The sequence below is a fragment of the Ictidomys tridecemlineatus genome, chromosome 7, assembly GCF_052094955.1.
Source record: "Ictidomys tridecemlineatus isolate mIctTri1 chromosome 7, mIctTri1.hap1, whole genome shotgun sequence".
Classification (NCBI taxonomy): domain Eukaryota; kingdom Metazoa; phylum Chordata; class Mammalia; order Rodentia; family Sciuridae; genus Ictidomys; species Ictidomys tridecemlineatus.
In genome coordinates, this window is record NC_135483.1 from 157,284,233 (window position 1) to 157,860,948 (window position 576,716).

At 35.1% G+C, this 576,716-nt stretch overlaps 3 protein-coding genes and 3 long non-coding RNA genes across 10 annotated transcripts; 3 read left to right on the top strand and 3 right to left on the bottom strand.

The window, feature by feature from the left end:
• Positions 1-2,955: 2,955 nt before the first annotated feature.
• On the bottom strand, positions 2,956-157,330 carry LOC144365591 (uncharacterized). Its single transcript, XR_013424213.1, has 3 exons — positions 157,068-157,330; positions 59,375-59,516; positions 2,956-3,300 (listed from the first exon to the last, which is right to left on the bottom strand). It is a non-coding gene; the product is annotated as an uncharacterized LOC144365591 (long non-coding RNA).
• On the bottom strand, positions 90,524-103,249 carry Cavin2 (caveolae associated protein 2). Its single transcript, XM_005324359.5, has 2 exons — positions 102,412-103,249; positions 90,524-92,922 (listed from the first exon to the last, which is right to left on the bottom strand). Exons 1-2 carry the CDS (start codon positions 102,892-102,894, stop codon positions 92,128-92,130), a joined length of 1,278 nt encoding a protein of 425 aa, XP_005324416.1. The 5' UTR covers positions 102,895-103,249; the 3' UTR covers positions 90,524-92,127.
• Positions 156,116-179,871, top strand: LOC144365590 (uncharacterized). Of its 4 annotated transcripts, none has more exons than XR_013424211.1 (4): positions 156,116-156,402; positions 156,916-157,049; positions 157,544-157,747; positions 165,750-166,134. It is a non-coding gene; the product is annotated as an uncharacterized LOC144365590 (long non-coding RNA). The 4 variants fall into 4 exon arrangements; XR_013424212.1 differs by lacking the exon at positions 156,116-156,402 and adding an exon at positions 179,274-179,871 and having other exon boundaries at positions 156,560-157,049; positions 165,750-166,063; XR_013424209.1 differs by lacking the exon at positions 156,116-156,402 and having other exon boundaries at positions 156,556-157,049.
• A 1,023-nt stretch (positions 179,872-180,894) lies between these two features.
• On the bottom strand, positions 180,895-437,674 carry Tmeff2 (transmembrane protein with EGF like and two follistatin like domains 2). 2 transcript variants are annotated; one of them, XM_021725752.3, is made up of 10 exons: positions 437,115-437,674; positions 434,627-434,736; positions 427,193-427,322; positions 422,510-422,536; positions 305,715-305,811; positions 249,142-249,290; positions 248,348-248,407; positions 208,024-208,147; positions 205,791-205,949; positions 180,895-182,000 (listed from the first exon to the last, which is right to left on the bottom strand). In XM_021725752.3, the coding sequence occupies exons 1-10, from the start codon at positions 437,284-437,286 to the stop codon at positions 181,988-181,990; spliced, it is 1,041 nt and encodes a 346-aa protein (XP_021581427.2). In that variant the 5' UTR covers positions 437,287-437,674; the 3' UTR covers positions 180,895-181,987. The 2 variants fall into 2 exon arrangements, with proteins under 2 accessions (XP_021581427.2, XP_005324415.1); XM_005324358.4 differs by lacking the exon at positions 180,895-182,000 and adding an exon at positions 202,158-202,487 and having other exon boundaries at positions 437,115-437,669.
• On the top strand, positions 204,527-207,673 carry LOC144365593 (uncharacterized). The gene is made up of 2 exons (XR_013424214.1): positions 204,527-204,876; positions 207,398-207,673. It is a non-coding gene; the product is annotated as an uncharacterized LOC144365593 (long non-coding RNA).
• LOC144365592 (nuclear nucleic acid-binding protein C1D) lies at positions 212,801-213,912 on the top strand. Its single transcript, XM_078017766.1, has 2 exons — positions 212,801-212,843; positions 212,876-213,912. The coding sequence occupies exon 2, from the start codon at positions 212,885-212,887 to the stop codon at positions 213,308-213,310; it is 426 nt and encodes a 141-aa protein (XP_077873892.1). The 5' UTR covers positions 212,801-212,843; positions 212,876-212,884; the 3' UTR covers positions 213,311-213,912.
• Positions 437,675-576,716: the final 139,042 nt, after the last annotated feature.

Here is a 576,716-nt window from a genome sequence, read left to right on the forward strand (position 1 = left end):
CATTAGCATGTTAATTGCATTTAATGGAAATGATCCAGGAGAAAGTAAAATATTGATATGAGAGAGAGAGAGAGAGGTGAGAGTTGCAGGTGTTGAACCATGACCTTGGGTAAGCTGCAGGGGGTGGGATTTGTGCATAATGGGAAGGTTGGTTTTGGAGCAGTTGTGGAGAGAAACTGCAGTGCAGGCAAAGTATGTGTATGCAGGTGCTGGTGGGTGGGTGGTATGCAGTGAAGTCTGTGGAAGGACTCTTCTGATTGCTTTAATTTTCTCAGTGAAGTAGAAATATGAAGAAAATTTGGGGTATTTGAAAAGAGTGAAAGTGTAAAAAGTCGTGCAGGAGAATGGGAAAGTGAGTGTTCTTGGAACATTAAATATGATATCCTGGTGGCATTACGAGTGTTTTTGAGGATTCAGCCATAAATTGAAAGTGAGACCATCCAGCATGATTGTCTGTTTTTCTCCAGTCACTTGCAGTTGTTTGGTGGAGGTTTGGCTTAGTCAGGGAGATTTTAACGGGGATTTAAGTCTTCTAAGTATGATAAATCTGAAAAGAAATGAAGAAGTTGAGAGCTATGTAAGGGTAAAATCATAAAGATTGGTCATGAAATTTAAACTCAGAAGAGGTTGATAACATCAAGGGATGAGGAACAGTGGAATGGTGGTGGATTGGCAGATTAGAGTTCCAAGTGAGTTGGAAGTATTACTAAGGATGGGATGGTAGAGGGAATGAGCAGAAAAGATTGTAGATAATGGTCAGAGGGTGAAAGCATGAAATTAATATTAAAGACAGTTGCATTTATTGGTAATGATATGGTCAAGGGCTAGACAGACTCTAATTACCTTTCAACCAGCTCCAGGATGGCTTCCCGTACCCCCAGCCTCAAGCTACCTATTAGAGTAGCGAGGTTTACTGAAGAAGCCAGGGAGGAGAGAGAGAGAGAGAGAACACGCCAGGGAGTGGACTCTTATTGGGGAACAAAAAATTCTGGAGAAAATCCCATCCAATGAAGATTAAGGAGGGCAGTGTCCCAAGGTCAGGTGAGATGATTGGGTCTTCAGGGGTTGTGACCAGGCACACCTCCACATGGACAAGCCCTCAAACCTGAAAAGGGTGGGGAAAGCTCTGGACACAAAGATGTGTCTAAGCACCTCTCGCCCAGCCAGGGAGGTAACTCGACTCATGTGCAAGGATGGCCTCCCACAGGCTATGGTCATGGGATTAGAGGTTGTGGAGAGTGGTTGACATGATCAATGGTGAAGAAAAGTTTAAGGAATTGAGAGGCCTAGGTGTGGGCATGATGGTCTGCTTGTATGCCCATAGCTCTAGAAATCAAGGCAGGAGTATTATTGCAGAGTATGGCCATTAGCTGGGAGCCAGCATCTAGAGAACTCAGGCATAAGGCACAGGCATCCTAATATGTGACAACAGCCTCTGATGATATGAGATTCATTTTTAGGGATGAAGGAGAGAAATCTGTCTGAATATAATGAGGAGCAAGCATGGCACCTACTGTTCCCTGGCTCAAAGATCTGAGAGCTACAAAAGGAGTAGCTGTCTCCAATTAGGAGGCTGATAGGATGTCCTGAGGGGAAAGTTGGGTTTTTAGGAAAGCAAAAAGTGAAGGGAGTATTCAGAGAATGGTTTAAATAGGGGTACAGCAACCATCACCAAGTTGATGTTCCCTGATCCTCATGTACTGCTACTAGTGCTTCATTTAAGTCCCCTGACTTATAGAATCAGGGCTGATTTGTGTGACCAATATCCTACTGTAGCAGTGAGGGCATGTAATTTCTGAGGCAAGGTCATGAAAGGTTCTGTAGCTTCTGCCTTGCTCTCTTAGGTTACTGGCTCTTGGTGAATCAACCACTTGGAAGACTGTCAAGCTACCCAGTGGAGAGTCCTTGTGGAAGGGAAGAGATGCCTCTCCCAGTCTTCAGCATCAATTGCCAGTGAGTGAGTGAAGTACATTGGAAGTGGATCCTTCATCTTCAGTCAAGCCTTCAGAAGATGCATCTGACTGTCACCCTAGGAGGGACTCCACTGCAAAACCATCTAGTCAAGCTTTACTTAATTCCAATTTGTGAAAACTCCACTATGTAACATATATTTAGTTTTAGGCCACACATTTTTGCAGTTACTTGCTATGCAACAAGTCTATTAATAACTGTGCAGCAAATCTATTGATAACTAGTACAATTTATTTGTGAATAATGGACATGGATTCCAGAAGGCACAGTAGATAGATTTCAGAACTCCTCCGAGAAGGGAAGTAAAAGAACAGGGTATGTAGAGAGCTTTGTGAGGGTTAAAATGTGGGAGAAAAATGGCAGACTGGGGGTTTTGTGTTGGTTGACATCATCAGGAATCAATGAAAAAATGAGTCAGATAATGGTGGTGAGGGAGTTTGGTAATGGGGAAGATGGAGTCTCTTCACCTCTGGTGACAGAAGCCCTAGGGGAGAGTGGTCTTAGTCTTGGCCACTGATTTTAGATGTGTGCTCTGTGTGAGTTCTTTTGGTTGAATATATTGTTTATTTCTTCTTTAAAACTTTTTTTTTCTTGCTGTTATCTTCTTTTCATAAATGAAAAAATTGAGACCCAAAGAATTTAAGTAATTGGCTTGAGGTTACACACCAGTCAGACTGAGTCACAATTTGAATTTATGTTCCTAGGCTTCAGATCATGACCTCATTCTACATTTGCCTGTAGGCAGAAATATTTTGAAATCAAAGGACTGTAATATTTTGAGGGTGGGATGGAAGTTAGTCATCTCAGATATAGATTTGTGCTGTGTGATTGTAAATACCTTTTTAAAAGCCCCAGTTGGATATATGTACATGATGACATTCTATGGGTAGTCTAATGGGAAAGCCCCTGATATCTGATCAGAGTGAGATTAAGAACTGGAAGTTGCCAGTGAATGGAAAAAAGAAGATAACCGGAAGCACAAAACAGATTACAAATTCATTGTTTTATTGTTTTTCTCCTCACTTGGAATGTAAATTCTATGAGGATAGAATTTTGCCTGACACAGTGCATGTACCTGACACTTAACTCAGTAAATATTGTTACTACTCAAAAGAATGAGGAAATAGGGCTTAGTCAAAGGAAAAGAGTTTTGGATGAAAATGTCCTACATAAGAGGTTCATTAGAGAAGTGGGCACTGTGAGGTTGAAAACATTCATCTTCATGAATTCTTCCTTCTCCACTAGATTTGCTGATCCACACTGCAAGGCATGTTCACATTCAGGGGCATTTCTCTACATTCTTCTCGTTGCTTTTCTCTTCTTAAAGCTCTAGAAATATTGAAAAATGTTCTAGTAATGTGTTAGATCACATGGAAACTTAAAAACACAATTTAAAAAAACCAAAAAACCCAAAACAGTGTCTGGATTCCCAATCCCCATAGAATCTAATTTAAATAGCCAGAGGTGGGACCCATGGTAGTTCTTAAAATTCCCCTGGGTGATTTTATGGTGTATCTAGGATTGAGAACCAACTGTTAATTTGAAGAATTATTTTTGTTGAGGAAATTTGCTGAGAGATCTAAAGCTTAGTAGAAACGGAATGCAGTTCTTACTAGTGCAATTTCAGATGTTTGTGGGTGGGGAAGTCCCCAGAAATCTCCCCAGGCTAGATCTAGAATGCACTTGGAGGGAGGTGCTCAAGAAATGTTTGCAGAAGGGACAAGGAAATCCGGACCAACAGATGTCTCCTGCTCAGCGTGCCCCAAGGGATAGTCTCTATTCCAGGAGAAGGTGGGTTATGAAGACTGCTCAGATAACAGAACAGTCTGAGAAGCCAAAATTCAAGTTTCCAACTTGTGAGTCAAGGGAGGGAGGAGGTATGGGTGGGAGGGTGGCTGTGAATCCATATGTAGACGAAACACAAATATGTCTTGCATACACATTCTATTTTTTTCCAAAAGTGTACTGATAATATCATAGTGAATAAAGCACAAAGTTTTCTTTCTAAACATACAATTGAATTCACAGAAACCTTTTGTTATTCTAAGGTTTCTTGCTCATCAGATACCAAAATTTGTCATGTGGGAACTTGGACTATTTTTTTTCCTAAAATTGAAAATGGATTTTTATGTTTAAAAAGTGATATCATTTTCTTATCTAGACTGGAGGAAAGAAGTTTTAGAGGGGTCAGGGCATGCATTAAAGTGAGGAGGGTTAGTAAGGGAAGGTTCAATGAATAGCCAATATATTCTATTTATTTTGCACTAGAAGAAGCTGGAGGATGAGTCCTGAGTGCCTACGTTTAATGAAAAGAAAATTTCTTTATCCTGCCCTTCTCAAATGATGTAGCCAAATCAATTTTATTTTATTTATTTATTTTGATGTGGTGCTGAGGATCCAACTCAGTGCCTTACACATGCTAGGCAAGTGCTCTACTATTGACCCACATTTCCAGCCCTAACTCAATTTTGTATAAAAATAAAACGAGAGAATCCTAGGATCTTCTTTTGGACTTCTAGAGTAGGTATTTTTTCCACATGGTCCCTCCAACAAAAGAAGTCACAACTGTGACTCCTGTGAAGAGGGACAATACCTCCCTCTGTCATGATAATTAATAGTCAGAAGAGTCTTGTATTTTTTTTATCAGCTCCAAAGAAGCAATTGTAAAATGGTCAAGTAGCATCTCTGCCTAAAATAAATTAATATAATAGCTAAATGCTTATCTTTATAGTGACTCACTGCTTTTAGCTGACCTCTGGATCTGGTACACACAAGCAAATTGTACATGCTCAATCAAATCCTTAAGAAGAAAAATGACAATAACCAACCACTGTCTCTGATATTTATTATATATAAAAGTCATTTAGGAGATGTAAAGACCATGCATTCATGAAACTTAAAACTCAAGATTGCAAGCATCAACAGTGACATTCAGCTGCTCAGTTATGCCAGCAAAATGGTGAGTGCCCTTTAGTCTGAGATTTTAATTCTGATGTAAGCTCAAGACAGGAAAAGGCCACCATGATTTAGTGGTAGAATGAATACTTGACTTGAAGCCCATATGTCCTGGTTCTGAGTCCTTGCTCTGACATTTAAAACTTGTTGATCCTGAGCAAGTCACCTGACACAGAGTCTCAATTTCTTCACCTGTAAATAGGAAATAACAAGAATTTGTGCTATACTACTTTAGTAAGATGTGTGGTTCAAATGACATAAGAATTGTAAAAGTATTTTATAAATATAAATACCATGCAGTTATTTGCCATTAGCATTGCATTACTAATCAGTGATGGATCCAGTTAATATTTTGCTTCCTAGATCATAGTTTTCCTCTGAATTGTTTAGAATAACCTATAACTCTATCAACAGTGAATATTTATTGCATGGCTCAATAGTAATCATGTGACTTTAGGTAGTGATGGTAATTACAGCTCTATAGATATTCATAAAACACAAACAGGAGGAAAACAGACAAACACTTATCTGGGGTAGACAAGTCTACTGCTAATTTGAAAATATTGACCTCTTGGAAAAAATCAATAATAGTTTTGAAAAGTTATTGAAGAAATGGAGGTATTGGAGCTCTGGGAAGTAGTTACTGGAAGACCTGCACAAGCTATACATGAATAAGGACCAGAAGAGGCACTGTGTGAGAGCCATTAGGAACTGCCAAGTGTTGTACACTGTTAAATGTGTGGATGGAAGTTCCCTCTTGCTTCCTGGTAGAACACATGGCACAGAGATCAAAAATGTGATGAAAGGTAGGAGAAAATTACTCAGTGTCTCAGAACTGTAGCATCTTTGACTGCTTCCAGAACACACACAGTAGAAATTTCAGACATCATAAATAATTCTCACATCTTTTGTACTTGCTTTGCACTGCTCCATGAATGATGTCTTTTTGGTTTCATATTTGTTATTATTTGCATTTTAGTTTCTGGTACTCAGATCACAACTCTAAACACAGTCTTTGTCATTCTTGGGCTTCCTGAAATGCAATCATGAGCATGAAGTGTCAGATCCCAGTTCGCAGTTCAGTTCCCCAGGCACATCGCAATTTACTCTAACCACCAACATCACATATCCCCACACATCTGGGGAGGGCGATCATAGAGAGATACTCAAAGTGAGTTAATAATAAGTATCTAATTCTTGGCCTCCTGACAACCAAACCAAAAAGAAAAGTTAATCACATTCATCTGGCTCTGGAGCATTGTGTGTGGCTTTGAACTTCTTTTCCTCTCTAGCTAACTCCTCCAGCCCCTGAAATGTGCCTTGTCTGGGACCATTCAGTTGGCTGGATCCTGAAAAATAAGTGGGTCAGTAGGTAAACCTTGCAGGAAACTCAGTTTTATCTTTGTTGTTCAGGGTTTAACAGGGCACCTAAAAAGAAAAGAAGTAATTCATCGTGACTTTTCATCTGTGCTAAGTAGAGAGACAATAGACAGGCCTACCTCATGAGAGATGTTTTTTTCCTCAGTCAAGAGACATATGGCCTGTCTATAATTATCTATCTCTAAATCATAGTGAAGACTGAAGATAATTGTTAAAGGAATTAAAGTTCACTAGATGGGAGGAATTTAGGGAGGTGTGATCATGATTATATCGAGGCCTACGGAAACTCAGAGTGCGTGTGCACACTTCATTGACTTATCCATTGAGGAATGATGGGGCATCATGAAGCTTTCCCAGAAGTTTCTAAAGAGAAGACACTCAGAAGACATCTGAATCAGAAGACCTTCAGCTTTCAGGGGAATGACGTGGTGCTTTGAACAGAGGGCGTTTGTGCAGACATCCTGCAGAGGAACTGCTGGGCAGATTGGTGTCCATATGAATTCCTTTGGCAAGAGGCACTGAAAGTTCTGGATTCATGAAGTTAAAATCTGGTAACAAAGGAGTTTGATGAATCAGAGAAATGCAAACTTCAGCTGTGAATGTAAAGGATATATCTTATTAAAATTGAGTATTACTGTTGATTTATGATACTGCCAAAGTGTGGCTGAGTCAAAACATATCTCTACTGTCTCGGTTCAGGGCAAAATTCAGGTTAGGTAGGACAAAATTCTCTGGTAAGTAAGATAAATCAGAAGATTCCTGGCATTCATTTTTAAAATCATTACTTTCTCAGATTGACTTTGCATTTTTTAAATTCCTGAATCTCAGAATGAACTTATTTTAAAGTCATGACAATATTTTTAATATACAACATTAATTTTTAGAATTTAGATTTATGGCCTATTAACAGATTTCTTCCCCCAGACATATGCTACAGAGTGGTATAATAAACTTGATTATGTAGGAGTTTACTTAGAACAGAGTGAGTCATTTCCATCAGTGAAAGAGTTCCTGCTGTCCCTTTAGTCTTTAACTCCACTGAAGAAAAAAAAAAAGTCGTGCTAATATTTAGTCAGTCACTTAATATTTTATAATGAACACTGACAGCTTTTAAAGGAAATGGATCTAGCGGCATGCACACTGCTGTTTATTTTGTCATGGATTTTGGGTTTTTTTTTGTGCAGATTTTTCATGGTTCCCTTGTTCCATGGTTTTTAAACAGATTATTGTGATGCTACAAAATTTCTTTTAATGGAGAAAAATTGGCAGAAATGAGTGTCTAGCAAAAATGAGGGTGTATGCTATCTCTTACCCTGCACAAAAGTCAACTCAACATGGATCAAAGACCTAAGAATTAGACAAAAAACCCCTGAATCTAGTAGAAGAAAATGTAGGCCTGACACTCTAACATATTGGCACAGGAACTGGCTTCCTTAACAAGACTCCTAAAGAGCAAGAAATAAAATAAAAAATCAGTAAGTGGGATGGCATCAAATTAAAAAGCTTCTTCGCAGCAAAGGAAACCATTAAGAGCATGAAGAGAGAGCCTACAGCATGGGAGAAGATCCTTTCTACCTGCTCTTCAGATAAGGCATTAATATCCAAAATACACAAAGAACTCAAAAAATTAACACAAAAAAACAACCCCCCCCCCCCGCAAATAACCCAATCAATAAGTAGGCAAAAGAACTAAATAGACACTTATCAAAAGAAGAAATACAAATGTCAACAAATATATGAAAAAAGAGTTCCTGCTGTTCAACATCTCTAGCAATTAGGGAAATGCAAATTAAAACTACATTGAGATATCTTCTTCAGTCAGAATGGGAATTATCAAGAATACAAATAACAATAAATGTTAGCAAGAATGTGGGGAAAAGGGTATATTCATACATTGTTGGTGAGACTGCAAATTAGTTCAACCATTCTGGAAAGCAGTATGGAGATTCCTCAAAAAACTAGAAATAGAACAACCACATAACCCAGCTATCCTGCTCCTTGGTAAATATCCGAAAGATTTAAAATCAGCATACTACAGTGATGCAGCCATGTCAATGTTTATAGCATCACAATTCAAAATAGGCAAGTTATGAAACAAATCTAGGTGCTCTTCAACAGATGAATGGATAAAGAAAATGTGATATACATACAATGGACTATTAGTTATAAAGAATAACAACATTATGGCATTTGCTAGTAAATGGATGGAACTGGAGACTATCATGCTAAATAAAATAAGCCAGTCCCCCAAAGTCAAAGATAACATGTTTTCTCTGATATGTGGAAACTAATCCAAAATATGGGGACACACACACATACACACATAAAAAAGCAAACAAAACAAAACAGAAGAAATATCAGTGAAGTAGATGAAGAAGAATAAAAGGAAGGGAAGAAGGATGGAATAAGGAAAGATAGTGGAATGAATCTGTCCTAATTTTCCTGTGTACATATATGAACATACCCCAGTGACTCTTATAATCATGTACATCCACAAGACACTAATTATAAAAAACAACCTATAATAAATAGCTGAAATAACAGTAGATCTTTAGAAAGATCTGATACTGATATGTAGAAGCTAATTCAAGGCTGGGGTTGGGGGTGGGTGAAAAAATTTTAAAAAAGAGAAAGGAAGAAGAATGGGAAGAGAGAATTTCAGCAAAATAGAGGAAAGATCAGTAGAGTAGACAGAAGATTGAGGAAGAAGAAGAAGGAATGGGAAGAAGGAAGAAGAGTGGAATGAATCTGACTGAACTTCCATGTGTGCATGCATGGATGTGGCACGGTGGGTCCCGGCATCCAGAGGACACTAATAGAAATAGAAAAAAGTAAACTGTGAATGAATTGAAGGGGGATTGGTGGAGGGAGGAAGGGAAGCTGGGAGATGTGCTGGGAACTATATTTAAGCAAGTTTTCGTGATTATGTCAGGGTGTATCCTGGTGTTGTAATAACTTAAAAGAATAAATTAAAAAAATAGAGGTATGTTCCCAAATAAAGAATATTTTTAAAGTTCTGGAGACTAAAGGACCATTTTCTGTTCAGCTATACTGTTGCCATTTGTTTGCTATAGATCTTTCTCTTTGTTCTACTCTCACTTGTCACACCCTCATTAGCAGTAACATCTCACATGCATCAAAACTAGAGTTGACCTAGATCTTTCTTTCTCTCTTCCTCTCTCTCCCTCCCCTTCCCAGCCCTTCCTTCCCCTCCCTCCCTTTCTTTCTCCCTCCCACCCTCCTTCCTTCCTTCCTTCCTTCCTTCCTTCCTTCCTTCCTTCCTTCCTTCCTTCCTTCCTTCCTTCCTTCCTTTCTTCCTTCCTTCCTCAGTGCTGGGAATCTAACTCAGGCCTCATTCATTCCAGGTAAATGCTCTATCACTGAGCCACACCCCCAGCCCCATAGATCTAGGGCTTTTAGCTTCTGTCAAATTTAAAGGAAATCCAAATAAATTATAAAACATCTTTAAAATTCCTGTATGCTTTTGGTGGAGTCTTGTGAAGTGATGGCAAAGGGAAATACTGTGCATGACACATGGCACTCTCATGACTGCAGGGTACAATGCCCCTCAATAACTCTATTCTTTTCCCCAGTCAACCTAAATCCCACCTTGTCCATGTGGGCCAGCTCCCCTGCCCTCCCCTGCCTTCTCCTCTAACTTGCTACATCTATTCCATTTCTCTGTGTGCAGCTCTCTGGCCTCTTGGCTCCTTTCTCTTTGCCAAGTGTGCCACCACAGCATAAGGAAGGCCCTGGAAGTGAGCAGCCACCAAGCCATCTCCTGAAACTGGCAGAGAAAGATGGCAAGTATGTAAATATTTTTAGCTCTGTCAAATAGACTCAGACACAATCTAATACAGATTTAGAAAGACCAGGCGTAAGAATTGGCGCCTCCCCACTTCTCTTCCGTTTCTAACACTTCTTCCTCAACACTTCTTGTTCTGTGTGCTTTGCAGTTTGCAGTTTCCTTGGAGGAAGTAAGGAGAGATGCTGAAGTCTTCTTCAGGAGGTGGGGTCCTGACTGTCTCTTCAGAGAGTGGGAGACTCAGCCTGACTCTTTGGTGGTGCATGGGCACAGAAGCAAACTGACACCTGCAGTTCTAAATAGACACCTACTTTTGGGTGTGTAGGTCCACGCCATGTTGGCAAGGAATAAGACAATGGGGCAGTGAACATGCACATTTATTTTGGGAGAGGAAAGAGGAATTAGTTAAAATGAAGAATGGGAGACATTAGAACAAAACTGGAGAGAGTGTCACAATTGAAGAGAAGAACCAGCAGAGACTGAGGTGCAAGAGACAAAACATTCCAGAGGGAGGAATGGGCAATGGAATCAGCCACATATGAAGAAGGTCTTCAAGACTCATAGCACTTTGTATTTTTTTTCCTCTTAAACATCTTTTACCACATAAGTTTTATGGTTATAAATTGTGAATACAACATCTCTTCTGGTCTCTTTGGGGTTTGGGACCTGGGTTTGGTTTGCCCTTGTTGTAGGAAATGGGTAAGCCTTGAGCACTCCCAGACATCTGCTAGTTGTTACACAGTGCTCAGACTCAAGGTCATTGGGTAGTCTAGAATGTGTGCAAGGAGGTGAGAGAGCCATGACAAGTGCATAGAGTCTGGAAATTTTGATGATAAGTCAAGCTGCAATTTTGTGGTCTTGCCATTTTCTAAGAAGAATTCGTTAACATAAAAAAGTGTTATAATTTGATTATCATCTTTTTACCTTTTTTTTTTACCATCACTAAGGCAATGGCCATATACTATAATCTAAGTACTGTAAAAATGATTAATCAGTAAATAAATAAAAGCTATGTTCATTGAAGAAAAATTAGAAAATGCAGATGAGCAAAAATGACACCTTTTTTAAAAATAAGTTGTTATAACATGAATATCTTTCCACATCACTAGATTTCACAGAGGTATCAGCAAATATGGTTTGAGAACAAGCTATTTTGGATTAAATTTATACTGTGAATAATTTATTCTGTGACTTAGTTTCACTAGTTAGGAAAAGACCAAATTCTTCCTTAGGACTTACATAATCACGAAACACCCAGCTCTTTGCCACAGAGCCCAGGACAGAAAAAGCCATTTGGAAGGCAGGAGGAAGGTATGGCTTCTTTTAATAGCATTGTTGCAATAGTTTACAAAGGAATTTAGTAATGACTAATGAATTAATATTTATAAAGCGTTTCATAAAACATTCAATTTTAAACTCTATGCTATATTATCTATAAGTATTAGTTTAGGTCATGATTTTGCCTTTTATTTTCAACAAAAAAGAAAGAAAAAAAACATCCTTCAAGATAGAAAAGCATCTAATGTATTTTCTAGTTCTCAGTTTTGAGCTTGTATTTTACTGAAAAAAAAATAAGGTATTCTAGAAAATGATTTAATGTCAGAATTACAATACCCAACTTATTATTCACAGCATAATTTTTTATTAAATGCGTTTCAATCCCATTATCATTTTTAAACTACTTAGCTCCAATCAAAATGAAAATGTCCATTTCTTCATCTTTATTCATGCCTTTCACATTTCAGTGCCCTAGAAAGAGGCTTTCTCCACTTTCAAATGAAAAATTCTGGGTTGCTCACTTTATCTGAAAGCTAGACGGATGTAACTGAGATGAATGATGGAAAGCTCCCGGCAGCAACCCCTTGCTTCCTGCAATATGGTGTCTCTCATTACTGCTCTCATCAAAGCTGTCTGGTTCTCTTGTCTGTGTTATGTACTCTCCTCAACTTTTTTGGTGGTCTGGGTGGGTCAATCACTCGAGCCTTGAGAACAAGATTTTCCTTGTGCATCAAATTGAGAAAGTTTTCTCCAAAAGTATACCTAGGCTGAAAATGAAGTTCTTCAAAAGTTAGCAAAGAGACATTGTCCTTCTAGTGAATGTCAATGAAAATACAGCCACTTAAATGTTTATTTAATAGGCTCTGGAAGACTGTACAAATATGTGGCTTGAAAATGCATTTCTTCCTCAAATCATGACTCCTAGAACTTTATTGGTTTAGTTAGCTTTTGTGCTGCTATGACTAAAGGACCTGACCAGAACAACTGCAGACAGGAAAAGTTTACTTGGGGTCGGGGGTGATGGTTTCAGAGATCTTAGTCCATAGAACGCTGGCCTCATTCCTCAGGGCTGGTGGTAAGGCTGAACCTCACCGTAGTAGAGCGTGGCAGAGGGAAGCAGCTCACATGGTGATCAGAAAGCAGAGAAAGAGACTCCACTGGCCAGATACAAAATATATTCCCCAAAGCCACATCCCCAATTCCTACCTCCTCCAGCCACACCCGGGCATTTTAGTTATCACTCAGTTAATCCCGATCACGGGATTAATTCACTGATTGGTTTAAGACTCTCACAACCCAATCATTTCTCCCTGAACCTTCTTGCATTGTCTCACATGTGAGCTTTTGGGGGACACCTCACATCCAAACCATCATATTTATTTTCAAATAATGTGAAAATGGAAGGAGACCCTCATTGTTATACAAAATTACATATAAGAGGAAGTGAGGGGAAAGGGAAAAAAAACAAGGGGGAGAAATGAATTACAGTACATGGGGTAGAGAGAGAAGATGGGAGGGGAGGGGAGGGGAGCGGGGATAGTAGAGGATAGGAAAGGCAACAGATCACAAAAGACACTAGTATGGCAATACGTAAAAAAGTGGATGTGTAACCGATGTGATTCTGCAATCTGTATATGGGGTAAAAATGGGAGTTCATAACCCACTTGAATCAAATGTATGAAATATGATATGTCAAGAACTATGTAATGTTTTGAACAACTAATAATAAAAATTTTTAAAAAGTCTTAGAAGGAAACATAAAAGGTTGGGTATTAAGAGGTCTGGGTTATTAAAAAAAACCATGTGCATGTGCATGTGCATGTGCACATAGACACACACAGACACACTCACACATTCCCAGATGAGATGTGTATGTTCCAGAAGGACTGTCCTTTAACAGAGGTTTTATTTTATTGTCTTACTTGGCATAACAGAAAAATCAACACCCTATTTTATAGATGCCATCTGCTTTTGGTTGACCTTAATTTTCTGGATGACAGTTTTCCTCAAATATTTTGTCATGACTAAATTTCATTTAGCAAGAACATTTAAGTTAGTTTGTGAATAAGAAATCAGATGCTCTGAACCCAAACATAGAATTGCATTGCAATAATGCTTAATGTATTTTATATTTTTACAAACTGATTTGTAATTGTGGTAGTACTCCCAGGCTAAACCCATTGTTAGTTTGGCAATTTAAAGGATAGTAATATACATGGCTGTATTTACTTTAATTCCATTTAATCCTGATATTTCATAAAACAATGGAATGAAATTTATTATAAAGATTAATTGTGGTTCATTAATAATGAAAAAACTGATTACACATTTAAAAAATAAAACTTAAAACTCACATTTATGATAATTGACTTGCGTTTCAGTTGGCAGGCTTTATTTCATTTTTTGACAAAAATCAGTATTTCCCAAATTGGTCTGATTGGTCTGGAATGCTTGTTAAAAATGCACATTCCCAATTCTTCTATTCTAATATGGTGAGCCTGAGGTCCAGGTTTAATAATGCCTCCAAGTGGTTCTTAGGGCCTGGCAGGAGTGGAAAACACTACAACAGAGCTGATTCTCAGACCCTAGGATACATTCAAATAGTCATATTGGGAGTTTTCACATAAAGTCAGTGCCCAGGCCTCCACAATGACCAATTAATACAGACTCCTTGGGACCCAAGCATTGGAATAGTAAAGTAGACTTCCACCTCATTAAACTACATTATCTTACATTAGACACTGATGATAAATAGATTTGATGATGATGTGAAAGTCTCTGAAAAGGTTAGCTGGAATTCCAAGAAACCTAGAATGTCAACTCTGCAACATCAAAAAACATCTCATTATGTCTGTCCCTTAGCCCTAGGTGCAAAGATTTCTACCTCTATTATGAATGCATAATAACTATTGAGTTAAGTAAACAGTTCCTACTGCCTGAAGTTTTAATTGTCTTCAAATGTGGAGTACCTGCTGCAAGTGAATGTCAACTGGACATGAAATACAGTCTGGCAATGGTGAAAATTAACACGTGAAGGTGAGAGATGAGAGAGATAACCAGGTGGCTTGCTGTATGTGTTCCTGAGTCCCTGGTGTGGTTGATGGTCACTCAGCTACCTTGGTAGCGGGGATAGAGACGTGGTGTCAAAGCAACACATGAACACCAGGAGCTGGTGAGAACTGGCAGGTGACAACCTTAGTTGGCCTCCAAGCAAGCTCGTTTGTTTTTGGAATGCATACAGCTGTTATAGGGTTCAGGTAGGGTGTGCCCGCCAATCACACATAGCACCTTAGCATCTATAAGCCAATCATCTTATGTCTAATGTAACCGCACTATGAGGAAGCACTAAATATTGCTGTTGTGATGGAAGGCAGTCAAGAAGGGTCTTTGTCCCTAAGGGAGGCAGGCTATGAGTTGGGGGGTTACATGCCCTGAAGCACTTGACTCTCAGTTTCCTGACCTGGTAGTCTGGTTGCTTGGCAACGCTGACCACAAGTGCTGAGGATGTGGTTTCACAGACACTCTCTAGGGCAGAGCACTCCATCCTGCAGGTGTTCCTGTACGAGCTCCTAGCACTCTGAGCTGCTTGTAGCCACTAGCTGTGAACTGAAAGTTATTCCAACAGCCTACTCCTTTCCCAACAAGCCCAGAGTGGATGACCATGTCAGCAGCCATCACTGAGTGACTTTGATCGGCAACACATGCAGTAGTTACCTTGATGATTGTCCATTTCAGCCCCTGGGGTTGGCATATGTAGTAGCCAGACAATGAGAAACAGGATAGAAGAATCCCGGACCTCCACCTCCCACCTATCCATTCTGCACCTGGTCCTTGTCAAAACACAAACTGCTTTGAGTTAATCTTGGCTCAACTCCTCCTGCCCTCATCTACTTCCCCTCCTGTTTGTCAACCATAGCCAGTGTGAATTTGGCGCTCTGAGACTGTCATTTTGTTGTGTGGCTACAGTAGTAACAAATATGATGCCAACTACACAGTTGTGGCCAACTAAATACTTTGAAATAATAAATATAATAGACAAAGGAGATGACCAGGAACATACCACCCTTTGAGAGGTAGGAAAAGAGAGTGTATATAGAAGATAGGGAAATGGCAGAAACGTTTGAGGTAGTTTTCATTTCTGCTTTTTTATAGAATGGTCAGATGTGATCACTTGGCTAGAACAATTCTCAGCTGTGAGAGGAGATTGGACAGCCAACTAGGACAGGCGAAGAAGTAATTAAAGAGTACCTGGAATGTCTGGGTATAGTCAAACCTGCAGAACCAGATGACTGGCAGTGTAATGCAGTGGAAAGAGAATTGGATGAATATTCAGAAGGCACAGCCTCTATAGTCAGCTCAGTTTATTACTATGTGGAGTGACTTTGGGCAAAGACGACCCCTGAACCTTGCCCTCCATACTCTATTGCAGGTGTGAAGGGCAATGTTCAGAGGCCTTCTTTGCCCAAGGTTACTCAATTAGTAAGTCATTTACCTACTTTACATGATTGTTGTATAGAGTAAATGAAATTAACCATAAAGTTCTATTTGAATCTAGAGTTTATTTAACAATCATAGTTGCTGTCTTTGCTTCTGAGAAATCATGAAGGACAGTTCTTTGCAAATAGCAAGAAGTGTATTAGCTTACACTGATACCTAGGAAACCAGAGTAAGAAATCATTAAGCACTTAATTCACAACAATGTAAAAGAACCAAGAAGTTGGGAAGCAAATATGGCTTTCAGATCAAGTGGTGCCTTACTGATTTTTATTATCCACTATAATTGATGAACAACTCCCAAAGAGAGGGAAAGAATAGGTAGAATCCTGCATGATTGTTAAGCTATCAATATAAGCTGAACTGTTCAAAACTCCCAGTACCATCTATTTATTTTTGGCATAATATGTGTGATTATCATTCATTAACTGGTAATATACTATATTGTGTTCTGTGTATTACAGAATGATAATGGGATAAGCAATCAGCTCAAGGATTTCATAAAAGGTTGATCAATTTACCAGGATTTCATAAAAGATTTCTTGAATACATTATAGACTCTGAAACAGTGGTATTCAGGCTATTTGTAATCAATTTCCTCTGACTGGTAGAATTGGAATCATTTGTGTCATTTATAGAATGCCAAAGTGCAATAGAAGGAGAAGAAATCTTCTATGTCTGGCAATTATCCATAGGCCCTGCTGATCCGAGAGCAGTATTTCTCTAAAGCAGAATAGCAGAATCATCTAAAGAACTGTTAAAATACACAAACACAAAACCCCTTTGCAGACTTTCTGAATGGAAGCTCTGGGGTGGAGCTTAGAATGTGAATTTATCAAATATTTAATCAAGATATTTATCAAATATCTTGGAGATTCTAATGCTTATTGAATTTTGAGATCTGCAGAGAATAATTGTATTATTCATTATGTGATAAACACTATAAATATGGATCAAAGAGTTGGAATATCAATAAACTCTCAGAAGAACCTAAATATGAGAGTATATTTACATTCCAGAACATTGAAAGACAAATCAGTGATTTTGAAAAATTTGCAAACGAGTCATTTATAGAGAGAATGAATTTCAGTAGTGAGAGTAGAAAACATGATTGGAAACCAAACTCTGTCTTGTCTGTCATTACTAGCCATCCCCTTGATGTATCTCTTAATGGGGACTTTTCAGGTCAGTTCTTCAGAGGATCTTCACTCCTTCAGAGGATTTTCCCCTTCACCAGGTAAAGAATGCTGTTAATAGGTGAGTGAACTGAGTTGCTGACCTCCCTGAATTCAGTAGTTCCCAATCTTGAATCCACATTAGCATCTTCTGGAACAATTTTTAAAACTACTGATTCCTTGGCATATCCCAAAACATTTTCATCAGTGTTTCTTCAGGTGGGGCCTTGGCATTGGTGTTTTTTAAATGCTTCAAGTAATTCTAGGTTTGAGAAACAGAATTGAGAACCCTTGTATAGATAAATGAAGGTTAGATTCAGGAAATGGGGAGAAAAGAAAGAGATGAACATGCTTTCTCACTCAATTATACCTCGATACAAAAATAAAATAGAAATTTTAAATAAGCATTAAACAATGCTTGAATTAATAATGTAACTAAACACATTTTGGCAACCATATTGACTTTATCTTTGAAATACTCAGACATACCCCTGGCTGTTCCTTTTGAAGCTTCATTGATTTTGCCAAATTAAAGGTTTTCATCCAGAATTTCAAAAGTCCCAGAGCTGCCCTTCCTCTTTCTTTTTTTTTTTTTTTTTTGAATTTTTAATATTTATTTTTTAGTTTTCGGCGGACACAACATCTTTGTTGGTATGTGGTGCTGAGGATCGAACCCGGGCCGCACTGCACGCCAGGCGAGCGCGCTACCGCTTGAGCCACATCCCCAGCCCCTGCCCTTCCTCTTTCTGTGTTGTTTATTCTGTCTCCATGACACGTGAAATGTGAATGTGTTTTCTGGAGGTCAACTCATGTTCTGTCAACCTATCAGAAGAATTTTATGCATTAGCCACCAGTTTTGTCTTTTTCATGCTTGAGATTGGGATTTGGTTCTTGAAGGAGCTGGCAGGTCACATTGGAAAGTTGTGTAATCCCTAGTTTGGCTATAACTATATCTGCAGCAAAGTTGATTTTGTTTCCTCATTACTGATTGATTGACTTGGTCATTTGACCATTCAACAAAATTAGATTAAACATCTGATATATCCCCGGTGTCTCACTTGACACTGAGTACATTCAGTATATTGAGATATTATTCCTAATCCTTTTCTGGTAAGACCTCATTCTTATATCTTCCTTTTTTCCCTTTACTCTTCTTTTCACTTCCTTTTTTCCATCCCTACAGAGACTTGCCTCTAAAATTTGTGGGATATGGAGAAAGAATATAAACGAAGGCCTACTTACTGTACAAGTATTTTAAAGTTTAAAACAAGCTTAAAAACTTTTACATAAAGTATGTCCTATCCTCCTACCTTGAAACATATACTCTTATAATGAGCTAGAAGATATGTTCAAATTTAGAATTCTCAAGTTCCTCAGAATTTTGAGCTAGAAAGTGGTGGTCCCTAAACCCAGCCTGGCTCCTCCAGCCCTTGGAGGGGTGTCACAAACATGGAGAGGGGGTTGCAGGTCCAATCTCTGCCCATAACCACCGCTCCACCCCTGTCAAATAGCTGCCCTTTTGGATCCCTGGAAGTGTACCCACCAGTTGCTAGCCCTTGGGAAGGGAAACTGGGGAGGAAGATTGTACAGGCTTTAGAAGTGGTAAGGAAGTCTAAGGTGCTTCACTCCAGAGCATGGACAATGTGGGATATGGGGTGCATATTTATAGTAAAAATGTCCCCTAGGTTCCAAGAAGAGGTATGCAGCTTTAGAGGAGTCAGAATGGGACCAATTTTAAAATGTAGCATTTTCTACAGTTGGGTCCCTTTTACTTGAGCCTAAAGATGTTTCAACTTGCACACTTGTTTTGCTAGTTCAGTATTTATTGAGCACCAAGTAAATGGAAGGCATAGTAGATACTATGTGTATTAGTGTGAAGAAGGAGGGGAATGAAAGAAGAATGAAGAAAACTTGTTTTTCCTTTTCTCATTGTACTTGGGTTCTCTATTATTATCCTTGAAGACTTGTACAACATCTTGGACCATGCTCCCTTGAAGATTTCTATGTCTAATGTTTGTCATGAACATGGTTGAAAAAGGGGGAGACAAATAACTTTTTCTAAGACTTTACTGACACTATTGACCAAGTTTAAGGCTGAGGGTGGAATGTGCTGGGTGAGATTTAAACTGTGTGTGGCACGTTGCTCATGTTTTTTGTGAGTAAGAGTTAGGCTTTATCCTTGAGATATAATTTCTAATTGGGGATTCTTTTGCATCCATTTCAGACTCTGCTGTAATAAAAACAAATAAATTCATGTATGTCAAAGTCTAATTTTGTTTTACCTTTTCCTTGATGATGAGTACAGGGAGTTCAGAGGCAGTTAAAACTGTTGACTTCTGGTTCCAATAATAAATACACAAATGCATGCTAAAATAGAAATTCAATTTGAAATAATTCTGGTGAAATTGCATAGAGAAGGTTAGCTTAAACTGGTGTACTGTCTACCTGTCTGTTTGTGTTTGGTGTGGTGTGGAAAGTGGAGAATCAAACTAAGAACTGTAACTCAAATTGCTTTGGACATACGGGCACTTTCTAAATAACTTGGGCTTTTGCTAGGCTCTTGGGGGAGCTATTAGGATTACATTGTGCTTGTTGAAGTGGAGGATACCTGGTAATAACCCCTCTAGGTAAACCTGCACTTGGAAAAGATAATTGAGGAAAAAATACTAGGAGTACTCCACGAAGAAGTGTACTTTAAGAATAAGGAAAGGGAGTTGGCAGTGAAAATCCTTGAAAAATATGCTATGGGATTTTGAGAGAGAAAAAGCAAGAAGGAAGTGGCCTTTTGGAAACCAAATCTTAGTGTAAATTGGATAGGAGATCTCTGGGACTGTGCTGCTTGATTTCTTAACCTGAGTAAATGTAATGGAAAACTTTCTGGATATTTGTTGTTGAATAATTTAGTTTATCCTGCTGATTGAAAAATATCTAAACCAACATCAAATTGACTTTAAATTGTTTCCATATTAAGACCAATGAGAATAATTTTTCAGTTTTTTGTGGCTTCCTTTAAATACATCTCAGCTCTTTCCAAAATATAGCTCCTTTGGCAACTGAATAAGGTAGTTTGATTAAAATGATTAACATTAAAATAATCAAGATAGTAAAAAAAAAGTCATGAGTTCCATAAAAAGCCTAGTCATATAGTCCTATCCTTGAAATCATTAGCTAATGTTCTGTTGATCAAATAATAAATACACAAGTGGATTAACCAAACATAAATGCAAACTCATCTAAATTTAATTTAATTTAGATAAAATTCACATATGTTTTAATATTGAAATTTAATGATGCAATTGTTTTAGGAGCAAAGCAGGAATTTTGAGTAAATATAATTAATTAATTATAAGTTCCTAAGAAGTTGTCTCCAGGTAGCTTTTATTCTTTACTTTTGGTTTTTGATGAAATCTTTGTCTTTCTCTTCTCTCTCTCTCTCTTTCTTTAAACAAAGAAAAATCTGATAAAATAATCTAATCAGGTAATAAATCATATAAAAAAATCACTCCAGAATTCATATTCCACTCCCTGAATCTTCTTTTCCTGCAGCTCAGAGTGGGAGTGTTTTGAAGGTAACTATCGAAGAGTTTAGAAGCACAGATTTGTGAAGATAACTGACCATGTTTCCTCTGAGTCTCTACCTCAAAAATTCAAGTTTTCTAATTCTACTTTAATGATAACATTTACTATCCCTACTCTGAAGCACAATTAAATTTCATAATAGAGGACACATATACTATATGACCAGGATTACAAATTACACAGAATTAGAAAATCAATGTGTAAAGGAGAGGGAAAACCCATCAATAGCTTAGGTTGGTACCATTGCAGTAGTAATGCTGAAGCAAGAAAGCTTATTATTCTTTTCCAATTAGGTGACTTTGTGAATCTAGGCCTGCACCTACATTTGGTCAATAAAATGAGCATTTTAGTTAAAGCTTTTGGGAGGATACATGTGCATGGAAATAACATTTACAAAAAAAAAAAAGTGGAAGTAATTTTTTTTAATGACAAACTAATTATTTTGTGTCATTTCATTCAGAATGCCTATACTTACATAAGATTGTATCATACCGGAAAGACAATTTATATGTTCGTTGAAAAGTATGCACTTGGGAGTTGGAATAGTTATCACATTCTATCTGCTGCTGAAACCCACTTAAAAGTTCAATTGACTTAAGAAGTTGTTTCATATTTAATTAGATCATCAAGGAGCTGGCAACTATAATGCAATACTTTCCAGACTTACCTAGTAAAGTGCTAGAATAGCTAATGAAAGTGAATACCACCCCCTGCTCTCCTAGCTTTGATCCCTATATCACGAACCCAGTATGGGAGCAAAGGCAAAATTGGCATACCTATGTACACTTCATTTTGTATCATTACAATTCACTTAAAATTTACATTTTATCTAATAATATGCACGCAGCTCTTTTGATGTTAATAATATATTGTAACTTGACATACAGTAGTAGTATTTAAAACATGTACTATGTTTACCCTGGTGCTTCTGGTATCTCCAGAATCATCACCTTAAATCCACCTGAGGATACTCATATCACAATTGGAGAATCATTGTCCTGAAGGGTAGTTCCATTAAGCCTATTGTAAAATGCCCTTCTTAACCTCAGGGGTGGTGCTATCCTGGGAAATAATTTTCCAGAAGCACTTGGTGATGTAGAGGATACAAGGAGCCATTTATCTTCAGGATCATCCTTTTCAACACTTGTCACCAAGGTTCTTCTGATTACATCATTTTTTTCTGCTCTAGTCTCAAAACTTTAAAATTACTCAACTACAAGTTTATGACTGCTTCAGGGAGAGAAGACTCTAGAAATTGACCTTGCTTTACTGTCTTAATAATTTTTTCTCTTCAACAACAATAACAAAAAATTATTAAGTTTTTTTTTTTTATTATTTCTAGGGCACACTCCTAGGGAAGCAAAGAAGTCTAAAGCATGATTTCTGTTCTTAACCTAGGTAATATAGTAGGGAAAATCGACCATAAACATGGAAAAATGAAGATTTTTTTAAAAGGTAGCATACATGAATGGCACATTTCATTTATAATTTAAGTCAACAAATGCATTCTCAATGCCTGCTCTTGGTTAGGCCCTGGGCAAAGCTACAGGGGAGATCTAAAGGAAATACGATAGTCTTACACATGAACATAATCAAATATGACAAAATCAATTTGGTAATTGTGTAGTAGGAGCTGCTGTGGAAGCACAAGAGGGTGTGGCTAGCTAGTTCTTTGGGAGAGTATGTGGAAGTGAAGAGGTTTTCTCCATTTTGCTGGGTACATTTCTATTTGGGCATTATTTCCTTTATTTTTCAGCCTCACAGTCCATGACAGGAATAATTCTCTCAGCAATTGCTTGGGATGCTGTGCTTTCTTTGGGTAGATTCACCTTGTTGCCTTCATTGCTCTAAGGACTGGACTGTGGAATGACAACATGACTGGTGGAAATCCTTGAACTCCCAATCCTCTCCTTTAGTCATCAGTGCTGCTGAAGTACTTTACACATCTCACATGCTCTCTTGTCCCTTCAATAGCAACTAATACAGACTTTTATTATTTTCTCAGTCCAGCTTCCACTGTCTGTCATCAGATAACGTTTGCTTCCTTCATAAAGAAAATTGAGGAAGCATTATTGTGCAACACCATGGTCTTCATTCTGAATTTTAGACATGCTTTCTTCCACCTTGGAACCTTTGGACCAATTATCTTCTTTACCTGTCCCACTGTTTTCTCAGGTGTCTGCATGGTCATCTCTCTCTTCTTTTATATATTGTCACCTTTTTCAATAAGTTCTACCTCATTTAAAATTTTATTCTACTCCCTCCACACAGTCCATTCCCCTTATCCTGTGGCAAACATCAGTATCTAATGAGCTTTATAACTTGTTTATGTGTATTTTACATCTGTTGTTCTTTGCTGACAAACAGGTGTCAGTAAGATCAAAATCTTTGCTTAATTTACTGGTGTAACTGCAAGATCCTAGGGAAATATCACACCTATTGTAAATTGCTCAATAAACATTTGTTGAATTCATGTTACACTCCTGCTCATTTAAGCATCTTTTTCCCCCTACCTAATTAAAGGGAGCTCTCTCTTCTTGCTAAAAATAATTCCTCTTTGTTTTTCTTCTAGAACAGATTCCTTCTGATCTTCATGGATCCAGATCAGCCAATTGTCCAATCTCTTCATCCCTCTAACACTTTTCCATCAGCATGGACATATATTTCTGTTTCTCATTAAACAGTTTAGATCCAGATTAGCTCTCCACTGTGGCCACAGTACAATTAAATTCCTTGAATAGAGAGTCCTGTTTGATCATCAAAATAAATTGTTTCCATGAAAATTTTCAACAGCTTTCTATCGAACCAGTTCCTCCTCAGGGGTCCTGTATCATGTCCAGTTCCCTCTATCATGTACTCACTCTGTCTTACCCACTGGACTTTTTTTCCCCCTTATATATTCATTTTTTGTTATTTATGCCAAAAAATATTTTTTTACTATTAATGTGCATAGACACTGTTGCAGGTCCTGAAGATTTATTGGTAAATGGACACAAAAGTTGTCCTTCATGGAGTTTATAGCCATATGAAAGAAGTATAAATTAGGCCAAGAATCCAATGCACAATTGTATTGTGTAGAGCTTTTGGCATTGTTTTGAAGAAGACTTAGATGGTGCTGTGAGAACATTTAATAAGAGAATTGGGCCTAGACAAGAAACATGGAGAAGCTATATCTGCAAATTGGATGGGAGGACTGAGAAGCAAAGCAGAGCAGGAGCAAGCTTATCCAAGAGGAGAGCATGATAGGATGAAATTGGATATTTAATAAAAGTCCTGAGGTTTCAGGGACAAGAAAGGGTCTGATAATGGGAAAAAACTGGAGTGGCTGGAATCCAAGAAAGCAAGGAGAAGTACAGAAACAAGTCAAGTGCAAACGTCAGGGGCCACGTGACAGTGATTTCAGGTGAAGAGTTTGGGTCTTTGGCTTTAAGACCATACGTAAGTCTTTATGATGGAGGCTGTGTCTTTCTATCTTTCTCCAAAGCACAAGGCAAGAGTTATCACAGAAGTTCATGAAATTCTTATGAAGTGAAGGAAAAATGAACTAAATCTTAAAGACTACATCTGATTGGCTGTGAAGAAGAGGTGGAGGATATCTCTTCACCAAAAAATCCATATTTAAGGAAATATACAGATGAGAAGAAAAAAAAAGCATATATATATATATATATATATATATATATATATATATATATATATATATATATATATTGGAAACAGGGCAAAGGGTTCGATGAGATTGCATGGGGTGGGGGTGTGAAAAGAAGGAGAAATGATGAGGGGCTGAGGGGCTGCTGGAAGAAATGTTACCAGAGTTCATAGGATGGTGAGATCACTGAGAACCAGAGCAGACGGGGAAAGCATTTCAGAACTGTAGGATTTTGTAGATTAGATGAAGATCTATATTTTGTTTGAAAGAACAGTTCGATTTTAGACAAGTGGAGAGATATGGGAAAGCATTTTCGACATGGGAAATGAAATGAATTATGACTTGGAGGCCAGAATATACTGGAATTCTTCCTTTTCTTGTAAAAGCTGTGTCCCTTTTTAACCTTTCTACACGGTTCATCATTTTCCCCCCCTCTGCTCCACTTCCCATAATGAATTGTGTGAAAAAAAGTCTTTACCAAAAATTTGCCTAAATTCTAAAAAGAAAAAAATATCCTAAAGAGATCATTTGACTTATCCTAGATATTATGGCTAAAAGTAACTTGGAAAAAATGGGAATAATGGCTATTTTCATTCATGACTGTAGACCAGTGAATACATTTTGGGCTGTATGGTATTTTGTTTATTAAGTTCACTGTTAGCCTCTTTTATTGCCAGCTGAAATACAGTAATATGATTTTGTTCCAAATCTTACACTTTGCCAAAGGTCTGTTTCTCAGCTGCATTTTGGGAACAGCTGTCAGCACCAAGCAATCTGATTGCTTTTCATGAATGATAAATCACTTCCCTGTACACTGATTTGTTTAGGTACAATAGCAGGAGACATTTTTCTGCCCAGTGTGTTAACACAGGAAATGGTAGGATGACTGAGGTGGGGGAGTAGGAAGAACTAGTGGGTGTTTCCTCAGTACTTAATGTTCAATTACTGTTAATCTTCATTTGAGTGAACACTGGAAAGAAATTCTAGCTATTAGCTGTTCCAGAGGCAGCAGAAAAAAGCAAAAGTCATTTTTCCACCAGGAGCCATTACTAATTTACTACTGGATCTTCTAATATAAAAGAAAAAGGGTAGATTCTCCTGGATCACACATTCTTCTGCTTAAAAACACTACCCATACAGATTGTAAGGGTTAAATTGGTGCTAAAAATTATGAAGAGTAACCTTAAGTTTCATTGAAGTATCTAATTAATGAGACTCAGCAGTCCATGAAAATGTTTATCATATTCCCAGCTCAGCTAAAACCTTATCTGCTCCAATTTTCCTTGCCTAGAATCACAGAAATCTGCATTTGCTGCTTCTCCTTCCAGAAAAAAAGGTAAAAAGGAAAGGGGGCTTCTCAGGTTTTAAATACCAAGTTTGCTTGCTTACATTTTAGTTTTGAAAAAACACTAAATTTTTTGGAAAAAAAAAAAAACTATTGAGGTGAGAAGGCAGGAAATTTAAGTCTTTCTTTAGCCTTGAGGTTTGTTCATGAAGGTGTCCCTGTCTCTGGTGAGCTGCTGTCAGTTCCTGTTGGTGAAAGACCTTGACAATTTATTTGTCTAGGTTTTTCTTTGAAGGTAAGGAAGATAATTTATAAATTGCAGATTTTTCCCTAAGAATAGTAAGTGGCCTACAATGGCATAATAGTATGTTTTTGGCCCTCAATTTGTAAAAGTGTCTCCCTTCTCTGTAAATAGGGAAGGCCCTGCCATGTATCCTGTGCCCTCAATTTCTGTGTGTCCCCAGCCTGTGTAGGGGATGCTTGGGGGCTGGCTGCTCCAGCCAAGCTGATGCAGAACCATCAGACAATGCTGAAAACCCAATGGCATCATTCCTCAGCTCGATGTCAGCAGGCCAGGCACTTACTGCAGGATGCTCTTTTATTTTAATAAGTAATTTATTTAATGAGCCGACAATGGCAAAATGTCAAATGCAGAGACTTCAAGGATGAACAGCACAATTACAAGGAGCAGGAAGTCTTCTGGGCTTTCGATATTCAGAGTCTTCAGAAGGAACTTTCCTTGAGTTGATTTCAAAAACTATTTGAAAAAGAATCTTTGCCATTAGTCATGGGAAAAGTAATGTTGCCCATATTAATTTTCAGAGTTTCCAATATGCAAATGGCAGGTGCTAGGCATAGAGAGTGTGGGATAATATGGGGATTTGTTATATTTTGTAAGAAGAGAGAGGCAGGAGCCACATAGGTGGCCTGATGGAATGTGCTTTCGCCTGCCAAGTCACCCGTCTAGAAAAATCTAACTGTGGGGAAGTATTATAGTTTGGATCTTGAATGTTTCCCAAAGAAGCACATGTTGAAGGTTGGTCCCCAGACCTTTGTGCTATTGGGAGGTGGTAGAACCTTCAGTAGGTAGAGCCTGGTGGAAGGAAGTTAGACATTGGGGGCATGCCCTCCAGGGAGGTAGTGGCCCCTTTCCTCTCTTTCTCTCTCTCTTTTTGTTTGCCCACCCACTATGAGGTGAATAGGCCTCCTTCACCACAGGCTCCTGCCATAATATACTGTGTTGCCTCAGGCCCAATGCAATAAGACCAAGTGAACATGGGCTGAAACCATGAATAAACCTTTTACCTTATTGAGTTGATTATCTCAGGAATTTTGTTACAGTGATGAAAAGTTGACTAACACAGGAAGGCTGAAAAAAAAACAGCCCTCCACTAAGGGGCAGTGACTTTAATCCTGCTACTGATCAGAGGTCTATCTTGGAATGATTTACTTGAGACTCAAATATATGTTCTCTTATATTAAAAAGAAGAGCCTAAATTTGAAGTCTACTGAGATAGATTTTTTCCTTCTGTAATTTCCCCTCTGATATACAAAATGTGTTCATTAATTTCCCCTGCTGGCTCTGATTGGTTTTGAGTTCAAATCCTGAAAACGTGATACTCCAAATATCCTGAAGGCGGACGAAAGCAATATAGTAATTGTATATTAATTTAACAATTGAGCACCTGGTAGGTGCCCAGCACTATTATAGGCAATCAATGTATAGCAGTAAACAAAACAGAGTGAAGGAAAAAAAAATCCTGTTATCATAAAACTAGCTTTCTATTACTTTGTTGACAAATACCATCAGGTAGTCCGAAGTAACTCTTTAAGTGAGCATACTCGTCTCCTATATATATTAAAAAAAAAAAAAACAAATTTTTTTTCCAAGTGGAAAAAAGTTGTATTCTGAACTGTACTATGTCTGAAGAGTTTATTTGGCATATTCTTCACCCATTCCAATTAGTCTCTTCTTCCTATGTTAGAATTTAATTAAAACTAGTATTTTAAATTCTTTCTTCTGACTCTGGAGGGCTCTGCAATATGCCCATATTCCTTTCTAGGCCCAAATGCAGGGAGGAAAACCTGTTCCTACTCAGAATCTGGGGTTCTGTATTTGATCTTGTCCTGTGTTGCTCCTTTCCTGGCAACGGTGCATAACTGTGAGATACTGATTTGCACATGATGCTGGCTGGCTTTGCTTCTAAAAGAAATAATGTGCATGGCTGGTCTCCGACTGATGTGTGGGAGCTGCCATTTGGGGGCGTGTAACACTCTATTTTCCATTCTGTTTAGAATTCTAAGGCTCAGTGGCCAACATCTGTCATCCCTCGCTTTGGAGTTTTTAAATTACTTTTAAAAGTGATTATAATGTAATAATATTTATTATTAAAATTTAGAAAATATAATGAAGAAAGTAAAAATGACCCATAATTCATGACTCTGAGTTAAGCATTATTAGTCCCATATTTGCATCTATTTTTATAATACAAGTGATTTTGTATTCTATTTATTTTTTGTCCTTAACATTATAATGTGAAAATAATCCCAATTATTAAAAAATCCTTGCAGATCTAATGTTAATAGTTGCAGAAGTTTCAATCTTTGCTTTTGCACAACTTAGTTAATCCGTGCTTTATTGTCGGATATAGTTTCTAATTTTATTACTCTTTACAAGCACTATAGGTAGCAGCCATGTTATGTATTTTCCTTCTGAAAAGCTGCAAAAAGTAAAATTAATTCTAAGGCTTCTGACACACATCACTTAAATTTTCTAGAATAGTTTGGAAACTGTTGTAGCTAGAAAATGTGTATTCCCACTTTAGAAAAATCCTTGTCAACTTGTTAGGCAAAAGAAATATTTCACTCTTGTTTTATGTTCCAGTTGTTAGCATCCTTGAGATATTGAATGTGTTTCGCAGGTTTATCAGCCATTTAACAAATTCCATCTTTTCTCTTCATTATTTTTCTATTGATATATGCAAACTGAATAGTGGCTTCCCAAAGATGTCCACAACCTTATCCCCCAGATATGTGACTTATTACCTTAGCTAGATGACAAAAGATATTTTGCAGATTCAATTAAATAAAGGATCTGGAGATAGGGAGATTTTTTTTTTTTTTTCCCAGATGATCCAGGTAGCGTCTTTATAGGAAGGAGACTGGAGGGATGGAGTTAGAATAGGACATGTGAAGACAGAAGCAAAGGTCCTAGGAGAAAGACTTGCAGATGCCATACTGATAGAGAGAGGGAGGGCAAGGACTGCAGGTGGCCTCTAGAAACTGGGACAGTCATTGAGAAAGAGATTTCTCCTGGAGTATCCAGAACAAACTAGCTCTGTGGAAATCTTGACTTTTGCTCAAGATTTGGACTTCTGACTTCCAGAAATGTAATAAAATAAATGTGTGTAATTGCAAGCCACCAAACCCATGGCCATTTATGAGAGCAGTAATAGGAAACAGAGTGTGTTCATATTGTTCTTATTGATATGTAAATAACCTTTTACACAATAAAGTTATTAACTTGTCATATATGTTGCAAAATTTTTCCAAGGTTATGTTTGCTTTTGGATATTTTATGGAGCTTTCTGACAGAGTTTTGTTGTTAACTTCAAAAGTATTATGGATGTTATATTAGATAAACTTTATTTCAGTGACATACAAATTTTTAAAAAATTATGCAGTCAAATCTATGTATCTTTTCCTTGGTGATGTATTCTATTGCTTTTAAATCAGTTTTATATTCACCAATGTTACTTCCAGCATTTTTATGGTATGTGATTTTTCATTTATCATTCTTCATTAAGTTTTTATATATTTTTTAGTCCTATTTCAGGGCTATCTAGTCTGTCCCATTAATCTGTCAAATCCTGTACCATTATCACACCATCTAAATTATTGGTAGTTTCATAAAAGTTTTTATGTTTAGTTGCCAAACCAGCATTTGTTACTCTTTTCTGCATTTTTCTAAAGCTGGTGTCAACATTTTATTTTTACAGATGAATCTTAGAATCATTTAGACAAATGGAAAGATTTCATTACCATTTGAATTTAAAGTTTGCAATTAATTTTGGAAAGAATGGCATCTTTTAAATTTCAATACTTGTCAGGAAAGAACATGGTATGTTTTTCTATTTACACAAATTAAAAACATTTCTATAAAGTTTTGTCACTTTATTGATAATTTCAGTAAGATTAGTTTTAGGCATTTTAGCAGCTTTCTTGCTATTGGGATTAAAATACATTCCTGTTGCTGAAAGCTTGGTCCTTGTCCCCGATGCCAATTTAATGGAAAAAAAAAAAGGAAAAAAAAGTTTTATTGCTTTGCTAGCAAAGGAGAAACACAAGAGATTCTGGTCTCAAAGGCTGTGTTTCTGCCCATCAGAAGGAATGGTGGTGGTGGTGGGGGGAGATTATAGAGGTGATTCAGAGAAAATGAGATTAGGGAGAAGAGATCAGAAGGAGATCAGGGAAAAGAAGACCAGGGGGAAGAATTTAGGGAAAAGGAGATCAGGGAGGAAAAAGTTAGGGAAAAAAGAAGATTGGGAAAAAGAAAAAAAGTGGGTAAGTTTCCAAGCCACAAGGGACATAGTCAAATCATCAGATGAACTCCTGTTACATTCCCATGGTATTTATTAGCAAATTTTGGTTGATATATTGAAAGCTGGGGTGGGGTTGATCTTAAACTGCTTAGGAATGTAAGCCGAGTGGGGTTGACTGGTTAGCAGGCACTTGTTCTTATCGGAAATTAATCAACTTTGCCTCAGAATCCAAACTTTGGAGCCTCTCTAGATAAATAGCTCCTGACCTGAAATGGTGGATCTGATGCCAATAACAATAAAGACTACTGGTTGAACATAGGCCTTATTATTCATGTTAAGGAAGTGTTTACTTCTCAGTTTAAAATATACATTAAATATTTGAGTTTCATTTTTTTGGTCATTTTTTTTGTCCATTTTTTAACGCTTTTTAAAGATTCTATGAAGTAATACATGAATTTTTTTCTGAATAATAAACCCAATCTGTATTTCTAGGATAAATTCTACTTTGATTATTGGATAGTCTTTGTATTATATGATAGAATTTTGTTAGAGTTTTTTGTTCATTTTTAGGATGATTGAATCTATATTTATAATTGAGACAAAGATATAGTTTAAATAAGTTCCTCTTTAAATCAGATTTTGATCTGGGCCATTGATTAGCCACCTAAAATATATTTGCTGTTTTACATTTTTTTCCTATTTCCAATGTAAGCTTATATTGTATTAGGATTTGAATAAATTCACCCATAAAACTAGTGAGGCCAGGGGAAAAAAAAGACAGTGTAGGTAATAAGTAATTGGGTGTGACAGGGGTGGAGGGGGTAGGGGGGGTAGGGTTGGGAAGGGTTGGGAGGGGTGGGGGCTGATTTGAGAGGGTATAAAACCTGATATCTTCAAAGCCCTTCCCCCTCCTCCTTCAACCCATTGCCAAGGTGAGCTACTAGCAGGGAATTGTTCCTCCCAGCAGGAGGAACAATTAATTAATTAATGCCTCCTGAGCTGCTCCCTTCCTGCCTGAATCACTCCACCTTTTGGCCCATCCTGTGGTCTCTAGTCCCTAGGCCTTATTTTTTTTTTTGGGGGGGGGGGCCCCCCGCATGAAAACAAAGGATATCTAAAATGTATAAAAGAGGTTAGACACCCCCACTTCTTTGGATACCAGCTCTGGATTCCCTTCTTCCTCGCAGGAGAAGTCTACTTCTGCTCTATCCTTTAAATAAAACTTGCTTCTACACTTGCCTTTGTTTCTTGGGAGTTTAATCTTCCTATCTGGAGAAACGGAACTTGGGCCTGATTGATTCTCATCACTGGGGGTAGCACTAGTTGCTTAGGGGTGATTCAGGCAATTTTGGAGGTCATTTTTTTACCTTATTTTTTGGAGGTCATTTTTTACCTTATTCAATTTATTTAATGATTTATTCTAAGCAGATTTACTCTTTGTAAGTCATTTTCAATAACTTGCATTTTTTTTTCACAAAGTTGTTTTTCCATTAAGATCTCGATGAATTCATTTCCAAAAAAAACCCGATTTGAGTGACCATGTTTTCAAGTCTCTCAAAATGTTGTATATTTGTCATTCTAGAGGCCCAGGAAAGAAGTTAGTTCATTACTTGCAATGCATGCTTCATGACTTAATTCTGGAACTGGTTGAAAAGGGCTGGTAAAGGGTTAAACATTATACTTTAATTGTAAAAATAATTGTAAAAATTTCTTTGTTTTTATATTCTCTTTTGCATTCATTTGCATGTGATTTAAATTTTTTTTCATTAGATTTGTTAATTTTTTTTTTACAAAGAACCAGGTCTTGAATTTAATTTATAATTTTAATATGATTCTGTTTACCAATTGAGTTGTATTTGCTTTTATTTTTATTACTTCCTTCCTTCAGATTTCATTAGATTTCTTCCACAGAACTCTTCCTGATGGTTTGAGTAATGGGTTTAACTCTTTTCAGAGGGAATGAAGGACTGCTTTTGAGTGGAGGGAATGGTAAGGGTAGAGGGCAGGGCTAGAGGGTGATAGTAACTTGGCCTCTGGTATAGATATGCTCAAGAAAGGCTATGAATGCAGGACAAGAGTCTTTATTTAGAGGTACAAATTACATAAAGTACTCTATTCTGGGGATGATTTTTTCCTATAGGGTGGCCAGAGTGATGAGCCACCATTCTTTGGTTGTAAAGCATTTGTGGAAGGGAACCCTGAGTTACTATGAATGAAGCAGCATCCCCGGGACAACCCAGAATATTCAAGAAGAGCAGAAATGCTTTGATGATTTGGTTGCAAAAGCCAACTAAGTGTGCAGTAGCCATTCAAGAAAAGAACATTGGATCTCGGGTAGAGAGAGAAGACTTTCTGAAAAGGGAGAACTTAAACTAGGTCTGAGAGTGAGAAATTAATATGACTCCATTTTTGAGAAACCAGCCTCTACCTCAGAGCAAAGCCTGTCCAAGAAGGGGGCATGTCCTTGGAAAAACCCACAGAGCACTCCTAGGCAAATACCCACCCTGCTGAGTTGTTTGTCTGCAAATAACTGCCTGGTTATTTGGCGCCTGGTGTCCCTGAGTCAGTCAGGCTAGGTGAGGACCCATAGCAATCCCTAGCAACCACCAATCAGCATGAGACAGGGAAAATACCTGGGATGCCAGATGACCCTCCCAGTAGTTTATGATGGTTGATTTGATAACATGTTGGGAAACCATGTAGTTCAGCACATACACCCCTCGTGGCTTAAATCACTCAGTTCAAACGAATCTCCCTCTTGTAGTAACCAATCACCCCCACCCAACTTGTTCCCGCCACTGAATGTGCTAATCATGTTTTAGAGTTGTTCTATGATTTTCCCGTGGTGTGTGATGTTTTGCTAAGAGATGCTATGTTGATATGAAGTCCCTGCCTTCCCCAAAGAGTGCATAAAACTGCTGCAAACCCTGGGCTTGGGGCCTCTCAGCGTCACCAGTTGCTGTGTGCGCAGAGGACTGAGCTAGCTCGCAATAAACACCTCTTTGCTGCTTACATGGATCTTGGTCTCTGGTGGTCTTTTGGGGGTCCCGAACTCGAGCATATCAAGAGAAGGAAAAAGTGAAGGCTGAACAATAAAGTGAGTGGCAGATTTGCTAGAGTAGAGAGTTTCATAGAGATGGGTGTGCACACGGTGGTTGAGCAGAGTATGGGTTGAGCACAGCCAGTTTCATATCAGGTGTATAGAGAATCTTATAAAGTGAGTGGAGTTGGTGTCTCAGTGACGTCGATGGTCAGAAGCCATTCAATATTCTTCAATAGGGAGTGACCCAATAAAAACATCTCTTTCACATGTTTAGGCTGGTAATAGCAGCATTCAGGCTGGATTAGAAGGGAAAGATGTGGCCCTGAAACTCAGTTCCTGTATAAAGTAGTAAGGGTGTGAACTTACTGACCACAAAAATACAAATGAAAGGGTGATTTCACCAGGTGAAATATGGGAAGTCAGAGGAAGACAGGGAGAAGTCAATGAACTTCCTCAGTTTTGAATCTTAAATATTTTAAATCAAATGTTTAAAATGATCCTATTTGAGACGAAACATGATGTATTAAATTTTGGACCTCTGAGTTTCATGTTGGCACTTGACCTCACTTTGGAGGTATAGGAATTTGTTAAGAATGTGAAACTAGTATGCAGAGGAGTAGAGGCTGGAGAGACAGATTTGACCAGAACCCATGGACTTGAATGGGTTTTTCAAAAGAATAAATGCAAATGAAAATGATCAGTCGACCAGTCTTGTGGAACTCAAACACAATCTTGGAAGTTGTTGAAGATTGAATTCCATATGTACAAACTACAATGGAGGTGGGAGATAATGTATTGGAATTGAAGATATAAAATAACATGTTGAGTTAGTCATGAGGCAAGAAGAGAGAAATGTGTTGCTTGAAAGAAGCTAAAAGATCAAGTGAACAAATATAGCATTACCAATAACAATAATGATGCCAGAAAAGTTTTTATGTAAGTATTAGCATCTTTGAAAAGTGTGCAGAGAAAAGCAGAAAGAAACTATATAGAGAAATGGTTAAGTACAAGAGTAAATTTTAGCCATTGTCCGAAACATATTACCTATGCTGAACCAAATACATGAATCAAATGGAACAAAAAGAGTTACTTTGGTAGCAGGTGGTCTAGTCTCAGAATGGTAAGTCCAGGGTAGTGATAAAGTCCTGTTCAATTTAAGTTAGCTTATAACATCCAAGAGCAAAAGAGCTGGTGGCCGATGACAGGTATGAAGTAAGATCATGCTAAGAAGTTGTTGGATGGTTAAAATCCAGGGTTGATCTCTTCTAAAGAATAACTGGATAGTTTTATCAATATTGCTGACTGTTTGGCCCTTCAATAAGTGGAATCTGGGTGTCTTTGAAGTTTCTAAATCAAAGTGACTTTGATATAAGTTTCTTTGGAATAATTGAAAAGAGGTCTTTTTCATTTTTCTTTTCTTTTGAGTTGTTACTTGGAATTTGCATACTTCTCCAGTGTAATAAAATTTAATCTAAAGTTCAAGGTAGCTATTTATATTTTATTAAACCCTTAACTTTAAGATAATATTACTTGGAGTGGTGATTTATATATGGCTGAAGACTTTATGGGGGAAGAATCTGTTACATAGTGACTCCTTTTTTTCCTTTCTTTTAATGAGGAGGATGTTGGAAAGCCCTGGGAGAAACAAAGAAGAAAGTCATTTTTGTTTCTGATGAGAGAAAAGAAGAAGAAAAATGCAGATGTCAAGGTGTGATTTAAAATACCGGCCTTGCTTATGCTGAGGAGCAGGGTGGAAATGAGGAGCTGGAGGCTTGAAGTTGGAAATAAGGAGAGGGTGCTTGGAAATCAGGTCACTCAACAGGAGCCCAGCACAAAGATCAAAGTGTGTGGGATGCCTAGCAGAAGGTCTGACAAAGAAGAAAGAGATGGGACCTAGGTAGAGGCTACAGGAGCCCCCTGAACTGGTTCTGCACTGTTCTTTTGTGCTGAGCAGCTTCTGAAGGTCAAGGTCTGCACAGCCAGCCCTCTTCCGAATGAAAAGACCCACCTTTCTGAAGCCAGCCTCTGAGTCACACAATATTGTCTCTACAGTTGCCACAGAACTATTGTTTCTTCAAGTAGGAATGTAGTTTCTCTTGAACACAGCACAATCTTCTCTCTCTAAAACAAAATAAAAAAACCAAAAACACCACCAACAATAACAAAAACCAAAACCCCCCCCAAAAAAAACTTTTTTGTTGCTTTATTTTACTCTTCAATTTGGAAATAGTCCAATTTGGAAATAGTCTTTGCAGAAAAAGAAAAACAAAAAAACCCAAAACACTTCATTTGGCTTGTCCAGGTTCAGACTAGCTCCTCTTCTGCTGTAGGAAGTTGTTTAGTGTTAAACCATGGGAAAACCTGGGACATATTCATTGCTCTTCTGATTTGGGAATGTTCTCAAAGTGAAAAAGATTCTGAGTTTTGTTGTCAATGTAGTTCCTAAGGGTCATGCATAAGAAGAGAAAGATCTTTTCTACCAAGGGTAGAATTTTGCAGCAAATTTTCTCCTATGGTTTTAGCAAATCTATTATCCTAATGATGAAAATAGCTAGGTTTGCTTTAGGTGAATGGAATAGTTTGGAAAAACTAAGGAACAAACCGTAAAGAAAGGATAGTGACATGGTTACGGGTATGGATTCTTGAGGTAGAATAACTGAATTCATCCCAGAGCTACCACTAGCCAGCTGAGTGACTTTCCAATTGGATTTTGTATTCTGTACTTTTGCTTTTGTGCCAAAACAAAAGTGAAGATTTCTGAAACTTTTTAATACAGCAGCTCGGCAATTTTTTTTAGTGACATTTCAATGAGTCATTTGCTAATTAAAAACACACACACATACACACACACACACACACATATATATATATATATATATTTCATGATTGGAACTGAGACACAAAGCTTGTTTGCTTGCAAGTTACTCAAATTACAAATAAGGTGGCCAAGGTCAATGATGGAAAAATCTGAAGGGAATTCTTCATATTCCCAGTTTTCCATGAAATCAGTGAGGAGTGTCAATCTGCTTGAAAAGGACCTTGAATTTGGGACCTTTTTCCTTTCTCCTGTCATTATATGTCTAGAGATTGAAATTCATAAACACATTCTTCAGTCTTCCAATTTATTTCTAATAAAGTCTGTATTGAGCATTTTGAGTATGGCACGTTGCTGTCCTAGGTGCTAGGAATACAAAAACAAATGAGGTAAATGGTTAAGGAGGTGAAAACAAAGACAGCATAAGGATAACTAAAATATACAACATAATTTCTAAATGACATGTCATATATTTGGCCACAGGCTCAAAGAAAAGAGGACAACTGATCATGGACTGGAAACTCCAAAATTATGAGCCAAAATAACCTTTTTCTCTTTGTAAGTTGATTATCTAAGTACTTGTCACAGTGATGAAAACCTGATTGGCACACCATCTAAAGGCAAGCAGTCATTCCTCATTCCTCAGGTTCTTCCCCCCCCCCCCGCCCCGTGGCAACAGGTGTATTTTAATTTTGTTAACAGGCCAAAGCAAATTGTGTTTACAGGACAGTTTCAGCCTGGGAGACACCACTTTGTAAGCTCTGAAATAAAGTTTCCTCTAGAAACGCACAGGGAGGCTCTACTTTAGCAATCTATGATAAATTCAGAAACAAAGTTCAATACCTTAAAATACCTAGGGCTCAGTGGGGTTGGGCAAAGAGGCAGAAAAGCCTGCAGGAGTCAAGGGAGAGCCTGAGTAGGAGGAGGCCCAAGAGTGAAAGCAGGGTGTCTACTAAGGTGGTGGTGTGGCCAGAGGACAGCAGGATGGAGAAAGTGAAATTTAACTCAGTTAAAATTCATCAGTCATGGCAAAGGGAGAGGGCATAGGGATAGGAAAGACAGTGGAATGCAATGGTCATCATTACCCTAAGTACATGTATGAAGACACAAAGGATGCGATTCTACTTTGTGTTCAATCAGAGATATGAAAAATTGTGCTCTATATGTGTAATATGAATTGTAATGCATCCTGTTGTCATATATAACAAGTTAAAATTTAAAAAACTTCATTGGTCAACTTGGCTATTTTAGTGGACACAGTAATTCTCCATAGTTTTCCTACCAGCTGAGAATATGACTGTTATTGTAGGTATGATATTTAGTAAACAATCAATAACATTAGGATAATGTTTAGAAACCTAACAACAATGAACTAACTTTAGTTTTCATCTTATCTTTTTATATACTGATTAATTTTGAAGGCTGAAGGTTTTAGTTTATCCTTCTAATATCCACCGGAGAGTTCAGGATGCTGCCTTTGTATCCTGCAGGTACCCCAAAATGTTTCCCATCTACAAGATAAAAATAATATTGAGCTCAAAAATAGAAAAAAATCAAAGTTTGACAACTGCATTGTCTATGTGAATTCAAAAACCTCTTTGATTCTTTTCACACACACTGTATTGAGAATTGATTTTTTTTCCCCCAAAAAAACTTAATTGATGGCTAGTCACTGTATAGGCATGGCTTCTGGGTGAGGGACCTCGAAAATACCTCTAACCAAAGCTGAAGATGGCAATAGTTCACAAACCTAGAATTCACTCAAGGCATTTAATTAGCAAGTATTTAATGAGAACTGTTATTGTTTTTCCAATCAGTTTGCATAACTGACTGCTTTGTGGCTCAGTGTCTCCTATGGTTATAGCATCACTATTTGGATCAAGCAGCATCAGAGAAAGACATAGCCAAGGAAAACTGCGGCCGTAGAGTGCAGAGAACAGTGGCCTTGTCTTCTTTCCCCATATTATGTTACTGGTTAAAATACATGCCTTGCAATCTGGTTAGAGAAGCTATTTAAAAAAATCCTAGTGGGTATTTAGACCTATATCTTACTACAACATGGAACACGAGGATGTGGAATTTAACAAAAAGAGGCAACCAGCAGGTACCACTTTGTCAAGATCCTGTTCTAAAGCAGTTGCTGCATACCATCAAATGTTTCTTGAGTATTATCTATGTATCCGTCTCTGGATGCCTTGGAAATAGAAAGGAGAAAAAAAAAAGCATAATCCCTACCTTTAATGTCTTTAAAATTTAGTAGGAAAGAAGTATCCCTAAATAAGTAGTGACATAAGACATTATGAGTTTAATATCTCTATATACTCAGTGTGGAGAATTATTGGAGGGAAGCTTAGAGAGAAGTTGTATTTGATCAGAGGTAGAAGGATGGGTGCCCAAGGGAAGGAAAGATGAGGAGGGGACAGCCTTCTAGGCGAAAAGGACCAGATGAACAAAAGTAGCCAATGCAGAGATATTTCAGGATGGTGGATTGGCTCAAATGGCTAAAGAAGAGGATTTCTGTCTACGGTGTGTTAGGGATGACAGGGTGGAAGTTAAGGCCCAGGGTAGCAGTAGGTTCCCTTCATTCAGTTCCTCTGGTGCTCTGAATGCTAGATGCTGTGTCTTTCCTGAATTTCCCCCCAAAATGCCAAGAAATACTTAATATTCTTGCTTTTTCTTTTCTTTTCTTTTTTTTGGTAACCTTAGTGTTGATAAGAGTGCCTGAAAAATAAAGCCCTTTGTAAATACTAAACCTGAGAAATGAGGGACCCAGCCATACACAGTTTTGAAAGCTAGGAGAGGAAGTTTGAGTTTGGTTCTGTATGCAAAGAGGAGCCTTTGAAACATTTTGAGAAAGGAAATGATACAAAAAGAATGGTGCTTTCTAGAGATAACACCACCAACAACATGGAGGAGAACAAATTACAGAAAAGAATACCCTAAGACAAGGAGACCTGTCAGCTGTTGTCACAAAAATCTAGGTCTGAGGCACAGAGCCTGGAATAAAGGACAGAGGCAGAGGGATTCGAAGAGAGGAGAAAACTCAATGATATTTGGCAACACTTGGATATGGAAAATGCAGGAAATGAAAGAAAGGACCAGTGGTTACCTATCAAATACAGACGACTGAAAAACCTTTTTGCCAATTTGTCACTTCTGTGTGATTAAGTAGGTCTCCCTGGTTCTCTAATTTCTCTCTTGTTGATGAGGTCTGGCATGAAATGTTCATCTTCAGAGACAAAAGCGGGATGAAGCCAACAGCTTGATGTTATCCTCAAATTATTGTGGCCAATGAAAACTTTTAAGGAACCTTGAATGCAGAAGCTATTCATATGAAAGATGAAGGGCTCCAAAAAGGGATTAGGGGTTAGTGAACACAGCGGCTCCTGTCAAATTTGTCAGAAGAAGGATAAAAGTGTCAGTTATGCCTCAGAGATTCTTCTTAATGATTTGGGGCTGCCTTCCACATGACAACAAGTTCAGGCTGCAGGATTCGACAGTTTCTTCAAAGCATTTTCTTGTTGAGGCTTGTGATGGGGAAGAGGAATTTGCTTTCTGCTTTTAGGTTTCCTAATTTTTTTTTTGTTTTGTTTTCTTGACTCAAAAAGTTTTGTAGGAAATCAATAAAATGTGCTTCACAATAAATTGTTTTCCTCTACCCAGGAAATATTTTGGTTGCTGTCATCAGCACTGTGCTTATATGATCCAAAAGAAAACATTCATAGCAAATGTATATTGTAGCTTGTCAAATTGGGAATGGCTTCCAAAACCATAAATAGGAGGAAACCTGTGACTTCACCAGGGTTTTTGCATTTGTTCACGAAATGACAAAATTTCAAGAAAGCACCTTCTGACAGCCTTTGAAGGTTGTGTGGGATTATATGTATCCACAGGTGAGCTACTATTTAAAGGAATTGCCACAAATGTCAACAGCCAAGGCATCAAAACAATACCAATTACCTACGGAGTGTCAGAATCCAGTGATGTCAGAAAAAGGGAGGTATGCAATTTACCTCCTAGAAGGGGTCAGGAAAAGAAAAACAGGTAGGAGAGGTATGTCAGAGGACACCTGGAATAAACTATGTTGCAGCAATGTAGCAGGCATCTTCTAACAGATGGAGAAAAATATCCATTCTTGAGTCCTTGGTGTTGGTAGCATTAACCCTGAAACAGGGACAGGACTCTTCTTTTTGACTGAATATTGAGTAGATTGTGGAGGAGGAACTAGCATAAAAATGGTAAGAATCAATATTCATTAGATAAAAAATGTTTTGTTATCAGCAAAGCCACAAGAATTAATTCATTCAGATGACAGCTATTGAATATTTATTTTGTAAAATATTACGAGAGAGAGAGAGAGAGAGAGAGAGAGAGAGAGAGAGAGAGAGAGAGAGAGAGAGAGGGAGGGAGAGAAAATTTTGTACTTCCTAAGAGTTGTTGGTAATGTCTTAATCATTATTTGATTAGGGGCAGGGTTATCCTTTGGCAAAATTGGCACAGGATGGCTGTAAATACCCTTTGTTTCCTGCCTTTGTGTGTGTGTGTGTGTGTGTGTGTGTGTGTGTGTGTGTGCGTGCTTATTTCTCCCCTTTCAGACTTCCTCATTTTCCTGTCCTGCACCGATCTGCTTTCCAGATACCTTCTGTCCTAGAGTGATGTGAGAGGAGAAGCCCAGTGACACTGTGGCAGTATCCTCACCCCCTGATTCTGTTAGTATGGTGGACAGGTGACTGAGAGGTGTACCTGAAAGTTCTGGCTGCCCTCTCCTGGGTGGCCCTCATGGCTTTGATTCAGGCAGGACTGAGAATCAGGTAGTCTTCCAACTTAACCTTCACACATGCTCTAAAATAATTCAGAACAGTTCCATTCCCTTTTGCAGATTTTCAGTTGACATCTAAAATGTTTCCACATAGTTTAAGTGGTTTTAAATCATTCAGTTTTAACATGAAGAATATAGGTATTTTAAAGATAACAAATTATAAAGTGAGCTCAAGGAAATGAGAAACTGTGGGATTTGGAACCTACCTACAAGGATGCATTTATGAAATATATGAACAGATCCCCGTCTAGCAGTTGGACATTTAATGTTATTCCTTTTTCTCCTTAAATGTTTGCTTTAGTTCTGTATCTCTCACAAAAGTTTATTGATTACTTCATCCTATTTCTCTTCAACAAAAATGACTATATCAATTGGTCTTTGTCATTTTGAAAATTTTCTATAAGTTTCCAAATATATGAGATGCCCCTTCCTCCACTGAATTACAAAGCTGAATTACCACCAAAGGTACTATCATCCAGAACTTGACATAAATACATAGATTTTGATTGATTATTAACAAATGTAAAAAGTATGATTTCATTTGAAATGCATTCTAAAATAAAATATGTGGGGCTTTAAAAATTGGTTAGCTTAGCAATTTTTAAAGCCCTGACAATTTAGTTAGCTTAGTATTCTTTAATGTTTAAATTTAATGTTAAGCATTACTAATACACTATTTTTTCATTTTTATAGAAGCAAGTTCTTAAAAATTTGTTCACATAAATAAGAGATTGGCACTGGAAAGAATATTGCTATGACAATGTCACTCATTTTTTTGAACTTCTGAATTATATGCCAAAAATGATTACTTAAGTGATTTCTCCTTAAAAACATTTAAAAATAAATGATCAGTGGAAAACTGGATAAGGTTCTTCCTTTAATTTTATTTGAAGGAAAAAAAAAACAGTTGAGGAACTTTCAAAATAATTTCTTATCCATTCATGGAACTGTTCTTTCTCTCAAAACTGTGTTAGATATTCTTCCAACACTTCAGGAAATGGACAACAGTAATATTTGTGAAAGGTGAGAAGTATGTCTTTAAAAAAACCAAATAAGAGGTTGGAGAGCTACCCAAAATGAGATAGAGGCCAGCTTTGTGACTGCATTTGATCTTGTCTAGATGAAATTTTCTTTTTCAGGAAAGAAAACAAATGAAAATTGAAGATACTGGAAAGACTTCTGCCCCCAGTTTGTGTATACTTTATGTGTTATCTCTTTCAAAAGTATAAGTGAAGATACTTAGGAAAAATGGGGTTCATTTGAAGATGCACTCTTGAAATCAATGAAGAGCTTGTAGATGGAGTGTTTATCCCACCCATAAATCTCAATCCTATGTTATAGGCACCTGTATTTTTTTTTTTTTTTTTTACAAATTTTACCTATATTTTTTTGTTTGTTTTTTTAAATTGATTGCTTGGCATTTGAAAAAAGTTTTCTTGAATTCAACTGAGGTAAATTTCCTAAATCAAGGATATAAGCAGTGCTATTTAATTTAATAGAAAGATAATTGTTGCTTTCCACAAATTAACACTCAAGGTTACTCCAGGTGAACTGGGCTACACGAAATAATCACACAGAGACAGAGAATTATCTCTTTCTTTAGGTCCTGTGATGGCTCTTCCAACCTTAGGGGTCTGTGGAAAAAGAGAGAGAGCATGTGCTGAACCCTTTTATGGGGGAGAAGCCATTCAAATGAGGGGAGGAGTCAGGTTTCTGGTGGGGGTTGAGTCTAGCTTCATGATGTCTGCTGTCAGCAGATTGACATCTAGGAAGGCCACACCCAAAGGCAGAGCAAGAAAAGGGGACACGCAAAGGGTGTTTCCATGGAACATTCTATCCCAAACAGAGCAAAGGGGTAGGATTACAAAGGATCAGGTGAGTGTAGCTCAACCCCAGGTGAGGGAATACTGAGTCACAAGTCATAGCACTACAGTGAACTTTCAGATCCCTGTGGTGCATCTGGGCTGGAAGGCTTGGTAACTCAATGTGGCTCTCCACAGGTAATAATGCAGCTGTGTCTGGCAGGGCATGCCTGTAATTTCAGCTGCTTGGAGGAGGCTAAAGCAGGAGCATTACAATTTTAGGCCAGACCTGGCAATTTAGTGAGAACAACTCGAAGATGTAGGGATGGAACTCAGTGGTAGAGTGATGGTCTAGCATGTAAAAGATCCTGGGTTCAATCACTGGTAATGCCAAAAAAAAAAAAAAAAAGTATAATGTAGACCACACCTGTATATTAAAATGTTTTAGTAGCTGCAACTAAAAAGGGAAAAAGAGTAATGGTAAAATTGGTTGTAACAATATATTTTATTTAACCCAATATATCACAATATTACCATTTCAACATATTATCAAAATAAGAAATTTTAATAAAATATTCTGTATTATTTTATACTTTGTCTTTGAAATTCAGTGTATATCTTATATTAATAGCACAAATCAACTCATTCTAATTACATTTCAATAGCTACGTGTGCTTGGTGGCTATCATACTGGGCGGTGTGGCTATGGATGGTTGGAAACTAACCATCCATATGGTATGCTCTGAGTTGCAGAAATAAAACCAGTCCATCAGTAGAAAGACGTGCAAAATCACTAATTTGCATTTTGCTAAATGACACTCTTTACCCCATCTCACACTTCGTATGAAATCTGGCACTTTACTGAAGTTCTAATTAGCTACTGATTTTTGCAGTGTGTATCACTTTTTGGCAAATGTGTCATGGAATGGTACTTATCACACTCTTAAATTACATTTGAAGTAGAATAATCAAGTCTATTTTTCATTAGAACACTGATTTCCTCTGGCTTTTTATTACTACAAGTAGCTCTCTCTAATCTGCAGAAATCAATAGTTTCACATGTTCCTTAAGCAATAGGCTTTGACTGAATTGAGATCTACTTGTTTCCATTTCCATGATGGTCTGGGCTCCCTGACTCCCATTGGTCCTTGTGCTCATGCTTCTTCTCCTTTTCTCCACTCTCACTCCTCATAGATACTTTCCTCCTCTTCTGGCCATCAGTTTTTTTTTTTTTAAAAAGACAACAGAATTTTTATAATTATGAATTTTATTTTTTTATTTAGTATGCCAACATTTAAAGGGAAGAGACTTCACATTGGTTTTTATAACTCATTTACAAGCAAATTCTGATATACAGTATGTACTCTGAACTATTTTTTTTAATCAATGAAAAACACAAGACTAGATATTATTTTCGTTTTTAGTTAGACTTGACTTAAAGACTTTAAATTCTCAAGGTCAGTATTATCTTGTTATGGCAATGCTTTACCAAAGAGAAAGTGGGAAGTTTTCCCTCCAAAAAGGCAAAGACATATATCTTTAATTAATAATATAATTGTACATTGATGTTCACCAGCATAATAATTTATCCAAGTGTATTCTCTCAAATTGCTGCAGCAGAAAACTTAAAGGGACATGTGGATAGACAAAAGGAAAAGAGAATTCAAGTATCAGAAGTAAGAAAAAAAAAACAGGTCATAATCCCAAGGAAAAACATCAGATAAATTTTTGGATTACAATGATAATGAATTTTCAAATGTGGCATAAGCATGCAAATATAACCACCCAAACCAACTTACCAAGATGAAAACTACTGCATCAGTTGGAAAGTAAACTGAAAACTGAAATAGTTAATTTTAATTCAGGTCATAAAGTGATGAATAATGAATAGTCTAAACAAGTTGTTATGGTCTGATTCTATTTTGCCAGTGATTGGGACAGAGGGTCTCAAAACTTGGTATGCACAGGCAGGGATGAGCAGGCCTGTAACCCAGTGGTTTGGGAGGCTGAGGCAGGAAGATCTCAAGTTCAAAGCCAGCCTCAGCAAAAGTGAGGCACTAAGCAACTCATTGAGACCCTGCTCTAATAAAATACAAAATAGGGGTGGGTTGTGGCTCAGGGGTCGAGTGCCCCTGAGTTCATTCCTTGGTACTTCCCCCCTGCCAAAAAAAAACCAAAAAAACAAAAAAACAAAACAAAACAAAACAAAAAAACCCACAACAACAACAACAACAACAACAAAACAAAAACAAAAACAAAAAACCCAAAACAAAAAAACTTGGTATGCATCAAAATTGCCTGGAAAATTTGTTACAACCCAGAATTCTAGGTTCTAACTCTTGAGTTTCTGATTCAATAAGTCTGAGAGTTTGCATCTTAACAGGTGAAACTGATGCTGCTCTTTGGGAACCACAGTCTGAGAACTCTCCAGGTGTAGAACTCAGACCTGTGATTCATTTTAGTCAAGGAGCTGTAAGAGACAACCTGGCAGAGTGTGAAATTCCTGGTAAGAAGGCAACCGGAAATAAAAGGATTACCCCTGTCCATCTCCTTGCTTCTGGCTTTGAAGGTTGTCAAAGGGCAAGGTTGTTAGCACTGTTGCTGCCATCTTGAGACAATGAAAGACAATCAAGGACATTTCAGAGATGCCATCGCTCATTCTGATATCATAGACATCCTGAACTGCCTATCTCCACCAGTCTTGTTATGAGGAATAATTTTAAATGTCGCTACTGTCTAGCCACCATGTCTGGTTCTCTGTTGGCAGTCAAAGTCTTCAGCACAGGTAGAGCAATGGATCCTCTCAAACCACCTTGACTTCATCTGCATGATTGGAATGGTGACTTAGATTTAATACCATAGAATTTTGGCACTCACATTCTAATGCTTTCCTTTGAAATAACAAAAGCTATTTTTCTGATAAACATGTCACAGTTTGGGATACATGACTTGTATCTCAAGTCTACAGAGTTAGAGAAAGCTGTATAGACAGTATATCTGTATGTGATAACAGCAGCAGCACCTCCTTTTATTGACTCCAACTGAAATAATGTACCCAACCTGAAAGAATGGATTGGAGTTAAAGTAAAGGAGAACTATCCATCAAATTTGCTGATAAGAACTTAAGAATGTGTGACAGAATTCCCTGGTGGGAGAGGACACTGGCTTCTTTAGGTTGCTTCAGAGAAAATAACTGGAACTCCTGGGCAGAATTTGTAAAGAGGCACCATTTAGATCTCAACAAGGAGACCGATTTTCCAGCAGTCAGAGCATGTGCAGAAAGCCCCTTTCCCTATAAAGCTGTTAAGTTACTTGACAATTCATTGAAAGATTGAAAGACCTCTTGCAGTCCTTGTGGTTTGTCATTCAGCAAAACTCATCATCACAAACTAAACATTTCCCATAATATATATTAGGTTTCACCATATGAAAATGCTGAAATTCAATCATTTTTTATTTACAAAATGACAATTTCATATGAGTCAACCTAATAGAAATAGAATAACACCCTGGGGAAAAACTTGAAGTCCATTTTAGATGAGTGATTGGAAGGGCAACAGTTAAACCATCGACATTCATCTTTAGTAGGTAGTGTGGATTGTATAAACCACTAAGTTGTACTCAGTTCTTGGAATCTGCAAAGAAGACTTGATAGGGAGAACTATGGTCCTAAGAATGAGCCTTTGTTCCAACCTGCCCAGCTGGGTTATTTTGGGGAGTGGGGTTTGGGGTGGAGGAAGGTGGGCACCTGCTTCTAAAGTTATCTCCAGACTATCTTAACTGTTTCTCCAAGAGGCCACTCTTCACTTTGAACCTCTGTTACTTCATTGGGAAATTAACTTTCTAAATTTGCAATCGGGAAAGTAGCAGCACCTCCTTTTATTGACTCTACCTGTGGAAGGGATCTTCTGAATCTTAGTACTTTGGGGTACTATTCTGCTTGATCCACAATAGTTATAATTTCCTTCATTATTAATCTATAAATATTCTTGACCTCTGGCTTTCTGGAGTTTGAAAGTGTTTTTTTTTTTTTTTTTTCAGGCTGGTCCCTAAACTGTTGCCTTGATATTTTAGTTGTCGTTAATGGACATTTCAGCTCTAGCTGGAAGGCACCACCCCACCCGCTATCTTTCACCTTGCAGTGACTGCCCTTAGTCCTTCATGAGGCAGTGTCCTCTGAGAAGCCTTGCTTGACATCTTCCACACTGGCTCTGGCACCGGCCGTGGACTCCCAGAGCAGTACATACTCCACAGATCACAGTGCTTTCCTTCTACTTGTTATTTAGTTTGAATTTTGCAAATATTCCCATGTGTTGGAAACTGTTTTAAGGGCATTACAACATTAATTCATTTGATATTTACAACAAACCTTTGAGATAGAGCTTACTGTCTTCCGTTTATGGATATGACCAGATAGGGCACCCAAAGGTGAAGTGTCACGATGACAGATAATAAATGACGGAGCAGGGTTTGAACCAGATGATCTGGCTTCTGATCTCCTTTTTATCACTACTCAGTGCTGCCTATTTATTATGATTTCTAATTTAAAGTTCATGTATAGACCCTCTCATTCTCCTTACAATCATGTTGATCTCATTAACTGTTGTAAGTTCCCTTTAGACTGGAAGCTCCTTCAGGAGGACAATGAGGGACTGCTTTGTTCCTGGTTGAATGTTAAAATTCTAGTACCTTCTCAGTCCATGTTTAACACATAGTTGGTGTTCAGTAAACATCTGCTGAGTAAATGGGCATGTGTATGTTCATTGTAAACATTTAATGAATGCAATTTTTCTAAGAGGAATGGGGTAACTGCCCCATCACTAAAGTGCAATATAAATGTTATACTGGAGGAAAGAGGAACATACGCTGACAAGCAGTATTTTGAAAATTTTGAATGTCTCAAGCAGATTTAAGCTAAGGAGGATTTCATGGCTGGTGTCGGCCAGTTCAATTTGAAGCAAAGTTGCTGCTGTTTGAACCTTTACTACTGCTAGCCACGGGAAAATGTAGCAGTTGCAGAAGCTTGCAGACTAGAAGGAAATTCTAATACCTTGGAATGCCTTGAAGAAGAGGGTAGAACTGTAGACTCTGGCTACCTTACTGTAAGACCTGATAACCTTGAAAAAAAATATATAAAAATGCATGAAAGAGGGCACCAGCCAGAGGAGAGGGCCAAGTCCTAGCTGTGTTATCACAGGTCCTCAAGAAATCAGCAGGATCAGAAATAAGGCAAGCTGCAGGCAATTACAGATTGTCATTAAAGTTAAAAATATGACCCATAGCACTGTTGCTGTATTGCTTTAGGCTACCAAAGCTCCATGCTGTCAGTTCTGACACAAAGTACGGGAAAGGACAGTCAAAATTCTATGCCAGTTATGCATTTTGTTACAATAGTAAGAATCTGTACAATGTTATACCATTAAAATAAATAAGCATAGACTGATTTTCAAAGAAAGAGAGAAAAGACTGGGAAGAGGCATTAGATCTACTTGATAAATGGCATTCAAATGGCTACTTGAGGATCTTTGGATTTGAGTGGTAATATAATCAGCAATAAGAAGGGCTTTGTCTGACTGGTTCCTCTTAAACAATTTTCAAAGAATTGCAGACAATAGACAACATAGGTATTGTGTCTGATGAATTAAAAAAAAGTGTGAGGATTATGGTCAAGTAAATAATACTTCAAGTAGGTGTTTAAAAGTCATATGATGAAAAAATTCACAACAATGGAAAGACTCAGATGAAAGAAGATTGAATTCTGAATGAGGGCACAAGGATTAAGTGAAGGTCAAGAGCAACATCCCAGTATGGATCCATTCTTTGTATAACAATTGAACCCCTTACTTCACAGTGTGCGGGAGAGCGTAATTTAACTTAAGAGGGGTAAATGTGCTAAATAGAAATGATTTGGTAAAGAAGAGAGGATCTTTTAATGTCAAGGACAAAGCAACTTGTAATTTGATTTTTAATCTGCGGACAGTAGGTAGTATCAAGTCATCAAACAGTGCAAAGAATAGGCCGCTAATTGAAACAGAACGTGGAAACATTAATGAAATTGATTAGAAGTGACAAAGCAGCTGGATTTGTCAGCATTTTAGCAGATGGAATAGCTCTGATTGATGAAATGACAGGGCTCAGAAACAAAACTGAAAATTAAATGTACAGCCAGATAGTCCTGGCACTGAAAATGTACAATTGCATAAAATTTGAGGAACAGGACAGGAAGGGGTCTTGAGAAATGGTCCCAAATGCTGTCAGTGAATACAATTGTTTATCACTGGCTTGAACCTGCCACTTGTGATGACTGCTGGAAGTTTGAGAGTTGGTGTTGCAAGATACTTGATGCCACTGCTGGGGATTAGATGGCAATATCACAGGAAACAGGGCTGCTCAGAATGACTGTCCCTTGGCTCTGATTTTGCAACTAACTACTCCATGGCCTTTTTCATATGTAATAAACGTGGCATTTTCCAAACTCTGCTCCTTTAAACACTGGAGACCCCTATGAGATGCTAACAGACACTCTGTGAATAAGTTTTTTGGTCAGCCTGGAGAACACTGTATACTATGATTCACTCATAGAAAGTCCCAACACATGTTAATATTGCAAAGTTCAATAATAAATTGAGAATTTCTTAAGCTCCTATATCTACTGAAATGGATTTTAAAGAAAAGTCAATAATGCTGCAGAGGGACAATTGTTCTTGGGAGGAACATTTGGAAAACATCACCTTGTTCTATAGCAAGTGTTCATTCACTGGGCTCTTCCAAGTACCTTATTCACTGCTCTCTGGGAAAATGACTTAATTCCTGAGAAGAATCTGATTTACCACAAAAGCTTTTGCTCTATTGTTCGCATTTCTAAAGTGATTAAGTGTATCTGGAAAGATCACCTTTCTCTTTCTTCCTGATCATATTTGTTTGGGTTATATACTCAATTCCCATGAATAATCATAGACCAGCTGCCATTCTTTTAGGCTGAAAGTATTTGTCTAGTACACAGTCTTGATTTCATATGGAAATTTTGGTTAAGGACAGCAAGTCTAGTCATCAGTGATTGATATTAAGTTGTGAGGGACATAGGAGCATCTAAGTCTTACTTTTAAGACAGTCAGGAGTCTGATTAGATAGAACCTTTCCTCTTTCATTTCCCTAATTTATTTTCTAAATTAAAGCAGTTGTCAGAAGGGATGCTGTGAGTGAATTTCCCCCTAACACCTGATTTTAAATTGCTTTAATTTAAAGAGCCATAGTGTTTGTGCTATGTGACCTTTTTTTGGGAAATGAGACTAGAATGATGAAATTAAATAATGATGGTTTCAGACATTTTTTAAAAACTGGGAATTCACTGAGGATTAGAACAGTTCTCCAGAGAACCGTTTCAGAATTTAAAGGACCATTCTGTCAGTTAAAATCACTGCATTTTATATTTCTTTAACTCTCTATAATCCATTTATGTAAGCCAACCCTGAGAATCACGTTTTTTTGTGGAATATATGGCTAGGGGTACATCTTTACAACTGTTACTTAGGCATTTGAACTAGGACTACACGAAGACCTGTGGATATAGTGCCACAAAAGATTGTACTGTGTGAATCCCTAGGGATTTCTGTATTCTGTCTGCTTCAGCCTGATTACAGCATATCTTTTCCTATTTTGTAGCAAACTTACTGCCCTAGTTTCAGACATTTCATCTACCAGCGAACATTATGTTTTGAAATGATAATTTCTGCTGTCCTGATTTTTCCCTAGGCTTTAATCTCAACAATTAAAATTGAGATTGAGATCGAAGCAATCAGAAGTATACTCTCAAGAAAAAAATGTCCCCTGAATGGGATTTGGTTAATTAAATATTTTCTTTGGTTCCAATTTTCTTATAAGAAAGAGATAGTTTTTCCCTACAATTCCTATAATTAGGGTGGATCCTATATTTCAAATATGACTGGATAGAGTTTACAGAATATCAACAGTATTTGTCATTGGTGATTTTATGCATTAATGAAGTTTTACTGAGAGAAGCAGAAGAAGTGGCTCAAATTGGCATGGTTGGACCACTTCCTGGAGAGCCATTTATGGGGGATAAGAACACTGAAATTTTGGGTTCTGAAACTGCTGGGTTGTTTAAATGTGTGCTTATTTAAGCTCTGTATTTTAGGCAGGAAAGGGACAAACATGATTTGGTTAAGTTCTTAGTCTGTTTCATTTAAAGGAGAACAAGTAGGAGGGGAGGGGAGAACAGGCCAAGCCAAGATTTGCATGAAAATCAGTTGAAAGCACATCCTGCTTTCATGAAGTACAGGTTGCCATTGGCTAACATGACAAGAAAGGTGGGCCCAAACAAGACTATAATCAGCACGATGACCTGGTGAGCAAATCTCCACTGACCTCTCCTCAGAATTCCATTGGTTCCTTCCTCCAGAGATGGCGAGATACCCACAGAACTATGTCACACCATTGGTTACTGCCTTCAGGGGCAGTAGGATGTCTGTTGCCCATTGTGGTGGTTCCACGTTGAGGATTGACACTTAGGGTTTGTCAATTATTTTTATTTGTCTTGGGAAACTACATAAAATGTAGAGATCACAATAGAACATGTATTTCTACAAATGTAGTTTTTCAAAAACCCAGCACTGAGTGACTTTAGAGTTGTAGAGCATTTCAGGACAGAGTCAGTATGTGGTACCCTGAGACTAAGCAGAGACATTTCTTTTGGAAAGTGACAAGCTGTCACTAGAAAGTGAACTGTTCTCTCTTACTGGTTTCTTAAGAGTTTGGTCTTTCAGAGAGTTTCTATATCTAACTGAGCTTTTGGTGACATATTTTATTCTCTTAATAACTAACACAGAATGAAATATTACCTTAACTAGGTCAGCTGGACCTTCCATGAACTCACTCTTATTTGACAGATACATTTATCTTAGGAGACAGCTAGAATCTTGGAAACCAACTCTGTTCTGCTGTGGAGTGACAGAGCACCCTCATGTGCATTATAGTCACATCTTGGGAATGGGTTTGCTGGAAATCATGTCTGTGTGCAAGTAAAAGCTTGAGGTGTGAGGCAGCAGAACAGCATTTAAAGAATGCTTTGGAAAGATCTTCATTTTTTTTTTAACCAGTCTTCCTCACTTTCTTTAACCACAGAAACTACATATTTTCATATCTGAAGTCTTCTTAGGTCAGCTTATCTGATGAAGACCCACTACCTGTTGGAAAATCCCTCCTTGCTAGAAAGTTCCATCACAAATACATTAAGGGTTTCTCCATCTGTTTTTTTTTCTTCTTTCATTATTCACTTTCCCATGTAAGTTATCTTGAATTCTTTTAATAATTTAATTCTTTAAAGAATTAGAATTCTTTTTAGGATTATGACAATGGGAGTGAAATCAGTGTTAGTTGGTAGATTAATAAGAGTGGCAAAAGGCTGGGGAGACGGGAAAGGGATGTGAAAAAATCAGAGGCATCTAGCCTCAGCCTGTAAGAAAGTCAGGGATACAAACTATGTAGGATGGTTTGGGAGAGGCACCATAGTTAGGAGAGGATGATGGGTTTGGTTCTGAGTGTGATCAGTTGGCATTATCAGAGGAAATATGAAATGGAGTTGCAAACAGCCTGAAGTGAAGTAAATTTGAGATGCCTATGGATTTCCAGGGAAAAAAATGATCACAAACCTGGTGGGTTAACACAACACATTTCTTCTCTTATAGCTCTAGAGGTCAGAAATCCAAAATGTGTCTTTCTGGGCTAAAATTAAGGTGTCAGCAGAGCTGTGCTCCTTCTAGAGGTCACAGAGAAATAATCTATTTCCAAATTCTCTATGCCACCTGCATCTCTTGGCTTGTGGCCTCTTCCTCTTATCTTCAAAACAAGTAGCTTAGCATCTTCAGATATTCCTCTGCTGCTTCCCTGACTCCCTTCACTTGCAAGGAGATGTGGTTACATTGATCTTACCTGGAAAATCCACACATGTGCAAAGTGAATTTTGTCATGTAAGGTGACATATTCTCAGAGTCCAGAGGTTAAGATATGGATCTCTTTGGGGAGATCTTATTCTGCCTACCACTGGTGTCATTTGTATAGAATAATAATTGGTTCTACTCTTGTATATCTGAGTGATTGTGGATAAAGAGACCAGGGCAGAGCACTGAAGAATGAGATTTTCACAACTTAGTTTTCTGTTATATTATTTTTCCCCTATATCCTCTTCTCCTTTCTCTTTTCTATGCTGCAGTTAATTCTCTTGAATTACTGTGCTTTCCTTCCCATTCTTTTAACTACTCTCAAATGTCTTATCAAGTAAGGTTTCAACAGTAATGGCATTTCTTAAGGTAAGAAGACAGTGATTTCATTTTCTTATTAATTCTTACCTGTAGACTTGTAAAACACTTAAATTTCAAAGGAGGGAGAGAAAGAAAGAGATCTATTTTGTCTAGTCTGAGTCATACCTATTTAGTTGAGTTTTATAAAAGAGTATTGTAGCTGTACTACTGCTAAGTAAGTTGCATGCAGTCTATCCTTTTCCTCCATTTAAATAATGAGGAAATAATTGTGTTTTCAATACTAGGACTAAACTGCTGTGCTATTGACAAAGTCTTAATTGATTTGAAATATGAGAAAGCTCATGCCTTTCTCTGAAATAATTGCCTTAGACTCTTGAGGACTCTACCTGGATTTAACTATTGAAAATGCTTGCTCCAGCTGGTCTTGTGCTCAGTGCTGCCATACACTTGATAGGAGTGTCAGTATGCTGTAGGTGGAGACACTGCTAAACTTGCGGCAGCTGGGCATGCAGACATGAATCTATATCCCTTGGCTGGTTTAACAGTTGGTTTTATTGTGTAGTAAATATTGGAGTGCCTTTGCTAGACATTGTGTTAGAACCTGTAGAAAGAATATGGAATATAGCATAGTCCTTATAAGTTGGGATACTTATAGTCAACGGTTGGGGTGGGTGGAGGAGGCCTAAAGGATATAGGAAATCATATTATGCCTGTAAAATGCTGCAATGGGTTGATATGCCTGGGGAACTATGGGAACAATTATAAGAGATACCCAATCCAGATAGAGGATTCCAGAAAAGACATTCTATGGAAGAGAGTCTCTAAGCTGAATTCTGAAAGATCAGTAAGAATTAACCAGAAAATATAGACAGCCCCCAACTTGTGATGATTTGACTTATGATTTTTGATGTTGGTGGAAGATATAAAAGGGATATACTTTCCGTAGAAGCCATACTCTGAATTTTGAATTTTGATCTTTTCCAGAGCTAGAGAAATGCAGTAGGATAATATCTCTGGTGCTAGGTAGGCACAGGCAGCGAGTTGTAGCTACCAGTTAGCCACATAATCACAAAGGTAAACAATCCATGCCCTGTGGGTGACTGTGCTGCTATGCTTTGATGTTCAGTAGCTAAAGTGTAGTAAATGCATTTTGACTTAAAACATTTTCAACTTAGCATGTAACCCCATGGTAAGTTGAGGAGAGAGTGATGTGATCATTTTTTTGAGAAGTGCTGTCAGGGTCAAAAGATGATACAAATGAGCGGGGTTGAGATTTGCAAACTCAATTCCTTCTGAGTATCCTTGAGAAGTTACTTAAGTTGTCTACCTCTGAGTTCCTTCATCTGCAAAATGAGCCTAATAATGTCTCAAATTGTTAGGGAAATAGAGTTGGCATTTAGAATATTATTTAGGAAGATGGGAGAAAATGGAAAAATGTCTTTTTAAAAAAATTAGTTACATAGTAATTAACCTGTGGTCCTCTCTCCTCCACAAAAGAACTAAAATGCAAAGTTATAAAAATACAATTCCAACCTGAGTACCCTCTAGATTTCTTAGTCTGAATCATGGTAACCTCTTGTGACAGATAAAAGTAATTTAGATTATTAAATGACTAATAATGTCTCATTTCCAATAAGAGATAATAATAAACTTATATTATTTTTAAACTATCCTTATAGTTATCCATTTCCTTTACTTTTTTGAGTTACTTTGACAAAATAGGTTAGTATTTTGATTTAAAATAGACTAATCATGAACATAAAAATTTGCATGTGTTTTCTTTGATTTCTATAATATATTTTCTTAGGAGGTTTTCTTTTAGGGAAGTTGTGAGTTTATTAAGCTGGAGTTTCTCTCTGATGTTTATGGCAGTTGGGGGCAATGGGCATGACTAAGAGGGAGCAAGAAGCATTATTTTAAGTGAGGACAGTTTAATCATGCTGACTGAGGAACGAATTCTGTAATTTAGAACAATTGGTTCTTTCTATGCAAATGTGCATTATCATCATTTGTCATTGCTTATGCTATAAACATACTAAGGACATAGGGATGCTGGGCATCATGTATTTTATCTGTTGTCCAATCCTTATAAGATCCCAAATTCATAGAAAAATTGAGAGACAAAGAATAGCAGGTTATTAAGTCTCAGTGAAAGGGTTAAGAACAGAGCTTTTATGTAAAAAATACCTTAGTTTAAATTTAGGCCCCACTTAGATGGCGAAGAAAAATGATCACTCTTGATAACTCGGTTTTCTCATCTGTCAAATGGGGATATAAACAGTACTTTCTTAAGAGGACACTTACAGGAATTAAATGAAGTAATTCATAAGAGGTAATGATGGCTAATATAGTGCTCCTTGAGAATAAATATTATGAGATATTATTATCAAAACTTTTTCTTAATTGAGGTTAGCTCAAGTTTCATGATTGAGAAGCCTTTACAGAAAAAGCAAGCCAACAAACAAACAAACAAACAACAAATACAAAAACCCCAAACTTAATAGGTATGTGGGAGGTCATCTCTGAACTGAAAGTGAAGTCAAGAGATGGGAGGGAATAATTAACCCTGGCACTCTTCCCCAGTGCAAGGAAAGCAACTGGATATGTGCCAGGAAGATAAGAAATTTGAGTGATCAGGTGTCAATCTTTGCAGGATGGCTCAGTGTCATCGGTGCCAAGGTCCTGCATAAATTGTTTAGATAATTATAAAGGTAATGGGTAGGTCAGGACAAGGGATCAGGATAGTCCAATTTGGAACCAAGTGATTCTGAAAGAAGATCCCCCAAAGGCTGTTTTTAAGCTATTGCCTTTTGAATACAATTTTATCTTAACAAGCTAATTAAATCTGAAAGTGTGAAAGTGAATCTGAACGTGGACTTATCTTTGATTCTTGTCTTATTTTTTTCAAATAAGCACAGTGCTTTCTTTTCCTCTCTCTGGAGATGTATTTCCCAGCTAGACCACTTCAGAATAGATTGCTTGAGCTACCTGCATTAACACGGCAATTCCTCCCATCACAGGTGCAGACCTGATCTATACGCCTCTGAATTAATGGAGACTGGCTCCAAGTCACACAGGCAACGTGCTAAGTGGTCTTCCTCTTTCCTTCTGCTCTGCAGAGGGCACTGCTCAATGTTAGTGAGTAGGCACACTTAATTAAGTTTCGGTCCTTACTTTTAATAACATTCTATTTTTAATTATGAGATGTTCTTAATTCTAAGGATAAATTCATTCTTCAAAGGTCCTGGACAACAGGGCAGAAACTTTTGTGTGTGTGTGTGTGTGTGTGTGTGTGTGTGTGTGTGTGTGTGCACGTGTGTGAATTTGTTAGGCATTATTTAGACTGATAATCTGTTTTATAAGTCAGAAGAGATTGAACAGTTACCCAGGGGTAGCCTTGCTAGTTTCACGTTGGGTCTGAACAGATTGCTGGGTTTTTGTTGTTGTTTGTTGTTAATCCCAATGCTTTACAATGTCTTTCTACCTTTAAGAGCATTCTGGCTTTACTTGAATAAAGGCTTCATGACGCACCATTGCAGGAAATACTTCAGGGCTTTATAAGCCTAATTAGAATTTCATTAACCTAATCATAAATTACCCCTGGCTCAGGTCAGCTTGTTACCTTTTCCCTCTCAGTTAGGATTTTGACCCATGGGTTTCCTGTTTAATGTGGCAGCTGCTTAGATCTATGTGAAGGAGAGGCTTGAAATGCACACAGTCAAGGGGCTATCTTTCTCAGTCTGTTTGAAGTACACCTGGAAACTGGAGGGTTTGCAGGAAGAGAAAAAGCTCAAATGCCTACAGACACTGCAGCTTGAAGTATTAAATGGGCAGCACTCTAAGGGAACATGGAGACCTGCTGCCTCTGCACCAAGGGAGCTTTGGTCTTAAAAAAAAAAAGTCAGATATCATTTTAAAAGACTGCATGCAGTTTCTACCTCCTGATCTAAGTTTTAAGATTCACTTAGAATTAAAATCAGACAACAGATAAAAATCAAAAGTTTAAAATGTCACACATAAACTTACCAGTTTATGGATATGGAATAATAGTGAGGAAAGTACATCTGGAATGTTGTTCAATAGCTATGAGAGTTATGTGCTCCTCAAAGGCATGAATCCTGTATCACTTAAGACAATCTGCTGCCTGCTCTAAGTCTGACAGTTCATGGCACATTGCAAGTTCACCTGAATCTGATTTATGTGCAAGCAAACTCGGTAACGAAGAAGAATTACTACAACCGTTAGTGGAGGATGCTCTCTGAATGGGTGCCAGGATGTTGTCTGATTATTGGTGCAATGCCAAGCTTTTTTTTTTTTTTTTTCCAATAAGTGTTCTTTCAAATCACAAAATTGCTTTGGATGAGGGGAAATTATAAATGGTTATGCAGTTTTTTAAAAGAATGTGTCTAGATCATTCTACACTCAAATTACTCAGCATTTTAATTGATGAATGGCATCTTGTCTTGTTTGATTTGGTCCAGTTTTCTGCATAGCCAAGAAAACTAGAGTTGACTCAGATAACAATTATAAAATTACCTTGATCTTTACTTATAGCTTTAAAAAGTACACTAATATTTTAAGTTGCTGGTGTGAATATCTAGAATCCTTCAAAGATTTTTATTTCCTTTAAGTGTACATATTTTGATGACTTCAGTTGGAATTCTAACCATACTTAATTTCTGCCTCTTTACCCATCTGGAAAATATCATGACCTTAGACCAAGAGTTCTTAAGCTATTTAATGTTTCTAGCTCTTGAGGGAAAAGTCAATCTAATTTTATCATTCTCTGATGAAGTTGTGGGAATAGATTTTTTAAAACATGAAGACTTTCAAGAAATTCTTTGAACTTTTGGAAAAACACATAGCTTATTCTAACTTTGGAAGACATGAGGGTTGAAATCTAGATTCATGACCTGAGCTGGGGTGCTGATAGCTATCTGGTCATCTCTGGAATATCTTCTTTTTTGAGGCATATAAGTTCCTCCTATTCATAGTAGGAAAGAGTCTATCAGTCTGAGATCACTTCTATATCTATATCTGTATCTGTCTTCTATCTTCTATATTTATATTCAGAATCAGACCCTTTCTCTCCTTCTGCAATATTACCCTGTAAGTCCAGCTAAACCCACATTCTAGAATATTTCTCTCCTTATAACTTAAGTATAGCTAGGGAGGAGGGCAAGGAACCAGGTGCCTCAGACAAATAAGAATAGTAGGTAATTGGTATTCTAAATACAATTAGTGCAATCAGGGCAGAATGGAACTTTCACCCACCCATTCAATCCCCAAATTTATACTCAGTTCTAACTACATACAAGATGCTATGTGAGGTACCCTATTGTCAGAGAAAAAACCATGAAAGATTGAAATGAGTCAGAGAGATAGGGATAGAGATAGATATAATTGTGAATTTGCTGGCTGGTGTGACCTTCTGGGCTGTCTGATTTTCATTGTCTATTAGGTGTTTTATAACTCTCCAAGTGGTAGAAAACTGATAATAATGCAAATCATTCTTGTCTATGGAAATGTAAATTGACTGTATTTACTTGAATGAAATTGATTATAGCCCTGTGAATAGAACTGTTTGGCATCTATTTATAATGTATATCAGAATTCCTTATCTGATTCTGTATGTGTGGTACTTTCAATCCTTTGAACAGGTTGCAAATGTATCTGTTGTCCTCTTTAATTATTGAGTTAAATAAAATCTTTGACATGTGTTCATTTTATATTTGTATAAGGGTCATGATTACTCTCTTTTAAGCATTCTCTTCAACAATTTGATAATTAAAATGTGACTTATACTTGCTTTAAATTGTCTGCTTTTTAACTGGAGGGATAAGACATGATTACAGGTTGACAGGCAATTCTGAGTTCTTTCAGTAAATGAAGTTGGAAGTACTATATATTTTCAGAAAATTGTACTGATCAATAATTGTTGCACCTATTAGTCTTTCACTCCCTTTAACTTGTTTATTACTTACAAACCAGAATTCATGTGAAAATATAAAGAAGTAAAATTCTAGGTTATTAGAGCCACAAGAATTTAAAAAGACAATTTTTTTTGGTAAGACTTTCTTTTTAATTCTTAGAAAATAATAAATCATAAAAATAATAATAAATAAATAATAAAAAATAATAAACTAAAATTTAGTTTCAAACAATGCAAATATTTCAGCATATTTTTATCCAAATTTTCTATGCATAGCTTTGTTATGTGTCTTTGCTTTAGTTTTGTTTGGTTGTTTGCTTCATCTTGCACAATGAATGAAGGTTGCATAATGGAAACAGCAAAAATATCTGCATCCTAATACTAGTCCACAGAACCTGTGAATATGCAAAATTGTGGCAAGAGAGAATCAGAATTGCCAATCAACTGATATTAAAATAGGTAGATTATCCTGAAATAGGCAAGTAGTAACTATATGATCACAAGTGTCCCTAAAGGTAAAAGAGAGAGGCAGAAAAGGGAAATCCAGACACACAGCAGCATGAGAAGGACTCACTGTGCTCCTGGAGAAGAGATTCCTAAGCCAAGGAATGCAGGCAGCCTCTGAAGCTGGAAAAAGCAGGGAATTGCATTCCCCCCTAGAATCCCCAGGAGAATGAAGTCCAGTGAGATGCTCTGCAGACTTCTGACCTCCAGACCTATATGAAACAATAAATATCTATTGTTGAAGACACTAAATTTATAGTAATTTGTTTACAGCAATAATCAAAAACTAAGGCAGTACACACATATAGATTTTTTAATCTATCAGATTATGTTAATTATATCCGATACTCTCATGTATTATGCTCTCACCTGTTATTTTGAACATTTTGCAAATGTAACTTGCAATGAATACCTAATTGTCCATTTCATCATTCTTTAGTTATTATTGACTATGAATATTTCTATTTTGTTATCAAAATGATGATGCTTTTTACTATCTTTGGGCATAAAGTTTTTTTGTATGTTTTATATTATTTCCCTATGATACATACACAAAGAGGATTACTGTGTCAAAATGTAGAAACATTTTTTAGGGCAAGAGGATTGTGAGATAAGGTAAAGGAACAGTTACGGAATTCACATTTCTGACCCACAGTACCAAATGAAGCATCTCTGTCCATCTTCAAAACATCTTCTTAAACTCTGAGGATTGTGTTGAGCAATCTTCAACACATTCTCAGCTTTTACAAACCCACCCATTCAAAAGAACTGAGTAAATAATTCTTCCTGCCTCCTTTCCACTTCCCTCCATCATCCATGTGATGTAACCCAAAAGAAGAATAAAATAAGTTTCAAAGATTCAGGTGAGAGTTCTGTAGATTCAGGTAGAAAAGCTGCAGAATGTTATCATGAACCTTGGAAATAATTTAACTGTACAAGGTCCAGAATCTAGCAGAGTTTATTGGAGAAAAACCCATCTCCTTAAAATGCATTTGGAGTGGCAATCTTACATAATAATGACTCATATGACAGTGCCCAACTCAGGTTAAATCCTCAACACAATCTTCAGAGTTTAAGAAGATGTTTTGAGGATGGACAGAGATGCTTTATTTGGTACTGTGGGTCAAGTGTTTGCTAATTTCTTATAGGGGAGAATTTTAAATAAATGTTAGAACCAAACATTTCACTATTAATATGCAATTATAATCAATTGCATGATAACTCACTTATAAACCTTACTCTATAGAGCAGGCTCAGTGACTCACAATAAATCCTTTTATTATTTTTCTAAAGAGTTATAATAATATGCCTCTCCAGATAATTTTACAGCTAGATATCTGACACACTTGACAGTTGTGGAGGCTATGTAATAACCACTCCCACTTCTCTTTCCCTTCAAGTCCATATTGAATATTGCCTTTGTCTGGATGTGCTATGCAACACTACCACACCTTGAACTTTGTCTGTCCAAAGGTTAGAAACTTGAGCAAGGATAAAACAGGACAGCCAGTTGGAACAAAAAGGAATGTGAAGTGTTTCAATTAGCTGTATCCTGGGTTCCCTAGATAATGAGTAAAATAAGGGAAGTTACAAACTTTTAAGCCAGTCTTAGTGAAATGAAGAAACCTTGATTCTTAGATATGTGAGAAAAAGTGAAACTGGAGAAAGAAATGAATTCAAAGGACCAAGTATTGTAAATTATTATATTTAAAATCTCCCACTTACTTAAAATTTCTCAGCTACCACTTCATTATCTCTTTAACTTACTTTACAGATAATTTAATTAAACATGCCAGGAGAATGTGGATCAGGACAGTTTGGACTGCTTATTAGAGACGTTTATGGGCTAAGAGGTGACCCCCATGGGAGACATCCCCCTAGGAATGATGCTCACCATTAAACAGCAAGACAACCGAGGAGAAAATGTGTCATTTGAGGATGGAGTTGAACCTTAACTCTGCTGTGAACTGGTATAAAATTAGAAAAGAAAAGCATTAAATGTTGACCTAGAAAGACTGAAGAAAGATCATAATTTCATTAGAATACACTTTCTGAATGGGATAAGTTTTATATGGAACTACAAGGAAGATGGGGACCATTATAGATATTTATTTAAACTATTGGGAGTAATAAGGAAGAACTCTGAATAAAATGGCAACAATTGCTCAGGAGCTAGCCAGCAGTTGCTGTTTTATTTTCCTAGGGTAAAGACATTTGCTTAGAATGAAATGGATTTCTAAATAATCACTTTCATTCTAAATGAGTCTACCTAGGAAGAAAAAGCTATTAAGCCATCAATGTACCTTACCCACCCCTTCCTTACCTAGGTATTAAAACAAAATGTTTGCAAACCAAAGACCTCATTTTCAAGAGGACTGTAAGTTAACAACCTTACTTATGGAACCTCAATTTGCAAACATATTCCAAATATTTACCTAAAAACTTGAGATCCTAAAATATCAATTGTTTGGAGATAAGATTTTGAGGACCATGATGCTATGTAAAGAAATGTATTACATGGCCACTTTGGAGATGTGAATGTGCCAAAAAAAATTAGTATATGAATTTGTAGTTGTTTCAACATTCAAATTGGGGAATAAATTAAATATTAAAATTTCTTATTCTTTGCATGTGTAAGTATGATATTTGTACTTGTGGAATTATTTAGATAATTAAAGAGTTGGATTCTGAGCTAAAAAAATTAAATCTTTCAAAAGCACATTTGGCTGAGACAAAGAGTGGAACAATATTTTTCATCTTTGCTTTTTAGGTTATGAGAAAAAGAAAGTTCTTTCCAGTCAACTTAAATTATGTTGCTGCCAACCTTCCAGAGGCAAATGGCAGTTTGTGTGTGGAAAGTAATGAGTTCAGGAGTGAAAAATAAGTGGTGATTAAAAGAAATGAGTGTGAGATTAATGTGGAAAGATGTCAAATGGTGTATAAGTGCCGAATTTACCCAACTGGGCAGTTTCAGGGGATTTGTACTAAAGGGAAAGCTCGGGTTAAAGATTGATTGATTCAATAAATATCTACGGAGAACCTACTAGACAGGCATAATATTAGGTGCTGGTGATTCAGGAGTCAACAAAACCAATGAAACTCCGGCTCAATGGAGAGTAACCAAAGAGAGGAAGGATTTGGAGACCAAAAAATTTTAGTGGCAATGTTGATCACAAGGGAAGCACATTTCTGTTTTTACCTTGTCAGTTTCATGTTAACTAAGAAAGTGTCTGAAAAAGTCTTGAGGATATTGCCTACCTCACAGGTTCTCTGGACCTGGCAAGGCAAAGACAGGCTGCAGACCACACTCGGAACTGTGTGAGTATACTAAAGTTAGACCATTCATACTGTTAGCAAAAGTTACTTAGCTTCTTCTAGTCTCCGGGAATGGTAAGGACACAGTGGTGATGAAATGTTTTTAGATCCTGCCCTTGTGGATCTTGGAGGCTAGTGGGAGAGACAGACGTTCATAATAATTGAAGAAACAATGATGTGCTTATGAGCTGGGATCAGACGTAGAGACTGGTGAGAGCACAGGCCAGGACACATACCTCCCTGGGATCTGAAGGGGAAGGTGGTGTTTCACAGGGGAGTGGAACAAGAGGCAATTCCAGGAAGAAGCTAGTCTGGTGGGATTCCTGGGGTCAGGGAGGAAGAAGCCACGATGGTCCGACTGCAGAGAGTGCTGGTGTGTGGTGTTTATAGTCGTGGAAGGATAGAAACAAGACAGAATCCTCTAGTTGAGCTGCTGGGGATATCCAGCAAGTGCAGAAAGAAGCTCTCTGGTTCTGGTGTAGAAAGAGGGTGGGACATTAGATATACCTTTTATTCAAAGTGAGGCTAATGCTACACAGATTTACTGGGGGAGGAGCTTGTTCTAACATTCTAATTTCAAACACAGTAAGAAATAATTATGAAATATCAACACACTATTTATGAGTTTATCCATATCTAGTGTTTTTCTCCATTTCTCTGGCATTGAAGGAGCAATTTGACAACACATTTCTTACAATGTAGCATGGTGCCTGCCTAGAGTATGCATTAAAAAATTTTGCTGTTAGATTAAGTTCAATTTAATTATACTCATTATTACCCTGTAGTCTACAATCTAATGAAGGTTTTAATGTATGTTATAGAAATCCAAGGGTAGGGATGGAGGAACACAAAAGGAGGTCATAACTAAATAATTTACATATGTCTCCCAAAGGCTGAATTGCTCAAGTGTTGGAGAAAGTTTTATTTTATTTTATTTTTGCTGTGCTGTGGTTTGAACCCAGGCCCCTGAGCATGCCAGGCAAGTACTCTACCACTGAGCTAAACAACCAATCTATATTGTTTCTTTTTAATAATTGGAAATTTGGTCCAGCTCAGAGGAATTTTCCCATATTTCAGTCTGAGACAATGACTGTGAGATGTTGATCTGGACAATCTATCTTCAAAAGGTGCATATTTTTTTTTTTTGAAAAAAATAATCCTTCAAACTCAACTTATATGTGTGCTGTGATTTGAATAGGTCTCCTCCAAAATTTGAGTGTTGCCAATGTGAGAGTTGGGCCATGAGGGCTCCTCATTAAGTGGAACTAAGGCCCTTAGGAAAGAGACTTCAGGTAGTGTCTCATAGGTGTGGTCTTTGGTTCTCCTGCCCCATGAGAACACAATATTCCACATCTCTGGAGGATGCAGGCTTACCAGACATTCAAACCTGCTGATGCCTTGAGCTTGGACTTTCCAGCCTCCAGAACCACGATAAATAACTGTCTGAGCTTGATAAATAATTCAGTCTCTTGCATTTTGTTATAGCAGCACAACTGGACTAAAACAACATGTATGCTTTCCTTCCAGAGAGAATCTTCCAGAGAGAAGACTATGGTGGCCAGTTTTCCTTTTCCCAGCTCCTTTACAATCACTCTCCTCTCTTCTGTATAAGAAAATCATGTCTTTCGCCTATTTCTAATCTTATCATGGCATTTAAAACTGCATTGCTCCTGTAAGAGCGAAGCAGAGAAAGCCTCAGAAAGAATTGCTGAAGCATGATAAACCTTATTTTCATAACATGTCAGCAACAAGCTCTTGTCTTTCTGCCTCAGTCTAACAAACAATAAATTTGAATTTATAGGTAAGGAAGTACAAGATGTAATTTAACATGTTTATTTAAAGTAAACAAGGGAGCCAGACATTTTCTGTTAGAAAGTTAAGTCTGATTTGGTTGATTGGTTTGACAGTGAAGACAAGCTTTGCCAATTAGTTCTATGACAGACATTTTCTATAAATTTAATGAATGAAATTTTCAGCTCCAAGATTTTGACATATTTAAAGCACATATCAATATAAAATATGTCGGCAAATACATCCTCTGCAATATTTTAACATTACAGTAAATGTTTTGGAAATCTAACTTAAAAATATGAGGGGATACAGGATTACTCAGAAGGTCATGGATTTCAAATATTAGCTGATGGGAATAAGGGAAAAATGTAGCAGCCCGGAGAAGGAAAGAAGTCTTCTAAATCTCCCAGGAGGAGAATGGTTCAGTATTCATTACATAACTTAAACACTGAGGAAGCAGGTTTACTGGGGAATGCTAATGTATATACACTCTGCTCTTCTTACAGGGCCTTGTAGACTGTCTTGTTCAGAAACATTGATTACCAGAGGTTTAAAAACAAATCTGTCTTTCTGATTTTTAAACATTCACTGGAATCAGGGCCAAGAGTGTTTTGATCCCAGATTTATTACTCAAAGATCTATTTTCTCACTATAAAAATAATGTTTTTTGTAAAAATTGTTGAAAATAGCAAAAAAGAAAAAAGAAAAAGAAAACCAGCAATGTGTTCATATTTAGTTTTACATTGTCTTATTTATTTTCCTATGTATAGAACCTGTTTTCTTCTTTTTAACATTAGGATTAAATAATATGAGCTACTCTTTAATTTTATTGACACATCTTCATCATCTCATCTTTTTAAAATTTAATTTAAAAAATTCTTTTTAGTTGTAAATGGACACAATATTATTTTATGTATTTATTTTTATGTGGTGCTGAGGATCAAACCCAGCCTCTCACACATGTGAGGCAAATGCTTTACCACTGAGTGACAGCCCCAGCCATCATCATTTCATTTAATGTTTTTCAACATTATTTATAGTGATTGAATACTGTTCCATAAGAAGGAGTTGTCAAATTTCAAGCATTATACATTTCTTAGACTTGAGCACATGTGTGGATCCTTTTCAAAGGAAAAAGAATTTCTCATGCACTCTGCAGGGCTAATTTCTATCATTTTTGTTATGTTGTTACTTTTCTTTGTAGAAACACAAATTAGGATAAATTCCTCATGATGGCAACAACTGTAGAACCAAAGCAACTTTAAATTTAGGTATAAAATCAATATAACTAAAATGCCAACCATCACTCAACATGATAGTTGATGTTTGATAGTAGGTGATGCATGTTTATATTTTCTTTCTTGACATGATTCATTGGATTTTGATCTTGTTGGAACATCATTTGAGTCATCTTGAATATCATCATCACTATTATGCCTTCTAATAATATACTCAGTTTAAACTAGTGATCCATTGTTTTCATAGGTCAGTCAGTTTAATGGTGTCCCTAAAACTATGATTCTAACACAAGCTTAAGCAAAAATTCCTTCCCACTAAACTAATTCTTGTTAGATACAAAGATAACAATTCAGTGTAAATGTGACATTGACAGCTAACCGACAAGGGATAACCTATTCCTTCCAAGGTACTTCTCACAATTGCCTTGATCTCTGTTCTTCATACTCTAAGGGGTTAGTCTTGCCTTGGCACTAGTGTGACAATTACAAATTTTGGCAGTGAAATTACAGTATTATAAAGATGATCCAGAATGTCATTACATTGACTTTTTTTTTAAGGTAATCATCAAAATTAACTCGAGGTTAAAAACAAACAAAACTCCTAAAACCTGATATTTTACAATTCAGACCTGCAAGCAAAAGCTTTTATTGTGAACAGATTCTCTATTTCTTGATATTTGATGTATTTGTTTAGTTTATTGATACTGCAACAAATTACCACTACTCAGTGGCTTAAAACAACACAAATTTATTATCTCACAATTCTGGAGACCAGGAGTCCTAAAATCAAGGTATTAGCACAGCTATATGACTTTTAGAGTCTTCACGGACGGGGCTGCTTCCTTCTTCAGCTATTAGAGGCTGCCTACACCCGTTGGTTTGTGGGTCCTTCCTCCCCCTTTGAGGGTGTCATTCCAACAACTTCTACTTCTATTGTCCTCTCACTTTATATGATTTTGACTCATTTGCCTTCCTTTTATAAGAACTTTGGGGATTATAGTAAGCCCAATCAGGTGGGCCATGACAATCCTCCACTGCAAGATCCTTATCTTAGTTACATTCATGAGTTCCTTTTTACTATGCGAGGTGATATTGTCATAGGTTTCAAGGATAGGACATTGACATCTTAGGGGAGGCCATCATCCAGCCTAGCCCATTTGAATACTAAAAACTTCCTTCATTATAAAGAAGGCTGTGCTGATATATGTTATTATATGTAATAGCAATGACTCTCTTAGGATAAATTTTTAGTGCTAGAATAGATAAACCACAGGGCACATGCATTATTTTAAAATATTGTTTTGAGAAGCAATGCAAACTTACTCTGAAAGTGCTACTCCAAATTACATCCTGACAGCAGAGCACAGAGTACCTTTAACCTCATTGTTATTACTATTTGTTAAAAAAAAATCCTCTGCTATTTGATAAGAAAAACATTGTTTTATTTTAAGGTAATTTGATGTTGGTTATTTTGATGATGTTGAACATTAAAAAATATATTCCCTGATCATTTGTACAAAAGAAAATAACTTAAATGGAAATTTTGCTCAAAGCTCTATTGCTCTGTAGGTATTTCCTTTGTTATATAGAAGTCATCTTACCTACAGTTTCCAAAAAAATCTAGCATCTGGAGGAAGATGCCAGAATGTCTTTGAACAAAAGTTCACATCTCAGAATGTTTAGCAGAATGAGCTAATTGTTTAGATAGATGCAGGCATGATACTGTTCAGGAGGAAAGGAATTCAGGCCAGCATGTTCTGTGTATAGCATTCTGATACCCTTCTAATGGACAGATGTATGCTCCTGCAGCAGCTTGACACTTACTTTTGCTACACTAGGCTTACAGTCCTTTCTCCAGGGGAAACAGTTTATGATAATTTCCATCATTAAATAAGAACTAGATATTTTTTCTAAGAGCAATTTTTTTTTTATCTAATTATGGTCATGAATATGTGAGTGATAGAAAAACTTTCTGAGTATGTAAAAACTTGAGGGCTTTTTACAAATTGTTTTATTACACACTATTAGATGCTCATTGAATAAAAAAATTTAAATCATAGGGATTCAAAAAAAAAATAAAAAAGAAAGTAAAAGAAAAACACAAGTCAGAATGAAAAAGACACATTTTCTAAGGCCTTCTTTATCGCCAGGATGGTTGGGAAGTCCGAGGCCTGCACTGTTAGTAATGGAGGATCTAAAATGGTAAGACTGAACACATACTATAAAATGAGGAGGGTTTTATAGGTGGCTAGATTTTATTTGCTCATAAAGCCTCTATCTTTTCTCCCTCTAAAGAACACCTGTTGTTGAGTCAGGGAATCCAGACCCAGTGCAATGTAAACCCTGAGGAAACCATGCAAATATATTGCTCTCAGCATTTTGAAAGCCAGGCATGTCCTTGCTTTTCTCACCTAACCTCACTGGGGTTTTGCTTTCCTTGGAGGAGACAAGTGTCAATGGTTTCCTTTCTTTAAGGAGGAGGCTGTTTTTAGCTGAGAGCTGCTGCTTTGCTTATCACTGAAGTGCCGTGTAGGATGCCTGGTAGAGAAGGCAGCTGGAGAGGAGGAAGTCGGGAAGTGAATGCGTGTAAGGAGAAAGCTCAGGAATCAAAAGACAATGTGCAAAGATGTGTGCACCCAGCAAGTGCAGCTTTCAGGCACAGCAGAACAGGGTGGGGACTGTTGGCAATCTCCAGCCTCGGGGATTCTTTCATTTGTTTGGTATTCTAGGAAGCGCTGACTTATTTGTACCATTTCAATGATATTGTGAGGTTAAAAATATGTTTCCTTGTGCATAGTAATTAACATCAGGCTCTGCAGAATGGAATATTCCAGGACTTGGAGATGTGAGGCATCTTATTGGCTGCAGCCAGCAGATGGTGGTAGCGTACCATAAAAAAAAGCAAACAGCACTGGCTCAGTGAAGCTGGGAGGTTCTGTTTTGTTTTGCTTTGTTATTTAAGCTCGACAATACCCATCTATATATCCTGTGGGCACACAATGTTTGAGCCTAGTCTAATCTTAAACTTGTTTTATGATGATATCATTATTTTTTACTGCTACAAATTAACTGTCGGTTTCAATCTACCCCATATTTCAGCTGCCTTCGGGGATCATCTTGTCAGTTATGCAGCTTTCCAATTTTATGACTGAGATCAAGAATGATTCTTAAAGGCACATGGGAAATACAATGAAATGTGGGAGGGTGGATGTGAGCTCTCCTACATGTCCAACACTGGAGGTGTGCGGGAAGGTGGATCAGAGCAAACCATGAAGCCCCTGATTCAGTTTGAAATCTGAGTGTCTTGACATTTACTCAGGTACAATCATTCATTTAGATATTGATAGTGACCTACTACCAATGGAGTGAAGTGAAGCTAGATGGGTCCTAATATTATCTTACAAAGTCATGTTCAAACATGTGAGAATGTAAAGAGGGACTTGGGAGCACACCGATATTTACAGATCTGCAGGAACTTCTTTTACTAGGACATTAATTATTGGCACAAAGGCATTCATTCTTGTTTACATCTAATGTTTATTGCTTGCCTACTTGGCGGTTGCCTGGCTTGTGCTAGAGAGTCCTTGTAAACTTACTTGGAAGAAACTACTGATTGCTGCCTAATCTTTTCTTGAAGGGTAAGGGCAAAAAGAGATTAGAATCCTCTTTAAAGAGTTGGCAGAGCACCATTGATTGATGATAAACTTGAAGGAGAAAGGGGTCATATTCCAGCTTGCCCCAGTCAAAGATTTCTACCAGCAGCACATTGTCGTAAATCTATTGCTAAATTCTGCTACCAGCCAGCACACTGTTCAAGGATGTACTAAGAGACAGGGAGAGATCTCCAAAGTCAGTAAAACAGGACAGACTGTCCTCAAATGTTGACTGGACAGAGAATGCTTGGGTTCAAGCTCCTTGCCAAATTATCTGCTGTCTACAGGATGGTTATTACTCCAGCTTCCTATGTAATGAGATATCAGATCCTGGAACTTGCTGGGTTTTATCAGAATTAATAACAATGGCTACTCTATAGCATGTCCAACATGGGCCAGGTCCTTTCCAGGTTCTATTTTAATTCTTATAACACCCATTCAAGCTGGACATCATTGTATTCTTCTTGTAGGGAGGATAGCTGAAGTTTAAAGAGGCTGATTGATTTTCCTAGTAAGCATCCAAATTGGAAATGAATCCAGGATCTATCCATGCTCTTCCCACTATGGTGTACTCACTTCTTTTAAAAGCACTGTTTGCCATAACACTGTTTCATCAGCCAGAAAAGTATGGAAGACAGAAAGGCAGCAGTCTCAAGATTTGTGCAGAGACTGACATCTGCAAGCATGTCAGGCAGAAGATATCATATGCAGGGACCCCAAGGCGTCTGTAAAGCTTTGGGATATTGGGAAACAAAATCTGCAGACTTTGCCTGGGGGTTTATTCGGCAGGAGGGGGGTGGATTGCTCGCAACAAAAGCTTCAGAGCACCACACATTCTGTGGAGTTAAAGGCAGAGAAGCAAAGCGCAGTTAGAATGGCTATGCCAGGAAAATCTTTGCTTGAGAACGCAGGGTATAAAGGATGGATAGCAGTGCATTGGTCTTTTCAGCTTCACTCTTGGGCAAGGATAACAACACCAGCAGCAGCAGCAGCATTTTGAAACACAGAAGCCACCGATATTTATTTATAGAGAGAAAGTGTGCAAGGTGGGATAAATGCACAAAAACACTTTGAACACTAAGCACGGTGCAAATGGGCCCACTATTGATTCTTAGCGGAAATGTTCATGTCTGCTTCATGAACAAATATTACTCCTGAGACCACCTTTAACAAAATATTTAGTCTGACCTCTCCAGACTGCATTTACAAGCTCATTTCTCTCCTCTTTACGTTTTAGGGCTTTTCACTGAGATGTAAGCGGGCTCTGCTGCAATCCCAGAGGACTCTCAGGAAAAGCATTTCAGACAATAGAAAATAATCCTAAGTGATTGTGCAGTGGGTTTCCATTGAAAGGTATGATAGAAATGCTAGCGAAGAAGAATGAGAAGTTTAGGGAAGTTTACATAAAGGGACATAAAGGTACCTTAGGGAGTAACAGCCGCTGGTACAGCAGAACTTGGAATGTCCTGGAACAAAACTGCCAGACACTGCCTGTTGATTTTCATCCCCAAAGTGGCTTCTTCATGTGCATATAATTCAGTCCATTGCGACAGTGAGGAGAACCACTTAGATCAGTTTAAGAATCCATTAGAATCATTAGATCTCTTCTGAGCTAGCCAGAATAATCAAATCTATGTCCAAGTGGAGGCTAGCTTAGCTGCCGATTTTACTTACCTTTCAAAAGAATTGAGAGGACATTCTTATGCAAGATTCACTCACAAATGCCTTCTAATGGTTCCATAAAAACATTCTACTCATCTCCAGTCAAAAATGGTTTCATATTTATGTTGCTGAAGGTTGTTTTTCAAAAATGTATTGCAGCTTTGTTTTAATAGCCTGTGAACTCAAGTTACCCATACCATGGTTGGGAATTCATACGTCTGTGATTATAACTTAAGTGATGGGGAAAAAAAAATCAAACTGCATATTTATTTGATTGCTCAAAGTTCTCAGTGCATTATCCAGATAGCTTGTCCATTTTTTGTCTGGGTTAGTGTCAGAAGTTTTCAATTGCAAGTCCCTTCAGGGCAGAACTGATGTCATCCCCATCACTTTGAGAGCCCCACACTCCTCATCCAATAAGCATTTCTTGAGTGCCCATTAGGAGACCGGAATTCTCAACTGCCACAGAGTGTTTGTACATTTGGATATGGCAGTGAAGACATTTCCTCCTGCATAAATATATCTAGGAAGTCAAAGCTTTCTTTTCTTCTCTCTTTCCTTCCTTCCTTTCTTGTTCTTCCTCCTTCTCTCCCTCCCTTCCTTTCTCTTCTTTCCTTCCTTCCTCCCGTCCTCCCTCCCTCCCTTCCTCCCTCCCTTCCTTCCTTCCTTCCTTCCTTCCTTCCTTCCTTCCTTCCTTCCTTCCTTCCTTCCTTCCTTCCTTCCTTCCTTCCTTTCCTTCGTTCCTTCCTTTGTTCCTTCCATCTTTTCTCCTTCCCTCTCCCTTCCCCTCTCTCTTTCTTTCTTCAAGCTTGCTTTTCCCCTACCCTGATCCTGCAGAAGGAAGGGAGAAATGAGGTATGTATTTTTGAAACTTGAGCACTCAACTCAAAGGTAAACCAGAGTTAAATATAAATGACTTAGTGCTAAGGTGCTTCCCACTGTGTGATGACTGTGGCAGACATTTGGCTGTGTTTTCTTCTCCCCCTTTTCTTTAATCTCCTTACAGTCAAGAAATTAAACATCATATCTTCCTAATTTCTGTACCTTCTATGACCTCTGCTTCCTTTTTAACCTCATATTCTTCCACCAATAGCCTGGAGGCATTTTTGAACATCTAGCTATCTTGAGTCTGTAAACCTTATGATATTTACAGCCTATCTAGGGGAACAGGAACCCAGAGGTATCATCTGTAAGTCTTAGGAGCCTCATATGTTTATGCTCACAATTTATCTCTGTGGAAATGTTCTTGGTATGGCTATATGGGCATCTGGAGAATTGGTCTTTTGATATAAATCATTTATATTTGTAGGAATTTTATTGTATTACTGTATCCTTTAATCATCTTTTCTGGAGAGTGTTCTCAAAGGAAAGAAATAAAGTAGAATGAAAAACTTAGGTAACTATGCCTAAGGAGCTACTTAAAAACTTTTGATTAGAACAAGCCACTTTTTACAAGTCTCAGTATTTCCATTAAAGTGAGAGTAATTATGCCTTCTATAGCTTTACTTAATATAAGAGAAATGCAAGTATCTAAACTTCCAAAGCATACAGTTAGAAGGAAAAAGACCATGTATTTTATTCTATGTGTAACTGCTTAGGTACAAATATCATTCACCTAAATATTCCTTACTTAAAATTCTTTATATATTATATATACATATATATATTTTTTGTTGTTGATATTTATTTATTTATATGTGATGCTGAGAATTGAACCCAGTGCCTCATGCATGCCAGGCAAGTGCACCACCGCTGAGCCCCAGCCCCAGCCCCCTTACCTACAATTCTTGAACATAAACAGAGCATCACAACATAAATAATGGGGAGGTATTAGTCTTGTTAAAACATAGCATTTGGTAACCAGGTAAACATGGGTTCAAACTCTAGCTTTGCCATTTTGTGACCTTGTCATTTAACTTCTCTATTTTCTCATTATAAAATGAAATTAATGCTATCCATGGAGTTTTGATAGGGATTCAATAAAATAGAGTATGATAAAATATCTGCAAAGTATGAATATAGAATGGAAATATAAGTCAGAAGCTGCTTGTCATGAAGGGTAACTTCTATTTGCTTAAGGTGAAATATTATGCCCTCAGTGAAGCTATTAGTTCATAATTTTTTATACATTTTCAACACTTGGCTTGAGTTTTACACGAGAGAAATCTAATTTCAGTCCACAATTTTTCTCATGTTGATCCCTCCCATTGAGGAAGGGTGCTTCCTTAACACTGCCTTTGAATCTGTGGCATCATTAGACTTTGTAGTAGCTCATAATTTCCCTATGGGACTCATGTCTGCCACAAGTTGTTGGCCAACAAGTACTTACTGGCGTCTCATGCTGGGCTGTTCCTGAATGTGAGCCCATGGACTTTGGAGATAGACCATCCGAATTCAAATTTTTGCTTTTTCCATTATTTGCTGTGCAACCTTAAGATAGTTACTTATTCTTTTAAACCTCTACCTTTTCATCTCTAATAAGTGGATAATAGCAAGATTTGTAAGCTCTTTCCACATGCTAGATCCTGAGCTTAATGTTTTACACATATTAGTTCACTCAATTTGACAACATCCTGTGAGATGAAGTGTTTTTATATTGTTTTATTTTTAGGTGATTTAATATTTGACATGAGATCTACCCCTTAATGAATTTTAAGTGTATAATACAGTATTGTTAACTCTAGGCACAATGCTGTTAAATATCTCAAGAACTTATTAATCTTCTACTAGGTGAACTTTGTACCCATTAAACAATACCTCCCATTTTTCCTTCTGCAAGCCCTTGACAACCACTGTTCTGGTCTCTGTTTCCATGAGTTTGACTCCTTTAGATACCTCATATAAAAGGAATTGTATGCTATTTGTTTTTCTGTACCTTGCTTATTTCACTTAGCATCATGTCCTCAGCTTCATCCCTTTTATTTTAATTAGCAGGATTAATTTTTTTTTTTTTGCCTCAGGACTGAATGATTTCTTACTGTATGTGTATACATTTAAAACGTGTTTATCCATCAATTGACATTTTTGTTGTTTCTGCATGTTTGCTACTGTAAATAAAGCTGCATGAAACATGGAAGTGTAGATTTCTTCGAGATCTTGAATTGGAATGAGGAGGGGACTAGTTCTGATACCCATTTACAAATGTACAAACAGAAACATGGATAGGTTATATATATTTTGGGGGAGGTACAGAGCCAAGAAATCTGTTCCTTCTGGGCTTCCATCCCACTGATCAGCTGAGAGCTTGTGCTCTGGAAGTAATAACACATCATTACTTAACAGGGCCTGGCACCTGTAAACGCAAAATAAATTTTATTAGCCAGGAGACTGCCTCTGACTTGAAAACTGCAGTCCCCTTAGCTTGCATTCCTGAGACCGTGAAATTCTCTGAGACCAAATTCAGGTTCATTAAAGAGGCAAATTCACATTAGTGTTAATTCAAAAAATCACTTATAACCTTAGATTTCTTCAAACTCTGGAAAAATTTTCGTACAATGATTTCCCCCGTCTCTTCTCTACCTTCTCATTGGCAATTCATAATGTGTTCACTGATCCATTCTAAGCAAATACAAATACTAAAAAGTATTACTTTCTTGCACCAATAATGGACTTAAAAAGCTGCCATTCACCCTTTTATATCAGAATTAGAATTCATAGAAATAATAGATTAACTGTATCTAAATATGAACATAATTGTGCTGACCCTTAATGCCTCCCCCAAAGAAGGTCAGAACACCATCATGGCCATGAGAATCACACTGAGCCCTGATAATAAATAGCAATGAATTGGCTGTGCAAAAGCTGAGACTGAAGGGTCAATGAAAGCTAATTATAACTTGAGGGTCTTGTGTTGATTGCATGAGGCTAAGGTCAGAAGCCTTTGCAAAGCTGGAATTTTTCTCTTTGACCACTCTACTTTGGGGGAAACTATTTCTTTATGGATGTGGGATGGAGCTGAGGAATAAGAAATGATGCCAAAGCCAGACTAGTAAGAGCTTACAGCTGTCCTGTAACCAGAAGTCAATCCGCCATTCTCCTCTTATCCTCTGGTCCCTGGTTTGTGATTTTTTTCCACTGTAGCAAGTATTCTGCTTCTTCCCTGTCACAGAAAAATGTGGCTTTTCTTATCTTTAAGGTGTCTCAATTTAGTGGAAAATAGAATTGAGTCCACTGCCCACTCTCTGTTCCAGGAATGTTTTTCTCAAAATAGGAAATATATAATGTGTAGGCTGTGTGGCTAGAATTAGGTTGGATCAGTATGAAAGAGGGAGATTTGTTTGCTTCAGAAAAAAATCTCCCATTGCCTTTGGCTGGCTGCAGAATCCAGGACAGATATGTGGACTCTGAGCTATAGAAATCATAAATCATACTATCCCGGGTGGATTATTATAATGATGACCCTCTCCACAGACTCCCACATGCCCCTTTAACAAAGACTTTTGTGACCAAACTGGCATTTCTAGTTAAGATTTCAAAGTCATTATATTTAATGCCTTCTCATTGATTAGGTCAAAAGAGAAAAAAGTGGACTCTGCTATGGAGATAGATAGCCAAATCTTTTCTTTTTCTGTTTCTGTTTTAAAAAAACTTTTTTAAAATAATGAATTCAAATATAAAGGTGACTGTCCTATAGATATCCAGATGAAATTAATCACCTCCAAATGGAGAGGAGGAAAGTTGGAAGTGCAAAATGATGGGTTTTTTTTTTGTTTGTTTGTTTTGGCTTCAAAAGACCCATCTGTGTAAAGGTACTCCCAGATTTATCACTCTCCAGACTGGATTCTCATTTCTCATGTATTTGTTGTATGATAAAAGCTTAGATTTGTCTTGATTGTTTCAGAACACAATGGAGCAACAATGAAAGTATGACATCCCTTGGACTCCAGCACAATGTTGAAGAGAAAGGAAGGAAAAATCCCTCACAGTATGTTTAGAATTTCTAAGGCTTGAAGTTGAGGAATGCGGAAGGTTCACAGACCCAAACCAAAGTGTACATTTCTGGGTGCAGGATTTCCACAGAACAGGGCTCATCAGATGCAAATGAAATGTGAACCTTAAGGAAGGTAACTTCTTTCTATGTGCCCAACTCTCTCAGTCAGAAACTTCGTTCTTCCATTAAAAACAAATTGTGCTCTCTGATTTATAAAGTCTATTTCTCTTTCTTCAAGTTGAACGTTAACGTTCTGCCTTCTGCCCTTAACTTAATGGACATTCTCAAAACTGGCAGCTTTTCTTTCATGCGGGAAAAAGGAATAATTCTAAATTGAGAGCACCAAAATAGGTTAAGGATACATTATGTCAGAGGCTGTGGACTGTTAGCAAGCCAAGGAGGAGCAAGTCATAGGGCATAATGCAATTAAAGGCAACTGCATAAGATTGCCAGCCGTTTCATTGTGATGACTTCACCTGTTGATACAGAGGTGACCCTTTTCAGTCTGTCTAATATTTTGAGAGATTCCTAGGCATTTTCCTAATTTCTGAGTGAATTGTAATTATCAAGTATAGTGAATGCTGTGGGTGCCCTGCTGGATTCCTTTACCAGACCCGGTACCCTCCTTCAACCTGCTGTGTTGGCTGCTAATGAACCACAGCTGCTCTTTTTTAAAGAATTGCTGATGGCAGCTGCATCTCCCGGGAGGTTATGACCCTCACCCCAACTAAGGGCAGCCAATGATTGATAGATATGGGGCTACAAATGGCCCCTTTGATCAAGGGATCAATAATTAATTTTGTGGTGTGATCTCATGGGTCAGTCAAGACTAGCTTTTATATGGGACCACATCTTTGCTCAACTCTTCCTGTTTCTTCTCCTTCTTTCTACCCTCCCTTACTGGATTTTCCTTACAAGCACCCCTTTTCTAAGTCTCATGCACCAGAGCTATTGTTTCAGCTTCTGATTCTAGGTGCCAGGACCTAAGACAGTGATTTTGCCCATAGATTTTTGACATATTTTGTCCTGCTGAATTCAGTAATACAATTATCATTGCTAACCAGAATTCTACTAGAAAATAGAGTATTCTCTTCAAATTATTAGTAAGCCTTTGGAATAGAAGAAAAGTTCCTTTAAGTCAGTATTATTCTCTGTGTGGGCTTCATCTGTCAGCTTACATGAAAAAAGCATGGTTGGCAAAGAATCAAAGTCACAAAGATTGGAAATTTAAAATCTATGATAGATTCCTACCCTCCCCCCAATTTTATTAGTTTGTCCAGTATTTGACTCTATTTATAGCAATCCTTCTAAAAGCTTGACTTCTCAAGTTGGAATGATATTCTGCCTTAATAGGAATAATTATCAAGACCTTTGTATCTGAGAGTCCTCTGGGTGACACAGTAGAAGATTTTTCCCTTGGAATCAAACAGCCCGTCCAAGTCTGAAATGATATGTATTTTCTGGGCCCTCTGTAATTAGAAATGTGATTGTATAAATGTCTGAAAATCTGTTCTGTTTTAAAGAAATTGGCCTAGAGCCTGTTCTAATCCGGACACAAAATTCACAGAATTTGAAGGTCTCCTTGTCTTGCTACCAGCCAGTGGTATGAGGGTGGGCTGATTCAGCAGTTGAGAGAATGGTGATTCTAGCTGACAGGAGCAGTCCTCCAGGAAATGTCAGGTTGACCCTACTGCTTAGAAAAACAAAGCACAGAGGTGATGAAAAAGGACACAGGGACAGAAATATTTAAAAGGCCTTATTATTTCTGCTGGGGAGGGGGGTGCAAGGATATATGGTTGTACAGTGGAGGAGTTGGAGTCCTTTAGCCACTTCAAAGCTGTGCTTTGTACCAAACGTAATGTCCAAACATGTTGACTGAAGCACAGAATCGGATATTACTGATTCTTAATACTATATTTCAGTCTAAAGAAATTGGCTCTTTGTTTTTACCATGTTATTGCTTATTCATAATCAATACCTTCTAATTAATTCTAAAACATTCTTTTTAAAGCAAGCAGGTGCTCGCTATTTTCTATTTAGACATCTGAGGTTCATTTTGGTCCAATTTCTTGATTTTTGCTGGATTTGGAGCATGCAAAGTTGTTAGCATTTGATCTTTGAATGTGATGCATCCATTCGAAGGTCAGTGTTGAAAAGTCAGAAAATTGCTTTTAATTTTGTATAATTTGTGGTTTATTTTTGAAAGTCACAGAATTTCACATTCTAAGACTATTTCCCGGAGATTGTTCCAAAAAAGGCCACTGGCTTTTAAAGGAAGATGAATATATTTTGTTGTTGTTATTGAATTTCCAAACAAAAGAAGCTTGAAACTTGCCATTTATTACTAAGAAAGTAGAGGTAATTATTACAGTTGCTGATGTCTTTGTTCAAAACCCTTTCCCTGCTGATTATCATATTGTTTAAAAGTCTTAGGTAACTATCATTACTAAGGAGAAGGGGGACAGTAAAATGCCATGTCCCTGAATCACTCCTTTCTGTTCCCCAAACATAGCCAAGTTAAGGAAACAATGAGAGCAAGCCTGGGCTGGAATGTCCAAACATATATTATCTTGAAGGACACCGGCTTTCTCTTATGCACACTGGGAATTAGGGCAAGTTAGTGTTATGTGTAGAAAGTTACACTCCTGCATGTATGCAGCAACAGTTTCTCCTTGGGATGCTGGTCATACAAACAAACCAGGCAAGTTAAAGCTGATAAAGTCACTGCTTATGCAGCCTGAGATATGAAACCCCTCTCTCAGTGGAGAAGGCACGAAACTGAGGACACTGTGGAAAGGACATGTGTCACTCATCTGGCCAGCTGCCACTGGAAAGCAATAATTGGTGAGTAAAAGCACAACAATAACAACAACAAAAAATGTTTCGACTCACTCTTTACTCTTTTCTCCTGTAACCCCAGTGTATTTCACAACTCTCTCCGAGTTGGTGCATTAAAATTATACATAATAGTGGGATACACTGTGATATATTCGTACATGCACATAACATAATGGGTCAATTTTGTCCCCCACTACCTCTCTGTTTCTTTCCTTCTTCTTTCCTTATTATTCCCCCTCCCTCTATTCTACTGGTCTTCCTTCTTTGTGACTTCACCCCTACTTTTTTTTCTTGTTAACTTCCACATATAAGAGAAAATGTATCACTTTCTGAGTTTGGCTTATTTTGCTTAAATATAATGCTCTTCAGTTCCATCCATTTTCTTGACAATGACATAATTTCTTTCTTGTTTATGGTTGAATACAACTCCATTGTATATATACACTAGGTTTTCTTCATCCATTCATCTGTTGATAAATACTTAGGCTGGTTCCATAGTTTGTTGTTGTGAATTGTGCTGCTATAAACATGGGTATCAATGTATGCTATAGTATATTGACTTTAATTCTTTTGAGTAAATACCAAGGAATGGTATAGTTGGGTCATATGGTGGTTCCATGCCCAATCTCTGGAGGAACCTCTATTGATTTCCATAGTGGTTGCACTAATTTACAATCCCATCCACAGTAGCGTTCCTTCCCTCATCTCCTTGTCAGAATTTATTATTATTTGTATTCTTGATAACTGCCATTCTAACTGGTGAAGTATATCTCAGTATAGTTTGATTTGCTTTTTTTTCTATGAATTAGGATCTGGCAAAGTTGAAAAAAGTCGACTAAGAGAAAGGAGACAAAATATTTGTAAATATTTATGAAGTGGCTATGTAATCTCTCAGTTGTTTTAAAACATTGGTTTAAAAAATTTAATCTCTTACTTTGGTTTTCTTTTCCTGATTATTTTTTGCTTATTTCTAGAAATAAATCATGATTTATTGAACTAAAACTGAAAGTAGAATTCTGCTAGCATCCCTAACCTCCGTGAGTTGTTTGGCTGAGTAATCATATCGCCAGACTAATAGTTGAAGTCATTAAAGCAGATAAAGCATTTGTGAATAAGTATTTTTGTAGATGTAAACCTGGGTGATATAGAGGGAAAGAGACCATTGGAATAATGGTAGCCTTAAAATATAAACATTAATTATTTACATTCTTAAAAAGGCAAAGATAATTCAAGAGATATTTCAGAAATAACCATACATTTTATTCACATTCTTTTGTATTGTTTTAGGCAAGATTTCATCTATAATTAAAAGTTTAAGGTGAATACTGAAATACATTTACATTCTCTGAATTTCCACCAATTAATGATGGTGAGGTCATCCAGAAATACTCTGGGTGTTGCAGTTCAATCAGTCTACAAACAAACCTTTTGTTGCAGTAAATTTACTAAGAAAACTTAACTACCAATTGAGAATACTCTTCAAGCAAGAAAAAATATTCAAATAGCATTACTACTAAATAATAAAAAGGCACAAAACTCCCTGTCAGAGGGTCTTTGCAACATAGACTGGTAATATTGCAATATAGGGTGGTGACATAGAGTGGTAATTATCTCATTGTATACATAAAATACTTGCTAAATTAAGTCATGGAGATTCCCAAACTATGTAATATGAAATCTATTGTAGTTGTGTTGAGAAAAGATGAAACTATGTTGGAAGATTACTGCTAACCTTCCTCAGGGTCATGTTGAGGATGTGCAAGGCCCCAGAAAACTGTCTTTTTGTGGGACTCTTTCTATATAAACACTTTAACTTAAAAAGTGTCACGAAGTTCATGGACCTATACGAGGTATATAAGTTATAATAAAGCTTCAGAATAATGGATAAAGAGAAACCTACTTAAATACACATTTGTTTATTGTTCAATCTTTGCATGTAAAAAATTAGCTAATAGCCAGCACTGTATCTTCTTGTTCATTGTCAAATGCTTGATTCTCCTGGCTACTTTTCTCTTTCACTGTGAGAGAAACAAGTTAAGAATGCTGTTATTATTCATACTGCCATGGCTCTTCAGATTTCATTTGTATTGAAACAATATAGATCTTTTTGCCTCTGCAGTTGTCTAATACCATTTATTTAACACTGGTTTAATCATTACTCATGAGATTCATGTATCATTCATCATGCCACCCTTGAATACAGGTTTCCAATGACTGTCTCAGAGGCTGTTATAATGCTTTGTTGATAATGACCACAAATGCAAATCTCATCCAGCACATGCATGGAAATGTGAGTGGATGGTAGCCAGTGCATTCCCTAAACAGGATCTTTTTCAATGTTGAAGGTACTTCTACCTTTCAATACTTCACCAGTGAGGAAGACGGGTGAGGAACCCATGGAAGATAAGAATTTTGGTCCTATTTGCATCAAAAACGTTCATCACTTGTCCAGTATGGCTTAAGACCAGCCTGGCTATGTTACAACATCAACATGATATAAGGCAGGAGAGTACATGAATCTGAAGAGTCACCAGACAGAAGAGAGCAAAGATCATGAAGCTCAAGTGAGATAGGCAAGGCCATCCCCAGAAAACGGCCTGATTCATGATGTGGGAGATGTGGAGGAAATACACGGACAGCCCTGAACAGAGGACAACTGCTCCACCTGCTCTCTTGGGAGTATATGTTAGGTGTGGCAACACAGATGATGAGCTGTTATACTAGCCCCCATGTGTGGCTCAAGCCCAGGGAACAACAGAGCCCCAAGCTTGTCCTGTGCTGTTTAAAAGTTGAGAGCCACCCCAAATCATTATGCCAGTCCCATTCCAGAGAACCCATCTCATTCATTTTTTTTCATGAAAATGGAAGAACCTCTTTTGATTTCCATAGTGGTTGCACTAATTTACAATCCCACCCACAGTAGTGTTCCTTCCCCCACCTCCTTGCCAGCATTTATTATCATTTGTCTTCTTGATGATTACCATTCTAACTGGAGTGAAATGAAATCTCAGTGTAGTTTTGATTTGCTTTTGTCGGATTGCTAAAGATTAACTTAAGTACCTGTAGTATTTTATTTATTTTTAAAAATAAATTAGAATCTGGAAAAGTTGAAAAAAAAATGACTAAGAATTGTGGCCAGTAGAACTCTTCTGGAGGTTCTTTGGGGGCGTCAGGTGTACCCAAAGGATATGAGGTAGAGGGGTAGAGGCTTAGTGATTCTCTGTAGAGGAGAAATGAGACAAGGGTCCTGGTGTGGTCTGAGGCCTTTTTTCCAGGTGGATTGCTGGAGTGGGAGGGATTGTCTCAGTCACAAGGGAAACTTAGAAAATTTCTTGGAAGGTATTGGAAGGCATTGTGCCCCCAAGATGCAGGCTTGGGAGAGGGGTCCTACTTGCCTGGGGTCTATGGGAAGTTTTTTATTTCCTCTCAGCTTCTCTGTTGTTGTTCATCTCACTAACAAAATTGTCTCACCCAGTCTTGGCAGTTTATTCTTATGCTGCTGCTCTTATTACTAATGTTCCCTCCTTGATGTCCAGCAGTAGGCCACTTTTAGATATGTGCCTTTGGGATCTTTCTACAACAGAAGTGAGGAAGACTAAGTTCAAGAGCAAGTTGCCACATTCTTAAATCACTAACATAAATTCGTAAGCATTAACATTATGTGTGGTAGTGCACCTCCATTTCAGAATGGTGGTCTGAGCTCTGAGGAGAAACTTTTAGTTGATGGACTCTTAACACAGAGAAACATTGATGGAAGTTAGGGCTATTTTTATTGCTTACTGTGTTTTCATTTAAATTGATAAAAGTGGAGGAACATGTCACTTCAGTACAAAAAAAATGAATATATGAGTTTTGTGGGAGCTTCAGGAATCACAAGTTATGACTGGTAATGTAAATCTATTTTTAAGTGTCTAGTTCCATTCAAGGAACAATGAAAAGTGGTGGATATCTCTTTGTCTTTTTGTACTTAGAAGAAACAGATATGAAAAAGTGGTATCCTAAAGTCATAGATCAAGCAGCTACTTTAAGAATTTTAGAATGACAATAATTAGAAAGACATGCATCTTTTGTGAAAAAAAGGTAATTTTTTTTTATTTCTGTGGTGTTGCTATGGAGAAAAGATGTGGTAACTCTTTATTCCTGTTCTGAAGCATAGATGAATTCCAGACTTCAATTTAACTTTAATCTGATTTGTTTTGCTTTTGTGTTTTCCTCCTTTACCCTCTCCACTCCCCCTACCCCCCACCCTTCTCTTCTCCTCCTCCTTCTTCTTCCTTGTGGTACTCTTCAAAATCCTGTTGAAATCCTATTGTGTCTAAATAGTTTACTTCCTTCTGAAGTTGTTATTTAAATTTGCTTTACAGTAAAATGGACTGTCTCCCCAAATAGGGACTCCTGGGGAAACCATTTGTTCTAAGAGAAGTAGGTGTTTCAGCTGAAACAATGAGTTTGATGCAAGCTTTGTCCACAATTTAAAAATCTTTGGGAAATAATAAATAATCTTTCTTTAGTTTAGGGGTGATTCATTGCTGCCCTCTTTGCTTATTCTTATGTAAGTGCTGTAGAAATAAAAGCTACTGCTATGTAGCTGTTATAAAGTATAACAGATTCATATTAGTCACTAAGGAAGGAGTTCCAAGAGAGATTAAATGAAAAAAGCAATTAGATACTGCTTATTTAAATTTAAAGAGGAAATATAGGAATGCATATGCATTCCCCCCTCCCCCCAGGGATGCAAAAGAAAACTGTTAACTACAGTTCTTACACAAGTGTGAGGTTGGGAGAAACAGCTTAATATTCATTTAACATCTTTTTGCATCATTTTGATCTCTTTATTTGTTCTTTCATATGATAAGCAAAATTTTCAGGTGGTCTTCTTAATTTCCCAACTGCTCCGTAAACATGCCCAGTAAAATCACCAAGTCTGTGAATATGATGTGTCTTTTACTCTTGTGATTTTATGATGTGATATGGTACAGTTTACTTTATGAGAAATGATCCAGGGATCCCTGACCCAATTACAGGCGCCCTTTATAGGCAGTTGATTTTCTCTGGTCAAAAAAGACAATGAAATGAGATCAAAGACTCAAAGCATGACATGGACTGGGTGTGTCCTTGCTGGCTTGCAGATGGAGAGGACACCATATTCAGGAGTCCATGTTCAGCACCTAGAAGTTGAGAACATTTCTCAGATGACAGGCAGCAAGGAAATGAGGCCCTCTATCCTATAAATACTGCTGGGAATTGAATTCTGCAAACAGTGAGCTTGGGGACTGCCCGCTTTGTTTCAGCTTTGGGCTAACCTGAGTAGAGAAACCAGCATACCATACTGAATTTCTCACCTATAGAACTGTGAGCTAATAAATGAGTGGGGCTTAATGTCACTAAGTTTGTGAAAATTTGCACAGCAAAAAAAAAGTAATAGTGTTTTCAGTAATATTTGTATTTAAGAAAATGAACAATTACAGTAGGGATTATCCAGGCAGTGAGATTATGGGTTTTGTTCCTTCTTAATATGTTTTAATTAAATAAAAAAACTTAATAAATGTAATTTAAAAGAAAACAAGGAGAACTTACAATAAGAAGATGCACTCTGCCAAAGTTAAACGTAAAGTTACTGTATCTAAAGGGAACAATATTTTCTCATTGATTTCCATTTTATATTTTCATTTATTCATTACTGTCTTATCCTAGCAAAAAAAATATTTTGTAACATTATAAATTAGCAATGCATTTTCAAGAGAGAAAATTCGCTTGAACCAAATGTCCCCATTTGAATACTTTTGGCAAGGGAAGTGACTAAATAAACCGTTTATTTCAGGACCTAGTATGGGAACAGACCCATGTCTGTTTAGTTTGCTTCCATCTACCCAGTAAACCCAGCACCTCCCTCGGGTCTTGGCATATAATCTGTGCTCAGTGTTTGTCTGTCAACTAAAACAAATGAATGTGTTTACCGTTAGTGTTGCTTTTGAAAGACTTTATAAGTTTTCTTCTATTCAGAGTCTCTTCTACACATTTGGTTTCCTACTTAAGAACAAATAAACTCCTTTTTCTGCATATCTGTATTCTTTAAGTCCAAACACCTACACCTTCCACAGCTTAGTGTCCTTCTCACTGTGTCCTGGACATTTATGGTGTCTGCTATTTTGTAACTTTTTGTGCCCCATCCTTGCAAATTACCATATTGAAACCTCACACCCAGCATGATTGTGTTAGGAGGTGAGGACCTTAGGGAGGTGATTAGAGAGCTCCGCCCTCTTGGAGCACTCATGATCCTTCTACCCTATGAGGACTCAATGGGAAGGTACTATCTATGACATAGAAAGTGGAGCCCTCAGGGTTGTGTTTGTAGCTCAGTGGTAGAGCAGTTGCCTAGCATGTGTGAGGCACTGGGTTCGAATCTCAGCACTGCATATGAATAAAATAAAGGTACATTGAAAACTAATATATATTAAAAGAACAACAACAACAACAAAAGTGGAGCCCTTACCAGACAGTGAATTGCTGGCACCACAACCTTGGACTTCCTAGCTACCAGAACTGTGAGGAATTAATTACTGTTGTGTCTGAGATAGCTGGTATATTTTGTTATAGAGGCTTAAAGGCTAACAATAATTTACAGAGTCAAGTTACAGTATCTCCATTTAATGATCTTGGGTGATTATTTTTGCAAATAATTTCTACAAGACTGAGGATTTATTTTTCTTTCAGATTTTTCTCTCTTGCTTTGCTATTCTAAGTTTAAATTTTCTGTAAAGGGAATTCTCAGCTCTTCCACGTTTGTCAAAAGATAGGGAGTTTCTAGATGGCAAAAACTGTTATTCTTGTGTTTTATCTGCGTGTTTAGCACAGAATCTGGCACCTATAGTTGCCCAATACATATAACAAATGTTAATAAAAATGGATCTCTGTATTGGGGAAATGTTTCTTACAGGTAAAAATTCCCTGTTGCTATTAAGCAATTCAGGCAGTTTTATTTAATCTCTGAAAATTCCAGTACAGTGTACTTGGAAGAATAGTTTCTGACAATAAAACCAGTGATGGAACAAAGAAAAAAGAAATTGAAATAAAGACTATAATAAAAAAAAAGAACTCTCATTCTTCCTTTCTCTGGTTAATTGCAAGGGCACTCCCATAGGGTCTCTTTACCATGTATGGATTTAAAATTATTGATTTAAACTTCCTAAGGAATTTGATTTTCTGCATAAGGGTTAATTCACTAGAATACGCTGCATTTCCTTGCATGTCATTAGGGTCTTGGAGACACCATTAATAGGCAATGGACCTTAGAGTCACAGCTAATCCTCGTGCTTTCTTAGAACTACAAGTAGTTGCAAACATAAAAAGTTTTTCCCTAACAAAGGACATCTTGACCCTGTGCTAAATCTGTATCCATTTCTTCCCCCAACTCTGAGCTCTGAAGGCTCAATTTAGCATCCAAAAAAAAAAAAAATTGGGGCCGTGTTCTTTTCCTTTTGTACCTCATTACCAACAATGAAGACTTTAAGAACAGGTATGTTGGCTGGCAGTTTTACCATGATATATGACAGAACAGAATATAGATTTTCTTTTTATCATATGTAGGTCTCCAAGTTATTGGTAGGAGTACATATTTTCCAACTGAAACATAAAAATGGGATAGTCATTTTGGGTGCTTAGTCAACCAAGGATACAAATCCCTTTGACCTCCCAGGATGCTGAAGATAACCCACAGGTGGCTAGCAAGGTTAATGACAAGAACTGGTAGTTTTCTCACTAAAGAACATGCAACCATAATTTCAATATGAATGGTTACTGTCTCCTCAGTGCATTAACTATGCAGCATTAACAACATTTTCATAAATTTAGTAAGCAGCAAGAGGGACACTTCTTATAAGTGCTGGCAAAGGCATTTTTATATTTTATATTCCCTAAGAAGCCTTTTGTGCTCTCCTTTAGGCAAATTCAGTTCTAATACTAGCTTTCTATTCTTGGGTCTTTGCCTCTAGGAGAGAAAGAACCCCAGAGTCCTCATCTTTATAGACCAGGTTAGTTAGAAACGTATGGTCAGGGCCTGGATCATATCCAGCCAGCAGATCTTTCTATTTGCCTTGCACGGTGTTTAAAATGGTTCGAACTAGTTGTCCAAAATTAAACGACAGGAGACCTACATGTAAAAAGAAATCTGAAATTTGGCAATGTTGGTCCAGCTTTGCCACTTGGTAACTGGAAAGAGGTCACAGTCCAGTGGCTCCTGCAATGTACCTTCCCTTTGTAGGAATGAGAAAGAGGCACTGCCTCTGGGCAGTTAAATTATAAGGTTGCCCTGTCAGAAAGGCTGTGGCCCACATGCAATAAGCTTTGCCACCACTGCCACCAGCTCCTTGGGCCATTTGACTCCTGTCTGAGCCCTTCAGGCATTTGAGTCTGTGACCACTGCCAAAGCCTTTGGAGGAAGTTGTTGCCTGCAGCACACATCTTGATGAATGAGGGCTGGCCTAAGGGGTTTTCTTTGATATCTTGCCAACAGAGATGGAGACACGGTGTTTGTTTAGCTCCTCTTTTTCCTGAGAAGAAATCTGCACAATTGTGCAGGAATTGGATTCAAAGGCCAAGTCTCCATGTTCTCATGGTTCTCCCTGCTTTCCAAACCTCCATATTCCCCCACTCCTACCCCATGCTGATTTGCCACTCCCTCTGTTCATTGCCTATGAGAAGATGTGCCTGAACACAATATAGCAATTTCTCTGTTATGACACAGGGATATGACTCTGTTAATGTAGAAATTTTGAGGTAGACCTTGTGAGCCATCTTTGGATGAGTAGATTCTAGTATCTATCTCTGTTGACAGCTTGCTCTTATTAAACGCTGCCCCAAAGTGAACCCTGCAGTCCCTGATAATGGATGATACCAAAGAGTGAAGGAACCCCTCTGTGGCCTTAGCAGACCTGAAAAATAGTTTCTCTATGACTCTCCAAGAACCATAAGCTGTTTTGTTTTTAAAGCATCGAATCTGACAATCATCAAAACCATTTACAAATTTTACCTGTATGTGATGCGACGTAAGGAGTGATAAAGTTAATATTATACCTATCAGAGAGTGTATAAATTAATTCATCACTAAGCCCAGTTGAGTGAGATTTAGGAGTCTGTTTGGGCAGAATGAATTTCAGATTGAGACTGAGTACTGGCCCTGCCACTTTAGTAATCATGTGAACTTGGGAAATCCACTTAACTCAATGGCCCTCACAGGAAATACACTGTAGGTTCTGCATCCATAGATTCAACCAACTATGGAGCAAAAGTATTTAGGAAAAAAATTGCATATGGACCTAACATATATGGACTATTTTTGTCGTTATTCCCCAAACAACTCAGTAAAATAACAATTTATATAGCATGTACATTGTATTAGGTATTATAAGTCATCTAGAGACGATTAAAAGTATGTGAGAAATCCTACTTAGAATAAGTTATACTCCATGTATGTCTAATAGGTCAAAGTGCATTCTACTATCATGTATAACTAAAAAGAATTAAAAAAAGTATATGGAAGGATGAGTATAGTATTATTTGCAAATACCACATCATTTCAGATAAGGGACATGAGCATTGTCAGATTTCATATCCACAAGGATGGAGGAGGGAACTGGAATCTTGCCCCATGGATACAAAGTGGGATGACTGCATTTAGATTATAGCATGATGAGCAGAACTCAGAGGGTTTAGGATTTCTGGAATCTGTCTCCTCCTCCATTTTACTAGTTGGAACAAATTAACTTCTTATACTCCATTAAAACAGAAATGAAAATAGTAATTTCCTAATAGGATTCTGTATGATTAAATGAGATAATGCTTGTGGTAGGTCTGCAGAATTGTGGGCCATTGGAGAACCCAGCTTGGTGTAAAGGAGACTATCAAAAATATAGGTTCCCTTCCCTCTTATTGCTTTGAACATGAAGAGTTTTAGCAAATAGGAGAGACTAAAGGTTGCTTTGCCCATAAATATTTAACAAATTGATTTTTACAGTGGAAAGGATATAAATACATGAACATCAAGCTGTTTTGCTGAAGGTGTGACTTCTTAATTGGGGCAGTTTGTGTGGAGAGTTAAAAATAATTTTAGAGTTTGAAGTATCGCAGGATAACGCAATGGTTAAAACAAAAATAAGAAAGTATCTTTAATAGTGTGAGTTACTGTCTGTTCCCTTTAGGAATGAGTTCCAGGCTACAGAAGTCTTTATCTAGACACCCAGATCAAGCAGAATACAAAGGTCACAATGCCAATTTTATCTGTAACTTGTTTTGCAGTGCCAGAGTCTTGGTTTTTAGGAAAAGACTGTGGTTGCTATGGAACTGTTAATAATGATTGCTGCTTGTACCTCAATTCTTCATACTCCCAATCTTCAATATAAAATCACTTAGATTTGGACTGTAGGGCAGTACGCAAACTTTTGAGCAGGAATTAACTGGGCTTAGGCATTAGTGTCTTAATGTAGGAAATGACTTTCATTATAACCTTTACCTGCACAGGCAGCTGGACTGTGTCAAGCAGCTTCTGCTTTCCTGCTAGTCAGCTGAACCTCATGAGGTTCAAACTTGACTCTTCTGGGTGGGCACTGCTAAAAGCAGAGACATTTGGGCTTTCATCATAATAGAATATAAAAAAATCTGGTTTGTGCAGAACTGGACTTAGCACGTTTCTCTTATTTGAATGTATAAAAAAGAATAGTAATTCAGTCATATGCTAGATTCCTAAGTTAAATGAGGAAAAAATTCCTGTTGAAATATATATCTGCATTTTTTAATAACAAATATTGTGGACAAATGACATATTTTTTTTGCTATATTTCTGCAAGATTTGTGATCCGTGTAATGGATGCTTCTTGCTCTGGAATTATATTTCTAAGATATAGATCTCAGTCTGTATTAATGTATAACTGATGTTTGGGGAAAACTAATTGAGTTCTTGAGCTCCAGGCACATGAAGTTAGGAATGGGTTATTAGATGGGTGGGAAGAAGACATATCTAATTTGGGGACTTTATAGCCTCTTCAGTATGCAAATAATTCAACAATAATACAGAATAAATAGCTTCCATTTCCACAACTGCTGCTCTTTCTAATCCCTACAGTATGTGTTTCCCAACAATTATCTGGCTTAATTCTCTGTTTTATTGCTTTAGATTTTAATGCTTTGAATGTGGAACATAGAATAAATGTGATTGTCAATAAAACTTAAAAAGATGCCAGGGTGCAGTTTTCCAGTGACAAGCAGCTAGTTTATGGGAACAAATGGATAAAAATATTTTTGAAAAGGGGATGTAAACATTACACTAGCTCTGGATCCTCCAACTCCTCCTCTGTAAGAAGCTACAGTAGCTCTTAAAAGGTTAAACAGGCATGCTTTGGGCCCTGCATGAAATTCAGTCTTCTACCCAGTCTATGGCTGTACAAAAGACAAAGGTTTATCTGAGTGAATAAACTGAACCCATAGTTTGATAAATTCATGTTTGTAGAACTATTTAAGGTATTAAAAGGTCTGGTACAATATAATAATAATGCAGATGGGACTATCAAATCCATCAAGCTACTGCAGTAAATTCAGATGCTATCCAGAGCTGGCAAGGTAATGTCAAGAAAGTTAAACTTGAAGAATGAGAGTTGGATTTCTAAATGAGATCAGGAAAAAAAGAAAGCAGAGTTAATAGGGGAAATCAAGACTGAAACAATCAACATTACAGCAACATTTGGAGGAGAGTTTAAAAATCAATTCTTTCTGCTTGTTGTAAAATTGTTCTGCCAAAAATGTGACATTGTTATATACCTTTTATTTTTTGGTTTATTTAATCTTCTTTAACATAGCCATTGTTAGTTCACAAATCCAATATGTGGGGTTACATTATTGTGAAATAAGACAAAACTGAATGGGTTATACCATCAATACATTTTGCTAATCCTATCCCTTTTATTAAAGACAAAGCATAGTTTGTTATCATTGTCTTGGATTACCTCTATTTGTTATATTATTTATAGTGGTATATACTAAAGGTAGGGAATTTTCTCCCTGGGTCCACTATCTTTGAACTATAACTTAACAAAACATTAGCATTTTGTAATTAAAAATAGATAAAGCAATATGTTAGTATAATGTTAGGCAACAATAAAAATTACCCTGTCTGAATGAATGTGTACACATATATAAACATGCTTTAAGAAGTTACAAAACATTAATATTCTGTGAAATTAATATATAAATAAAATATGACCTGGAATGAAATTACCATTATGTACAAAAGAGGAAAAAAAGCATTCTTCCCTTCTCAAACCTATAGACTTTAACAGCTTATAAACTAACATCACATTATATATAGTGTAGAGGTTATTTCAAATTTAGAAAACATTAAAGAATAGTATGGTCCAACTTCCTACAAAGACAGTACATATTATTAACTTTTTGAAGATATATACTTATTTCAATGTGAGACAACATTCTACTGAACTGCTTCCGAGAAATAGTTGTACTTTCTTTTGATTATTGAGAAAACAATGCAGCTTTAACACAATAAAATATTTGTTGTAGTATTTGAAAATATTAGAAAATAAAATATTGTGAAGTTATAACATTTTATTCCAAGATATAGAAACTTTTTTAGTATTGTTAATTAAAGAGTGAAAAAATTAGCTTAATATTGTAAAGATTTCACTTTTAAGCACATATTTTTTCCTCTGTCTTCATTCTCCTTGGCATTCTTTACTTTCCATTTCTCTTATTTCTCAACTTCTTCCTCTTAGTTTTCTTTTCTAACAAGCCTTGCCTTTACTCCATACTGAATATCATTAGCTATCATTGTCTTTCAACTTTCCTTCATTTCCAAAAAACAATGGGTCTTATTAACTTAAAAACTGCCTGAACATTTCCCTCTACCTTTAGTAAATATTTGCTTCTTGAAATATAGCTGTTTTTACCTTACACACGTATGAATATTGTGTATCACCCACTTAAAGATTAGATTCACAGAGAACTGTAGAAATTCACTGGATGACTAATGGCACACTATTCAACAAGCTGATGGAATGACAAAAAATTAATCACATGTCACAATTGGCATTGTAACTGTCCTCTGATTTTCTCGACTAAGGGAATTGGTCAGTGTTTTTTTCAACTGCTCCATTTCTTCTTCCTGACAATTTTGGAGAAATTCTACAGCAACAGAACCTAAGTGCAAATTGAGTGGATCCTCTGACAGGTTGCTTTGTGGCCTCATGTATGTACGTTGCCACTATGTGGCCAGTGGAGACTCCCTGGACAATGACATTAATGAGTGGGCAGTATGGAGATAGGGAGGAGCTGGTTTCCAGGCTCTGTTGCCCATTTAACCTGGGGCACAGGCTGGCGGCCCTGGACTCCCGGTTTAGGTGGTCTGGTCCACCTGGAGCACAGCTGGATGCACGGGTTCCTCATTCGACTGCTCTATCACCTCTGAGGTCAGCATGTAACCACCTTCATAGCACACCTTCTGGGCCTGTTCCAGGGCCACCGGCTCTTCTTCTTCATCTTCCACGATTGTCAAGTCAATGTTGCTGTCCATCCCAGAATTATTCCCTCTGAAGGCCCCCTTCTCAGTATCCCCTTCTGTGTTCTTCCCTTCCAGCAGGGAACTGGGGAGGGATGCTTCAGAAAGACCCTCTGCAAGCGAGCCCTCTTCATGGTCATTTGGCATCTGCTCACTGCTTGGCATATCTTCTGACTTGCTCTCATTTTCTGCAGGGCTTTCTCCCTCTCGGACTTTCTTTCGACCAAAAGTGAGGGGAGAAACCTTGAAGGGGGAACTTTTCCCTGAGGATGTTTTCTGGTGATTGGATGTGAGAGATTTCTTAATCTTCTCTCTCCTCTCTACAGATACGATCTTGGTCCCCAGCTTGTTCATCTTTTTCTCAATGTTCTGGCGAGAAAAGGCTTTCTTGAGGCTATCTACTTTCTTGAGGCTGGATCTTTTTATTTTCTCTGCCCTACTTTCTTCCATCTTTTCCTCTGCACTGTCTTCCAGGGTCTCCTCCTCATGGGCTAATTCATCATCGGAGGAGAGGTCCACCGTGTGCAAGGTTTCCTCCAGGGTCTTGTTCTCATCAGCAAGCTCCTCCTTCCCTTCCACTGGGCTGGGAACCGGCTCTTTCACAAACACACTGGCAGGGATCTCATTTTCTTCCTGAAAAGATGGACAATGTAGGTTTATGTTAATAGCATATTTCACAAAGGGTCCTAAATGGATGTAATGGGTGTGTCTTTTCTGGGGGATAAAAATGTCAGAAAAGTGGTTGTGGCTTTTGGTTTTCTGGACTGGGGAGCATTCATTCTAAATTGGGCAAGTCCTTTCCCTTAGGCTGGATAAGGCCAAGGTCTGCCTGTTGGGAATAGCATGAGGACAGCTGGCAAAAGCACTATCAGTGGCAGGCAGCAGGGAAGTGGGCTGTGACTCAGATAGACCAGGAAGCTGCCTAGATAAAAGGAGCTAAAGTAAGTACTGTACTGTGAACCCAGAGGCCCTCTCTTTCCTACCCTCTCTCCAAGTCACAGGGCTCAGCTCCTGTCAAAAACCCATTGCAAAAGCCCTGAAGTTGGAGATGAATGATCAAAGATGGGGGTTGGGGGAGAAAGCTGAGAAGTCCTAAAGTGCCAGACACTATGTAAAGTCTTGTTTCCTTCCCTCCCCAGCTAGATGTCAGCAGTGAAGTTCTGCTCAGAAGCACACAGGTGTCTTGCTGATGACATCATTTGAGAGTAAGAGGAGCAAGGGCTCAACTTCCTGAGGCCCCTGCTCATGAAGGTCATGAAGCTATGTGTTTTAGGACAGGCTTTGTGGGAGCTCAGGGGTAGGGGAGATACCAGGGTCATTTTTAGAGTTGTGAGGGATTACACTGATAGGCATTGCATATCAAGTCTCTGTTGCTAAATAGTTTCTTTGGGCAAGAAGCCTTTGGCCTTTATCTCTATCTAATAGTAAGGAGAGAAGTTTGGGAAGTTACCCGTCCTCTTCCATATTCCCAGAACATCCCTCTTCTAGTTCCTCACATAGGCAAGATGGCCTTGCAATAATAGTTCAGGATACAAAGTCCAAGGACTTGCTGCCAGAGTGCTGAGCAATGGTGCTTCCATGCTCACCAGGGAGGTTGAATCCTTATTTTTGTGGTTTTCTTTAAATATTAGACAATGAGAGCCCTTCAGCCAGGTGCCATGATATTTTCACTGGAAAAAATGGCACGGGATCAGATGTGTGGCAGAAGGCCCCAGTCTCCATCTTTGCTGTACTGCTAAATGGCTGTGCAGCTTCAGCAAATAACTTAATCTCCTTGGGTCTCAGTTTCTTCCAAATATGAACCAAAAGGATTTGACCTAGATTAGCAGCTTTCAAACTGCACTCCCAGGGGCACCAGGGTTTCTGCAGGAATGTGGGAGGGGGCAAGTCTATTGAGCCCCTTGCCACCCCTGCTGCCATCAGAGCCTCTAGGTGACCTGAATATATCTTGGGCTGCCCAGTAAAATTTCAGTTTGAAAAATAACTGGATTTAGTGGGTTTAAAAGTCTACTTGAGATCTAAACTTCATGCAAAGTTCATGTTCATGGTAACGACTTCTATTCTGGCTTTGTAATTTTGAAACGTGTATAAAATTGCATTATAATTGAAAATATGCTCTGAGTGTGACTATTTTTTAACTTCTCGATATGAAGAGTAAGTGAACAAATTTTTGATATCATAGAGAAACTTAAAACTCTCTCCTTAACTACTGAAGAGCATAATTACAGTACTCTGAAGAGATACAGGTCTTTGCCTTCCCTTATACACACACTCATATGGTATCTTGTTCATTAATGGGTTAGAAACAAAGGAGAAAGTCCTGGGAGAGGTGAAGAGCAAGAAGTCTGTTTAAACAGAGACCATGTGAGAGGGAAGTTATTACACATCCTGTTTCCTAACGCTCTCCTCACACCCTCCCATTTTGTATGTCATGGAAAAAGTTAGGTACACAGTGTGAGAAAAGGTGAAGAGGTGAAAGGAGTTTGGAGTTACTAGGAGTCATTTGTGACCTGGGCTTTTGCAGACAGCCACTTTTCTCTTGCTTCAAGCTGAGTTGCTTAGCTTTACTGGAAAGCACTCCCCATGAAGGCAGGAATTTTCATCTCTTATTCCCTGCTGTGTCCTCCACACCCAGAGCTCAACAGGGGCTTGTCCTTGGGTAAGGTGGTTTTCTAAGAAGGTCCCCAGGGGGTGGGAGTGAAGATGGCTATACTGTCCTGTGGGGCTTGAGGACGATCAAATAATGGCCTGACTCTGTGCCAGTTTGCTGGATGCTGGTGTCCCTGGAAAATCAGGAGAAAACAAGGCAGGGCAATGGTTTCCCTTTTAAAAGGAAGGATTTTATTCTCTGTGGGTGAGTATTTCTGAAAGCAGGGAGACAACAGAAATAGCTAGGGCTCTGATGCTTAGTCCAGAAGCAAAATTTCTTCTGGGGTTTGACAAGAGGGTTGGGAAGGTTTGACAGATGTTGCTTGCAGGAAAGGAAGAAACCAAGAGTTCAGTGAAATGTTATTAAAAGTTCTCAGGGAGGAGAGCAAAAACTCAGGCAGAAAACTGTTAAAAATAAGCATTGGTTATCAGAGAAGTGGTACATTTTATATAGCATAATCTTTCAGGGTAATCAAAAGTCGCAAATTGGATAACTTCCCTTTCTTTAACCCTAACTAAAGGTAGGTATATTAATTGTACTTCTAAAAGAATTAAACTACTATTATTTCAGTTTTCCTTAAATTAAGTTTTTGTATTAACCAAACATAGTTTCTATAAGATCTTAAGACTCTTTTGTCTCTATTTTCACCTATCCACTGAGGACAGCTTTGAGGAAAATGTTTTAGAAGGTGAATCAGAAGAAATCATTGGTAGATACAGGCTGAATCTGTGGGGTGGGAGCAGGTGTGGAGGGAAGGTGGAAACCCAGTTGAACTCTTTTGTAAAATGCCAGGGAAATTTATACAAGAGCTCTTTTGATGCCAACTATGGAAATTAACCCAGCAGGAACAGAGATAATCCAGAATGAGCTGGATGTGTCTTTGAGTGAGATACATCTTCTTGGCTAACTGCTATGCTTCTGCTGTCATTTTAATTACTTGAGCAGTATTTTATGTTCTGTCTACTGGACAGTGTTTATTTTGTAGCTTCTTATGGCATCCACTCTGGAGGCAAACTCTTCTCACACAGAAATTTGTAAATGTGCAAGCACATGTAGGTCTTCCCTTTCCATGATGTTTGTTTCAATATACAACAAACAAACAAACAAACAAAAAAACGCTGACACTTTTCAAAGTCTGTTCTTTTTAAAGACATATGCATGGTGTTTGACCATGAAGTATCTGCTATGGGGTAGAAACTCGAGTTGAACTTCAGATGATGAATCCTCCATAACCACCCCCTCCCTGAGATGCCTGGTCTCACCATGTGCCTGGGCATGCAATCCTCTCACACACACCTCTTGGGAACGCTTGATATTTCACATACCTACAAGTGAGGTGACTGACTCTTCTGCCTTCAGCAGAAGAGTAATGTTGTAATGTTTTTGATTTGCTTTCTCTTACAGATTCTAAGACTGACAGCTATTTCAAGGGAGAGGACGAAGTAAGTACACATCCCTAACTGTCACTCCTTACTTACGCTAGTTAACCATCTGTCTACTTAAGGGTTGTGACTCCTTAAAATGGCATTAAGAATCCTTGTGGGCCGCTTTGCTTCCTTGGGCAGTTCTACCCACTAGGAGCCCCAAGGAGCAGCTGGTTATTTGTCCTTTGTTTTCAAAAAGGTCCTCAGCCTGGACTGATGCAGGTGTTTGTGATTCTGACCTTTCACAAGGACCCTGAGGAGGTTTTCAAAGGAAGGGAGAATTAAACAGCACACTTCAAACATATATGATGGATATGCTGGCAGCATAAAAAGAGAAAAGGAGTGGAAAGAACTCAAAAAGTGGCATTTTTCCTTGCACTCTGGCTTTTTGGCTACTTATATTGATTCTTGTGAGCCAGTCGTCCAGTCTTGCATGTAAATACAATGCAGAGAAACTTGCCAACCTGCTGGGCACTTCTTGAGTTGAATGAAGATCACGGAAGTGAATCTTTGTGCCTATGCAGGCATGCACACTTTTAAAATGAGGAGAATCCATGACCAGCCTTAGAGAAAGAAATCAACCCGAAGTCATTTGAAAGCCTGAATAAGGAGAGAGAAGCCAGCAGTTTGCTTTCCTGTCACTAAATAATAATTCTTGACATTAGACAAAGATAACAAAGGATGTCATATTCCTACAGGGATGTAGTGGCATCCCAGAGAGATATGAAACCATAAATTTGTGTCCATGGAATATTTTATCCAATAATTTCTAACAAGTAGTTATTAAAATGGAACTATGCCCACCTGACATTGTGATTTATAGGTCTCCTACACATTGATGGTTTTCTCCGATTTGTGTTTCTGAGGTATAGATTGCCAAGCGGATAAAGCCATTGATTAGAACTGCACCCCTAGGGCAGCTGTCGGTGGAATCAGCAAGTCATAAGAATAAAATGCATTAGTTATAATCCCTGAGCAGTCTTTCGCATTCTGGAGGATTTAAAAGTTTCATTATTTTTCAGTGTTATCAAGGGTTTCATTTTTTTGGGGGCGGGGAGCACACTGGTTAGGTGTTCTTAGTTATTCATAAAAGACACAAAACAAAACAAAATAAGAAAACAAATCACACTGAATTATTTAAAAGCTGATATAGAAAACCCAGTTTTGAACTTCACCACCATGGGATTATAGTGTTTGTTTTTACTCATTTCACAATTCCAGTCTGTAATTTCTATTATTAACAAAATGAAACATTGCTAGTGACTTGGTTTCTTAGGGCCTCTGCTTCTTTGATATCAAATGAATTTAAACTAAATGATTATTAAGGTGCTTTCCAGCTCTAACATATTTGATTGTGTGATATTAACCTAAACCCTGCAAAATAGAATTGTAGAAATGATTCCATGATGTACTCATGCCAAATGTGTTTTGCCTCATGGCAAGAATCAAAACTGTAGGACCTGAGTTGTATGGGAGAACTTTTTTTTTTTCTTCCATTCATCAAATTCCAACAAACACAGATTACAAAAAATGGAAAGGGCAACATTTACTTGGAAGGCTTACACATGACAAAGAAGCTACTTTTTTTTTTTTTTTTTTTTTTTTACATATAGGAGGAAGTAATGATTTTTTGAAGATGTATCAACAGTAATCAGTTATTCATTTAAAGTGCCAGGGGCAGTGCTATTATTCAATAAATGTAATAACAACAAGAAGAACTAGTATTTTGTTATTTTATAAACTAAAAGGGCATTGCTGTGTAACATATCAAAACCCATATCTCATTATAGGAATGTTAATCAATGTGATAGAAACATGGCAAGTTGTATCTTTGATTATCTGTATTTCTATTTCTTCCAAGTTTGTACTAACTCAACAGTTTTTAGAGCAGTGGCTTTGGATAAAGTACAATCTTTTGTTTAAAAATCAATTTTAAAACTGTCCTAAGATATTATGCTTTTAGAACTTTTCTAAAATTCTGATCTCATCTAAGGAACCAAATGATTAATATTTGAGCATATTTATAGGCTCAATTCTCCAGAAATGTATCCACTGCAAATATCTAACCTTTCTATTTTTTTCACCCAATTTCACAATTTTATGTGGAGGAAAGTGTAAGCTGGCCATGAGTACTCTCATTTTGTTCACTGGATTCAAAATTATTCCCCAACTGCTTTTTCAAATAGTCATTACTAGAACCTTAAGAGGACATAAGTGGACACGGTGCCCTCAGGGCCAGTTACTTGTGAAATTCTAGCCTCTTCAACCAACAGAGAAAATTTCCTCTTAACTGTAAATCCACTGATTTTTCTGTACAAATTGTATTTTTTTTAGTCAAAGATAGGCATGCTTACAGGCAAAGTCTTAGTCTTTGTCTATAACATTTGCTTTTTGATTATTAATGCCTATGAATTGTATTTTATTAATGCTAGGTCATGTCACAGTATTTTGAGTTCAAACATTGATCTTGAGCTGTTAAAAAAACTTAAAAAAGGAAAGATGCTGAGTTTAATGAGGACTTAAAAATTTATTTAATTGCTCAAAGGGAGTTGATTGTTTCTTCAGTTTTAGATACTACTGGTAGTAATTTGAAGTAATTGCTGAGAAATTAGATGCTTAACAGCTACAGCAATGTTGTAAAGTTCAGCACAGATTTCAATAAATAAATGACAAGTTTTAAGTAGCACAGATTAAGAACAAAGTTTGAAATGAAATAAAGCAAATATTTTAGTGTTTAGTCAACCAACCAACCAACCAACCAACCAACCAACCAAAATACATGTGTAGATTTTGGAGAAATGACAGGACTTCACAAACTGGAAACATAATATTTGCAATATTACAGTTCTAATAATGTCCAAACCAAGGGGGGTAGATTTTCTTTTTGCATTCTCTTATTTTTACATAATTTTGTCTTGAACAAGAAAACCAATAGATCGAGTAAGGGAAAGTCCAGCATAGTGTTCAAGTGGACTGAAAATGAGAAACTATATAAAGATACCAAGTGGCACCTGGTACACTACCTAACCTCCACATTCCCTGCAGGTCTAGGACACATTTCCCTTCTGCTACACTATGTAGATCCTGCTGCTACTAGAAGGGTCTACTTAGAGAAAGTCTTTTGGGCAGATTTCTATACTTCCTTGGCAACATGACATAATGCTGATTTCAACATGATGGTAGGCATACCATGCATGGGTGGGTGTGTGTGTGTGTATAAGCCTCAACTCAAAAGGCATCTGCACAGCTGTTTTAAGATCCTGGGAAGGGTGGGGTTAGTTTTGATCCAAGAGCCATAGTTCTAACCAAGTATAAGTGTGGCCTCCTGTCTGAGCAAATGCATTTCAGATCTGCTCAGTAATAGCGTCTTATTCATTGGGCACTTATATCATGTCAGTCTGTGCTCACTATTTAAAATGTTATTTCCTTATTCATCACCTTACAAAAGAGAGATGAGAAAGAAAGTACCAGTGTCTAAGAACATATATTCTGGGGTCAAATAGATGTGACTTTGAATCCTAGCTTCACCATTTGCTTACTAAGTAACTTCAGACAAGAAGTAAACACCTCTGACTCTCAGCATTCTTCTCTCTAAATTGGGGATACTTGAAATAATGCCCAGAAAGATGCTTAGTAGTATATGCAGGGCTTGTTGAGTGCTCAAATATAATTTTGCTGATATTAATATTTTCAGTGTATAGATGAAGAAACAGGCTTGGAGAAGATATAAATATGTCAAAGATCACATATTTGCAAGTGATGAAACTAGGATTTGTACCAGTTTGATTCTAAAAATTACCTTTTCAACCACTGTACTGGACTGCTTTCTAACACATATGATTGCTGTTCCTTGGCACCCTTGCTACCCTACTGAAATTCCAGCTTCAAGAAAGAACAAGAGAAAAAGCAATCTTCCCACTGGGAACCATACTTCATTTGTTTCTCCAAATCATCCTCTTACAATGCCTTGAGACTTGTGATTTCTCATATCCCTTAAGCCAATAAAGGACCCTACACAGCTTAAGAAAAGGCCAGTTACTTGCTTCTAGTCCCCCGACTCCTCAAATACTCTTCAAAAATATACCTGGGGTTGCTTGCCAGAGGGACCCAGAACAGAGTCTGAGCAGATTGTTTTGGATTCTCTTAGCTTCCATTTGGTCTTGAGCACACCCCCCCCCCTTTTTTTAAATCTTTTCTCACTATGTGGAGAATCCTACTGTTTCTGGTTGCAATTTCACACCTGTCAGTCCAATGTGACAAAACAGGTGACCATGTCAGGCCCTCATCAACAGCACGTACCTTTAAGTTACCCAACAGTATATATATATTTAACATCAGTTTCACAATTCTCTTGAACTTCTAGTCACATTATTCCCTCCTTATTCCCCCCAACACAAACATTTGCAGAATTCTGTGTATAAACAAAACAAAACCCAATCCCAATAAATTGTGCTTTTCCTTTACTAGATAAATACTTTCTCCCATTCCTTAACTGAGGAATGAGATACAAGATAATATCCCTCATTCATAATGAAAAGGGGGGTGGATTTCCTTTGGTGACAGAGTTAAACAGGACTGTGTTTGATTTTGTTTAGAGATCACTATTTAATTTAGGAATAGCTTAAGACCTGAGATTTCTACTATCTTTTACACTAATAAAGTGAGGATCTCATAGGCTTACTGTATCTCTTTTCAGTTCATCTGGTATGTGAAAATCTATTGCATTTGTATTAAAAGCTGAAAAGTTTCCTGACTGTGAAAGACTTCAAGGTGCAGGAGAGGATCAGCTGCCTAAACTTTTATAACATTCAAGCGCAATTTTTGAGGAGGACAAAAAAGCAACGGGATGAGTCTTTCCTTTTATGGGTATAGGAAGGCTTGGGTTCTAACTTGGCAGAGTAGATTCATTCAGAAAAAAGAAGGCTCCCTCGGTTTAAATCCCAATTTCTACGTCTTTCTTGGGAGATGAAGGCTTTCCCTGTGTGCCTTTCACAATCAAACTGTTGGTTATAGCCTCTCCCCTCCATGGCTTTGAAATCCTCTCCTATTCACATGGTCACAATGAGACAGCCCTGAGGCAGGATGGCAATCGCTTCCTGGGCTCTGGGCTGGCTGGGTTCCACCAGGCGGAAGGGCTTCCAGCCCTAGGCAGGGCTGCCCTTGGATTCACAAATGCCCACCACTTGGTGGAACAAGGGCCCTACGCAATCTCCCTGTCCCCAAATAGCCTCTTGCTACATTAACTGCATCATTGATGCATTAAAAAAAAATTAAGTGGCCTTTTTATTCTAAGGCAACCATTTGAAGGAGAAAATATTCAAGACTAGGCTTTGTGACTGTAACTGATAACACTCCTTTTATTTTACTTTACAGATGTGGTCTCTCTGAGCAATGAGAGGCATATCTAGTGTTTGTAAAGAGTTATGCTCTGCATTTTTAGTGCATCATTTGTTAGAAAAAGAACTCAACAAGATTGCTTTGCTCAAAAAAGTCTTTAAAGAACAAGGCTAGTTCAACTCTAATGGAATCAATCAATCACTTGGTTAGTCCCCAAAACACTGGCGGCCTTTGGAAAAGGGGACAGTTGAAATTGTTATGAGTTTCTTGATTTAAACAAAACAAAACAAAAAACTTATGATTACAAAGAGCTAATAAGCAGCCACTGAATTAAGTTGCCCTGTTCAGCTAACAGCTGCTGCCAATGTTCCTAATGCAAAGAGACAAACAAGTTTGACTAGGGTGGGTACATGCACCTGCCTGTCTCCTCAAACTATATGGAATGCATCCAGGTGCTCACTGAAAAATGACCCCACTTTCCCAACCTCAGGGGCATCTACCTTGGTTTTAAGCTGAAGCGACTTGGGAAGTTCCCACTCCTGTATGCAGATTTCACATTTGTCTGCTGCAGGCAACCCAGGGACAATGCCTCTTGTGTGTGATCACTGACAGGCAGGACAGATGTAAAAATGGCCATGAGAGCCAGGAGGACTGAGATCATGAAAGTTGAAGAACCCCCGCCCACGTGTGAGGAGTCTAGGGGACACTGACCTGGAAGATGAGCACCTTGAAATGGTTGCGTCTGAGGAGTTGAGCGTGGTTATTCTCCAGCCGCTTCACTTGCGCGCACTGTCTCTCCATGCGCTCCTTGACAGCGCGAGTGTGGGCGCTGACCTTTCGAGATTTCTCCAGCAACTTGCTCACGGTGTTGCTGGTAGAGGCCTGGTATTTGGAGAGCTTAGTGAGGTCGTTCTGGATGCCCTTCACTGAGCCCTCCAGACTGATCTGCCGCTGCTCCATCTTGTGCTGGTTCTCTTGCACGGTGTCCAGCATGTTCACCAGCTTGTCTAGGAGCGTGTGCACCGTGACGGCGTTCACCTTCGAGTTGTCCCGGATAGCCTCCTCGGTGCACCCCAGGTTGAGACTGGGGCTTGGTGTGGAGGAGGGAATCGGGCTGGGGCTTGGTGGTTTCTCCTGGCTCATGTCAGAACTCGGGTGCTGGAACTTTTCCGCTTGTGCAGCATCCTCTCCCATGGTTGGACAGATGGGAACAATCTCTCCTGGGAGATTCTTCTTGCTGGGGTGAGAAGGGTGGCGGTGAGGGTGCAGGAAGAGGCCCTCTGGTTTAAGCTCTGAGCACTGCTCTTCAGGCTGGCAGAGGTTCAGACAGGCAACAACTGGCTAAGCTGATCAGGGGAACTGCATTCCAGCTGCTCTTAAAGGTCCTACTCCACCCAGTGGGAGGCGAAGGTTACAGAACTGAGAACCACTCAGAGTTCAGAAGCATGCACACACTTCCTTACCACGTTCTCCACTGCACACAGCACTTTGGTGCAGGTTTAGCTTTTCTTTCCTATTCCCCTTCCCCTTTTAAAATAAGTTCAATGCCATATTTCAATCATGACTTCATCTAGAGGCGGAGAAAAACATGCTAAGTTGGCCCAGCTCCACAGCCTCCAATTGGCTAAAGCTAGTAAACTTTTCTCTGGCTGCTATGCTACAGAGACTGTTTTTTCTTCCTGGATACGAGTTATTATAACGGAAAGTATTGTTTGCATTTGCCCCAGAACTGACTGATAGGCTGCAGAACACCGGGTGCCCTAGTGGGAGGGGTACAGTTTAAAAAAATATGTGCAGCCAAGTTTGTGTTGTAAATTTCTCATTTGCAGAGAAGTGGAAGTTCTGATAATTACAAGGAAAACAGCCCAGTTCTTCTTATTACTTATTATTCTTGCAATCAGGGATGCAGTGGAAGTTGAAAGAGACTGAACTTCAGGGTTTGTAAAATAAGCAATATTATGGAGTATTGTCATAGTGTTTTGTGAATGACCACTTTTTTTTTTTTTTTTTTTTTTTTTTGAGAAGCCTTTTGCCCTCCCCAAAGTGGTTCCTTTAAAAAGCTAAATGCTTTTTTGGTTTTACCTAATTTTGAATCCATGGTGAAAGATCTTTTCAAATGCGCGTCTCTGCAAGGCATTTATTGACACGTGCCCAGTAGTGTGACTGCAGGCGGGTTGAGCTGGAGTGTTCCTAATGTTTGACATTTCCAAATTCCTGCTCAGTGAAGTGGCACACCTGTTCGCAAACCTAGTCCTCCTTAGCTGAGCCCTAGGGACATGGGGCTTATTTCCTAAAGTGACTTTACATGCTTGAATTGGTCTTAAATGTATCCAGTCTTTGAAAGTGGAAGGAAGTTTGTAGCAGGTTTTCTATGAAAAGTTTAGAGAAGAATAAGTGCTAGCCCATATTGGGTCAGAGATTGATAATGGAACAATGCTATTCTTCAATGGCAATATCTGCATGTAAGCCCATCAATCAGCAGGTCATTTGCTGTCTCATTTGTTGAATTTCTATCTTCTGTTATCTGTAGCATCCAGGGAATATTTATTTATAAAGCCTGACCCAAGACCCCACCCTTAATGAATATACCTGCTAGTTAGGAAGATGAGTTGAAGACATGTACCGAGGTCCTCAATTTCCTCACATAACTGATACCCACTTAAAGTGAATACTTAAAAATAGGAATCAAAAAGGTAAGAAGATTTGATGAGACTTTTATCCTTTAAAAAATGAAGCAAAGCAATTATTAAAATTAATTTAACTTATATTAAAAAATTCAGTTGGTCAGGGGTGTGTTAAACATTAGAACAAAAGTTGAATCAAGTGTTGGTTTCGAGAAGTTAAATTTTCTAACAAAATTATTCAGTATCGCGATACCATGTCCTTCTGCATTTGACTTCTGTGGGCAAATCATAAAAAGTGTCATTATTTCAAAAATATTTGAGGGCTTCATCAATTTTCCAAGAGCCTCTCTTGAATTTTGACATTCAAATCATTTCCTTTTGAAGCACTTATTGTACATCATCCACGTGGATTTTTTATCTTCTTCAAAATGTTAACTATTCCAGCTGCAGATTTTCATTTGTCAGAAGAGTTGCCCATGATTCAAGGGCTTTTCTAACATTACCTTCATCAACTTTATGATTTTCTACACATTTTGCAAGATGATTTCACATTATAATCACTTCACCCTGATTTTGCCTTGATTTGCACAGATTTTGCATTGCATTGTTGGAGATTATATAATCAGCTGGATAAATAGAGATGTTAGGGAGATGGAATGTAAGGTGGGAAAGGAGAGAGGTTCTTTCTTAAGAAGAAGAATGATTTACATGTACATTTATTTATTTTTTAAAATTAATTTTGAATAATGCAACTATAGCAGTAATCTATTGCTGTGTAACAAATCAGCCTGAAACCCAGTGGCTTGAAGTACCACTCATTTTATTTACTGATGGTTCTGTGTGGCTGGCTAGGCAAGGCTCAGCTGGAATGGGTCATCTCCACTGGGCATGCTCATTCAGCTGTAGTTTGGGGGGATGGATACAAGATTGCCCTATTCACATTTCTGATGCTTCAGTTGAGATAACTAGAATACTGAGTCTTCTCTTTCAGCCTCCAGAAACTCTATCTGATCCTTTAGAAGGGAAGCCAAATTTCTTCATGTGCTGCCTCATATCCTAAGGAAATAGATGCAAAAGTTGTAAGCACTCTTAGAAAGGGTAGACTCTGGAACACTCCCTTGTCACTTCCACCACAGTCTATGGTCCAAGCGGGTCACAGGCCAAGCTCAGATTCAAGTGAATGGGATAGACGCCACAAAGTTATGGGGGAAGCAGCAACCTTTCCCGTGGCAAAATGGGAAGCAGCATGGGAGAGATTGCTGTAGTCATCCTTGGAAACAATCTACCTCAATGCAAATGTATTCTTTTAGAAGGCTGTTACAGATAAAACTAAAGGCCTTTGGCCACAATTTCCATTCCATCTCCCTTTCTCTTTTATTTGAAGTAATTATTTTTGTGAATATGTTGTCCAGCCTAGTAATCATGGGAATTATAAAGAGCTATGGTGTGCAAACCCTCCTGCCCTGTAAAAGACAGCATGTATCATAGTTAGTATTAGATGCAGACTCTAAAGGCAGCAAGAGTTAATATAAGGGTAAAGCACACAACCAAAGAAAATGCCATTAATGAGTTAGAATTTGAGGTAACTCTATGTATCCGAATTCACCATTTAGTTCTCTTAAATTACATCCTATTTCTGATAGAAATTGGTAACATTTTTTCCTAGAAGAAAAATTTTTAAAATTGAATCTATCAATTACATACTATGAAGTTTCTTGGAAATTAAGTAGTGAAGTTTAGACCTAATACAATGACAGATAAAGGACTCCTGGAAGTGAAAGTGACTTGTTAAAGAATAATGACTGAAACAAGAGAATGCAAGAGGGTGGGGGGAGCTCAATAGCCTTTTTCCATGGGAAATAAGTGTGAGGCACTGGAGATGTAAAGATGAACTTATTTGTTCACCTTTGCAAGATTCTGACTTAATGGCAGGTAGGTAAATAAGGGTGTGTGTGTGTGTGTGTGTGTGTGTGTGTGTGTGTGTGTGTGTATGTATGTATGTATGTATATATATATACACACACACACAAGGGTGGCAACTAGAGAGGGGCTCAACTCTGCTGCCGTCCAGGAATGTGAGGGCAGGACAGGTTATATTTGGGGACTTTAATTTTCTAGTTGACCACCAGCTGCCTGCTTTTATCTTAGGTGTGCAAGTCACATAAGCATACAGGTTGCTCTAGGAAAATGCCTACTTTGTTACTGGCTAAGGCATTGGTTCCAAGATCTGTATGGTCTTCCATACAAAATACTTAGAAGCTGGGCATGCTGGTGCACACAGTGATTCCAGTGGCTTGGTAGGCTGAGATAGGAGGATTTCAAGTTCAAGGCTAGCCTCAGCAACTCAGTGAGGCCTTAAGCAATTTAGCAAGACCGCATCTCAAAGAAAAAAAAAAATGGAAAGGTCTGGGGATGTGGCTCAGTGATAAAGATCCCCTGGGTTCAACCCCCAGTACCAAAACCAAACAAATAAACAACAACAACAAAACTCAAAATGAAAAACATAAAACAAACAACAACAACTACTTAGAGAAGTACTACTCACTTATTTGTCACAATTCCTAACCCTGAGGCAGCTTAGTAGCCTCCTTGCTTGGCCCATGCATTGTTGGTGTAATTAATTATGACAGTGATTGGAGTCCTGGAATGAGCCAGGAAATGGAAAGTCTTTTTTTCCCAGGGGATAATGAGGCAGAGAAATCTAAGCTGGCTACTCCATGTACCTTTTCCTCTGGATCCCCATATTGGACTTCAAAAAATTTTCAAAGGTTGGGTTGCCTCTTGAGTAGGAAGCAATGTTGGGGTTGGATGAGTGAGTTAACCATATGAGCGGAAAGAAAAAACAACATAATGACATCCACAGTCTCTACGTTTTAGGATAGTTTACGTGCAATAATAGATAACCAGAAATATGCAGTTCTTTAAGAATCATTGCTAACAGTGTTTATTTATTCCCTGAACCCCTCTGTCTAATACTTTTTAAACATATTACTATTCTTAAAGCTTAACTTGTAAGATTACATTATAAAACAAAGGGCTTTGTGAAAATATTCTTACTTAGAAAAGTCTAATGTGGGGCTAAATACCAAAGATGGTGGGATAAAGGCATGTTACTAAGATAAAATGGATTAGACAGAAAGCAGGGTGGGGTTGAAGGATATCTGATGGCATCTTGGTGAATCAGATGTACCCTGAATCTGTACCAACTGCGCCCAGCAGTGGGTACAGGCAGAAAGTAAGGGGGCAGTTTTTGGAAAATCTTGAAGGTCCTTTCTGTACCTTATCCTTTGCCAAAGTAGTGCAGAGTGAAAAAATTATTCACTTTCACTAGGAATATTAATGATGAAAAGTACATGAATACATGACTCTAATCTTTCCCAAAGTCCCCATAATAACCCATCAATGATAACAACAGAGCAAGGTAAAAGGAATTACTGTCTAAATGTGTGATAAAGCAAAAATAATATAGAATGGTGGCATTTAAGATAGATGTCACCCACTCTCTATGGGCTGTCACTTTAGGAACTCTAAGATTTTCAAAAATTCCAGATGGGCTTGTGTTCTCAAGGCCTCCTCTGGCTCTTTGGTGCACATGATCCCATGTACCATCTTGAACTTCTCCCTATCTGCCCAGTTGTGAACCCTGACCTTTCTTTAAGCATTATACAATCTACTCAAGGTATTCATCCTGAGTGTAGCAGATGTTAATAGAATTTCAGGGTCATAGTTGGGATGATTTCTGACATCTTGCTGGGTCTTCTGTTTCTATGTCTGTCTTGTTTTCTCCTTGGTTCTCCCACTAGTTCATGAAGGAAAATCATTCTCAAATACTGAATGTTGAGTCTTATCCTCTATCCCAAGAAGATTTTTTTTTTTTTTTTTAACCATGAATGAGTTTTTCCTTTCCTAAGAATTCTGGCACTAGTTAAGATAAATAAATAAACTCTTGTACTTTTTCTTGATCAACTTCACAGGTAGTAAATCAAATTAGAAAACCATTCATTTATCATTTATTCATTCATTTAACAAATATTGAGTGATTCTTAGGTGTTGGGAAGACAGCATTGAACAAGAGACAAAGTCTCTTATCCTATAGAACACATGTTCTAAAAGAAGGGGAGTTGGACACTGATTTTAAATAAAAATACAATGCAATGTCGTCAGACAGTGGTAAGTACTGGAAAGAAAAATAAAGTACAGTAAGGGCCCAGAGAGTGTCCAGGGTGCTGTCTTAGATTGGTTGATAAGAGAATTCCTTTTGGACCACAGCCATTTAAGCAGAGATGTTGTAGAAATCCAGATGACAGGAAAGAACTTTTTCTATAGAATTGAAATGTTTTTAACATAGTGAGGGCACGCAACTAAAGATTACATTTCCAGCCTCCCTTTGAGATGTGGACAAATTCTATTCAATGGATGTGAGCAGTGATGTAGACTGCCTTTAAATACTACCCTCCCAGGATCAGATGTATGCTCTTGTTGGGGCTCAGAAAATAATACCCCAAAGTCTGATATTTTGACCTGCTATGAAACCTTAGAACCTACCTCAAAATCAAGGTCCCTCTGATCTTCCCTTGTTTCCACACTCCTATCACAGGGAGGAACTTTGTGCAAAGTTCTCTTTTCTACATGATGGGATCCACCTAAAGAGGAACACAATTACCTTGAGTCTTGCTGAAATTGCATTAACCCGGTAAGACTAAACTCATATCCTACAAGGAGAAAGACTGAAGTCTGTCAACTTATCTGGACAGAACTTTGTTACTGATATGGTTGAGATGTGGTGCCCCCTGAAAGCTCACATGTGAGACAATACAAGAAGGTTTGGAGGAGAAATTATTGGGTTACAGCCTTAGCCTAATCAGTGAACTAATCCCTGGGGGGATTAACTGAAGTGGTAGGGTGTGGCTGGAAGAGGTAGGAATTGGGGCATGGCTTTGGTGTATATATTTTGTATCTGGAGAGTGGACTCTCTCTCTGCCTCCTGGTCACCATGATGTGAGCTGCTTTCCTCTACTACCCTCTCCCACCATGATGTGCAGGCTCAATCTCGAGCGCCTAGGAATGGAATCGACCTTCTGTGGACTAAGACCTCTGAAACTGTGAGCCCTCAAATAAACTTTTCTTTCTCTATGATTGTGCTGCTAGGGTCCTTTAGTCACAGAAGTGAAAAAGCTGACTAAAATAGTTACCCACCACTGTGCCCTACTTCAGTCCCATAGAGAATCATTTTCAATCTTTGACTCAGGAGCCCATTGAACTTTGTCCCAGGCTGTTGTATATTATCCAAGACCATACAACAATGGTTTTAAGTTCTCCTAAAAACTATTTACTACTCTGCTAAAAATTATCTATGTTCCCTTTCTCCCTATCCTTGATGAAAAAGGGAATATAAGTTTCCTAATAATGTGATGAAGTGGGTGATTTTATTCAATTCTCCCATGTGGTGATTTTTTCCCCCTTTTTGTACATTAATACATCTACAGGCTTCGCCTCCTATTTCATCTCTTTCGTCAGATTATCTCAGCAAATTTTCACCCCTTCACTCCATTGATCACTACCCTATTCCCCCCATACTTCTCTTTGCAGATAGCAAAAGCTTTCTGGTCACTGAAATGGAAACTGTTGGAGATTGAAAATGGCGGCTCTTCCTGTTCTCTGACTTTTGGAGCTCTCTCTCCTTGGTAAACAGAATAAATGATTAGCCAGACTTCCCAGGTTCAAATTCAGGAAGGTTGTATGACCTTGAACAAATTTTGCCTTTTCTTTCTAGGCCCCAGGTTCTTATCATAAAATGAGGATGATAATAATAATAATAATTCTTATCTTATTGCTGTGAATTGTTATTAGGAGCAAATGAGCTAATGTTTGTGAACTGTTTGGACCAGTGACTGGAACATGGTAAGCAGCATATGTGTTAAATACATAAATGAATAAAAACCCTTACTAATCTAATTGTTTAGTTCAGCCTCTTGGCTCTGAAGATGTGATTTCATTTCATTTTTTCCCCATAAGTCGTTGATATGTTGTGTTGCATATACTATATTAAAAAGTAATACCCCTTCTGCTGTGTCTTTCTGCCTTGCTCATTTACAGAGTACTGTCAAAGAGTACTGTGTAGCACACTTTCAGGGAAATATACAGGGGGGCCTCGCCCTTATTTCCAGATAAATCAGTCAATTACTCTAAGTGACTTGCTACGTGCTTAGTGTAGACTTAGGGTTTTAGAAAATATGAAAGAAATATAAATCAAGGTCCTTATCCTGGTGAACTTAAGTCTTTTGGGAAAAGCAAGACTTACGCACAAGAAGCAATTAGAAGACAATACAAGGCAGTACCTAATGAAGTGTTGAAGTTGTCTCTTTTCAGCCTCAGGAAACCCCTTAACATCACAATAACCCTTAGCTTTTGCTTTTCTCATTGCAGAATCCTAAAGCAAACAGGAACTAAGGCAAAAATCTTTAAATTAAAAAAGTAATCTATTAATAATGCTTTTCTAATATTATGGTGCTTTTTATGTAGTTGTCTCAAGATATTGTTAAGACCTTGAAAAACAATACTTTAAGGAAGTGGGTGGGTTTTCCACTGTTTTTTCATAAATAAATGGATGCTTGGTGAAGTATAGGGCTCTGGATAGAATAGTAAGGTGAACATATTGATATGGTTCACTTTTTCTTTTCTTATCCGATCTTTTCTACCCTTCCATTCCTTCTTCATGACACCCTTCTACTATAAATGGAATCTTAAATCTCCACTATGAAGGAATTTCTAGAAATTTTTTGGTCACATGTTTCAGAGTTTCCTAAGCCTCATTTTGTTTTGGAAATTTTATTTATTTTTGTTTCTAGAAATTTTATTTATTTTGTTTCTACATGACAGTAGAGTGTATTTTGACATATTATACATACATGAAGTACAACCCATTCCAATTTTAATCCCATTCCTCTGGTTGTATATGATACGGAGTTACTCGGATCATGTATTCATATATGATCTAGTAAGCCTTAGTTTGAAATTGTTAATTTTTAGGTTTATTTTGTGAAGTTGTTCCTTGAAGCATCCTGACAAACTCAAAAACAAAACAAAACAACAACAACAAAAACAAAAACCCCACCAAAATTCAAAGACAACAACAACTTCTAACCCAGTCTTAAAAGGAAATGATATTCATTTGAAAGCTTTGAGAAGGAAATTCCACAACCATTTTGGTAACCAAGTCTGGTATTTGTCAGGAAGTTCTTCTTCATAGATAATTTAAATCCTTATCGGAGCAATATAAAACCATTTCCTCTCATTCTGCTCTGTGTTTTGAGTTAATGAACATCCACATAATGGATTTCTATAAATTACCTATTAATCTTCTTTCTGTAATTTCTACATATTCAGGTTAAAATTTAGGATCCCTGAGGAAAGCGAGGCTGTATCTATATAGAACCCTCTGCGACAAATGCTCTTTATCAAAAACATTCTGGCAATGCAGTATGTTTCAGCAATAAAATGTTTTTGCAGGCAAACACTGGGGGTAGCAAGAGCATTTGCTTGGTGTTGACACTTAGAAAGTACTTGAACCATCTTGAATTATCTCTGAATGCTAAAAATGTGTAGTTCCAAATTCCTCTCTCTCTCTGGGCTCACATTTGTTTGCTGCAAAAAAAAAAAACAAAACAAAAAACAAAAAACAAACTGTGGCCTTAGGGAAACTATGGCATTATTCCAGTTGAAAAAATGAAATGAGCCAGAAACCCAGGTAACATAAGTAGGTGACAAGAGCAGAAGGGGTAGGGTTTGGCTAGCTGTTCTCAGGTGCTAGTTTTATTAAAACATATTTTTGGTTACTCTTCCTAAACTATTTTGGGCCACTGCACAGACGACAATTGTCATATCAGGCCTGATTCATGGCAGACATGATGAGATATAATAAAACCCAAAAGGAACTCAGTGTCTCTGAGTCTTACTTTCATCATTTATAAAACTAGCATATTTGAGTTCGAAGGCTTTTTCAAGTGAGAACATTTTGTAATTTAATGAATATTTTAATACATTTTTGCAGAATCCTTTTGTTAGTATTGTCTTGAGTTTTCTATCTTTTTTTTTTTTTTAAAGAGAGCGTGAGAGAGGGGAGAGAGAGAGAGAGAGAGAATTTTTAATATTTACTTTTTAGTTCTCGGTGGACACAACATCTTTGTTGGTATGTGGTGCTGAGGATCGAACCTGGGCCGCATGCATACCAGGCGAGCGCGCTACCGCTTGAGCCACATCCCCAGCCCCATTGAGTTTTCTATCTTAAAAAAATATGGTATTCTTTAGTCACTGCTCACAGCCAAGGCAGTTTTTGAGAGGACTGAGAAATCAAGTGACTTGAACTTGATTTTTCAGGTCTGACTGTCATTACGTGATACTGAGCACTCCAACTTGTGAAGACTGAGTTTCCTCACTTGTAACATGAAGGTTTTGATGGCATGATCTAATTAAATCATGCAAACATTTATTAGTTATTTCCTGTAATTAAGACCCTTCAATCTGACATGGGGGTGGAACTGAGGAAAACTCAAAGATAAAGACATGGAGAAGCTCTCAATGAAATTCAGGCCTGTGGGCAAGAAGGACAGCATTATAAAAGAAAAAAAAGTTTTAGGAGCACAAGAGAGACAGAGAATGAGTTGCTGAATTTCAAGTATTATGAAAGATGGTGTTCGCCTACAGCTGAAGAACCCTTCAAGGAAAGAAATATTCGGTCTGCACTTGAAACACTATAACTGGTGTATGCAGTTCTTTGCAGCAGCTACTTAGAACCACAATCTGCTATGGTGATTAGGCATGTCCATCTCTCACTGCTAATTTCACTCCTCTGCAGGGTGTAAGAGAAATGAAAACGTGGGAAGATGGAGTTTTTCCAGTTCAGGGATTGACCTTTAAAAGAATCAGGGCAGAGAGAGGGTAATGAAGCCAGCAAGAGAAACAAGTGTAAATATCCCTGACACAAGACTGAACTAATTTAGTTTAAATGGGAGGAAGCCCGATCTAAATTAGAAAAAAAATATTATCTGAATTATAGGATTTAAAAAAAAAAAAGAAATGCAATTATATTATTTTTAAGTATATCTGGTAAGTTGAACTAATTGCTAGAAAAGCATTTATAAGTTTAAGTGCTACTGGAATTTCCTTTTAATGAATAGATATGTTCTGATTCATTAGGACTGTCTTTTTGAATGCATATAATCTATGTGTTAACGGGTATAAAATGAAATGACTAATTGAGCTCCTTAAATTTTGTCCATGCTGATGATTTGTTTAGCGACCCCCTTTTTATATGACTAGTTCAGAGGCTGGGCTAACTTGTATCCAACGTGGAAGCATGTTCTAGTTTTCAAGTTTACAAGTTTGTAGGTCTTGAATAAATGCTCTTGCTCTGGCACTTGTGCCCTAGACATGATGCAACAATACTATAGTCAGATTTCTGGAACTGTAACCCCTAAAAAGTTGAAGCTAAAGAGATATCTTTAAGAGGGAGGCCAGCTGGTTGCCTTGAGTTGTCACCTATCATGAAGTGGTGAGGGGTGTGGCTGACAACTTTCGGGAGCCCTTCTCAGTCAAATCATTGATAGCAATTGAAGGACGAACATGAACAAATCGGTCAGGAGAACTGCTTACAATGTCTGCTCTGGCCTGGCTTTTGTTCAGGTAGCAAGGTAGTCAGATCCAGGCACTGGAAGCTGAGATGACAGCGTTTAAAAGGCACCCTCAAAGTGGAAGTGGGTTGGATGCAGAAGCCAGGAACAAGGAGCTACTTTTCACGAGAAGCATTAGAAAACCTGGTAAACAGCGTGTGATCTTCTGGGGTTAGCTTTGGGAACTAATCAGACTGATATTAAAATAGCAGGAATTATCATGAGCTGAACTTTGACTGGCCCTCAGAGTTACGTGGCCTGAAATATCTAATTTTCCAGCTTGTAGGTCCAGAAATGTAATCTTACTCACTTACTCTTTGATGATAAGATTTGGGAAAAGTCGATTCACGTTATTCAAATTCACAAGGGAGCATTTATGAAGCCAGGCACTAATTAATTAAGAAAGAACTATCTGGCATAATAAACCGAGTGTTCATTTCCTCTATTCTGGCTCATGGTACTAGAGGTTGTACCTCCTCCAGTATAAAATTACACGTCAGAAGCTTAGCAAGTGCAGAAAAGAAGCAAAAGAGAGATATAGCTAAAGATGTTTCACTGAGGTGAATGAGGGTAACTATGCACTGCTCAGCCACATCTTGTTCTCCTGGATTTGGCTGGATTTCATGAATCTGAAGTGGAAAAAAAATAAAAGAGCAATGCAGTAGACTTACCATAAAACTAAAAATACTGAATTTGAAAGAATGTGCTGTATTTCATGATTATGTCATTGTAATTTTTGATGTCAAAACTCTTCATTGTAGGGAGAGTAGCATTATCTTTGTCATATTCAAACTTGGCAGAGTAAAAATATTGGCAACCCTATTATTGTTCCTTATTCTTCCTGTTTCAAGGATGAATTGTGGTTCTACGAAATCCCAAAGTTTAAGAGCCACCAGTTTAGAAAAATTAACATCAGTGTACTAATAGTTTTCAAAGAGACCCATGGAGAGAAATGTATTGCCACATCAAAGAGTATGTCAAATGTGTATGTGTGCATACATAGGTGTATATATTTATGTATTTTACAGTGGAAACAGAAGTTTCACAAAATAACACTGAACCAAATCTCATGCAATAAACTCTGATCTCTCCTGTCTTGTTAAAAATGTCAGTCACTATCCAATAATCAATTTTTGACCTACCAATGAGTCACAGCCTACAATTTGAAAAACACTGCAATAGACTCACTGTCCTCTCTTTCCAGGACAAAGCTGAATAAACACTGGCAGGTGTTTCCTTTTTGGATCTCCTTTTCTAGTTTTCATATAGATCACATCCCTCCTGTTGTAGATTTGTTACCCCAAATGGTTACAAAATAATTGATTAAATAAGGAAGTTTCCTCATGCTAGCCATGATCCTGTCCTTAGGATATAACTTTGACACCTTGCTTAGATTGAGAAATACTCGACTTCATTTGGATTTGGAGGTCACTTTGGTCTCTTGAACACAAGGGAGTACCCTGGTCTCATTAGCACCGGCATTTACTAAATGCTTCTTACAATAGGTTATTTTGCAGACTAGCAATTCACATTCCATTTAATTGATTCTATTATCCTCAATTGCAGGGCATGACATTTTAGTTAAAACTCAAATTTGAAATTTGGGGAGGGCCAGAGGGGAGCTCCTTATTCTGACCCTTGAATACAGACCAAGCAATGGCAGACAGAGTACAGACGAAAGCAGAAAAGATAACTTGGGCTAACTAAAGAAATCCATGATTAAAAAGAAGTTAAAATGTCCAGATGTAATTAGTTTGGCTATGTAAATTTAAGGATATCTAGTTCAGAATGTTGCTGTGTGATTAAATTAGTTAATAAATGTGGTGTGCTTAGCCATGCCTGGCCCATAGTAAATCCTCAATTCATTTTAGTCCTTGTTGTGATTATCTTACAACTAGTGATTGACAGGAGTCATTCATCTGGTCTCATGTCCCAGCTTCCTCACTATTTGTATAGTATTAAGAAAGTTAATCTTTCGTGTATACACCTCAATTTTCTTACTAAAAAATGTGCTAATAATAATAATACTATAGAGTTATTTAAAGTTGCATGGGGTTAATGACACTGCACTGTGCTATTATATAGAGTTCGATGAATGCTAGTCCACTAGCAAAACTAACAATGCTACCTCATTTTATATTTATCAATTTATTATAATCCTGCTATTACATACATAGTAGTAATTGAGATCTTCAATTATACATAAGAAGTTTTAGATAGAGCAAAATTTAATTGTGGCCTATCATTATGTTTTCTTACCAGGGAACAACATTCTACACCGAAGGAATCAAACAAACATGAAACTTTAAATAAGTTGAAGCATTCACTCCAATCCAATAGCTGTCCTTTCGAATTTCCATTATGTGCTAAGTACTATGTCCTATAAGGAACATTTCCGCCTGGCAAAGGTTGAAGAAAAGCCGAATTTAAAAGTCTCCTATAATTAGAACTTTGGCTAATGGCACTTAAACTGATTAATGTCCAATAGGACCCACTCTACTGAAGCATATTTTTGAGGCAGTTATACATTTATATTAAATTAAATATTCGTTGAGCGAATGAGTTTATGTAGCAGTGTCTCCATGTGGTTCTTGGAGTTAATTCTGTAAGGATATGGCCACTATAGCTGAAGGCCTTGTTCCTTGCTGTTTTCTCTGCCTGGAATGTTCTTTTCAAACTCATTCTGATACAGCTGACTTTCCTCTCATTATTCACCATAGTCCTCTCTGGAGATCCTACCAAATATGAGTCCCAGCCTCAGTCTGTCTCTCCCCTACTACCCTATTGCACAGTCTTCTTTGTACATATCACTAGTTGAAGAATTCTTGTTAATTTATGAGCTGCTTATTACCCATGTCCCCCAATAGAGCTAAAGCTCCAGGAAGGCAGGGACCTGACTGTATATTTTCCTGTCTATATTATTTTTCTATCTCATGTAACAAATTTCTATAAGCATAGCAGTTTAAAATAATACATATTTTCTATCTGAAAATAGAAAATACATATTTTCTATTTTCTATCATGTTCCCAGGTCAGGAGTCTAGGTGCAGATTAGGTGTTTCTTATCAGGGTGAGCTCAGGGTTCCACCAGGCAGAAATACATGGGTTGGCCTAATTATATTTCATCTGAGATTTGGAGTCAGTCGTCTTCTAAGATCATTCAGGTTGTTGGCAGATTTTTCAGTTTCTTGTGGTTTTAGGACCAAGGTTTTTCTTGTTGGCTTCAGCTAGTGGGGTATTTTTATCTCCTAGAGACTATCCAGCATTCTATCCATGAGACTTTCTTACAACATGGCAACCTGTTTCTTCAGGGCCAGCATGACTGTTTCTGATTGCTAAAGCCTCCTTTAAGTGTTCACCTGATTAGCCCAGGTCCACCCAGGATAATCTTCTAATTAACATAGAGTCAACTGATTAGACGCTTTGGTTACATTTGCAAAATCTTTTCATATTTGCTACTGAATGTTACATAATCACAGAAGTGATAGCTTGCCATATTCACAGGTGATCATACTCAAGAGCAGTAGTATGCTAGGGATGGGAATCCTAGCATACTCCTAATCCTAATTCCACCTACCACACTGTTCTAACCCTTCAGACTCTTCGTAAGTATTTAACATATTTGTGTGAATAAATGAGTAAAAGTCAATTAAAAAAGAACCAAGGAATCAGTAAAAATGAGAGCAATTGATTATATGTTCTGATGTATGGTTACTATTCTATGTTGAATTTGAAACAATCATATGATTGTTACAAATTACATAATATAAAGGTAATCAAATAGTATTTGCTACATCATATTGGGAATTTCTGCAGCATAGTGTTGATTAATTATTCTGACCAATAATCCCATGCGATGAAAGTGTTAAGCCTAAGGATGCTAGAACGACATGTGTATGGAAGCCCAGCTTATCTTCCGAAAATCAAGAATAATTGAGATCAGAACTTGGACTTCCACTGTTTATTGTTGAATCATTGATATTCCCACTGCTTCCCTGAAACTCGAAAGGAAGAAGGCATTTTGATTTTGAGATGAAATGATATAAAATTAGGCTTAGGAAGATGTTGTCCTGACTGCACTTACGATACTATGGGTGAAATGATCCTTTAAAGGACATAAAATAAACAAAAGCCATCATATCATTGAGACACAAGAGACTGCAAGGATGAAGCAAACACAGGATGGTGTGTGGGTCTGCTCCAGTGGCCATAGCAAAGTGTCCCAGATCGCATGACTTAAAGAACAGACAGTTCTGGATCCCAGAAGTCCATGACCAAAGTGGCAGAAAATTCTGTTTGCAGTGAGAACTGTCCTCCCGACCTGTGGACAGCCATTTCCTCATTATGATCTACATGGCCTTTCTTTGGGGGATGCACATGGAGAAGTTGTGTTCTCTTTCTTTTCTTGTAAGGAAACTAACCCTAATTAAATTAGGGCTCCTTAGGGTTAAATGATGGGACCTCAGTTAACCTAAATTATCTCTTAGATCCAACCAAAATATGGTTACTTTGAGGGTTAGGGTTTTAATGTATGAATTTTGAGGGGACACAAACAGACTGGGACATTATGAAAAACACAGAAAACTTTCAAAGGAAGCCAGTTAAGAAGAGTAGTTTCAGGCTTTGGATTTGGATGATCTGCCTTTGAATTTTAACTCTGCCTTGTGTCCATATCAGGCACCAATCCAAATTCTATGGCTCCTGGAACTTATACAATTTGAGAAATCCTCTTTGAGATAGAGAATACAAAATTAGGTACAGAATCTTAGAAGGGGGTCTATTCAAAGACAGGGCTCTGAAATTTCAGAGCCATTGACTTTACAATAAGTTTGCCTCTACCGCTGAGGATATTATACTAAGCTTCAGTTTTCTCAACTGTAAAACTTAAATAATAATTATCATATTTTAAACCATAGGGGCATTGAGAGGATTAAACCCAAGTTCAACTAATAAACTTTCCTAGTTAGCTATTGTTATTGCTACCTTTATTATTATTGTCACCATGATAATTATTGTCAGCCCTTCATTTTATAAATGAGGGAACAGTCAAGTAGTCATTATATGACTTGCCATATTTCATGCAATCAGTGATCTGAGAGATTGGGCCAGAGTAAAACCCTTGGCCCTGCTTCTTGGGACCCTATGGAGGCAGCCCTGTACTCTGTCCTCATGATCACATCTCTGACAATATGTCAGTATAATCTTCACCCTCAACATTTACTCTACAACTATTAAATAAAAGCAGTCAAAATAGTAGATATTAATTTGGTTGAATTTAAACTTTTTTTAAAAAAACATTTTTATATACATCTAATGGCATTAAGGATGTGAGGGGAAAAAGCTCGACCCATTAAATTCTGTTTTGTCACTTGTGGATATTTTGGATTGGAAGGTCTAGCTTCCATCTTCCTTTGGGATGACTTGGAAACAACGAATTTCCAATGTAATTTCCTTTGGGAGTGATTCCAGGTTCCCATATGTGCAGACTCTGTTAGTGACATTAGATTTTCCTGGGAAAGGTCTGAGGAGTCAGTCCCAGGGTCTCTGGTCCTGCCCCTTGGAACTACATACTGAATGACAGAAGCTGGCTCTTCTCCATTCTTCTCACAGCTCCACACGGAGAATCTCTTCATGTTATCTTGACTCTGGCAGGGCTCTCTGCCTCAGAGCTGGTTTTTAACACTTCTAAAGTCGAGATAATGTTGATTCTGATGTACCTGAGCAGTTCTTCTTCTTCTTCTTTTTTTTTTTTTTTTTTTTTTTAAGTGACTCACACATTTATTCTGGCTTGCTCATCAGGGCTCAGCAGTTTAAGTGTGGTTGGTATTAGATTAGATCCAAACATACTAATCCTTAAAGTTAATATGGAATGAAGGATAAGCAATATTTCACTGAGGGATCTAAGTCTTTGACCTGTGAGTCTGTATAAAAAAAACATTGAAGCCCCTAACAAACATTTGTATCATTTTCAAATGTGCACAATTATACACATTTTGCAAAACTCTCAAACCAAGTAGGAAACTAGTAGAATCTTACATGTATGTGACCCAGATTAGGACTGGTTTTTACTGGCTATTATTGATCACAATAAGCATGGCTAAATCATTGAAGCTAGAGTTTTTGCTTATGTACAAACTATAAAATGAAGTTTGGGAAATTCCTGAGGAAAAAATGTCACTTATTTTTGAGGAGATTGTGAACACCTTAGAGTTATTCTTCTTATCATTATTAATATATCTATCAGAAATAATTTATTAAGGTTGTATAATTAGAGAACCAATGCTAATTCTTGCTTGTAGGATATTCCTGAGAACAATCCTGGTTTATCCATCAGCTAGGCCTGCTATTTGTCCAAGCATGCCTGCTAAGGGGCCTTGTCCCCTCTCTTTTCCATCCCTCAGGGTGGGCAGTAGTGAAGCTGGTGCCCTCTTCCTCTGGACTTTCCCTCTTTGCCTGACCTCCTGATTGCAGCCCTTCTGCTCCGCTGGCTTCTGGCCACCACACCTGTATCGTTCAGCTTTGGTCTCTCAGTCCTGGTTACATCGGGTCCTCAACAGACCAGCTTCCCAACCCTCCTCACTAGAGATTTTCCTTGGCATCTGGACTCCATTCATTTCTCCTAGTCCTTGTTTCAACAACTTGTACTGACTTGAGTTAGAAGTTATTAAGGCGTTAAATTCCTAGTACACACAAAGAAGAAAACACCTGATGATCAGGACTTCCAGCCTTTTCTTTGTAAATTCATTTTATAACATAATATAAAAAGACATAAAAATGATTTTGTGAGGAGCAAAGCAGCATCATAATTTTTTTTTATATCTCCATGAATCCAAATATTATCTTCTACCGGGGCTTTTCATTTGATATCCATTATCACATTATTCTGTGTGCTGTTATTTGCCAGCATGGGATTGTTTACTTTCTAACATTAATCAGGAGGATAGTGGGTCCAGGAATAATAACTTCTTGGAGTTGAACTTGGATCAGTGATTCTCAACCATATCGATTATTCAACATGTGCCAGGCCCTGTTCTAGGCATGACACTTGGGATAACCTGGCCAAGAAGATAGCCAAACAAATAAATATCCCTGTCCTTAGGATAGACGTATTTACCATTTATCAAACATGCATAAAAATACATGTGAATTTATATATTTACTTATATTCTACATATATTCCTGTATTTTGCCTTTGGGATATAGCAGTTACTGTTGTATAGGAAATAGAGACTCTTCCAACAAAGTCAAAATATGTCACACTGGCTTTTCAAACTGGAGGGACTTTGGCAGGCTTCTCTTAAATACACACGAGGGACACCTTCCACACTTCTGAAGAATGCTGGTGTGACACACCTTTCATGTCGAGATGGACTGAACCACTAAAGGAAAAAAAATGCTACAATCCCAGTTGAAGCAATGTATATAGTCAGTGCTAGCCAGAATCACCAGCCAGGTCCAGTTCAGCAACCACAGACTCCAAATCAAGAAATAAGGACAAAATAATGAAAAAAAAAAATAAAGCAACTAAAATAAAATAAAACATCAGTCTGGGATCCTCCCAAACTTCACAGTTCCATTTCTGCTAGTAGTTAAATAGTATATCATTGTTTTCAAAGGTAGGGATAAGAAGTTCACAGGAGTAGGCTTTAGACAAAGTATGGAGAATTGATTGTCACTGCTTAAGAGATTTGGAAAGTAAATAATTAAGCTTGGATTTAAGAAAAGACTATTATCACACACACACACACACACACACACATACACACACACACTCATATATACACACACTCCATGCTAATCCACGTCATGTGTTTGTGCCTATGTGTACCTTAGGAATAGAAGAATGTGCGTTGTGGTTTGGGGATATGTAAAGTATTCCCTAGCTTCAGTACCCGTAATCTCTCAGATGCTTCATAAATGCACAAGATGCTCCCTGGGCTGGGTTTTTAAATCTCTGAATTAGCTGAAACAGTTGTAAAATCACATGGAGCCAGACAGTTTACAATGAACTGCAAATCAAAAGAGGCTCCTATATGTTGTTTGTTCTAGCAGGCATGGGGAATGCACTGAACTTGCGAAATGTGCTTTTGAGATCCCATTAAAAAAATCTGCTTCCTACTACAACCTCCTATCTCCCCGATCCTCATTTTCTCTTCTTACCCCTAGAATAGAGGTAGGGAAAATTCTCAGTGCCAGGAGCATCTAGGAATTGGTTTTTTAAACACAGGCTGTGAGGGCTCAATGAGCGCACCTGGTCTGTGTTCCTCATTAGATCCTACACCTACCCAGTCCTGACATCAGAACTGATTTCTGTCAGCTCTAATGTGCCTGAAAAAATTCTTTCAAGGCAGTTTCCTCTTCTAACACATCCCCAGGGAATTTCCCCTAGAGGGTGTAAGGCAACATTAGATTGTGACTATGATAAGATATTCCCATGTTGGAAGAGTTTTGTATGAAAAGCAGCACATTACATCTGTTGTTTTCCTTATTTAGGGTGTATTTCACACTGAATGGTACTGGAACACAACCCAGGACTCTGTCTTGACTCCCCTGCAGTCTTGTACTTCCTCCTCAATGACGGCAGATCCCGAAACACTCAGTGACATATGGTAGCCTATGTGTGAAGTGTGCTGAGTGCAGTACATTTGCTTTCTGACTCTGGAGTGTTGTGTTTCATTTTGGGTGTCATATTTCTTAAAGGGGTATTGAAAAGCTGGAATTCAGCCACCGGAAATCTTTTCTGAAACAAGGTAGGAGGAAACTTAATTGCATTTGTGTCTGTACCTAGTGACTGCATAGAAGAGGCTAAAAGAATGATGAAGAGGTAGAAAATGCCATTGGAAACTTAAAAGAAACTGGAGATATTCATCCTAAAGAGATCAACTATTATTGTTGTTATTGTTATTAGAGGAGAGAGTAGCCTTGACTCAAAAGCTTGAAAAGTGTCAGATAAAAATGTGGATAATTTCTTCTTTTTGCTTGTAGTTCTTCCAATCAGCCAAACTAAAGTCAATATGTGGGATTCAAGAGCAAACAGATTTTTATTCAACATAAAGAAGATCATTCTGCTTATTAGAATTGTGCAATGATGAAATATATGTATGTAAGCAAAAACTACAAGATCTTGCAGAGAGAGCAAATTCCTGCACTGAGTATGTAGTTGAGCCAGACCCATAAAGATTCCTTCCAATTCAAATTCCTATAATTTCCTCGTTCCTTTCCTTTTCTTTCTTTCTTTTTTTCTTTTTTCTTTTTTTTTCAGTGCTAGGGATCTAAGCCAGGGTCTCACACATGCTGGGCAAATGCTCTACCACTGGGCTACACACCCAGCTTCCATAATTTCCTGAATTAGAAGTTTCTTGTTCAATTTTACATTTGGAAAGAGGATTGATAGAAGCCTGAAAGATTTCTCTCTTTTCTTTTTTCCATCTCTTAATGGCATAATGTAATTGAGTCAGATAAATTATTGCGTGGTCTTAACAAAGTTGGTGTTACATCCACTTTTACTTTATTTTATTCCTCTTTGGGGTACATAATACTATATGAAGAAAAGCTTACATCAGCCAATTATTCATGGATCCTCTTTGTAGTCTGACCAACTTGCAAAGATCTAACCTTGCTTTGGCATTGTGTCACCTTATTGCTTTGGAGCTAACCTGTGGATTTTGCCTATCCCGAATTCATTCCTGTTTCCTCTGATAACAACACCCTCATTTTTCTTTGGAGAGACTGTGCCTCTCACATTACATGTCATCTTGGTGGTTCCCTCCATTGAGAATCCTTGCCTGTTCCCAGCTGAGGGATAAGGACTGGGTGAAACTTGGCCAACCCTTGGCTCTCCCTACACAAGGATAGGGAAAAGTTGGAGCTGATTGTTTCCCAACAGCTCTGCAAAGAAAATGCCCTTTAGTTCATATTTCCTAGACTCACATGCAGATGGTAAATTGATCTCACAAATTGTGTGTTTATGTAGCCATATTGCTTGATTGTTGGACGAGGAGTTTCTATCAAGATTTGAATGTGTGGCCTTGTATATTTTCAGTGAAAAGGGAAAATGATATGTATGCAGTATGTACAATTAAGCATCTTCTGGGGAGATATTTCTGTGGGCTCATTTAACTAGAGGCCTTAGGGTGTGAGAATTCCTGCTTCCTGTGGTGTTGGAAAGTTAAGGTCAAATGCTGGATGTGTTTCAAGTTCTGAGACAATACCATGCGATTTCAAAGCTGGTGTTTGTGTGTGCGTGCATATGTGTGTGTACAGTACTGGGGAGGAAAAGCAGGCTCTAAAACTTTGCTTTGAAAGATGCCAAAACACTGAGCAGCATATTTGTACGAGAAAGATCTGTGTGTTTGGATGGAACCTGCCTCTTGGTAAACACAGGGTGCAGAGAGGCCTGCCTCCTCTTGCCCTGCGTTTGAACTTTTGTTCACAGGAGCAATTTCCCTCACCTTGGCTGTTGAACTTCCCTTTGTAGTGAAATTCACAAGTACTGTGAGCTGGCAAGAAAACGATGGAAAGAGAGGGTGTGTTGGACTAGATTGCATTCTTTCCTGAACACTCTGAAATATCAGGATGTATGGAACATGAGTCATCATTTTCTGTTGGAAACTTTTATGACCTTTACAGAGCAGGCCAAATTCCTCCCAAGCTGTGCTTCTTCACACCCCGGTGCATAACAGTAAAAGGGCAAATCCGAGGGAGGCAGAAACATATTCCTATTTTTTCTTGCAATCTGTTACACGTTATTGTTCTTCTGACACACTTTGCTTCACATGACAGTACTAATGGAGAAAACTAAGGTCAAGTGTGAGAGAGACTTACCTGGTCTGCCTAGCAGGACTTTTCAAACTTTGCTAGAATTAGAAAAGTAGAGAAGGAGAGAATGTTTTGCTCAGGATTTAGGCGAATAACTTAGTTATCAGGTAAATCCCTGAAGGAAGAAGACTGCATTCAAAATTGTGAATCCCAGCCACTTGGCAAGCTTGAAATTGATGTGACAGACCAGAACAAAAGAGACAAAGGTATTGCAACAGTGTTCAGGCCAGGGGCAATTCTGTAGAGGGCCCTGCTACTTTATCAGCCTTGAGGGCATCATGGTATTGACCAATGATGTCAATAGGAAGAACTTGAACAATCAAGGAAAATTAATGTTGCATTCACTACACACCATGAATTGGGGGCATGAGCTAAGGGAGCAAACTGGGACATATTCCTGGATAAGTAACTGGTCATTGAAAACTTTGGCCAAAGAAGAATCCAGCTGTCTCAGCCCTCCCACCTCTGACTTTTTTTTTTTTTTTTTTAAGGAATATTTAATCTTTCTAAAATCATTTAGAATTGAGGAAGTCTACATAGTGAATTTTTCTTATCTAGAACTGACACCTTTAAGGCTTCTGACTACTTTTACTTTGGTAAATTTTAATACTAATTTTCTTAACTGAATTACACACTTTGCTTTCTTAGAAGATTTTGTTTTGATAATACACACTTTCATTTTCCTATTTATCGTCAGATGCTCAGATGTCCCCTCTCATAGCTGCTGACCCTGCCTTTAATAGACTGTCCCCATGTCTAATTTGCTGCTTCTAAATAGCAATGGCTAAAAAATCAGCATGGCTAAGCTTGGAAATTTATTTATATTGATTATATATGTCTTTGAAGGAAGCAGAAAAAACTCTCTGAAGTCAAGTGCATGAACTTCAGTGAATGAGTTTGGTGACATGCATTTCTGCTTTCTAGAGACCTTTAGAAATGCTTCTCCGAGGCCTTTTCTTGGCCATCTTTGGTTCTCGGTGGTGTCCTAGATATTTGAAGTTACCAGATAAATGACCCTCAGATAAGTAAAGAGTCGTTGGACTGACTGTTCTTCAAAGGTTAGAAAACGAATCAAATATATCTATCTCCCAATTGGGAGCTGGGGTCAGCTGCAGTGTAGCTGGAGAAATCATTTAAATTCAGCAGCTTAATCACTATTCCCATGAGAACTTTTTGTGTGAATGCAGAGTCTTTCACAGTGAAGATGTCTGTGTCAATGGGCAGAGAAGCAGCAGACAGCTCCTGAAGAGGCTGCACACTGGGGACAGGCTGGATGTGCAGTGTTTAGAGGTGACAGACAAAATGGAGAGCAGCCTTCTGCAGAGGGCAGTGAGAAACTCTGACTTTTTAATTGAGCTACATGTAAAATGATGAATGACCTGTTCCTTGGAACTGAGTTTATCAAGAATTCAAATGCTCTGTAAAACTTAGCTCATCTTGTAGGTGGGAGGAAATGTCCCCCCCAACCCCAACACTTTTATTTTAGGACAAGAAATCTAAGCTCAGAATAAGATTCTGTGTCCTTGGATGAGCTGGCACGAGAATCCAGAGTCTGTGACTCCAAATCCAGCAGTATTTTTTTCTATACCATAATGCTTTCAAAGTGTAAAATGTTGTGAAGCCAACCAAAGATTTTCTATACTGGAAGCAAACCTACTGCTGTTTTCTGGATGGAAAAACCGTGATGTATTGGATGGTTTTCATATTCAAACAAAAAATGGCAATTGGTCATGTATGGAGTAATTGCCAAATGATTCAGAAAAGTTGTTTTTATCTTTTTTTATCTATCAGTAGATGGCAGGAGATACCATCAAATCAAGATACAAAAAGTGACACAAATGATGGAATTTAGTCATTGTTCCTTGTATTACCTAGAAAAATTGGCATCCAGGGTAGTCAGTGTTCTGTTATGTTGATACCTGGGGTGAGACTGTTTTTGAATATATATTTGGGTTCAATTATTTGCTTCCCCATTAATCTTCAAAATTACAGTTGGTTTAAAACAATAGTGAAATGTTGGAACTAAATTTACTCTCTTTTGAAGAGACACCTGGAGAAATGATTCATCACTCATGTTGCTAAGATTAATTGGGCATTCTAATTGTGTTAAGTGGATTTGCACACCATGGAAGAATCCAGGAGCTTTTCCTACTTTCTTATCCGTCTGCCCTTTTTCTTCAAGCAGAGAAGTGAAACTAGAGCTAGCTAACATCAGTGTGGGTCAGGGCAACCCAGCATAATAAATGGCTTTACCCAAGATTAATGCAGAGAGAGCACGACAGTTAAAGTGATACCACATAAACACAAGGATATTTTCAACAAGCCTTAATTGACTCTGGCACCATGAGCTGATATTTCCTTACTCAAACAGAGGTCATTTTCATTAGGATTGAATTTGATTTTACTTTTTTTTTTTTTTTTTGAAGTACAGAATTCTCTTAGAAGTGTTGGAGAATGTTTCTTTAATTTGGAGATTATAAAGAGGTCAAGTACCTGTGGAATTTCAAGAATTGAAATTTGTAAGTCCTCAAATGTGTTGTTCCCTTTTTATTTTCTTGTTATCACTTAGTAGGATACAAAGCATTTGAATCAGCCACTTTTTTTTTTTAACTCTTTTGTCACTTGAGTCTGAGTTTTTGGAGAATTTTTTAGAAAAACATCATTCAATCCATATATTGATTTTTCCCCCTCTTTTAGACAGCAGCTGAACTGGGAAGGTTAGAGAGGCTAACTGCAAGAGTACTGACATGGAGATCAAGTCTGACATTACTCCCCACGGATGCCAAGCTTCTTGTCATTGTGGCATGGCATGTGTGGCTGCCAGCTGTGGGCTGCATGCTACTGAAAGCGTTTCATCTCTGAAGACACAAGCGGAACTGAACTTGCTTGACATAGACTCTACTACTTTTCCTGTAAAATTTGGCACTGGGGAAAATCTTTTACTGAAAACACATTATTTCCTCCTTAAAAAAAAAAAAAAAATCCAAACTGCAGCCAGTACCAAAATAGCCTATCAAGGAATACAAGAAACAGTCTCCCCAGACTGTGCTATGCCACTGAAATCTCCACCCTTGACAAGGATCAGCATTTCTGAGCTGAGCCCTGTGCTATCACACTTTTGGAGATGCTCTTTGGGGTCAGAGTATAGGACCTCCCAGTGTGGGAAATTAGGAAGAACCAAGCAGTTCTGCCATAGGCAAAGTATAGCCTCTATACCCTACTTCAGTGTTTTTGCCTTTTTCTGTATGCTGTTTGTGTAATAACACTCTTTCATACTCAAAAGTGATGATAAATTACATGGTCACACTATTCATTGATTATCTTCTTCTTATTTCCCTTTCATAAGGCTCTACTTTTCTGTTTTGTTTGTATCATTATCTACTAAGTTTAATTGCTAAGGATACATGTTGCTATTCTTCTCTGTCTAAACTCATTTATAACAAAGTATCCTATAAGTTCTTTTACATAATAAATTACAAATGATTGATTAAAGCTTAAGAACTATCCCTCCTAAATGTATGTTCATTTTAATAGAAAACAAACTTTTACATCCAAAGAAATTAACCTCTAATCAGATAATTGTTGAGAAGGATTTGAGACTTTATCCTACTTGCAGGCTAACAAGTACACCTGTCACATTTTCATGGATGCTAGCAGAAGATATGAGACTTGAGGGTCAGAGATAAAGGATACTTTATTACGGGAATATTAATAGCCATATATTCATTCTAATTCTCACAGGGATGTTTAAAGGGCCAGGTGTTATAGGGGGAGGGAAAAGGAATCCAGAACTGAGTGAACTTGAATCTTATATCATGGGCGATAAGTATGTTTACCCCTTGCCTTAGAGAAAGACATTATATATTCCACATGGTTCATTAAATAAACATAGGATAAAGACAAGAAGAAACATGAGAGACCACTAAAGATTTGTCTCCCAACAAAAATACCAGGATCAAAAGAGAAATGGAAGTGGTCAATGTAAGGATTTGTTCTTGGTAAATTTTAAGTCTTATAAGAGGCAATCATGTACTTTGCTTATGCAGGGTCTGACTCTCAGTTTTCCAAATTATCCCAGGAAATCATCTTTCTACTCGAAGTCTTTTTCTATCAATAAATACATAATTGATACCTTGGTTTTATTTTTTTTGATGGCAATAAAAGTAATACACACTAATTATAGATAATGGGGTGAAATATAAAGAAAAATATAAATACTGTTTATAATTTAATCACTTAAATAGTCTCTTAAAATATTGGCTTTTCCAAGTATATGTTATTTTTCATATAAATTGAGATAATTTTATATACTCATGTACCTTGGTAGTTTTGATTTTTTTTTTACATATTGAAAGCATTATTTTAAATTTTGAATTGTTGCTTTAAATTATGGTTTTTAAATAATCACATAATATTCTATCTTTAATATGCCACTTTATAAACTATTTCTTTTATATTAGAAAATTTGATACTAAATACCATAAAGATGAACATTCTGGTACATAAAAGGCTTCTGGTGCCTTTGGCTAGATTCCTATAAGAAAGATTATTGTGTTGAAGGATCGACTTTTATAGTAAAGTTCTTGTCTCTATTGCCAGACTGCTTTCAAGAAAAATTACCGGTTTATATATATGGCACATATATATTGGAGACTGCTTTTCTCCTTCCATCTTTATTACAATTGAATGTTTTAATTTTAGGAATAAAATAGATGAAAAATGTTTTTAAGACTTAAGATTCTTCAGTTATTAATTAGTAAGAAGAAAATAAAGTTATCTCTTGGTATATGGAGGAATTTGGTTTTAGAACCAAAAATCTACTGATATACAAATACTTTATATAAAATGGTGTGTTTTTTTAATACAACCTTGCACATTCTCTCATATAGCTTAAATCATCTCTAGATTACTCATTTTGCTAATTCAACATAAATACTATGTAAATAGTTGTTATATGCTATGGCTTAAAGAATAATGCTAAGGCAAAATTATCTGCACTTGAATAACCATAATTTTAATATATATATATTTTCAGTCGAGGTTGGTTGAATCAATGGATAAAGAACATTTGGATGTAGAGAGGCAACTGTATTTTTCTATGTGTAAATTCATCATTTGTATTTGTTTTTAAAAACCTGTTCATACTCTTTCCTCATTATTTTAATATTTTAATGTATTTATTACCGAAGAAAAATATTTGTAAAAACATTCCATGTAACATTTTGTATAGTAAATTTTTTAAAATATATATTCTCAATACATTGTTTATTATTTGGAAATTAAAAATAAAAATAGAAATTAATTAAATTAAAATTATCTAGTGAAGTAACTAATCATTATGCATATACCTCCCTACCATATTTTTTTCAGGTGTTTTATAACTTTTTAAGTTTTTAATTTTTAATTTTTTAATATTTAATTTTAAAATCTGTATATCAAAATGTATTTTGATATGTGATCCAGCCAAGACATCTTTCCCTCTAAACAGCAAATGTCCGCAACAGTGAGCTATACCATAACCAACAGTGGTACTCTCTTGGCAGTGCACTAATTAGAAAATTATTGATAAAATGTTGTGCTTGAAGTGTATTCCCCTCTCTCTTCATAAGTTGAGAACAAATTTTGCCTTCGATTCCAGCTACAACTTATGCTCATCTCTTAAAGACTGATATAGACATATTATAAATACTAAATTTTATGTATTGATAAGAACAAGTAAAGTACATAGTACTTACTGTAACTCCACTGTGTACTCCAAAATTTAACAAAAAACGTTTTCCAAAACTCAAGAAGACATTTAAATGATAAAACATATATCGTCTCTCTATTTTTTTTCTATCCTACATTTTTAAACACTTTTAACTTGTTGAATTTTGGGGAAATGAAGACCTAGTTCATTCTTTTAGACATGGCTATAGTGGGCGAATATTGATGTAACTGGCTTTAACAGTGAGTTGCTACCTGTGTAGGGAAGAAGATTGCTCCTCGAGTAACACGATATACTTTTTTTGTGATAGTGGTGGAAGTTGGAAAAATTTCCTTAGGAAACAACCTATGTTCTTTGGCAGTGGTATTGACAAAGAGGAATACAGAAATAGGGAAGGAATGAACTTTTTACTTTCTCTTTTTTCCCCTCCAGAGCCATACAATGAAACGCAAGGCTTGGTTTCATGTAAAATCAATGGGGGTGAGTTATTCTGACAGAAATTTGCCATTCTTCACTGATCATGTGGTACTGCAGATAATAAATATTTTAAGCCAGTGCATTACGGTGATTTATTAGGCAGTATGAAATAATGAAAACAATACAATGGTCTAGAGATGAAAATACTTAGACTGGTGAGACAGAGGGTCTATGTAAATCCCAGGTACTTCCTACAGTTTTACCACAACAGGTCAGTGGAAGAGAGCATGGTAGCTAGGTAGGCTGTGCATTTTCATTTCTTTTTAGATCATCTTCCTCATAATTTCCTATAGAGGTTATTTTTTTCTTCCAAAAAAAAAATTAGAAACGCTTTTTGTTGTTGTTATAAGTCTGGCATTTTAAACCCATTTCATCTCTGTTTCTTTCTAAATTTAGACAATGCTTTCACACCTCTAAGTTCATATAGGTCTCAAGAGGATCAATGCCAAAATTACCTTCCAGGAACAATACAGAGCTACTAGGGCCTATGAAACTTATTCTCAATAACTCCAGTTATTCTTTCTTTTACATCTAGTGGATCTCCAGCTACTGAAGTTCGCATTAGAGAAACACAAATGCTTGGGATAGCAGAGTTGCATATACTCTGACCACAAGGAACCTTAACGAGATCATCAGTACCATGAGAATTAAATCTTTAAACTTATTACATTTCTAAAATATTTTGAAAGAGATGATTTGAATAATTTCCCTGCCACATGGAGAGTGATTGGCCCCATTTCAGTGGTTTAGTTGAAATGTTGGGTTAAAAAGGCAAGTAGGGTGTTCCATACACCTGACAAGTTGTTCTGTGTAGTTGGAAGTGCTATAGAGTAGAGTCACCTGGGCTCTAGAGCCTGGTGGTTGGAGTCCCATCCTGGCTCTGCCACTGTGCTTGAAACTTTGTGTAAGCCCTTTGTCCTCTGTTTTAGTTTCCTCATCCATGAGCATTATTAGGATTCAGTGAGCTAATCTATGTAATGCACTCGAGAGTGGCACATACTAAGATATCAGTGTTCAATAAATAAACTTTCTGTGCAAGTTCTGAGGACAGGAAACGGAGAACCAGGTGTATGGATTCTCCAGAAGCCGAAACAAGCCTGAAATGGAAGATTTCAGGACTGGGAAAATAGAAAAATTGGTATTTGGGCAACTCTGCTAGCCATGACCAGAGTTTACATTCCTTTTACAAAGTGTTATGAATTCTATAATTATCCAAGTGAAGTGACCTGCTTATGTGTGCAGCATGTGGTAAGAAGGAAGACACCAAGCTGAGGATCAGTGAGAGGGACCCTTGAGAGGCCATCTCTTTTGTGCTTCCTTATGAACCCCTGAATGTACGTGCGTTTTTAAGATATCTCAGATTCCTTTTGAAAGTAGGCAGTAAAGCACCTTTTAGTAAAGTAAAAAAGAATCCCTAGGAATAAATGAATAAAGACTAGTACGTTCCAGGCAAAAATATCACTGGGTTGCAGAGAGGTGGACTGAGAGATGCTGGGCAACACTAAGGAACTGCACACTGGTTAAATGTGGGGCTTGGCTTTCATCACTGAGCTCAAGGAATGAGAGCTACCGATGAACTCACAGTAATGGCAAAGGTGTGGGGATTCTGAATATGTGGAAACACAGACTGTGTTTTAAGCAGAGACGGTTTCAAAAAAGTAGGCAATATGGGCTTGGATAGAAGAAGAGAGGAGGGAGCATGAGGAATATCTTAATGTCCTGATGGCTTTGTCCCTTGCAACAAACATCCTCAGATGCTGTAACTATAGTCCATCACCGAGAAAGAACCATTGGTAGAAATTTTGTTTTCAGTGATAACTCTTGGGAGCAGTGAAAATATGTTTTAAAATCAAATTTGGAAATTTCCTCAAAGCTGCCTCTTCTAAGACAAATGAGCCTCTTACAAGATGTCTGGTTAAATAAAATAATGGATGTGAAAGGCTTTGCAAACCATTAACGTGCTATATAAATGGAAGGTGTTATCATCATGTACTGTGTGTTGAAAACATGCAGTAAAAAGAGATTATTTTTGTGGGCTAAATAGTCAAATATGGGCTGCATGACAGCACTGTGAAGTGGAGTCATAATTGATGAATGACTGTGCCTAGAAAGGTTGATTAATGTGTGGATGCTAACCTGGAGGAATACTGCTGCTGCAGTGCAACAGGGTTTTATTTTTTGTTGTTGTTGTTGTTATTGTTTTTGTTAAATTTTGTTTTCTTTTTTTACCCTTTTCTTGTGCAAACTATATTTCAGGGTTTTAAAGCATACTTATTAAATTTAATTGTAAAACTAGTATGGATGAGTTAGCTAAAATTTATTGGCCTTAAGAAGTACCTTGCTATATGAATAAGCTGAGCTTTAGGTAGGCTAGTAACTTGCCCACCTATTTAACAAACATAAAGTTCCCACACTTGCATGTGAGACTGATCTGAGCTTTATATAAATGTTAATCACTTATTCCTCATACCAACCTATGACACTGATACTATTATTTTCATTTCATAGCTTAGAAACTGAGGCACAGGGAAGGTAAATAATCTGTCCAAAGTCACACAGCTAGTAAACTAGACTCCAGCAGAGGCATTCTGACTAGGTAATCCAAGCCTCTGGGCACACTCTTAGGGTACCTCTGCTCCATGCTGTGTTTCCTTCAATGATGTGCTTAAGTTCGCACAGCCAGATCTGAGGTGATCCTGCCCTCTCCTGACACCCTGGGAACCAGAGCATCTTTGAGGTTTCAAAGGTAGCAGTGAGCGTCTCTGATTCAGTTGATGTTCTTTTGACCTACTTTGGAGCATCCATGCCTGAAGGCTTCTTTTGCGAGGCACCAATTCAATCTCAGACTCTTAAATTCTTGTCAATGGTTCTTTGTGCCAGACAGCATTCCCTCCTGCATAAAATACATCCTTATTCTCATTACATCTCCCCATAAAACTTTCATCAATTTGAAAATTGTAAAATGCATTCCTTTTTATGCAGACATTTAATTTATGTATGGTTAAATGACAATTGAGCAATATATCCTCCTGCATACCCAAATACCATCCCAACTCTGCAATTTGAAAATAAATTGACGATCTTAAAATTGGCATAGATTTTAAGGAGATGGAATCTTCACAACCAGACTTTAGAGGATGTTTATCTGCAAAGCAAACTACAAGACATGCTTTGGCTTGCTCAGCAGATTCTACTTAGAAGAGGTTTGAGATAGAACCATCAACTTAGCCAATCTGATTCAGATTCACCTTTGGAAAAAAATGGTGGGCTCTTCCTAATGTACATGGATGAAGCTGGAAGTTTCAACCTCTCAGCCTCTCAACCTCTCACTTTCAGAAACACCGAAGTTTAAAATATAAAGGTGTTGTTTTTGCTTCACACCCAAATGTCAGAGCTAGATATTCTGATTTCTCTTGATTGGCTCCAGGTGATGTTAAGTAAAATGCAGGAAATTATCAAAATCAATCTATCTTCCAAGGCTTTCTTTTAAATTACAGAGTCTGAATCAAAATGTAAAATACGTTATCCCTATTCTAAGTTCCCCTCCATGATTTTTCATAGTTCTCACTTTACGAATGAGCAAGTAAAATTGGCAAAATAGCATGTTGTTGTTTTTTTTCTTCTAGAAAGGTTGTTAGAACCTAGTATTTTCTAAAGAAATAAAGTATTAAAAATCTGCCTCTTGCTTACTGGATTTCTAAGGATTTAATTGCCATCTTTCTGAAGGGTTAAGAAAGAAAATCTCCCCACATCAATGGATCAGCACAGTGACTTACATATTAACAATAAAATGCAGAGCATGAATCATAACTAAAGAATGCAACCATCACTGGGAACAGTAATACATGGTCAAACGTAGTTATCAAAAAGTTGAAATCTTCAAATACTACCCCCAGAGAACTTTCATGCATCTAAGTAAGGGTCCTGGCCAAAACCCAAATCTAGTAGAAACTGGAATATTTTAGAAAGCAAAACAAAATACAAAGTAATTATAAATATAATGCTGAAGATATTGTTTAATGTTCTGCTACAAAAAAATATGGTTGGAAGACTGATACCCTTAACTTTTACCTGGGAACTTTTTAGAAATGAAGAACCTTAGGCCACAACCTAGACCTGCTGAACCACAATCTAATTTTTTGCAAGATCTTATATGATTCATGTGCACATTAAAGTTTGGAAAGTGCTGCATTAAAGTATTTTTGTGAATGGAATTATGTGGACAACTGCTGTTTTTCGAGGACAAGATCACATACCAAGATTAATGGTCACCCTTGTTTTGCAGTGAGGCCATCATCTCATAGTGGGAAAAAGTCTCATATTCTGTTGCTCTGAAAAGATAATGACTTGCAGAGAATTATTTTTCCTGGAGGAGGAGAAGCAGCTATGGGGGAATAGCAGCTCATCACTCTCAGTAACAACAAATGCCAACTTGACCTGCATTGTTATTTCTGACACATCGTCTTGCATTTCTTGCCATATTATGCTGGTGGATTCTTTGCCTTCTTTATTTTTTATTTTTGGGTCAGAGAAGGAAACTGACCAGGAGGTTGCTGCAGGCATTTGGAAATATGGTCTTCTCTGTCTATTTCATTCTATCTGCTGTGTCTGCTGCAGCAGTTCTTTCCTGGGTGATTTTAAGAGCTTATCAATCATGTGACTGTTGAGATACCCAAGCCATCAAGCAAGCACCTCTCCCATGACATGATAACTTGTGTTAATAATAAAATGAAACTGTGATAGGAGATGTAGAAAAATAGAAATCAGAGTGGGGCCCTCAGGGGAGTGAGGGAGAGGATGAAGGAGTCAGAACTATGGGAGGAAAGCCGTGTCCCTAAGTCATGCAGAAGGAAGTGGAGCAGCAGACCCTGACACAGCATTAGTGATGGGGAAGAGATGGCCATCAGTCACTCCCTGTCCCTTCTTGGCTGCCTGAAAGAAAACACAAAGCTTGGTACCATGCATTTTCTTATCTCTCATCTCAGAGAAGGTTTATGCTGAGTTTTTACTAGGGAAGAAAATAAGACATGGCTGTTGGACACGAGAACATGTTATTCTTTTTAACTGTTTACATTAGCTCTTTTAAAACTGGGGCCCACTGAAGTTATGAACTGAGAGGACTGGAATCTCAAGCGTTGATGACAAAGCCCACTGGGACAGTGTCACTGATGCTAACAGTCAAAACTAGTTGAAACACCATGGTAATTCTATTCTTATCTTGTGCAGTGAGGCTGATGTTATAGCTGGGACTTCTGAGTAATACCAGCTAACTTTGCTATTCATACAATGTGAATAATATGACGGACTCACAACTGTGTGAGCTAAACTTTTAAAAATAAAGATAGAAATGTTTGGCCAATTCAGATCAGGAATAAACATGCTATGAAAACTGTTTTAAACCTTCTCTGGTCCTGATGACATTCACCTTCAGAACATTCTCCTCATTCATGCCCATGTCCTCTTGGGGCCATGCTGTTCTCATCCATACTGGGCTCTTTAATTCCATTCTTAGCACCTCCTGTCAGTCCTCCACACCACAGTCATAGTGCTCTTCCCAAGATATAGGGAGGGTCAGGTCACTCCTTGGCTCTCAACTCTCCATGTCTTCTCATCCTGAGGCTCTGAGTTTGTGGCTTGCCACCCCTCACCTCCCAGCCCTCCCCTGTCATGGCCTTCTCCTGCCTTCTTTGCCTTGGCCCAGCCATCCTGAACTTCTCCTTCCTCAACTGTACTAGACATGTCTTTCTTCAAGGTCTCTGCCTAGTGTATAATTCCTTGAAATAGACAGAAAACTCACCCTTCCTTTACTTTATGTCTGCTCAATAATTGTCTTATCAAAGAAAGTTACCTGAATGCCTTCCGTAATCTCTGAGTTTCAATACTTGTATAATTAAAAAACATCCGAGGCCTCGTTCATTACCTTCATACATGTATGTCTCCCCAGCTGAAATACAACCCTGTGGGGTTGGAGATCTTGTGTGTCTTGTTTGCGACTCTCTCCTGGGTGCCTAGAAGAGGGCCAGGAACTGTATTAAGAGAGTCCCTCATTTTTGATGCCTATCTGTGTGTCTGGTGCTCTGTCGGCCTCTCATCCTGCTGGGCTCACAAATCCCTTTCCACCTTCTTGCTTTTGTTTGAATTTCTTTCTCTGTCTGGGGTGCCTGTGTGCTTCCCCAGATCTGTATGCTCAAGTCCAAACTTTCTTCAGGTCTCATGTTCTGTAGGAAACCTTCTCTTGTTCTGTTCTCACAGCTGAAAATGTCTCTTCATTTCACCAGCAGTGTCTGTGTCCTTCAAGTCTCTGACCTACAGGACAATGATTCATCTTCATGAGCCGGGAGCCATAAAAGGTGAAGCCATGTCTGATTTATCTTTATCTCCTGCTCCCTGTCCCATTCCCAACTCTACTTATTGCTTTATATGTGGATAGTACTCAATGCATATTTTGCCAATAAATATTGCAGATTTATTCCAACATTGTTGATTTGATGGTTGGGTACCTGGATAAGAAACGGTAGTAGAGTGCTTTCATAATTTGCATTTTCTGTTTTTCTATATATTGATCCTGATGACTTTTTGGTTTGGCGTTTTGTGTGTGATGGGGGAGGGGTAGAAAAAAATTTACTTTTGGTTGTAATAATTTTGCTTCGTTTTAATAGGTACTGAAAGAGAAAACATGCTTTAAAAAGACAAAAGGCCAGTTGTCTTACCCAGCTGTCTCATGCCCAGGCTGGGTGTGTATCTAGAGAAAAGGTTCCTATTCCCAGAATTCTGTTAGCATCTCTCATTGCCTGAGGAAACATTTTCCTGACCTTTCTGATGATATTCTTCCCTATATCCTAGTAGGGAGAATCAAGATTGGGGAGCAAATATGCTCAGAAAGACAACTGTTTGAAAACCTGATTTTCTTGAGCCTGGATTTTCAATTCCAAACTGTCAAGATTCTGCATTAGAAGTTGGCAGTCTACTTCTCTGTGGAGCTGCTGGTTTAATTGGGTAAGTTTTGCTGTGGTGACATTAGGGCTCATTAGGCTTTCTCTTATCAGTGGTGTAAGCTGTGAGATTTCAACCAAGCAAAGGGCTTAGATTCTAAATGAGAAATATAGATTAGCATTTTGCATAATGAAATAATGGACTTCAGAGTTACCTTTCTAGTGACAAAAGCAGAAACTTAAATCCATTGTAGGGTTCCTTGTTTAATCAATAAATAAACGAGAGGCACAGAAGATTTATTTCTTCTGAGGCAACAAACACTATCATTTTTCTTAATTATCCTCAGGTTTGCCTTTCCTGCTTTCAGATTCTTTGCAAGTAAAAAGCTCTCTACATTACAAAAGGGACGTCAAAATCTCATGTTGTGTTTTTTCTTTCTCCCTTATGTATGAAGCGTTTGGCTTTTTTTTTTTTTTTTTTGCTACAATGCCTTTATTTCTTAATGAAAACCTAATAAGGTCAGAGGTTTCTCAAGATTGTCAAGGCTACCTTAGAGGCCAGAGGTTCCAGCTGAGGAGGAGAAATATCAAGGCAGCTGTAGGAGAGAAAACAAATAGTTTGAACTTTGGATCCACAGATGGTTATGCCTGCCAACTGTTATGAGCCAATGAATATCTGGCCTATCATTTGTCATATTTATTGCAGTACATAATGCTGTAATTTCTCATGGCATGGTTATTTATCTTGCTGTGTTCTCTGAACAGCTAAAATTGCAGCCATGTTGGAGCATATGTATACCTTTCGGGTTTCATCTTTAAATAGCAGCCCTGCAAATTGGCACAGGACTGCCCTCCAAAAACTGGGTTTATGAATGCTGCAAAAGCAACTTGTGAGAAGATTACGAAAAATTCTGACAACAATTTAAACTATGATTCTGGTCTTACTTCTATGTACTTAGCTGCAGAGATTAAACAGAGCACAGGGTATACCCTGCAGTTCATTCCTTTTTTAGAGGTATAAGGTGTCTTCCTAAAATGGCAGCTTCTGCAGTCATGTGTACCAGACCTAGAGGCTTTCTGGGAGCATGCAAAGATTCCTCTAACTTTGCACTAGAAAAGGGGCTTTGGAAAGGAGAAAGGTTGAAGATGGCAGGAAGAAGGCATGAGGTACTTAGTCACTGGTTCTTGACAACAGTCATGGGGGCACTGCCACATCAAAAAGAGCAGCAGGCACACCTGTCTTTACTGGCATCCCCACTACTGGCAGTGGTGAGTCAGGATAGAGGCTACATGATGCTTGATGACAGACGGTGTGACTTACAGGTGGGCAGAGAGACTCTTCAGGGTACTATTGCTCACCTGATGCATCTCAGCACCCCTGATGAATCACTGGGTCCAAATGGGGCTTGGGCTTGGGGGCAAATTTTAGTGCACATTGGAGCCTCCAAGAATGGCAGATGGAAAAATGTAGGTGCCTCCCATCCATACTGGGTTAGCTGCATCCCATTCCTGCAATGTGAAAACTCATGCTTTGTTGTAGATCCCTCTATTTTTTTATGATAAAGAAACTGTCAGCCACTCAGACCTGGAAAGGACAGGCAATCACTGGTCTTATTTTAGCCATGGGTGCACTCACAATGACTTTAATATGAAATATTAACAATTGTTATTTCTTAGAGTCCCAAGATCTCTCTCCTCTTCCTATCCCTTCAAAGCAGTGTAATAGCCATATGGTGTTCAGCAGAAGAGAGAATAGAGCATAATGTCAATCCTGTTATTATTAGGGTTACAGTCTGCGGGATAAGACTGAAGTCCTTCACCCCTGGCTTAACTTCCACATTAAGGAAGGGATGTCAGCTCTCTTCTGTGTCTCTCTCTCTCCCTGCCTTTCTGTTCCTGTTCTCTTCTGTCTCAGGACTGTGCAGAAACAAGACTCTAATAGGTAAGATAACTCAGGAGAAAAAGAAGGCTCTACAAATGTAATTCTGATGGTATGATTCTGAATTGTTTTCTGTTCTCATGAGAAATAAAAAAGGGTGGTTTTTCTGAAGGCGGTAAAGCTGGGTGAGGACCAACCACTTGGGTTGTCTCAAGTTAATAAGGGTGTGCTCAAAGAAAGGAAGAATGAGCAGATGACCTAGTACTAACCTGAAATTCATGCAGGAAACTGCATGAAGAAAGTCATAAAGGTTAAGACTCAGAAAGAATGAGACTTTTGAAAAATACCAAAGGGGACAAGAAGCTTTAAAGTCATTGTCAATGCTTAGTGCATGGAATGGCAGTCTAAGGTCCATGGGCAGTGATAAAAAAGTTACTATTTCCAGTTCTCTTTTACATCTGTCTCCCAGGTTAGGCATAATGCCTTTTAAGACTAGGAAAGATGGAGGAACCATTGGTTAGAGAACTGGAAGGCTAAGATATGTAAGATGTTTTTCAAAGAGCACTGTTCGGATTTTTAGGTCTAGACACGTGGGTCTCAGATCCTAGGGAGACAGGAATCACTGAACAGCCCTTGAGGGAACAGTGACAATAGGGCAACTCCAGACTGAGTACGTGTCCCCATTTAAAAGAAGGGAACCAAATTATTAAGCAACTGGTTTATGTACATTAAAAAAGGAAGCAAATTGGGCATGGTGGCACAGTATGCAATCCCAGTAACACAGGAGTCTGAGGCAGGAGGATCTCAAGTCAGAAGCCAACCTCAACAACTTATCAAGACCCTCAACAACTTAGTGAGACCCTGTCTCAAAAAAAAAAAAAAAAAAAGCTTTGGGGATGTATCTCAGTGGTAAAGCACTCTTATACCCCAAATAAAATAAAGTTAAAAAGGAAACAAGTTAGGAATAAGTGCTATAGTCATGTGTTTTAGTCAGCTCTTTTGCTGCTATGACTAAAAGACTGGACCAGAACAATTGTAGAGGAGGAAAAGTTTATTTGGGGCTCATGGTTTCAGAGGTCTCAGTCTACAGAAAGCAGCTCTGTTCTTTAGGGCTCGAGGTGAGGCAGAACATCATGGTGGAAGAGTGTGATGGAAGGAAGCAGCCCACATGATGATTGGGAAACAGAGACAGACTCCACTATCCGGATTCAAAATTTATACCCAAATCACACCCCCAATGACCCATCTCCTCCAGCCACACCTCACCTGCCTCCAGTTACCACTCAGTTAATCTCTATCGGGGATTAATTTACTGATTGGATTAACACTCTCACAACCCAATCATTTCTTTTCTAAACCATCTTGCTTTGTTTCACACATGAGCTTTTGGGGGACATATCACATCCAAACCATGACATCATGGAAAAAGCCAGAGAGCTAATTAAAGGATTGGAGCAGAGTGGCAAAGCTAGAACTGAATTGTTCAGTGTGTCAGTTAGGTCAGCATGGAAGGTAACATGCATGGACTTCAGTATGAGCTATCTGTGCACCAAGAACAAAAATCCTCAACACAAAACACCTTCAATTGTTGTTTTAGTCCTGGTGACATTGGAGAGGTGAGATTTATGGTTCTCCTGCCTTCAAGGAGGTCTTTTCTCCCCAGCCAAACAGAGGCAGGCCTTAGAAGTGCCTTCTAGGACTAGACTGTCTGCTCTGGTCCTTCCTTTCATCATCTCTCCCAACCTAACTTGAATCGATTAGTTTGTTAGAAGGGGTGTTTTAATTGGGTTGAAATTGTGAAAAGTTTGCCTGTTGGAAAAATTGCTGAGAGAAGATTTGATACATATTTGCTTCCTGAGGACCCTGGGTAAGCCAACAGCTCTGATCCTGAGTTCTCTCATCTTGGAAAGAAGAACAATAGCTAGGCAGCAGTCAGAGCCCTCTCTCAAGATTCTCTATCCACTCCTTGATTTCCTTGCTCTTTTCTTGGACTTCCCATTAATTTTATTTTTGTCCTGTTACACAGCATATTTTATCAGATTCATAGGCATTTTGTTTCTTGACGACTTTAAATAAACAGCAAACTCTCTTAAATCATTGAAATGTGAAAAGAAATGAAAATACAGCAGAAATTCAATCAGAGCAAGTTAGGTCTAGTTGCATGCTGTTTATACCATTGTAAATAATCTCAAGGTGCCCTCCTGCTTGCTGAGTTTCCTCATAGCGGTTTATGCCCCATGCAGTACAGTTGAAAGACACTGACTGTAAAGGGGTGCAGGGTCTAGCAGGAGCTTTGCCACTAATTAGCAATGTGACTTTGGACAAATCTTTTTACATCTTGGCGCTGTTTCCTCATCAGCACAGTAAATGGGTTGACCTCTATGATCTCTTAGGTCCTTTCCAATGCCAGAATTTTTAAAAGCCCACGATTTCAAGCCAAAAACTGTATTATGGAATGAGGTGACGGTTTGTATAAGTGCAAGTTGATTAGGGAAATGGCATAGGATTTATTTTTTTTAAATTTGCTTTCACAATAATGAATTATGGAATAAAGACAGAAGAGAGATACATTTAATGCAAGCATTCAAGGAAGCATAGCATATTTTAAACAATGGTTGAAAATAACCTTTCATTCTTTGCCCTTTTATTTTTCCTAATGGATGGCCTAAAATGGGTACTCAGGCTGAATAGTGGCTTTCATTCAATTTTAAGTCACCTCATCAGGTTGTGTACGACTGCTTTCCACATTAGCTGACATTGTAGGATGTAGCACAATACAGAATGAAGAGTTAGAAATGTGACATGGCATGTCAGAGACAATGCTTGCCTTTTGCAGATCAGTTATCATTTAAAGGTTGGTATTTAGAACCATCCTTAGATAATTCAATATCTGTGTCTCTGGTAGGCAGTATGTCAACCTGAGTTAATTCTTTTTGCTTATCAGATATGATGGGACAAGATGACATTAAAATGGTCAAAAGAAATCATCCAGAATGCATATTTTAAAAAATATCAAGCAAATCTTTGAGGAGCTTAGGTACTGCTTGGTTTGATTTCCTACAATAAATGACAATTGTCATAGACAGCCATCCAAGATAAACCCTTATATCTTCTTTTGTTATCCTTTCCCTGAATATATCACGTTCTTCTATGACATTAAGATGTCTCATTTTGATTGGAAATTTTCCCTTCTTGTGAAGTGAAAGTGTTTAAAAGTGCCTGGGGCTTACACATTTATTTGTAAGATTCACTAATCTGTGGGTACAATGGAGTCTCATGAACAGTACTGCCCTTAATTTTATAGCCTCTCACTGATACCTGCTCAAGCTGTATCATGTGTGCCCCTAAAATGGCCATTGCAGGGATTCCCAGTACACCTGTGACATCACCAGTCGGTTGTTGTATGGGTGTTCTACTTTACCAGTCAGTCCTGAAGTGCACACAAAGCCTCATTTTCACTGTTTTGGATTATTTTAGGGCACATAAACACATTACTGTTGGTGACTCTGACCATATGCAGTTTCATGAAAAAGGTCATTAAGAGTCCTTTCTTTACCTGGAATACTCTCTTGGGTACCTGGCAAGCATCCAGAGAGGGGAAATGAGAAGAAGTGGGTGGGTGCAGGCTGGGTCCTTTTTATGCAACCAGGGCTTTTTTTTCTGGTGGGGCGGGGTGGGGCAGTCATTTTCATACTCTTAGTATGACTTTTTCTGGGAAGTTCTTTATCCCATGAAGCAAATAAGTTTCCATCAGGTCTTCCTTACCAGTTTTTCTGAGATCTTCAGACAGCATTTTATGAAAGGTACTAACAATATACGTCCAAACCGGGAGCCCTGATGGTGCTCATTCTAAAGAAAGACATTTCCTGAGATTATTTTATGTGTGATACACTTTTTCTCTCTTTTCTAAAGAATTATTTTCCTCTTGAAGACTGGTTTGAATTGAAGAATTGATATGTAAGACTCCTCTTAAACAGACCATTAAATCATTTTCAAATAAAACATAATTAGTAGAGAAGGAAAATACTTCTGAAATATGTTTTTTTCCCCCCAGCCAATGCCTTTATATACACTGAAGGCTACTGATTATGAAACAACTTTGATTTAATTGGCTGATTAGAAATAGTTAGATATAGCTATTAAATATAAATAATTAGAAATAACTAATATCTAGAAATAACTAGAAAAATACAGAAATATTAAAACTCTCCAGAAAAAAAAAGAATGATAATTGATAATCTAACTTTCTTCTTAGTATTTGAGTAGACATATGTTTATACAGGGGAATCGTGTTTTAAAATTGTCTAGTTTTTTTTTTTTTTTTTTTGATACTGGGGATTGAACCCAGGAACATTTAACCACTAAGCCACATCCCCAGCCCCTTTTTATATTTTATTTGGAGATAGAATATTGCTAAGTTGCTGAGGCTGGCTTTGAACTTATGATCTTGCCTCAGCCTCCTGAGCTGCTGGGATTATAGCATTTTTATTGATACCTTAGAAGCTGTATTTTATTTTATTTTTGGTACCAGGGATTGAACCCAGGGGCACTTAACCACCAAGTCACATTCCCAGTGATTCTTCATATTTTATTAGTGACAGAGTCTCACTAAATTATGTAGGGCCTCATTAAGTTGCTGAGGTTGGCTTTGAACTTGTCATCTTTCTGCCTCAGCCTCCCACACAGCTGGGACTACAGGCTTGTACCACTGCACCAGGCTTTATATCTTAGAATCTGGACATTGTTATTCTTAATAATTCTTAATACATGTTTTGGTACAAAATTATTATATTACATCACAGATAGTCTTATTTTTTATGAGTGGAATATGAGACTTAATATTCACTCCTGCATGTATGCTGCTACTTAAATTACTTGCATTTTAAAAGAGGTTTGTATTCATAGCTTTTCCTAAATTGCATATTAACATTAGTGGTCTACAATGTTGATAGAAACGGGTAGGCACTGACATGTTCATATAATTGTTTATATAACATTCTCAATTTAATGCAAATCAAACCAACATTCAGATTTCATCTCGCTCCAGTTAGAATGGCCATCATCAACAATAAAATAACCATAAATTCTGGTAAGGATGTGGAGAAAAAGGTAAAAACATACTTTATTGATGGGACTGCAAGTTAGTACAAGTGCTTTGAAAAGAAGTATGGAGATTCCTCAAAAGACTCAGGATGAAACCATTGTATGACCCAGCTATTCCACTTCTTGATATTTATCCTAAAGAACATATCAAAGTTCATAACAGTGTAATTCACAATAGTCAAATTATGGAACTAAACATGGTGCCTGTCAACTGATGGATATATAAAGAAAATGTGGTATATATACACAATGGATTTTATTGAGTCATAAAGAATAATGAAATAGCCAGGTGTGGTGGCATATGCCTGTAATCCCAGTGACTCTGAAGACTAAGGCAGGAGGATCTCAAGTTTGAGGCCAGCGTCAGCAACTCAGCGAGGTCCTCAGTAACTTAGTGAGATCCTCTCTCAAAATACAAAATAGAAAAAGGCAGACACTTCTCAGAAGAGGATATACAATCAATCAACAAATATACGAAAACATGCTCATCATCTCTAGGAATCAGAGAAATGCAAATCAAAACTACTAAGATACCACCTCACCCCAGTAAGAATGGCAGCCATTATGAAGACAAACAACAAGTGTTGGTGAGGATTCGGAGAAAAAGGTACACTCATACATTGCTGGTGGGACTGCAAATTAGTGCAGCCAATATGGAAAGCAGTATGGAGATTCCTTGGAAAGCTGAGAGTGGAACCACCATTTGACCCAGCTATTCCTCTTCTCGGACTATACCCAAAGGACCTAAAAAAAGCATACTACAGGGATACAGCCACATCAATGTATATAGCAGCTCAATTCACAATAGCTAAATGGTGGAGCCAACCTAGATGCCCTTCAGTGGATGAATGGATTAAAAAATGTGGCATTTATACACAATGGAATATTACTCAGCACTAAAAAATAATAAGATCATGGCATTTGCAGGGAAATGGATGGCATTAGAGAAGATTACGCTAAGTGAAGTTAGCCAATTCCCCCCCCCAAAAAACAAATGCTGAATATTTTCTCTGATATAACGGGAGTGACTCAAAGTGGGGTAGGGAGGGAGAGCATGGGTGGAAAATTACCTCTAGATAGGGAATAGGGGTAGGAGGTAAAAGGAGGGAGAATGGGAATAGCAAGAATAGTGGAAGGAGATGGTCATAATACAAAATTCATGTATGAAGATATGAATTTGGTGTCAACATGCCTTAAATACAAATAGAGATTTGATAAATTGTGGTATAAAGGTGTGTTAAGAATTGTAATGCAAAAAAATTATGAATGTAATGAACTCCTCTATTGTGATGTATATAAGAAATAATAAAAAAAGAAAAAGGCTCAAAATCAGGATGTAGCTCAGAGGCAAAGTGCCCCAGGTTCAAGTCCTCAATACAAAAAAAAAAAAAAAAAAAGAAAGAAAGAAAGAAAGAAAAAAAAATCAAGTTCTGTATTTGCTGATAAACGGATGAAACTGAAGAACATCATGCTGAGTGACATAAGACAGACTCAGAAAGTCAAAGTTCTAATGTTTTCTTGCACATGCAGAAGCTAGAGATAAATAAGGAATTTAAATGGTGCAGAATCCCATGAAGATGGCCAGGATAGTAGAGTAGAGAAAGGGAATTGAGGGGGGTAAGGAGAAGGGGTGGGAAAAGGGAGGAATTGTGGAAAAAAACTGACCCAATTATACCATGTACATGTGATTGGATATATCACAGAGAATTTCACTTTTATGTACATTTATAAAGCACCAATTACAAAAACGAATAAAGAGAAGAAGACTAGAGAAGGGGAAAAGGGGAAGGGAGAAGGAGAGGTCCAAGTACAAGGGGTTGAATGGTACAAATTATATTCCATGCATGTATGACTATGTCAAAATGAACTCTACTACTATGTATAACTATCATGCACTCATAAAAACATTAAATATTTTAAAATGCATATCATTTAATTGTGCCCCTGCAATATATGATAGTTCTTTATACTATTTGCAAAATATTGCTGCCCTTCACATTTGGAAATGTTATTACAAATAAACATATGTAAGGTTGTATCTACCAGATCAATATGTGATCAATAATTCACTGCACACAAAGTGGAAAATACTATAGACATTATTGACAGAGTCTCACATTGTTTGTAGCTTTGTCTTAAAGTTGGTACTTCCATAAACAAATCAGGGTATGGAACTGAAATAATCAATCAAGAACTAGTCTAATTGATATACATGTACACATAGTATCTTTGTCTTTCATCAGCACTTGTTCTAAATGATGTCCTGAGTCTGATTGCATAGAGTTGGGTGGTCAGCCTGAAGCGGGCATCTTGCTAATTTATACTCTCTGTTCTGTTTTTGTCTGGCTCTTCAGTCTGCTTGATTCATCTGTTGTATCCCAACACATCCAACCTAATCAAGTTGTGTCGAGTTGTACTGCCTTTCCATATCCTGGGTCCACACTTACGGCACTATCTACTGAGATCCAGTGTTAACAACCACTATGCTCGTTCAACAAACAGGCACTGAGCTGGGATATGGAGGTGATTCAGCCTCTTGCCCTTCAGTGAGAGATAGCAAACTGCATCTACTGATGTTGCCTGCCTCAGTCTGCACGTTGCATGTTTCTTTCTTTTTTTTTTTAATTTCCATAGTAATAGTTAATACTTAAAGAACACCCGCTTTCACCAAAAAGTAACATTTTCACCCATTTAATTCTTTTAACAAATCTATAATATGGATACTGTTGTAAGTTCCATTTTATGGATTAGGACACTAAAGCTCAGAGAGAATGAGAAACTCACCTAGGGTCACACATCTAAGGAAAAATGAAGGAAGACTTTGAATCCGGATAGCCAGCTCCGGAGTCTGAGTCTGTGCTTGACACAATATTGGCTTATGTTTATTTTAGGGAAATTTTCCATCCTCATTGATAGAACCATGCTGGAATGATCAATTAAGACCAGAGAGGGCAGTCCTGACCCAGGCTACAAGGGAAATGGAATTGTGAGCAGAGGGACTGACCTGGAAATAATAGCTTGGGGCCATTCATCTGGATGGTGGTACCCTGAGATATCATTCATTTATATCTGCTGTCACAACATCTGGAGCTGCTCAGGTTCTTGCCCTTTCTCAAGGTTGGTTCCTCAGCTTTTTCTTCCACTGTGAAATCTGTCCTATATCTTTCCGATAATTTCAGTTTTTGATTAAGTAAGCAATAGCCAATTACTACTGCTTTGCACCAAATTTCTACAATTTTGCTTAAATTATGGAATCAGATGAGATGTTGTATTAGTAAATTCTATAATATTGTTTACAATTATAGAACCAGATGAAGTTTCAAACTTAGTTAAATTAAATTCTCTGGAAGTCATATTGTAAAATATGGTGTCTTTTTGACTTTTAGGACATGTTTTTGGGTGTTTACAGGAAATTTGATACACAATGATTCTAATAGGTTCAAACTTCCTACCTCACAACCTTTACAGTTTTGTTTGTTTTTAATTGATTTTGTTAACCTTCTTATTTTAGAACTTTATTATGTCAATCAATAATGAGTGACATGATGTCATAAAAGTTAGGTTTAGTAAAGTTGGGAGTTCATAACCCACTTGAATCAAACTGTGAAAGATGATGTATTAAGAACTGTGTAATGTTTTGAACGACCAACAATAAAAAAAAAAAGATTCTCATACACATACTTATAAAGACAATGAGGCCACACAAATTTAAAAAAAAAAAAATGTTAGGTTTAAATTTTGTAGTCTTATTTGGACTAAGGAAATAAATAATTATAGATAATAAATAATTACATTGCATGTGCAGTTAACATTTATCTTAAAGTCTATCTACTTATGCATTTAATTGCAAATGCTTTGAAAGTTTGTTGAAAGATGAAAACTACTTTTTATAAAACACAAGATTCACACCTATGAAATCCCTGAGGATTTGAGAATATAAAATATTGTCGAGACTAACCAATAAAAACAGGTCACACAGAAATACATGGTTTGACCTCAGTGAATAAGGAAGCTATCTTGGCAAATGTTGTCAAACAATTATACTTAAAAATGTTTTACCATTGAACATTTTCAATTCACAGTTTAGAAGAAAGAAAATTATATTGAGCCCTCCTGTACTTACCACTTTGTTTCAACTAGTATTAATTCATGGCCAATTTTATTTCTATATACTTCACCTACTTCTCTCTCTTAGATTATTTTGGAGCAAATCTTAAACATCATATCAATTCATCTGTATATTTTCCAGATATATGTATAAAACAAATTTTTTTCTTCCTTCTCTCTCTCTTATATATATATACAACATGATTATTACATCTTTTAAGAAGCTAACCCTTCCTTGGTATCATCAATGTCCACTCTGCAACCTTATTTGCAGCCTGGCCTTTTGGTGTGGGGGGGGGCTTAGGGTTTCCACATTGCATCCTCTTGCTCCCTCAGATGTCAGCATCACACAGCAAGCTCATACTCACATGGTGTCTAATTCTAAGCATATGTTCCAAGCTTTTCTGCACTATGGTAGATGGCACACCACTGGGTGAAGCAATGCATCCTCAAAGGGGAGGTGACAAAAGCCCAGGTATAACACTGGACCAATGGGGACAGGTGTCTGTGGAACAGATTCCAGCCTCTGATTCTTCGAGAAGATGATTCTTGGCAGCCTACCATGTGCTTCTTGGCCCAAGAAGAGCCAGTCCCATATGCTTACAGTGGCAACCTTCCTAATGCACCTCTATGTTGGCTTTTCCTCCTTCCCAGAAATACTTTCTCTGTTCCCACAGTTCTGTTTCCTGGAGTTACATCTCAAGTCCGTGGATGAGTGCAAATGACAGTACCCTATATTTAAAAAATAATAATTTTAATCCCATTTTAAATGGCATTGCAATATGTTGATATACCTCTTAATTCTTTTTCTAAACCTTGTGATAAAATGTATATAATAACACAGGGCTGAGATGCAGCTCAGTAGTTGAGCACTTGCCTCATGCACATGGCCCTGCGTTCCCTTCCATAGCATTGTAAAAAAAAAAAAAAAAAAAAAATAAAGCAAAACAACAAAAAGCCAAAGTATATATTACATAGAGATAATCATCTTAACTCTCTTTAAGAGTGCAGTTCATTGCTATTAAGTACATTCACATAGTTATGCAACCATCCCCACCATCCATCTTTGATATCCTTAAACCTCGCACAACTGAAACTCTGGTACCCACCAAAGAATAATTCTCCCTTCCTCCTAGCTCCCAGCCCCTGGCAACTGCCATTGTACTTCAAATGCACTTATGACATTTTGTCTTTAGGGTTTTGACTTCTCTAGGTACTGCATGTAATGAATCATGTGTTATTCTCCTTTTCATTACAGGCTTATTCTACTTTGCACAATATCTTCAAGGTTCATTCACATTATAGTGCATGTCAGAACTTCCTTCCTTTTGAAGCCTTAATAATCTGTAGATATGTACCATGTTCGTCTATTGACAGACATTTGATTTGTGTATGCCTTTTAACCACTGTAAATAATGATGCTGTAAACATGAGTGGACAAATACTTCTTTGAGACCTGCTTTTGATTCCTTTGAGTATATACCCCAAAGTAGAACAATTGGGCCTTATGATGATTTTATTTTACATTTCCACCAACAGTGCTAGGGTTCCAATTTCTCCATATGCTCACCAACACTTGCTATTTCCTGTTCTTTTTGTATAAGTCATCATTATGACTTAATTCTATTCTAATCTATACATTTTTCTTGTTTCTCTATTGTTCCTTCCTCTTCCTTAAAGAAACAAGAATGTCTTAATTTTCCATAATCAGTTATTTTCCTGAATATATGCACATACTTCTAACATACAATGCAAAATTTGTAAAAACAGTAAAAATCCATTAGTATTGAATTTAAACTGGAAATATCAGTGTGGCATGGACAGATGATATATTTTATTCTGTTCCAAATTACATACTTCCTACTGTGCTCCTGGTAAAAGTCTAGAACAATGAGCACTGTGTGTATGTGTGTGTGGGGGGGTGCTGGGGATCAAATCCAGGGTCTTCTGAATGTTAGGCAAGTGTTCTACTACTGAGCTACAATTGCAGCCCTGGTTTGTGTGTTTAAAACCACTTCCACTAAATTTAACCATGCCCATCTTGGAGAAGAGGCTGATTTCTGGCCTTTATTAGGAACTGAACAAAATAGTCCTGGAACTCTTGTCATACTTGAAAGTGAAGCCAGTATCAAAGACAGCTAGGATGTTTCAAAAGATCCAGAAAACAACTTGAACAGGTGGTCACTGGCCAAAGATAGAATAACTTGTGCATTAGTAAAGATAATAAATAGTTGCAATGGATTAAAAACATATCAAACATGTTTAAAGAAACGTGTTCATAATGACACTAAAGCAGAAAAAAATACTTCATGAGTCAAATTGGAAGATGCTGAGGATCTAATTAATTATTTTGAAAAATGATAAGAAAATTGTTAGAATCTAATCTTTTTTTATACTAACTGTACCTAAACCAACAAAATTATTAATGAAATTGTGTCTTTTCATAAAATATTCTAGTTGATAAACAAAAAAAATGTAACAGTTTGTTAGTATTTAGCAACTCCTACTGATTTGGTATAGCTCCCCATTGACCATCACCAAATGGAAGATGACCAGTCATGGACCTCCCATGGAAGTTCATAGCAGCCCCTCTGAAGAAGCCTTGTTAAAAAAAATAAAGCTTGAATCATATCAAAATTGTAGATTTAACTATTAACTTACAGGAATTTATAGATCAAGGGAAACAATTATGTTTTGTTTAACTTACATTATACATGTCTTAAAAAATAATAGACACAGAAACTATGAATGAATGTGTATATTCATTATACAAAGTAAGCCCAGATTTCTTCAGAAATTTCCTACACAGGCATACAAATGTTTACTTAGTTCATATTTTTTTTTCTTAGGGAGGGCCTAATGTTCATGGCAAAGGAGACTTTTTAAAAGAGATTGGCACTTAACATGATTCATGTCTATTATTTCTCCTGACATCTTATATTCTTATTTGGCTTTTGGTTTTGTGGAATAAGCTAAAAGAAAATTGTTAATACTCTGTAACACCATGTGCTTGGTTTTAGTAATCTCAGCTTTGATTTAGATTTTTAAAATGTTTTCTTCTCTGAAGAAGAAAAGAAAAAGTGAGACTCAAATATGGGACCGACGCGGAAAAGGGCAGTTAAATTGGATTCTATAGTGTTCAGTTCCATGAACACACAAATAATTCTATTAATTATCCTTTCTTCTGAGTTTTTGTAGTTAGGACTCTTTGTTCACTATTTCCTGAATACACGTCTTTCAGTGAATGGTGAAAATATGAAAGTTTTAAAAATGTGAAGTTAAAAGTTATTTGGTTTACTTGGAAACCAAGGAAGAATTGTAGGAGTTCTCTATGTCAAGGCCAGGAATGTTTGGATCCTATTCAGTTTAATGATTAATACACAGTTCTTTTTCGTGTTAGACCAAAGTGCAAACTGTGAGATGACTCACAATGAATCTTCATTTACTTCTTAAATCTATTCATGATTATAATTTATTGCTAACGATTTATTGAACAATGCCAATTAATTCCTTCAAACATTTAAGAGCCATTCATTATATGTATGTTGAGTACCTGCTATTTGTTGGGTACTGAATTGGATCATGGGATGATAGCAATGAATAAGATCTATATATACATTGAGTCCTCTCCAGGAAATTACAGGTTGAGGTTTCTAGGAAAGCTAAGATGGAATTAGTAGTGCAAGAGACTAATTGGAGAAAATGCTCATGAAGCATAACAGAGAAAGGGAATAGTGAGAGTATATGGGGAGTGACTCAGTCCATGATGCAGGTCTAAAAATGCTGCAGGAAAAGAATATGGAAGGAAGACTGGGCAGGGAGAACCTAAGATTACAGTGCATCCCAAGAAAGTCTCAGCTAGGTTGATGAGGAGCCCTGAGCAAAAGTTGCTCCTTGGAAAAGTCCCAAGGTTGGCCAAAAATGGTCCAGCTCTACTACTTCTGCTGGTCTCAGTTATTGACTCAGAGCAGCCCTGGGAGAGTCTGGCTTTGGTTGAACATCATAGTGTATCCAGTAGGTACAGTATTTATAGGCTGTCAGCTAACTGTATAGGTTTGTTCCTGAAGGGGGAGGTAATAGGTCTATTGCCATGACTGGTATGGTAGAAAATACAAACATTAGACAAACTGATAACAAGGGTGAGGCACCACAGAGACGATGCCAAGAGGGTATTTTGGTGGTACAGTAAGGGAAGTTAACATGCATGTTCTTCCCCTGTTTTGTTCCATGTCATAGTAAACAATATTGCATAAATTCCCTCTCCTTGTGCCTTTCAGATGGGTTCAGCAGACAGGAGGCACAGGCAAGAAACTGGAAAGTGGGAAAGAGGAGAATCCAGTTTATTTCTCTTTACCTCTCTGCCTCCTCTCATCTCACCTCCCAGGTTTCATCTCTGATTAGAAAGCCCTTAACTTTGTGGTCCTAGCTTCTTCTAGATGGCCATGGATTCTGGGACACTGGTTGTGGCCACTGTTCTCTTACTCCATAGAGATCATAGGAAATTCCTGATTTAAATAAATACAGTAAATCTGTGTTGCTTCACTGTCCCTTGTTTGGTTTCCCAACTTTTGAATCACCTTTGTATAAATTCTTTGTATAAATCCCCTTTGACTGAGGAATCTAGTGTGTTCACATTTCCTCCTGGCCTAGTCTGGAAGATGTCACAGGGAAGATTTCCTGATGGAATGACATTTAAGCCAAAACCTGGATATGAGCTATCCAAAACAAATTGACATAATTGATACATACAATATGTGTACATATTGTTCATTTTGAATATAATGTGAGGGCTGTGGATGTAGTTCAGTGGTAGAGTGCTTGCCTGGCATGCATAAGGCCCTGGGTTTGAACCCCAGTACACCCCCCCCACATACACACACACATACATGCAGGTTAAAACAGTATGACAGCAAAAAATGTAGATTCTGGAACTTCAGTGTTTGGGTTTAAATCCCACTTTTTAGATAAGTGACCTCAGGAAGTTCACTAAATTCTTTTGTGGTTCAATATCTTCCTTTGTAAAACGAATATAATAATACTATTATCTTCTATGGAAACAATTAGAAGTGAATAAATTAATATGTAGACTCAACAAGGTTCGACATTATTCTTTTGTACATGCATATAGGACTTTGCAGTATCTATGTATGCTAATGAGCACTCTGAATCTTCAAGAGAACACTGAATACAACATAGACGACTTCTCCTCCTCCTCCTCCTCCTCCTCCTCCTCCTCCTCCTCCTCCTCCTCCTCCTCCTCCTCCTCCTCCCCCTTTTCTTCTTCTTCTTTGAGAATCTAATATTCCAGAGGAGAATTCTTAAGACAGCCAGATCTTTTGTCACTTATTATAGGCCACCTTCTTTTTCTACCTGTATACTTGTAAATTTCTTACTAATGGTGGAAATTCAGTACTTTATTAGGATGGTCATGTCATAGGTCACTTTTAATAAGTTTTGCTTCACATGCAGGGATATCTTATTATGTTTTCAATTTTGTTTATTTATTTCTTCCTATCAAATGTGTTTTTCTGCTCTATTAGTCCGGGGCAAGACAGTGCTTTACTTTCAAGTACAAAAGATATGTTTCATAAAAAACATTAGGAATTGATAAGCAATGGTATAGGTAATGGTGCATGTCATCCTACTTAGGCCAAATCTGGAGATATTTCTATCATTGTTTGGACATTTGATGGCATCTCTGATGTCAATGGAACTCTGCCCAGATGCTGGAGGCTGCAGGATCAGTTGCACCTGCTTATTCAGCTAGAAAGCTGTCTTTGCTCTGAGTCTATTATCTTTTTTCTGCAATTTCATAACCCCCATCTCTTTTTTGTTATCTCAGCCTCATTTGGAGCATTGTGGGGCTTTCACCTGCAAGCAACACTAGGCTTGATTCACTGAATACAGCTCTGGACTGTGGCCAGTAATGAGCTACAGATTTCTCTACATCATAGAAATGATGATGATTTAACTGGCAGAGAGATGTGAGGTGGATTTGCTCACACTGGAGATGCAATCTCTGTTATTCTTCATTGCATGCATCTGGAAGCATGAGCTCTGAAGTCACCACAAAGGACCATCTTGGGAATGAGCACTGTTATTGGGGATAACCCAGGCTTCCAGGATCATTGCGTATGCCAATGCGATAGTGATTAAAAGCAAGCATTCTGGAGAAACAGGCTCACGTCCTTGCTTTTCTCTTTTAACTGTGTGACTTTTGACCAATTATTCAATCCTGATAAGCTCTCCATTACTAATCAATACAATAGGGATGGTAATAAAACCTATATCATAGGGCTATTGCTGATTGGTTATTTAGATAATATTCTATGTGGTAGTTGTAATTATCACTGGTCAGTACCTAAATCAGGGCCGTGTGTTACCACTCTGTCTCTCCTACTTTTACCTAATACATAGAGTTATTCTCCTTTAAAATAAGGAATTTGGGTTGCCACTCTCATATTTAGCTCTTGAGGAAAACAGCCCACAATCTGGACGGGGATCAATGAATTGGACATTTGAAATAGCATTCAGTTTTTAGCAAGAGGAAACTGGAGGAGAGTGCTGGAAGTGTAAAGCCCTGTTTCTTAAATGGCTTTGGACTGGGCAATTCTATTTTCTCCTCAAGGAAGATCAATTATCCAGATGTCAGATTTCTGCCACTTGCTCTTCTATTCTGTTCTTTCTCTCTGACTTTTTCATTTCTTTTTCCTTTACCTTTGCTTTCTGTAAGAGTGTGTCAAATCGTTCTCCACAGCCCAGCTTAATGTTCTGCAAGCTCAATTTAGCTCTTCAGGACTTTGAGAGAGATCTTTTAAATACTGTCACAACATTATTAGTTACCTAACATTGTTTATGTTTTTTTCCCCTAATACAGTCAACTTCCTTTCAAAAATGTCTTCCTATATCTTATCTTTCATTTCATTTTACTTTTTATTTTAATATTATGAAAGCAATGTTCTAAAATATTTGTTCCTTGGAACAAATCTTTGTAAAAATACAGTCATCCAGCTTTTATCATGCCAAAACTTTTCTTGCCAAAACTTTTCAAAGGCTTTAACACTGTTTATTTTGTATATTCTTATCTCTGATAGAAGGCAGGTCTATTTTGATCTGCTATTTGAATAAAAATTAACATGGCACATATTCCTTGGGTCTGCTCATGAGTAGCTTGACATTTCCCACTCCTCCTTTTATATTTTTGATAAAAGAGATGATATAGATTTATATTAATCATTTGGTTATTAGGCTGACAGAGAGGAATGGAGAGAAAATTGAGGTGTAGGCAGTCTACAGAAGAACCGAAGGAAAACAGTCCTTTTAATATTTGTTGAAGTGACCGGGTTTTCATATCTAATTTTCCCTTGAACCTAGTGATTGCTTTTAGGTAAATAACATTGTTTTGTTGTTTACCTGCCAATCCGGGCAAATGTTGTTTAGTTTAGGAAAATGCCTTTGAGTCAGGATGAATATATCATTGGATGGGAAGCTGTCTGTCTGTAACTCCTTTTTGCATGGTCTTGTTTATTTTTTCAGCCCAGTGCTTCTGCTTCAGAGCAGCTGTGTGTGTGTGTGTGTGTGTGTGTGTGTGTGTGTGTGTGTGTGTGTAGCACTGAAACAAACTCTAATGTAGAAAGTTCCTATTTTCCACAGTTCCCTTCCTTCTTTCTTTCCTTCATTCCTTCCCTCCCTCCCTCCCTCCTCTGACTTTTCTCTCTCATTCCCTTTCTGTTATAGGAAAAAATTCCTCATTGATTCAGAAAAGCACTCCATCACTTTGGAGAGGAGTGACTTCTTCTTTTTTTTAACACTTTTTTTTAAGGGGGGGGGAGAGAGAGAGAGAGAGAGAGAGAGAGAGAGAGAGAGAGAGAGAGAATTTTAATATTTATTTAATTTTTAGTTTTCGGCAGACACACCATCTTTGTTTGTATGTGGTGCTGAGGATGGAACCCTGGCCGCAGGCATGCCAGGCGAGCACGCTACCACTGAGCCACATCCCCAGCCCCGAGGAGCGACTTCTAACAGGAAGTTGGGGTCAGTAGAAATCCTTACCTCTTTTTCTGTTAGGCATGCTTTGCTCCCAGGAAACCGATTCAGGGGTTCCAAGTAGAGTAGTTTTTATCTGTCCCTTGCCTCATTTTCTTACAACTGTTAATGGCTGGACAGATTGTCACTGTACAGGGGAGCCCAAGAGGGGACTGACTCACATACTCCTGCTGACTAAGCGGTGTGACCTCCAGCAGGGCTCCTTCCTCCCAGAGGAACAGGCACCATCTACAAATTATCATAAAGACATTGTTTATCTGCCCAGTGTGGGGACTTGTGTCCTCTCAGTGCAAATGCCTATTTCTAATTTGCACAAAAGTTTACCCTGGGCTATTCATGGTCTGTGCAACATTAGGTGAGTTTGTGGGATATGCTTTCTTGGAAACGAGATCATCCGTTAGCTCTTGGTGACTAGCTTCAGTTTTATTCCATCTGGGCCATTTCTGGGAGAAACTCTTGGATACTCTTTGCTTATTTTTCAGCTGGTATGAAGAGAAGATTTGATCCGACTTTTCTGTTCTCACTTTTTCTGAGAAGTCCATACTTTATTTTAAGAGGTGTATTAAATGGTTAAAATTCTGAACAGAATGAGATGAAAGAAGAAAGGCAGGAAGGAAAGAAGAAAGGAAATGTCACTGTCCTAATCCTGTCTTTAGTGTGCTGAGTTTCTTACCCTACTATTATAGGTAAGCACTGTTAATTATTATATTTGCATATACAATGTATTTATACACAAACAAGCATAAATTCTTTTTTTATTTCACTATCATATATATATATATATATTTAGTGTTTTACATTATTTATTTACTTTCTCTAACAAATTTTTGGGTCCTGAGAAAAATGAAAGATTATATTAATGTCAAAAGTTAGTTAAAGATGAGCTTCAATTGATATTCCATGTTTCTTATTCTCCAAGTATCTTCAGCCATTTACCTTTATGCCTAAGGATTCTTTTAATCTCAGTTTATTTTCATTATAAATCTCTATTTTTTAATGATTCTATTATTTTTTTAAATACACGACAACAGTGGAATGCATTACAATTCATGTCAAGAGCTTTGTAATGTTGTGAACAACCAATAAAAAATTAAAAAAAACAATAAAAAAAGAATTATAATGCAAAAAACAAAGTACATGTATAAAGGCATAAATTGGTGTGAACATACTTTATATACAGAGATACGAAAAATTGTGCTTTATATGTACTATCATATATTTAAATAGAAGGGTATGCCATATGGCTTAGTTTGAATTTTTATTTTCATCTAACAATATCTTCAAGAACTTTGCAAATTTTAACACTGACTCTTCAATTTTTTTATCCAGCAGCATAGTGTTCCACTGCATGGGCAATTTGCTAACCAGTCTCCTCTCGATAAACATTAAGGATGTTTCCAATCAATTATTCTAACAAACAATGTTGTAGTGAATAACCTTGTAATTATGTATTTTTCATATGGGAAAATATGTCCATATGATAATTTCTTAGAATCAGAGGAGCTGAATGAAATGGTATTTGATTTTTTTAATACTAATTGATATTGCCAAATATCTCCCATAAGGTTTTAGTAAGTTATATTTCTATCAAAAAATTTTGAAATGATTGCTTCCCTTAAAACTTGCTAGAATAGTGTCTTGTCAAGTTTTAGGTTTTACCCATGCTGATTGATAATATTAGTTTTTTTAAATTTGCATACTTTTATCATGAGTGTTTATCTTTTCATATGAGCCATTTATATTTTACTTTCTATGGAGTCTGTTATATCTTTTGTTCATTTCCCCCCTTGGGTTATTGGTCTTTAATCATTTAAACCAATTTTAAAAGCATTTAATGTATAATCTAGTTCTTTCATTGTTTAATGTGTTAAAAATACTTTTCTAATAATTGTCTTATTTTGCTTCATTTTTATTTTAATGGTCATGTAGAACTATGTCTTAAAAAGATTTAGTTGTAGATGGATATAATACTTTTTAAATTTTATTTATTTATGTGGTGCTGAGGATAGAACTCAGTGCCCTACACATATGAGGCAAGCACTCTTCCACTGAGCCACAACCCCAGCCCTAGAACACTTTTTAATGTAGTAAAAAAAAGTCAATCTTTTTTGGCTCCTGAAATTTGAATAATATTTTGAAAGAACTCCTTGAAACACAGTTTATAAAAAAATGTTTCTTTCTGTGATTTAATTATTTACTTGTAAACCATTGATTGATTTGGAATTTGTTACTATAACATGTAAGGTGCAAGCTATGGATACAGTTATTTTTCTAGATGCAAAAATAAGACATACAATGATCAACACTTTTATTTAATCTTATACTACAGAATAGTTCATCTAATTAGACTAAACAAGGAAAATAGAGGCACAACAATTTTAAAGAAGTTTAAAAATTTAGCATTTTTGCAGATTATATGATTGTATATCTGGAAAACCCAAAAGAATAAACTAAAAAAGAAATACTAAAACAATAAGAGATTAAATAAGATAGTATAGTAATACTTTTATATATAAAAATCAATAGTTTCATCTACAAATGACTAGTATAAGATCAAATAGAAGAAGAGAACTCATATATGGTGGTAGCATAAAAAAATAAAAACCTAGAAATACCCTTTGAAAAGTATATACACAATCTATATAGAGAAAAGTTTAGAATGCTTTTGAAGGGCACACACACACCAAAAACAAAACAAAACAAAACAAAACAAAAAAACTATTGAACAAATTGGGAGATGCATCATGATTTGATAGAAATAGTCAATAAAGATATCATTCTCCCTAAGTTAATTTGTATATTGGCATCCCAATAAAAAGATCAATGGTATTTTTGAAATATTCATACTGGTGTCAAAGAATACATAGAACAATAAATATTAATAGCTAGTAATATTTTGAAAATGAACACAAAGTGGGGGCTAACACTTTCTATTAAAAATATTACAGAGCCTTGGAACTTATTGCAGTTTGCTACCAGAGAATAAATAGATCAAGTGAAAAAGTAGGAATTCAGAAATGAACTTCAAAAAATAATGAAAATTTTTTACACAGTAAGGGTACAGTCTCAACTTAGTGGGAAAGAGATGATGTTGGAACAACTTATTTATTTCAAGCTGAAAGTTGTGGATCACTGTGTAATAAACATAATGATATTTACAAAATTCATCAGGATTGTCCCAGATCCTGAAAAGGCTAATGAGATTGAAAATGCACGTTAGACTCTGACTAAGTCCACAAAGAGTTTGAGATAGATAGATAGATAGATAGATAGAGAGAGAGAGAGAGAGAGAGAGAGAGAGAGAGAGAGAGAAATTGTTCTTGTATTCAAATGAAGTAAGTTACTAAATTCTATCCACAGTGATCAGGGCAGAATTTATATGTATTCATTGTTCTATCCTCTGGTGTGTAGGTATTATGGAAAGAGAGAGGCAATTAGATGTTTTACAAAGGCAAGAGAGAGAATACTTCTAAACTCTAGGAGTCATTCTTAAAATTTGCAATAATCCATTGAGCTTATCAAGGAAACTGGTGGTATTCTTTAATGATTTTTAAAATACCTGTTTCAGTGAGTATAAAGGAAATTCTGGAATGAGAGGATAGGGGACTTTGTCTTATAAATAATTTTTGCTTTATTTTAATACTATCACAGAGAAGACATATAGGCCATTGTGCATCAACAGAATGCAAGATATGGGTGGAGGCAAGCTGTATGTAGCCTTAATTGCTTTTATTAGTGCTCAGGAATTCTTGGGGAAGTAGCGTGGCTTACAGCTCCAGGTTTTTCATCTCCAGGTGCTCTTATCCCAGGTTTCTTGTTTTATTGCCTAGCTTACCTAATTTCACTTTCACCATCTCCTAGGTTAAATTTGAATAAAAATTCTTCAGATCTTTCTGCAATATTGGGCAAGAGAGCTGTCTTGTGCAGATTAACTAATTCAGGGTCTTAAAGTCATTTGATTCAGGGTGCAGTATAAATGCAAAGCAGGATGCATCATAAAGCAAAATGCTAATTATTGCAGGCAATGCAGATGCTACCTTTAAAGGTGCCAGATGTGTATCACCTCTCAATAGCACAGGCTGGCTCCTGAAAAAGAATGCGAGACATGGGATGTATAAATTGAGCAAAACAAATCACTTGGAAGAATAAAAACCACTGAGTAGATCAGTGATTATCAGAAATGTTAGAAGGCTACTTTCTGGAAGACACCCAGGTCAAATGGGCAACAAAAGATATGGTTAAAAAACAAAACAAGGGGCTGGGGTTGTGGCTCAGTGTTAGAGCACTTACCTAGCACATGTGAGGCACTAGGTTCGATCCTAAGGACCTCATAAAAATAAATAAAATAAAGGTATTGTGTCCAACTACAACAAATATACATATATATGTATATATGTATTAATTAAATATATATATAAACATTTAAATAAACAAAACAAAACAAAAATACTCAGCTTCCATATTTGCTAAAACACTGAAGAATTGTATTCTTGTTTGTCTTTTTTTTACATTGTTTTGTGGTTTAATCAAAGTGGAATGCTGCTTACTACTAAGGTCTACCCTGGACAAGATTTAATCTAAAGTATGAGAATTTTTCAATATACGTTTTTGTTTTCCTCAGTGTAGGCTCAGTATTTTAAAGCAAAACTCAGTATTTAGTTTATACAGATTTATTCTTTATTATGAAGACCAAGTAAACTTTAAGTGTTCATGTCGATAATGATTGTTTCAACTACCCATGAGATTAAGGTGGCTTTTTAATTAATTTATTTGTATCACATATCCCAAAGGGTTGTTTTAGAAGGGACATAATTTGTAAAAAAAAAAAGAAAAAAAAGACCAGAAGAAGACATATGGGACATGAAAAGGAAAAGGAGGTGTATGCTAACTACAAGGGCAAAGGGGACCTCTGATGACACATGAGACTTCCTCTGTGGCCAGGTCAGAGGAGGGGAACCTAAGAAGTTGTGTAACTTTTGTCATCAGGATGGAGTGAGCATATCAATTCTTCAGAAGGGATAGTGTCAGCATTTCATTCTAAATAAAATTTAATGCACAGAATCTAATAAAGGAATGCCCAAGAAACATAAGGTTTTTGATGACAGTTTTACAAAATATGAAGAAAAAACTTGTAAAATAAATTTGGCTTCACTCTGAAAATTATAATATCCTAATTTAGGATAAGAGAGAAAAAGGAATCTGCAACATCATAAATATTTAGTGCTGGGCTCTTTTATCTTGTGGCAGACTTCTCTATTTAGCTATCACAGAGACCCCAAAGTCCAATAGGAATATAAAAAAGGAAAAAAAAACCCACAAGTATTCCAGAAGATTCTATTATGCATCCTATAGAAGGAGCTTTATATAAGGATAATTTCTTGATTGTTTTTTTTTTCTGGCATGCTTCTTTATTTCTATAATTCCCGTCTGTCTAGCATTATCCCACCTAATAACATTTAATATTTCTCCACCTCTGTCTTTGTGCGCATATCTTTAGGAAATCAACAATTACAGAAGTGATGACAAAGATAATGACAATTCTATTGTACTCTCTGTCCTCTTTCTTCTTCCCCTTCCCAGCCAAATCTCTGGATGTTCCAGCCTGTTTCTACTCTTCCATTTGCCTGTGCTTTTCTCGATTTGCTGTCCTCTGGCTTCTCCCTCTCCTCTGCAGGAAAATACCTCTTGTCAGTCTCTAATATCATCCTCACTGCTAAATCCTAAGGATGCTCTCAAGAGGTTAGGTTCTTCTAACCTCTTGGAGACGACAAATGTCTGCTCCTTTCTTGATACTTCTTTGCTCTGTGACTCATTCTTTCAGTCCCCACTACTCTGATGACTTGTTCTAGTGTCCTTTGTGTTCTTCTTTTCTTAGGCAAATCTTTTACATTTTGGTGGAATCCTCTTCCCGTCTTCCATTTTGCATAATGGCAGCACATTTGCCGTGGAGGTCTCATCTACTCCCATGGCTGTCATTACTATCACCTTCTTGAACTTCAGATTTCATATCCAGCTCCCTGCTGGATGTCACCTACTGGATAAACATCAGACCTGTCCAGCCTGAACTCATTGCACAGTTCCCTAACTTGCTCCTTGTATAGATCTTGCACTTCCAGCCACCCCAAAATGCAGAGGCATTCTTATCTTTTCCTCTGTCAACTTCGTCTCTAGTAAGTCATTACGTTTTGTTGTTTCTACCCTCCAAATACCTCTCAAGTATATGCAGTTCTTTCTAGCCCTCTGCTACCATCCTGGATCAGGCAATTACAATCTCTCACCTAGAATACATTTATTACTTACTTGTCTCCTTGCCTGTGGCCTTGTTCTTCTGTCAGTGGTTTCCACTGTAGCCAGGGATCTTGGTACCAAGGAATTCAGATTATGCCATTTCCAGGCTTAAAACCCTTCAATGACTCCCTGTTCTCTTATAAAGAAGTTCATACTGGTTGATAGAGCTTATCAGACCCTTCATGATCTTGTTCTCGTTTTCCTCTTTGGTTTTATTTTTAGAGGAGGTGTGAGGGAACTTACTTCAAGTCTCCATACTATGAGTACAAAGTACCTAGTTAGGAACACAGATGTAGACTTTCAACTATAAGGGTTCAAATTCCAGCTTGTCACTTAATATTATGACCTCAGGTAGCTAGCTTACTTAAGTACTCAATCTCAGATTCCCATCTATAATATAGAATAATGATGAAATTATTATGAGGATTAGATGAGTCAATGAAAGTAAAACATTTAGAGCATGCTGGGGCATACTCAGTAAAATCACCTTCTATCCGCTATTACCACTAGCCCTAGCACTGAAGATCGTGGGACCCCACATTTGTGATTCAAAATCAAAACAATTCAGGATTTTACAGTCCATTTTAGGCAAAAAGTGAGACTAACAAGGGTGTGATGTTTTTTAATGATTGCTATTTTGATCTTTTTTGGATATACCAGATTGAAAAAAAAAAAAGAGAGAGAGGGCCTAAGCCTTTTGCTTAGGGGCTCTCTTTGCATTCTGTATTCCCTCAATTTTCTGATTACCATTCTATGTCATAATTTCTTCTTGTTTTACCTCCCATTATAATACTATTGCCATGAAGGCAGAGTCAACTTTTATCTTATGCACTTTTTAAATGCTCTCTGCTTGGCATTGCCTGTGTTCGGTAAATCAGAGAATGATTGAAGACCAGGAACCTCACTTTTCTTTAGTTATCATGTCAGTAGGGCAGAAAAAATAATAGTAAATTTATATATATTTTTAAAGTACTATTTGTTTATTTCTTTTTCCTTTTGACATTGTGCCTCTGCATTAAACACTACTCATAACCAAATGAATTACTAGCTTGGTCTTTGCTGTTTTAAAATCCAAGTGATAGTAAAAAATGAGACTTCTAAGATTCTGAAGACCTTTTCAAAACTTGTCAGGATCGTTCTCTGTGCTGAATTTTGAAAGCCTGGTATGAAGGCATTGGTTTTGAATCTGTGATCCTAAGTCTAACCTAGAACTCTTAATGGTGGGAATCTCAGTCTGGGGCTGACTGGTGAAGAGGAAATTTTTGAGCCCTCCCAATCGGGGTCTTAGGGGAAGTTACTCGTTTACCTCCAACGGAGAAGTTCTTATGTTTCAGACTTGAAGCCCCTGGGAAGTCCCTGATTCCCTGTTTGGCAGTTAGGTGCTGAGATTTCATCTCACCATTATAAATTATTCAACAAACATTCATAAGTTCTTCCTAGGAGGTTTGTTCTAGCGCCTGCAGAGGCATTATGTAATACACAAAGACAAAGACTTGGGCCTGCCCTTCAGAAGTGCAATCCAGAAATCACCTGCTGCTCTTAGAAAAGTCTACCCCACGTCTTCAGGGAAATCCAATATCTGCCCTAGCCGTTTTGCAAATGCCCAGGGAGTTCTGCTTCATCTCATCATCTTGGGCTCTGATGTTTTACTGACACTGGATTTGTATTGTTTATTTTGTGTCCTCTGGTTGTTCCTTTATCTCTGTTCTGGCATTGACTCAGACATAGGAGGTCATTTCGTCTCCATGATTCTTTTCCTCAGACTCTCAAAATATCACCATTTCAAAATGGAAAATAATCTTTTCTCCTACTTGTTTGTACTGCATGATCCAACTTTCTCCATTCCCTACCTATAAGCTCTTCTTGAGCTTCCTCTGCATGGCAGTTATTCTCCAATGCACTCTGCTAAACAGTGTTCCAACTGTTCCATCCATGTCCCCCCCCCCTTCCTTTCTCCCTCATTATGTGAGTAACATCACCACCACTATCCTGGTCCTGACTCCTCCAAAGGCATGAATGAATATAGTCACAATGAGCTTCAAAAACATTTTTTTCTCTTTCCTTTACAGAAGTGTGACACCTAGGGAAAACTTGGAAGAAGAATAATTTATTTATTGAATTCTTTACTTCAACAATTGAAGGACAAGGACCAAGCCTTGTTTGCCATTGTATTTCTATCACCTACACACAGAATAAGTACTCAACAAATATTTATTATGCAAATAAGTTTACAATTTCCAGGAGACCTGCACTGAAGTTAAATATGTTCAGTTTCTCTATAAATAGCTCAGCACCACCTAATGTTCCTATTCTCTAACATATGCTGTATTCTTGTTATATGTCAGGGCACTATAAATTTGAAAACAGGTATTGTTCATCTGGCTTGTATTCTGTTCACAGCATTCTCATTGATGTCTAAGGCAAAACAGTGAGGATCTGGCAAAATGTTTTGGCTGTACAGACTGTGGAACTGTTTTCTTCAGGTACCATGGCTGCCAATATCCCCAAGATGGAATGAACTTTTGACTCTGGGCACCAGATAAAGCTTCAAGCTGTTCCCTGTAGGAGTGAGGAACTTGGAAGGAGTTAAGGACTTCAATGGCTTTCGCTAATGTTCTTAGGCAGCTTCACCTATTTTTGCCTAAAAAGCACACAGAACAGTTAAAGATCAAGGCTTGTTTTAAATATGTCATCCAGGACTCCTGGAAATCCAGGTATTGGAAATAATGTCTGACAATTGTTTTCTTCTTTAAATAAATCCCAACAGCTTTGCCACCAGCAGTAAGCTCCTGTGTATTAAGGCAATGTGTCCTTGAAAGGGGTTTCATCTCTTCTTACATATCCTGTTTATTTTCTCAGGTAGAATGATCTCAAAAAATACCATTTTAGCTTAATGAAATTACCAGCCTGGACAAAAAGCTTTATGTTTGAATAGAACATTTTTTTACTTCCCAAGTACTTTTTCAATAAGAAAACTGACGGTGATATAGTTGTTGACCTTAAAGATGAAATATTTGCCTTTGCATGCTGTGTACTTTCTCAAGAGAAAGTTGTGCTATTTTCCTGGTCCTTCAGTGAAATATGATGGTCCCTCACACAGGTAGAAATGCTTTGGACCTTAGATCAACAATGTCACAGTCTTCCTTGCTTTTATCACCCATAGCCTGCATTTTGTCTGGAAGCCAGTACACGAAAGCTGCTGCTGCTCTTTGAGCAGATTTCTTTGTTGTGTTCTCTTCTCATTTTGAAAACCGTAAGAATTGCTACTCAATAAAAAAATAACAGTTGAGCTTCATTTCAGTATTGGTATTGTGGCTCCAGCTGCGAGCACTGCAGCATGCTCTGGAGGAAGCTTTTAGGAGTCTCCATAATTTCTTCCTGACCCCAGCTGGTGATCAGTTTATGTCCTGAAGCTTGCGGATGAATAGCCCTTCTAATTCCCATCCTCCTGTGGGTGCGTTTTGGCTTGCCCTATCTGAATAGAAAATCTGAAAGGTGACAGTGTTTTGAAATGTTATTCCTCTGGAAACAGGAAGAGAAACACCTTAGATTAATAGCCTTCTTATTTACTAAAAAGAGAAAGCATATTTTGTATGTCACATTAGAATGCAATGCAACAATTCTCACCTAGTACAGGGTTTATGGTCCATTTATGATTTTGTTCTCTTCCTTTTCCTTTAACATATTATTTCATTCGATCAATCACATAATCATTCTATCATTTTATATTCTTTATTCATATATTCTTTTATTCAACTCACATCTATTTAAGTATCTTTATATGCAAGATATTGTGTATGATAATGGCCCCTGCCATTCTTTTTTTTTTTTTTACATCCACAGTTTACAAGCTCATATGGAAAATAATAATTGAATATAGATGTATATAATAGGGGCTGATTAAAAATACTCTGCTGTTTTAAACTTAAGAAAAAAACAGTTTACAAATTATTTTCACCTGATTTAATTCATGTCCATACTAATTAAAGAGTCGATATCAGAAACCACATTGTATTGTTCCCTTTCTTTTGTGATTGCCAGTTGTATCCACTTAGCAACTGGCACTAACACGATGTATTTGCTTTTCTGAAGATTTTGTGAAGGAATGCACCAGGACATTTCTTTCATCATAGCCTTTTCCCCTTTGTCACTGACATTGTCACTAGGTGGCTGCTTGTCCTACTCATCCTAAGATGCTTTGGAAAAGGGGACATGTTGTAATTAGAGTCTGCACAGGGAAGTGCAAATGCCAAACTGGATTTCTGGTTGGGATGGCGGCAAGAGACAAACAAACTGTTGTAAAATGTACCAGTAAGTACCATTTAAAATATGTGCAAAGAAAAAAAAAAAAGGCTTCCTTTCTCTAGAAGATTGAGTTAATTTACCTTTAAGAAGGGACACAACAATCTGGAGCAGATTGTACTGGCCATTTAACCCACAAAGGGGAAAAATAAAATTATATCTCCCAAATAAACTTTAGTCTCAATTACAATCTCTATGGTCTCTTCTAGCTTTAAAATTCTATGATTCTAATTATGCTCTCCGTGAATTTGTTTCCATTGCTCTATCAATAAAAGGCACAAGGCTGCTTCTATAAAACTCAGAATCAGGTGGAAATATGAAAATAACCAGTCAACATGACAGATATAGAAAGTAGAGCCAGATTATTTTTTTTCTTAGCTCTATGGGTCATTCCACTTTGCATTGTGTGAGTATAATCTGGAAGAAGAACCACCTGGTGAACATAAGATGAGTGACCCAAAGGTAGATTATTAACTACAAATTATTCTATACTGGGTAGTTAGACATATTTAGATTACCTAAAACTACAGTTAGAGATTTTTTCCTTTTAATGCATATTCAGAGTCATTATCATCTTTATATTCATAACTGCTCTGTGATATAGATGATGTATTTATCAGCATGACCCAAACCAAAGGTTCTGAAAATAATTTTTTCTTTCTCAAAACACCTGAGTGACACAGTGCACTCAAATCAACTGGGTGCTGGAGACAGCAGTTTCTCAACAGGAGGGCTTCTGTCCTTCCTCCCAGGAGGTATGTTGGAAATTTGAGGATGGTCTTAGCTTCACTCTCAACCAAGAGTGATGCTCCACCTAACCTCTTCTGGTTGTAAACTACTTCTGAAAGCTTCTTTGATTATCAAGAGTTCTGTAGATGTCAGAGGAGGGAGCTCAAGATACTCAGCAGGATTCCTTCATAACCCAAGTAGAGATGTTAGGAGTGAGAAATATGTGGGAATGTCACTTTAAAAAAGAGTTTTCATTTCAATGGTTTGGGTGGACACAGAGACCATGGATGTTACCTTGGAGGGAACCTTTTAGAGAACAATGGGACTAATCAACTGTGTGTGTTATTTTCTTCAGTTAATTGAATTGTCTTACTAACTTGGTTATTAGGATCCTGGCTTTTAACTTATATCCCAGGGAAGACTCATGATTACAGGCCAATCTGCATGTGGTATATTCCATAAAATAACCTTCACAAACATAAACCTTGTTATCTTGCTTTGAAAGAAAGTGAATACTGGAAAAATTTATGAATGTTAGCTAACTTTTATCAGAGCACTTGGATTATTTGTTTTTCTGCTCATATGATATTTCTGTTTTCTCCATAAACACGATTTCATTAGTAACAAGGCTCTTAAATTAGAAAAAGATGGCGGGAATGGAGAGCAGGATCCATGCAAGAGATGTGAGAGAGTTAATCTAAAAAGTTCATATCAACTTGGATGTGGGAAACAAGAGGAAGAGAAGATGATTCCAAGGTTTTGCACCTGATGAATACTGAGATAACAATGTTATTCATGGAAACAGGAACACAGAGCGAGGAGTTTGGGACAAGTAGAATTTGAGGTGGTGGCTGTGAGTCAAAGCATATGGCTTGCCAGCTCAGTGTACATCATTAGTGTTCTCCAACAGACCAGTGGTAATTTGGGCCTGCCGTTTATAGATTGCTGGGTTTCCATAGCTGTAATAGTTGAAATTACAGGAATAGATAGGATGCATTGCTAAAGAGATAGTTGAAATTGTAGGAATGGTTGGGATGCAAGTATGAAAAGGGAAAGTATACAAAGGAGATTTTTGGAGATAATCCATGGGAAGTACAGCTGATAAATATGCCAAGTAGGCTTTGTTAAATGCACAAATTAAAAACGCACCTCTGAAATACACAGTGTCTCTGGAATCATATAGCATTGTACATGTTGGCACAGGAATGTTGTCCAATATTAGATCCTGATTCCACTTTTTAAACAAGCAGAGCAAAGGTGACACAATTTGTGCATCTTCACTGTTGTCAATCCTGGCACGGTGTTTATATTTTCAGCTGGGGAATGTATTCCTATGTAAAGATTTAATAAAAAAAAAAATTGAAAGAAAGAAAGAAAAAAAGGAAGGAAGAAAGAAGAAAACCAAGCCAGCACTCCAGGTTTGAGGCAGGGAGTAAGTCCCGGTTCGTAACAGGAACGCTTCCCAGTTTGTTTAGCTAGTGACCTCCAACTTGATTCAGAAGAAGTAGTATTCACTGCAGAATGAGAAATGATTCATTTCTGGTTCAACTGTAGCCTTGGGCCTGTTCCTCCATAAAGAATTGCCGGGTGAGCTTGATTATATTCCTAGGCTCAGAGGCTGGCACTTCCAGAAAGTGCTCTCTTAATCATTTCACTCAGGAACTCAGCCTGACAGCATCGAGAGCCCCAAAGGGGAATCGCCACAGGCTTATCCGTTTTCCACCAACATCTTAAGGGATTTCACTCCTCTTAGGGATTCTGTGGGCTGGGGTGTCCTTGGCCATGTCCCCTCTCCATTTCCCGCCCAGTGTGTTGACTGTGGGGACTAATTGCTGCAAGCCACATAAGTTATCGTAGCTGCTAACGGGTTCTGAAACGCCTCCCTTCATTCTAGCTCGCTCACAGGTCTCTGACAACCTCTCTATCTTGCTTCTATCTTTCTGCAGCTTTATTTCTTTTCACAAACTCTTTCCCAGTGTCCCCTCCCCTTTGACAGCCTATTTAGTCCTCTGCTCTCCCGAGTGGAGAGAGAGTTGCTCAGCAGAGTGTCATGCTGTAATGGAAACTAGGTCCCACGGGTGCCCACTGCCTGTCCCTGAAAGCTTTTTCATCTTGTCCCTTGTTACCCCAGAGAATAATTACTTCAAAGACCAGTCCCAGTGCCTGGTATTTCAGTTTATCTCATTACCTCCGTTTTTTTTTTGCCAAGCCCGCCGGTGATGCCAGAAATCAAATCAGGGTTGCTGGCAGTATTGCCTGCCGAGCATGTTCTGCCTCTCCACTGCCCGACACTCTAATGTTCCCTGATTGCAAACCCTGTCATCATCTTCTTTGAATTAGCTGTGCCTCCTGAAATGGCATAATGGCTGTGCTTGCTGGAGTGCTGATGTGGAGTCCTGTTTTAACTGTCTGTCAAAGTCTGGGCTAATGAATTCTATTAGCATATTAACTTGCCAGCTTTGGGAGCCCAGGAGGAGCTGGGCAGCCAAACGCAGTTGGCAGAGCACAGCTGCAGTGCTTCAGAAAGCTCCTTGGCAATTGTGGCACCAGAGACTCCAGTAATGTAAATGTGCAGACATGGGAATGTATGCAGAATTAGAAAGGTTATTTGTAACAATGCACTCCAGCTGTAGAAAATGGGATAAGAGATGACATTTTTTTGACTGTGGGGTCTACCTCAGGCATTTTAAAGAGTAGCATAGCCTTGGGAATGCCCGAAGGCACTCATGGTCTGATCCTATATTCTTTTAGAAATTAGAATGTATGGAAGCAAGGTATACTTTCCACATGACTTTTTATTTTTTTTAAGATGGTTTGAGATAGTCATATGATATTAATCTCTTTTTAACTCTGATGACCTGTGATTGGCATTATTCCTTTAATAGCCAGGCATCATTGTTAGGAAGGCTTGTTAAGAGTAGCTGGTAGCTTAATGACCGGTACACCACTTTCCTGACCCTTCCATTGAAATTCAACTCCCCGGAATAGCAAATTATGCAATTACTAATAACAGAAAAAGTGCCTTTTCCCCCCAGTAGATAGAGGCTTGAAGTGGATGTATATTCATCACCGATTTTACATTAGTGTTTAGGGTAAACTTGCTGTAAGAGCAGGTACCATGGTTGCTAGGCAACCAGTCGTGATTGTTATGCCCAAGATTCAACTCTTAAAGTGTATATTTAATGGGTGTAATCTTCAATTTAGTTTGGGATTAATTTAAAAAATGTATAGCTTGAAATACTTTATGTTAATAAACTTTTAAATTTTGCAACATGGTATTAACACTAAATGTGTGACAGGCACTGAATTCCAGAAAGGTTTCTTAAAACTGTATTAACTGTGGTTAGAGCTAAATTATTCTGCCCACCTAAATAACTTTTGAATAAATTAACAAATTAATTAGTGTTGTTCTCAAAGACTTGGTGAAAGCTTGCATATTTCTGGGTAAAGGATATTGCAGACATAGCAAATGTAATTATAAGGTCTGTAGCTAAAGTTGAGTCTCTCTGTCTTTATTAGTCTATAATTTCTGGTATTAAGCATGATCACTTTTTAATCTTTACTGTCAACAGAAGAAATACATGCAAGAACTTCGACTTACTGAATCTGATGCAGTGACATTGTGATATTTATTTTGTAAACATAATCCACAATAATATTATTTCTGTCAAAGACAATGGTGCTTAAAATGCTTTATGATTTACTTCTAGTTTTTCTTCCTCATGCTTATTTTTTGAATATTATTTGTTGAAGTATTGTCTGGTCCTTCTTTCCTATGAGTAAATGTGCTTAACACCAAAAACCCAAATAACCCAATCAATAAATGTCCAAAGGAACTGAGCAGACACTTCACAGAAGAAGAAATACAAATGAACAAAGAAATATACATAAAAAATGTTCAACACCTCTAGCAATTAGAGAAATGCAAATTAAAATTACAATGAGATTCCATCTCATTCCAGTCAGAATGGCAATTATAAAGAATACACATAACAATAAATGTTGATGAGGATGTGGGAATAATGGTACACACATAGATTGCTGGTGGGATTTCAAATTGGTGCAACCACTCTTGAAATCAGTATGGCTATTTCTTAGAAAACTTGAAATGGAACCACCATTTGATTCAGTTATCCCACTCCTCAGTCTATACCCAAAGGACTTAAAATCAGCAGACTACAGTGACACAGCTACATCAATATTTATTGCAGCTCAGTTCACAACAACCCAGCTATGGAACCAACCTAGGTGCCTGTCAGCAGATGAATGGATAAAGAAAATGTAGTATGTATGCACAATGGAATATTATTCAGCCATAAAGAAGAATGAAATTATGTCATTTTCTGGTAAATGGATGGAACTGAAGAATATCATGCTAAGTGAAATAAGCCAGTCCCTCAAAATCAAAGCCCAAATGTGCTGATACACGGTTGCCAACCCACAATAAGGTGGGGAGCAAATAGAAGTCCTTTGGACTAGACAAAGAATAAAGAAGGGAAGGGAGTGGAGAGGGGAATAGGAGGGACAGTAGAATTAATCAGACACAACTTTCTTGAATACATGACCAGGTTAACTTTGCATCACGCACAACCACAAGAATAGGATCCTAATTAGAATAAGTTACACTCTATGTATATGTAATATGCCAAAATACACTCCATGATCATGTATATCTAAAAAGAACAAATTTTTAAAAAGAGTATATACAGTCATGCCTCCTTTTTATAGAAAATTTCTTTTACATATTGTTTATTTCACTCTTTGGAAGTTCCATGAATGAAATGAAATGAAGTTAAGTAGGTCATTGACTATCACGGACTCTGATGATTGCTTATTTAACAACAAACCTTACTTGGGCTTCCCCATCCTCTAATTCCTTCCTTAAGAATGCATATTCTGTTCATATCCCTGAAAGAAGCACCCCAGGAAGATGGATCTTTATTTAGTTCATGACTAAGTCAATTATTCCAATAATTCCAATCTATTTAACTTCATTGGCTTGGGACCGGGCATGTGATACAGTTTTGGCCAAAGAGACATGAGAACAATATTATGATTAAGATATGAGGTATCCCCCTAAAAGCTCATGTGAGAGACAATGCAAGAAAATTTAGAAGTTAAAGGTTTGGTTTATGAGAGCCTTACCTAATCAGTGCATTAATCCCTTTGAATAGATTAACTGGGTGATAACCTTAAACAGGTAGGGTGGGGCTGGAGGAGGTGGGTCAATAGAAGCAAGCTTTTGGGGTGTAGTTTATCCTTGGTGACCCAAGCTTAGTCTCTTTGTTTCCTGGTGGCTAGGTTCCATCTGCTTTCCTCTGCCATGATGTTCTGCCTCATCTCTTGCCCAGAGCAATAGAGTTGACTGTCCATGTTCTGAGAGCTCTGAAACCATGAGCCAAAAATGAACTTTTTCTCTTCAGTGTGGTTCTTGTCAGGTCTTTTGGTCACAGTGACAAAAACTGACTAAAACAGAAGGCATGTGCCTAATTTTTCCATCTGGTACTGGGCGGGGGGGGGGTGAATATTGTGGGATCATGTGATGTTTGAACCTACTGCACCCAATTGTAACCACAAAGGAAGAAAACTGCAATGAAAATCTGAAGATGAAAGATGAGAAAGATGTCATTATTGAGCCACTGAATTATTCAGCCTTGGAAATTTGGGCTTCTTATGTGAAAGAACACATTTTCCTTATTGTTTAGGCAACTTTTCATTTCCTGTAGCCAAGGCAATGTAACTCATATCACCTTACTATCATTTTATTTTTAGTTAGGATTTATGTAAAGACTAAATGTTTATGATTTCTCATATTGCCTCAGTCTCTTAGGTCATTAAAATTGCAGACAATGTGCAATATTTTCCTTTGCTTCAATTGGCTGACTCTCCATGGCATATGCTTGCACACTTGCCTTCAATGCAGTAATCAGAAGAGATGATTGATTGATTGTTCTGTTCATCAATCGTTTGTAGGCAAGCCTCTCTGCCAGCTAACTAGGAACAGTTAAATACCACACAATCCCTATAATCAAAGAGTATTCAAAAAGACAAACCTGTATTTTTTGGTGCAAACTAAAAAATGCATCTTTGACTGGAGAGAGGAGCAGGATAACAGATACGGATAAGCGAGAAAAGAAAGAACTCGGTTTGTAATAAAGCTCTGTTAGTAATTGCATTTTCATAAAAATGCATTGACTCCTTCAGTGTCAGTTTTCCTTTCTAATGTTTTGAAGCAAGGTGAGCAGAGGTTATGATAAAGCATAACCGGAAGTCAGTTGTGCAACATAGTTGCTAATGATTAGGAATGACACAAGATGAATAAGGAGTTGCAATCAGAACTTTTATTTGTGCTAAAATTGCACAACACAGTGAACCCCAACAGACTCTTCCCTGTAAACATCCTGCGGATAGTGAATGAGTGCACAGTATGTACTCTTAGAGAATAGGCACTGTCATTATCGCACACCTATTATTTACAGTTCCCAACATTCTAGCCTATTCTATGCTCTCTACCTTTGCACATGCTATGATTTGTACATGAATGATAGCTAAATTTCATTTGTTCTCCAAAGCCATCTCTTAGCCACCAATACTCAGATTGGCATCTCTTTTGAGCCCCTTTTTGGGCTTCCGTGCCTTAAAGAGTTAGTCTTCTATTGATGCTGCATCTTATACAATATCCTGTGTTATGGTTAGGATAAGACGTGTCCCTCAAAAGCTCCTGTGTGAGATAATTTAGAAAGTTTAGAGTTGAAATGATTGAGTTAGGAGAGCCTTAACCTAATCAGTGCATCAATCCCCTGATAGGGATTTACTGTGTGTTGACTCTAGGGCAGGTAGGGTGTGGCTGGAAGATGTGGGTCCAAGGGGTCATGCCCTTGGGTTTATATTTTGTCCATGAGGGGAGCGTGCTCCCTCCCACCCTCTCTCCCCCCTTCTTGGTAGCCATGTCCCCAGCTGCTTTCCTTCATCGTATCCTTCTGTCATGGTGTTCTGCCTCACCTCAGGCCCTAAGGAATGGAATTGGCCATCTGTGGACTGAGACCTCTGAAACTGTGAGCCCCAAATAACCGTTTCCTCTCTAAAATTGTTCTTTTCAGGTCTTTTGGTCACAGCAGTGAAAAAGTTGACTGAAACATCCTCACATGGCATATGGTAATTGGTTTGTCTTCTATTCCCGCCAGCCTAGGGGACTAACCCATAGGTTTGTTCATCTTTGTGTTTCATCACCTAACACAGTGCAAGGCACGGGGCAGGCAGCCTTTCCACACTGCCTTCATGGTGTTATGCAACAGTATTTTAAACAATGGAAGAAATTAAGCTTCACTGTTGTATAGTTACGTGAGTTCCCCTTCAACACAGTGTTGGATTGCATTTGCCAGCCTAGGCCTCATACTCACTTCTGTGTGTATTATTGAATTTATAATTATCTGTGCCTTTTGTTTCTAGACCTGACTAAGTGTCAGCTGGGAGTTTTAGGTCTTGATAATAGTGCTTTGCAATGGAACAAAGAGAAAAGATGAAACTCAGAAAAGTCATTGTTACTCTAAGTAACACGAGGGAAAAAGTGAAGTGGAGCATCACAGCCCGTGTGAGAGTTTTTGATTGCCCATGGGGTTTCAGTTTCTCTTTCCATCTGGCCTTACTAATTGTGATAATAGGAAAGTGAGGTCTGGGTCTAGATTCGTAGATGTGATTGGATAGGTCCCAAGAAACTCCAGTTTATTTTGTACCTAGGAGCACACAGAATAAGTTAACAACTTGCCTATTGCCTTCATTCCCCTTCAATCCCTTTATCCTTGGGATGGCCCAGTAGAGTCTGTCTTTTGCAGTCTCTTTGGGTCCCTGATAAACAGAGCAGTTAGGCCTGAATGAGCTGAGAGATGAATAAGGGAATATTGATGCCCCACTATTTAATTGCCTCCTAAATCCATGGTAAATTTTTCAGTGATTTTAAACTCTGAAAGAATAGCAGACTCATTGATTTCTGTAATTCATTTATTTAGGGATTTCTATTATCAACTGAATTTGATTGATGGCTTCATGACAAATAGCTGTGTGCTCAGCATATACCAGCACTCTATAAGCTCACTCAGCCATAAACAATGTGTGATATAATTCTTGGGTCCTTTTGCTGAGTCTGTACCTTGCTATTTGGGGAACAACAGATTGTGATTCCTTAAGTGAATGGGGGTAAAGTTAAACTCCTGTTAGTTCCCTTAGAGATATACATATGTGCATACATGCATGCATGAGCGCGCACGCGTGCGTGCAGACACACACTCCCACCCACCCACCCACCCACAAATTTGTATGTGGATCCTGAGAATTTTAAAAGTCCTTTTTTGAGATTCTGTGGCATTTTACTCCAAAATGTCAAGCATCAAGCTCCTCTTGTGATTCAGACTATACCAGAGTCGCCAGGATAGTGATACAGTGGTATGCTCTGAATGCTCTGATAGTCCATCTCTGTTTCTCTCAGATATAAGGGATGGTATGTAGTGCTACCATCAAAAATTTTCATCAAAAATTAAAATGGAGCCCCATAAACCTGTTCAGTTTATTTCTCACAACTTCCACATGGATGGAAGTTAAGTGTGTTTTCTATTTTAGAGAAAATGGGAAGTCATTATAGACTTGAAAACTTCCTTGCCAATCAGATATTATTAACTTTAAATATTTCTTTAAAGGTTACATTAATGGGATTAGTGATATGTATTTGACAATGCTCTTAATGTTTTTCCAGATGCAAATCAACTAATCTGTTTTAAAGACATTAGAATAAAGTCATCAATAAAATCACTAACCAGAAGTCACCACTATTAACATTTTAGTTAATTAGCTGTTTTAACTGAATAATTTTCTTTTTAGAACACTGTGCAGACAAACAAAACTACTATACAGGGTCATTATGACCATTAATGTTGGTCATAATGATGAGGTTTTTGTGTTTTTTGCTATTTGCCCAAGAGCTACAAGGTAGTACAGAGACTGATCTGTACTAAGATCTGTATAAAGCAGTGTCAGGTCCACTCTGGCCAGCTGGCCTTGTGCAGCTGCCCAGGGTACCAGACTGCCTTCACCTGTTATGGAGCAAGAAATAAAACCATGGCCACCATCTGCTGTGGGAAATGGGAATTTTCAGTTCAATCTCATGTTTGGTTTTGTCATTTGTAAGTTCACAAAGATTCCGGTGTCTAATATAAAAGGAGTCTATGAATGAACAAATCAAACTGAAAGACATTAAGAAATTATGCTATCTTGTCAGCAAATATTTACTCTTAGAATGTAGAGATTAGTTAATTTTAAAATTCAGATTATAACAGAATGGGAAGGCACTATGATGACTTTAAAATAAGGTAAAAGAAGCAAGTATTTGATGAACAACATTCTTTTTTGTGGTCTAATGTTTATTTTGCATTATTTTCCCTAAGTGTAAAACAACTCCTCTTTGTTATTTGATGAAATAGGTTATCTATCTCACACTTAGTCTTTTGGGATTTATAAGACAATGCCATGAGTAACACATTGATATAAAAATCTCATATGGGAATATGATCTACATTTAAGAATAAGGAAATAATTTAGTTACCTGTTTATAAAAATAATAAAGTTTTAAAAGAAAATAATTTATTAATGTTAATTTTCTAATCATTGGTGTATTAACTTTTTGTATGAAAATAATATAATAATATAATGACAACTCAAAATAGAAATATTTGCAACTTTTAGTGGGTACTTTTTTGTACATGAATTGTAGTCCACTGTCTCTTCATAATTATTAACATTATGTTTTTTTGGGGGGGGCGAGGGACTTTATTCATGAGGGACAACCTTGGTTAAGACACAAGCCAGCAGGTGGTCACAGCCTCAAATTACTGAGTGTCCACCTGCAGGGTGGGGGGAAGCATGAAGGGAAGGAAGTGCACCCAGAAACCCCATTCCATTCCTAGAGACCCAGACACACTCCCAAGTGACTCAAATGACAGGTGGGGACAATTAGATGGAATAGTGGCGAGAGTGAGGACCTGTGGGACCTGTGGAATGGGGCAGGTGCAGAACCCCCATCCATTCAGAAATCTCTTGGACCCCATTTGTCTTCCTGTTCAAGGACGTCTTGAAGGTCATGTGCAAGTCTCTTCAAGGCGGCTTCTAGTTCTTTGCCGTATACCCCACGCCCCAGCCACTGGGCCCCTTGAGAAAGGCTGCTGCTGGGACACTCTCCTGGGCACTCTCCGGGAGGTTCCCACAGGCCTGACGCTGAATGAAGAAGCTTCTGGTGCTTCTTGGGCTGGGGGAGTGGGCGTCTTTGGTGGATGGGCATGTACAAGACGAGCCAGACCGGGGAGGGTGGGGTGCTTGCCCAGGTCTGGCTTGCCCAGGTCGAGTGTGCCCAGCATGAGTGCAAGGGCCCCTTAAGAGTGGAATTCAAAGTGGTAACAGCCTGGTTCCTAGTACCGGTATGAGCACTGCTGCACCCTAAACCAATCCTTCAGGTGTTGCTCCTCTAGGCCAAGGCGGGAGACCAGGGGTTCCAGGGCACCCAGGGATAGAAAGGAGTCCCTCAGGAAGTGCGCCTCCAGCTCCTCCTTCTGCTGCTTGCTGAGGATCAAAAAAGGCCTATCCGGGGCCGATGGGATCAGTAAAGTGCAAAGGCTTTGGATATTAGCCATGGCAGCGGAGGCTCCGTTTAGAGGAATGGGCAACATTATCGTTTTTGTTACTAAATTATATAACTGAAAGATGGGAACATTATAATTAATGCTAAATTAATTATATGGAGAATATAGAGGGAAAAGGTTTTGTTCTGTTCACTGTACTGTATGTCAGTACCATTTTGCTGGTGGCTACTCTTCCCATGTTGAAATTTCCCTCTTTGATCCCCTAATATAGGAAGAAGATGACCAAGATTCATCAATGGATGTGTCCTATCTAGTGAAAACCTTCACAGCTTGTTCTGCAGGAACTTGTGGATGGACTGGTAGCTGTCCTGCAGATGGAGAACACTCCTATGTCCATGAATTTTTGTATTTCTACTGAAATTTGGCCAGTACTCACAAGTTGCTGGAGCTACTGTGTATAAAGTGTGGATAGACTCATACCTATATGGTTAGGTATGAGTAAGACATTCTAGTATTGCTGTAGGGTAGCTACAGTTAATGATAATGAGTTGCATATTTCAAAAAGCTAGAAGAAAGGATTTTGAATGTTTCCACTCTAAAGAAATGATAAATGTTTGAGGAAATAGATATGTCAAACCTGAATTAAAACATTGCAGAATGCATACTTGTACCAAAATATCACATGGTACCATATGTATATTTGTTTTTAAACCGATAAAAATACTGTATATTTTTGTTTTATATATCAGTTTTAAAAATTCAATTTAAATTAAAAAATTTAAAAAATCAACAACAAAATGAAATCTTTGTTTTCAGAATCTCCTATGGAGTCCATGTATGCGTGCGAGTCACACTGGCAGTTTGACATTCTTCTTACAAAGTGCTGGTTAGTAATAACAGGTTATACATTTAGGCCAGCAGTTCCATATTTCACTCTTGAGTTCCTTTAGAAGTCTTGGGTGGATGCCATCTGGTCCTGGCGATTTTTATTTACATTTAGTTTGTCAGTTAGGCCTGGGAGAATCCTGTATTTTCCAGTTTGTTTTAATATCTTTGACCTTTCTGCTTTAAAGCAAGAGGGAAGTGAGACTCTTTCTAAGGTCTTTCTCAGTAAAGACTGCAGCAAATAATTCATTGATTCTCGCTGTCATCACCTCTTCATCCCAGTGTGACCTTTGCATTTTCTAGCTGGCTTTCTGACTTTGTTGTCCTTAAAGGGATTTGTGATTTTTATTTTGGATTCTCCTGTGTGGCGCTCTATGGATTTCTTCACGGACCACTTTTTTTTTTTTTGTAATTTTCCTCTGACGTGTTCTATATTCCTTTTCTTTGAAATTAGCAAGTTAACATTTAAGAGTATTTGTTGGATCTTTTTTCATCATCAATTCGGCATTTGTGTCTCTTGTTTGTGGGCTGTTTTATTGGTGTTCCCATTTTTCCTGGCCTCATGGCAAGGTGTTTTAGTGTGGTCTCCAGGAGCACTTGTTTATTTAAAAACTTTTCCCCAGCCATGTGTGTATCCTTTTGCTTCCATTATTATGGGTATTTAGGAGTATGTAACAACAAGTCCTATAAATACACACAACTATAATGCACCAATAAGAACGTGGAATGTGAGTCTTTCCTTGTCCCTCCTGAATGTCTGCATCATGAATGTGATTCCTCTTAAAGATTGGTCTCTCGCAAGATCCTTCTGGCTTCATCTCGCCATTCACTCCTAAGAACCACAGGATCCGTTTCTCATGGTAGAAGCTACTGTCCAGGTTCCTGACTCTGTCCAGCCACCGACCTGACTCTGGGCTACTATTGAGATCAGCTTTTTCATTCTTTCATTTAATGGAGGGAACAGTGGGGAAAGATAATTGTGAATTCCTTCAGAATGTAGGAGTCGATTTGTGATTTATTATTTTATTATTTATGTTTTTATTTGCAGCATGGAAAATATTTCACAGATAATAAAATTCAGACATTACATAATGGTTAAATGATATAGAACAGTAGGGTCCAAAAGAAATGTCATGTACATTATATGCCAAACTTAAAATTCTCTATTAACATATTTTGAAAAGTAGAAAGTAATAGGGGAAATTAATTTTAATCATATATTTTATTTCACTCAAATAGCCAATACATAATTATTTCAATATGCAATTAATTTATGCACATTGGTGAGATAGTTTATACAAAATCTTTGAAATTCAGTGTGTACTTTACAATAACAGCAATTTCATTTTTTATTAGAGCATTGTAGTTACACATAGTAGTTGAGTTCATCTTGACAAATTCATACATTCATGGGATTTGATTTCAGTTCATACCCTCCAACCACTTTCTCTCTCTTCCTCTCTCCCTCCATTCTTTTAGTCATTTCAATTCAAGCTAGTCATATCTCAAGTACTCAGCAGTCACATATGGCTACTGTGGCTACCATATTGTCCAATACTATCCTTACACAGGATCCTATAGGGTCCTTCTTGGAAAGCAATCATCTAGTCACTTAAGGCTCTAGAAGTCATTCAGAATTCATATACATAATTTTACTTACACCTGTGATAGCACATTGGAATAACAAACTCTGAGGAGGCATTTTAACTGACAAGAAGAAAGTTGATGAATATATTTAACTGTATTACTCTAATATACTTGGTATATCTTCTCTAATTAAAATAAGATTATCTTACAACTTATGAAATGAAGATCTGGCATAATAGACTCAGAATGTGATGAAAATGTTTTCATTAAGTGCAAAGATACCCTGCAAGGCATGGCATTTTATCTCAAGTCTCTAATAACATTAATATACCCTTTTAATCTCCGAAGCATTTAAGACTTAATAGGAACTCCTTAAAGAATGACAGAATTATAAAACTTGCAAGGTTACTTTAACTTGAAAGTACTCATAGTCCTCCACGATTTTGAGCTAAGTATAAATTTTCTTCATTGGCAGAATGTGCAAGTACAGTTTTGTTTGTTCCAGGATAAGACTCAAAAGACACACCTGTGGGGGATGGGAGCAAAAGAGAGGGAAGTAGGGGTTAATGGTGTTTTCCAGTAATTGTCCTTGGCTTTTGTGATAGCATGTGACTTGGCTGCTATTCTTGCTAGAGGCAATGTGTGCATAAGTTGGGACGGTACATGTGATTTGGGAATTTTATCAACACTTTACAAAACAACTTGTGGGAAAACTGTAACTACTAATTCTCTCTCTCTTTCACATCATATTTTGCACATGAGTGTATTTATTTGTTGTTTTCTTCTAGTAGATGAGCTCTGTAAAGACAGTAAATATTATTTTGTTATCTGTATTGCTGCAGGTCTCATTTTCTATTCAAATTACAGAAAGCAATATTGGGTGTTATGGTTTGGATATGAAGTGTCCCCCAAAAGTTCCTGTTAATGCAGGAATATTTAGAGGTGAAATGATTGTATTATGAGAGTTGCAACCTAATCTGTCCATCCTAGTTTGAATGGACTGACTGGGTGGTAACTGTAGACAGATGGGAGCATGACTGGAGGAGGTAGGTCACTGGCATTCCCTAGAAGGTTGTATAGACCCTGCGGGTGCTCCTTCTCTTTCTGCTTCCTCATCCTGCCTTGAACTGAGTAGCCTTCCTCTTTGAGCCTCCTTGATGTGCTGCCTCACCTTGGGTCCAGAGCAAGAGAGTCAGCCACGTATAGACTGAGATCTCTGAAACTGTGAGCCCCAAATACACTTTCCATCCTCTAAGTTGTTCTTGTCAGGTATTTTGGTCTCTGCAATGCAAAACCTGACTGAAACACTGGAGTATTCCATTGAGTGTTTTTATTTAATATTCCACACGTGACTTGAATACATAACAGTAATAGTCTACAGAGGGTTAGGAGAACTGGATTCAATTCCTCCCTATTCTAGTGGTGGATTCTTTTACATTTACTTTCTCTTGTGTCACTTTTACAGTTATACTAATGGACCATGGGGAAAAGCTGAGACAATAATTCAAGATACCAATAGTGATAATACCTTGTTACTCTGATAAGAAAGATGTATTCTTTGGAATTGTCTCATGGAAGTGTTTTCTCCATAGGCATTGTGCCCTCATTGATCTATAATTTTTGTTCTATAATTTTGGGTCTATAAAGACATTTAGTGAACAATCTTTAGTCCCTTGAGAACCTCCACTCTGCTAGAGCAAATAATGACTTTACAAAAAAGAAAAATAGACAAGTCCTGAGATGAAGACAACTAACATCTAAGTACATTAAATGAGAAAGAGGCATGAAAGAGTAGAATTGAATGAAACATATTAGAACAGCCAGTTATCCCATGGGGCTCCAGATATAGTGAATGAACATAGAACCAACTTGGGGAATTTAGCCACTTCCCTAGAGAGTTTCATCTAGCAGTTGCTGAAAGAGTTAAGAGAATGTGCCTTTTTACTCAATTCTCTGAATAGTTGGGACATATTGTCAAAATTAGAACAAAGACCACATGATTCTCTTATTCTGATTAGCTTGCCAGCAGGCAAAACTTTTATTCATTAATTTATTTATTATTTATTTATATTTGTGGGTAGACACAATACCTTTATTATATTTTATTTTTTATGGGGTACTAAGGATTGAACCCAGTGCCCCAAGTGTGCCAGGTGACTGCTCTACCACTGAGCCATAGCCCCAGCCCGAGGGTTTTATTTTTGATTTGCTATCTTTTCAACTCCCTTGGATCTTGACTTTCTGACTGTGTAATTACTCATTTTTTTTTTTCTTCTTACTGGTGGAAGGAAAATTTATACTGCAATGCCCTGTTTACTCAGTATGGAGTCCTTGACCCTGATCTTGCCCCTGCCCACATGCCTATCTTGTCTTTACCCCTGTACATAGATCCCTGTTTGCTTTTTGCCATTGGCCAGAAACTCTGATCTGTTAAACCCACATCCATCATTCAGTGTAATCAGCCTCGTTTTAGCATTTCCTGCCACTCCATCCTCCAGACCTACAGCCATCAAAAGCCCCTCACCCTCAGGGTGTGCCTGAGAAAAACAGATAGGTCAGTTGCACTAACTGCAGGCTTTTAATTAAAAAAAAAAAAATAGGCACCTGGTATTTGTGACTGTAGAAGAACAAAGAAAGGAAGCAATGCATAATGATCACAGTATCTCATATAAATACCTTTGCTGAGATCATAATGAAGGTTAAGTTGTGCCTGACACATAGCAAAGGCAACAGGGCTACAGGTCTTAAGGGAAGTTGTTTGATAACTTCCTTCTAAAAGCCACCAAATCTGTGGAGTTGGTACCAATAAAAGGATGCGATTACAGGCTGATTTTCCAAACATTTTAAGCGGTAACTACGTCTTCAAACAAAATGTTTTTTCCCCCTCCTCATTTAACTAGCATTTAGAATACTTTTCCTTGACTGTCTCTTACAGTGAAGATCCTCAGAGAACCAGGCTGAGGAGTTGTTGGATTTCCACTGACCTTTTCTCCTCCTGGATGTTTCTTTGCTTGTTTGAACTTTCATTTCACTCATCTTTTTAATCACTGCAAGCCCCCAGGTCAGAAGTTCTTTGGGGACTGCTAGAGGACCTGGTGATGTGGTTAGGTTCATGTGTGTTTATTTAGTCAAGAACTGACTGGTTTAAATTTTGAGTTGGCTTCCATGTTTTAAGAATTTTGTAAGGTGTGGACAGGAAGAGTTTTCTATCAGAATTACTAGAAGTGCTTATTAAATATTCAAACTCCCAAATCTATCCTGCATCAACTGAATCTGAATTTATGAAACCAGAATTCAGGACTTTTATAAACAAGTTTATTGGATGATTCTCATGCACACAACAAAATTGAGATACATCACTCCAATTGTCAGATCTCTTTATTTTTCTAATTTAAAATGCTTATGAGATCTTTATCAAATGTGAAGCAAAGGACAAAAACAGTGCACATTCTTTCAGCGCAATTTCATGAGGCTGTTGAACACATTTAGACAAATGTAGTGTTCCCATTTGTCTGTCTAATGAATTACGCTAAACAAAAGAAATTCAGTGACTGCAGAGATATGTTTAAGACTTCCTAATTATTAAAACAAATCTTGCCCTTATTTGGCAAAAACATTATTAGAATGTTGTACCTTTGGATCAGGCAGTCATTCACTGAGTGAAATAAACATTGGTAGCCAAAGAATGAGATTCTACTTAAAGGGAAAAGTTATACTCTCTCTACTTTTCTCTTTAGGTACCCTGAAAAAATATAGTGACAGTGAACACTATAGATTAAAACAAGACAACTCTTGTTGTAACACATTTTAAAGCTTAGTTCAACTTTAAGTCTATTAAGTCATCATAATAAAAGGCCAGATTGATAACTGTCGTAAATCATGCCCAAACGTAATTTTATGGAGTTTCAAAGTGACTTGTGCCGTTATGTATGGATTGTGGACTACATTGGTGCATCCTCTAAATTTCAAATGGTACTTTTGACCATGTTGAGATGAGCCCCGAGTACTTGGTAGGAAATTATGATTCCTTTGGGGAGAATAAATCAGAAGCAAAAGCGTAGAAGATGGGAGACCTTTAGGGGAAGTCATTGAGGCCCATTGGGCTATTGACCTTTTCTTCTCTTTGGAAATGATATCCCTTTATATAGTTCACCATATAATCAGCCTCCAGCTGATTGCTCAAGAGCAGCAGTGGAATTTTGGACTAGGAGACCTGAGACAGGAAGCTGGTCGACTTGCACTTGTTTATGGTAGAACTGGAGAGAGAAGTTCAACAACTCACACTGCTGACTACCCTGGCCCTTGACTTTCCTGGAATTTTTGTTAAACCCTTTCTTGAATGATTGAAATTGAGTGTATTTGACCTTCCACAATTTTAGTATCTGGTTCAATGATCTCTAAGTATGTGAGTTAAATATACCCAACTGGCACAGAAGTCAGATATGTTGAGGGGGAGACCCAGAGGAAGAACAGTTGCCAGCCTGGCTGTTGCTCATGCCAGTGATGAAGCTAGCAGATCAGCAACAACATGTGTGTGCTGTAAAATGATTGCTCCTTCATTTCCACACTCCAGCTTTCTTGAAACCCAGAATCCGTGCAGAGAGCTTGGAGAATCAAAATCTGTATGTTAACCGATGGTTGCCTAATAGATTACGGTAAAACTTGAAAACAACAAATATTTATTAATTTGTAATTTCTGTGAGTCGAGAGTCTGGCAACTACTTATCTGGGAGGTTCTGGCTCAAGGTTTCTCACAGGCTGTCGTCAAGGTATTGGCCTGGAGTGTTGACATCTGAAAAGCCAATTGGGGAAGGAGCCACTACTAAATTCACTTGTGTGGCCATTGAAGGCCTCAATTTCTTACGGCCTGGATCTGTATATGAGACCTCCTCATGATAAAGCAACTGACTTTCCTTAGAGAAAATGATGCAAAAGTTGGGGGGGGGGGTGGAATGGGGGGGGGGACAGACAGAGAGACAGCAGGAAATGCCGCAGCAGCCAAAACTTAAGCCATGTTTTTTGTAACCTAATCTTGGAAGTGACATCCCATCACTTCTGACATTTTCTTCATTAGAAGTCAATACATATAAGTGACACTCAAGGAGAAGAGATTGCACAGAACATAAATTTCAGGAAATAGGGATCATGGGGCTATTTGAGGCTGACCAGAAAAAACTTAGATTCCTTTTTCTTTTGGCCTTATGTGAAACTTGGATTGTTTTCTGTTGTATAAAACTAAGTAAATCTTCCTTAATATGATAGAATTGCAATAGTCTAGGAGAGAGTATGGGTTTTACAATGATAAGGACGAGAGATAGACTAACACAATAAATATCATGAAGTTAGAATTGATCATCTTTGAAATATTGGGCCATAGTTCAGAGTTAGAAAGTGGGCTTATGCTTTGACCATTGTGTTTATTAGATACATGACCTGGAGCAAGTTCTAAATCAATTTTCATCCATAGTTTCCTCACCTACTAAAGATACCTATCTCATAGAGTAGATGGCACACTCATGTCAGGGTGACTGAGAAGAGCTGATTAAGGGGATATTTACAAAGGTGAGAACAGGGTTACAAGAAAGTATAGGGGGTACTGACACAGAACATTTACCTCTCCTATGCCCCAGGGGGACGAGGTGGGAATCTGCCGCTGGCTAGGGTTTCTGAAAGGAAATAGGCCACTTTCTGTCACGGGCAGAGAGGGAATAGTGTCTCTACCACATTTTTCTTCCTCCTATAAATCTGCATGAAGTGAATTACATATAATTGAACTCATCCAGAAGTTAGAGGGCAAGAGAGCCTAAAGATGAAGTCCAGGGTGGTCAACCCCCCAGGGCACAGAGAATAGCCCAGAACAGGGTGAGGACATGTGAAGAGTGGCCCTGAGGGCAAATGGAAATCATTTAGAACAGCATGTAAAGTACCTAATTATGTCAAAGAGTAAGTGCTCAATTAATGTTAACTATTATTATAATTTTTATTGCCTGCTAATGGACTCTATGAATGTTGATAAGCTGGTTAGATGTATGCACAGGAGGTTCCAAACGAACCTTATTTTCCTGCCTATGATGACTGGATTTGGTATCCCAACATTAGGAAATTCAGGCACAGGGGAATTCATTGAATTGCCTAGCTAGCATCATTTACCTCGGTCCAACCAAGAGAAAAAATCTCATTCACTACAATACTGCATCCACTGGCCTATTAACAGGAGTTCTTTTAATTTTCTAATCCTTTTGGAGTGGTGGAAAGCTTCTTCCATTATGTTTTCTAGCCATTCCCGAGATGAGCCATCAGTTCTCCCTCAGAGAGCCAGTCTTGCTAGGCACTGCTTGCTGCTCCTGAAAGGCTGTGCTGTCCAACTTTCCTCCCACCCAGCTGCCTGCCTCTCTCAGTTCAAATAGCCATGAAAGGCACCACTCCCCCATAATTCAGTGCACAGTATCAGGGGGTTTTCTAAGCATCCAGTTGGCAAATGGCAACAGATGTGGAAGCCGTGTAATATTGAGTAGAGGCTGCAAGGAGAGGTGGACTTGGAGGCAGGCAGCCAAGTGGGCAGCCCAAGAGGAGGAGGTCCAGAAAGCAGAACGGGAACTCTTGATGCCAACATGGAAGGATTCCTAGGAAGATGCAAATTCTGCATACCCCTCCCCTTCTCCTCTCTCTACAACCCATCTCCAAATGCAGCAAGCCTCATTTACTCATTTTTCTTAGATAGTGATGCACTATTCTCTGCCCTCAAGTAGGAACTTCCCTCTAAGGTTGAACTTGAACAGCTCCATTCTGCCTTTAAGGAGGAAATCCACATGGTGCAGATGGTATTTTAAACATATTTGTTTCTGTGTCATCTGCTCTGAACATAAATATCAATTCAGTAACTTCACTGTTGTAAGTGATAAGTTGAAACATCATCCGTTGTTTTTTAGTTAAATGACAGTAACAAAATGAAAAATCACCATTAAAAAGGCTGTATTTGCATATTTTTATGCTGCCAAAGAACATGGCACTAATGTAGCATAAGGAGAATTCTTAAACAGAAACATTATGGTTTTCAAAATCTAAGGAAGATCAAAAAATGCTGAAATCTCATTTATAAAAAGAAATAGGGAACAGTTATTTCACTTGTAGAATAATAAAAGCACTTTTAGTGACATTTTTAATAGCATATTAATTCAAAATTGTAATTTTGAGAAGTAATTCTGTCTCTATAAACACCAAATGCATTCTAAATGCTTAGTATTATCATAATGACTAGAAATTAAATTAATAATGATAGGAAAGTTAAAATCTGACATAACCTTCTTGAATTTTTGTATTCATTCCTATTGAATTCTCATGCTGAACTTCATTTGTTGTTTTAATTTTCGAGAAGCCAAATAATTTTTTTCAGTTCTGGGAGTGTTTCACTTTTGGAAGTTCCCTTCAAGAGACATTTGTGGTAATTTGAACTGATCGAGCATTTAACACCTGTAGAGCTTGATTGGTCAAAGACCCATACAAACGCAGATATAACAGTAGTATTGTCTGTAACTGTCTTGCTACATTGCTATAAATTACTGAGACAGGTGAACTACAGAGATACCATTTTAATCTTGAATGAATAGAGACCTAAGTCATAACATGAACTTTCAAGTTAAGTTATAACATTTGAACAACATTTTACAGAATCAAGATATCCACAAGTCAGGGGAAAAGGTTTCTATTTTTACCCTGAAGAAGACTGTAAAAGTGCTATAAATGGTTTTGGTAAAGGGATTCCTTAGGGAGAGTTCTTCATTTCTTTTCTTCTCTTTCAAGTATACATCAGAATGGTCATCAAGTCTAATCCTGCTGATTGTGGACCTTTAATGAGACATAGGGCAGCAGGCATTCTTGATTTCAAAAGGTATGTACTGTTTAAGGCTTCATAGACTCAGAGTCAAACCTAGAATTTGATTGTCTGATGGATGCGTATAGAGGGTAATTTACAGAGTGGACAATTCTCCCAGGAAATGTATACACTATCCAAAACACTAAGCAGTATGCTTTGCTTCACTACTTCATTATTTGGCAAGGTTTTGCTATTATTTCACAAGACCTCAGATCTCTTTGTTTTCTACACTGTGATAGACCTAAAAAGTCATTAGGATATGCAACTGATTCTGAAGTACAGCACAAAACATGGAAGATTTCACTTCACACACGATTCTCTTCCACTGCTAGAACACTGTGCTGCTAAAATGTCAGTGTGGTGGATCTTTGGTGAAAACAGTTGAGGCCATCTCTGTGCCCAGTGTTGTGGTTTAGATATGAGGTTTCTCCCCAAAACTCATGAATTAAACAATGCAAGAATTTTCAGAGGTGAAATGATGAGATTATGAAAGCCTTAACCTAATTAGTGAATTAATCCACTGACATGCATTAACTGGTTGGTAACTGGAAGCAGGTAGGGTGTGACTGGAGGAATTATGTCACTGGGGGGTGTGCCTTTGGGGTATATATTCTGTCCTTGGTGAGCAGAGCTCTCTCTGCTACCTGGTTGCCATGTCCTGAGATGCTTTCTTCTGCCATAATGTTCTGCCTCACCGCAGGCACAGAGCTAAGGAGTTAGCCAATCATGGACTGAACCTCTAAAACTGTGACCTAAAATAAACTTTTCCTCCTTTAGTTGTTTCTGTCAGGTCTTTTGGTCACATTGATGAAAAAAAAAAAAAAAACTGACTAAAACGCCCAGATAAAACTTCCAAAAGAGAGGCGAAGCTGTTATCTTGCCAAATGCAATATTTATGCTCTCAGACATGAGTTTTCACCAGCCCTTTCCCAAAGTCTCTTCCAACCAGATCTCAAGCATGGTTCAGGATTGGAGATATAGCTCAATGGTAGAGCTTAACATGCACAAAAACTTAGGTTCAATTCTCAGCACTACAACAAAACAAAACAAAACAAAAACAAAACAAAACAAAAATGTTATCAAGAGTAGGAAACACAAGAGAATGCCAAACTGGGTTTCTATAATCAAGTAGAAATTATTTATTCTTAGATTTTTCTTCAACTGAAAAACCCTGGTGATATTACACAATAAAAGGAACCAGTGACGAGGGAACATTATTTATAGGAAGCTTGGTTTCATAGCTCTTCTTGCAGTTTGTTTTTATGGCAAGTCTCTACTCAGAAATTAAAAGTACATGGCTCACATTCTGCCTGGGTTCCCATGCATTCACTGTGGAAGTCCTTGCAGTTGGTAAATCCCTTTATAGTTAGCTAAGGCTATCCTTGCACTGAATTTGTTGTCCTTAATATAGTTCTGTCCCCATAGCCTCTTTCTGGAATAGTTCATTGGACCCAGGACAGATATAGAGGAACTCATCAGATAACAAACATAGTACAATTAAATATTGCTAGAACTTCCAGTTTACTTTTTTTTATACCAAGGAGGGAAAGTGTAATCACATTTAATAATAAATGTGCAAACACATAATAGAAATACATTCAAGTAAAGAGAGTTTCATCCCTTGTAGTATCTTAGTTTTTTTTTTTCCTAGCACAGATTTAAGGACTTCTGCATACTTTTATTTTTATTTACCATTATCTGAGTACATTCTTTTTATTTGAAATTTTAAAACAGGCAAGTGTTGCAATGTAATACTTAGCATAAGTTCATTTAAAATGGCTTTTCCATATCTCCCTTCCCATCTCTTCCACGGGGCACCAAAAGCTCCGTCAAATGAAATGCAAAGTTGCCTACTTTTCTTGCCAGAGAGGGCACTATGTTTGCCTTTGCCGGTGGTAATTTATTCTGAATACAACTCTTTCATTTATGGCTGACCTCATGGAAAGAAAGCTTCATTTTGCAGTTCTACCTCAGTAGCTTTGCAAGTACTGATCTGAGGTAGCTAGCATTTTTCTTTTTTCACTTTTTTTCCCTTCACATGAATGGCTAATGATGGAATCAGGGCCCATGTCCTGAACAAATGAAATAGAACTAGATGCCCCTTGTTCCTTTATTCCTGCATATATTTGTGTTTAAGTTTCATCCAACATCTCTGTTCATCTTTTAGCCATTCTGAACTCTGACATGCAGAGCCACGTAAAATGTAAAATATTTTCCTTCTTTAAGGAAAAGAAGCAGTTAGTAGTATTAATAAGAAATAAAAAAAGGACATACTTCCATCTTGACTGTTCAAAGGGTATGTGCATGGCATCTGAAGATGCCAATAATGACTTAGCAGTCACTCCTCTTTCTAAGTGAGCTTTATGATGAGCCTTTCTTTGGCAGTCAAGGCTGTTACAATACCTTGTCTCGTGTTGCTTTGTAATAGGACTGGAAGGACAGGATGAGAGACAAGGAAAGAGAATGGTTTTTTATAAATGGATCTTAGAGTTCAAGTGCCTTTCAGAAGCAACAAATCATTTTTAATCCGACAGCTCCTAATTAAATTGATTGTGAGATAAAATGCACCCAACAAATGTAAGACTCACATAAGTTAAAAAGCTTGCCAGGTTCCAAAAGGCATTTGATGCAACTAAACCTTCCTGAAAGTAAATGCCCTTGAAAGCTCTCATAGTAGTGAGTTAAAGATCTCAGCTGGGGGGCTGCTGACATGCTGTAATCACCATAATTTACAGCACACCAGCTCCATACTACCCTTTGCCCTACCAGGGTGCCTCCTGGAAGTTAGTATGCCTTATGCAAGATTGGAACAAAGAAATGGGAAAAGAAAAATACTCTAATCTTCTTTTAGAAGTCTCTGCAGAGTCAGTTTACACTTTGAGGGCCCTTTAAAAGACTGGCACCTTTAAACTAAACATCTCTTATTCCTTTTTCTGCTGATTTATGCCACCACACCATAGTCATACTACTGACTTGTAGAGAGCAGTTGTTCCAAGCAGTTTGGCAGAAGCTCAGAGTTGACTTTATTTTGTTCATTCATTCATTCACACACTCCCTCATTCATTCATTTTCAAGTATTATTGAGCACTTGTGAAGTACCCCAAACTGTTCTAAGCGTTAAGGTCATAGCAATAAGATAGACTTCTTGATCTTATGAAGCTCATCTTTCTGGAAATGGAGGTGGGAAAAAGGAAAATAAGTTAGCATATGTATGAACAAGATAATGTCTGATGTTATATCTTTTCATATAACTATGAACCATTTATATTTCACATCCTTTGTCCATGTTCCCCCTTGGGTTATTGATCTTTAATTATTTGAACCAACTTTAAGAGCATTTAATGTATTAATCTAGTTCTTTCTCTGTTTAATATGTTAAAAAATACTTTTCTAATGTTTTCTTATGTTCGTCCCTTGGTACTTTACTTTAGGTAGAAAAAGCTATGTGTAGCTGAGTTCATTAAAATTGGGAGATTAAGGAAGAGAGGATAAAAGGCAGAAAAGGATCAAAATGGAATATCATTGAATGTTCAAACAGTTATTATGGTATGGAACATACATTATCTCTTTGGATGATTTTCAGAGCAAAATTTTAGAATAATTGAGCAATGGTAGTATCACTGGAAAAGCATTTGTCTGGCCAATGGATAACTTTGAAGGATGTATGATTTTTTTCACAAGCAGGAAAAATAAAAAGTAATGAAAACCATATTTTATACTGGTGCAGAATGGATTTTGGTTTGCTCTGGTTTCAGATCTCTGCAGTGGCTTATTCTAGGTCTGTGACCTTGACTAAGTTATTTGCAACTTTACTTCATCATAAAATGTGTACAATTATAATATCTCAGAGACTTATCATAAGTAAAATAATATTCATAAAGAGCCCCAAACAGAACCTCTTCTATGAAGGATGAGTAGGAAATTCATATCTGCTGTTGACATTTAAATTCTTAGTCATAAATTGTATTTTTTAATACATCATGCATTATCACAATGAATAAGCCATAAAATCAATTCTCAAAATTTTGAAGTGCAACTAGATAGACAAAGTTAGAAGTCAGTACTTTCAGGGCAGTTTCATTTCATTACTTTCAGGCAAAGTCAAGGGCGTAGTTTTTTTTTTTTTAACCAAATGGAAGTAGTTTTGATTTCATGTATTCAGTATCAAACCTAACATAGTGCTCCTTTGAATGTGACCACTATTCAAATCATAACTTTCGAGTCTTTTTGATATTGTGAAATAACAACTCAATGAAGGATCAAAGGATGAAAAATTCAAGGTTGATTCATGCATTTTAAATTAAAGATGTCTTATGGCATCAAATACAATGTGAATCAGCTAGTGCTAGAGAGAAAGTAACTCAAGAGAACACAGAGGGAATGCAATAATAATAATAATAATAATAATAATAATGATGATGATGATGGGAAGTAGATCAATAGAGTAGAACAAGTGGATGGGAGGGAGAATGGAAGGGAAAAGGAAGGTACATGGGAAAGAGATTGAGCAAATCATTTTATGTGCATGTACAAATATGGCACAATGCATCCCATTATTATATATAATTATAATGCATCAATAAAAATTAGAAAAGAAATAAAAAGAAAGAAACTAAAATCAACAAATTAGTTTCTGTAATTTGGCTTCAGTTCTGGCAGAGAAATTTGCAATGATAAAAAGAAGGAATTGAAACACAGATGACTGGACCAATTTGCCCCCAAACAACCAAGTGACCTAGCACTGTCTCCAAACTTTCCAAAGAAACCTTTGAAAATCTCTCCACAGAAGCCTTTCTGAATTTAAAGACTTGAATAGGTCCCTTCACTTAGTGTTTTGATGGGGGATAAATGTCAGGGTTTATGAAGTAAAATAATTCAGTATCATACACTATGCTTGCACATATTGAATGTATGTTGTAGTTAACAATTTTTGGGTAATGATCCTTTTATAAAAGTGTTTGATATGGCATAGGTATCTAGTTTATTAGGAAGAGCATTTAGAAATGGTTCTAAAGAAGTCAAGCACCAAACCCTGAGTCAGAAATGTGATTTTTCTATTTTTTAATTTTTTGAAAATAAGACCCCATTTGCCTAATTTCTATTTACAGCTCTTTTCTTTAAATGCAATCTTCTAGATCTTGCTCTTCCTTGGTTTTCCTAGGCGCCACAGGTTAGAGTGTCTCCCTCTTTCCTACTTCAGAGCCTTTTCTTCTCTTTGGGTATCCAGCTCTTCTGTATTCTGGGTGAATAGAGGGTTGACGACGTGGCAAAATGAAAATGCCATCTTTTTGTGGTTAGCCAGTGTGATGAGCTTTCGGTCTCCTTGAAGTACTTTTGTGCAGCTTTCCTGAGAAGCATTTTCACGTCCCCACTGAACTGATAACGATGAAACTTCAATCCCTGTTGCCTTCAATCTTTTTCTTATTATGCCAGCTCAATGAATTTCTTCAACCCCAGTTCTGGCACCAGCTCTGGCCGAGGTGGAGCAAAAAAAAAAAAAAAAGGAAACTTCTTTTGGTGTGGGCTGCAGTGAACTTTGCTTTTAATTCCTTGTTGATGTGCAATCTTAAGTCCTATTCAGAGAAAAATTATGTTCATGTTTGTGGAAAAAAGGAAGACACAGAAAAGTGACAGATGTAAGATGAGAGAAAAGGCAGCCTTTAATCATTTTGTTGTCAAAGCAGCTTTGGATCGCCCTTTAAAGAAAGCATTTTCTCAGCTGCTTCTAGCAAACCCATTCTCTTGCCCTTTGCAGATTCCTTACCCAGAGGGTTAAACTCTACACTGAATGTAAAGCTTCCGAACTCTAGATCCTTGCTACAAAGCAATTCGGTTTGTATATTCACATTTCAGAAGAACTGGGTTCCTTTGTTCTAAGTGGATAAAGACTCTAATGACTCAGTTTATACAGGATCCTGATAGAAGGGAAGTAAACTTATGGCAAGACCCAGTGCCTGCAAAATTCATTTTCTTTTATGATTGGACCGATTATACTTCGCGGGGAGGCTAAGTGCTAAAGCATATACTGTTTACAAAGTAAAAGCCCTTTCTCCCTAATCCCTGTGTGACTGTAATTAAGCAGGAGAGTTAATTTTATGTAAATCATGCATTACTGTAATTGGGCGCAAGTGCACATTCATGTACATCTTATTTAAAAGTGAAATATAATGTTATTATGTGGATGCTGGTGCAGCAAAGTCTCAGCCCTCTGGGGGGAAGTCAGCAACATCACTGACTGTTTACAAGACTCACTCTGGTCTGCGAGCTTAATTACAAATCAGCCAGCCTGCTCTGCTGGCACTGTCCTGTGAAGAATGGAGCCATGTGCCTGCCTTCCCAAAGGCTGAGAGGTGTAACACTGGGGCTTCCCTTCCTGTTTCTTTCTCAACCTCCACTTATAGAGCAGTCATTTTTCTCTTTCTACTCATCTTTTCAAACCTAAACAATACTTTCCAATGGTTTGCTCTGCTTGACAGTTCTGACCCATATATCCCCAGGCAGACTGCAAATGGATTTGTCTTCTGTAAGCAGGGACTAGTCTGCTTCCTTTTTTAGCTTGTCTTTTCTAATGCTACTCAGGACTGCTTTATGATCCCAGGATTTTGTTTTCCAAGTGCAGCCAGATCAGATACCATCCCAGCAGCCTGCATTTGTGATAGTCATAGCTCTTGCACAGCCCTGAGAGGGAGGGCTGGCCTCTGGGTGGAGGGTAAGGGCTGTTCCTTTCTTCTTTATCTGTAGAGCAGATCTAGTGCTTTGGGATAAGTCTGCCCTGCAGAATATAAAGAATCTAATCTACATATCTTGAGGTCAAGATTTGTGAGGAAGAAAATATGCACATGACAGAACTTTCATTTTAAACACATTCTCTGCCTCACCCAGAGGCCTGAAAAATCGTTTTTTGGAGTTGTGCCTTGGCCTCATTCTGCCCAGCTTGCCAAGCCAGCTCCTCTGCCTGCAAACCCTGAGTGCACAGCAGGTCAGCCTCCCTAGATTTCAGGGCAGGAGGCCTTCTGAGGCCTCTGCTCCCTGCTTTCTGGCTGCCATTTCACATTCTGAAATCTTGTTCCAATATTTTAGATGCCTTTCTTCTAGAAAAATATTTGAATAAACTGACTCTCAAAATCTACTTCCCATAATTGTCCTGCTCTGCTCCTTCCTATCCAATTGTTTGCTATCTCTCTCCTGCCCACCTTGCCAGGGCTTTTGATTTCTCACTAGTTCTTTCTTGCTAACTGTTTTCTCTTCCTGTCCTTCACGTTGCCATTTCCCACTCTGAGAGATTTTGCATGACATGTCATTGGTCTGGAGGTTATGGATGTGAACAGATGAAGTGACTTCGAGTTAAGAATTTTTTCTCCCCACAAGTTAGTAAGGAGGTTATTGTGTTCCCTAATGGCTGGAGAGGTTTTCTCTTTATTTTTTATTTTTTGTTTTTATTAAAATTCTCCTTAAAGTGACCCACAAAACATGTAGTTGAATAGACTTCACTGGACCAGTTCATCCAGTAAAATTCAATGCACTTTTCTAATAGCTAGCTTTAGCTCAGGTAATCAGTGGCAGCTATTTGTATACTCCCCTGTTTAAGTAATAAAATATTTTCTGTTCTTTTTATTTAGTTTTGCAACGTGTTTAAGTTTGGACATATATTCATTGAAATTGTATACACAAATACCATGATGTTTCTTTTGGCCTTGATATGTTTTTGATTTATCTATATTTTCTAAATTAACTTAGTCAAGGAAGAATCACTTATTAATATATTTGTTAGTAATTTGACATATAGTTGTGAAAAATTGGGACATTACTCTGTGCTTTGTTTTCATAAAAACTTGGAATACAAAAAGGCTCCTCTAGGTTCATGGAGGAGAATTAGGTTGGATTGTGGCAAAAAAGGACTGTAACCAAGGATGGATATTTCATGGGGTGAAGAAAATACAGGTGGTTAGTACTTTAAGAATGGGAGGAATCCCAGCAAGAGGAGACATCTACAGACAAGAAGGACATGAAATATCTCAAAATGCTTCCCCAAGATTGGGTTTGATTGTATAGGTCCTGAGAGCTGCTGCCTGGATGGCTGTCATTAGGCCTCCTGTGGAGGGATCTTAGGCCTCTGAAGGATCTTACAGACTGCGGTGTATGTGACAGTGGGATTGATCCCAAGGAACAGAGGCCAGACCTTGTTCCTGCCTCTCTCTCAATTTTCCCCATCATGCCTGATTTGAGACTGCTAATTAACTCTGACTTAGGTTATTTTCCTATATGGAATTTGGCCTGGAAAAACAAAGGGAAACACTGTTTCCTTCAATTCTTACTTAGTTTAAAACAAATAGTGAAAAAGAATTAAATAGCTAAAAGAATACAAGAAAATCAAGCTCACTTATTCAGTATTGCAGCAGATAGACATCAACCAAGGACTCATTCCCAGCATAGATAGGCCAGGAAGGGAGATTTCTGTCCATAGTGCAGTTGGAAGGAGGCCTGACATATCTCACTTACCTTTCTGAAGCTGATTTCAAAAGGATATGTTCATTTGCATAATTATGCATTGATTATTACTTTATATAATCCTTCAACCTTCCTCTACCTATCCTGTACATAAGCTTCCTCTGGATGCTTAGATTAACTTATCAATTAGTTCATTATTAATATCCAGATGGTTAATTATGTAGGTGAAGTATCTACTGTGATTGAGGAAGAGTACTTGGTGCAGGTGCTGTGTGACTTTGGCAAGAAGAGATCACATCTGAAGACAAATATTAGCAGAGTTTAATATGACTTTGAGATAGTCTCTGTCGTATTTCAGCTGTCTGCACTGGCTTCTCAAGAATCCATTCAGGGAAAGAGATTGGTCCTGCAAAGTCCCTGCAATATTGACTCACTCATCCTGCATCTTGAAACACACTGGAGGATTAATATGCATTTTATCAGGAGAGACCTATTTTAAAATTAAAAAAAAGATCCTCTTTCTTGTTCAGATATAGCGTTAGTGGGAGCTTTTGGGAAAAAATAAAATAAAACTTAGATAAATTGGATTGTGTTTTTAACTCTATATTGCCATATTTTCTCAGAACCAAAACAAGCTTTCTTATCTCCAGGGACACAAGAGGTTCTCCTGGGAATCCACATGCTTGTTCAGTGCCATCTAACTTTGACCCTGTGATTCCCATAATGCATCACTTAGCTGAGGAAGCATGATTTCTTCTTCTTATCTATTTACTTTTACAAAAAAAATATTTATTATATCCCTCGAAAAATAATTCCCATGCATTGAAAGTGAACTCTGTGTATGCCACTATTTTGAGCCCAAACACTGATTGTCATGTTTATTTTTCATATTAGTCTTGTGGGACTGGGGAAGATCTTTCTCCATTGTACATATGAGGTGTAAAAAAATTAAGCAAACTGCCTAAGATTAAATAGCAAAGTGGAGCTTAGGACCCACATCTGCCTTGTTTCAGAGACCAAGTTTTAAATATTATACCCCCATTGGAGACACCCAATCCCACAATGGCACTCTGAATCACCTCATTTAGTTCTTAATTCCTCAAGCAGAATGAAAAACTTTCCAGTGATATTTGATGCTTGATGAATCACTGCGTATTTTGATGAATCAGTGAGGTATTTTCTACCTCACTTCGAAATCACAATACCTAGAACTGTGTCTGGCATGGTGTAGGCTTGCAATAAATGTTTGTTAAGTAAATGAAAAAAAAATGGCAAGTCATTAATTTTCTGAATTCTCATTGTTTCCTGGCTAACGGCAAGGCAGGCTTGCATGGACAATTAAGGAAAAACTTGGAGATTCCCATGTCAGAAATAAGGGACTATCAAGGGAATCACAGAGGGAACACGACACCAATAAGTCTTATTTGCTCTGGGTGTGTTGAAGGTGTGTGAGAACATGGACAACATCGTAGCACCAGACAGCCAAGTGTGTATGGAGAATGATGGAATGTCACACAGTGAAGAGGCAAAACTAACCAGTCTGGAGGGCCCCTTTCAGGGCTCCCAAGAATCTCAGCTGACCAGTATTGTAGTCTTTGTTGCCTTCTTTATATTTTTAAATTTACCCCTGCTTCCTGCTTCAGATGGTGAGATCTTGGATGCAAGATACCAGATGATATGATAGTGAGTTCCTTTCAGGCTGGGACTCTGTCTTTAGTCATCTCATGGTCCAGCATAGTGCTTGCAGTTGGTGACCCACAGTAAATGTACAGTAAATTCATAATGAATAAAGGAGTGAATGAATGAATGAATAATGTGGCTTATTAGTTGAAAGTGTTTTGAATTTAGATTTAGGATAAGTAACAAAAACAATGTGGTCTTGGGCAGCAATGATAAAAGTGTAGTGCCTTTTTTTTTTTTTCTGAATAGATAGACTACTGAAATTAGAGAGATAAAGTGATCTTATGGATGAGAAAAATGAAGCCTGAGATGTGAAATGATTTGCTTGTGGATCCACAGCAAATTTGTGTTCAAAATGACTTGAATTTAGAAACCATGGCTCTTAGTCAAAGGTTCTCTTCAGGTTCTACTATAAACTTTGCTGGTCAGACCACTTGACTTTATAGTAGTCAGTGAAATTTGAACTTGAAAGAAGTCAAGGTAAAGTCAAGGGAGAATGATGAAGGTGTGGGAATCACATCACATGAAGAGCAGATGAAGAAATTAAGATGTTTCACTTAGAGAAGAAAATACCTGAAAAGGACTATGGGTTGAGAGGGAAAACACTATCTCTTTCCTTATTTTAAATATATAAGTCATTATTCCTTTCTTCTAGGGAGGGAAAAATAGGAAAGACTACTGGGAGAGACCACAAAAAAGTGAATTTCAACTCAAGGTAAGAAAGAATTGTTTGGAAAATTAGAATTGTCCAAGAATGAAATTTCAAATGGTGAGAAATGTGCAAGTAGAAGCTGAATGATTATCTGTTAGTACTTCATGGTGAGTTCCTTTACATGAGAAAGAATGTTTCTTTTGTATCTCCCTAGGATCTTGTATTCAAGATACCTTGCACATGGTATATGCTCACTTAAGACTTTTTATGCAGCTTTTAAAGGGGACTCCATGAAGAGGGTGGGCATGGAGGTGGGCAGGAGTGTACTAAGGAGTTTTCTAACACTAGGCTTTATCATCTTTGATAAAAATTCACGTACAGTCAGGAGGCTGAGGCAGGAGGATCACAAGTTCATGGCCAGCCTCAGCAATCTAGCAAGACTCTGTCCCAAAATAGAAAGGGCTTTGGATGTAGCCCAGTGGTAAAGCACCCCTGGGTACAATCTCCATTGAGAGAAAAAAAAAATCATAGTAATGCATCAATATTTAACCAATCGAGTCATTTTATAAACTTATAAGCAAAAGTCGCTGCAACTGTTATTTCTCCTTACCTCTATATATCTCAAAAATCCAAATTTTTTTCCTCCTTTAGGAGGAGAAAGAGTTTGTTTGCCATAACTACTACCTTTTAAAGGATCTTATGGTTAGTTCTATCTATGCACATGTCAATTAAATGAAACATCCATGCAGCAGTTTAAAAGGAATTGTCTTATCCAAGCATCATAGGACTGGCCTATATAAAAAATTTGAGTGATGTTTATGCCAATACAGTCACACCCTTCAAACTATGACTGACCTGGAAAACTATATTTTTTAAAGTCTTAAATCCCATTTATATTGTCACTTTTATGTTTTAAAAAATACCTTATACATTTATTTTTCACTGAATAATTTTGTATTCAGAATATATTGGTTTGATATTTGTGTCCTTTTTTTTGGACATAGGAGCATCATTTCTTTTAGTAGACAGAGAGGTCACTTGAAGGATACAAAGAAAGCTTTATTTAAATTTGCTGTATGAGCCATGGAAAGCTATCTAGTGATAAATATAATAAGGCAACTATTTGATTAGTTATTTTAATCTTATTCCTTGAGAATATTCATAATTTAATTTTTTTCTAAAATGGCCATACTTATTCATATGCTTAAATCAAACAAAAAATCAACACCAGAATTTCACTAACATCCTTCAGATGCTATGGGATTAATTGTCTGTTTTCATGCAATATTGTCATTGTCTTAATTCCATTCTAAATAATGGTGCCTCATTAGTCGTAAAGCTATTTATGGGGTATTTGGTTGTAAGCCTAACTTCTTTTTAAAAATCTCATACTACAAATATAGTGAGGTGTTTCTGAGAAGTCACAATTTTGGCAATTTACCAAGTTATTAAATTTCCCCCCTTACTGTTAATTTCATTCACCTAAATGGAATAGACGTTTCCACTGTGTGTATACCTAATAATTAACTCACTCAGGACCCTTCGGATATATACACTTAACTGGGGATTCTTAGCTGTTTCCCAAATAAAACCAATATCTTCTTTCCCTCTCCTTTATGAGTTATAAAATACTTTCCCTCCCCTTCTTCTTTGATTTAATTTATATGCCCTAGATTTTCTGCTCTGGGGATGAAAAGGGAAGACCAGGGAAGAATGTAGATGAAATAGAAATGATTCAAAGATCAGAAATATTTTATCCTCACTCGATATAAAGTAAATTATTTTTCTCTTTTCCAATAACCATCATTTCCCTTGATCTTGGAATCACTCAAAACTTAGCCACCGAGTCCTGTTTAAACTAATGTGCTGTCGCCAGATGTGGAAAGAGATAAAATACTGGTACCTGTACAGATTGTACTAGCTGGATTATATTCAGAGTTAGGAAATACCGCAGATTTAAGAATGCCATTTTTTTCTCATCACTGAGTATTTATTATATATAACAAATACATGGGAAAGAAAAAACTATATTGTGTGATATAAATAGTTTATTTACATTACAGAAAAAACATCAAGACAATGTATACTATTTCAAATATATCCATACATAATCAAATATAGCTGTAGTACATGTTTTCATTGGTGTAGATTACCACAAATGCAAGGCAACATGTGTAGATCTCTTGTCTTATCCTTTTGTCTATAATACTGTATTGTGAAGTCCAAGTTCTCGGTAGTCCAGCCACTGTGAAACATGCTCCCCTTAGATTAACCTCGTGGACGCTCTGGTTGTGTTGTCTGAACTGTAGTGCCCTGTGTTTTGCTTCTGTCTGTGAATTCTGTTGCTTCTGGGGCATTTCCTAGAAGGTTGGAAAGTTTACAGATCTTAGTCCAATGAGATTACCTAAAGTTTGGTCCTACAATTACAGAGTGAAGCTGTGGATTAAGCAAATTATTTAAATGTCTCGGATGAAAGAATTAAGTACTAGTAGAAGCTGGGATTATTTTAGAAACTTTATGTTTTGCTTCTCCTTGAGGTCGTCTTTAAGTGTCTGCTGAGAACGGAAGAACAGAACTGGAAGTTGAAGAGGAATACATTTACCTTGTCCTCAAATGCTTACTCATTAAAGCACAAGGAACAGACTCAGCACGATGCAATCAAGCAAATCGTGAGCTCATCGCATCTCGCTTTAAAGGTCTTCAACAATTTTATATTCTAAACGTCCTAAGGATGAATGTTATATTGACATTTCAATCCTATGAGTTAAAATTCTATCACACCAGAGAATGAGCCAACTGTTAATACCTGATATATAATGGGAAGGAATATTGTTTTGGTTTAGCCTAATAACCATTTTTTGTGTGTGCATGAATACTATCAGCTGGAGACATAAATGGATACCAATTATGTAGCTTCTATAAAAAGCTAATATTCAGTCAAATTATCTGAAAATCTCTGATCTAGTATTTTTTCTCTTGTAATAGAAGATTGTTTTGATCATGCAAATAGGAACAAAATTCCCATAAAACCCCCATGATAACAAGCTATGGGGTCTCAGAGAATATATAAACACACACACACACATATATATATGCAGACACTTACATAGTAGATACGTGGTGTGTGTGTGTGTGTGTGTGTGTGTGTGTGTGTATGTGTGTGTGTGTAGATTGGTGGGGACACATACCCATCATAAATGAACATGGAGCAGGAAATTGCATTCCTAGCAAGTGGGAGCTAGAGATAAAAAGACTAAAAGTCTAACTTCTCAACAGGACAACTCTTTTCATTTTGGAACTTGTCTCTAGTGTCCATATTTGTTGTGACACACATTGTTTGGGAGGAGTGAAGGTATTTGACTGAAATAAAGATGCAGAGATTAGGAAAAAAGAAAGGTCATGGTAAAAAGATGGAGGGGGGAGGAGAGGTGAGAAAGAAAATTGCAAAGAATGAGTGGATATCTGGTTGGTGTGATTTTGTAAATGTTTTAGCACCTGAATATTTTGAAATAAGTTTGGACAAACAAGGGTTGCAGGATCACTAGGTTAGAGAGGTTTCAAATGGGAGGGGGAATGGTTTCTAAGCAGAATAAAAGAAATGGATCCACCCCAGGAACTGGTGTAGCTCACTGATGAGTGTGACTCCTGGAGGCTTTGAAATGTTTGGTGGTCTGAGAACAGACTTATAAAGTACACTATGGTAATGTGAATCTAGTTCAAATGCTATTGTTCCTCCTAAAAAGTAAATGTAGATCTGTGTTTAGTTTTAACATGGAAAATGAAAAAGGCCATACGCTTGTAAACATGGTTTATTCTGATTTGGAGGTCAGAATCAGGCACCGGGCAGTATAAGCAGTGGTACAGGTCTGAGACCAGATAGCCAGACAACTCTTTTGTTCTTATCACTCAACTCTATGAACTTGACACTTTGCTAACTTCTCAGACCTCAGAATCTCTACCTAAAAAAATGAGGATAATTGTTTATTCTTTGTAATGTTATTAAATGTGCACATGTGTACAGTTACACACACACTCACACAACACACGTGCACATACACACAATTCTTGGTGAAGCAAGAACCCTGTGTATCCCTTTGTTTTTATTATTTATGGGATGAAACTGTAATTAATAGCAGAGTTGAAAACATCTGCTGAATCTAAAAAATATATGAAGTTGCAATAAAATTGTTATGATATCATATCCACTAAAGATGAATTTTGTTTTTCATGTACTGATATTGCTTGGATATTAGAAAGCTCAAGACCCTCAGAGTAGTATGCAGTTTTCTGTGTTTCAGATTCTTGTCTATCTTTTCTTTTTAATACTCAGTATTTTTTGTTGCTTGAGTTATCTTTATGTTCTCCAGAATCTATTTTAATATAATCCATTGACTCACTTGCCATCTAAACAGGAGAGTGCAGTTAACAAACTCAGCTTGGCTTAGAGCAGCACAAAGCTGCAGTCGATGATCGTCCCTTAAGCCTCTAGGTCAGGTGAGGATTTATGAATCATATTTTGTTTTTTTCAAGAGCAAATGCCACACTTATCCTCAAAGAAGACAGTGAAATACAGAGAGTGAGATATATTATGGCCTTTATTTTCTAAAGATATGATATTTTTTCATTTTCTTGTTCTTTGAAAATAATTTTTGGGGAAACATTCAGATTTACTGGAGAGCTGTACAAATGAGTGAAATGCCTCATGGATTTGGCAAAAACCTTAAAGAACTTCCTTGGAACTTTATAAAGGTGAGTGAAATCTGGTTAGAAAGAAGTATCTTCAATAACGTTTTTGGTTACACAGGACATGAATGATAGGCATTTGGTTTAGAATCTAACTCTTGGTTACCATGGTCACACACTAATTAAATCAAGCAAGTCCCTGGCCTCATTCAGTTATTCCAAGCCCAATGACAAACATTACATACTTTGCTTTCCTGTTGAGACTAGATGGAACCTCCACTCTTTCTCGACCTTATTCCTTCGGAAATAATTACCTTCTGATTGGACAGGGTGTTTGATATAAAAGTTTGTTGTGATATTTATTGCATTGTATTAAAGATTGCATGTATTAAAAGTCTTCATTTACTACAATATAATCTTTCTCATTACAATGATTTTTGAATTTTGTGATTAAAAGCTATTTTGTCACCTTAAGATACAAAATATTTGATGTTTATACCAAGTATGTTAAAATTGTTATATCTGAGACTTACATTTAGAAATATAAGTGCTATAAATGAGAGCTCCAATGTAACACCTTTATGGGCCTTGTATAAAATATACCCTCATTTAATTTGGCATACTGATCTGGGTAGGTAAGGATACATTAGTCATTTACATGGGCTATTAGTTAAGAGAGAAAGATATATTTAAAGAAAGGTTAGCATTGTATGTTAGAAGGGATAAAAAAGACCTTTGCTTAGAACATAAATAATCTTCATCATAATGCAAAGATTAAAAAAAATAGTTTGTACTAGTCCAACGTGAAAATCCATGTCTTTCTATTTGACTATTCAAAAAGTCTTATGATGAGGAATCAGGACTTATGGAGAATGGATAGGTATGGAGTTCATTAAGGGACCATATAACCAGACAGATCTGATTCGAAAGAGGAAGGACAATGCATCCCTTTATTTGAGTCACCAAGTAAAGTTACTGACCTTGTAATGCAGAGGACCACGACACAGATGACAGCTATCTGGATTGTTCCAATTACAGCTGCAATTAAGACGTATTGAAATCGTACAGGACCAGGAACAACATAGAGAACACTGTAGTCCTTTTTTTCACAGTGTTGTCCAGTATAACCAGCATCACACCTGGAAGAAATTACAGTATCCTGTTACCTGTAGCTTCTGGATTCATTTTTATAGTTGACTAATAGACATTGTTCTTCACCATGAAATTTTTTTGTTCTCAATTATTTTCTTTCAATTTATCTGTAATTTGGAAGATGTTCGGTCCCTTTCTATATTTAAAACTGAATTTAGAAGATAGTGTTGCTAGACAAATTGTTTTTATGATAATACAGACAGAAGAGGATACCCATTCAGGGAGAATTGTTCTGTTTTTATTTATCAGGTGAGCTTTAAATTTTATTTAATTTGCTCTTTAATCAACCTAAGCCAATATGTATACTTGAGAAAAAGTTTTTTTCTTATAACAGGGGTACACAAACAAACAAACAAACGGAGAAATCAAAACCAAACAAACAAAAACAACCAAAAACTCCCAAAGTAAAGTATTCTCTATTATCAGGAAATAATTTTTTGAAAAACCTTAAAACCAGAGGTATAGCAAGAGTTATTTCTTTAATTTGTTAACCATAAAATCATGTGCTGATGTTGATATTGAGGAGTTAGAATTTGTTAGAAAAATGTAATTATAGCTGGATGCAGTGTTGTGTTATAGTCTCAGCTACTTGGGAGGCTGAGGCAGGAGGATCACTTGAGCCCACAAGTTCAAAAGCAACCTGGTTAACAGAGTGGGATCCCATCTCAAACTAAAAATGTAAATAAGCGAATTAAAAGAAAAAAATAGAGATAAAATAGTAATTCTGATAGTGGCCTTATAGTTCTGCAAAGCAAGCTCATGTATGATTCCTCTGGGAATGAATGTTGCCTCTCACTCAATCACCAACCACAAGCTCAGGTAGAGATTTGCATATTAAAGTTAGCATTTGACAATGAAATGAGGAAACATTTCAGAAAAAAAATACTAAAGGGGATTGACTTGTCACTGACTTTTTTTGGAACTATTTTAGTATTAGACCTTGAATTTCTCCTATCTACATCCTGGAGTCTTGCTCTGTGCATCAGGAAGGGCTTAACAATGGAGACTACAGAGGAGAGTGGGAGCAGCAGATAATCTCTCCACTATGTGTACTCTGCCTCGTGTCACTAGGAGGCAGGTGCTAATGCCTACAGTGTAGGAAAACCAGAAAGGAGGATAGTCCTGGGGTGGGGGGAAAGAGAAGAGAAGAGGAAGGGAGGGGAGGGAGAAGGGGAGGGGGCAGAAAGAGAGAGTGAGGGAAGAACCAGAAAGAATGTTTTTATGTATTTATGTATTAAAAATAACTGTTTTGTCATATGTCACTTGTATATTGATTTCAATAAAATACATTTTCCCCCGTTTTGACTTGTCCATCTCTGAAATAATTATACTATGTCCCAGATAAAATACTCAGCAGATATTTATAAACCAAATTCAGACAAGCGATTTTTTGTTTTCTTCCATTTTATTGTGCTTCCCTTTATTGTGTTTACAGATACTGTGCTTTGCACAAATTGAAGGCTTGGGGCAACCCTTTGTGGAGCAAGTTTTCTTTGTGTCTCTACTATAGAGGTGTGGCTACTCATCTCACTCTGCAAAGCTGCGTGGATAGCAGATCCATAGAAAACAGTGACTGAGTGCCTGGCAACACCAAGAATGATATTTATTAGGAGGTGAAGGACTTTTGAAATGATCACCTTCCCAAAGTAACATTTACTCGTTTGAAATATTTAATGAACAGCGTCAAGCACTGTTCTATGTTCAAGGAAAAGAGTGTACATAATAATTAATAGCCTGTATCTTTAAGTATATTGTAATGTGCAAAGTACAATTTTAAATTCCACTAGAAGAGTGTAAATTGCAATGTGTTACATGGTACTTGAGTGTGTAAGGCATACACATTTTATGGTTTCTGAGTGCACAGCTTCCCTCTACACACACACACACACACACACACACACACACGCACCTGCACATACGTGTGTGTATGTATGTATAAGAAAGGCAGAGAGATGTTCTGATGCTGATCATTCATTCAAGCAGAATGCCACCAAGCCTCCATAAACATTTAAAACTTAGTTTTACCTATACATTTTAAAAGTCTAGGAGTGAAAACATTACCTGCAAGACGGCTCCTGCATGTTGATAGAATGCTCACACTTCCCATGCATACAGAAGCCATTGTAATGTTCTGGACAAGGTATGTGGTGTTCTCTGGCACTTTCTTCTAATTTGTTAGCATTCTCTGTGAATACAGATAAAAGCAAGCATCCCCTGTAAACACTTTCTTTGCCTAGTAAGATCAACCAGTACATTAAGAAGCAAAGCTACAGTAGGCAAAGCTATTTAAAAGGGCAAGAACTAAAAGGCCATGCTTCTGAAGAAAGAGGGAGAAAGAATTGAAAGACAGACGTCTTTACAATTGTGTTTAGAGATGAAACTGCAAAATTGCCCAGTGCTTTTCATGCTTTTATGCAATTTCCTACATCTTTAACAGCCAGTGATGTTTCTATGAGTTGTCAGACAGCTTTAATTTTCCTTGCTTAGACTGTACATTGATCATAAAATAATCCAAGAAGAAATATTCTATATTTTGAATTTCAAAGCCCAGCATAATGTTCCTAAGAGTAAATTGCTACAATACCTTGATACTTTCTCAGTGTGAGAGCTTAAAAGTTAAAATATGGCCATGTTGAATTGTTAAACAGACATTTTTCCAAATCAAATGCAAATTTCATCAAATGTATTCTTTGAAGCTTTTAAAATCTACTGGGAACATGAATTTGACTAACATCTATACATTTTTTATTGCTAAAATAAAATTATTGAAAGAGGAACTGTTATTTTAGCATCATTTATGAAGATTCAAACAGTACATACTTATTGTATGCTCTAAGTATATTTTAGTGTATACTATTTGATCAGTGTCAACAATGCTATGTGAAATTTAAACTTATAATAAAAGAAAACTTGTGTTCTTAAATAAACCATTTTCCTTGTTAATGTTTTGTTTATATGTGGTTTGATATTTAATTTTTTAGTTTTTGTCTAAATATGCACACTTCATACTTGTAATGGCATCACTAAGTAGTCCTCTGATCCTTTATTTTTTCATTTATAATAGAAAGTTCTATCTTTTTAATTTCTTCTATAATCTAAGTTCTGATATTCTTGAAATTTTCTGCCCAAACACATGAGAACTATGACTTTCCTGACCTCAGTCTACAGATTTTCTTCAACTCAAAGAAAATTTTCAATCTAGAGGAATTCTTCAACACCACAGTAATTGGTCAGCAGTAATAGAATATGGCAAGCTAATTATTATTTTTATGAAATGGATTATTTCCTACTATTTCCACATAGGGGTGTTTTTTTATTATACCGAATACTTAAATTTTCACAGGCAGTCATGGTTGATGAACATATTCGTCAGAATAAAAATATGCCTCTGGCATTAGTACATCAGACAAATATATTATTTATGTTTAGGTAAAGCTATAAAATATCTATACATATTAAGACTGAATGCCATCTGCAAATAATTCAAATTTGAAATACATTGTTAAATATGTTTAATGCTTTCTTGTGTAGGGTTGTTTATGTGTACTGTCATGATAAGCAATATTTCAAGTTCCGTACCCAAACTTATATGGAATTTACTATATGCATGGTAGAGAGCTTGTAGATGGCATTTCAGCCATTTGTTTTTAATCCATATTTCTTTACCTATGAAGTTAGCAATATTTTGTTTACATTATAATATTTCTACATTGGTAATTAGCATTAAAGTGAATGAACTGCTTTCATGGAGAAGTCTATAAATTTATAGAAAATTTGTTCTTGGTTTCTCCCCATTCTTTTAGCTTATTTTGGAATTTTGTGCATGGTGTTTTGGTAGCAAATCATACCTGTGGTAAGCAAACACAAGAACACTGGTGGATAAAATTTCCAACATAGGAACATCTGACAATAATGCAAGCAGGGCAACCATGGTATTAAATGCATCTTGCAATGACTTGTGGTCATTCATGAATCCATGGAGAAGACATGGACTCATTCTATGCCAGGCCAGGGGGCAAAAAGCTAGAGTAGTCTAACCATCCACCTGCTGTTGAAGGAAACTGTAGCAGTGGGGGTTGTTAATCCACTGCTGATGTAATGAGCCAGCACTGATTTTCACTCTTATTTCTGGATCTTCTTCCAATAACAAACTAGTCAACACTTCTAGTTAGGGTTCGTTAGTTACCCTTCAGTGCTTCTGCACACCTGCATGCAGGGGAATTTCCTCTGACTTCCCTGTATTTCAGTTATACATTGTCTTTTCAGTCATAGTATAGATTTTTTTCAAACACATCTTATTAGGGCTATTTTTCTTTCTGTCAGCTGCAAAAGAAGATCAAGATTTTTTTTAACTCAAAATCCATTTTTTAGACTATTTTATTTTTAAGACAGTACCTCATCCCTTACTGACAGTTTGTTTCTGTATTTGAACCATGTCCACAATTATGAACTGAAATCTAAGGGTAAAACAGGAGCTTGTTTGAATGAGGTATTGCCTTCACGTGGTAAGAGCTGCATATATTTACAAAGTTTATTACCCAACCAGAAAGATCACATGGGAGGGGAATAGTTTCCATCATAAAATCTGCTAATTAGTTTACACCATTCCTTATGAGCTTGGAGTGCTCTGTTTTGCTGCTCATAGGATACTGTCAAATAAGAAAGCAGAGAGATTGAAAATAAATGAGTAGAAGAAATGATCCCTGGGCACGAAAATGAGGAGTCATCAATATATGTCAACAAATTTATAGTCAATCCAACCAAGTAAACCAGTTGATTGAAAACCTGAATATATAATCATTTCTAGTAATGCAATAGACATACTTTAGAAATGAGATTTAAGTATATTAAAGAGAAGCACAGAAATCTAATATGCCCAACAAATACGGGTATGGACCATGGTGAGTATTTGCCATCCTGAAGTTTATGGATAAGCAGGTATTCAAGCACGAATAAAGCATTTACATATTTAAGATTATATAAAAAATGATACTTTGGAAGCCTGCATGTTTCCTACAGTGGCTGATGATTTAGACTTCGATTTCTCTGTCCTCTATTTAAAGAGGTTTAATGTAAGGGTTGAGCTCTCTCTTCTAAGAGAGATAGTGATGATGTTAGGAACTCTTCATGTTGTTTAGAATCCTCAACCAGTTTCCTGTTTAAATGTTTACAAGTGGTTTGTTCTTAAAGAGATCTTGACCCTTTTGTGAGGTAGTTTCTACTATGACTTGAGTTATTTGCAGCAGAGCTAATAGGGCTGCATGCCCATTGCTAGTCAACTCCCGTCAAGTGCTGTTAAGTGGGCTGTTCTATAGCACAGCTACACATACTGTTTCTTCCTTGGTGCTTGCAGAGAAAGAGACAGGGAAATCCAAAGAGACAGAGAGAGGGGGGCAAATGACAAAGCCTTACCTAAATGCAAGTCAGATATGCTAAGTGGGTACAAAAGGAGAAAAGACAGACTGCTTAGCACCTCAGACTTAAGTTAATATAGCTCAGAATGGGGTGGTGCATGTGTGCATGTGGGTTTACCATTACTCCTTTCTTTCCCTCCAAAGCTGGAAATATGATATTTAATCCATCAACTCAACATATTATGGATCAAAGCAGAGACATGACTGTGTAAAATTTCCCCAAAATTTTATTTCTAAAGAAAAAATATTTCCTTTTGGGTAATGGTTAGAGCTTGGCCAAACAAGTTTTGAAAGTCAAGTTATGTCATCTATTCTAGTGCTCTCCAGGGATGTATATCCTGAAAAGCCATCATGAACCAGCAAACCTAGAGTTCCAGTTTCAAAGACAGATGAGCTGTGCATTTTATCACTGTCCTGTGCTAGTAAGTGTTTTTCTCAGTCAGCCCATTTCTCTTGTTTCGATGCCCTACCCTCTAGTCTTAGAATAATTTCACTTCTATGAAGCATACAACATGACTATCTTCTTCATTGGACAGTTCTGTGTTTGAGTTGATGGGTTCTGAGTTTCTGTGTATTTTCTTTGGGAGGGAACACAGGTGATTTTCTTCATTCAGCCCTCTTAGTTCTGGGGTTCTGTAATCTCAAACTTATGAGAAGATCAAACTTCATAAAGGCCAGACGACCAGCCCCTACTCACTGCATGTTATACAGGGGAGGCCTATTGTGGGCTGGACACATAACATTTTTCTGGTGACTCTCCCACAGTGCTTTCTTCAGGCTTTTCTTTTTAATGTACACAAATCCCCTAGGTTACTGATTCCCTAGGGACTGATTAAATCTATGCAAGGATTTCAGATTAAGTTGGAAAGATCCTCAAAACGGAGGTAACATCAAGGATTCAGAGGCTATTTTAAGGAGTAGATTTCTACAGCACATTTTTAAGCAACTGGAGCTGTTTATTGGACAAATACGTTGTACAGTGAAGAAGTGTGTTTCTGCCAGCATTAAAAAAGACATTTTAGTACCATTTCTCAGAGATATTGTATGCTGTTACTATATAATAGGCATGATTTTTTTGCCCAGATTTCTAAATTCTTTGAACTCCAAAAGTAATATTTATTTTTGTTTGGTGATATTTATTTATAATGCATTACTAATAGGTGTTTGCTAATATTTATTGTAAAAATATTTTTATATCCTAGGAGAAAGAAGTATAGAAATGGGAATATTAGACATATTAAATGAAATAAATAATTTTTGCCTTAATTATGGGGACACTTTACTTTTTAAAAGGATGTAAAACATCCAAAATTTTGACTATGTCTATAATCCCAACATTATAATGTTAAGTGATCATATTATGTATTGTTTTCTTTTGGTGAACAAAATGTTTGTGGATCTAAACTCACTCATTAACATCATCCTGGCCCGACAGCTTTCAGAGAGACTGGAGTGCACAGCTCAGAGGTATTATTCAAAGTTGGGGTTGAGTCTTTTAGTTGGTCATAATGGCAGATGAAGAAATTAATGAAGACTATCCGGTAGAAATTCATGAGTATTTGTCAGCGTTTGAGAATTCCATTGGTGCTGTGGATGAGATGCTGAAGACCATGATGTCTGTTTCTAGAAATGAGTTGTTGCAGAAGTTGGACCCGCTTGAACAAGCGAAAGTGGATTTAGTTTCTGCGTACACATTAAATTCAATGTTTTGGGTTTATTTGGCAACTCAAGGAGTGAATCCTAAGGAACATCCAGTAAAGCAGGAACTGGAAAGAATCAGAGTATACATGAACAGAGTCAAGGAAATAACAGACAAGAAAAAGGCCGGGAAGCTGGACAGAGGTGCAGCTTCAAGATTTGTAAAAAATGCCCTCTGGGAACCAAAACCTAAAAATGCATCAAAAGTTGCCAATAAAGGAAAAAATAAAAATTAAATTTTTGGTTTTGATGTACACATATACAAAAAGTACATCATTTTTATTGTTTCACAAAATACATGATTATGTGGCAATGTAAGATTTAAATGTATTGCTTTTTAAATTCACATATAAATTTAAACTTTAAATTTGTAATGCTAAATACTTTTATCCCCCAAAAGATTAAGTTGTCTTTATTGATTTTCCCATGAAGTTTTTAACATTGTGATATATATTTTATATTTAAAGTTTACCATCTCTTTTGATGAGATACTTATTTATGTTGCTCAATCTTGAAAGTATCCCTTTATAAGCAACTGTGAAATTTAAGTTAAATGTTCTTTGTAAACATTTGTACTATTTTAAATGAGTAATGACCTATGAAGTATGTATCTGTAGGCTGAAGTTATAAGTCCATCTGTTTTCATTATATGATATTAAGAATGAAATGACTTAAAGGTCTACTTTTGTGTGTGTGTGTAGTTAATTCATCATGTTTTCATGATTTTAGGAATTATTGCTTTTTTGATACTCAAAGAGTGAAATTAAACTAAGGTTGTACTTTAATTCTTGGCTTGTTGCCTCTATGTCCCATTTAAAATAAAATATATTCTAATTAACTTTAGGTGGAAAATAAGGTTGTATGTTGATGGCTGAATTTTGGCCTGATGGTTGTATAATAAAGGTTGTCAATGGTTTGTAAAAAAAAAAAAAAAAAAAAAAAAAAAAAAAACATCATCCTTATAATTACATCACATTTTATCTTGACAAGCATATGTGTATGAATAGTACCGACTGATTTATTATCTTTTCCTGTAGATAAACAAAATGTACCATACTTTTTTAGGAAACCAAAACTTTCAATGTTGAATATTGATATAATACTATTTTTTCATATTTCATTACTGTATAGGGAAACTCCAGTACTGAACTATTGATATTCTTGCCTCTATTGTGGTCAGTTGGTTTACCTTTTCCCTACTTAACTGCCCTATCTCCTAAGCAATTCAAAAATAATTTTATCTGACCACCTAGGAAAAGGAAAATATCTAACTCCATTATATTTACATTATGCCTGGGACAGAAATAAATTATGAATTTGAAGTAAAGTCATGCTTATCCCCCTCATTGATTAGAGTTGGTCTCTGAGAAGATATTCAATTCTTATGATTTCCTCTCCTTATCTTATCAGGTATAAACATACGAGGTGGCAGTAAAACCTCATATCTAGCTTGAATTGCAACGGAAGTTTTTTAAAGATCAGAAAACTGTTCCTATTGAATAGGTTCTGAATGTCTGAGTTCTTGCAAACTAACGAATTCCATAATAACCTCACCTGCTGTCATAGTTTCTTCAAGGCATAGATGAGTAGATGAGAGGAGTTTCTCCTTTTTAAGCCTCTAGGACAGAGACTCAAATAGAATGTGAGCTAAAAGTGACAGCCTAGCACAGGGGACAGAGGCATTTAAGGACACAATCAACTCTCAAGTTTTGTGAGCAGCAGAGATCCAATCATAACATTCATAGTTATTTAATCTCTGTTAAAGATTTAGAAAAATAACTCTCCCAAACAGAGGTCAAGTCCTTCAAATGCTACAATTTCAACATTTCTTGTGCAAGTTGAATGTTACCCTTTTACTACTTGGATCTGAAAATTAAAAAAAATTAAGCAGTGGCATGGGTTGGGAGCAGTATAGATGTAAATGCAGAAAAAAATTCTTCTTATTCCCAAATGATAAAGCACTAATATAAAATGTGGTAATCCATATTGCCATTTGTAAACATTCTTACTGGATATAAAATTAAAATAAAATGAAAGAAAACTAATTTTCATGTCATTACATTCTGAAGCAAGGCATTGATGATGCCATCAAGAATTTAAATTCAGGAATTGCCTGAATTTAAATTGTAAAAAGTACCCAAATCTGAAATATATGTAGGAATTTGGGGACATGGGTGATGGAAATGCCACAATGCCAGATGATTATCTGCATCATCATTTATTATTTCAGTTTTTACTGGTAATACATGTACATTGATAAACACTGAGAAATCTGTGAAATCTTGAGAGAGGATTTTGTGTGTCATATTTTAACCTACAACATCCAAGTATAATTATTATAATGCAAGGATTTGGCATAACAAGGCTTGAGCAGATTTAGTTAGAAATTCTGGACCTCCAAAAAAATTTTTAAAAATTATTATTTTTGCTTCTATTAAGAGTAAAGTATGATAACTCTTAGGCATTTGCTCTATTATTTTGATTCAGAAAACCTCTGCCTGCCTTCGGATGGCAGTCCTCTCCAAATGAAGAATATAGGCCACTGGGAGAAGCTGTGTTCTGCCTCCAATGGTCCTCTTCAAACTTCACCAGTCAAGAACCTATTAGCTCTCAGCAGTGGGTAACTCTTATGGGTTTAGAGGATTTAGCTTGAAGATCTTTTAAAAATACAATATTTTATGGAACTTTAGATGGTTTTGACAACATTTTGTAAATATCAGGCCTTGGGAAGAGGTAGGGATCTATGGTTCATTAGCCTCCTGAGAGTCCAGAGCTGGAGTTGCCTTAAGCTTATCAGGGGCAATTTGCTACAGCTTTCCCCACTGAGCTTTCGCTGCAGCATCTCTTCTTGCTTCCAAGCTGTTCTCAGAAGACAAAGCTTGCTATAAACCTTAGAGAAAGGAAACAATTATGGGGAGCCATGTTATTGCCAGATTATTTCCCTTCTTTTGTCTTGAACTAAGTCTACACATTTCTGGCCAAATTTATTTGCTTAGTGGCTAACCTGGGTGTCCTTTCTTATGAGTGTCTTTGTTTGTTGTTCTGAGAACAACACTAAGTGACAGCAAAAAAGAAGCAAGGCACTCGGGTTCCATCCATTTTAGCTGTCTGGACTGTGGGAGTCCAACTGTTTTCTTCTTAGGCTATGTATGCAGAAAAAATGGGAAAATAATCAAGATAAGCCTTATCAGGTGACACATTTGTTTTTCTCTGTGACCTGAAGTTATGAACCCTCACAGAGTGAAGAGAATTGAAACTGGAACATTTACTGGATCATAGTGAAAGCAAAAAATTTAATAACAGAAAGGATCACACATACACACACACACACACACACACACACACACACCACACAATGGGTGTGAGGGAGAAAACTCAGTAATTTATTATATGAATACTTCTTGAGTCAATAATATGTGCCTATCCTGTGTTACATGCTTCATATACTATATCTTTTGTTTCACAATGATTTTTCTTGTTGTCTTCTAAACACAGCAAAGAAAACAGGTTAAGTCAAGATGATATTATATATGTGTGTATATATATGTATATATTAGGTATAATATATGACAATTTATATTATATATAACATATAATATATAATTACTTCAGAATCCACAACAGGATTATCATTGTGTTAAAATAACATGATTAAAAAATATGTTCCTTGTAATAGACCTCCTGAAGGTAGATTTGTAAAATTTCTATTTGGAATACTTTAAGAAACTAAAGCTCAAACAGCTTAAATTACTTCTCTTAGGAATTTACATAATTGATAAATAGAACTGAGGTAAAAATTGGGGCTCTTTCCAGTATAGCAAGCAGAGCATACATACAGTTAAGAACTTCCTAAAACACAAGACAACATCTAGCCTCCATGTTTTAATTATTATTTTCCTTTTATGACTTTATCCCACCTAGATCCTATTGCTATTATAAAAATTGATTATTTTCTTCTTTCTTCCTTTGATCCCAGGAGAGGCATCTTGTCTAAGGCCAAGTCTTTGTGAATCCCTTCTATCAAGGCTAGGACACTTTCCATCAATTTTCTTCTTTCTCTCATGTATCTTCAGTTCTCTCTCAATTATCCCCACTCTTGTCAGCATTTAACTGTGTTAAAATGTCTTCCTTCTTAAAATTAAAATTTCAAAACCTCTCTCAATCCATGTCCCTTGGCAGCCCTCTTGTCTCCTTTTCCCCTTTTATAGCTAAGCTTCTTAAAATGTTGTCTCTGCCCCTTTTCTTCACTCTGGCACTATCTTACATTCATTCTTTAACCCGTGTCTCTCTGACACCCTTCAAAGAAACTGCTACGGTCAAGGTGAGCAGAAGCATCTCTGTTGCTAAGCCCAGTAGTCTCTTCTCAGACGTCAACTGTCTCAATCCCTCAGTAATATTCAATATAGTTGACCACTTCCTCCTTTTAGAAACCCTCTCTTCTCTGGGTTTCCAGACAGCACCTACCTCTTTTTCAGTTTTGCTTTTCCTTCATGTCTGTTTTGTGGGCTCCTGCTTTCCAACTGATTCCATAAATGTTGATTGTTGCCTAAGATTCTTCTCTTTTTTACACTTTGAACTTTCTCCCTGAGAGACAGCTCAGTCCCATCCAAGACTTCCATCATCATTTAAATTTCTCTGACTTCAAAACATTAGTCAGCCCAGACAACCTTTCCATAAGTGATCACACCTTTGTAGGGTTTCATATCTATTTACCAGGGCACTCACTGTATCTCTCAGTGACCTTATACTCTTCAGGCTCTCCTCCCACTGTCTCCCCCAGCTCCTTTGCCCAGAATATTCTTCCATTCATTGACTCAAACCAGAAATTGGGGGTTTTACTTTCAATTTTAGCTGAGTAAATCACCAAGTCCTGTGATTTCTACTTCTTAAACATCTCCCCAATTTTCCTTCTCTACATTTCTACTCCTCTTCACTTAAATCCGATCGTCACTACTCAGGTAATCAACAATCTTGCCTCCGATCTTACCAGCCTCCCCCCAAAACGATTCTCCACTCTATACCCTGAGTTATCTTCCTAGAAGAAAAATATGAATGCATCATTGGCTTTCTTCACCACCCTCCTACAAAGAAACAATTCTCAAATTATTCCTCATTATTCTTCAATGAATGAGATTTTAATATTACTTAGAAGACCATTCAGAATCTCAGCTTCTCCTTCCTTTGTCATTGTCTTGCATCCTCCTACACTTATGATAGGAAACTTCTTTCTCCCTCTGGGACTTTACATATGCTTTGCAATTCTCGATACCCCCTACCTGCTACTCGATTGGTCCAAATCTTACTCATTTTTTCTGGTCTCCTTATTGTCATTTTTCCTTTAAGAAGCTTCTATGAAGTTCTCCCCTGCCTCTTCAGTCTGGGCTCACTGACCCTCCTACTTAAAGCCATTTCCTTCTACTAACACACTAAATATCCATCATTGTTTACTTCTCTGTGTGACACAATAGTTCAGAAACTCCTTTGTAAAGGCAGGTAATGAACCTGAGTTTTTAAAAAATACTGTTTTAATCTGTACAGCATAACACAGAAAAAAAAAGATAAATATGTACTTTTTTAACTGAAGCACTGTTTCTTAGGTTTCTCCACTGACATGGTTTCCCAGAATAGAGAAGCTGCCAGAAAAATATCCAGGAATCATTATCAGCAGAAAAAGTATCTTACCCTCCTGTCATGGCAGCAGCATTTTATATGTGAGGGTAGCATGTCAGAAAATGACTAGAGGGACAGTGAGATCTATCTCATGAAAGAATGTCTGCTGGAGAGTTTGGCTTCAGACTCCACAGAAATGGATCCATAAAAAGGGGCTTGGTTTCTTCTTTCCACAGCCTCTGGTGGGGCTGATAGAGAAATGAGCATATTATGTAGATTTAAAAATATTCCCTCTTGTAAGCATGGGTGATTCTGAAATGAAAGACTTATAACCATTTATATTTAAAGATTGAGGAATATGGGAAGTTTGGTTCTCCTAGGTGGAAAAATTGACATCTACATGTATGCATGTTGTACTGTAAAACTCACACTGAAACTAGTATCACCAAATGTGAATTCATAGATTCTAATCTGGCCAGTCATACTGTATCTCTGGTATTATCCAGAAGTAAGAAATATGAAACCTTTTCAGAACAATGAACCAGGAAACTTCTATCTAAAAATGAAATAAAACAAACTAAAAAAACAGGCAAATCAGGGCTGGGGATGTGGCTCAAGCGGTAGCACGCTCGCCTGGCATGCATGCCGCCTGGGTTCAATCCTCAGCACCACATCCAAATAAAGATGTTGTGTCTGCCGAAAACTAAAAACAAAAACAAAACAAACAAACAAAAACCAGGCAAATTCAATTTAAAATAGAAACTAGAATTATAATTTATAAAAATTTTCATTTAGTTGTCTGCTTCTGAATCTAAATATGTATTCATCCTCAAGAATATTTTATAGATGATAAGCATCAAAACTATGAGCGCAGATACACTTGATGATATTACAATGAATAAGGCTGGCAATCAGGTTGGTTATGTAAAAGCACTCTACAAGAACTGGAGAACTTTAATCATTTCTTAAACTAAGGCACTAAGGTATAGCTTCTTACTCTTCAATAGGCTTTCATGAGCAGAGTGTTTGAGAAAAAGGGCACTAGCAGTGGTGAATAAATCTGTATGGAAACTTTAAAAACTGAGCTTCTGGAAAAAATAAAGGGAAATAAACAAAAAGCTTCATAAATTTAGTGGTGAAAGAACCTCTAGTAGCTAGAAATGTTTTGTATTATTTCAATGGAATATTTAAGTTTAATGTTGAACTCATAATCAACTTCCTATTCTAGAAACTCTAGACAGCCACAGCTAGGATGCTATGCCATGGTAGATACCTGAGCAGCACCTTGTATTTGGATGTTACAGGATCACAGAAGACACTTGTTGCTCTGACAGCCCTCACCAAAGTATATGTATATGCGTGTGGTTTGTTTTGTATGTACACAATTCTATTATGATCTTGTAGGAATAACAAAATTTATTGAGATAAAGCATAATGATCATTTCAGCTTATTAAAATTTCTCTTTTGAGGACAACGTTGCTTGTTCTAGTGCAGACTCACCTCCAACATGAAACAAACTTCCAAGCTTTGGTTCTGATCAACAGAATCAGAATCATCAGCTGAGGGTCCTGAAGCTGTCTTTTATAAAAAGCATTCTAGGTAATCCTGACACTCAGACAATGTGTATCACTAAAACTCCTGGCCTCACCTACCCCTTTCTCTTCCTCTCATTGTCTTAGTCATAGCATCTTAAGTTTTTCTGATTCTGGATCCCCTTTACTTCCCTTGGTGACTGTCCTGTGCATAGCACACCTTTTTGGTCCCAAGTCCATCTCTGCTCTTGAGCTCCTGTGCTCAGTAGAGATCTAAGTTGTGGTTTGAGTACACTGGCAATAGTTTGTCCTCTTCTGCTCTCCCCAATCATCCCACATGTCACAGGAGTCCTCAGGAGCCTTCAGCATGCCAACCTTTCATTAACTTTGGTAGTCATTTTAAAGATTCCTTTTGGAATGTCTGTGCCTCTTTTGAGAACCCAACACTCAAAGAATAGGCTGTATGCCTTGCAGTCAACATCTGCTTCTAACTTTTGTCAAATCTCATGTATGTTGAAGCCATCTTTTTCAAATCTCCAGGCATCTTTAATGACTCTGTTAGATAACTAACAGAATAACAGCAAGAATTCCCTGTGTGAAAGCAAATGAAGCATCCTCTTATATATAGGAATAAATACATGGCTGAGAAAAGGTGCAGATTACACCAACATAATTGCTTCCATTTCTGACTGGGAGTGAAGGCATATTGACACACTGTTTATATTTATATAGGTTCAGCTAATTTGTGAAAAAGGTAAAAGTCCTAAGAGAATCAACAGGGGCTTCAAAGAATGCAAACAAAGGGAAATACATGGGAGCAAAATTGCCGTTTGTGACCATGTGACACCCGGGAGAGATAATGTTACAAAAAATAGCAACTACTGACAGCAGAAGAGCAGAGGCAGCAGGGGGTAGGGTGCATAGGAGATTCATTTGGGAGCCTCAACTACCTTTCTATGGTGGCTTTGAAAATAAATAATGCATCTTAATGGTTTTCCTCAAAGAGCCAGATGTACTTCAACGATGTAATGTGCTCACAAAGGCACAACCAATCCCCAGTTTAGGTGACAAGGTAAGGTGCAGTATGGTGGAGAACTCTACCCAATAAAATGTATATATTCTGCATGAAAGGGCTTGGTGAATATTTTCAAGCCAAAATTGATACATATCGCTGCCTTTTTCAGTGAAATGCAAAAATACAAAGGCAAAAGTGTGTTGCTAATTGTAAATGACGAGAAGGGAATCTATAAATGAATGGAAAGACCAAGTGTGAGGCAATGCTGATGAATTTGCATATTTCTTCTCTACAATTTCATGGCCCAGAAAGGGGAAAATTTAGAGAATTTATGGTGTAGATTAGGAATGATTTACACATTTGGAGTTCTGCCATATGATGGGGTCTGTTCAAATTAATGTGATCCTCACTGAAAGGGCTACAAAGTATGCAATCTCTTCTAATAGTCAAGGATAAGGAAAATAATTTTAAAAATGCAGCTGATTATGTTCTGAATATTTCTGAAGGTGGGTTTGACATGCTAATGGAATTAACATTTTAGACACAATTGATTTAAAAAAAAACAGTCATGGAATTAAGTCTAAGACAGAATTCTGAAGTTTTTGTAAATTAAATAATTTCTTTACACAGAATAGCCCCAGAACAGTTTAATGATAATGAAAAGTTATTTAATGTTGATGGTATCTCTCAATTGTATCTTGACACATGTCACGGAATCAAATATCTTTGTGTTGAAGCAGAATAAGACTGGTGAAGGTGGTATTACTCTCCAAAATAAAACTTTTAATGATGTGAAAGTCTATCATGGATTTCCACATAATTCCTCCATTTAACATAGAGACATAATAATATTAATGAAGAAGTCTTTTCATTCCCAGCATTACTTTTTTTGTATGTCATTAAAATCTTCTATGGTAAAATAATAGCTAAATATTTTATTAATTGTACTGGGTTGAATTGTGTCCCTTCAAATGTAGAAGGTCATGCGATGATGAAGGCTGAAATTAGAGCTCAGCTGCTACAAACCAAGGGACATAAGAGCCATTGGAACCCAGAGGAAGGCAAAGAACGATTCTCTCTTTGAGCCTTTGGAGGAAGTGAATTTCAGACTTTTAGCCTCTAGAACTGTGAGGTAATAAATTTCTGATAAGTCACCAGATAATCACACATTATTTCTAGTAATTCGTTATGGCAGCCCTAGAAAACTAGTACACTTACCATTTTCCAACCAAAGTCTTAAGTTGATGAAGTGTACTTTATAATAGTCCATATGGAATCAATGAAAGTGAGTTGATAGATTGGTGGAAGCTGGCATATGACCTGAAAAGTCTTCATTTATGTCTATTTTCCCAGCATAATTATTAATAGTGTCCTATTTTACTTTCAAAGGATTTCTGATTTGAATGGTAAACTATGATTACCTGGGTTTAAACTATGTTAAAGCACTCATGGTTCATTGCACTTACAATATAAAAATTATGTTTTAAAGGTACTGATATATCAAACAATGCTAATAACTACAGTGAAGATGGATTTTTGAGAGGAGGAGAAAATGCTTTGGAATGGGCTATGTTTTCTTTTGATTTATTAATTCACTCTATAAGAAAGGCAGTCATCTTACATTGTTCATTTTCCATAGAACAAATAATGCTCCATTCTACCTTTATTGGAAAGAAGAAAATGATCAAAAAAGCAAACTAACATCAATGATCTTTTTGACAAAATAATTCCAGGTCACATTTGTATTGTGATCTCTTATATTAACTGTCTTGCATTTTCAGAATGTCTGAAAAACTGATGTTCATATGAAATTCTAACTCACAAAGAAAAAAATGGGAAAATTTATTTGACAATTTTTGTTTAAGAAGCATGGCAATTTAGAGTACTCCACTAAGAAAATTAGAAGATTAAATGTAGTTATGTGCAAATCTTGTTTGTTTTTTCTTTAACTTTCTTAATTTCTACTCAGTGATATCCTTGAGCACAGAAAACTATTTCTAGAAATAGTTAAGGATGTTGTGTGAGGCTAAATGGTTTCTTTCCTCTTGGACACAATTTACTGCTTGAAATTTGTTATTAACTAAATGGTACTTTGTGGCCTCATAGTGCTCATTTACCTTTTAACAGGTCTAACACACTCCTAGTATATAATTTACGCTCTCCAAGTAGATGGTTAGCCACTCAAGAAATCAATAGGGGTTATAAAACATGTAAAAATTTGAATTTGGAGAAAGTCAAACACCTATTTTGCCCACAGAAGCAGAATAGCTCACATTTTCAATTGAGGCTTCCAGAGAATCATTTATCTTGAAATAGAAAAAGCACAAAATGAATACATCCAGAGATGGGAGTGGAGTGTGACATAGGTCCTTCAAGACTCTTCACATTTGCTTTGATTGATAGTGTGAATATCAATTCACAACTTTTGGCTTTTGCAATGTGACCATGTAGTCCTTTAGATCTTGGAAAGGTAAAAAACAACATGTTTCCTGTCATGAAGTTTCTAAATTGACTAGAGTTTCATTTGGTCTGCACCTAATTAATTCATTAATTAAATCACTCACTTAAAAAAATACTCATTTCCTCCCATGAATCAAATACTACAGGTACAGGGTATGAGTAGTGAGTTAGATAAAGCTTCTTTCTTGAAGGGCAGTGAGAGAGAGTGAGATAGGCTATACACAAAAATAAACAGAATCCTAATATCTAAATTAGAAATATAACATGGAAAAATAGGATGTTCAGATATAGACTACAGGGCAGGATACCTAGTAGTAAGAGAGGAGAAGAGGTGTAGGGAAGAAGGAAGGATGAGCTGGTCAGGGGAAGAGCTTGTGGCTGAATGAACAGCACACAGAGGAAGACTCTACTCTGGGAAAGAATATTCTAGAAAATTGAGTTGTGGATACAGCTTAGAAACCCAGGTAGAGTGGAGAGAGAGGAAGATGCAAGGGAAGATGCAAGGGTCTCCTTTCTGTGCAGAACCCTGAATGCCAGGCTAAGAAGTTTTGCTTTAATTTCAAGAGCAATGAAAAACCATTTGAATAGCTTTGAGCATATCTGACTGTTGTGGAAAACTGATGAAGGACAGGGTGCAGAGGAAGCAGGCAAAGCAAACAAGAGACCTGCATAATAGTGTAAGTGAATAAGTCTTGAACCTGAATAGTAGCAAAGGAGGGAGAAAAAAATACTTCTTTTCCACATATATGCTAGAAGTGGATTGAATATGTTCCATGTATTGCAAAATCAGAGGAACAACTCAAAGATAACCTGGTTGTGAACCTAAATCTCCAGGTAATACCATTGTGAACAATGGGGAAGATGAGAAGAAATATATAAGGTCCAATATATAAACATGTCAAAAATCTCTTAGTATGATCTTTTTTATGGGGGGGGGATGTTGAAAATTCTGTTTATATTTGAGTATGTCTACAATAGAATTGATGTCAATTGGAAAAAAATTCATTGTTTAGTAATTTGGTAGAACAATTATTGGGTGATAAAATGTCCTCCAAATAATATTAAGAAAATTTATGATTATTAAGTGGAAACTTACAGCCATTTAATGTCCAAAGTAGGAGAAAGGACATTTATAATAGTCTACAAGGCACCTAGAGATGTAAATTTAAAGGCAAGATAAGAAATATCATGAAATGAAAGGGAATTTAGACTATGAAGAAACATCACTTAGGAATGCTTTTAAGCAAAGCATTTTCTCCTTTTTGAAAAATTTATCACAAGAAAATATGAGTTCTTTAAAGATAAAAAGTTAGCTGTATTGCTCTCTCCAATTTCCATTATATAACACAGGCCCTCTATTGGTCAAAAGATTATTAAATAATGTTATTATTTTTTGATTGCTTTATATTTTTCAAAGTGTTTTCAGTTCTCACTTTAAGACTTCTAAGAGGCTGTGTGTGTTTACGTGTGTGTGAATGCACACACACAAGCACATAAATACATGCACAAATATATACAGTAAAACACATATGCTTATACTTATGTATATACACTATACCAACATTTTTTTTTTGATAAATTTGGAGGTTAAAGCCAGAAATATACAATCAGTCCCGACTATCACACAGAGAGTTAAAGGCAAATAATTGGCTCGGAAACCATTTCTGTTTCATTTTATAAAATCTATTTTAAAATAGATTTAGATTTATAGAAAAGTTACATATAGTACAGAAAATTCTCATATACCCACACCCATTTTTGTGTGTGTTCTCATTTTTAATATGGTGTTTTCTTCAAAATGTTTCAATGGTAAGAAATTGTCTTAGAGTTGTACACGTAGAGTTAGGGGAAAAATGAAAGAGGCAGTCATCTGGATAATTTCAGGCCAGAAAACAATTTTGTTTGAAAGGTATAGATAATTGAGACAGAAATGTTTTTTTTTGCCTGGAGAGATCCCTGTGATTGCCTTCCTCCTCCACTCGAGTTTGCAGGTATAGTCATAAACATAGGTGTTTCACTTACTAATAGAAATGCTATCATTCAATGTGAACAATGTAGTTTTTTTTGAGAGGGCTAAATTGCTTAGTTCTCTATTTTTTTTCTTGAAAATAAAGCACACTGGATATTTTTCATTATAAAAGCAATTCACATTGAGTGGTAAGTAGTAAAAAATACAAATAGTAAAAGGACAAGAGAAAAATATACAAACTTTACAACCTAAAGAAAACCGGTATTGACAACTTACTTATTTACATCTAGTATTTTATTATGTGTATTTTGGGGGAGTTCTGTGAACTTAGTTTGGACAATGCAGAGGCATTCTTTTTTATTTTTATTTTTCAGTTTCATCTCAGGCCACATCTATAAGAAGCTCTCACGTAGCAGTGACGTTTAGTTGCTCACTGTGGTTTATTCTAAGGAGGTCAGTTAGTCTATCTGGAGAGAAACTAATCAGTCTGAAGGCCACATCTTACGTTAGTTGGCTAGTGGTTGATGGTGCAGACACAAGAATTTAAGATGATATCACTAGGAGAAAAAAAGTATGAACTTTCAAAAACTAATTCATATCAAGAGCTTTAAAAGCAGATATATTGCAAAGATATTAATTATATCATTATCCCAAAAAGCAAAAAAAAAAAAAAATTGAAACTGCCTAGAGTTTTAGCAATCACATTGTAGTTATTAAATAAACTATAGTGTAACAAAATAGTCAGAAAAAAATTATGAAGAATTTTGGTGACAGAAAATGAATAGGATGCTGACATATACAATATGTGGGAAATGTAAAAAACTGGCAAGAAATTCTCCAAAATTTAATAGTGATTACCTATAACAATATGTTTTTTTATAATAAAAAATATTTACTGGTTGAAAAACAAAGATCACCAAGGAATTTTCATTTTTTGTTTTTTGTTTGCATAACAAATAATGGTGAAGTCTTTAAGATTTTATTCTTACTTATCTATTTAGATTTAACATAGTCAGACTTTTCATTATTTATGAACAACCATTGTTACTAAGAATGTGAAGCTTTCTTCCCTCCCTTAACTTCTTAAACTCAGATATTCACCAGTTTTTTTCATGTTCATACAGTTTTATAGAAACAGTTTTTCTAGCTGCCAAAAAGTCTGAGTGTATTTAAAAGGCTGCCAATCTTTTATGTCATAGTTGGGAGAACCTGAAATGGGCTAATTGCTTCTGGGAGTAAGAACTTCTTTCCTATTTTTATTGGTCTTGGGTCACTGGAGGCAACTGTTACTGTGTCCTGACCGTGGCCAGGGGTGACCGGACTGCCCTTTCAGAGCACTGTCAGGTTTAGTAACATCCAGTGTAGGGATCTTTGTCTGAAGTTTGGAACAATGAATCTTCCACTCCCATTAAAGAAGATGAGACTACTGTAGACAAGATGAAGTATGCCTAGCAGAGGAGAAGCTCTGCAGAGCTGTCTTTTGGCTACACAAAGTTGGACCCATACAAGCCTTTTACTATCTTTTCACCTTCACAAGGATATTTTGAAGAAATCTGGAGCAAATTATGAACCTGAATAATTTTAGGCACAATTGTTTTTCTCTTATTCTCTGAATATTTGTTAGTATTTTCTAAGAGATACTGCACATAAGCATGTTTGCTGTTACTCTCACACAACATACTTGAAACAGTATGAGTCAAATGGTGTGGTAATGGCAGTGAATTTTTACATCACTGGAAGTAATCTCATTTCTACTACAAATGAAAAGCTATGTGTCAAACTGTCTGAGTTCAAAAGTAGTGTTCCTGCTTACTAATTGTGGGACCTAAAGCAAATCATATATCTCTCTGTAAATGTTTCCTCATCTCTAAAATGGGGATAGGAGGCCCATGTTGCATATAGAACTCATGCCCAGGTTCCGAAGTGAAGGTAGGAAGCACAGCCTCAATTTAAAATAAATGAAATAGCAAAACCTACTTGTATACATTTTTTCAGGTAATAAATGTCAGGCTTAGCACACTGGGTACAAATCCCTTTTTTCCTAGCTCTAACCACAGGCAAGTTATTAACTATTATGCATGTTTATAAAATTTATAACATTGACTGGCAATGTTGAGTATGGTAAGTGCTCATCAAATTATAACTATTTTAAACTAACATGTATAATGAATAAATGAGATGTGAAATGTAAAGTATTTGGCACAGTGCCTGGCATATAGTTAGTGTTCGATAAATAAAATGAATAAGCATATCTAAACTGACAAATGAAACGGAAACAAAACTTGATAAACAAAAAAAGTATGAGAGTACTTTGAATAATCTATATATGGAAAAAAAATAAAAGATGGGAGATAAAGCATGGGCCCGAGGGGAATTGGTTGTATCTGGAACTACAAAGACAAAAGGGTAGAAGGCATAGATTAAGCAGGGCAGCACATGCCATGAAAGCCCATACTTCTGCTACAGAGTAGATCCCCGTGAACTAATGTATGTAGATCTTAGTTCTCCTGCTCATGGGCAGCCTGCCTCTCCAGCAGGACCAGCAGGACCAGCAGTTTAACTGCCAGAACTTTCTTAGCCACCTTTGAATATGTGTCATTGCCAGCACTATATGGAAGGGAATCAGTTTTAGTTAATAATGGATTCTTGTAAAAAACCCTCAGTAGTTGAAGGAACCTGCCACAGTGGCTAGGTCAGTAAAGATCTTGACAGTCTACAAAGAGACAGTAGCCATGGTGGCTTTTCTCTCTAATAAAACCATATCTTTCCCATGAAGTCTTATAAAAAAATGGAAATCTGTCAAAACAAGTATATATCAGGTTTAGGTTATTTCTCAAACTACAGGCAGTATTAAGAATATAATTTGAATCACTTGTTTGTAACAACAAATCATGACTTGAAATGTATTCTCTTTTTGACACAGTGTTGCTGACTCAATATGGTCTATTCTTATGGAAACAAGTTTGTTATAAGAGAATATCCAAATTTCTCTTTTTTAAAAATAACTTATGTTTTTATGTTTGATGGGATGATGAGATTCTGTAATACGCTGGAAAAAAACCATGCATGATATTTATTCATTTGTAGCAGTATATCATAATTATCCAGCTTTCCTTTATCATTAATAATAGAAGATTGCGAATAAAAACATACTAATATCCACCAGATGTTCAGGAAAACATAAATATCCCCACATGTCAGCACATTTTAGCATAAAGTCAACAAAATTTTCTCTACTTCTTTTTTCCTTTTTTAGTTTTTCTGAACATGTTCTTTGATACGATATTTTTAATCCTCATTAGGGATTTGCTTTGGTTCCTTTAATATCCGCCACAAGAGACTGTATATTTTCAGATGTACCCAATGTGCATCTTGCTACCTTTTTCTTACTGCTCTATATATCAAGAGGCAGGCTGGTGTAATGAAAAGAGATCAGTCAACTTTGTGGTTAAAGAGATCACATATGCTATCAGCTTAAATAGCTGGATGATCTTGGACAAATTGCCTAAACTTTCTGAGCCTAAAATTTTTAATCTTTCCAATGGCAGTAATTTTTTTTATTGAAAGTTCATTTCAAAGAGAAGCACTAATAAAGTGTCAAACATTCAGTTGTGTTCAATAAAATGTAGTAACTGTACTTATTCATCTGAAGACCATTTTGATTTGTTGGTTTCCTTTAAATATAGGTTTTACCCTTCTCTTCTTTAATACCTTACATTAAAATTTCTCTTTTTTTCTAAAATTCAAGTATTTCCCTCTGGTTATCATTCTAGCTCAGCTCCAGTTCCCTTATAAATATGCTGTATGAGGGCCAGGGCTGAATTTGTTATGCTTTTTAGTACCTAAAATGAAATTGTGGTGCAGGTATTGATAGATTGCAATCAGCTCTTGCTAGTAGGGAAACACAACTCCCACATGGATTCTACCAAGTGGCCAGTAAAAATTGCATAAAATAATTTTTCAAAAAAATTTTGTTCCCTGTGTCTCCTCCAAGAACTGGGAGTACCATAACAATGTAGATAACATATAATTTATAGATGGTATCCTGGTATCCCGGAAGAAAAATTCACTTAATACAGAGGAGTTATTTATTCCTACTTGGTAGTTTACATACTATGGTTTACTGGAGGAATTTTCCCAAAGTGACCATCTTGCCAAGACAATATCTTTATATCAAGAAACAAATGTCAAGTAGAAAGGAGGTAAAAATTAAAAGTCTTTTCTTTTTTGTCCCAATCCTTTGAATTTTACATTAAAAAACAAACAACAACCAAAAAACAAATAAACAAACAAAAACACTAAACCATCCTAGCACAGAGGTTGAATGTGGAGACTTCATGATACCTTTGATTTCCGTTCATTTTCTAGAAGGGAACAAATACTGGACAGGGAGTTGTCAATGTTTGATCTGCCCATCCCTTTTCTCCTAGTTGGTTCATTTCCATTACCATTCAAGCACTGTGGGACTTGATTTCATTTTGGTTTGGATTTTGGCCAGGTGGTCTTTGCCCTAGAGTGCTATAACTGTATTAAGAGGCAGTAAAGATGTGCTCTTCCATGTCTCACTGCTACTGTATTAGTTTACTTTACTTTGATATAGAAATTGGCTAATGCAATACAAAGTCTTCCTTCTCTGGAATTCAGAGAGCAGCTTATTTATATGTAGATGTAGCTATATGACATTTTCAAATGCCATACATTTGCATATGAAGGTCTCTTTCTTCCCCTTTCAGTAAACAGTCTCTGCTATTACTTCCAAAGCAATGTTTGGAATTTTATTTTCTGTACAAGTTCTTCCTTAAAATGTTTTTAAATGCCCTGCAGAAATAAAAAAATTAAACCACATACTGGAATCCATCAGTTTATGTTAGGAATGAAAATTAATATAAAATTTATGATATATATCATAAATAAACCTGCCTTCTCATCAATGCCTTTTTAAATGATTATATAATAATAATAATAAATTATATTGTGGTATACTAATATCAATTAATAGAATTATATATGAGCTCCAGATTAGGACTTTCAACATATTTTAATGAACCTGTGTTGATTTTGTTGAAATAATCACAGAATTGAAAGCTTGGGACTTGATGGGTTAATTTGATATGGAATTTTCTTTAAAAATTCATATAGTTCAGTGTTTAGGTAGATGACTGCCAGTCTTAATCATTTATTCAGCAAATAATTATTGAGTGTCTAGTATGTATCAGGCATTTTTCCAGGCCCTGCATTTAGATTGGGGAATGGGATGAATTCCCTTCCCTCATGGAGTTTATAAAGAAAACAAAATAAAAGGGGAAAAGTATAAATTCACAGATACAATTCTCTTTACATTAAAAAATGTAAAGAAAAGGATACCCAGTGGTGGCAGAGAGAAAGTCAGGTGTGCCTGCGGACAGCAAGGCACTGGGAGTCCAGTGGTGTGAAGGGTATAGCCAGGGGAAGATGAGAGGCAAGCACATCCTTATGAGGTAGTTAGCATCCAAGGCAAGATGTAATCTTTAGACATTATGGTCCAGACAAGTAAGCTTCAGACCAGGAAGATCATTTTTCCATAAAATTCTCAGAGTGCAACGACCATTTATTTGACATTAGAAAAGAGATACATGAAGCCAGGGGAAGGAAGAACATAAAAGAGAGAGAAGCTTCTGAGTGTTTTCACAATTTGCATTGCTTCCTGGGCCTGTTACCAATCCACTGTTTCTCAGGTATCTACTGTTAGCCATCTTTTATTTTTCTTCAATCTGAATTCCCAGGCACCTTTTAGGCTCAATCTCTACTTGAGGGTTAACATAAAATCATTTTCATTTCCACTTCTCTCCATATCAGTAGTCCTGTAGGCTCATTTCTATATTGATGTCTTCAAATAAAATACATCAAACCCTGGTTCATTATTTTGCCCAGATCTGCTCTTCCTCATGCTATTATCCTATTTCAGGGAACAGAAGTACCAACCATCCAGGCAACCAAACAAGGAAGCTTGATATTTGTCTTGACTCTCCACTTCTCTTGGCATTCTTATCCAGTTAGCAAATAAAGGAAACTTTTGTCTTCTAAATCCTCCTAAAATATGTTTCTTCTTCTTTTTATCATCACCTTCACTTTTCATCTTTACCACCACCTTCTCCTCATTCGTCTTGTCTCCTGTCCCTTATTCTCTCCAGCCATTTCTTCACTTTGCTGCCAGGGTTTCCTTTCCCTCCTCCCCCTTCTTTATTTATATAAGACATGACATTATGTAAAATACCTCCGTGGTTCACCCACTGAACAGTGGACAGATTTCAACTTCCATTTCAAATGTGGAAGGAGCCTGGACTGAGTTTACAGACTACTCTTTCCACTTAGTTCCATGAATTTCCCTTCCTTATCCCATGCATCAGTCACAAGAAACTAACCAGCCTTCTCATCAATGCCTCTTTGCCTTTCAAATGCTCTTCTCTATGTTGATAATGCTCTTTTCTTTTCTCTGCCAGGTAACCCAATGTAAAGGCTGGGTAACACTGCTGGGTTCTCATGTTGCTGGTCATGGTCACGGTTGCCTCATTGCTTGAATCCTTGCTTTATTGCAGTGATGTCTCTGAGCTCTACTTTCCTTATTTCTGAAAAGGTTCACGGAAGCTACTCTCCGAATAGACTTTGAAGAGATTTCGTATAATATAATACATAACTCAAAGTAAATACAAAACAGATATGATTTTTCTGTCATTCTATTTCTTTAATTCTTTTTTTTTCTATTTGGCATAAAATGTTAAGTGAATAATCATTATTTAGTATAGGAATGTTTATTTAGTGTAATCTGAGTTTCTGAACTTAAAGTTAGAGGGTTAAGTGTGGTTTGTCCCAAATTTCTTATTTCTGTAAAGACAAATATTACCAGCATGAGTGATAAACTGATCAATCATCAAGAAATTTACCAATAAGAATTCTGAACCTAAATGGCTAACTAAGTCATAATTTCTCTGAGGCACTGTATCTTCCACATGTGCAAGATTTGGGAGTCTCAGGTTGTTTTTTTATGTCTGCCACCTTGAAGTCCTGGATATCAGTAGCCTCAGAACCAGGTCTGTTCACAGTTAAAAACCCATGCCACTTGAAAGTGCCTGAAAATAACTGATACTTTTCTATGCTGAGAACTTATCATTGTGGTGAGCACAAGCAAAAGCAATGTGGACCACCGCAAAAATAGTGGCTTTGCTAATCCTTCTCAGGATTCTAACACATTTATCATCATTCTGGAGAAAGTCATTGTTTAGCAAGGCCTGAGCACTTCTGCCTGTGGTTTCTTGTGCCACAGAAAAAGGAAGACTTTCATCTGAAACAGACTGGAGATCACCTATCTGAGATAATGACAGGTAAGGAAACAAAGGCTCATGGAGGTTGGGGGAAAAAGTGTTAGTGCCTAGGAAGGACTAGTGTACAACCACTACCAGAATTAAGGGTGTGTTCAATCCCAGGCCTAAAATTTTTCCAGCCACATGGAAATGTCCAATGATACCCATTTCATAGATGTTAATAGAAATAAGTAATAGAAAAAAAAAGCAAGAAGGATAGAATTATACTAGTTTTAAAACTGTAGTAGGTGTCAAATTAAAATGTTAAGTTTATTTGATAACCTGACTGACCAGTTAATTTTAGAGATTATGATTTTCATACTAAAATGATAGATAAGACATATCACCATGAGTATCATATGCTGAATCATATTTTTCTACCAAAATTTCTATTTCATTTTCAGTTTTTTACTATTTCTAGGCATTTGAGTATTGACAGTTTCATCAGAACTACTTTTCTTTGATACTTTGATAAAAGTGATCTCTACACTTTTAAAGCTTTGTTTCATTTGTAAGATTTTTTTTTAACCTCTTGGAACCATTTCCAAAAGCATAAATAGTATGGATTTTACAATAAAAGTTATTAGAAACCAGAATTCATTTACCAGAAATTAGATTGAAGAGGAACCTGCAGTAGACATAGAAACCCCTAATGTCATATTTAATCTTAAACAAAAGGGGACATTAAGCATAGTAACTTCCTGCTGGGAACTCTGGCCTACAATAGGATCAACTGTTCATATATTTGACAGTTTCAAAAACATCTTATATTCTAGTGCTTTAAAAACACAATGCAAAGGGCAGATGACCAGTAATAGACATTGGGAGATTAGGATAATATGACAAATTGGATGAACGAACAGGCAGGTGATGAATAATTTTAACATGACCCTAAAAATAGTAATGGGATGTTTGCACATTGACACTTGTCTAAAGGCAGATGGATATGCATGACCTGAGTTTTTAGACAGGTGTCAGGAATATTGATGGGTGGCACGAGGATGATCATTTTCTTGGCAGTGTTGCAGTAGACACTTTGCATGATTAATGATGCATCTTAGTCTTTTTTCTTCACCCTTTCTCTCCTAGGGCAGAAAAGTATATGAACCTTTGTCACTCCAAGGAACGTTAAGAATCCTGCCTGAAGGGTAAGGCAGGAGAGCTATCCTCACCTTAGTGCTCCATTTTTGTTTTGGGGGTGAAGAAATAGTAGTAAAATATACAAGTGATCTTGACATATGAGATGACAGTGCCTGGTACATGATAACAGGCTTCTTATTAAGAGGACTCTCTACCCCAAGGAATAGAAACCTTGCACAGCTCTGAAGTAGAGAAAGCATAAGACTCAGCTCTAACTAAAGCAAGAGTAAACTCTGGCTTTGGGATGCATCCGAACACATACAAAGTTTGAATGAATATTAAGAACTACTCAAAAGAAACAGAACAAGACTAAGGCAGGAAATAAGAGGTGAGATCATCTGCCTAATGTTTATATTCATTTTGGGTTTTCAGAGACAATTTTCTGATTCAAATCAATTCAATATTGTTTCTAAATGCTGAATCTAGTGAGAAAGAGCTTTTCTTTTCCAAGAATAATACTGTTTGCCGAGGTTTTTAAAATGTCACATAGAGCACTGAATGAACTATGCTATTTAGAGGCTCAAAATTAAATCCAAAGTCTAATAATAGTTTGTAGATGTATTTTGCTAAACCCGAATAGCCCATGTACTGAAAATATTATGACAAGTAAAAGTAATATAACCTATGGAGGTAAACTACCAAAGTTTGTCTTTTTCTTTTTAAAGGAATGAAGGACACCCTTGGAAATCAAGTCCCAATAGAAGAATTTGTTAATTAAAAAAGCACATGGCCTTTTTAAAATAATCAAGGATTATCAACTGATGGATTAGGTGATAAAGACAACATGGAAAATCTATTTCTCCAAAGAAATTTAAAAACAGGATAAAGCCTCATTTACATGGTGAGAGGGGGTTAGAATTTAATTTTCATGAATACCTGTGACTAGACTGGTTGTTTATTTTCTGTTTACCAAGGGAAAGGACAATAATTACAACTTAGAAATCCCTTCTTTGCAGTACTAGAAAGGTTTATGCTTGTATTGATTGTTGTAATCTCTCAATGAAATCCCAATTTTGAAATGTGGGAATGATGGGTGTATCTTATCTGGAATGTGCTCTTAACATTTTTAGTTCATGATTTTAATTGGCATACAATTTTGCTTAGATTTTGTAACTGTTTTCTTTCACAGGATAGATAATATTGCCTGAAATTAAAACAATTTTTGCTCAAAGTCTGAAATACTCTACATATGTTGGGTCCAATGATCTTTTCTATGTATTTGTCATAGAGACAGTTTAAAGGGGCTAGAAGGAAATAAAATTTATTGTTAGAATATAAATTGTGGCCCCAAATAGCCCTCCTGCTATTGGAAGCTTGAGTTTGAATGAGACTTAAGCCAATCAGCAGAGAATAGAACTACTTGGGGCATGAATCTAAAGCTTTATGTATAGTCAAGGGAATAAGAAATTCAGAGGTCTTTTCATTTAATTTTTATATCCATTTTTATATACATTTAGGAGCTGATACACAAAAATAGGAATCTAGAATTTAAAATTTTTCTGTTTGAATTTTGTTAAAGTTAAATAAAATTTTAATTTGCAAATGAAATCATTAATTCTATTTGTAAAATAATCAAAATTTTGATGATAATATGAAAAGTATCCTAAAATAAAAAGTAGCTATATGATAAATTTTTCCCAATAATAACTACTTAGAATATAGAGTGAATCACACCTCACAAGGGCTTTCTTGTTCAAAACATATGATAAAGACAGAAAAGATGTTACCATCATTTTTATGATTCTCATAAAGGTTAGGCAACTTCTGCAGGTTTTATAATATTTATAAATTGAGCAACTAGGTTTAGAATTTAGGTCTTTTGAAAGCTTGTCTCACGTGTTTTCTACAATACCTCAGTATATGCTAACAAATCACATAATAACATTTAATAAATAGTTTAGAGATAATTGTGTATTAATTCACCTGTCTATACCAGAAAAACTTATTTCAATTTTCCTATTCATGACAACTTTTCATACAAAACTAGTAAAGATGAAAAAATAAAGAAACCAAACCCCTAAACAAAAACAAACAAAAAAAGTATTCTATCTTTCAGAGATGTTCTGTTTCCACAAAAGACATCAGACACTGTAAGTTTGTTTTTTAAACATTAACACAAATTTCTCAGACATTTTATTTACCAACTACTCCTTCTCAGGTATTTTTCTCCAGTACAAAGGGCCATGGAGCACATACTGAATGAACAGGTAGTAGTATAATATAAGACAGCAAATAGCTTAGCTGTGAAAGTTATTCATTTGTTTCAATGCTAAAGTAATTACTGTAGCAAAGACTGGCTCATTTATCATTTCCTGTTGTCTTTGCTACTTTTTCAAGTTGTCTTTTTAAACAAATATCCTCATTGTCCTTGTTTCAAAACCAATAACTTTATTTCACTAGGCAAGGCAACATACCAATACAGCAAGCTTTATTCCCTGTTGGAAGGAGGATCTGTGCCTGGGACCCACCTAATTGTATTGCACATTTGTGTCCTTCCTGGAGAATTGGCAGAGGACAGCTGAGCACTAAGCTGCTATTTAAGAAGCATCTTTAGGTTCCCCTTCTGTTTTGGCTATGAAGGTTTTCATAAACACTTGAGTTCTAATGCTGCATCAAACATTTTGTTCCATGAACAACACAATAGAATTTCTGCTGAATGTTTTAATAGAATTTAGCCAGTTGGTTTTAAATGTATTTCTATGAGCCAAGGTTTACAAAAATTTATAATGAGGAGAAGTGCAGATAATAAAAAGAAGCTTTCAAATGATTGCTATTGCCCAAGAACATCATTAAAAGAATTTCTTTTCTTTTTTTTTTCCAAATGGGTAGTGTTTGGTTCAGCAATTTAGTCAATATTTGTAAGAAACAGCTAATATGAACAGCTTTTAATGGAAGCAAAGCAGGGGCTCAGGTTACGAGAATACCAGTTAGCAATACTTCCTAAGATCTCATTAGGGCTATGAGGATTCTCAACATTTTATGGTCACTACAGGTAGAGATTCCTCTTTAACCTCATCGTTCTAATAATTCTTTGTAGAAACAGATATTCTCTTTTATTTGTGAAATGTTACATTTCTATTATGAGTCAACTTTTATTTAAGAAAAGTGAGCATGTATTTGAAGCAGCAAGATGAAAAGAAGCTTGGATTAAGCCAGTAGATCTTGATCTGAGACTGTATCTTTTTTTTTTTTTTTGCAATAAGAAAATGGAGATATCATTAGGGAGCCCAGCTTTGGACTCCCAGTGACCCCTGTCTCCTAGACCCTGCCTAATATGTACTTTCTTATCATTTCTAGTCTCATAAAGCAGAATTTCTAAACCTTGGCACTACTGGCATTTTGAAACTGAGACAAAAATTTCTTCATTCCTATTCCAAGCTCTTTCTCCTACAAAATGCCATTTGTAAGTCATTTGTTCTAAAATCCAAATGAAATTAGGAAATAAATATGATTATCCACATCATTGGAGAATAGCCTCTTAGAGAATCCAAAACAACAGATAACACATGTAATTTCTAGTTTGTTTTGGAATGAACTAAGTGAGCCAATTCCAGTGGTATTTTTTCCCCTGATGATTATGATGATGATGATAATCATGATTATAATGAAGATGATAATGATTTTCTTAGGATAACATTACAATTAGCTGTGTTTCCTGAGCACTTATCAATTCATGGCTAAGGTGAAGAGCTCAGAAGCATGCTAAGTTGCAGGAAGCAACCAGCTTCAATTCTAGAATATAGTACTAGAGATCTACTTAGATATGTGTTAATGACTGTGTATCATTGTGGAAGGGATGGTATGCTTACTATTGATTGTTCTAGGTGCAGAGCACAATGTGAACCATTTATGAAAACTACTTTATAGAGAATTTTCCTGTTGGTTCTTCTATATATAGTCTGCCCATTGATTCTTCCTCTTGCTTCTATAACTACTTGTCATTAACAATCAGAAACCAATGAAAAGGACACATGTACCAATTGTGGGGAATGGGTAAATGGGTAGGGGTGAAGGGATAGGAATGGCATTTGCTCAGAGATTATTCTGAACAACTGAAAACCTTCAATTCCATAGGGGCTCTTTAAATAACAGAAAAATAAACAGGAAAAAAATCTAGCAGTGTAAGATTTGTAGAATAATTGCAACAGTACAAGGACAATCAATCTGCAGAAGTGAATTTGGACATGTACTCCCTGACAAAACACTAATTGCTTGTTGGTTTAATGTCTATAGACTAAATAACAAGATCACTCTGGAATACCTAATTTCTGAAGGAGAAATGGAGCTGGTTTTCAGTCTTCATTTTCTGAATGATTTTAAAAACATTATGAAATTTTGTGTAAGTAAACATTTATTTTTATTATTAAATAGAAACTTTAAAATGTACTCTGGGGAGGGAGTTTTCTAATGTATGACACACAGTTTTGAAGCTCAGAAAGTGTAAAAGAACTCTTAAAAGCAGGGGAATTTTTTATTGGTCCAGAATATATTTTACAGGAACATTATGTAGTACTATAAAATATTGATAATGCATTAGCAGCCCTTGGCAAAACCCTCCATCTCATTCTATGTGGGATAATTAATAGATTTCATTATGTTTATATTTTGGGAAGTTAAACATTAGCAGTTTCACCATAGAGGACATGGATCTGCATAAATGCCAAAAAATTACCTCAGAAAAACAATTTCTAACTATTATTCCTTTTTTTTCTTTGTTATTGGTTAAACCTCTTTGGATTACATGTTAAAAAGTGACTTTCAAAGTTAACTTTGTGTAAAAACTTGCATAGGATGCATCATCCAGTATGAATTGATTTATATACTCATACTGACATTTCTTGGGGGCTGTTGAGCAAGAGATCCCAAAGGAGATCAGAAGTGAGTAGGATTTCCCCACACTTGCTCAGAATAGGAGAAGAGGCCTCACTACATCCTGATTAAATTTACTATATGTAGAAAAGTAGGTAGACTGGTTGGGTGGATGCCCAGAAATGGTAACTCAGACTACAGAGAGCCACACAGGTCAATGGTATTAGTGCAAGTTCTGACCATAAAGATAAGGCCTTAGTCAAGGACACATGTTGTGTACACTGATTTGAGGCCCAGACTATCCTTACTGTGAAGACATTTACATCAGGCTTCTTAGCTTGATGCCTTAAGCCTCTGAAGCATATGGACTCTATTTAGGCTTACTAAGTAACCTCATTTTCACTGGGCTTATCAGAGAATTTAATTCTAGAAGGAGAATACAGTAAGGTGGTCAGTGTACAGAAGTACTGTAGGCACTTTTTTCTCATTGCACTTCAGTGCTCAGGCATTGAGTTTACTGAGTTTGGTTGATGTGAGTTTATCATGGAGGGAAGTTGACTCTTGGTGTCTCCAAAATTTAAATTTCTGATTCCATGAGTTCTAGAACCCTACCAGCTTTGATCATAAATTCAGCCAATATTTCAAGTGTGATGCTCTTCCTACCCTGTGCTAATTATCCATCTTCCACTGTGTCATCATACACAAGACATTTGTCCTTGTTGGTCCTCTATCCTTGATTGCACTTGTCTTTCTGCTCCCAATATTCAAAAACTTTTTAAAGCTCACCCAGAATTGTGTTCCACATATTTTGTGCCCCTCCCCTCTGTACTTCAGGACTCAGGTGGAGTGCTGTCCTCCTTGCTCATCACTGTGCATATTGCTAGACCAGCACTTTTCTCAGGCCTTATTACCAATTGCAACAGTACAAGGACAGTTGCTCTGCCTAGAGTATGGCCCATATGTTGGATACCTCTCAATCACACCAAAGAATAACTGTTTTCCAAATGAATAATGGGAGAAAACAACTGTTTGGAAATGCAGTCCTTCTGCAAGATTTTGTTTTGCAGGTATTTAAGAATATATTTGGTTGATTATGTTGGTACACAGTCTCAAATTGTCAAAATGTGAGAACTGAATTTCTAATGTACTTCATAATGTGGGTTCTATGTTTGGGGCATGTCAAATTCATTATCCAAAGCAGCAAATCCAAGTGCTCTAAACTCTTTTTTTTTTTTGAAACTACTTTAATTCTATTTACTAGTTTTATGAAAAACATTTTGTCTTGAAATTATACAAAGCATTAGGAACACCTACTTTTTAAAATTTTTATACATTCTATGAATACTTACACTGCTCTTCTTAGGAATGGAAATAACATGCTTGAGGTAAAAAAAGATGAATTAAGGTGGAGAATTGGTGCATTTTAACTAGTCATATTTGGGTGATTGAGTTTGAAGAGCTTTTCCTTCTTTTTCTTTTATGCTAAGCAGAACTTTCTTCTTTATGATCAGATTTTATTAAAAAAAGTTGTTCTCGTTTCTTAAGATATGTGCATGTGTTAATCACCAACATATAAGCACTAATATTTCTGAGTGAAAAATAATGTTTTGTACAAACAGAAATAAACTCCTATATATTTCATTTCTGTTATTTTTTTCCCTTGGTCACTTATTATATGTTTCTTTTAAAAAACAAATGTGTAGGTCCTCAAACATATACCCTGAGGTATAAATAACTAATTTTAAAGGTCAAATTGAAAGGAAATATATCATCATCTTGCAGTTCTGTCATATTCTATGTCCTCCCAATAAATTTTTATTTAAATCTCTTGTTGTATTGACTATAGGAAAATTGAAATATTGGATGCATGAAAATTTAGACATATCAATATGTTAAAAACATAAATAAATGCTCAAAAATATTACTTAAAAAGTGAATTAAAATGTCATCCAAAGTTCTTTGCCACAAGCTGTTTTATGGTTTGGGTAGGAAATAACCCTGCACACCTATTAATTGAGTTCATAAATGGTGATATGTGTGTGGAAATTCTGAGCACATATCACATGGCCCATACAATGCATCATGTTTCCCATTAAAGTAAATTCTTTTTGATTTTTAGACTAAAATGGAAGTAATAATAACAGCTACCTCACTAGCTGCTTGCTAATGCTTTAAATGATATCTTTTAATTTGAAATTCAATCCTTTGAAACTAGGTTTATTATTTTTATTGAACAGATAAGGAAACTGAGGTCCAGAAATGTCAACCAATTGCCTGTAGGTTAAAAAGGCAATATTAGCATGTCCAGGGTTTAAACTCAGTTCTGTCTGATTTTGTGGCTATCACATCTAAACCAGCTGCCACACATTTATGGAAGAGAAAGGAAGATAGATAAGTAACACCTCCAGGTGAACAATTTGTTTCAGAAAAGAGCATTTCAAATAGGAAAAAGTGCACATAAATGATGCAGGATTCATTTATGAACTGGGGCATAAACACAAAGTTTTCCAGAGTGTCTACCAGGGCCCAAGGCAACTCTTCAGCAGTGAAACTTCATCTGTATTGCAAATACCATTTCTGTGTTTATCTATAACTATGAACATAACATAATATTACAGATGACTGGTTACATGATTTTATGGGGAAAACAATGAAAGCACAGAAGTTCAAGAGAGCAGGAAAAATTGTGAGTTAGAGTTCATGGAAAGCTTTATGAATTTTGCAGCACTCTAATGTAAATCCCAGAGGGGAAAATACTTGAATTGAGATACTTTCCCCCGGAAATCTTAAGAAAATCTTGACATCTTAATTCATTTTTCTGGGCTTAAATATTCTAGGCTAGTCTAGTGGCATTGTAATAGCCTGGGCAAACATTTTTATTTATTTCACTGCTGATACCAATATTTGTGCTACAAGCTGCTGCCTGCATTTGCTATTTATTTATTTCCTACAGCTCAAATTATTGGCCCAGACATAATGTGCTTTCCAGAGAAGTGTTCCTTGTGTTCATGAGCAAATGGAAAAGCTTCCATTTTAAATGTAGATTTTTGCCACATGACTGAATTAATTCATGTTATAAATATGATATGAAACCACTTGATAGTCCTGCCTATATATGTTTACTGGAAGAGCAATTGAGGAAAATATTAGGCTAATCAAGCACCTATTTGCACAGGTGGATGGTCAATATATCAAAATACTGTAACTAGTTCCAGGTTAGCCAGTTAGTTTCTCTGAGCATCAATTTTATTTCCCCTAGTGTGTGTAACTCTGTTTGATTGGGTTGACATTAGAACAAATGAGATAATGTGAATGGACCTTTGTAAAACTGCAAAGTATCACAAAGAAGTTGGAGATATTTTTTAATTAATGCAGGATTTCTCAATAGCAAACACTATTCCATTTGCTTTATTTTGTCTATGTGGAGAAATATGAAACAGAACAGGAGAATTTTAAAACCGAACAAAATAGCCCTTAAAGGATGCTCAGAATGTACAGACATATGTTAAAAGAAAAGAATCACTCTTTGGAGTATCTCACAACAACACAGACCTTTTGGTGAAATGTTTTTGAGTCTGGAACTCTTAAGGGGTTAACCTTTGGGGTGCAGAACCAGTAGCAAAATTCTCCAAAATATTAAGCAGTGACATTTCTTCCCTAGTACTTGACCATCTCTCCTGCTGGATTCCGAAATTAGCAATGAAGCAATGATGGCTTGAACCTTAGCTCTATCACATACTCCTTTTACTTAATCTTCTTGAACTTCCATTTCACACCTGTCAAATGCATATAATATCTCCCTCACATTTCTGTTGCAAGGAGTGAAGGAGACAATATATGTGAAAAGGTTTTGTAAATTGCAATGGCTTCTACGGAGAACAAGTTATTTTACCAATTCACTTAGACTATCTAGATACCCTTTCAAGATGTCAGTTTCTGCTTAAGGTGGAAAAATGGGTTGATGGAATATTAATAGGATGGGTAGAATTTGGTTTAGCTATATCTTTCTGTTTCTTTCTTCTATATTTCAGACCTGAGCTTAATAACTCCATTTACTTCTTAAAAATAAGAAATGGATTTCTAAAGAGAAAGTTCTGTAAAGATTAATCCTTCATAAATATTTTAAGAAATTGCAAAGTGGCATCATGAAATGCTTAACAAATAAGACACATGGACTCTATGCATATCTGTAGCCAGCTGGACTCAGGCAGGAAATCCCTGCTTCAATTTTGAAGGCATAAACTTGGGACTTAATATTCAAATTAACAGTAACTGAAATTTCTTTCCCCATGTACCTCTTATCATCTTATATATTCTTTACCCTTACTCAGGCTTTCTGATTCTTCTATTATCCTATTCCGTTTAACTTTTAGAAACCTGAGGAAAATAAGCTAGGTATGTTTTTTTTTTTTTCATAGACATTTTCCTTAGTGTTTTGCACTATTTATTTATTCTTTCTAATTCGGAAATATACATGAATGAAATTCATTACTTTAGTCTCCCACAGAAACACTATCATTGAATTATACATATTTTAATGTTATGCTCTAGAAATTTATCAAAAATGGATTTTTAAAAAATCTCCTAAAATGAATAGAAAAATTAGAAAGAGCCTCTTGACATGTTTCATAAAAATCAGTGTTGAAGACTTATCTATTCTATGTTTTCCAGTGATGCTTTGTAAAAAGATCTATGCTAAATAGTTCTAATATAATTTACCATAAAGAAACTTCATTTTTGGTCTCTGAATTTAGTTTTTTATATTTATATCAGAAAATGAAAACCTAAGTTCCACTTAACAAAGACCTAGGTTGATTTTGTTCACCTTTGTGAAGCCCAAGACAGTGTCTGCCTATGGAAGAAACTCTATAGATATTTGTGGAATAAATTGACTCAACCATAATTTCTCTTTTATCTCAGGGCTAAATGCAGTAGCTGCAATGGTTTATGTTGCTGATAAATTTATTTTTTCTTAACAGTTCTGTTTTTATGTTTTCAATTTCTGCTTAAACAATCTCATTGAATATATTTTAATTATAAAACACTGAAAATCCTTTTTGGAACCTGGTGTAGAAAGTCATAAAATAAAATAGAGTTTACTTTCCAGACGATGAAGAAAACAAGAGTTGAACTCTATTTTTTTTTTAACATTTAACACCTTATAGAATTAAGTACATTATTACTAGAAAAAGATGTAGTCCCATATTCTGAAGCTCAACCAGGTTTTTCAACAAAAAAGCAGCACAACCAGAAAATACATATACCAGATGAAGAGAAAAAGAATGGTTAAGCTTCATTTTCTTTTCATTACAAGACATGATAGGGATAAATATATATCAATACATATGTATACTGTATGCATTACATTTTCATTGAAGGAAATGTTGCAGATTTCAAGAGGCATAAAACATTTGTTATTTTAAATTTCTAGAAGAAAAATTTAATATTAGCAGTTTAAAATAGTGGAAATCCCTGAAGGCCCTGGCTTTGTGGTTTTATAAAATTTGTGTTCTTTTGAAACTTTCTGCAGGAGAATGCACTGTCCTCATCTAAGCCCACCTCTTAGAATGATGAAGGGAAAGCAACATTAAATTGTTTAGCTCATCTAGCAGGGAACTTGCCACTAGGCCTTGAAACAGGTACCCAAAGCCCTGGATTCAAGATTCAGCAGCAACTTGGGTCTCATTAAAGGAGAGAGGACAGAATAGAACCCAAGTCAGGGCAAAGAGAAAAAAAAAATGCAGGCAGGGGGCAATGTGGCAAATTCTTTGGTTTCCTGGAACTGTCTACATTTATGTGCCTGTGAAGATTATGGAATTCACATCTTCATGTAAGTCAGACACACTGTAGCCTATTGCACATGGTAATTTTATTTTAGGATTGCTTTCTTAGTTGACATCTTTCTTTCGCTGCCTCACTTTATTCTTCCCTTTTTCTCTTTCTTTTCCCTCTTCCTCCTTCCTTCCCTCCCTCCCTGATCCCCCTCCTCTTTCTTTCTTTTGTAAACTCTCCTAGATCTTGCTGAATTTTCTTTCTTTTAAAAAAAGAGGTATAATAATTTTGGTTTCTTTTTCACATTTGGGCTTTCTTTCAAGAAGATACCCATTTTTATATTGAGAAAGATGTGCTCTTGTATTTCTAACTTTGGAGGCTTGGAAGAACAAAAGAAGGGAGCCGGTAAGGGTTTTAAATTTACAGTATCAATGACATAATAGAGAAATGAGAGTGTGTTAAGATCATTACTTCCCTCTGGTGGGAGAGTCTGTGACTAAGGAGGAAAGTGTATGTGGTATTAAATTAGCTGTGAGAAAATAGCAAACTTCAAGGAATGTGAATCATTCCGTTTATGCTTTCCCTTCTTAGGAAGATTTTAGCCCGTGAAATGTAAATGAAGAGCACAATGACATATTGACTGTCCACTTTGTTCCTTTCATTCCCCCCCCCCAAAGTCTCTATGTCCCCAAACTCAGGAAGATGCACTGGAAGCTAAGAAATGAGGAGGAAATAAGTAATTTCTGAAAGGGTGTACACAATGTATTTCAATAAAAACCACTAATGAAAATAAAGCTATCTAAAGTAAATTCCAGGAGAATTTTAAGTATGCAATCAATGTTTAATTAGGAATTGTAAGCTTCAGTTGACATTAGTATTTCTGTTGTAAATTTGTATTGGAACAAGCATGTATTTTTAAACTTTTTTCTTTGAGATTTAATAGATAAATTTGGTGGTAAACTAGAAAATTCTGGACCACACTGAGTGAGTAAATAGTTTTCACTTGCATGTACTGAAAAAAATTCTCTTTTATTTCTGTGTCCAATAGAGGATAAGTTAGGAAACCATGTCAATTAAAAACAGTGACACTGAACATCAGAGATAATCTGTTTGAAACCAACACAATGTATAAACTTTTTTGAAGTAAGAATTTCTTTTTGAAAATGAACAAATGGATATATAAAACCTGAATAACATTGAGAGAATGGTTAACTCTATCATGGTATTTATTGGTACAATTCATAAATGTTCCTATATTTGCACATGATGCTAATCAACTTGAAGAGTTCTTTGTTTCAGGGAGAAAATTTTATGTTTTATTAGTCCAGTGATGGATGGTTTAATGGAGAAGGTTTTCATTGAATGTTATAGTTCCTAAAATTTTTTTCCAAGTGAATTGATTTGAATAACAGATATAAAATTATTTTCAGTTAGTTATTAGTAGTGGCTTGGTCACTGTCAATATATAGTTATTATTATAAAAAAGTATAAAATTTATACTTGATTTATCCACAATTTTAAGCATGTATTATTAGACTTAATTTTTTTATTACTGTGTTTTATTATTTTTAATAATTATTTTCTATGGAACAACATACCTCAGGTACATTTCTGAGAACTTGAGTACTGTATAATGTGACACAAAATGTGTTATTTATCAGATAATTTAGATAAAAGGTGTATATCATGAGATATTATTTTTAACTATTTTAGGCATAATTATGGTATTATAATTTTTTAAATAATGGTTGATCTTTCTGAGATGCATGTTTAACCATGAATGAAATCATACAATGTTTGGATTTAATTTCACATACTATGCAGGTGGAGAGAGAGAATAGGGTAGGCATGAGAATGGGTTAGTTATGAATTGATGTTACTAGGTTTGAATGATGAATACATGTGGGTTCCTTAAAGAAGACAGTCTATGTTTGAGTGTACTTCACATATATTAGAAATGATTGACAAAAAGCAGTAAAATAAAAAAAAAATGGTCCTCTGTATTCATGGGTTCCACATTCTAGGACTCAAACCAATCACTGATCAAAAATATTTGAAAAATAAACAACTGTGTTTTACTGAACATGTACAGGGTTATTTTCTTGTCATTATTTCCTAAACAATATAGTACAACTATTTACATAGCTTTTACATTGTATTGAGTAGTATAAATCATCAAGAAGCCATGTTTAAGTTATTTGCAAATACTATCCCGTATCATGTAAGGTACTTGAGTATCCTTGGATTTTGGTATCTGTGAAGTAATCTTGAAACCAATTGCTTATGGATATAAATAAAACATGCATATCTCTTAAAGATTTTATAATTAATGTAAGATCTATGAGGAGTATTGGGTAGAAGATCCATTTGTTTATCTCAGCTCTCCCTAAACTTATTGACCATTAGACTATTCTTTCCAAGGAACATCTATTGACATATCTTTTGGATGCTTTGGAAAGGAGTATATAATGGCGAAACTGAAGTTTTTCCATGTATCATTGTTCATGATAACTCCAGGCTTTTGGCATATGAGAAGTTTTATTCACATGTTAGAAAATATTAAGATAAAATGTGAAAAAGTTTTTTAAAAGAATCCTTTTGTTTTTTCCAAATTCTGAGATATTTGGGAGATCTACAAATAAAACATCTGATGAACTATTTTTCCAATTTCATAAGAATTATATATATATGTATATATATAATTCTTTTATAATTTTTTATATATATATATATATAAAGTGTCAGAAATATTATTAAAGGAAATTAACTTTCAAATGGTAGTATATATTTGAAAGATAACAAGCAATGCCTTTTGATTAATTTTTAGCCATAATAATTACAATTGCTTCTTAATAGCTATATAGAAAATTCTATTTAAAAATATTTTACATGTTATTATCAGCCTTGATACTTTCATTTTCTCGTTTTTAAGCAAAAAAATTATATACAGTTTAAGAATCTGATAACATTCCAATTATATACCATATATTATTTCTAAATCTAAGAAAATTATACTAGGTAGAGCTATTCCTGAATATAAAATTCTATAGTTGCAAAAGATTTATATTTTTTGCATAGAATTTTTTATGATTTTGCATGTCTGAGTAGCTATAGTCTAGTTTCTAAATAAATTAAAGGATTTTATTTTTTAAAATAAATTATACATACTGTTTTAATTTAGCATCTAAAGAGACAGCCTACATTACTATTTGTAGTTATCCTTTTAGCTTTTCAGACTAGCAAACTTTTTCTTTGTTGACTTTTTGTAAAAATTGAAATAAGAACATTTGCATTTATTATAATATACTGCCAAAAATTGCATTAATTTCCATCGATGCCCATTAATTTGATAAATGTTTTGTCATTTGTACCATTTGCACTGTCAAAACAATTTAATTATATCTTACTGACATTTTTGACAATTGCTCTAACTCTGACAAAAAAAAAACGTATGTGTTATTTGTTTCAAGAAAAATTTATTCTTGTGTATTGAAAGCTTGAATTAAACAAGAGAAGACCAGCTCATATCATAAGTCTTGCAAGGTTCAATCTAGGATAAATAAGAAACAATGATTTCTTAGAATTCTTACAGAAGTGCTCATGTTTTGTAGTAAAAAAATTTATGTACCTGCATAATCTGTTCTTGCATAATGCCCATCTTCAGATTTAGTAGTTGTAGTTGTGTTATCTGTGTTAAAAAATTAATAATAAAGATTGATTAACTGTCTCCTAAATATTTAATATCAAACATACCCAGCAGTATCTTCATTGCAGTTAAAGTTTTTTTTTTTTTTGTACTATAGTTCTAAGCAACCTGTGTACAAAGACAGATTTCCAATGCATATTTCTGCTTGGGAAAAATTAAGAAAATAATGCCAGTTTTCTAAACTTTTGAGACAAGGAAATAACTCATAATTATAACTGAGATAAGTTGAATAAAGGAATAACAAATCAACCACCCCTCAAATGTTTGTATCTGAACAAAAAAATGAAATAGAACATTCCATATATCTGCTTTTTAAAATATACTTGAATATTTCTACTGAATCAACATAAAAATGGTGTGATTTGCTTTTAATCTCAAGATTCCTAATAAATTTATAAATTATTTGTTAAAAATCATTTTGACTTTCTTTTTACTCTTTGCAACAAGAATGCCTGCTATCTTCTGAACATTATCTTCTGTGTCCATGATACTGTGACAATACAGTCCCATTATATAGAAAAAGCTGCAGACTGTTGCTGATAGACCCTCAAACACCTATAATCAACACAAACACTGTAGTAGACTACACCATCCATTGTAAATCAGAACTGTCTTTTGGAAATGAAATAGCTGCCTAATAAGGAGTTATCTTCACTTTTCATTTCTGCACAAAGACTAAAAACATTCTTTGAAATGAATTTTGGTATGAACATTACCTTGACATCGACCCAAAGACATGACTTCAATTTTCTCCTGTTTCTGACATGATGCTTCTTTGATTTGACATGCATTATCATAAGATTTCCCATCAGAAGCACAGAGGGGATTGAAGTTGGTTTGAGAGCAGTCAATGTTGCACACACACCTAAAGGAAGAAGAGAGAAGTAAAAATATGTAACATCAATAGTATTATTACCACACTATAAATAAAACACAAATGGAAGAATTGCTAGTTTGGCAGAATACAGGTTGGTAAAATTTAATTGTATTCTTCCAGGGAAGCTCCTTGCACTTTTCTATCTGAGATGAAAAGAAATAGAACTAACAGAAAATAATTCAAAAGATTGAAGAAAGGATGAAAAAGAATAGAGAAAACGTCAGAAAGTGATCATCAGTTAATCTCTGCCTCTGGAACTTTTAAATTGTGCACATAAACTTCCAAGCTGATGTGTGCAGAATTTGAATAGGCCAAGAAAATCATGAAACTTCTCTATAGTCTCTAAACTGCAACCTTACTGTTCCTTCCTTTCTCAGGGTATCTCAATGTTCAAAGCTTGAGGAAATGACTCAGATGGCAGTTAAGAGAAAACAAGGAAATTATTTGGAATATAAGAATGAGTGAAATTTCTTCAAATGAAGAACGTGCATAAATTGTGCTAAATGGGAATCTTCAGTGGTCCCTTAACATTTTTGGGTGTCACAAAACCTTTTGGGAGTGAAATAAAATCTATAAATTACTTCCTAGAAATTGGCAATACTCATATAAACAAACATTTGTATAAAATTTCTGAGATCTCTTAGGTCCTTTGATCCATACCTATGGATTTTTTTCCCAAGATATTCATTGCCTTTTTTCTACCTCTCAACTTAAATAATGAAATAATGAATGAGTAGATAGTCATTCATAATGTTAACACTTTTTCAGCATCCAAACAATATTTGGTGAACTAATAAGAATTAGGTCATCTAAACTATAAGAATCAAACATTTTGAAGTATACTTTATATGATTTTTCAATGTTCTTCTAGTTAATGTTGTAATTTATTTTGTTATTCAGAATATTGTGATTTTGGGTGTGTATGTGTGCAAATCAGTTACTGATTTAGAATATAAATTCACATTTAAAATTATTATTAATGTTTACATTATTTTCCTAAAGAGATTATATGCTATTTGAAGATGTGAATCACACAGTTTGCTCTGTACATCTTACTTGAGCTGGGAATATAATGATAATAGTAATAACCAGCTTTCGACATGTTGGCCTCTTAACACACATTGTTTTATTTTATCCTCACAACATTCACTTTATAGACCCAGATATTACAAAACATCAGAGCTAGTTGATTGTAGAACAAGGATCCATTTACAGATATGTTAAACTAAAACCCAACCCTTTCCCCCTAATGCCACGTGTTGTAAATTTAGAATTTCCCAGATAAATACACAGATTCATAAGTAAAGTCCTGGGCTCCAGTAAATCTGGGTAGAGTCTGGGATTTTGTATTTTTTAAGTACCTGACTCACTTTTGGGAAATCACTGCTTGATTGGTGTGTTTACTGAACCAGAGAGTATTTCATAGATCATACATGTTAGAATTACCTAGACTGTTATTAATAGTGCGTTTGTGTCCATTTACAACTAAAAACAAAAAAAGTGGTTCATTTTGCCTTTAAGCCAGTTTAGGTTTGATTATGTTTCTAATTTTCAAGAGTCTTTTTAAGGAGATAAATGTTTAGCAGAAAATAAAAGTATGTTGTTTCATCTGTCTATCTAAATAGTAAAGTAAAATATCAAGGGCTTTATGAATATCTCTGAATTAAGCCCAAAGAAATGCTGGAATGCATATCAAATATATCTGGACTCAAAATAACTAACAGTTCTGAAATATATTTGATACAACAAAATGATGAAATAAGAAGAGAAAGAGAAAGTGTGGTTGATTTGACCAGAATCGATCTTTCAGTGAGAAAAATTCACTTAATTAAGCCAAAATCCTAAATTGAACAATTATTCAGTATATTTTAATAAATCCTCCTTCCAATTGGCTAACTCCTTTTATTTTCCCTTTATTTATTCTTCCTCTAGTTTGACTGATTTGGTGTTAGTGCCACAGAATTCCCACCACCCACACTGTCCTCCCTCTCCTTTCCCAGCATTGCTTGCTCAGGGCCTCCTTTCAAGATTTGTTTTCCCTTTGGAAATTTCTGGCTCTTGCTGCTTCAAATAAAGCCTTTCAGGAAATGGATAAGAAAAAGATAGAGATATCTGGGACTTTTAGTCTCATCTCAAATGAAGGACAGAGATTCCTTGAGGTGAAGTGAAGATATAGTTTTCCTGGGATATAAGCTTCATGTACACGTGGGCCATTTTGGTCTTTTTCTATATTGCATACCTTCATTTTACCTCCCTCTTTCTTTCCTACTTGCTGGACTTCCAATATAATAAATAAATCAGTATAAAAGTAAACAACAACAACAAAGAAGCTTTTCGAGAATGTCAGCAATCACCGGAAAAAGGAAGTCTATGAAGATTATTATTATTATTATTTTTAATATGTGGAAATAGCTTCAAGGATTTGCTAAAATAGCTAGAAAACTTCAGTTTGGAAAAGAAAAAATGTTGTGACTGTATTATCAAGAACCCATCATTTGTTTCCATTATACCAATTAGCTCTGATTATATAATCACTTACTGTATTTTGTGCATCTAAGTCTGTTAGAAGCTTTATTAATTGGAAACACAGGCAGGGTTCCAAGATCATAGTCTAAAATTTTAAGTCCACCTTGACCTCTATTGACACAGACTAAATTATCTTTGCCTCTTCTTTCTAATACTTTGGACACACTAAACTTTCCATGAGTACATGCTGTACAAATAACTAAATCAAATGAGTAACAATTTTGTGTTCTCAAAAAAGAGTAGCCACTATTACTGTCTCCATCTCATAGGATAAGAAAATTGATTCTTGAAGAAGTCACACAGGTTTGTAAGGGGAAGAGCCTAGTTTGAAATCTAGGCAGTTTGAGAACAGAGCCAGCACTATTCTACATACTGAAAGTTGAAGAAAAAAATAGAACAGATATAGATTCCTATCATTAACAGATTAAAGGGATACTTTGTGGATGAACAAAATCTGAAACACACTATATTTATTTTTTGGAATATTTATTATAATCTTATGAATTTACATTGACTCTTAGTCTCCATCATCCCGAATAAGTGATCCAACCTTTTTTATATCAACCTTTTTTAATATCACTTTTTTATATTGGTGAATGTTAGTTTTAAGATTGTATAAATGAATAACTATTCTTAGCATGAATAATCAATCTCATTGGCATTAACCTCACTACTTAAAGCATCAGTTAACCAGAAATTGTATCCTTAAATAAAATGCTATATAATGTTGGCTCCATGTAAAAACAGACATTTAAGTACACATACAAAAAATACACCCCAATAGACTTTATCGAAATTACACAATCTGAGAGTTTTAGCAGTAAATCTTTTCCAAGTCTCAGCATTCTTTGAAGCAGAAACTTTCTGAAAGTTTATGTACAAAGAGAACAGAGGCTTTGCTTGTTTCTATTAGTGAATGGATTTGTGTATGTTTCATGGGGTGGGCCCACACCTACCTCCATGGTGGCATTTACTACATTGTTAATGTGCCTATTTAACAATTTATATCTTTAATTTTCCATAACCTTTTCAAGGGAAAGGCATATTACTTATCTTTGAATTCCTGGTATCCAGCACTTTGTATTGTATGGTCTTTGAGAGTGCTTGTTGAATGAATTGCTGAGAGAATGGCCAGATGGAGTTGGAAGGAGTACAAGAAAACAGTCCCTGTGCTAGACATCAGCACTGCCGAGGAACATTTTGGGATATCCTAAATTAAATTTAAAGGGACTGGAAGGGGTAGGGTGTGGGAACTAGAGGATGGTAGTCAGTAAAGGAGTGTGCAAATATAAACTTGAAAGCTTGATTCAGACCCCCGTTTACTGAATTTCAGGTGCCACTGCACCCCACTTTTGAACTTTCTCAACTATTAACCTTGACTAATCATAAAGCACCAAGTACTTTTGATGAATGAATGGACTCTCCATCTATCCCAAGATTTTTTCTGCTTCAATAATTCATCAATAATTAATGTAAATACTGTGCAAACAACTTAAATCTATTTCCTCAGATTTCATTTTAAAAATACTCTTCACTTTATAGTTAGAAGACAGCCCTAATTGCTCTCTAACCTTGTTGCTGTTACTAGCTAAGCTATCCTAGGACCTAAACCTTCCTTTTTTCTTTTTTTCTCTCAAATGTACATAATTGCTCAATAATTCCTCTGATTTTAGAGAACTCTCTGTCTCACGAGTTTTGGTTTAACAACAACTAAGAGAGATAACTGGTGATATAGTCATGAAAATTCTCATCTATTTTTGTGCTACTTGGCACAGGTGAGGCCACCAAGGAGATTGCAGCTCCTAAACAAATAAGGCTCACATCTTCCTTTCTTTGTCTTTCCACAGCAAGGCTACTGGTTCTTTAGGACCTCAAACACTTTGGTCTCTCATTGTGACAAGGAGATGCTTCCACTGGCCAGGCCACTATTTACATTTTGTGATCTTTAGTTACAGATTTTGGCACCACTATAATTTAACTATGATAGCAACTTGTCAGTTTATTGATACTTTCATCCAATGAGAAATATAAGTCTTTGATAAAACGGTGACAGAATTATCATATAAGTGTAATAATAAAATTGCAAATCATTTTGCTTTAGCAGCTTATGTAAATTAATCCAGGGTTTTTCTTTATACAAAAATGAAAAGAACACATTTTTAAAAGCAGAAACTAACCCTTCTTCACTGCTTTTGGTGAATAATTGCATTATTATTCATTCTGAGAGGAGTAACTAGTTAATTACAGCATGTCACAAGTATTTTATGTGAGCCAAGAATTTGTAAAGCTGAGGACTGTATGGATGCCTTTAAGGTTTGTGTGTGTGTGTGTGTGTGTGTGTGTGTGTGTTTTCTTTTCTTCTTTTTTTCAACCTCTCTCAGTCTTTTGACATTTTGACACTACGATTACACAGATCTCTTTTCTTTTCGTCGACAAAGAAAAAGAATCAGCTGTACTTGAAAATAATAATTTTGGGGGCCTCTATGTGGAAGTACTATCCTGTGAAAATCTTTTAGAGACAATTAATATTGACCAAAAACCTTAGTTCTCTGAATTATAAGAAAGAGAAATACGAAATGATTTGAAAAGATCACTTGATGGAATAAAAAAACTAAATTATAGGAAGGCAAAGGCAGCCCCTAAAACAAGTCACACACATTTATAATTGTCTCATGAATATTTTGGATGGTTTGACATTAATTTAGCTCCCTGTCTCACTTGAAATGACTCTTCCAAGGATGATCTACAAGGAGTTAAAGGAGTCTTGCCCATGTGTTCAGGAATGCCTTGTCATCCGCCAGAGTGTGAGGATGCAAACCCTGCCAGCTAGCAAATTACTTATTCATGTGTCTGGTTTGTGGCTGCCCTCTAATTTCACTAGATTTTGTTTCATCTATTAAACATGGCTGTCACTTATTCCTCTCTCAAGGTCTTTGACTTGGTGTCCATGTCATATTTTGACTAGACAACATTCCTGGCCAGTTTTAAAGCACCCAGTTACACTGCAGTGAGGTTGGATATCTGGGTTGTTTTTTGACTCTGAAGGTGGTTTATTTCCTTTGAGCTGTCTGTCTCTGGGGCAATTAAACAGACCCTCTCTGGCCTGGTCAGTAAATGAGGTCAGAGCCACTGTCTGTGCTCATCATCAGATCCGTAATGGATGAGCTGCATTATATTAATAACAGTAAAAAACAGCGTGTACCTTTCATTCAAGACCCTGTGATACTTTAAGCCCATTTACTCATTAACGTTCATGTCACTCCTTTTGATGGAACTTGATTATAAGTATTTTATCTGAGAAGAAACTACAGTGCAGGAACGACTCTGAGTTACGAAGGGAAAAAAAAAATACAGCAAGAAATGTGAAAATGCCTTGGAAAATTAAACCCTCTATACAAAGGGTAGAAAAACACACTGAGTGCTAAGCTAGTAAGTCTCTCCTAATGTTACTCAAGTGACATTTAAAAAAAAATTGTAGGGAGCAATCCTTTTAGTTTTGAAACCTAGCAGGAAAGGGACAATGCCTTTCTCTAGAAGCATTATCAGGGCTGCATTGAGTTTTTCCAAGGGTGGTCAGGCTTATCTCATACGCAGAGAAAGCTCAGCTGTCACTAATACTGATCTTTCATAAGGAGCTATAGCATAAAAGTTGTCTTATTATTTTTTTTTTCAAAGTAACCGGCATGAGTTTATTAGAAGGGACGGGAAAAGAAAAAAGGGGGACATCCTCAAGGGACAGAGTGCGTCCTCTCAGAGAGCAGAGGAACCAAAAATGTTGGCTTATTATAAGGAAGGTCTTGGTAATACTAAAGCTCATTGGCTGAAAAAGCCTAGAATAATAAATAGCCAGTCAAAGGAAATCCGAGCAAAAGAAACGTTTCTATGAGTGGTGCCAGGACTTCCAAAAACAATCAAATGTTTAACAGAGAGTCATTGCTGAGAGAGCAACTGATGGCTACACATTTAAATAATGTCTAAGTCAGTAAAGGTAGATGGGGAATGTGACTAGAGCTTGGAATTTGGTATCAGATAGACCTGTGTTGAATCTAGGCTTGTTTATTTATTAGCTGGGTGGCTCCTGACTTGTTTCTGATCTTCGTCAAGCCTTAGAGTCTGCACCTATGAAAGTGCAGATAGCCCAGGATTGTAGGAACTAAATGGACCAATGCCCCCAAACTGCCTACCAAACCTTCTGAGAAGTTAATATTACACACACAAAAATACTGGTCCTCATTACCTTTTGACTTTCTAATCTGAATTTCCAATCCTGGTGCAGATCTAAACCTTTTATGAAATACTTCAAAAGCCCACCTACTTGGGCCCAACTCAGAGATTTCAAAGGTCTTGTATGAGGTCCAAGGAACCGACGTTGCTAAAATTGCTACAGGTGGTTCTAATGAGTGCCATGGAGAGCTGAATGATATTAATTACCCCTTTCCACCCTCTAGGACAACCTAAATTTTTTTTCCAAATTTAGCTTGTGTAAATAAGATTCACCATGAGAAATTCTGATGTTATAGGTCTGGAGTAAGACTCAGAAGTCAGCATTTGAAGCAAGATATTAAGCCCTTTCTAGCCCATATGGCTCTTGTCAGCTACAGAGAAATCTACTCTGGTTCTAGCCACTTCTCTTCTGTTCATTCCATTGGAAGGAATTCAATATTCTTTTGTAAGCCCATGGTTGAGTAATATTGGTTAGAAGGTTATTATTATATTTTTTTAATACAGCACATACTTTAGATAGTATGTATATGGTGTCAGGTGACACAGGCAGGTGACAAAATGCATTGATTAAAAAAAATATTGCCACCGTACCTTTAATCCTAGTAGCTCAGGAGGCTGAGGCAGGAGGATCATGAGTTCAAAGCCAACCTCAGCAACTTAGTGAGGCCCAGTCTCTTGAAAAAAAAAATACATACTATGTATGTGTGTGTGTGTGTGTGTGTGTGTGTGTGTGTGTGTGTGTGTATGTATAGAAAACACACTCACACAGAAGGGCTGAGGATAAGGCTTAGTGGTTAAGCACTCCAGAGTTTAATCCCTGGTACAAAAAAAAAAAAAATCAATGGTGGAGCATTCAGCAGATTCGGCTCACCAAATAAAACCAAAACCAATTGGTGAAAAAGGAGATGAAACTATGGAATGCAGCAGATTTCCCTGTGCCTGGCACCTTGCTCCTACATCCTCAGGACTCCCTGGTTTAATAGTCACAAGATAGGACAGAAGAGGTGGAAGGTGGAGAGTCTGAAAAAATGGGTAGAATTTAGATGAAAAGTGGTGGAATGAAGGACACGGGGAAGTGTGTGCGGGCAGACAGTGCTGTGAGGACACGAAGGGACCCGTCTGATTGGAATGAATGCTTCCCATCAGAAGAGGCCACACCACACTCCAGACAGATTGCACAGGGGCCTCGGTTCCAATCCTGGGAGGAGCCGTTATTGTCTAGGCAATGGGGAATCCTGAAAGCTTTTTGCACACAGGGTGACCAGAGGTCAACATGATGAAAGAGGTGCTTTAAAGCAGTGGAGAGTGGGTGGAGGACTTACCAGGCTACTGTTTGTACGGTAAGAGGGACATGTGCAGAAAGTCCAGGATAAGGGAAGAAAAGGAAGAATCAATCGATAGGGCTCAGCAGCTTGCTACTTAAGGCACAGCACAGTGAAATACTAAGGCAGAGATGTTAGCACAAGGCCCCTCCTGATCTTCCCTTTCCTGCTTTCTTTCCTGCCCTGCTGTTGTGTTCCAAATCGGAAACTTAGAGAAGCAGCAGCTGTGTGTGACCCGGGAAGGCTTCCTTTCCTTATGGGGAGAGTTTTCCGTCTTTGCTTTGGGTCAAGGTCAGACAGGGCTCTGTCATGATGGTGGTGCCAGGCAAGCAACCCTTCACTACAGTTTAAGATTATTCCTTGTGTTAATGTATGCCTGACTGATTCCAGGAGTGACTTAAAAAGACCCAAACAAAACCCTAGTGACAGTTTGATGAATTCCACAGTTTCAGTGAGCAAACGAGGCTCCTTCCAAAGCTCCAGGTGCTTACATGCTCTTGTATATGACGGAATTAAAACAGGATTTCAATCTTGATTTGTTGTTGCGAACAGTTGCCTTGTTCTCAGGGTTATTATCTTTTTTTTTTCTTTTTGAAGCAACTACATTTACATTTTAAAATAATCAAAGTAAACGATTCCTTTTGTTCATGAACATTTTTAAAAGTTTCTTGAAGCAAAATTCCTCATTAGCATCATGTATGCTCTTGTTCATTATAATGGAAAATACATTCAATAACCAAGGGTGACTTTATGATTACCAAGAAGTGTGGTTGGTCTGACTGGATGTGTCTTGATACATACCACAGTCAGAATGCATGAAAACCTCAGAATACAAAGTTGGAAGGAAAAATAATGCATGCAATAAAATTACTGAAAGAAAAATCACATTTCAACAACAAGATGCACTACATTCCCCCTTGGTCCTTTCTGTCATGATTTTGTTGAATGTTTAGTACCTTTCTCCATGCAGAACTCTGGGATTCCTGCATCCACCATAGCTAGTGGGATGGTTTCAGATTTCTATTTATAAACTGACCCTCTGGCATGCTCTCATTTGACAAAAGGTCTCAGGAGTAAATGTGTATGAACATCATTACAGTCTAGATTTCCCACAAAACTGCAGTTTCACATTATGCCCTGGGATTTCATTCAGGAGAGTTAAGAAACAATGGATAAATTGTAGCTCTGTATTTTGGTAAAATTTCTAGTTCATAAGTATTGTTCATTACATTGTTCAGTTGATTTTCATTTGTTCAGTTAATATTTATTTATTCATTCATAAAGAAGTCATGATAATTCTCTTCAGAAGAAAAAAGCTAGTCTTACCTGATGATATGGCATGTCTCTTTTTATTAGAAAATGTGAGCTACCAGGCCTATTTAGTTTTTCTTTATTCCTTAACTCTCAGGAAGTTCAGAGATAAGCAGTGAATAAGTATGTGTGAGTGTACATATGTGCACACGTGTGTATATATGGGTAGTTTATGGGAACAAAAAAATATCTGTCCAGAAAATTTAAATAGATCCTATTGTTCTTATAATATAAAGTTAGGAAAAATAAGGTTGCCTGTGTACATTTAAAACAGATCTTCATGGAATTAATATTTGGTGTTTTTGTAACATGTTATTTCATAGCTTGTAGTTGCAAAAGTTTATGCTTTTTATAATTGAGCATGAAAAAATGAAGCATTGATTAAATTATGTTAGCACTAACTAACTCCATTCATAATTAGTACTTATATCAAATGATTTCCTTTTGTGATTATATCCTGCTTTACCTTTCCCTTACTGATTTTAGGGTCAATTTAATTTTTTCTTAAAATAATATTTGAAATACATAACAAGGGATCATAAATTTCATTACTTGAGAAACAAAAAATATAATTATAATGTTTAGAGGGGTGCTGTCCCCTAAACCTGGAAAGACAATGTGGGAAGTATGATTAAAGCAGTGGGTTGCCTTAATTTTATTTGCAATGTTATATTTCATAAGAAAAGATCAAAAGCAAACATGCTAAATTTTTGCATTTGTTAAAATTAGGTGGTGGCTTGCATAAGTTAGATTTGATAGTTTTGAAATATTTCATAATTAAAAAGAAAAACATTACATTTAACACTTTTCCTGATAAAAATAGTTAAATTACCAATCTTGGTAAATATTTGTTACATTGATTTTGAGCTTAATTACTTAAGATTTGAAAAAGAAATATGTACATGGAGAATGCTGGAATTTCATTCCGGCCAAGTAAGATGATGTTTCTTTATAAATAACTAAGATTGAGTTTATGTCTACAAAAAATGACATAAACTACAAGCAGTGTTTATTGTATGAAAGGAATCATCTCTCTCTGTTTCTTTCTCTTCATCTTATGTGTTCACCCTCTGAAATGTTATGCTCAAAAACACATGGTGGCATTTCAGTGTGCATGCTCCAACCAGCCGTTCATCAGTGACTTCCTGCAGCATCCTCCATGAGTTTTGATTGCTCTCAACCAAGGATGCACGGCAATGCTGTCAGCCAGAAATAGTTGTGAGTTATTCTAAAATCCTTGGATTGAAGGACTTTAAGTAGAAATGTTGGAACATTTTGCCTTGAAATAAAAATCGTTCTGAGTTTCTAAAAAAAATGTTAAGCTTTAAAAGGTTAGAAGGGAGTGGATCTCTAAGTGCATCTCTCGTGGAACCCCAGGTAAGTCTTCTCTCAGAAGGTTTGGAGAATGCAGCTCTTACTGATACCATTTATTTTCTTTTTCCTCCTTTTGGGCACAAGCTTTTTCACTATCACAGATGTTATTTAATTCAGTTCTATCCCATAGATGTAGTGAGGCACCTGCTTTGTACCAAGCTCTGTACTGGGCTAAACATCAGAGACACAAAGCTGAGTCTTGTGATGTCAGCTGCAACAGAGATCACAATGAAATGAGAAAAACACATATCCACAAAGCAGCATCGTCAGGGATGAGTCTTGTTGGCATGAAAGATGTACCTTGAGGTCACTGAGGAGTAATAATTACTTATACCTAGAGTGGATATTACAGTTTCATAGAAGACATGATACTTGAGCTGGAATTTTAAGGAGGAATAAAATTTCAACAGGTGGTTTCCCTAATGACTTGTAACAAGGGATGTCTAAATCCTTTTCTCTATTGAAGATTTCCTCTAGCAATGTAATTTGTCATTCTCCTTCCTCTGTTGATCTTTCTCTTACATGTTCACCTGATGAATCAAAATGCTTTTCTCCTTCTCTAAAACTCCTACCATCTGTTTCATGTGGGAGATGACACTGCATGTGTTCAGTTTGGAGCCCAGAGTCATCAGGGCAGGTCATTCAAGAATCTTGTGGCTTTGGGTTCTGAAATTATAACTGTTGGATCTCTGGCCACATGATACTGAAGGTCAAGTAGGTGAAGACTAGGGTTTTGGGTTCTAAAGTTCTACACTTAATTTCCTTATAATACTAGGTATTTGTGTTTATCTGGCCAACCCTCCCCTCCCCCACTTTTTTTAAACCATCCTTATAATCTTTGCTGCTGCTTCTCTCTGAATCTTCCATCAAATGAGTTTAGCATTTTCCTCTGCCTTTCCCAGTCCCCAGCACAGGGCTCAATGCATAATACATCCTACAGTTGATGGAATCAATGAATATTCCTATCTGACTTTTCAACATTTCTTTAATGTCCACCCAATCAATGAATTACATGGGGTTCCTGTCTGGGAGTCTGGCCTACTTCTTTGTCATCTGGAAGTTTTCCTTCCTGGGCTGGTGCTCTCTGCTGGGCTGCTTGCTCTTTCAACACTTAAGAGTCTTTATCTATTAACCTTCAGTGTATTCTGTTCACCTATCTCTAAAGTTCAGTGGGAAAAACATGGGCCACTGACCTTGGAATTAGGGCCTCCACCCAATATCAGTGCCTAAAACATACTTGTTGAATGAGATAAAAATCCCAATTTTGAGTTACTGAACTCTTTTGGAATACATGAAAAATAACGCCTAGCTCATAACACTTCCCTCAAATGGGGAGAGAAAATTTAGACAATTTCATGTGCTGTTTGGTGTATAGTAGGTTATTATTTTCCTTGCTCCTGAAGTGTTCCTTCTTCATTGTATATTAAATTGGTCTAGTTCATTCCAAGCTGGCCATCAAACTACATTACATTTCTACCTATTCCTAATTGATTAACTGCAAGTAATCTTTGACCCAATTTGAATGAGAGAGCTATGTGCCATGCATATTTATCTAAAATCTATGAATAGAGCTTTTCCCCCTACCGTGTTTAGAAGTACAAGTAGAATAACTTCTCACTTATATATTTATTTATTTTTGGCTAAATAAAGAAGGAAACTGTTGATAGCATCTCCAATGTATCTATGTTTAAAGATGAGATATTTGGCATTGTCCTCTAGGTTTTAGTATTTTTTATTCTATGTAACTTTTAAAATATAGAAATGATAGGATTATTTATCTTCTTGTATAGAAATATTTAAAAATTTTTATAAAAATCTTAGACTATCATTGTACTGAGTAACACTAAAAGTGAGTTTCATGCCTACAATTTTTCTAGCCATGGTTATCTTTGTCCCCTCCCCTTCCCTCCCTTTCCTTCCTTCCCCTCTCTCACTGCCTTTTGTCCCTCCAAATATTTAAATATTAAATATATATAGCCCATGTATTTAGAGAAAAAATTTTCCTGATATTCATAGAATTCTCAATTCAGCAAAGAAACTTACCATTTAGAAAAAAAAATGTTCAAAATTGCTGATTATAATGTAGAAAACCGCATTTATATACTGTCCATAAAGACAATATAAATGTATTATAAGCATATATAGAGACAGAATAAATAAAATGAATGAGACAAATCTACTTGTATTTTCAAAATGTAGTAGAAACAAACTCAATTTATAGATTTTAGATAAATATGCACGGCAACATGCAGAAAGTAATTGTGAGTTCCTTTTCTCTCATTTATTTTTTCATGCTACAGTTATTTGCTAATGGTGCTATTCTTTTTATTCTAATTAAAATGTCTGCATTTCTATTCTCAAGCTTGGCTGTGCAAAAGGTTCCTGCGCTGGCTTCATCTCAGAAGGCTTTTTAAGATGCATGATCAAATGTGAACTTCAGCTATAGTAAGTGACCAATATAGGAATACAATGTCTTTTTATTTTTTAGGGTGTTCTGAATTACTTCTAAGAGGAAAGCTCATTTAAATAAAACCAATAAGCTGTTGACTGTAATAAATGCATGTTAGCATCAGTTATCTAAAATTTGGTAATACTGTCACTATTTAACCTTCTTATGTGATTGTGTGTAGATTTGACTCATATTTATGCTGGTCACTCATTTTATAAACTGTCCATCCTCTATCTGAAGCAAACCCACATATATGTCTTTTGATTTTAAAACAACATTTCTTATTTTTACATATCCTTTTTCAGCTTTCTATTTAAAGGTAGAGTTGATAGTTGCTTACAATTTAAAATCACTTGGTAATAATGTGTGCGTGTGTGGTGTGGTGCTGGGGATCGCACCCAGGGCCTGGCACATGGTAGGCAAATGCTGCATCACTGCTACCCCGAAAAGTTGAGAGCTTTCATTGGTGTCTCTGAAAATGTGTATTCTATACCTTTCTCACTGACATGGGCTATTGAGATCTGACAGTTGTCAGGAAGGCAAACTTGGGGCTTGCTTAGATAATTCAGTTCCAAAACAGGCACAAATGGGATCTAGCCTAACAAAACAGCCGGAATCCTTTCTTTACTCATCCAAATGTTGTATTAGTTAAGATCCTGTCAACGTGAGCTAGAGTTTAAGCTTATGTTTTCTTTTATAAAATGCTGGCCCTAAATAATTGAACTAGTCTGCTCTCTAATCTGGGATTTTTCTAATATAAAAAAGTACTTTTTTTGTGTGTGCTGGGGAAAAGATTCTTTTCAAATGTAAAGTTCTATCAAAAGTAGCAACACAAGCCAAAACATCCATCTGAAGAGAAATTTGATAGCTTTAGCTTTGTATGCCTACTCATATGTAAATCATAGTAGCTTAAACCATAAGAGACCAAAAATATTATATTAAGATTATTAAAGTGGAATACAAAGATATAGAAAAATTGGTAAACATAAACAAAAATTTCCCTGATTAAGGAAAAAATTTAGATGCTATTTTCAAATTAGGATACTAGGATGCTCACGTTCTAAAAATAGCTAAAAATGAGTCTATATCTAAAAATTACCAGGGAGATGGAAAAGTCTCAAATTCCTTTCCCTGCCTCTACTTTGCCCTCTGAAGGATGAGTAAACTATATCCAGAGTGATGCTTATAAATGGAAATAAGATCAAATCATTCTTTTGCTCAAAACCCAGAGAAAAATTTTCCATCTACCTACAGTTCTTGCCATGGTTTATGAGCCTCTTTGCGATCTGGCCATTGGCTACCTCTACAACTTCACTTCTTATCAATTTTAATATGCTCTTTCCATGCTCTAACCACACAAGACCTCTCTTCCACCTTTTATTAGTGCATTATAGTTGCACATAGTTGTTGTGTTCATTTTGACAAAATCATACAGGCATGGAATTTGATTTACTCCATTTCAGTACATGGTGCCCCTAATTTCCCTTTCCTCTTCTCTTTCCCTGTTCTACTTCCTCTACTCTACTGGTCTTCCTTTCACTCATTTGTTTATTTATTTTTGATGGTTTTTATAGAGATACATCAAGGTGGGATTGACTTTTTATACCCCTCTGATATGCCATGTATGCTTTAGCCAGTAGGATTTTTCACTTGCTGCTCCCTCCACCTGGAATGTTCTTACCTCTGCTTCTTCTAAGGCTTTTTTTTTTTAATATTTATTCTTTAGTTATCGGCAGACACAACACCTTTGTTTGTATGTGGTGCTGAGGATTGAACCCGGGCTGCACGCATGCCAGGCGAGCGCGCTACCGCTTGAGCTACATCCCCAGCCCTCTTGTAAGGCTTAAATACAACCTTTTTAGACATCATCCTCTGAATATTCTATCTAATTCAGCAGCACTTTTGCCTCTGCATCCTGATATTATATTATATATTTGATTTTTTTTCTTTCTTTTTGGTGATACTGGTGATGACACCCCGGGTCTTGTCTATGCTAGGCAAGTGTTCTACCACTGAGCTAACCTGCAGCCTTTCATTTGATTTTAAGACAGGATCTTTTAAGTTGATAGGGCTGATCTTGACTTGTGATTCTCTTGACTCTGCCTTCTGAGTAGCTGGGATTACAGGAGTGCACTGCTGTGCCTGGCTGATTTGTAAAAATTGTTTGTTTTTTATACTAGAATGTATGCTACACATAGCAAGTGACTTTGTCTGCCTTATTTGTTGTTGTATTTTCATGCCTAAATCAATGTCTGCCATACAATAGGAACTCAATAAATAGTTGTTGAATAAATGAGTAAAGAGATGACTTTAAAATATGCTTACATTTTAGTGGTATAGACATAAAGTTTTTATGGTTAATTAGATCAATGCAGGCTGTTTTACCTCAACTGTCAAGAAAAGCGTTTCTTCATACATACTATAAATATTCATTAATTTTTGCTAAACTCTTAACTCATAGTGGATTTGAAATAATATTTGTTGAAAAATAGAGTGCCTACCATCTACCAGTTACTATACATTTTGAAATTTACAAAAAAGATCTAACTTTCCCTATGATATGAAGTAGGCCATCTTGAACATGATGATGAATTTTATGTCCCAAAGATCAGTCTTCAATAATCAGTGTGAATGGTAAAGGTTCTTACTTTTTGACAGCCCTAGGCTACATGCAATGCATACAATGAGCCTTTTCATTATCTCTGCCTGGCATTACCGATCTGTGTTACATAATTTTAAGTTTTCATTGTGATGCTCAAAATAGTTTATACTCCCTGAGTCTCATTCTGAACAACAACAACAAAACAATCAGTCTTGTATGTTTGAATGATTATTTAATTTATACTAATATTTGATATCAGTATTCTTGAGATCACATATCCTTCAAAGCATGAGTCAGTGTTTACTGCAGGGGTAATAACTATAGTTTCTAGAGACTACTATTCAGAGGGTATGCTCTGCAGCAAATGCTGTGAACAAGGCAAGCAAGTGCAAAGCAGACAATGCCTCTCTTTGCTTAGAAAGGCTTCTTAAGCAGCAATGTTCTTCTGCCTGCTTGATATATGTGTTGGACTTGGGCAGAAAGCATGCTGTTAAGGCTTTGGCTGGTTAATCTCAGGCATTGAACTATATGTAATCATATAAAGTTCCATCCACAAAAATGATTTACAAAAATTGAATCTCAAAATGATAGCTGTGACTTGTCATTGGAATATTTCTGTTGACAGAGGAACACACAAACAGTTCAGTGGCATTCTAGAGGCTGTTATTGTAGCTTTTTCTGCCACTCCTGTAAGTACAGAAGTGCTTACAAGATCGAAATACTCACTCTGAGTGGGGTCCATTTGGCTATGCATTCCACATTATGTGTACCTCTTTAACAGAATGTGTGATTGAAATTTGAAACGGTGTCTAAATTGCACAAATTATAGTCTTATCTTTTAGAGGCTGAAGAATGATCACATTTTTGATAGCGTTTTTAAATAGCTGAAAGCACAGGTTTGTTAAATATGTCTTGAAGGAATCACACTGAAATAATCCTTACTAAATAAAAGGCAATTACATTTTAAAAAATAATAGTGCATATTCAGGAAGCAATGGTGATCACTTAATAAGTAGCTCAAAACATTAGGACAGTCAGTGTGACCCTTAGAAGAAGGCTCTTTTCTATGAGACAGTACACACCATTTTACTTGGTATCATGTTTAGGAAAATGGAACCAGACCTGTCAGGTTGCTTGAGTGACTAGGGTCTGTCCTCTCTTCCTTGAAGTATAACTCCAGTGTCACAAAATGTTGGTGTTGTCTCATTATATTATAAGACAGGGTCATAGTTCAAACAGTCACTGCGATGGCCTAAGCTCACTTCAGGGCAGGCTTGCAGTCATAGATAATGAAAGAAGTTCCACAGGACAAGGCATTTAACACAAATGTTGACCAAGCTTAAGGTCTGTGCAGAGATGAGCTGATACATGTACACCATGAGTCACAAAGGCCGGCACTCACTTTTTAACCTATAGCTTATGACTGCTTCAAATAAAGAATACCGGTATCAACTTTTGCAGTGATGGCCACGCTATAAGAGAGAATTTGTAAATAAACTAAAGATGATAAATCCCATGAATTGAGGTCAAATTAGTTTAACTCTGATATAAAAGTGATCATTGAAAATAAAAGAGATATTAGGTTACAGGATACTGTATTGGATGATTCTTTCATTTTTATGTTATTTTCTGTTGCTTTGTAAATGTCCTCCCCATCTTTACTTAGTTTACTTAGTATCTCTTTTTCTTTTTTTTTTTTTAATAGTAGGTAGAAATTCTTCAAATTCAATCCAAATCTCTCTTTTTGTGTCTCTTTGCAGTCTTTCCCTATGAAATCTCTTCCATTCACAGAATGACAACTTTGAATTTATTTTTCCAGTCCAGAATCCACTAAAATCCAACCACTAGAATCCAAATGCCTATTTGATGTATCCACTTGGGTATCTTATAGGCACCGTAAACTAACATTAAAAATTAAACTTTTGTTTTGTTTTTCTTCTGAAATCTGCTTCTACTTCATTTGTTCCACCTCAGTAATTGTCATCTAAATCAACCAAGTAGACAAGCTGGGAGCCTAGGAGTCAGAGTTGATCCTCTCCTACACTTATCCACTGTTTTACCCTTCCTTTCTTCCTGCTAAGAGGACAAGCTGTTGAAGATCAGCCTCTCGCTTGTTGTCTGAGAGCAAGGGAGAACTTGTACCATTTGATTCTGTGAGGATGAGAAGTTCTATCAGAGTCTATAAAAATGCAAGTCTTGTGAGAATCAATTTTAGTTTCTCTGAGACACAGATTTCTGGTCTCTTGTCACTAAACAAATATTCTTTCTAATTGGTGAAATCATTTGAGAAAGTTAGGAAAAAAATTTATATAACTGTATCAAAATTTTTACTCAGCAAAAAATGAAAGAGGTTCAACATTTTCCCTTTGCTTTTAGCTTTTCCTCATTCTACAGCGTTTCTTTTTACCCATATGCATTAAGACATCCTGAATAACCACTTCCTCATCCTCCTTCCTCTCAATCTTGTCACCATTTTTCATTTGTTCACTGTCATCTGTAAGCCATTTAATTTAGTGTACTTGTCTTTCTCCCCCTCGTTTTATTTTATGCAATTATTATTTAAACTAGGGCTAGATTGTCCTATTGAATTGCCATCCTGTAGCTTGGCAATGTCAGATGAAGGTTGACTGAAAATGGTGCTAGACATAATCTTTGTTTTCCTTTCTTCCCCTCTAGCTCTTCCCCACCCAAATCCCCTGATGATATTCATGAGAAACTTGGATCCAAAATATTTTCTGGTAGCAAAAGTAGAGATAAATATTTAAATATTTCAAATCATGAATTCAAAAGACTTCATGCAATAATTAGAAAAATTAATTTTTCTATGAATTTAAATAAACTGTATTCATTTGTGTTATTTTTCTTAGGGTAACAAAATTAACTTTGCTATATTTATGAAGTAGCCAGAATATGCTAAGATCTTATTCTGTTTGCTGTACTTATGTGATTTAATCAATTTCTTATAACAGTATATCCCAATATATTTTATACTATTACTAGTCTCTGTTATATGAATGCATGACACTTACTGTAATGCTTAGTACTTAAAGCTAAAAAGTCTTGAAAAATAATTCTATATTTCTTACATTCCTATTACAAAAATTAAATAAATCAAAGGTAAATAAATATCTAGTTGATACTTTACTACTTGTAATTAGACAATTGTTCATACTACCCCAAAGTATATGTTGAATGAATTCTTTTTATATTGATCATCACACAATTATTTTTGTTGTTGTTTCAGTAAAAGAGGAGAAATCAAAGAAGGTGATACCAGTATTTGAGCCCTCAAAAGATGTCAAAAAATTACTCAATACATCTTCATTAGAATCATTGTTCAGAAGTATTCAGAATTTGTCCTTTTAGTTCATACTGACCTTATATATGTTAATAAATGGACATTGTGATCTGACTCTGGCTAAACAATTTAATAAAACATAAAAATACACATCACATACCAGGAAATTAACTTTGACTTAATTCCAAGCTTAAGGAAGGAAAAGATAACTCTGCCATAATGGGTACACATTTAGAAAAAAATAATGTTAGTGTAAAAATAGCATTCAAAATTTGTCTTCAGAATTGCTTCCTTCCTTCAAAATGATGATTATAACATGCACAAGATATTATATTTTAAAATATCATTTATTTTTCTTGTCCTCTTCAGCCTTATGTTTTGCATTGACTTTTCATAATGGTACATCTATATCAAAGTTTACACAGCTTTCTTTACTAAAAATATAAAGCAATAAAAAGTTGCTGAATGAAGATTTAATAGGACAGACAAGGTTAATTAAATAAAAGAATAATATGTAAACTATGCTCAAAATGATCTGAATACTACATGCAAAATTGGTTTTACATAATGCAAATTATTTTAAAGGCTTTCAGGTTTTACAACATGAAAAAAATTAGTGTAATTGTACTACTTTTCTTTGCTCATGTAGAGAAAGTGTTCTCTTTTGGAAATGTGTCTGAGCAGATACACACTAAAACAGTAGGTTTCATACTATGCTTCTAGGAAACTATTCTTTGGGGAGCTCAACCAAGATGTTCTGCCACTAAAATAAAATAATAACAGATTTTTTTCTAATCTCTGAGAAAAACAAGTTAGAGAATAAGTTTTTATGAATTTTAAGTTGCTCTTTCCTGCCTCTTTTTTTTTCTGCTAGAATAGTTGGTTCTTCAATTTGTCTACTGGCATGTGCTGCCTAAGATGACAAAATGAATGAACCAAGAGTACATAACTGAAGAAACATGTGTTACTTCTCAAACACATGTGGCGTATCATTACTTTTTATTTTGGAGGCTTGCAGACATATAAAAAGTCATATTTCTGCAGGCACATTTCTTCCTAATTCTTTTAATTTAATTAAAATATCATTCTTTCACAGAAACCCAATAAAAACGGCAATTTTTCAGGTGCTCAGGCACCTAAACACGACTGAAAACCACTAAATTAAAATGCAAATTGTATTTATTAGTTTAGATTTTTTTTTGAGTGCAAATCACAATCTAGATATTTTCAATTATATTTCAAAGTCAGGATTGAGAATGATGGCCAGACCTTATATTATTTGGGCTCATGGATTTCTCTGAACTAGCAAAGAAAGTACAAAATTGTGAGAAAATGCATTAGCCCATGTCTGTGCTGGGAAAGTTATTTTCAAAAGCATTATGGTAAGTGATACTATTAATGGCTGCATATCTAATTTAACTTGAGACCTGGAAGATGGCCTCTAGTTTGCATTCCATTAAAAGTTTTTAATAAGATTTCAACAAAAAATAATAATAAAAAGCATTCCATTTCACCTTTGCTTCTCCTTAACAATTCAAAGTATCAATTATAATATAACCTTCATTTGACTTGCAACCACTCCTGTGCTTTCAACGGCATATTAAATTGCATGTTAACACTTTAAGGGCAAAATAAATGTCTTGTTTTATCTTTTAACTTTTGTTCCATTTAAAGTGACCTCTCCAATGTGTAACACTCAACTATATTTAAATAGTTTTTCTTGAACATTAAATCATTTAGAATAGATGAAAAAGCATTTTTAAAAGTTTAGGAATATATAATATGTCCACACTTTATCTTAAAGAGAGACCGTATCTTTTCAAACATAGGTGTTGTCTGTCTTTTTAAATTATCATGCTAAAACTGCTCTGGGGCTGAGAGTCTTGCTACGCTGCTTCCATTTATGTTACAAGCCACTGTCTTCTGAGGGCTGATCTCAAGGCTTTTGGAAGAAATAGACTGAAGAAAACAAGCAAAGGAAGAGGAGGAATCTTCATTATTGGAGATTCCAGAAATATTTGTCCCTCTAAAGGAGTGGAGAAACTCAGAAAGGAAACAATAAAAATTGAAAGGTAAAGAAAAATAAGAGCATAAGGAAAAACCAAAAACAGAGAATCTAGAGAACCACCATCTGTCAAAGCAGACTCACCAGTTCTTAGACTTCCATGGCTACCCTTGATGCCTTAGGTGATCAGTCAAGCAAATAAAGCATAAATTCTCTTTTTTCTAAGAGTGGGTCTAAAAGTCTGGTCCACATAGAGGATTAAATGAGAGTTCCTAGGAGTCTGCTCAAATGGTGCAGAGTTGTGGAGATATGAAACCCCTCAGGGCTGGGCAGGTTAACTGCAGTGCAAGCAGTGGTATGGTGGTATGGTGGTTTGCAGACTCCAGGATGATTAGCTGGGGTGGTTTGTCTGCAGGACTATAAATACTTTAGTAATATTTTAGCTAATTTAATTTGCTATGTAGAAAATGAAACCAAATTCCTAGTTTATTTATTACCAGTGAATAGTCTTAACTGCTTGGGTCTTGGTGAGAACTTCTACACAGATCCTGAATGACACCCAAAGAAAGAGAGAAGCCCTAGTACTATGAAATAAAGACTTATGTTATGAACAACAATCATAAAAATGATTTACACACTGTTTCCTTTTTTTGTTTGTTTGTTTTTTAGAAAAGGAAGAATTAATTATTTGTTGCTGTATCTTGTTTCCATGTATTTGGATTCATAAGGATTTAGATTGCCTGTTTGTCTTCCTAAAAGCAAGTATTGACTTGCACCTTTAGTTAAAAAGGTTAAGAAAAACATAAGCAATATAAAGCAAGCATAGATCCTCCAGATTATCTACACCTTGTAGAGTGAATATGTTGAACAGTACTAAGAACGGAAGTTTAGAAGCCAGAAGACAAAAAGCATAGCAAAAATAAAAATCAAAGAGGCAAGTTAGTACCTGGGGATAGCTCAGAGGTGGCAAAGGACTTGCCTAGTGTGTGTCAGACACTGGGTTCAATTCCCAGCACTGTGGGATAGAAAAGATGAATAATCAAGAGGGCCTGGAATCTTGTTAATGAACAAAGCTTGGATAACCTAAATACTGTCTTTTTTGGTGCCAATTAGGTGGTATACCTGATGAAAAAACCATTGATACTGCTTCCTGCTTGCTTGCATATTGACCATAAAGGATGACTATGGCTAGACCTGAAATGGAGAGAAAAGACAGAAAAATAAAGTTTGCCAGTGTAAGATTTAGGACTCCATGTGCCGTATCTAAGAGTGACAAGATGCAAGCAAAACTGTGAATTTGGAGCACTGCCCCAGGAGCATGATAACACACAGTAACATTGAGCTACAGAGTAGGGTTTCAAACAGAGAAAGAGCAGTGGCAGATGGAGGAGTGCAGAATCTTAGGAATTTGAAACTCTGAGTGAGCTGAAGAGGACAGATGTCTTCCAACATGAAAAAATAGCTATCACAGGCACTAAGTCCTTAGCTGAAAGCTTAGTTCTTTCATAATTTAGTTGTTACGCTTCCATTGTCTTCAAAAATTAAGGCCTGCAGAAGAAAAACCTGAGGTCATTCTCATTTTTCTTTGTTTGCAGATACATAAGTTGGAATTACATTTCCCACAAACCTCTACTGACATGGCTCTGGACTAATGTTGCCCACCAGAGAATTGTGAATCAACAGCCATTCTGCCTGCAAGTCCATGGTGAAGGGCAAGTCACAAGCATTGTTGCTGATGTGTTGCTCCTCTCTCTCTTGACCTGGGGTAGCAGTTTGACCTGCAGCATCTCAAACACCCAGTGTATCTCCTCATCTGCTCCTTGGAGTTTGGAGCAGGTGGGTATACAGCTCCATAGCATGGGTGTCACCTTCTTCTTCAGGTCACTCGAACCGTTGAAGTGGAAGGTATGGGAAATGTATGTTCTAATTGTGTTTTCTAGTTTGCCCTTAAAAGTTTCAGTTTGTCCTTGCTGTTTTCTTTGCTTCACTCACATGGAGCTTTTCTTCCTGATTAGTGACCCTGCAGGTCTATGGCAACTTCTGAAACACCACTAGATGCAGAGGCAACACCCTTATGTGTGCTGCTTCATCAGATTCCACAAATGTGTAAAGTCTCATTCACAAGAAAAAAAATCCCATATTCTGTAACATTCTTAGTGGTTATTTCTTTGATGAAACCCTTTTGAGAAAGCAGGCAATGTGTTTCTGTGTACCTGGATATTTGTCAATTATTTCCCCTCTATTTTTATGACTAAAAATATTTTCCAATCTACATTTTGGAGTGGGAATCTATTCATTAACTCACTGATTTTTCATGGATTTTTTTCCTTTTAATCAATAATCACCTTTTGTTTTGGGGATTGTTTATTACCCTCAAGCAAGTAGTTTATAAATTACCTTTTCAGTATTGATTCATCATTGGTAATAATTCTTACTCTTTAAATGATGTTAACTTCTTGCTAGGCACTATGCTAAATGCTTGAAATAGATTATACTTTTTATCTTTCTACAATAATACTATCAAGCATATATCTTCTGATGAGTCATAGTAAGTATTGTGTTGGATTTCCATATATTCCAAAGTTTGGAACATAGAAAAGATGTTGGATTTTAAAAAATTTTTTTTGGTTTGTTTGTTGATTTGCTTACTCATCTCTAAATAAGTCCTAGTTTACCTAAATATATCTTAACTATGAAGACTTACATTTATATTGCTTCCTGCTTGCTTACATATTGACCATATATATTCCTTTTTCAGGTCTACAGATGAGTGAGAGGTTGATGCACATTGCTCATAGTTCAATGTCTACTTCTTAAGCTTTTCTCTAAAATGGCTCCCCTTGCCATCTTCCCTCTAAAGCACTTTGAATAGACTGACTACACAAAAAACTACTATCATGGACAATGCCCAGCACCGGTGATTCTCCCTATACTCCCTACCTTCTGCCCATAGTATTTTTTTCTTGCAAGAACTACATCAACACCATGTACTTCCCACTTCCTGCCTAATTATATTCTAGGAACAGTAGTTTCTGTTAGCACTTGGAGAGAGAGAGAGAGGTGATAATGGGAAAGAGGAGGGAGACAAAAGTATTCTAGCTTTCTCCAAAAGCATCACTGATCTTACAGAAAAGGGCAACAGTTTTCTGACTGGTTTGTCCTCATGGGTTCTCAAAATAGGCAGGAGGTAGGGGTGGGTGTTCTTTGTTTCTGTGAAGAATTACAGGGTGTTGATTGCATTTTTAAATCCAGTTTTATGGACTTTATAGTCAGTAAGATATCTTCAGATTTGGGTAGTTTATTCTTTTTTCTATCTATCTATCTATCTATCTATCTATCTATCTATCTATCTATCTATCTATCATTTATCTTTCTATCAACATTTCTACTTGTTTGGTTAGTTGGAAAATTCTATTAGATCTTCCAGCCAGACATCATAATTTTACTTGGAAATCGTTCCCTTCATTGCCTCTATGTCCCCCTTTGAATGTTGTTTTTGTCATCCTCAGTTTATCGGAGTTTTGGACAGACTATATTTGGAGTCTGAGAGAGGAAGTTTTAAGCAACTTCCATTGATTAAACATAATCACAGGTTTCAAAGTGATTAAAAGACACGTTAAAAGAAAAGATTAACACTAAATAAAGTCTTTACTCTGAAATTCTGTGAAAGAACACTGCAGAGGGGAGGACGTTTGGGTGAAAGCATATTCAACTGACAGATATACTTTGTGACCATCACAAATCTCTTATCCATGTATTTATTTTTGCTAAACAACACTCCCACATTTCTTTATTCAGGGAATAATTTTAAATGTATTTCCCACACAAGAGGATTTTCCATAATTGATTTACCATAAATACTGAAATGGAATTATATTTTATGGATACTTCCTGCTCTTCATTTTACTACAAGCTGCATTAATTCAACAGAAGCTGTACTAAGCTAGCACATTATTTCAAATTAAATATAGCATGAGATTGCAGTCCGTAAAATATTCAGGAGCACCCTTCAGTACTTTTTTGTTGTTTTTATGTTCTTTTAAATATGGTGGGTTCTTGTCCTTTCATGAGTGAAGACAAAGAGATGCTGTGACATTTATCAAATTAAGTGAAACGCATTCTGCTGTTAGTATCATATATCACAGAGCTGACAGACATGTGGAGAACAGGGAAAGTTCTTGAGTGAAATTTTAAAGCAGGTATTCTAGAACAAAATTTCAAAATTTGAGTTAGAATTCACCTATTTTAGATATGCATAGCCAGCACATTTTATATTAAAAACATGAATTTTAAAATCTACATTTTACTGTCAGAGTATTTGGTATTTCATGCTGGGTTTTACAAGTTACAGGATAAGGAAGATGGATGATGCTGGCATTTTACTTTTTTAAGCACTTAATTTGGAGTCTAGCTTTAGCTTTATTTATCAGTTGTCCAGTGGCTTCTGCAAAAACATTTTAAATTCAGAATCTCTTTCTCTGTCAGTGACCATTGAGAAGCTGTGCATGAAAGTAAACATAGACTGGACTCTGAGAAGAATAATGTTACCACCTCTTTATGCAGTAGAGTTTTCTAAATTAAGTTCATTGCATGGATAATTTCCTATAACCACAGGGGGCTGGAGCTGGCTGGTTGACTAGAAGAAAATTAATGAGAATCAGAGAGGCCTGAACAAAGAGGGAATGAATGAGTACACCAATGCCTAACGAAAAGGAAACCGACTAATGTCCAGATGAAAGGAGGTGATCAGGAGTTTACCCACTCAGGACTAAATAATTAATCTGGAGGTGATTCCTTGGCCATCAGTGAGAAATCCAGACTGCAAGCTGATAGGCCTTGTGCTGGTGACCATGAAGTGCCCATGGTGGTTTTGCTTGAATGATGTCCACCCTCCTAGGATTGTTAATGGTGTATTCAGTTTCAATTTAAAACATTTCTGTTGGGCCTTTGAATTATTGATCAGGAGATGATGAGGAATGAGTCTACAACAATGTGTGAAGCTACTTGTTAAGTCAGAGCCTGGAAAGTCTTATTTGAGGCACCCCCACCCCCGCCCCTGCTGCCCCTTGCTTTATAATACACAATTTTTGTTGGGAGAAAAATATGCTCAATGGAAAGACTAAGAAAACAGCACAGTTTAAATTCAAGGAGTTAGTGAAACTCTTACTGGGCCATCAGCTATAAAAAGTAGAAATATTTCCCCATGTAGCAAAAAGCAAAACTTCTGCTTCAGCATATCATCATGAGGTATAAAATTCAGAACTTGTGTTTTCTATGAGAAGAGATCTGTAGATGTGCCACAGAAAATTCTGTCTAGAAGCAATACGCTGATTTTTGGCATACATCTTTTTAAATTGGAAGATTTAGAATTGCATAAACAGATTTTGAGCACTTCCTTCCCTGTCTAGGTGTGGCACTGGTCTAAAATGAAGCAGGATATGGGATGGGTGTGGCTATAGGAGCAGTTATCTGCAGAGGGAAGGTGAAATGTCTGCATGTGGTGCACAGATACAGCACCAACAGCTTTTGCAGCTCCATGCAAAGAGAAAAATACACACCTGACTGTTTAACCAGCATGTTTATTTCTAAACTGTAGAGTTGAACTGTCATTGACTATTCATACATTCATACATATAACATGATAAAAACATAATGCATGTATTGCTAAAAGTCTGGTACAAAATTGATACAGAAATAAATATACTTCATCACTTGTGAATTTCTGTCTCTCTGTCCCTCCAAGCTCCTGCCTGGCTCTCACGTTTGCTCAGTTCATAGAATCATATATCCCAAACAATAAACTTCATTCCTCTCCTGATCACACATTAGCGCAATAGGCATTTTAAAAATTGTCAATAAATAGGCCACCATGAGGATGCTAGTCAATTTGCTGGTGAACTTATCAGGGAAGGCTAGAGTAGAATACTTTGTTTTGTTTGGGCATGGGAGGAGGAGGAATAGCAAAGTGTAAGGACAAAGGTGAAGGAAGTCATAACCCTACAGAGGTTCAGTGTGGGTACTTTCCTGCAGTAATAGAGGACTATGTGTCAGTTCACATTAATATTTTATGTGCCTCATCGTATTATCCTTTATGTGCACTTTCACAACATTGTGAAGCAGCAAGGTTGCTTTAGACAAGGATTTATATGACCAAGTGCAGCGGCTTTTACTTGGCAAAATTAGCACACATCCTGTCCTTACAACGTCAAAAGGGATGCTTCTGTTTATATTGAATAAACAGGCAGAGGATGGGCCCAGCCTTCTTTAAAAACACTATTATCTTGAATGCATAAACAAGACTGACAAAATAGTTTTTCTTAAATGGCACACTGATGCGTTTTATATTCTGCTCCTTGGAAACAAAGACTCAGTTTCTGTCATTATAAAAGACCCTTGAAACAGATCTGGAAGTGAAAGCTTATGCATTGTGGGACAGACTGATGAAGAAAACTGAAGAAAATGCTTAGATCTACAAAGGCTTCTGGCTCATTTTTATTTTCTTTTTCTGAAAATTGAATACAAGCACTGGGAAGCATTATTTGCTCACACAATGCCTGACCACATGTGCAGACCATTAAAAGGGCGTAGCTCCCCTGCCATTTTGATGCAGTCCAAAATAAAAATATAAATGCCAATGGAACAGTTTCTCCATATGCTCCAGCTGTCCCTTGAATCATTAATTTTCTTCTCAAGTACAATAATTCACCCATGACAATAATCTAAATACAATTTTTGTAGAGGCCAGAAAGAACTCATGCTTAGAGGGAGGGCAGTCCATGACAAGGTGGAAAATAGAGAAATTAGTGGATTTATTTTGTGGAAAGAAAAGGATTTGAAATGATACAGACATGCAATCTTAATTTTGCAAAATTTGAGGAAGATATCCAGGTCAATATCTCATTTTGATTATTTTTTTTCATAAAGACTGCTCATAAATCAAAGTTCTACTGCATTGCTCACTTACCCACTCACTCTAAAAGCATACATTCAGTGCTTACTACGTGTTGCAAATTATAAATGACAAAGGAGTGGTATATGTTTAGATAAAATATAGCAAGGAGGAGTGCTGTCCTTGAGGATATTATCACCTAATATGGTTGTAAAATAAGATGCACATATAGAATTATAGAGTACAAGGGAGAAATGAATAAGTTAAAAGAGAAAAATGATGTTGAATGTGGCAGGCAGCATCTAAGAGAATCTGAATGACCCCCTGCTTCCTGGTGCTCATGCTCTTGAGTAATCCTCTCATCTAGAGAGTGAGCTGCATGTAGTCACTGTCTTCTACTATAGCCAAAATGTTTCATGGTCATGTGATCTCTCCCACACCAGGCTCTGCTATAGGCCTGGGAATGAAAATCTTAATGATTTTATATTTACATTTTTGTAAGTGAAGCCAAACAGTGGATCATCAGTATGAACAGGGGATGTGCTCAGTGAATGCATCTGTCTCCTTTCTTTGTCACTATTGGCATGCAGTATTTTCAGTGCCTCTCAGACACACAATTCCTGGGGTTCCCTCAATCATGGAAGTTCAGTGAGATTCAGAATAACTAAGTGGCTACTTCTATAGTTGATCAGGTAGGGCACTGACAGTTTCAAGGTGAACTTTCTGTTCTTATTTAGAGTCCAGAAGCTAGCAATCTAAGAAATGCAAATGACCAAGGATATAATGTGTATTACTATTTCCCCAAATTGGCCAACAACTTATGCTGAAAATTGTGGTAAAGGAGAAAAAGGAAAGATAAGGCAGACTCATCTGTTACTTACAAGTAAGCTTAATACTAAAGAGGATAAGTAGAATGTATGAGTATCATGAAGTGAAATAAAAACAGTTGAGTTAGTTTTGCATAGTAGTTTCTGCTCTTCTGGTAGGAATGAAATATGTATGTATGTAATAAGCTAAAAATACAGGTTGTATAATTTTTGTGATTTTATTTGAAAATTAAATGCTCTTATATTTGCAATTAAACTTGGCATGAGACAATATAAGATGAAAGGTAAAATTCACTCTAATAATTTTAAATATTAATCTTTCTCTATTCTGAATAACACAGCAAATAAAAGTCATCATAGCACGTCAAGAAAGGAAACCCAGTGGAAGAAAACAAAAAGACTTCAACGGCACTTCTTTTTTGCTTTTTAAACTAAGGACTTCATATATTCTTTTTCCAGTGGACACCACAAATAGCAGGCCATGATGGTATGCATCAATTTCAAGATTAGGTATAAATAGACTCTGCATTGCATTTCCTTTTCTTCCTTCCTCCGTCCCTTAATTCCCTCCCTCCCATCCTTTCTTCCTATATCTTTTTCTTTTTGTTTCTTCTCTTTCTTTTGCTCCCTCTTTCCTCATTTTATTTCCCTCTTTCTCTCCTTCTATCCTCCCAGTTCTTTCTCAGGGGTTAGGAGAAAGGAGGAAAACAAACTACCATACTCACATTCTTCATCCACAGAAATTGTAAACATATTTATTGTTTTAAGCTGCTAAATTGTAGAATGATTTGTTATGTACCAGTAGAAAACTAATATATTGGTATTTGGTGCAATGAAAGCTTCCCTTCAAGGACTGAGGAATATTCACGTGACCTAAGTCTTTTAGGACAGGTCTTCAATGCTAAAGGAAATGACATTACAGATGGAGGATACCGTGTAATCTGGACAAAGGCAACGTTTCTCAAGCTGTTTGTTCATAGAGCCCCTTTAAAAGCTTAAAAGTTATTAAGGGTGCCAAAGAGCTTTTATTTATATGCATTGCATCCATCAATATTTTTCATGTGAAAAACTGAAATGAAGGCATTTAAAAATCTGTATTCATTAATTCATTTAGAAACAGTATTACACCCACTACATGTTGACATAGATAATATACTTTGCAAAGTGAATATATTTTCTAAAAATAAATTTAACAAAAAGATTATCAGTGTGTACATTTTTGAAAATCTCTTTAAAGATTGGTTTAATAGAAGAAAGTTGATTTCTAATACCACCTTCTGCACTGAATCTGTTGAATAATACATATCAAGTCGACTTTGGAAAACTCCACTGTGCATTTGTGTATGAATGAGAATGAAAAAAGTCCAATAATATCTTATCCCTTGACTACACGTTGAGATCAACTGTTTTAGGGCATGGAGATGAGAGAGTTCAGAGCACATATGAGCTAAAGCATGCTGTAGAAGGAAAAATAACGTTTATCTCAAAGGCTGGTATATCAAAATCCATAGTGTATTCAGAAGAGGATTTGACAGATATTATTTCTTGTCCATTCCAAATCCATAAACACTCCCCTTATGCCTTTCCAAGAATCCTTGATTATGTTTAGCTATTGAAAGCTCATATGTTGAGGGTATGCATGCTGACTGGTCTTCCCCCCTCCTGTGGTTGTCATAAGCACAAATACAAAAAGAAGTCAGCTGTAGTAGGCGGTGACAGCAAAGTTTCCTTCCTGCCTTTGGATGTTGTACTGCTCCAGTCGCTGCCACTTTCCTGTTTCAATGATGAGAAGACCACAGAATCTGAGCTGAGCCAGAGACTGGATATTAATTATCCTCTTAATTAACATGCCCTGGAACTGCCCAGCCACTTCACTGTTTAAGTTATTTTGAGAACCGTTGAAGATATTGGGACTATGAACTGACAAGCCCAACAATGTCTATCATAGCTTGGCTTCAGGGCACTAGAAGAAGGATTATTAAAATAGTCTAGTTAGAGGTTCTGTGCATCTCAACTACACTGGTGTTAATATAAATGAAAAGAAGAGATGAGAAAGAATTGTGGGATCAAATGTATTGAGCCTGGCAGCTGAGTAGAGGGATGGGCTGTGGATGTGTGTAGATAGAAAATGGAAATCCAGCATCAGCCATACCATGGTTCATTGCCTGCATGAGAGATTAAAAGAACAGCAGAAACACTGCAAATGTAACAGGTTGGGGGGATAATGGATTAAATTTGAATATAATGGAGGATATGCTTAATATATATGGCATATGGTTGTTACTCAATATATGTTTCTCATGATATAGGACAGAATTATGCTGACGTCAGTCAATAGGGGTTGGTTTCTGATGTCCACTGCATTTTTATGAAAATGTAGTCTTCTTAAGAAAGCCTTCCTTGGTGTTCCTTAAAATTGGAATATTCATGATCCACTTCTTTAAAATTCTTATCTAATTCATCTAATAAATCTTCTGTCATTTCTATATATTCTTTATTTTTACCTGAATACTTATTTTTATTAAATATTTATCTATTAAAACACTTATTTCAATTAAAATACATGTTTTTAATAGAAAGTAAGCTCGATAACAATGGGACTTCATCTCTCTTTTTGCTTACTTCTTCAACTACAGTGCCTGGGACAATGCCTGACACTTAGGAGACATTAAGTGAATATGTGTCCAGTGAATGGAAGGGTACTCAGCATGAGATGGGGTTGCAAAAATATTTGTTCATCATATGCCTAAAGGTGAAAACTAAAGCTTCAGTTCTAGGTAAATGCACTGTAGTTAAATGCTGAATGTACAAAGACAACATCTGGGAATTCATTGAGTACCAGGGATTATCCTAAACATTTTAGACACATTCTAGCATTTGATCCTTAGAAAAGTCCTGTGGATATGTACTGTTTCCTCTCCCATTTTCCAGGTAGAAAAGCTTAGGTTCAGAGAATTTAGGTCACAAAGCTGGAGAGGGAGATGGGTCTTTACGTAAAACACTAGAATCAGCTCTGTCTAGAATCACTGATGGAGATTTTATCTAATGGATGCAACTTTAAACTGGGTTCAGCTATGATACATATTTCCAGGAAAATGACTCAAAGTCTTTCTTGCTTTCTGGATTTGTAAGTGGTAAAAGTGAAGACCTCTTAATCTTTCCAAGGAAAAAAATCCTGGCCTTGAAATGAGAAGATTATTCGAATAATATACATACTTTAGACACTTTTAATTATTGACTAAGAAAGAAGTAAAAGGTAGATAGAGCAACAGAAACTTTAGCAGTTAAAAATATAATTGCTTGCTATATTCACCCTACCTGGAACTACGGTGTGAAGGGACCTGGAGACCTTATAAGGCATTGGACACAAGCAGAGTAGGGGAAATTATACTACTCCTCTTGAAATCATGTAGTGGCTGTACTTGAAGGATACATGACTTAGAAGGTGAGTCATGAAATCTTTCTTAATGCCTCAGAGGTGCTCTTCACAAAGAAATGACCACATTATTTGCTTTACTTAAAACAGATTTGAATTAAGGATGGTTTTCCTCCTTCTAGGAAAAAAGCAGGCTATTAGTACAGATAAGGATTCTTTTGGCTTTGCAACACAGTTTTACATTTCACTCATGGACATGAGGTTGAAAAACAAGATAAAAATGATTCTTTTACTGGGCATTCAATTAAAAAATGTCATGACTTCGCCATTAGTTTGTGTAAATCCTAGAAATGAGTTTCAGTGAAGTGTGTTATTATATTGAGAAAAAGACAGAAGTATGTAACCTTGGGCAGATCATTTAACTTCTCTCTGCTTTACATTTACAAGCAGTAATACAAAAAGACAGGATTAAATAATCTCCACGCCCTTCCAGCCAGACTTAACAGGTGGCTATCATTCGGGAGGCAATTCAGTGAGGAAGTGAGAACCTTGGTCTCTGGCACCAGGCTCCTGCCTTCAGACCCTGGCTCCCTCCACTCATGAGCCAAATGACATGGCATGAGTCCCCTCATGGCCCTTTCAGCCTTAGTTTTCTCATCACTAAAAGATAGTGATATTGTAGGGTCCTTTTGAGTAGTAAACAAAATCACCTTTCTCATGTGAAAAAATTGCTATTTATAGGTTATTTTCTCAACCCACAAACAAACTTTTTTGAGAGTTGAGGATGGAATAATTTTCTTATTTTAAACACTATCTAACATCTATATTACTATTTGATGTACAAAAGAATAAGTGCAAACATTAATTTTGTTTTTATAATCCCATTTGGATTGTTTGTTTTCACGCCTCCTCACTCCCAGCCCCCATGAAATAAGTGGTAATATTCAAGAAAAATCAGTTTCTGTGATGAGCGAGGACACCATCATATAGTTCACCAATGGTGAGAAAAGAAATAACGATCCTTCAAATCATGGTCTGAACAATAAATGATTAAGATTGAGAAAAAGGGGCCAAAGAGGTAGCTCAGTGCAAGAGCACTGTTTTGATGCTTGTGAGGGTTTAAACCCCAGTAGGCTACCCTTCCAAAAACATATATAAGCAAAGAGAAACACATTTGAGATATAACTTCTTAAATAAATTTTTAAAAACTGAGATTAATAATAATACATTTTATGTGTCTTCCTAAAAAAGCCTCAAATAATTATTGTTTAAATGTTCCTAGAATGAAAAGCTTGTGACTCAGGAAGATTGCAAAACTTACAGGTATATAAGAGTATGTTGCAGCACTGATATTCAAGGCTTAAATGACAACTGCTTTTAACATAAGAGCCTTTGTTCAGGTTTTACAGTCTGTTTTTCCTCAAGACACCAAACCTGCCTTGTTAGGTAAATCTATCCACACATTCATCTAATCCTCTGTCATCCATCCATCCATCCATCTATCCATCTGTCCATCCACCCATCCATCCACCCATACAAGCTTCTCTTTTCCTATTAAATTTGGCCAGCAGGACTTGAGGCCTTGGTTCATGGCCAATGAATAAGGTGAGGCAGATTTATCAGATTTAGACTGACATAATGTGACCACCATACTCCTGGGATTTAGATATACCTCAATCACAAATGGAGCATCTACTCTAGTAAGGTATTTTTTGTTAGGCAGCAAGAATTCTCTCCTTATGAAAAAAAATTTCCTAAGAGAATTAGTTTAACTAGTTTAGTTTATACATCTTCTTTTAAAAAGGAAAAATAAAATGGGAACATGTTTTTTTTTGAGTTTTGAATATAAATAAAATTGATGAACATGCTTTCTATTTAGAGTTCACAATAAACTTGAAATTACATTTAAAATATTAAAACAATTATCTTAAATAGGGATTTAAGTATAACTCCTCAAATTTAAAATGAGGTTTCTATAAGTAGTCAAAGATTGAGCTAAAAAAAGATCCTCATTTCCTTTCTCTTTGACCTTCCTTATCACCCCTCCATGGGGGAAAAGACCACTAATATGTTGCACATTGTGGGAAGAAAATGGATTTACCTCTTTTTGTTCTCCTTCTTTTCAATAATCTCTCCATTGGTAGGCCCCATATGGAAAACCAATTTCTACTTTATTCTCGTTAAGCTTGGTTTTATCTTCCCAAATATATCCTTCTTGTCAGAACCCAATCAAGCATTTTGCTCTCTCCTGTTTATAAACTGTTGTCCTACTTTTTGGCTGTGATATTTCTGGCTCTTTGTTCTCTTTTATCATGGGCACTGTGGCACTGGAGATCTGGAAGCACCACTAACTGTCCTCTCAACTGTTTGTTCTTTAGGCAAGTCAGCTTGGTTTGTGTTAGTTATAAGGAGGGGAGGTGGAGAGTGACATACCAGCCCATCTGAGGGGCTCATCAGCCTTCCTGGAGGAAATGGCCTGTCTACTTTTCCCTAGGTAGAGATGGATAGGTTAACACACATGCAGTGACACTTTCAGGGCCACTCCTCTGCAAGGCCTTTGGGGATAAGTGTATTGGAAGGTTGGTCAGTATCACTTCCCAACTTTATTTCTCTTCCTTCTTCAGAGAGCTCCAATTTCTCCCCTGCTTCCTGTCTCAGGAGTGAATCTTCCTACACATCTATCCTTCTTTACTAACCACTAATGCTAACTTCATCAGTCAAGGTGAGAGGTTAGCTGCAGTAACAAACATCCTCTAATCTCCATGGCTTAACATAGGAGAGATCCATGTTTTGATCATGCTATGTGTCACCTAGAGATTCAGGATAATGAAGCAGCCACCTGTTTGAACATGGATAGTTACTACATTGGAAAAAGAAAAGAACTCTGCCAAGTGTTGTATGGGAAATCAAACATTCAGACAAAGGTCCCAGTCTTGATCTAGGCAACTGAATATCCTCACCCTTGTGAAGGCAGACAGTAGAATCCGATAACAGAGCCCTATTTCTCCTACTATGCAAGTAGGGAATCAGAAGGCAGTATTATTTTTTGAAATAAACAAATGGAAGATACCACCTCCCTAGTTTTTTCCTTCTGTTTTATTTCTAATTTCTGGACAAAATTAATATATTCTGATATCTATTTCCCATTACTTACTTGTTATTTATTTATAATATTCCATTGTTTTCAGTAAATATTTTGTGTCATTTTACCCAGCAGTTTAGTTTTTTTTTGCTACCTCAGTCTATTCTCATTCCTCAGTCCCAAATCCATTTTCTTTATGAGATTTCTCTGAACTCCTCAGTCCTTTCTGTCTGTATCACACAACTTAACCTTTAATTATTTGCCTACTGGGCACGTCATTTGGTTCTGCCTTTCATCAGTTGACTCAGAACATATTCTCTTACCAAATTCCTCTTCTACTCCAAATTGACTCTCCCTCCTGATCCTTTATTTCTAAAGATATTCCATTATTCTTCTCAGTGTTCAGCCACAGTCTTCACTTCTCTTTGATTCACTCTCTAATCTCCCACTTGTCATAACTGTGCAGATACCAAACTCTTCCCCATGAAACCAATGTGCTAGTGGGAATCAAATGACTCAGTGAAAGGGAAAGCATGTAGTAGATTCTAAATACAAGGGTCCACTGCCCTGCCTTCTCTGACCATTTCCAGTCTTTCTTTTATTTATTCATCATTCATTTATTCATGCACTTACTCAGGACCTAAGTGCTTTCTTGGAACTAGGCTTGTGACTGAGAAAGCCACAAATTAAATATAAGTCTCTTCTCTTCAGGAGGTTACATGCCAGGGAAGGAGATCATATATCTACACTTCAAGGAGGTAACTAAATATTGATATGGTCAAATCAAGGGAAAATGTTCTGGGGCATGAGAGAAGAGGGTGGTGGTATGTTTTGGAGCATTCTGGAAATGCATCAGCAGGAAGTGAGAGTGGGGACAAATCATATCACTTTCAGAATAAAATGTCTGGAGGTCTTTCAGGATATTTAAAATTAAACTGACTCATTAAGCCCTGCTAGAACCTTCATGATCAGAACCCTTTTAAACGTCATCTTGAAGCCTCCAGTCTGATTTTCTAGGCTGCAGACACACTGAACTTCCATCAGCTCCTTCAACACACCATGCTCACACCCACACTTTTGCCTTTGGAACAGAGGTCCTCTTTATTCATAATACCGTTTCTACACATCTTTGCATGATGACTTTCTATTTCTCAGAGAGACACTCCCTAAATGCCCAATCTTGCACAGCATTCTCCTTTCCCTGGACCCAGTTTTTCAGAACTCTGTTTTTCTTCATTTTAAAACACTCATTATCTGAAAACATCTTGCTTATTTCCTTATTGCCTATACCTTGTCTCTCCCTTTCTCAGGATGTAAACTCTTTAACCGTGTATTTCACCCTGTATTTCTGGGGTTCAGACAGAGAATAACCCACCATTTGTATAAATATATGTCTCCCAATACCATAGAACTTCACTAGTTCCAATCTCTTTCAAAGATGACTTACCAAAGCTCATTTCTGGGTTCTTTCTCTTTAATGACACTTTTTTTTTTTTTTTTTTTTTTGGTATAGTGAATGTAATGGCCAGTGGAATGTGGGTGGAATCACCAAATGTCACTGCTAAGACTTGCTGATAAAAACACCCACGTAGGAACTTTTTTTTCTCATTTGCTTTCTATGAAATTAATGAACAGAACCCTGACAATTAAGAAAAGACAAAACTCATGATATGAAAAGTGCTTAGACTTCTGAAACTCCATGTATAGGGATGGCTGATTAGGTACATCTGCCCTGAATTGAAATAGAAGTAATAAATAGGTATATGAGTATGTGTGTGTGTGTGTGTGTGTGTGTGTGTGTGTGTGTGTGTGTGTTGTGCGTATACATGTGTGTGTTATACTTCTGAGAATCTGTACTTATCTATTAAAACATTTAGTTTTATTTATCCTAACTAATAAACTTGAAAACTCTCATTATGTAATTATGTGTATTTTTCTAACCTTTGAGGTCCTATACACATTCTCAGCCATAAACTTTCTCCTAAAAGAAAAATTCACTGTCTCTATTTCACCCTGACATCTACCTTCTAGAATTATGCAATGAACAGGATGATGATCCTGGAAATGGCAAAAGATTAGGCAGAACTCAAGATCTATGCCAACCAAGCATTATATAATAGCATTTTATTTACCTTTCAACCTTGGTTTCAGGCTTTACACAAATGCAATAAAATAATATCTAAGTCACCATTCTTTTTTGAAAAGATTAAATAAGATGGTACACCTTATTTCTCATGGGATAATTAATATATTCTTTGTTTCTCTCAATAAATGTTTGTTTTTTTCTCTTTCCTATAAAACTCCAAGTACTTATCATAAAAAATCGACTAGATCAAAATTTTCTTGTTTTGTACAACTTACATAACAACCACATCTTTTATTATTAGTTAATAGTAAAATAAAATATTCGCAAAGAATATTTTAATGTAAGGAAATGACACTTTATGGCACAAACCAAATCATCTAATTTCTAAGTCATTCATAAATAGTTTGGAATAAACCAGAAAATACTTAAGGAAACACTATTCAATACCATCTTCCACAGTCTGCTACATAAACAAATTATTTGTCCCCTAACAACTACTTAGTGTGTTCTCTCCACATGAGAAATATAGTTCTTTTTGTCCTTTTTAAGAGTAACTTTTAATGTTATTTTTTATTATTTCTTTTAAATTATACATGACAGTAGAGTCCATTTTGATATAAATTTACAAGCATGGAATATAGCTTACTTGAATTGGGAATATATTTCTAAAGACTCATATTAGATAATCAGGTGTTCTGCCTAATCTCTGGCTGAGATAACTGAAAATAAATAGGTGACCAAGGGATACCCTAGCTATTCATTACTCCTATTTTAATCCTGTATTAAGTCAGCTAAGCATAACAATGGTATCTCTATATCAGTACTCAGGTCTTAAAGAGTCACTTCTACAGAGTTAGGATTTACAACTTTAGAACTTCATCATTAATACATTATATTAAGTTCCAATATGAATAATTTTATAGTAATCAATAATGATATCTTTCATTCCATTCAAAATTTTACTAAAAGCACAGAATGTAGATTGTTGTGTAATTCAGATGTGGTAAGAATATCTCTTGATAAATCATTTGTCTTTTCTAATCACACTACAAGTTATTTTTTTCTTTTTTGCCTTAAATGCAGGACACTCAGAGATAAGTTTTTAATTAATCATAACAGCTTCTCTTAGTCTTTTTTTTCTTTAAAAATATTTTTTTCTCCTATCTTTCATCTTCTTCCTTCTAAACATTGTTTTATTATTTAACTCTTGAATTTTCTTTTTATTTAAAGAAGAAACTGTGGAAGCTACCTAGATGCTCTTCAATAGATGAACGGATAAAGAAACTGTGGTGTATATACACAATGGAATATTACTCAGCATTAAAAGAGAATAAAATTATGGCATTGGCAGGTAAACAGAAGGAGGTGGAGAATGTCATGCTAAGTGAAGTAAGCCAATCTCAAAAAAACTAAGGCCGAATGTTCTCTCTGATAAGTGGATGCTGATCCATAATGGGGACAGAATGGCAAAAAGGAGGAACTTTGATGGGGCAAAATGAAAGCAAATGTGGGTAAAGGGGATGGGGGCAGGAAAGATAGTGGAATGAGATGGAAATCATCATCCTGTGTACCTGTATGACTGTGCATATGTTGTGATGCTACATTGTGTAAAATCAGAGAAATTAAAATGTGCTGCAATTGTGTGCAATGAGTCAAAATGCATTCTGCTGTCTTATATACCTAATTAAAATAAATTAATTAATTAAGAAAAAGAGTTTCATTCTGTATTAACCGGTAGCCACACCTGCTTCAAATCATTTGAGGAGCTTTCTATTTTCTATGCTTTCTAAAGAGATGACTAGCTGATATAGTAAAAAATACAAAGAGGGAAGTGCTGTTTTGGGGACACAATAGATCATCTTTTCTAACTTTAAAGTAACTTGGTAAAAATTTCAGGTCAGCAAGGCAAGAGGAACAATGCTACTGGGACCTCTGGGGTCTGTGTAGCAGTGCTTTCTAACTCACAGTAGTCTGCACCTATTGTAGTAATGTGAGAGTTCAAAGGAGTCCTGTATGAAAATACACAGCTCAACACTCTCACTTCCTTCATTTTACCTATGAGAAAATGGAGTTCAGTTCTGACATAAGGATGAACATATAGGTCACTGGGATAGAATGAGAACAATTAACAAGCAAGGAAATACAGCCTTGCTAACAGGGTTCATTGAGTTCAACAAGGGGGGCCAAAAAATTCATTGAGGAAAGAATAACTGTATAGTTATATGTGAAAAATGAATTTGGAGTCCTTCATTACTCCAAAAACAAATATTAAGTTAAAATAGATCAAAGACCTCAATATAAAGCCAAAACTATAAGCCTCCCCCCTCAAAAAAATGCAACAGTAAATCTATGTAGCTTCTGGTTAATTAACACTTTCTTAGATAGAACAACAAACACAAGTGACAAAAAGAAAACTTAGTTAAATTAGAACTCAACAAAACTAAATACTTCATTGTTCTGAAAGATGCTGTCAAATGAATGAAAAGACAACTCCACCACATGGAGAAACTATTTGCAAGCCATCTATCTAATAAGGGACTTCTATCTAGAATATATTTATTATAAATCTATTCAACTTAACAAAGAGATAATTCAATCTAAGAATGCACAAGAGATCTGAGTTGATGTTCCCTCAAAAATATATACATATGGCAAACATACATATAAAGAGACCAACTAGCATTAGTCACTTGCCAGTTGGGAAATATAATCAAAATCACAATCAGATACCACTTAATACCCAGTAGGATTGTAATAAGAATTTAATAAATAAAATAGGTAATAGCAAATATTGGCAGTGAAACAGAGAATCTGAATCTTTATATACTGCTGATGGAAATATAAGTGATACAGTCTCTTTAGAAAACAAGTCTGATAGCTCCTTAAAAAATTTAAATACGGAGTATACCATAAAATCTAGGTATATATCCAAGAAAACTAAAACCATATGTCTTCACAAAAATTTGTACACAAATATTCATAACAGCATTATTCATCATAACCAAAAATTGAAAACAAGCAAATGTTAATCAACTGATGAATGGATAACCCAAATATAGTATATTCAAACATTAAAATATTTTATCAATAAAAAGAATAAAGTAAGGATACATGCTCCAGTATGGATGACATTATCCTAAGTGAAAGGAGTCAGTTACAAAGAACCACACACTAAATGATTTTCTTATATATTCATTTTTATGTCCAGAAAATACCATTAGATCAGTTGTTATTTATAATGCTGAAGGAAGGAAATTGAGGAAAATGGGGAGGGCCTGTTAAAGGGCTCAGTTTTCTTCTTTCAGTGATAAAAACAGATTTAGTTGATGACTGCATATACTAAAATATGTTGAATTGTATACTTTGGGTAGATACTGAACTCATTTTCCATGTATCACCTATTTATCTACATCTATATATATATAATATATATATATATATATTATATATATATATATATATATATATATATATATATATATATATATAAAATGGAGACCAAGAGAAATGATGTGACTTCACCCAAAGAAGGATGGCAGTTCTCTGAATTCCTGATCCAGTGGTCTTTCAAATGTGTTATATTAGCTTTTCTCTCTTCCTTTAAAATCTCTTTTTAGTAGTTTTAATGAGGCAATAACCTAAATCATGAAAGCCCTTTCTCTTTACTACACATTGATCAATTTTAACCATTCAGAGATTTTATGTATTCATCTGTCTAATGATAATTACCTGCTTTACCTACCTTATAGAGATATCAGAATTCACAGAAGAGGAGAAAGTAATCTGAAAAGTATAAGGTTTTTTAAAATACTTCAAAGTTTTCTTCTGGTAGCACCTTTAAGACATGAACACCTTAAAAGGGAACTACTTTCTCCTACATAAGTATAAAAAGATATTTATTATAAGGACTTTGAACTCAGGTATAAAACAAAGAATTTTATGTACCCTAAATATGTAATATCTTTAACAAAAAATGTCATACTATTTATGATAGCTACTTTTATTGTATCATTCTGACAGGCCTATAAGTATCCAGACATTGATCACACGTGATTATGGGTATGTCTGAAAGAATTTTCCTGAATGAGATTAGCACTTGATTTGGAAGACTGAACAAGTATAATGTTCTCCCTAATATGGGTGAGCCTCATCCAATCAGTGGAAGATCTAAATAGGACATAAAGGTTCAGTAAGACAGAACTCATCCTGTCTAATGGGCCTAATATTAGCTCTTTCCTACCTTCAGAGTTGGACTGAAAAAATATCTTTTTCTTAGACTAGAGCCTGCCAATCTGCAACCTACAAGTACACCATCCACTTTCCTGGGTTGTCACCTTCCTGACTTCACACCATGGAACTTGTCAGTCTCTATAACCATGTGAGTTGATTCCTTATATTCTCTTATAATCTCTCCTTCTTTTCTCCCCTCTATCTCTGTTTCTTAATCCCACTCCAAAACATTTCCTTCTTATATTGTTCCTCTGGAGAACCGTAATACAGGTTTTGGTACCAAGAATGGTTCTAGGGAATGAATGTTAAGAGTGATTTTTCTCAATTGGGTTTGGTTTTCCTGGAATAGTTCCCTAAAATCTGTAATAAAGAAAGCACTGTTCATCCATGGTGTAATCTAGCTATAGAGATGTGCAACATATCACCAATGGTTACTATTAATCAACCAACTATAAAAAGCAAGGATATGGGTGACAATATGATGCTTTAAAATATTTTTGACAATTTAATGAATACAAGAAAATTATCAGGTTTCTACTAGTTTTGTTGGGAAAAAAGGGGAAAGAAAAACAAGAGTCCAGAATTCAAATTCATAAGCTTCATACAGGGCTTGAAAAATTTTGTGTGTTCTAACTCTAACTGGAGACCCTTACCTCTTAAAGACACAGGACTGACTTTGTTGAACATCAAACCCAGATTTAATCCTATGACTAACTGAATTGCAATACAAATTGAACTCTCATCTCACAAGATGTGTACCATTAGCATATAGGCATTGCTGGGGAAGAAGTGGCATCCTGCAAGTTTGAATGGGGATATGTGGGAAGAACCTGATGAAACTGAGCCAGTAAATTCTGATGAGTCATCTTCATTATTGGGAGCAGACTCTCTCCTTCCATCTGAAGAGATTAACCTTGCATTTCTTGAGGAAAATGTAATGGCCTCCTCTAAGGTAGTTGCTGTGTAAGGCACTACTGAGTCTCCTCAAGATCTACTTCCACGGTTTCTTTTTGCTTCTAGAACTATAAAAGAACTCAAGTCCCAGCAGCATCTAAAAGTAAAGTACAAAATGTGACCCAAAAAGAAGTGGGCTATGGTATCCGAAATATTTGAGTTTCTATCTTATATAGACTTAAATCCAAGGAATGTGTATGGAAATGGATAATAAATTGTGAGGCAACAGCAGAAATAGCATACAATTGGATCAAGCTAAATTTATTGATAGGGCTCACTACACAGAGATTCTACATTTAATCTGGGTTGGGGAGTTAGAAAGGGCTTTAACATTTTGGTTGGTTTAAACATGTGTCAATAGGTGACCCACAGTGACTGAATTAGAAAGGTCATATCTGCCTTGGTTCAATGTAGAGGAAGGGATTCAAATACTGAGGAATATGAGAATGTTGGAATTGACTTGTCATTTAAAACTTATTCCCCCACAGTGACAATGTATAGAAGACATAATTTCCACCAATTCTGTGAGAAATACATTTTTGAGAAGAATTCCATCCTCCTCAAAGAGCTCTATTATTGCTCTTCTCTGTAGACCAGAATTTACAGTGTCAACGACAGTAACTGAACTGATAAACCTAAATGAAACATGAGTAACTGGATCTCATTATGGCAGAGGCCAAAAGGAAGAACTCAACCACCAAAAACAATGTGAGTATGGTGAACATAATGGACAGTAGAACCAAAGAAGCAATCAACCATCACCTAGTTGGGCTTATGATAATCAACTGTCATTCTCCAATAGGTCTACTCGTGTAGACCTATTGTGTTGGCTAGTTGATCAATATATTCCTAAAGTAAAATATGTATATTACCTACTAAATTCTCATTTGATCTATATAAGGAGTAAAGTTCTAGGTTAAGTAAATGAAATAACCTGAATCATAAAAGCAGAGAATTATAGCCTCTTGATCAATTCTCAGACTTAAGATAGTTTACTGACCCAGAACTCCTTGAATGGAGGGGAGTTCAGTTCCCTTTGGAGAAGTACTCCCACACAATGCTAAAAATTTATATTCTTATTCTTTATCTTTGTCTCTTCCAAGGGGTCTGATAGCCGTTTACCAGAATAAGTATGCATTGGGAATGAGGCATAGAAACCCTAATTCCTTCAGACTCAAAATAACACTGTGGCCTGCTAGACAGAACAGAAGCTCACAGAGTTCAGGTGAGCAATAGATCTTTAATTCAGCCCATTTTTCAGTGGGCTTAGTGAGTCCATGAATCTATCCTGTGGTTATTTCCCCAGCTCTGGAATACATAAATGTAATAGACATACCCAGCTACTGACAGACTCCCATATTCATTCCTTGACTTTTGGAGTGAGGATTAATATGGTGGAAAAGGACAAGCATAAGCTGACAGAATTACCTCTATCTAGAAAAATATTAAACCAAAAATAATACTGCATTTCTGAAGGAGATGCAGAGATTAGAGCCACCATTAAGGACATGAAAGATTCAGAATTGGTGATTCCAATCACATCACCATTCAGCTTGTCTATTTTGCCTGTGCAGAAAACAAACAAATCTTGGAGAATGACAGTGGATTATCATAAACCCAACCAGGTGATGACTCCAATTGTTGCTGCTGTACTAGTTGTGGCTTCATTACTTAAGAAAACTGACACATCCCTTATTACCTGGTAGGCAGCTATTAATCAAACAAATAACTTTTTCTCCTTACTGGTCAGTAAGGACTAGCAGAAACTGTCTGCTTTCAGCTAGCAAGGCTAGCAATATACTTTGACTGTCCTGTGCCAGGGATATACCAATTCTTTAGCTGACAGAATCTTTTTTTTTTTTTTTCCGGCAGTAGGGATACTGGGGATTGAACTCAGGGGCACTTGGCCACTGAGACACATCCCCAGCCTTATTTTGTATTTTATTTAGAGACAAGGTCTAACTGAGTTGCTTAGTACCTTGTTTTTTCTGGGGCTGGCTTTGAACTCATGATCCTCCTGCCTCAGCCTCTTGAGCCTCTGGGACCACAGGTGTGCACCACTGCACCCAGCTTGCATATCTTGAATACCTTTTCTTTCAAAAGATATCACACTGGTCCATTATGTTGATTACATTATGCTGATACATTTTAGTGAGCAAGAAGTTGCAACTACTAAGTAAATCTGACAGAGTCAGTGAAATTTCTAGGGGTCTATTGTTGTGGGGGATGTTGAGCTAACTCTTCTAAGTGGAAGTATAAGTTGTTGCATCCACCCCTCCTACAAGCAAAAAGGAGGCACAATGCCTAGTTGGCTTATTTAAAGGCAACATATTCCTCATTTGACCTTGTTACTCTGATCCATTTACCGAGTGACCTGAAAATCTGCTAGTTTTGAATAAGGCCCAGAATAAGAAGGGGATAACAGGTCCAGGCCACCACACAAGCTGTTCTGCTGTTTGAACCATATGACCTAGCAGATCCAATGGTGTTTAAAGTGTTAGTGGCACATAAGGATACTGTTTAGAGCCTTTGGCAGGCCCCTGTAAATGAATCACAGTACATTCCCTGAGGATTTTGGAGTAAAGCTTTGCACCCTCTGCAGATAACTATTCTTTCAAGAAATAGCTTTTGGCTTGCTTAGTACAGTCTGAATGCTTAACCATGGGCCACTATGTTACTATAAAACCTGAGCTTCCCATCATGAATTGGGTATTATCTTTCCTACCAAATCATACATTTGGATGGGCACAATAGTACTCTATTATCAAATGGAAGTGCTTATGTGAAATTAGGCCTTGAAGGCACAATACACTTTACACAAAGAATAGGTACCTAAATGCCATGGTAACCACTCCTGTTTCACTACCTTCTCTAGCTTCGCCTTCACCTATGGCCTCATGGGGTGCTCCCTATCATAAACTGACAGAGAGTAAGAAGACAAGAACTCAGATGGAACATGGTTAGAAAATTGGTGACAAGAAAATTTGGGGTATGGATGAAATTCTTTCAATAGTCAAAAAGATGAAGTTATTTGTGTTCCATATGAATGCCCACAAAAGGGTGATTTTAATAATTGAATGGCTTGAATAATCTGTTCTGTAGATATTAGTCAGCCTCGTTCTCCAGAGCTGTTATTGCCTGATGGGCTCATAAACAAAGTGACCATGAAGACAAGAAGGAATGCTAGGCCTGACAAGAGTAGCATAAATTCTCACTCACCAAGATCAGTCTGGTTACATCCATTGCTGAGTTCCTAATCAATCAACACCAGAGACCAACACTGCATCCCCCGTATGGTATTATTCCCTGGGGTGATCAGCTAGCTACCTGGTGGCAGGTTGATTATATTGGACTGGTTCCTTCATGAAAGAAGCAACATTTGTTCTTATTAGAACAGAGATTCTGAATCTTGATTTACTTTCTTGTATGTGATTCTGCCCTAATGCTAATTACTGTCCATGGACTCCTTTATCTACAGTCATGGTGTCCCACACAAGATTTCTTCTGACCATGGAATTCACTTTGCAGCAGAAGTATGGCAACAGTACAATGTTCATGGGATTCATGGGATTCACTAGTCCTACCATGTTCCCCGCTACCCTGGAGCAGCTGTCATAATAGAAGTGTGGAAGGGCCTTCTGAAGACTCAGTTACAGTGCCAGCTTGGTGACAATAATTTGCAGGGTTCGGTCAAGGTTCTCTAGAAGGATCTATGTGATTTGATTCAGCATCTGAAGCTGACTGTCCCATAGCTAGGATTCAAGAGGTGAGAATGGAAGGGGCAAACCCACTCTTACCTCTAGTAACCCATTAAAAAACTTTACTTACTATATTTGTGATTTTATCTTCTGCTAGCCTAGAGGTCTTCTAAAATGAAGAACGATTACACTAAGACACATCAATGGCTCCATTTAATAGGAAGTTATGACTTTTGCTTGGCCTCTTTGGTCTCTTCATGACTCTGAATCAACAGATAAAGAAGGGAATTACTGTGCTGACTGGGGTTATTGATCCTGGCTATCAAGGGGAAATTGGACTTCTCCACAATGCAGAAATACAGAAGATACCCCAGGGAATCTCTGAGTGTTAACATGCTCTGAGTTTATAGTTGATGAAATACTACAACAACCAATCTAAACAGAAGGAGAGATGATGGAGATCCTTCAAGGATGAAGGTCTGCCTCCCCTCATCAGATAAGAAGCCATAACCAGTGAGGTGTATGCTGCAAGTAAAGGAATTATAATGGAATAAGGTAGCTGTAAATCCCAACCATGACCACATGATCACAGAAACAAAGACTATGATGATGATGAATATTTCCTCGTGTTCTTATTTAGACTCGAAGTACACCATCAGTTCTCCATGGTCTCCAGCATGTCAACTACAGATGGTAGGATTTTTCAGTGTTCCTAATTGCATGAGCAAACTTCATCATAATAAAGGTCTTTATCTATCTAAATTACGTTTATCTGAGGAAGCTTGACTAATATACTGATATATTGATCAAAGTAGGGCTTCTTTTTTTTCTCTATTCCTTCCCACAAGTTTGAGCATCCAATATTGAGGTAATATAAATAGTTCTGTTGTATTTTTTCGCCCCTATCAACATGCTTTTGAAGGACAAACAATCATACTTGATTAAAATTCAACTACATACTGTTATCAAATATATTATTTTATTTTTTTCATAAATAATAATTTTGCATTTATATTTGAAAGTCCAAAGTTCCAAGTTTATGCAAATATCTCTTTATTATAGAAATACATCATAATTTGTGCTACTGAGAAGCTGTATTAATTTCATTTTTATTTTTGCCTTTTTCCCAATTCTTGTGTACTTCTACCAGATATACATCTCTTAATATCTGTTGATTATAAACCCTTATGGCTAGTTGGGACCCAGTATTACTTTTATTGCCCCAGATAAAACAATTTTGATTCTTGAAAACTCATTTTAGGATGAGCTTAGAGAACAGAGAAAACGTGCTATGTCAAAGATTTTCAAAAGACTGCAATGAATTAAAAAAAAACAAGACTGTGATAAACAATCCTTAGAAGATCATCTGTCCCAAGTGCAGTGTCCTAATTTCCTATGTTTCATTCACAGTTTAGTGACAAAAGGATGAATGGATCCAGTCCTGATTAATGTTATTTTGCAATAGGGGGCTCGGAAAATTGGATTTTTGTATTTATCATTTATTTTCTTTCTTTCTTTTTTAAAAATTATAATAAGCATTTAGACCTTCCTTAGCATTGATTTTTCAATTTGGCATTGCATATAATTTTGCAATTTTGTTCAATCACTTATTAGATATTATATATCCTATTTGTAAGAGGAAATGTCAGGAATAGACTGATGTGGGCTGCAGAGGACAGTTCACTGATTTGTTGTTTAGATGAGCCAACACATACAATATATTACCATTTGGAAGTAAACCACTGAAGACCAGTGATAGTTTTTACCCAATTTAATACACCTTTGGGAGGACAGTTTCTCAGTAAACAAAGCTTATTTTTCAGAAAGCTATTTATTATGAACACTCTGGATTCAGACAATGGAAAATGTTTTCAGTACACATACTGTCTAGTCTCTTGGAGTTAACCAAGAAATCTGTCTAACTCAGACTTAAAATACAGGTCTCAGTAATTTTGTTTTTAGATTGCAAACATTAGGACAGCACCCTCAAGTCAATAACAGGATATGCAGTCATAATGCAGATATTTTATTGAAGAATAATCTAATACTTTTACAAAAACAAATTAAATCTAAATGGTCTTGAACATTCTGCAAAGAAAATAAGAAGTGTATAGCTAGTGGGAAAGAGCCTCAGGGGCATCATAAACAATGTGAGCCTGTTAGTGGTAAATTTTATAACACACTGGCACTTATAGTCTTTGTTTTATACTTCATATATGTGTATATATATATATATATATATATATAACATATACTTCATATATATATAACATATCTAATATATATGTTACATGTTTAGTTTAGAATTACATGTGTATATATATATATGTATATATATAACATATCTAATATATGTTACATGTTTAGTGTAGAATTATATATTACATTACATCTAGTATATTTGTTATACACACACACACACACACACACATAAGCAAGTCTGTGTATAAACATGACATATACCACACACACACACACACACACACACACACACACACACACACAATTTATTCAATTAAGTGTTTGAGAAGGCCTTGAGTAGTAGTTCAGCATTCAGTAGTAGTTCAGTAGTTCAGCAGAGTCAGCCTGACTGGTTTAAATCATAGCTATTCCACCTACTTTTGGGTTTTGGGATGTTTGATTAACCTCTCATGTAGTGCCTAAGTTTTCTATGTAAAATGGGATTTACCAGTATATAGAGCTTCATGTTTGGTGTGATGATTAAATGACTTCATACATTTATACATTTGAGATCGTGTCTGACACACAAAAACATGTTTTTGAAAGTTCTGTCATATTTTGACAACAAGTACATTGAGATTCACATTTTTTATCTCTAACCTTACATTGGGACACTGGAACATAAAGCATATCATCCCTGTAGGAATAGGAGTTACTAACAGAATATACGAGAAATTGAGACCCCAAAACTTTAGGAAAAAAAAATCAAGCATAAGTTTAGTGAGCACAAAATATTCCATTAGCAGGGAGTAGTCTATAAGATGATTTTTTTAAATACATAAAAAGAGAAACTATAATGAAAACAGTTAAATTAGTGGCAGAAGCACAATACACACTTAAGTGTCCATAGAATACGAAGTCCTTTGTTCTGCAGTCATGTAGTATTTCATTATTTTGATATAAAATGGAAATTGCACGATTGATAATGTTTGCTTAAATAAGTACTATAAAAAATGTAAAAACTTATTAAAGTTCAAAATCCTTTGTTCCTGGGATGGAGTTATAGCTCAGTGTTACCTTGCATGTGTGAGGCCCTGGGTTTGAACCTCAGCACCACATAAATAAATAAACAAACAAACAACTAGAATATTGTGTTCATCTACAACTAAAAGTATTTTTTTTTTAGTTTTTTGTTTTTATAGTCCTTGGCACTCTATATTAGATCTAGGTTTGTAGCTGTCATACCCTAATTAAGTTTCATTAATTGCTCTGTGATAGCTAGCCCAGTTGAGGCATGGAAGCAGAAAAGTTAAAAGATTCTCTAGAATTTATGTGAAAATCCAATTCCTTATTTTTTTAAGAGAGAGAGAGAATTTTAGTTTAGTTTTGTTTTTTAGTTTTCGGCAGACACAACATCTTTGTTTGTATGTGGTGCTGAGAATCGAACCTGGGCTGCATGCATGCCAGGCAAGCACGCTACTGCTTGAGCCACATCCCCAGCCCAAAAAATCCAATTCCTTTTAAAGTAGGATAAAAGAGGACCCAAAGTTTTAAAGACTGTGGCTTATTTTCAAATTTCAATTTTAGGTTTTAATTTACTTTTCATAAAGCACAATTTCTCCTTTTCAGAGAGTGGAGTAGTTGTTGGTTATTGCTAATTGACTGTTGTATATCTGAAGTGTCATTTTTTATTAATTTATCTCTTAAGTAACGTCTGAAGCTTTCAGCTTCAGTTGGCAGATATGAGTACTGGCAGCGACTGCAGAGACACATGGGCCACAGATGTGCATTTGTTGACATGGGTGTTGTTTAATGCCTTGTATGAACTGCTGTACAGACCATGCCAGAAATACTAGTCCCACATAGCTAGAATTGGACTTCTAAATTTTACCTCATTGCATGAAATTCAGGAAAACACAGGCTATTTTTGTGTTGATTAAGATAGGTGGAGGAGAGAGATATAAAAGAAATAAATAACACAAAAAACCCCTGAAACTTTTAGATGTAGCTTTGTAAAAAAAAAAATAGCAATTTTCTCTTCTCATTATGGGAGTGGAAAATGTAGAAATCAAATTCTCTCTCTGAATTTTTTTTTTCTGGGAAAATGAAAGCATGGGAGGAAAGAGAGATGCATTTACTTTTTAGTCTCCACTCCTCTCCACAAGCAGCAAACATGATGGCAAGCTTCAGAGATGACAGCATTTTTTCTCATGGTGGGGTAAGAGGCAATTGGAAAGAAGGAGCATCCCAGCCATGCTTTCCTCGCCTAATTAGAAAACCACTGGAATTGAAATGGGCTTTTCAAAGGCTACATAAACATCCAGCATAAGCCTTGGATTTTCTAGACTGCACTTTTGCTATATTCTTTTTCATCATCTCCACTAGTAAATTCATATTAGAAGCAGTCCCAATTTTGGTTTACTACATTTACAATTCTGAGGCCAAAAAAGCAAAGAAAATTAATAAAAAGGAAACCTTGTTTTGCTTGCACTCCTGATTCACTAACATTTTTTGGTTAATCAGCCTCCTCTTCTTTGACTACACCATGTATAACCCATATGATCTTTTCATTAAGTAGAAAATAATCACAAACTTTTCACTTGCAACATGGTCTTTCTGTTCAATTCTCAACTAGTAGTAGTTTAAAAAGAAACCATTTTCAACATTTTCTTCAGAGGTATCTTAATTTTCTCTATCAAACTCACAATCTAAACACACTAAAGTCAGCAGGACCTAATGTCTAATTTACTTATATGTATGGTGAAATCTAGTGCCAAGGATCATCCACGGCCATTGCCCTGCTTCAAATATTCATGAGTCTCCACAGTCCAAATGCATTAAAGGTGGGAATGATGCCAACAGTGCACACTCTTCCTAGTGACAAGGAGCCTTCTCAGATCAAAGGAGCAAGATGTTAAAGACTTCAAACTAAACTGTCTTTGTAAGAGACACTCACAAAAGAAATGCCAGATACTGCACTCTTTCCCTTAAGAAAAGTGAGAAAAAAAAAATAGACGCTTACTTTCTTGTGAACTTCTTTTATTTCCTCTACCTTGCTTCTCTCCTTTCTTACCACTGCAGTTGATCACAAGGATGTTATACACTTGTGGAATAGAACTACACTACTGGAAAACATTATTAATGCTTTCAGAGTGAAAATTAATGATTGCTGCAAAATTAATAGCATTTAAGCCAATACAATTTTGCTAATGGAATTTGAGTGGCATGTGAGAATATTACAAAAGCAAAGTTAAAACAAGGATAAAGAACTATAAAAGATGCATAGAAAGCAAATACACATACTCATTTAAGTTGTTCCTTTATATCATTTGTCATCTGGCTGCATCTGCTCTTACACCTGTGCCCCCTGCCTTGATCTCTTCTTATGCCCTGGAAATATTAGGCACACTGCCAATTTCAGACCCAGCCATTTCTATGATCAGACCCAGCTATCAGCTTGCTTTTAAAAATATATTAAATCAAGTATCAACCCCAGGGCTCTGAACTACTTCTGACTGACAGGACCAATAGAAAGTTCCAGACTAATTACTTCTAAGAAATAGTTCCCAGTACAAAGAGTTAACTACTGACCTACTTTAGACTTACAGAGATAATTTATCAGGTAAGATAATTAAAGGACTATAAAGCTGTTTCAAAAATGAACCTAGTATCTGGAATATTTGTTGAAATCATAACTTAGTATTCCCAGTGCTATCCGATAGGATTTTACCATTTTACAATGAACCAATGTTATTATGTTTGTCTTATTTATAAGACATTCTATTTCTTTATAAATTTAGTTGGAAGGATGTATTTGAGAATCTCTTTGATGTATAAATGCATTAGTGTTGACTCATTTCAGGCTAGACAGAAGGAGAAGTAATTTTTCAAGTCCTTCCTTTTTCCTTCCCTTAACCCCTTCCTCAAAAAACAGTCATGCACATGCTTTACACAGGTGTTTCAATTGCTTTTGAAGTTTGTCTTAAATAAAGGATGCTCTGGTATTTCATATGGTGGTATCTTGCTGCATTTTAACTCTCTTTTGGAAACTTGATTTTTTTCAACCTTTAGGTAAATATCTACAACTGAAGAGTTTTTTTTTTTTTTTTTTTTTTTTTTTTTTTTGTAATAGTCTGTTGTCTTTCCTCTTAGGAAAACCTGAACATTTTCTGATTTGTATAAGCCTTGATCTTCCCATAGGAAGAAAAAGGCAAGAGAGAACCTTGCAATGAAATCGTCAGACAAAAAAACTGGGTCTTTGATTAGATTATAAGCCATCTGTTTTCTCAAAATAAAAGCATTAAATGTTAGGTCACTAGTATCCTGGCTTATCAATGCCAACCCCTTATTATTATCTTTTTCTTCTTCTTCAACTTTCTTTCTCCCCTTTTGTGATCATTTCATTTCTTCTCCCTCTCCAGTGTGTCTTGCTCCCAAATTAAAAAACTCATCTAACGAGGAAGGCTGATCAGATGACAGCAAACTGGCTTTTTAATTCTAACAAATATTTATCTTCACTCTGGAAGTACTTTGGTAATTCTGAGTAACCAGACTTAGCTCTTGTGGCAAAATGTAAAATATTAATTTCTTACCCCAGGTTTAAAGAAAGATCAAGAATTATTTTTTCACCTTTGTATATGCATTGTAGACATGATAAAAGCATTTATTATTACTATTTCTTTATATCTCATTATTACTTCTTTATGTAGGATAGAAGAAATTTATTTGCATAGAATCATAGTTAAGTTGATGTCAAAGATAAGATAAAACAAAACACTGAGTTTCATTCTCTGTGGCCAGATGGCATATGCAGTATTTTATGTTTGCAAGAGAATCTGGCTGTGGTCTCATTCAAAATCAACAGTGTATTTGAGCCCAAGGAAGTTCTATTGATTAGTACTGTAAGTCAGATCACCCTATCTTACTTTATTGCCTCTTTCATTCCATGCTTATTTAATTTCATTTATTGTTTTATTCCTATGTCCTTCAGCTGTTTCTAATCTGCCCTTCATGGTCATAACTAAATATAATATGCTAACATACAAAGATATTTATGTAAATGAAAATCAATGCACTCATCACCTCAGCACTGTTCTTTATTGCTTACATTGGATATTTTAAATACATTTTATTTAAATGCTAACAACTTTTCATTCTTGCCTGGGAAGTACAATGACCTTGTTGGCTCCCTGTCCCTGCAGCCCTCCAATCTTCACAGCTATGGCCACTTAGCCCCCATCTGGAGGTTCAAATTTACTCCAATTTTTAGAACTAATCTTGTCCCTAGGCTGGGGACATGCAAGATATCCTAGCCAAAAGCTAACTGATTTAGCAACCAGTGAGCCTTGCTGTTGGTTTCATTTTGACCTTGTAACTGACTTCCCAGATTTAGGCTATGCATCTCCCCACCTCTGGTAACCAAGACTTGGCTTTCTATACCATTTCCACTAAATGAATATCTACCTAGTCTTTCCAGTTTCAGTCTCTGATTTGCTTTCCTGTTGGGTACCTAATTCCTCCATGACTGGGGTCTGTCTTGTTCTTCTCATTTACAATTGTTTATCACTAGGCTGCTTTTTCTGAACTCCAGTTGCCATAGTTGGGCCCTATAGTCAACTGCTGAACTTTTCTGATGCTACTAGCTTAGTCCATATCTCCATGAACTACCTTCATACCTTAGATCTGAACTTTTGCAAGATATCAGAAACGACACTCTGCTTGCTTGGATGGTTTCCCACTGCCTGCAGTAAGCATCTCCCTAGTCACTGGCTCTAATCTGCAGGTCCTGAGTGTTACTGTGAATACACTGCCTGCAATCTGGCCATGTCACTATTCCAGCCACCACAGGAAAGAAATACTCTTTTAATTGAATCTTGGGGTGAATTGTCAAGCTAACACCTTCTGGTTACTTTCAACTTATATTTCATCTTGGCCCCATCATTTAGACAACTCAAGATCTGTTTTATTCTTTGAACAGCAAAATAATAATAGAATATACTTACTACGATTATTTGAAGAAAGCCAAGAAAAAAAGTGTGTAAAAATAATGAAACACATGGTAAGCAATCAATAACTTTTAGCTGTTATAGTAATCTCATGTCTTAAATCTTTGTACTTAGAAAGTGGAAATGATCATTAAAATTATGAGAAAAGAGAAGAATGGAAGAAATTCTATAGGCAATGACTAACTCATATTTGTGTTTTTAAAGCAAAATAATTTACAGCAAGAAAGTTAACAGCTTGAAATTTGATGTGGAACTCCTGATGCTGTCAGAGATTCTTTGGATCAGTCATTTATTTTAGAGGGGTGTTTCTATAATCATTTGAAAAGTTTTAGAAAAATAATATTTTAAGTTGATATCTGAAATTCTGAGTCATTAAGTTTGAGGTAGCATTAAAGAATTGGTATGTTTAAAAAATTCCTAAAGGAATTTTTATTATCTGTTACATTTTGGAACCATGAACCCACCAACCACATGATGCTCAGGATGTTCTGCAGTAAATGTACATCTGTCTATGGCAATATTGTCATGTAGTGAATGTAGACTCTGACTCCACTCCTACCTGCCCATTGGCGAGAAGTGTCAACAGAAAGGGAAATGCTACCATTATCTGCTTTCATCAATAGAAGGTTGTAACACCTGGCTACTTATTACATGGCAGTGCTTACCTACAAGTATCCCAGTTTATTCAGATGGAATCTTCATATTACTTTGCATTAAAAATGTAACTGTTGATTGTTTCCCTCTTGTCCAAATTACCTTGCCTTCATTTTTGTTGTTGTTGTTGTTTTCATTTCCCTTAGATAAATTTCTCCTTCCACTCACAAAAGTTTGATTAAATGCCTGCTAACTGCTCTAGGAAAATACATATTGACAAAACAAGAGCAACCAACTGTTTTGTATGAACATTGTGAGATGTAAGTAAGAGAGTGTGTGGGAGCCGGTGGGGGGGGGGGAAGAGGAGGAGATGAAAGAGAGACTAACTCCCTCTTTTCACTATGAAGACACAAAAAACTCACTCTCATCTTTTGGTCGTTCTCTTTGCTATAAGATCAGGCCAGGGCCAATATACCTGGATGTTATAGAAAGCTAAAATTTTGATACCCACTCAAAATAATGAATATTATTGATTATATGTTCACTATATCATTATAAGGGAAGCTAAGTATTACTTGGAGGAAAAGAGAAGTTGATCCTACACAGTAGGCCAGTGGTCATTTTTTAAGTGTCTTCCCAATTCACTTATCAATGTGCACCTGCACATTCCCTAAATCAAATATCTGTGGTTATCAGACCTTATCATCTCAGAAATCATATTAGCACTGCTGGGGTCAGAGTGTGTGTTGTCAGTGAACATGCTGAATCCTCCTCCCTTGAAGGCCTGGGTGTCAGGAGGTAGAGTCTTTGGTGAGCCTTCATGTTAGTACCTTTATTGAAGGCCCAGAGTCATCTTGTGCTTCTTACACCTTGGTAGGTACAGTGAGAAGAAGGCTGTCTATAAGAAAATGGGTCCTCAACAACTTTTGCTTGAAGCGTTAATTTTGGAATTATCAGTCTCTAGAATGGTGTGAAATTAGTTTCTGTTTCTCGGCTATCCAGTTTATGGTATTTTATCATAGCAACTTGGTCAGAGTTAGACAGCAATCTGACATTGTTTCTCGATGGTGTTTCCTGAGAGATATTCCTGTAAATATGATTTTCCCTATTATATCTTAACATTGCCAAGCGTTAGAAGGGGGAATCAGTGATATTTTAGTGTGCCTTATCAGGTAATGCCCTGGATAGCTTCCCAGCTGGCCTACCCCTTAATTCAGTTCCAGAAATTCCTTGCTACTATTTTTACCCTCATTTTTACCCTCCTCAGGAACCCAAAAGAAAAGAAAATACCAACAATGTCTTTTGGGGAATAGTTTATGGAATAAAAAATATAATAATTGCTATCATTATTTTGTTTAAGACTGAAAACAGCATCTTACCAGACATCCTCAGCATCCTCATCACATTCTGCGCCAAACTGGCAAATATCACAGGTAGATGTCTCCTTCTGACTGGTTTCTCCAGAGCCCTCATGGACTGTAGGACAGAAAAAAGTAAACAAAGGAAATGCAGATAAGTGTGTGTACAATCAACCATGTTGACACAGTTCTCTGATAAAGCTGTTAATTTCCAATGGACCTATCTGCTTCCAGGGCTTTATAGGGACATCATTCTCAATCGTTTTCTTCCCCTTTAAGGGTAACTCTAGCAACGCTATGCTACCGATTGGAATGTAGTCAACACTTCTTAAAAGCAAAATAAAGTAACTAAGAAATATGTTTACTGGATTTATAAACATTGCTCAGCTAGCAAATAGAATATATGAAAGAGCTATTTAATGAAAAAGGATTTAGACTGTTATCTCCGTAGAAGAAAAATCTAGTGTCTAGTTTATGAAAACTACTGAGTTATCTCTTATTGCTAAATTATAGACATTTTTCATTCAAAGGTTTTCATGTATAATTTTTAAAATATTATATAGGTAGTCATATCTTATTAGATATGTCCACTTTCCCCTCCTCAAACTGCTAAGAACTTGTGGGGAAAATATGTTGATTATAAGTCTTTAGAAAACAGCTCTCGTTTTACTGTCATTTCTTGAATCTTACATAAAAATTGGACAGAGAAAATCATAGTGATTTACTCTTAGAGTTTTGGACATAAATTTTATTTAAAATATATATATTTAGTCACTGGTGATGATCATTTATACTGGCCCTTGTCATCCCCAGAATTACAGGTATAAAAATAGGCAAAATGTAACCTAATTACAAAATGCACCTTTCAAAAATCATGACACGATGATATCAACTGATAAAAAATTTCTAGTATTTTATGTAGGGAGGAATAAGCCGGACTTTTGAGGTGATAGACTATTCTTTACCAATTAAAAGACATTTTACTAAAAGAAAAACTAGCTTTACTTGAAAGTGAAAAATCGCAACTATCTAACTACTACAAAGATAATCGGATTTCATGGACAGATTGCATGCTTTAAAACATATGTTTAAAATCTAAGAAGGCTTTAAAAAGTGCACTTCTGCAAAGATCACATATCTTCAAGAAAAAAAATATGAAAAATTTCTGTCTTTATGAACCCTAATAAAACATTTTTAACAAATAATTTAAAATATGCACCCTGAGCTTGTCAAATTCAATGTTATTTTAACACTTTATTTTTTCATTTCTTTTTTGTTTATTAACAGTATTTTTAATATTTATAAAAACAAAGAACTGCACTTCTTAATTTTAATTTATTACCATGCAGATGACTGATTTGTTATACCAAAATAAATAAATAAAAATAAATAAATAAGACACAAATCTCAAGGAGAGATTTCTGTTTTGTAGCTCTTTCAGGAGAGGTGGGCAGAATTATTGTCTTCTGAAACAATATATTTTTTGTGTGCCTGAGGATCTGAAGTTATATTGCTTTAGTTTCTCTGTGCTTGACAACCACTTAATTCGTGTTAAAATTACAAATTTAATAGGTCAACTATAATTGCAAAAATATTGATGGCATAATTTTGAATTTGGGCGACTTTAAAAAAAAGTGTTTTTCCCCCAAAAGAAGAAAGGATTTTAGACTCTGATAGAACAGAGAACAATTGTCTTATTATCCACTCTATTACTCGAATACAGGGAAGACCATTAGAGTGGACCATTGGGATAAGAAGGAAGCTGAGGCCGTACCTCAGGGGAGCCTGAACAGCTGAGGCTGGATTCTTTATTACTTTCTTATTATTAATGCAACACAGAAGCTGCTAATGGGAGAGAGCTTTTTAGTGTTAGCAAGATTAGCAACTTCCAGGTTAAAGCTTCCCATCACTCAGGAAACACACTAACGCAACGGGAAGGTCCTTAATAACCAGCAAGGGCTGCTTAGAGCAGTCCCATTTTCTTTAGCGCTGAGATCCTTGGTTCGAGATCTACTGGAAGTAATCCAGGGATGAATTTTGCTAACTCAGGGGGGCTAATAATAATATTTCTACCCAAAGTCACATTACATTTCTATAAAAGGGTAGTTATTGGAAGAACAGGGATATTTGGAAATTTTCTCATAAGGAGAAGTAAATCCAGAGGAAGCCATAGCAATAGGCCCATTAATAAATATTTGGGGAATTAAATGTCTTTATATGAAGTCATCCTCAATGAAAACTATAGTAAAATCTTTCCATATTACCTGAAGCACAGATTTTCACGTTTATAAAGCACAAGCAATTAAAAAAGTGCCCAGCTTTCATTTAATCTTGTGGACCAATTGTTATTAGAACTGGAGCTAAGAGTTCTGGCAGATTTATTTGTTTTTTTTTTTTTAACATAAATGTCTTGTAATATTCTTGTAAATACTGAATTAACTGAAATACTGAAGTTTGGGGCTTGGATATGCACATTCTAAAAAGCGGACAATCCCTTAGTGATAATCTGTGTCTTAAGCAGTACCAATAAGACTCCATTTGTTCCAAGCACTCTCCCCATGTTGTCCAGCACAGGGTTTCTAACACTCCAAAGGTCCCAGGAAGCATCTGAGGTTTTGTTAAAGGGAGATTCTCCCTCAGTAGGTAAGAGGAGCAGCTTGAGGTTCTCCGTTTCTTACATGCCCCCAGATACTGCTGCTACTGTGGCTGGTCCACAGGTAACATTTTGAGTTGAAAAAAATAGCATTGTATTTTTCAAACCACAATTCACAATCTATTAGTGGGTAGTGAAACTTATGTATCACAATCCACATTTTTGTAGATACAAAACATACTAGACTAGAAAATATCAAAGTGCATCTCATTTAGCATGAATATGTCAGATTTTATAACAATGCTTTAGTTACATGAATGGACATTCATACAAGGCTGCAATATAAATTACAATTCTTACTAAAGGTCAGAGTCACGAAAGCTTTCTTGAAAACCACTGATTTAGCACATGTTACATGCTCAATAATGTGTGTTGAATTGGACTGTTTCTTGTCTTTCTACATTACCAGAAATGGGAAGGATCAGTACTTAATTATTTGCAGTTATATACTGATTATACAGGAATAAAACATCTTTATCCTAAAGTATTATCTTAACCACGCATTTGCATTTTAAGTCCTTTATTTTGTAGTAAAGTTTTAAACCCTTTATTTTGAAGTTGTGAAGCAAAAGAATTATTTCCTTTTATTTCATAGAAACTTAGGTTTTGGCAAGTGATTGAAAGAAATTTGAGGGGCAAGGGAGGTGGAGCTACTGAAAGAGCAGCATATTTAATATGTCATACTACAGTTAAAACTGATTTATTCCTTTTAGGAAGATTTGGAATTGGAGGCTTATTAAAATGATAATGTTATGTTTTCCTCAAATCTCTCTGCGCTGGTGTTTTTTCCTGAAGGTTCCTAAAGTTCTTTTCTCACCACTCTGTTCTGTCCCAATACAGGTGGGCACACTGGTCTGACACATCAACAGGCCTACTGAGCCCAGTTTCTCTGCTGAACCCACTATCATAAATAACTCAACCTCCTGTTTCTCTTGTAATATTCTTAACCTGTTCTGAATACATGGTGAAATATAATGTTCAAATACTTAGTCATTCAGTGTCACTTAATTTGTTAAGAACTGAGTTAAAACTGACATTCAGTGAAACACTCAGATCATAAGGATTCTTTTCAATCAGTTTTGAAGAGTGCATATGAAGACACATATGAAATGATCATCTCAGAAAGGAAACTTTCTGCTCCTTCCCACTACAATTGCATTTCCCTACCACTCTGCTACTTACATACAAGCAGATCATTGATCAGCACAGATTAGTTTTAATGATTTTAGAAATCATCTCAATGTAATAATACAACAATGTAAATTATGTTGAGATTCTTTTGCTCAGAATAATTTGAGATTCAGATAGTTGCAGAGTTTAGTAGCTTGATAGCTGGATAGTAGAGCACGTACTTATCATTGCATGAGGTCCTGGGCTTAATCCCCAGTACCAAAAGTAGATGAATAGACAAATAAGTAAATAAATGGAAAGAAATTATAATTGTGTACTTATGAATAAAGCGGACATAAATATTCTTGGTAAAGGGTTTCTGGTGTACATATTATTATTTTGCAGTACCAGGGATTGAATGTAAAGGTGCTCTAACATTGAGGTACATCCTCAGTCCTTTTATTTCAATATAGTGTCTCCCCAAGTTGCTCAGGTTAGCCTTAAACATAAGATCCTTCTGCCCAAGGCTTCCAAGTAACTGGAATTACAAGCATGCACCAACACAGCCATGTACATACGTTTTTGTTTCTCTTGGACAACTACCTAGCAGTAGGATTATTGAGTCTTTTTTTAATTTAATTTTTTTATTGGTTGTTCACAACATTACAAAGCTCTTGACATATTTCATTCATTAGATTGAAGTGGGTTATGAACTCCCAATTTTACCACAAATGCAGATTGCAGAATCACGTCGGTTATACATCCACAATTTTACATAATGCCCAATTAGTAATTGTTGTATTCTGCTACCTTTCCTATCCCCTACTATCCCCCCTCCCCTCCCCTCCCCTCCCTTCTTCTCTCTCTACCCCATCTACTGTAATTCATTACTCTCCTTGTTTATTTTCCCATTCCCCTCACAACCTCTTATATGTAATTTTGTATAGCAATGAGGGTCTCCCTTCATTTCCATGCAATTTCCCTTTTCTCTCCCTTTATTATTGCTGGTATTTTTACATTTATTTCCCAGTGCAGAAAATTTTTAAAATATTTTGGACACATTTCTTTTGGTTTTGTTTTGTCAGATATACATCTTGTGATTTTTTTTTCTATTTTTGGATGATGTGCTTTTTGGGTTTTTTTTTTTCCCCTCAATGAGAAATGTTTTTTGATGAAGTTAATTGTCTTTTGTGTGAGTCTTATTTTTATGGCTCTTTTAGGAAGCTTTCTTCTCAAAGGTCAGGAAGATATTTATGTTTTCTTTAAGTCTCAAAATTTATAAATTTTTACACTCAGGTTTATGAGCATCTTAAATTGGATTTTATGTATGATATGAAGTTAAGATTGAGAATGGTTTCTCCAAATATTTTTACTTTTCTCTCTTGATTTGTAATGTGGTAAAATGCCCTGCAGTAAGCCAACCTCGCATTCCTGGAAAACCCAAACCTATATATTGACATTTTTAATTTACTGCTGGATTTCATTTGCTAATATTTTGTAAAGAATTTTTGTATTCACTTTAATGAGATATTCTTGCTATAATACTCTTTTCTTATATTGTCCATGCCTGATTTTAGTGTTTGAGTTAAAATGGCTTCATGATATGAGCTGGGAAGCATTCTTATGTTTGGTTCTTTAAGAAAGAGGTTATGGCAGTATGTAAAAAAGTGGATGTGTAACCGATGTGATTCTGCAATATGTATATGGGGTAAAAATGGGAGTTCATATTCCGCTTGAATCAAATGTATGAAATATTATATGTCAAGAGCGTTGTAATGTTTTGAACAACTAATAATAATAAAAAAGAAAGAGGTTGTGTATGATGAAGAGTTATTATTTTCTTGTGCATAAGATTGTTATAATTCATTAAGGAAATTACCTGGTACAAGAGTAATTTTTCAAAGTTATTCAATTACTAATTTAGTTTCTGTATATAAGACTATTTAATGTTCCCATCTTATTGTTTTCTGTTCTTTATTTTTATATATTTTCTTTATGTTACATGATTAGGGTTTAAATTATTATTTTTATCGTTTCTCAAAATAGAGGTCCTTTATACTTTTTATGTTCTAACACTGGTATTTAAACCTATAGATATTCTTGTAAAGACTGATTTAGCTGTATCTCACAAATATCGATGTGTTGTGTTTTCATATATTTCTGTTCAGAGTACATACCACATTAGCCTTTGAACTTTCTTCTCTGATCCATAAACTATTTAGTAGTGTGTTTTAAACTTTCAAATATTTTGGGATTTTTCAAAGGTTCATTATTTTTATTCATCTTTATTAAATACAATAATTTAATTTGTTATGGCTAGAGAACACAATTTAAATTAAATCATCTGAAATATATTGAAACTTGTTTTGTGGTTTTATGATCCAGAATATGGTCTATATTGAACATCCTTAGAAACTACAACTTTCTCTTGTGTGGAGAATTTTCCTATCAATGTTAATGGCTTAAGTCAATGGTTAGTGCAATTACATTATCCATAACTATACTAATGTTTTTGTTTAATTGTTTTATCTGTTACTGAGAAAAGAGTTTAAAATCCCCATTGGTGACAGTAAATTTGCTGCTAGTTACCTTTTGTTTTGTTAATTTTTATCTTGCATTTGGCAATTCTGCTATTGGATGTTTAGTGGTCTTATGAAAAGAGTCCCTGGTAATGCTATTCATCTTGAAGTCTACTTTATCCTGATATTCATACTTTATCACCAGCTTTCTTTTGCTTTTTCTTCACATTCTTTTACTTTCAATCTGTTTCCTTATGATTAAAATGTGTTTCTATACAATCTTAATATGTATGCATTTAATCAGAATGCAGCTTTTTGGCTTTTGTCCAGTGTGAAAAAATGTCCATTTATTCTAATTTAATTACTAATATGTGTGGTTTTTAAGCCTACCAATTTGATGCTTGAATCATATTTTACTCCTCTTCTTGTGTTATTCTTTCCCCTTTTCTTCTTTCTTTTGGCAAGTCAACTATTGTGTGGTATTAACTTTATTTTATCTTTTCTAATGATATATGGAGGAGATGTTTCATTTTTGTGTTATTATTTTGATGACTATTTTAAATTTTCTTTAAATTATCCTAACCTATTACTTCACTACAAACCTAATAACTTTATGAAAACATATTTCCAATGGCTTATTCTTATCTTAAGAATCTTTTCATTCTTACCATTATGTGTTTTATTTCTTCCCACATGGTAGAATTCATGTTTCTTTTAAAATTATCTTTACTTTAAATAGCCATCCTACTCTTGTATGCTAATTTCCAAATCAAAAATCCTAATGAAGTCACCTGCCAATTCTTGCTAACAATGTGACTTTGACCTATATTTGGTTTAACTTTTCAAGACCTGGGTGTAGAATCATATTATCCATGGAAAAGACTATTGGCATATCACACTCAGAGTAGATTTATTGTTTTTCCCATTATTTTCCTCTTTTTCTAATAGAAGGATCACGTTTCTTACTGTATCTCTAGGACTTAGAGTGTCATGATACCACACTTGGCCTTGTGACACTAATTTGCCATGAAAATGTGAGTGGAGTCGAGAGAGCTCTGGATAGAAGCTATAAAAAGGCTATTGTGTAGATTTGTACTTTCTTGCTCTTTCCCTTTGTATAAAAAAAGACACATTCTAAAATATGGGTTGTTCTTTCAACCAGTTCCAGCATAAGAAGAAGATATATAGAGCAGAGCCACAGCTGACCATAGCTAAAGGAGCAAGATATATGCTATTGGTGCTGCAAACCACTGAGATTTTGAGGTCATTTTTTACTGTAGTTTTACCTAGTGAAAACTGACTAATAAAACATGGATAAATGTTATTAATACACCCTAGGAAAATAAATATATTCATATCTCAGATTTTTCTTGCTATACTTAGCTATACAACCTTAGCTCTGCTTTTAATTTTCTTCAAGTCTGCTTTGCATCTTTTTAAAATTTTCTTTCCATGGCAGCATACGTTCTACAATAGTTTAAGCATATTTCTTCTATTGCATATTTATTTTTTCTCCAGATAATACTACCTTTCCAGTCTATGTATGACTCCCATTTTCTCTTGAATGTAGCTTTAGGACTTCTTTTTAACCAACCTATAAAGTGTTTAATTTGTATTAAGTATAATATAAAGATGTATAAATAGAAATCTCCAATTGCATCAAGTCTGAAGTAAGTGGCTCAAGTAAGTGGTCTGAGAAACAGAGTGTATCAATAAATAGGATGAGCTTTCCAGATTTAAATGGGGATTATTTATATAGTTATAGATATTAGGGATTACTTAAATAATTATAAATTTGAGAAAAAGAAACTTTTATATAAATATTATGCCGACCATAATCTTAATTTTTTAAAAATTTAGAACACATTTTTTTCTCCTTCTTTTTCAGTTAATATCAATCTAGTGGTCAGTGTTTTTTCTTAAATTAGTAGAATGACAAAGCAATTTTTGGTAGAATTTTAATTTCTTTCTGCTTTTTTACATAAATAAAAAATTGGTTAATGATAGCATTCCATATACCTGTTGCTACTAAAATTACTTTATCAAATTGTGAATGACAATTGTTTCTTTGTTAACTAATTGAGTAAATTACAATAACTTTATTACCTGAAAGCTGAACTGTGAGTGTTCCTTCCAATGAAGGATACGGTCCACTTAAAGAATGGAAAGGATATTTTAATTCACACTTTCCATTCCTTCTTTAATTTGTGCAACTGCTTATCTTGCATCTGTATGACAATCTCTCTCATATACTTCTTCTGCAAGTAAGTTGGATTTAAATAAGAGGAGTTGTTGACAGTTCCTAGAAGCTCATAAAGTTCTAGGCTGCTGTGTTTGAGCCATAACAATGCCATATTTTACGTTTTCTGACTTTTCCCTAGAAATCCCAGTATGACTTTAAAGAAAAATAGGAAAACACTCTCCTTTTTTTTTCATTTAATGTGAGGATATTTGTCATATGAATAATAGCTACACTGTTATATACTATTGAAATGCTAAAATAAGAGAAGTGGCATTTTGGTTTACTATTTGCAAGACTAACATAGTTTAATACTATATATGTATCCATGTCAAAATGCAGCAATATATATTCATATTTTAGGGAGGAAATCAATTATCTTTACTTTCTTTTATTTAAAAAAGTACTACCCTACTGATAATTTTAAATTTTTAATTGATTTAAATGCCAAAAACTGAAAGACTGAAATTATACTTATACATAATGGCTTAAAATTCTAAAAACACTTGAAAAACCCAAGAACCAACTTTATAACTGAGCAAATGTAATTTCATATTAAAGACTTCAAAAGAAGAGATCATTATAGAAAATTTAGTTTTTCATAATTAAGCTAGTTTGCTAGAGCTTGACAAAGCTTCTTTAGAAATAACACATAATTTATCTTCTGCACAACAATGAAAAATAATTTAGGAGATTAATACAAAACTACCTTGTTGAGGCATAATTCTATTGTCATCATTTAAGCCTGACTGATTTCACTTAGTTTTGTCTGAGTCAGAACTGAAGGTACTTAGTTTATTTAAAAGGAGGAGGAGAAAGGAGGTCAAGGTGGAAAAAAAGAAGAAAAGGAAGAAGAAAAACAGCTTGATATCATGCATAGCATAATTCAGTTAGATCAAGTTGCTATGCTAGACTTCATGAAATGATATCATATCAATTAAAAGATAATTATAAGAAAAATAGTTCTATTGTTCCCTGCATAACGAATTTGAATATTTTTATGCATATTCATATAAATGACTTTAATTTTTTTCTTTATTGAATGCCTAAAAGATGGGAAATTTATTTTTCCTTGATATATTATGAACATTAGTTTAGGTTATGTAGAATATGGTGAGTACCAAGTCCCCGTGAGAGAAGATTAAGGAAAGGCTGGGGGAGTTACTAATAGGAAACAGTGATGTGAGCAACACTTTTGCACAGTTTTTCTGATGAAGCAAACAAAGAATGAGCATTGAACAAATAAGAATTTTGAGTCAAGACAAATATTTTCATGGAAAAGTAATGTTAAGGTACCTCTGTAGCTAAGAGGAATGATGGAGCAAGAAGGAACACATTTAGGCAGTAGGGAAAGAAGACGTTTCAGAAGCAAGGGACTTGAGAAAGAACTGGTTGTAGACAATGGTGTAGTGGTTGGTCTCAGAAGAAGGAACACAGATAGTATAGGAAGAGGGATGGCTGAGTAAGTGGATACATATGTAAGGAACAAGTAGCACTGACAGGGCAAGAGGAAGTATATCTTTTCTGATTGTACTTGTTGTCTCTTGGTCTCTGCTCATACTTAGGGAAGCCATCCGTTGGGCGAACAGAAAAGAGACAAGAAATGCTACACGAGAATGAGTATATTAATTTGCACTTACTTATTCTACTAGTAAATCTCTGGTGAATAAAGATATATTTTTAATAATTCACACTCCTGTATGTCTTTAGTAAATGGCATTTGATGTCGGTAGCTTAAATGTATTTTGTGATATACAGTTTCATTTCAATAATCAAATAGAGACTATATTACCAAATGATTTAACTTTAATCTACACAAGGTTTATTTTGGTAAAGGGACTTCACAATTTGGTTAAAAACTTACAAGTCCTGTTTGTATCCTACATATTTTCCCATTCCATTGACACTATACTAGTTCAAATTTCATCATATCTTGCTTATATTGCTTTCAATCTTTTTTATTAGTGCCTACTAATGATGCAGAATAATGGGCTTCATTGTGGCATATTCACATATGCATATTTCGTAGATGGATCATTTCTATCCCTGTTTTCTAATAGTCTCCTTTCTACTTTCATGTTACTTTTTTTTTTAATCCCACGTATGAGATAAAATACACAATACTTGTTCTTTGGAGTCTGGCTTATTTTGCTAAACATGATCTCCAGTTCTACTCATTTTCCTACAAATGATGTGATTTCATTCTTCTTTATGGCTGAATAACACTCTGTTTGTATATATACCACATTTTCTTTATCCATTAATCAATTGAGAGAAACCTAGGCTGATTCCATAGCTTGGCTATTGTGAATTGTGCCTTGTAAACATGGGCATATAGGTAACTCTATAGAATGCTGACTTTAATTCCTTTGGGTATGTGCTGAGGAATGGTACATCTGGATAATATGGTTGACCTATTTTTGCTTTTTAGAGGCAACTCAGTATTGATTTTGACAGCAAATGTACTAATTTATACTTCCACCAACAGTGTATGTGAGTTTGTTTTTCTTGCATCCTTGCCAGAATTTATTGTTTTGAAATCTTGATGATTGCTATTCTCACTGGAGTTAGATGGAATCTCAAAAGTAATTCTGAGACTCAAACATTTTTGCCATATAATTTTTGGTCACTTATTCTTCTTTTGAGATGTCTGTTCAGTTCACTTGCTCATTAATTAATTGGAGAGGGGTGGTTTTAGGTTGTTTGAGTTCTTTACGTATTTGGGGTATTAATCCTCTGTTAGGAGAATAGCTGGCCAGATTTTCCCACAATCTGTAGGTTGTGTCTTCTCTCTGTTGATTGTTTGCTGTGCAGAAACATTTTAATTTGATGCCATCTCATTTGTTGACTCAATATTATTTCCTGAGCTCTTGGAGTCCTATGTAGGAAGTTATTGCCTGTGCTTACATCTTGAAGTGTTTCCCTATTTTCTTTTAATTGTTTTAAAGTTTCAGGTCTTATTCAGATGTCTTTGTTCCTTGACTAAATTTTAAAGTAACTAGTAGATCTCTATACTTGCAAACTTGCTTCTTTTAGATATATCTCCTATGCCCCTAACTGAAATGAAAATATAATCACGTCACTGAACACTGAAAATGACATGAAGTAACCTAGAGGCAGCTTCACACTGGACAAATTCAGACCTGATGCTAGGTGAGCTACACATGGGTTCTTCAGATTATTTCTCAAGCCCCAGATTTTTTACTTGTAAAGTGAGATGTTTGCCCTGCTTAGCACACAAGCTGGGGTGAAGATGAAACAAGCGGATATGTGAAGGTGCTTGCATCCACTAAATTGCTCTGTCACCCTAAGGTGTTATCATTAAGAAAGTGTTAAGTCATTCTCTTATTCCAAGTAAGAAGGATTTTGAAGGAAGTCCAAAAAGACTGAGCCTCCCAAATGTGAATTCTTGGCCCTGTGAATGACCTTATGATGATACTAGTCTGAAAAATCTTTGTGGGAGCAGGGAAATAAGAATCATAAAACAACATAACAAAAATAAAGAATTAAAGATATGATAGAACTTATAAAGAATGTCTTGCACCAAAACATCCAAATTTGACTTTTGTATACAAGAAGTAAAAAGATCAAGAGAGGACAGTTGAGGAGTGGTGAGACGTCTGATAGACATCCTCAGAGATCCTCCACAGTGGCAGGCTCGTTGCTTTAGCACACTGGATCTTGCTAGGAATAATGCGCTAAGGTAGTATTCCCTCCTTTTCCTTATTGATAAAAACAAGAATGGAACTGAGAGCTTTACCCTTTTCCTTTTTTACTGGCCTGTTATAAGTACTGGTTTGCACTGTAAGCCTAAAAAATATAATCCATCTAAGCCTGACTTCAAGTTCAAGTAAAACTTGAAAAAAAAATAAGACAAATACTTGTTTAAATATATAATTTACTTTAAAAGTAACAATAATAAGGCAATTTTAAGAGATCACCACATTTCATAAAATTGGTAAGAACAGCAACAATTTTTTAAAATTGTGTATGTTTTCCAGCAGAGTTTTGCTATTTTAAGGTTCACCCTTGGTTTTGGAATGACAATAACCAAACATAAGGAAGCTTATTAAGATTATAAATCAGTGTTTCTTATTAGTTTCAGTTTTCTGCTAGATCTAGCTGTACAACTTGACATCTTGCTTGTTCCATAATGAGACACCCAGGTTCATCTCCACAATTTCCCTTCTACTGACTCCAGTTGGTGGAATTTGGTGACTCTTCTCATTCTCTCTTCTAGTTTCCAAGTGCCCCTTAAGCTCTGGTTTCAAACCAGTAACTTGTGGTCCATTCTAGATCTCCCCAAGTTCCTTCTTTTTATGCTGTTTCTTGGAATCTACCTGCCCCCAGCAACTCCATTACTTAAATTTCATTGACTCCCAAAGTGCTTGCCCCTACATTGTTTCAAATCAACATACAAAAAAAAAAAAAAAAAAGCAAAGAAGATGAAAAAAAAAGTCTTCTTGAAAATGTCAGGAGAAAGGTTGTATTTATTTGATTTGAGGTGTGAAAGAAGATATGACCATCTTCCACGAAACAATAAAAGAAGAAAATACTAAATAAAACAAATCCCACAAAATGGTCTAAGAAAGCTGAAGTGCTGGAAGAGGTAAGAAATTGACTTTGAGCCAATCAATACGTCTATTTACAGAACCATTAGCTCAGTCTAAAACTGTAAAGTGAAAAGAATGAAAAATTGTGGAAAAGACATATAGAGTAAAAAAAAAAATATAGGTGCATTAGAGAAATTTTTGTTACCATTAGATTGCCCAGGCTATCCAGAGTAAAATGGAGAGAAAGTTTACAAAATTAACAATATCTGTTTACAATTTCATCATGAGACTAACTTTCTGAACCTTATTTTTTTTTTAAAAATTCAAACCAATGAAATTCTATCATTTTCCCTAACTTTTTATAGGTTTGGAAAAATATCTTGAAAATTTAGGGAAAATTTCTAGTGCTCTAAACCATAAGATTTAGGATGAATAGGTACTGTAGTATATTTCTTCAGTTTAAGGGTCGTTAAAAAATATATATATTAAAAGACATATAAGGTTTTCAGTCATAAAATATGGTTTACATTTGTGAATTAATAAAATACATTATGGTAAGAATAAACCTTAGAAGTGAACATTTTGAAAGGTCAAAACATTTATCTAATTATAACATTGTGGGTTATATTGATGGAATTAAAATTTAAAAAAACATACTTTTATAGAGCTTTACTGTTGTTCATATTGAAGACTGTGGCCTCTGTTTAGTTGTCACTGGAGAATTTCTAATGAATATGATATATTGGCTAAGAAATGTTTGTGAATGACACTTCAAAAATACAAATTTGATTGAGATATAATCTTTTCTGTTCAAAGTTTTCCTATTACTTTAAGGATAAAAGTCCACAGTCATTATCATTGTATTTAATCTTTTATGATTGTCCCTAACTAATCTCTCCACCTTCATGTCTAGTCACATGTCATGCTTGTTATGTGACAGCTACACTTACTTATACCTTTCTCAGGAATTTACACATGCTGCTATCAATGTCTATCTGGGCATGTTTTCTCTGACCTCCAAGTCTGATTGAGACGGTACCATATGATTCAGTTGCAGAATCCTACCATTCCTGAATGATAGCCTCACCTTTATCTCTTTTCCTCCATTGTTGTGCTTGGTTCTTAGTTTGTGGCCCAATATTCTTAGCACCTATGATATTCTAAAACTTGGATCATTTTTCTTATTTTCCCTCATTGTGCTGAGGATGAATCCTAGGGCCTGAATGAAGTATGGGGGGCAAACATTGTACCACTAAGGTATATCCCCACCCCTCAACACTCATTTGCTTTTTAAATTCCTCTTAGAACAGAGCTTGGAGTTGACAAGAAGTAGTAGTCAGAGTGGGCAAATTCAGAATTTGTGACCTTTGGGTCATGGTAGCTCTGGGTAACAAGGTGTGATCCCGTGTTCAGATGATTAAATTGAGGTAGGAGTTGGAAAATGTGGCACCAGTGTCAAACAGAAAGATCAGACAGATCTTTAGTGATTCTGTGGTAATCACTAAATGTGTACATTAATTGTCCAGGAACAAGATAATATTGCTTTTTCTGCATGCTCTGATATTGAATGGAGGTGACACTGGTACAACTTCAGGCTAGAGTAGTTAGTTGCAGGAAACTCTGGAAAGTACTTAAGAGTCAACTCTCCCCACCTAGTAGCACCTTGCCCAGCCAACTTTAGCAAGAAATTATTGAAAGAAGGCATGGGCATAGGTGTTCTTAAGCCACTAAGCTTGGGGGGTGTTTGCTACTTGGCATTCATTTGTGTAATCTATCACAACCTGAATATATAAGGATGGTATTTAGAGGTATGGATGTAGTCCCTTTAGTGGACATACTCCACCAGCAACTCTCAAATGCCCCCAGATCCCAAAAGCTTATCCTAGATTAGAGTACACCAAAGTGATTCCAGTGCTAAGTCACTGATAAAAATGGTACTGAGGTGGAGCATCAGAAAAGGACAATCAGCAAACAACAGGAGGAAGTGTTCTATTGGATGATAATGCCAGATTCCATTAATGGTAGTTTGAAAATGACATATGAAATAAAAATTAGTCTTCTCCTAGCCCCACAAGAGGAAGAAGGATAGAAATAGGAAAGACTTGATGTGGTGCTATATTCTTGTCCAGGGTGGAAAAGACAGGAGGAAATTGTTGAGACATTTAGTACAATTTGACCTTATTCTTTCAATAGAGCTAATACTGGTGATTATTAACAACAACAACAACAACAACAACAAATAGAGTCAAGCGTATACTAATTTCTTCTATCATTAAATAAGCTCAATTTTATGTTCATAGAGCATATGGGAAATATTTCTTAACAATCACAGGCATGATTAAAATGTCTGTTCACATGCACACTTTTAATGCCCTATAACACAAAGATCAGACTATGTCTGACTCAAGGTATCCCCAAATGGAAAAATATTGTTTTTCCTCTCTCAAAAACACATTCTGCTTTCTTTCCAAATTCATACCCACATGGCATTCCTACTGTTGCTTTCATTTTTCCTAATGCTGCTTTATCTCTTCATGCATATTCGTATTTTTAGATCAGATAAAATGAATAGGAAGTTCTTTCCCTGAAAAATATGTAGTGTGATTCAAAGAGAATGTTAATGAAATGAAATACTTAAAAGCTTTGTGAAATATTGATACATAGCAACTAATTCTGTCTCTGTACTCAGTTGCTTTTTCTTTGTGTATCTGAAGCACCGTTCTTATGAAATTATGTGGATGTACAAGCACTTGTATTGACAGTATTTTTAAATGGAAGGGAAGGGGGAGAAAAAGGAACCTAATATATGTAATAGTACATAGAGACTAATCATGCCTTCACTGCACCAAATCCATTTTTCAGGATATCTACCTCCATACAGAAATACCTTTCGCCAACCCAGTATAGGTACTCGAAATGAAGAGAACTATACTGGGTTGTTGAATTCCATTTCAGAGACAGGGACTGACTTTGCTCCCAGCAGTTCCATTCCTCTGCTCTCACACTGTCGGACAAGCAGTTCATAGAGAGAGATCTTGAACTACATCCCCTTGCCTGAAAAGAGATTACAAATAAAACATGTACCTCACTTTATTCTTAGGGCCTATGTGGCCAAGGTAGTGATTTGTTTGTGTACAGATGGGCCTAGTGCAAAGAAACAGAGAACATATTCAGATGAGGCATTGCTAAATGGGAAAGATATGTTTCAAGGACAGCTTCTATATTATATTAGCTACACCTGGCAGAGTCCCAGGGCAAGGTAAGTACACTCTAAACAATGAAGTCTCCTTAGTAAAAACTGCTGCATATTGAGCGAACTCTATGGGTGGGAAATAACAACCAAGAATGTCACTCTGAGGAGGAGTATATGTTTTAGAGGCAGATTTTACATCAACTTTAACACAGCTGGAAAGAGTTCAACTTTTTTTTTTTTAAGACAAATGACTTGAATTTTAAAACTTTAAAAATTTAAGACTATATATGATTAGTGTACTAATACTAGATTAGGAATAAAATTCAGTCTCAGAACTTCAGTAAAATTAAGAAGCCAGTTGCATTCTTGGCACATAGAAATGTACATTTAAAAAACCTACTTGTTTGCTTAGTGCATCTGCTAAATGATACAATATCCATATCTATGATTACTCCAGAGATCAAATTAAGAACATTGCTCATTTGTTGGTATGTCTCTAAGGAAAACACAGGAAAACAAATGCTAATCCAAAGTGTAATGGACTTTTCAAAGTATAATACATTAACTATTCCTTCAACCTTTGGGAAACAAAATTAAAATTAAATAAAAATAAGACATTGTCCACAGGTTTTTTTTTTTTTGGTAAATATTGCATTGTTAATTTAAGCCACTCCTTAATATGAATTTGGTATCAGTTTATGAATCTTCTATAAATATCCCTAAATCTATCTAGATAGAAACATCAAACATGAATTGTTTTTTTTTATTTCAGGATAGATCAAAATCCCAGTGGTAAAAGAAGATTTAGGTATCTCTGAAGGTTTCTTATCACTCAGCAACATAACTCTGATGGTTCATACCTGAGAGGGTCATCTGAGATCACTCATCAAATAAATCAAATAGTCTGCTCATTGAAAGGGTGAGCCTATGGTAATCCAAAGCCTTTACTTTCAGACATCAAATCTTTCCTTTCATAAGCCAGAAGAGAAGTTAATATGTCATTCTGGGTAGTGTATGCAAACCTGAGGAAGAACTTGCTTTAAGCTGCTACTACAACTTAAAGGTTTGACTTAGCTTAGCAATGACTATATTTAGTTTTACTCTTTGAAACCCCAAATTCCACAACCTTGATATGCTGAGGAAAAGGTGGTAGTGAGAAGATTGAAAATGTATTGGTTTTATCTCTAAATTTTATTGTAGCATATTTATTAAATGATGATTAAGGTCTATTTGTTCTATATATATGGTTAATATTTGACTAAAAGCAGTATTTTAAATTACTACTATAAAAAACAGTTTTTGAAAAAGTAGAAATCAAATTCCTTATCTAGATCTGCGTTGTCCAATATGGTAGTTAGTAGCCATCTGTGGCTGTTTAAATTTACATTAATTAAAATTAAATAAAATTTAAAATCTTGCATTAACTACATTTCAACTGGTCAACAGCAACACGTGATTGGTGGGTATTGTATTGAACATGTGGATATTGGACACTTTCATCAATGTAGCAAATTCTATTGGGTAGGACTGTTGTAGCAAGTTTATAAATCAAACACAGTATATAATAATATTCATAAATCAATCTTCCCAATTCAGTACTTTCATTTTAGAGTTTTTCAGCCTGTGTAAAATAAGAGATGGCATGATTTCCATTTTCATCTTCCTTTGAGGCAGAGAGGGTATTTTATACATATGTGTGATTTGATTATATATATATCTGTTTTGTATGAATCATCTCTTGATTAATAAATAAACACAATAGAAATGATTAATTAATAAGAGCTTACATTCTTACTTTATCTCAAGGGCTGTATAGCTATCGTCTAATTTATTCTCTAAACATCTTGATAATGAACATCCATATTACTGTGGCTTGAATCTCAACAGATTGGAAGAAAAAAACTAAGCACAGAAGAATGGATGTGACTACAATGAATATCTTTTATTCCTCTGTCCAAAGCTCTGGCTACTACACTTGCAATGACATTTACAGTTTGGATTAACATGCCTGTCTCATTCACTGAAGTTCATTACTGTGCCTAGACTACAGCACTATTTCATACAAACCATGTACATTCTTGCAAAAAATGCTTCCTTTGCACAGGGGCCTAATTTTTCCATGTATAAATTTAGCTGTGTGAGTTTAAATGAAGTCAACATGGGAGCCTTGAGCAGTATATTATTTGTAATAGGACAGATTTCATTTTGGGTACCTAAAAACTTCCTCCAGAAGAATTATCTTCTAAACTTACATCAACAGGCCTCTCATTACCAGCAGTTTGAGGAGGGAGATTAAAGCAAAATGAAGGCATATAGAGATTTAATTATGTGTTCACATCTAGAAGCAGCGATAAGCTGAGGATCTGCCATTACCTTGATATTTTGGAGATAAAATGGGTATCTGAATAAATAGAAGCCTTCAGCCTCTGCAGCTGTCACTAACATATTTCATCCTAATTGCAAAATATTTATTTTAAACACTAGAACACACTCTGAAGAAGCTAACCTCAGCTGGCAAAAATAGATTTCAATTGCTAACTTTTCCAGATTAATTGAAATAGTGTGGGAGAGGCTATGGATGCATTTTATTCTTTATATTTTTAACTTTGTATTCTGTATATGAGGAAAGAAGGAAAGAAGACAAGAAGAAAATAGAGAAGGAAAAAAGGAGAAAAAAGAAAGGAAAGATGAAATATAAAAAAAAGCCCAAGGAACTACCCCCATTGTTTCTTGGTGGATAGGAACTATTTTACTGTTTTCTCTGCGTTAATATCCACATTTTACTTAGCACACAATAGGTTCTTAAGAAATATTTGTTGGAAAAAAAGAATAAAATCACTAAATTTTGGCTGAGAGTAGGAAAAGAGTCATTTTAAATTTAGTATTTATAGGCATATATATATATATATACTTATAAACTTTCTTTACTCAAATATATATTGCTTTTTTGTATTTAAGAAATGAATATGAATCACTGTCTCTATCTTCTATCTCCTCCCAATTCCTTCCTTTTCTGTTATCAACAGAGGTTTGCAATCAATCACATTTCTGATATTTGGGAGTTTTCACCATAAGGAAAAAAAAACTTCCTTAAATATGTATTGAAAATATAATGCCATTAAGGAATCAAGAAAAAAATAGATATTGAGTTTTTAGTTCAATGATATGGACCAATCTCTCTACTGTATCCATTCATTCTATCAGCATTCACCTAACCACTAACAGATATTTATAGGGAGAAAGTAGTAAGTCCCTGTTATTATGGAAATTACTGTGAGAAAATAATGTAAGCGTATTCAAATACTTTTAGACTGTGCACTGCACGTCGTACTCTTTTAAAATCTGCAAGTTCATATAGTCCTATGTTCCCCCACCTCCCCACCAGTGCCATAACAGGAAGTGATGGGGAGAGTGAAATTGAAGGAAGCAATTTTGCATTGCTGGACACTGATGCTCTGGAGCTCAGGCTCTGAGGGGATCCCACCACAGATGGTGAAGTGGCATGTGGGCACTTAGGGAGCTGTGAGTGAGCCAAAAAGTCTGCACAGGATGCACCTAGGTGTGTAATTAAAGTGAGAGTGAGGATCAAGCTCAAGGCTCAGTCTTCTAACCACATACTACCTACTGCAATTTTCTAAATAGAGCAAGCTGAGCTTTGGTTTGACCCTTTTCCTAGTATTTGCATTTCCTTTTCTTTTTCAGAAAATCCTGGCCTCAGAGGATGATATCTAAATGGTAATGTGTCATTGTGCTGATGAGTAGTGTTACAATGCTTGAGACAGATAGAAACACGTGAGAAAGACAGCTAGATGGCAGATCAAAGGCATTTCCTGACCAGAAGGTAGAAAATAGCAGTTGAGAGTTTTAGCAAATGCACTTAAGAAACTAGAGGAGCTTCTCAGGCATTTATTACAAGCTAATTCAAACCCTTAGGGTTATTGAAGATTTTGTGAAAAGCACCTCTTAACTGACCAACTGTCAATTAGCAAAGGAGAAAATGCCTCAAGTACTCCATTATGATGATGATCAAATAAACGAGCTTTGATTACTATAATAATGGTAGTATAATGTATAAAAAAACCCTCTAGTTTTAGATATGAAAAGAATTTATAAATGGTGATCATCTGTAAAAATCTGCTGTGGAAAAAAATTGAGTGTAATTGCCAAATGATGCCAATTTATTTTTTCTTCCTCCAACTTTTCAGGTGATCCATTATCATGAGAAACAATAATCATTAAGGTTTGATCATGCTAATCTAATTTTCTGGATGGCTTATTAACCTTCCAAGGATGTCTTTCTTCTAATTCTTGATCATCAGATTAGACGATAATTAAACAAGGAATGAGAAACGTCAATTATGTAATACTGTTGGAGAGGATGAAGAAGTTGTAATGAATATTGAGCTTTGTTTTCAAGTTTCGCTACATTCATGTGGATATATGTATATATACACACATTATGCACAAACAAGTATACACATACAGAATATATATGCATAATTATGTATACACACATATGCATGAATATGAGTGTGTATATAGTTATGCATACATTTATACATGTTTGCATATAAAACACAACTTTCTGCTTTCTTATAGAAAAGAGATTTAACAAAGCACATATATAAAAACACTATTTAAATATTTTTTCCAAACTAAATCTGACTCTCTAGCTCTAGAAAATAAACAGTAGCAAGACATAGAGAATCTGTCTTAAATAACTTCATTTGCACTAGACCTATGTCTTTTAAGAAAATAGATCCAAAAGATTGTTCAGTTTTTACAGAGATAATGCATAATTGAAAACGCATGGATGCTGAGATTATAGGGACCTTAGTTTAATATCAGACTATATCTATATTAATCATATGCCTTTGAGTAGTCACTGAATCTCTCTTAGCCTTAATTTTATCATCTGAAAAACAGGGATAATGGTATCTACTGCAGGAATGTTCCAAGAATGGATGCAACATACATGAAGATTTTGACCTTCAATATTGTAGGACCTTCAGTAAGTAGTAGAAATTTATTGTTCTTTACTTTTCTGTTTCTTTATTGAGTTATTTTCCTCTTTTTATTATTATTTTTTTAATGTTAGGAATTGAATCCAGGGTCTCATGAATGCTAAGCAAACCCTTGGCCACTGAGTTACACCTTCTTTCTTTGATTACTTGGGTCTGACAAAAAGCCTCAACCCAGTTTCTCATGTTCTTTTTCATTAGAATTAATGCTAGTTAATTGTTGGAATTTGAGAGCAGTAGAGAATAAGAATTTTTGCCATAGGTATTAGAATTGTATTGCAGAGGTTCTTTTGATGTGAATCAAGAAAATTTACAAATTAATCCTGCTGATTCTCTATATTCCAGATTATTTGTGTAGATCTCAGGCAAAGGATCCTCATTTGATCTTTCTCAATGTTTCAGCTAAATCTCACATCATGCAAATAAAAAACTATTTTCTGCATAGCATCAGCTTATAAACAAAAATATTCAAATTCAACAACGTATTAGACCTATAGTCAAATATATCAAGTACTGAAATAACTTATGTATATGCAAACACATATATTACTAACTGCTGGAGTATATGTATGTGTTTGTGTGTGTTTGTGTGTGTGTGTGTGTGTGTGTGTGTGTGTGTGTACACAGCTAACTGCAGGTGTCCCCTATATACCCATCTTCTCTTATTTCATAATGTGGTAGCCATGGAGGAATCTAAATCAGATCTCACTTTAAGGAAAGAACTTGCCATTTACTTGCAAGTTGTGTACTTGGCTGAAAGCCTCTAGTTATTAGCAAATTCAGGATTCACCTTTGTTTTTAGGCCCAAGCCACATTTTTCTTGGGCAATGTCAGTCATAGATTGTGGTGGGAGCACTAAGGTTTGGTTATTTCTGCCCAACAAAAGATTTCTAATGGGCAATATTTGCTCCAGAAGTGTACTTTGCTTTAACCTAGTATTTGCTGTATTTTTATGTTTGACTCAGTTCCTCAGAGTCCAGCTTCCTTTCCTCTTTCTTTTCACTAGTATCATATCTGCATCATTTTGAAGACTTTCCTAGCTGAATTCTTCCCTATTTTATCTTTCACTCACCAAATACACTCTGTATTTGTACATTTGTCTTAATGTCGATTTCCCAGAAGATCAACTGACACATCCAGTAATAGAAAAAAAACTGGATCTCTGAGTGGTCATGTGGGGCCAAGCTGTTTATTTGTCCTGCAGGCCTGGACTGTCATGTGTGAGAGATAGAAACTTTACTTTTTGAGGCCTTGTATTATTGCATCTGGTTTCTGCAGCATTAGACTCTAATATACGCATGAATAAATACAAAATTAAAATGATTTTCTTTTACTTTCCACATTTTATATGCCTCAGTCATTTTTTTAATCTAAGTTTTAAACAGCATTCCAAAAATAAATGTTTATTAGCTTTTAAAAGATCTAAAGTATTTCTCACTTCTTTATTAGCTTCTTAAAAACCTAAAGCATTTGTTTTGGTTGGTACTTATGGATCATGTTGTACAAATACTAAGAGGGCCATAAAACATATGTGGACTTGAGTACCATGATAAGTCTAAAGACTATTAACTTCCTTTAATCTAAAAGAGTTTGACCTTATTTTCAGAACTATTACACGATAGTATGGTAATCATGGTAATATAGAAACAAATAAAATTCTACAAATGGCTAAACAATGATTGCAGACTCTAGAGAGCAATTTACTACAAATGTAAATTAGGACATACTGACTCACATCAAATGGACCAAGTTATGACAAAATAATTTACCATCACATAGCTTTATTACTGTTAGTCATTCAGAAATTCATGCAACTCACATTTCTTGGACACTTTTGTGAGCCTTGTATTGTGGTAGTGAAATTAAGGCAATGTGGTATTTCCAGATACTGGAACAAACTTAGATCTATTAATTTAAAGGGCCAGCTTTGATATGCCATAGTTTTCTTGTTTGCCTAAAAAAAATTAACTTGAACTATATAAAGTAATCTGTTTGTCAAACTGAAAACTCACTAATTTGAGCTACTATTTTAGATATACAAAAGCTTACTTGATTTCCAAATTCTTATCTTCTGCTTGTCATTACATATAATATTTTGCAAAACATTTGATCAAGTAAATGTGGTATTTAAAAGAAAATCCTAAAATGTAATGATATTTTCTGATTTTATTTTTTCTTGCTGAATAGAGTATTTTTAAAAATTAGCATTCATTGCAATGGTATTTAGGAAGATGATGTAAGAATATTTTAAGAAAATAATTTTTTGTTATTATAGAAATGTATGAAAGAAAAACATCTTGTGATTGGTATTTTCAGATGCAATAGTAGGGCCTATCCAAAACATATAAATAATGGAAAATGTAAAGTGATACTCTTTGTTTTTCTAGCAGAAGCTTGGTGCATAGCTTATTGGTTTACAATAAATCTGCAGAAAATGCCGTATGCTTTATAATTTACTCTTGAAGCTGTCTCTGAAAAATTTATTTTCAAAGAAGCTTGTCTACTTTAATATTAAGCCTGGAAATATAGGGAATGAAAATATGTTTCATTCTTAAGTAGTTTGAGGTTTTGTTTCATTAGTGAATTTCACTATAAAGAGGCACAAGATGGAAGTAATTTCTCTCTAGACATATTAATTCTAATTTGTGAAAGATAAAACAATCAGCCAAATGACGTGCCAATTTATTAAATTCATATACCTGAAATTTAATTTCTACTGAATTAACTGTGATAAAATACTAGACTTTTCTTTCCAAAGAATGAAGGAATCATAATGGTTGAAAAAAAATGCCGATGGGCAGAGGGTGAGGCAAAACTGATCTCAAATGGCAAAAACTCCAGTGTTTTTTAATCAGTTCTGTTATTCTCCAATTGCCTACTCTGAGCATATTTATATGGAAAATATAATGAAGGAAATATTGAATTTGTCTACATGAGTTTTAAGATTATACATTTTAGCGTATAAAAATCAATGATAGGGTATCATAACTATCAAAAATTTTGTTTTTGAATTTGCCTCCTTTTTTGTCATTATAGTTAATTCTATAAGAAACACCTTTTAATTGTATTGCTTTTTCCCCTTACTGAAACATATGCTTAGGAATGGAGTTTTGTTTATCAAAGAACTTGAAATTTTTTATTCTGCTCCTTTATCCATGACTTCTATTTAAGTCTAGTGCTCTTTCCTGCTAAGATTAAGATTGCATGTGGCTTCAGAGTTCTTAGCAGGATATGTACGGCTCCAGTCATTCCAGGCAAAAAGAAGGTCAGAGTACACTAGCTATAACCTATTTGTCCACTTTTACCTACAACATTCTCAAATAGTCAATTTTCAATGCTACCAAAAACAGATTAATATATAATACATCATTACAACTTTGCTAACACTCTCACTCTTTTTTAAATCATTTTCAACTTTTAATTATTTTTATCATAAGGCTATTACATTTGTATTCCTTACACAATGAGTGAAGGCAAACATTTCCTTTATGTACATCTTCTAATTATATTTACTCCAGAATAAACTTTTAGTAAAGCCACTTTGCTTAAATATAATTTCCTGGGATTCTATAGAGGAACAACATTCCTCAAGAGTTAGTTTTGGATGGTCTCTCTCTCTCTTTGGTGTTTATTTTGGTGCATTTCCCCAGTGAGGCTTAAAAACAAATTTTTATCCCCCTGATTAAAGGTTTATTTTTAGTCATAAAATATCTTTTCAATTAAAGAAAAATAGAAATGAATAAACAATGTCAAAATGATAAACTGAATATTTTATTTCATCAGTTGTTCCTTGTGTTTTGGAACATCTCTATACCAACAAAGTTTTTAGACAGGTGATTTTATTTTTCTGAAGAAGGTCTATAAACTAACTACCCTCTCTACATTCTTTTGCAGTGTTGGCAGTGTTGGTGACACTCTGGCCATCTAGAACAGTTTTGATTTTCTTTCCATTTTAATTTTAAGATAGGGTCTCACTATCTTGTTGAGATGAGTCTCAAACTTGTGATCCTCTTGCCTCAGCCTCCCAAGTCACTGGGAATACAGAGTTTATGTCACCACACTGACATTGGAACATTGTCTTTAGGGACACTCATTATTATGATTAGTTACATTATGTGCTTTATCCTCATATTTACTTACACAAACAATAAAACCAACATCTCCAGTCCCTAAAAGGGAAAGAAGGAAAAGTTTCAAAGGTTTGGGTGAAAGGTATGAAGCAAGGCAAAGCTGGAGGTGTTAGTGGGATAGAACCGTGAGGGGTGCATCTAATGTTAAAATCACTGTCCTCTTCCAAGTATCTTTCCAGCTCTTTCCACTTGCTGGATAGACTAGGTCATCATCTAAATTCAGGGTATAAAACGGTTATTCTCCTCATCATATGTGGTTTTAGGAAAAGACAGAGGCCAGACCTCCCAAATTTTCTATTTATGTAGAAAACAGAAATGTGGACAGTAATGCTAGTGGCACTTTCTTCTGGAGGAGGAATGCAGATGTTGATCGAGAAAAATGTTGTTTTCTGGCATTTGGCAATTATAAATGCTTGATGAAGTGAACTGAAATGAACTTCTCCCAATGCTATATTAATTTGGCTTGCGTATGGAGAAAAGTTATTGCAAAGTCAACTAGTAGAAAAATCCTTTGCATGGTGGTTACATATGTAGTACTGAGACAGCTCATCAGCTTTCAAAAAGCATCAAGTAGTACTAGGTCATCAGTTCCTACCAGCTTCTAGCATATTCCTTATTTCTTAAATGCTTAGATGGTATTTGGAAGTGCCAGACTTGGTTCACCTATTCATGTATGGAATGTGTGTCTCCATTTCTAAACTTCTAAGATCTATTGGACCTAAGGTTCAACTCAAGCAATTAAAGAGTTAAATGGTGTTGTTGGCAAAGGAGGGCTTAGGAAAGAGAATTAAACTTCATTCAGGGCCTTTTTCAGGCACTGGTCCCAGGAGTTTAAAAAGAAATGCTCTTATAAGTCATCACTGAATTGTACCTACCATGAGATAAACCCTGGAGGAGTTAGTTTTGTACATTACCTAATTTAATACTCAAAATAACTGCATGGGGACATATTATCATCCCCATTTGTACAAGCAGAATAAGTTCTGTTTAGAGTCACACTGCTAATAGCATTAGAGATGAGATTCACAAACATGGTCACTGCAATCCTAAAGCCCCACTCTTTTCTGTCCGTCACTGTCCACTTTTGCCTTTGCTCTGATCTGGAAGGTTTAATTTTTACTCTAATATGAATTTCTCATTTAAACACATGTAATATTTACTGTGTGTACCAGTCACTCAGCATTCCTTCCTTGTGCCATGTTTACTTGCTTGTATCATGTATCAGCATGCATATGCTCTATTTCACAGACGATAATTGATTGAGGAGAGGACATTAATTATCCAACTGTGCCAATCCCAATGCTCTGTACACAATAGGTGCTAAATAAGTGACTTTTCCTGAGGATAATTGTTAATCTAAGTATCATGAGAGAGAAAGGTGAATGTTCTTTTTTAAAGAGGAAAGGAGCCAAGGCAGAATTGTTATTGAAAGAGAAGGAAAAGACAAAGTCTCATTTTATAATTTGTTCATTATGATTTTAGCCTTTTTACCTCTTTTTACCTCATAATTGTAAACATTCATATTTATTGAATATTTATTTCTTTATTATTTTGTATTGAGAGCTATATAGAAGTGGTAGAAGTGGTTGTTCTATTGTGATTTTATTTAATTTTTTTCAGAAAAGAAGATACCACCAAAAAAAAAAAAAGGATTTGATACTTATGTATTTTATGATGACAGAAGGTATTTTAAAATGTGTGAGTGGGTGTCTAGCACAGGTTGATTTTTTTTTATTTAGTTTTACATTAGCTTTTTATCCAGAGGGGATTCACTAGGTTTCTGCCAATGAATTATAGGCACTTTTTAGCTTCCTTGCTTGGCCTACTGCTAAAAAATGCAATTCTAGTTATTCTTAACCTTAATACTGCTTGGGATTCCTTTAAATATTTTAAACTGGAAACTGAAATAAAAAACTCTCTTAGGTTGAACCATCCTCCAATACAAGTAAAGGTTTAACTTCTTTTCTTGTCTCCTCCTCAGAAACGAAATCTGTATTCAGGATGTAACGCTTCTTCTGAAGTGCTTGGAGAATCAGAGAAAATGGCCCATTTTCATTTTAATGAATCATGCTGGAGAATAAATTTACATGATGTTAATACTGAGACCTGGAAGATGGTATGGTATAATGCTCATAATAAAGGATTTAGGAACCATGACAGTTCTGGGTATGAATTCTGGTAAGCCACTCATGTGTGACTTTGGATAAGTTACTTCCGTTCATGGTTCCTCAGTAAATTGAGATGGAATGCTAAGGAAAGGCAACCCATCACTGAGACCAACTTGGCAGAGCCAAAAGAAGATAAACAAGCATCAGGACTTTACTCTTCTTATGCACCCTGGGATATTGCACATAGAACAGCACCACATAGTCAGGCATCATTCATTGTGGGTTTTTTAAAGGAATCTGACCTCAGGTGAAAGGCTTTGCTCCTAAATATGGTGAGGTGTAATCCTATTTTAGGCAGCCCCAGAAAGAGGAAAATTGGGACGATGAAAACCTTGAAACTGTGTGCTTGTCTTCATCTCTCCTTTTCTCTTTCAATTGTAGAATCTTCAACAGTTTATTTCTAATAACCTTGTTAAAGAGGAATATGTAGTGGAAATTTTAAATCTACAGAGATTGAGGGAAGATGAGCTAATAGAAGCAGGAAGAAAAACACCAATGAGGCAATTTCAGGATCCAGTAAACAAACTTGGGTCAGAGATGCCTAGCATACAAATGTACAAATTTGATCACAAAGCTCTTAGAGCAGACATTTACCATCATCTCACAGCATTTGCTCATCATGCAATTAGTGCTCCAGAGAGCTCTGCATTTCAAAGGATTTATTCACATGGACAGGATCCATTTCCCAAATGTGATGCAGAGACACTTTTCAATGGCTGCTGTGATCTTTAGTAAATGGTTTCATCTTTCTGTGTCAATTCCCTCATTAGGAAAATGGACCTCCATCTGATTCTACAGGCCACTACAAAGATCAAAGGAATTATATTAGAAAATGAAATTTATTATTTTGATTAAGTCTGTTTCTTTGACTAATTAAAATCTTAAATGATATCAGGAAAAAAATGAACTATTTAGTAGCTGGCTATCGGATTCCTGAACATTTCCCCACAACTGTACACATTTAAACTTTTGGAACATTTTGTTGTTTGTTAGAAATTTTTTACCCTCATAATTCTTCTACAAAAATCAATGAGCTATAGGAAAGCTACATAGAATTATACTTAAAGTTTTTATTCCCTTCAAAATCACATATGAATAAAAGTAATTCCAGTTATCCTATATTTATCCTATTTTCTCTGGAGAAAAATAGCCCTCTGCTAGGTTTTTGTCCTGAGTCATGGTTTCTGTAAGCTTATTTTAAATCACTCATTTTGAAAATTGTTTACAATCTGGATGTCCATGATATATTTCTATGGTAATTTTCATCTCTTTCATCATACATGCTTTGTAGTACGTATTACCTTCACAATGCTCCATAAAGGGAAAAGGCTTGTTAGCTGAGATAAGGTGGTTGTCATGAATTATAAGTCTGGGTATAAAAATGCTCAGACTACTGTCATGTATATATAAAAAGAACAACAACAACAACAAAGCACTCATTGTAATGATCAAACTTTGTGGTCCCTCTACATTTTTGTAGGTGCCACAGAAATAGAGAATGAGACAACCTGAGGTTCATGTGCCACTTTTTCTTGTGGAATCAACCTCTTAACTGCTTTATGGCCTACATACAACCTCTAAAGGCACTTGCCTTGGAATATTTTAATTTTGTTAGCACATAGAGTTGCAAGTTCTACATGATAGGAAAATATATTAAAAGTTAGTTTTCTCTTTTAATATGATATATGAGTAATAAAAATTAGACATCATTTGCTAGATTAGATTTGAGAAGAAAATAAAGGAAGTATATATCTTTTTTTAAAAAAATATTTTTAGTTGTAGATAGACAAAATACCTTTATTTATTTTTATGTGGTGCTGAGGATGAAACCCAGTGTTTCACACATGCTAGGCAAGCACTCCACCACTGAGTTACAACTTCAGCCCAGTATATATCTTTTTGACATTAAAAAATTCCACACTAGACATAAAATTCTTAATTTAGGAACTCATAAATAGACATCTTAATCTAAGATATTTTATATTTATTTTAAATGTGAATTTATATAAATTATATATTTATTATAAATAAGTACATTTATTTGTGCCCTACTATGGGAACTCTAGGGAAAATAGATTATTAACCAATGAGGATGGTTTTGTTTGTTCATTGGGAAAAATATTTGGTAATTCATTCATTTATTTCCTAACTTTGAAAAATATTAAATCCTCAATTATGGCTGTAAGAAAGAACAGGTAATACACAGAAAATAGCTTATAATTCTGGTCAAAAGTGTTAAGGTTGCAGAAGTTATAAGGTAGGCAGAAGACAATATCCAAGTTAAAAAAGAAGAGAAAATCTAAGGGATGAACACTGGTCCTAAAGTGTGTGGGTTCCATGTTTGCTTAGCATTCTGAGTCCCGACAGTAGCTGAGAGAAAAATCACCTTAGGGGCAGTATTTACAGCTGCAGGAGTTACCTAAGGGGCTGGAGTTTAGAGAGAGCCCATCAAATTTTTGTTTGTTTAATAAACCTAAGGCATGGTGCCAAATTGGTTAAATGTACCATGTCTGAGTTTATTCAAGCATATTACCACAGCGAAATTAAAGAAGAAATGAAAAGGGAGCTGATCCGTTATAACTAGATGCAATAAAGTGTACTGGATTACAGTAGAAACTTTTTCTGTATGTATGTACAATATGTGTGATACTGACAAATACTGTTTCTGAGGAAGTTGTTTCATCCTGAGTGAATCAGATATCTACTTTATGTCTGTTGACTTCCTCTCTTAATATCATTATTAATAAAACCATACTTTTATTCATTCATTATTTTCTACATTCTATTTTTTGTACACACACACAGCTATACATTGAATTCAAAAGAAGAAATAAATGTTTTTAGTTAAAATAAGAGTAGATTTATTTATAAAGAATATTACTACAATTAGTTCCTATTTCTCCCCTTGAGCCAAACGCTGATTTAAAAAAGAACCTCTTTCTAGTGTGGTTCATATTCTCTAGCTGCCTGATCCAATAGGGAGCAGCAGTACTTCAGAGTCCAGTTTTTCTGTCTATAGCTCAATGGTGAGAAAACTTTCCTTGCAAGGGCTCTGAAAGGTGATGTCGGTGTAGGGACATCAATTCCATCACTTTCAGAAATTAACCACCCACTCAATCAAATAAGAGGTTTTGTTTTAAACATACCCAAAGAGACTAAATCATGCCCACAGGTAAGAAAGGACTGAACCAAGAAGGGACAAGGAGGACGAATGGAGAAGTAGAAAAGGGAGCCTCACACCTTTGCTAATATTAACAATTTATAGGACTGTATGTCCAAAAAGTGTGGAAATAAGTGATCAGTAGATTTTTTTTTAGCTGATGGAGTCTGCATTTTTCTAGATTATGATGGGCTGAATTAACAGACAGAGTTCTTACCTCACTTGATTGGCAGAAGCTGAGAGTGACAATTGGGTCAGGGTGGGTTGACCCCAATAGCATTAGTAGGCACTCCCACAACTGGTGCTACCAGTATCACTGCTTTAAATGAAACAGTAGATGGGCAGAAATGGTGCAAAATTGAAGGAATTACCTTACTATTTTCTCAAATAGTCATGTGCTCTTGGCATTCTAGGCAAGCCCAAGTACTCAAATTCCTTCCCTGTCCATATTTCATGTTTTCCCACCTTTTATTATGAATTCATGCTACTCCTTTTGTGTAAAATAGTATCTTTTCTTCGGCTATCTCTGAATGTACAAAGCTTATCTTAAACATTTTAAGAACAATCTCCCAAACATATTTTGTTCTTAGCTTTCTGTAACCCATGCTCCTTCTTCCAGAAATAAATCTTTCTCTTCTCAACTCTGGAATACTATCTGCCCCTAATTTGGGCTATCAATATCTTTGCCCTAGCCATAGGGTTAATTAATGGTATGTGATCTCATAATCCTCAATGAATTCATTACTGTTAAGATTTTTATCTATTTTATATTTGTATCCCTTAATCCACTTACCATAGTAGGCACTCAATAGGTATTTGCTTAATAAATAAATTATTGAAAATTGAGATAAAAATGACACTTGGGGATTGAATCAGCCAAACTGCTCCAATTTTTCACTGAATGTAGGATATGTAGACAAAGCCCTTTTTCCCTGAACTCCGGCACAGTCTTTCCTAACCTCCTTTCCTTTTCGTTTTAAATCCCTCTAGACTCACATACAGCCTTTCTCCCTAACCCCACCCCAACACCGCCCTACTTGACCTAGTTACTGTGGTAGAAGAATTAGGTAAGAAGCCGAGGGACCAGCAATCTTGTCTTTTTTTCCTCCCAAAGGTGTGGAAGACTGACTATTGCTCTCTAGGTGGCAGAGAAATTTGCTCGTGAAATTCTTTGATAATCCTGGAGAGTATGCGTTCTAAGAGAAGAGATTTTCCACTCTTTCTGAGTGAGCCTTAAAGTCAGCAGCCACTCTTAGGATCTTCTTTGACAATTCCCTTGCCTTTCTCCATAACCTGATATTTCTGACTGTTTTTCCTGAGAACAGCAATTTCAGTTCGGGTCTGCCTCTGGGTTTCACAGCCACTGCTTTAGATCGAGCCTGCTGGTGGCTTCCATTTGTGCAGTGGCTGGCATGCTGTTATGGTACTGAAGAGGCTGGGTGTTAGTCCAAGTTATTCTGCTTTAAGCTGTGTAAACTTATGGAAGCTCCCCTACATTTTTTTCCTCACCTGTAAAATGGGGATGGTAATGTTTACTTTACAGCATTGCTAAGACGAATAGCAAAATGCTTAGAACACGGTAACCCTTAAGCTGAAGAAGTGGTCCCTCCTGTTCCCTGAATAACCACATTCCTTTCTTCCTCCATGACTCAATCTCCCTAAGATGTCTATTTTCTCCTTCTTAAGAAACTTCTATCAATTCACCAGTTGACTATGAAATTGTCCTACTGCTTTAAGTATGGCAAATTAGGTTGTCAGATCTTTGAGGACAGAGTCATAGTTGATGGCCTCATGCTCTATCTGGGACCTAGCCTAGCATTAGCCATAAAAACTAAACAATAAGCATTTATTGGCTCAACAATTGAAGGAAATAAAAAAGACAAAAATTGTATATTCATTAGTGGAGTGACTCTGAGCTTTCCCAGAATTGTTTACTATTGTTCTGGATTGCTAATTTTAAGCATGGCAAAAATGCACTAGTTCATTCATAAAGTTCATTGGCATCATGACATGTCTTTAATCTTCTGTAGTTAAATATCATCACAGCCAAATACAGTGATATAATAAAAAGCAATCTATTATCATAATAAGTTGCCAGGAGTGAAATCACTCACAATGGCAGTTTCTTGACATCTTGCCATGCCCAGACTCTCCCTCCACCATGTACGGCATAAGCTAATTTACATGTTTTCTGTATGAAGAGAAATCAAGGCAATTTGATTATGGATATAGCAATATCAAGAGTACCTCAAAAATGATATATCACATTTTGTCCACTGCAGTCAAGATGCAACTCAGACATGGACATTTGCATATTAATTTATTACAGTCTTAATCAATTCTGAAAATACTTATCTCCATAGTCTAAGTGCCACAGGTAGTTGAACAGGCAGACTAGTGTACGAAATTGAATAGAGCAGGTATGAAGGCCCAGGCGTCTCATTAGTTATACATGGATTTTTTTTTATAGGATAAGAAAGACTTCATTGCTCTGACAAGAAGTTATTCATCTACATTTAAAAACTGGCAAGACATTACCAATTTCATGGTTCTCTTCCTGTCACTCAGCATGCCATGACTCCAGTGCTTTGTTAATGTGTTGGAAACATTACATGTGGGAGATGGTGAAAGCAGCATCTGTCTCACACACTCAAGCTGTGTGCTCTTTCGCCTCCAGTCCTTTGGACATTGTTGTCAACTCTCTGCTCCCCAGACTCCTACTCTAAGTAGTATCACACCTGCTGCAAGGCTTAAGGATTCTCTGCAGTCAACTCCCGGTGGTACTTATGGGAGGTTCCTGTGTGTCTGTAGCTGTTTAATGCTTTGATGGTTGTTTAATGGCTCCTCTCAAACACCTATTCCTAAATAAGTTGTTGCAAACCCCAGCCTAAGTAAAAGTCACATAGTAGCAGGAACATCAGGAAAAACATGGAGACTTGAGACAGCAGAGTGGTTACCTGAACAGTTAGGCTCCATTGATACTCTCCTCCCTGGCCCCAACACCCCCAGTTCAACACTGTCACATCAGCTACTAAACTTGTAATTGCATGAAGGAAAGAAAACGATAGAGCATTAGCACTCTAAAAAGAGAGAGAGAAAATGTTTACTTCCTTTGCTTGTCTGCAATCAAGTAAGAAGCTTATTCATGCATTTTAAATTAAACCCTTATTTTAATAGCTAAACACAAAGAGCAAATACTCTGAAAGTGGACTGTCTCTGTAACATTTGCTGGGAGAATTTTACATGCTAAGGTTGGCATTCTAGTTTTATTATGTCACTTTATGGGCAAGAAAATTAGATTTTTTTTCAAATGCAATTTATCTGAAGGAAAATATTAATTTAGAGGTTATTATCATAGTACTGAATTTCAATGTAATTCTACAACTTGTTAAAAACTGTGAACTGCTGTATGTATTTCATACCAAAGTATCCAAAATCTAGGGGGGAAATGGGAATAAAATTCCTGAGGTCCAGTGACTTCTCCATTCTGAAACTCTGTCTTCCTCCCAGTAGAGAGGTATTGTGGCCTCCATAGGATGATTTAATTTTAATCACAGCATAGTTATTTCCTCTTTAGTCTTAAGTACCTGTGGCTTGCTTTCTTGGTCATAAACTTAAACAAATGAAGCCAGATACTTGCCCAAGACTGAACCCTCCAATTTCAGATATTTTCCTCTTATAAAAGCTTGTTGGAAAAACTAACTTTCTCTGAAGCCTGGCTGGGTATTTATTGCAAATGAAAATTCCTTATATTCCATGTGATTTTTTTCCCCTGATTCTGATTAAGTGGGTATGAACAAAGTAGAAACACAATAAATCAGAAATCCTCTTCAATATTCTCCACTTATTTACATATATACAGGGTTCTGTACATTTATTTTTGAATGTATAATTTACATTACCAGTGTGTAGTAGTAAAAGAAAATTGATAAAATATTTGGAATTAAAAAAAGAGATATGGGGACTATACATATGATCAATAAAAGAATGTTCCATATTTTATAGAAGTTTGCAGTGTTCCCAATGATGAACATTTTTGTTTTCATTGACTGAGGACTAACAAGGGAAAAAGTCCCTACAGTTTTCTGCAGTAGACAGAATAATGGCTCCCCCAAAATGTCCACCTCCTGATTCTTAGAACCAATAAATATGTAATCTCTCTTAGCAAAAAGGTTTTTACCACTATGAATAAGGACCTTGAGATGGGAAGATTTATTTTTGAATACCTGATTGTGTCCAATATAATCAGAAGGGTCCCTAGAAGAGGGAGGAGGAACAGATCAAGTGAGTGGAAGATGACGTGACAATGAAGGCAGAGAAGGATAAGATAGTGTGATGCAGAGCCATGAGTTGAAAAATGTGGGTAGCCTCCATCCAGAAGTACAGAAGGCAAGGAAACAGATTCTACCCCAGAGTATCAAACAGGACCACAGCTCTTCCAATGTATGGAAAGTTTCCCTGAATGTTTCATTTTGGACTTTTGATTTCCAGAGCTGTAAGATAATACACTTGTGTTTTGAAGCTCCTAGCTTTGTAGAAATATGCTATATCAGCAATAGGAAACATACAAACCCTCAATTAAGGATTCACTTAGGAAAGCCTGCCTTCCTATTTTCTCTAGTGGCCCCTTTGAAGGGACAGTTGTACGTCTTTGCTGTCTTTCTCTACTCATTGGCCACATGTCTTTTTAAGAAGGGCACCCTTTTTCCCTGGTATGTCCCTGCTCCCATGTAACTCACATCATGCTGGGAAGAAATAGATGCTACACAAAAGGACTACTTTGGTAAAAGATAAAGAGGTGGTAAATTAAAAAAAAAAGAAAGAAAGAAATTAGAAGGAGATAGAGTCTGATATTTTTGTGTTATTTATTTTTTTGGAGATAGTATTAGGTCTGGTTTAATAACTTCTTAAAAATAATATATGTCAAATTCTGTTATCAATATTGTTGATATGTATTGTGCCATTTTGTTATATAATTGTGTAATATTCATTCTCCAGTCATAAAGACAGGCTCATATGGTCTCCTGTTTTTAAATAACATCCCATCTTTCATTGGATTTTAGAAGGCTAGATGTTCTTTATTTCCCCAAACTAGCCACAATTAGTAATGAAGAAAAGAACACAGAAATTATTGGGGTGCAAGTTTCAAGCAGCATAAAATATTTCCTCTTCTTTACCAGTTATTATGGTTTTTCTGTAGTGTCCCCCAAAAGCTCACATGTGAGACTACAAGATGGTTCAGAGGAAAAATCATTTAGGTTGTGAGAGTCTTAAATCAATCTGTGATCAATCCCCTGGTGCCGATTCACTGAATGGTAACTGAAGTCCTAGGGTGTGGCTGGAGGATGTGGGAATTAGGGTGTGGCTTTGGGGTATATATATTTGCATCTGACAAGTGGAGACTATCTGCTCTCTGATCATCATATGAGCTGCTTCCCTCTGCCACTTCTCTCACCATGAAGTTCAGGCTCACCTCTAGCCCCAAGGAATAGAGCCAGACTTCTGTGGACTAAGACCTCTGAAACCTGGAGCCCTCAAATAAACCTTCTCTCCTCTATAATTGTACTGGTTGGATCTTTAAGTCGGAGCAGTAAAAAAAAAAAGATGACTAAAACACCAGTGGCTGGATGAGAACCAAACAAAAGAGTCCACCAGAAACTCTAGTGTATTGTATCATTTGATGATAAGACCCAGGCCCAGTCAGATCTTATTTGCCAATTTCACATCAACTGCAATTATACAATTGAACTTCATGGAGAAATCCATAGAGATTCCATTTAAACCTCCAGAACTCTAAGGTTAGGAGAAAAAAATTAAAAAAAAAAATAACAAACAAACAAAAAACAAGAAAAGAGAGCAAGAAGTGAAGCTAAGAAAAGGAAAGGGAAAGAGACTCTGGAGTTTTCATGAATTTGGGTGTCAGCCTTACACATACAGGTGGCCATGTGGCTATGTCCAGGACAGGTTTTTGGTTTGATTTTGTTTTCCTGGACTCTTTTACAATTACAGTAAATCACATTAATTCTCTACATTGCAACATTTAAATTTCTTGAACTTTTGTATTCCCAACAGCTACTTTTGAATGTACTTATTAGTAATTTCATTTGAATGGAACTTATCAACTTATTTAAATAAATACTTAAAGGGAGAAATGTTAAGACTTTGCCTGGTCAAAATTTATGAGGTTGTCTGCTTAGAGTCAGAAGGTCAGATAGAATCGCAGCCCCTGACACAGATGAAAGTTTACAGCATACAGTTTTTATCACATTCCTTTTCATGTTTGTTAGCTTTTGTTCTTATTTTAATATGTGATGTAGCCTTTCAACCTCTGTGTGTTCTATTTAATGTAAGATATAACTAAGTCCCAAAGAGACCAATCCAAACCCATTCCAGATGGTCTTTGGAACCCATTTTAAATAAAATTCTACCACATAATTTAGGAGGTAAAAAATTCGTAGTAAATATGTGTGTGTGTGTGTGTGTGTGTGTGTGTGTGTGTGTGTAGTGTATGCCCAGCTCAGTTTTCACTTTGCTTTCAAGTTATCTGTGGATGAAGAAAATGTGCTCTGATTTAAAAAAATGAAAGAAAGAAAGAAAGACTTTTCAAACTTGCCAAAAGAAATTTCTTGATAAATCAGTATATATTTGATTAGTAATAAGGTTTTAAAATTTAGTTAGATTGTATTTATATTCATTTGAAGCTCTTAAAGGCATCTTGTAGTTTTAATATACAATTAAGAAAATATTTGGAAACATTTGTTCTCCCCTCAACTAACTGTTCAATTCATTCTTAAGAATTATTATACTTTCTATTTCTGTCTTGATTTGCAAAGGGCATGGTAATCAATAATAACTGAAAAATAATGTGGAACAATTAGTTTTTCTTGCATGCTCATAATTTGTGTTGACATCAGTTGGCATTAGGTAATGCATATATTGGAGTTGGGAAAATTAAACTGCCAATAATTAAGTTTCATGCTCACTGCTATTATTAGCATGTTTTGACTTTAAAGAAATTTTTGAAACTTTGTATTTAGCATCCACTAGCAACAGAAATAGATATATTTTCTCTTAAAACTCAGTAAATTTCTGACCATCTTTGACTTCCTTAAAAATAAGATGAGTCAATGTATTTGAAGTTTACCTGAGTGCATGTGTCTATATCAAAACTGCCTCTATTGTATTCTTCCTACTTAGTCATAGGCTAAATTTAACAGTTACTAGAGGAAAGAAGGGATGTCTCCAGATATTTTTTTAATCAAATATTAAAATCACAAGATGCATTTAAAGAGCTTCTAATGGACATAAAATCTGACTAAATTTTCAAACATGACAGTTCAGTGGTAAATCCACTTGATTAAAACTGTATTTTCACATTTAGGCAAGTACAACAGTTGATGAGAAGAAGTTGCCTTCAGACATCAAGATTAACTTTCCTGAACTGGACATGGTTCTCTACAACTGTTCATGATCAGACATGTGAAATTCTTCCTCAACCATTCTTTTCTTACCTCTATTACATTGTTAATAGGTTTGCTATTGTTTTCTTACTTTTCCTTCCACTAAAATGTTTTACCATGGGGTTCCTAGTCATGCTGCAGACACGCGAGTACCGATATTCCAATTTCTTCTGATCCTACAAAGATGTGAACTTGGAAGGCAATTAAGGAGAGAAGAATAGCTGAAGCCACGAAGAGGTCTATGTTTTAAAGCTTAGTTTTTGGTATGAAAATATTTTATGCCAAAATCCTATAGAGAACAAGCCCTGATTTTACACTCCTACTATTTAGGCTCAGAAATTGATGCTTGCATTACCAGTGAACCTGAACTTTCAAAGATCAACTGTAACTTTCAAATCATAGTTTAAGAAAGAATAGAATTTAATTTTTTTCAGCACCACATTTACAGGAGATGAAGAATTTTGTGCATATAAATAGATGCAGGGGCTGGGGTTATGGCTCAGTGGTAGAGCGCTTGCCTCGCACATGCAAGGTCCTGGGTTCGATCCTCAGCACCACATAAAAATAAATTTTAAAAAAGTTATTATGTACAACTACAAAAAATAAATGATAAAAAAATAGATGCAGTAAAAACTGATCCCTACTAATGACAAACATGGAAATATAACTTTCTAGGTAGATGTTTCCTGTGATGCTTGTCAATGTATTATGTCATGCATACAACACAGCAGTGAGTGCTTAAGGAGGTTTTGAACTAACAACATCATGGAATTCAGTAGAGGAAAAATATGGTTGTCTTGAAAATAAATTCAAAATATGTGCTTTTTAATGGCAAATGAAATTATATGCTATTCCAATTTTATTTTCATATTTGCTCAAATATTAGAATAAACGTTATGGGGGAACCCAATAATCCCAATATTTTTTCTGTAGCAAAAAATACATAATATAAAGAATTTTGTCACTAATGACTTTCCAAAATGATGCTGGGGATAAACAAATGGTAAACTTAGAAATTATCAGAGTTATTGAATGTGTGACTTGTAGTTCAAGACTAGTTTTTCTGTATTCTGAATATAAAGATCTTCAGTACTTTATGTTAGCATAAAATAAATGAGAAACAATTAAATGCCAAAATATTAAGAAACATGGTTATCAAATAAAATATATGTAAGAAAAATATCCTTCATAATTTTTGACATAATCAATAATTTGAGATGAAGATACATTCAGAAGTCTTGTGACTATAATAGTTACCAGGGATATTTATATGGCTTAGTCTGCTTTCACCCATAAACTAACTACAAAGAGGTTTGCATAATGAGAAAAAGGGATATTTATGGGAATTGGAGACTCCACTACACAGAATAGTTACTGGCAGAAAGATGGACTTTGGAGAGCGTTCGACTGCTTTGAAAGGAGTACTAGCTGACTTCACTTCCTTCATCCATTAATGTTACAATGAAATTGACCTACAATTAATTGAAACTAAGAACAGTTGGATATTTTTACATGAAGAGATTTTCAACTGAAGTTAAAATTTTTTCTACATAAACGTGGATGAAGCATTAATATAAAACAACAGATATGTGAACATATTAATTAGGTTAATTTTTAATGACTTAAGGAATATTATCAAAATAGAATTTTTTGGTACATCATTTAGAAACTTATACTCATTCTATCTATTAAAGAATATTCCTAATATTACTGATATCTTTCAAATTAATCCTATGAATCTACAAAATAAATCTCATTTTAAAAATGAACCCTATTTCCAAAACTACAGAAAGAAAAAGGTTTTAATTTGAGTTATTGTAAAAGTATTCTAATTCATTTATCCATTTTTAGTATTACTTCTTAGTATTTATACACACAAATAAAATATTTGATAAAGAACAAAATTAGTAGGTTTGGGTGTGCACTGCACTTTGCAAATAGAAAAGCAGCTTTGGACCACAGTTTTTTAAAACTTGAGGAAACACGTTGGCTTCACCTAAAGGTATTCATTGAGGTTATTTTAAAAAAGTTGTTCTGTATTTCTCTGTGTGAGATTCTCCCTTATTTGTTTATTACAAGAATACTTAGCACACTGTGCACAGCATGTTTTGCAAAGGATTTTGAAGTAAGGCGATCTTACAATAGAATTATGTGGATTTAGTTGTAATTCCAGCTTATTTGTTTCCTAATTCATGTATCATATCATCTTATCTATTCAGCCTCAATTTGTGAAAAGCATATATTCTTTAATATTGTCCTTTTCAGCTATGCTAACAAAAATATATTCTTAGCTTGAAAGCAACCACCTGTCAATTTAGACAATAATTCACCCAAACATTTCAAATAAATTTTAAGATATGAAAAATACCTTCCCTTTTCAATTGATGGTATTTTTGGTATCACACCTTACTGGCAATAAATCTATTTATTTGAAGTTGTTTTTGTATCTTAAATGTATAATATTCTGTGCAAGCTATATAATAATACACATCATAATTTCATAATGGTTTAGGTTAGGAAATGCTCCAAAGATAGTAAACTCAAATTTGAATTAAAATGCTAGCTTACATGTTCTTTAAAAAGAAAAGAGACTGTTTGATTAGTGAGTATATTACAAAGTCCCATTCTAATGAGGAAAATAATCTCAATCCAAACCTTATTTGAATGGAATTCTGGTCTCCCTCTGTGAAAGGGGATTTTAAAAATTTTTATTTTTCCTAGTTTTTGAAATTTTTGATCTATATACAAAAATTAATTTGTAATTTAGAATGAAAATATTTTCCTCCAAAAAATGTTCTTACATTACAAAGAATGCTACTAAAATGAGATGCTGGTCTTATTGGGTTTCTCTGTTAATGTTTCCTGATTAGACAATACTTTTACAAACAAGGGAGAAATCAGGAAAACTGTGTATTCCATTCTAGTTTATAGAAGGCAGCTAAGCTATAAGTAGAAGCTTTCTGCTGTTTTTCTCTCAATTAGATGATAAAAGTAAAGTTTGAAAATAAACAAAAATGTAGCTAAAATAGCAGTTCAATGAAGCTGTAGTTCCCCCATATTTTCCTCCTAGGTAAATGGCCATTCTGTGAAAGGCAGAATAATCTTTAAAATCAGGTCTTCTTGCCAGGTAATCATAAATCATTACATACATCTGAATGGATATTATTAAATTTGTTTAGAGGAAGTGTTGTAAGTGTTCAGTTTAATTATTCAAAAAATGATGTAGAATTTTCAGAATATTTCAGTTATAGAAACCACATATGAAATTGTGTTTAATGGGCTGATTTTTTTTCTAAACAAAGATATTATATTTTTGAAATTCCTAACAATGCCAGCTTTCAAAGAGTATTCTCCATAAACCATGAGGTCCCAGTCACCAGGGCATGTACACTAAAAGCTGAGATGGAGGGTGGGGGCAAAATTGGTTCTTCCCTATTTTTTCCTTCTTCCCTCTTTTTCAGTCGCTACTATTTCAATATTTATAGTGAACACAACATATTTTTTTCTCACAGGAAATAAGAATAATATTTATATTTTATATGGGTAATATTTATAGTTAAATTGTTCAGTAGTCAACAAATACATTTTTATTTGTTTGTTTAGTACTTGAGCAATATCTATTTAGATTTCACATCTTAAAGATAAGGAAGTTTACAAACTAACTCTTAAAGAAGCTTGGGGACTGAGGGTGCAGCTCAAAAACAAAAAACAAAAACAAAATATTTTAGTATATTAGTAACTCTAGAAACTTCTATATTTACTTTGTTATTCAAGCCAGACACTTTTGGAAGTAGATTTCTTTCCTGCTACTATTGTGTTTCAAAAGTTTTAGCATTGGTGATATTCTATTTTTTTAAACCCTTGAACTTGGACCAAAATGAATTTCCTTATTCACAATCATATAAGAATAACTTAAATTGTCTGGGTTATCTGGTAGTTCCAGATGGTCCATGTACAGAGCTCCATAACTTAGAGAGGTTGGCTTTAGTATTTTTAAAAACTATATCTATTGGCAGCCTCAGAGGCTATTAAAGGAAAAAGGTTCCTCTACCCAATTTTCTTACTTTGACATGTAGAATGGTATCATATTCCTCAGACAATGCTGTGCCATAACAGATTCAGGTACAAAAAGCACAGAGACATATATATTAATTTTTAGGTTTATTTTTATGAATTCTTTAAGGAGAACTACTCCCATTGGCTTATTTCACCCCAAGGAATCTGTGTTGCCTAAATGTTTAATGACTTTGCTAGGTTCCTATCATTGAGAACAAATCAAAGATGGATAATAAATGAAAGACCTCCATTCCTAAGCATCCTCACAGCACAGGGTAAGAATCAAACTGTTTTTTATCTTCCACAATGGTATTTTGTTTCAGTAATGCTTCTGAATCATACAGTTTGACAAATTGATTAGTGGAAAAAAATGTAGATGGCTTTTAGTTTTTCAAACAATTTTTTTTTGTATATATTACTCAGATGTATTACAAACACATGCATCATTTTATATCATGTCCAGAAAACTTACTGAAAATGTTCACAGGAAGAAGAAATGTTAGCCTAATAATAAATTATGATCCTGTCCAAATTTATATTATCAAAGTTACTAATTGTCTTAAAGTAGCCAAAAAATAAGTTGGATATTCAATAAGTCACTTCATATTTTACACTGAGGATCCAGCGTTAATTCAAATTTAATTCAATTTAATTCAAATTTAATTAAGTTCAACAAACATATTCAGTGTGTACAGGGACTGGTTTTACTTAAAATGTACACCTTGAACATTTCAAGGTAATTCTCTGATTAAATTTGGAGGCTTAAATATGGGTCTTTTTACATAATGCTGTGTCGGAACTGGGGTCTGAGGAAAATGTCTGTCCAGAAAGACTTGCCCTGCCTCTGGGCTTCTAACGGGGTTTGACTGCTACTTTGTAATAGCCCTCAGTTATGTCAATTGATTGTCACCATCCTAACATGCACTCTATTCTCAGAGCCCTTCTCCACTTCCTCCCACTGGGTGCTGTACTTGATCTGGCTGGACATAGGCTGTTGAGGTAGAATGATTATCACTATGACTACTATGGTGATGCTCTATAGGAATTGGTCCATTTAGATAAAACACTAACATTGTAACACTGTAAAAACACTAGTTGCTTACATGGAGAGATGGACACTAACCTGGAACTTTTAAAAACTCTTTGAAGTCCCTCCAAATCAAGGTCGCAACAAGATTCTACTTATACATGTAAAATAACCTGACTTTCTATCTTCACATTGATAGTCTTTCCTAAATTGAGTACTTCTGAAAAAGTGTACAGAAAAACATAGAGTGCAAGCTAACCATTACTTTCAAGGTGATCAGAATACTAAATATTAAGGAATTTATACAGTCATGTGTCTTTATATGTATTGCTTTTGAATTTGTAGCATATGGGCACAAACTATTATTACTCCTTCATGAACACAGGAAATATCTTAATTATCTGTGAATGGAACAAAATTTTACCAGCTCTATCTCCACCCTTTACCTATTACAGCCTTTTTTCAGAGTAATATTACTTTGTATTTATGAAGAACAGTGCTTTGCAAACTAGATTTCCACACCACATCAGAGTTCATGGGCTAATAAGTATACCATGGAAGGAAAGGCTGTGTGATAAATTCCTGGTACAAGATTTACTGTGTTTCAGCAGCTTAATTTATGTGAGTGGAGTTAAAGAGATTGAATTAGAAAGCCGTTTCAGAATTTGATAGGCAGCTATCACTGTAAACTGTGAAGAGGACAGCACTGGGAATACTGACCAAATATATTTGCCATGCAACAAATTGTAAGATATAATATTGCCAAACTGAAGCCATGTGAAGAGATTAAAAAATATATAGCCAAAAAATGGTTGAAAATAAATGAAAAAATAGATTGAGCTATTTTGGTCATAAAGTGATAATACTGTTACTTTTTTCTGGAGTGTATGATGTACTTGTCAGCTTTTTAGCATTTATATTTTGTATATTTTATTTTCTTCATGTGCAAAAATATTCATTTTTATGCTTAATTTGGTATGATTTCTCTTAACATGTGATCTCAAGAGTTTGGGTACTCCCTGAGGTATTGCTGTTTTCAGAGAACCAAAATGAAACACTGGAAAGTACCACGCAGCTGGTGAGTGGATGCTCTGGGATGGGGATCCTGGGTTCTGATTCAAATGCACATATGCAGACCCAGTATACTATACTGCCTCCCAAGCAGCACCAAGGCTGCAACAAAGCTCTGAATCCTCTCACTTAGAAACCTAGTAAAACCTGCAGAACATCCTCTCTTCCAACAACATTAGCCAAACTAAAGGAAATATATGAAGAGAGAACTCAGGTCCACAAAAACAGTATAATGTCAACTCCAGCTAAGGCACGTGCTGCATGCTTTCTGTCTTACACTTTCCTTTCCAGTAATATGATAGTGATGATTCTCATGTAGTTTTGGAGGAGTAAATGCAGTTCTACATAAAAAGCAACAAGTACAGCATCTATCACATATAGAAGCTCAAAAAATATGATTTAATTTAGTTTTAGGATAACTGAGTTACAATTGGGGGGGGGGCGTACAGAGGATTAAACCTAGGGGCGCTTAACCACTGAGCAACATCCCTGGACCTTTTTTATATTTTATTTATAGACAGGGTCTTCCTGAGTTGCTAAGTGTCTTGCTAAATTGCTGAGGCTGGCTTTGAAGTCAAGATCCTTCTACCTCAGCCTCCCAAACCACTGCAATTACAGATGTGCACTACCACGCCCAGCCTGAGTCACAATTTCGAAGGAACTTGGAACAATATATAAAATACTGCATACACAAATTATTGAAGTCCATGCAGCAAGTGACTGTTATCACATAGAATATAAAAAGAAACAAAATTAAGACCTTCATTTGTTTCTCTTGTAGTGAACCATTTTGCAATGGTTAGTCAAGTGGAGGTCATACTTATAAACAGCAGCAGTACACAGATACTGTATTCTTCTGTTCAAATCCATTGATTGTCATTCTCTTACTCAAAATAAAAGATAAAGTCCTTGTCATGGTGGTGCATAATGTCCCACAGAATGTACCCCAAATGCACCCAGGCACAACGAGCCTGTTTTTCTTCCTCCTTACTCAGCTCTAGCTATGTTAGTCTCCTTTGTCTTTGTTCCCAATGTTTAGAATGATCTCCAGGATTCTATCCCTCAACTCAATTTAGTGTTGTCTTTTCAATTAAAGGCTTTTTTTATGACCATCCTACTGGAAATTGCAACCTCTAGTTTTATTCCTAAAATTAAGCTCATTTTTCACCATGAGCATTCTGTGGTGGAATACTGAAGTTGAGTCTCTATCTACTTGAGTTTTCCCCTAAACCCTTGGGTCACTTCCTGAACCTTAGGGGAGAGTGACTTCTCACTAATTAAAACTTGGAGTTGGCTGGAAAAACACATAGCTGTTCTCTTACTAATGATGTTCATTGTTCTGACTCATTTTTTTTTTTCCATTGGATGTGGTATTTCTTGATCTGCATACTTTTCCTAAAACTCTTTGTTCATGGATAGCTTTAGTCCTCAGGGATATCTTCTCTGTGAACAGCAGTATCCAAAAGTATATAGTTTTGGTTATATTTCTTTTCTTTGGGCTTCTTTCTATCACAGACTGAGCACCAATAAGTACTTTTACCAATGACAAGATTATTAGATTTCCTCCCATATCCTGTAACACCTCGCCTGGATCTTTGCCCAGATAGGGATTTTTTAATTTGGATTCACATTCAGACATCTGTCCTCATTTGTTTGTCCTTGGAATGACTGAACTTTGTCTTGCTTCCTTTTTAAAACTGCAACAATTTTCCAGTTCCATGAGGATTTGTAACTAACCTTCCCAACCAGTATGGCTTCTTCTGCAAAGTACAATATTAACAAAACCCTAATTCTGACTCGGCATCTAATTCTTAATGGTAGGAAAGAGTAGAGAGAGGGAGTCTTGTTTTCAACTCTACAGGTAAAACACCTCGCTATATATAAATTATAAATTGTTATGTAAATTGAGTCAGGCAGTAAGAGTGTTAGCAAGGGACCTTTTGGTGAGGATCAAAGTGATAGTGGATTCATTGGTAGAACACAAAGGAAGATGAGAAATCCTACGCCTTCCTTTCATATGCAGAGTTAACTTGAAGTGAGAGCATGCTTGGTATGTTTGAAGACAGAGCAGAGGGAAACAGAAGAGGAGTGAATGGTAGGAGACAAAATCAGAGAAGCAGCAGGGATCTAGATCATTATACTTCTGTGAAGTTTATTATAAGACCTTAGGCTTTTACTCCTAGTGAGATGGAAAGACATTGGTAGCTTTCACAGGACTAACACAGTCTAATTTTAATTCATAAAAGATCATTCTGTCTGCTAGATTTGGAGATGTAGGAAAGAAACCACCATCAATGCATTGAGAACTATTAAGAGATTAGTTCAGATGGGCACAGTGGTGGGCACACCTGTGATCCATCCCAGAGACTCAGAAAGCTGAGGCAGGAGAATCACAAATTTGAGGCTAGCCTAAAAAAGTTCATTTTCTCAAAGAAAAATGAAAAAGGGGTGAGGATGTGGTTCAGTGGTAGAGCCCCTGGGTTCAATCCCCAGTGCCAAAAAAAGAGAATGGGTAGGACATGTATTATAATGATGGCTTGGGCAAAACTGGGTAGCAGCAGGTATTTGCAAGGAGTATTTTATAGGTAGCTTTTGATGTAATTTGCTGATGGACATAAGAGAGGAGAAGTTGATTCTAAGGTTTTTCTTGCATGAACACCTGAAATATGCAGTTAGTCACAGAAATGGGGAGAACAGGGTGGGTCCAATTTATTGTGAATCTCAAGAGTGGTTTCAATTAGGTTAGTTTTCTTAGAGTGAACACATATCATTTTTATTAGAGATTTTTTTCTTAGTATCTAAAGATATAGGTCAAATATTTATAGCTCTGCAAGCTCATCACATTGTATACATTAGCATAATCTAATTCATTAAAATAGTAATAAAACACAGAAAATATTTATTTGTAAACATTTTAAGGCAAAAACCTGACCATTTTAAACCTTTTCTTGTCATATTGTATGAATTTTGGATAATTCAAATGGTTGAATTAAAGATAACATAAATTATTCAACCATAAATGATTTGAAAGCAAGTAGCACATTCATTTCATCCCTTTTTTTCCCCACAGAGTCTTTCATTAAAATTCAGTCATTCTGAAATTGTCACAATTTTCTGGCCAATACATTAATTCCCTATCATAGTCAAAGAAAATTATTTGAATTAAAAAAATTTATGCTACATGTAGTATATTGAACATTTCAAGCCTTGACAGTTTAATTCTATATTTGTGTTATGAAAGGTAGTCCTTTTCTTTTTACCTGTTTTATTTCTTTAAGCTAGTTATAGGTGAAATTGTAACCCTGACTGTTATCTCATATTAACTCAACACAGGAAAATACATATGGATATCATGAAGCGATCTGACCTGGAAATTTTTCATTTATTGAAAAGGCTGCTTTTGGATTTTACCACACAAATTATTACCAAAATTCTTTAAATATTCATATGAAGACTAATTGATGCAGTAATGTCAAGCAACACATTCTTTTCATTTGACCTAATCTAAAATGACACAGTTTTTGTCCCAAGTTTTTTAACATTCATGAAACAGAGAGGTTGCTTATATATGTATTTTGTGTTACTGAAGTGCACATAAAAATTAATATGGTTTTTACATGTTCCCCCCTTGTGTAGTAGAACTCAACCTACAGTCAACAGAACCATTTACTGAATGTATCTATCACATAACAAAGCTGAATATACAATATTTTCTAAATAGTGTAGATAAAATTAATAGAAGCTGCTATTTCATGGAGATCTAGTTGACAGACACTGGGAAACTTCATATACAGTATGGGGTGTGGCCTTCAACAATCACCCTTTAAACAAGGTATCATCATTATCATCATTATTTCTATTTGTGAATGAAAGAATGGTATGTTATTGTTATAGGTATGTTGCTCAATATTACAAAATCACAAGTAATGATAGCATTTAAACCTAGCCAGTAAAGCTCCACAAATAAAATGCTTCTTTAGTTGAACAGACATTTCTGGGTTTGCACTACTGAGTCCACATTATATACCGCTAATGAATGTGTCATAATACAACTAATTCCAAAACATATATTTTCAGAATTTCAGAAAATCTAAAAGAGTCTCTAAGTTAAAACATACTTAATCCTATTGCTTGTTCTTTAGCAAGGACTTCATTTAATGTCTTCCTAATAAGAAAGAATTGTAACATCCCAATTTTGAGAGATACTTTGGAGAAAGTATCTTGTGTAAGAACCAGTGCTTATGGATATCACTACTGAACACTACTGCTGCCAAAAGAAACTGACAAAAAACAAGTTGAAGGGCAAACTATTAATGTAGATATTAACTATATACACATGTTCTGGAAAGAACAATTTTAATACAGAAATTTATCCCAAGAAAATATTCTAAGATATACATACAGTTTAAATCACATGGATGAAACTAATGTGATACAGATATAGTGAAAAATTAGAATATTTGAAATATCCAAGAATAGGGACTATACAGATAAGAATGCTAAGCATCATTAAAAAGATGTAAAAACAGCATATATCTTGGCATAACAAATTGTTATTAGGAAAACAGAAACTATGAAAAATGATATCTTAATCTTTTGAGAGTTTAAAATGGATATTAATATATACTGATGTTATTTTTGGCAGTGGGAGTAAAGAAATTTTATTTTTGTGAGTTTTTTGTTTCTCATTATTTTATACAATAGACTTATGCCTTGATAACAAAACCAAAATTAGTTTCAGAAAGTCACCATTTTATGTCTCTTCTTGTGCTGAAACACGAACTTTGCTTAGCTTATGTCATTTTCAAAAGTTGCCTGTGATTCATGCATTTCTTTTTAACACTTTCACCTAATGAAGATTAAATTTGACTCTTATTAAAATGATCTTTCTAAATCTATTTTTGGAAATGTGAATTCCATTCAATCTAATGGAATTACCTGTCTGTGCGATACTTTTTTGGTAGCTTGGTAAAATCTACAATGAAGAATATATGGCCCCCGACACAACAGAGCTCACAAAGAGAAAAAATAAGGCACATAAAATCTAACTACAATTCCAGGCAAAATATAAGAAGTGTCTCAATGGTGGCAAAAAGTCTTATGGTAGCAGGGAGAAACAAATTATTTCTTATTCCATGAAGTATAATGGAAATGATGGCATTGACATTGAAATTGAACTTGACGAATGAATAGAAATTTTATAAGTGTAGTCAATAACACAGGCATTTCCAGTGGGATAGATTACATAAGAAACATGCAGGGAGCAAAGCAGAGTGAATATTATGGTTTGTTTATTACACCAAGTATTTAATAACTCACAGTGAAAAAAAGAGTTGAAAAAGCATGCCAACATTTTGGAGTAAAAGGCAAAGGTGATTAGATTTTATTTTGCGTTTATTGAGGAGCTCTAAAAGCTTTTCCAAAAGGGAATAACATTATGCTAAAATATAAATGTATTAATGAAAAACATATGTAGGATCAAAGGATTACTATTTCTAATATATATCAGCCAGATCGTTCGTTTTGAATGCTTCTATATAATAATCTTAATATTTTGATGGGTTATTACAAAAAAAATTTCAGAATGTTTTTCTTTCTTTTCTCTCCAAACTTGGGAAATTCTAAGTGTTAAACCAGGCTTTATTTTTTCAAAACTCTCAGATTTACTTAAAAGAATATTCTACACATATTTCATTATTTGTGGGCAATTAAGAACTCTACTTAGGAACAATAGCTTTTCTAAAGCAGAACTACCAATTTGTACAATACTGCATGTTGAAAAAAATGCCTATAAAAAAGACAAAGATTTTTGTGCATATGGAAACTGTGCATGCATTCACAAGTTATTAATCCCAGGCACATATAATGCTCACTGCATTATCATCAGCACCACAGTAACATATTTATGAGTATTGTATACCTCCAATCTTGCACCAAACATGGTTTAGAAATAAATAATTTTTATAATACTGGCACAATATTTTTTTAAAAGCATAATGGTTGCACCCCTCTTTTTTGCAAAAACATTTGTCATAAAATCTGTGCCAATTAGGTGGAAAAATATGGTAAGTTATGAGGACATTGTTATTTCCCCAAATATAACAATTCACGTGTTTTCTCTACACATGTCAGTGTGAATGAGTAAGACTTAACATTTTTCTTCCCCAAAATTTTATTGACATTTCAATAGTGTGGAATAGTCAAGGAATCATGAGACAACAAGAGAAGTTAGTTTGTACTTTGTCTGCCTTGTAATTCTAATTCTCTATAGATAGAAAACATGCTTTCTTTTTCAGAAAGAAAATAATAAAAATAAAATAAATAATATGGTTATAATAATTATCATAAACTAAATTCATTTTTTTTGTTCTGACACTAAGTATAAAGAGAGGTAACTGTGTAACCAGTCTCCATTACATGCAATCAACTATGATACTAATTCAAACAGGTGGATTTTTTTAAAAAACTACTTTTTTTTTCTATCAGGAAATTAATTTTGCTCACTTCCACTGATGGATTACTAATCTAGACAGTAAGCCTAAAATGGACACTCTTAGTCATATGTGGCTTGGATAGAGCCAAACAAAACAGTGGTTATGTCAGAATAACTTGTTTTATTACCATAACCACAATTTCAATTACATGCTATATTCATGTGAGTTGTCATTATAATCCAAATCCATGAAGAACAGGACTTTATTTAAATGTAAATGTTTTGTCATAAAACTGTTAGGTCATCCCATACTATTCTCTAGACTAAAAGATATTTCCAGGTCAAGATGCTCTGCCTTATAACTTTAATATTTAAATTCTTTAATGATCTTTGCTAACATTGCAACAAATTCTCTATAGTAATCTTAAATTGCCAAATATTAAACGAAAATGCCAATGAAAGTATCAACGAGAGGACACTTTGCATACTTTGGTTGGGAATGTAAAATGATACAGCTGGTATGGAAAACAGTTTGGTGGTTCCCCCCAAAATTGAACAGAATGATCATGATTCAGCAATTTAGCTCCTTGGCATACACTCAAAAGAACTGAAAGCAGATACTCAAACAGATGCTTGTATATCACTGTTCACTGCAACATTCCTCTAAAGAGCCAAAAGGTAGAAATGACTGAGGTGTCCATAAACTATGACTGCATAAACAAAATATGATATACACATACAGATGGAATGTTAGGCATAAAAAGCGATGAGCTTTTGATAATGCTACAATGCAGAGGAAACAATATGCCAGCAAAACAAACCAGATGCAAAATCACAAGTATCAAATGATTCCACTTACAGAAATATCTAGAGTAGGCAAAATTTGGAGAGACAAAGTAGATCAAAAGTTACCTATGGGGTTATTGCTTAATGGATAGTATTTATGTTTAGTGTAATGACAAAGCCTTAGAAATAGATTGTGGTGATGATTGCACAATTTTGTGGGTGGGATTTAATAGCACTGAGCTGATTATTAAAATGACAAATTTTGTTATATATACGTATGTACCTCAATAAGAATGTGTAAATACCTATGCAAAATTATTATATTCTTACTTATGGAGCCTAGATTGTGATTTTAAACAATCAGTAGACTGTTGGTTCACATGTACACCAATGTAGTCTAAGCTTCTGGAAATCATTTTCTATTGTATTGATACATTGGTGATTGCCTCCTATTATCAACTCTCATCCCCTCAAGTTACCTTTTTCTTTAGTACATTGATTCACATTGTCTTTATTTCTAACTATGTCTTCTTGACCATGAAATATTAAGTCCTTAACCACCAATAAGTGATTGATTATTGAAGATGACTCTGGACTTAATGAGCATTTTTTCTTACAATATTATCTCTATTACAGATGATGAAGAGGAGAAGAAGTAGCCAACTTTGAAAGAGACTTGGAATGCCAGGTCTGCCTACCTAATGACAGAGTGCATATGGTGGGGAGGCATGGAGGAGTGGTAAATATCACAGTGACTTTTCATTTTCTGGCTTACAGAATTGAATTAAAATAGGAAACTGAAAATTTGATTCTGATGGTTGCAAAATGTGCACATGCCTGTGTGTTGGGAGATAAATAATTTGATAAAGCATTTTTTTGAGATAGCTAAAATTGCCATGTTGTGTAGGCAGTTACATTTCCAAGTCTGAACCTCAAAAAATTCTGGACTTGTGCCATGTATGATAAAACCATTAATATACAGATAATGAAGTCACAGATATAATTATATGACTAAGGATAAATTTTGGATAAGAAAAAGGAGAGGAAAAGAAACAGGAAAAGAGAAAAATAGAAGAGGGAATCTGTAATTGTCCACTGAGGATTTCTAATATTTAACCTTTAGATAATGAAGATGAGACAGTTAAAAAGACCAAAAAGTTGCTATCAGAACCATGAGAGAAAATTAGGCCAAGGAAATTAGCAAGTCATGGAAGCAGAAGGAACAGAGAATTTTTAAGAACTAAGAGGTCAATGGAGTGAACTACTTATAAGAGGTTGAAATGAGGACTTGAGTACTTCCATCCAGATTCCACCACCCAGAGGTCACTTTTGGCTTCATGGATAACTCCTTCTATAGCAAGATGGAGAAAGAAACCAAATGGAAGGGGCTGAGATGTGCATAAGAAGTAGAAGAGTTAAGAGAGTAGACTGACTTATAGAAAAGAGGAGGGTGCTGTCAGATGTGGAGGGAGATGTTTTAGTCTTTCATTTAGCCGATACTCTTCTTTACAACAAAAATATAACTATACTTCTAGTCTCCTTTATTTGCCTAAATAATTCTCTTCCTTTCTAAGATTAAATACTTGCCTGCCTCTTTCTACCTCCTTCAGCATACACAGCAGTTAAGTACTTACTCTATGCTTCCTTGCTATAAGCACAGAATTTTCAGATTTGTTGTGAATGTTGAACATCTCATAGTATCAATAATTTCTTTTTAAAAGAGCTAAATCAGATCTTAAGATGCTTTGCCAGTTATTCTGTGTATGTAGATTTTTTTGGACAATAATCTGAAAATATATTTTCAATATATTTGATGTGTTTTAATATGAAACTCTGTATAAAAGCACTTAAAATTTATATTGCCATTAATTAAAGGTATTCATTGATTCTAAAATGTTGAGCTTATGCACTGTTGAAAAAATACTGACATTATATCAAATGTCAGAAAAGATTATATTAGTTCTAATATTGTTTCTGCCTATGACTGCTAACAATTAGCATATTAATAATTGCATGGGTTGAGTAGATAAGTGTGCATGTTGACATTTTCCAGATAAATTGTAATGTTGTACAGAAAAGAAGAATCTTTTTCATGTGTTCTTGAAAGTTATAGATATCACATACCATGCCATCATAAAACAAGGAAACTAATTTATATGAATACCAGATATGCAATTGTGAAAATAAATGGATGTGCAGACTAATAGAACATATATTTGGGGGGTATTTATTCATGAAGAAAATTTTTTCCTCCTAATAGAAAAAACAGAATAAATATGGCATTTAATCACATTAAATCAATTCTAATAAGCTGCTTAGCTGTTTTGAATATCTATGGTGGTAAATATAATTAGCATTCCTAAAAATAGTAAAAGAAAATGAAAGATATTTTTCATAAGTAGGAGACTTATAAAATGAACATAAGTTCTGAGGTTGTAACTTCACTAGGGAAGTTGCTGAAAAGCAGGTAATATTAATAGTAGCAAACAGTTGCTTAGTGCTTAGTATTTGTCAGATGCTGCACCTTATTTGTATAGCTACAACATTTTACTGAGGTGAGTAGCATTCTTATCCTTATTAAACTCATGGTAACAGAAGTTCAGAAAAGGGCACGTCACTGATGGTGGAGCGGAAAGTTGAACTGAAATCTCTTACTTTATCAGCATTTAGCTATTAGACTTCCATGTTTTATAATTTTCATCACAAAAACTGACGAGGGTTTCTACTTAGGTTAACACTTTTCCCTGAGAATAATACTCAATCAAATCTGGAAACCACATTGTGGGTGGAGTGGGATGGTGGGGTGTTGCCATCATTAACTAATACTAAGTTAAACACCACCACCCCAAAGAAAATATAGTCTCTGAATTATGATGCCTAAACTTGAGGTTTTTTTTTTTTAATCTACAATGGTGCCAAAGTGGTATGCATTCAATAGAAACAGTACTTCAAATTCTGAATTTTGATCTTGACTTGAGCTAGCAATGCACGTTAGAATCCTCTTTTGTGACACTTAGGAAGACAGCCACAGCTCTCAGTCAGGTCTAAAATCATGAGAATAAATAACTGATACTTTACAGCATACTGTGTTACTAAGCTGTGAGGTTTGGGAGAAGAGGTGTCATTAAATGCATTTTCAACTTACAATATTTTCAATTTACAATGGGTTTACCAAGACATCACCCCATCAAAAGGTGAGGAGCATTCATATAAAACAACTCAGATTGTGGATTGCATACATCAAAATTCTCTTGACCCAAAAGAATTACATTAAGTTATGTGAAAATAAAATTCATATAACATTACTTACTTTGTATATGATAATTTTACTTTCTTTATTAGTATAACATTTAACCTTGAATTCTTAAAACATATTGGGAATAAATAAAATGAAAATTAAAAATATAAGGATACTAAGATTATAAGAAACAAGAGAAGAATGCTTACTTTCTCCACTTTTATTTATACAATCCTGGAAGTCTTGGCCAGAGTAATTAGGAAAAAAAAAAGAAACAAAATCATCCAGGTCAGATAGGACATAGTAAATTGCTTCTGTTTGCAGATGGCATGATCTTATATATAGAAAACTATAACAACTGCACAAAATAACTGTTAAAACTAATAAATAAATTTAGCAAAGTTTCAAGATACCAAATCAATATATAAAAATCAGTTGAGTTTTTGTATATTAATAATAAACTATCCCCCAAAAAAGAAATTAGGGGAACAATCCCATTTATAAGGGCAAAAGAAAAATACTTAGGAATAAGTTTATCAAGGAAGTGAATGCTCTTTACACTGAATGTCATTTAAAAACTGATGAAATAGGTTGAAGAAAACAAAAATAAATGATATAATAGCCCATGTACATGGTTTGAAATAATTAGTACTGTCAAGTGTCCATACTACAAGATGAATAAGTTCCGGAATTTCATAATAGCATAGATGATTACAGATATGCTAGTATGAATGTGGTATTCATCATACTAGGTGTACATGTATCAAATCACACTGTGCACCTTAAATACTTATAATTTTTATTTGTCAATTAAATATATTAAAATAAAAATGCCCACTTACCCAAAGTGATATACGGATCTAATGAGAACCCTATGGAAATTCTAATATGATCTTGTAGAGAAATAGAAAAAGAAATTCCTTGTTATGGTTTGGATCTCAACTACTCCCTGAAAAACTTGTGTTTTCAAAGCATAGTCGCCAGTGAAGCAATATTCAAAAGCAATGTTCAGAACAGGGCCTTCAGTAAATGACTGCATAATGAGAGCTGTAACCTTATCAGTGGATTAATCTACTTGATGGATTATTAATTTGAATGGACTTCGGAGTGGTAACTCTAAGCAGGTTACACATGGCTGGAAGAAGTAGGTCACTAAGAATATGTGTTTGCGAACTATGTTTTGTCCCTGCACTCTCTTTCTCTCTGCTTCCTAACTGCCATGAGCTGAGCAGTTTTCCTCTGCCATCTGCTTCTACCATGATGTTTTACCTCATCTCAGGCCCACAACAATGGAGTCAGACAACCATGGACTGAGGCTTCTGAAACCATGAGCAAAAGTAAACTTTTTCTTTTCTAAGTTGTTCTTGTCAGATATTTAGGACACAATGATACAAAGCTAACGAATACAATCCTAAAATTCACATGGAGCCACGAAAGTCCTTGGCTAGGTAAAGAATCTGTAGCCAAGAGAGCAAAACTATAGGCATTGCTGATTTCAAAGTTGTAGAATTAAAACAGGGTGACACTAGAACAAACCAGGTACATAGACCAAATGAACAGAGTAGAAAGCCCAGAAGCAAATCCTTGAATATAAGGTAAACTAATCTTGGATAAAAGTGCCAATAATATGTGTATATATATATAGATGTATATATATATATATATATATATATATATATATATATATATATATATATATATATCTTAAACCACATAAAAAATCAGCTCCAAATTAATTATTGACTTAGGTGTAAGACCTGAAATCATAGCACACTAAGAAAGAAACAGAAAAGTTCTGTGATATTGGCCTTTGAAATGCGTTTTTTGGATAGGACATCAAAAGCACACTCAACAGAAGCCAAAATAAATAAGGAGGTTTACATTAAACTAAGAAGTTCTTGCACAGCAAAAGAAATAACCAACAAAGCAAAAAAAAAAAAATTATAGGAGAAACAATTGCAAAGTATATATTCGATAAAGACTTTATATTTAAAATATATAAAAAACTCATAAAACTCGGAAGCAAAAAACATGCTAAGTGAAGTAAATTAATCCCCAAAAGACAAAGGCTGAATATTTTCTCTGATAAGTGAATGCTAATCCATAATGGGAGAGTGGGCATGGGATGAGTGGAGGAAATTTGGATAGGGTAAAGGGGAGGGGGGGGGGCATAGGGGTAGTAAAGATGGTGGAATGAGATGGTCATCATTACCCTAGGTACATGTATGATTGCATGAGTGGTGTGACCCTACTTTGGGTACAAGCAGAGAAGTGAAAAATTCTGCTGCATTTGTGTACAATGAATTGAAGAGCATTCTGTTGTCATGTATAACTTATTAGAACAAACAAATAAATAAATAATCAAATTTTTAAAAATGTAATCCAATTTAAAAATGGGCTAAGAAGCTTATTTTATTTCCAAAAGTAGGCACATAAATAGCCAAAAGGTATATGAAAATACTCTCAACATTACTAACCATCAGGGAAATGAAAACCAAAACTGCAACAAAGTATCACCTCAAGCCAGATAGGATAGCTATTACTAAAAAGTCAAAAGATAATATATTGGTGAAGGTATGAAGAAAAGGGAACATTTACACACGACAGGTGTGAATGGAAACTGGAAGAGCCATTATGGAAAACAGTATGAAGGTTTCTAAAGAAATTAAAAATTACAACTATCGTATGATCCATTGGTTCCTATTCTGGGTATATTTCCAAAGAAAATAAAATCACCATTTTACAATATCTGCACTTCAATGTTCATTACAGCATTAATTCAAGATATAGAAAAAACTTAAGTGTCTTCCAACAGATAAATGGATAAATAAATTGTGAGTGTGTGTGTGTGTGTGTGTGTGTGTGTGTAATATAATCTTTTTCAGTCTTTAAAGGAAATCTTGCCACTTGCAAAAACATGGAAGAACATTATGCTTGGTGAAATAAGCCAAATACAGATATATAAATACTTCATGATCTCATTCATATAAGAAATCTAACAAAGGCAAGCTCATAGAACAGGAAAAAGGATGTTTACCATGGACTGGGAATTTAGAGAAATGGAGAAAAGCTGGCCAACGGGTACAAATTTTCAGTTATAAGATGAATGTTATGAAGCCTAGTGTACAATATGGTGACACAGTTTATGTATTGAGCACTTAAAATTTGCTGAAAGAAGGTAGATTTTAAAATTCTTAGCACACAAAAGAAATGCTAACCATGTAAGGTCATGAGTATACTAATTAGTTTGATTTTGGTAATCATTTTATAATGTGTGTGTTTGTGTGTATTTCAAAACATTGTATAACAAGTATATGCAATTTTCACTTGTCAAGTATACTTCAATAAGGCTGGAAAAAGTGAAAAGAAAGAGCAAAAATTCCCCTTTTCGTCCTCAAGTGGATCATCCCCAAATATTGAAAATCATAATAATATATTTAATATAATTCAATACATTTGTTTAACAAGTAAAATTGAACCATAAAACTTGCCTTATAGGGCTATGAATGTTATTCAGTAAGCAACATGAAGATTAATGAATGAATTCATTCAATGAATATGGTTAGGTTTCTATTTGTTAGTAAAAGGACTTTACATGTTGATATTGGTTATTGGGCATAGCAATAAAGGAAATGATTTTGTGATTTTTGTTATAGATATTAACAATCTGAAACACTGACAACATGATTTTATTAAAAATGTTACTATTTACATGTAAAAAAGTATTCCATGAGAGTAAATATGAAAATGTGTAAGATATATTTTAGAAATCTTCTGGTATAAATGAAAAAATCAATTCTTATTTGAAGACCAGAATTCTTAAAGATGTTACATCTCAGTGCACCATGTTACTTATGATAGCTAATAAGAGTTTTTACACCTTTCAATCAAGAGATCAAGCATTTATGGCTCAACAGGCAGCAGAAGAATAACATCATATTTCTGTAGTTATTTTTATTGAAATAAATTCTTTCCTTCATAATTATCTAATAGCACTACTTGAGTAAATTATCCTACATATATTCCCAATACATTTTTAATATTTATTATGTTTTAATAACTATTCAAAGTGAGATTCTAAAATGATTATCAACAATAGAGGGTATAAGAGAGAATGGCTGTAAACAGAGGTGGTAAAAAGATTATTTCAGAAATCTTACAAAAGTGGCTCTCTTGATGTGAAAAGCAGATATATTTAGGTATGATTTCTATAAACTACATGTGATACTATAATTTATCCCTGAGACGTATAATAAATTCAATTATAAGTAAAATTATTTAACATCAAACTGATAATATATTTTAATGCACGCCCATAAGTTTGGCATAAAATTAAAAGTCCTGGCAAAAGATTAGCTATTAACTAGAAGTAAAAGATTCTTCAAGGGTGGAAAATAGCAATTTGTTTAGGGAAAACCTAGGATTCAAATACAAAATTGTGAAAAAGAAAGGCAGAATAGGAGCTAGTTGGTTTCTATTGATAAAATGTAGTTTCGGAAGAAAACTAATCTACTAATGTTAACTTCTTTAATGATTTTACTCCTTAAAGCTCATGAACTTCTTTCAGTTTCAGTTTTGTAAACTGCTCCATGGTATTCTATTCAAGATAGAAGGCTTTGCACCAAAAATTTTAGACTAGAGATCTTTTCATAAGAGATCAATATACCAACAGATGCGTTTGATCTTCTTCAATTGACAACCTCCAGCGACTGCCAGGTTTTCAGCGAGTTCTCTGAGGATTGTGTTCTAATAGGCTGCCACTTTGCCTTGCACATTCTGGGAATGACATCACGACTCCACCACGACAGCTTTAAGAGAATCAACGTTTTGACACAGAAAATTGCTCTGTCTTTAAGGGATGTATCTAAGTCTTAGAGAAACAAAACGCCTCTCCTCTTTCTTCAGTTCTCAATGGTCCTCAGTGTGAATTCAGAAATGCCTCTGTATGAGGAACGCAGACAGTAAACAGTGAAGAGGGACTTGCTGAGTTTAATTATGTAAGTTCTTGCCGACGCTGAGAGCTTATTCAGCACACCTAAACATAAAGGAAGACTTCAGCTTTTTAAAAAATTGTAACAATTTACTACCTGAAAGAGAAATTTCCCTGGAGAATAAGTAGGTCTCTTTATACTGCAGATTTAAGTAAATCTAATCTAGATCTAAGTTGTCTAGATACAAAAATTCTTTAAGTTGATTTCTATTTTAGCTTCCTATAGTTTTCCATAACCCTTTATTTCAATGACTCATCTTAATTCAGATACATATTTTTAAAATGGGCCACTTTTATTGCTATATATTTCACAAAAATGATTTAGGAAATATGTAAATATACTAGGTTATATCATAATTTATAAATTGGTGAAAATGTCTTCACTTCATTCCCAGACTTAATAAATGTTACTCATTGGTGTGTGTGTGTGTATGTGTGTGTGTGTGTATTTGTGTGTTTGTGTGTGTGTGTGTGTATGTGTACAGTGCTGGGGATTGAACTTAAGGCTTCACTCATGCTACGCAAGTGCTCTATCACTGAGCCACATCCCCAGTCCTGTAACCTATTTTTGAATGTTTAATCTCTATTTTTGCCACTAGAGAAGAGGTCTGCAAACATTTCTGGAAGATGCAAATAGTAAACATTTTAGGGACCAAGAGGCAAAAACAGAGATATTATGTGGCTACTTATATGACAAGAGACAAAACAAATTTCCAAAAAGACTTATCAATGAAATTCAACATATAAGAGGTTGTGAGGGGAATGGGAAAATAAACAAGGAGAGTAATGAATTACAGTAGATGGGGTAGAGAGAGAAGAAGGGAGGGGAGGGGAGGGGAGGTGGGATAGTAGGGGATAGGAAAGGTAGCAGAATACAACAATTACTAATTGGGCATTATGTAAAATTGTGGATGTATAACCGACGTGATTCTGCAATCTGCATTTGGGGTAAAATTGGGAGTTCATAACCCACTTCAATCTAATGTATGAAATATGATATGTCAAGAGCTTTGTAATGTAGTGAACAACCAATAAAAAAAATATAACAATAAAAAATGTAATACAGTTTTGTGCAATATAAATCTGCTAGTGAGAATGGAATTCTTCTTTAGAGGGATAGATAACATTTTGCTTAATTTAGATCCAAAGTTACATTTTCCTTATAATCAAAATTAATTGCAAATGTTCCTCTGTAATGATATTTTATATTGCACCTTTAAATATATCTTTATATCCATAAGGTAATGCCAGATATTGATACAAATGCATGAACATATGATTTTAATTGGGCATATTTGTCATTTGGAAGAAACTTATAGGATTCCATGAAATTAATTTCTTAATTTATGCCTTGTAACATGTCTTTACATTTTACAACTGAAGGTAAGGTGGAAGCTCCTCAATTGTAGACTTAAATGCATTTTGAAATGCAAATATTTCCTTTGTACTTGCACTGTGGTCCAAAAATTGCTTCTGAACTATGGTTTGGCTCAGAAAATAAATATCCTGCAAATTTGTGTGGGAATGGGGGAGAGAATCTCTCTTCTTGCTTTGAGTTTTGACAGTATCTGGAGTATTGTCTGCAGTTTGACATCACTTCTCAATCAATGTCAGTTGTCCTTGAAATGACTTTAATAGTGTGATTTTTGAATACACGTGCTAATTTGTCTTGTGATTTTAGGTTGAATTTATAAGACATATTAGATACATTACAAACTTTGCAGCAAAACTTAATTTCTATCACCACCCTGGGTTAATTCACAGTGGCAGAGAGCTGTACTTCCTCCCAGATAGTTTTGGGTTCCTATAATAATGATACTGAAGACAATTGTTCACATTGGCCTACAGAAAATATTTATTTTCTTTTAATCTGCCCTGAGCAAGATATAGAGAACTACTGAAGGTTATTGAACAAATGTTTGTCAAGGACCTACCATATTATATGAACTCTAGTAGATATCAAAGGAGGAAAAAACAGCTTAGCGAGGGAGACATGATAGAACTTAATTACAACATAATACAAAATTGCCCTTAAAACAAATAAGTAAAATATACTATAAAAGCCAAGAGGAGAAAAGCAACTAATTGTGCCTGAAAAAAAAAATTTCAGATGAGAAGATATTTGGTCTTGCTCCTAATGAATGTATAGGAGTTTCTTAGGGAAGTCAGAAAAGGAGATTACTATATAACGAGAAGGTGAGAGGTAGAATATCATTCAGAGTCAAGAAAAGTGAGAACCAGTGGGGGAACAGTGGAAGAAAGGGAAAGAAGTTAGTGAAGGATGCACCTGGAGTCATAAGATAGGGCTAGACTGGGGCACCCTTAGGAACTAGGGGTTCACATGTTTTAATTGCAAGCTAAGCACTCAGGTGGCCTTCTTCATTGGAGCTCATGTTTTATTAGCTTCATTTTTAACTGATAGGTAAAAACAAAATGGTACCTAGTAATGGGGTACTTTCGGTGTTTTGATGCATGTGTAATGTTTAAATAAGGTCAAACACATCTATCTGCTTAAACATTTATCATTTCTTTATTATGAAATTATTCAAAAGTTTTCCTTATAGTTTTGTTGAAATACACAGTACATCATTGTTATTTAGTCATCCTACTGTGCAGTAGGATGACAAACACATCAAAATGTCTTAGTTCTATGGAATGCAAATTAGTACCCATTGATCAGTCTTTCCTCATCAGACCCTCCCTCAACTTCCCCAGCCTCTGGGAATCACAATTCTACTCTCAAATTCTATATCAACTTTTTTTGTGTTTCTCTGATGGTTAGTAATATCAAATATTTGTATATATCTGTTGCTCATGTGTAGGTCTTCTTTTGAGAAATGTCTATTTAGGTCTACCACCTAGATTTAAAATTATTCTGTGTGTATGTGTGTGTGTGTGTGTGTGTGTGTGTGTGTGTGTGTATGCACGCGTGTGTGTGTGTGTGTGTGCATTTAAGTTTTGAAATTCTTTATATATTCTAGATATTAATCCTTTATTACATATATAGCTTCCAAATATTTGGGACCATCTTTTTAAAATGAAAATTCTACTTATGCGTGAGATCCCAGGGTACTTGTTTCTGGGGGCCTGACTTCTTTTACTTACAATAATGATCTCCAGGTCCATCCATGTTGTCAGAAGTGTCAGTATTTCATTCCTTTTATGGCTGAATATATTCCATGGTATGTATGTACCACATATGCTTTATCTGTTCATAAGCTGACGGTCACTTAGGCTGTTACAATTTTTTGGCTATTGTGAGTAATGCTGCAGTAAACATGAGAGTACAGATGTCTCCTGGACATACTGATCTCATTTTCTTCTTGTAGACTTGCTGGATCACATGGTATGTCTGTTTTTATTTTTCTTTTCTTTCTTTTGAGGAGACTTCATACTGTTTTCTGTAATGGCTGCACTAATTTACATGTCTATCAACATGGTGCAAGGGTACCCTTTTTTTTACATCCTCAGTAGAACTTTAGTACTTTTGAGAATAACCATTCTTACTTGGGTGAGCTTATATTTATTTCATTATCCCTGATGGATTAATGATTTCAAGCCTTTTTAATATACCTATTGACAATAGTATGCATTCTTTTGAAAAATGTCTATTTGGATCTATTGTCTATTTTTAATCAGGTTATTTGAGTTCAATTAATAGACTGGTGAAAATTTGGAGCTCTTCGTGTATTCTGGATAGTAACCCTTTGTTCGATATACAGTTTGCAAACATTTTGGGTGATCAGCTCTAAATAGAAATTTTATTCAGTTGGTCTGGGATAGGACCTTATTCTGCATTTCCACATTCCATATGGTAGTTAGGTTACTGGTTTGTAGATGTTGCTGGAATGGCAAGATTTCATACAACACTTAGGGTTTTAGCTCTTATCTAATAGTGAATTAGATACAGTTGACATTTTTAACAGAGTTGTAACACAGTCAAATCTTGGAATTACAAAGATAAAGTTGTAGCTGTATGAAATATGGACTGCATATAGGAAACAACAAGGGTAGTAAAAAATGCTAAGAGAAACTTGCTCAGGAAACAAATGCTGAGAGCTTATTGTAAGCGATAGTGATGATAAAAAAATTTAAAACATTGTATAGGTAAATATTCAAATTGTGAAGATTGATGAGTTAGAGGAGAGGAGTAGCAATAGCTGTTTCCTGAAAAATGTTCAATAAGCAACCATAATAAAATACAGCCTTATTCCATACCAACCCCCTGCAAAAGCAAAGCAAAAACAGAATTTGATTTCCTTAGTGCTAAAAAAAATGTTCTTACTAACAGGACTTATTCCAACAGGAAATATATACAAGAGAAATATTTTGGCGTATAATAGCTAACCTCCAGTCTGCTAAAACTGATGTCAGGGGGATTTGGATTCTGCCAATGTAGAAGCTTTATTTTAAAATTCCAAAAATATTCAGATGATAAGTTATGCAGAATTTCTTCTCTAAAGAATGGTATAAGCATTTCTCCTTCTGGAGTGACTTAGTTCTCCAAATAATTGCATGGTTTTTAAGTTCCTTTTAGCAATGCATGGTGGTATACACCTGTAATACCAGCTAATCAGGTGGTGGAAGCAGGAGGACAGCAAGTTTGAAGCCAGCCTGGGCAATTTAGGGAGATCATATCTTAAAACAAACAAAAATATGAGCTGGGGTTGTGGCTCAGCAGTAGAGTGCTCGCCTTGCACGTGTGAGACCCTGGGTTCAGTCCTCAGCTCCATATAAAAATAAATAAACAAAATATATATGTTCATGTAAAACTAAAAAATATTTTTAAAAAAGAGTTGGGGATGTTGCTCAGTGGTAGAGTATCACTGGGTTCAATCCCAGTATGGTAAAATGACAACAACAGATCCTTTTAAATACAATACATGGTGCTGCATTCGTCTGTGGAGATAAACAGGCAATTAAATAGTGTGGCATAAATTTTGTTATGAAATTACATGTCAAAATTTCATGTAGAATAATGAGATCAAAAGGTAACCTTTACAATGTAAATATGCTTATAAGCCCTACATAGAAATAAATATTCTCTATTAAATGTTTTTGAAAATGCTCTTAGACTAATGTACAACTGTGATTTTACATTGTGATTTAATCATTTATAAATATAAAAAAATAAAATAATCATTTATAAATATAAAAAAGTGAAGATATAAGAATCATTTTGTAACCAGAAATAAAATTAATAAGCATATACAATTTAAAGATGCATATGTTAAAAACAAGACATTCAGATGCATTCTGAACTTTATAGTGGACATACTCTATTTTCCATGTGAATATAAAAGTATTTTCTCCTATATGCCCAAAGGAAGAAAAATGAATAAGCCACCACACCAACACACTTTAAAATTATATTAAGGGAGAAAATTACTTTGCAACCTTTGGCAAGTTACTTGTAGTTCATTCCTGATGTGTTAATGGCTTCTGTTTTGTAGTTTCTCTGAAGTAAAGACCTGCTTTTTAGTGTACTTACTGAGACAAGATTTGTGATGTTTTGGCAGCATCTGCATTTCACATTTAGTTATCCTGTGTTGAACTTCTGATGGGATGCGCTAATTTGATTTTCTCATATTTGTTTTGATAAATAAATTTGCTTTTTCCTAAAGCCAAAAATTGAGATAATTGCTCTAGATTATAAAAACACTTAAAATTGAGTGAATCATAGGAAGTAAACAACACTTACTAAATCTTTGAGGTTTAAAACATGATTTAGAATGTATGTGTATATTGAATTGGTTTTCATAGTGTCCTCTGTAGCATTGGGCAAAGATTACACAGTAAATTCAGATGATAAGTATTTGAAAGATATTTAAGGGATGCATTATACCTGCGATTAGCAAAACAATAGTTTAAAAGTGACCTTGCTATCTCAGCACTGATTTTTACTACACCACAACAAGGCAATCCTTAATGTAAGGTTTCAATGTCTGTATCAATTGCTATTCTCAACAAAACTTATTATTTTAAAAATCAATATTCTTGTTTATAAACTAGTTCTCTGAGTTGTTACAAATCATGATGATGTTTTGAACAAGCTAATGGTCACAAGAATGTTAGTCGATTTTCCAACTTGGAAAAAAACTGTGCAGAGAGCTGCCTTTTATTCAATATAGAGATAGTTCATTTGTAGACTGATTTCATTTTGATTCAGCAGGATTATGAGAAATAAGAAAATGTTTGAATTTTCAACTCACTCCTTTCTGTTGTGACATTTTGTTCTTTCATTCCATCATCTCTATTAGTTTGCCAACTGGCACTGACAGGAGTGTAAAACTATTGCAAATTGTTACTTCAGCAGTACTCTGCCTGCCAAGAACTGATCAGCTGCTCCTCTGAATGCACCTTTCACTCTTTCCTAACTGAAGCAGTCTGAGCCTGCAGTGCTGTTGTGTTATAAATCTTTTCCAGCAGCATTTGAATTTAGTCACCTGAATTCCATCACTTTAAGATAAACATGCATGAATGTGATCATTATGAAAACAAATGTGTAGTCTGCAAATTGGAGGAGGTGTGGGGTACAGCACCATAGGGGTGAGTGTTCATGCTCTTTTCTATTTACGGCTTCATTTGAACTGATTTATCCATTTTTTTTTCATCTCTCCTGTCTCAGCAGTTATAAACTACATCACCTTTTCTTAACCTAAGAATGCAGTCAAGCTTCTCCCTATAGAGGACATTCTAATGGGGCTCTGTGGTTCACCTGACAAAGGGCTGACAGAAGTGATGGATGCTCCATTCTTTTGTCTGTGGATCTGGATGCTTCAGTACCTTCTGTGGGTCAAATTAAGACTCCCGAGGATAATATCTGGATTCCCTAAACAGTTCTGAAACTGCCAGGATCTTCTGGATGGATAAAATCAGCATGTATTTCAAATTTATGTGGTCCACCTCAGAGAAACAGACTGCACACATGCAAGAATTTTCAAATGACAGAAAACAGAAAAAAAAAAAGTTAGAAAATGGGTTTCTCGCTGGCACCTGGCAAATGGAGCTTCAACATGTAAGGGCAGAGGAGTAATTCATATTGATCATAAAGTCGAGAAGAAACACAAATACAGTGTTTCAATATTTCAAAGTTTGTCATAAGTCAATGCTGTATCATTCCCCATAATCTGTCCTCCTTGTTCCCCAAGCATTTCCCTTTTGAACATTGGATCTCTGTTGCTCTGTAGAACTGTTTGCTTCTTGAATGGTAGCACCCTTTAATTTCTTATCTATTGTACAGCCAGAAATAACACTTCACCATTAGCTGCTAGGGTTTTATATCCTCTGAAAAATTGCCATGACCCAAGTTCTCATAAAAGAGGCATTAATTAATTGGGAATGCAATACTACAAAAGATCCATTGCCATTCTGTGTCCCAAACAAAATCACTTGTAGGAAATTATATAGTACAGAGTTATGTTTTAAAAGTTTTCCCATTTGGAAAGGGAGACATTTGGAAATCAGTGAATCCCTAAGGTTTATGAAATGCTTCTTATTTCAGTTCTAATTGGACATTACTTTAAACTAGGCATCAAATGTTAAAATACACATTGCAGAGAAAAGACATGCAAGCAAGTAAAACAGTTATTCTCAAGCTATTATTTTAACTCTTAGTTAAAATGACATTCAGCTGAATTCTCATAAAAGTATACTATTTGTAATTTTAAAATATATATATATATATTATAGTAATATAAATGTCTATTATAAACAATTATGCTTTGTTTTTAATTAGATATCTTTAAATGGGATTAATTATTTATTCAATGATAAATGTGTTTAAATGATTAATTTTTAAAGTCACCAAGATATTCTTATATTTAAAGTCACACTATTAGATCCATTTAATTTAAGGCAAAAAATAAAATATTTTAGAAAAACAGGTTTAATAAAAATTAATCAAGTAGATTTAATAGGGACTTATTTAAAAGGTAAACATAGATATGTCCAAATGGAAATTAAAGAACTAAGTTGACTATGTAGACATTTGAAAATGCTCTTCTTCCAAATGAATAAGAAAAAATGGTGAAATATTTAATACAATAGTTAAAGTAATAATACTATTTAATTTTTAGAAAAAGTCATTTTCACTTATGCAACACACAGTTGCATATTATGTTATACATAAAATATGCCATTAATATGCTTTGCTAGTTAATGAGGAGGTGGGAAAAGTACAATCTGCATTATTTACCATCTCTTTCCTATGGAAATGTTCTCAGTTGTGAATATCTTTGCCAAGTCTATATAATGACAAGCTGAATAACAGAATATTTTATAAATTATTCAAACATCTCAAACACTAAAATATTTGTATAAAGATTTTGCATGATACATTTAAGAAGAAGCAAAAAAACATAATTAGGATTTATGTGGGAGTAATAGAAGGTGGGAACTAAAACTGCCCCAAACTCAATTTCAAACTCAAGATGGCAACTGGAATTTTCAGGTTTCATGTCAAAGCCTGATTCACTCTAGATACTCTATGATAATGACATTTGTATGAAGGAGGAAAGACACACTTGCAACCAGAGAGAAAGAGAACTGGCTCATGATAATTGAATTATTTCTTGCTTTACACTCAGAAAAATCTTCTTGCCATCTCCTCAGAGTTAAGTTAGACAAATTGAGCTTTGGGGAGACCAGGTAACTCTCCCAAGTAGTAAAACATAGCACTCTAAAGCCTGCTCTCCTTCACTATGTGGAGTTTCATGTTAATAAAAAAGAAACCCCTGGTCTGATATATTTTCTCTTTCAATTTTAGGCAATTCATTTATTCATTCATTTGTTTATTTTCCATTCTATTTATTTATCTTTATAAATATTGGAGTAGCTTTTAGCTTTAAAATCTTGTTATTTTGCTAAGTAACTTGGAACTACTATATTTAATTATGTGTACATAAGAGAAGAGCAAAATACTCTCACCCTGACACTTGCAATGCTAAGTTCATGAGTGAGATCATTAGTGCCAAGCAGCCCTTCCATGCACGAGGTCTCCTGACAGATTAGAGTTTGCAGCTCCTCCCGCAGTCATGCACCCATGGCATCTGAATGGTCTCTGATCATTTGAAAATGATTCTCTGTCAGCAAGAAGAAAGAAAAATTCACTTCTTCTTATTGTTCATCAAGGTATAATTGTTAAATGCTTAGAGGAGACCAGATATTGACTAACAATAGAGGAAATTACATAGGGTTCATTAAATATCACAGGGCACCTAATTTAGAGCCTTACCTGAGTGAATTCTTTAGATGCTAAGATATTTTTGCCTGTGTCTTGATGTGCTTCCCTTTTTCCTTCTCTCCTATATCTCCTCTAAATCCAACATGTAAATTGCTTTGGAAAAACATTCAAGAAGTCAACAATATAGGTATATTTTTATTCAAACCAGATTAGAAGCCCCTCTGTTTTGGAGAAATAAGAGACGTGCTGGCATGAAACAGCTATTTGGGGCAAATGTTGAAACACTGTTTAAAAATACAGCAAGAACCAGAATTGACTGTGTCTAAAGTCAAAAACTGGGCAATAGTGCAATTTTGTATTTTTAAGTTTGTCTCACATTAATTAAAAGGCTTTTCACTTGAGCCCTTTTAACTTGAGTCCTACATATGCTAGTTCAATAAATCTTGGGCATTTAAAGTAATGCTCGCTATTTTATGCCATCCTTTCTCTAGTCAGTGTTTCTGAGCATAATAGAACTCTTAAAATACTACAGGTTTTCTTAACACAATTTCCACTTTTATGGTCACTTACTCTGAATTTTAATAAGATACATATTATCTTTGAAAACACATTAATCAAAGTTTTGAGGTATGTAGTTCTGGGCTCTTTCATAGCATTTCATAGCATGAAGTTTCACAGTTCTACCATGCAAAATAGTGATGATTAATATTTCCAATCCTGAATTGCCATTACAACCTTACGTTTCAGATCACTGCAATTTTCGGTCTTTTATATAAGTTTAGCCTTTCACTGATTAAACTTAAGTCCAAATAAATTGCATCTGTCACAAATGTTTCTTTTTAAATTTGCTATTGCAGATAAAACCTATTTTCAAAAGCTAACAATGCTATTTTTGCTCAATCTCTCTACATACATTTATTTTCATATTTTTCCAAGTCTTCAATTTTAATAATATTTAAGAACTGCCAGGCGATGTAACAATGCAGCATTAGCATAACATAATGATATTCTTAATTTCTATTTAGATTGTGGACTCATGAAATATTCTAATAAATCATTAACATTCAAAGTTATTTTTCCTTGAAATTTACTTTTAATGTTACCTACTATAAACATACCTAAAATGATTTTCCTTTATAAATTCTTCAACAGAAAAATATTATTTTGACAAAAGATAAGAATACTTGCTTGAATTCAGATAGATAGAAAACACCTGGACAAATGAACTGTTGCCTTTTTATTTCAAGAAAAATGTAGACAAATAGCACATATTTTTATTCTTGTGAGACTCACTTTTAATAGAAAGAAATTGCTGGGATAGTCAGTATTAGCAAAGCAGCAAGTTTTTGAATAGACCAGAAGCTTATCAGGTACAATATGTTAATTCCTTTCTAATAGTGTAATGAAGTCTGAAGCTTTCAGAGAGATGTGACTCTGATAATGGGCCTGTTTAAAACAACATTAAGAAAACCTTGATTATGGGTTGCTCAGCAGCTTCCAAATGCTAACAGAGAAAGCAATTTCTTCAGAGAAGGTTGCTGCTCACAGAAAATGCACTTTCATTCCAAGTGCTGCAGCAGCACATTTTGGTGTCCCTCAGGAGAGACTGGAACTCTCCCGTGTGGCACGGGCACTGCATTCTGGGTGATTTGTGTATCTGATATATATTGCCACAGTTTTATCTTTCAATAGCCACATATTTCCTCTGAGACATTCCTGAGTGCCCTATATGTGAGTGTTGAACACAGAGTAATCTTAACCTGGTCTGGCCTGGGGCTCCTAAATTAGGTCTTGAAGCTCTGATGCCAGGTTATATTTCTGTGTACCTATATAGTCCAAGGTTGAAAAAAACTACTAGGAATTCTGGAGTCTTTCTGAAGGCCTCAGGATTGGCTCCCTGCAAGTTCTCCTATCACATATTCTGAATTTTCATTGATTTATTTTTGAATGTCTACCAAATCTCTTATTTGGAAAGTTCTAGTTATCTTAAAAGTATATATTTCTAGCTAATTTATAAGACAGAAAAGAGAGAAACTTTCTGGCCATAATGTGTGCAGTTTTGGGGCCCGCTGAGGAAAATGGAGACTTTTAAAGGGAAGCATTATAACACTTTAGTTCATGCCACCCAGAAAAATTTACCAGACAGTGGGACAAGAGTTTGAGGACCTCACATAGGTCCCTGCATTTCAATTTTAAGATGTAGCTTGATTTCAGAAATATTAAGCATGAAAATAATGTAGTGTAGAGTTAAGGAAATATTATATTTATGGTAAGGGATTTACCAATATTGCTCTAGAACTTTCTAGTTTGAGGACTTGACATTAATGTGTACATTATGGGAGTGCAATCCTTTGTGTATGTTTGTGAGAATAGCTATAAAGACTGAGGGACCCATGCTTTATAATCCATAGCATGCATATCATAAAACAGTCCTTTACTTTTAGTTGTTGAATTATTTGCAATGCCAAGTATTTATTTCTTTAAGTCTCTTTTATTCTTGTTTTTTTCTACCATAGTCTTTCTAAAAACAAATAAAACACTAACATTAAAATATTTCATGGGATGCTAACACTGGTCACAGATTTAACTGCAACTGCATTCTTTTCTCTAAATATGAAACTAACAGATACATAATAGCTTTAAGTGATTTAGATTGTAGTGAATTATGATTGATAATTTTAAAAAGTAATATTGTCATTTAATATTGCAATTATTATGATTATTGACATTGGAGTAGATGAGTTAACAATAATCTTAATTTTTTCCAGAAAAAGAGGAAATAAAAATCACCACAATTTCCCCTTCAAGATTGAATTATAAAATCCTTTAAATTCAATAAAAACAAATTGACAATTAAGATTTTTTTCCAAATTTCTGGTGGCCACTTCTGCTACTATCCCAACCCTTTATCCTCTTTTTCTTATAATTTCAACCTCAATTATGTTGGGTTTAGACTAAAATTTTAAAGAGTTTTTATATCATCAGAAAAAGTATTTTCTTCTTTTTTTCAAAATAAATAGGAATCTACTAATTAAACTTAGTATTTCATGACCTATTAATTCAGCAGTTATTATAATCCATCTTTAATTGGATTAGCTATAATTACAATTAAATGGCTCTCTGAATCATAAAGGTTAAATACAAGTCATTTTCCATTTAAAGACTTAAATATGTGTTGATAATGGTAAGAAGGAAAGATACTTCATACTAAGGTTAATTGCTAAGCCTTTCCCCCTATTTTCAGAGTGAGCTTCCTTATCTCTTGCCTTTTTATGGTTTATAAAACCTCTCAAATCTCCAAATACATGGTACTTTTGAAATAATTCTTAAATTAAGCTAGCATGTGCCTCTATGTAAGTGTCGAATAAAATAATTATTTTCCTACATTAATTAGGTGATGTTTTCACTTAAATAGAGTGTGTGTTAGGTAGTATTACTGACATAAGAAGAAAGAAAAATTGAAGACATTTATGGTCAAAGCATACAAAGATTCATCATTCTTGGTGAATTGTTTCTTTTTTCTTTTCTCTCTTCTTTCCCTCTCTCCATTTCTCTCTCTTCCTCTCTCTCTTACACACACACAAACACACACACACTTAGGTCATATTTTTAAATACCAAGTTTTATGAATTGCTATTTTTGACTTGTTACCATGTGGAAAGGAATTATTTAAAGGTTAACAATCAATGTTAGACTTGTCAAAATAGCATTACGCTCAAAATCTTTCTATAGTGTGGTAGTGGCAAACACCTGTAATCCAAGCATCTTGGGAGATTGAAGCAGGAGGATTGCAATTTTGAGGCCAGCTTCATGAACTTATCAAGGCTCTAAGCAACTTAGAGAGACCCTGTCTCAAAATTTAAAAAAAAAAATAAAAAAGGTTGGAGATGTAGCTCAATGGTTAATTGCCCCTGGGTTCAACTCCCAGTACCAATCAACCAACCAACCAACCAACCACCAACCAACCAAGCAAACCAAAAACCCTTTCATCAAAAAAGGAATTTATTATTATATTAAATCACTAAGTTTAAATATTTGGAAGTAAAGTCCTTGGTGCTCTGTTAGGCACTGTGAAATAAACTATGTCATTTGACAAAAATTTAAGAGGGAGAAAAATAGTGGTTACAACATGATATATAGATCTGACACATTATTAAGAATGAAGCATGATCCAGAAGTCCTTTCTTCATGGAGGTTTAAATCCCTGAACCCTGTGCCAAGTAAGCACATAAAGTACAACATCCGTGTTCCCTGGGTACTCAACAAATAGGAAGAATAGGAGATGATACCTAAGCAAGTGACACAGGAGAGAATTCATGAGGATGCCCTATCCCAGAAATGTGAAGTAAAGGGTTCTAACAAGGGAGATGAAGGTAGATGCCATGCCAAAAGGAAGGAAGAGCATGAAGAGAGGCCTGGGTGAAAGACTGTCTAGGAAACACCATGTAGTCCCCTTCCATTGAATTCGAGTGTGTGCTACACAGCAGGGACCATTATTAGATGAAAGTCTGGAGGGGGTGGTTGAAGCAATGCTACAGAGGAGTGCAAACACCAGTGAAGATTTAAACATCACAGAATTTCCAACAAGGAAATTGGGGCTGCATTTTGACTCCATTTATAGAGGAATGGATCAGAATGATAGGAGTCTGGGATCAGAGAGAGCAAGTACAAGGAGGTTGTGATTGTGGGGTCGAGGCCACAAGAGAGAGGTTGCCTTGGAGTTCTCAAGAGGAGGTAAAACTGAATGAGTGACTACACACAAGGCCTCAGATACCTGCATACTCATACACTGAACCTGACAGGTAAAATTTTTTTTGAAATACTGGCATCTCAAACTTTAGAAGTTGGATTATCTTACAATAAATACAATATATGTTGGGGGCAACAAAATGATGTAGAAGGCTCTTTGTTCCAAAGAAATAAGTCAATAGAAAAGGCAGGGACATTCAACTATTTGTTTAGATGTGCATCTACTTGGAAAACTGTGCCATTCATAGGAAATATCTGAGCCATCATAACTTCTTAGCCAGAAGATAGGAATGATGGCTTACAACACTGGATCTCAAACTTTAGTGGGCAGGAGAATTACCTTGAGGACTTGTTAAAACAGATTGCTGGGAATTTTTGATCCTGTAGGTCTAGTTGGAAGTTCTGAGTTTGAGTTTCTGTTAAAAACACACAGGTTGCTGAGCTGAATTGCACAAATCATACAAAAAGAGAGCCTATTTAAGAAGAATTTCAACCACTTGGGCCTTTACTAGAAAGCCTATCTCCTATCAGAGAATGTCTGAGATTATGTATTATGCTGTCTTGATCAAATGGTGTTCCTCAGGATAAAGACAAAATAATGAAGGCAGTTTCCACTCCTGGTTTAATCTAGCAAAGAGAAGCTTACTCCTGAGTCAGGAATAATGAAAACTTTTAGAAAAGGACTCAGGCCATTTTAGTAGCCCTGAAAAGTCTACTAAAGTCTTCCCTAGATTTTAGGAATTGATACTGAAAAATCATTGAAGAAGAAACAGCTATTATAATCCTTCTGGGTTTTCATGACCAGACAATCCAAAGCGGGTGGAGAATGAAAATTGAAAATCTGACAATATAATCACAAATTATACTGATGAGGAAAATAAAGAAACAGTATCCAAGGAAACCAGCATGGTTGCTTAGGGCCGTCTTTTGGATGAGCTCTGTTTTAAATGAAACCTATACAAAATCTGAAGGGAAGAACATAAAACCATGGATTAATACGGAAGAAAAGCAACAATCTTTCAGAATGGGACTCAGTCTGAAATTATCCAATACGTCTTACCTTTACTAAAGAAGGACACTAAGGTGTTTTATTTTAATTAATGAACATAAAATATATGTGTATGAGATAAACTACTATATTCAGGGTAAAAATATCTTTAACTGGTGGATATAATCCCTGCTTGAGCAAAATAATATATTGTTAAATGTGGCAAAATAGTGATTTGCTTCTGTTACTCTCCACTGGGAGAATTATCTTCACATTAGAAAGGATACCATCATCAAGAGGTAATTGAAGCACAAAATAAAAGCAAAGATTATGAGAGCATTAGGCTCTTTAAATGAATGTACAAGTCCAGACACAGATGAATTACATTTAAAAGGTGAAACAAATCACTCTGGGTACTCACTGGGAAATGACGATGAACAGAGGAAAGGCGTTAAGATGAGAGCCAAGCAAAATGACACAATTTCCCCAAAGGGATAAAAGTCAAAATATGGAATACAGTGCTGTGAGACAGTTATTAAATCCTGGTAATTTTTATAAGGTCTTTTCAAACAATTAGTTTGGAACCTCCAGTAAGTTTTGAATATATGAACAATTATTAACAAGAAACACTATAGGATTAAGGCATACACAGCCAGTTCCATATCTGAATAAGACTGTTAAAGAAATTTCATCATGTCCCTATAACTACAACAGAGAATGTGGGATTAATGCTGTAACACTGAGGAGAATTTGTACCTATTTAAAAAAAAAAAGACCCTTCCTTAGGGGGTTCTAATTCTGAATCAGTAGGAAAGAGTCTAGAGAGGTAGCTTCCACCCCTGGCTCTACTCCTTTCACTTCAACATATTTTTAGCAACATCTTAGTTGGAAAATAAATGGCATCCTTATCAACTCTGTTGTCGTCTCAAAGTTGGAAAAACTGACTACTATCTTTGACACTAGAAGCAGGATTTAAAATGATCTTGACAGGCTAAAAAGTGGAGGCAAAGTCGGCATAATGAAATTTAACTAGGATGAGAGTGAGACAATGTCAACATAGTGAAATTTAACTGGGATAAATGAACAGTCCTAGATGAGTATCAGGATGATAATGACTCACACTGAGGCTAGAAGATCTTTTCTTGACAGCAATGCCTGTGACAAGGACTTGGGAATTTTAATCAACCCACAAACTTTACCGAGATAACATATGTGAAAGTTCCTTAGGGTGCCTGGCAGATAGCAGGCACTCGATAAATAGTTAGGAGTTGAAGCTCATTAAAGGCCAACCACATGATTTGACTATTAATACTGTCTGCAGTATCCACATCAAAGGAAATTGGCTTTCCATTGCATTCTAGACTGGCCAGGCTATTCAGAGGACATTTCCCCCAGTTCTTGATTCTTTGTTGAAAGAAATAAACTGACAAAATAAGTAGCACTTAAAAGGATGACCCAAGCAATGTCTTAATAGGGAGAGCAGAATGCTGGGGTTTGCCATAAGAAGCAAATGACTAAGGTTAAGAACCATATTAATGTTTAAGAAGTTGCCAAGTGGAAAAGGGGAGATTTTTAATATTTCAATTCCACAGGCAGAAGTGAGAACAAGATAAAGAGAATATTTCGGTTTGAAATAAGAAAGAACTTTCTAATAATTTCATTTCTCCAACAAAGTCAAACACTAAGCACTAAGTCATGAATTAATGAGATTCCATATGTATGAGCCAGAAGCAAGGTGCTGGCGAAGATGTAGAAGAAGTTTTTGAACTGGATAGGAAGTTAGTCTTAACAACTTCTGCAACTTCTAATAACTCAATCCAATAAATATTTATTGAACATTTACTATGTGGAAGACAACCTCTCATTTTTTTTGCATATAATAAAAGTAAATGGGATAAACACTTTATCCTAAACATACTTGTGATCTTGCTCTGGAGCTGAGCTGTGTACTCCATTAATGTGTATTCCGCTGTCATATATAAATAAAAATGAAAGAAAAAAAAAGTCTGACAGGGAAGTGCTGTAAAGACCAGCCGGGGCTATAAGCAGAGCATGGGATGACTCAGAGATGTGAAAATATTCAACCATACTAGGCTCCAAGGATGTGTAAGGTTTTTATAAGATATAACTGGTAAGAAAAAGAGGGGGTAAAATAATTACAGGTATATAAAACATTGTAGCAAATATAGCAAGCTGAGAAAGAAACTAACAGGAAGTTGTTTAGTTTGGATAAAACACAATCATAAAGGGAAAGCAATGAAAACAGGCTCATAGAGAGCTTTGAAAGCTTTGCCCTATGTTCTATCGGCAGATGGATTCCTGGGTTAGAGTGTGACTTTACCATGATTCAAATGATGCTTTTAAAAATGGCATAAGTGGATAAATTGGATAAAACAGGTGATTTGGAAAGAAGGTTGCCTAGAGATAACTAAGGATATTTGCATTTCATCTATATTCCAGGGCTCTACGTAAGGTTCTTTATATATTATTTTGCACTTAATCCTCCCAGGATTATATGTGAAAATATGATATATAATCAAGTATTTGTTATCATACTGTGATAATATAAGCCATAAACGTATCTGTTAACTTTTGGTCAATGGGGTCTTTCCAGGGAGTATAAAAATTAAATTTTCTAGGATATTTTTGCAAGACCTGCTTTGGGAAGTCAAAGGGGAAAGGGAAGAGAGTTGTGTGTGTTTTCACCATATCTATGATCAAAAATGAGATATTGAATGAAAATATATCTTGCAGCTTTTTAGCACTTTCAGTTTCATATGTTTGTAAAAGGTAGATTACAGTCCTGGACTCTCCTAGAAGGATAACTTGGATGAATGAATTACTGCTCAGTGGGCCAAATGAAGTGCCTGCACATTCGAAGATCATCTATATTTGAAGAACATTTATATGAAGATCATCTAAATTGATGAAAAAGTGTGTCTGCATTAACCAGTATTACAAAGAAAAATAAATTCTTTGCTGTTATCATAACTAAAATTCAGTCTGAAGATTGGCCAATGACAGAAGTAGCAATTAGTAAATTCTCTTATTGGGAGCTAAATGAACTTCTATTGTGAGCCATAAACAACTGTTAACTTTAAAAAAAAAAATCCTTGGTCTTAATGCAAGAACTGATAGGAAGGATTTATGAAGTATGCTCCCGGGACCTGGTAGCCTTATAAAAGACAGACTTATCCTTACAGGCTGAAGGGGCCATCCTTTATATAATATAAAAACACACAGGTTGCTGATGTTGAATTGCACAAATCATACAACTAATTATGTATTATGTAGCTAATAAAGGATGCTAGCTATCACTGATACAACCTAGTAGATAGCTTTGTGTTCATAAACTGTGACTGAAGAAATGTAAAAAGATTACAAAAAGATTCCAACCAGCAAATTCCCAACTGATCCCTTTTCAGCTTACTTATTTATTAAAGACAACTCTACATGAAAACCTATAAGAAAAATAATCAACTTGTTAGTGACAATATTTCTTTTGTGGCCCCACTGGATGATTTAAATATTTTATATCATTTGTCTACGTCTAAAAATTAGAAAGTTTTGCATAAAGATCTAGATGTCTTGCTTCTCAAGAAAAATATGTAGATCTAGCATATGTGGATACGAATTCATGCAGGACATCTATTAGAGAACCTAATTCTAATGGTTAATTGCTCATTTAGACAAAGCACAAGCCCTTTTGTATTCCATGGACATCCATTTCTCCTACTTTTTTAAACACCTGTATTATTTACTTATTTGTTTGATCTGGTTCCCTCATCTAATCCTGAGCTACTATTTCTCTTTTTTTTTTTTTTAAGAGAGAGAGAGAGACAGAGAGATAGAAAGATTTTTTTTTACTATTTATTTTTTAGTTTTCAGTGGATACAACATCTTTATTTGTATGTGGTGCTGAGGATGGAACCCATGCCCGCATGAGAGGGGAGCAAGCTGCCCCTGAGCCACACCCCCAGCCCTCTATTATTTCTCTAATTTAGAATTAGCAGAGAAACTATGCATTTCAAAGCTGCTCATATCCACCCTGAAGGTGGGGCTTGCTGCTCAGCATTATAGCAATTTTTACACACTAGGTTTCTTCTGGTGTATGTGGGTTATTACTTCCTCTTTGATTTATTTTTTCCTATTAAATAGTGTAAAAAGTAACAAAAGTAAGCTTGCTATTTTTATAAAAGCATTTATTTATTTATTTATTTATTTATTTATTTATGCAAAAACACATGAGAAAATTAAATTCATCAGTGAGTAACTACACTTTTATTGTATTTGTTGTGAACTTCAATGACAAAATTTGCCTAATTTACATATATTGCAAATTTGGTATTCATTTTTTTTAATATCACGGATGGCTAGACATTCACATAATAAATATGCTTTTACCTTGCATCAGTTGAACTTCAAGAAAAATTAATTACATTCATCACTTCCTGATTTATTTCTTTCGGTAATTTAAGTATCCCCATGACAACGACATATTTTTGTTAATTTCTGAGTGGTAGAGTCACCTTCCTGTATCATTCACTGCATTTATCAAGTGGTTTTGTTGAAGAGATATAGGACTTGTAGTCTCTTCTTAGTGATATTCTTTAATAGTCATTTTTTAATTTAGAATGAAAAATCAAATGCACACAAAGCTATTTATTTTGCTTAACTTTTTAATTCATAATAACCTGATGCTAGTAATGGCAATATATATTCCACTTAGACATTTATTAGCTCTATGGAAGTAGTTACATTAAAAATATCAGTGCAAATAGTACTGGGTTATTTTTAAATCTCACTTGATATCCAAAACAAAATAATAAATCTAGTATTAACTGGTAAGAAAAACATGTAGTTCCTGGGTTTTAAACTTTATTTTACTCTCTTTATTTTTTGGAATTTCTATTTAAGCACACCATGGAGACCTCTCATTTATCAGGGTTTATAGTTTTCCAGAAATGGTCACCATCACCATTGCTCTTTCCATTTTTTAAATTTTCGTCACTAAATGTTACATGGAAATATTTCCCCCTCTTTCTATATTTTCAAGGGTTAGTATAAAAAATAAATTTATCCTAAAGTTGTCAAAGGCATGATACCAGAGAACAGAGAAGAGAATTAATCTGATGCTTTAACAATTTTGATTCTATAGCTTTGTGTTGTCTTTTCCCATTCCATCGTCCGCTTGCTCTGGTTACCCCATTCTCTTTGTCTAATAATAATGGGGACAGTGGAAACAGAAGCCAGGTATAACACTTTAAGCCTGCCTACTCCCCTCCAACAATAATTTTAACTGAATTGTTTTCCACATTTCTTTTAACTTGATTCTGTGCTTTATTTTGTAGACAACCACAACATTGTCTAAACTAATGTGTGCTTTTCTGTGTGTCTGTTTCTTTCAAGGCTGACTTGATAGCACTTCGACTTGAAAGCAAAACAGAAAATGTAAAATAACTTATTCAAATGTATTAAGGACAAATGCAGGATTGTTTGCTTTGTTCCTTTTTTTCTTTTAATATTGCCTTATTGAACAGAGAATAATGCTCCTGTTCATGCTGAGAATAAATAGTTTAATATGTATGGTTTTCTTATTAAAAGTTATAAACAATAACCAATTTAATGCAATATTTGGGAGTTTTTGAAATTTCTCCAAAATGTAAACTTGAAATATTTTCAACAAATTGAGTCAATAAAATATTTGAGTAACCATTATTTGTTGGATACTATTTTCTAAGATATATTTCCTTTTCTCTTTTTGGAGAAACTGAAAAAAAATTTTTTAGAAGAACAAAATCCATTTTCTAATAATATAAAATTTCAGATTATATAGTGCTAGTCATAGTACACAGAACACTAAATTATATATTTTATATTATTAATTATTCAATATTAACATTATTTAATACAAGCAATTTGATCTTGATTTTCCCCAAAATTAACTGATTTTGATCTAAATTTTTCAGTAAAATATATACTTGTGTATATAATTCTTATTGTGCATGTTATAAGTTCTAAACCTTTAAATATGTACAAACTTCTTTTTATAGTCAAAAACTGTCTGAATAGAGGTAGCAATAGAAAAGAATATGGTAACACATATTGTCAGGGTTTTAAAGTTAAATTTTACTTCAAATAAGATATTCTTTTTTTTTTTTAGCTACACATGACATTACAATAATCTTGGCAAGAAGTTCCTTTTAATATATAGTTGGCTATAGCATTTTTAAAAGTCTGTATTATGGTAGGAATCATAGAGATTCCCACTAATAAAATATAGCATTTTAAAAGTATGTTCACGATGTGATAAAAATGAAAAAAACATTCATCTCACATAACCTTTAAGGATATCTTTTTTATGTAACTGGGAAAATATAAGTAAATTTCTGTATGAGAACAGAGCTTAACTTCATGGATTCTATATGGTATTGTCCAAATTCAACCTCTGACTTAACCACTTACCAAATGTGCAATCTTGGGAAGGTCCCTTAACTTCTCTGTGCCTCAGTTCTCACCTTCATCTTTTAGAATTATTATGATGATTAAATGTTTTATTTTACCTGTAGAACTTAAAATAGTGAGCAACATGCGGTAAGTACCATATAAATTGGTTCTTATCATGTTCAACATGGCACATCTAAAGTCAGTGCCCCTTCGAAAAAAAGGAGAAAGAAATTAAAAAGCAATTTACTATTTGCTTAGGTGAACTGGTTGACTGGATGTATCCCACATCTACATGGTAATAGGTGAGTGAAATAAAACACTTTAACTTTTGTATTTACTATCATAAGACATGCAGGAGAATGAGCTCAGAAAAGCAGCATAAAAAATAAGACCATGGAAAAACCTTTACAAAAATTTAAATACCTCACAAGACAAAATAACATAAAGCTTGCCACATTTGAGGTGCCATCTCTATGACAACTATTATAAATTTGTAAATCTTTCTAGGTAGGAGAAAATAGATTACTCTTGGAAGAACAGAGGCCACTGGCCAGTAAAAATGTGGGGAAATAACCGACAGAAATTCTTGGTTTGTGTTTCAAGGAGATCCTCTGACATTTGATATATTTTTGATGTTGAGCTATATGACATGGGGTGAGATTTAAGGAGGAAGAGATCTGAGCCTAAGAAAATTAATGGCCTAAAATATTTTAATTAATTTTTCACATTGACTTTAAGTGATCATTATTTTAAAATTTTAGAGTCTAATGAAAGCATTTTCCCTAAAGCCTAATTTGCAAAGTCTTTCTCAAGTGTCTGCTTAGTCATCAGATTAGTTATGTGGACTGCTACATTTCTGATTCATTGAGAGAATGTGAGTACCCTATTTTCCGAATTTGTAAGCTTTATCAAAGATCATAGCAACAGCTTGTAATTTGTGTGTTTGTGTGTGTGTGTGAACTATTTTCCATTTGCAGATTATCTAACAACTCTTTTAAATCTATAAAGATACTGAATATCTCTTAGCAAATCACACTGAAAATACTGACTAAAGAAATTCATCTCAGAACATCAAGCCTTCTTACTGGCTTGGTGATTACTCTTCAAATACTTTCCCAATGAATAGGCTTTTGAGAGCTAAGAAATACTGGTTCCTTATAAGCCTGCAGGGAAATTTTAATTTGGGAAATTCACACACACACACACACACACACACACACACACACACACACACATACACACAAAATTAAAAAAAATAAGCATTTCAATCTTAATTTTTAAAGACCTCATAAGTAATTTTTTATGTTTAACCAGAGTAACATTAAGAGGCATCAAAATATTCTGGGTATAAAAAAAGATCATTATTAGACTCCACTTTAGGTTGCTACTTCTGAGGGTCATCATCTATTTTGAATTATGTATATCAGTAGTCACAGAAATAAGTAGGCACTCTTTTAGATATATTAGTAATATAGACTGGTACCTAATAGTTAAGGTAAGGACTAAATCATAGTAAGCATGCATATATACAGGAGGACACTGGACTAGAAGTAACAGACAGAAGATTAACAGGCTTAGAAAGACAAGGACTACACCATAGTTATCTTCCTTCATATTTTATTTTGTATTAACCTTTGAAGGGAATTTATAACACATTATGTTACATCTCAATCCAATCTCAACCAAGCCTTCCATCTTCTTATCGCTGACCCAACTGCTTGACTGGGGTTCAATGGAAGCATCTCCTGGCTTCCAACACCACAATCATTAGCTGTGGGGATGGCTATGACTTTTCAAGCAGTAAACAGTTTTCCTTTTTTGCCTTATGTCCCTGAGGTACAAATAGATACTGTTTTGTATTAAGCCTGTTTTAAAAACTCTGCTTCAGTTGTGATATACATTTTTAATATAATAAACTGCCTTATGATAAAAAATTCTAGAATGAACAAACTCATAAAAATTCTTTGGTAATGCCTATTACTCAATTAAAGCAAGTCTGTCTATGGAGGCTGGTAGAACTGCCCAGTCGTGGTTCCTACAATCACTGCAGCTAATGCTTACATTTAGGCTGCACAGAGTGTCAAGTACGGTTATTTCAAGGACAAGTTCCACTAACCTTTCTTCTCTTTTCATCAGCAGCCATACATTAGTTTACTAAAATAGAAAAGAAAATCCTTATTTTTAATACCCTGTTACTACTCTATTTGGAGAAAAGCAATGCTGTTTGTCCAAGTATAATGTGCATTCTAAGGAGGAGGTACTGGATCTGAAGGGTTTTATAGTTTCCACTATAATAGGAACATCACACGAGTGGAAGATGAGGTTTTCAGAAATCATAATCATACACTGGATCCAAAGTCCATGAATAGACTTGAGATTATTGTTCTAGGTCTATATATCTTTGTTTTGTCCTATCTTCCTACACCAGATGTGTTCAAGAAGATTGACAAGTGAAGAACATCTCTGAAGTACTTGTTACTCTGCCTGTGATTTCTTGGCCTATGAGGAATTGTGTGCTCTGTCACTATCAGAGAGCCTTTAAAAAGACAGCTTCCTCTTTGTTAATATTGAAGAATGCTACCATGAGTCATCTGAGGAAATCCAAGTGGCCAAAGAACTCATTTTAAATTTGTTTTGTTCCAAGGCATTAACAGAGTAAAAGCATGGTGCAAAATTAATCTGGCCAGGGAGAGAGTGCAGGTTACACAAAGCATCTGCTGGCTGCCTCTGGAATAAAAACACTGCATTTGTCTAGACTTTATTTATGATCCATTTTTGGCATAACTAGCTGTTACTGCTGAAAGCCAAATTACAGCAGCCTCATGAAATAGATTACCTCAAAAGCAGACAAATTCTAGAGTGGATGGCTTTTTAAAAATTTTAAACAAATGCATTTTTAGACTATCTTCTATGTCCACAAGGTCCCTAAGTCCCGTGGCACTTCCAGCTTTTTCAGAATGACAAGAAAGCCACAAAGAGGGGAGAGAAAGAACAGGAGAATGGCTTATTTCTCTCTGATTTCTGTTGATGGCAACTCACTAATCACATAGTGACTATGATTTTCAGGCCTCGATTTTGCTTTCAACTCCTGCTCATTGTCTAGTATGTTCTGGTGGATTGCAAGGTCCAGGGGTTCATGCAGAGGGCCTTAAGGAGAAGGGAGCTGCTTCTCTGAGAACAACATTCAGTAAAAGCTTTCTTAAGAGGCATTTCTTAGTCCGATGAGTGTATTTCAATTTCACATCAACATTTTTTTTCCTTTGCAATTTAATTTTCACAAAAGCAAGTAGTGCTCTTCTGCCTCCAAAAATATGTATGAGTGGGTGTGTACACAAGAAGAAGAGAGTCGCACATAGGGAGGGGAGAGAGAGAACGAATTAAAGAAAAAACTCAACTTACGCTTAGTCTATCATTCAAACTTCATTTGTGACCTCTCTATGTGGGAGAATCATGCTTATTATACTCTTGGGGGTGGTTTAATATTTGAAGCAATGGCGTTTTTGAATCCCCAAAACAGACAGGAAATATTGGATGTATGTTTAATTTAAAAACTGCCCTAAATTGAAGTTCAGAGTATAAGTTTAGTCTGTGAATTTCTTTCACACTGCACCAGAAAAATTTACTCTGAATTGGAACTTACAGTAATGATAGTAACGGATACACTATGATCCCCATAGCAACAGTATATATATATATATATATATATATATATATATATATATATATATATATATAATTGTGGTGAAATATTTTGGAACCACAGGTTCCAAGGAGAGGAGAGTCATAAGAAGATCTTCTTGTACTTATGATTGCATAATTTCATGCAGTTAGATTTATACCCTTATATTATTAAATGCATGACCTAAAGAAAGTAAAATAGTATGTAACTTCATGGTTGTGTTCAACCTTCGTTCACTATAACTTCTACCTAGAGTGCATAAGTCCAGAAGGCCCACTGAAGAACAATTCTATATAAAGCTTGGAAATCTGTGTTTTGTTGCCATGTACTATTTATAAATGATATTAATAAATTTTATTTCTAAATTTTATCTTGTTAATCCACATATGGTTGAAAAATATTTAAAAGTTAATGCATGGATTAAAAAAATACACCATGTCTTTGCTTTTTTTTTTAACAGAATACAATGAGAAATCAATAAAAGATTAAAAACAGAAACCATTTTAGCAAATTAAGACCACACACTTTTGAATGAGGAATGGGTCAGAAAAAAAGTCAGGAGAGAAATCAAAGAATTTTTTTTTTTATAAAGGAGAGAAACCAATGAGAGAAATATTACATATTAAAATCTCTAGAACATCATAAAGGGAATTCTAAGAGGAAAGTTTTCAGCATTGTTAACATAAGAAAAAAGAAAAAACAGAAAAATCTCAAATAAAAAATCTAATATTACATCTCAAGGCCTTAGAAAAGTAAGAGCAAACTAATTCCTAAAGCAGAACAAGACAGGTTATCATTAAGAATAGAGTTAAAATTAACGAAATTGATTATTAAAATAAAATACACAGCATCCATGCAACAAAGGATTAGTTCTTTAACAAGGCGGATACTTATTCAAACAAACAACAACAACAAAACAAAAAACAAAACGAAACAAACAAAAAAAAAGAGAGGGAAAGAAGACCTAAATCAACAGAATTAGAGATCTAAAAGGATATGTAATCACACACATTGATGAAATCCAGATGATCATTAGAAATGATTTTGAAAACATACAAAATCATTTGTATGTTTTTTTAACATACATTCTAGTAAATTGGAAATCTAGAAGATACTGATAGATTTCTTTCTTTTTTTTTTTAAAGAGAGAGAGATAGAGGAGAGAGAGAGAAATTTTAATATTTATTTTTTAGTTTTCATCGGACACACATCTTTTGTTTTTGTATGTGGTGTTGAGGATCCAACCTGGGCCGCACGCATGCCAGGCGAGAGCGCTACCCCTTGAGCCACATCCCCAACCCACTGATAGATTTCTTAACATATATGACTTACCCCAATTGAACCAAGAGAATATGGAAAATCTCAACAGCCCAATATCTAGCAACAAGATTGAAGCAGTAATAAAAAAACCTCCCAACAAAGAAAAGACTGAGACCAGATGAATTCTCAGCTGAGGTCTACCAGACCTTTGAAGATGAACTAATGCCAATGCTTTTCAAATTATTCAATGAGAAAAAGGAGAGAATACTCCACAAATCATTCTATGAAGCCAGTATCACAATGATACCAAAATCAGATAAAAACATATCAAGGGACAAAAACTACAGACCAATATCTCTGATGTACATAGACAGAAAAATTCTTAATAAAATACTAGCAATTTGCATTCAAATACATATTAAGAAGATTGTACACCATGATCAAGTTGGTTTCATTCCAATGGTGCAAGGTTGGTTCATCAAATTTATATAAATCAATAAATTTAATTTATCACATACATAGAATTAAGGACAAAAATCACATGATCATCTTTACAGACACAGAAAAAGCCTTCAACAAAGTCCAGTACTGATTCATGTTAAAAACACTGAAGAAACTGAAGATACAAGGAACTTACTTCAATATCATACAGACTATATAAAAAAAACCCTAAACCAACATCACAACATCACTTAACATGGAAAAAAATTGAAAGCATTTCTTCTAAAATTGGGAATAAGAATGTCTACTCTGACCAATTCTATTCAACATAGTTCTTGAAACTCTAGCCAGAGCAATCAAGCAAGAGAAGAAAATATAAAAAATACAAATAGGAAAAAAAAAGTCAAATTACCTCTGTTTGCTGATGACATGATTCTAAACTTAGAAAACCCAAAATACTCCACAAGAAGACTTATAGAGCTGATAAACAGATTCAGCAAAGTAGCTACAATGCCATTGTACAAAAGTAAATAGGTTCCCTATACTTCAATAATGAATCTGCTAAGAAAGAATCAGGGAACCAATTCCATTCACAATAGCCTCAAAAACAAAAAAAAATCTTGGGAATAAATCTAAGAAGGTGAAAGATCTCTACAGTGAACATTATAGAATACCAAAGGATGAAACCGAAGAAGATCATAAGGGCCAATGTGGAAAGTATTATAGTTCATTTGTCTTAAGCCTTTATCCAGCCTTTTGTAAAAAAAAAAAAAAAAAAAAAAAAAAAAAGAAAAGAAACAAAACAAAACAAAAACAACAACAACAACAAAACATTCATCTTCTCATACTAACACCACCCAGTTGAAGGATCTTTACAATGGTTAAGAAATAAATCTAGGAGCAAAAAACTGAAGACATAACTTTCAGAGTGTTTTTGAAGTGAAATTATTCCACAGCAACACACAGAGGAGGTGCACTTTGCCCTTGCATTGCAACCAGGTGCACCTTGTTCTGGCACTGCAATCTAAGTTCTTTTCTTCATTCTCAGTTGTCTTCTACTTTGGATCACTTTCTCTAAATTGTATCATATTCAAGGCATTGAAAGTGCTCCCTAAGGAATACTCCAAGTTCTACATAGACCATATGTCACAGCTTCTTTTTAATTATTCCTAGGGAATAAGCAGAAGGTAGGAGCAAGAATCTCCCACCTAGCAGTTACTCCCCCAACCACCAGTTTCTCCTTTGTCTTCAGTTACAAGTCCTTTTCATTATTCCACAGCCTTAGAGAAAAAGTTGAATTTAGCTTGTGCAATTTACATTTCCATTCTCTTTAGAAAAATTAAGTATGAGATAAATCACAATATTACTTCCTTTGACTTTTTTTCTCTTCTGCAGTGATGTATTATCTTAAAGAGTCTGGGCATCAATTATTTATGAAACTTTCCAATATTTCCAAAGTCTAGTCACATTTGGGAACCATTGATCCATTACATTTAAAATGATCATCATGGCTATTGTGTGAACAATTGTTTAGAAATATTAGGAGTTCCGTATTCACATGTGAACTTCTCAATATCTAAATCCAATTATTTGCTGATTAGAGACATCTTGGGGAAACTGGGGAACCTGTTTCTGGTGTTTTACTCTTTTTTGTTTTCTTTTGTTATAAGTGATAAATATTAAGGAAGGGGTTATTGAAATTTGAACGAAAATTTCCAAGTTCAGTTCTCTAGACTAGAGGTATAAACAGAAACTGAAGGAAGAAGCAAATTGTTTTTACACAACATTTTCTCTGACAGTTGGAGGTGTTATCACTTTGGAATTGTCATGAGAGGATACAATATGGTGGAGAAGAAGATATATTTCTCATTCTTACAGAGGGGTTTTAGGGAAGTGGTACTTACACAATCTGACTTTGAGAGAGTATTCACAGGTGGCAATGCCAATGGGTTGTAACTGCAAGATGAGTAGGTATGCACTTGCCTTCCAGAGCAATGAACAAAGGAAGTTGGGTCATAGAGGAGCAAAATGGTAGATGTTCCCCATTGAGTGAGGGCTGCTGTTTGGGGGCCTTGTGAGTCATGACATTAGGGACTTCTAGAGTGGTTGGGGAGGGTGTGTTCAGATATCCAGAGGGCCAGAGGTTCCAGAGGTCCTACAATACAAATTATGGGGGTTGTAATGCAGTGATGCATGTGTTCCCCATGAAAGAATAATGCATTCACACGTAATCAGAAACTGAGTCCACTGGAATTGCTGCCAATTTGCATCTCATGTATAACTCTGTGATCCATGCTGCCTAACTCAGGACAGTACTACAGTGACTGTGAATAGCTGCCTTTTGTATTTGAAAAACTAAATGCAAGGCTTGCATCCAATTTGGACAATTAGCAGTAGGTTCTCTTCACTCCACTATCTATATAAGTTTCAAAAAACAAAACAAAACAAAACAAAAAACCAAAAAACAAAAAACAAACCTCAAGTCAGCACTAAATAAGAGACTTCCTTTTAGGATTTTTTCTAGGCACAAAGTTCTTCTGGTTTACTATTGTAGTCTAACTTTGTGAAAGGTAATTAAACAAGAGAGAAACCTAGACATCATACAATACAAGAGGGTCAGACAAAACAGATTTGATCATGCTATGATGGTAATGAGTCAAATTCATTGACTTCAAGGAGCAGTCAAATTTAACAATTGTAAAAATTCTCATTCACTGTTGTAAAAACTATAAAACATATTATCTATGAAGTAACTAGTATGGTGCTGCACATGTAAAGAGCCACCAATTTTGTAATATATGTACCTATTTCATATAGGTGGTCATCTATCTTAATAAGGCCATTAAATTAGCATAGATTAAGAATTAGATAACTGGGGCTGGGATTGTGGCTCAGCGGTAGAGTGCTAGCCTAGCCCGGCAGGACCCGGGTTCGATTCTCAGCATCACATAAAAATAAAGGCATTGTGTTGTGTCCATCTACAAAAAAGATTCTCTCTCTCTCTCTCTCTCTCTCTCTCTCTCTCTCTCTCTCTCTCTCTAAAAAAAAAGAATTAGATAACTGGGAATTATTTAATTAATTGAATGTCACTTGATCCATTGGTGATAACTTTTATTTTAAATAAGAACTGTATTTGTCTAAACATACTAAAAACTTTGTTGAAATAACCACTAATTTTAAAAATTTGAGAATGCTGAAAACTTTTTCTGTTGTTACTATAAAATACAACTATACTCAGAATACAGTTAATCAAAACCCAAATTGGCACATAAGGTGGAATTCCAATCTCCTTTGGAACTCATAAGATTTAAGACCTTGTACATGAAAGTATTACTTAATTTGCTGTCTAATTGAACGTAACAGGAAATGTTAAATTTAAGAAAATTCTTCAATAGTCAATATGGATCTTACATTTAAGTATTTGAATGATCACTCTTGACAACCTTAATAAATCTTAGAATTAGTTCAATTCCTCAAGAGATATATTAACCTTTTATAAAAGAAATACATTTTAGATATGAGCAAAAGGTAGTTTAAACCAAATTATATGGTCAGTATTTAATGTTAGACCTTATCAATAATTTGAATGCATTTTATAAAGTATGATATACCAGAATAATGACACTATTTTTAAGAAGTCACAGATTTAGAAACATTTGCACAGATAGTTTGCATCTAGATTCTCACTGCATTTTTCTTGCTATCTATATCCACTTCACATTGGTCACTTTATTAATAAACAACCAATTCATCAATGTATATTTGCTTAGATATCACCACATCTGTGCATATTCACTTATATGGACCAATGATCAGGCAACAGGGTCAACTCAGGGTTATCTATGGCAGACCAATGATGGTTGAGCAGGCTATCATATATTTTTCCAACCAAGCGGCATTCTAATAGGTCTGTTTATAATCAACACTCAAACATGACTCATAATACTTAGCACAAGTTGATCTATACCATTTTTGTATTTCCTGGGGGAGAAATCAACACCTGTGATATGAAAAATACATAGTATAGAGAATTAACAGTGTTTATTTTCTATTTTGAAAGATGCTGGTCTGCCACAGATGCCACATACATGCTAATACGTGAATATGTCTCTTCAAATAGGGGTGAAGTGCTGATGCTACTCAAATACGCACGAGGTGACTGATGTGTATTTCAGAATGCACTAGAACTGCTGGCACAAGTTCAGTCTGTAACTAAACAAAAAATACTTTTTTTTTCATTTAAAATACAATTTTATCAAAATAAGCTTATATTCTTACATAAAGTGGGGAGGGCGAATGAAAGACAGTAGCTGTATCTTAAATGTAAAGGCAGAAGAAATTAAGTGCAATGCTAATTCGATTAATTATTTTTGGTTAGAGACATGGTTGCTTTTGAAAATGGCACAGTGCTCACAGTGGTTCCTTTGAGTTCCTATGACTACAGAAGTTAAAGACTGTAAAGGGAAAGGCTCTAATTTGGTAGTGTTTCCCATTAGCACTTAGAACTAAGGCATGTAACTATCCTCATCAGAAATGATGTGTGGAGGTTGGGAGAGGAGGGGATGGGAGTGGATACCAAATAATACCTGTCTTTAATAGATAGTGTGGGATTGGTTATAGAGCTTTGTGTAAAAGAGCATTCTGATTGAGAGTATGGATTGAATGAGGACTTTGTGATGACATGAACACTTTCTACATTAGTGCAATAAGTGTGCGAATTTAAATTTCTAATTTCAGCATGACTGGTATTTAGCCCTCTAATTCAACAGATCAAGAATAATGGAGAGTTTCTATTTAGAAACTATTTCCATGCCTCTTAAGAGAACCACAGGCAGAACTTTGTGACAATTTTAATTAATTTGGTATTTATTTCATTTATTTGGGGTCAACAAATAAAGGAACTTTTCTTTTCCAACAATCCACCTAAATTTTAAGAAACTTCCTATTGCTAATGGCAGTTATTTTCTGTTCTCCATTTTCTATTTTATCTGCAGACTGTTCACTCACTCTCTAAGGAGTCATTTCTGCTTAGATTCCAACCCCACAATAGCAGTAAAGCACAATACCCTCATGAGGCTGGGAATCCTGCAGCCACACCCTGTGCACAGCTGATTTCCAACACCATCCTGCTTCTCATCCCTGGTATTTTGGTAGCATCTTTCTTTACTCCCACAGGTTTCTGTAGCATTGTACCTTGGTTAAAAAAGTTCTAGCTGGGTTGTTCTCTTCTCTTCTAGAAAGCCCATGAGATCTTCATGTAAAACTTTCAGACCCTTTTTGAGAACTTTAAATTGGATACCAATACTTTTTGTTGTAAAAAAAAAAAAAAGTGCCTTTTTTACTCATTGACTAATCCATTCCCAGGTTTCCAAGCTTCACTTCCAATAAAATCACTGAGACAACAATAAATATTTGAATTAGTATAAAACTAGAAGGTACCTCACATATCAGCATGTTATTGACTTACAGCCTATTGGGAGAAATAACTTAATTTCATTAAATAAAGTGGCTGTCCTTTTCACTCTGGCAACTTAATAGTGACTTGGGAGCAGTGTCTGTGTGGGAAAGAGTAGAGGAGAAAGCATAGGCATTTCAGTAAAACAAGAACTGTGAAAACTCTTATCAACTTATATATCTCTAATTCTGAATGAATATTAATAAAACTATGAATGAATGTGAGATTTTATCAAATTAAGACTACTTGAGATATGCATTATTTTGTAGCCAGATGGGCAGGATTGCTGAATTTGGAATCTATGGTTCTAAGCATCGCTTCTAATTGAATGAGGGAGGAAGGAGGCTTTTAAGTATTTCTGAAATTCCTGAGTAGGTTTTTCTCTCTGAAATCAGTTTAAAACCATCCGAGGCAGTTGGCAATGCTGCCCAGCAGCTGCCCAAGTAGCAACTGCAACAGCTGGATCAATAGAGCTACTGCTGTAACAAAGAGAACTGCCAAAAGCCATGAAATGTCTAAATAAGTAGAGGTCTGATGTTTTTACTCTAAAAAACAGGGCCTGACATTTGTTTCCGCAGGAAATTATCTAAGATTTTGAATCATTTCTGCTTAACATACCACAGAGGAACTGGAACCAGAGTCTAGAGACCAAAACTATTATTTATTACTCATTTTAAATGATTTATAGCATTATGCAGTAATGCTCTTGAACGTAAGAAACATTAAAATACAGGGGGCCCTTTGGGAAAGGAAAAAGATAGAGTTTTCAGCATCATTGACTCTTGACCTATTCCATTCAACAAGGTATCTGTTGGATACCTAAGCTGAGCCAGGTACTGATATGGCACTGGAGATCCAGTGGTATTTTCAATCTTATTTCATTCATTAATTCTGAAGAATCTTTAATTCAAATAAAGGATCTTTTACCCAAAATGGTAATTGTAAATAACATTTCATGAGTGTTCATACATACCAGGCACTATTCTAGGTTACATATGTGCATTAACACATTTAATCCTCAAGAGAGTTCTAAAAAGCAGAAGTGTTTCTACAGGTGAGATAATTAAGGCACAGAGAACAGAATTCACTTGCTGACGGTTCAAGTTAGAAAGAGAAAGCACCAGAATTTAAACCCCAGAGCCTGGATCCTCAACCCCTTACCCTATTGCCTACTCGTGTCACAAGCTGCTCTGCAAAATTCTTTGGTAGTCTTGATTATTTTATTTCTATTGATTAAACAATTAAACACCTTGGCACCTTTTTTTTAAGTAGCAGGTTTCTGTTTATAAACTGGATTTATCACACCAGTAACAAATCCTACATATTCCAGAAATATGCAGGCCATGAGAGCTCTTAAAAATAAACACGTACATCACAGTTCTCAAATCTGATTCTGAATTTGGCAGTTATAAAACAATCACACTTGAAGTGTTCTCTCACCTCTAAGCCAGCATATACCATATCTATAGAATTAAAATCTCTTTATTCCAGAGTTTCAGAACCCTGAGACCATGCATGGGGACCCCTGGGAATATTAGTCCAAACTGTTCGTTTTGGAGATAAGGAATGAAGGGTGAATGAGGTTAACTTATTTTCCTAAGGTCACACTTCAGAGCCTTGTCTCATTTAGAGACTTTATAATATTCTCATTTGTTCTTTAACCTAATTTGAGGATCAATGGACCAAGATGCAGTTTATATAGGAGCTGTAGATAAGATAGTTATGAAATTCTTTCCCTGGCAACCTCCAGGATATTTAATATGAATATTATGGCATAGGGAGGTCACTGTCAAACTTCCCTTTCTGACACTTGGGATTATTTAATGATTGATTTAAAATTTCTTCATAACAGAGTGTTCAAACCTAAAAATGGCTACAGAAGTCTGATAAGGGAAAACACCAGCTCAGTATAAGCCATTAACTTTGGTGTTAAACGTATCTATGTTTCAATCTTATTTTTTTTCCTGATAACCTGGAAATTGAGGAAACTTTCTTTTTTCCTCTGAGTCTCTTTACAAACTTTCCCTTTGTAAAGTTGGGAAAGTAAAGCCTACTATTTAAATTGCTGCATATTTTAAATAAGATAATACATTAAAAATTAATAAAAAGCATGCAAAGCGTGAGTTTCTGTGACTTCTGTGATTTTCCTAATTATTTTGACTGGAAAAGAGAAATAATTAACTCACTAGAAATAGAAACCACTCTGATACTTCATTTTGCACTTCTAAACTTATTTATAGCACTGGTTTCTCCTGTTTCTCTCCACTCAAATTTTAGTAAAAGTACACCTGAAGAGACAACTTGAATTTTATTTCTGATCATGGCAAACAAGAAAGATAAAATCTTTGATAACAGGAAGTCTTTTAAGTGTGAGAAAAATCCTTCATTGTCTGTCTAAAAATAACTTTTCTTTTTTAGCATCTTCTGTATTCTTCTTCTTGCATTTTGCATTCCAGTCATGCCAAACCATCTGTTGTTCCCTGAAAATGCCATGCTGTTCCACACCGCCTTATCTTTTTATGTCACTTCCTCTGTCTCAAATGGCCTTTCCTTTCTTGTTCATTTGCCAAACTCTTCCTTGCTTCCCTGCACTAGTTGGTGAGTTCCTTAAAGGCAAGATCCGTGCTCCACTGATCTCTGACTCTTTGTCATTTACAGTGTGAGTACCAGGCAAAGATTCTTTACATGAAGGAAGGAAGCAGATGATCAGGCAGGGTAAAGCCATTATGGTCAGTTTCATAATAATACAAGAAAATTTATTTCTGCAGCTGTACCCTGGTTCTTTAAGAAAGAAACACTGACTTAAGAAAATCTAGTGAATGATGACATAATTATTCAAGTGTGATTATAGTGTCATGAAGGATTAAATTAGAAGGGCAACCTGTTATGATTTGGATTTAGAATTGTCTCCAGAAAAGCTCACGTTTTGAAAGCATGATCCCCAGGGCAGGAAGGCTCAGAGGTTGGGCACTGAGGATATGATGAGAACTGTGGATTAATATGTTCAATGGGCTCATAATCTGAATGAATAACTAGGTGTTAACTGTAGGCAGGTGAGATATGGTTGGAGGAAATAGGTCACTGGGGTGTGCCCTTAGGGATTCCATCTCATCCATGTCTCCTCATTCACTCTCTGCTTCCTAGCTGCCATGAGCTGAGCAGGTTGCTCTGCCATGCCCCTCCAGACTCACCTCAGTCCTAGAACACTGGAGATAACTGCCCATAAACTGAGTCAAAATTAACTTTTCCCCTTCTAAGTTACTCTTGTTGGAGATCTTGGTCACAGCAACGTAAACATTAGCTGTCTAACATACAACACTTATTTGAATATATGCTTTAAGATAGCATCTCCATTGTTTTGGGTGTCAAGAAGCCTGTAAATCCAGATTTATTACTTTTTAATGTGAAAACTAAACATATCTGATACTTGCCAAATACTTTAGCCATCAATAACATATATTAACTAACACTTAGTTGGCAATTACTAATATATTTTTAAACAAGACCCTATAATATTTATCAGAAGACAGTACAGTCAAATACAGTTTAAACATTTTACATCAGAATATCAGAACCCATATAATTGCCCCTATTCACCAACATCAATGAAAATAAACTTTCACCTTATTTTCTTTCTCTTACAGTTGCCTCAGCTTAGGATTCCTTACTTCACATTTTAGTACCTCAGGAATCTGTGAGAGACTCAAAACTAAGCATTCAAGGTATGGATCCTCTCTTAGAGCTAATACAGTTATCAGATGCACTCATAGTATAATCGACTGAAATCAGAAATAAAAATAATTGCGGGTTGTCCTGTTGTTAAAAAGAAATGTTTACCTTGTGAACTTAAAGAATATTTGAAAAATCATAAAAATGTGAAATTATTCAAAACCTAAGCTGTGCTTTAAGGTTTACTTCATACCCATCTCCTTTCTAATGCTCCCCTTACTGACTACCCCGGGAGCAACACTTCCTTTCTGAATGCCTACACACCACATCTTCTGGTGTGATGATTCTGTGTGTACGTGTTTCCAAGATCCCAAAAGAGCATGAACTCCCTGTCAAGGACAACAGGTTATTTTATAAAGATTCTTTTCTAACCCCACCATGTTATAAATATAGTAGGTATACAGTATTTGATGACTCTTATTTGTTAACAAATGCCAAATAGGGAATTGCAACCACAACAATGGAGACTGTTAGAGGCAACTACTATTTTCAGTTAAGGGAAACCCAGAGGCCAGAGCATGTGTGAGAAGGAACAGAGCGGATAGTACCTCGAGGGGACTCAAAACAGAAGGATAGCATCAGGGACTAATTTTTCATTTGAAAAATAGATTGTCTCCTGTTCCCCAGGCAGTCTGCTGCTGAGAGTAGATGAGCTACAGTAACCAGATTGGTTCATTAAAATATGGTCCCTTTAGTTCAACATGACTCATCTTTATGATGAAGCTGTGATTCTGGGAACTGCATGTGCTAGTTTTGCTATTCTCATGACACCTGAAAGAATAACATAAAACTTAATTTTTAATGAGTTCATATTCAGTTGACTGTCACTGTATATAGCTCACCCCTGTATGGACCCAGCATCTAATAAAATTTGGTAATACAAACTACTATCACAGCATTCCCTTTGAGCAATAGCCTTCCCTAACTGCTTGGTACTGAAAGCTTGTAGATTTATTTTAAGGAAAAGTTCTAGGTAATTTAACAGTCCCTCCCCATCCTTCAATATCTCCACCTCACTGCCCTGCTCCATGGGTCTTCACTGTCATGTTAATATAGTTAGGTTGCTTTGTTCATGTCTACATTCCCAGAACCTGAACAAGTACCTGATACACAAAATGTTGAATTAATGAATGAATGCAAGTCATTTGCCCAATCACGTTTTGGAAATCTGAAAGTCTGAACCACGGACTTGTACTTCTGTTTGTCTGAGAACAGGGCTAATGAGAAGTCCTGAGAGGACTAAGAATTACTGGGTCAGTACTACCTTCAGCAAAGGCACAGACTTTATGGTTGCCAGAGGCTTAGTAGTCAGAGAGTTTCCATTGTTATCATACTGCCTGAAAAAAGAGAGAGTTCATTCAAACTGCTTTCTAAAATATTAAGAGCCTCGGGCCTCTGAGGTAGAGCAAGTGTGTGTGTATTTCGGGAGCAGAGGTCGAGGGAGGTGGAACCGACAGAGTTATTCGATAGATTTCACAAAAAGCTTGGTTTCAAAGTTACTGTTGAGCCTGAAATATTAGTTATTGGGTAAATCCTATTAATGGTGTGAATCACCATTTGGCTTTGCTCAAATGCTGCATACTTTGTTGAAAATATTCTTGCAGCATCTATATTGTAATATCTAGTCTAGCAATAGAGGCTTAAAATACCATATTTTATATGAATTGTTGAAACATCCATTAAGCTCTATTAGATAACTTGGCTTCTGGCACAAGAAGCTGCCTGGGAGACAAAAATATATTAAAATATTCATTAATAAAAGGACCAGCACAGCAACAATTTGCCTACAGAACCACAAAACAACAGTAAAAACAAAGAAATTGGAAAGCGAGCCAAATATCTGAATAATAAAATTCATGGGAAGAGTCTGCCTAAATTTCTGTGGAGCTGGAGCATATACAATTTAGGAAACCTTCCCTATGAAAAAAAAAGATAACATTATAAAAGTAAAATTGTATAGAGAGGCCTGGAAAAAGACTGGCCAAGGTGAGGGGTTCTGAAGTAGAAGCCACATGCTTTCCATGACATAATAGCCTCTGCCCATTGCCATGGTCAGTGTACTCATGAAGGGTGGCAAGGTCTACAGAATAGTCTTTTAGTTAAATCCAAGACAAAAAGAGAAATGTGCAAAGAATAGAGAAAGAGGCATATGTAGCAACAATAATGTCATAGCAATGAAACACTGGAGTGGGAGCAGTAGGAAGTTAAGAGTTAGAAAAGAGGGAAGTGTTTATTGAGGAAAGATAGGAGAAAAGAGATTTGCCCTATGGGAATCAAAGTGCTCTTTAAATCTGAGAATCCAGTCGAAGAATCAAAGTGCTATTTAAATCTGAGAATCCAGTCGAGGGTCATTGCTCTGTCATGCTAAAGGCTTATCAACCATAAGACAGCTATTTTATTGCTAGGAAATTGCTAGACAATTGTGGAGCTCACCCTGAGGAAACAGAGTAAATGCTTGGGAACATGCTTCCATCTTTCAGTCTCTTCTCTCCACTTCACCTTACATTCTTCTTCCCTCTCTCCATCCCACTTCCACACCAGTGTTCCAAACAGATTTAACCTCTGAAGCAGCACATTGATTTGAATGAAAAATTCTATGACATAAGTGATTTCATAATTAATATCCATCCAAGCACAGGCATCCTGCACTTTCAAATTTAAAAGACTTTCAAATTTGTTAGACATAATGTGAGCAATTAGTCAGCTGGCCTGAGTTAGGAATGATTGAAAGTCAAACATGTGGACCAGTTTGGCGAAAACTGTCCTTTTCTTCTGATGAAGAAAGCAGATTTTGGAGCTCTCCTTTCCCAATGTACTAAACTGCGAGTTGCCTAGATCATGAGCTTCTTGCAGGCAGAGATGAGTCTTGCTCATCTTGTTTTTTAAAATCCCTAGTCTCTCACTCGGTGCTAGACATTAGATGGGTGCTCAACATAGTGCAAGAAATGAGCAAGGAGAGGATGTGTTATTCCTTTCTCATTTCCTGCAGACACATTAAATGCTAAGAGGCTAGAAAAGTATAATGCTGTATGATGAGATGCTTGATGTCCACTGTATTAGAGATCAAAAAATTACAGACAGTATTTTGAAATGTGTTGATTCATAGAAGAGTCATAATGCCCAGGAAGAAGAAAAAGGGTAGAAGAAGAAGAATTCAGCTTCTGTTTCCTTACTGATTTTGGCAAAAGTTAGCTAATCATGATCCTGGTGCCTTTGTGGATACACTTGATGCCAATTTAGTGAGAAAGATAAATGACTCAAAAGCATAATGACCTGGGACATTTATGAGAAAAATAAGTTAACCTTTATGTCCATTTCCATCCACATCAGCACCTGCCTTGTTTATATTGACATATAATCATAAAACAAATACAGAAAAGCCCTTCAAACCAGGTTCTGTATCTACTATTTATGGAGGAAAGTAATTTGCCAATACATCTCAGCAAAGAAATCTTTTAATATGTTTTAAAGCCTCCGTATTTCAAGTGTCTGAAAACTTCACCTGTGGTATGCAGATTCATTAATCAAAGCCACTTAAACACTTAATGTACTCAAGATTTACAACTTTAGAAAATTTGAACTTTTCAACCAGAGGAAATAACTTCTATTCCAACCTAAAATCTCTGTTGGCTTTAGAATTAAAATAGCTCCACCCTTAAGAACACAAACCCTCAAAATTCCTTTTCTCCAACCCATAAAATAGGCATGATATGAGCTCCCCCTACTGGTACAAGACTATTCCCACTGCAGGAATCCAGTAAAAAAATAGTTTCTATGAGTAGCAAATAGTATAAAAAGAAAAAAAAAATGCAATTTAGTATTAAAAAGAGGAAAATATAAACAAATGTTTGAAAACTGAACAAATAGCCAAAATAAAACAGAAAATCAACTAGTTTCCCAATAAAGTAATCTCTGTGGGAAAAGAAAACAAAAAGAATGCAAAAGACATGTTTACAAATATCTGAGAGCACCTGTTTAAGCCCCACCCAAGATTAGACAGACAGAGTATACAAAACAGCTGTCACTCAAGAATGATCATAGGTCCTCCTTCACATTCAGACATAACAGCCAGCAGATCTTAATTGTAGTAATGCTTACATATTGATAATGGGTTTCTCCCCTTAATAACACATGTGAAAAGCTGCAGGCTTTAGAAAAATAAAATAAATTGCAGCACCATGGAAACTGAATAAAGTTTGAAGGTCTTGGGGTTTTCGGCATTGGGAAGTGATTTCTGTGTTGCTATATGAACTGAGAAACAGAGGGTAGAAGCCGTAAGTTTTATATTTCAAGCCACTCAATTAGTTGTCTCCAGAGCAGAAAATCCAATGTGAGAGAATCAATGACAAATGTAGGTAAAGTGCTACTGTGGGGACATTCACACTGACAAAGCAGGGGGAAAGCTGCAAAGGTGTTGCTGGTGATAGGCTGTTATAGAAAAAAATATAATGAAAGAAATAGAACTCCTACTCTTTGAGTCAGCAGAAGGGAGCTGTTTCATGATATTTGCTATATTTGTAAGGCTGCAATTTGATTATATCTGATTCTGTTATCACAATCTGTTACATATCCTACATAGAATATAAATACATAAAACCATTTAAAGGCCACTTTATAGAACATTCTATTTTTACGTTTTACCTTTTACTGCCACACCAGTGATGATGCTTAAATCGTATACATTTGAAATGGTAAATGAAAAACAAAGACATCAATGTATATATAGGCTTTATTGAAAAGCCACCAGCTGAAAATGCCAAAAGAACATCAGACTGTCTCCCTCTTGAAATTCCAAGAAAATCACCTTACATGAATAGAAGAGGCTCAGTGCATGGGCTTTGGTTTTATAAATAATGCTTTTTTGTGAAAAAGGTTTGCATTTTAAAAGTAAACTTATGCGTTCCATAATGTTGAATGGTACTGGACAATTTGAGGCCTGTAAAAGGATTCTTTATCTATTTTTTTTCCTTCTCTTTTCCATAAACTTCTTTATTTTCATATGGAATATTTTGTTGACACAAAAGTCAATATAGAAAGAAACAGAAAAGAATTTGAGCAGACTTGGGCCACAGCAGATGGGTCACCTTCCCACCACCCGCACTACGTCCACTCCAGTCAGATCAGGATCATCTTCTCCTGTTTGACTATCATATTCATGGTTGCAACTGCAATCAATCCTCCACACCAATGCCAGGGCAAACTTTAAAAAATATAAGCCAGCTAATGTTACTGCTCTTCACTTCTTCCTATGACACTGTGAACAAAATACAAATTGATTGCTTCTCTGCTCTCATATACCATTTTCCCACTTAATCACTGTGGTGTGTTGGTCTTCTCTCCAATTCTAGATTTCACTGAGGTCTTGCCTAGGGCCTTGGCACTTGTTTCCCTCTTTGCTCCAAATTCCCTGCTTCTGTGTCTTAACTTCCTTACTTCTTCTTCTAATGAAGCCTTCAGTAAATGTCTCATTATGTTATGGCACCAGCTTTACTTTCTTAAAAATAACCATTCTCCGAAATATTCTGGCTAATTTATTTTCATCTAAAACACGGTCAACACAAGTCTAATAATATTAGTCCATATCAATAAATTCTAATATAGTAATAAGTAATATATTATTAATAAATAGTAGCAGAGTGAACATGCCAAATAAAAAATGTGTGTGTGTGTGCGCGCGCGCATGCTTGTGCACACAGGCAACTTGTAAGCCAAAGTCACATCATGCAAAATGAAAAGCAAATAAATTTCTGATTAGTGTAAAATTTCCACTTAAAAATACTTTACTCTCAGTGAAGTTAATAAATGTTTAATACATTTTAATACAAAAGATTAAACTTTTCTATTTTAAATCATGGACTTTAAAATACATGCTAGATGACACATGAAACAGGGAAAAAAAGGGAAATTTTGGAGTCTCAAGAGCAGGGGTCTAAAACCTGGCTTTGTCACTAATACTACATGTCACTAATTCTTGTTATACAAGTGACACTTTTTGTTTCTCTTTTCTTCATGGGAAAATGAACATGATACATTTTTTTTCCTGAAGATTTATAGCTTATATTTAATACATGGCTATAAAAGACTTGATACATAGCAGATCCTCATTAATTTCTTAATAAAGACAATGAAAACTGTGTGGACTTCCTTCACACACACACACACACCCACACACACACACACAGAGAGAGAGAGAGAGAGAGAGAGAGAGAGAGAGAGAGAGAGAGAGAGAGGGGCAGTGATGAGTTTTTATAATTGTCCAATTTGAAAGCAACACACCTAAAATTAACACACTATTTGAAGCACTTTTCCATCTACTCTCTTTCCTCCCGCAATAACCTCAGGGATTAGTAGGCAACTATTGTATTTTACTTTCTTGTAGTCTTGTCCCAGAGGTACAAAAATTAGAGATTTTATCCAAAGGAATGCTTTCTCAGCATTATTAGAAGGTTCTGTGTGCTAGAAATGTCAGAAACAGTGCTTTATAATTCTTAGCTATTTAGAGCTGAAAACTACTTAAGAAAAGTTAGAAAAATATCTTTAAGTTTAGAAAAATGTAAGTATTAGCTGAAACAAATGCATTTTTGGAAGACTATTCAGTACAAAAGAGTCCCTTTCATAAATTCATTAGGCCAATTGTTTGGTATTCACTGAAATGGGTTTTGTCATTTGTGGTTGTTTTGCTGGCAATGGGAGACACCTGTCTCTTGTTTGTGATACAGAGGGATGTGCAGATGGGTCCAACTGATGGAGGTTTTAAATGGTGGTTAAAAAAAAAAATAAACCAATTTAAGTTTAAATGGAACTAAGTGGTTTCAAATCTGATTTTTCCCCTTCCCCAGACATTGAAATTGTTTTGTGTTCCACTCTGTGCATCTTATCTAACTGTTTTACTCTCTTCCCTTTGGGTATTTTCCCTAAAGAGAGGGGCTGGAAGAGAATCGCTTAAATGCCTGTGTCTGTATGAGGACAAACTCAAAGCTCATGACCACTTTCTCCTTTGCAGCTTTCACACACTGTCCAACATGTACTCAAGATTTAATAGATGAATGGAAAAAGAAAATGTGGTATATATACTCAATGGAATATTACTCAGCTTTAAAGAAGAGTGAACTTATGGCATTTGCCAGTAAATAGCTGGAGTTGGAGAATATCATGCTAAGCGAAATTAGCCAGTAACACAAAATAAAAAGACCGAATGTTTTCTCTAATATAAGAATGCTAATTTACAATAAGGCAGGGGGGACTAGGGACGAATAGCATTACATTAGATTAGGTAGAGGGAAGTGGTGGGAGGGGATGGGAGGGGATGTGGGGATAGAAAAGATAGTAGCATGGAACAGATATTACTACTGTATGTATATATGTGACTACATGACCAATATGATTCTGCAACATGTACACTCAGAAAAATGTAAAATTATATCCTATCTATGTATAATATGTCAAAGTACATAAATGCATTCTACTGCCATGTATAACCAATTAAAACAAATTAAAAAATTAAAAAAAGAAATATACAATAGCAAATGAAAAAAAATGTGGTATATAGACCTTTCAAAAACTTTCCTCACAACAGATTACCTTTCTATAGAAATTCCCCAAAAGATTTGCATTAACACAGGTAACTATTTGTGAAAGAGATTGAGAAAGAAAAATTTCTTCAAAATCATGAAAATAATTTTCGTACAGAAATTATTTTAAGCTTTAGGCTTGAGGTTCTAATTACCTTCAATCTAAAATTTAAGTAACAAATCTACTCCGAGGAGACCACTCCCCAGTCTCCATGTGACCTACCTGCAATGCAGGGCAATAGAGAGAGATCTCTGATGATCCAGAGGCCAGGAGACAAACGCATGGAGTTCGGACAGAGTGTTCAAAGTGCACAGGATAGTTTGTTAATTTCTTTGATTTAAATATCATCATTCAAGAAAAGTGCTTCTTATTCAGGTGTCCTTTAAAAATGCTGGGTAAACAAAATTTAGTATGCTTTTACAGCAAGACTTTTCAGTCCTGCTTATGACTTAGGAGACCAATCATGCGTTTTCTAGGATTAAAGTTTCCTAAAAGTAGGACTTTCAGTGCTAAAACTGGAAAAATCTCAGGCATATTGCAACTAGTTGCTTGTATATAACTCTTCAAAAAAATGTCAAAATATGCTACATTTCTCAACCTCATTTATCTGTGTACACCATGGCAGAACAGCATCTTGAGGCCTTCAAGTTCCACAGGGTACATTTTTAGGAGTGCTAGAGTACAGAAAGGTTGTCTAGATCTCTCCATCAGTAGAATGAACAGTGATTTCAACCTTCATCTTATCTGGCAGAAGAAATATTTTTGCAATCAAGTATCCACTAGCAGCATTAAATGTTATTTCCGATGGGTGAGAAAAATGTGTGTATGCTGGAGTTGGGAAAAAAACCTACATCTGGAACACATTTATTTTTTCCTTCTTAAAGCATATGTATGGCAGGTATAGAAATAATCAAGAGAGAAATACATTATATAAGTATGTACTATATGTGTTAATATGAAAAGAAATTTAGCTTAGAGTTGGAATGCATAAAATCAATATGGCATACACAAATCTGAAGCTACTTAAAATTCCACTTCTTTTGTTCCAACTTGAGCACTGAAATTCTTCTACATCATTTTGAACATCAGTGCTTTCCCCTCCTTCTGACATTTCACATTGGACAGTCTTTTTCTCTCACCAGGCTGCTCTCTCTTTTTTTTTTTTCATCCAAAGTCTCCTTTTTATCCTCCACAACTGTCTTTTATATCTGAGTGCAGCATTGCAACGCTGTTCCAGATTCACTTGTGGGGGAAAATAGATGAACTAGAAGAGCATGAGGAAGGGGCAAGGGGTCCGATTTGAGCTTGGCTGAAGACATAGACTCACTTTGCAGATTTCTCAAGAGTTAATGTCTATAATAATATTTTCTACTCCCATTCTAAGTTGAGGGTCCTATTACCAATTATGGGGAAGTAGAACAATGGTCTCTCTTTTCATGTATGCATAAATTAATTTCATTCTTTGTAACTGACATCACTGCTCTTCCCAGTTCCTTCATTCACCCCTTAATTTAATATTATTCATCAAGCATCTACTCTATGGAAGGTCCACTTCTATGAAGCTCTGCTGGTTGAGTCTTTACTTGTAGTCTTCATTTTTAGTCTTCTGAGAGTAGTGTGACTTACTTTAAACTCACTTGCTCTAGAATCTCCAAGACATCATGGGAAGGTGCCATTTTCCTCCTCCCTCTAGGTTTGCAATATTTCTTAAGTTAAAGCTGAAGCTCAGAGAGTTCTATTCTTTCATGTCACTAAATTGCAGTAAGAGTCTTTCTGGATGTGAGGAAGTAATATGAGTGTTTCACTTTTCAAGTTATATTATTTGGTGGATGAAGCAAATTTATGTGGCATAATCATTGTAATTCCCTAAAACCCCAGAAAAGATAGGGTCCCTCCACACACTCTGGTTCCATGTCAAATTAAATGAAGGCATCAAATGGATTTCCAAATGATTCTATTCTCTGGCCAAAGCCATTTGGTGTTTTAATAAGTAATTTGGAAGTGAAATAAAGTATTCACATAGGGTAAAATTACCTCAATTACCTACAAACTAACTAGAATCCTAAAATAACTTCAAATTTTTTCTCTGCACACCACTTTTAGGATAATAGAGTAGATCACAAATGAACAAATTGATATATTGATATCAGATGCTATATACTTCAAAAATAAAGTGAATGTAGAAAAAAAAGTAGCTCTCAGGCAAAGCTTGCAATGGATTTTTTGCAAGACTTCTCTTGGGTTTTCTTGACATCTTTTAGATCCTGAATACGAAAAATGGTGCTTATTTTTGAGGCTGATTTAGGTTTCTGGGTATCATCTTGCCTTATTTTTACTGGAATGGATCATATTCTTACATTTTTATTGTTGTTGCTTTTCAGTCCTCTTTCACTAAGTTGAAACACATTTATAGTTACTTTAGTATAGTAAAACCTTCACATATTCAATCTTATGTTAGAATTTCAAATAATTGAAACTGCAACATGCAAACATGAATGGGAACATTTGGAAATTTAGGTACACTTTTTTGTTGTTTTTAGTGTTAATGCATTGTTCAGCTGAGCAAATATTTAATGAACTCCTACATACAACAGTTCTTGTATTGTGATATACAAGTAATAATACTAATTAGTCCCAGGCACATATGCACACAGATTATTTCCATGAATCAAACTAATAGTGTACAAGAAAAATTTATGAGAGATATTTAGCTCAATCAAGGGATTGAAAAAAATCATCCTGAAGAATATGATTACCAATTTAGTCTTGAGAGATGAACAATTTTTAAACAAACACATGAGAAGAATTTCAGGAAGAGGGAAGAGCATTAACAAAACATTGAGGTATGAAATCAACTGATGGTTTTTCTCAATGATCTACTCTCTACACAAGAGTGTACCTGAGTGTCAGGTCTGAGGTGTAGAAGATGCATGATGAGGATGGAGGGGCAGGAACTGAATCAATTCCAGAGGTCATTGTATCTCCTAGGGAAAACCAACTTTTATCCTAAGGTTGATATCCATTTGGGGGTTATAAGCCAAGGGGTGGCATGCTTAGATAAGTATTTTACATAAACAATTCTGGCTATGCAAATACAAAAATTTTAGGATTATAAGACCAAAAGCAAGCAGACCTTTTACAAGGCTGTTTTTCCTAAAGCCATACACAAAAAATGTCAAGAGGCTGAAATAAGAGATTGTGGAGGTCTGAAGATAAAGATCTAAGAACCATTCACAATACAAAATCCACAAAGTGTGCTAATTTATAGGATTCAACTTGCTTTATAACTATGCCACATTCTATTTCAAAGCAGATCTCAGCATAAGGGAGTTTTCTTCGTGAAAACCCATGGGTTTCCTGAATCAACGCCTGGATATGGTTGGACAGCCTGGACTTCAAAGGTAATGTGAGCATGAGTTTCCAGAATATAGCCATTTAATATCATCCCACTATTTAAGATGCAGTAAAATAACTCTACTACTAATTCTTTTCTTTAAAATGCCAGCTGTGTTTCTCTTTAATTATATTTAAAAATAACACCTACTTTCAAAGATAACCACATTCAAGCTGCTATTATGGTTGTCTTTTGAGTAACTGAACAAAATCCCTAGCATTGTAAAACTCTCCATTCCTTAAGGATTAGCTCTCAAACTACATTACGAGGCCTGAGAGGACCAGAAAAGACGGCGCTATATAACTCTACATGTCCTTTCACCACGTTGCCACCACTGCCACTTAGATCATTGCGTCAGAAATTCTATGTGCCAAAGGTCATGTTTTTCTGTTAGTGTCAAGGTCTCTGGAGAGGACAGTCAGTTCATCTGGAATAATTCCTGATCTATCTAAATGCTTACAAGAGCATGTGAAATCTCTTAGCACAGCCAGGACCAAATATATGCAGAATACACATTTTGTGTAGATGAAATTATAGAGATGAGCTCCCTCTCTAACTGACTCTATTACCATGATTTTTTTTCCTGTGGATTTCACCACGAGAAAATACTGAGAGAACAGTACCCTATTAGCCAAACCATAGGAAAAAGAATGAGAACACACCTGGAAAATGAGAGAAAATGGGAGGAAGGAAAGATAATTTTATAAGAAATACTATTTAATTAGGAATGGATCCAGTTTAAGTGATCCATCTGCAGAACAGGTTGTTGAAAGTATCAGGCCAACCTTATTTAAAATCCAGCAAATCCCCTTTTTATTCTTCTCAAAGAAGGATCCGCACCAAATACACAATTAAAAGATTTTTCAGAACCAGTTCACTAACTGACAGGCACTGGAAGAATTCTTTTGGCTTAACTCATTGAGCTAGGATACTCACATTATTTAAACATATTGTTTTCTATTTATTCCTGGATTTTCTTAAAATCCCCAAGCTATAACAAGTGTGTAATTTACCAGAGAATATGAAATTGCTCTTTGTTAAGTACATATTGGAAATCATACACGACAATATGTATTGTACATTTAATTCAGTAAAAAAAGCTATATTTTCAAATCCGAATTTGAAACCAATTCAATGCAATTTGGCATGCACTGCTGCATGCCTAGGCATTTTTATGCATTAAACACAGTCTGAAAACAACAGAAATTTTCTGCTTGCTTGAAAGTATCCAATCCAGAGAAGTGTATTTTATAAAAACCTCCAGTACAAAAATACCTTAAGAGATATAATTGTGGATTTAACTACAGCAACATCTAGGGTATTTATTCAATAAAGACTCACAGACAACATTGCTAATGTGAGTAGCTGACTAGTTGGTGTATCTAACACACACAGGGAGTCTACTAGAGAATATGCCACAAACTCCCGAAATTCAATGACAACCTGAGAACAGAAACTTTATGTTTTTCTCTTAATTGTAGATGTCTCCTCACTTCCTCCCAGTTTCTGCATAGTGCACCATCAAAACAGCAGCCAAGGTGATCTTCAAGATCACCGGTCCCATCACAACATACCTCTGTGCTCCAGACTTTCATAAGGGTGCCAGGAGCCATCCATTACCCATGTGTAAACTGAGTGATGTTGAAGCCTTTAGGCACAGAAGCCCAGTTTTGGACACTCGGAAGTTTGAGAACGCCCTATTCATATGGCACCCTGTTCTAGTGCATTGCTCAAGTTCAAGCATAACCTCCCAGAGATGGGTGTAGCTTGTCAAATGTCAATCAACCTTTTTACTGCAAGACCCCTGCCACACCAAGAAGCAAGCATGGAACCAAGACTCCACTAGCTGAAACCTTATCCCTGCCTTTGATGTACTCCTCCTTAAATAAAGAGTGAGGGCCTTTTTCAATGAGTCAGTTCCAGCTCCCATCAGGACTGGAAGACCCATCAGACTCTCCTCTTTTTATATCTAATTTTTGACTTTGTTTTTACTTCTTACTGATTATTTCAGATATTTTATTTTCCCAGGTAGCTCACACCTTCTGGGTAGGAACCTACCCTTTTGGGGTACAGGCTACCCAGTTAGAAAGTCTCCCAGCTCACTCAAAGGAAGAGCCATTCCCTGTGGGAGAATCTGAAAGATCACTCTCCCTCTCTTTCCTCATCTTCAACCAAGCAACTTCTTACCCACTTTAGTCCAATTAACATCTTTGATCTTCTTGGAATATCTCAAAATGCACCCACTTCAGAGGTTCGGCATCTATAGATCTCTCTGCTAGAATGTCCCTCATTTATTTCAGGGTTTGTTCCCTCTTCCCCTTTTTTATCTTTTTCCCAACTTTCCTGATCACTCCCCAAACACTGGCAACCCTCCCTTCCCTTATCCCACTATTTTCCTTCTTCATAACACTTGTTACCATCTGCAAGTCTATATTCTTTGTTTTTGAGTTTACTATTTGTATCCTTTCATAAGGAATAAGCTCAACAAAGGCAGGGATTTTCTTTTGTCTGTTTTGTATTTTATGGGTCTTACTGGAAGCCTTGATTTCATATCCACATTTCTCTCTTCATAGCTACTAGGAGTGTTGCACTCTGCTCACAGTTGAGTGCCTCTTCAGGTCAAGTCCGTAGCTGAAGAGAGTCATCTGGTCTGAGACACACTCCCTTTTGTGTGTTGCCCACAGGATTGGTGATAAATGGGGGATGTAAGGCCCAGCCCCATCATCTCAATTGAGCAGAACTCATAAGGACCATCTATCTTGAGAACTCCATATCGGTTGTGATCTGGCTTTTTAAAATCTGCACCAATAAAAATTCTTCTCTTCCTAATCCACAAACATAATTCCTAAGAGCAACCATCAGTAAACTTCGCATAACAGAAATCTCAAAGTACTTCCTGGTAAATCCTGACAGACTCACAAATGAAGAAAGTGAAATAACCTTTCTGGGGTCACTTGGCTAATTAAATGGTAATCCAGGTCTGAAATCCATAGAATTGAGAGCTCCAGAGACTGTGCTTTGAACTACTGCCTCCTATAACTACTCATCTGTTACATGTCTACACAAACACACATGTGTGCATGCGTGTGAGTGTGTGACAGGGTCCTGCTGCTTTGCCAGGGTGACATCGATTTTCTGGACTTAAGCAATACTCCTGCCCAATTTACAGTTAGCTGGGGTTCAGGTGTGCAACATCATGCCTGACTTATATTTTTTAATCATAAATGTTAAATATATTAAACACCTTAGAGTAAATACTTATAGCAGAAGAAGGGGATTAGGGATAGGGAGACAGAGGGGCCTAACAGAAGACAGGAGATGGCAATCATTATATGCTATGAACTTAGAAGAATAATTAACTTAAATAACAGACAATAACACAGGCCCACAGGGTTTAATACTGCACTGAATAGAACAGATGATTTCAGAAGTTAAATTGAGAGTGGGAAAGGTATAAGAAGAAGGCATTTAAATTGTTTTTTTCATAGGATTCTTGGTAAAAAGTACAATTTATATAAAGCACAGAATCTGAGGTCTGGTGTAGTCATTGTGAACAGCTACTACCGGAGGCAGGATAACTTTGAAGACAGTTTCCTTCCTTCCTGAAATTTCAGGATCATGTTAGTTACCATATTTGCCATTGGGTCTGTAGTAAGATATTCATCCTTTCTGATCTTTATTCAAGGGCTACCGTTGTGATTAAATAATTTAGGTATTATCTATTAGTTATCCTTTCAACATTTAAGAAATCATAGGGCCTTTTAAACATGATTATACATGTTCACAGATTTACCCAATTCATATTCTAATATTGAACAGAACTGTATAGTACAATCTTTCCTTCTATTTTAAAGAAATCTCTTTCTAAAAGTCTCAGGTCCACCTAGAAATACTTTGCCATGTTTATAGCCCTGTGAAAATTTTTTCCTTATAATACACAGAATCGAACCCATACCACAAATCCCTCCCATGTCGTCTTCATTGGTTTCCTGTTGGGACAATATGCCTGCTGCTCTAGTTTTAAGAATTATTATTTATTGTTTTCAAATGTTTAACATTATTCCTCCTCTCTTATCTATCTTCTGTAATTTAAGTTTCTTTGGATACATTTATGTTCCACAGTATATACAAAAAAGGTGATTTTACTTTCCTTCAAGGTTTCAAAGCTAGATGTTTCCTTTAAGTACTAAAAACTGTATTGAATTCATACAGCTATTATTATCCTAGCATCAATATTTTAAATCATGGGCTTAAAATTAGTAATTAAATATTCAAGTCTAATTAAATTGTTCATAGAAATTATATTCTTAGAGTAAATGGGAATAAAATGCAAAAAAATGAATTCTTATCATTTCATCTTTAATTTTTTGAAGTTGAAAGTTGCTCGCATTCATTTATTATGATCATCTTTCCTGTAAGTAAATACTATTCTGTTTAACTGATAAAATAAATGAATCACCCAAGGAATTGGAGACTAAAACTCTATTAGGTATCCTTAAAGTCAATTAAAAAATCTAGAATGTGAATCTCTGAATTCATCATTCAAAACCATTTCTATCAACTACACATAATGACTAAGTTCTTCCTCTATATATAATTTTTAAAAACACATATGGACAACTCAGACAAAAATTTGTAGCATCCATTTCACTTTCTGCTCTATTGGAGGGAGAAAAAAATTCTTATTTGTAAAATGGTATTCATGTGTGAAATACACTACCACACTACCACACAGCCAAGCTAATAATAAAGTTCCCTTCTCTTCCCTTTTCACTTTCCATCATTCTCACTTTGTCTCCCTCCTTCTGTTTGCTTCTTATATTTTTCCAACATTAATATCCATTACATGTTCCTCATTCATTCTACTTCTATGTTATTACTCCATTTTGGTATTGTTTCTCTTTGAAGTAAAGAGAAAGCAAGATAGATTCCAACTCATGAAAAGCTGAAATAAGATTTCAGTTGAGGTTCAGATAGCTCATCTTTAGGCAAAAGAACAGCAGCTCTCAGGTTTAGCACAGCAAGAGGAGTTTCTACTTTCTACCTTTTATGGATTGCCTTGGAAGACTCTCAGACCCTGCATGCTTGGTGGAATTTCTTTCTTGATCAGCATTACAGCTGAACTTTATACAATTGATTTCTGTCATGCTTTGGCTGTAAAGTGAGTCTAATGGGTGGTTGGGTGGGGATACGGTGAGGCTTGTGATGTTTGCTAGTGTTGACTGTGACAAACTCCGGTCAGGACAAGGAATGAGTGCAGCAACAGGGAAGAAAAAAAAAAATACTTATTACTTATTTTTATGTAAGGTTATTTTATGGGATGAATATTTAGTTCCTTGTTATTTACAGTGTATTTAAAATTTTTTTCTGTAGGGGGTTATTTTCCTTCTCATAATTAGAATCATAATTTTCCCACTGTGTGCTGGGGAGAGAATTTATATGTAATCTCCCTGAGTGTAGAAACTGTGATCATCTTTATCACTGCAGTTCCAGGAATCTTGCCACAGGACCCAGGTTATATTATACTTGTTCAAGTCAACTAAATTCCTGAATATTATCAAGCCTATATTAGAAGGAAAGATATTTTTTTAAAAAATGATTTCTAAATTCTCAAACTTCTTACGAATCTGTCAGTTTTTAGCAATCCACATTATCAGAAAGATTTATGATTTGTTGCAATGTCATCTTTTCTTGTTATACGTGTAGTGTTTATAAATGTTTTAATTATGTATATTTATGTAATATAAAGATTATTTGTAAATAATTTTTTCAATAATTAAAAATAATATGTCAACTGGTTTTCTAACAAATGTTATATATGATAAAAATTACATGGATACTCATATGAAAATGAGACTTTATTTTTAAATAGAATAATTTGACTTGTTACTTGTTGACATCAACCTATTAGACCTGTATAACCACATAAGTGGTTATATTCTTCCTACACACCCATGCTCTCTTGTACCCCATGAAATAAAACTATATATATCCATTGGATCTATCCTGTGTCTTAAATACATTTTATTTTTATGATCATTATCATAACATCCCCTATGTTAGTAAAATTTAATTGGGGTCCTGTCTTATGTACAGCAAGATAGTATATTTATAATAACTTTAATAGTTAAAATATAGTTTTCATTTTACTGGACTTACTTTTAATTTTTATGTATCTAGCAAAAACTTTAACAATCCAGAATTGGATTTTAAAAAAAAGAAATAATAGAAAAACAGTCATAACCTTGCCTTTAAAATATGACTGAAAAACATGGGTTAAAAACAATCCTTAAACCACCCACATATCCTTGGATTTTGAGAGGAGGCATCTTTAATACTTTTTCTTTCTGCAGTATTTGTTGCTTAAGGAAGTCTGTGGGTAGATAAGAGATTATTATCCCTCCTACACACCGATTTCTTATTTACAACATTAAATCTCCATATATACAAGCACTTGGAACACTAATCCTTTTTGTTCAATCACTTTCTAAAATTCTTTGGAATTTTGTTGAAATTTTACCTTCCAATAGAACATTTTACAATTAATTATAGTTTATCCTGATTTATCTTTTAAAGCATGAGCATATCCAAAAAAGATACCTGAAGTAGATGGTTTTTTTTGACCACATATTTTTCTTTGAAAACAGAATTCCATAAACTGTAAGTCTTATGTTGAAAACTAATAATGCAAAGTTATTTCTTATATTACAAGTTTTCTGAATCACCAGGAGAAGAGCATAGACTCTGAAATGAGAAAAGCTACCCTTAATATTTGTATGCAGTGTTTGCTTCTTATTACTTTGCAAATTGCCCTTATGAATGAATGCACAACTGTAGATCATGTCAGAGACACAGTCAACATGTTATACTAATAAAGTTAACCAGTTGAAAATTTCGTCTGAATGAACAGATCAATAGTTAAAGATTTTTAAACTCCTATAAAATGCATCCAAACAAGTTAACATAAATTTTATGAAACCTTTATATCCCTTTTATTTGCAATTAAAATGTTCCCTCAAATGCAATAAATGTCAGATATGCACTTGTGCAAAAAGTCTAGGCTTAAGTTATTTAAAAAATAATCAAGTCTAATTTTCATTACTACCACAATATTTACTCATTTAAAAATATAGTATAATCAAAAAAAGTAAAAATTGATGTATTTTAAAATAATTTCAGAATTTGGATGTTTAATAATATGATTTATGTTAGTCACACATAAAAATGTTTTCCAAGTAAATTTGTTCACTTCACTATTTGGATCAATGCACTCTATTTCGGAATTATGTTAACTTTTTGTTAAAATAAGAAATTGGAAAAATGACCACTAACCTTCCAAAATGCTTGTAAAGATGACCTAATTATCAACTAAACATAGTACTGAGAATATATTCTGTAGGCACCAACCACTTAGAAAAAAATTCTAGCTATAATTGAGATTAGCCAAACAATCATAGGTTATTTAATCACTCCAGGGTAATTCAAAAGAAACTGATTCTGGACCCTGTGATGACTTGGTTGTAGGCACTATATTAAATACAGAGCCAGTACAGTAACATCTGTACAGCAGAATATATGTATTTAATTCAGGTGCACTGAAATCAGAAGCACTCAACCACTGAGCCAAATCTCCAGCCCCCCTCTTTTCTTTTTTTTTTTTCTTTTTTTTTTTGTTTTGGTATTTTATTTAGAGACAGGGACTCACTGAATTGTTTAGTGCCTCAATATTGCTTAAAGCTAACTTTGAACTCATGATCCTCATGTGTCAGTCTTTGGAGCCAGTGGGATTACAGGCATGTGCCACCATGCCCAGCTCAAATATATTTTATGTACAACTCGAAAGTTATGTAAATTGTACTCTTGTATACCACTTTAATTGTAGCTATTAAGACTTTTGGCATCTTGTAATAAATATTTTAAATAAAATTAAAACCATTAGTATTCCAGAGCACAGTCACATGTAGATTGGGGGAAAAAAAAGCAAATTGGTCAAAAATTAAAACATTTACCTCTAATTTTAAAAAAGCTTGTTCAGCTAAGAATAAATACACATTACTAAAATTTTCAGAATCCTGATTATTTAAAAGATTTAACTCAGAATGAAATAGATTTTTTGCTCTAGTTTTTCTTAAACATCTTAAGAAATTGTCATGTTTCTTTTTTACTCTAAGTTACCACAAATCACCTATAATTGAAAGGAATAGAAAAAATAAAAAGGAAAAGAAAACAGAAAAAAGTGGTTTCCACATGATGTATCACCCATATATTATGAAGTAAGTTATAAATGTCATACTCAAGAGATTAAAATTATTTCCTGAAAAATTCAGCCTTACTCAGATCACAAGACAACATAATGAACCAAAGATTTCAATATAAAATGCAACAAGCAAAAGTAAATTCGACTTCACTTTCATTTGCATGCACTAACAACAGTGAATGAAAAACTAAAAACTAGTGTCTGAAACAGAAACTATATCCTATCATTTAAAAAGAAGAAGAAATGATGCATGCTGTGATAGGAGACTCAATTTAACAGGAAGGGAAAGAAGATATCCTGTGTTCTGTGGATTTTTTTTTTTTTTTAAGATGCTAGAAAATGAACAAGGCTTGTTGGAGGAATAGTGGAACAGTTCAATCTCAACACAATATCTGCCAAATTAGATAGTCTACACATAAAACTAAATGGCTTGAAGGTATACAGAATTCTGCATAGAAATTACTTCCTTACAAAAGCAACATTTTAAAAATTAAATGATTTCTTAATATTCCAGTGATGAAACATCAACTTGAGGAAATGCTTTTTTTTCCTTTTCTTTTTCTTTAATATTTAATTTGTTCTCTGAACTCATCTTTTCAAAGCCTCTAAGGAAGCTTCCTTGAGAATAGCATATTAATTAACCACACTGGGGTTGGGGGTCAACTTAATTTCTTGAAGTAGAGAAAGACGGTCCAAAACTCAAGTGACTGTCCAGTATCATGTGATGCTGAAAACAGTCCATGCCATTGACTCCTGTTTAGTTTTAATCTTTATGGGGAAAACAATATGCTCCAATATGCAGCTCTAATTGTGTTCCCTAAGTGTAGTTTATTTGAATTAGTAAAGCCTTTTACCAAAAAGTTACATGAGGCAACTTGAATCTTCAGTTTCTCAAACTAAATAACTGTGCACTAAAAATCTGCTTTTCCTAAATCCTCAGTCTTCTTCAAACTATGCATTTAAAACGTAACTCAAAATCATACATTTAATGATTTTACAAAACTTAAGAAGACCTTGAGATATTGATATTTTTATTAATGCTTTGTTATTAATCTTGAAATTATATATAGGTTTTTGTTTTGGTTTATGCACATAAAAGTAGAATTTCACCTGGCCTTCATTTGGAAAAGCACTTGAGACATTTAGAATGAGTTAGCATTGGAATTTTCATTTGGTTTTAAGTACATTAGATCCAAATTTTAAATTTTCTACCTTTCTCTTACATATTCCTATAAGCAAAATGAAATTCAAAAAAACATGTATCATATTTTTATGGAAAAGAACTATATTTTCATGTAACCAATAAAGCAAAGATAATATCTTGGTTTCATTGATTTAAATTTGTTTGAAATTTTTTTCTATTATGAATGAAAGTTCCTTTAATTTCAAACTCCAAATTTGGTAATCAAGACATTGACTATATGAAAATTATATGCGTGTTAATATTAGTACGTTGGCATTGAAGGAAGTGTTATGTATTTTTTATTAAGTATTATGTACTTTAAAAGTGCAAATCTAAATGATTTCCTCATGATATCTTTCTGTCCTCACATATATGCATGGAAACTTCCTTTTTTTAGGAAGTTTTGACATTCTGAGTCTGTCTCAAGGACAGCTTACTCAGACGCAAGTAAATGAACAAAAAAAATGAAATGGAGATAGTATATGATTGACAAATAGAGTAATTCGCATGGTAGATACATTTTCTTAGCAAGGAGAATGATTTTTGTTTTCTCTTTCCTAAAACAAAAAATGTAAATTTATCTGAGACCTTGTAATAGAATATACATAAGAAAATTATCCATAATAATATCCACATGAGTTTTTAAGTATAGAAAAATAGCAACCTCCTACCTCCATCTCCAGATCCTGATCCTGTATCTGGTAGGAGAAAAAAAAATAAAACAGAATTTTTATTCACTAGAAAAAAAAATATTTTAAAATTTGACATCTCAAAGTTCAAGTTTACTTTCTTAGTCTAAACCTGTAATATCATTCTGAAACTTACTGATAATTAATCTGATAATGTATAGTTACACCTATTTGTCAATTACTACTAACATAATTACATAAAATTAGTTTCCTATCACTTTTGTTCTTAAAGTTTATAAAAAAAATCCACCTTTAGGAAAATTCCTAAACATAACAGTACAAAATTCCTCAGATTTTTATTTTAATCAGGCTAAATTTGAAAACTTTAGCAACATAAAAATTAAAAATGAATGGCTTTAACAATAAGTTTTCAAAATTAAACAGTCCAAAAAACTAAGTGTTTAAAAACTGAACAAATAGCAAATAAACTCATAGGTAAGGCTTATATTCTTGAAAATTTCACATGACCAAAGAGAAAACGTTTAAAGATAAAACTTTTTATACAATTGATAATGTTTAACAAATACCATAATTGTTGATACTTCTATCTATAAATAAATTGTACTTTGTTTTTGAAATAAAGAAAGGAATAAACTTAACTTGCATCTTTGGGTTTAAAATTGGTATATATTAAGTGATGTTGGAAGAAAAAAATCACCCCCTTCTGAATTTCTCTTTCTCTACTTCTCTCCCACCTCTTCCACATGACTAAAATTGACCAAAGTTGTCTGAGAACTCAGAAATACCCAGTTTTCTAGTTTTAGTCAAGACCACTGAGTTTCCACTTGCTTTTACTTAGCACAGGTAGACATCACCTTCCCTCTGCATCCTAACTTCTTCACATTCTAAATACATTGAATTTTGTATTTGTAAAGTTAGTAATAGGAGTATGATTAACATTGAAATCTTCTGTCTGATGTACCATCATCCCACATTGAAATCTCAAGACTTATATCCAATGTTACCTCTATGAATTTTTACTTGATGTTTTAGTTATATTGAAATAAAACTTTACTTCTCTTTGTCTGCCTCCATGACATATTATTGAGAGACACTACAGAGAAAGTAGCATGGTGAATGAAAAATCCAAAGAAAGTTGACAAATGGAAGAACACATGCCTCCCTAATAGTCCTCCATGTTACAGCATTAAAACTGCCTGGAAGGAGCAGCAGTGAAATTGTTAGACTTAGTGGAGACTCACATTAAGTAAATTCACAGGTTCTGAGACTGTATGACATCAAAATGTTGATTCATTAGACATATGCTAATGTGATGGTATATATCTTTCCTTAAAGGCGAGCTAATTTGTGAAATCAATTTATAATAAAAATATTTCTTGTAAATATAGAACCATACAAATAGTTTAATCATGTTTACATAATATAATGACAATAGATCAATAAAAACTTGATCTGTTATTATCTCCATCATTGGAGAATATTCTTGCCAACTGGACTGATAATCATAAGTTTCAACATCATTTCTTTTGGACAAATAGTTGCACAAATAGTCCATATTTGCTAAATTTCCTTTTAGTGTTCTTTCACAGATAAAATTTATTGACTTTATTTGAATTAATTTAGAAATTTATTTCCATATTATTTGTATTCATCAGGAACAAAATCACAAGTTATAGTATTATAGTGCTAATACATCTACTATATTTAAGTTGAATGTATACTTTGTCATTTTCTATTAAACTCATAAACTGTGTACATTCATGTATGGGCCATTCGCTTCTATACTTACATGCACATAAGAAAAAATGCCCAAAAGCTTATGAGTTCCCAGCTCTAAATATCACTCAACGAATGACATAGGAATGTTATTTAAATTTCCTAAACTTTTCTTCTATTTAATGGGCATAATGATACCTATCTCATTGGACTATTTTGAGGCTAATGGTAAAATAGCTTATTTTAAATGTTTAAGCACAGTCTGGAACATAATAATATGTTGAATAAACATCTTGCATATTCATTGATAGGTTTTCTAATAAATGTGGCTGTGGGAAATCAGAAAAAAGTGCCAGTAGTATTATGGCTTTTGTTTTCCATGTATGTTTCTAAATATTCAAGGGACATGGTCCTTAAGACAATTCATGTTTGATTTGACTCCAGATAAAGAGCTGGGGAAGAAAGCAGGAAAAGACTGGGACAATGAATCCATTCAGTCCATGGCATCATTAGAAAATAGGGAAAACTTTAATGTTTTTTCAATTATAAGATGAGTCATCTTGGCAAACCAGAGATCAGCAGCCTACTAAGGACTTATGAGGATGACAGAATACCTATGAAAAAAATGTTATGTTACTGGATCTGAATCTGGGCTCCTAGTTAATGCATTTCCCACAAGGCAAAAAGTTAAAGTGACAGTGAGACCGTGAGGAGACTGTCCAGTAGAAAAAAATATTTTGTGGACAAAAACCAAAATATATCTAAGTTCAATGAAATAAAATTAACATAAAATTATATATTCTGTGACCTTTTTATTCCTACAGATCACAATTTGCCACCTTCAGTCAGTGTCAAATAGTCATAAAAAATAAATGGAAAATCTATGAAGAAAAAAGCATGAAAAACTCTTTCAGATAAAAGAATTCCGATCTTCAATTTATTTACGGCTAAACCTGTTTAGTTGAAATTATTTTTGTATTTGCCTCATCTCTCAAATCAAAAACATTTTTGATTTGCTAGTCAGAGGAAAATGCATTCAGCAGAACTAGCTTACTAATTGAATCCTGTGGAATCTAAGTGTGTGAATGAGCTCAGGACAGCTTAGTCAATTGTGATTACATTTTCAACTTGGCTAAGTGTTTATTTCCATAGTATCATCCAGCACATCAGGGACTAGAAAGAAAAGACTTGAATGAATCAGGAGAATGTGATTGTGTGCACTCCTAAGAGGCTGGTAAGTCAGAAAGACAGGTCTTAGCTAACAAATATAATTTGCCACAACCTTAATTTCTGGTCTATTGTTAGACTGTTGCCTCATTTGAGGATTGTCAGAGAATCACAGATATACGCCCTGCCGTGAAGGAGCAAATCCTTTCCTCAATATTCTGGGACTTGCCTATACTTTTTCTGGTTTCTGGGAGACTAAGTTTCTTCTATTTTTTTTTAATTCCATTTGGCCTAAAGTGTTATTTTTCATTTTTTTCTTCCTTTAGTATGGCTGACTGAATTTTCACACAATTAGTTTGTTTCTTGCCTTTCTTTCTGTTTTTCCCACCTCTATTATGAGAGCAACAGGGGTGTGTCCTTCTCTCCCCAGTGTACTTGGGAAGCCCATGAGGCTCATGCATTGCTGTCACTTTTATTTGTTACTATTCACTCAAGACTAAGGGTGCATTAGCAATAAAAAGCAGCAAAGCACCTGTCCACACTGCCTCGTGATGCTTATTCAGAAAGGGCATTCGCATCTAGAGGCATAGGGCCTAGAATCGTTAAGGAGAAAAGACTACTTAACCAAAACCAAATCCAAAAGCCTGCACATCACTGTGAGAAATAGCACCAACCCTCTTCTGGTCAGTGTGAGAAACCTTGGTAGTCATGAGTACATCTCAGAATATTATTAACCATTAACAATCAATGGGCAGAAGACAATCTAAGGAATATAAGACTTTTCTCCTTGTTCCTTTTCCACTCTTTCCCAGACACCAAACACACATCCTTTAACTTAATGTGCTAAACAGAAATAACTTCTATCTAAGAGGAACTTTTCAATAAAATAGGTCTATCCCAAAACCATTTTCTATTTATACCATTGAAAAAAGTTCATTTTACATCATTATTATTTTTCCTCAATAAATTTACATAAGTCAAATTCTCAGAAATTATAACTTTCCAGAAAGATCCCCATTTGCCATTAAGGATGACTCTTATGAGACATGTAAGTTTCTTTAATACAAGTACCAATGATAAAATCTAACCTAAAGACTCAGCTCGATTTTAAAGAATAGTTTTGTCAAGCTGGGCTTGCACGCCTCTAGTTTTTTCGGCTGTAATGTTGTTAAGCTTTAACAACCACTGCACAAAAGGAAAACACGGAAAGCTAATGAGCATGTGACATCACTCTCCCCCTTTATTTATATCATCCTTCATATGTATAACAGCTAAAAAGCTTTATAAAATCCCAACTTAACTGTCAGAAAAGACAAATGTCATTATCAATTATATCTATCACCAATACATTCTTCAATATAATCTGCTAAATGGTAAGAAGAGCATTTTGTTGAGCTGCTAATGTTAGGTATTAACTTCAGAACTTAAACCTTCGAAGATGCCCTCCAGGACATAGCTATATTTATCTAAACAAACAAGAAAACAAACAAAGTTTATGCTTGTATAGATAGATTTCTACGTATTTGGTACCTGAGCAGTCAATCAAGATTTCCACTTATACATATTAAACTATCTGTACCTTATTCAATAACTTATTATTTAATTCTGCCAATGTCCTTATGACACAATTTCTTTTTTGTTCAGAGTGATTAAAATGTAAAAAGACAATAAGAATAGTGCAGTATTTTGTACCAAAGAATAAGTGGCTCGTCTAGTCAATATGGAGTCTGAATTATTTATTTGAAGACAATAGGAAACACAAGACATGATTTTTTGGATTCAGAATCCATAAGAAGGTCTCAGGGAGGGTCACATGCATACCTGTGGCACACGATCCTTCTGATACCACAAGTATCTCACTCTGCTGTTTGCACGCAGCCTGCCGCAGGTAACACTCGTTCTGGTAGCTCTCCCCATTGGAGCCACACACAGGCACATAGTCACTGTTGCACTGGAGAACACAGATGGAAGCTAATGTTTAGTACTGGAGTCAGCATCCCTCTGAAACCCTGAACAGAAATAACAACTTACAAAACAAACCACTGTCTTCAGTTTCAGTGATGCCATTTTATCCTATAAGTCTTTAATCTTGTGAGTGCATCTCTTAAAGTTACACAAAGGCTGTGTCAAATCAGCCAAACAGTGATTTTATTTAGAGTGGAGTAACAAGATGTATCTAAATTGATCAGTTGATCAAAAACAAAGTGACTGAATCAGTTGCATGCAAAACATAAGACAACAAATGTACCCATGCTATTTAATATTGTTTTTCTGACTTTGAAGAAAAAAAATCAAAACAATATAATATTCAAGATATTGAAAACAAGGTAATGCTTATCTGTGTGGGGAGCAGAAGGATGTAGCTAAGATACTAAAAATGTTCTTTTTTTTCCTATTGAATTTTAATCATTGCAAATTTTTGAATACTCAGATGAGATACTGACTTATTAGTTCATTTTATGTAACTTTCCAGCATTGGATATTGATGTCGATATAGTCTAGCAACAGACTAAGGATTGCAGAGAAAAAAAATTCAAGAAATCTGAACTATATGTAAACTTTAGTGACAATTCCAAAACATGCCTATTAATATATATTTCAGAAAGAGAAAAGTTAATTTTTAAAAACAACCTCATTGCCAAAAAGTACACATTTTTACAAGGGAAATTAGGCAACCTACCGGGTATAGTCATCATAATATAATCACACTCCAAGGCATTAGAGATACTTGGCTGTGTCCTATACCTGCTAATTACACCAGGGATGTGATTATCTCATGATTACTACTACTGATACACTTCATTGTTTAATTATAACAAATGTAATGATCAAGATGATTATTTATAAATGCTTACCTATGCCAGAAACTAAGGAAGGAAAATCATTCATAGATTCATGCAAAAACACTTTTCTCTTTTCTATTTTTAATTGTATTTGGACTGTTAATGCGCTGTAAATGTACAATACATACAAAATAAATCAACGATTTAGTGAGGTCACTAAGAAGGTTTTCATATATATGTGATACTAAACCTAAAACTCTATAATAATTAAACATAGACTGTAATAAGTAAACATAGGATTTATGCACACAAATGAACTCTTAATAAGGTGAGAATCCAATTGATAAAAACCTGAGATGCATTTATGCTCTAATTTCTCATCATGTCTATCGTTCTTATTCCCAATCAAGTCTTGCTCTTTGCCTTTATGTAAAATAGCTTAGTCATCCTGACAAATTTATAAATGGTATAAATCAATGTTCTCTGAAATGAAAGTCTTATGAGTCTTCCTTTTTATCACTGAATAACTTAAATATTATATTTTGCTAACTATGATCTACTTTCCTCCATACAGTAAATCCAAGTTGTATGGCAATAACTGTTAACAGAAAGATTTTGTACATATTTTAGAAATCTTATTCATCTTTCTATGATTTATAATTGTAGGCACTCTGAAAACCTTCTATGTAATAATTACTTTCCACAGTTATACCTTTCATTTCCAGACACTGTTTATTTATGTCATTAGATTTTATAAACACTAATTTGATTAAAACTTTTTGCTGATCTTTCATTAATTTTTAGGGCAATGAGCAATTTACTTCTGATTGGATGATACCTGTGTAAGAGCTTTCACAGGGTGGATGGATGGATCGGTAGACAGACAGACTGCCCTGTTTAAGAGATGTCTTCCACAGGTGTAAGACACCTGAATACTGACCTACCATAGGAGTGAGCATCTCCTCTGCTACTCAAGACAGAAGGCAAGAACAAAATGTGAGCAAAGAGCTGAATTTTCCAATGGTCAGTACTGAAGGGAAAACAAATAAAGGGGACCTGTGCTCATGCCAGAACCATGGCCAGGAAGGCAAGTGAATGGACAGGTGCTTGATACACATGCTATGTTTAGGACCTGGGATGAAAGAAGGTTAGAAGGATTTATGGGGCTTGCTAACACTGTGATGGACTCTGAGCACATGGAGGAGAGATGGGAAAGAAGGCAACAGCTGGTAATGTTATAGCCAACAGACTTGCTAACCCTTTCAGTAGACACATGACAGTCAAAATTGAAATGGACAGCTAAACCCATGTGTGGGTCCTGAGATTCTTTGCCACTGACTATCTTTTAATCTCTCTTTTCACCCCCAATTAAAATACTTCAAGTGTAGATTATTTGGGTCCACATTTTCTTCTGCCCCATCCTTAAAAATTTCTCTATTTGGCCTTCTCATGCACTTCTGCAGAATACTCAAAAGAAGAGTCAGTGGACCTGGAGTGGGGAGTGGGAAGTATTTATTATCTCTGTCAAGTGCTATTACACAATGCTGATATGCATCTTAAAATATCGAATAAACTGATAAAGTGTTCATATGTCGTTTCTGAGACATGTAGTCAGCCAAATATGAACAGTTCTAAAACAAGAGCTGCCAAGTTCCATGCACAAGCCAAGGGGAGATTTGTACAGAGCTGAAAAGAGCTTAACTGTAGATTATCACCCCAATGCTCTGGGCCTTTAGTACCATGACTTGCACTCATAACATGAATAACACAAGAAGGGGGCATGTCTAAATCATTTGCATTCAAGAGTGGGGGTCAAGTGCTAGGTCTTCCTATTTCCCTTTCTTGGTGTATACCTTATTTATATTACTCAAAACTTAAATATTTAACAAGATTATAGTTTAGTTTCTTCTTTTGAAATTGTTAATTGGGATAATTGGGGAATTAACAAAGTTATGCTCTTAAAATAGGGAATACTTTGGAAATCTCATTATAATAAGAAATATAAATTATTTGGCTTTTATGACATGTATTTTAACTAGCAGTCACAATCTAACATTAACACCAAAACAGGGAATTTCTAGAGTTAGGGGGGAAAAAAAAGAAAAACAAGATAAGAGCATGAAAATATGCTAAACCCTACTTTAAAATATACAAAATTATTGGAAATAGTTTTGATTATTAATGATGATATTGCTCAGTTTTAGGTGAAGGGACAAATTCAGATGGTTAGTGACTTGCTAAAGTCTACCTTGTTGGATGGTTAAAAAAAAAAAAAAAAAAGAAAAATACCAAGATTCAAACCCAGATGGTTAGGTCCATAAATGTATGTGTTGGGCAAACTTCCTCAAAGAAAAAAAAGTGATTCTATTTTGCCTAAGATGTTTTTAAAATCTCAAGTTTATTTTCTAAATATGTGTTTTTCAATAGAATGATTTTGTTCCAAATTTCTTCATCATTTATGATATCAGCGATCTACCACACCAGCAGATTCAATAACTTGGTATAATGGAATATATGGAATTCATTTCTGCTACAAAGGAATAAAAATTATGTTAAAAGTATTTCATATGGTTTATTGCTTATTTGGTTAACAGGGGTTTTTAGTTGAAATTTCAGCATCTAGAAGCTATGTATGACTTATGTTTTATATATTGTCGGCACCTTCCACAGAGTCTGGCATGTAGAAGGTGCTCAACAGATGTTAAGTGAATTCTGTTATATTCCCAGTTGTCAAAGGCTTAGGAAGAATGGCTTAGAATATGGTATATTTCTCTTCCAAGAAAGAAATTGAGAAAAAACTTGCATATGTTGCAGTCCTTTGACCATTCTATAAGCAACTTTTACTTCCCTGTGGCTGAATTTCCTTGAATGTAAAAATTTTACCCTTCAAGAATGGGCAGACCTATGATTATGGTGACAGGGACTCTGTGTGGCTTCCTGAGTTAGGTCATTTAAAGAAATCCCTCCCCCCAGCATATTTTCCCTTGAGTATCAGCCTCTGTGTTATGAGAAAGGCTAAAGTAGCCCATATAGAGATCAACATGGAGCAAAACAAGGTCCCCTACTGGTACTCAGATATAATTAAAACCCTGAGATGCATGGAGCACCTCGCCTTTGAGTGAGCTCAGCTAATGGCAAAGAAAGCAGAGATGAAATGTTTCCATTGAGCCTTATCCAAAGTGAAGATTCATACACACAAAAAAAGTCCATTGTCTTTTGCTTCTAAGCTCTGCGCATTCTGTTATACAGTCCTAGTAATGAGACGTTTGTAGATCTAAAGCATGGTTTGTTGAATAAAAATATTTAATATTTGAATTAGATAAAATCTGAAAATAAGGCTTCATTATATTTTAAAATTATAAGGTGATTATTGATCATTGTATGATGTGCACTAGTAACTATATCCAATCTTCTCTTTCTCCCTCCCTTCTTTCCTTACTTCTTGCCTTCCTTTCTTCTCTTAATCTATTATTCACCTATCTACTGTATTTAATTTTTCACTGTCAAAATTGATTTACAAGATTGATCATCATATTATTTGGTATATAGACCGGAAAGTTGGATGCAAGAGATTGCCATTTTTGTAATTTATATAATCACTTAACAATCAGTTGTATAGATTGAGTATTTGTTATCCAAAATGCCTGGGACAAGAATTCTTTCATATTTTATAGAGTTTGGGGGATTTTGGAATACTGGCAGAGACATTGCCCTGTAAACATACCCAGACCAAAAGTCTGAAATCTAAAATACTCCAAAATCCAAAATTCTTTTAGTATCATATACAACTTCAGAGCATTTTGAAGTTTGTATTATTGGATTAGGGACATTCAACCTTCATTGTTTTGTATATTAAGAATTGCCTACAAAAATCTGGCACTTTTGTCATTGATATTTTCATTTTCATGTCTAATATCTTGGGGGAAAACTGCATTTGTTGTCAGGATCTAGCTTCTTACTCAAGGATCACCACTTAATGGTGAGTTACTTACATTTATGAGCCTTAATTGATTCATATTTAAAAGGAGAAGAAAAAAATTACCTAGTTATAAGAAATAAGTGAGATAATATGTTTAAAGGGTAGAAATAAATTTATTTAAAATTATCTAAGGGGGATAAATGCTAATATATAATTAGTCACTTTAGTGGGTCATTAATAATACAAATTGGAAGACATTATAGGTAACATGCATATATGGCCATTTCTCTTTAAAATTATCTCGCAGCAAGAAAGACTATAGTTTGTATCTTATTTTGAAGGGAAGAATTCATGTTTCTATCTGAAAATGCAAAGGAACCAGAAGTTTAGAATTGTAGGTAGAAAATTGTAGGCTTTTAGAACTTCTCACCTTTCTTCAGGTACTAGTGCAGAAAAACAAAACCAAAAAAAAATTAAAATTCACGTGAAAGTACTGTGAGAAGACTGTATATATTCTATATTCCTGGTATATGCAAATTCATTATTGCATATACTATTCTATATTCCCAGTATATGCAAAATCTAAATTTTCTACTAGGAAGATATTTATTTCCTTCTGCCAGGTTGACAACTATGGCAAAACACACATTAATAGCAGTAGTGATGAAGTAGTAAATTTAAAAATTCACCTTTTAAAAATTTTACATTTTACAAATTTACATTTTTTGTTCCTATTTAAACTTGCATTCATTGACCTCTACAATCTATTCCACTCAAGATTTTTTTAAATTAATGACAAATATATTAAAAACATAAATATCTTTCTTAATAAAAATTTTACCAGAATCTTCTGTGGCAGCTGAAAAATCAAAAATAATTCCTTTAATAAGAAAAGTGGACTTTTCCATTTAGTGGCACTCATCCATTTAGAGTTCTATCTACTCTTCCCTCCCTTCAAGGTGAAATATTAGAACATGGCTTTCCATTTAAGGAACTTTCTTCTTAGTTTATTTTATACTGTTTATGAATTCATTTATTATATCCACCCTTGGTTACAAAAATAAGACAAATTTAAGAGAATCACAAAGTTAAAGGGAAAATTTTCAGAAAATCCTGTGTGTGTGTGTTGGGGGGTATCTTTAATTAGTGATGTGTCTAACTTTTTTTTACTGTTAACATTTTGGGGAAGTATGAATTGGGGAGTTCTCATGTTCCATTTTCTCTTGTAGTTCATTGAAAGAACATAATTACATTGCTCAGCGTAGTGGAGACTTTGGAAGTCTATGCATATTAAATGTGTTTTTAACACTACAATATGGTCTTAATACTGGAGTATAATCACAGCAGTAACCACCCATAGGAGGTAGTGCACTTTACAAATGGCACTTCTTTTACTGTGTTTCTGAAAATAAAGAAAATAAAGTCTATGAAGCTTTTAGTCTATGTAAAAGTCACTTAAACTATATTGAAATATGAATCCCCTTATATGTTTCAGTGAGTGGTTAAATTCAGTCTAAGATATTTAAATTTCTTCAATTCTACATATTACACATTAAGTCAAATGTTTAGACCAGAATTTGAGATTGATGTTTTTATTTGTTCTATAACTTCCTTTTACTTATATTCTTGGAAAATATTCTTATCTCACCTATAGAGTTTTGTTTACATGCATATTTCCTTGTTGAATCTTATATTGATGTCAAAGGATATTTTAAAAAGTAAATAATACTCAAAAGAGAATACAGAATACTCACACAACATCTATGTAATTGAAGGTATATATAATTATATGAATATTTTGAGAGGAAAAGGTTTATAATTTACACTATAGAAAGCATTTGTTAAATGATGATGATAATAACATTGAGAGTTTTATCTTTTAATAATCTAGTTTTAATGATACCTACTATACAACTTTTTCTGTATTTTAATTTGAAAACTTTATAACACGGGACCAAGAGAATTTTCTCACATTCATGAAGTGACTTACAATTCAATGCAATGTGCTTATTTTGATTCATGGGAGATTCAGTTCTAATTCAATGTGGTATCTATTGAAAAGTTAACACATTAATAAGGTCCATAATTTCCAAACTAGATCAGTAGTTTCAAAGTCACATTAATCAAAGATTATTTAAATATTTAATCATATTGAAAGGAGAATGAAACCCAAGACCATTAAAACAAAGAGCAATAAGTTCAAAATATGATATCCCTAGTCAAAAGGAACAAAGGTATACAGATCCACAATTTTTACTGGTCAACTATTTTGATTACTACCCCCAGACTCTTGACTTTCAAAATGCACTCTAGAAGGGACAGCATATATAAAAAGTGCAACCTGAAGCTTTCTACCTCCAGTGGCATGATAAGTATGGTACACACAATTCTTCAAGAGGTGACATTTTCCTGACATCTGTTGGCTCTCTTGCCAATACTTTTGCTTGATGCCATCTTTCCTCTTAGCTCATATAGGTATAAATTGACAAGTGATGGTTGAAAAGGTTGCTTCATAGTCCCTTTAATGAATTTGAAGATGCAAAGACATCTTACCTTGAACTGACAGACGCAAGTCACAGTGTCTCCAATTCTTAAACATTCCCCATCGAATTTACAGGTGTTGGTGTCACAGAGGAAGAGATCATTTTCTCTGTCATCATAACCTCAAATTTAAAGAGAACACTCTAGTCATTAAAACGCATTAGATTCACCAAAGGACCACCTTGAATCTTTAAAAGAATTTCCCTAAATTTTAATTCCAACAACCAGGACACTCTCTACCAATAACCTCACAAGCTAGTTAAGTGATCAACAGTCATTTCCATCCTTCACAGATATTTTGTAGTCAATTTTCTTTCAATATCCTCTTTTAATAGTGCATTTCAGCTTGGGTGAATACTGACAACAGTGAATGAAAGTTTTACATTTGCTACCTAGCTTCTTTATTTTTTTTTAACTTTTTTTGTTCATCAAATGGAAAATTATATATATATATATATATATATATATATATATATATATATATATATATATGAAAAAATATTTTGGAAAACTCGACATTTTGGGAAAGAGCTGGTGATGGTCTCTGAGTGCTATTTTACCATTTCTCCATATTTAATTGTTCTTTTTAAGGTCTGAAACCACCCCTTATTTGGAATTTCTCCAGACAAAGAGGAAACAAAGCCCCAATAATAAAGATAAACAGGCACAGTGTATTCTGTGATGGTCTGTCTGGCTCAAATGAAGATTGATCACCTCTAAGTTAACAGGGTAGGAGGGGGATGCCAAGTTCTTGACAATCTGCCTGGAAAACCAGTTCATTCTTTTCAGTTTGTGCAGATCCCTTTAAGATATCAGGCCAATAATGAATTTCTCTATTGCCAATATTAATGTCGCATTTCAGTTAATTATTTCCCCAAATAATACCACAGTTATGGATGAAGCAAACCAGTCATGTTAGACTAAGAAGCCATCAACATTTGAAACAATTGATCTTGAAGATTATTTAATGTTCTTATAACAAAGCATCTAAAAAGTGACAAGGCACCTATGAAGTAGAACTTATTCTTTCAAAAATAGCTTATGTGCATGCATAAACCAATAATAAATTTTAAAAACGTGAAATTTATAAAAATGTCAAATTTAGAAATCACCAAAAACATAACAAAGACCTACTGACCCAGTGTAACAGGGTTGCAACTTATTTTAAAAAGGATAAATTAAAAGGATGCATAATAATTTTCCTCTTAGAATTTAGATCAGTAATAACTAAGAGCTACATATTCTTTCACTTATAAGTTACAGTTAGTCATCTCCTCCTCTCAAAAGTTACATAGACTTTGGCTCACATACATCCCTGAAAGTCACTTCATTCAGAGCCAGATTTAACTGTAGCAGAATTATTTACAGAAGATGAAAAATTACATGCACACTTGCTAAAACTAGAACACACCAGACCTAGGGGACAATACCCAGGCATGTTAATGGAGTTTAAAACGCCAATGAAATCACACCACAATTCCACTTGGTATACTACAGGCTGTCATACTGAAATGCAAAGACTGCTAGGAGTGCAGCAACTTCCATCCTATGGCCCTATTTAATTAGCAGGCTTTAGCAGAGCGAAGGCTGCCAAAGCTCTTGCTTTCAGACTCTGAAGGGACCTGAACAAGTAAGAGGTGCAACAGCCCTACTCCAAACCCTGTACGGAAATGGAGGAGTCAGAACCCACAGAGGTCAATTCACCTTCTGTCCCCCTGCATGTGAGCCTTCCCAGCCTTGGTCATACCTACTCTGGCCTGGGAAATTTGTGAAGGGTTCCTTCTCAACTTCCCTCCATCGCACAGGAGGTTAGGGAAGTAGAAGAGGGGTACCTTTGGACTGCAAAATCAAATACAATGTCTTTTGCAGCAAAGGAAAGAGGGAGAGAAGGGGGAGGAGAAGGAGGGAGGGAGGAAGAGAGAGAGAGAGAGAGAGAGAAAGAGAGATATTGAGATTGATTGAGATTGATTCTCCTGAAACCTACTCCTTTAGAATCTAAGTGACCTGGTCTTGAATGCAAGACCATCATACTCTCTTGGCACTTTTGCCAGGAATCAGTGATTCTTCTGCAGTCACCATTTGATTTATTGCTTTCTCGCTTGTTCTTTCTCATAAAGTTATTTCTCGCTCATCCTAGACAGACTTTTTCTCTAATGAAGGGAAATGTTCTGTTTAGTATTTCCCATAGGGTTGTTACTGTTTTCAGTGAACCCAGAAAACCATCCCGTTTAATATTTTTCAAAATCCTCAAGGCGTCAGTGTAAGTGCAAGCATTCAAAGGTTCCAGCACCTGCACTTTCTGCCCATCCCAGTAGCCCCCCTTCACTCCCCGGAGGGGGGGGCTGGAATAGCTCCCTGTTTTTTTCTGGATGGAGGTAGGGGGTTTCAGGTTTGGGGCGGTGGGAAACAAGAGGCTGCGTAGCGACTGGCCTATGCAGGATAGGAGAGTTCTTCTGAATGGTTAAGGGGGTCGGGTGGGGGGGCCGGGTTCTGGGCTTACCAGAGCAGTTCCAGCCGGTGGGTGTTTGGCAGTCACTTAAAGAGGTAGGGAAAGCAGCGAGCTTCACTGGGCGGGCTACAATGAGTAGCATCACCGGCAGCAGCAGCAGCCAGCAAAAGCCCTCGCAAAGTGTCCAGCTGCTGCACTGCCGCGGGGACTCCCACAGCACCATGACTAGTTCTCGCAACTCTGCAGCAGCAAACGGCTTCTGAAGAACACAGAATTTCGGGGACCAGGCAGCGGGCTACTGAGCATCCCGCGGACGGTGGCAGCAGAGACGGCGGCGGTGGCAGTGACACCCGGCGGGGAAGCAGCAGCCAAACCCGCGCATGATCTCGAGAGTTTCAGCAACATCCAGTGACCCGGCTCAGCCCGGGGAGTGAGAGGGTCCTCCGCTGAGAAGCAACTCCAGAGATGCGATAAGCTCTTGCCATAAGGAGGGGCCTCCAAGAAGCGCAGGAGACACAAGTCCAGGAGGCAAAGGAGAGGAGCCCAAGGAGGAAGGGTGGAGGGAGAGTCAAAGCGCCCCGCAGCCTAGCAGCCGCCTCTCGCGCTCTGCCGCCCGCATCCCTCTGGCGTTTGGGAAGCAGCAGGTCCTTAGCCCGCCCGGGATCACGTGGGAAGCGGCAGTCGGTCGCTGATTGGTGGAGCGGGATGCAGGTCCCGAGAGGGAGGGGTCGGTGAGGAGGTGCAAGGAGGAGGCGGCCGCGGATGCCACAGATGGGCTAGCTTGCCAGGCTCTAGCCCGAATGGAGCTAGGCGCGGATAATTCATGTGAAGAAGCTCAGGCTTCAGGGTGGGCGACCCCCACACTCCTTTATACCTCTTGCTTCACTCTCCGCTCCAGGACGCCCCCTACCGAGCTCAGGGTCCAGAGTTGCGCCTCTCTTATATGCGTGACCCGGGGCTGTGAGCACCCGCCGCGGCTGGATGGCGTCTTCTTGGAGCAGGAGAGATGGTGGGGGTGGAGGCGGCCGAAGAGCCGCAGAAGCAGGGCAGAGAGGGGAAAGCGGGCAGGGAGAAGAGGGAGTCCTGTTGGCGCCCGGCGCTGAAGCGTGAGGGAGCGCGCCGCCTGAGCTATAGGAAAGCTGGGAATGTCGCGGCGGAGAGCCCAGGGACGTTTCTTTAGACAGTAGCTGAGAGAAGGAGAGGGTGAGAAGCGATGGTGTGAGTGTGAGAACAGCTCTGGCAGGCCTGGAAGCAGCATTTCCCACAGGAACCTGCAACCCCGAGGCTGCTCGCCAAGCTGGCTCAACCAGCCTTGCAAGCTCTTTCCTCTTCCGAGTCTTTTTCTCCCTTCTTCCCTTCCTGGCCTCCCGCAGCTCCGACCCAAACCAAGGGGTGGAAGATTTGAATCCCTGTCTCCCATCACACGCTTTTCTCCAGCCCAGAGTCTGTATGTTGCTGCCACCTGGAAGGTGCAGGTGCGGCCAGATGTGTTTCGAAGGTCAGATTTGGTCGGGACAAGTGGTCTCAGAAGAAGGGAAGGGTTCCTCTGCATAAGCCAAGGGTGGTTTCCCGGGAGCGTCCGCTGGGAAGCAGCGTCCGGGAACAGCCGGCTCACTTTAGCAGCACTGGCAGTAGCCCTGGGCGCTTTACGCAGGTCTCTCTACCTGATCACCAGTGACCTGGAGAGGCTAGAAGGTCTAAATTGGCAGGAGTCGCTGGCCTGCGCGTTTCTTTATTTCGCTCCAGCGGGCACTGGGCAAAACGGCGTAGCGAGACCCGCCTTCTGCCTGCTGCATTCTTCACGCAGTTAGACACACTCTTTAGCCTAATGGGTTTTTAGTCATTAGGACCCATAGCTTTCTGGGACCGGATGGAGAGGAGCATCTTTCTCCTGCGACTCGGTCACTACTGCAGTCGCGGTGTTTTGGATGCCCTACAAGGAAGAGTTGCAAGGAAGAGTTTTCTTTTTCTTTCTTTTTAAAAATTATTCTCTCTCTCTCTCTCTCTCTCTCTCTCTCTCTCTCTCTCTCTCTCTCTGTGTGTGTGTGTGTGTGTGTGTGTGTGTGTGCACGCGCGCGCGTTGAATGATTCAGGGTTTTCTCCCTTTCTCTCTGCACCCTCCTTCCTCTGAATTCCACCCCCCCACTCTTCTGTGTCTTCCTTCTCTTTCAAAAACCTTCATAGCTTGTGTTTCTCTCTTTAAATTTTCCTTTTTCCTCTCTTCTTCTGTATCCCCTGAATTTAGCACGGCGTTGTTTGATGGCATCTAACAGGCAATTAGTGTCCATTCCTAATCACTTAAAAAAGACACCAAAATACTTTGAAAATGGGGAACATCTATCTTTTTCAGACACCACCAGAAAAACAAATTGTGCCCCAGCAATCTTTTTAAGTACTTTAACCTCCGACCTCCTCCCACTTCCTCGCTTTTTAACTTCTCCTTTGAGAGATGTGATCGTGCAGCACCTCTGTGCCTCAAAGAAATCCTTTTTTCCCCCTATGTGAAACCCATCCCTTTATCTTGCATCTCCGCCTCCATCCTAAGGCTACCTCCCCCTCCCCCGCCCACCTCCAAAGATTTCTGAATCTCAGTGTCTCTCACTCCTGGCAATTAAGCAGCGGATCCCAGCATTCTAGTCAGTGGCATCTCGCTCCTCACCGAGGAAGACTCCATTAAAACAGATCAATTTGACCAGACGTTAGAGGCATCAGAAAATCGGCTTCTAGACAGAGCAGCTAAATTCTTTAAGGAAACGGAATGCCCAGTAGATACAACTGCCAAGCGATATTGCAAAAGCAAGAAATCAGAGATGCCTTTCAGTAGAGACAGCAGCATAAATATAAGCTTAATGTAAATCAAGCTATAACAACTCCACAGTACAGATTGAGAACATGTCATTATCCATAACAAGGCTGGTGTGGTAACTAATCAGGCTTATGAAAATAAGCCATGCTTGAAACTAAAGCAAAAGTCCTTAAAAGTGTTTATGCAGTAATTATGATAATGAAATGAGACCTGCAAAGATTTCAGGGCTTGGCTATTTAAGTAGAATTGTACAGAACCTCTTAGCAGAGGATAACTGTTATTGAATTCTTTGCTAAGTAAATTTTTGGCATGCTTTCTAGTAATATGTATTCTTCCTAAGATATTTTTCCCAAAGTAACTTAAAACTCCAAAGGAGTTAATTACTGGTTGTGACTGGTTAACAAATACAGTTGCTTCCACAGAGGTTCTTTAAATTATTAAACAGTTCGAAGCAAACCCTTTCCAATGGGAATGCTGTGATTTTGTTCTCCTTACTATGTACTTAGTGTTATAGTGCCACCAAGAAACAAATTTTAAAACTGGCAAGCACCACCAAGTGGCAGAAGAACATCATTCACTGAACAGAGCATTGTATTGTTGAATATGTAAATAAAATATGTATGTTGTTTAGACTCATCATTAGGCACCAAGGAAGCAGACAGGAATACAATTTTATTGCAATGAAGATTGTATTAATGATTGGATTAGGGCATTGACTTTTCCCCAACAGGGTCAAATCAGTTTACTTATTTGAATTAAATTTAAAACCATGTCTATGAATTGTACCTTATGTTGTATATTATATAATTAGAGTATGATCCAATCATATCATGCATTTACAAAGTTCTCATTTTAAAATACTATACAATATTAGTTTTCAATAATCCTGAATTAGAGCACTTTATTTTGGCATAAACACCCTAGAACTGGTGCAGAGGGATAGAGTCAAGTTGTCATATTTTAAAGTAGAAATAGCACAGATATATATATTTTTTTAATTACAGAAAACTTTTCAAAAGGTTTTAGTGGGAAGGACTGCGATGTAGCTCAGGGACACAGTGCTTTTCCAGTCAGTACAAGACCCTGGATTTTTCCCTAGCAGTCATTGAGAAATATGAGAATACTCAAATCTTAATGTGATTTGGGGAGAGGACAAGAAATTATTCTGGAATAAAAATTGTTTAAGATAGATAAAAGAACCAGGGAAAATAAGACATAAGGGCAATTAGAACTATTTTTTTTTCCTTCCTGACCTCTAATATTTTCTGGTAATTTTAATAACAATAGGAATGTGAAGTATGCTTCTTACCGTATCATACATTGTCCTGTGAAAGAAAAAACGTTAATTGTATTTTTTTCTCTACAAGGCCCCAAAGAGACAAATAATATCCTTATTTGCATTTCACAGAAAAGAAATATAGCTTTCAAAGCATCAAGCAACTTGGGCCTCTGCAAAATTTAGACTGATTTCAAAACATAGGGAGCAAGTCAACATTTCCTGCTGTATCAATGCTTCTTTACCTTTGAGAAAGGAAAGTGTATCTGATAATATATAAGCTCTTCCCCTAATTTTTTGGTTTTTTTTTTTGGAGCATCACTAAGATCCAAACTCATCAAATCCCAAATAGGAGCAATAACACAGTGTTTTTTTTTTTTTAAATCTGTTGATCATATGATTACTTGAAAAAAATTTTAATAGAAAACTTCAAGGTCCCACTAACAGGAATTCTGATTCAAAAAGTCTGGAATTGGACCCTGAATATTTTAATATTCATCCTTGAATGAGAACTAAGGTACCCCTATACCTAAATTACAAGTGAAAGGCTATCTGGACTTTTGCTCATTTTTCATAGGGCTTTGGATAGAGAGGTTTTAAAAGACAGAATAAAGACTAAAACTCAGTGTACAGATAAGCTGTGTCTGTCAGTCTATCATTGATATTCACCATATTTATTGATCCTAATATGTATTACTTAGTAAGTTTGTAATTAGTTTTCTCATTTATACAATGTGAGTAAAAATAACACCTCCCTGGGTTGTTCTGAAGATGAAGAGATAAATAATGTATTATTTAATGGTAATGGTTTTGGGGGGAACACTTATATAAATGAATTAGTAAAAAATTGAATGAATGATTACAGAAATGTATGTGTACTTAGATGCATGATTGAAGGTAATTAAGAGTGTACAAATAAAATTATGTGCTTGTGATATTAAAGTATTTGATTAGTTGATTGTAGATAATTTGAAGTATGATATTGTTTCTCTTTCTATCCCCATACCTTAACATTTTATCCCATAATTTAAATAGGCAGGTAGATATATAGTATACCCCCAATAAATATTATTAGTTTTCATGTATAATATTAATATGTACATTTAAAGCGTATATTGCCAATATGTAATAAAGGGTTCAGAATTTTGTTTATGATGATAGTGTTTCAGAAAAACCATCTTTATTTCTGATTGATATTTTTAACTCAGAGTGATTCAGAGTACTATTTTCTATCCTTTTTTTTTACAGTTAGTAATCTATAAATTATGAGCTGTGATTAAAAAAATAATTTTATAAAGTTTCTTTATTTTTTATTGATTCCTGTGCTCTTAATTATTTTTTATTGTTCATGTTTAAAAGATGTCAGTACTGGATAGTATATTTCATCTTAGGACAGTGGGCCTCAGTCATAACCTCACTGGAAATTAAAATAACACTAATGCAAAGTTCCCACCCAAGACCTGGAAACTCTCAGAATGACACAAAGACATTTTTTTTAACAGTTTTCTTGATGATTGTAACATATTTCCCTGACTGTTATCTTTCTGGGGACAGTGAACAGGTGGGTGGCTTGTTCCTCATTATATAGATATCCACATTTCAGGAGGTAAAAGAGTGCTTTCTTTTCACTTAAAGCTTTTTAAATAAACACTTCACACAAAGTGCCCTTTGTTTAACCAGTTAGTGAAACAGTTAATATTTGCCATTAATTTGCAACTAGTTTAGAAAAAAAGAAAACAAAAAACCCTTAAAATTCAAAACATTCTATAATAAGCTCAATGCAATTTTATGTCCTTTTTATTTAAAAATTCAAATTGTTTCCCATGGCTATTATTTTGATCATAGCCTTATATAAGAGCTTAGTCTATTACTTTTCTTGAAATTTATTATGAAACTTATTTTTTTGAACCAGGAGCTAGAATCAGTTTAGGATGAAATGCTTTTCACATCTGTCTTTGGCTACTAATGGTTTCTATTGGCTTCTATTACAAAGAATCTCTAAGGTGGTTTACAACTTATTTCATTAGCACCATCCAGTCTATTATGTTCTGAGCATTTTATTCATTTATTTCTCACAATACACCTCAGTCATTTCTCCCTCTATTATCTATGACAGTAGATCTCGTAAGCGCTAATAATTCCTAACCACTTTATATCTCCTGTCTCTGTGTTGGAAGGAAGGAGGAAAAAGAAGTGTGAAAGTAAAAAAAAAAAAAAAAATGCAGACAGGGAATTTTGTCATACCCTAAACTTGGTAAATGCCTCCTATAAACACTCCTTCACAGTGAGCATTTACATACTAAAGGCTCTGAGGAGCCCTGCAGTAAAATCAAACCAAAACACATCAAATAAAACTAAACACCTGTTTAACTTTATTGAACTCAGATTTTCCAATATTATTTGATCATGAATGCCTTTAACAAGAAAAACTACAATAAACCATGGCAATGGATTTCGGTACATTACTCTATTATGATAGTTTAAAGGAAGTAGGCTTTAAAAAATCTTATCCACATTTTAGGGGACAGGGCTGGCCATTGCGTCTGATGTGTATCTTTACAGCAGTAAAACCAGCTCATAATCAGGTGTGAGTTGTCTAAATTAGCAGTGTAAATGTTCCTCATCTCTGTTTTCTGATGCAATGCTCCCTGCCATTGTGAAAATTTTTGTTAAGATGATTAAAATATCAGCCTTTCCTGTCCCCGCCTACCATACAACCTATAAATTGTCCTTGATTTCGTCTTATATAAATCCTAAATTACTGTAATTTCCTTAGCAGTGATTGTAACATAGGGTCAGATACAGATTGCATCTGACAACATTACTTTTTGAAAAACCATATCTTATATTTTTGAACATGCTAAAAATGTTTAAACAGAAATGTTCACAAGATTTTAAGGAGAATTTAATTAATAACTTTATACTACTATGTTTATCTCTTTATGGCATAGATCTGGACACACAGCAACTCATGGGCTAATTAGACCTCCCCATATAATGACAAGGCAAGACCACAGGACGGGTTCCAGGCACCTGTAAATATCTGAGTTGGAATTTTGTCCTATTACCTAGAAGGTGGGGTCCATGTTCATACTTAGTTTCTCTGACTTTCAGTTTTCTGTCTTGACTAGAGTTCTTTTTATTACTTTGGTATCAAAGAAATTTAATCTTTATATGAAGAGAGACATTATGACATGTAACTTGGGGGTGGGAAAGGAACCAGGAATGATAGGAAAGACTGAAATCTATATATAATAGTCGACATAGGATGCTTGGCAAGGTGGCTGGACTGTGATTCTAGTCATTCAGGAAGCTGAGTCAGGAGGATCACAAGTTCAAGGACAGCCTCATCAACTAAAAAATAAAAATAAGCAAAATAAAAAGTGCTTGGGATATACTTCTGTGGTAGATACTTGCTTGGAATGTGCAAGGCCATGAATTCAGTCCCCTGCCTGATTGTAGGAGAGAGAGAGAGAGAGAGAGAGAGAGAGAGAGAGAGAGAGAGAGAGAGAGAGAGAGAGAGAAAGAGGAAGAAGAAGAAGAAGAAGGAGGAGGAGGAGGAGGAGGAGGAGGAGGAGGAGGAGGAGGAGGAGGAGGAAGAGGAGGAGGAGGAGGAAGAGGAGGAGGAGGAGGAGGAGAAAAGAACAGAATGAGCCGTCATGGTGGCACAAGCCTATAATTCCAGCAGAAGGCTGGGGCAGGAAAATATTGTGTTCAAAGCCAGCTTCATGAACTTAGCAAGATGCTAAGCAACTTAGAGAGACCCTGTCTTTAAATAAAATACAAAAAGGGGTTGGGAATGTGGCTCAGTGGTTAAGTGTGCCTGAGTTCAATCCCCAGAAACAACAACAAGAAGAATGAGAATACATGTAATAAGAGAGTAGGCAAAAGTGGGTGTCAGGCTGGGCATAGTGGTACACATCTAAAATCCTAGCTACTTGTGAGGCTAAGGCAGGAAAACTCAAGTTCAAGGCAAGCCTGGGCAACTTTGCCAGATTCTGTCTCAAAATAAAAAACGAAAAGGATTGAGGATGTAGCTCAGTGGAAGAGAAACCTTAATTTCAATCTCAACTACCCACTCCCTCCCCCCCCCAAAAAAAGTCAACAGAAGTTGAAACAACCTCTTATTTCATCTTTCTTGTACAGCATCATCTCTGTTTTGTACTATTAGTTATTTTCATTCTTTTTCCGTATAGGTCAATTTTCTCAGCTATTCTAAAATCCTCATCTTAGATATGTGTTTATAATTGCATTTAGTTATATTAAAAGCCTACTGTATATTATATATGCATTATAAAATTGTACATGTTTTGAATTTCAGTACATTTAATTATTGAGAGAAGATATTTCCACAGTGAATTGTTTAAGAGACTATGGAGCTAGTTTATTATTTAATTTATGTAAATTCTCTGATTTACATTTTATAAATCCTGACTTTCATTTTAAAAATGTGATTGTTAGTACAATGACTAGTCAAATAATACTGGATTTCAAATATCTTTAATGTTTTCTCATGATGTCATTCTTTGTCTGAATATACAGTAAGGGCATAGAAAATGCTTTACATATAGTTGGCATTCAACAAATGGTGCTATATTATATTACAAAGTTAAAACACCCCATAAAGAATGCACTTTCTTACACTGCCATTAGGAATAGTAGTGAAAATCCTGTGGAGCAGTGTGAAACCCCTGTGTAGACATTCGTTAATTAGCAAGAATCACCCTAGAGTCAAAGGACAGTACTAAGTGGTGTTGGTGACAGTCCATCAGGGAGCACCTAAGCAAGGTTGGGGTAGGGGAGCAAATTATCCTCTTGCTTTGGCCTGTGTGTTTAGTTTAACAGCAGCTGCTACTCTCATCACCTTGGGTGTGGAATACTTTCATGCTCTTACATTGTTATCTCTTATTTATTTATTTATTTACTTATTTATTTATTTATTTATTTATGCTATCTTTGTATTTCCCATCACTTCCAGTCAGTATAGCAACTACCAAAATCATCATACCTTAGAGTAAATTAATAAAAATTGTCTTGATGCAAGTTTTTGTGGGGTGCTAGGGATTGAACTCAGGGTCTTGTGCATGCTGAGCATGATCTACAACCAGTGAGCTACACTCCAGCCCTCTGATGAAAAATTTGAGGTTTTCAAGTGTTATGAACAAAGAGAAAAGAATATAGAAAGCAGGTGATATTTGGAGGCGTGATATATATATCTTTGTGAGTATGTCTTTGTGAGTATGTCTATAGACATACTCACAAAGACTCTCTCTCTTTATATTACATATGTGTGTGTGGGTTTACATAAATTTAGTGGGTGATTCTTTTTCTTGTTTTATTTACTTAATAAACACATGAAGGTTTACTTCATTTGGCTAGATAGAATGCCATCCATGTAAGATGTTTCATAATTTATTCAGTACACTCTTTATGTGCATTTATTTTATTTTATTTGATAATTAAAATTGATGCAATAGTAATATATGATATATTAACTTTGCAACTAAGATATCTACTTTAACTCTCCAACAAAAAGACTAAAGCCTGAAATGAGAGTGTACCTATACTTTCGGGGAACATTACTGAGGTAGCTAGCAAAACAAAGCCTTATATTTTGGTTCTTAACTACTCTCAGTGGAGGATATGTTCAACTTGAGTACAATACTTGAAATATTTTAAATATCTTTCAAATTTAATTCAATATTACAGTTAGAACATAATTTCTTACAAGCTGCAGGCTGCCATAATATATAATGATACCCGAAAGTCTACTGTGAAATTAGTTGCCATATTATATATTTCAATGTAAGTGGATTGATCTTGAACTCTTTCCAAAGATGTTAATTATCATACCATGATAATTACAACTATTTGCATACAAAGAGTAGTGTTAATCTGATGCATCAATATAGACAAAGTGAATTAGCTCTTTCCTTTACAAAGCTTAATCATTCTTTTCAGAAGTTCTTTCTTTTATAAAAATTTAAAATATTTTGTTAAAAATGGTCATTTTCCCCCTATGTAAACAATTGGCAGTAAATTACCAATCATACCTAAAGCAACTTTGGTATAATAATCAGGACACTGAACTTGCATTGGAAAAATGTGGTTTCAAATTCTGCTCTAACCCCTGAATTGTGTGATCCTAGTTTCTCTGATCCTCATTTTCATTATGTACATAATTTGATAGTCGTAATAGGAAGATTAAACAAGACTTGTAATCTACAAGTTCCTCTGAACAGGTGTTGTTTGCTATTTACTAAAGTGTGCACAAAGCAAAGAAGTTTTATGTACTTTGGTCCTTTTTGTCAACATCAAAATCAGAAACCATGTTAAATGTTGGTGACAACTTTCTTCCAAACATTGTGGATTGAGAAGTTACTCCTAACTTCTCAGGGTAGATAGTTTTTAAAACATGTAATTAGATGGGTTTGTGCTAATGTTAAGTGTATTATAAGTTTCTTTTATCTATTTTTTTAAATATATGGACTAATGAAATACAGAAAGTTGAGAAAAATAAGGTAGATCCCCTAGGAGTTTAAATGAAACTAAGTCACTTTCTTTGTAGAAGATTAGTGATTTTCTTCATAATCCATAATTATGTTTGAAATTTCAGTGATTTCCATTTCAGTAAATGAAGGTTAATAATTTAAAGGTTTTAAAACATATTTTATAAGTTATATAATTGACTTCTTTATTTTTAAGATATTTGTGATGTACAACTCATTGAACAGGTAAAGGTAGAAACATAATGCTTGGTTAATTTTGTGAACATTTCCTTCTAGTAGGTTAACCTTCATTAGTTTTAGCAATAATGTTAATAATATTTACCTAGCACTTGTTTTTTTTTTTTTTTAAAAAACTAAGTATTTTTCTTAATCCTAACAAGACAAAGTGTTTTTTATTTTTGAGATCTGGAAAATAATACTAAAAAGATTTATTATCTAACATTTTCTGGATGAGCTTACCTTTTGAGTTGTCAAGATGATTACAAAGAACTGAAAGAGATCCTCAAGCTAGAGGATATGTAGATATGTATTGTAAATATCAGTTTCTTAAACTGTATTTAGAAGGAAAGCAATTACTTCCTTGCTGCACACATTCTCTCACGTGCAAAGTTGTACTGGAAATGGATGCTAATTTCTTTCATTTGGCTTTCCTTTAATGCAGCAGAATAGCATATTTCTTAATTGCACATCATTTAGAGTGGTTGGCCATTTAGTCAGAAGAGCTCTGTTCACACACTCGACTGGGAGGATATTGTGGTGAAAAGATATCAACAATAGCTCCATTAATGTTTAACTTATACCTGCATCTAATGGGTGATAATGCATTTTACATGACATATGTGAAGATAAATTTACAGCATTAATAGGCTTATATTCCATAACAATAAGTCCATCTCTAGCAAGTACTACTTCTCTAATATGATATTATCTTTCTATTGTTATCCGATTGAAAGGTAAGTGTTAGAAGATGGATGTTGCTTTTATTGACATAGCAACAAAATGCTCTCATGTTGCTGTGCTATCCAATGCCACTTTTCAGAAAGTTACATTTCATGAAATGTACATTTAAGAAATATTATCTGTCCAAATACATAGGCCATTTCCATATGACAATGAAGATTGTGGTTCACTCTTTAAATGATATTTATTTTTACTCCACTTTATTTCAGAGAAGATTTGAGACCGATTTAAACCAGTTGGCTAGTCATTTAAATATATATGAAATTGTGTGAGGTGGTGATTAGTCAGTACAGCCATGTTAAATCTAATTTCTATAGAAATTCCCAATAAAAGTTATGTCAGTCATAGATTCTTAATTATCAAATCAGTTCCTATGGGTTTGGGGCAGATGAAACCCTAAATAGTGTCAATTACAATAAGTCTTGTAATTGTTTAACAATTTATTGTTTTCCCCAATTCAGAATTATGATAAAAGCCTTAGGTAAAAGGGGGATTTTGGAGTCTCCTTAACTTCATTACATATTTCACTGTAGTGTTGTAAGTGTAAGTTCTTTCCTACATATTATTGGTACATATATTTTTGAAGATTTATTGTTGAGAAGTAGATAAAATTAAGGTTCTTCTTCCCAGAAAAATTTTTATAAGCTCATTCTACAATATATTCACACATAGTTTCAGGAGGCTCAAGAACCTCTCCAAAACCCACTCATGAACATTCGGTTAAACATCATATTTTATGAGTCTTTTTTAAAATCACTCATAGGTAAATATCAATGCTACTACATTGTAAGCCATTTCCATTAAAAAAAAAGCAATTTTGAATGGAAGAATGATAATTTGCTTCCAAATGATCTGATTTATTTTGCATTTCTATAAAATAGGTTGACTTTTAGATTAAAATAAGAACTTTATTATTAAATAGCATAGATTTCAATTTGGGGAATGTATGAAGAAATATGAAACTGTTGAATGCATGTCTTATTACATAAAAACATATTTTACATTATGTCTATAATTATTTTAACATTTTTATACATAGATGTAAACATACATAAGAGGAAATATATTTTAAATATCTGTAGTCACTTACAAAGCATGGATGTTGATGGCATGTTTACCTTCTTTCATCAACCAATACTGACTTTAGATGTGAAATTTTAAACTAAAAAACAAAAACAAAAAACAGTGCTACCAAAAGACTTTTATGGACCATTTTTAAAATTACAATTACTTTAAAAGTATTTTCATTAATATCTTTGACTAAAATGTATCTAAAAAATCTAGCATTAAGTGATTACTACTAGTAACAATATGAGAAGTATAAAAGACTGCTTAGTGTATCTCTCTGCATGCTTTTTCTTGATTTGCATTACTTGTTACAAGAACATATAATGAGTTTATGTAAAATAAAATATTTGAAGAAGCCCTCTTATGACAAGGAGGTAAAAATATAATTTTTATCTTTATATCAAAGTCTTGTATTTAATTTTGTTGACTTTCAGTCTAATTTTCCTTTACATCCTCTTATACTGCAATTTTAAAATAACTATGAGTGTTTTTATTTTTTAGGTCAAGTTTGGAGTATAAATAAGAAGGATTAATTAGAATAAGAAGATAGCAAATAATTAACAATCAACTCAATGGTCTTTGGTATAAATAAGAAAGATTATATTGCAGTGGGATTAAATGTAATTCATTAATAGCTCTTAATTTCAATATATTGTTTTATTGCTATTAATTTAAGGTCATTAATGTACCTCTCTCCTTGTGTATGCATTATATACTCAATAACACAACTACTCAGTGAAAGGTTGTCCATAAATATGCAAATGTGGTGGAATTGTACATTCATTTATTCGACAATATTGAATGACTCCTGAGTCAGACCTGAGCTACCTGGGGAAGAAGCTCATCCTTCTCTTCATTTGTTTTTTATAAATATTTCAATTTTTAGTGCTTTGTTTTATCCTCACCCTATTGTCATCTCCTGCTTAGATAGAATTGAGGGTGAACCCTTTTAGAGATTAAAAAAATATTGATATTTAGGTTGGGAGAAATTAAGACTTAGAGTGTTTATAGTGAGTAGGCAGCTTGTCATAGGCTTTGGAAATGTCAAGTAAAATGAGGGTGGAAAATGTGCCAGTTGAGTTTTCAAAGTGACATCCACTGGTGACTTATCAAGAGTATATTAATGGAATGGGATCCAGAGAAAAGATGGTAGTTGAGAGCTGGTGTGCAGAAACATGACTTAGCTTCATAGTGCAAAGCAAGCTGTGAGAGAGCAGGACTTCAGCATCCCCAGACTAAGGGAAGTTGTACCACACATTACACTAAAAATATTTGCTAAATGAAACTTGAATTATATGGAAAGTAAGCAGTGGTCAAATCTTATAGATCATGTAAATTCTCGCAAATCATGCTAAACTTTTTGGCTTAATGCTCTATAACTACAAAGAGAAACATCTCAAGGGTTTATTCAGAGCTTAGACAGATTTGATTATGTTGTAACATGATCACTGATGCCGAGTGTAAAATAGATTGTAAGGGAGCAGACAGGCAACTTATGCAGCTTCTGCAATTTTTCTGATAGGAAAAAATTTCGAGTAATTGAGCAAGCAATCTAAATGATTAATGACCATAGAAGGAGTGGTCAGAAAATGGGATATTTGCATCTTTTTAGGTAATGACTAGATTAATTAAGTTATAATGCATACAATAAATGACAAAGTGACATTTTTGCTTTTTAGAGTATTGATATTTGTAAGTGGCTTAATTAATGTTGTTTTTGATCATTTGACAAACACCACCTTGTAATTGATGAATGAAGCTGCCATATTATTACTCAATCTGTAGGGAGCATTTCAAACCTTTTTCTAGACTCTGAAGTCATCCATTATTTCTATAAATCAGTTATTCCATGCTAATTTATTTCACTTCTCTCACATTCCAGGCACTGTACTAAGTATTGGTGCTAGAATGTTAAACAAGATAGACATGGCCTCTGTCTTTCTGGCTTAGAAGGAAGAAAAGATGAAATTAAAATTAAGGAGGGTCATGAAATGATAAGAACCAGAGAATGCTTGGAAACAGCATAAATATTAGGAATTAAGCCTATTACAGAAGGCTAGGAAGTCCAACTGGCAAAAAAAATTTAAGCTGAGATCTTGTTATCCAGGATCACATAGAAATGGGGAAAGGAAAATATTTATGGTTAATAATATAGTGAAATCAATATTGAAGCCAGGATTTATACAGATGCTGGTATGCTGAAAGGAACCCAATGGCTAGAGGAAGGATGGGAGATAATGCTGTTTGGTGAGTAGTAGCTAAGTTCAGCATATTCTTGTATTTCATGTTAATGATTTTGGATGTTATTCAGTTCAGTGGTGAAAGGAGACATGTCACTCACTATATAGAATCGCAAGAAAGATGGGTTTGTTGTTCTTGAAGATTTGGTTTGGCTTGGCTTGTGTGTCAATTCTTTCACCGTGATGTGATTTGTAACTTTCCACACAGTTTCTTTAAATTTCAGGAGCTGACTGTCTTCTCCTTTTTAATTCTGTGCTCCAGGTTGCTGGGGATTACATCTGCTTTCCCTCATGACATCTAGACTTACAACTCAACTTCATATCACTTCATATGCAAACTCTACATTAAATATTTTGAAATTTTAGTGGATTTTATGGTGGCTTAAGGAGTTCATTATGAAGAGGCTCATTTCAAAGTAAATACCTTTTGGCCATTTCTCTTATTGCCATTTCTCTTTCTGATCTTTCTTTCGTGGAGCCATAAATGCTGTTTTTCCATTCTAATTAGAATTATGTTACCCCATTGTATTTAGAATTATGCCACTCATACTTATAACTCTTAGTGTCTTATCTTTCATTATCAAAGGTTTATTAATATATGTCTTCAAAAATACTATTTCCTCAGATAAATTTTGGTTACAGCTATTTGTAAAGACTATATTTTTCATCTTGTAACTTAATTAACTTGCTAAATGCTGTGTTGGAAAATATAGTTTATTAGAGATAAGTGAAAAGGTTCACAAAAAATATAATCTAGTTCTTTTATGCAAAAGATAAAGATGTTTCCACTGAAAGACACTTATGTCTCAGTTTGATCTTGATATTGGCAGAACCTGGATAAAGATTTAGGCATTTTTCCTAGTCTAGTATTGTTTCTGTTGAGATTGTCACTCTTCTTAGTATACCCTTCATCTCTCAGGAGTACACATAAACTCATACATCCTGTCCACAGACCTGTCTTTGTTCATAATTTCAGCTTGTCTACATACAGCCTGTCCAAAAATTTACATGTGTTAAATGGAATTGTCTTAGTCTATTCTGGCTTCTATAATAAAATGCCAATATCTTGGTACTGGATAGCTTAAAAACAACATAAATTTATTTCTCAAAGTGCTGGAGGTAGGAAATTCAAGATAAGGCACAGGCAGATTCAGTAATTTGTGAGGGCCATATTCCCATTTCATAAGTGGTGACTTCTAGCTGTGTTCTCAAGGTAGAAGGAACTTTCTGGTACCTCTTTCATAAGGACATTAATCCCATTAATGAGCTCAGCCCTCATGACCTAATAGTTTCCCAGAGGCACCATATTTTAAAACCATACCACTGGGAATTAGATTTGAACAAATGCACTAGAAGAGGGATGAAAATGTTGAGAACATAGCAAGATTAGAGAAGAGCTTTGGTTAAATACCTTTCTTGCAGAACCAAACTGTCTTAAACTGGGAGGCTTAAACAACAAACATTTATTTCTCACATTTCCCTTGGCTGCCAATCTGAGATCAAAGCATCAACAGAGTGTCTGATGAAAGTCTACTTCATGGTTCATTGACAGCAACCTTCTAACTGTGTCCTCACTCAGAAGAGGGAGTGGTATGTGTCTCCCAGGCTTATTTTTCATTTCATTAATTAAATGAGATTAAATATTTCATTCCTGAGGGCTCTGCACCCATATCATAATCATGTCCCAAAGGTCCCATCTCCTAATACCATCACCTTGAGGTTGAGAATTTCAACATAGAAACACTGGGGGGATATAAACATTCAGATGCAATAGCTATAGAACCAGAAGGAAGATAATAGCAATATGCTACTTTCATTATAAACAAAGAAAACATGGAAAAGATTGTTACTGAAGGGTAAATAAGCATATGTATAAAGTGATAATTATACATGCTATATATTTTTTTAATTTGACTAATATTTAAGTCATGGTCTTTGCTCAGTCTTCATGAAAATAATGGTTCAAAGGTAAAGAGAAAAAAGAAAAAAGAAAAAGAAAGGAATATATATATATGTATATATGTATATACACATACACACTTATATATCTTCATTTTCCTTCAATATGTATATATATGTATATGTACTTATATATATTGTTTCATAAATATAATTATTTTATCAACATAATTTACACATAAATATAACTATTATATATTTTAAATATATGTTTAGATTTCCTTACATATATATATATTTTTTTTTAATTTTTCTTATAGTCTCTAAAATATTTAACATGATTGATCAGCCTCCAAAATGTGCATATTTTCTGAAATCTGTAGCACATACTGTGTTTTTTTTCTTCTGACTACTTCAAGGATTCCTTCTTGTCTTCTCTTGGCAGCATTTTTCTACTGTCCTCTCACATGATTGTTTTCGAAGATTTAGTCCATGACCCTCCCTCCTCTGACTTCCCTACTTTTCCTCCACTTTCAAGGTTAAATAACTCCCACTAAATGAATGATTCTTAAGTTTATATCTATGATTCATTCCTTTTTCAGGTAACTATTTGCATTTTTAACAACATTTTGGAAATTTTGATGTAAATGTTTAATTATTGATGTCTACATGTTTAAATCTCTCTCATTTCCTCTAATTTTCTCCTAAATGCTTTTCTAACTCTACTCTTAGTTCTTCATCCTGTGTGCGATCTTCCTATTAACCTTCCATGAAAATCAACATTCATCATAGGATTTCTCTAGCATTAGAGAGGTATTATGCCATTGATCCTATCTATTGTAGAACACCTTTCAATAAAATATTTCTCCCAGGTCTCAATAACAAAACTCCATATAATTCCTACTTATCTGATGATAAGAGAGTACAATCATTATTTCATATTATCAAATGATATTATGGATACCAAGTCCATCTCTAAATTGTAAAGAAAGACTCAAATGTGATGTACTTTGATCATCAAGTTTTTTGAAACCATATACAATACCACCAAAATAAAGCAACAATATTGCAAAGATTCCAAGTTCAAGTTCAGTAATTGCTTTTCTTAAATCATTGCAATAGATGATATCTATGGCAATAGGTAAATTTAGGTTTTCCCATTTGTTTTGTTTCTTGAATTATTTATTTTTGCTCTTTTACAAATAATCGTATGTTCTATTTTAAGGGTTATAATGCATAACATAAACACATAACTTTTTCCCTGCTTTCTTCTATTACATATTAAATTGCCTTAGAGCAAAAAGTAAATATTTAATGAGTAGCAAATTTATTGAGTCTTCCACCAAACAGAAGATTCATATAGTAGCTCTCTTTAAATGCCAATTTTCAATTTCTCAATGATCTTTTATACTTGAGGACATCTACCCAAACAAAAAACTAGAAGGGTACTTTTTTATTGAAGAATTATCAAGACCATTGACTTTCATTTCTATTTAATCTGAATACCTTATGAAAAGTAAATTTTTAAATAAATAACATACAGTGTACTTAAATGTTCTTGATTTTTTTCTCTGTTTTTTATTAAAATAATTCTGGGAAAAAACTTCAGAATTCTATTATTATTGTATAATCAAACCCTATATAACTTTGGTTTGAATCTTATTTCCATAACTGAGTGGTTATGTGAATAACCTCTTGGTAGTTTTGATTTCTCACATGTATAAAAATGAGAATAATGACATTGTTAAGAAAGTTACACTGAGTAATACAAAATAGTACTAAAGAACTTCACTGAACGGGGCATAACTAAGTGCTCACTAAATGTTAGTTGCTATTATTATTTACTAAGAAAATGCTGAAGGATAAGTACAAAGGACTTAGGAGCATCTTAAAAGACTAATCTTAAGAGAAACTGGAAGGAGCTCAATATCCCCAAACATAATGAAATGATAAAGTGTTAGAAATTATAATCACCTTAATTTGATTAACACACACTGTATACATGTGTTAAAATATCATACTGTACCCCATATATATATATATAATTATTATGTTAATAAAAATAAAAAATCAATTTCTCTTTTCACAAAAATCTTCAAATGTTATAATTTGCTCTGTTTACCATAATTGAGAATGGAAGATCAATATAATCAGCAGGTTTTTAAAAAGTGTCTGCATAAATTGATTTAATCCATTACAGATACTTTCTGATTCCTCCTTTACCAAATTCCTGATGTCCAGTATGGGACTTTTAGGGATTTAATCTCCTTTTTATATTTTCATCTTTGGAGAAAAATATATCTAAGTAATTATAATTGGAATATTAAGCCAACAAATTCCTATACTCAGATTAGTAACAAAAGTATGTATAAGGACATTATAGGTCATATGTTTTGAAGCCTTATTGGAACATGTAAAATTATCATTATCAGTAAAGATAACATAAATCTTAATTCTGAGGAAGCATAGAATCTAAAGATTATTCCTAAAAGTGAACAGTGTTTTCTTAGCTGAATTTTAAATTTTGAAGCACATTATTCACAGGCATCATAAATCCTAAAGAAATGCGATACTTATTGCACCCAGGAAGCCAATACAAACACGGACTGAAAAAGTTTAATCAAGCCTAAAATTAAACTATTTTAAGCCAATTAGTTATTCTCTAGTAAGCATTCCATTAGGCAATAGCATTTTTTGTTTACATCAAATTTCTTCCCTGCTAAGAAAACAAGGGAGAAGCAATAAAAGTTTTTGATGGACATTTATTTGCCCTTTTAAATGTCACTTAACAATGAAAAGGAAAGACATGTCTCTAGGTTTTTACCTTAATGCAGATCACTTCTTTGCCTTTAGCAAAATCGAATAATATATTGGAATTCTTAATTATAACCCTTAAATTGTGTAGTTCACTGCTCAGATGATGGCAAGAGTAAGAAGTATCTTGGTCATATCTAACTCCCACTCACTGCTTCATTCATAGACTTCCTTAGAAATGCAGGCTGCCCTAGACACTGCAAAATGATGGCAGTTTCATCATTTCAAGTTGCTCAAGTTGAATAAAATTCAGAGGATTTTATCTAGTTTTTTTTTTGATCGATCTCTCAATAATATTAGAATGAAAGAGATTTGTTTCTAACTTGAGTTTTTTTCTTCTTAGAGCATGAAATCTGAACAGATGGGATCTCAGATTCAGCTTAGTGAGAACTGAAGTTGTTTCATACTTTTTTTTTTTTTTGTCTTTTGAAACAAAACCCATCAGCATTAATTTAGCCTGAATCCGTACAGTACCAGTATTGTCCATCATAGCTCAGCGATGGAGTGCTAACTGCAGCTGCAGACTCAGTCTCTAGGCCTTTGTTGCATTTCTTGTTAAGGAGGCTATTAATGGGATTCTTTTACAGTTTAGGGCTACTTTTTCCTTTATATTTTCATATGCTTTCTCTCTCAAAAAAATACACAAACAAAAAAAGCCCACAAACTTAATTTGCTAAAATCAAGTATCAGTAATAAGAAGGATTCCTTAATAACTATTTTGGAATAAGCTTGAATTAATTCCGTTATCACCCATTTCCCTAAGAAGGAGGAATACCTTTAAATTTATGATTATATTTATTGGCAGCTATTTATAAACTTGTGTCCTGCTATTGACTAGTGGATCGTAAAAGATTTCAGTTACTCCCTTACTTGAAGGGTAAATCATGATAATTAAGTATTAGAATGTCTCCTGTGTTAGGTGAAACATGACTTAGATTCTCCTGGGTCCTCATTTGCCAAAAACCCATTTTATATCCTTACACTGTGAGAATGTTTCTCCATATATTTTAAGATATTTAGGGCATTAATTAGAGGTAAAAAAAAATGCTCGATGTTATCAGGCACAGTACTTTTATGAGCAAAGATCATATATTTACCCATCAGGCAATAAAAATTATTGCATCATAGAATTTTAGAACTCAAAGGGAACACAGAGCTCATAGAACCCTTTCCCTTGGTTTTCAGATGGAGCAGTGCATTTCTAGGTAGATTAGGTGACAGACTGAAGGTCAAATACCTGGCCAGTGACAATGACAGGATAAGGCCTCAGAATGGTGATACAGTCTGCTTTCTTTACATCTCCTAACATCTAGGTGGACATTCTCCCTTTGTTGCTGCTTTCTTCCCAATACACAGTTACACTCTCTGAGCTTGACACTCTAGTTATGTTAATTATATAAACTACAATTCATCCATTGCATGAAAGTAGAATAAAGCTATTCATACGTGCCAAAGTTTCAGCACATTTTGGACAATGAATTTTATTGTGTTTTGTGAATAGAGACATTAAAACTTTTATATCCTGTGAGCTCATGTGTAACTCTCAATACCAGAAAGAAACCTTCTCAAAAATATGAAATTTAGTTCTTTGAAAATGCCACCTCTATTGCTTTATTATTCATTTTACTTTTTGCTACTTTGATATTTTCAGTTCATTGTTGTTTGCAATCACTTATACAAACTTTTTGATGCAATTCTACATTACCTGTATATGTCCTTTCTTGACTAAGACAAACTTAAATTTCCATTTTATGAGTTTCATTTTTTCTAGAAGCTGTTTTAAAAGTTGTCTTTGTCTTCAAAGAAAAAATTATTTATAGTAATCATTTCTATAAAAGTAACAGTATATTGTGACTATGAAAATATTGCAAAAGTCAGAACCACCATACTAGTATTGAATGGATTGTAGATTGTGTAATATTTAAGGTGAAGCACTGAATTCTTAATTATTCTTATGTATTTGTATTACTTCTTTACCAAGATGTGTGCAGCAAGCATTACACACACACACACACACACACACACACAGATATTCTATTTGTGTTTTGAAGTCACACTTAAATGATCTAAAAGATCATGTAGTCTCTTCTTTAAAGCCAACTTAGTTGCTCTGTTGACAGCAAGACAGTCAACTATAATTCCTATTTACTTTTCTGTATTTTAATTTGAACTATTAGCTTTTCAGTGGTGGGCTTCTATTATATTCCTGTTGTACCCTTCTTGGAATACAGTCTAAGAAATAATAATTTTTTTGCTTAATAAAAAAGCATGTCTTAATAAAATTAATAAATTCAAAAATCAATATTTTAGAACTTATAGAATTAAATAGAAACTTCAGGAAACTCATAAAAGAGAAAAATGTCTCTAGATGGTAAGTAGTGACATAGAGCCTAAATTTCGTAATATAAAGGCTATCATGCCAATGAAATCTTTAATAGTACATTTAAATTTCAAAGTAATTTTGTATTCTCATATAGAAAAGACTTGTGTGACTTGTTAATTTTGAAATAATAACTTATTATTAGTTCATGATTACATTTATCTTCATTTAGTTTTAAAGCCACACCCTTATGTTAAAAAATACTATTTCTTAAATGTCACTAGGTGCACAGTTTTCTTGAAAAAAACCTCCTACTCTGTTCTGTTCTTGGGGATACTCTGTTCTGTTCTTGGAGGAACTTGCTTAAGATTGCCAGTTCCTTTTGAACTATTTATTTCCAATATTTCAGAAATCTATGTAACTATTATTTTTAAATTAATGTACAAAATAATATTTTTGAAATAGTGAAGTTAAAATAAGTAGAGTTTATAATTATTATTTATCTGGTATTTTAGTCTCTCATGAATCAATGGAAATAAAATTCCAAGTTTGAATCTGTCAGTAATTAAACTGTATCAGGAGACAGATTAAAGTTTGTGGAAGTCAAGGCAGCTCCAATTGAGTAGAATACCTAAGAGGAAGGAAATGTATAGAGAAAGAGAGAGAGAGAGAGAGAGAGAGAGAGAGAGAGAGAGAGAGAGCGCTACAAACATTTGCAAAACAGTTTCCCTGAATCTGGCTGAACAGCAGCTTGTGCATGTATAGGATGAAACTCCATAAGGCCAGACAAGCACATCTTGTAAAGAAAGAAAAATTACTATGGGGTTGTAAGATAGAAAATTTTTAGAGCTCACATAGGCCTGGGAATTTTTTACTTCCCACCTTGATAAATACATGAGCATTCAGTTGATATCCTGGGTTAACCACACTTTAGGTGAGGGGATTAATCAACATTAGAAAAAAGTCTACTCTACACCTGCCCTAAAAGAAGTATTATGGTGGGGAGAGGGAAAGAAAATCACTTAAAAGATGGACTTGGAAGATGAAAATAATCTGATAATATGCGAGTGACAACTAGCTTCCAGGAAAAATTAAACTCTTAAAAGAATACAAAAATATTCAAGAACACATTTTATTATGTCTGTCATTGAATGATAAATTACTAGATAACAAAGAATCAGACAAAATCAACTCCAAGTATAAGCTTTTAGGTTTCCTAGATTTCAATTAGTCAAACATAAAAATTCAATTTCTAAATGAATACTTATAGTTCTTCTGTCACTAGAATATTTACAAGTATCACTTTCTGTGGATACTTTCATATAAAGGCAAGTAAGGTATCACTATTTTTTTAAATAGATGAACACAATGCCTTTATTTAATTTATTTTTTATGGGGTCCTGAGGATGGATCCCGGTGCCTGATATGTGTGAGGCAAGCACCCTATCACTGAGCCACAACCCCAGCCCAGGTGTCACTATTTATTAAGTACTTTTCAGATATTATCTCAAAAAATTTCCCCAAATACTGTCTAGTCAATAATATTACCTGCTAAAATCTACACTGTAAGTGAAGTTCATAAAATTCACAATGCTTAAGAATACAGGGATGATATTTAAAATATATGACTTCAATGCCAGGCATGTGGGCACATGCCTGTAATCTCAGTGACTCAGAAGGATGAGGAAGGAGGATTGCAAGTTCAAGGCCAGCCTCAGCAGTATACGGAGAGCCCTAGCAACTTAGGGAGGTCCTGTCTCAAAATAAAAAATATAAAAAGAAGGACTGGGGATGTTGCTCAGTGGTAGCACACCTCTGAGTTCAATCTCTGGTACAAAAAATAAAATAAATAAAAATAAAATTCAATGTACTGACCTCAAATTACTTTATGTTTAATATCCTTTCATTTTACTCCACGATATGGATTTCCATGCAATTGTAAAACAATACTATATTTAATGATATTGTGTGCCTATTTTCAAGACACACTGGTGATGAACATAAAAATAACATGGTCCACATCTTTAGGCGAGTCAACACAGTGCTTCAATGGTTTCAACTTCAATTTTAAACGAATGAGTCAGAAATCATTAAGTATCCACAAATCTTAAGTACGTTAGAATGGGTACCAGCAAGAAAAAGTGAAATTCAGATATGGAAGAGTTTCTGAAAAAAAAAAATCTAAAAATCACCGTGAAGAAGCACAGCCAAGGGCAATCGACCTCCCAATGGTGAAATACAATATAGAACAGACAATTATCCACTTAGTAGTTTGAGTGTTTTGTTGACTTTCTCATTTTTAACTTGACAACAAAAGTTTTTAATCTTTACCGCTTTCCTCTTTCTTATGATCTTTGTAAAGAAAAAAGTTCAAGTTATCAAAACTACTCCCATATCCTACCATTTTATTCCTGATCTCAGAAAAAACACTTTTTATCAAAGCAAAGGAAAAATCCTCTTTTCATATGCAAATCAGGGTATCAAGCAGCCAATTTTGTGTATACTTCATATATTCTACAATGTCATAACAAGGAGAATTTGAACTCTTAAAGGCCAGGTGTGCAATTAGAGACAGAATTTCTACCCCAGTAGGAGTAATCAATATGACTTAGTACTCTGACATGATCAAATGAAATTGCTATATGATTTCATTCCAAAGATATCACAATAGGAAAAAGCTAATAGATCAGGATCTTCTACTATTTCATTTTTTTTACAGGCCTTAGTGCCCCTTTATCCATGTTTGGTACCCCATCCATTCTATGACTGGAAAGGTAAGTTATCGTTTCTCTTTCTCTGTTTCCTTATTAATCCTCATCTAATTTAAAAGTAAGATTTAGCCAGAAATAAGAACAACTTTGATACATACAGATCAAATATATTTTTATAGGAAATTTAGTAATTTATATAAATCCTCTAGTTTACATATGTTGATAAGTAACAATTTATTTGATTCACATAAATAAATATATGGCATGAATGAAGACACCTGAAATATTTTTTTTTATAAAACTCAGGAAATTTATATTAATAGTTCATATGACTATTCAGAGAGATTTCAAGATGTGATCAGAGAAAATCAAGTTTGAGTGAACTGGATTTTTAGATCCTTATTTTGACTATATCTGCATATATATTAACAAATTGTCTAATTTTCTTATAACTCAGTTTCCTTAGTGGAAAACACAGAGAATTGGTTCCAATAATGCTTCTATATAAACTCTTTGTTTTATCCAGATACCAAATATATAGCTTTTATTGGAGACAAGGTAAACTATAATATATCAACCTGTTTTAGCCAGCTTTTTCACTGCTATCACTGAAAGACCTAACCAGAACAACTATGGAGGAGTGAAAGTGTATTTAGTTTCAGAGGTCTCAATCCATAGACAACTCCATACCTCAGGGCTCAAGGTGAGGCTGAACATCATGGTAGAAGAGTGTGGTAGAGGGAAGCAGCTCACGTGCTGATTAGGAAGCAGAGAAAGAGACTCCACTTGCTAGATACAAATATATACCCCAAAGCCACACCCTCAATGCCCCACTTCCTTTATCCACACCCTACCTGCCTTCAATTACTGCTCAATCTGGTGATTAATTCACTGATTGGATTAATTCTATCACAACCCAATAATTTTACCTCTGAACCCTTCCACATTGTCTCACACATAAGCTTTTGGGGGATGACTCATATCCAAACCATCACACTACCCTTTGCTGCTTATTACTATCATTGCTGGAATTTGATTAGAGTTGCAAGATACAACTTCAAAAAGTTAGAAGCAACTGTACTATTCTGTCTTCTCAGGTTCACCAACAAGAGTTTATTGAATTCCCTTTTGTGTAATGTTTCCAGAAGGGATGCAAAGAAACAAACTTATTGTCAATGGTCCAAGGAATTTGAAATTCTGCTCTCTAGTAACGACTATTCAAAGTATGGTGTATCTTTAACAAGTAATAGTGACCCATTAATTTTCTTTAGTTTAACTTCTAACTCAGAAGTCTGTTTTGAGCCTATTTAGAGCAAATAGAACATTATTAGTTAAATAATGAGTTGAAAAGTTTTAATTAGGTCTCATAGATGACTGAAACCAGCATTATAAACATCCTACTACAATCTCTCAATCTCTCTCAATTTCTCCCTATCCCCTCATTTCTATGCATTCTGTATGACATTTGTGTTCTCTAACATTGATCACTTCAATATAACTACTTGGGAATACAAGTTCCCGAGTTCACATTTCTTAGATTTTAAAATGAGATAGGGACTAAGAATTATCTTTGTTTTTCTTGTCCCAAGTTAAGAACAAAGCAAAACAAACAAACAAACAAAACATCAAGAAGAATGCATTTGGTCAAGCAAGGGAGTGCAATACTATGACCTGCTTGTTGCTGGTCAGGTGCTTACCTGCTTACTTAATGTTGGCCAAGTGACAATTTGATCAGAAAAGGCCAGTTGCAATTGAGCCATGAGGTTGAGTAGGAGGCAAGGAAGAAGCTTGTATCAGAAGAAAAGTCCTACCCTGAGAACATAGCTATAAACAAAAACAAGTTTTTTTTTTCAGAGAAAACAAAATATTAGCCCCAGCTCCTAAATAGGTAAGCCATTACTAAATAACTGCAGATTGGTTGGAATCCAGCTGGATCACAGCACAAAGTTGGAATACAACAGAAGCACAGGGATGGGGGAGTACATGTGCGAAATGTGTTGAAGGCAGGAAGTGGGTAACTGTGGAGGGAACACTGATACAAATCCAATCAAGCAAGGTCACTTCCTCTGGAGATGCTATTATTTTTATTCCCTCTTCACTTTTCCGCTTCAGAGCACATTTCCAATCTATAGAGGTTTCTATATGGTTACACTTTTCCTTTGTCATAAATGATATGACTCCTGCAAATAAAATAAATAAATAAATAAATCACTACACTTGTTTTCTGAAGAAACCAGAATTTGTATGACCTAGGAAGATACCATTGACCTAAAATAAAAGAGTAGTGCAGAGGTGTGGCCTAATGGAAGAATACCCAACCTAAGACAACTGTGCCAAAGTAGAAGGTGGCTTAAAGTCATTGCTGGCATCAGGTAGAGAGCAGTGTTCGGCTGGTAATTCTAGTGCAAGCAGAGAATGCAGACCTGATACACACTGCCTCTCCATTGGGGAATGTAACTTCCCCAGAAATAATCATTTTTCTCTCCCTAGTTACCAAGAGAACTTCAATATCAGATAAAAATTTGCACATTTTGATTAGTTTAAAATATACACTTAAAAACAAGTCACTAGTATTGCTTTTATTTTTTAGTGAATTTGATATTTTCCAAGAAAGCTGACTTCTGTCTTATATAAAATATATTAACATAAAATTTTACTTATGTTTTATATAAAATAAAAATATGTAAAACCATAAGTACATATTCCAATGAGATAAGTGTAGAACCATCAATGGAAAAATGCTTCAAACTGATTATTATTATAGTTATTTTAAATCTATTTTTAGTTGTAGATGGATACCATGCCCCTATTTATCCATTTCCATATGGTGCTGAGGATCAGACCCAATGCCTCACATGTGCTGGGCAAGCACTTCACCACTGAGCCACAATTTTAGCCTCCAAACTGGTTATTTTTTATATATACTGGGAGGGAGGGAAAGGAAGGTAGCAGGGGGTTAGAAGGATGATGGAATGTGATGGATATCATTATCCAAAGTACATGTACGAAGACATGAATTGGTGTCAACATACTTTGTATATAACAAGAGATATAAAAAATTGTCCTGTATATGTGTAATATATGATAATGCATTCTGCTGTCATTTATGTTTTAAAAAATCAATAAAAAATGAAATTATTTTCTCAATTCAAATAAATGGGTGTTTCTAGTCTTTGATTTTATGGCAATTCCTTCCTCTTCCTCAGAAGCATTCATACATTCTCTTTTGTTTTCTTCCTTGACTATTTTTGTTTCAACTAAAGCCCCAATGAAGCCACTATTAAAACCAGAAATTAGTTTTGGTAAGAACAAAATGTGGTTTCTTTGGTGTCTCAGAGAACAAGTGGGAACCCTCAACTGAGGGGTGATGTGAAATCAATGCAACCTTATAGACCTTATAATTATCACTTAGGCAAAATTTGGCTTTGGTCCTGTCCTGTAATAAATTTGGTTTTCACTAACATTCATGCACTTGGGGGATAGTGGATCTTGAAATGTGAAAATATCCAACAAGGCTTTACATTGAAATAGTTTCCACTAAAATGCCTTCATGTCCTCATACTGTTCTCTCTTTGAGGTGTGAAATTTATTCCTATTGCTCTCTATTTGATAAATTGAGACTTTTTATTACAACATAAAAAGAAGAATAAACAAAAAAATATTTCCAAAGAAATCACTTTAGTGCATAATTATTACTAAGAGGGTCAGTATAAAGATCCAGTTTGTGGGCTGATATCTGGGGATATCACTGAGTAAGACTCTGGAAATCCAACCATTTGAATCTGTATGTGGAATGATTAATGATTTGTTATTTTCTGAATTATATGGAAACAAGTAAAGCTATGAAAATAGCACCAAATTTATTTCAAAATATTCAAATTAAGCCTTATGAATAATGTTTGTGCATTTTGTCACAATAAAACTGTTTATACAAATATATCAAATATGCCTTTCCTCATAAGTAGCATATATATATATACCAGTTATTTTATTAAATCTTTATAGTAATTCTATGAAGTAGTGTTAGCCGTTTCTAGAAATAACAAAATTGAGATATGCTTAAACTTTCTAAACTTCAAGCTCATATACATAAATAAATGTTGAACCCAAGATTTTTAACCTGAGTGCTTAACCAAACAGCCACATTTTCATCCAATCTGTTATGTAGCTTCTCAGCACTGAGATTTTAGCTGCAAATTAGAAGAGGAATTTTAATTTTGTAAACAAACTTGCAGCTTTTGAATGCAGCCAAATATATTTTACATTAAATTCAGAAAAGGACAGAACTTACATATTTCTTGAGAACCCTAAGATAAAAAGTATCAGAATATTAGAAGAGAATATTGGACCACCAATGATGGAAATTTAACAAAATAGTCATCAACAAGCCAAGTTTTGCTTCATTCGCTAAACACCAAAACAAGATAGTTAAAATTTTATTAAAAATATGGATCAGGAATCAACACTCAGCTATATTGTTAAGAAAAGAGGTTCTTGTTCCTTCTGGTTTTCCTAGAGAATATGTTTCTCTAGTATTAATGCATTTAGGTCAATTAAAAATTCTTATACTGGTCCAACAATAATTGTTGTTTGCACACACAGAAATTAGAAACTATTAGTATAATAAGGTTTGTATGAAATAACAGTGCACGAAAAATTTCCACTATAATATAAACAGGGGAGATGTAATTTTAGTTGTCAAGATAAAAGGAAGCCTGCATTGAGAAGGTAAATTTGTAGGATGGAAGGATTACAAAAGGCAGGAAGAGAGGTAAAAATTACATTAAAAAGTTTTCAGCATGTATTAATCCATTTATTAAAAAGAATGGGACACACAGAAGAAAGAGATTCTCCAAGTTCTACCACATCCAAAAGCAAAGAGCTCCAAAAAATCCAGCAATCTGAAGAGTTTCATTCTTACTTCCTGATCATTTAAAATATGGCAAGGATCAATAGTAAGTGTTTAATATATGTTTTCTTATTAAATTATTGCAATGACCTTCTAAGTTAAACATAAATCAATCAACCTCAATCTCTCTCTCTCTCTCTCTCTCTCTCTCTCTCTCAGCAAAAGCCCACAAATCTGCAGATTAACTGGTCTAGGGTTGAGTCATTGATGAGTATTGTATCTAATATTTGACTTACAGAACATCAGATTCCAAATCCCATGCTTTTCTGCCATCTCAATTTTCCAAACCCTATTTCTTCAGAACATTATTCTCAATAGATACTACATGAAAAACAAGACATTTCATGAAAAAAAAAAATCACTTGGGAAATGTTTCACTCCACATCCACACCCTGGCTATTTTTAATTCACCTTATAATCCTAAAAATTCTGAGAATTATAGAAAAGGAATGTGATTAAATTTGCTTATCAGATCATTTTCCAAATGCATTTGACCTTAGAGACTTTTTTGTGGTGGTGGTTGTTGTTAAAATATAACACCTATTAGTATCCTGAAATTAGAGTTCTTGGGGACATCCTGTGGGAAACATTGCCTTATTGGAAACAAGCATTAGAGTGCATGTGTGGTGCTATTATATATGTGGAGATAAAATCAAAGAGTAAATCAGTCCCAAATCACAGAATGCTTAAACCAAAAAGCTGAGGAGAATGAACTTAATTCTTCAGGCAAGTTGGAAAGAATCCTAGAAGGATTTTGGACAAGAAAGTGATGTGGTAATATAGTGTTCAGAATACCTCCATGCTTCTTGAAAATTTAATAATAATCACAGATACTTCAGTAATGATTTTCAGACATAACCTCTGCTAATATTTTGTTCTTCCATCTTCACAAAACAAAATTTACACCTCTTGAGTAGAGTGAATGCCAAATTTTACTAGAATAATGGTTTTACTGCTTTTGGTCTACCATAATCCATCTTACAAAATCTTTACTTTAGTAGATTTATTATTTACCATGATAAAAAACTATTGAATAATAACATCCCAGATAACTTTAGTAGAAATAGAGCTATGAAATTAATAGTTAAAATATTTCACACTTCACATGGCATTTGAAGGTTTTTTTTCCTGTGAATTGTTTTTATCAATAAATAATGTTTTAAATGGGAAATTAATAGCTATTTGTATTATACCTGCCTGTAAACCCGTAATGAAAAGAGATTGCTTGCAGCCCACTTTTCTAAAGGACTAGATTGTTAACATTTCATATGAGCTCATTAGCATTTGTTGTTGATATGGGACAATGTAATATTTCTCAAAAATGTGGTTATTGGAGGACTTTCTCATAATTGCTTGGGGTACTGGTTACACATACAGATTAAGGCATTTCATTACAGGTTGACTGAAATGATTTCTGGGGATGGAAGGCATGAAATTTAGCAAGGTTATAGGAGATACAGCTGCTCACAGTTTCAGAGGTTCAGTTCATGGTTGGGTGACTCCATTGCTCTGGTCCTGAGGGGAGAGACAACTTCATGGCAGAGGGGCATGCTGGAGGAAAGTTGCTTGGCTCATGACAATGGGGAAAGTGGAGACAGAGAATGGAAGGAGTCAGGGACTAGATAATCCCATCCAGTGCACATTTTAGTGACCTACTTCCTTCAACTAAGTCCTACCTCCAAGTAGAGTATATTCTTATGCCTAAGCAACTGAGTCTCAGTTAATCACAGCAGCTGAGCTTCAACCAATAACTGGCTGCCCATTGGCCATGTCTATGAGCAACATGCTTACTGCAGCAAATCTAGTCGTTTCTGTGTCACTTCCTTTTCTCTAGCTGTTAGTATAACCTATACACATGGTGGAGTATAACATTCTTACCCACTTTTGTCCTGAAATATGGCCTGGCTCTAGAAACTTTTTCTTGTTCAAGTAAACTTTGTTCAACTTAAGTGGTCTCAGTCTTGGATTTTTTTTTTTAATAACATATGAATAGTTTTTCTGTTTTCTCCTTAAATTGTGAGACTGGGTTTAGCAGCAACATAACTACAATAAAAGTTCCTCAAAATAAAGCCTAATTAAGAAATAAAAAATTCATTTGATTTTTTTTATCCCTCAGAAAAATATTATTTAAGTTGGAAGATTTCTGATTCATCTCTGCCCACACATCTGGGTGATCCCACTTGCTAGACCAGTATCCTCAGATATACCCATCTTGGGGAAGGGCAAAGTGCAGTGAATCCTCCCCAAAACTTGTTTCCATTGCCCTAGTGGGGACTGGAATGATGTTTTTAAACTTTATATAAAATTGAGTTAATGAGAACTTGGAATATTATTTCATTTTCTCCCAGGTTTTAGTCTTCCTAGGAACAAACTATCCTAAAGTTTTCAAAAAGTGAAAAATCAATGTGGAAATAAGTATCTTTCCTAAAATATCTCTACAAAAAAGAACAAAGGAAAAGACATAAGCCATTTTTATTTTATTCCTTGAATGTTTTACACATATTAAAAGAAGTGAAAGGCATTCCAAAGAAATCTATCCCATTATAATAAAAATGTAATTTGTTATAATGCCAAATAACAGAAGCAGTAATATGATAGTACTGAAGGAAACGTGATAGAAAATTAGAGGCATTAGGCTTAACCCAATTAAGATGGCATCCATTTAATGACCTCCGGAGAAAGTTAATTTTTGTTTTAAATACCTCTCTCTCTCTCTCTCTCCCCCTGGAAATATATTTTTATGTCTACCTTAAATATAGTGTGATTTAAATTCGTTTCCTTTTTGTGATGCCCAATGGACTAAAACGTATGGACTTCTTTCCTTAGAGAGGGATAAGTCATAATTTGTTTAAAGATCGATAAATATGCAGCATCTCAGATTTCTCCAGACTAATGACTGTATTTAATGTTTCCTTAGAGGTCTCCATTATTGTTGTCATTCTACCCTGAACTCTGTCTAAATTCTCTGCCTTCCTTTTAAGTTGATGAGCCTCACAGTCATTTTCATAGACTGTGCCTCTATATGCCAAGTGCATGGCACACGGCACTCAGCAAGCAGGCTCGGCTGCCATGTGTGCCCGGCCATTATGCATAATCTGCCCTGTGCCTGTTGTTCTGCATTCTCTCAAAGCACTACACTGGAGTGGAGTCAAGTATGAACAGAAATGCCAAGCATCTGACTCCACTTCAGCGATATTTGTAGATCTGTAGGTAAAAGCAGTCTTTTGAGTATTTACCTTTCACACTTGATTTTTTTCCTCTTTATTTTCTGCCCTCTTGAAAGGTAAATTGCTGAGATCTGGCTGTATATGACTTGGTTGCTGTATTATAAAGTTTCCCCCTGTGTTGTTCCTTTGAAAGCCTTAGCAAATAGATTAGAATACCAGATTTGCTGCATTTTCCTTGCTTATTGCTGTTTTCGTTGCCAAGCTTTGAGAAAACGATGCAACATTTTGTAAGAATGCGTGCATTTCACTCTTATGTACTACCTCTGACTTTTATGACTCTATTTTTTTTCAAATTATTATTTCATAGTTATCCTACTGCTTCCCTACAGTTTCAAGAGCAAATATCTCCTTTACTTTCTTATAGTTGTACAAAAAAGATTTGAAGGCATGACTAGCTTGGAGCTTTTCAATGTAGAGTGAACATTAACTGGACTCTATTTTATCTAGACTGGGAAAGACTTGACTTTAGAGAATTAGGTACAGACACAGTACAGAAGATTTGTAAATGGGCACAAGAAAGATATTTCTAAAATATTTCCTTGTATTTTTGTTTCTTTCTTCCCTCGATTTCTCTCTGGAATAAGAGAGATTTATCTCTTTGAAAAATCTGACAGCCCTCCCCAGATGCTGGCCCCTCTGCCAAGCAGGACCTTGACCCTAAAGATCCATTCCTCCCTACCTTTCAGGTCTTGGATCTGGTGGTCTCTTATCTTGCCTTCAGGCCTACATCTTAAGCCATGCCAGGGCATCTTGCTTAAGAAAATAAGAAAAAAAGTATCTACAGAATATCTAAGGTTATTTCTGATGTTTTTCATATTTGCAAATGAAACACTTAATTGTGATGTGTTGAAAACCTTATGCTTGATGATCATTGGCTCACACTAAAAAATACTGCTCTAAAAATTAATCTGTGAAACATGTATTCTCAAGGCATATATTTGACAATAAGAGTTTGACATATTTTAATTTCATAATTTCTCAAGTAATTTTCACTTTGAGCTCTGGAATGCTGATAATTTGCACCTATTTTAGTACCATTGTTATAATTCATTATTCTTGTTAATCTATTATATTCTTAATTAAGTTTAGGCTTACTAGTTTTCTCAGCATCAATACAATGTATATCTTTAGATTTTTACATTTTTGAGAATTTCATCATTTTCCCCCAAATAATATTGAATTATAATCAAAACACTAAATCCCCAATTTTTTTTCCTAAAACAAATAAACATTTTACCATAAAATTTTAGATGGATAATAATTCCTTTTCATCTAATGTCCTTATTAATCACTTTTCTATAATAACAATCATTAAAGGTGAATATTAGACTGCTATGAATAACAATATGTACTGTTGTGACTAGAATTAACCTACTTAATAAATAATATTTACATGGAGTTCATGCTGATAAAACTTCTACTGCATGTTTTTCTATTGGATTAATTGCATTATTTAACTGCCACAAGAGATGATTCTTAGAAAAGAGACTTTACTGTATTTCTAAAAGTACAAAGGGTCTACGTTTAGTAAAAATGCATTATCCATAAAGAAAATATGAGATGATTTTTCAATATACTGTAGAGAATATTGGGAAATGTTTACTTTATGAAGATATTTATTTTATAACTTAATATCAAGCTTTAGTCAACATGTATAGAAAAAATGAGAAAAGTTTGGAATTAAATCACAATCGATGCTTGTTAATAACCATGTGACCATGAACAGACACTCTGCAGAATTGCTTCTTATATAAATGGTAACAAAACTCACACATACTAGTTAATTAAATGTGAAATTATAATGGATATTCACTCTATATAGTATTTTTTTTAAAGAATCTATCATGTATGGAGAAACAGCACTTTATAAAACAGCACTTACAAGACAGTTTTTGGTTCTTAACCTAAACCAAGACTACTACTATTACTACAATTGTCTAATTGGCAAAAGATGTTAGCAGATAACTACACTGTATTGCAATAGTGATGGGTACTGTAAAGGAAAGACCAATAGAACCCAAAGAGAAATTCTTTCCAGGGTCTGACTTATCTCAGGGATAAATAGAGCCATAATCAATGGAATTGAACTTAAATTGGGGCTAAAAGAAGAAATGGAGAAACTTCAGATAAGTCTTTATCAGAAGAAAGAACTAAAGATGCTGGAATCCAAAGCAGCTTAATGATTCAAAAATGATGAAATTTGGTGAAGTCATGAGAAGCTCTTAAATTCAACTTTTCAATATATCACCTCTTTGTGACCCTACAAAGACAAAACAAGATCATCTTTTTCTTCCTCTTCTTTTTTTTTTTCCTTTAATGCTTAATAGTTGACTGTTTTGAATGACATAGAAGAATAATTGCTGAACTGAGGTATGGCGATTTTAGGTAAGTAAGGCTAACCTAACTAAGCATAAAACTTAAACACTGCTATATTCTAATTCAATAAAAAGTTATTGCACACTGTTGTGTTAATAAGGTTACTGACTGCCAGCCTAGAGCCATCAGGAATTACAGAAATATTGGTTTGTGGTCCTATGACATATTTTGAAATTTGCTACTGTTTGTAGTTAGTAGTCAGAGTACATTGGTCCTTTGTGCTCCATTTCTTGGCAAATCAATTGAGATATTTCCAGTTGGAAGTAAAAAACAATTCTTATTAAACCTACATATTTGCTTCCTCTTTTTCAATCCTCTAAAGAATTTTAATTTAAATATGTCAAATTCCTTATACAGAAGACTATTTAATTTACTGTTTTGTTCCAGGAAAATAAATCAACTCACTCCAGAGGCCCTACAACTGAACAATATACTTGATATTTTTGGTTAAACATGAACAGATATGAAATTTTACTTATTAATTTGAACCAAGAGCTTTAGGAAAAGGGACTTAAAAATGTCTATTGCAATTATTATATATTAAATTTGTAAGTTAAACTGCTATTTCTAGCTTAACTTTTTCTATGCTAATGATCTATAGCATGGTTTCTAAAATACTGAATTATTAGAAAAAGTAGCAGGTGTAATACAGCCATCCAAACTAAGTTGTTTTAGTTTATATAAATCTATTTTTTTTTTTTTTTTTGGTATGGGGAAATGAACCCAACGGTGCTTAACCACTGAGCCACATTTCTAGCCCTTTTCATTTTTTTTTTTTTTGAGAAAGGGTCTCACTAAGTTTTATACAGCTTCACTAATTTGTTGAGGATGTTTTCAAACTTTCAGTCCTCCTGCCTCAACCTCCCAAGCTGCTAGAATTACAAGTGTCGCACCGCCAAAGCACCTGGAAAGTTTGTATAATTTTAATACAATTGTAAATCCTGATTACATTCTCCATATGTTTTGTGAAGGCACATAGTACTAAAAGAACTTTTATATAGTTGAGTTTAAGATTTAAACATCAAATATATACAGATGAAAAGTCTACAAAGTCAAACATCATTTTAATGAACTGGCAACAGTGTAACAAATAGATGTACTAACATTTCTTCTTTTAAATCAGTAATGCCAGTACAAATAGAAGTAGACTCTAATTGAAATACATTTTCATGTATTCAATTTGTTCTAAGCACAGGCTCTTTGAAATTGCCTTCTTAGCCAAGAATAGGCAAACATGATAAAGAAATACTTCCATTGACATTTGAAAATTTGGTATTATTGACCTACACTGATTGTTTGATTGCCTAAGCTATGCAGATATTCAGAATTTGGGGGGAGCAAAACTGTAAATCTGTATGAGTTTTTGTTCTATCATGACTCTTTTTGGTAGAATGTCATGCATTCATTTTCTTATAACACTTTCTTATCTCATTGTATCCTGTTATTTCATTTCCTTGGCTCTCTTTTCACCAATCTGGCTCTCAGTTTCTTTAGTAATTTAAAATCTTCCCCAACTGAACAAAGAACTTTCCTCATTCTCTGCCTTTCCATTGTTCACACTGAACACTGTAAGCAATTTATTTGTATTATCTGAAGAGTTTAGTCTAATAACTAAAAGATAAAAATGCTGAATGTAACACAGCACAAACTTCTTCAATTATAACCAACATAAATAATGTTTTCATACCTTTGTTGTACCTCAACCTTAAACTTATTAATGGATATTTTTATTCTGATCAGACTCCTTAAATATTTAAGCATTATATAATCATATTTTCCAGTTGTTTTTATTGACAATTCCTTAATAATTTAAATTTTTCTTATGCTTCCAAAGTGATTAAAATGTATTTGATATTTTCAAGAATTACAGAGAATTACAAGAATTACATATGTCAAATTACATGTCTTGGTTTGCTTAAAATTTAATAAGTATTCATGCCACAAGTATTATTCAAGAAAAATCATAAATCTTCTTTTTTTGTTTTTTTTGAGTGTCTGAAACTTTTATTATTAATGATTCCCAAACTATATTCATGATTGTCAACTTATTTATTCACCTTTTCAACAATATTTTCATATTAGAGTCCTAAATGGACTAGAAGATAAATCAGTTATATTCCTTTGGTACACATACTCTCAAATCAGATGTTCTAAAAGAGAGTAATTATGGTCTCTGGAGTAGAGAAGGCTTGGGAGGAAGAGTGAAAGACCACCAGGGGAAAGACTGTCACTCTCTGGGCCTTAGATCAACATTGAAAAGAGATAGCTTGTGCTCCAGTTTTGCTTGAGAATAACAATGAAAAAAACGCACTTTATTGTACTCTTATGGACTTGCTCTGTGTACCTCCCACTCTTGCCCTTTGAGAGCACCTCACACTTTCAACTCTGAACATTCTTCAGTCTCCCATGTTTTTTTTATTTTTCTCCTTTTCCCATAAGTGTTGATTTGGAATTTTCTTTCCAATAAGTGATACGAATGTGTGGGAAAAATCTTGGCACAGATGATAGAAACTTACTTCATATTAAACAGAAAAAATACTTTTACATATAACCATATTTAAATCAATAGTTAGTTCTCTGTTTGGAATAACCACTAACTTTCTGACATAGTATTAGTACTATGCACTTGTTTTTTTCTTGAAAACTAACTACATGGAGATTTATTTTCCCCTAACTTTTGTAATCTTTTTAATTTATAGATCAACATTCTCTTAAGATGGAGTATTCACCTTGATTTTTAGCTTCTTCATATCAAGTTTCCTAAAGTCAGACTTGACTTTTTCATATTGATGCATCAAAAGCATATCTGTCAAAATTAATTAATAAAAGATCATTATTCTTTTATTCTATTCCTGAAATCCCAATGCTCACTTTATATCTTGGAATTAAATCCAATAACCTTTTGTGAAAATAAAACTCAAAGTAGTTATTTCTACTCATGTTGCATTGAAATAATCTTGTTTTTATTTTTTTTGGCATAGTAACAATAAAAATAAAATAATTCTTAATTATTAAATGTACTATTAATAACTAAAATAAAAAAACATTAAAAATATCATACCACAACTAGTTATAACTGCATACAGAACTTTTGAAAAAATATACAAGAAGCTAGTGAGAGTGTTACTCTCTAGAGAAGGGGACTTGGAACCTCTGTTAGTAGGAAATTTATAATTGTGTACTTTCATTTAAATGGTTTGCTATTATAATAAAACAAGTAACTGTTTTCATTTTTATATATTGAAAATGGATGTACTCATCAAATGCTGAAAAGCATAGTTAAAATATTTATTAAACAATTGTCATTTGTAAAGTAATATGATTTCATATATATCATATTTAGTTAAAAGTCTAAATTATTGCATATTATCTTAGAAAATATGCTAATTTCATTGATTGCATAGATGTGTTTCTAATATTGATTATGCTTTTCACTATTACTCTTGCTCATGAGAGTCTGGCCTCATTACCAGCTGCCTCATTCCCTGCAGAGATAGTACATGCTAGAAATATTGTAAGACACCACAAAGACTAATGGAGGCTAAAAGCCTCACTTCTGTTTGAAAGGATAACCTTGTCCTTATCTTTTAGAAAATGGATAGACTCATCCCTCTGAAACAAAGAGCCTGAGACTACACTGTATAAGCCTCACTAGGAGACCTTCTCTCTACTTTGCTAGACCAAACCTACCCAGATTTGCTAGGACAGAGTGTCATTTTTCCAAGCCAGTGTGACTCTAATGTCCTTTGGAGATGAAATTCCTGGCTGAGAATCTAAATAAAAAGATCATATGTCAAACTACAAAGATTTCAAAAATAGCTTATGTTGGGAAGAAAATGGGAATAGCCAGTGGTATTCTCATAATGTTAATTTGATTGCATGTTGGCCTGCTTACAGCCAGATGTCCTCCTTTGCTATTGTGCACATTGAGAAATTAAGATGCCATGCATTTTGCTAATTGCTCCCCTGAAATGAAAACTTCTGTGCCTTCTCACAGCCATAATCGAAGACAAATACTACATATCTATGATAGTTCTGATCATCTTTAACAGCAAATATCAAGAGATATCAGTATTAATAGTTCAATGATGGGTATTTTTGTCTGGAAAGTGTCAGCTGTCCATAGAAAATATAATTATAAAACCAGCAGCTACAGTTTCTCAGTAGTAATACCTATCAAAAATAACTTTTTTAAAGTCAGAAGGGGATGTAATAGATGGGAAAAGAAATGTACGCCAAGCTGAATGGTTTTGACTGAAGAAGAAAGGTGTTAAAATGTAGAGAGTTCAATGTATATCCAGCAGAAATTTTACTTCAAATTAATTTCAAAATACTTAGTCAGTGGCCTACAAACAAAGCTAGCTGTCTTAAATGTGGTATTTTACCTTGGTCACTTTAAGTTGAAATGAAACATTTAATATTTTAGCTTTATTTTTTACTTTTAGAAGTTTTAACTGGAAACATTGTACATTTTGGTTACAAACTAATTCCTGCCATTATAATTTAAAACATTAAAATGTTTAATAATAAAAATCTAAGATTATTTGAAATTACAGAAATACTGAGTATGCTCATTATACTAGAAGACCAAGAGAAAATGTAAGCATTGTGAGTAAATTCAAAACAGAATAGGAAGTATTATTTTCTCACTGTAGGAAATCGAAATATCTAACATAAAATATATTTAGAAATAGAAAGTATGAATCAATAAAATCATAAAATTTTGAGTATCTGGTTTTAAGAACTTTGAGAAAGTAGAGCATATCTAGAGCAGAGCCATCAAGATGATAAGGTGAAAATCGTGTTACATGATAAATAATTGAACAAAATGAACACATGTGGTCTGGAAAATGATTAGACAGAGAATTCTATTATTTTAAAAATGAATAAATGTAAATATATAACAAATTACATATAAAAATACATATGTACATGTAGACCTCTATATAAGTATTTCAAAACAATATTTTTATTTTTAATTGATAGATAATTGTCTATATTTATGGAGAATAGTATGATATATTAGTAGACTTACATAATGTGTAGTAATCAGATCAGAGTAATTGGTGCTTCACCTTGAGTAGTTATCATTTCTCTGTCTTGGGAACATTCAGAATCCTCTCTAGTAGCTGTTTGCAATATACAATTAAATATTGTCAACCACCATTGCTGTGATAAGGAACATTAGCTGTTATTCTTCCTCCTACACCCCTGGGCCCATTAGTCATGCCCCCTCCATCACCTCCATCCTCCCAGCCCAAGTGCCTTTCCCACCCTTTATTAACATGATCCTTCTCTACTTCTGAGATTGACTGTTTTAGCTTTCACCTATGTATGCGAAAAGGAAGTATCTGGATGATATCCATGGTTCAAGTTCTCAAATTTAATGCTCATCCTTTTTCTTTTTTTTTTTGCTGTCAAAAAACAAAAACAAATAAACAAACAAAAGTCTTTCTAAAATGCAAAATGAGATGTCCTTCTCTCTGTAGAAAACTTTAGTGATCCCTATCATCTGGTAGATAATGTCCAAACTCTGAACCACATTTCAGCCCTTCACAATCCTATAAGTAATGTATTTCAGATGCCATCTTTCGGCCTTCCAATCACTTCATTTATCTTGCATGCAAGTTCTGAAAACTGTACTAATTAGATTATCACACACACTCGCACTTCTCATCATTTGCTCTTTCTTATACTTACTTGGTCTACACTGTCTCCTGTACTGTTTGATGATATGGCAAAAATTATTTGGGAACTGGCTCATATATTGTTTTCTTTTTCCTGAAATATTTTTTGTCTTTTCAAAGAAGAGGTAATTTTTTGCTGCTTTCTATGATCTGATACCATTGCAACACATAGCACACCATTATATAGTTATTTGCTTATTGGATCATTTCTACAAGGAGAAAGAGACTTCTCTGAGAACTGACACACACAGTTCATTTTGATAACTGCAGTGATGATGCAGTGTCTGGAAAATAGTTGATGCTAAATCAATATCTTTTTTAAGTGTAAAACATGAAAATATTTGTGCAAGAAGTAGATTTTGGTTTGTCAGAGATACTAAGAGAGATTGGCTCTATAGTCATGAAACTGAACTTGGAATATTCCAAGAATGCCAAAGATGCTAAGGACTAAGATTTTATTATTGTACAAATTTCTCTCTCTCTCTCTCTCTCTCTCTCTCTCTCTCTCTCTCTCTCTCTCTCTCTCTCTCTCACACACACACACACACACACACACACACACACAAATGCCCAACCATATCAATAATGGCAGTCTCTTTAGAGAAAATCATTATAATCAACAATTTTCCTGAAGTAAACTATTTTGAAGACAGTACACATTGGGAATTTTCATATATTACTGCTTTCTGTAATCTGAAGTGAAAATCATTGAGTAAGAATATAAATATGTTGTGTGAAATGTAGATTTTTCACTGGACAGTCATGCCTAACTGGTGTGGTAAAACTGAAAGTTTCAAGAATTACAACAATTTCCTTACCAGTGAATGGTATTCAATTTTTACTTTATAAATATACATTATTAAATATGAAAAACCACAGAGTATTGTTCAGAAAGATAGGACTTGTATTGGACTCTTATAAAAAGCAAAATGTGTTCATCATTCCTACTGAAAGATAACTAACTAGAAACAAAAAAGACTCAGATATGTACACCATCACTTTGAAACATAAGGGAGAACATACTACATTCTTTTTTGATTTCAATTCTGATCAGATGAAAGCAACTTATATGAAGATAAAGACAAAGATATAAAAATAACAAAGAGATCTGCATAAAAGGGGAAGGTTAGGTATTTAAGATTCAGATAAAATTCAAAATTTGATTTCATTATAGAAATCTTAATGTTAATATGGCCAAATGTGAAATATACTGTGATTTTGTCATTCTCTAGTTTAAAAGAAAGATATAAATTACCAGAATTTAAAATAACAACATCATCCACAACAATGAATCAGTGCATTTTAGCTTTGCTTGGGATAGGAATATATATAACCTTCTGTGAGGTTGAGAATGCTGCTCTAGCAACCTAAGGGTGTTATTCCTATTATGCATAATAAATTTTTCTTTATCTAAAGAACAAATAAACATCAGAGAAAGAGATGTACAGCTGGAGGTGGACAGTGGCAGGCTAACTCCTCAATTAGTTCTTTTCAACTTATTTCCCAGATGTTTGTTTGTCCTGCTCCCTGCTATCTTGGGGAGAGTCTGCCATTGTCTGTCAATGAGTCATATACTGTCCTCTCAAATTTGGAGAAAACACAAGGCTATGGTTGGGTATAATGTGAGTCACTGAGTCACAATGGAAAGCTCAAAGATGATGCATCCAGAGCTACTTTGCATTTTAAAGAAAATTGATTGCTTCTTTTTTTGTTTGTTTGTTTCCTGACAACATCTTCCAAATATCCAGGGTTTTACTTCATCATCTAAGAACTCAGCCATCAAAAAGGGGTATCCTATTCAAAATGATAAATATATTTTAAATACAAGTATCTTTTTTCTTCCTGGCATCTTATTCACCTCTCACTGCTAACCTTCATTTTTTACTGTGAATGCTGAATATCTTTTCCTATCCTCAAGGTGCAATATATTACATCTGACAAGACCTACAATGGACAGCTTTTACTGGTTCTATGTATCTGTGGCAGATGGAATCAGTCCCTCTCACACCATTGGGTCATCTGTACTAGAATTCCTAACAGCCCTCATGACACTATGGCATCATGAGAACTGCACTTTAACCTTATGTCCACCAAAGCAAAGCCAAGACAGATCATCTTTGGAGGTATGGGCAACATTAAAACACAGACCGTTTAAACATTCCATTTAAAAATTGGAATGTTTAGAAGCAGACTATATATGAATAGCTCATGCCACATTAATGTGCATGAGGGGAGCAACTAAATATTGTAAATATTATGATACATTAGAGTTTATGACAGAGAAATCCATTTTGTTTAAAGTAACTTTTTTTTTTAAAGAGAAGATATTTGGATGTTCAAAAATGCATACAAACATACTGAAGTTTTAAGTTAGTTAAAAAACTATTAATAGAGTGCAATAGATGGGTCATGTGATGATTCCATTTTCAATCTTTTGAGGAATCTCCATGCTGATTTCCATAGCGATTGTATTTTGGAAACAGCCTGCATATACTTCAACAGATGACTGGATGAATAAAATATGGTATATATGCACAATGGAGTTCTACTCAGCCATAAGATGAATGAAATTATGGCATGTGCTGGTAAATGAATGGGCCTTGAGAACATCATAATAAGTGAAATAAGTTAAATATATAAAGTCAAAGGTAAAATGTTTTCTCTCATCTGTGGGAGACAGAAAGTCATAAGAAATAAAAAGGGGGATCATATGAATATAGAAGGAGAACAGTAGAGGAAGGGGTCCAAAGGGACAGAGGAGGAGAGGGAAAGGGAAAGAACTGTCACCTGAAATTGACCAAATTATGCTATGTACATGTATCAATATATCACAATGAATTCCACTTTCATATATATCTATATTCACCAATTAAAAAACAATAAATAGAAGGAAGACCAGTATATTAGAAGAAGGGGATGGGGGAAGGAAGGGAAAAAAGAAGTACTGGGGATTGAAATGGAGCAAATCTTGTTTTAGGCATTCATGAATATGTCACAATGAACCCCACTACTGGGTATAACTACAGAGAGAGACAGAGCACCAAATGTGGCTGCAGACTTATAATCTACTTCCAGAAGTAGAATACTATTCCTTAAATGTTATTGGTCACGAAAGGCTGCCCTAGTGTAGAGTGGGAGTGGACCTACAATGAGTTTGTGAATACCAAGGGACAGAGGTCTCTGGGGACCCTCTTGGGGGCTGCTTGTTCCAGAAATCATGGAACTATAATTGATATTTACTTCTATTTTTGATCACACACATGAAATAAAGATAAAGATTTATAGACTATGCTGGGGGAGGAGGAGGCCAAAATGAGTTTTTGAAATTAATGTCTAAATTGATCAAGTCCTAGAACTCATATTTGTTAATATTTATTTTTTAGTTGTAGTTGGGCACAATAACTTTATTTTATTTTTTATTTATTTTTATGTGGTTCTGATGATCGAACCCAGGGCCTCGCATGTTTACGTGAGCATGCTACCACCGAGCTACAACGCCAGCCCATAGAACTCATATTTATGTGATTTTTTTTCTATGTTGTCTTAGCTCAAAATTGTTTATATTTTTAGAAATGGAGGCATAAAAGATGGTTATTTTCATTTTATGTCATGCTATTCCATTCTTCAAAAGAAATAAACACTGAAATAATCACTATAAACAGTCAAAAATGTCAAAACAATACCTTTCAAAAGAATACTAAAAATCGACATGCCTTGGACTTTCATTTAAAGATCTGAGTAGTTGAAAAAAATGGAGAACAGATTTTAGAGCTCTTTTCCTATAATGAATGCATGTAGTATTAAAATACAACCCTCATGATTATTAATATCATCAAGTCGGTAAAATATTTTTGTTTTAGTTATGGGTCAGAATAAAAGCTTGCTTCACTTTCTATTCAATGTAACAATTCATTGGCCATTTTTTCTAGAAATACATATTCTCAAGTGTAATATCCTTGGAATAATAGCCACAGAACAAAATGCTAGGTTTGTAAAACATTTTGAGCTCTGTGGGAAATCAAAGTTCCAAGGAAAGTACAAAGTATTATTAGCCTCATATTCACAATTCATCCTAATTTTCTTCTAGACCCCTTTCCCCTGCTCTAAGGAAAGAAAGTAGAAATAAAGACGAGACAGGGGCCCTGGCTCTAAAGTCTAGACTGTGTTCCTGAGACAAAGCCTTCTCTGGGCTCTAAGGAACAAGAGGATCCTTTATCTGTTGGGCTTCTTATCTTTCAACAACAAAACTTGTCTCTGAGAACTTTAAGTAGAAAATGACATTTGCTAAAAGAAATTGGGCAACTCAAAGGGCTGACTTGGAAGATAGGCAGACAACAATTCCTGACATCATAAAGAAAAGGAGAATAAGAAAACATTTTCTTCAGTTAACAATAATATTCTTTGCAATCTTTGTCTTATATCTCATAATTAAAGACCATAACCTAATACATGTAAAGAGGGAAAAGTTGCCATATATTCATTATTCAACATGCACTCAAGAGATCCATATTAAAATTTGGGCTATGCATTAGTTTAGGTATTGAGAATAGAGTTGTTAAAACAAAGTACTTGCCCATGTGCAGTTTATATTGTAATAAATCTCATCAGTTAAAAATATTATTTACATTGTTTGGATCAATTAAAATTTTAATTAAATTCACTTTATTAGATTTATTATGTCTCCTTATATTCCAGATTATGTGGGGTTGTTGGACATCAGAGACTCCATATAGCTCTGTGGACTTCATCAATATAATCCCATAAAAGGAGACATAGTATTATAATGATGCTGTGTTCCAAAAAGAGTTTCTAAGCTTCATATCTAAAAAAATCCTTCACAACAGAATGATAAGCAAAATTTTAATTGTAAAATTTGCTAAAACTTGTTTTATGATATAAAAATAGTTAATCCAATCTTATTTTTAGCTACTACAGAGAAAAAGTTTCTGTAATAGGAAATGTCAGTCTTCTTTGGGTATATATGTACTCATAGTTTTTCTCTCTCCATATATATATATATATATATATATGCACATACCCATATATAATCTATAGTTCAATAACTCTACCTTTCTATTAACTAATGGAATCTTCTCTTAAATGAAGGTAGTCCATCCTGAATACTTTTAGTAGATTCTTTGGAGATTATATAAGTACTCTCACACACGTTAAAGATGGAGGCCTAATTCTTTTTCTTAATCCATTATTTGCTTCAACCTGAAATCACTTGGAATGAATTGATTAAAGCTTTCTGGAAAAGCAGGGATCTAGGGGACAGAATGTATCTGAAAGTTCTTGGACTGAGAGAGAAAATTCACTACATTTGCCTCATGGTTTTCTTATATTAAACTCAAATAGGGTATTATTTTCTACAATGTCTCATCTATTTTTGAAGGATAATTGTTTAGCAAATCACTAAATTCTGAGACATATGGATGGCTTAGGATGTGAAGGGAGAAATGAGTTACTTTAGCACTGAAAAAGCAAGATGTCACAATTTAAAAAATGTATCCTTCTAACCTAGAAAAATTAGAAAGCTATTTTGCAATCAAGATATTTCTCAACCTAAGAGCTATATCATGGGAGAAGGGAATTTAAAAACAATTTAAACTTCAGTGTTATGCAATACAAAATAAATTACATGTAATCCCACTACAATATCTTCTCACCCTCCTTTATCCCTGCCTTCACTCTTGTTTCTAGGGAAAAAAATGTTGGTGCTCTTAGCAAAATTTATCCTCTTGTATATCAGAACTCCTTCCCTTGCTTCTACTGAAGGACGTATCTCCAGAATTTGTTTTCTGTCTTGCATTCTCACAACACATGTTATAAGCTCTCTAATAAAAACCTAAAAAACCTTTCCTCCTTGACTGCAAGCACATTTTTCTGCTCCTCCTTGTTACACAACTTATCTAAAGGTTGTTTCCAAGTCTTCTCCATGGTTTTCTCCTTGGCATATGCTAATATTTCTCTGTATTTACCTAATTCCATTAAAATTACTCCTGTCAAGACCACCAATATTAACTATGTAACTGAATCCAATGAGCAATACTGGGTCCTTATCTTACTTGATCTAACAACAGCATTGGAGAGACACAGTTGATTTCTTTGAAACTTTCCTTTCATTTCTTTCCTATTACTCTGCTGAGCTTTTCATGCCTCCATTAGCTTCTCATTTCTCTAAAGTTTCAGTGATGGCCAGACCTTGGACTTTCTCCTCATTTCACACATTCCATAGGTGGTCTCAAGGTCCTTGGCTTTAAAACCATCTATTTGACAATGACTTCCAAATATCTACTTCCAGTTTGGACTTCTTCCCTGAATTTCAGTTTGATTTCCATTTCATTCACTTTACAGTCATCAGGTATCTACTTTGTTTTATATTTATTAGAGACAAGATACTGTTATGGCTTAAATATGTGGTATCTACTAAAAGCTTATGTGTGAGACAATGCAAGAATATTTAGAGGTAAAATAATCAGATTATGAGAGCCATAACCTAATAATTTGATCAATAATTTGAATGGATTTCTGGATGGTAACTATAAGCAGGTAAGATGTGGTTAGAGGAAGTAGGGCATGACTTTTGTCTTTATATTTTGCCCTGACAAGTGCAGCACTCTCCCTCTCTATCTCCCCCCTCCTTCTCCCTCTCAATCAGTATCTGTATCTCTTTCTCTTTCAAGTTATTCTTGTCAGGTCTTTTGGTTATGGTGATGCAAATCTGAGTAAAACAGATACCTAACAAATTCAAAAGCACCTCTCAACTTCTATTCTATATTTTCTCCTATATTCTTCCTTATTTTGGTTATTGCAACTTCATCCTTCTTGGTCCTAGACTTTAGAGTTATAGAATTCCTTTTTTTATGCACATTTGGTGCATGAGACAAATCCTGCTGACCATACCTTCTAAACATAGTCAGAATCTGAGCAACTTCTCATCACCTTCATTGTGACCACCACAGGCACCTCTCCCTTGAATTGCTACTTGGGATCAGAAGTGGTCTCCTTGCTTTGCCCTTGCCACTTTCAACCACAATTTATTTTCTACACACCAGATAGAGCTATTATTTTAAAATGTAAATAGAATCATGAAGCCTTTTTTATATAAAGAAAAATTTAATCTTATAGTAGAAAACTGAGCCCACATGTCAGTTCTTGACATAGGCTGCATATCAGAACCACTGGGGAGCTTTTAAAATACACCAGTATCAGGGGCTCATCATCCAGGGTTCTAATTTGTCAAGTTTTATATGAGATATGGGCATTGTTATTTTAAAAATATTTTGTTAGGTAACTATAAAAGGCAGTCTGTATTGTGAACATTTCTATTTTATTATCTTGTCTCACTACTTATTTGAACTATTTTTTTCTTTTCTTTTTAGTTCATTTCTGCTTTAGTCCCATTTGGCTTCTTTGATATTTGTAAAACACATTAAACATTTGTCCTCTTCGGAGCACAAATTTTTATCTGCTTAAGGATTCCCCATGACTTCATTAAACGCGGGTATGGTATAAGTTGGACTTGTTTGTTTATTATTAGTTACAGTTCAGTAGAAAATAGACTCCAGAAGGGTGGAGTTGTATTTATGATTTGGTTACTTCTATATTCTTAGGCCCGATCATAATTTCTTGTGCATAAAAGGCTCTCAATAAATATTTGAGTATCTATTCCTTTAAAATTTTTTTAGCCTCCTGAAAATATATGAAATGTGTAAAAAAATTTTGAAGGAAGATGGGCTCAGAAAAATGGAGATGAAAATGTTCCCTTTTTGATGTATTCATCTGAGCTACCACTTGAATACACATGTGAAAATGTTCATCAGGAAGATGAAACTAAGACTTTGTAGTTCATAAATGAAGCTCTGGGGGGTTAGGCATAATTTTCTTAGTTGTCCAATTAGACTCCATGTCTGACATCATGGGAGTGGATTGGAATCCCAATGGAGAACAAAAGGAGGGAACAGAATCATTGATTTAGAAAATATATATTTTTAAAAAAATATACCATCATTCATAAGTGGTAAAAGAAAAACAATCACTGAAGGGGTATAGAGGAAACCCACCATGAATAATACTTTCCTTATGACATGGCATGGATTAGTCCTCTCCTGACCAAATTTCTCAGTCTTTCATTGGTCCTTCCACCTTCTTGTGAACCCTGAGTGAAGATACTGGAAATGATCTGCAAGTCTGTTATTTCTTGCTCTTTTCCTCATGGAGGATGAGATAAATGTAGCTGCTAGAGGCCCACATTGTTGCTCAACTTCTCTTTGACAATAAGGGATAAACAAGTATTTTCCTTTGTACTACTCAAGTGAAGTATGGATTTGAACCATGTGAATTTACCCTGATCTTTGAGTTCTCATGAGGTAATAATACTACTTTGTATTCAAAATGAAGTTTAACTGATAAGCATCTGCAGAGACTTCACAGCACCCTCAGCAGCAGGGAAATGTGGAGTAGAAGGTGCTAAAACTGTAATTAGAACAAGGCATCTGTCTCCCAGCTCCTACAGAGCAGCTACTAATCAATGTGATCACTCACTTTGAGAGGGGAAGTGCTCACCCATGGCTCTGCTGGACTTTTTCCCAGCCACCAGCAGACTGGATACTGGTGAAGAGCACCCTTGGCTCTGGAGAGAGAAAGAAAGTGTCAGTGCTCAGGAAATGTAGTAGTTTAAAAAGGTGTTTGCTAGGGCATGTGTTGATTTATATTTCCTGTCAATCGTGTATTTCCAGAACAATCTGGAGGCCAATTATTACTAAAAGTATAGCTCACTCTGAAGCACTTGCAGGATGATTATCCAGAACTTTTTTTTTTTCTTTTATTCCCTGTCCCATATGTTTACTTGCCCTTAGGACATTCTGCTCTCATTTGGCAGGTTTATCAAGGAAAATAAAAAAGATTTAATGCAATCATATCAAATTGCTATCTATTACCAATTCTGATGTGAGCAGCATTTTCCAATGTAAGATCTATAGACTTCTACTCTAAGAATTTTCTTTAAAAAGGACTCTTAAATTCAATACGTTGAATAAATGCTGCATATCATATCCTCCTCTTTAGAAATTCATAGTGCACACTGGGGTATTAAAGACTTCTAACTCTCTTGCAATAAAGAAACTGGTTTAAACTCTTTTGAACCTAGCATTTCCCAAACTTATTTCTTTAGAGAGTTTTTCTTTTTCTTCTTTTCCCAGACATAAAACAGAATTAATGTTCCAAAGAAAAGACTTTAGTAGAAGTTAGATTAAATATTTCTTATCATTGACATTTAAATTATGCCTAAAATGAGGTCCAGAGATTTCCTGAGAATTTCTTCATCCCTCTTCTTTATTACCACTGATAACTGCGTGTTATGCAATCATTTGGGATAAGTGGGCCAGGATTCCAGCTCATTCTTCTTCTCAAAAGAACAAAAATAAAAGTCAATCCTTTTATCTCAATATCAGTCAATTTAAAAGTTGACTCTGTTCTTAACCAATTTAACTCCAGCAGATACAGATCTGGTGCAGAGTCTTTGTCCTGTATGGTTTGACACACCATCTCTGAGTATTCCACTTGTAGAGTAAGATGGGCTTCTTCTCTGCATTCTTCCCAGGGAGAATGTTCAGGGAATGGTGTTGTCTATTATAGTTTCCAAGAAGTGGAAAAAGAAGTTCACTCCCAGGTACTTTAGGCAAATGTTTGTGAAAAAGCATAAAAGACAGAAATGAGGAAGTTGGCACCTGTCCTTTTCTGTAGAGAACAAGAGTAACAATAGTGTAAAATGTTTTTAAAAATCAAACAACACAACAAAATAGGTAGTAGAAAAAGTAGGATCAATGATTGAAATGATGTTACTTAAATATTTAACTGCACATGGTAGAATTATTAGATCTTTCTGAGGTATAACAGATGGTTCAGGAAAGAATAAGTCAATTCTGAGAAATAAGAAGACTTGGGGAAGCCAGAATAAATACATAGGTAGTCCATTCAGAGGACCAAAGAAAATAGTAAGGAAAAGTCTTCGAATGATTAAAATTTTTGTTTTATTACTAATATATTTTAGTCATAGAGAGACTATTCTACTTTACATTTGCCCTAAAGATTAGGGTGAACAATACCATCATTTGTTCTGCTAAGTGAGGAGATGAATGAATTCAATTCCAGTTGAGGATGGAAGGCTAATCTTTGTTACTCATTCTTCAGATAACTTGCAGAAACAATGGGTCTTAGAGATGCATTGGAAGGTGCATTTGGTGGTAGAATGGAGAGAAGGAGGTGGGGTAAAGAGGCAGTGAGGGAAAAATTTGGATGGCTATTTGCAGAAAAAGAGATGGTTAAAAGATTAAAAGGTGTATAAATGTGGTTAGCTTTGGAATAAGTCATGTATCTCTCCTTAATACCTTCAAAGTTTTTCAAAATACGAAGTATTCTTTTCAGTGCTTGTTTTCTGGCAGTTGGCTATGTCTCTCTGTTTAGTGGTATGATATACTGTGGGAGAAGGGTCCAGAGAAATCTGGTTTCTGCTTAATAAGAAACAATGAAAATTGGGTTATGGAAGCTTTAATATTTAACTGACTTCAAAAGCAATGAAAAAGAAGTATTAATGTTTTCATGAAAGAGATATTCCATAATGAAAAGGTATTTGCATTTTAACCTCTAAAATAAAGACCAGTATATTTATCTTAAGATCAAACACATTTATTTTAATTCATATTAATTCATATTTATTTGTGAATATTTACACAAGTAATATTACATCTATGATTTTCACACTGCTGATAAGGTACTTGAGAGGTGAAGACAAAAAGTCTTGGACATTCATTTATATTGTCCATAGAACCTACCAGCTTTAGGATTTTCCAGAGTAATGGAACCAAAAGAATGTACATATATACAAGAAGAGGTTCATTTTAATGAATTGACTTACAATATTACAAAAGCTGGCAAGTCCCAGATTTTCAGGACAGTCCAGTAGACAGGAGATTCTGAAGACCCAATGCTGAGTTCAGATTTGAAGTTCCTTATGTCTGGAAAATGGGATGATAAATCTTACAAAGAAGGCAAAAAGACAATGATTATATAACCAAGAAAGCAAACTATAGCAAATGAAAACCTTGTGTGATTAAGGAAAGGGAAAATAAGTAACCCTGATGTATAATAGAAACTATAGAACATGCCATGGAATGCTTTTTCCCAATTTGGTATTACATATGTGAAGGCTAATGAAAAAGTTATTACCCATACATTGTTCTTAAAAAAATAATGATAAATGTGGTAAAGAAAAAAAAAAACAACAATAAAGTTTACAGGCAAGAAGCACACACATGCATTTTCGTTTGCTGCTGACTCACTTGCTCTACTTCAACAGCACATCTTCTGTTCATTTTTCAACCATAGTCTTGGAAGGAAAAGTTTTGCCATCTTACCTCAGGATCATAAAAAAGGCTCAGAAAAATCTAAGACAAATTCTAGATCTAAGTAAATAGGATTTAAGTGTCACCTTGCCAGTAGAAAGTGGGATTGTGTGAATTTTCCCACTATTTCAATAAATGCTGTCAAAAACATCCTACTTTGATATTCTTAAACCCAAAAGATTCAAATTCATTTTATGCTTTTGAAGAGACTGTATCTGTTGCCTCTAGGGAACATTCTCTGTTCTTTTCTCATCACAACCCTAGTCTCTGTAGGATGTCTATATTATTCTCAAATTGCACTAGCTTTATTCCATTTACTTTAAACTCTCCAATAGTTAGAGTGTCCACAGCAGGACCCAGTAGATACTCATTCTAAATCTGTTCCAAATCCTTCTCTCCTAACTGCTGGCACGGCCAGGTCCGATGCCAATCAGACAGTTCATTGTTCTTGGTAGCTCACACAGCTGCTCATCAAATGCACAGCTGTAGCACTGACCTTTAATAATATTATTCAGAGAATCAGCCTCATTTTATGAAATAGGCATGTCCTCATTTAAAATTCCCAAGCATCTTCTATTGGCTTTGTAATTGAATCTATATTTTGCTAAACTGTCAGGGAAGTTTTTTTTTTATCAACAATCAAATATTATATAAGTAAAACTTGCCTAGGACCTTGTACAATGCCAGCTAATATAGTCAAGATCACAGTGATCTTTCAGTGTTATGAGATTCAAGGAAAGTAAAATAGAAAAGGCTGAAAGGACTGGAGAAAATGCTCATCATGTTCATATGTTGCAGTCTCCACACTCTTGAGGAAATAAACAATTATTATTAAAAATTCTATTTACAGTAGGGTTTGAGGCAAAAAAGAAAATAAGTCTACCATTTGTTGAAACAAAGATATTTAGGTAAATGAACATCTATCATTGTCTGGATCACACTTAGATATTTTAAGACATGTTTAATAATCAAAAAAAGAATCCTGTGAGGTGCTTTTATTACAGTACAAGACTATTCAGTAAATGCATATTTATAAGGAAATGAGGTCATCACTTTAAGTTTAATTTTAATTATCACACATTAAAATAGACCTCTTTGGTATACAAATGTATGAGTTTTAATGCATGTATAGACTCATGTTACGACCACAGTCAGGAATTAGGACACTTAAATCACTTCAGAAAATTCTCTCATGCCATCTGCTTATAGTTATTTACATTTTTCCATCTACCTACCCCTAACTCCATTGTTATAATTTTTATTTTTGAAAATTTCATATAAATTCAATTATATATAAATGAGAACTTTGAAAATGGCATATTTCACTTAGAATAATGCCTTTGAAGTTTCTCAATGGCTTTTCCCTTTTTATTGCTGAACAGTATTTCACATATGGCTTTACCACAGTCCATTCACTTTTCCCAGGATGTTTGGGTTGTTTCCAGTCTGGTGAAGTTATAAAGAGAGTTGCTTTAAAAAGGTATAAAGGTTTTTTTATGTGTGAACACATATTTTCCCTTTTCTAGTCTAACTATGCAAGAATCCTGGTAAGAATGTTTTTAATATAGAAAAACATTGCCAAATTATTTTGCAGTTGGACTGTACCACTTTATATGCAAACCAGAAATGAAATGAGGATATTAGTTCTTTATCTTCATCAGTAATTTGGATAATCAGTTCCTTGGCATTGTATAGCTCAGCCATTCTAATATCTGCATAATGATACCATATAGTGTTTTAAATCACTATTTTCTCAAACATTAATAATGTTGAAGAATTTTGTGTGTATATTTGTTATTCACATAACTTCTTAAAGTATCTATTGTAATTCTTTGCTCATTTTTAATTAACTTGTTTGCTTTCTTAATTTTGGTTAAATTCTTTACATAATGTTAATACAATTTCTTTGATGGATATCTAATTTGTAAATATTTTCTCTCAGTAGCTTGTAAAAATTTTTTATTTTGATGAGTCACTTTAGTAAATTTTTCATTGAAGAATCATGCTTTTGGTTTTATGTCTAAGATTTACTTGTCTGATATTTGGTCATGAAGATGAATTTTACTGTACTCTAAAAGTTTTATAATTTTATATTTACATTTGTATACAAGATACAGTTTGAGTTAATTTTTGCATAAGGTGTGAGATTTAGACGTTTTTCTTTTTTGCATAATCAAATTTTTGAAAAAATATATTTTCTTTGTTGAACTAGATTTACACTGTTTTCAAAAACTAAACAGCCATATCTGTGCAGTTCTGGGATTTGCTATTGCATTCCACTGATGTATGGGTCTGTCCCTCTGCCAATGCTAGTCAGGACTACAACTACTGAAATCGTAAAATCAATTAGTGTGATTTTTCCAACTTCACTTTCATTATTATTCACAATTAGCTATTCCATTTCCTGTGATTTTCCATATGAATTTTAGAATTAGTTTGCCTATCCTTACAAAATATATGTTGCTGGCCTTTTGATAAGAACTGTGTTAAACCTATTGGCCATTTGGGGTGGAATTTGCCTTATGCTCTGACAAGTCTTCTAATCTGTATACATGGAATGTCTGCATTTATTTAGGTGCTTTTTGATTCCACTTGTCGGTACATCAATACATTTAGCATATGGGTCCCACACTTGTTTTGTTGTATTTATACATTAGTATTGCATTTTTTAGAAACATTATAGATGGTGTTTTTTACTTTCCAATTATGCATGGCACATTAAATGGAATGTGATTGACCTTTGTGCAATAATCTTGTATTTCCTGACTGCTGAAATCACTTATTAGTCCTTGTAGGGATTCTGTTTTTCATTTTTAAATTCCTTGGAATTTTCTGGGTGGAAAATCATGCCATCTACAATTAGTACAGTTTTGTTTATTCCTCTCTGTTCTGTGTGCTTTTATTTTCATTGCTTTTTTGTACTGACTAGAATTTCTAATTGCCATATTACCCTATTCCTGCATCATCATCACATATTTTGAGTGGCAGTGGTGAGAGCAGATAGCCTTGTCCTGCTGATATGCACTCATGCTGGTCTTTCACCATGAAGTTAACCAGACAGTGTTTTTGTTTGTTTCCTTTTAGTATTTGTCTTTAAGATGTTTCCTTCTAGTCCAAGTTTTCTGAGAGTTTTCATCACAAATGGGTTATAGATTTTGTCAAATGCTTTTTCTGTATTGATACATGATCATGTGATTTTTCTTCTTTAGCCTTAATGTGGATTATATTGATTTTTCAATATTTAACCAGCCTTGTATTCTTGGAATAAAACCCACTTAGTAATGGTATATATTTGTATGTACATATTTTATATTAAATGTTAATAATTTGTTAAGAATTTTTGTATTCATGCTCTTGAGTGATAGTGTGTGCTTTTTTTGTTTGTTTGTTTGTTTCAACTCTTCTTTTGTAGTTTTTAGTTTTTTCTGTAGTTTTGCTATCAGATTATATGTAGCAAAATATTACCTCTCCTATTTTCTGGGAGCAATTGTATAAGGTGGGTGTTAATTCTTCTTTACAAATTTGATAGACTTCTTCAGTGAAAGCATGTAGGCCTAGAGATTTTCTTTTAAAGACATTTTGTTTTTTTTAAGAGCAGTTTTATGTTCTAAGCAAAATTGAGAAAATGCGACAGAAATTTCCAGTGTACCCTGTCCCCTCACATATGTAGATTCCGCCATTACCATCATTTTCTACCAGAGTGGTGATTTTGTTTGTTTTTGAGATGGTATCTCACTCTGTGGCACAGACCGCCTTTAAATTTAAGATTTTCCTGATTGGCCTCTCAACTAGCTGGGATTACAAGTGTGTATGACCACATCCAGCCATCGTGATTTTTTAAAAAATCAATTAACCTATATATTGATATATCATACACACCCAATGCTCATAGTTCACATTGAGCTGTGCCTTCTATGAGTTTGGACAAATATATAATGATCTCTTTCCACATTAAAGTATCAGAGTATTTTCCTTGTCTGAAAAATGCTCTATTATTGGCTTATTCATCTCCAACTCTTAGCCCAAACACCCAAATCATTGAGATTTCTTCCTTGTGCATAATCAAATTAAAATTTTAATTTCTTAAGGGCTTAACACTACAAGAGCTCATTATCTCACAGTGACTTTTGGTAGTGAGTCCAGGCAAATTGAAGTGGGGTTCTCTGCAAATCTGTAATCAAGGTGATTCTTTGGCCTGTGGTCTTATCTGATACTAATTGTAGAAGGATCGGCTTGCTTCTTTACGTGGTGGTTGACAGTATTTTATTTTCTGTGGGTTGTCAGACTGAGCATTTGAGTTTCTTGCTAGCTATCAGCCAGAGTTCCATCTTCTTGTCATATGTCCTCTCACTGATCAAATCACAGCATGGTGACTTGTGTTTATAAACCTATCAATACAGGAAAAAGAGAGCGTCTCCTTCTCTGATACCAGTTTCAATCTCATATAACATAATCATGTAGTTTCAATTTCTTTTGTTGTATTCAGTTCACCAGGAGTCACAGGTCCATTCACACTCAAAGGAAGGGGCAAGAACACAGGAGGTGGGATTATAGGAGCCACCTTAGAATGACCCCATTGTACTTACATCATCATACTGGAAGTAAGTGTGTTGTAAATACCACATATGTTGTTTTACATTGCAATAATATCTGCCATTTAATAGTGTTTAAATCATTTATATCAATGTAGTTATTTGTATGTTTAGATTTAGATTTACATGTTATTTATTTCCATATTCTGCCTACAACCATCTGTTTTTACTCCCTGTTTCATTTTTTCTACTTTCTTTTGGGTTATTTCAAAATTTTTAGTATTTAATTTTAATTTTCCTTCTGCATATCTTAATATATCTCTTTGTCCAATATATTTTAATGCTTGTTTTAGGGATTACAATATGCAGACTTAGCATCAGTAGGCTACATAGAACCCATATTTTATCACTTTAAGTGGAATGTTGAAATACTACTTTCTTATAGGTCTTTCTCTTCTTTATGTTGTATTTGTCTTATATTTTACATCTACATACACAATTTTATAATTTTACCCATCAACTATAATACATATTTTGAAGAAATAAAGAGGAAAAATAGTAGTTAATTTTACTTAGTAAAATATTTATCATTTTTGTTGCTGTTCCTTAATTCATGATATTTAAATTTTCTTCTGGTCTCAATTCCTTTCTTTCTGAAGAACTCCCTTTACAAGTTCTTTCAGAGGGTGACTACAATCAATGAATTCTCTTAGTTACTCTTTATGTGAGAATGTCTGGTTCATCTTTTCTGTTGAAGAATATTTTTTTTGAATAAAGAATTTTGATTTGATAATTCTCCTATTTTAGTATTTAAAAATACCGTGTCCCTTCCCAAGGTATACTTAGTTTCTCATGATAAATCTTCAGTCATTTGAGCCATGCACAGCGGTGCACAACAGTAATCTCAGCTACTCAGGAGGCTAAGGTGGGTGCGTCACAAGTTTGAGGACAGCCTCAGAACCTACTTCAGAAGGACTTGGGATTTAGCCAGTGATCAGTGCCTCAGTGGTATAAGGTCCCTAGGTTGAATCCCTGGTAGCACCAAAACAAACAGACAAACATACCAACCAAACTTTAATCATTTAAATATTTGCTCCTCCATGTGAAATATGTCAGTTATCTGGAATGCTTTCATTAATTATTATTTTTATTTGTTTTGGCTTTTATTTTTTGACAATTTTTATATATTGAGTGGTATTATATTTTTCTTTGAGTTCATAATCACTGAGTTTCTCATATCTATAAGTTTATATTTTTGCAAAAATAAGCAGGGTCTTAGTAACCTGTGGGACAAAATAAAGACATAAAATATTTGTAATTAGAATAGCAGATGTAAGCTTTTCAAAATAATATTTGAAGGAATAATGAAGACATTTTCTAAAGTTTTGGAATAACATAAACTTTTAAGAAGCTCAGTGAAAACTCAATGATGATGAACCCAAAGAAAACCATAAAAAACTCAAAATAAAAAATTGCCAAAGCTTAAAAATAAGTAAAAATTATTGATAGTAGCTAAACCAGTAAATACCATGGCTTTCTGCTTGCATTTATCCTTTCAGTGTAGAGTCTGGGAGAGTACCATCAGCTGAAAAGCTACACAACACAAGTCTCACCTATATTGTTTTCCACTTAGAGATATTAGCTTTTTCAGCTTCAGTCTGATTTTGGTTTCTGTCTAGTTAGTGTAACTATGTTTTTAAAAATATGGTTCTAGAATTTAAGTTTGTTCATTGAGGAAGAATTGCTCCAGTATCAATTATCCATTATCAGAAGCAGATATTCAGAGATCAGTTTTAATTGATTAAATTATAAAGAGTTTTAATGGAGTAATTTGAGGAAAATTTCATGATGTTATTTGTGGAAGTGAAAATAATAGTATTATAGTAAGTGAGTTTAGGAATAATGATGCTAAATAAGTTCAAAGACTCAGGTCATCTTAAAATTTTGAACAAGAATGATTAGCTAAGAACTATTTTAATAAGCAAGGATTATTTTCCTTATTTTTTGAAGATCATTGTAATAACTATGTGTATGGGGAAAAATCAGCTGTAAACATGTTAAATTTGAAATACTTATTTAAGTTCAAAGAATGATATCCCATAAAAAGTTGTTATTTAAGTCTGGTGATTAGAAGAAAAGTTGAAGTTGAGGAGATAAAGTTGTTAGTCATTATATAGAGAGACTATTTAAAAACCAAGGAAATGAGGGTAGAAAGATAAAATACAGTGAAAGAAGAAGGGATAGAGGAGAGAGAGGGTGTGTGTATGTGTATATGTAGAAGATGTGTCTGAGTCAGACCCTGAAATAGTCCAGCACTTAGAATATTGCAAAAAGGTCCAGGAGGAGTAACAAGGTAGATAAATGGACAATCAGGAGAGTTTATTGTCATGATATATGAAAGAAAAACCCATTTAAAAAAGGCAATATGTGGGAAACTAGCAAATATTGCTGAGAATTGAGTGAAGTTTAGCACTAAGAAATGGATATTTTTTACGTGGTATGGGTGAAGTCATTTGTGAGTTTCATAAGCAAATTCTTACTGAGGGGGGATAAGTCAGTTTTCATCAATTAATCTGATCAGGAAATGAGGAAAAGGGGTTGAAAATATCAATTCTTTTGAGATTTAAATGTGAAATGTGGCACAAAGAGGAATAATTAACTGGAGAGGAATGTCAGGGTATAGATTTTTGTTGGTTCCCCTGGTATGTGTTGTTGATAATACTGAACATGGCAGGAAAATTTGTTGATGCAGGAATGAGGCAGGAGACATGATTTTCTGCCAAAGTGTGTGATCTAATAGGGGTACATTGCTGATAAGAAAGTAGTATGGGAATGAAATATTTGGGGAGATAAAAGAGAGGATGGGATCTAGAGTTGAGGTTTCAACCTTTGACATGAGCTGCAGTGTGTCTCTGTTTAACAGGAGAGAAGGCCATACCATTTTGAGATGGGATAATATTTTTAATATCTTCCACTATATATTCAAAACATTGTAGGCATTTTAAACTACCTCACATAACGGAAATGTGAAAAAGAGAGAGAGAACACAAAGAAAACAAAGGAGGATATAATGATTTTAAAACAAGTTCATGCCTTATATATGGGACCTCAAGACAGAAAACAGAAGGAATTTCAACATGATGGTTTAATTTCATCATCAAGTTGTGTGAATTTACAGAAGTTAATGACCTTTTAAAAAATATGTCAATTTTCTTTGTATAAAGCAGATAACAGTAATACTTGGTAAAGCTGTTATGAAATCAAGATGAACTATATAAAGTACAGTGCTTGGGAAGACTTAGCAATTCATTATTGTTAGCTAGTAGTTATTGATTTAATAATAAAAATTCAAACCATCTATTTCCAAGGACTATAAACAAAACTAAAAGCCAAAGGAAAATTGGGAAAAAAATGCCTATAATCTAACAGAGAGAAGATCAATACTGTGCACATGTAAATTTATTAATCAATAATAGCACAAGAGAACATCAATACCCAAAATCATGACTATAAATGGATAATCAACATATGAAATTTGTATTAAAAATAGTTAAAATTAGGGCTGGGGTTGTAGTTCAGTGGCAGAGTGCTTGCCTCACAGGTGTGAAACATTGGGTTCGATCTTTAGCTCTATATGAAAATAAATAAACAAAATAAAGATATTGTGTCAATGTATAACTAAAAAATATTTTAAAAAATAGTTAAAATTAATGCATTAGTAAGGCACCACCTTTTGCCCACAAATTTGACAAAGGTTAAAGTGAAGTGAAATGGCATGCTGATGTCATGTATAAGTATTAGAAATTCACAGCAAATAAATCCATTTGATCTCTCACCAATGTTGAATAAAGGAGTTCTATGAATATCATTCAACTCACAGATAGGAACTCCATAACTTAAATTATTAGGCCATCAAGTCAGGGGGGGCAGTCATTTTTGCCAATAGTTATCATAGCACTATTTGTATAACAGATATTGTAAACAATACAGCAATTTTGAGCCTTAAAACTTAATAATGTGTATACATACTTGTGAAATTTTTTAAAAATCATGTAATTCAATATAGTTTTTATAAAATAAGAAAATGATCTGAGAATATAGTGTCATGTCCTGGTACAATAGAGAAAGTGTCATGTCCTTGTACAATAGAGAACTTGCATGCTTTCTTGGTGCAAATATGATGATAAAATTGGTGGAGAAGGAGAGGGTAAAAAAAATAATACCTGAAAGCTGTAGCATAAAATATTCAGTTTTCCAGAAAAACAAAACCAACCGGAGATTGTCTATCTGTCATCTATCAACAGATATAGAAATATAGAGGTAGAAACAGAGAAATAAAGGTAAAAAGAGAAACACAGAGACATATTTTACAATAAGGAATTATTGCTCAAAGATTATTGAAGCTGGGAAATTAATGATCTGGAATCCCAGAAAAGCAGGTGGTGTAGTTCCAGTGTGAGTCTGAAGGCCCTAAAACAAGGAGAATCAGTGGTGTTGATCCCCAATCCAGGACAGTGGATGGTGTTTCATCTCAAATTCTCAGGCAGAAGAAGAGCATTCTCCCTTCCTCTGTCTTTCTTTCTATTCAGGGTTTTCTCCAGCATGCTATTTATGATGAGTTATGATTACCCTAATTTCATGACTGTTTTTATCATGTATATTTTGTGTGTGTCACATAATTGCAAACTATTTTCTGTTTAGGAAAACCTTTGCTTTTCTAAGTCCTCTATGTTGACATGTATCGTTCTTGATTTTTTTCTACAAAGATTTACTTTAGGAGTTCTGTTGATGGCATAGATTATATGAAGGCATAAAAAACATTCAATTAAAACTGTTGCAAATCAATTTGCTAGTAGCAAGTATAAACTCTACTGATTTGGTCTTGTGAATTCATATATCAGATTTTCCCTCATATATTCATTCATATGACAAAGCCAAAAATGCATGTGAACCCCACCACAAAATTTGTTTTAAATATCTCTTTATCTAATTGATTTTTGAAATGTAAAGGGTTTTATTGTTGTTTTGTTTGTTTGTTGTTTTGGATTCACAAAATAAAAACTCAATTCCTTACCACTTATCTTCTTCAAACCTTAATTGTACAAATTTTATTTATAATAAAGTCAGGGTTTTATAATAACTGAATTTAATGGATATGTTCCTTTTAGCACAAGATTTTTTAAAAAATATGTGTTATCTTCACCTATTTTGCTTGTCTTTGATAGCATATTCATTGGCTTCCAGAAAATAATTTATGACCCACATAGTTACTTTATTTTAGATAATGCTTAGAAATTGAAATGACAATATTATGTCTTCATAATTCCCAACAGAGATTGAAAAGTGAAACATTTGATTTAAAATCTTTGTAGAAATCTTGGCATTTATTTTGTAAAGATTAGTTTATTTTTTATGTTTTTAAAAACTTCTTTGGCATTACATAGGGCCATTACTTAATATTTATTATCATTAAAGGTGAAAACAAATAGAAACTCAGATTTTTCTGTTTTCACAAACATAAAAATATAGTATGGTAGACTAAGTCCTGGCATGAAGTTAGAGAAACTTTAAGTACAGGCTTTTCATTAAATGAAATACCTCAATTCATTTCATCTCTCTAACCTTGAATTTCTCAACTGCAAAACAAGTTTTCAATTTCCCTTCTTAGCTCATAAAATGATGGTAATTATCAGACTGAATGGAATAATTCATAATAGGTAATACTAATGGGTACTAACAGGGCCAGGTACTGTGATAAGTGATTTTTCACATGGACAATTGCTTTCAGTCATGTCAACTACCCTATCAGTCATGTATTTCATTTATCCTGTGTTATTAGTTAAGAAAGTTAGCCTATTACTATTTAAGCAACATTTTTCTAGGGCTCTTGATGACACAGAGACAAGACTAAGTTTCAGGTTTTGTGATGGTCATGTTCTTAACACCTGCATTAATCGAAAACATTGTGTAACCAGAAGGCTTTACACACCAACATTCTGACATTTAGCAGAAAAAATGCTGTGGATAAAGAGGCTCAAGTAATTTGAGAGCTGTTTTCACCAAGCAGAAGAAAATATAAAAGAATATAAAATATAAGAGAATATAAAACTCTACTAACTGTGGAAAAAATGAATTTGATTCTTTTCCTTATCTTGCACAAGATATCCAGTATTTTTTTCTGAAAAACAAGAGGCATTGACAGACAACAACTTCAAAATTCAGTTAATGAAATAGAATCAAGAGACAATATAGAAATCATGATTTTTTTTTCAAGGGCAATTTTGTTTTTCTGTAATAACTTTGTTTTATTCTTCCATTGGAAGTAAGGTAATCAACTGTTCCTTTTTGCCCAAGATTCAGAAATTCCTTAGGTATGTGACTTTGCTGAAACAAGTAAAATTCCATGCAAATTAAGATAAACCCGTCATCCTTCTTATGACCTTAAAATTAATAGCCACAATGGAAATCCACCTGGATATTCCTCAAAACTAAGAATGGATCCACCATCTATGATCCAGCTCTACCACCACTCTGTATGTACCAAAAGAATTAAAGTCAGCATGCTACAATGATAAATATATACCCATGTTCATAGCAGCATAATTTATAATAGCCAAGTTCTGTAACCAGCCTAGATGTCCATCAACAGATGAATAGATAAAGAAAATGTCACACATGCACACACCCCAAACAGAGCCAGAAAGTAGAACAAAATTAAGTCCTTTATAAGAGTGTGAATGAAACTCGAGAGTATCATGTTTAATGATGTAAGCCAGACTCAGAAAGTTAAGAGTTTTACATTTTCTTTCATCTGTAAAAGCTAGACAGTAACAGGAAAAAATGAGATCACATGAAAATAGAAAGTAGCCCATTATAATAGAGAAAGGTATTGCGTGGAAGAAACAGGGGAGGGAAGAGGAGGTCCTAGGGAATGAAATATATCGAAGTATGTTATGCACGTATATGAATATGAAACAATGAAACTCATTGTTCTGTATAAGTATTACAAACCAATAAAAATTTGACATAACTCTATTTTATAGATTTGTGCTTAGTTTCCACCAAATTACATTTCCCTTATTTCCCTTCCATTGATCTGAGGGTTTCTGCTCTTGGCGTTCCTTGCTTTGTCAAATGAGATTTTTTGGGGGGCTGTAATTCTGACCCTCACATATGGTTCAACAAGAATTAAAGTTGAATAAATAAGAAAAAAATCTCCTGTTTTGTTGACTCATATGTCATCTACACTAGTTATTTGGCTGCAAGAAAGAACAACTAATTCATTGCAGCATAAAAATGAAATCACTTTATTTTAATGTCATGTGTCACACATTAGCCAATGCAATAGGAGTGAAGCTTGGCTTTAGGAATGAATTGGAATGACAGACAAGAGGACTTAGCTTTTGTTAGTCATTTACTCTTTTTGCATGTCCTTCCTCTTCTCTTTCACCAGCTTTTTGATTTCTTAAGTTCACAGAGTCAAAAGTACAACAAGTAGAGCTAAGATGTGGATTATATGGTAGGCAACTGACCTTAGAAATTATGTCTTTGGACTTTAGCTTAAAATTGCAAGGAAAAACACCAATGACTGTCCTTTGATCATTGACTCAATCACTGAAAGGAGTATTCAAGCTCATGCTAGAGAATTAAGACTGCCAAGAATCACTCTGTGAACTAGATATGCTCATGTAGGGGCAGTCCCAGAAAAAGAATGGGCTACACAGACAGTGTTTGAGGTGTCCAATATACTGCTTTCCTTATCTTACCATGGCAGAAAATAACCAAATACAGTGGCTGAAAAATAAAATGATGAAGTCAAATTACAATTTTAGGTCTGATGGTAATCAGTATTTTTTGATCATTTTTATTGGTGCATTATAGTTATACCTAAACGTGGAATTCATTGTGATATATTCATATTAATATATATGTATATAATATATATATGTATGTGTGTGTGTATGTGTGTGTGCATACATATATATATATATATATATATATATATATATATATATATATATATAACAATTTTGTAGTTTCATTTGTGGCTCTTCCCTTTTCCATCCCACCTCCCTTCTTGATCTCTTTCCCCTAACTCATTGGTCTCCCTTCTATTTCCATAAGAACCCTCTCCCACTTTTTTTCTGTTTTTCTCTCTAGATTTCACATATGGGACAAAACATTAAACCCTTTACTTGAAGTTTGGCTTAACATAATATTCTCCAGTTTTATTCATTTTTCTGCACATAACATAATTCATTCTTCTTCATGGCTGAATGTAAGTCCATCATATATATATATGCATATACATACATCTCACTTTTTTTATCCATTCATTTGTTAACAGACACCTGGGTTGGTTCCATAATTTGTCTATTATGAATTATGCTGCCATAAACATGGGTATGCATGTATCAGTATAAATATGCTGATTTATGTTCTTTTGGACAAATACCAAGGAATAGTATAGCTGGATCATATGGTGTCCCATTCCTAGTCTTTTGAGGAAACTCCACACTGATTTCTTAGTCCTTAACCAAGATTTTTTTTCTGGATTTATTCTGCTTTCAAATAGAACTCATTATTTCTTTAAATTGAAAATTTTGGGGGGCTGGGGATGTGGCTCAAGCGGTAGTGCGCTCACCTGGCATGCGTTCGGCCCAGGTTCGATCCTCAGCACCACATGCAAACAAAGATGTTGTGTCCGCTGATAACTAAAAAATAAATATTAAAAATTTTTTTTAAAAAAAGACTCCCCTGTGTTTCTCCTTTAAAAAAAAAAAAAGAAAATTTTGGGGCAGAATTATATTACATGGATCTACAAAGGATTCAGCAATATTATTTGAAGTAATTCCAGGAAAAAAAAAAAAAAGGAAGAAGCAACTTTCCTCTCTAGGAAGTTACTTCCAGAGGTAGAATAATTCAACTTACAAATAGGGATGCCTAACCAGGCTAACGTTGCTGATAAATGTATTTCAGTTAATTTTGATTTTTTATTTCAGAAGAATGAAAGATAGAGAGAAGCAAATATAATTATGCCATCAATATCCTGAAATCATGAGTGTCAGAGCCTTTTCTGAAGATGAAAACAGATCACTTTTTTTTCCCTTTCTCTGATTCATTTTTAGTATTGTTAGATTGTAATAAGATTGTTACTCTATCACAACTACACATTATGGGACAGACAGACTAATGTCTATTTTTTTAAATTTTTGCTCATTTCTTACTGGATCATTATTTGTCTTTTCTTTCTCCCAGCATCTTTTCTCACAGTCTCTTCTTTACCTGAAGGGACACCTTTACTGTACCTTTCTATGAACTGAATGCTGGAACAGTGGTGTGGGCTGAATTTGTGTTCCTTATTTCCCCAGACTCAGGTGTTAAAATCTTAATTGCCAATGTGTGGCAACTTTGGGAGGTAATTACATGGTAAACACGAGGGCTACATGAATGGGACTAATACCCACATAAGATACTCTAGAGACCCCTCTCCTTTCTCTTTCTCCTTTCTGTCTCTAGAAGACACAATGGAAAGTCTGCAATCTAGAAAAGGGACCTCATTACGTCAGGGATGTGCTGACATTCTGATGTAGGACTTCTCCAGAACTGTGCGAAGTAAACTTCAGTAGTTTATAGGCAGTCCAGTCTGTGCTACTTTGTTAGAGCAGCTCAAACAAACTAAGACAGACAAGCACAAAGAATAAGTATTTTTTGATTGGTAATTTCTAAGTAAATTAAGGCAACTATCCCATTTAATCCTCCTATAAACCTAGAGTTTAGGTACTGTTATTATGTAATTTTTTCCCATGAAGAAACTAAGAAACAGATTCTCACAATTTTCCATGCTACCAGCTAATAAAGAGATTTCAATATTGGGCTTAATCTTAACAACCATACAATGATATTTTTATAACTAGAAATTTTATGATCACAAGAAATTATTTGAAACTTTAGGATTACTATTTCTGTAATTTTATTCTCTACTCGATTCTCATTTCCCATATTACTCTAGAGTCTGATTTGAGCTGAAGATATAGTTAGATTTCAAGCAATATTTTAACAGATTAATATTTTATAACAAAAATATGTACAAATTAAATTCAACAACCTAGAATTTGGTTTCCTTGATATGACCCTCTTGATATTATAGAAGTTTCTTTTCTGTATGTCACTTAGATCTCTTCTATAGTCTGAATCTCGATGACATACTGTCTCATTGCCAATATCTGACTAATTCTCTTTGTAGAGATCAAATAAAAATTACTCATTTCCTGGAGAAAGTTTTTGTATAAAGGAATGAATTTTAGTCTAACTGGGTCATAGAATGTAAATGTGCAAAAAAACTTAGAGTTATATTCTCCTGTGGGATCAGGGAACCTATATTTTCCAGTAAAGAGAATAAATGATTAATTGAGAAATCAATTAATACAAAAATATTTACATTAAACATAATTTTACTTCCAACCACATAATTTTCCAGCATCTATATTATTAATGCAGATGCCATATTATGCTTGAAGAATTAAGGTGAAAATTTTGTTAAGAGGGCAGTGATAACATTTAAGATGGATAATTTTGATTTCAGTGAGTTTTTTCTTGGTACACCATTTATTTTGTTTTTTGTCTGTTTGTTTTGTTTTTATCTGTAGGTGATATCTTTGGCTCACTTTCTATTATACTAAGATAACCTGCAGAGTTTGTATAGAATAAGGTACTTAGATTGAACAGAGACAAAGTGGAATCTGTGGTAAACTCAACTGTGCTCATCTTAAGTCTTTGCTAACTTCCTTAAATATAAACAAGCCAATTTGAAAAACTATAGAACCCTTCATGTTCAAAACACTAGGTTTAGTACAGACATACCTAGACACTGTAAAAGCTATCCATGCTAAACCCAAGGCCAACATCATTCTAAATGGAGAAAAATTGGAAGCATTCCCTCTAAAAACTGGAACAAGATGGGGATGCCTTCTTTCACCACTTCTACTCAGCATAGTTCTTGGAACTCTAGTAATTAGACAGATGAAGTTAATTAAAGTGATATGAATAGGAAAAGAATAATTCAAACTACCATTATTTGCTGATGAGATGATTCTATACTTACAGGATCCAAAACTTCACAAGAAAACTTCTAGAATTAATAAATGAATTCAGCAAACTAGCAGGATATAAAATAAATACCTATAAATCAAATGCATTTCTATACATCAGTGATGAATCCTCTGAAAGAAAAATTAGGAAAATTAACCCATTCAAATTAACCTCAAACAAACAAACAAACAAACAAATAAAATACTTGTAATCAATTTTACAAAAGAGGTGAAACACCTCTACAATGAAAACTACAGAACACTAAATAAAAAACTGAAGAAGACTTTAGAAGATGGAAAGATCTCCCACACTTTTGAATAGGCAAAATTAATATTGTCAAAATGGCCATACTACCCAGAGTGCTATGCACATTCAATGAGATTCCAATCAAAATCCCAATGACATTCCTTTTAGAAATAGAAAAGGCAATCATAAAATTCATCTTGGAAAATAAAAGACCCAGAAAAACCAAAGCAATCCTTAGCAAGAAGAGTGAAACAGGAAGCATCACAATACCAGACCTTAAACTATTACTATAGAGTCTAGTTTTTAAAAAAGACATGCTTATTTGCACGTAGACCAATAATACAAAATAGAAAACTCAGAGAAAAACCCACATAAATGCAGTTATCTCATACTAGAGAAAGGTGCCAAAAACATACATTGGAGAAAAGATAGTTTCTTCAACAAATGGTGGTGGGCAAACTAGAACTCCATGTGCAGAAAATGAAAATAAACCCCTATCTCTCACCATGCACAAAACTCAACTCAAAGTAGATCAAGGATATAGGAATTAAACCAGAGACCTTGTACCTAATAGAAGTAAAAAAAGGCCCAAATCTTCATTATATCCGATTAGTCCCTAACTTCCTTAACGGGGATCCTAAAGTGTAAGCAATAAAATCAAGAATCAATAAATGGGATGGATTCAAACTAAAAAGCTTCTTCTCAGAAAAGAAACAATCAATGAGGTTAACATAGAGCCTACAGCTTGGGAGTAAATTTTTGCCACACACACATCAGATAGAGCACTAATCTTCAGGATATATACAGGACACAAAAAACTTAACACCAAAAAAATAAAATGGAATGTGATGGTCATTATTATCCAAAGTAAAAAGTAACTCAAATTATTGATTCAATTGGTGAGTTTAACAACAGATTAGAAGGTGTAAGTTATAGAACTGTAGGCATTATTCAAAACTAATCTAACTGAACAATAAAAATATAAATATTTCATGTAAAAAAGCAGCATACTATAGTAACACAGCCATGTCAATATTTATAGCAGCTCAATTCACAGTAGCTAAACTGTGGAAGCAACCTAGTTTCCCTTCAATAGATGAATGAATAAATAAAATGTGGCATAGATATATACAATGGAATATTACTCAGCATTAAAAAAGAATAAAATTATGGCATTTGTTGGTAAATGGGTGGAGTTGGAGAATATCATGCGAAGCAAAGTAAGCCAATCCCTCAAAACCAAAGGCTGAATGTTCTCTCTGATAAGTGGATGCTGTCCATAATGTGTTGGGGGGGGGTATGGAAAAAATGCAGAAACTTTGATGGGGCAAATGGGAGGGAGGATGGGGAGATGAATGGGGGCAGGAAAGATGGTAGAATGAAATGGACATCATTACCCTAGTTACATGTATGACTGCACATATGGTGCAACGCTACATCATGTACAAACAGAGAAAGGAAAAGTTGTGCTGCAACTGTGTACAATGAATCAAAATGTATTCTGCTGTCAGGTATATATTAGTAAATAAATTAATAAATATTTTTTTAAAAATACAGAGAAAAAAAGCCAATAGCAAAAACATAAAATCCATTATACCAATAAAAATCACAGCTATTTGAAGTAATATGATCCAAAACATAATAGTCAAAGAAAGGTTTTCTTTAATCACTAAAATGTATTCATTACTATAAAATGTTTTATTTGTGATCAATATTTGAGTTTTTTTGCATGCATTATCTTAAATGATAACTAAGAATGGACTGTCAAGTATGCAACATAACCCTAATAACTGGCATCTGGTACTTCAAAACTGCAGTCCTTATCTTCACAAGTGGCAGGGTCATATGGTAAAAGGCTGTATATTCTCAAAGCAAAGACAGCCAGATATATGCTCCCTCAGAATAGAGGTGTGTATAGGACAGAGACTGGAGAAAGTGAACACACTTGTGGATTCAATTAATTTCTATTGGTGGCAGGGCAAACATTGACAGCGAGGTTATATAGAGACTGTATGGCATTATGAAGGACCAGGATTCTCTAAAGCTTTGTTGAAAGGAAGGATTCCATGGAAGGAGCAGGCATAGAGAAGCATCAAGGGGCAGATCTTGGGAAATCATCTTTTCCAAGCTAAGTCCTAGATGAGCAAAATATGTGCTCTAGTTGACAGAACTCACAGGGAATATGATGTTTTTCATTCAACTCCAGAAATTCTTTTTACTGTATCATGTGTCTTACATATCTCATGTATTCTTCTTAGCAAGTAGGAAACCTCTCCTGCTCTCTATTTTTTAAATCCCTTTAAGAGCAAGCAGCTTATTTTATGATTTCAGAAAAATAGACTTACATATTCTTTAAATATTTTGATATCTGGAAACAAATTCATTGTTCAATTACTTATTTCAAAAAAAAAAGAGAAAAACTGTTCTAGCTGGAGCATGTATAAAACTCCATTTTATTTTTAAATATACATTTTTTTCTTTGTAATTTATTAATTTATTCTAAAACCAGCCTGGCCAGGTATTCAGTGGCAAGTAGGTAAGAGTAATATTTTCTGTTAAAAACTAAGAGAAAATTATGAAGATATGGAATTATCCAGACAAAAATTCCTCAGCCAAATACAGGGTTATACTACATATACTATGTTAGCTCTAAATTAAACTATGTCCAATAAGTGGGCAGCTGTGCATTCTAAGAATTTTCATGATTTCTTAATCTGATCCCAGTTTAACTTTGCAATTTTTCTTCTCCTACTTTATGACTCAAATCTCATTCAAGCAGCCTAACCTCTGGAGCTATTTTAAGTTACTGAATGTGCTATTTTATGTACCAGGTCTTATAATGCTGACCAGTTACATGCATTATTTTTCTACATTTTCAAAGAAATATTGTATTAAATAATATTTTATTTCTCATTCAGATGCAGTGATGAAATGCAGTATTTATACAATCTACTACATGAAAGAGCCAGTGTTGGTACCCATGTGTGTCTGAATTCAGTGCTCCCCTTAATCCTCATATTACGTTGAATTATAAATTGTTTTTTATGGGCCAATCCTAGAAAATATGATGTACTGTTGTGTATCTGTGTTTTTAGTTACACTAATATCTATAATTTAATTCGAAAATACTCAGTTGGCCATTTTCTATTACTTAAGTCATTTCACACTTTAAAATCTTCACCATTGTCAATTTTTATGAGAAACTTACTTGGATGTTTTCTAATTAGAATTCAACATGTCCACTCATGAGAGACTCAAGTACTAGTATTCAACTTTTGAGAGATTAAGTGGTTATACATCGATTCACCAACTCCTTAATGGTAGAATTAGAATTTATTTGACCTTGGATCTCCTCGGTATAGGTCAGCATACAGAAATAGATATGGACTTAGTATAAATTGATTGAACTTAGTTGAACAAAAACCTTTGGCTAGAATATATTTCATAGCTGCTTCTCTATTTGTCTCTCTTCTGGTGTTATATCAAAACAAACAAACAAACAAACAAACAAGAATACTCTTGTACTCATGTAGGTATATATTTCCCTCTGGTAAGAAATTTTTCTGTATTGTTTATCTTACAGATTTTTTAAAAAAATGTTTCTTGTTAATTCTTAAGTGGAATTATTTCCATAAGAAAAAAATTCACATGAAAAACAAATAGATATTCAAAACAACACATATTGCCTTTGTGTGTGCCCTATGTGTGCAAGTGGTATGTATGTAAGAGGGAGTCACCTCTCAGAGACTGCCATATCTTTAGATATGGTGATCACCACCCACACACACTGGGAAAGATCTTTTTGTCCTGCTGCCTGTTTCTGATTTTGTGATGGGTGTGAAATGACAAGATGCCATTATAATTTTGTTTGCTGTCAATGTCCTTATGGAATTTGATGAATGTGTCAAACAGTAGAGTGCACAGTGTGTTAAGAAATAGAACATTTGTTTCATGATGTAAATGTTGACACTCTTTTCAATTTTGTTAGGGGAACTCTGGAACACTTCAGAAGGTAAAATTCTTGTATGAATTCTGTTGAGCAGTTAATTTCATGTTCTTCTAGTCCATGTAAAACTAAGTAAGAACAAGCCAGATTGTCATGCATCTTACCCAAAAGAATAGCAGTAATTATTAGGAGAGGAGCTTGGCAGAAATTCAAATACACCTACTTTGGGGTGGTATTTGAAGTTTGACTTGGAATGTATATTTGAAGAAAGCCAAAGCTAGTCAAACCGTGCAAATCTAACCAAGCTTATTCTTGGTTCTCATAACTATTGACCCTGTCCTTACACAGAGATATGTATATCTATGTTGGTTTTGTCAAATACTGAAAAATCCATAAAGGATTGGATGAGCTAATTTAACAAATGTGTCTCCATGAGCTAACAAACACAGTAATGTGTTAAAGCACTTTGGAAATGGTTAAGGGCAACATCAAGGGACTTCCTGTCAAGACAGGATATTATTTGCAAACATTGTCACACCCTCAGTCTGCTAGTACTGGCAGGAATTATAATCCAATTCAGATGGGTTAAATACATGGAAATGAAGGAATTGTATATGGAAATGTAGGCAGTGGAAGTTATTATCACCTCTAGCCCTGCTCTCTGTTTTGTTCGCTAATTTCTTATTTGTGCCTGCTTGGAAAAATTCAATGAGCTTTTTAGAGTATGTTACAGGTTAGAGGAGGTAGGTCTTGAATCTGAAGGAGATGATGACAAAATAAAATCATCATTTTCTCTGTTCAAGTACAAAGCAATAAGAAAAAATAGAAAGAGAAAATTTAAAATCTATACCTGGAAGAGATAAAAATGAACATCTCTATAGAATAGACATTAATATGTATATATCTATATCTATCTATATCTATATCTATATCTATCTATCTATCTATCTATCTATCTATCTATATATATATATATATATATAGAGAGAGAGAGAGAGCACGCAGGAATGAAGTTGAGGGAGTGAGGGAGAACTGTCAGCAATTTACTCCCAGTGGTTATCAAGGTCTTCAGCATTTAGAGGCTTCATTAGAGAAAAGGGCTTAAGCTGATACACTATTGGACTTTGAGGGAGGTGCAAAGAATTTACTCTCTAATAAGATATAGCAAGGGGGATCAGAAAATGAATAAATGACTCAGGTTAAAAATTAAAAAAATTTACAAATTTTATGAAAAAATTAATAATAAGAAATATAGAGAGCAAAAACCAAAAAGGGAAATAAAGGCACTCTATATTCAATTAGGTTTATATTATAATTTGCAAAATAAATGGTCAGGATTCATAGGAAGATATTATAAATAATAAAATTATAAAATATCATGAACTTATGATTGAAAAAGTGAAAATGAAATAAACAAATCAGTATGAAAAGAAGTGATATGTATTTGGGAAGTTAAATTTAGAGTCTATACAATAATTGATGCTGAAGAATTAGTTCGTGTCAAGATGATATTCTCCAAGTCATGAAGATACATACATATGTGTATGAGCATGTGATGTACACATGCACACAGAAATTAAGAGACATTGAGACCAGATTGAGAGCCCCAGTATACAACAAATGAGAGATATAGAGGAATAAAATAGAAGAAATGACAGAGGAGTAATAATTACAGGTAAATAAGCTGAAAAATTCTAAGACGTAAAGATAGACATGCATGGCAGCAACTCAGCAATTAAAACAAATAAACAAACCCATTCTTGTTACATTGAAATAAAGCTGCAAACAGGAAGTCTAAAAAGATAATCATGTTCTACTAAGTAGTAAAATATGAGTAGACTTCTCATCAGTAACAACATATTTTGGAAAACATTAGATATATATCTACAAGTTACTGGTGAAAAATGAAAATTTATACCCAAGTGAAATGAGCATTCAACAGAATGAAAAAAATAATTAAAAATACCTTAGGTGTTTCAGAAAATAAGAGGACTTGTCACCCACTGACCATCACAAAAAAAATTATTAAAGGAGAGTTATTAAATAAGGACTAAATACAAACTCTGAGGGAAACCATTGGGTATAAGAAACAGGGAGCAAATGAACCACTAAATTTTTATAGGAATACAGTAGATTTAGTGGACTATGATAAAAATAACATACATATAAAATAAGTAAAACAACAATTTAAACAATAATAAAAACTTAGAATGTTGGGAATCATATAATAGTTGAAACTTGATAAGGTCTTCAAAACAAAGAAGGTTAAAAAAATTTTAGGAGTTTTTAAAAGAAGTGTTATGGGTAAGAGTTTATTTTTTTTAAAAAAATATATTATCCTAATTTGAATAGAAACCAAAGAAAAATATATTTGTAGCTTCTAAACTATTAAAATAATACAAAGACATAAAGGTAAATATTATTAACCTGACATGGTACAAAAGAAGGAAAGATTTGCATTAAAATGTATGAATTGGGTATATTTACATCAATCATTTCAATAATTATAACACATGTAACTGAATTGTATAAAATTAAAATACATAGTTCTTGAAACACTGGCCAGAGCAGTCAGAGGAACAAAAGAAATTAAAGGGATACATATAGGAAATGAAGAACTCAAATTGGCACTATTTGCTGATGATATGATTCTATACCTAGAAGACTCAAAAAGTTCCACAAGAAAACTTCTAGAACTAGTAAATGAATTCAGAAAAGTAGGAGGATATAAAATGAACTCCTATAAATCAAAGGTATTTCTGTATGTCAGTGATAAATCCTCAGAAAGCAGAAAGGAGGAAAACTACACCATTTACAATAGCCTCAAAAACAAACAAACAAACAAACAAACAAAAAACACTTGGGAACCAGTTTAATTAAAGAAGTGAAAGATCTATATAATGAAAATTACAGAACCATAAAGAAAGAAGTCAAAGAAGACCTTAGAAGATGGTCTTCTTTGACTTGGATAGGCAGAATTAATATTATCAAAATGACCATACTGCCAAAAGTACTATGCAGATTTAATGTAATTTCAATCAAAATCTCAATGGTATTCTTCATAGAATTAGAAAAAGCAATAATAAAATTCATCTGGAAAAATAAGAGACCCAGAATAGCTTAAGCAATCCTTAGCAAGAAGAGTGAAGTAGGTGGCATCACTATACCAGACCTTAAACTATCCTATAGAGCAATAGTAACAAAAAAAGCATGGTACTGGTACCAAAATAGACTGGTAGAACAAAGGTACCAAATAGAAGACACAGAGACTATCCCACAAAATTACAATTGTCTATATTAGACAAAGGTGTCAAACACATGTATTGGAGAAAAGATAGCCTCTTCAACAAATGGTGCTGGGAAAACTGGAACTCCATGTGCAACAAAATGAAATTAAACCCCTCTCTCTCACCATGCACAAAATTCATCTCAAAATGGACCAAGGACTTAGGAATACAACCAGAGACCCTGCATATAATAGGAGAAGAAGTAGTCCCTAATCTTCATCATGTGGGATTAGGCCCCAACTTCCATAATAAGATTCCTGTGGCAGAAGAATTAAAATCAAGAATCACTAAATGGGATCGAGACTCAAACCAAAAATTTCTTCTCAGCAAAAGAAACAACCTGTGAGGTGAATAGAGAGCCTACATCTTGGGAGCAACTCTTTACCCCTCACACATCAGACAGAGCACTAACCTCTAGGATATATAAAGAAATCAAAAAGCTAAGCACCAAAACAAACAAACAAACAAACAAATAACCCAATCAATAAAGGGGCCAAGGACCTGAACAGACACTTCTCAGAAAATGATATATAATCAATCAACAAATATATGAAAAAATGTTCATCATCACTAGCAATTAGAGAAATGCAAACCGAATGTAAATCAAAACCACTCTCACTCTATTCAGAATGGCAGCTATCATGAAGACAAACAACAATAAGTGTTGGCGAGGATGTGGGGAAAAATGTACACTCATACACTGCAGGTGGGACATCAAATTGGTGCAGCCAATATGGAAAGCAGTATGGAGATTCCTTGGAAAATTGGGAATGGAATCACTATTTGACCAAGCTATCCCTCTCCTCAGTCTATACTTAAAGGACAGAAAAACAGCATACTATATGGACACAGCCACATCAATGTTTATAGCAGCACAATTCATAATAGCTAAACTGTAGAACCAAACTAGATGTCCTTCAATAGATGAATGGATTTTAAAAAGTGGCATATATACACAATGGAATATTACTTAGCAATAAAAGAGAATAAAATCATGGCATTTGCAGGTAAATAGATGGAATTAGAAAAGATAATGCTAAGTGAAGTTAGCCAATCTCAAATAACAAAATGTCAAATGTTTTCTTTGATATAAGGAGGCTGATTAATAGTGGGATAGGGAGAGGGAGCATAGGAGGAATAGAGGAACTCTAATTAGGGCAGAGGAGTTGGAGGGGGAGGGAGGGGGCATGGGGTTATAAATGATAGTGGAATGTGGTGGTCATTATTATTCAAAACACATGTATGAAGACACAAATTGGTGTGAATATACTTTGTATACAACCAGAGATATGAAAAATTGTGCTCTATATGTGTAATAAGAATTGTAATGCATTCTGCTGTCATATATAAATAAAAAATAATAAAATAGTTATATTGCAAGAGAATATTCTAAGACAAAAGGATACAAAGTTAAAATTAATTAATGGAAAATGATATATTATTCCATAAAAAGATAAAGGTGTTTTTGTAATAACTTAATGATAAACAAACCTTAAGCTTTCAAAATTGTTTATAAAAAATGACAGGTTTATCAGGAAAATTAGGTTGGGTCAAAGCCACTCAAACTCTCAAAATTAGTGTGGCTTCAAAATTAAGTAAAAAAGGTAGAAAATGTTCAAATATGTCAGAAATTACAAATAATGTTAAAAGACTAAATTAGTAAAAGATAGTTTTTTATGCTATGTTTTATATTTTGTAAATCCAGTTCATTAAATGTTAAGTTAACTAAACATTAATTTATATCAATTTATTATTTATACCTAAAATATAGAAACATAGAAAGACAAAATTATGTAACGTTAATACAAAAATAAAGAGACCAGCCATATTTCCAGGTAATACAAGAATAATCATGAAAATATCATATCACTATACATCCACCAAAATGACAAAAGTGAAAAAGACTAGCAATACTAAGGTCTTCCCCATAGAAGGGGGAAAATAAGATAATTGGGTGGGATGTTCCTGGCACCTGGTAGGCAGAGGCCAGATTTATGGCTGAACGTGTTATAATGCACAGGGCAGTCCTCGAAACAGAGACTTACCTTGCCAAAATTGTTACTAGGGTTGAGGTTAAGAAATCCTGGTATAAGCTCAACAGAGACATAAGAATGTTCATCTAAAGTGGTTGTAAGGATAATAGGTAATGAACACACAATACTTGGAGACATAACTGTGCGTGTTTACTTGCAATGTATACTGGCAATATATATATAGTCGAATTATTTGCTATAGTTCTATGTTACAATTTGGTGGATGATAGCAAAAGTAGCAAGTGTCCACTTTCTTCTCAATAGATAATTCACAATTTCCTATCATTAACAAGAGTAAAGGGGGGCAAAACATCATTTTGGATTACTTAATGGTAAAATTGAGTCATATGGTTTAGGATTGTGTCCATCACAAATCTTAAAGAGAGTTTTATTTTTACCAGGAAGTGACAGTTTAGAAAGAACTGACCCCATCATGCTTATTCAAAGCAGCTAAATACAAGATTCTGTCACTGAAAAGAAACAGCTTATATTTTATTTTCAGAAAGACGACACACATCTCCTGTTACCATAGAGATTTTTGTGCCATATTTTACATTCTTGATAAAAATGGATAGGCCACTTTAAAATCTTAGAGAAATATAGTGATTAGAAGTTAAGATGTTTTTCTTTTAGTCATAATGTTTTCACAATCAGGGTAATTTTATGACCCACAGATAAATAGCAAAATGTCAGTCTAATGACATTTGCTATTTAAATGCTCAGTGCTTGGTTTATGATGAAATCAATGCCTGTAGTATTTGGCATATGATAGAAACAGAATGATCAAATCATCCACAACATGATTAGTTTTGTCTTATAAATATATTCATGAGATTTTTGTGTATACCTATGTATGTATTTTTAAAAGAAAAGGTTGTGACTTCTTTCTATAAGGGCAGAGTTAAGCAAAGGACCTGTTTTATGATAGAAATAACATTTTATATTTTCTTTATATATTTTCATGTAGTATAGTATGAAGAACAAATCTATGTAACTGGCAGATATAGAAAAATATGTTTAGTACAGTAGTTGAACAAATTCTGTATAAGAGTTTTTTTCTTATGATTTCATAGGCCATGTACCATGTAATATAGAAAGATCTGTCAACAATGTACATAAATCTTTCTAACTCTTCTCTGTCACAATCTGATTCACATTTTTCATTAACATACAAACTGTACAAGACATTGGGAAACACTCTGGTCTACCTTATTGTACAAGTCAGTCACCATTGTAGCTGTTGTGAAATCTACCTGGTAAGGGACTTTCTTGGAATTTGGTGAGGACTGAAATTTGTTGACTCAGATTGATGACTTAATAGGCTGCAGAGTTCTTGGACAGATTAATTATGGAAATTGATGTAGCTATGTTAGAACACAAAACTTTGTCACACAGATATTTAGATTCTATCTGTTAGAAAACAATACATTATAAAATCTGATTTTTATAACACCATTCTCTTCTTTTTCTGAATGCTTAAAACATTTTATCTCCATCTTAACTTTATATGCTACATTTAGCTTTTCATGATCAGATGAGAAGATTTATAAAGAAATAAATAGTTGCAGAGTATCCTGATAATGAAACATCACTCATATAGAGAAATTATCCAAGTATGGTTTAGAAATCATGGGGTGGGGGGTTGCATTTCATGATTCTGCCTGTCAGTTTGAAAAGTGTAAGGCACCAACAAAACCTTCTTAAAACGAATCAAAGCATTATTTTTAGATTTTTAACTTTTTGCACTGTCTGAAATATTTCTGTACTTGAAACTTCTGGAGAGAGAGAGAGAGAGAGAGAGCTAGCTGATTAAAACTGTTATAGCATAAGATAGTTTGTCTAAGGCAAACATGATGGTTTGTTACCTTATTCATGAAAATTACTCACATATTGAATTGCCCATTTGCACAGGCCCAGAATACGAACAATTCAAATGTCACATTTGAACTGACACTACCATTTTGTGAGTTTTCCAGCAAACCATTCATAAAATCCATTTTTACAGTTGATCTCAATCACTGGATTTCCTGAACATTTTTCTTTGAAAAAGAGCCTTTCACTTTTTTCTTTATTGCACTGTGCACCGTGGAGTAAGCTTGACCTTAAACAAATTGAGGACCTAATCGTCACATTATCAGCTGTATGTGGGACATAGGTCGAAAGGTCAATTGAATGCTGTGCAGAGCACACTGGGCAACTTTCCAAGTCCCTGATGATGCTGTTTAAAGAAAGAATTGTGAGCAGAGAAAACAGGCCATTATATTCTCAAATTTTAAAAGTCCAAGAAATCCATTAAGGTTCACAATTTCTAGAATCATCCACAAGGTAAATGTTAATATTGAACTGAATACAAGTTTTCTTTATGTTTAGGAGTTATGTCCAGAGTAGGCAAAAGAAGAAGTCAGAATGTTGATTATGGTTGCTTCTGGCTGAGACTGTTAGAAGATTGGAGGATGATAGCTAAGACGTATAGGGATTCTTGAAGTGATAGAGAATCCTAACATTCATTGTGGTGAATTGAGTTGTGACTACTAAAAAACCAAGACATTTTACACATTAAATTGGTAAACTGTATGTTAAGTAATTATTAAAGATTTGAAAAATTAAGAGAAGACTTTTTTATAGGCATGTTGCATAAAATATGATTTCATCTGGTAAAAAGTCTTTTTTACCTATGTTGAATGTTTTAATGTCCCAGCCAATGTTCTAAATTCATTTTTATATTTAGTATTTTTCATGAATTTATCTCATTTAATCCTCACAACAATGTGATCATGTTGAAACTGTTATTAGTTTCAATTTGTTGATGAGGAAACTGTTATGAAAAGAAATGAAATAACTTTCCTAAGGACACACAATTTAATTAGAAAATAGCTTCTTCTGGCGGAGGGACAGCAAATTCAATAAAGTGGGACAGAGTATAGTGATAGTAGTTTTTAGAAACAGGCTCCATTTTTAGTAATCTCTTAAAGAACTAGGCAGGAGCTTCTGAACGTTTGTTGTTTCCCAGGATACAAAATTTCATTTATACCATTCAGAGCAAATGACTCTAAACAAAAAAAGCAATACATGAAAAACCATATCTGTAAAACAATTCTAAAATAGTTACTACATATTTCTATAAATCACAAATTCTATGCATTGTTGTTGAGTTTACTTTAAAAACTCAGATTTGGATCATCAAAGAAAAGATTATTTAGACCAGCCACTTATCAGGCTTGAATGCAAAGGCAAAGTGTTCATGGTAGGTCGTCCTGTACATAATATGAAAACAATATGCTATACCCATTTTCCAGAGTAAGAAATATAAAGGACAATGAAATTAGGTACTGACACATTACAGTTTTAATTTGTGAAATAGTTCATTCATCCTGTAATAATCTAAAATTTTGGATGCAGTTTAAGCTCTTGAGTGAACTTCAAAATGCAGATTTATTCAAGCATACAAATAAACTCAAACATTCATAGGGAGGAAATGAAGTCCAATTGGACTCTGGTCTGAGAAGTTCATAGATCAAGGCTTCTTTTTCAATCCTTCAAAGGTTTTGTTTTGTTTTGTCTTTTGAGATGGGGGTCTTACTATTTTATCCTCTGTTTATTGGCTCCTTGGAATTACTTGTATTCCAGATGTTCACACATGATAGTCTTAGCCCCCATTTTACTTTATATCTGAAACTATAAACACAGCCTAACTAAAGACGATTTCTAAATTCCAAATCATGAAAGAAAAATTCTGATGAATCCCTGCTAAACCAATGGATTGTCTGATTTCACGCCAAGTGTAAATGTCACTGATGGCCAATGGTGTAGAATTTTGAGGATATAAATATGCCCCTCCAAAGTTGGCAGACAGGACAGGCTTCTAGAAGGAGCTCCGGGATAGGCATCAACCTTTTAAGTTTTGAGAAAATAGACATTTTTAAATCTAAAGAAGCAACTGATAAGAGTAAGGAGACCATATTTCCAGAAATGCTTTAGCTTTTTGTTTATTATTGCAATACACATAACAAAATGCCATAAAATGGGGAGCTTATAAACAACAGAAATTAATTTCTGACAATTTTGAACCTGGAAAGTTCAAAATCAGGGTGCTATAAGATTCAGTGTCTAATGAGTAAGACGTTACTGCTCTCTATATAGTGTTTTCTATCTGTGTCCACACATGATGGAAGGGGTGAATGCGTTTTCTGGAGTCTCCTTTATAAGGACACTAATTCCATTCATGAAGAACACTGATTCCCACAGGAACTAAATAACCCCCAAAGGGCCCTTCCCAATACTATCACCTTGGAGGTTAGGATTACAATGTATGAATTTGGGGAGGTATGAACTTGGGGAGGACACAAAAAAAACCAGAGCATGTTGGTTATATATAAAGAAAGGCATTTAATATTGTCTGATGTGAATTAATTGTCAAATATCAACTCTGATATATAGTTTCAGATTTCAATTTTTTTTTTGTATGGGGAAAACACAATTTTCCTAAACAAGAATCAAAATACATCAAAAGAAAGAAAAATTACTTAGTATCATTGCTAGCCAACTTTGTTTGCATTTTATAATGAATCATTGTAATGTGCCTTTTTTTTGGAAATGACAGGAAAATAATGGTGTTCGTGAAGACTGGGATCCTGCCATTGTTTCCCATGATGTTTACCTGTTTTTCTTCAATACAGAGTCAGTCATAGCTTAAGTTTTCAAAGTCTTGGAAAAAGTCTTACAAAACAATAGCTAACACAGAATTAGATTGTAATATCAACCTTCAGGCATTAACAAAAATATTATATTTTGTTGATTTATTGTGTAAAGAGTTGGCATGCTCTTCATCCTCTAAGCACACAGCCATTGAATACAAAGTAATTTAATTTACGTTTATATTTGATGAAGACTATTATGAGGGTGAAAATTAAAATGTCAGAGAAAGTTCTTCACTGTATTGAGACATGTGACATTAGCTATAGCCTCTTTGGCAAGAATTTATATTCTGCCAATGAAATATTTAACTTCTATCATGGTTCTACTCCAATCACATCTGTATGCTGATTAAGATTGGAAGATAGTGACATTCTTTGCAAAGAGCAGCTGGAATAAAATGATCAGTTCTCTTAACCTTGGCTTCTGGAATGAGAATTATGAAGAGAAAAAGTAACAGTTACTAAATAAACATTTTAAAAAGGCAATTATCCTTGCAAATTTTTGTTCTTCTGTATAACAAGCACAAAACTCTTAATGCTTGTTTTCCATGCATGTGCAGCTGTTAAGAAAGTACACATCTATCAACTTTTGGTGTCTGTATTGCAATACAAAAGAATCTTTAACTGCTAATCCAACTTCTATAAAATGGTGAGTTTCTTTTTTATTTTGTTTATTCTTAACCTAACCCAGGTAAGTTTTAGAATATTTCAGTAAATGTCATTTATAAAATGAACACAACTAAGTTTTGTGTATAACCTATGCTGATTTAACTAACTTATTTTAAAATGGCTGAATTTAATAGGCATTTTTTACTTGTAGCTGGATAATTCTACATACTGCCCTACAATTTGTTTACTCTCTCTTACTTTTAAATTGGTAGGTTTGACACTTAATAGACTGACAAAAATGCACAGTTGCTTTTATATACCACTAATGAGCTGGTGTTCATTAGATGGGGAGAGGAGTTGTAAATGAAAAGGAGTTTGAAGTATTATCTTTTTAATACTTGAAATGTTATCTAGCACTATGAAATTGTTTAAAAAGTTAGTTGGGTTCTTAAAAAATTTGATAGTCCCTGGAATGATTTTATTCACTTTTCTTACTGGGAAACAGATGGAAAAATAGTGTTCATTTACTGGGGAAACACAGGGGGCAAAAATGAAATTGATGGACATTTCCCATTTCTCTTTCTTCTGTTTGCTTGTGACACTCAAATACTCTAGACAGGTAAAAGAAAGGTTTTTTAAGGTTTTTCTTATGTATAGACTCCTAGATTTAATAGGCTGCATGTAGAAAGTAAGAGAAATGCAAGAAAGCAGTTAGTAAGTAAGAGAATGTATTCTGACGAAGGGCTTCTCAAGGTGTTTTTCTTGGGCAAAGCAATGAGGCCAGGGTTTTTTAGAGTTGAATGGTGAATTTCAAGTATTGACAACCAGTAAACTTGGGTTCAAATCCCATTTTTGCTTTATGTTAACTACAGATTCTTCAAAAATTGTTTGCCTGTTTTTGTGAGTCGCTGTATTTTATTCTGAGGAAGAATTAGGGAAAGAGGAGGGACATAAACCATAGATTCATTTTGTAGGACGAACATGATAACATGACAACACGCAATAGAACAACATGTGTTTGTCTGATTCTGGATAAATGTTCTTATCTTTTTTTTTTCTTTAATTTCTGCAGATAGAATAGGGACAGAGACTTACTCACATTTAATGTCTTTGTGAGAAACAGAGCGATTATACTATTGTATCATTCATAGTTCAGCCTAATAGCTTGTCATTAATACAAAATTCAGAACTCTGGATTAAATTTAGTTAAATTAAATTACCAGCTAAGGTATAGCTCAGTGGTAGAGCACTTATCTCTTATGCACAAGACTCTTGTCTTAAGCAGAGCTAAAAAAATTTTTTTTAATTAAATAAAAATCTATTCCTTATATCAAAATATAATTGCTAACTACACAATGTATAGTTAAGTATATCCTGGTATATACAGCCCAAGAGGATTACAAAAAAAGAATCAAGAGGTATTTCACATCATAAAATTAAAAATTCATTTTGGTAAGATTTGAAGAAAATTAATTGACCAAAATCTTTGTTTTGCTAATGATGCTCAGCTTATAGATCTGTGGTGATTATTAATGAATGAATTAATTAATATCATGTTAAAAGGGATGATCTACATGATTTCTAATTAACTTTTTTTCTTTTTTGGTACTGGGAATTAAACTCAGGGGTACTTAACCACTGAGACACATACCTAGCTCTTTTTTGTGTTTTTTATTTAGAGACAGGGTCTTACTGAGTTGTTTAGTGCCTCATTGGTGAGGCTGACTTTGAACTTGTGATCCTCCTGCCTCAGTCTCCCAAACCACTGGGATTACAGGTGTGCATCACTGTGTCCGGCTTCCAATTAACTTTTATTAATATATACAAAACTCAAAAGTTTTCCTCCTTAAGTTGGCTCATATACTGTTTTATTTGTCCTTGTATGTCTTTATATTTATGTATGGATTTTAGTCTACATATGCACACATATGTATATACAAAGATAAAATTGAAACACACATATAGATGTATGTGTGTATATTTAGTAATTTTTAACACTTTCCATAGATTTGTAAATTTTGAAATATAATTGTAAATTTTGAAAATATTCTGTATTTTTATGGCTTTTCTCTCCATTTTATGTTCACAAGATTTATCAATGTCAATGTCTGTAGCTCTATGTGACTCATCTTCAGCTCTGTAGTATTTTATTTATAAACTTCAATTTATACTTTAATTTAAATTCATCTTCTTATGGATTAATTATACATTTAGGTCCACATATAATTTCACATATAATTGAGATCCAACTACACTTACAATCAGTATCATAACTTTAAACTTTTCCATTTTAAGATAATTCTATACATTAATTTAAAACTCCTTTTAATGATCCTTTTAATGTCTGTGCCATTTATATATGCATAATACTTTTTTAAACCATTCTCTAATGACAGAAGTTGATTTTCCTCTGGTTATTCCCCAATAAGAGTAACATGGTATCTTTAGAAATTTTTTTTTCTTTAGGACTATATTTCTTATTTCCTAATGACAGATTTCTAGAATAGAATTATTGATTCAAAGCAAATAAGTTTTTAAAGGCATTTTATTACACATTGGAAATTTCTTTTAGAAAAGGAGGAACTAAGTTTTATTTCCACAAATTTTATAAGAAAACTATTTTATGTCTATACTCTCGCATTACTATTTTCAAAAGTAAATATAAGGCAAACACAAACTTGGCCAATTAGTTAGACAAAAAATTATTTTATCATATTCATTTGCACTACCAAATGAATAATGGTTTATTGCTTGTTATTCCTTTTTCATAATATGACTGTTCATGTAATTTTCCAACTGATTTTTATTGCATTCTTCTTTTTTTAAAAAGGCAGGACTCCTAATTCTTCAATGACTCATTTGATCACACAGATGGTGTCAACCATAAAGTGGTTTGTTTTCTTGAACTGAATTGATTGCTTTCCTATGAAAGAACCCAGGGAAATGAAATCTGAGTGATGTGACTTATCCAATTTCCTGAAGCATAATGATTTCAGTAAGAAGAGTTATTTTTGGTGATAGATTATTTTCAGTAGAAAATATTTATACAACTCTAAAAATCAGCTTTCACATAAACATTTATTCTTCTAAGTTGTATAAAGAGTCCAGATGTGGAATTACCTCATATTTTTTTATTACTGACATTTTTTTTTTCTTTTTTTTTCTTTCTAATCTCATTTTCAGTTCTCCTCAACTATTGCAAAACAACAAACATTGGATTAAGACCAAATTTCTAAAGATATATACTTAGTATTTATTTCTTCTCACAAAGAAATAAGAATTGTTTTCAAAAGCCCCACCATATGAGTTTGATCTTAGCATTACATTCATGAAACTTACTTCTCTAATTCCTAAACATTTCAAACTACTCCCATTTCTACTTATTTGGTGCATTTCCTAATGATAGATTTCTATTCTGGAAATCTATCATTAGGAAATAATAAAAAATACAGCATTAAAGTAAACAATTTGTGAATATATTGATGATGTTACTCTTATTAGGGAAAAATTGAGAAAAATCATATTCTATCATTAGAAAATGACTTAAATAAAACATGATGAATAAATAAAAGTCACATACTTGTTATAACTATGGTCACAAGGAGATTTTCTATGTATTTGTTAAACAGATTTTAAGGATGTTAAAATGTATTAAAGTTATTAAATTTTAGTATTCTATTGATGTTTAGTTCAAGAGTGTTGGAGTTAATCTGTTGTGAATTAAAAGGTGTGTAGTCTAATATTATATAAGGCAATGTATAGCAGAGACAAAGCATCCACTAATTGGGTTTAAAAGTAGTGTAAGCATGCGTAGTGTCTCACATTTAGAATAATTTAGGGAAGGATATCAAAAATACATTTTAGAAAATGAAAAACAAAAGAACAAGAAATAACTCATTTTATGAAGTATGCACAAATTCTGGTTTCTAGACTAATGGAGTAACTACTTTCCTGATATTTATTTTTCTGTATTCATGAAGATAAATCCTATGGCAATGGTTTCTAAATTGTGTTTCGTAGATTTTCAGGATTCTACAGATTTGACTTAGGTACTCAGAACCAAAAGGATGGGGTTCTCCTCTGCCAGAGCAGATCTACTGTTACCTTTTCTATGTAGCGTACTTTTTCTTGTCAAGGAAGCTGCTATTTTATTTGCAGATGACAAATATCTGAACTGGTCGCTCAATTCTCTTATCTTTTCAGATATTTTGAATCATGGGCAGGACCAGTTACATAACTCAAATCACATAAATAAAAATGCAGGGCCCCTTACTAGAAAATTGTTAGGGATTTCAAGACAATGACAGAAGAACTTTAAATCCAAGTCTGAGGCTCCTCTAGATATAAGGACTTGGGTGACAGCACAGGTTTCATGGGTGTGAAACCGGCCTGGAGGATGAGACAGGAAGAGGCCTAGGTGGACACATATGTGTAGGATTTTACTGTTGGGGCTTGGCCCAGGGTGGTAGAAGAGAGGCCAAGTGCTCATCAGAATCAGCAGGCTCCTCTCTCCATTTCTGCCACCATGCTGCTGAGCTTCTCAGCCTTTAACTAGCCTGCTGCCATGGCCTGCATGAATCACAACACCACAGCCCTGTTCTGAAGGAAAACAGTGAAGAAGTGAGTCAGCTTTCATATGTCAAATAGGAGAAATGGGAAGTATTTGAAAACTGTCTGTTAGACACTTATATTTTTAAATTAGGGTATTCCTTATTTAAAAATTAATAACTTACAACACACTTAAAATTGGGCAAATTGACTCAGAGAGCTATCCATCCTCAAGGAGAAAGATGCATTATGGATCATGACAATATCCAACAGGCTCCTGTTTCAAGGTTTTTCTTGTCCCTCTCCCTCTTCTTCCTCCACCTTCTTCTTTTTCCCTCTCCAGTGTAGATATACCTTTAAGTCTTAAGAATTTCACTGAATTGAAAGCCCAGCGACATCAAAGCTATGAGAAGCACAGTATGCGTGCTCCTGCAAAAATTCTGATTATGTGTCTCTATCTCATTGTGGGATAAATGCTCTCCTATAAAAACAAAACAACAAAATGGCTTCCTTCCTTGTCACAGGTTTGTTTTTTAGGCTCCTTCTTCTGAGTCTACAAACATGATGTGATATCTGACAGATTTTCATGTTTTACTATCTATAAGCTTTGACTAAGGAAGCTCACCCATAGGGCTATCAGGCTGCCAAACATCTAATACCTCAGGTTTCCCTTTGGGGGACTGCTCTCCTGCAATGAGGAAGTGGTATCACAAGCCATCTTCTTTGTCAGAGGGCTCTCATAACAATGGCACCAAATTAAAATAACGGCTACTTGAAACTAGAGAGGTTCAGTATTGCAGTGTCTGATACCAAATCCAAACTCCCTCATCTATTTATCTAGATTTTTGACATCTCTTCCAGATCTCCCTTGCAGGCCCGAGCCACACTCTCCAATTGCTGGGAACGCTGTCAGTTCATGGCTTGCAGCTGAGTTTCTCCCTGGGGATTCCCTTGGCCTAGGAGAGCTCTATTCCCAGGGCAGCCTGACTTCAGTGACTGGCAGATACAGGATTGAGAGGCCTAATCCTCACCCCAGCTGGGTGCACATCTGAGGCCTATCCATGCCAGTTTCAGAGTTTCCTGTGGAGTTGGCCCAGGTCACTGTTGTGAATGGATCACAGACTTCTGTTTCAGCCCAACTCAGCATCCTTCTCTTTCTCCCCAAGTTGTTAATTCCAACAGCAGGACTCGCTACATAATTTATGGAACACAGTGCAAAAATGGACCTTATTTCAAAAAACAGAAAAAAAAAACCCTACCAATAAAGAAACAAAAATATAAAACTTTTACCTCCCTTCCATATTTCTTCTCCAGAAATTTTCTTTTTGAGATTTTTTTGGGTCATATTTGCTACTTGTAAAAAAAAATATTTATTAGCCCAAATTTCACTGTTAATCACTAATATTATACAATATCTGTTATAAATGCCAACACACGTACATTTAATTGATGTTTGGAATCATGGATATCACACATATCATTTTTGCTATTATCTGAACGTTTGTGTTGCTCCAAGCATTCAATAGTTGAAACCTAATCACCAATGTGATAGAACTAGGAGATGGGAGCTTTGGAGAGATGAATAGTACAAGGCAAAGCTCTTAGAAAAGAGGCCCCAGAGACCTGCCTTCCTCTACCTACCATGTGAGGACATAGAGAAAAGGGCCATCGGTCAGAAAGTGGGCTTCCTGGACCCTAGAATCATGAGAAATAAAGTCCTGATGTTTTTAAGCTCTTAGGTGTACAAGGTTTGGTTACAGAAGCCATAACAGCCTAGGTGAAAATTCCATACTTCACACATGTGTGCATATCCATTTAACCCTTCCTCCATGTTCCCTTCATAATCCTGTGGGCAAGACCCAGATAGAAGAATTTGAAGGCATAATTTAGTCAATCATTGGGTGGGAGACATGGAGAGCTTACCAGTATTGTTCTGAGAAGTCGTTATTACCTGTGATTCCATGGGAAGAGAATCTTCCTGAGAGAACAGAAATGTAGGTTTCCTTTAAAAATTCCAGGGCAGCACACAGCACACATTGTTTATAAAAGCCATTTAAGACATCTAACACATTTTGATTGAGCATAATATTTAGCTAATATGAGCAGTCTTGGGAATCATAAGCATGTATATGAAAGTAATCCAATTTAGAGAATAGAAATTTTAATTATTTATGGACTAGATAAATGAGACTGGAACCTATTTTTATGAGATTAGATGCACCTTTGTAAAGTCCTTCTATAGGTCTCAAAAATAATGAGCTGCATTCAGAATCATTTATCACTAATTATATGAATCAGAAAGTTATGAGAGTTTTCACAATTTCAGAACTACATACTTTATTTCCAAAGTATATTATCAGTGTATATATCACTTCTATTATGTTTTACTAACAGAAAATAGTAAGCTATTTATCAAAGCATTACCATAATAACTTTAGTAGAAAGAAAAAAAACATGAATTGAATCTCTTGAGAAATACTTTAAGTTATAATATTTAAAAGAAAGTTTAATACTTTGTTGATTATATTAAAAAAGACAAAATAGAATGATCCTCAGTTAGATCTGTAGTGATCATTACTGAATTACTTAATATCATATCTATGTGATCCCTTTTTTACTAAGCCCAGCAGAAACATTATATCTAGACTTCTCTTTAAAATTGAAAAGTTTGTGCATTTTAAGGTCAGAAAAGGGAATCATTTTAAGAAGTGTTTCACAATCAATCCTCTCATATCTTTTGGGATAAGACAAACCTGAATATATCTAACTCTTGAGTACCTCTCATCTTTCCCCTTGTGTCCAAATTTCAATGATAATTTTCATCATCCACATGGATCTTACTTCATTTAGTCAAAAACAACATTCTTTCACTATAATGACAATAAGAATCTAAGTTACTAAAATATTTGCTTCCTATTTATACTTACTATATTTTTTTTGGCTTTAATATACATACAGGAAAATGTTCAAGACATGATTATTCAGTTCTAATATAATGCTCTACTTAGCAGGCAGGTTGTCTTTTATTCAGAAGTTCTAATCATGGCATCATGGATCCTTCCATAGTATTGATCTCTGTTTATTCCTACTTTATGATTTCTAAGATTAAAATCTGCTTCTATGGGTCATACCCTTGTGGCTAAGGGTTACTGCAGGTGAACAGAAGGATGAAATCAACCCAAATCAGGCACTTTCCTGTTTGATGAATCTCAAGTCTTAGCTATTCATGATTACAAAAAAGGACCTATTTATGGATGGAAAGTGGGACTAATTCAAACCTTGAAAATGGATTTACAGGAAAATATATTTTAAAGTTCTCATTTTGTTACTGGTTAAAATGGAATAAAATGACTTATTTAAGTTACATTGATATAAGAGGCCATGAAAAAGCTTTGATTCAAGGTCATGTGAAAAGTCACATTTCATGCCAGGTTTTTAAAAGCAGCAAGTGAAGGAAGAACAAGAAAGGCCATGTGCCATTTAATTTGCTCAGAATACCCTTTCTTTCCTCTTTACCTCTACATGTCTATTTTATTGCCTGCTACTTGCTCTTTAGTAACTAGCTCAAATTGGTATTGAAAGACATAGGTTCTGATGATGGGCAATTATGGTTCAAAACAAATCTTCATATATAATATTTGAAAATTGTATAACCTCTTCAAAAATGTGATACATCTTGAATTGGCATATATCTCAAACTGAGATAGTAAAAGATCACACAACTCATGGGTAGTTGAGAAGAATAATTCGTTAACCCACATAAAGCATATTACCTGGCACCAGAACCTGCATGCTCAAAAAATGCTCCTACTCTTCTTGTCTTATCACTACTGCCCTTATCTCTTCCCTTCTATGGCAGAGTCATTCCCTGGATTCCCTGGAACCAGACAAAATGCATTGCCATTTGGTTGATCATAGTGCAGAACTGAGAGTGAGATTGTTGAGTTCTTTATTTTCACTAGCCCATGGTTAGGACAAGCTACATAATCTTTTTAAACCTCAATTCCCCTATCTAAACCACAATAATAACTGTATCTACCTATTAGAAAGTTAAATGATAAAATGCTTAGATGTCTTGCTGGACTTGTTGGCGCATGCCTGCAATCCTTACGGTTTGGGAGGTTGAGGTAGGAAGATTGAGAATTCAAAGCCAGCATCAGCAATGGCGAGGTGCTAAGAAAATAAGTGAGATCCTGTCTCTAAATAAAATACAAAAAAAAAAAAAAATAGGGCTGGGGATGTGGCTCAGTGATCAAGTGCCCCTGAGTTTAATCCCAGGTATGCCCCCCACAAAAAAACCCAACCAAAACCCAAAAATATATGTATCTCTTAGTAGAATTTCTTACATATCACAATTCAAAACAAAGTAACATTATTTTTCTAATTTCCAAAACTTTCAGCTAAGTTTACATAAACACCAAATTACAATAAAATGATTTGTTTAATTACTGACTTCAACCAACCTATCTTCTGATCTCATGTCACGTTGGATATGTATTATTTGGATTTACACTACACATATGTAACATTCACTCTCCTCTCACTTATAGTCATTGGTATGTAACAAAAAGTTTTCATATAGATCCGAACATTGTCATATAGACAGAGACACAGTTATGGCTGAAGAGTTTACCTCTGCTCTATGAGCTGGACCCAGCTTGGAGTCTTTGTATGTATTATTTAATTTCATCTACCACTTTCCTTTTTCAAAGTTGCTATAAGAAAATCTAAAATAATATATATTACTTACATTATATTTATTTCGAATGGCATTATGCTATATTCACTAAAAGAATTCTGATTATTCTTCTAGAATTGTCAATGTATGGATATCTCTCCACTGGTTTATTTGACTGGAAAATAAGAGAAGAATATATAGTTTTCTTTCCTTTCTCACTCCTTATAATTATTCACAAAACAAAAAGGGTCATTACATAATTCGAGCTCTTTTGAAAGTCATTCTCAAATTTGGACTTTTCTGAGTATAGCACACAGAAATGCTTTAAAAACTGCACAATAAGATATACTCCAGTATTGGAAAATTGCTGTCTATTAATAATCTGTAAAAGTTACCACAATTTTCTAAATAATAATTAAACTATGTAATTCTCTTATGGGCCAGTTTTCACATTTTAAATCTTTGTAAACCTTACTAATTCCTTCATATTTGTTTTCTAAAATGTGAATTTTCTTCTTCAATTCCAACTTTTGTTTAGCTAATTAAAATTCCCCTATATATTTTTTTTCTAGAACTTAGATAAATTGTGCCCATATTACAATTAGAAAACAGAGTCACTGAGCATTTTGTCAATGTACTAATGGCTACTGTGCTTGCCTAAACTGCCAAGAGGGCTAAGTGTATAATACCTGACTGCTTTATGAAACTCACAGGAACTCTCAGAGGGTGCTGAACAGAACACAGAACCTGATTTCACTTTATTTCCTTTTTTCAATATACCTTTACTGAATGTTTCCGAAGTAGTAACAAAGCTCCCTCTCTGTATGTGTAATGCTCCCTTTCCACTGTGCAATAAGAGAATGCATTGGGGACAACATTTTATTGGGCTATGTTTTCCTTAGCTACAGACAAAATAGTTTCTTTCATTCTTTTCAAATATTAAAGGATGCCCTATTTAAGTTTCTTCTATATCTGTGTACCTTTTCTATTAGCCAACCTACCTACCATGTTCATCCAGTTTGCTTTAGTGAGAAAATTTTCCTGGATAAAGATTCCCAATTTGAAACTATCATGAAAGTATGCTTATTTATCATTGTACTCACTTACCCCTTGGTTTTCATTATTTAACCTCCAAATCATTTTTAACAAGTAGTATATTGCACACTGATACAATTGGTCTTCAGTGTGTGCAAAGGTGACATTATATGGTCCCTGATTGCTTTTGCTTGTCTTCTGCTCATGAGTAGCCCACCTGACCAATATATATTTTATACACATGCATTTCCCCCAACACATAACTTAACAAATTCAGATAATCCTGAACTCTCCTGTATTTGCCTGTAAGGTTGCAACTTCCCAATTATTGGGGTTTCTAGTTCCCACTTTAAAACATGCTCTATAAAACCAAATGAATACATGAGAATTTTAGGTGAATCTCCCACAGAATGTCCCTTTACATTTTCTTTTGAAGCCTTGGGAATGCATTAAATAGACATTCACAAACTATTTCTGAAAACAAAGTTCTATTTTGAGAGTCACCAAATGAGTACCTAAGAGTATGCAAATTTTAGTTTTTTCTAAGAAGACTATGCCTAGAGTTCAGAGATGAATGACAGCAATAGAGACATTTACACTTACATAGTACTTGCTTATTAAATTTAAAGTATTTTAATTATGTATGTGTCCAGATAGACCCTAGAAAGTAGCATCTGAGTAACATTACCAGTTACTATAATAGTACTTGCTTATTAAATTTAAAGTATTTGAATTATGTATGTGTCCAGATAGACCCTAGAAAGTAGTATCTGAGTAACATTACCAGAGGATCTAGTTTCATCCTTTGATTCCCTGTATTTTTTAAGGATATTTTTTTCCTAGTCAATCCCAGAAATTTAATCACTCTGCCTATCAAGAGAGAATAAAAATTAGTCTATATATCAAGTATTGCAAAATATACAAAATAATTACTTTTAGCATTTGCAAAATAAAGTCATAATAAAGCTCATTAAATGAAAATAATATCATAGCCATATTTTTACTTTTTACATAGTGAGATTTTGTTAGTAATTCTTTGTAAGTTCTAAAACCTTTCCTAATATTTTACCATGTTATAATTTTATAATTTATCCTATCATTTCATTGACGGAACTACCATATTGCTACAAATAAAGAAGAATCACTGCATAGTCTTTTGCTTGTTATGAATGCTACACACAGAATGCCTTGGAAAATAGTAAAATAATTTTGTTGCAAGAAAGATGCCAGACCTAAAATATACATACTTCCTGATTCTATTTTTATGAAATTCTAGAAAATGCAAACTAAGTTATAATGACATAAAGCAGTTCAGTCACTGTATGAAGATGAAGATAGAGGGAGGCAGGTGGCAGTGATTACAAAAGCACATAAGGGAACTTTTCCAGTAATGGATATCTTTAATATTTTCACTAGATGATGGTACACATATGCAAAATTTTGTCAAATGATGCAAAATCATATGTGAAGTTTATTACATGTCAATTATACAATAACAACAACAAAACCCTGCTAAACTGCTAAAGATGTGCCAAACTTAATAGGGCTATAAAAATAAAAGGACATAAGAATATAATAAGTGTCATAAATGGAATGTACCATTTTTGGAAACTTCTGAATCATAAATATCTCAAACCACATAAATATTTTGAACCACTATTATGTATTATATATATATATATATATTCATTGTAAATTTCAGGATATTAATATAGTTTTATTTTTAGGAGACAATCACATTAATTGCTTCTTTCTAATAACTTTCCCATGTTAGTTAAATATTAAAATAAAATACTATATCTAAAAAAATTAGACTGTATCAAGGAAACTAAAATCTTAATTTATTTTATCATTTTTTTGGGGATAGTGGTATTATATTAAACCATTTTTCCTGCATTATTCAAGAGAATAAACGATAAATAAATAAATAAAGGAAATGGTTTCTAACAATATGTATTATTTGAGTTAGTCCCATGCTAATTGAAACATAAACACTCTGAATTTATCTATGATGAACTTTTAGCCACTTGCATTTCTGATTTAAAAATGAAGCCAAAACAGACTTATAATATACCTCTAGTTATTTCTATTCCCTAATTACTTTAATGGCACTGTTGATAAAAACCAGATTTTCCAAGACTATTGGCAGAAATACATACATTATTTTTTAAATTTTAGAAGCAGTTGGAATGTGATTAGCTGAAATTCATAAATATACATTAATGAATAATAATAAAGTAAACAGTCAGGGAAGGCCATATTCAAAAATATTATATTGTAACTTCATAGTGTGTACCTCTTTGATTCTTTAAAAAAGCTAGTACCTCTGAGGCATTTTTATTTTAGTATGGCAAGTGATAATTATTATTAAATTGATAAACAGTTGTATGTGTTTTATCATTGAATGCAAGAAAATTCATCCTTTATAAATTTAAGTGTCTCATGTACTTAACTTATTGAAAAAGAAATATAAATTGGTATTTTAGACATTTTCATTTCTAGTTGAAGTGTATTTTTCATAGACAAATTAATTTTTCTGATAATAATTATTAATTATTAATTATTTTTCATGAGATACACAAAGTGAATTTTAAAATAGTGATGTGAGATGAATATGTGTACAGTGTCACATTCATAAATTACTAAGTACACTGACAGGTACTTAAGAAACTAACAAAATTTTGCTCAATTCTCACAATTATAGAAAGACAAAATTTAACTAAACATATAATACAAGCCACTTTGACTTCTGTAATTGGTTCAACTCCATATCAATGTAATAATGATTGACAAGTTTATTTATGAAGATGAAATTTTTAAACATAGTGTCTCTTTTGTGCTAATGTTTTTCTCATTTCCAGCTCTCAATTTAAAGTAGGTTTTGATTATTGAACATCCAGATTTTTTTTTGTCTTTTCCAGAGTCAATACTTAAATTTTAAAGAAATGCTTTATTACATTTCTAAATAAATACCCTACAGAGAGTTGTCTTTTAGTTAATTTTTGTGCAAAGCAGATTTAATTTATAATTAGTCATGATACACATTTTGAAATACAGGTGAGAAACCCAGTATGTACATTGTTGAAAACAAATGAATTTAAAAAGTAATGTTAAATTGATTTTTAAGATCATCAATATGTTCTCTGAAATAAAAAGTAGAAAGATCAGATTTTGACTACTTTTATATTATTGCAACATTTAAATTTGTGAGATTATACAAGATTGAAATTTTTCAATAGGTTATATAAATATTTAATGTAATTTGCTACATTTTCACCAGTATTCAATTAATATATTTTGCTAGAAATACACATATTTTAATGCTTTATAATAATTGTAATTTTGATACAATAATGATCAATATTTTAGTTCTATATTGTTCTAGACATAATTACTAAAAAGGATGAAGTACTTGCTCTCTGGGAACTCATGATGAAGTAGTTGATCCAGATAAGCCAATAGATGTATACAGGGGAGCTTAGTACATGGAAATTTAGGGATTAAGAGAAAAGAAATGCCTGGTGGGATAGCACAGAGGTGGGGCAATTAAGGCAGATAGCACTGGAGGATTAGAAAAAGAACATGGAAAATTTCCAGGTGATGTCCTGAGGGACGAGTGAGAGCACAGCCTTCTCTAAAAGTAACTGAGATGGTGAGACTTTGGTGGAATGGTCAGTGTAATAGGCACAATGAATCAAGCAGCTTGATTCTGAATTACAGGACCAAGCTGCCAGAACATGGCATGATGAGAACTAAGTCCAGAATGCACTCTGCAGAGATGTTCAGGTCACATGAAGAAGGGCTGGGTGGGCCATGATAAATAGCCTCCACTTGGACACTATGGTAGAAAAATTGAAGATTTTATTCAGATGTGCATGAGAACTATAACTTTGGGGAGCAACACAGAAGTTGATGTGATTATTTAATAAATGATTACTTGATACCTATGTAGTAGATGGATAGAAGATTGCAAAACTATATATAGAAAGGTCGGGCGGTTCACAGAAGCTGCAAAGGACGTAGTAAGTGCGTTGTGGGTGCACAACTTCAGCTGTCACATCCCAATATGCAGAACACAATGGCAACTTCTACTGCACTTAGTAGAAGTTATTTTCCAATTATTTGGAGGTAGAAAAATACGAATCAAACAATTATTGGTGGTAAAAATATTTGGGTTAACATCTTTACTTTTTAAATTATCATATTTAAAAACATATTTTTCTTTCAGTAATTGTTTATGTGCCAGGCAATCGTATTTGCCCTTGGCTTTAAAGTTTCCTTCAGTTTTATTAAACATTACACACGTTTCTTTCTGCCTCTAGTCTCCTGATCTCTCTCTTCTAAAACCTTTAACTTATAAACTTTATAATTATAAGTACTATCCAAATCTCATAGCCTCCAGCCAGTTTTATAACCCAGGAACTATCTTTCCCAAACATCTGGAAATCATCTTTTTTAATACAATCACTGGGGAAGGTACTGCTGCTGTCTCCCAGTAGACTTCAACAGGGACCTTCTTGCTCCAAGTTGAAAATAGCCTCCTATCCTGAATGTAGGAGAAAGTTCATTTTTTCCTTTAGGTAAGGCCAACTTGGAGACAGGTGGTCTGTGATCACACCACCCCAGCTCTTTGCAATCCTCCACTTCTTCTCTTGGTAGAGACTGATATTCACGCTTGCTTTCTGTTCAAATTATTATTTTCATTGTCAATAATATCAGAAAAAAACCAGTCTGCTTATTTTGTTCTTAACAACTCTGATGCTATATTAAGGTTTAACAAATTAAGTGTAAGGAGACAAAGGTGTGGAGGGGGTATCTAGAAAAAGTGTTTATAAATATTAGATAACCAGATTGAACTTAAAACACAAGGAAAAGAAACCATGAGTTGGGTGAGTAGTTTTGAAAAAGATTGTCAGTTCAGTGGATTGCTGGTTCCAATTGAGTTGAGGCATTGAGGAGCTGGGGTAGGCACACAGAAGCTGATAGTCACAAAATGACTGTTGAAATTGAAATCATGAAAGTACTGCACTTGTTGCTAGTGACATGATGTGGTGACAAGTGGAGGATACCAGGCATGATCAGTTGAAGGAAAGATCCAAGGAATTGAGTAGCTAGTTCATTAAAGAAATCCTTTATAGATGCTTACAAGTTAAAGGGAACTATTCTGGTGGTGGTCATAATGTAGAAGCCTTTTATTTTAGTTTAGATGAGATCATATCTTGCTATTGCCCAGGCTGATCTCAAACTCGTGGGCTCAAGGTATTCTCCTTCCTCATAGTCTCCCAGGGATCTAGAATAATAGACTCATGCCACCATGTGTGACTCAAACATTTTATACAAGATATCGGAACTTAATTCAAAACTTTGAAGAACAAAAGAAATACACAGGCCTGAGGATGAGTTTAAGAGGACAGATGATTATGATTAGGTAAAGCAACACTAGGGACACAGTAGTCTCATTCACCATTTTGCCAAGAACTCATCTGAAAAAAATGGAATGGGTTTTGAGATTTCACGCTATGTGAAATGTGACATGCTAGATTGTCACTATTTAATGGATGCTGAGAGAGCCAGGGACATCTGTACATGCAAAGCTTTGTATTATAGGAGACAACCGGGAGCATAGAGAACATTTCTAATGTGCAGGAAACATTCCTGAGTTTTCCCCTGGAGGGTCACACTATCTCTGGCTTATAAGGAAGTTTATTATACAACTAGAGCAAATCTTGTCAGTTCTTCACTTAAAAGATGTGAAAAATCGTGGGACACTCATGAGGAATGGTCTTGCAAAGTGGACAGCTACGAAATAAACACAAATTTGTTTTTAAACACAATAGGTTATTAATACTTCTATGTGCAAACAATACATTGATAATATAGGGTATATTTAATAACACAAAATGCACTATAGACTTATGTATATATGTATGTGGATATGTATGTATTTATTGGTACTGGGAATTGAGCCAAAGGATTCTTACTACTAAGTTACATCCCCAGGACTTTTATAAAAATTTTGAGACAAGGTCTTGATAAATTGTTGAGACTGTCTTCTAACTTAAGATCCTTCTGCCTCAGCTTTCCAAGTCAATGTGATTATAGGTGTGCAAAACACCACATGCCAGGTATACAATCATTTAAAAGAACAAATCACTTGTAGCTGCCAGATTTTATATATATATATATATATATATATATATATATATACACACACACACATATATATATACATATATATACACACATATACTTTAAATATATACAAATATATAATGTGTATATATGTGTGTACTTTATATATATATACATATATATTTATATATGTACACTGAAATACAAATAAACTTTAATATTATTTGTACTTGCTATTTTTTATGGTCTGACCACTCTCCTTTTTCATTTATTAGTTTCAGTGTTTTTAACAATACAAGTAAAAAAACATGACAAACTTTATTAAGCTTTTCCCATTTTTCCTTAGCATTCACCTGCTTTCTTTTCTCATAACTTTGTTAACAGATTTGATACGTTGGTATTAAGTGTTAGAGCTCAAAATTATTGTAATTAAGCTTGAAGGTGTTATATATTCACTATGGATTGGAAATGATTAATTTTAGATATCATGGTGCTTACAGAACGAGAACTAAACAGAAACACCATACAGGAAATGAATAGATAATCAAGTGAGAGATTTAGAAAAAAACCTTAAGTGTAAGAACCAGACCTTTGAACACATTCGAGAAAGTGACACACTCTTAATTAGGAATACACACTGTAGTTCAGAGAACACTGGCAATTCTTCTCACAGAAGAATTGAAAAGACCCAGCATTGTATGACCTGATGTCTTCATAGCTGGGACACGACATCTTACATTTCATACTGAATGGGACTGGTGTTCTTTACTTGGCACCTGATTTCTTTCACTAAGCAGTGGGTCAATAACAACTTCTGAAATATCTTATTATAAGACTGCTAAATTTAGAAATTGCCTTGCCAACAGAAGGGTCTTGAAGCACTCTGAAACCCTTGACAACCAATTTACAATGTACATATCACAGGAATGGCATTGCTTGCTCCCAGAGTACTCATCCCCTGGGTGAAACATGACAATGATTAAGAGTAGGGCAACATTGCTGTGTTAGCTAGCTTTTTGTCACTGTGAACAAAATACCTGAAAAGAACAACTTGGAGGAGGAAAAGTTTATTTTGTCTCATGGTTTCAGAGGTTCAGTCTATGGATGACTGACCCAATTGTTCTGGGCCTGATGTAAGACAGGACACCATGGAGGAAGGAAGATTAAAACTGCTCAGCTCATGACAGCTTCGAAGCAGAGACAGTAAAGGAGGAGCCAGGGAGACCAGATACAATCCCTCAGACTATCTTCCCAGTGACCTACTTCTTTTAGACATCCCCAACTACCAACAGTTATCAACCACCCAGTTAATCCATTTAAATTATTAATCCATCAAAAGGAGTAATGCACTGATTAGGCTACAGCTCTTATCATCTAATCATTTTAGTTCTTGGATTAATACAGGAGCTTTTGGGGGACATCTCATATGCAAACTATAAGAATTGCATCACTGGTAAAGAATTCTATCTACTCATGGGAGCTGATCAGGAGGGATCTTAAGACTGACAGAATTTATATTAACTATTAGAGATAGGTCATGGCATGTGGTTTAGCATTCATATTACTTTCAAAAAGTGCCATAATTTCAATAGCACAAAATTAAAAGAAATTTGAGGTCTTAAAATGAGGACCTGTTTTAGAACAATATGTAAAATAAATCATAAAACATACCGTTTCACTGAGCCACTAAAGTATTAGGGTGCAGGTTTAAATTTGAAGGTCTCTTTCTCCAGTTTTCAACTACTAAAAAAATTGCTTTTTGTTAATTGGTTCCTAAAGTATTTATCTGTAAGTGTCCTTTCTAATAAACAGTAAAGTTTAGCTTAAAAATATCTTTGGGCATTTACAATGTGATAAACACTATCGAGGGTACTGGGAATATAATCACAGATGTGCCTTGGTCTCTGAGCTTGAGAAATTCATCTTACCTCTGCATTTTCTGGGAAGGTTTCAATGGTGAGATTTCCTATGTGTTATGTCAGAAAGTTTTGAGGAAAATATGTACTAAAGCAAGTCAATTCAATTATAACATAAATTATATGGATACTTTCAGAAAAAAGCTAATAATTCCCTACTTTTAACTATATCAGTTACAGTGTGATTGAAATGTGCTTTTTGACTGATTATGTATTGGGGAGCTTTCTTAGAAGTTCTAAGTACCATATTAAAAAAAAATAAACAGGATGTGAGAAGAAATCCAAAGGGGCTGTTGTCTATCTAATAGACAACAAATCATATAAAGCTACATCTATTCAGATTCTCAAAGTTCCTTCCTTCTTTCCTTCCTTCCTTCCTTCCTTCCTTCCTTCCTTCCTTCCTTCCTTCCTTCCTTCCTTCCTTCCCTCTCTGTATTTCTGCATCAATTTATAATCTTAGTCTTTTTTGGCAATGGTGATTATGATAATGATGATATTTGATTCAGCAATTTTATACTAATTGTGAGTACATCTCCGCATTGAGCAAAAATTACTCAAAAACAATGGAAAGAAGGTGTTTGAACCAAGAAGTAGAAGAAAGGATCTTTTGGAATTCATTCCTTTGCCTCCTCCTAGTACTCCAGTCCCAATTGGCATGCTCTGTTGAACAGACCCTTTTACATTTTCGAATCACCTGCTTTCGTTTGTCATATTTGAGATGAAAGGTGAATTGAAGGTGATTACAAATGTGCAGATAAAATTATCCCTTCATTTTCAGAACCTGTTAATATGTCACCTTACATGGTAAAGGAGAGTTTGTAAATAGGATTGAATTGAGGATGTTGAAATGGGAGATTATCCTGGATTATCAGTGTGGACCCAATGAGAGGGAGACAGGAACAGCAGTGAAAGTGATATGACATGTGCAAAAGTATTCAAAACTAAAATCATGCAAGCACATTTCAAAGAGTTCTAGGAGTATTTCCAAGCCCAGAATGGCAAGGACTGGGCTCCTCCTATGAAACTTCCCAAAGAAGGAGGCCTAGTGAAGCAAGATTTTGATGCGTGGAATCGAACCTCCAAAACTGTAAGGCATTATGTTTGCTGATTGTAAGCCACTACATTTTGGGCAATTTCTAACACCAGGGATAGAAAAGCCATACAATAAGCAAAGGGCATAAAGAATATTCAGGCTAAACCTTCTTTATTCCTGGCTGTGGAAATTCATTTAATATGACAATCAAACACTTAAAAAAAAAAGTGGCTCTTACTGCCCAGAAAAGTCTTCATTTCACAAGAGTAGTTTCTAAGGGAATTCTTCTTTTATATTACATAGAAAACTGCCCATGTTTCACTTGGACTTGTGCTTGCTATTTAGCACACACTTTTACCATGAATGGTGATGAATGGTGTTTGGGCTCATGGAGAATTATTCATGCATCCATACTCATCTGACATTGTTTGTGAAAAAATTGTCCTATTAGTTTAGAACTTAAAACAATTTTCAAGACTACATCTTTCTTCCACCTTTCCCTTGAAAAATCCAGGTAGTTTAAAATAAAATAGCTGCATATTGCTGTCCTAGTCAAGCTCATATTCACAGTCAATTAAAACATGACTTGAACAGGAAAAGTTATGAGAGTTGGGTCACAGAGAGAACTTTAAAGGCAACAGCTTTACTTTTTCTTAGCTCAGTGATATTAATATTCTAAAGTTGGACATTAACATGCCAAAATAGTCTAAAAGATTAATGAGCAACTTCAAAGAATCCTTGGTGATAAAATGAAATCTCTCATTATGTTTTCTTTCTTTCCTTCTTCCAAGCTTTTCCACATCACACCTGAGAGACACTGAGATAAGAATGGGTTTATACTTGTCCAGATGTTTTCTATTGTGGGCCCTTTGTCTTTGGAAATACCAGATAGGGATAAAATAAAGGAGTAGCAAATTTTAACACCTGCAGCAGGTACTCCACTCTTTCTTTTCCACTTTCTCCTTGAATAATGAAATACTTGAAGAAAATAGGCCAAACGTATTTCTCTGAAAACCTCAATGAATGACTTTCTAAATTACTGACTGCTTGTGTAAATAATCTGAAATTCTGAGATAAAGCTTAACAAAGCTTTAAAAAATCTTATGAATGTTAGCAGTCATTTTCAAACCTCACAATGTGGAAATTCAAATCTGAAGATTAGTGTCCATCTGTTGTCATTGGATACTAAATATCATTCAGTGTGCTAGAGGTGGCAAAGGGAGGTGAATGGCATTAAAGAAACCCAATGCAGTGATGGAAGCCTGCAAAGCAAGATGTGGATAAAATTCAGACATAATGAAGTGATGTCAGATGAACCATGCCATCATTGTGTGGTTTGGATGCAACGGTGATAGTGTTGGAGGGACAGAGAGGTCAGTGTAGCTTAACTCCTTTTATACTTCCCCTTTACAAATACTGCCTATTTATATTCTTAACAAAAGATAAGTGCTACCATTTCTTACCATTTATTGCCTTCAGAAAATTTTTTACTCATTCAGATTTTTAAAGAACATTATCTTCTGTGTAAATCTCTTCCAGATCTCATATTTTCCAGGTTTGAAACCTCAATACATTACTGAAGATAGTACTCAATGTTGAGGATTTTGAATAAAGACAAAGGATTAAACAAAAGGAGCTGATAGATTTCCCCCAACAGTAATGTATGAGGTAGGACCATTGGACACTCGTGTCTATTAACCCAGCTGCCTTTCCTATTTTCTTCTTCCTCTGTCTCTGTCTTCTCCTTCTCTTATGTTAGGAGTAAGACTTGAAAAAGTTAACACCCTTCCAAATCTGATAGGAGACATGATCAATGAGCTGGAGTGATAACAGACTCCTAATCTTTCATCCCATGAGACAAAGATGTCAAGAAAACTGGAACTGTAAAAGAAAGAAAATTCTAGATGAAATTCCACTTTATATCCTTCTATATAAACTTGTCAGTTTCCTTTCTGTTCTCCATTTCACCCAACCCTATATCTCGTATAAAACTACATCTCATCCTAAGTCTTCACGGTTTGGTTTTAACTTAGTTTGGTTACTTAATTGCTGTGTAAATATAGAGAAATTACTGTTTCTAGTTAATGAGGCCAAACAAACTCTTAGTGATAAAAATGAAGTATATAGTCATACCTTTAGTTTAAACAATTTGTCCACTGTCCTATTTCTATTGTCTTTCTGTTATATCTTAAAAGTTAAGAAAAGGTTATGGGGATGAAGGATGAGATAATGTGCTTACATATATGATATACTTATGTGTGATATATAATCTCCTTCAAGAAATGGGGGAACAGTTCCTGGAAATAGTCTTAAAAATACCATCTTACATATACCAAAATATCATTTGCCAGAGAATTACATCACAATGTCTTTAAAATAGTTTTCCTTTTCTGTTTCTTAATATTTTATTAGTGATGAACCTGTCTTGAAGATTCACCTTTCCAAATTCCCTAAACTCTCCAAATATTGCATGATTGGCTTTCTCTATGTCGTCCTTCTTCCCTTTCTGTCCTTGAATATTTATTCTGTGATCTAGTTAAGTCTATTTTCAAATATAAATATCTTTAGCCTTTCCATCATCTTTATACCTATATCTGTTTCATAGTAACACCTGAAATCTGGAAGCCCAACACCAGCATATCTTAGAAGGCAGCAGAACTAAGAAGGATCCAGAGTCGATCAATGGATTCAGCTTCATGGCCAGAAGAAGGAGATAAAAAGCACTTGACTCTGATTCCTTTCCCCCTTTGGCATTCTTGCCTCTTTCTCTCTTTCTTGCTCTCTGATCACCTTTTTCTCCTTCTATATATAAGTTTTCTGCAATCTTTCTCATTATAACACTTTCAAAAGAGTTTTAAGGCAAATTATACCTCCTTTAATAGATTGTGTCTAAATGAAATAATTACAATTCTTGGTATCTATCTATCTATCTACTTTGTATAAGAAATCTTAGTTTTTAATCATGTAGTACCCATTTGTCTGATTGTTTATTTTGAATTCTTTATGATTTGCCTCTTTGACTGGAGGGTAAGTGGTCTGAGAATAAGTCATGGTTTTTATTTTATGCCCTAGGATACCCAGCCCAGCTTAAGGCATGACATAATGGTTAATATAGATTGACCTGGTTTGTGGAAAAATGTATAGGGTGTTTATTGAGTGATGGGAGAGTTGTAGCCACTGCCTAATCCTGGATAATTATTTTCTCATAAATATCAACCTTAAACTACAGATCTCTGTTGACTAATTACATAAAACTGCTACTCTCCATGTCCTCTAGTGAGCTTAATTTACAGATGTGTGTGCTAAACTCATGAACTGAAAGAGCTTATAATTAGAACTGAAAAGATTGAGATATTGCCAATGGAAAAAAAAAGTACGATAACTATTGATGATAAAAATAATGGGAAAGTAAAAAAAAAAGATGGAAAAGGAGGGATGATATATGAGGGACACACAGAGAGAAAATGACTTTGATATGTCACCTGTTTATAAGCAGTTTTGGAAAGGTTCCCAAGTCATGGATGTACAATCAAGCCATCACACAGCAGTGTGAACCTATTCCAATTCAGAGCACTAATAATTGACATTTCCTGCTTAGAAAAATACCTCCTCTCATCCTTGTGTTCTTAAAATGACTATCTTCTGGCAATCTTCTGTAGAACTACTGGGCTCTCTGCTTGGCTTTGAATTTAGATTTTTAAGACTACCATTTTAAAGTTATCATTGTTGCCCTATACTGATTTCTCTGTTCCTTTCATGTTATGCACTGTTGAACTACCATTATAGTGCCATGTTTTTCTATAATAAAAAAAAAGCTGGTTCAAAATGAGAAAGCTTGTTGAAATAAATACTGTCCAGGAAAGAAAGTTGCAATTGATACTACCATATAATTAAGAAGATTGTTCCATTTATCCCTTCCTCAACTCTAAAACCTTCCCACAAGGTAGGGTAGTGTAAATTTCTCAACACTTTTCAAGTGAAAACATAGCTTCCTGCATTTTAAAGGATCTTAATTTTAAAAGATAATATTTGAATATTGGAAACAAAATTTAATTGTCTTTGAATTCAAGTTTAGAGTTCAATTAGATTCTTCGTGCCTCTGGAAACCCATGAGTTAATGATTCAGTTCTCATATATATATATCTACATTTTGCTTTTAGCAAAGTGTCTCTCATTATTTTCAGGTTATGCTTATTAATCCATAATACAGGCATAATTATTAGCAAATAAATGCAGCTGAAAAGGTGAATATTACTATTTCCATCTAATGTATGGTTAATAATGATTTTATAGTAATCTGTATTTAAATATTTGGCTTAAATACAGCTGCATGATATGGCTAAACAGAATATCTCTAATTTTAGTGAATTCATATAAGTAACTAAGGCTTTGTAGAAGATAGCTATATACTATAGTATGAACTTGTGTGCACAGTACAGATATATTAATTGTAAAGACAATACCTACAACAAGATTTCCCTTTCATGGAAGCTTGGATTAAAGTTAAAAAAAATTATGTATCAGCCCATTTTTAAAGGATTAAAATAAGATATTAATAGGTGTAAAGCAAAGAAAGACATGTGAAAAAACAAGTGAAAGTAGACCTTTGAAAGCTAGAGTGATTTCAGTATTAGTTATCTGATAATACCAGAGGGAGAGAAAGTAATAAATGTGCATTATGCCATCCCACAGCAGTGGAAAACTATTCCAAATCAGAGCAGTAACCGTTGACATTTCGCACTTAGAAAAATGCCTCCTCTCATCCTTTATATTCCCAAAGTGCCTATCTTCTGGTAATCTTCTGAAGAACCACTGGGCTCTCTGTTTGTTTTGAATATAGATTTTTAAGACTACCATTTTAAAGTTATTGTTGTCACCCTAAGCTGATCTTATCTGTCTTTCTTATCTCATACACTTCTGAACTGCCATAATAGAGCCATGATTTGATATCTGTAGGTCAAGGTTCTAAGGAGGAGTCAATCGGAGGCAAGAATTCAAAGTGAACTGAATAGAGTTAGGGATGGTGGGATTATTGATATAGTTTGTGAAATAAGTAGATGACAGATATATTAATGGTATATTAAGTAATTTTAATGCAACACCCCATTTTATTATTAACTAGAAGATTAAGAGCTTAAATATGGTATGGTAGCACAAATTATAAAATGATAAGAAAAATAATTGTTATTGATTTTTGCTCCGTTATTATGTATCTACTCGTGTCATATATATATATATGTATTATATATACACACACAAACACATATAGATATGTGTATTCTCATTTCATCTACTCATCTTATGTATATATACATATACATATTTATAGTCTCATTTTACTTTCACAATCAAACAATTAGTTAAAATTAAGTGCATTGAATAAGATGCTTAAATACATTTAAATAAGCTTTTAAATAATAATTTAAAATCTGTATTGTTATTATAAATAACTATTCACAAAGGGGAATTAAAATTTTGTTGCAGGTATGGAGCTATTCTAAATAAAATAAAAGAGAGAAAAAATAAGTCCAGCTGAAGGGAAAATATGAAGAAAGCTTGGGAGATAGTGTACAGTAAACATAAATAATGGGTCATGTCCAGTCTGTGTTCTCAGTGGCTGCAATATTGCCCCCAAGAGGACAAAATTAATTTGAAATGTGGGTAGGGGAAGGTGGGCAGATATCTTAGGTATTTCAATGGTTTGTGGTCCTTGAAAACTCAAGTATATATGACCAATTATAACCCCTTAATGTTTTTTTTAATTAGACAATATATCTCAATTAATTAAGTTAAATAGGATTTTCTCATGAGAGGCATGATAATAAAAAGTAGGTTGAGAAACACTATTTAAAATATATGAAAACCATTAAAACATTTCATGGTGGTGTTGTTCTCATTTGTTATAAATTTAGTAAGACAGAAATTAAGAGGAAATACTTATTTAGATTTCTTTGGTGGCACAGACGTAGACTTGTGTATGTGTAAAGAGACACTGTATTGTCTGTTATGTCAATTATGTGTGTGTCCATGACTGGGAAAGAGCCAGTCCATTGATTTTGCCCTGTTCTAGAAACTAGTGTATTTTAGGCTCTCAATGAAAGCTTGTTGAATGAAAATATTTACTACATACCAGCACTTTCAAATGATTTGTCTAGTCCATATTTAAACCTACAATCCTTAATAAGTAATTCCTTTAGTGTTCTTGAATCTTCACTAATGTGGTCATATTTCAGTTTGTTAAAGCATCTTTTAAAATAGGCAAACACTGAACCCAGCCTTCCCTCCCTGGTCTAACCATCAGAGAAGAAAAGGAGATTGATGTTCTCATTCTCAATCTCTGATTTGACAGCAGCCTGAGGTGTCATTGGGTATATAAACTGTGATATTCAATCATGACTCAAATCTTGCTTAATCTCAATAGTTATTCTTAAATATTCCTTACAGAAGCTATTAAGCTATATTTCTAGGAGCAGAAAGAAAAATGTTTGGTTAATAAAATCAAAAGAGAATACTTAAAAACTAATAATGAAATTTCATCTGACAGTTCAACATTTACAGTCTGACATTCTGGTCTGTTTTGAAACATTTTTTGTTTGTTTGAATGCGAAACATCCATTTATTTTATTTCAAGTATCTTGATATTTGATCAAATGGTAAGAATTCCACTGATGTGTATCCAAATGAATTATCAAATCGGATATAAGAAACCTACCATTGGATATCTTCTTCTAGATGCATTCCCATTCATTAATCATCAATCTTTGATAGAAATATATAATATTAGATGTGTGCTGAATCATATGTATCTGCCCAGTTACACAAAAAAATTAAAAATAAACTGTTTATACTTTCATGATAAATATGGTGAGCCATTTCTTTTCTTAAATGCTTGCAACCCATGTCCCAAGTGATTTACATTACATTCATTATCCTGTGTTCACATAATTCACCTTTCTATCGTTTTTCAATGAAAACTAAAATTAAAAATGTACGAGAAGTCTTACATCAGTAAAATGGAAGAAAAGGTCAAGGACCTCTTCTAGAATCAAGAGGTGGAAGGGAGAGGGAAAAGGAGAGGAACCTGGTGAGAGAACATCACTATGATCATATACATGGAGTGAGACATCAGAATAAGAAGTGAAAATTCCCAGCAATTGTTTTAGTGGACTGAATGTGTTAACAACCACTATGAAAATGCAGAGAACTTCTGGTTTTGTAAATCTCATAATTCCCTCAAAATGTGAAATAAAATAACAATGGTTATATTGTATTTACAATAGATACATTTAAGACAAATTGTGATGCAAAGTGGAAAGCAAAAGAACAAAAAATGTAAAATTTATGAATGGAAATACTAATTTCAAAGTAAATATAATTCAATGTATCAAGTGTCATTTTATTGAAACCGAAATTTATTTGTCTGATAAATGTTAATTTAAATATTTTCTAACAAATAAATATCTGTAATTAACATTTGCACAACAAAATAGCAAACTCTACAGAACAAGTCTCTTGTGTTACTCATCCATTTTTTTCAACATGAGTTTTGCTTTGTCTACAAAGTGAATTCAATTCCCGTTACTATGTTAGTTCAGTTAATTTTTATGACTTGCAATCTATTCATCTGTTTTATTGTTCTGGTACCCAATATGCTTTCTGCCCTACTGAGCCAGCAAATCCCTCCAGCCCTCATTTGTTTTTGCACTGATAGTTTTTTATTAATCCGTGATTTCATGGATGTCCACATATGTTGTCCTTTCTTTATCTATCCCTGGTTTATGTGCTGTATGCATGGGTATTGCAGTGTCCAAATTACATACTCCATTGTTTCTCCTTTTCATTATTTCTGTTCAGATTTTTCTCTAACATGATGTGGTGATAGAATGGAGCTTCAAGGATCAGGGCCCAAGCACGACTATCCCCAGATGTGGGGAGTGATAGAGGCCTATTCTCTTGCTACTCAATGTCCCATTTTCTCAATCTCTGATCATGAAAATATTTGGAGAATGGTCTGAAGATGATACTTCTTGTTCTAAATTCTGGTTAGATTTTTTTTATCTCCCCACCTAAAAATTATTTTATCTTTGCAATGTTCCCCAGAAACTACATCTTATCTGGAAAATTATATTACACATTAACATCTTGGAGGCTCTGAGGGTTTCCAACATAAAACAAACCATCAATACAAAACCTCTTTAACTTTGATTAATCCAGAATTTCTCAGCAGTATTTTCCAGAATTCCCTTTCCATTAATAACATGTATTAAAGTCCTAATCTTAGAATTAGTGAAGATCGCTTTGGAAAATTTTGAGTTGGAAAAATACCTAGGTTAAAACATGCATTGGTCTACTTAACACTTCTTTCTTCTTACCTGACTCATGTGTTTATTATTACAAAAGTTAATATGTAGGCCATTAAAATCTCATTGCATGGAAATTTCTACACAAGAGTATTTTTAAACAATATCCGGCAGATGGCTGTGTATCTAGTTAGGAATGTTTTCCTGAGAAGCTACTCCATAATCTTCTACAACCACCTGTTCAAATATCCAGCTGTCCCTCCTAATCAAGAAGTATTTATTTAGATTTAACTAAAGAAGAAAATTAAATGTTCAAAAGTAAAAAAAAAAAAAATCACTACAATTCTTTGGCATATCAGACTTAGCAACCAGTCCATAGAAAAGAGGGAGGCATAAATTTTATCTAGGAGATTTGGTTTTACTTTTTTTATATATTGGTTATTCAAAACATTACAAAACTCTTGACATATCATATTTTATACATTCGATTCAAGTGGGTTATGAACTCTGATTTTTACCCCAGATCTCTAGCTCAATTCAGAAAGTTCACTTTCTGACTAAGGGAGTATTACAATTGACACTTAAAAATAATGCAATACTTACACAGGTTTGTATTAAACTGTCCAAAAACCTATAGTCCTTAAGAGTGTAGAGAAAAGTTTTGGCCTAATTCACAGAGTGGTGATTGAATTCAAGAACCAGTAAAAATGGCTTGGCACAGATTAGTAGATCCTAAGATATTACTAATTTGACACAACAGTCAGTAGAATCCGAGGCATAAGTTGCTGAACCATTTCTCTGACCACAGGCCTGGGGAGTCTGTTGTGAAACAAACCTCAAGTCATTATATGATGGGAAGCTATGCTTAGATGCTCAGTGGATTTCTCAGAGCTCTCTTTGCTCTTATTGATGACATCAATGTTTTGTGGTTCTGGGGAAAGTTTATTTACTAACATTTAAAGAACAGAATTGCTGCTGTATAATCTCTTTGACTCAAAACCCTCAACCAGAACCTGTCTCTGGAAATTGCTTCTCATATGTTTGCCTTGATATTTATGCATTCTCATTTGAAAATAAATTTCTCAGAGGTCAAGCATCTCCTTGTAAATATAGGATTTTAGACCTCTATTTATGACCTTATAAAGCATTATATATGTAGGGTTTAACATATACCCTCTTAATTATTTTGACTCCACATTTATCTCAGTCAATTTAAACAATTTATTTTTAGTCTCTGGAGATAAGAAAAGATTAAGACTGCTCTTCAATTCAACAAACATTTGTACAAGCTTAATATAAGCTCCTTGTATTTTAACCTCTATTATTCCCCAAACAAGGATTGAATGTGTTATGCTTTTCTTAGATTTTGTTTCTTTAAAATAGAATATCCAGCCCATCTTTCCAGCAATTATTTCCATTTTCCCCTAAAGTCACTTTGCCAAATTTTCTGCCAAAAAGACTTTTCATATTAATTTTAACAGCTTCATTCATTCTAGCCCATTTCTTTTTAGCCCTTACAAATTTTGTTAGTCTGCGTTTATTGTCCATCTTAATATTTATAACCTATAACTTTACTGAGCAGGAAACACATATGTCAGCGTTTCATGGCTTTGTATCCATTGACTCGTCATGAGTGTCCCCTATATACTATGTTTCTAATGAGCACTATATGACACATTTCTGAGGATATGTGAATATTCCTTTGCCACTTTTGCATTTTTCTGTTTTACTTACTATAGTGAGAGCTGATGCAAACCCGAGAGAATAAATTCTTAAATGCACCTCACACTCATGAACCATCACTCATGAAATAAGAGATATTCTCAACCCCAAATAAATGTCCTCCAATTCAGGAGTTTACAAGAGTACATTGAGCTGGGTACAGTGGCACACGCCTGTAATCTCAGCAACTGAGGAGGCTGAGGCAAGAGTATACCAAGTTCCACAGTAGCCTTAGCAACTTAGCAAGGTTGTAAGCAACTTAGCAAGATCCTGTTTCAAAATTTAAAAAAATAAAATAAAACAAAAAGGGCTGGGAGTGTAGCTCAGTTGTAAAGTGTCCCTGGGTCCAATCCACAATGCTGCCAAGAAAAAAAAAAGTCCATTGAGACTCCAATAAATATCTACAATATAGCCTTCTGTGTTCCCTTCCTGTCTCTTGAAGCCAAGAAGCAGAAGTAATCTATAGTATCAAGAGTTTCAAGGGTGAAAGAAAACCTAATCAAGGACTTGGATTCTGAACTGAATGATAAATCTAGAAGGGAATTTAGATTGTTTAATATTTTTTTTCCCTGGATTGGATGTCTAGTTCTGGACTAAGAACTAATGTCCCTTCATCACCTACACTGCTGAATTGGTTTTATTCACCCAATTGGAGACAAAGCAATAGGGAAGCTGCCCATGCTGAGCACAGAGAATGGTCACTTGTCATTAACTATGAAGTAAGTCTTAGACCGGAGTCATATGTATACTAACATCTAACATATTAATCCCACTTGGAATGACCAGGACTGTCAATCTCCTTGGTATTAACCAGGGTTAGGTTGACTAAAGAAGCCAGGGAGGGAGCTTAGGAGTTTTGCTCTTGGTACTGCCTCTCTACTGAGAAGATGGCCCAGGAAAAGATGTGAAAGCAGAAATAGTGTTTTTGCTAACAAAGTGCTAAGGGAACATCCAAAGGGTATTTAAGGATATTCCAATCAGACTGTCCATTAAATCATGGCCAGTGTGGGATAGGATTTGCTGTGCTTATGGACAATCAAGGAAAAGTATATAGTAAAATAAAATTCACAGAAAGTATAAGAAATGTACTATATATCACACAAAAGCAGAGCATCTCAGAAGGTCGACTCTCGAAAACAGTTGAAAATACCACTCTTAAATAAACTACACTTACAAGGATATTAATGAAAACATAAGCTAAATGAAACAGCAATTGATAAAACAACATAACGCTTTAAAAAAAAACATTTTGGCAGGATAGTAAGAATAAATAGATGAATAAAAATACTAACCAAGTTTCAACTATTTATGTGCAGCAACATACAGAATGGGCAAGGGGAAAAAAAAAAGAACAAAACAAGAATGTAACAACAGCAAAGTGATATGGATCACAACCTCAGGAATGATTACTTGGGAAATACAAAGAAACTACAGAAGGTTGTAAGTCAAAAACAAAATCTAGATATGGGAGGGGATGAAGGGCAGGTTATAATGAGCCACTTTGAGGTATGCCAAAAAATCCAAACAAAAGAATTAAATAGAACTTTGAAAACATAATAAGAATGTGGAAAGGGGAAGAAAAAAGAGAAAAAAATTATAAAGCATTTTTATGTAGTGAATGATACATTAGTTGTAAGAAAATCTCTATTATTGGAAAGCTCAATTCCTAACTACTTTCTGGTAAAGTTTTTGAATTTTAAGACAAAAATATTACTTTCTGTGAGCATTCAAGTGTTTGCAACAATTCAATACAAAGAAAACATTCGAAAAACACAAATACAGGTTTGTCAGTGAATGGAGAGTTTAACACACACACACACACACACACACACACACACACACACACACATACACAGAGTTTTGAAGGAAATAAGGTGCTCTGAGAATTGTCTCCATGACCAAGGTCAAGGTATATGTAAAAACAGTAACAATGTGCCCTTAATTAGGGAAGATCCCAGGACTTTCCTCTATCAGTTCCAGTGGTGGCATTCACACTGTCCTGTGGAGCTGTGCCTTTCACAATCTGTTCAAAACACAGCAAAACAAAAATAGCAAGATAGATAGGAAACACCATCCATGGCATTACCTAATCCCAAGTCATTGCTCTTGACTCTTATATCCCTGCCTGTGTCTCCCAGCAGAGACCCACCTCTCCTATAGATGAGAGTTGTGGGTTTTTCAGGCCATTCTGCTTTTTGTTTGTCTTTAGGACATGGGGACCACTTGCAGTCTCCTCCCACCTGGCACTGGAAACCACACTGGGAATGCCTTTGTAATGTGTGACATCACTAATCCTAACTCAAACATTTAGAAAACAAGAAATATTTTTAGGACAGAGAAGGAAGACATAGCATAACATGGATATGTAAGGGGAGAACAAGAATAAGAAAACAGAAAAAAACAGAACTTGTATTTCAGGACTATTTTTTAAAAAAACAATAAAAGAGGAAAACTAGTCATTGCATCCATTAAGAAACATAAAGAAAACCATATAATTGCAAATAAAAAAACATATCAAAAACAGAAAGAGGCACAGTATGCAGTACCATTGTAACTGAGAAGTTTTTATAACATTCTGCCACCAGAAATTAAAGTCTGGATAAGTTGAATCATTTTCTAAAAAAAATGTTAATTTCTAAATTTGACCCAAAAAATCTCCAAAGTATTGAACAAAACTGAAATTATTTTGATACTCATTATTGATCAGTTCACAAGCAAAAATTTAAAGTTTTCTAGTTTTAGAGAATTTTAAATATTTGAAAAAGTAATTTTGCTGTTGTTTACACAATTTTAGAACATAACAATGATCCATTTGCTTTAGAAATGCTGTATGAATTGATATCAAAATAGTATAAAATGGTATAAAAATATTTAATTATAAACAAAACACTTAATAATAATCTCCTGCAAAATAGCAAAATCAACTGCATTTGATCCCACCTGAGAATTCTATGGTGCCTTAGTATTAGTGAATATAATTTACTATATTATTAGGTTCAATGAGAAAACTGCATGATTCGTGTTCAAATATTAATATACAAAACACTTTTGTTAACATTTGAAACCATTACTGACATGAAGCTAGAAATATTTTTGATATGTTTACTAGGACACAATATAAATATTTTCTTTAAAAGCAAAGTATCAAGATTGCAAGTCTTTATCATTTTTACACAGAGTCCACTAGGTAAAATTAATTGAAACATAAAAAGTCAACACAAGGGTAAAATTTTAATAACTTTCAAAGAAAATCAACAACAATAAAATATGTTAATAGTATCAAAGGAATACAATAAAGAAGCTGATTTTTAAAATATACTTATAACTCTGTCCTTTTATAGTTTAATCAAAATCAGATATTTATATGTATTTTATAAAGCTTAATAGCTACATACAATCTGTTTCCAAATAAAATAAGAAAAATAACATGAAAGTAATATTACGTACATTCATGACTTATTTAATATCTATCTCCAGATCTCTGTGAAATGTAAAGCTTTTTCAGTTTTAAGTTTTTTTTTTTGAATTCTTAGTAGGAAAATAAGGACTTTGCTTTTTTCTTCTTTTTCTCTGACATATTCCCACTCTTTCCATCCTACATCCTCATAACAGTGTTTTATGGTAAATTTGGTTAGAATAGAATCCAGTATCTTGATTAATACTACTTGGATTAATTAAGTGCCATTACCAGCTGAGTCATGTACTATATCATGTTACTTTTCTTTTCCTATTAAATCACAGGTCATGAAGGTTTTTCATGTTAATAGACAAAACCTAGAAATCATAAATTAAATGTTTGACTGATTTGGCTAACAGGAATTAAAAATGCATGATATATATATATTGCAAGGACATACTAGGAAACGTTTTGATATTTTAAAAGTCTTTTGAAAGAATTCATTTCTTAATACCCTGTGATTTTCACATCAATAACAATAAATAAATTCTTCAGTAAAATAAATGGACTAATAAAATCAAAACAACAGGAAAAAGAAAACCCCACACAATGTGAACAATTCACAAGAATACTCATTATCCAAACTAGTAACTAAAAAGAATTGAACAAAATGCCCGCGACATGTCATCTTTTCCTCATCAGATTGATACAAATTAAAAACCAAAAGTAGGGCTGGGGTTGTGGCTCCGTGGTACATTGCTCGCCTAGCACGTGCAAGACGCTGGGCTCAATCTTCAGCACCACATAAAAATAAATAAACAAAATAAAAGTATTGTGTCCAACTATAGCTAAAAAACATTATTAAAAAATAAAAAAAAAATAAAAGAAGTAATGTCCGTTGATGAGCAAGGTGGTTGTAGACTTGCACTATGTCACAGGTTGCTTCTGCAGAAGTTACCCAGAAAAATATGTGAGTACAAAGGAATCACTCTGGGAGGTGGTTCCAGGATTGACTGGCAGGAAAAGCTTTAGGTAAGAAGAGAAGGTATCTGATTATCAGTGGGAGAAAATGAAGCTTACCTCTGCCAAGAATGTTCTGGAAGACAGTATATATTTTTTCTCAAAGTTTTCTTATCTAAGGGAGCCAGAAGCTAGAGTAGTTATCCTCCCATTTCCATAATTGGCAGAGAACCATTCCCAGGAGGGTCATTTCTTTGGCAATTCCAGCTCCTCTGTGTATGTGGGCCTTAAAGGAAGTCCTCACAAGAAGAGTCACAGATGTTTGCAGTTGAAAGTCATTAATAAGTACTAGACTAGTGGCTGTCAAGAAGTGTGGGCAAAATTCCAAAAGGATTACATAACAGTCATGTAATATAAATGACTTAGAAACTGATATGATATAATTTTTCTATGTGTCATTTATTCATGTATCTACCAACTTACCTACCTAGCTACCTGCCTCTATTTACATGTTTTCATTATTTGGGAATTACAAAAATTAGTTAAATTTATGTTTGTATTAGTTATATCTTTAGGTTCATTACACATTATTTTCTGTTTATATTTAAGTATTCACTTGTTGATCCATTAATCCTTTGTCACAGTAAATGCTTCCAAAAGTTGGATCATCTCACTAGGATAATGTGAGACTGATTTGTTTAATCAATATATTTTCTGATCCCATATACATATCTGGGATGGAGCCCTGTATATCTGGGATGGTGCCCTGGAGATAGATACATAGATACATATACATACATATGTATACATACATATATATACACACACATATACATATATATATGTATATACACACACATATACGTGTATGTATATATACACATATGCGTGTGTGTGTATATATATATATATATTTTTTTTTTCTGTTTTTCTAGATTTTGGAATTATTTCCCAGTTGTTAACTTTTTATGTAGGCTGAAGCATCAAGCTTTTCTATTCCTTGTTTAGCCCAAAGCAAATCCAAAATTATTTTTTAGCATAGCAATTTTATTTCTTAAGATTTTGGCCTTGACTCATTCTTATACACAAATTGTTTTGTTTTTTGAAAACAAATTGATAGTTTAAAAATGCAAATAATTTCTTGGAAATTGAATATATATCAATGTGTTAAACAAAATATTTTACTCTTCTAATGTAGGCAAATGAGAATTGAAACTTGCAATTTCTAGTATTTTGGCTTTAGACTTTTGCTTATAAGATAACTGTTGTATGTTTGTATTGTTGCATTATTTTCTTGCTGTTTATGGCACATTGCATTTAAATTTGCTTTTGCCCTTTCTCTGTTTTTCATCAAAGGAATAGATTTTTTTTTTTTTTGGACTCGTTGTAGTCTGACCTAGTTCCCTGTTGAAGTTTCAGGCTTCAATAGAGTTAGCTTTCAGTTTAGCTAAGTTGACTTCTTGTGATATTTATTATTTCTTTTATTCCTTAGCCTAGCTTTTTCTTGCATCTATATTCTCAAAGAACATCTTGCTCTCCTTGAATTTGTTCGTCTTGCAGACTCTTCTTTCTTGGACACAGTCCTCATATTTTCCTAAGCTTCTCAATGGTTGGCATAATTGAAATTCACTGTCTTAGTGTCTCCTGATTTTTTCTTATAATCACAAATTTATTAATCTGTAATCCTGTTAATGAACTTGATTTCCTTTGGTTTTAATTGGCATAAACCCTGACAAAGCAACACAAAAGAGCAATATCCATAAAGGAAACCTGGGAAAATAAGACCAAAAATTTCCATTCCACTTTACTTCTCTCCTTCCCAATTTTTTTCTAAACTAAGACATTCAGACTATTTAGGTATTATTTCTTGTTTTATATCTTGTTTCTCCAGTAGGTATGTAAATTAATACATTTTCTTAAAACTTGTATTTCTTACAACATTGCAATTTAAGGTATGTTCTCAGACCTTTCCATTCTGCATCCCCAGGAAATTTAGTAATTCAGAACCCAGGACTCCATCCCAGATATACAGAATTGAATTTTATATTAAGAAAACTGTTCATGTGATTTGCATGCACATTATAGAGAGAAGCACTGACATGTAAAATGTATTGCAGTGAAATAAGAACTGGGAAAACTGACAATTTTAGTTAACTGTGAATTGATGACAGGATATTGCACGTTGCAAAATTATAATAAAACCTCATATTTTCATTACAAGTTAATTTTTAAACTTTTGGTAGTCACATGTGAAGTTTGATGTCATACAGTCAAAACATTAATTTCTCAGCACAATTTTTTTTGGGGGGGATAAATCAGGGAGTAAATCCAGTGATGCTTAATCACTGAGACACATCCCAGTCCTTATATTTTTTATTTGAGACAGGGTCTCATTTGGTTGCTCAGAGCCTTGCTATTTTGCTGAGATTGACTTTGAACTTGCCATCCTCTTGTGTCAGCATTCTGAGCTGCTGGTATTATAGACACATGCCACTGCACCTAGATTCAACTTTTTTTTTAAATACTGGAAATTAAAAAAATAAAGGCCTGTGTATGACAGGCAAGTGTTCCACTACTGAGTCACACACCTAGCCCTGTTTGCAATCACTTTAGTGAGTATTTTGATACCAAATTCAGACTAAATTTTGAGGGATGTTATTTACAAAATATAATATTATTGGGATACCCTATTTTCCTTAAATATTTTCTTCATAGCTTTGTAAGCTTTATGTTCTTTATTATGTCTGAATTGAAAAGTTGGAGCTTGGGATGTCATCATACATGGTTTTAGATTCTTCTTTCTGAATCAATTCACTTAATTTGAAAAATTAAATCTAGTCTATAGCTTTTATAGGTTATTTTACTGATTATTATGACATAATTGTAGAACAAAAATTCTGAAAACATTTTCATTGTCTGATCTCTGTTTCTGTCTTGTTTCATTATTAATATTTTACAAATAATTGTTGAATATATCATAAGACTTTAAGTATTTACTATGGATATTCTCATAGTCCAATTTGTTTTATAGCTATTTTAACATAATTATTAACTGTCCTGTACATGAAATTGTAAGTCAACAATTTCACTGCATTTTACTCTTGCAGCAACAATGATAATTTTTAAGAATTATTATATTTTAATGAAAATTTTTAGATAATTGTAGATTCACAATAAATTATAAGAAATAATAGGGCAATGTTATAAGTCCTCTAACTCACTTTCTTTAATAGTAATATTTTGCCAAATTATCTTATAATATCATAATCAGGCTATCAATATTTAGACAATCTACTATTCTTATTCAGCTCCTCCCAGTTTTTCTTTAACACATTTGAGTGTGTGTGTATGCACATTTAAATTTTTACAATTCATAATATATGTAGGTTTCTGTACCAACCATCATTGTCAAAATGCTGCAGAGTTGTTATTAAACATACATATTCTTTTTCTGGTTAAATATCATTTGAGACATTATTTAGTATTTTAATTCTTCCTCCTTACATTTTTCCCTACATAGATAGATAATGCTCCTCACTAACTTAGTTACATGTTGGTTCTGAAAGCAAAGATACTCTTATCTCTCTATCTATCTATCTATCTATCTATCTATTTATCATCTATCTATCTATCTATCTATGTATTTAGAGCTAGGAATTGAATGCAGAGGTGCTTTATCACTGAGTTATATCCCCAGCTTTTTTATTTTTTATTTTGACACAAGGTCTCATAAAGTTGCTTATGACCTCCCTCAATTGCTGAGAATGGCCTTGAACTTGCAATTCTCCTGCCTCAGCCTTCTAAGTTCCTAGGATTTCAGGTGTGTACCACCATAACTGGCTGAAACTTTTATATGCTGTTTTACATGCATGACTTTGATTTGCTAAAAATCTAAATTCTTAGGAGAGCTCAGTTTTGTCCAAATGGAAGAGGAAAAGGGGGAAAAAAATTCTGGGTAGAGACCATATTAGTGAAGGGACAGAAGGGGTGGTAAATGAGGTATGCTTCTTCTCCACATTGAAATAGACCCTCCAACCCTGGAGGAGATAGGTAGGCAGATCTGGGTGTCCCTGAGAAACACATTAAGATCTGCTTTCTGGTGGTATCATCAAGAATTTGGGAAACCATGATATAGAAGTTCTCCCTGGTTCTTCTAAGTGAGCAGAGTTCCAGCTTGATTATAATTCACTTGACAGAATTTCTTTCACTCACACAGCATAGCATCCCCAAACATGATCTTCACTGGAGCAGAAATAAGGGTCATTTCAGTGACATGTAGAACTGGCCCACTAATGCAGTATAAGATATTGATCTGTGGAAAAATCTACACACACACACACACACACACACACACACACACACACACACACACGCACACAAATAAATGATGAGAGAATCTCTGGAATTAGAAATTTATATAATTTTTCCAGCCTGGAAGAACAAAGCAGAGAGAAAAGTAATATTTTGTTTGAATTTAAATGTGTGGTTGGAGTGTCATTCCTACTCATAGGGGATATTGAGACCAAAAAGATTTCTCCATCCTGGGTAAAGGTATGGTGCTCAAAGTTTTTAAGAGGGACATTCTCTTTTCATTGAAGAGATTTTGTAGTAAATCATAGCTGCAAGAAAGAGTCAAGAGAGAGGAGGAGCTAAGCTTGGCTAAACAGGCGGAACAAGGAGGTGGGCTGTCTAACTAGCAAATAGTAATGTGTGTGATGTAAATATTTCCTCTCTCTCAGGAAATCTTTAAAGCTAAACTCACAAATCCTGAAGTGGTCAGTGTGATAAGATTTAAATATAAAACAGCAGTGATATTTGCATAGATTTTAGTGTGTTAGAGGCCCATCACGAAGATAGTGGGGCACCTGACATCTGGCTTACAAACTGATTATTACCATACCTAATCTTCAGATTTGCCATGATTTCAGTATTTAGATATACAATTAGAAGCCAAATTTGTATTTATTTTGGAAAAAGAAAAAAAAAGAATAGAAAGCTACAGTAAGCTTTCTCTTTTTAAGATCAGAATAAAAACATCTATTTTTATGTGGACATATGTAAACACACATTTATACCATTTATATTTTAAACACACCCACACATACACTCACACACCCATTTTTTAAAGGTGAATTTCCATTATATTTGTTCTGATTTCATTTTCAGAGATATTGACTTCATGCAGAAGGCTAAATGCTATAGCAGTTTTAAGATGGAGTAAGATAATAAAAGTAGCTATATATTTTGGTAGTCACTGCTAGAATGATCTATGGAGTCTCGTATCACTGAGCACCTACTGAGCCCTTTGATTGTGTGCAATGAAATAAAAAAATCAGTTTTTCTTTTTGTAGTAAATTTATAGGAGACCAAGTATTGGTATCACTTTCATAGTATTATCATTTGTGTTGTATAGAAGTTTAAAAATCCCCAACAGTATATTGAGAATTCTGTCTGAAATAAAAGAAAAAGAACATGTACATTTCTTATGCTATAGTATTGTTGGTTACTATTGGTCTTATGATTTTCTTTTCCATTTATCACCTGGAGAATTTCACATTTCTAGTATGCCAGTGAGTGAATCTTAGCGGAGAGAGAGGTCGGTCACATTGAGGCCAAAGTCTGCAGAGACTATAATATTAACACTGATAGAGTGGCCAAATGGTCTTGACAAACTCTTTCAGAGTCCCTGGGTTTTATTTTTACTAGGAACACCTGGGTGCTGAGAGCTTTGTGCAGTGCTAAGCTAGGAGTTCTTTAATGAAGTCAGGCTTTATGTGGGGACGCCCACTTCACAGACAAAAGCTTCATATCATAATCATGCGACGGAAGGACAATGAGTGAAAAGAATTCTGGATTTGATTTGGAACAAATATATTTTCACTGTGCCCCTTGAAAGACTCTTCCATTGTATAACTCTCTAGATGGCCATTTTGTAACCATCAAATTTGAGTCAGAGGAAAACCTTATATGAGCCCTAATTTTACAAAATGGAATTTTTTTTTCTAATTAGGAATTGAAGTGTTGTCAAGAAACTAAACTGCTGGGGATAACAACCATAGAGGATTTTAGAGAAACCATTAGAAGAAAAAGTCAATTTCACTTTCTTTTTTAAAAATTATTTTATTAATATACATTAATCATATAAATTAATGAGGCTTAGTTTAATATTTCTATCTATATATACTGATCAAATCCAACCACCCTTTACCACTCCCCAACCTTTTCCAATAAGTGGTAATCCCTTTTCTACTTTCAGGCAGACATAGTTTAGCTTTCACAGAAGAGAGAGAACTTGTGGTGCTTGTCATTTTTTGTCTGGTTTATTTCACTTAGTATAATGTCTTTGGGGTCCATCCATTTGGCGGAAAATGACAGAATTTTATTCTTTTTATGTATACATCACATTTCCTTTATACTTTCATCTGTATCACACCCAGGCTGATTCAATATCTTAGCCACTATAAATAGTATGACAGTAAACATGGGCTTGCAGATATTTCTTTGACATACTGATTCATTTCCTTTGGATATAACCAGAAATGGGATAGTGGTATCATATGTGGGATCTATTGTTAGTTTTTTGAGGAAACCCCCATACTTTTTTCCTTAATGGCTGCACTAATTTATATTCCCAGTCATATAGCAAAATAGTTTCATTTTCTCCACATCCTCACTAGCATTTGTTATTTTTATTTCTTTGCTTGTTTTTAATAATAACCACTCTAACTGGGCTGAGATGTTATCAAAATGTGGTTTTAATTTGCATTTATTTGATGGCTAATGGCATTGAGCCTTTTTTCACACATTCGTTGGCCATTTGTCTTTCTCCTTTTGAGAAGTGTCTATTCAGTTCATTAATCCATTTTTAAATTGAATTCCTTACTTTCGTTGTTTGAATTCCTTATATCTTGTGGATATTAGCTGTCTGTCAGATGAAGAACTGGCAATTGTTTTCTCTCAATCTGTAGGCCATCTATTCACTCTGTTGATTATTTCCTTTTCTGAGCAGAAAATTTTTAGTTCAATGTAATCTGATTTGTCAATTTTTACTTTTGTTACTTGTGCTTTTGATGTTCCAATCCAGAAAATTATTGCTTTTCTCAATATCTTGAAATGTTTCCAATATGTTTTCTTCTAATAGCTTCAGTGCTTCGGGTCTTGCACTTAGGTCTTTGATCCATTTTGAAATGATTTTTGTACATGGTGAGAGATAATAGATCAAGTTTCAATTTTCTACATCTGAGTATTCAGTTCTTCCAGTGCCATTTGTTAAAGTGGCTGTCCTTTCTCCAGTGTACGTGTTTGGTGCATTTATCAGTTGGCTATAGTATGTGGGTTTATTTCTGTTTTGTTCCATTGTTCTATATATCTGTTTTTACACAAATGCAATGCTGTTTTGGTTACTACGGTTCTGCAGTATGCCTTGAAAACAGGTATTGTTATGCCTCTAGCTTTGTTCTTTTTGCTCAATATTGCTTTGGCTCTTTAGGGTCTTTTGTGCTTCCATATGAATTGCAGGATTGTTTTGTCTAAATGCAAAGATGTTCCAACGTACATGAATCAGTAAATAAAATACACCAGAATGAAGGATAAAAAATATAAAGTCATATCAACGGATGTAGTAAAAGCATATGATAAAGTTCAACATCTCACAGATTCACACCTCAACATAATAAAAGCTCTATATGACAAACCTATGTTCAACATCATACCAAAAGGGTAAAAGGAGAAACATTTTCTTTAAGCTCATGGACAGGAAAAAAGTGTATACTCTTTTTTCTCCTACTTCACCAAAGTACTAGAAGAATTAGAGCAATTGGGCAAAAGAAAAAAAAAAGGTTTACAAATAGGAAGGAAGGAAGACAAATTATTCCTCTTTGCAGGTGATATAATTTTATATATACATATAAAAACACCGGGAAAACTCCAACAAAAAGTTACTAAAACTGCTAAACTCTGTTATTTAGCAGGATTCAAAATCAACATACAAAAATCAGTAGCTTTTCTATGCACAAATTTGCCAAGAAAGAAATCATGAAAGCAACCCCACTTGCAATAGCTACAACAAGATAAAATATCTTGAAATAAATTTAATCAATTAAGTAAAGGACCCCTACAATGTAAACAACAAACACTAAATGTCAGTAATATTCAAAATGACATACAGATTCAATGCAACACTCATTATGATGCAAAAAGTTGCATTTTATATGAAGATTAAAAATTACACAAAACTTACAACAGAAAGTAAAACATACACTGCCTAATTAGGTCCTCTAGTAGAGCTACACGGTTGAATGTACCTGTATTTTTTTGAGTTTCTACTGAATATACTGAACTGAGAACATGACCTTAAATAATTACAATCTGGTCAGGAAAATGAAATATTCATGGACAAAAGAAGATAGATAATGATTCATTCATAAAATTACTAGCTAAAAGTAATGATAAATAAGGGATTGTGAGACATCGGAGGGAGAAGAGTGTGTTTGAATATAAGTCTAGCCCTCAACCAGTGCTGGCTTCATGAAAAAAGGTTTGAATCCTGAGAAAACGTTAGGGAGTTTTAAATTAAAGAGACAAGGCTTTAATTACCTTTAACACCAGCTCCAGGACGGCTTCTCCTAGTTCCAGCCTCCAGCCACCTAATGCGGTATCGAGGTTTATTGAAGAGGTTAGCAAAGAGAGAGAGAGAACACGACAGGGCGTGAACTTTTATTGGGGAACAAAAAATTCTGGGGACAATCCCATCCAATGAAGGTTAAGGGGGGCAGCATCCTAAGGTCTGAGGCCACTATTGGGTCTTCAGGGCAGTGGCCAGACCCGCCTCTGCAAGGACAAGCCCTCAGACCTGGAGAAGGGTGGGGAAAGCTCTGACACAGCTGTGTCTAAGGGCCTCTCACCGAGTCAAGGAGGTAACTCAAATCACGTGCAAGGATGGCCTCCCACATATAAGTGTTTTTCTTTTTGCTGGGAACAAAACACAGAAGAGCCTACTGTATTGCTAAGTAAGTGGTCTTTAAGGGGAAGCAAAAATTAAAAAGGCAATTGTTTCCCATAGAAAACAGACTTACAGCATATTTGAATGTGCTTAAAAATGGGAAATAGTACTGAAGAAACTGTTACTTAAGAAAGATTAATTTTAAGACATAGTAGAAAATATAAACTTCTTATAATAGACCATGACAAATGAGTGGCAGAAAATATTTTCTTATTTATCATTGTTTGTAAGTAAAAGGGAACTCCTACACAGGGTTTCTGACATCTAGAAGAAAAGAAGTGTGTGTACCAGGTCCTTGCATTAGAAGACCATCTTATTTATGTCTCAAGCATATATGTATATCTTCATCAGATGTTGACGTTTTATTAATTTTTATTATTTTTGTGAGACACATAACTACCCAAATTGAATCAGGAAGACATAGAAAATTAAACAGATCAATTTCTAGGAATGAAATTTAAGACACCATCAAAAGCCAACCAACAAAGAAAAGCACAGGACCAGGTAGATTCTCAGCCAAGTTCTACCATACCTTCAAAGAAGAATTAACACCAATCCACCTCAAATTATTCCATGAAATAAAAAAGGAGAGGACCCTTACAAACTCATTCTATGAAGCTAGTATTACCTGGATACCAAAACCAGACAAACACCCATCAAGGAAAGAAAACTTCAGACCAATATGCCTGAAGAACATAAATGCAAAAATTCTTAATAAAATCCTGTCAAATCACATATAAAAACATATTAAAGAGATAGTGCACCATGATCAAGTGGAATTAATTCCATGGATGCAAGGTTGTTTCAACCTAAGGAAATCAATAAACATATTTCATCGTGATTATTTCAATAGATGCAGAAAAAGTATTTGACAAAATACAGAATACATTCATGTTCAAAACACTAGAAAAACAGGGAGCAGGAACACACTTCAACATTGTAAAAGCTATACATATAAAACCCAAGGCCAACATCATTCTAAATGAAGAAAATTTGAAAGAATTCCCTCTAAATACTGGAATAAGACAGGTATGCCCTTTTTCACCACTATTTTTTAACACAGTGTCTGAAACACTTGTCAGAGCAATTAGGCAAAGGAAAGATATTAAAGACATACAAATAGAAAAAGAAGAGCTCAGACTATCTCTATGTGCTTGCTGTCTTCTCAAAACAACTTGCTCATGCCTGCTATTCCTTTTGTAAATTCCTTGTACATTTTGTATGTGTGTGTGTGTTTTAAGATTCTTGCCATACCCTTAATATTTTGGATCCCTCTTGTTGTAAAAAAAAAAAAAAATTCAAAGTTCACTGATTACAGAAATATTTTTGCCTGTTTACATTATTATGCCATAATTTTATTATTTTATTACCACATTTCATATAGAGTTAACATACATATTTACATTTAGGAATAAATGTAATTATTTCTTATTTATTATAAAATGGATTTAATGATTTATATATTCACAAATTAAAATTAAAATAAAATAAAGTTAAGAAAATAAATACTAAAGACACACAATAATATCAATGCTATGTCCTAAATTCTTGGCTATACATTGTACAAATAGTGAGCAAGAAGAAACTATATCAGTTATTAGAATTAATTTTGACAAAAGTTTCTTTTGGAATATTAGTACCGAGACCCAATGGACATTCAGGTATGAATTTCGCATACAGAATACATGCACATGCTTTCTATATTCATTATATAGATGCTACATAAGGATATTTAAAAATACATATCTTTAGGAATGCCTTTAAAGTGATTTTCTACAAATTATTAGTAAATAACATTATTACTCATGCCAATTATGCATTTGCTTAATCTTATATCATATGGGTATTTTTATTTGGAAAAGTATTTAAATATCTTAAATTTTGAAATATTATGTTTTTCCAAGGAATTAATAATAAAATACTATTTTTGTTTCAAAAAATTAAAAATAAGACTTTGACATTAAAGTGCCAAAATCTGAGTCCAAAAGAACTCCAAACTGAAGACACTAAAAAAAAAAAAAAAAAAAAAAAAAAAAAAAAAAAAAAAAAAAAGCCCAACTCTTAATAAACGTTTTTCAAGATCAGTTCTAATGATTTCCCTTTTGCAAATATTCTTTCTTTTCCTCTGGCTAATTTACCAGGTCTGAAATAGAACTAATGATTTGATACATTGGCCCAGTGAAAAGTCAGTTCTGAAAAGAAGAGTGCTAACAGTCCAGGGAAGAACAATGAATTCATTGGGCAGTGTTTCTGGCAGCCTTCTCGTTTCCTGTGGGCTTCTAGGCCTCTCACGGGCTGTGATGCTGTGATGTTGAAAGCCAACAACTGCTGCTTTATTAGAAATCAAAGCTAGAGAAGTATCCTAAATATGTGTGTGTATATACACACACATACACACGTATATAAATATATGTATGTGTGTGTGTGTGTATGTATATATATATATATATATCAGGCACATGCATGCACTCTCTCACTTCAATATCTTTAAGAATAAATCAGGAAGAAAACCCTCCAGACTATGAAATGAGACATTATGCTTGTACCTAAACACAACTGAGTGTCTAAAAAATTGTCTAGGAGCTCTTTAAAATCTCTGGATTTAGATTCTCATTTCAATCAGACCGATGAATCAACTCTCAACACCTACAAAGATTCAGTTCTTACTTTTTTCAGAAATACAATATTCTTAATACTCAGAAACATATAAAATGTTCATTAACTAATAGATGTGTTAAGATATTCTCAATGTCAAAGTGTGACTTGCCCAGATTCACATTAATCCTTAATGAAAGAAGCAAACAGCTAGAAATGAGACTTGGTATCTTTTTCCCTTATCTGGGAATGTCATCCAAAATTAAAATTCTAGACCAATAGTTGGAGAATATTTCTATTTTAACTCATTCATTCACGCTTAATTTGTTGATTGATTCATTCATTACTTTCCCTCCTGTGGCCTGGTAAATTCAGTCTCTCCTAGGATCTACAAAGCACAGTTGACAGCTGTCTGCTACAGCTGTGGTCTTAGCCTCTGAGCTGCCCTCGCTCTCTCAGCTCGAACCATACTGGCTTCCTCTGTTGAGAAAACACTGAATATGACCCATCTCTAAATATTCTTCAACTCCTAGTTATTTCTGTCTAGAATATCTCCCAAATAAGAGCATGCCTTTCTTCCTCACTTTTATAATATATATCTCACCTAAGGACCATCCAATCAGAGGAGTGTCCATGCTACCTTATAAAAATGACAATCCATTTTGTGGTACTGGTCCATTTTGTGTTCCACTTGCCATACTTTACTTTTCTTCATAGTTCTTATCTTAAAGCGTTGTGTATTTATTGGTTCGTTATCATCATTCCCAAGAAAATACAAGTCCTATAAGATCAAGCACTTCATCATTTTCCCAGTGCTTTCTCTCAGTGCCAATAACCAGTGATGACATACACAGGTTTGTATCAAGGATTTGTTGTACTCATTCACTAAATTAAGTACTCATTCACTAAATTAAGCCATACTGAATACTGTGTGTCAGGACTTAGGTTATAAAGTAATGGGAAATGAAGCAGATATGATCCTACCACCAAGTAAGATTAAAGTGTGGGATATTGAATATGTTAAAATACATAAGAAAACAAAGAACAATGAAGCTGAAGAACTGATAGCCATGGGAAAAAGAAACAGGGTGTGTATAATTTAGATCCCAATCGAAGAAGAGGTTTCTGAAGATATGACATTTAAGTTCTTATCTGGATAAAATGAAAAAAAATTATACAAAGGCTGAGGAAAAGAATGTCCAATGCAGAGAGAAAAAGAACTTAAAATATTAGAATGGTGAACCGAAGGCCGGTATCTTGGTACTCTTGGCAGTCAGCCAACGGGAAGAAAGGTAGGCAGTAAGATAGGAAGTCTGGAAACCATAAGAGATATCTGAGTTGATATAGATCTGAGAATTATTAGTGTAAAATTGGATTGTAAATCTCTGGTAATGGACGAGGACTGCTATGTAGAGATTACAGAGTCTAGACCAGGCCTGAGGAAGTGCAGCATTTAGTAATTAGAACAAAAGTGCGAAACAAAGGAGAATCCTGCACAACAGGCAGAGAAGTGGTGAGACACCCAGGGCACCGGATATTATGGACCACAAGGAGAAAAAGGTCTTCGAAGACTTTGTGGGTACAAAGAAATGTGTTCCAAGCATTGGGCTCTGAAGAAAAGCTGGAAAATTAGTAAGAGAAGCAGAAGCAGACACATGATAAAGGAGACTTCTATGTTAGGAGGCAGTTAATAGAGTTTGCTTGTTTATCAAAAAGAAGAACCCTACTCATGGGGAGAGATTGCTTTATTAGAAAATTTGTGGGCATCTAAAATCTTTCCTTGGATTTCAAGGAATTCATGAGATTCATTAAACCCATTCGGAATTCATGGATCCAAGTTTAAGAGCAGCTGCCCCTAAGATGCACTTATTTAACTTAAAAGAAAAGATGAGCTTTCACACATAATTTTAAAATATGAAATTAGTATCTTCATTCAGTTGCCTCTACTACATACTCACTTAAAATAATTCTGTCTTCTCTTCATTGTTAACATTCAGTTTCTTATTGTGATTTAATTACTTTGTTGGGAATCAGTGTAACAGGGTGAAAAACTCATTTCTTTAACTGGGAAATAAAATGCCTATCACATAGTATTGTTTGAAATAATATGACCTTTACCAGTTTTGAACTCTGGAGGAAAAATAATGTGAAACCTATATAGATGATCAAATAATTTCTACTATTTCTTTCTAATTCTATAGTTCTGAGATATCTATAGAGCAGGGATATGAAGTTTGAAGATGTTCTTTTTATTGATAGGAGAGTAAACTCCACGTGCACAGTTCAGGATCATTATCATTTTTAAATGATTTCTATTGGTATTAATGGCTGAATTGATCCTAATTTGAAAGCGCATATGACCAATTTGTCACCTTTGACCTGAGCAGTTCTGCTTCTATGCTAAGTGTAACAAGAAAACCTGAGTATATTAACATTTTTGTTGTTTCCTCTTTAATACAAACCCAAGACTACCCCTAGCTCCAGAATCCAATAGTTATGGAAATAAGTACAATGAAAGACAATGCTTTTGCCTTTATTATAATTAAAGAAATAAAACTCTGCTTTTATAATATATGTTTTCAAAACAAAGATAGAGAAGATTTTAATGTCAGTGTCAATAATGACCAAGTTATTCATTTTAAAAGAAAATATTCTTATGTGTGATTCCGTCAAATGATTCTGGAGAAAGTCTAAATGAAGGATTTTATTTTACTCTCTTAGTTTAAGATTTTTCCTGTATCACTCAGCTGAGAGTACCATACATGCTTGTATATCACCATGGATTCTTCTCTGGAGGAAAGAAGACAGAATGTTATTTTAATGGAACTGGAAACCAAAGTAATGTACACATGTGCCAGGATTCTGTGGGTGATGACTTCAGAGAATGCAAGGTGGCAGGAGGCAAGATTGCAGACCAAGAAACCTTCGGATGAAGTGCTCTGACTTGGGTTTTTAATCCCCTATCACTTTCACATGGACATGAGATTTTGGTAGGAATCAAGGCTTGGCCAGGTTTTATTAAGTCTTTCATCCATCAAATATGCTATTGTGCTTCTGTCAGTGACTGATACCTGATAAGAATCCTTACCATTTACCCAACACTGTGTATTTTCAACATACTTTATAGTCATTAGTGAAATGTGAGTATCTTCATGTGAATCTCAATTTATATTAAATTCATTATAGTCTGTATTCCTAACCTGTGCTTTTTACTGATAAACAAGCCTACCCCAGGATGCTTTGCTAATGGAACATGTTCATCTGACAATTATATGACAGTCTTGAAGTCTTTATCAATGTAAAAAGAATTCTTTACAGGTTAATGTATCAAGGCTTATGTGTTCTGATGTGAATAGAGTTACACAGTAAAACCTGTATTTTACATGACTAATTATTTAATTAAATAGGCCTATTTGTATAGAACACAGTACCTTTAGCATTTTATGTGAAGCAGAGTGAGTTTTCTAGCTGTCAAGACTGTTAATAATGCCACTGCCTCTTAAGGTGTCTTTATCATCACTTAGTCACAGAATTGAAATGAGGGCCCCACAAGACAATTCCTAAAGTTCCTACATCTTTGGTAGATGTAGGAACTTTAAGTGATGAGTTTAGTGGATTATATCAATGAAGCAGAGTCAGGGGATTATGAGATGGCATTGGAAATGGTGAAAATAAATTTATATTTATAAATTATATAATTATAAATAATATAAATATATATATATACATTATAAAATTTGTAGGCAAAAATACATAATGTAAAAATTTACCAATTACTAGTTTACTCAGTAAATCACATAATCCTAGAAAGCAGATGTTATAGTTTATAAAAAAAATAAATCAACATCAATTGTTGACTTACAAGAGGAGTCTTCAGAATAAAATTAAACATCACTGGTAATTATAAATGTAAATATTTTATAAACTAAGCCTAACATCTCATAATGTGTATGAATTTCAATGTGCCTCTATAATTAGGAAATGCTATCATGAGAGAACTTAGAATTAATAGAAAAGATCATGCAGACAAAAAGCTCATGTGAATATATGCAGGAAGTTGACATTTTTATTTTATTGTTTATCTTGTTCATGCCAACAATTTATTAATTTCTTTTCCCTGTGATTTTACTTAAATTTCAAATAATAAAAAATAATAGTTATTTAAATCCTATTTCAACATGTGAGACTTCCCCACATTGCTTTCCACTGTACAGTGCTTGTTCCCAACTGAATCAGAGGATTAAAGACTAAGTAATGAAATATGAAAAAGAAATAAGGTAGGTAGTTTACATAATATCAAATAAGGTGGAAGAAAATTCAGATTAACTGCAGAAAGTTGCAATTTAGGAAGAAGGATTCATTTTACAGTCAGATTCCGTCTTTGATGTCACTATTTGTGGAGGATTTCATCTAGGAAGCATAGTGTTTTTATGCCTGAGTGTCAGAAAACCTAGAAGTTAGCAGGAAATATTTACTAGTACATTTTGTACAACGGGTAAATGTCAACACTTGACAATTTAAGGCAATGGAAAGAGAATTAATTGGTAATATTAGAGAGAGAGAGAGAGAGAGAGAGAGAGAGAGAGAGAGAGAGAGAGAGAGAGAGAGAGAGAGGATACTTAGGAAAAGAAGCAGAGACCTTGGGAAAAGCTGTCAAGAAGTTGATAAAAGTCTATGGGTTTCCATCAGGTCCCCAAACTGGCCTGAAGAAGTTGTTTACTATCTCAAATTAAACTGGGTCTTTCAGGTTGGGCAGAGACAAAGGGTACTATTTAGTCATCCTCTGAGCACTATTATTTTAAAGGCCTCTGAGCCTTTCTTTCTCCTCCCTCACATTTACCATAACAGGTTGTAACCTAACCCTTTGATACAGGTGTTATTAAATGAGGAGCCCAAGAATCTGTGATGTCAAGTGTCTAGCTGTGGTTCAAGCAGAAAACAGATATTATAACATGAATTTGAGGCTGACCTTTGACAGCAAAATCTTTGTGATGTATATACCTGCTACATTTCTAATCACTCGCAATAGTTGGTTCCACCAACTGAAAGATTTGAAAAAAAAAAAGTGACCAAATTTTAGAGTCCCAAATTTTAAATTATTATCCATCTTATGTTAGTGTTGACAATAGCTATATTCCTAATGTGAAATAAGAAAAGAACAGATAAGAAATGCATATGCTTTATGTATCCTAAAGAGTAGTACCCTATCTGATATTCTTGTGGTAAAGATTTGCTCCCATTCTGTAGGCTCTCTATTCACCTCACTGATCATTTCTTTTCCTGAGAAGAAGCTTTTTAGTTTGAATCTGTCCCATTTATTGATTCTTGGTTTTAATTCTTGTGCTATACAAGTCTTATTAAGAAACTTGGGGCCTATGCCTACATGATGGAGATTTGGGGCTAATTTTTCTTCCATTAGATGCAAGGTCTTTGGTTTAGTTTCTAGGTCCTTGATCCACTTGAGTTGCCTTTTGTTCATGGTGAGAGATAGAGGTTTAATTTCATTTTGTTACATATAGATTTCCAGTTTTCCCATGTATTGAAGAGGCTATCTTTTCTACAATGTACATTTTTGGTGCCTTTGTCTAATACAAGATAACTGTAGTTATGAAGCTTCACTCTTCTTCATAAGGATTGTTTTGGCTATTTTGGGTCTCTTATTTTTCCAGATGAATTTCTTGACTGCTTTTTCTATTTCTATGAGGAATTTCATTGGGATTTTGATTGGGATTGCATTGAATCTGTATAGTACTTTTGGTAGTATGGTCATTTTGACAATATTAATTCTGCCTATCCGAGAACAAGATAGATCTTTCCATCTTCTAAGGTCTTCTTTAACTTCTTTCTTTAGATTGTTGTAGTTTTCATATTAGGTCTTTCAACTTTTTTGTTAAGTTTATTCTCAAGTATTTTTTTTGAGGCTATTGTAAATTGGATGGTTTTCCTAGTTTCTCTTTCATTGGATTTGTCAATGATGTACAGAAATGCCTTTGATTTATGGGTGTTGATTTTATATTCAGCTACTTTGCTGAATTCATTTATTAGTTCTAGGAGATTTCTGGTGGAATGTTTTGGGTCTTCCGGATATAGAATCATATCAGCTACAAATAGTGATAATTTGAATTCTTCTTTTCCTATCCATTTCCCTTTAATTTCTTTCATCTGTCTGATTGCTCTGGCTAGAATTTCAAGAATTATGTTAAAAAGAAGTGGTAACAGAAGGCATTCCTGTCTTGTTCCAGTTTTTGTAGAGAATACTTTAAATTTTCCTCCATTTAGATTGATGTTGGTCTGGGGCTTAGCATAGATAGCCTTTACAATGTTGAGGTATGTTCCTGTTATCTCTAGTTTTTTCTAATGTTTTGAACATGAAGGGATGCTCTATTTTTATCAAATGCTTTCTCAGCATCTATTGAGTAATAACCCAATCAATAAATGGTCCAAGGAACTGAACAGACACTTCTCAGAAGAGGATATATAATCAATCAACAAATATATGTGAAAAAATGTTCAGCATCTCTAGTAATTTTAGAGAAATGCAAGTCAAAACTACTCTAAGATTTCATCTCACTCCAGTCAAAACGGCAGCTATCAAGAATACAAACAACAATAAGTGTTGGCGAGGATGTGGGAAAAAAGGCACATTCATACATTGCTGGTGGGACTGCAAATTGGTGCAGCCAATTTGGAAAGCATTATGGAGATTCCTTGGAAAACTGCGACTGGAACCACCATTTGACCCCGCTATCTCACTCCTTGGTTCATACCTGAAGCATATACTACAGGGACACATCCTTATCGATGTTTATAGCAACACAATTCACAATAGCTAAACTATGGAACCAACCTAGATGCCCTTCAGGAGATGAATGGATAAGGAAACTTTGGTATATATTCACAATGGAACATTACTCAGCATTAAAAGAGAAAAAAATCATGGCATTTGCAGGTAAATGGATGAAGTTAGAGAATATAATGCTAAGTGAAGGAAGCCAGTCCCTCCAAACCAAATCTTTGATGTGAGGATTCTGACTCATAATGGCAATAGGAGGAATGAAGGAACTTTAGATAGGGTAATGGAGAGGGAAGTAAAGTCAGGTGTAAGGGGTTAGGAATGGTTGGAGGAATGAGTTAGACATCATTATCCTTAGTACATGCATGAAGACATGAATGATGTGAAAATACTTTTGTACAGTGACTTGAAAAATTGTGCTCTATGTTTGTAATATGAAGTGAATTGCATTCTGCTATCCTGTATAACAAATTAGAATAAATAAGTAATTTAATTAAAAAATGCATATGAAAAGTGGCCGATCAATGCTGCTAATTGCTTAGATTTTAAAACTTCACTTTATGAGCTTGGATAGAAATTAAAAGCAAGGAGACTTGTGTATAAGGAATTAGAACTTTGAAGCAAATACTCAGTAGATCTTTGGACAAATTTTGGTGTACAAACCATTAGTAATGTTAGAAACAAAGTAAGTATAGAAAAGTAAACATTTAGAAGCTTGTGTAGCAATTTAAAGTGCAATTCTATAGCTATTAAGTTTATTAACATAGGGTTGAAATTTTGTCTTTAATTTTTTTTAGTTTAGTGTATATCAGTATATATTAGTGTATATTTTAGGATTAGTATTGGTACCACATAGAAAATGGATTAAGATTTTTGTGCTTTTTGTTGTTAATTTTTATTTCAGTGCTTTTATTTTGCTGTAGATTATGGAAGTAATGGTCTGCCATAGATGTATTGGAGGATAGACCCTTACAGTAGAGTATAAGGAGCACTGGATGATTGTTTTGGAGAAACTGTGAATACTCAGGATGACATTGAGGACAATTATTTAATTCTAAAATGAATGAAAGGACTGTTAAAATAAGGAATATGAGGTGCTAGATTAAGAACAATGTCTGGGGTTTCATATCATGGAGAGTGCAGGCAGAGACTAACTAGGTATGGTTTGAGGAAAAGGCCAGCACCTGGAATTTCAAGTTATGCAGAAAGAAACAAACCAAAATGTAAATAAATAAATAAATAAATAAAAATAAAAATAAATGCATTGAAAGTTTAGAGAGAAAGAGAGAAAGCCATGCTACTTGCAGGTAGATCTTACCGATATTTTGAAATAAGGCTTATTTTTACCCTATAAAACATATAACAGAAAATATTGTGTTCATGAAAATATAATGTGGATTCATAAACAGCTATATTCTTGCAATCTGGTAATGATCTTATAGTTTTAAGTGTCCCTGAGTTATCATTTTCTTTGTGACAACATTGTTTAAAATTTATACAATAGTATACATGTTTTGTCTGAATATTCCACTAAATACAGCCCAATAGTTTTACTAATTTTTTAGGACTGCCATAATCAAGTGCCACAAACTGATGCCTTAAACCACAGAAATTTATTGCTTCAGAGTGTTGGATGCTAAATTTTGAGATCAAGATGTTGGCAGGATTGGCAGCTAAGAGCAATAAGAACTATAAGGAGGAAACTCTGTTACAGCTCCTGGTGGTTTTCTAGCAATAATTCCCACTCCTAGGCTTGTAAATACCTCACTCCAATCTCTGCCTTCATGTTCATAAGGCTTTCTCAGTATGAGAAATCTGTATTCATATTTCTCCTACATATGGACACCAGTGATATTGGACTAAAGTCTGCACCAAAAATTTCATTACTTGATTATCTCTAGAAAGACACCACCTCCAAACATGCTCACATTCTGAAACAAACTGAAAGAGAACTTTAACTGACTTTTTGTGGTGGGGGGGTGGGAAAAGAAGGGGCGGGACAGAATGGGGGATGGACACAATTCAATCCATGATAGTAGTAATCGTTATCTCTATAAATAAATAAGTTTATTTATTTAGTTCTAAAAAATTTTTTGAAAATCTTCATTCTATTAGTTTCATAATATTTTTATTTTTCAGAAATACCATGCTTCGTACTGTTTTGTTTGATATTTGTTTGACTGTTTTTAGCTTTACATATAAAGCTGTTGTGGATATTCTTACATAGAAATATTTGGTATATCTGAATCTATACTTAAAGTTCTAAAAATGAAAATACTTAGTAAAAGAGAGTGGACACTTTTAAGAATTTTGATATTTTCTACCTAATTTGCCCCATAAATGTTTTGGAGCTTGTGACTTAAACTTTTTAAAAATTAAATACGGGGCTAGGGATGTGGCTCAAGCGGTAACGCGCTCGCCTGGCATGAGTGCGACCCGGGTTTGATCCTCAGCACCACATACCAACAAAGATGTTGTGTCCGCCGAGAACTGAAAAATAAATATTAAAAATTCTCTCTCTCTCTCTCTCTCTCTCTCTCTCTCTCTCTCTCTCTCCTCTCTCACTCTCTCTTAAAAAATAAAAAAATAAAAAAAATAAAAATTTAATAGGCAAAGTGTTGAGACTCAACTGCTGAATTTTTGGTTTATAATTAAGATGATTTTTTTCCTTCTCCCTCCCCACCCCCTGCGACTTCCTAAATATTTCATTGCTCTACCTACTTTCCTGTGGGGCTATATTAATGTCTCTTTGCTTACATAGAGGAAAAAGTTTCAAGATATAACACTTTCATATATAAAGCTTATTTCATTTGTTTGATTTGGTATATGAGAAGAAATTAAATATTGATTTAGTATAATATTAATATAATATATATATATATGTATATATTCTTATATATATGTAATTCTTTCATAAATGAAGTTACATTAATAATCCAGAATGCACTCCATGAAAAATATCTAGAATTTTACATTTTGATGGAAAATAGAATTCTAGTTACCCAGCTGCTGCAGAGGAAGGCTTATACATCAATGAGGGTTAATTATAAGTTGTCTCTGACATAGAAAGGTGAAGTGACTTTCCAATGACATAAAATTAGAGAATAGCAGAAGTATGCATAAAATTCAGGTCTATAAAATCCCAGTGCACTATTTTAATGGTATATAACTAAGGTTTGCTTAGTTATATACCATTAAATTTTGCAATTGCTGATTACTTTGGGTACTCCTTTCATCCTTAAAAGATCTAATAATGCTCAAAAGTTCATAAAGCAGTTTTATCCAACAGACAATGATGTCGTGTGGATGGATTTTCCTTTAATAATGTGTCAAATGAACTTTAAAATTTGACAATTTCAACAGCTGTTCTCACTGAATTCTCTAGTGTAGGATATTGACTTTATGCCTAAATGTGGTCATAGAAATGCACAGCGTTTCTCCACCAAAGAGGAACAATGTTAGCATTTGTTGTGTTTCTACTATATGCCAGGCATTTACCATTGCATCTAATTTATTTCCCATAAAATATCAACAGGTGAGAGTATTCCAGATTCAAAACTGAAATTGAGGTTGACCTAACATTCAGCAGATTAAATAGGGGAGCTGTATTTTGAACAGAGATCAAACTCTATAAGATACTGTTTTTTCCCATTACAGTATGAGCTTTCCACCCGACAATAGGGCAAATGGTAATTTATCTTCTATCCTGAATAGTTTTTGAAAATCAGAAAAAGGACCTAGACAGATTCTATGAAATGCATTTTAAAAATATCATCATTAGATTGGAAACAGGGATGAAAGGAATTCATATTTATTAAGAGTGTACAAAGTGCCATTTAATCTCACATTGAAATCTTCATTTTGCTTCATTTTGTCTGTCCCATTGGTGAAGCCATCATTTAGCTTTAGAGAGGTTAAATAAATTGTCTAAGATTGCAGATTCTTGGTTGAAAAGGACAATACATGTGACCGATTGAATTTCAAAACTTTCCTCTACTCTGATATATCTTCCATTCTTAGGATAGTTTTTCCAAACTAAAGGAGATGTTCAGAATATTAAAAAAAACTACACCTGATTAATACATTCATAATTTTACTCAGTCCACAATGCTGTTATTGTGCAATTTGGGGAATGATCTTCTTTTTTAATTTCTAAAATTGATATTTACTATATTTTTAAAATTGATATTTTAAAATTGATCATCAAAGTGTAGAGTGTATGAGCAATTACAATTACTCCACTCTGAATCTTCATGACAAGTGTACTTGTGGTTTCATACACATAATAATTAAGCTTTATTTTTTTTCCAACAGTTTGGTGAGTGCTGTGGTAATGACACTTTAATATCACCATGCATAAAGCATTACTGGGAAAAAAAGAAGAAGAAGGAAGAGACACCGTGGCTCAAATCCGCATATTTGGCTTAGGTATATGGGAAAGAGTTTCATAATTTTTAATAGCTATACTCAGAATAATAAACACAAATTTTCTGAAAAAAGAAACATAAATTATACTTATGTAAGGCTAAATTTTCAAACTTCATTGGAAATTTTCAAGGGAAAATCCCATTCTAGAGAAATGACTTTCAGATCTTTTATACATCAGTATCACCAAGTTTGCTAAATCACAGAGATTAGATTCCTGGAAATACCAATTCAGAAGGTCCTGGGAATGACCCTGGTTTAGTTACTGATAACAAACTCACCAGGTTATTTTGTATTATACCTGAATTGGGAAAGTGGTGCTATAAATTAATATGGGTTTAAAACAATTACCTACTCACTGAAATACCTAGGAGTCCAAATATGCTACTATTGAGTGGTTTTCATAGGAAAAGATGGACAGTATTTTCTGCCTAGTCACATTTAATTGATGATATTTGAATTTTTAAGTGAAA

What these genes read in the sequence shown, in the direction of transcription:
- Cavin2 (XM_005324359.5), bottom strand. Translation starts at nt 102,894, where the DNA reads ATGGGAGAGGATGCTGCACAAGCGGAAAAGTTCCAGCACCCGAGTTCT. An exon ending in TCAAGGTGCTCATCTTCCAG is followed by an intron (nt 92,923 to 102,411) that starts GTCAGTGTCCCC and finishes CCATCTTTTCAG; the next exon opens with GAAGAAAATGAGATCCCTGC.
- LOC144365592 (XM_078017766.1), top strand. Translation starts at nt 212,885, where the DNA reads ATGGCAGATGAAGAAATTAATGAAGACTATCCGGTAGAAATTCATGAG.
- Tmeff2 (XM_005324358.4), bottom strand. Translation starts at nt 437,286, where the DNA reads ATGGTGCTGTGGGAGTCCCCGCGGCAGTGCAGCAGCTGGACACTTTGC. An exon ending in AGAAGGATCGTGTGCCACAG is followed by an intron (nt 422,537 to 427,192) that starts GTATGCATGTGA and finishes TTCTCCTACCAG; the next exon opens with ATACAGGATCAGGATCTGGA. An exon ending in GTGGTCCTCTGCATTACAAG is followed by an intron (nt 202,488 to 205,790) that starts GTCAGTAACTTT and finishes CCAACCTTCTAG; the next exon opens with GAAATGCCCCAGAAGCAACA.